This window comes from Podarcis vaucheri (genome assembly GCF_965113315.1).
Source record: "Podarcis vaucheri genome assembly, chromosome: 15".
NCBI classification, from domain to species: domain Eukaryota; kingdom Metazoa; phylum Chordata; class Lepidosauria; order Squamata; family Lacertidae; genus Podarcis; species Podarcis vaucheri.
This window is the reverse complement of record NC_138753.1, coordinates 46,341,725-46,845,060: the sequence shown is the minus strand read 5'-3', so window position 1 is coordinate 46,845,060 and position 503,336 is coordinate 46,341,725. Positions and strand designations below refer to the sequence as shown.

The 503,336-nt window shown below is 46.9% G+C and overlaps 6 protein-coding genes and 3 long non-coding RNA genes across 24 annotated transcripts; 3 read left to right on the top strand and 6 right to left on the bottom strand.

Annotated features, from left to right (window-relative positions):
• The first annotated feature begins 44,802 nt into the window (after positions 1-44,802).
• Positions 44,803-66,896, top strand: LOC309519606. The gene is made up of 3 exons (XR_014213867.1): positions 44,803-44,882; positions 63,821-63,896; positions 66,483-66,896. It is a non-coding gene; the product is annotated as an uncharacterized lncRNA (long non-coding RNA).
• An 11,435-nt stretch (positions 66,897-78,331) lies between these two features.
• On the bottom strand, positions 78,332-155,916 carry LOC309519513 (indoleamine 2,3-dioxygenase 2-like). Of its 6 annotated transcripts, none has more exons than XM_082200588.1 (10): positions 155,154-155,916; positions 147,083-147,178; positions 145,017-145,136; positions 143,931-144,049; positions 142,241-142,255; positions 140,282-140,381; positions 91,270-91,387; positions 90,295-90,346; positions 81,778-81,926; positions 78,332-80,643 (listed from the first exon to the last, which is right to left on the bottom strand). In XM_082200588.1, exons 2-10 carry the CDS (start codon positions 147,146-147,148, stop codon positions 80,291-80,293), a joined length of 1,092 nt encoding a protein of 363 aa, XP_082056714.1. In that variant the 5' UTR covers positions 147,149-147,178; positions 155,154-155,916; the 3' UTR covers positions 78,332-80,290. The 6 variants fall into 6 exon arrangements, with proteins under 6 accessions (XP_082056714.1, XP_082056709.1, XP_082056710.1 ...); XM_082200583.1 differs by lacking the exon at positions 155,154-155,916 and adding an exon at positions 152,993-154,925; XM_082200584.1 differs by lacking the exon at positions 155,154-155,916 and adding an exon at positions 152,993-154,925 and having other exon boundaries at positions 147,092-147,178.
• LOC309519628 lies at positions 81,851-90,270 on the top strand. Its single transcript, XR_014213905.1, has 3 exons — positions 81,851-81,916; positions 89,139-89,179; positions 90,133-90,270. It is a non-coding gene; the product is annotated as an uncharacterized lncRNA (long non-coding RNA).
• Positions 155,917-156,631: 715 nt separating the features above from the next.
• On the bottom strand, positions 156,632-218,571 carry LOC309519436 (disintegrin and metalloproteinase domain-containing protein 2-like). 3 transcript variants are annotated; one of them, XM_082200416.1, is made up of 21 exons: positions 218,338-218,571; positions 217,709-217,776; positions 216,715-216,776; positions 215,715-215,793; positions 214,183-214,259; positions 209,327-209,504; positions 208,024-208,080; positions 205,464-205,535; positions 204,397-204,563; positions 200,859-200,940; positions 199,483-199,616; positions 187,382-187,562; positions 185,574-185,669; positions 182,821-183,019; positions 181,931-182,036; positions 180,455-180,638; positions 177,884-177,964; positions 162,975-163,086; positions 159,947-160,154; positions 157,724-157,756; positions 156,632-156,803 (listed from the first exon to the last, which is right to left on the bottom strand). In XM_082200416.1, the coding sequence occupies exons 1-21, from the start codon at positions 218,393-218,395 to the stop codon at positions 156,797-156,799; spliced, it is 2,241 nt and encodes a 746-aa protein (XP_082056542.1). In that variant the 5' UTR covers positions 218,396-218,571; the 3' UTR covers positions 156,632-156,796. The 3 variants fall into 3 exon arrangements, with proteins under 3 accessions (XP_082056542.1, XP_082056540.1, XP_082056541.1); XM_082200414.1 differs by lacking the exon at positions 218,338-218,571 and adding an exon at positions 217,898-217,934; XM_082200415.1 differs by lacking the exons at positions 187,382-187,562; positions 199,483-199,616 and having other exon boundaries at positions 218,338-218,481.
• A 1,539-nt stretch (positions 218,572-220,110) lies between these two features.
• LOC309519430 (disintegrin and metalloproteinase domain-containing protein 2-like) lies at positions 220,111-308,837 on the bottom strand. 8 transcript variants are annotated; one of them, XM_082200391.1, is made up of 22 exons: positions 308,582-308,836; positions 300,405-300,484; positions 296,747-296,808; positions 293,349-293,427; positions 286,952-287,028; positions 283,388-283,577; positions 283,040-283,105; positions 272,438-272,509; positions 269,571-269,737; positions 266,969-267,050; positions 252,451-252,590; positions 251,042-251,240; positions 247,589-247,678; positions 243,114-243,312; positions 241,615-241,723; positions 237,445-237,628; positions 235,828-235,908; positions 234,536-234,653; positions 233,103-233,262; positions 228,232-228,276; positions 226,616-226,700; positions 220,111-220,213 (listed from the first exon to the last, which is right to left on the bottom strand). In XM_082200391.1, the coding sequence occupies exons 1-22, from the start codon at positions 308,628-308,630 to the stop codon at positions 220,145-220,147; spliced, it is 2,403 nt and encodes an 800-aa protein (XP_082056517.1). In that variant the 5' UTR covers positions 308,631-308,836; the 3' UTR covers positions 220,111-220,144. The 8 variants fall into 8 exon arrangements, with proteins under 8 accessions (XP_082056517.1, XP_082056520.1, XP_082056518.1 ...); XM_082200394.1 differs by lacking the exon at positions 226,616-226,700 and adding an exon at positions 227,278-227,558 and having other exon boundaries at positions 308,582-308,835; XM_082200392.1 differs by lacking the exon at positions 272,438-272,509 and having other exon boundaries at positions 308,582-308,837.
• Positions 308,838-309,968: 1,131 nt separating this feature from the next.
• On the bottom strand, positions 309,969-403,508 carry ADAM9 (ADAM metallopeptidase domain 9). Of its 2 annotated transcripts, XM_082200292.1 has the most exons (22): positions 403,347-403,508; positions 375,791-375,888; positions 374,772-374,836; positions 373,375-373,453; positions 369,615-369,691; positions 365,640-365,829; positions 364,821-364,886; positions 363,856-363,927; positions 361,891-362,060; positions 358,615-358,696; positions 357,845-357,978; positions 356,079-356,250; positions 354,353-354,445; positions 352,204-352,399; positions 351,516-351,621; positions 349,819-350,002; positions 335,544-335,624; positions 329,820-329,925; positions 325,109-325,247; positions 316,648-316,747; positions 314,545-314,684; positions 309,969-312,802 (listed from the first exon to the last, which is right to left on the bottom strand). In XM_082200292.1, exons 1-22 carry the CDS (start codon positions 403,438-403,440, stop codon positions 312,721-312,723), a joined length of 2,526 nt encoding a protein of 841 aa, XP_082056418.1. In that variant the 5' UTR covers positions 403,441-403,508; the 3' UTR covers positions 309,969-312,720. The 2 variants fall into 2 exon arrangements, with proteins under 2 accessions (XP_082056418.1, XP_082056419.1); XM_082200293.1 differs by lacking the exon at positions 335,544-335,624.
• LOC309519615 lies at positions 327,380-329,811 on the bottom strand. Its single transcript, XR_014213879.1, has 2 exons — positions 327,649-329,811; positions 327,380-327,609 (listed from the first exon to the last, which is right to left on the bottom strand). It is a non-coding gene; the product is annotated as an uncharacterized lncRNA (long non-coding RNA).
• A 30,334-nt stretch (positions 403,509-433,842) lies between the features above and the next one.
• TM2D2 (TM2 domain containing 2) lies at positions 433,843-437,867 on the top strand. The gene is made up of 4 exons (XM_082200688.1): positions 433,843-434,088; positions 436,133-436,220; positions 436,426-436,541; positions 437,369-437,867. The coding sequence occupies exons 1-4, from the start codon at positions 433,868-433,870 to the stop codon at positions 437,580-437,582; spliced, it is 639 nt and encodes a 212-aa protein (XP_082056814.1). The 5' UTR covers positions 433,843-433,867; the 3' UTR covers positions 437,583-437,867.
• Positions 437,868-439,608: 1,741 nt separating this feature from the next.
• HTRA4 (HtrA serine peptidase 4) lies at positions 439,609-452,175 on the bottom strand (the record flags this gene model as incomplete). Its single annotated transcript, XM_082200175.1, has 9 exons — positions 439,609-439,798; positions 444,243-444,338; positions 444,910-444,967; positions 445,377-445,491; positions 445,696-445,728; positions 446,788-446,982; positions 447,275-447,479; positions 450,309-450,408; positions 451,752-452,175. The coding sequence occupies 9 exons, from the start codon at positions 452,173-452,175 to the stop codon at positions 439,633-439,635; spliced, it is 1,392 nt and encodes a 463-aa protein (XP_082056301.1). The 3' UTR covers positions 439,609-439,632.
• Positions 452,176-503,336: the final 51,161 nt, after the last annotated feature.

Here is a 503,336-nt window from a genome sequence, read left to right as displayed (position 1 = left end):
CTGGCATGGGTTTGTGTGGGAAGAGGGCATGAAACTCGTCCTTGAGCAGGGGTTCCTCCAAAGCGTAGTCTGGTACCCAGCTATTGGCGCTGGCCCGGGTGCCCTCTCTGGCTAAGAGGTATTCGACTCCCTCTTCCCCCCATCTGGAGTCCAAAATCTCCGTGACCTCGTTGATGTGGTCCTGGTGCTTCACCCCCCGCGTCTCCGTCCGTTCCCGGAGCGGACTTGGCGCCGTCCCTGGCTCCTGGAACCTGTGAGGTGCCTTGTAGGGAGTGAGCACCGACCTGTGGAACACCGGATGCATTCTGGAACCCTCCGGCAGCGCCAGTCGGAAGGCTACCGGGTTGATCTGCGCTTCGACTTGGTACGGACCGATCTGCTTGTGCCCCAACTTCTTCTTGGCAAGTGACCTGGTCGGCACTGCGTGGGCTGCCAACCAGACCCAGTCTCCCACTTGGATCACTTCGCCAACCCGCCTGTGCTTGTCAGCTTGCACCTTGTAGGCGTGCTTAGCTAGCTCCAGCTGCCGTCTGAGTTGATCGTGGACCGCCTGCAGCTCTGACGCGAACGCGTCCGCCGTCTGTGGTTCTCCTTCCCCCACTCTCTCCAGTCCCGGGAAGGTTCTGGGATGCCTTCCATTGTTGGCAAAGAACGGCGTCACTCCTGTGGACACGTGCTTCGTGTTGTTGTAAGCGAACTCGGCTAGCGGCAGGTAATCCACCCACGTCGCAGGCTGTTGATTGGCATAGCATCTCAGGTACTGCTGCATGATGGCATTGACCCTCTCTGCTTGCCCGTTGGTCTGCGGGTGTCTTGCTGATGCCAGATTGACCTTGACATTTAGAAAACCCATCAGCTTCTGCCAGAAAGACGAGATGAACTGGCGTCCGCGGTCGGACAGGATAGACCGTGGCAGGCCATGCACTTTGAACACGTGATCTATGAACAGTTTGGCGGTTTGTTCCGCCGTGGCCACCTTCGCACACGGAATGAAATGTGCCATCTTGGTGAACAAGTCCACCACCACTAGCACAGCTGTCTTGCCTCTCGAGCTGGGTAAATCCGTCACAAAGTCCAGGGCCACCCTCTCCCACGGTTCAAACGGCGTTTGCAGCGGTTCTAACAGTCCCGCCGGTGGTCTGTGTACCGGCTTGGCCCTCTGGCAGGTGTCGCACCTCGCGACGTAGTCCGCGACCTCCCCTCTCAGCCTGGGCCACCAGAAGTCTCTCGCGACTAATTCCATCGTTTTCTCTGTGCCAAAGTGACCGGCCGTGGGTGCGTCGTGCAACTGTTGCAGTACCTTGGCGCGAAGGTCGTCTCCTGGTACATAGACAGCCCCTTTGCGTAGGAGCAAGCCGTCCCGCACCTGGAACTCGTCCGTGGTAGCCGTGCCTCTGAGCAGTTCCGCCATCTTGTCTTGCGCGAATGAGTCGTCCCGCAATGCACGTCGCACCGCATCCAGGTCTACTGTAGCTGAGGCACACGCCCACGCCGTCGGTGCGAAGATGTGCATGGCCGCCGCTGGCGTCACCTCTTCTAGGTATTGCGGTTTTCGGGACAGTGCATCCGCCATGATGTTGGTGTCGCCTGGGACGTACTCTATTCGGAAATTGAAGTCAGCAAAGAACTCCGCCCAACGTATCTGCCTCTGGTTCAGGAACTGAGCCGTGCGCCAGTGCTCCAGATTCTTGTGGTCCGTGCAGACCTGCACCGTGTGCTTGGCGCCGATTAGGAAGTGCCTCCACGCCTTGAAAGCTGCATGAATGGCCAGCAACTCCCTGTCCCAGATGGTGTAGTTCTGCTCCGACTTGCTGAGCTTTCTGGAGTAGAACGCTCCCGGCCGCCACACCCCCTGCGGGTCTCGCTGCAGCAGAACAGTTCCCACGGCTCTGTCTGACGCGTCTGTCTCTACCCTCAACGGTTTACTGGGGTCGATATGCAGCAGTTGCTTCTCCGATGCGAAGAGATGCTTGAGCGCTTGAAAGGACTGCTCCGCCTGCTCCGTCCAGATGAATTTCTTTTTTTTGGAGCTGAGCGTGTCCGTAATTGCTGCCGTCTGCATCGCGAACCCCTTGATAAACTTGCGATAGAAGTTGGCGAAGCCGACAAACCGCTGGACCTCCTTCCGGTTGCGCGGGCTCTTCCAATCCAATACCGCACGAACCTTGGTGCTGTCCATGGCTATCCCCTTGTCCGACAACTTGTATCCCAGGAAATCCACCTCCGTCGTGTCGAACTGGCACTTCTCCAGCTTGGCGTACAGTCTATGTTGTTGCAACCTGCTGAGCACCTCCCTCACGTCTCGGTTGTGAGCTTGCTGCGAGTCCGAGAAAATCAGGATGTCATCCAGGAAGCAGACGCATGTCTTGTAGAGGAGTCCCTCCAACACGTGATGCATAAAAGCTTGAAAACAGTGAGAGCCATTTTGTAATCCAAAGGGCATAACCCTGTACTCGTAGGTGCCCAGCGGTGTGAACATGGCCGTCTTCCACTCATCGCCCTCCCGCATGCGGATGAGATTGTACGCCCCTCGTAGGTCCAACTTGGTGAACACGCGTCCCTTGCGCACCGTCGCGAGGAGGTCGTCAATCCTGGGCATGGGGTAATCAGACGGTTTGGTCATCTGGTTCAAAAGGCGGTAGTCCACAACGAGTCTTTTTTGGGGCGCGTCTTTCTTTTTCACGAAGAAAACGGGACTGCCCCCCACTGCCTTGGACTCTCTGATGAAGCCACGCTCCAGATTATGCTCGATGAACTGTTTGAGTTCCTGCATTTCATCTTCAGACATGGAGTATAGCCGCCCCTTCGGCAGCGTCGCCCCCGGTAGGAGGTCAATCTTGCAGTCATATGGCCGGTGAGGGGGTAGCTTGTCCGCCTCCTTCTCGCAGAAGACCTCCAAAAAGTTCGCGTATTTGTGGGGGACCGCTTGCAACGTTCCCAACTGCAGTTGTGATTCCTCCTCCTCTCCCTCCCGTCGGGGCAGGATGCAGTGTTCTGCGCAATAAGAGGAGCCGAAGATCAGTTGTCTCTGGTACCAAGCCAGTGTCGGACTGTGCCTGTCCAGCCAACTCATGCCCAACACAATGGGCGTGTCCGACAGTTGGGTGACATTAAAACTGATGACTTCCCTGTGGTTGCCAAGGCGCATCACCATTGGTGGCGTCTGCTTCACCACCTGCCCCCCTAGCAACTCTCTGCCATCCACTGTGACGACTTGCAGGGGCAGAGTGGCAGGCAATAGCTGTATAGCGTGCTGCTCCACAAAGCTCTGCGCTATAAAGTCTGCGTTGCTTCCAGAATCCACAGAAAGCGGCACTTCGATAGTGACGCCGTTGGGTAGCTGGAGAGACGCTGTGAGCTGCACTACTGGTTTGGGTGGGAGGGGATCCGTGGGTTGCAATATCGCTGGGGACTGCTTCACAGATGCGTCTGGCTGGGCCCCAGTGCCTCCGTCTCCAGCCAGACATCGTCGTTTCCCTGCTGTGGTTCTCCTTGCTGCGTTGCTGCAGTCACCATTGCTGAGGCTGCAGTGTGCTTGTGGAGCCTCCGGGGACACTCCTTCGCCAAATGGCCTGGATCCTCGCAGATGTAACACTTCCTGTTCCCTCTAGGAGGCTTCGCTTTCACTGCTGCCGGTGCTAGGGCTCTGGCTGCTGACTGAGCCCTTGCACCTCCAACCTCCATCGGTTCCCCTCCCCCTCCTGGCGGAGGTGTGGATTGCGCACGCGCTGCTTCCCTCGGAACGAAAGAGAAACTTCTCGCTGCTTCGCGCCCTCCACGTCCTTCATCTCTGCACCATGGACGTTCTTCCAGCCTCACCCCCACAGTCAGCGCCCTTTGGACCACCTCCTGCGTGCTTCGGGGCCTCTCCCCCCTTGCAATTTCATCCTTAACCGCAGAACTTAGACCCTCCCAGAAGAGGTCTCTGACAGGGGGCGAATCCCGATCCCATTCTAAAGCACTGACCAGCGCAAAAAATCGGGCGTGATACTGCCGGACGCTCGCCCTCCCTTGTTTTAGTCCGTGAATCTCCCGTCTGGCAAGATCCACATCAATAGTAGACAAAAAACACGCATCCATCGCTTTGATAAAGGCATCTGCATTCTGAAGCGCCGGATCTTTATCCCTCCACAAATTGCGCAGCCAGGCTTTGGCATCCCCATGCAAATGGGACAATATGAACCCCACCTTCTCTTCCTCATCTCTAAAGTCTTTTGCCAGCAGTTGCAGTGCGCACATTACGTCTGCTCTAAAATTAGGGTACTGTTGCAAAGTCCCATCGAAGTGAGCCACAAGCCCTCCTGCTCTCCGTGCCAATCCCACGCCCTCCGGTCTGGGTCCCGGTTGCCCTTGCTTAACAAGCATTTCAAACCTGGCGTGTAGGTCTCTGTAGGCGGCTGTAGTCTCCTCCTCCCGTTTCTTGGAAGCCAATACCTCTGAGGACAACTGGGTCACTGCCTCTTGCAGCGCGGAGATCCTCTGTTCTTCCGTCATCTTGCTAACCTTTGTGAGCTTGCTTACAGACACCCCTCTTCCTCCCCTAGCGGCTTCTGCTCCCGCTGCGAGGTTTCAGGTTTCTGAAGCTTTGTAGAGATGGGTCTTACTGTCAGAGCTGCTACCAGGTCCCAGCTCACATAGGACCACGCCACACAGCGTCCACTTTAAAAGAGTCTTTATTGAGTTACAGGTTTCATTTCCGAACTGCAGCGTGCAGCTCTACACCTTCTGCCCTAGGTCGGCGAAGACCCATCTGAGTCCCCGCCTCTTGCACACCAGCTTAATACCCTAGCCTTGCTCCACCTCCTTCGCCTCTCCCTACGTCTCTGGGTCCTTCTGCCCCCCTGGGACTCCTCCCTTCTACTCTCCTCTGACGCTGACCCCCCTGATCCTTCCGCTTCCTTTCGGCGGGCTTTGGGACCTGGCTCACTCTCCGGGCTGCTTACTGCTCCAGCTTCCGCTGCATTTGAACTTGGCGCGCGCGCCCAACTCTCTACTTTCCTCTTGACCGTTGCCTCGCTCTCTGAGGAGGGCGTGACCACCCCTGACTCGTGCCCTCCCTCCTGCTGACGGCCTCCGGAACCCGATGCCTGGCTGCCTTCCTCCCTGCTGCTCTCAGTCTTGAGCGTGGGTCCCGACTTCCAGCTGCTGCTCTCTGAATCTCCTCTGTTCCCTTCCTCCTGGGGTGTCCCCCCGGATCCCCCCCTTGCTCTGCTCACTGGGGCTCCCTTTTGGGAGTCCTCTGACTCACTGCTTAGGCTTGGAGATCTCGGGTCGTCATCATCACTCATTCTCCCTTCGGTTTCCTCCCCCTCGCTCTCTGTTTCCACCCTTCTCTGCGTCTCTGCTTCTGAACCCCTGACAGTTAGTGTTAGGGTTAGGGTTAGGGTTAGGGTTAGGGTTAGGATTGGGGTTAGGGTTAGGGTTAGCATTAGCATTAGCGTTAGCGTTAGCGTTTGGGTTAGGGTTAGGGTTAGGGTTAAGTGTTAGGGTTGGGGTAAGGGTTAGGGTTAGTGTCAGAGCTGCTCCCAGATTCTAGCTCACAGAGGATCACGCTAGCCAGCGATCATTAAGTAAAAGTCTTTATTGAGTTACAGTGTCCAATCTCAAGCTGCTGCGTGCAACTCTACGTCTTATGCGTTAGATCGGCGAAGCTCCGTCTGAGTCTCCGCCCCTTGTACACCAACTTAATATCCTAGCCCTGCTCCACCTTTTCCGCCTGACTGTTCTCCTCTGGGTCCCTCTGCCCCCGGGGTCTCCTCCCTCCGGGATTCTTCTGACGCCGACCCCCCGGACCCTCCTGTCTCCTTGCGCCGGGCTTTAGGACCTGGCTCCCTTTCCGGGCTGCCTACTGCGTCTCTTTCCTGTGCATTTGAACTTGGCGCGCACGCCCAACCTTCCACTTTCCGTCTGACCGTTTCTTCACTCCCTGATGGAGGTGTGGCCACTCCTGACTCGTGCCCTCCCTCCTGTTGTGAGCCGCCAGCGCTTGATCCCTGGCGCCCTTCCTCTTCCCTGCTCTCTGGCGGTGACGCTGGTCCCGATTTCCAACTGCTCCCCTCTGAGTCCCCTCTGGCTCTATCTTCCTGGGGTGTCCCCCTAGGCTCCCCCCTTGCCCTGGCCACTGGTGCTCCTTTCTGTGAATCTTCTGATTCACTGGAAAGACTCGGAGATCTCGGGTCGTCGTCATCACTCATCTTTTCTTCTGCCTCCTCCCCCTCGCTCTCTGTTTCCTCCCTTGCCCTTGCCTCTGCTCCTGAACCCCTGACATCCATCCCCCCTCGAAGCCCCCTCTTCCCCCCTCCCCTCCTTCCGGTGCGGGAGCTGGGTGCTGCCGTGTCAGGGGGACGAATGTCGGATACAGTTCGCTTCCCGTGGCGGGCCTCCATCTGAAGTCTTCCGGTTCTTCCTCCCTGCTCTCGTCGACGACGGTCAGCTCCGCTTCCATCTCTGTGCCGCCGTGCTCGAAACCCGGGTCGTCCCCGAAAACGTCCATGTCCGTCTCTCACTCGCTTCCGTCTGGAGACGTTGCTCGTCCTGCACCCTCCAGCCACTTTCTGCGGAACTGCTCCTCTGGTCGATCATCCCACCAATACGAGGGTTCTGAAGCAGATCCCGAGGGTGACCCCTCCGGGGAACGGGCGTCTCGTGTCGGTTCCTCGTCCGAGTCGAACCCCCGGAACGTGCTGGCTGAAAGCGTGGGCGTGAAAAGCCAGTCATCGAAAAAGTCTGCTGGCATTGGCCTATGTGGGAAGAGGGCATGAAACTCTTCTTTGAGCAGAGGTTCGTCTAAAGCGTAGCCCGGCACCCAGCTGTTGGCACTGGCCGGGGTGCCCTCCTTGCCGAGAAGGTATTCTACCCCCTCTTCCCCCCATCTGGAGTCCAAAATCTCCGTGACTTCGTTGATGCGCTCCTCCTGTGCTACTCCCGCTTGCCCGGTTCGCTCTCGGAGCGGACTCGGTGCCGTTCCTGGTTCCTGAAACCTGTGAGGTGCCTTGTAGGGAGTGAGCACCGATCTGTGGAACACCGGATGCATCCTGGAACCCTCCGGAAGCGCCAGCCTGAAAGCCACCGGGTTGACCTGCTCTTCGACTTGGTAGGGCCCCAGTTGTTTATGCCCTAGTTTCTTCTTCGCCAACGACCTGGCCGGCACTGCGTGGGCTGCCAACCAGACCCAGTCTCCCACATGGATCTCTTCGCCAACCCTTCTGTGTTTGTCCACTTGTACCTTGTATGCGTGTTTAGCCAGCTCCAGGTGCCGCCGCAGCTGATCGTGGACCTCCTGCAACTCCGACGTGAACGCATCTGCTGTCTGCGGCTCCCCCTCCCCCATTCTTTCCAGTCCCGGGAAGGTTCTGGGGTGCCTCCCGTTGTTGGCGAAGAACGGCGTGACCCCCGTGGACACGTGCTTCGTGTTGTTGTAGGCGAACTCGGCGAGAGGCAGGTAATCCACCCACGTCGCAGGCTGTTCATTCGCATAACATCTCAGGTACTGCTGCATGATGGCATTGACCCGTTCCGCTTGCCCATTGGTCTGCGGGTGTCTAGCCGACGCCAGGTTGATCTTGACGTTCAGGAAGCCCATCCGCTTCTGCCAGAAGTTCGAGATGAACTGTCGCCCTCGGTCGGACAGAATAGACCGCGGCAGACCGTGAACCTTGAACACGTGGTCTATGAACAGTTTCGCGGTTTGTTCCGCCGTGGCCACCTTCGCACACGGAATGAAATGTGCCATCTTGGAGAACAAGTCCACCACCACCAGCACAGCCGTCTTGCCCCTCGAGCTGGGCAGATCCGTGACAAAGTCCAGGGCCACTCTCTCCCATGGTTCGAACGGAGTTTGCAGCGGTTCCAACAGTCCGGCCGGCGGTCTGTGCACTGGTTTGGCCCTCTGGCAGATGTCACACCTCGCCACGTAGTCCGCGACTTCCCCTCTCATTCCGGGCCACCAGAAGTCTCTGGCGACTAATTCCACCGTCTTCTCCTTGCCAAAGTGCCCGGCAGTGGGCGCGTCGTGCAGCTGCTGCAGTACCTTGGCGCGAAGTTCGTCTCCCGGCACGTAGATGGCCCCTTTACGGATGAGCAATCCATCTCGCAGCTGGAACTCGTCGGTCGCCACCGTGCCCCTGTGCACCTCTGCCATCTTTGCTTGCGCGAAGGAGTCATCCTGCAACGCTCGTCGCACTGCCTCCAGGTCAACTGTTGCCGCAGCGCACGCCCACACTGTCGGTGCGAAGATGTGCATGGCGGCCGCTGGCGTTGCTGTCAGGGGTTCAGGAGCAGAGGCGAGGGCAAGGGAGGAAACAGAGAGCGAGGGGGAGGAGGCAGAAGAAAAGATGAGTGATGACGACGACCCGAGATCTCCGAGTCTTTCCAGTGAATCAGAAGATTCACAAAAAGGAGCACCAGTGGCCAGGGCAAGGGGGGAGACTAGGGGGACACCCCAGGAAGATAGAGCCAGAGGGGACTCAGAGGGGAGCAGTTGGAAATCGGGACCAGCGTCACCGCCAGAGAGCAGGGAAGAGGAAGGGCGCCAGGGATCAAGCGCTGGCAGCTCACAACAGGAGGGAGGGCACGAGTCAGGAGTGGCCACACCTTCATCGGGGAGCGAAGAGACGGTTAGACGGAAGGTGGAAGGTTGGGCGCGCGCGCCAAGTTCAAACACACAGGAAAGTGGCGCAGTAGGCAGCCCGGAAAGGGAGCCAGGTCCTAAAGCAAGGAGACAGTAGGGTCCGGGGGGTCAGCGTCAGAAGAATCCCGGAAGGAAGAGACCCCGGGGGGCAGAGGGACCCAGAGGAGAACAGTCAGGCGGAAAAGTTGGAGCAGGGCTAGGGTATTAAGTTGGTGCACAAGGGGCGGAGACTCAGACGGAGCTTCGCCGATCTAAGCATAAGACGTAGAGTTGCACGCAGCAGCTTGAGAATGGAGACTGTAACTCAATAAAGACTTTTATTTAATGATCGCTGGCTGGCGTGATCCTCTGTGAGCTAGGATCTGGAAGCAACCCTGACAGTAAGCTCCGTCTCTTCAAATTGTGGGCATCCACGGCCTCGCGGAGAGGAGAGAAAGCGGGGGCCTACTAGCGAGCTCACGAACGGCAGACAATATGACGGCCGAACAGCAAATAGCGGAACTGAGAGAAGCAGTGTCACGACTGAATGCCAAGGCGCTGGCATCCAGGAAGAGAGAGGAGGACGCAGCTGCCGCCTACAGGGATCTCCAGGTCAGGTTGGATGTGCTTACGAAGCAAGGGCAACAGACACCCAAACCAGAGGGGATTGGGTTGGGGAGACGCACAGGCGGTCTGGTCTCTCAATTCGATGGGAATTTGCAACAGTACCCCAACTTTAGAGCAGACGTAATGTGTGCACTGCAACTGCTGCACAAGGACTTTAGAGATGAACAAGAGAAGGTGGGGTTCATTATGTCCCATTTGCATGGAGACGCTAAAGCATGGCTGCGCAATTTGTGGAGAGATAAGGATCCTGCGCTCCAAAATGCGGACGCCTTTATTAAAGCGATGGATGGGTGTTTTTTATCAAGCATTGACGTGGATCTTGCCCGGAAGGAGGTGCATGGACTAAGGCAAGGGAGGGCCAGCGTAAGGCAGTATCATGCCCGCTTTTTCGCTTTGGTCAGTGCCCTGGAATGGGACAGAGATTCGGCCCCTGTCAGAGACCTGTTTTGGGAGGGCTTGCACAGCTCGATTAAAGATGAGATTGCGAGGGGGGAGAGACCCCGGACCACGCAGGAGGTCGTTCAGAGGGCACTGGCGGTGGGGGTGCGGCTGGAAGAACGCCCATGGAGCAGGGACGAAGGGCGTGGAGGGCGCGAACCACCCAGGGGCTCCTCCTTCCTTCCCAGAGAAGCAGCGCGTGCGCAATCCACGCCTCCGCCCGGAGGAGGGGCAGAACCTATGGAGGTGGGAGGTGCAAGGGCTCAGTCAGCAACCAGAGCCCTAACACCGGCAACAGTGAAAGCGAAGCCTCCTAGAGGGAACAGGAAGTGTTACATCTGTGAGGAGCCAGGGCATATGGCGAAAGAGTGTCCCCGGAGGCTCCACAAGCACACTGCAGCCTCAGCAATGGTAACTGGAGCAACACAGCAAGGAGAACCACAGCAGGGAAACGACGCAGTCTGGCTGGAGGAAGAGGCACTGGGGCCCAGCCAGACGTCTCAGTGAAGCAGTCCCCAGAGATTTTACAGCCCATAGACCCCCTCCCGCCCAAGCCAGTGGTACGGCTCACCGCATCTCTCCAGCTGCCCAATGGAATCACCATGGACGTGCCAATAACCATCGACTCCGGAAGCAATGCGGACTTCATAGGGCAGGAATTTGTCGACCGGCACGCTATACAGTTGCTGCCGGCCACGCTGCCCCTGCAGGTTGTCACGGTGGATGGCAGAGAGCTGCTGGGGGGGCAAGTGGTGAAGCAGACGCCGCCAATGGTGATGCGACTTGGGAATCACAGGGAAGTCATCAGCTTCAACGTCACTCAACTATCGGACACGCCCATTGTATTGGGTATGAGTTGGCTGGACAAGCACAGCCCGACGCTGGCTTGGTACCAGAGGCAGCTGACCTTTGGCTCTTCCTTTTGCGCTGAACACTGCATCGTGCCCCGGCAGGAAGGAGAGCAAGAGGAGTCACAGCTGCAGCTCGGCACGCTGCAAGCGGTTCCCCACAAGTACGCAGAATTTTTGGAGGTTTTCTGCGAGAAGGAGGCAGACAGGCTACCCCCCCACAAACCATATGACTGCAAGATTGACCTGCTGCCGGGGTCGGCGCTGCCCAAAGGGAAGCTGTATTCCATGTCTGAGGACGAACTGCAGGAACTCAAAGAGTTCATAGATCATAATTTGAAGCGCGGTTTCATCCGAGAGTCCAAGGCAGCGGGGGGCTGCCTTCTTTGTTAAGAAGCGAGACACGCCCCAAAAAAGACTCGTAGTGGACTACCGCATTTTGAACAGTGTGACTAAGCCATCGGACTTCCCCATGCCCCGAATCGATGACCTCCTCGCAAAAGTACGCAAGGGCAGCGTGTTCACCAAGTTGGACCTGCGAGGGGCGTACAACCTCATTCGCATGCGGGAAGGAGATGAGTGGAAGACAGCCATGTTCACGCCCCTGGGCACCTACGAATATAAAGTTATGCCTTTTGGATTGCAAAATGGCTCCCACGTTTTTCAAGCTTTCATGCATCACGTGCTGGCGGGGCTCCTCTACAAGACGTGCGTCTGTTTCTTGGATGACATCCTGATCTTTTCCGAATCGCAGCAGGAGCATGACAGACACGTCAGGGAAGTGCTGAGCAGGCTGCAGCAACATAGGCTGTACGCCAAGCTGGAGAAGTGCCAATTCGACGTGACGGAGGTGGATTTCCTGGGCTACAAGTTGTCTGACAAGGGGCTCGCCATGGACAGCGCCAAGGTTCGAGCGGTGTTGGATTGGAAAAGCCCACGCAACCGGAAGGAGGTCCAACGGTTTGTCGGCTTCGCGAACTTCTATCGCAAGTTTATCAAAGGCTTTGCTATGCAGACAGTGGCCATCACGGACACGCTCAGCTCCAAGAAAAAGAAGTTCATCTGGACAGCGCAGGCGGAGCAGTCCTTTCAGGCACTCAAGCGTCTCTTCGCGTCGGAAGAACAGCTGCTTCATGTCAACCCCAGCAGGCCGATGAGAGTTGAAACAGACGCCTCAGACAGGGCCGTCGGAGCCGTCCTGCTGCAGAAGGACCCGCAGGGGGTTTGGAGGCCGGGAGCGTTTTACTCCAGGAAGCTCAGCAAGTCCGAACAGAACTACACCATCTGGGACAGGGAGTTGCTGGCTATTCATGCAGCATTCAAAGCATGGAGGCACTTCCTGATCGGAGCCAAGCACACGGTGCAGGTCTGCACAGACCACAAGAATCTGGAGCACTGGCGCACGGCACAGTTCCTGAACCAGAGGCAAATACGTTGGGCTGAGTTCTTTGCTAACTTCGACTTCCGAATAGAGTATGTCCCGGGGGACACCAACGTCATGGCGGATGCGCTCTCCCGGAAGCCACAGTATCTGGAGGAGGCAACGCCAGCGACCGCCATGCACATCTTCGCACCGACAGTGTGGGCGTGCGCTGCGGCGACAGTTGACCTGGAGGCGGTGCGACGAGCGTTGCAGGATGACTCTTTCGCGCAAGCTAAGATGGCAGACGTGCGCAGGGGCACGGCAGCGACCGACGAGTTCCAACTGCGAGATGGATTGCTCCTCCATAAAGGGGCCATCTACGTGCCGGGAGACGAACTTCGTGCCAAGGTACTGCAGCAGCTGCACGACGCGCCCACTGCCGGGCACTTTGGCAAGGAGAAGACAGTGGAATTAGTAGCCAGAGACTTCTGGTGGCCCGGACTGAGAGGGGAAGTCGCGGACTACGTGGCGAGGTGTGACACCTGCCAGAGGGCCAAACCAGTACACAAACCGCCGGCCGGACTGTTGGAACCGCTGCAAACTCCGTGCGAACCATGGGAGAGAGTGGCCCTAGACTTTGTCACGGATGCCAGTTCTAGGGGCAAGATGGCTGTGCTGGTGGTGGTGGACTTGTTCTCCAAGATGGCACATTTCATTCCGTGTGCCAAGGTGGCCACGGCGGAACAAACCGCCAAACTGTTCATAGATCACGTGTTCAAGGTTCACGGTCTGCCGCGGTCTATTCTGTCCGACCGAGGGCGGCAGTTCATCTCGAACTTCTGGCAGAAGCTGATGGGCTTCCTCAACGTCAAGATCAACCTGGCGTCGGCTAGACACCCGCAGACCAACGGGCAAGAGGAGCGGGTCAATGCCATCATGCAGCAGTACCTGAGATGCTATGCAAATCAACAGCCGGCGATGTGGGTGGATTACCTGCCGCTCGCCGAGTTCGCCTACAACAACACGAAGCACGTGTCCACCGGGGTCACGCCGTTCTTCGCCAACAACGGGAGGCACCCCAGAACCTTCCCGGGACTGGAAAGACGGGGGGAGGGGGAACCGCAGACAGCAGATGCGTTCGCGTCGGAGTTGCAGGAGATCCACGATCAGCTGCGGCGGCACCTGGAGCTGGCTAAACACGCATACAAGGTACAGGCGGACAAACACAGAAGGGTTGGCGAAGAGATCCGGGTGGGAGACTGGGTCTGGTTAGCAGCCCAAGCAGTACCGGCCAGGTCGTTGGCGAAGAAGAAACTAGGGCATAAACAACTGGGGCCCTACCAAGTCGACGAGCAGGTCAACCCGGTGGCTTTCAGGCTGGCGCTTCCGGAAGGTTCCAGGATGCATCCGGTGTTCCACAGATCGGTGCTCACTCCCTACAAGGCACCGCACAGGTTTCAAGAACCAGGAACGGCGCCGAGTCCGCTCCGAGAGGAAACCGGGCAAAAAGGAGTGGCACAGGAGATGCGCATCAACGAAGTCACGGAGATTTTGGACTCCAGATGGGGGGAAGAGGGGGTAGAATACCTTCTCGCTAAGGAGGGCACCCCGGCCAGTGCCAACAGCTGGGTGCCGGGCTACGCTTTAGACGAACCTCTGCTCAAGGAAGAGTTTCATGCCCTCTTCCCACATAGGCCAATGCCAGCGGACTTTTTCGACGACTGGCTTTTCACGCCCACGCTTTCAGCCAGCACGTTCCGGGGGTTCGACTCGGATGAGGAACCGACACGAGACGCCCGTTCCCCGGAGGGGTCACCCTCGGGATCTGCTTCAGAACCCTCGTATTGGTGGGATGATCGACCAGAGGAGCAGTGGCGCAGAAAGTGGCTGGAGGGTCCAGGACGAGCAACGTCTCCAGAAGGAAGCGAGGGAGAGACGGACATGGATGTTTTTGGGGACGACCCGGGTTTCGAGCACGGCGGCACAGACATGGAAGCAGAGGTGACCGTCGTCGACAAGAGCAGGGAGGAAGAACCGGAAGAATTCAGATGGCGGCCCGCCACGGGAAGCGAACTGTACCCGACATTCGTCCCCTTGACACGGCAGCACCCAGCTCCCGCACCGGAAGGAGGGGAGGGGGGAAGAGGGGGCTTCGAGGGGGGGATGGATGTCAGGGGTTCAGGAGCAGAGGCGAGGGCAAGGGAGGAAACAGAGAGCGAGGGGGAGGAGGCAGAAGAAAAGATGAGTGATGACGACGACCCGAGATCTCCGAGTCTTTCCAGTGAATCAGAAGATTCACAAAAAGGAGCACCAGTGGCCAGGGCAAGGGGGGAGACTAGGGGGACACCCCAGGAAGATAGAGCCAGAGGGGACTCAGAGGGGAGCAGTTGGAAATCGGGACCAGCGTCACCGCCAGAGAGCAGGGAAGAGGAAGGGCGCCAGGGATCAAGCGCTGGCAGCTCACAACAGGAGGGAGGGCACGAGTCAGGAGTGGCCACACCTTCATCGGGGAGCGAAGAGACGGTTAGACGGAAGGTGGAAGGTTGGGCGCGCGCGCCAAGTTCAAACACACAGGAAAGTGGCGCAGTAGGCAGCCCGGAAAGGGAGCCAGGTCCTAAAGCCTGGCGCAAGGAGACAGAAGGGTCCGGGGGGTCAGCAACAGAAGAATCCCGGAAGGAAGAGACCCCGGGAGGCAGAGGGACCCAGAGGAGAACAGTCAGGCGGAAAAGGTGGAGCAGGGCTAGGGTATTAAGTTGGTGCACAAGGGGCGGAGACTCAGACGGAGCTTCGCCGATCTAAGCATAAGACGTAGAGTTGCACGCAGCAGCTTGAGAATGGAGACTGTAACTCAATAAAGACTTTTATTTAATGATCGCTGGCTGGCGTGATCCTCTGTGAGCTAGGATCTGGAAGCAACCCTGACAGTTGCCTCCTCCAGATACTGTGGCTTACGGAAGAGAGCATCCGCCATGATGTTGGTGTCCCCCGGGACATACTCTATTCGGAAGTCGAAGTTCGCAAAGAACTCAGCCCAACGTATCTGCCTCTGGTTCAGGAACTGTGCCGTGCGCCAGTGCTCCAGATTCTTGTGGTCCGTGCAGACCTGCACCGTGTGCTTGGCGCCGATCAGGAAGTGCCTCCACGCTTTGAATGCTGCATGAATGGCCAGCAACTCCCTGTCCCAGATGGTGTAGTTCTGTTCGGACTTGCTGAGCTTCCTGGAGTAAAACGCTCCCGGCCTCCAAACCCCCTGCGGGTCTTTCTGCAGCAGGACTGCTCCCACGGCTCTGTCCGAAGCGTCTGTCTCCACCCTCATCGGCCTGCTGGGGTTGACATGCAGCAGCTGCTCTTCCAACGCGAAGAGACGCTTGAGTGCCTGAAAGGACTGCTCCGCCTGCTCTGTCCAGATGAACTTCTTTTTCTTGGAGCTGAGCGTGTCCGTGATGGCCGCTGTCTGCATAGCAAAGCCTTTGATAAACTTGCGATAGAAGTTCGCGAAGCCGACAAACCGTTGGACCTCCTTCCGGTTGCGTGGGCTTTCCCAATCCAACACTGCTCGAACCTTGGCGCTGTCCATGGCGAGCCCCTTGTCAGACAACTTGTAGCCCAGGAAATCCACCTCCGTCACGTCGAATTGGCACTTCTCCAGCTTGGCGTAAAGCCTATGCTGCTGTAGCCTGCTCAGCACTTCCTTGACGTGTCTGTCATGCTCCTGCTGCGATTCCGAAAAGATCAGGATGTCATCCAAGAAACAGACGCACGTCTTGTAGAGGAGCCCCGCCAGCACGTGATGCATAAAAGCTTGAAAAACGTGGGAGCCATTTTGCAATCCAAAAGGCATAACTCTATATTTGTAGGTGCCCAGTGGCGTGAACATGGCTGTCTTCCACTCATCTCCCTCCCGCATGCGAATGAGGTTGTACGCCCCTCGCAGGTCCAACTTGGTGAACACGCTGCCCTTCCGTACCTTTGCGAGGAGGTCGTCGATTCGGGGCATGGGGAAGTCCAATGGCTTGGTCACACTGTTCAAGGTGCGATAATCCACTACAAGTCTTTTTTGGGGCGTGTCCCGCTTCTTAACAAAGAATACAGGACTGCCCCCCGCTGCCTTGGACTCTCGTATGAAACCGCGCTCCAAATTATGATCTATGAACTCTTTGAGTTCCTGCAGTTCGTCCTCAGACATGGAATACAGCTTCCCTTTGGGCAGCGCTGCCCCCGGCAGCAGGTCAATTTTGCAGTCATATGGTCTGTGGGGGGGTAGCCTGTCTGCCTCCTTCTCGCAGAAAACCTCCAAAAATTCTGCGTACTTGTGGGGAACCGCTTGCAGCGTGCCTAGCTGCAGCTGTGACTCCTCTTCCTCTCCTTCCTGCCGGGGCACGATGCAGTGTTCAGCACAAAAGGAAGAGCCGAAGGTCAGCTGCCTCTGGTACCAAGCCAGCGTCGGGCTGTGCTTGTCCAGCCAACTCATGCCCAATACAATGGGCGTGTCCGATAGTTGAGTGACGTTGAAGCTGATGATTTCCCTGTGATTCCCAAGTTGCATCACCATCGGTGGCGTCTGCTTCACCACTTGCCCCCCTAGCAGCTCCCTGCCATCCACCGTGACAACCTGCAGGGGCAGCGTGGCCGGCAGCAACTGTATAGCGTGCCGGTCGACAAAGTCCTGCCCTATAAAGTCTGCATTGCTTCCTGAGTCAATGGTGATTGGCACGTCCATGGTGATTCCATAGGGCAGCTGGAGCGATGCGGTGAGCCTCACTACTGGTTTGGGCGGGAGGGGGTCCATGGGCTGTAAAATCTCTGGGGACTGCTTCACTGATACGTCTGGCTGGGCCCCAGTGCCTCTTCCTCCAGCCAGACTCCGTCGTTTCCCTGCTATGGTTCTCCTTGCTGCGTTGCTGCAGTTACCATTGCTGAGGCTGCAGTGTGCTTGTGGAGCCTCCGGGGACACTCTTTCGCCATATGCCCTGGATCCTCGCAGATGTAACACTTCCTGTTCCCGCTAGGAGGCTTCGCTTTCACTGTTGCCGGTGCTAGGGCTCTGGCTGCTGACTGAGCCCTTGCACTTCCAACCTCCATAGGTTCCGCCCCTCCTCCTGGCGGAGGCGTGGATTGCGCACGCGCTGCTTCTCTGGGAAGGAAGGAGGAGCCCCTGGCTGGTTCGTGCCCTCCACGCCCTTCGTCCCTGCTCCACGGACGTTCTTCCAGCCGCACCCCCACCGCCAGCGCTCTCTGAACGATCTCCTGCGTGGTCCGGGGTCTCTCCCCCCTCGCAATTTCATCTTTAACCGAGCCGTGCAATCCCTCCCAAAACAGGTCTCTTACAGGAGCCGGATCTCTGTCCCATTCCAGGGCACTGACCAAAGCGAAAAAGCGGGCATGGTACTGCCTTACTGTCAGGGTTGCTTCCAGATCCTAGCTCACAGAGGATCACGCCAGCCAGCGATCATTAAATAAAAGTCTTTATTGAGTTACAGTCTCCATTCTCAAGCTGCTGCGCGCAACTCTACGTCTTATGCTTAGATCGGCGAAGCTCCGTCTGAGTCTCCGCCCCTTGTGCACCAACTTAATATCCTAGCCCTGCTCCACCTTTTCCGCCTGGCAGTTCTCCTCTGGGTCCCTCTGCCCCCCGGGGTCTCTTCCTTCCGGGATTCTTCTGACGCCGACCCCCCGGACCCTTCTGTCTCCTTGCGCCGGGCTTTAGGACCTGGCTCCCTTTCCGGGCTGCCTACTGCGCCACCTTCCTGTGCATTTGAACTTGGCGCGCGCGCCCAACCTTCCACTTTCCGTCTAACCGTCTCTTCGCTCCCCGATGGAGGTGTGGCCACTCCTGACTCGTGCCCTCCCTCCTGTTGTGAGCTGCCAGCGCTTGATCCCTGGCGCCCTTCCTCATCCCTGCTCTCTGGCGGTGACGCCGGTCCCGATTTCCAACTGCTCCCCTCTGAGTCCCCTCTGGCTCTATCTTCCTGGGGTGTCCCCCTAGTCTCCCCCCTTGCCCTGGCCACTGGTGCTCCTTTTTGTGAATCTTCTGATTCACTGGAAAGACTCGGAGATCTCGGGTCGTCGTCATCACTCATCTTTTCTTCTGCCTCCTCCCCCTCGCTCTCTGTTTCCTCCCTTTCCCTCGCCTCTGCTCCTGAACCCCTGACACTTACGCTGGCCCTCCCTTGCTTCAGTCCATGTATCTGCTGCCGAGCAAGATCCACGTCAATGCTTGATAAAAAGCACCCATCCATCGCTTTAATAAAGGCATCCGCATTTTGGAGCGCCGGATCATTATCCCTCCACAAATTGCGCAGCCATGCTTTAGCATCCCCATGCAAATGGAACATGATGAATCCCACTTTCTCTTGCTCATCTCTAAAGTCTTTATTTAGCAGTTGCAGTGCACACATTACATCTGCTTTAAAGTTGGGGTACTGTTGCAGATTCCCATCGAAGTGAGAGACCAGACCGCCTGTTCGTCTCCCCAACCCAATCCCCTCCGGTTTGGGTGTCAGTTGCCCTTGCTTTGTAAGCACTTCCAACCTGACCTGGAGATCCCTGTAGGCGGCAGCTGCGTCCTCCTCTCTCTTTCTGGATGCAAGAGCCTCGGCATTCAGTCGTGACGCTGCTTCTCTGAGTTCCGCTATCTGCTGTTCAGCCGTCATGTTGTCTGCCGTTCGTAAGCTCGCTAGTAGGCACCCGCTTTCTCTCCTCTCCGTGAGGCCGTAGATGCCCACAACAGATGGGGACGGAGCTTACTGTCAGAGTTGCTCAAAAAACACCATGTAAATTCCAACTATGATTCTATGATTCTATGGATTGAAATACGCCCAATCGAAGCTTATTCGTCTTCTTTCTACGCATATGGACGCGGAAATATGGCGTTTTGATATTTTCGTCTCATTACATAAACTTTGCGATTTCTGGGTAAAAGTGATTAATACTGTCAGGGGTTCAGGAGCAGAGGCAAGGGCAAGGGAGGAAACAGAGAGCGAGGAGGAGGAGGCAGAAGAAAAGATGAGTGATGACGACGACCCGAGATCTCCGAGTCTTTCCAGTGAATCAGAAGATTCACAGAAAGGAGCACCAGTGGCCAGGGCAAGGGGGGAGCCTAGGGGGACACCCCAGGAAGATAGAGCCAGAGGGGACTCAGAGGGGAGCAGTTGGAGATCGGGACCAGCGTCACCGCCAGAGAGCAGGGAAGAGGAAGGGGGCCAGGGATCAAGCGCTGGCAGCTCACAACAGGAGGGAGGGCACGAGTCAGGAGTGGCCACACCTCCATCAGGGAGCGAAGAAACGGTCAGACGGAAAGTGGAAGGTTGGGCGCGCGCGCCAAGTTCAAATGCACAGGGAAGTGACGCAGTAGGCAGCCCGGAGAGGAGACAGAAGGGTCCGGGGGGTCGGCGTCGGAGGAGTCCCGGAGGGAGGAGACCCCGGGGGGCAGAGGGACCCAGAGGAAAACAGTCAGGCGGAAAAGGTGGAGCAGGGCTAGGATATTAAGTTGGTGTACAGGAGGCGGGGACCCAGACAGAGCTTCGCCGATCTAACCATAAGACGTAGAGTTGCACGCAGCAGCTTGAGAATGGGAACGGTAACTCAATAAAGACTTTTACTTAATGATCGCTAATGTGATCCTCTGTGAGCTAGGATCGGGGAGCAACTCTGACAAATACCAAAGAACACGACTTTGAAATAAGCGATATCCAAGATTCTTCTTTCTATGTAGATGGAAGCCAAAAGACCTTTCTGCTTTGGTTGTGTGATTCTGGTGCAAACCCAAAAAACACCACGCTAATTCCAACTATGATTCTATGATTCTATGAATTGAAATAAGCCCAATCGAAGCTTATTCGTCTTCTTTCTACTCATATGGAAGCGGAAATATGTCGTTTTGTTATTTTGGTCTCATTACATACACTGCGATTTCTGGGTAAATGAGCATTAACTCCAAAGAACATGATTTTGAAATAAGCGAAATCCAAGATTCTTCTTTCTATGTAGATGGAAACCAAAACAACCTGTTTTCCGTTGTTTATGCTTATGACACTTCGCTTTGCAGCTTGTGGGAGAATGAACACCGAAAGAGCAATCCAAGCTTATTTGTCCTCTTTCTATTAACTAAAACACCTATGCTTGATTTGGGCTGATAACAAACATTTCGCTCTGTGATTTTTGGTTGAATGTGCATTCTAACCCCAAAAACAGCTATTTGAAATAAGCCCAATCAGAGCGTTTTCATCTTCTTTCTACGTAGATGGAACGCAAAACACCTTTTTGCTTTGTTTGGGGGTGATTCTGGTGCTCACCCAAAAAACACCATGTAAATTCCAACTATGATTCTATGATTGTATGGATTGAAATAAGCCCCATCGAAGCTTATTCGTCTTCTTTCTACGCATATGGACACGGAAATATGGAGTTTTGATATTTTGGTCTCATTACATAACTTTGACATTTCTGGGTAAAAGTGCATTAATACCAAAGAACACGACTTTGAAATAAGCGAAATCCAAGATTCTTCTTTTATGCAGATGGAGGCCAAAAGACCTTTTTGCTTTGGTTGTGTGATTCTGGTGCAAACCCAAAAAACACCACGCTAATTTCAACTATATGATTCTATGATTTTATGAATTGAAATAATCCCAATCGAACCATTCGTCTTCTCTCTACGGATATGGAATCGGAAATATGGCGTTTTGTTATTTTGTTCTCATTACATTCTGCGATTTCTGGGTAAATGTGCATAAACTGCCTAGTTTCTGGGTTGGTCACATTACATTCACTTTGCGATTTTTGGGTAAATGTGCATTAACACCAAAGAACACGACTTTTTAATAAGCGAAACCCAAGATTCTTCTTTCTATGTAGACGGAACCCAAAACAACCTGTCTTGCGATTCTGCGATTTCTGGGTAAATGTGCATAAACTCCCTAGAACAGGACTTTGAAATAAGCGAAATCCAAGATTATTCTTTCTATGTAGATGGAACCCAAAACAACCTGTTTTGGTTTCTTTAGGCTTTGGAATTTGTGGGTGAATGAACACCCTAAAGAGCAATCCAAGCTTATTCGTCCTCTTTCTATTGAGATTAACTAAAACGTCTATGCTTGATTTGGGCTGATAACAAACATTTCGCTCTGCGATTTTTGGTTGAATGCGCATTCTAAACTAAAAAACACCTATTTGAAATAATCCCAATCAGAGCGTTTTTATCTTCTTCCTACGTAGATGGAACGCAAAATACCTTATTGCTTTGTTTGGGGGTGATTCTGGTATACACCCAAAAAACACCATGCAAATTCAAGTAAGCCCTCTCGAAGCTTATTCGTCTTCTTTCTACGCATGTGGAAGCGGAAATATAGTGTTTCTTTATTTTGGTCGCATTACATTCACTTTGTGATTTTTGGGTAAATGTGCATTAACACCAAAGAACACTACTTTTTAATAAGCGAAATCCAATATTATTCTTTTATGCAGATGGAGACCAAAAGACCTTTTTGCTTTGGTTGTGTGATTCTGGTGCACACCCAAAAATCACCATGCAAATTCCAACTTATGATTCTATGATTCTATGAATTGAAAAAAGCGCAATCGATGCTTATTCGTCTTCTTTCTACGCCTATGGAAGCGGAAATATGGCGTTTTGTTATTTTGGTCCCATTACATACACTTTGGATTTCAGGGTGAATGTGCATTAACACCAAAGAACACGATTTTGAAATAAGCGAAATCCAAGATTCTTCTTTCTATGTAGATGGAAACCAAAACAACCTGTTTTGCGTTGTTTATGCTTATGACACTTCGCTTTGCAGCTTGTGGGAGAATGAACACCGAAAGAGCAATCCAAGCTTATTTGTCCTCTTTCTATTGGATTAACTAAAACACCTATGCTTTTGGGCTGATAACAAACATTTCGCTCTGTGATTTTTGAATGTGCATTCTAACCCCAAAAACAGCTATTTGAAATAAGCCCAATCAGAGCTTATTCATCTTCTTTCTACGTGGATGGAACGCAAAATACCTTTTTGCTTTGTTTGGGGGTCATTCTGGTGCTCACCCAAAAAACACCATGTAAATTCCAACTATGATTCTATGACTATGGATTGAAATAAGCCCAATCGAAGCTTATTCGTCTTCTTTCTACGCATATGGAAGCGGAAATATGGCGTTTTGATATTTTCGTCTCATTACATAAACTTTGCGATTTCTGGGTAAAAGTGCATTAATACCAAAGAACACGACTTTGAAATAAGCGAAATCCAAGATTCTTCTTTCTGTGTAGATGGAAGCCAAAAGACATTCTGCTTTGGTTGTGTGATTCTGGTGCAAACCCAAAGCACAATTCTATGATTCTTTGATTCTATGAATTGAAATAAGCTCAATCGAAGCTTAATCGTCTTCTTTCTACTCATATGGAAGCGGAAATATGTCGTTTTGTTATTTTGGTCTTATTACATACACTGCGATTTCTGGGTAAATGTGCATTAACTCCAAAGAACATGATTTTGAAATAAGCGAAATCCAAGATTCTTCTTTCTATGTAGATGGAAACCAAAACAACCTGTTTTGCGTTGTTTATGCTTATGACACCCCTTTGCAGCTTGTGGGAGAATGAACACCGAAAAAGCAATCCAAGCTTATTCGCTCTCTTTCTATTGAGATTAACTAAAACACCTATGCTTGATTTGGGCTGATAACAAACATTTCGCTCTTTGATTTTTGAATGTGCATTCTAACCCCAAAAACAGCTATTTGAAATAAGCCCAATCAGAGCGTTTTCATCTTCTTTCTACGTGGATGGAACGCAAAAAAACCTTTTTGCTTTGTTTGGGGGTCATTCTGGTGCTCACCCAAAAAACACCATGTAAATTCCAACTATGATTCTATGATCCTATGGATTGAAATACGCCCAATCGAAACTTATTCCTCTTCTTTCTACGCATATGGACGCGGAAATATGGCGTTTTGATATTTTGGTCTCATTACATAAACTTTACGATTTCTGGGTAAAAGTGCATTAATACCAAAGAACACGACTTTGAAATAAGCGAAATCCAAGATTCTTCTATGCAGATGGAACCCAAAACAACCTGTTTTGCTTTCTTTAGGCTTTGGAATTTGTGGGTGAATGAACACCTAAAGAGCAATCCAAGCTTATTTGTCCTCTTTCTATTGAGATTAACTAAAACGTCTATGTTTGATTTGGGCTGATGACACACATTTCGCTTTGTGATTTTTGGTTGAATGTGCATCTAACCCAAAAAACACCAATTTGAAATAAGCCCAATGAGAGCGTTATCATCTTCGTATTATGTAGATGGAACCCAAAACACCTTTTTGCTTTGGTCGTGTGATTCTGGTGCACACCCAAAAAACACCACGCTAATTCCACCTATGATTCTATGATTCTATGAATTGAAATAAGCTCAATCGAAGCTTATTCGTCTTCTTTCTACTCATATGGAAGCCGAAATATGTCGTTTTGTTATTTTGGTCTCATTACATACACTGCGATTTCTCGGTAAATGTGCATTAATACCAAAGAACACGACTTTGAAATAAGCGAAATCCAAGATTCTTCTTTCTATGTAGATGGTAGCCAAAAGACCTTTCTGCTTTGGTTGTGTGATTCTGGTGCAAACCGAAAAAACACCACGCTAATTCCAACTATATGATTCTATGATTTTATGAATTGAAATAATCCCAATCGAACCATTCGTCTTCTCTCTACGGATATGGAATCGGAAATATGGCGTTTTGTTATTTTGTTCTCATTACATTCTGCGATTTCTGGGTAAATGTGCATAAACTGCCTAGTTTCTGGGTTGGTCACATTACATTCACTTTGCGATTTTTGGGTGAATGTGCATTAACACCAAAGAACACGACTTTTTAATAAGCGAAACCCAAGATTCTTCTTTCTATGTAGACGGAACCCAAAACAACCTGTCTTGCGATTCTGCGATTTCTGGGTAAATGTGCATAAACTCCCTAGAACAGGACTTTGAAATAAGCGAAATCCAAGATTATTCTTTCTATGTAGATGGAACCCAAAACAACCTGTTTTGCTTTCTTTAGGCTTTGGAATTTGTGGGTGAATTAACACCCTAAAGAGCAATCCAAGCTTATTCGTCCTCTTTCTATTGAGATTAACTAAAACGTCTATGCTTGATTTGGGCTGATAACAAACATTTCGCTCTGCGATTTTTGGTTGAATGCGCATTTTAAACTAAAAAACACCTATTTGAAATAATCCCAATCAGAGCGTTTTTATCTTCTTCCTACGTAGAAGGAACGCAAAATACCTTATTGCTTTGTTTGGGGGTGATTCTGGTATACACCCAAAAAACACCATGCAAATTCAAGTAAGCCCTCTCGAAGCTTATTCGTCTTTCTACGCATGTGGAATCGGAAATATAGTGTTTCTTTATTTTGGTCGCATTACATTCACTTTGTGATTTTTGGGTAAATGTGCATTAACACCAAAGAGCACTACTTTTTAATAAGCGAAATCCAATATTATTCTTTTATGCAGATGGAGGCCAAAAGACCTTTTTGCTTTGGTTGTGTGATTCTGGTGCACACCCAAAAATCACCATGCAAATTCCAACTTATGATTCTATGATTCTATGAATTGAAATAAGCGCAATCGATGCTTATTCGTCTTCTTTCTACGCCTATGGAAGCGGAAATATGGCGTTTTGTTATTTTGGTCCCATTACATACACTTTGGATTTCAGGGTAAATGTGCATTAACACCAAAGAACACGATTTTGAAATAAGCGAAATCCAAGATTCTTCTTTCTATGTAGATGGAAACCAAAACAACCTGTTTTGCGTTGTTTATGCTTATGACACTTCGCTTTGCAGCTTGTGGGAGAATGAACACCGAAAGAGCAATCCAAGCTTATTTGTCCTCTTTCTATTGGATTAACTAAAACACCTATGCTTGATTTGGGCTGATAACAAACATTTCGCTCTGTGATTTTTGAATGTGCATTCTAACCCCAAAAACAGCTATATGAAATAAGCCCAATCAGAGCGTTTTCATCTTCTTTCTACGTGGATGGAACGCAAAAAAACCTTTTTGGTTTGTTTGGGGGTCATTCTGGTGCTCACCCAAAAAACACCATGTAAATTCCAACTATGATTCTATGATCCTATGGATTGAAATACGCCCAATCGAAACTTATTCCTCTTCTTTCTACGCATATGGACGCGGAAATATGGCGTTTTGATATTTTGGTCTCATTACATAAACTTTACGATTTCTGGGTAAAAGTGCATTAATACCAAAGAACACGACTTTGAAATAAGCGAAATCCAAGATTCTTCTATGCAGATGGAACCCAAAACAACCTGTTTTGCTTTCTTTAGGCTTTGGAATTTGTGGGTGAATGAACACCTAAAGAGCAATCCAAGCTTATTCGTCCTCTTTCTATTGAGATTAACTAAAACGTCTATGTTTGATTTGGGCTGATAACACACATTTCGCTTTGTGATTTTTGGTTGAATGTGCATCTAACCCAAAAAACACCAATTTGAAATAAGCCCAATGAGAGCGTTATCATCTTCGTATTATGTAGATGGAACCCAAAACACCTTTTTGCTTTGGTCGTGTGATTCTGGTGCACACCCAAAAACCACCACGCTAATTCCACCTATGATTCTATGATTCTATGAATTGAAATAAGCTCAATCGAAGCTTATTCGTCTTCTTTCTACTCATATGGAAGCCGAAATATGTCGTTTTGTTATTTTGGTCTCATTACATACACTGCGATTTCTCGGTAAATGTGCATTAACTCCAAAGAACATGATTTTGAAATAAGCGAAATCCAAGATTCTTCTTTCTATGTAGATGGAAACCAAAACAACCTGTTTTGCTTTCTTTAGGCTTTGGAATTTGTGGGTGAATGAACACAGAAAGAGCAATCCAAGCTTATTCGTCCTCTTTCGATTGAGATTAATTTAAACAACCTACGTTTGATTTTGGCTGATAATAAACATTTCACTGCTTTTTTTTTTGTTGAATGCATTCTTTTTCCTTTGGTTGTGTGATTCTAATGCAAACCCAAAAAACACCATGCAAATTCAAATAAGCACTTTGGAAGCTTATACGTCTTCTGGAAGAAGCATATGGAAGAGGAAATATGGTGTTTCTTTATTTTGGTCACATTACATTCACTTTGCGATTTTTGGGTAAATGTGAATTAACACCAAAGAACACGACTTTTTAATAAGCGAAATCCAAGATTCTTCTTTCTATGTAGACGGAACCCAAAACAACCTGTCTTGCGTTGATTATGCTTATGATACCTCGATTTTCTATTTGTGGGTGAATGAAAACCGAGTGCAATCCAAGCTTATTCTCCCTCTTTCAATTGAGATGAACCCAAACACCCATGCTTGATTTGGGCTGATAACATACATTTCGCTCTGCGATTTTTGGTTGAATGTGCATTTTCTCCCCAAAAACACTTATTTGAAATAAGCCCAATCAGAGCGTTTTCATCTTCTTCCTATGTAAAGGGAAGCCAAAAGACCGTATTCTTTCTACGGATATGGAATCGGAAATATGCAGTTTTGTTATTTTGTTCTCATTACATACACTTTGCGATTTCTGGGTAAATGTGCATAAACTCCTGTCAGGGGTTCAGGAGCAGAGGCAAGGGCAAGGGAGGAAACAGAGAGCGAGGGGGAGGAGGCAGAAGAGAAGATGAGTGATGACGACGACCCGAGATCTCCGAGTCTTTCCAGTGAATCAGAAGATTCACAGAAAGGAGCACCAGTGGCCAGGGCAAGGGGGGAGCCTAGGGGGACACCCCAGGAAGATAGAGCCAGAGGGGACTCAGAGGGGAGCAGTTGGAAATCGGGACCAGCGTCACCGCCAGAGAGCAGGGAAGAGGAAGAGAGCCAGGGATCAAGCGCTGGCAGCTCACAACAGGGCACGAGTCAGGAGTGGCCACACCTCCATCGGGGAGCGAAGAAACGGTCAGACGGAAAGTGGAAGGTTGGGCGCGCGCGCCAAGTTCAAATGCACAGGAAAGTGACGCAGTAGGCAGCCCGGAGAGGGAGCCAGGTCCTAAAGCCCGGCGCAAGGAGACAGAAGGGTCCGGGGGGTCGGCGTCAGAGGAGTCCCGGAGGGAGGAGACCCCGGGGGGCAGAGGGACCCAGAGGAGAACTGTCAGGCGGAAAAGGTGGAGCAGGGCTAGGATATTAAGTTGGTGCACAAGGGGCGGAGACTCAGACGGAGCTTCGCCGATCTAACCATTAGACGTAAAGTTGCACGCAGCAGCTTGAGAATGGAAACTGTAACTCAATAAAGACTTTTACTTAATGATCGCTGGCTAGCGTGATCCTCTGTGAGCTAGGATCGGGGAGCAACTCTGACAACTCCCTAGAACAGGACTTTGAAATAAGCGAAATCCAAGATTCTTCTTTCTATGTAGATGGTACCCAAAACAACCTGTTTTGCTTTCTTTAGGCTTTGGAATTTGTGGGTGAATGAACACCTAAAGAGCAACCCAAGCTTATTCGTCCTCTTTCTATTGAGATGAACTTAAACACCTATGCCTGACTTGTGCTGATAAAAAAACATTTCGCTCTGTGAAACCAATTTGAAATAAGCCCAATGAGAGCGTTATCATCTTCGTTTTATGTAGATGGAACCCAAAACACCTTTTTGCTTTGGTCGTGTGATTCTGGTGCACACCCAAAAAACACCACGCTAATTCCACCTATGATTCTATGATTCTATGAATTGAAATAAGCTCAATCGAAGCTTATTCGTCTTCTTTCTACTCATATGGAAGCCGAAATATGTCGTTTTTCTTATTTTGGTCTCATTACATACACTGCGATTTCTGGGTAAATGTGCATTAACTCCAAAGAACATGATTTTGAAATAAGTGAAATCCAAGATTCTTCTTTCTATGTAGATGGAAACCAAAACAACCTGTTTTGCGTTGTTTATGCTTATGACACTTCGCTTTGCAGCTTGTGGGAGAATGAACACCGAAAGAGCAATCCAAGCTTATTAGTCCTCTTTCTATTGAGATTAACTAAAACACCTATGCTTAATTTGGGCTGATAACAAACATTTCGCTCTGTTATTTTTGGTTGAATGTGCATTCTAACCCCAAAAACAGCTATTTGAAATAAGCCCAATCAGAGCGTTTTCATCTTCTTTCTACGTAGATGGAACGCAAAACACCTTATTGCTTTGTTTGGGGGTGATTCTGGTGCTCACCCAAAAAACACCATGTAAATTCCAACTATGATTCTATGATTCTATGAATTGAAATAAGCCCAATCGCAGCTTATTCCTCTTCTTTCTACGCATATGGATGCGGAAATAATGGCGTTTTGTTATTTTGGTCTCATTACATACACACTGCGATTTCTGGATTTCTGCGATTTCTGCATTAATACCAAGGAACACGACTTTGAAATAAGCGAAATCCAAGATTCTTCTTTCTATGCAGATGGAACCGAATACAAGCTGTTTTGCTTTCTTTAGGCTTATTACACTTTGCTTTGTTATTTGTGGGTGAATGAACACTGAAAGAGCAATCCAAGCTTATTCGTTCTCTTTCTATTGAGATGAACTTAAACACCTATGGTTGATTTTGGCTGATAAAAAACATTTCACTCTGCGATTTTTGGTTGAATGTGTATTCTTTTTGCTTTGGTTGTGTGATTCTACTGCAAACCCAAAAAACACCCTGTGAATTGAAATAAGCCTCGAAGCTTATGCGTCTTCCATATGCGGAGAAAGAAGCGGAAATATGGTTGTCAGGGGTTCAGGAGCAGAGGCGAGGGCAAGGGAGGAAACAGAGAGTGAAGGGGAGGAGTCCGAAGGAAAGATGAGCGATGACGACGACCCGAGATCTCCGAGTCTTTCCAGTGAATCGGAAGATTCACAGAAAGGAGCGCCAATGACCAGAGCAAGGGGGGAGCTTAGGCGGACACCCCAGGAAGAAGGGACAAAAGGGGGTTCAGAGAGCAGCAGTTGGAAATCGGGGCCAACATCCCCAACAGAGCGCAGTGGGGGAGAAGGGCGCCAGGCATCGGGATCAGGCGGCTCGCCGCAGGGGGGAGGACATGAGTCAGGAGTGGCCACACCTCCATCGGAGAGAGAAGAAACGGTCAAACGGAAAGTGGGAGGTTGGGCGCGCGCGCCAAATTCAAATGCACAGGAAGGCGGCACAGTAAGCAGCCCGGAAAGGGAGCCAGGTCTTAAAGCCCGCCGCAAGGAGACAGAAGGGTCCGGGGGGGGGTCAGCGTCAGAAGAGTCCCGGAAGGAAGAGACCACGGGGGGCAGAGGGACCCAGAGAAGAACGGTCAGGAGGAAAAGGTGGAGTAAGGCTAGGGTATTAAGTTGGTGTACAGGAGGCGGAGACTCAGACGGAGCTTCGCCGGTCTAGCTTATAAGACGTAGATTTGCGCGCTACAGCTTAAAAATGGAAACTGTAAATCAATAAAGACTTTATTACAGTGAATGCTGGCTAGCGTGATCCTCTGTGAGCTCGGATCTGGAAGCAGCTCTGACACTGTGATATTAAAAGGTCTGCCTTGGATTCGAATCGAGATCATTCTATCATTTTTGAGATTGCATCCCAGTAAATTAACCTACCTATTCCAAATCCTCCCAATCAGGATTCCCCCAGCCCAAATGGCAGAAAAAATTATAGTCATTTATCTTCTCACACAAAAAATCAAGAATAAGCCCCAAATACTTGCACCTCCCTTTCTCAGAAGGAGGATGGGGAATCCCCAACATAGAAGCATATAACATCGCCAGCTAAGTACGCCACATAATCCCGTATACTAGAAGATGAGGGGAAAAGGGGAAAAGCATTACATTCACTTTGTGATTTTTGGGTAAATGTGCATTAACACCAAAGAACACGACTTTTTAATAAGCAAAATCCAAGATTCTTCTTTCTATGTAGACGGAACCCAAAACAACCTGTTTTGCTTTCTTTAGGCTTATTATACTTTATCTTACACCTACTGTTAACCAACTAACACGCTGTCTCTGGGCAGACTACTATCTCTGAGGCAGACTTCTCTTTTCTGGGCAGGCTTATTGGGAGAAGGGGGCGAGCCTGTTAGTCCACCAACGGACAGCTCCGCAATCCAGACCCGGTCCTACAAATGCAAAGTGACGGCACCCCCCAAGGCAGGGTGGGGGCTCTGCTCCGTGGGGGCAGAAAGAATCCATTAGTATGTGCCTGTGTGTGCATTGCAGGGGATTGGACTGGATGACCACCAGGGTCCCTTCTAGCTCTACCATTCTGGGCTTCTACCTGTGTCTGTGTGTTTAGAAAGAAAAATTGCTGTCAGGGTTGCTTCCAGATCCTAGCTCACAGAGGATCACGCCAGCCAGCGATCATTAAATAAAAGTCTTTATTGAGTTACAGTCTCCATTCTCAAGCTGCTGCGCGCAACTCTACGTCTTATGCTTAGATCGGCGAAGCTCCGTCTGAGTCTCCGCCCCTTGTGCACCAACTTAATATCCTAGCCCTGCTCCACCTTTTCCGCCTGACAGTTCTCCTCTGGGTCCCTCTGCCCCCCGGGGTCTCTTCCTTCCGGGATTCTTCTGACGCTGACCCCCGGACCCTTCTGTCTCCTTGCGCCGGGCTTTAGGACCTGGCTCCCTTTCCGGGCTGCCTACTGCGCCACCTTCCTGTGCATTTGAACTTGGCGCGCGCGCCCAACCTTCCACTTTCCGTCTAACCGTCTCTTCGCTCCCCGATGGAGGTGTGGCCACCCCTGACTCGTGCCCTCCCTCCTGTTGTGAGCTGCCAGCGCTTGATCCCTGGCGCCCTTCCTCATCCCTGCTCTCTGGCGGTGACGCTGGTCCCGATTTCCAACTGCTCCCCTCTGAGTCCCCTCTGGCTCTATCTTCCTGGGGTGTCCCCCTAGTCTCCCCCCTTGCCCTGGCCACTGGTGCTCCTTTTTGTGAATCTTCTGATTCACTGGAAAGACTCGGAGATCTCGGGTCGTCGTCATCACTCATCTTTTCTTCTGCCTCCTCCCCTTCGCTCTCTGTTTCCTCCCTTTCCCTCGCCTCTGCTCCTGAACCCCTGACATCCATCCCCCCCTCAAAGCCCCCTCTTCCCCCCTCCCCGCCTTCCGGTGCTGGAGGTGGGTGCTGCCGTGTCGAGGGAACGAATGTCGGGTACAGTTCGCTTCCCGTGGCGGGCCTCCATCTGAAGTCTTCCGGTTCTTCCTCCCTGCTCTCATCGACGACGGTCACCTCTGCTTCCATCTCTGTGCCGCCGTGCTCGAAACCCTGGTCGTCCCCGAAAACGTCCATGTCCGTCTCTCCCTCGCTTCCTTCTGGAGGCGTTGCTCGTCCTGGACCCTCCAGCCACTTCCTGCGCCACTGCTCCTCTGGTCGATCATCCCACCAATACGAGGGTTCTGAAGCAGATCCCGAGGGCGACCCCTCCGGGGAACTGGCGTCTCGTGTCGGTTCCTCATCCGAGTCGAACCCCCGGAACGTGCTGGCTGAAAGCGTGGGCGTGAAAAGCCAGTCGTCGAAAAAGTCCGCTGGCATTGGCCTATGCGGGAAGAGGGCATGAAACTCTTCCTTGAGCAGAGGTTCGTCTAAAGCGTAGCCCGGCACCCAGCTGTTGGCACTGGCCGGGGTGCCCTCCTTAGCGAGAAGGTATTCTACCCCCTCTTCCCCCCATCTGGAGTCCAAAATCTCTGTGACTTCATTGATGCGCACCTCCTGTGCCACTCCCCGTTGCCCGGTTCCCTCGCGGAGCGGACTCGGTGCCGTTCCTGGTTCCTGAAATCTGTGAGGTGCCTTGTAGGGAGTGAGCACCAATCTGTGGAACACCGGATGCATCCTGGAACCCTCCGGAAGCGCCAGCCTGAAAGCCACTGGGTTGACCTGCTCTTCAACTTGGTAGGGCCCCAGTTGCTTATGCCCTAGTTTCTTCTTGGCCAACGACCTGGCCGGCACTGCGTGGGCTGCTAACCAGACCCAGTCTCCCACATGGATCTCTTCGCCAACCCTTCTGTGTTTGTCTGCCTGCACCTTGTATGCGTGTTTGGCCAGCTCCAGGTGCTGCCGCAGCTGATCGTGGACCTCCTGCAACTCCGACGCGAACGCATCTGCTGTCTGCGGCTCCCCCTCCCCCATTCTTTCCAGTCCCGGGAAGGTTCTGGGGTGCCTCCCGTTGTTGGCGAAGAACGGCGTGACCTCCGTGGACACGTGCTTCGTGTTGTTGTAGGCGAACTCGGCGAGCGGCAGGTAATCCACCCACGTCGCAGGCTGTTGATTCGCATAGCATCTCAGGTACTGCTGCATGATGGCATTGACCCGCTCCGCCTGCCCGTTGGTCTGCGGGTGTCTCGCCGACGCCAGGTTGATCTTGACGTTTAGGAAGCCCATCAGCTTCTGCCAGAAATTCGAGATGAACTGCCGTCCGCGGTCGGACAGAATAGACCGTGGCAGACCGTGAACCTTGAACACGTGGTCTATGAACAGTTTGGCGGTTTGTTCCGCCGTGGCCACCTTCGCACACGGGATGAAATGTGCCATCTTGGAGAACAAGTCCACCACCACCAGCACGGCCGTCTTGCCCCTCGAGCTGGGCGGATCCGTGACGAAGTCCAGGGCGACTCTCTCCCATGGTTCGACCGGAGTTTGCAGCGGTTCCAACAGTCCGGCCGGCGGTCTGTGCACTGGTTTGGCCCTCTGGCAGGTGTCGCACCTCGCCACGTAGTCCGCGACCTCCCCTCTCATTCCGGGCCACCAGAAATCCCTGGCGACTAATTCCACAGTCTTCTCCTTGCCAAAGTGCCCGGCAGTGGGCGCGTCGTGCAGCTGATGCAGTACCTTGGCGCGAAGTTCGTCTCCCGGCACGTAGATGGCCCCTTTACGGATGAGCAATCCATCTCTCAGCTGGAACCCATCGGTCGCCGCCTTGCCCCTTTGCATCTCTGCCATCTTGGCTTGCGCGAAGGAGTCATTCTGCAACGCTCGTCGCACCGCCTCCAGGTCCACTGTCGCTGCAGCGCACGCCCACACTGTTGGTGCGAAGATGTGCATGGCGGCCGCTGGCGTGGCGTCCTCCAGATACTGTGGCTTACGGGAGAGCGCGTCCGCCATGATGTTGTTGTCCCCAGGGACATACTCTATTCGGAAGTCGAAGTTCGCAAAGAACTCAGCCCAACGTATCTGCCTCTGGTTCAGGAACTGTGCCGTGCGCCAGTGCTCCAGATTCTTGTGGTCCGTGCATACTTGCACCGTGTGCTTGGCGCCGATCAGGAAGTGCCTCCACGCTTTGAATGCTGCATGAATGGCCAGCAACTCCCTGTCCCAGATGGTGTAGTTCTGTTCGGACTTGCTGAGCTTCCTGGAGTAAAACGCTCCCGGCCTCCAAACCCCCTGCGGGTCCTTCTGCAGCAGGACGGCTCCGACGGCCCTGTCTGAGGCGTCTGTTTCCACCCTCATCGGCCTGCTGGGGTTGACATGAAGCAGCTGTTCTTCCGACGCGAAGAGACGCTTGAGTGCCTGAAAGGACTGCTCCGCCTGCGCTGTCCAGATGAACTTCTTTTTCTTGGAGCTGAGCGTGTCCGTGATGGCCGCTGTCTGCATAGCAAAGCCTTTGATAAACTTGCGATAGAAGTTCGCGAAGCCGACAAACCGTTGGACCTCCTTCCGGTTGTGTGGGCTCTTCCAATCCAACACCGCTCGAACCTTGGCGCTGTCCATGGCGAGCCCCTTGTCAGACAACTTGTATCCCAGGAAATCCACCTCCGTTACGTCGAATTGGCACTTCTCCAGCTTGGCGTACAGCCTATGTTGCTGCAGCCTGCTCAGCACTTCCCTGACGTGTCTGTCATGCTCCTGCTGCGATTCCGAAAATATCAGGATGTCATCCAAGAAACAGACGCACGTCTTGTAGAGGAGCCCCTCCAACACGTGATGCATGAAAGCTTGAAAAACGTGGGAGCCATTTTGCAATCCAAAAGGCATAACTCTATATTCGTAGGTGCCCAGGGGCGTGATCATGGCTGTCTTCCACTCATCTCCTTCCCGCATGCGAATGAGGTTGTACGCCCCTCGCAGGTCCAACTTGGTGAACACGCTGCCCTTGCGTACTTTCGCGAGGAGGTCGTCGATTCAGGGCATGGGGAAGTCCGATGGCTTGGTCACACTGTTCAAAATGCGGTAGTCCACTACGAGTCTTTTTTGGGGCGTGTCTCGCTTCTTAACAAAGAATACCGGACTGCCCCCCGCCGCCCTGGACTCTCGGATGAAACCGCGCTCCAAATTATGATCTATGAACTCTTTGAGTTCCTGCAGTTCGTCCTCAGACATGGAATACAGCTTCCCTTTGGGCAGCGTCGCCCCCGGCAGCAGGTCAATTTTGCAGTCATATGGTCTGTGGGGGGGTAGCCTGTCCGCCTCCTTCTCGCAGAAAACCTCCAAAAATCCTGCGTACTTGTGGGGAACCGCTTGCAGCGTGCCGAGCTGCAGCTGTGACTCCTCTTCCTCCCCTTCCTGCTGGGGCACGATGCAGTGTTCAGCGCAAAAGGAAGAGCCGAAGGTCAGCTGCCTCTGGTACCAAGCCAGCGTCGGGCTGTGCTTGTCCAGCCAACTCATACCCAATACAATGGGCGTGTCCGATAGTTGAGTGACGTTGAAGCTGATGACTTCCCTGTGATTCCCAAGTCGCATCACCATAGGTGGCGTCTGCTTCACCACTTGCCCCCCCAGCAGCTCCCTGCCATCCACCGTGACAACCTGCAGGGGCAGCGTGGCAGGCAACAACTGTATAGCGTGCCGGTCGACAAATTCCTGCCCTATAAAGTCCGCATTGCTTCCGGAATCGATGGTGATTGGCACGTCCATGGTGATTCCATGGGCAGCTGGAGAGATGCGGTGAGCCTTACCACTGGTTTGGGCGGGAGGGGGTCCATGGGCTGTAAAATCTCTGGGGACTGCTTCACTGAGACGTCTGGCTGGGCCCCAGTGCCTCTTCCTCCAGCCAGACTGCGTCGTTTCCCTGCTGTGGTTCTCCTTGCTGCGTTGCTGCAGTCACCATTGCTGAGGCTGCAGTGTGCTTGTGGAGCCTCCGGGGACACTCTTTCACCATATGCCCTGGCTCCTCACAGATGTAGCACTTCCTGTTCCCTCTAGGAGGCTTCGCTTTCACTGTTGCCGGTGTTAGGGCTCTGGTTGCTGACTGAGTCCTTGCACCTCCCACCTCCATCGGTTCTGCCCCTCCTCCAGGCGGAGGCGTGGATTGCGCACGCACTGCTTCTCTGGGAAGGAAGGAGGAGCCCCTGGCTGGTTCGCGCCCGCTGCGCCCTTCGTCCCTGCTCCACGGACGTTCTTCCAGCCGCACCCCCACCGCCAGCGCCCTCTGAACGATCTCCTGCGTGGTCCGGGGTCTCTCTCCCCTCGCAATTTCATCTTTAATCGAGCTGTGCAAGCCCTCCCAGAACAAGTCTCTGACAGGGGCCGAATCTCTGTCCCATTCCAGGGCACTGACCAAAGCGAAAAAGCGGGCATGATACTGTCTTACGCTGGCCCTCCCTTGCCTTAGTCCATGCACCTCCTTCCGGGCAAGATCCACGTCAATGCTTGATAAAAAACACCCATCCATCGCTTTAATAAAGGCGTCCGCATTTTGGAGCGCAGGATCCTTATCTCTCCACAAATTGCGCAGCCATGCTTTAGCGTCTCCATGCAAATGGGACATAATGAACCCCACCTTCTCTTGTTCATCTCTAAAGTCTTTGTGCAGTAGTTGCAGTGCACACATTACGTCTGCTCTAAAGTTGGGGTACTGTTGCAAATTCCCATCGAAGTGAGAGACCAGACCGCCTGTGCGTCTCCCCAACCCAATCCCCTCTGATTTGGGTGTCTGTTGCCCTTGCTTCGTAAGCACGTCCAACCTGACCTGGAGATCCCTGTAGGCGGCAGCTGCGTCCTCCTCATCTTCCTGGATGCCAGCGCCTCGGCATTCAGTCGTGACACTGCTTCTCTCAGTTCCGCTATTTGCTGTTCGGCCGTCATAGCGTCTGCCGTTCGTGAGCTCTCTAGTAGGCACCCGCTTTCTCTCCTCTCCGCGAGGCCGTGGATGCCCACAATTTGATGAGACGGAGCTTACTGTCAGGGTTGCTTCCAGATCCTAGCTCACAGAGGATCACGCCAGCCAGCGATCATTAAATAAAAGTCTTTATTGAGTTACAGTCTCCATTCTCAAGCTGCTGCGCGCAACTCTACGTCTTATGCTTAGATCGGCGAAGCTCCGTCTGAGTCTCCGCCCCTTGTGCACCAACTTAATATCCTAGCCCTGCTCCACCTTTTCCGCCTGACAGTTCTCCTCTGGGTCCCTCTGCCCCCCGGGGTCTCTTCCTTCTGGGATTCTTCTGACGCTGACCCCCCGGACCCTTCTGTCTCCTTGCGCCGGGCTTTAGGACCTGGCTCCCTTTCCGGGCTGCCTACTGCGCCACCTTCCTGTGCATTTGAACTTGGCGCGCGCGCCCAACCTTCCACTTTCCGTCTAACCGTCTCTTCGCTCCCCGATGGAGGTGTGGCCACCCCTGACTCGTGCCCTCCCTCCTGTTGTGAGCTGCCAGCGCTTGATCCCTGGCGCCCTTCCTCATCCCTGCTCTCTGGCGGTGACGCTGGTCCCGATTTCCAACTGCTCCCCTCTGAGTCCCCTCTGGCTCTATCTTCCTGGGGTGTCCCCCTAGTCTCCCCCCTTGCCCTGGCCACTGGTGCTCCTTTTTGTGAATCTTCTGATTCACTGGAAAGACTCGGAGATCTCGGGTCGTCGTCATCACTCATCTTTTCTTCTGCCTCCTCCCCTTCGCTCTCTGTTTCCTCCCTTTCCCTCGCCTCTGCTCCTGAACCCCTGACAATTGCTATCGTGATTATAATTATAATAATGATTGCAATTTTTCTTATTGTAATTTTGATTACTTTTCTTATTGTAATTGTGATTATTAAAATTAGAATATATAATTAAATAATAATTACAATTATTATAATTATTGAACCAGATAAAGCAGATAAATTAAATAAATTATCTCTACTCTCATGGTCACTTTTCTTTGCTCTGGCCGGAAAGAAGCCGTGCAAAAATACTGTCTCTCAAACCCTGGATCCACAAATTGCTGGGCTTCTTCACCTTCCTTGCTGCTCCCCTGGCACTGCTCCTCGCACCCAGCTCCAGCTGCGTACGCTATGTTGTCCACCGCAAGACACGGGTTCAGACTAGCAGCTTTAAGTCTGCATTCCTGCCAGGGAGGAATTCGAACCCACCACCTGCTGAATGCCTCGCCCAGAGAGGCATTTCAAAGTGGCAGGGAGTTCCAAAGCCCCCCCCCGGCACTGTAGCAGTGAGTCCCAAAGGGGTCATTGGGATTTCTTTTTCATGCTGAAAAGCCCCATATCTTTATAGGGCATCCAGTGGCAGGCAGTCCCAAAAGTGGACAAACATTGTCACCTTTAAAAGGAGTTTAACAGGAATAACATAAGGAAAATTCATTATTATCACAACTCCAGTGGCAGGCAGTCCCACAGCCCCCAAACTTTCTGAGAAGGCTTGCCTGAAACTTGCCACCGCTGTCGACCAGAAGCTTCTCCTCTTGCCAGGCCCAACCAGAATTCAGTGCCAGCTGAGAGATGAAAAGAAGAGTCAGGTGGGCAGTGGATTCAAGTGCCGGAGGCTCTTCCTTTGGCAGGGAATTCCATTGGCCCAAGCAAACCCTGACTTGCCACTTTCTCCCTGGAAAGCTGGTAGTGGTAGCGGAAGAGTCTCGCTTGCGAGGCGGGTGGCACGGCGGCCACCTGGACGGAGACTAGCACCCTAGAAAATAGAAAATACTTATCGGGAGAGAAAGAGAGGGCTGAATCAGCTCCGTTCACACCCAGCTGGGTGTAAATTGTTATTGGGATGATTCATTCCCATCCCCTCAGTCCAGCACACAGGGTTGTGAGCTGGAGGCACTCAATGGTCATCCCTCCTGACCCGGACACTTAGGGGTTCCTTGTGTGAGCCCCACCTTCATCACCCACCTCAGCCCAATCCCGGCTCCACCAATCGCCATGGGGCATCCTCCAGCTTCAGGTGCCATATTCAAAATCGCACAAGCCTGAGCGGGAAACCACATTTTCAGGAGTTCTTTAATAGAAGTATGGGATAGATACAAAAATATATTGGAGCCAAAAGTCCCTTATTGGCTATCTCCGCTGGAGGTAATGAGTGTTAAGAAAATTAATATGAGAGGTAATTGGAGTACATATGGTGAATTGGTAATTAAAGAAGGAGGAAAATGGAAATTGAAACCATTTGAACAAGTTAAGGATTATGTATATGATTGGTTGCATTACTTTCAAGTAAATGAAATGTTTAAAAAAGACTTAAAAGAAAGGGGTTATGTAGAAAAAGAATCTAAATTTCAAATAGACATAATAAACAATTAATATAAAACTCGGTCAAAAATGTATAAGATATTGTTGGAATGGCATACGAAAGATGAAGAGGTTAAATCGGTAATGACACAGTGGGCCAAAGATTTTGGGTATAATATTCAATTTGATGAATGGGAAAAAATGTGGAAAGAGAATATAAAATTTACTGCATGCACGGCACTGAAAGAAAATGTTATGAAAATGTTTTACAGATGGTACATCACACCTGCAAAGATGTATAAGACGTGTAACAAATGTTGGAAATGTAAAGAAAAAGAAGGGACGTTCTTTCATGTGTGGTGGGAATAAGAAAGTGAAAAGCTTTTGGGAAATGATATACAATAAAATGAAAAAACTGTTAAGATATACTTTTGCCAGTGGCGTAGCGTGGGGGGTGCAGGGGGGGCCGGCCGCACCGGGTACAACATCTGGGGGTTAGGGTTAGGGGGCGCAAATCCACGGGTTAGGGGGCGCAAATCCACGGGTTAGGGGGCGCAAATCCACGGGTTAGGGGGCGCAAATCCACGGGTTAGGGGGCGCAAATTACTTGCCTTGCCCCGGGTGCTGACAACCCACGCTACGCCACTGACTTTTGCAAAAAAACCGGAGGCTTTTCTTTTAGAGATCTTAGGAAAGGACATAAGAAGAAAAGACTGTAAACTCTTTCAATATGCAGCAACGGCAGCCAGAATCTTGTTGGCCCAGAAATGGAAGCAAGAGGAAATACCGACGATAAAAGAATGGAGACTGAAATTGACAGATTATGCGGAATTGGACAAATTAACTGGGAAAATCAGTACACCAAAGACCAAAAGTTCATTGAAGACTGGGGAAAGTTCGTAGATTATCTGAAAAACGTATGCGGCGTGAACACAACTCTAGTGGGATTTCAAGAGGCACTGTAAAAATAGAGAAATATTGTTAATATGAAATAGTGGGGGAAGGGAGGTATAATGGCAATACGAAAGAAGGGAATGTGTAATTAAAGTTATAAATATGGATGATTATCAGAGACGCTGAAGGAAGTTCAAAAAAGGAGATAATTTGTTGTATTTTGGATAAAAATGTATAATTGCATGGAAAATCAATAAAATTTATTATTTTAAAAAAAAACAAAAAAAACCTTATGCAAATAAAGCATTGCTTATTCTTCATCCACTGGTGTGCTTATTGGCTCCAGATCCAGAAATAACCCTCCCCTTGGCAGAACATATACAGTGCTTTTTTCTGGGGAATGCATAAAACATTTTGTGAATGTACTTTTGTCCATTTACTGTTGTCAGGGGTTCAGGAGCAGAGACGCAGAGAAGGGAAGAAGCAGAGAGCGAGGGGGAGGAATCCGAAGGGAAAATGAGTGATGATGACGACCCGAGATCTCCAAGCCTAAGCAGTGAGTCAGAGGACTCCCAAAAGGGAGCCCCAGTGAGCAGAGCAAGGGGGGGATCCGGGGGGACACCCCAGGAGGAAGGGAACAGAGGAGATTCAGAGAGTAGCAGCTGGAAGTCGGGACCCACGCTCATAACTGAGAGCGGCAGCAGCTGGAAGTCGGGACCCACGCTCAAGACTGAGAGCAGCAGGGAGGAAGGTAGCCAGGCATCGGGTTCCGGAGGCTGTCAGCAGGAGGGAGGGCACGAGTCAGGGGTGGTCACGCCCTCCTCAGAGAGCGAGGCAACGGTTAAGAGGAAAGTAGAGAGTTGGGCGCGCGCGCCAAGTTCAAATGCAGCGGAAGCTGGAGCAGTAAGCAGCCCGGAGAGTGAGCCAGGTCCCAAAGCCCGCCGCAAGGAGGCAGAAGGATCAGGGGGGTCAGCGTCAGAGGAGAGTAGGAGGGAGGAGGCCCAGGGGGGCAGAAGGACCCAGAGACGTAGGGAGAGGCGAAGGAGGTGGAGCAAGGCTAGGGTATTAAGCTGGTGTGCAAGAGGCGGGGACTCAGACGGGTCTTCGCCGACCTAGGGCAGAAGGTGTAGAGCTGCACGCTGCAGTTCGGAAATGAAACCTGTAACTTAATAAAGACTCTTATAAAGTGAACGCTGGCGGACTTGGTCCTATGTGAGCTGGGACTGGGTGGCAGCTCTGACAACTGTATTTATTTTTCCCGGTTTGAACTAAAAAATGGCGATTTTCTTGAGTCAAAATGAGAGTACCCCCAATCATTTTTTTTAGAAAAGAAGCACTGCATATATATACACACACATATACAGATATCCGTTTTATTTTTATATATTTACAAACGGACACCTATATCTAGGTACGTATATTCTTGTATATAAACTTCCGCGGGCCCCCCCGCCCCATCCCTCCGCCAAGGGGCACGAGAGGAAGGCCACGGGGGGAGAAAGGCAGGTGAGGGCGGGGCAGGGGGCGGGGCTGCCCCCTGGGGAGAGCGGGGTCGAGAGAGAGTGGGCGGGAGAAAGAGAGAGGGCCAGCCTGGCTCGGCACGTCTCAGCTGGCCCAACGTCGCAGCGCCTCTTCCGCCCGTTTCCCTCCCCTTCCTGTCCTCTTGCCTCTCCTCCGGTGGCACCTCCTTCCGGATACCCCTGCCCTCGCCCAAGATGGCGGCAGCACAGGCTCTTCCGCCCGTTTCCCTCCCCTTCCTGTCCTCTTGCCTCTCCTCCGGTGGCACCTCCTTCCGGTACCCCTGCCCTCGCCCAAGATGGCGGCAGCACAGGCTCTTCCGCCCGTTTCCCTCCCCTTCCTGTCCTCTTGCCTCTCCTCCGGTGGCACCTCCTTCCGGTACACCTGCCCTCGCCCAAGATGGCGGCAGCACAGGCTCTTCCGCCCGTTTCCCTCCCCTTCCTGTCCTCTTGCCTCTCCTCCGGTGGCACCTCCTTCCGGTACCCCTGCCTTCGCCCAAGATGGCGGCAGCACAGGCTCTTCCGCCCGTTTCCCTCCCCTTCCTGTCCTCTTGCCTCTCCTCCGGTGGCACCTCCTTCCGGTACCCCTGCCTTCGCCCAAGATGGCGGCAGCACAGGCTCTTCCGCCCGTTTCCCTCCCCTTCCTGTCCTCTTGCCTCTCCTCCGGTGGCACCTCCTTCCGGATACCCCTGCCCTCGCCCAAGATGGCGGCAGCACAGGCTCTTCCGCCCGTTTCCCTCCCCTTCCTGTCCTCTTGCCTCTCCTCCGGTGGCACCTCCTTCCGGATACCCCTGCCCTCGCCCAAGATGGCGGCAGCACAGGCTCTTCCGCCCGTTTCCCTCCCCTTCCTGTCCTCTTGCCTCTCCTCCGGTGGCACCTCCTTCCGGATACCCCTGCCCTCGCCCAAGATGGCGGCAGCACAGGCTCTTCCGCCCGTTTCCCTCCCCTTCCTGTCCTCTTGCCTCTCCTCCGGTGGCACCTCCTTCCGGATACCCCTGCCCTCGCCCAAGATGGCGGCAGCACAGGCTCTTCCGCCCGTTTCCCTCCCCTTCCTGTCCTCTTGCCTCTCCTCCGGTGGCACCTCCTTCCGGATACCCCTGCCCTCGCCCAAGATGGCGGCAGCACAGGCTCTTCCGCCCGTTTCCCTCCCCTTCCTGTCCTTTTGCCTCTCCTCCGGTGGCACCTCCTTCCGGTACCCCTGCCCTCGCCCAAGATGGCGGCAGCACAGGCTCTTCCGCCCGTTTCCCTCCCCTTCCTGTCCTCTTGCCTCTCCTCCGGTGGCACCTCCTTCCGGTACACCTGCCCTCGCCCAAGATGGCGGCAGCACAGGCTCTTCCGCCCGTTTCCCTCCCCTTCCTGTCCTCTTGCCTCTCCTCCGGTGGCACCTCCTTCCGGTACCCCTGCCTTCGCCCAAGATGGCGGCAGCACAGGCTCTTCCGCCCGTTTCCCTCCCCTTCCTGTCCTCTTGCCTCTCCTCCGGTGGCACCTCCTTCCGGTACCCCTGCCTTCGCCCAAGATGGCGGCAGCACAGGCTCTTCCGCCCGTTTCCCTCCCCTTCCTGTCCTCTTGCCTCTCCTCCGGTGGCACCTCCTTCCGGTACCCCTGCCTTCGCCCAAGATGGCGGCAGCACAGGCTCTTCCGCCCGTTTCCCTCCCCTTCCTGTCCTCTTGCCTCTCCTCCGGTGGCACCTCCTTCCGGGTACCCCTGCCCTCGCCCAAGATGGCGGCAGGACAGGCTCTTCCGCCCGTTTCCTTCCCCTTCCTGTCCTCTTGCCTCTCCTCCGGTGGCACCTCCTTCCGGTACCCCTGCCTTCGCCCAAGATGGCGGCAGCACAGGCTCTTCCGCCCGTTTCCCTCCCCTTCCTGTCCTCTTGCCTCTCCTCCGGTGGCACCTCCTTCCGGTACACCTGCCCTCGCCCAAGATGGCGGCAGCACAGGCTCTTCCGCCCGTTTCCCTCCCCTTCCTGTCCTCTTGCCTCTCCTCCGGTGGCACCTCCTTCCGGTACACCTGCCCTCGCCCAAGATGGCGGCAGCACAGGCTCTTCCGCCCGTTTCCCTCCCCTTCCTGTCCTCTTGCCTCTCCTCCGGTGGCACCTCCTTCCGGTACCCCTGCCTTCGCCCAAGATGGCGGCAGCACAGGCTCTTCCGCCCGTTTCCCTCCCCTTCCTGTCCTCTTGCCTCTCCTCCGGTGGCACCTCCTTCCGGTACCCCTGCCTTCGCCCAAGATGGCGGCAGCACAGGCTCTTCCGCCCGTTTCCCTCCCCTTCCTGTCCTCTTGCCTCTCCTCCGGTGGCACCTCCTTCCGGGTACCCCTGCCCTCGCCCAAGATGGCGGCAGGACAGGCTCTTCCGCCCGTTTCCCTCCCCTTCCTGTCCTCTTGCCTCTCCTCCGGTGGCACCTCCTTCCGGTACCCCTGCCTTCGCCCAAGATGGCGGCAGCACAGGCTCTTCCGCCCGTTTCCCTCCCCTTCCTGTCCTCTTGCCTCTCCTCCGGTGGCACCTCCTTCCGGTACACCTGCCCTCGCCCAAGATGGCGGCAGCACAGGCTCTTCCGCCCGTTTCCCTCCCCTTCCTGTCCTCTTGCCTCTCCTCCGGTGGCACCTCCTTCCGGTACCCCTGCCTTCGCCCAAGATGGCGGCAGCACAGGCTCTTCCGCCCGTTTCCCTCCCCTTCCTGTCCTCTTGCCTCTCCTCCGGTGGCACCTCCTTCCGGTACCCCTGCCTTCGCCCAAGATGGCGGCAGCACAGGCTCTTCCGCCCGTTTCCCTCCCCTTCCTGTCCTCTTGCCTCTCCTCCGGTGGCACCTCCTTCCGGGTACCCCTGCCCTCGCCCAAGATGGCGGCAGGACAGGCTCTTCCGCCCGTTTCCCTCCCCTTCCTGTCCTCTTGCCTCTCCTCCGGTGGCACCTCCTTCCGGTACCCCTGCCTTCGCCCAAGATGGCGGCAGCACAGGCTCTTCCGCCCGTTTCCCTCCCCTTCCTGTCCTCTTGCCTCTCCTCCGGTGGCACCTCCTTCCGGTACACCTGCCCTCGCCCAAGATGGCGGCAGCACAGGCTCTTCCGCCCGTTTCCCTCCCCTTCCTGTCCTCTTGCCTCTCCTCCGGTGGCACCTCCTTCCGGTACACCTGCCCTCGCCCAAGATGGCGGCAGCACAGGCTCTTCCGCCCGTTTCCCTCCCCTTCCTGTCCTCTTGCCTCTCCTCCGGTGGCACCTCCTTCCGGTACCCCTGCCTTCGCCCAAGATGGCGGCAGCACAGGCTCTTCCGCCCGTTTCCCTCCCCTTCCTGTCCTCTTGCCTCTCCTCCGGTGGCACCTCCTTCCGGTACCCCTGCCTTCGCCCAAGATGGCGGCAGCACAGGCTCTTCCGCCCGTTTCCCTCCCCTTCCTGTCCTCTTGCCTCTCCTCCGGTGGCACCTCCTTCCGGTACCCCTGCCTTCGCCCAAGATGGCGGCAGCACAGGCTCTTCCGCCCGTTTCCCTCCCCTTCCTGTCCTCTTGCCTCTCCTCCGGTGGCACCTCCTTCCGGGTACCCCTGCCCTCGCCCAAGATGGCGGCAGGACAGGCTCTTCCGCCCGTTTCCCTCCCCTTCCTGTCCTCTTGCCTCTCCTCCGGTGGCACCTCCTTCCGGTACCCCTGCCTTCGCCCAAGATGGCGGCAGCACAGGCTCTTCCGCCCGTTTCCCTCCCCTTCCTGTCCTCTTGCCTCTCCTCCGGTGGCACCTCCTTCCGGTACACCTGCCCTCGCCCAAGATGGCGGCAGCACAGGCTCTTCCGCCCGTTTCCCTCCCCTTCCTGTCCTCTTGCCTCTCCTCCGGTGGCACCTCCTTCCGGTACCCCTGCCCTCGCCCAAGATGGCGGCAGCACAGGCTCTTCCGCCCGTTTCCCTCCCCTTCCTGTCCTCTTGCCTCTCCTCCGGTGGCACCTCCTTCCAGTACCCCTGCCCTCGCCCAAGATGGCGGCAGCACAGGCTCTTCCGCCCGTTTCCCTCCCCTTCCTGTCCCTGCCTCTCCTCCGGTGGCACCTCCTTCCGGATACCCCTGCCCTCGCCCAAGATGGCGGCAGCACAGGCTCTTCCGCCCGTTTCCCTCCCCTTCCTGTCCTCTTGCCTCTCCTCCGGTGGCACCTCCTTCCGGGTACCCCTGCCCTCGCCCAACATGGCGGTAGCACAGCCTCTTCTGCCCTTCCGAGCTAGGAGTGCAGAAAAAGGTGAAACTGCCAGGAAAAGGAGAGGAGGAGTGTGTGTGTGTGTGAGTGAGTGAGAGTGAGACAGGGAGCATCCTAGTAGAGATGGAAGGGGAACCCAAGGGTCATCTAGTCCAACCCTCTGCAAAGAAGCTCAGAGCTACAATTCCCAGGTCTTCTTTGGGAATTCTATGTGAAGTAAGAGTTTCTACATTCATGAGCATTCACTTGGAGTGTGCTCATGTTTTTACCTTTTATTGAAAGCGGCCACAAGTGACTTGGGTGGAGTATAAATAATAAAATTATATTGCTCCTGCTGCTGTTCTTCTCTTACCCTAACTCACATCCAACTCAATACCAAACCTTAACCCGAATGCTCACCCTAACTCAAACCTAATCCTCACTCTAACCCTAAACTTAACCCAAACCTAAGCCTCAGTCTAAACCTAAGCCTAATTTAACCCTAACCCTAAGTAATAAAATTATATTTCTCCTTCTGCTGTTCTTCTCTTACCGTAACTCAACCCCAACTTTAACTCCTAATCCTAATCCAACTCAAACCCAACTCTCACTGTAACCCTAACCTTTACCCAAACCTAATCCTAAACGCTTTGCTCCTTTTTGTGGTGTTTTGTGTTATTGCTTCATTTCGTAGGTCATGAGGCTTTCTTTGTTTCTTGTGGTGTTGCTTCATTTAGCAGTTTTTTAATTGGCTTTTGTGTTTCTTTTGGTATTGCATCATCTTCATAGGTTGTTTGGATTTCTGATTAATTTGCTTTGGATTTCTGGTAGCTCTGCTTCTTTATGATTTGTTTCTGTGTTTCTGGTGTTTTGGCTTGGTTATGCCAAAAAATTGAAGACATACCACCAGAAGCACAAAAACCAAGAAATATTCCCAAAATGAGGCAAAACCAGGAGACATGAAAACCAAGCCAAATCAATGGAAAAGAAACAATCTCACCCAAAACCGCAGAACCATTCAAAGTAAAAGAAGCAAAACAATTAAATGCAATAAACAAGCAAAACCACCCCAAATTAAACAAATCAGCAGAAAACAAAAAAGCAGTAAAGCCACCAATTACAAAGCAATGCCACAAGAAACTGGAAACCAGTTTTTAAAAAGCAAAACCAGAAACTCAACAAGCATGCAATTTGTGAGAGTCCAAAAGCACTTCAAGCAACAGAAATTAACCAACACAGCATACTAGTTTTCACTTAGTCTTGGGTTTCTGGTGAATGTGCTTCGTTTGCAGCTGGCTTCATTTCTTTTCCATTGGTTTAGCTTATTTTTTGGACTTTTGCTTTATTGCTTCTTTTGAGAAGTTTTCTTGTTTTTGCATTCTGGTGGTAATACTTTTGAATGCTTTGGGGGTTTCTGGTGAATCTGCTTTGTTTGGGGTTGGTTGGCTTCTTTGTCAGTTTCCATTGATGTTGCTTTTACATGGTTCTTCTGCTTCTTTTCAGTAGGTTTTTGTGTTTTTAGTGGTTGACTTCATTGTTGGAATGGTCATTAGACATTTCTGGTGGTTTTGCTTCATTTCTGGTGGTTTTCCTTTTATTCTTGGGATTATCAGATCTCATACAAATTAATATTCTCAAAGGTGCAAAACCCAAAAAACCTAGAAATGAAGCAAACTCACCATAAATCCAGCACCCAATCTGTTATGTACTAACCTTGGATCCTAGAATGCAACAACTGATTGGTCTTTTCCTGCAGGCCAATCAGGCTCCAAGAGGGAAGCAGAGTTAGCCAGTCAGACGGGACTCATTGTGTAAATAATGTATATAAAAGCCTGAGGTTGGGGGGGGGGCAATAAAGAGCATGAAATACATACAAGACTCTGAGTATATTTCACAATTGTAATTTATATAAAAGAATCTATGAAACGAAAACCACAGAAAAAATTCAACATAATCCCAAAAACAAACCAGAAACAACAGAAACAAACCACATCCACCAAAGATGAGAAAACCAATTGAATAGAAATTCAAGAAACTCACGCAGTAAACATCTCAGGGAAAAGCAAAATCACCCCCACACCATGCAAAACTAAGGTTTAACTGGCTTTGGGGTTTCTGCGCAATTTACTTTTCCCCTCTTTTGGGGGGTTTCTGGTGGTATTTCTTCTGCTTCTCACATTTCTGCTTCTTTTCAATTGGTTTTGGGATTCTGGTGAATTTGGTAATGATTTGATTAAAGTCTCTGTCTGGCAATTTTCCTTTTTCATGAATTCCTTCCTTGTTGGGTTTCTGGTATCTCATTTTTGGTTTTCACATTTCTCTTAGTTTTGCTACGTTTCAGGTAGTTTGCCTACTTTTTGGAATTATCCAGTCTCATAAAAATGAAGCAATATCATTAGAAGCTTAAAAAGCATGGGGGGAAAAAAACCCCAGGCACTAACCCTAACCCTGAACGTCCACCTATCCCCTGCCCTAGCCCTAACCCTAACCCTGATATTCTGGTCATCCATCTTGGGGATAACAATCTGGTGAGGTAAATTCAGTTGAGATCACTAAATATCAGCTGTGCTTCCTCATCCCTGAGTTTATCATAGTTTGGTTTGGAATGTTGTAGAGGTGCTTATGGAGTGGGGGCAGCCTTCCTAAGAAGGTGGATGGGCAAGTGTCAGAGTTGCTCCCCGATCCTAGCTCACAGAGGATCACGCTAGCCAGCGATCATTTAGTAAAAGTCTTTATTGAGTTACAGTTCCCATTCTCAAGCTGCTGCGTGCAACTCTACTTCTTATGGTTAGATCGGCGAAGCTCTGTCTGGGTCCCCGCCTCCTGTACACCAACTTAATATCCTAGCCTTACTCCACCTTTTCCGCCTGACTGTTCTTCTCTGGGTCCCTCTGCCCCCCGGGGTCTCTTCCTTCCGGGACTCTTCTGACGCTGACCCCCCGGACCCTTCTGTCTCCTTGCGCCGGGCTTTAGGACCTGGCTCCCTTTCCGGGCTGCTTACTGCGCCACCTTCCTGTGCATTTGAACTTGGTGCGCGCGCCCAACCTTCCACTTTCCGTCTGACCGTTTCTTCGCTCCCTGATGGAGGTGTGGCCACTCCTGACTCGTGCCCTCCCTCCTGTTGTGAGCTGCCAGCGCTTGATACCTGACTCCCTTCCTGTCCCCTGCTCTCTGTTGGTGACGCTGGTCCCGATTTCCAACTGCTCCCCTCTGAGCTCCCTCTGGCCCTTTCCTCCTGGGGTGTCCCCCTAGGCTCCCCCCTTGCCCTGGCCACTGGTGCTCCTTTCTGTGAATCTTCCGATTCACTGGAAAGACTCGGAGATCTCGGGTCGTCGTCATCACTCATCCTTTCTTCTGCCTCCTCCCCCTCGCTCTCTGTTTCCTCCCTTGCCCTTGCCTCTGCTCCTGAACCCCTGACATCCATCCCCCCCTCGAAGCCCCCTCTTCCCCCCTCCCCTCCTTCCGGTGCGGGAGCTGGGTGCTGCCGTGTCATGGGGACGAATGTCGGATACAGTTCGCTTCCCGTGGCGGGCCTGCATCTGAAGTCTTCCGGTTCTTCCTCCCTGCTCTCGTCGACGACGGTCACTTCCGCTTCCATCTCTGTGCCGCCGTGCTCGAAACCCGGGTCGTCCCCGAATACGTCCATGTCCGTCTCTCCCTCGCTTCCTCCTGGGGGCGTTGCTCGGCCTGGACCCTCCAGCCACTTCCTGCGCCACTGCTCCTCTGGTCTATCGTCCCACCAATACGAAGGTTCTGAGGCAGATCCCGAGGGTGACCCCTCCGGGGAACGTGCGTCGCGTGTCGGTTCCTCGTCCGAGTCGAACCCCCGGAACGTGCTGGCTGAAAGCGTGGGCGTGAAAAGCCAGTCGTCGAAAAAGTCTGCTGGCATGGGCCTGTGTGGGAAGAGGGCATGAAACTCTTCTTTGAGCAGAGGTTCGTCTAGAGCGTAGCCTGGCACCCAGCTGTTGGCACTGGCCGGGGTGCCCTCCTTGGCGAGAAAGTATTCTACCCCCTCTTCCCCCCATCTAGAGTCCAAAATCTCTGTGACTTCGTTGATGCGCTCCTCCTGTGCCACTCCCCCTTGCTCGGTTCTTTCTCGGAGTGGACTTGGTGCCGTGCCTGGTTCCTGAAATCTGTGAGGTGCCTTGTAGGGAGTGAGCACCGATCTGTGGAACACCGGATGCATCCTGGAACCCTCCGGAAGCGCCAGCCTGAAAGCCACCGGGTTGACCTGCTCTTCGACTTGGTAGGGCCCCAGTTGCTTATGCCCTAGTTTCTTCTTCGCCAACGACCTGGCCGGCACTGCGTGGGCTGCTAACCAGACCCAGTCTCCCACATGGATATCTTCGCCAACCCTTCTGTGTTTGTCCGCTTGTACCTTGTATGCGTGTTTGGCCAGCTCCAGGTGCCGCCGCAGCTGATCGTGGACCTCCTGCAACTCTGACGCGAACGCTTCTGCTGTCTGCGGCTCCCCCTCCCCCATTCTTTCCAGTCCCGGGAAGGTTCTGGGGTGCCTCCCGTTGTTGGCGAAGAACGGCGTGACCCCCGTGGACACGTGCTTCGTGTTGTTGTAGGCGAACTCGGCGAGAGGCAGGTAATCCACCCATGTCGCAGGCTGTTGATTCGCATAACATCTCAGGTACTGCTGCATGATGGCATTGACCCGCTCCGCTTGCCCGTTGGTCTGCGGGTGTCTAGCCGACGCCAGGTTGATCTTGACGTTCAGGAAGCCCATCAGCTTCTGCCAGAAATTCGAGATGAACTGTCGCCCTCGGTCGGACAGAATAGACCGCGGCAGACCGTGAACCTTGAACACGTGGTCTATGAACAGTTTGGCGGTTTGTTCTGCCGTGGCCACCTTAGCACACGGAATGAAATGTGCCATCTTGGAGAACAAGTCCACCACCACCAGCACGGCCGTCTTGCCCCTCGAGCTGGGCAGATCCGTGACAAAGTCCAGGGCCACTCTCTCCCATGGTTTGAACGGAGTTTGCAGCGGTTCCAACAGTCTGGCCGGCGGTCTGTACACTGGTTTGGCCCTCTGGCAGGTGTCACACCTCGCCACATAGTCCGCGACTTCCCCTCTCATTCCGGGCCACCAGAAGTCTCTGGCGACTAATTCCATCGTCTTCTCCTTGCCAAAGTGCCCGGCAGTGGGCGCGTCGTGCAGCTGCTGCAGTACCTTGGCGCGAAGTTCGTCTCCCGGCACGTAGATGGCCCCTTTACGGATGAGCAATCCATCTCGCAGCTGGAACTCGTCGGTCGCTGCCGTGCCCCTGTGCACCTCTGCCATCTTTGCTTGCGCGAAGGAGTCATCCTGCAACGCTCGTCGCACCGCCTCCAGGTCAACTGTTGCCGCAGCGCACGCCCACACTGTAGGTGCGAAGATGTGCATGGCGGCCGCTGGCGTCGCCTCCTCCAGGTACTGCGGCTTACGGGAGAGAGCATCCGCCATGATGTTGGTGTCCCCTGGGACATACTCTATTCGGAAGTCGAAGTTCGCAAAGAACTCAGCCCAACGTATCTGCCTTTGGTTCAGGAACTGTGCCGTGCGCCAGTGCTCCAGATTCTTGTGGTCCGTGCAGACCTGCACCGTGTGCTTGGCGCCGATCAGGAAGTGCCTCCACGCTTTGAACGCTGCATGAATGGCCAGCAACTCCCTGTCCCAGATGGTGTAGTTCTGTTCGGACTTGCTGAGCTTCCTGGAGTAAAACGCTCCCGGCCTCCAAGCCCCCTGCGGGTCTTTCTGCAGCAGGACTGCTCCCACGGCTCTGTCCGAGGCGTCTGTCTCCACCCTCATCGGCCTGCTGGGGTTGACATGAAGCAGCTGCTCTTCCGACGCGAAGAGCCGCTTGAGTGCCTGAAAGGACTGCTCCGCCTGCTCTGTCCAGATGAACTTCTTTTTCTTGGAGCTGAGCGTGTCCGTGATGGCCGCCGCCTGCATAGCAAAGCCTTTGATAAACTTGCGATAGAAGTTCGCGAAGCCGACAAACCGTTGGACCTCCTTCCGGTTGCGTGGGCTTTTCCAATCCAACACTGCTCTAACCTTGGCGCTGTCCATGGCGAGCCCCTTGTCAGACAACTTGTAGCCCAGGAAATCCACCTCCGTCACGTCGAACTGGCACTTCTCCAGCTTGGCGTAAAGCCTATGCTGCTGTAGCCTGCTCAGCACTTCCTTGACGTGTCTGTCATGCTCCTGCTGCGATTCCGAAAAGATCAGGATGTCATCCAAGAAACAGACGCACGTCTTGTAGAGGAGCCCCGCCAACACGTGATGCATGAATGCTTGAAACACGTGGGAGCCATTTTGCAATCCAAAAGGCATAACTCTATATTCGTAGGTACCCAGGGGCGTGAACATGGCTGTCTTCCACTCATCTCCTTCCCGCATGCGAATGAGGTTGTACGCCCCTCGCAGGTCCAACTTGGTGAACACGCTGCCCTTCCGTACCTTTGTGAGGAGGTCGTCGATTCGGGGCATGGGGAAGTCCGATGGCTTGGTCACACTGTTTAAGATGCGATAGTCCACGACCAGCCTTTTTTTGGGCGTGTCCCGCTTCTTAACAAAGAATACAGGACTGCCCCCCGCTGCCTTGGACTCTCGGATGAAACCGCGCTCCAAATTATGATCCATGAACTCTTTGAGTTCCTGCAGTTCGTCCTCAGACATGGAATACAGCTTCCCTTTGGGCAGCGCCGCCCCCGGCAGCAGGTCAATTGTGCAGTCATATGGTCTGTGGGGGGGTAGCCTGTCTGCCTCCTTCTCGCAGAAAACCTCCAAAAATTCTGCGTACTTGTGGGGAACCGCTTGCAGCGTGCCTAGCTGCAGCTGTGACTCCTCTTCCTCTCCTTCCTGCCGGGGCACGATGCAGTGTTCAGCACAAAAAGAAGAGCCGAAGGTCAGCTGCCTCTGGTACCAAGCCAGCGTCGGGCTGTGCTTGTCCAGCCAACTCATGCCCAATACAATGGGCGTGTCCGATAGTTGAGTGACGTTGAAGCTGATGATTTCCCTGTGATTCCCAAGTCGCATCACCATTGGTGGCGTCTGCTTCACCACTTGCCCCCCTAGCAGCTCCCTGCCATCCACCGTGACAACCTGCAGGGGCAGCGTGGCAGGCAGCAACTGTATGGCGTGCCGGTCGACAAATTCCTGCCCTATAAAGTCTGCATTGCTGCCTGAGTCGATGGTAATTGGCACGTCCATGGTGATTCCATTGGGCAGCTGGAGCGATGCGGTGAGCCTCACTACTGGCTTGGGCGGGAGGGGGTCCATGGGCTGTAAAATCTCTGGGGACTGCTTCACTGACACGTCTGGCTGGGCCCCAGTGCCTCTTCCTCCAGCCAGACTCCGTCGTTTCCCTGCTGTGGTTCTCCTTGCTGCGTTGCTGCAGTTACCATTGCTGAGGCTGCAGTGTGCTTGTGGAGCCTCCGGGGACACTCTTTCGCCATATGCTGTGGATCATCGCAGATATAACACTTCCTGTTCCCTCTAGGAGGCTTCGCTTTCACTGCTCCCGGTGCTAGGGCTCTGGCTGCTGACTGAGCCCTTGCACCTCCAACCTCCATAGGTTCCGCTCCTCCTCCTGGCGGAGGCGTGGATTGCGCACGCGCTGCTTCTCTGGGAAGGAAGGAGGAGCCCCTGGCTGGTTCGCGCCCTCCACGCCCTTCGTCCCTGCTCCACGGACGTTCTTCCAGCCGCACCCCCACCGCCAGCGCCCTCTGAACGATCTCCTGCGTGGTCCGGGGTCTCTCCCCCCCTCGCAATTTCATCTTTAACCGAGCCGTGCAATCCCTCCCAAAACAGGTCTCTTACAGGAGCCGAATCTCTGTCCCATTCCAGGGCACTGACCAAAGCGAAAAAGCGGGCATGGTACTGCCTTACGCTGGCCCTCCCTTGCTTCAGTCCATGTATCTGCTGCCGAGCAAGATCCACGTCAATGCTTGATAAAAAGCACCCATCCATCGCTTTAATAAAGGCATCCGCATTTTGGAGCGCCGGATCCTTATCCCTCCACAAATTGCGCAGCCATGCTTTAGCATCTCCATGCAAATGGGACATGATGAACCCCACTTTCTCTTGCTCATCTCTAAAGTCTTTGTTCAGCAGTTGCAGTGCACACATTACATCTGCTCTAAAGTTGGGGTACTGTTGCAGATTCCCATCGAAGTGAGAGACTAGACCGCCTGTTCTTCTTCCCAATCCAATCCCCTCCCGTCTGGCTGTCAGTTCCCCTTGCTTCGTAAGCACTTCCAACCTGACCTGGAGATCCCTGTAGGCGGCAGCTGCATCCTCCTCTCTCTTCCTGGATGCAAGTGCCTCGGCATTCAGTCGTGTCACTGCTTCTCTGAGTTCCGCTATCTGCTGTTCAGCCGTCATGTTGTCTGCCGTTCGTGAGCTCGCTAGTAGGCACCCGCTTTCTCTCCTCTCCGTGAGGCCGTAGATGCCCACAATTTAGGAGACAGAGCTTACTGTCAGAGTTGCTCCCCGATCCTAGCTCACAGAGGATCACGCTAGCCAGCGATCATTTAGTAAAAGTCTTTATTGAGTTACAGTTCCCATTCTCAAGCTGCTGCGTGCAACTCTACTTCTTATGGGTAGATCGGCGAAGCTCTGTCTGGGTCCCCGCCTCCTGTACACCAACTTAATATCCTAGCCTTACTCCACCTTTTCCGCCTGACTGTTCTTCTCTGGGTCCCTCTGCCCCCCGGGGTCTCTTCCTTCCGGGACTCTTCTGACGCTGACCCCCTGGACCCTTCTGTCTCCTTGCGTCGGGCTTTAGGACCTGGCTCCCTTTCCGGGCTGCTTACTGCCCCACCTTCCTGTGCATTTGAACTTGGCGCGCGCGCCCAACCTTCCACTTTCCGTCTGACCGTTTCTTCGCTCCCTGATGGAGGTGTGGCCACTCCTGACTCGTGCCCTCCCTCCTGTTGTGAGCTGCCAGCGCTTGATACCTGACTCCCTTCCTGTCCCCTGCTCTCTGTTGGTGACGCTGGTCCCGATTTCCAACTGCTCCCCTCTGAGCTCCCTCTGGCCCTTTCCTCCTGGGGTGTCCCCCTAGGCTCCCCCCTTGCCCTGGCCACTGGTGCTCCTTTCTGTGAATCTTCCGATTCACTGGAAAGACTCGGAGATCTCGGGTCGTCGTCATCACTCATCCTTTCTTCTGCCTCCTCCCCCTCGCTCTCTGTTTCCTCCCTTGCCCTTGCCTCTGCTCCTGAACCCCTGACAGCAAGACATAAAGCTAATCATTCTACAACGATGTTTGTGTTTGAAAATGTGGGTGTTTATATCCCTCATTATGGTGTTATTATGGAATTATGGTGCTGGAGGAGACTCTTGAGAGTCCCATGGACTGCAAGAAGATCAAACCTCTCCATTCTGAAGGAAATCAGCCCTGAGTGCTCACTGGAAGGACAGATCGTGAAGCTGAGGCTCCAATACTTTGGCCACCTCATGAGAAGAGAGGACTCCCTGGAAAAGACCCTGATGTTGGGAAAGATGGAGGGCACAAGGAGAAGGGGACGACAGAGAATGAGATGGTTGGATGGTGTTCTTGAAGCTACTAGCATGAGTTTGATCAAACTGCGGGAGGCAGTGGAGGACAGAAGTGCCTGGCGTGCTCTGGTCCATGGGGTCACGAAGAGTCGGACACGACTAAACGACTAAACAACAACAAATATCCCTCATGGCAGAATTATGTTCTGTGCCCCACAGTTGTATAGACCTGGTGGTATGCATCTTTCTGATTTGGGTTGTGACATGATTCTTAAGGATCTGCAAAGAGCTCTGTTTGAGCACTGGCGTGTTTGTGGGTGGAGGTGAACAAGCACACCTGCCCAGACTTACCAGTAATTTGATTTGGTTACATTGGTCGAATCTGACTAGTTTTGCCGATCCTCAAGTTGTTATATTTAATAAATACAACCACTTTTGGTTGTCTTTTTTTTTAATAATAATTTTTATTACATTTTTTCCAATTACAGATAAAGCAAAAAAGAATTAAAGAAAAGATAAGAAAAGAAAAAGAAAAAACCAAACCATTTCAACAACTTATTTCAATTTTCTATCGAACTTCCCCACACCTCCCACACAGTGCATTCTTAACAATAAATTTATCAACAAATTATAACCTTGTTTCGTGTGTTTCTTTTGTTCTTTCAATTGCGATTTAAGTTTAAATCCCTTATTTTCCATTTACTCTAAGAACCAAACGTATTGTCATTTTTAACCGTTTAAACTTTGATTCTTTCAATAATGTTATCCAATTTCATATATAATCCATTCACGTTGCTGGGGCTAACCTTCCAAGTCATGCGACATCTTAAAGTTCATATAATTTATAAAACTTTTGCAAATAGTCCTTAATTTTTTTCCAATCCTCCTCCATTGCTTCTTCTCCCAAGTCTCGGATCCTGGCAGTCATCTCAGCCAACTCCATGTAGTTCATCAATTGCGTGTGCCAGTCTTCCAGTGTGGGTAAATCTTGAGTCTTCCAATACTTAGCGATAAGGATTCTTGCTGCTGTGGTAGCATACATAAAAAACGTTCTATCCTTCTTTAACACCTTTTGGCCGACAATGCCCAAAAGGAAGGCCTCCGGTTTCTTAGGGAAGGTGTACTTAAACACCTTTTTTAACTCATTATAAATCATTTCCCAGAAGGCCTTCACTCTTGGACAAGTCCACCAAAGATGAAAGAATGTCCCCTCAGCTTCTTTGCATTTCCAACATTTATTATCAGACAAATGGTAAATCTTAGCAAGCTTGACTGGGGTCATGTACCACCTGTATACCATTTTCATAATGTTTTCTTTCAAGGCATTACATGCCGTAAACTTCATACCGGTGGTCCATAACCTTTCCCAGTCCTCAGACATGATGTTATGACCAATGTCTTGAGCCCACTTTATCATAGCTGATTTAACTGTCTCATCCTGAGTGTTCCATTTAAGCAGCAAGTTATACATTCTCGATAATACCTTGGTCTTTGGTTCTAACAGCTCTGTCTCAAGTTTCGATTTTTCCACCTGGAATCCTGTTTTTTTGTCCAATTTAAAAACCTCATTAATTTGGGCATAATGAAACCAATCTTGCACCTTACCCTTTAGTTTTTCAAAACTCTGCAATCTCCAATTATCTCCAATATTTTCTATTATTTCCCAATATTTCGGCCAGCCGGCCTCCATATTAGGTTTTTTCCGAGCCTTGGCCTCTATTGGTGATAGCCATCTCGGAGTCTTACTTTCCAGCAAGTCTTTGTATTTTTTCCAGACTAAAAATATTGCTTTTCTGACAATATGGTTTTTGAACATTCCAAATGTTTTTACCTTGTCATACCACAAATACGCATGCCAACCTAGCGAATTGTTAAAGCCCTCCAGATCTAGGACATCAGTGTTTTCTAACAAGATCCAATCTTTCATCCAGCAGAAGGCAGCAGCTTCATAATATAACCTTAAGTCCGGCAGGGCAAACCCCCCTCTTTCTTTTGCATCAGTTAGTATTTTAAATTTTATTCGGGGCTTTTTGCCCTGCCAAACAAATTTCGAGATATCATTCTGCCACTTTCCAAAACATTCCACTCTGTCCACGATCTGCAAGGCTTGAAACAGGAACAACATTTTTGGCAAGACGTTCATTTTTATAGCTGCAATTCGGCCTAACAAGGATAATTTCAATCTTGACCAGATTTCTAGGTCTTTTTTAACTTCTGACCAACATTTCTCATAATTGTCTTTAAATAAGTTCAAGTTTTTAGAGGACAGATTAACCCCCAGGTATTTCACTTTTTTAACAATGTTTAGGTCTGTTTCCTTCTGAAACCCATCTGTTTCAGAAGATGTCAGATTTTTTCCTAATACCTTAGTTTTTTGTTTATTCAACTTAAATCCCGCCACCCGACCAAATTCTTGAATCAATTCTAAGACTCTTTTTGTACTAGATTCTGGCTCCTGTAGTGTTAAAACCAAGTCATCTGCAAATGCTTTCAGTTTATATTGTTTCGTTCTGACCCGTATCCCCTGTACCTGCCGATCCTTCCTGATCATGTTCAGCAACACCTCCAGGACCGAGATAAATAATAGAGGGGATAGGGGGCACCCCTGTCGTGTTCCTTTTTCAATATAAAGCTCTTCTGTCACCACATTGTTCACTATCAATTTAGCCTTTTGTTCTGAATAAATTGCTTCTATTCCATTCTCAAACCCCCGTCCCACTCCCATCCCTTCCAAGTTTTTCTTCATAAACTTCCAAGAAATATTATCAAAGGCCTTCTCTGCGTCAATAAATATCAGCACTGCTTTGGTGTTAATATTTGTTTGCAACAGTTCCAGAATGTCAATAATGTTCCTGGTATTGTCAAACAAATGCCTGCCTGGAAGAAAGCCTGCTTGGTCCTTATGAATTACTTCATTTAGTACTTTTTTAAATCTATTTGCCAAAATGTCTGCAAATATTTTGTAATCCACATTTAGGAGTGAGATGGGACGGTAGTTCTTAAGTTGAGTCTTTTCAGTTTCCACTTTAGGTATCAATGTGATGAATGCTTCTTTCCACGTTTCTGGTGCCCTCCCTCCCCCCATAATCTGGTTACAAACCTCCATTAGTGGTTGTATCAAGTAGTCTTTTAATGTCCTATAATACTTGGAGGTAAGTCCATCAGGGCCTGGAGATTTGCCTAGCTGCATAGTCTGAATGGCATCCTCAATTTCCTGCTGTGTTATTTTACAGTTCAAGATTGATCTCTTTTCTTGAGATAGTTCTGGTAGGCCGCCACTTTTGGTTGTCTTGACTCTTCCTCCTGACGTGCTAGGAACCACTCCGTTTGGGGGGCACTGCAAAACATTCGGTTTTTACTGCAAACATTTTGCCAGACTTTGGCCTTGATTTGGAGTGAATCAGGCAATGTTGGGTCTTGGGGTGACCTTATGACCCCTGTCACTTACTTGGTTTGTCGGGCAAAATGCTAAAAAAAATTCTACAATGTCTGGCAAAATGCTACAAAACTTTTGCCAGACTTTGGCACCAGTTTGGAGTGAACCGGACAATGTTGGGTTTTGGATATTAATTATGAACCCCGGTTTGATGTATCAATTACTCTGTTTATGGGGTGTTACAAAATGTGGGGGTTTTGCTGCAAAACTTTTACCAAACATCAGTTTTGATGGGATCCCAGATTTGGGGGTTTGTAGTTAAATGAAGCATTCTTTCAGTGCTTCTCGGGAAATGTGCAGTTTCCGTCAGATCAGACTAATACTACTGGATAAAATGATATGGTTGTTGATTATCAGACAGTTCTCCCATTTATCAAGGAAAACGTCTGTTATGGGTGGTGTCAGGGAACTGACATCGGAGGAAAGGGAAGTGGTAGGGCTCCCAGAGACTGGGAGAGAGTCAACAGCTAAAGCAGGGACCAGTAGGGGGAGCGCGGGGTCTCTGGAGGAGGATCTCAGTAATGCTGAGAGAGACGCAGCAGCCCAGGCAGGAAGCAGAAGGGGAGAGAAAGGGGTGAGAGACACTTCGAGCGAAAATAGCGGGGAGGTGTCAGAAGCAACTGCAGGGAGACCTATGCTTCGCCGGAAGCTGTCACGTCGTGAGTCCAGGAGACGCGTTTCCGTTAAGGAACTTCTTTGCTGGAAGCGCTTCCGCAGACAGCCACTGTCGGACACTACAAGTGACTAGAGCAGACATGTCTGAGGAGCTCTGTCACACACAGAGGTTTGTGGGGTCGCACAAACTCTGAAGGGGCACTATTTTAAGCACAAGCAGCTAATCATCCCCTGACAGCAGTCCGACAGTCTCTGTACGCTGCCTGTGCAGGAGAAGGCATCATGAGCGACCCAGCAGGAGCCGGAGCCGCAGGGGGTGGAGCTGGTCCAAGCTTGGAAGACAGATACCGAGCATTGGAGGTCCAACTTGCGCTGCAGACGGCGAGGCTCGAGGAGAGGAGGGCTCAAGATGCAGACAAGAAGGGGAGAACCACTCAGTTCCCCAGAAAGGTACCAGGATTAGTGCAGAAGTTTGGGGGGGACCCCAAGGATTACCATGCCTTTAGGACTGAAATGCAATATGCCCTGAATGTGCAGTTTGATGAGTTCCCTGATGAGGAATCCCGAGTTGCTTTCGTAATTGGGCATCTTGAGAAGGGGGCGCGGGACTGGGTTCGACCCCTGATGGCAACGCACAACGATATCCTGAAGGACGCTATGAAATTCTTTCGTGCAATGGATATCATGTTCTCCAGCGATATTGAGGAGGGGGGAGTGCGCAGACAGCTAATGGCTTGCAAGCAGGGAAGCAGATCTGTCCGTGAGTACTGGACTGAATTTACCATGCTAATTCACAGATTGGGGTGGGATTTATCGGCAGCACCCATTCAGATGCTATTTGAAGAAGGTCTTTCTTCAGCTGTGAAAGACGAGCTGGCCAGGAGCCCCAGGGCGGTGTCTATGGATCAGCTGACCAAATCTGCGCTGACCATTGGAGCGCGCCAGGAGGCAAGAGCCTTGGAGAGGCGGGAAGGGAGAGGGGAACGTTGGAAGGAGTTACGCATTCCAGACATTCCTGAGCCAGCTTTCCCGCCGGCAGAGCCGATGGAAATCGGAACAGCCCGCGCGCGCGCAGTTTCAAAGCCCAGTGAGGGGGCGAAGAAGGAGGGAAAGGGATCCCGGAAATGCTATCTCTGCCAACAGCCAGGCCACTTTGCCAGAGTCTGCCCCCAGAGGAAGGAATGGCAAGGGATGGTGGGAACTGTTGAGGGGGAAGAGCAGGGAGAAACGGAGCAGGTAAAAGCCAACGCCTGGTTGCCAGCAGGGCACTGCAGCCAGGCCAAAGAGCAGTGAAAGTGCCCCTTTCCCAAGTGCCAGTGCCAGAAGCTCCTCGACCTGCTCTAGTGATTGAAGTGTCGCTAGAGTTGCAAAATGGACACCCCCTAAAAATAAAGGCGCTGTTAGACTCAGGCAGCTCCTGCAATTTCATGAGCAAGGAGTTTGCGGCTGAACACCAGATACAGACTATCCCCTTAAGCAACCCCCTGCAGGTGACCACGATCGATGGCAGAGAACTGTTGGGAGGAGGCGTCAGCTTGCAGACCATCCCAATGATAATGAGGGTGGCAAGGCACACAGAACTGATAGCGTTTAATGTGGCCACCTTGGGAGGCGCTCCCATTATTTTGGGAATGAGCTGGCTAGCCCTACATGATCCGCTGGTGGGCTGGCATCAAAGAGTGGTTTCCTTCGGTTCCGCACATTGCTTAGAACACTGCAGGGGGGAAAAGGGGTCAGCAGGGGCCCAAGCCACCCTAGCAGGGACGGAAGTGATGGAGAAGGGGAAGGTGCCATCACAGTATGCTGATCTCAGCGACGTGTTCAGCGAGAAGGAAGCTGACCAACTACCCCCGCATAGGCCCTTTGATTGCCAGATCAATTTACTCCCTGGAGCACAGCTTCCTGTAGGCAGGTTGTATGCCATGTCAGACAGGGAGATGCAGGAGTTGCGAGCGTTCATTGACAAGAACCTGAAGAGAGGCTTCATCAGAGAGTCCAAGGCAGCGGGGGGTAGCCCAGTGTTTTTTGTGGATAAAAAGAACACGGACAAGCCGAGACTGGTATGTGACTTTCGGGCCCTAAATGCAGTGACAGAGCCGGTGGCTTTTCCTATGCCCAGGATTGATGATATTTTGACCAGGGTGCGAAAAGGAAAGATTTTTACAAAGCTGGACCTAAGGGGGGCGTACAACCTGATACGTATAAGGAAAGGGGATGAATGGAAGACCACCATGTTCACCCCTTTGGGGGCATTTGAATATCTCGTTATGCCTTTTGGATTACAAGCAGGCTCCGCGTGTTTTCAAGCCTTTATGAACCATGTACTGGGGCCTTTGCTCTACAAGAATTGCGTGGCCTTCTTAGATGACGTGTTGGTGTATTCGGAGAATGAGGAGCAACATGTGAGAGACGTCAGAGAAGTGTTGAGCAGGCTGCATGCCAACAGACTGTGGGTGAAACTGGAGAAGTGTCAGTTTCATACCAAGGAGGTGGAGTTCCTGGGGTACCGCTTGTCAGACAAGGGGTTGGCCATGGACCCCGGCAAGGTTCAAGCGGTGTTGGAATGGAAAACCCCCAAGACTAAGAAGGATGTGCAGAGGTTCCTAGGGTTTGGAAACTTTTATCGTAAGTTCATCCGAAACTTCGCTCACCTGACGGCGCCCATCACGGACTGTCTCAGCAGCAAAAAGAAGTTTGTTTGGACGGGGGAGGCGGAGCGAGCGTTTGAGGAACTGAAAAAGGCCTTCGCCTCTGACGAACAACTTCTACATGTGGATTTACAAAAAAAGCTGAGGGTCGAAACAGACGCTTCTGACAGAGCCATAGGGGCGGTGCTTCTTCTGCAGCCAGGGAAGGAGGGGTCCGAGTGGCGACCGTGTGCCTTCTTTTCGCGAAAGCTGAACAAATCGGAGAGAAACTACACGGTGTATGACCGGGAACTTCTTGCGATTTATGAGGCCTTCCGGAGATGGAGGCACCTACTAATTGGTGCACAACAGAAGGTGCAAGTACGCACGGACCATAAGAATCTAGAGTATTGGAGAACTGCGCGAGTGCTCAACCAACGGCAGTTGAGATGGGCCCAGGAGTTCTCCAAATTTAACTTTGAGATTTGTTACGTACCAGGCCAGGAGAACGTTAGGGCGGACGCTCTATCACGCAAACCTGAATATTTGGAGGGAGAGGGTGCACCCGAAGAGACCCATGTCATTCCCGAGGATCGCTGGGTGTGTGGGGCGGCACTGGTGGGGCTAAGGGAACTGATAGAGGGAACGGTGCAGGATGAATATGCCCAGGACAAACTCAGGGGTCTCAGGAGGGAGGGAGACAAACCCGGGGGTTTTGAGGAGAGAAACGGGGCGTTGTACTACAAGGGAGCGTTATACGTACCTGAAGGAGAATTGAGGGAAAAGGTACTCAAGCAACTGCACGATAGCCCCACAGCAGGGCATTTTGGGCAACACAAAACCATGTGGCTGGTTACCAGGGAATTCTGGTGGCCCAAGGTCAGGGAAGATGTGCGGGAGTATGTGAGAGGGTGTGACCGATGTCAACGAGCCAAGGGGGAGAGGCGGGCACCGGCAGGTTTATTAGAACCACTACCCACGCCGGAAAGACCATGGGAGGCAGTGGCAATAGATTTTATGACTGATCTGCCCAGGTCCAAAGGGAAGACAGCCATTATGGTTGTGGTAGACCTGTTAACCAAGATGGCCCACTTTATAGCCTGCTCACATGCGGTCACAGCAGAAGAAACCGCTAAATTGTTTGTGGAAAATGTGTTTAGATTGCATGGTGCCCCCTTGAGGGTGGTTTCGGACCGAGGGAAACAATTTACTTCCAGGTTCTGGAGGAAGCTCATGAGCTTATTGCATGTAGAGGTGAATTTCTCAACTGCCCGTCATCCAGAAACCAACGGGCAGGCGGAAAGAGCTAATGGTGTCCTCCAGCAATATTTGAGGTGTTATGTGAATGACAGAGAGAATGATTGGGTGGAGAAGCTGGCGTTGGCAGAATTTGCCTATAACAATGCGGAGAACGTGTCCACGGGAATGAGCCCTTTTTTGGCCAATCACGGGTGTCATCCCCGAGCCTTCCCAGGGGGGGAGGGGGAGAACTGGAGCGTTCCAGCCGCAGAACAGTTCGTTGAAGAAATGGAAGCGATCCATCGCCAGCTCCAACTTAATTTAAACAGGGCGAAGGAGGAATATAAGAGGCAGGCAGACAAAACCAGAAGGGAAGGAGAAAGCATTAGGGTGGGGGATCAGGTGTGGTTGTCCACCCAAGGGTTACCATTTAAAGGAGGTTGTAAGAAGTTAAGACCCAAAAGACTGGGCCCATTTGAAGTCACGCAACAGGTCAACCCAGTGGCTTTCAGACTCCGGTTACCTAACCACATGAAGTTGCACCCAGTGTTCCACAGATCATTGCTGTCACCGTATATAGGGGACAGAGAGGGGAGGGTCAATAGGGGACCAGCTATGGAGGAAAAAGAACACAGCTACCATGTAGCGGAGATTCTCGATTCCAGGTGGAGGGGAGAGCAAGTAGAGTATTTGGTAATGTGGGAAGGGGAGCCGGAGTCGGAAAACACCTGGGTCAGGGCAGAGGATGTAGATGACGAGGTTTTGATTGAAACTTTTCATCAGAGATTCCCTCGGAAACCCCAGCCAGTGGCGAGGTTCCGGAGGGAATACTTCGCCACCACCGACGAAGAAGAAGAGTTGGAGGGGTTCGCTGATTCCGAGGTGGAGGAGGATTCAGCGAGTCGGAACGAAGACCGATGGAGGGAAATGTTCGAGACGTCGGAAGATGAGGAGGATTCTTTTAGGGGTTTCAGCTCCTCACCGCCCAGAGGAGAGAGAAGGGGCGGGGGAGAGGGGGGCCCTGGAGGGGAGGTGGATGTCAGGGAACTGACATCGGAGGAAAGGGAAGTGGTAGGGCTCCCAGAGACTGGGAGAGAGTCAACAGCTAAAGCAGGGACCAGTAGAGGGAGCGCGGGGTCTCTGGAGGAGGATCTCAGTAATGCTGAGAGAGACGCAGCAGCCCAGGCAGGAAGCAGAAGGGGAGAGAAAGGGGTGAGAGACACTTCGAGCGAAAATAGCGGGGAGGTGTCAGAAGCAACTGCAGGGAGACCTATGCTTCGCCGGAAGCTGTCACGTCGTGAGTCCAGGAGACGCGTTTCCGTTAAGGAACTTCTTTGCTGGAAGCGCTTCCGCAGACAGCCACTGTCGGACACTACAAGTGACTAGAGCAGACATGTCTGAGGAGCTCTGTCACACACAGAGGTTTGTGGGGTCGCACAAACTCTGAAGGGGCACTATTTTAAGCACAAGCAGCTAATCATCCCCTGACAGGTGGCTTTTGCTTGGTGTGTGTGACTGTTGACAGACAGATTTGAAAAGGAACACAGCTTCCTCTGTTTGTCTCACAGTAACTGACTGCTTGATTATGCAGTCGGCTCGCCCAAAACTTCCAGCTGGATTCCGAGGACAGGAAATGATTCTGCTAAAGGCTTTCTGTGAATATACCGGTAATTCCAGTTGATTTGTTTTAATGGTCACATAAAGGCACTTTCTTTGGTTATAAAATGATGTTGTGAGTCTTATATCTGAGCAGTCAATAAACTCCCTCCCCCACAGAAACGCTTGTCTTACTTCTTCTTCTGCTTGGCATCCATACTTACATGTTTGTTTAAAGAAAGACTAACCCCACCCCGAACCCCACCTCCAGCTTTCATTTTATTATTCTAGTGACTAGTCAGTGTTCATAGCAACACTTGCTTTTGTTCCTAGACAAACTGCCCTGAAAGACAGTTACTGTACTATGAACTACATGTGTCTTCTTGATATATAAGGTTGTTGCTAGTTTCTGCAAAACACTTCTTTATCTTTCAACAAGAAATAAATGAATAGGAGGCTGCCCTAAGGAAGAAGTGTGATTGCATCTGGAATATCAGACTCTCTGTATTTTTATGTATTTACTTGATTTGGGGGTGGCCGCTTCACCCCCTGGCTATGCCCATGTCCCCAACTAACTGAGCTTCTTGGGATCATCCTGCCATGCTGTGAGCTACTACATTATCCTGCACTTTACAGAACCTTCCTTAGAGAATAAAAAACTGAGGCAAATTTCCAGTCTAAACAGGCTACACAAAAAGAAACAGCAGCGATTCTTTATGTTTGACTTGTGCTTGAGCGCCTGATATCTCAGAAAATCAACATCAGTGTTGGGGTGGGTGGGTCAGGGCATTTCCAAAATGTTATGATATATGGAGCCATGGATGTGGCCAAGGGGGGCCAACTAAATAAAAATAAATAAAAATACATAGCTAACTGAGGTTCTGACCTCCTAACAAAAGGCCTGCCCCCACTAACAAAAATCCTGGCTACGCCCATGGATGAAGCCAACTACAGTAACTCTGGTTTTGTCCCCACCCGGAAGTGTAGCATGTGTGGGCCGCGGGGGCACAAATTTGTGTCAGGGGGCACAAACAGGTGCCCCCAAAGCAGGCTCCCTCATTGGTGCCTGGCTCCATGTGAGAAGGAGCTGACCTAAGCTGCTTTGCTTCTGCTGGCCACAGCTCTGTCCTTAGGTCAGGCCTGACCCGGGGAAGAGAGCAGGAGGGTGGGTGGCTGCAGTGCACCTCGCTCCCAGTCACAGCAGCAGCTCCGCCTCCGGGTCACGTCTGACCTGGCGCACTCAAGGAGCCTGAGCAGCAGCTTCCCTGCCCCTCTCCTCCCCTGGACATATGGGGCATGCTCCTCTCCCCTCGTTGAGTTCTGCAAAGGCAGCCCTGAGACTGAGGAGGAAAGAGCTCACTGCTCATGCCAACCCTAGAGAGGATGTAAGAAAAAAGCAGCCTGTTGGAGGACAGCCGAGAAGCAATTGAGCTTGGTGGAGCAGTGCCCCAGTCCCCCTTAAGGACAAGCCTCCACTGACAGGGAGCAAGAAGGAATTTTAAATGGGGAACTACAATATTGGCATGGGAACTACAATAGCTCAGTGTTGTAATTTGTCTACCCTACTTAATATTTACCATTAAGGAAAGTATAAAGTCATGGAGTAAATCCATTCAGCTTGTTGATGTGAAGCAGCAGACCTCAATCTGATACTGCAAATGTTATGGAATTATTGAATATTCAGAAGTATACCTCTCCACCACTCCTTAGTCAGGCTAGTTTTGGGCATTTATGGCAAGATTATCCCAAGTGGAAAGGAATAATGTATTTTCACTGTTATGTATTCAGTGGTCTGTCTTTGCTTCCCATTGTCTCAGGAATTAGGTAATTACCATCTCAAAGGAATGACCAGACTACCAGGAAAGGCAATCAGATAAGGCATTATCAGATAACTTGGCAGACAGGAAAAACAACATTCAAATTTCTATTGTAGAAATTTCCCTTTTCTGTGATGTAGGTATGATGTTTGTGGGGGTGGTCTTGAGCTCCAGGGCAGGGAATTTCAAAATGGCAAGCACACATTGTTCGCGGTCCTCCTCCCCTCTCCTGCGTGTGAGAGGAGCACCCTGTTGCAACAGTTTAATAAAGTTCAGGCTTACTAGCTGCTTTGCTTCTCAATATTCTCTGGTTGGCCTCTGTTATTTTCTCCAACCGATGGAGAACCTACAAGGTTCTCCAATAAAGGAATAAGGGCAGATTTTGTTTACAACAACACAAAGCCATCTGAAACTGTCGAATAAACTGCAAGAGCAGCAATGGAAAATTGCTTTCACACACTAAAAGTTCCCTGCAACTAGAAAGCCAGCAAAGCAGGGGAAAGGCTAGCTTTTTTAATTGACAAGTACCTTCTCTATGATGTGCTAGGCTTTGGTTTTTACGCATAGAAGTGTTATTCCCCACCTGTATCTTGAAGTAGTATGGTCCATTTGGCCACCTCATTCTGCTGCATATGGAGAGTGCTGGAATTTTTAATTCTTAAGGAAACATTGTGTCTATTTTTCCCACATGAGACGTTTCTTTACTTATATCAATAATGTTATGAAAGACTTGTAGCATGCTTCAAGCTGATTAGCACTTGGTGGCTGTGAAGCTTTAAATACAAAACAGACACATAGTGAAAGGATTTCTACACACTGAATTTTTTATTTATTTCACAGAGCAATTGCTTTCAGCTTTGCAGAGGAGCCCGTAGTATCCAAACTACAGTACTTCCGTGAGAGCTGTGAAGCAGAGCTCCCTCCACTGGCTCTGCTGTGACAGGACAGCTCCCTCAGGCCTCCTCTCCCCACAACTGTTATCTGGGGCAGCCATCAGTGGGAGAGCTATGCTGGAGGCCCAGCTCCTTCAGGCACCTCCAGCCCCTGAACTGTGCCAGCTGGTCAACAGAGGAACAACTGTTTAGTGATTTGTGACTGAGATTTGATATTCCTCTTCCCTCCCTGCCCCCTTTGCCTGTGGGTGGGGACCATCTTGCTTTGATTGCGTTTAAGTTGTCTGGTGGCCTTGTTGGCTGAACAGCGAGGCACAAATGTTCCAAATAAATAAATCTCTATACACAGTATAGAAAATTAGTGATCTTTGTAATGTGTGATTTTGTAGTACTACTTTGTAGTAGGGTGGCCAGATACCACATAGTATTTGAGCAAGAACAGAAGACCAAATAAGTGAATAAGGCTAAAACCGGGGTGGGGGGTTGGGGGTGCAAATGTGATTTACAAATTATGTGCTATAAGAAGCCAAGAAACCTCCTGCTGGGTCAGACCAAAAGCCAAGAGCCTTTCTTCCTCCAGTAGCCAATCAGATGCCTCCAGGAAACCCAGCAACAGCCCTCCCCAATTGTTGCTCCCCAGCAACTAGAATTCAGAGACATACTGCCTTTGTACAAGGATCTATCACTTCTCCTTTGGGCAGACCACTCCTCCATGATTTTGTCTGATTCCCTTATAAGCCAGTGACCATGAGCACATCCTGTGGCTTTTTAGTACCATGCATTCATTATGCACAGCATGAATAAATACTTTGTCCTATTCTGCTGCCCACTTATTCCAATCCAAATTGTACATTTTAAAAACTTCTCTATAAGTTAAGAATGCACATGATTTGCAGTGCATGTTTACTCAGGAGTAAAACTTAAGTTTAGTAGGACTTGCCTAGGAGTGTATATAAGACGACAGCCATATTCTGCTTTTGTTGGTCATGGGGAAATGCACTGAACTATTGATTCTATATGGATGCTTCAGTTGCGAATCCTGCACTGCACTACATGACCCTTGGGGTGCCTTCCAACTCTACAATTCTATGAGTCCCTCCCCATGGTTGCTGACCCACTTTCTGGTGCCTGAGATTTCATCAGCTATTTTGCACACACTTTGAAGGCTCTTCTTTTGCTAGAATCCTTTTGTTGAAATGAAACCTAAGGTTACCCAGTTGCTGAATTCCACATCCACCCTCTAAATTTTGATGGCTTTTCCTTCACTTGCCCCACCTAAGTCACGCTTGGTCCCAGACAAAAACAAAACTTTATGGTCCAATACTGTGGTGAAATTTATCAGTGTGAATTGTTTTCTTCATTTTTGGGGGAACAGATGTGGTGAAGCAGTGGGGAAAAATAAGTGCCTGCTTACTGCTGACCAAAGGGAATATCAACAAGAATTGAAAAAGGAACTACAAGAAGTTGAAAGAGAACCTCAGACCAATGATCAAGAGGAAGATCCCAGAGCTGTATAAACCTATTGTGAAAGTTAACAGTATTTCAAGGTATAAGAATAGCCCTTTCCCCCACACGCCCAATAACCATAGCAAAATACAACATAGGACGGGGGTAAGCAATATGGTTCACTCCAGATGATCAGCCTCAGTTATCATGGCCAATGGTCATTTTCTTCTTATTTATTTTAGGGGCTTATTCTAGTTTTAGGAAATAGGAAAATATGCCTCCACAGAACAGTTAAGAGCAGTTTCATGAAAAGGAGCTATCTACTTGCAGTGGATCAAATACTAGAGGATAAGCAAATGTTGTTTGAAGTTGAAAGATTTCCCTTCTTTCTGTACTCAACAATCACATCTTCTAAGGGAGGGGATATTGAAACTACTTGCAGAAAAACAGATATTTTATTATAAATTGACATTGATATTTGCACGCACAGAGAAAACAGCTTTGTGTTTTCTCTAAATTCTAAAGGCCAGTTCACAATATTGCATTGTCAACACAATGTTCCCTGTATGTATGTATGGGTATCTATGAAACTTCATCTAGAATCATAGAATCATAGAGTTGGAAGAGACCACAAGGGCCATCGAGTCCAACCCCCTGCCAAGCAGGAAACACCATCAGAGCACTCCTGACATATGGTTGTCAAGCCTCTGCTTAAAGACCTCCAAAGTAGGAGACTCCACCACACTCCTGGGCAGCAAATTCCACTGTCAAACAGCTCTTACTGTCAGGAAGTTCTTCCTAATGTTTAGGTGGAATCTTCTTTCTTGTAGTTTGGATCCATTGCTCCGTATCCGCTTCTCTGGAGCAGCAGAAAACAACCTTTCTCCCTCCTCTATGTGACATCCTTTTATATATTTGAACATGGCTATCATATCACCCCTTAACCTCCTCTTCTCCAGGCTAAACATGCCCAGCTCCCTTAGCCGTTCCTCATAAGGCATCGTTTCCAGGCCTTTGACCATTTTGGTTGCCCTCCTCTGGACACGTTCCAGTTTGTCAGTGTCCTTCTTGAATTGTGGTGCCCAGAACTGGACACAGTACTCCAGGTGAGGTCTGACCAGAGCAGAATACAGTGGCACTATTACTTCCCTTGATCTAGATGCTATACTCCTATTGATGCAGCCCAGAATTGCATTGGCTTTTTTAGCTGCCGCGTCACACTGTTGGCTCATGTCAAGTTTGTGGTCAACCAAGACTCCTAGATCCTTTTCACATGTACTGCTCTCAAGCCAGGTGTCACCCATCTTGTATTTGTGCCTCTCATTTTTTTTGCCCAAGTGCAATACTTTACATTTCTCCCTGTTAAAATTCATCTGTGGATGTTTGACCATACCAAGCTCAAGGAAATGTTCCTGAATGCAACCCAAAGCCCCTTCTGCGCAATCATGAATTTGCATCAATGTTACATATAAGCACATTCACCAAGCAGCAGATACGAACAGTTAACCAAAACAAATCAACCCATTTTTTAAGCACATTCTATTGCATTTATTGTGATAAGAAACTTACAGACATTTGTATCTACATTCCAACTTATATAAAATTATTGTTGTTTGAATGGGAATAATCTCATTGCTTGATGGAAAGTACTGCAATGGATCTGGTAATAACTTTTCTCATGGAAGTGGATGCCATTATGCTTTTTAACAAGTATTATAAATTTGCATGAGGATAAAGCAATGCTCTGTAATATTTAAATCTCATTGGATGGAGGCCACACAAATGCAAAATGGAGACCACTCAAGTGAGAACAATAAAACTCCATTTACTGCAGAAGTTATGTTTCTTCCTATGGGCTACAGGGATTCATTCTAGTTAGAATATTTTATTATTGTAATTATAATTGTTATTTAAAAGTAGCACTATATTTCTTCTCATACTTGAAATACAGTGTTGGTTCCTGACTTTTATTTTTGCTTCATGTTGGGTGGGTCTCATTTCCCTTCAGTTCAGTGTTCACGAGAGGCAAGGTAAAAACTTTGCAAATTTGTATACATATATATATATATATGGTAGGGACGTGGGTGGCACTGTGGTCTAAGCCACGGAGCCTCTTGGGCTTGCTGATCAGAAGGTCGGTAATTCAAATCCCTGTGACAGGGTGAGCTCCCATTGCTCGGTCCTAGCTCCTGCCAACCGAGCAGTTCGAAAGCATGCCAAAAAGTGCAAGTAGATAAATAGCATGCCAAAAAGTGCAAGTAGATACCTTCCGGCAGGAAGGTAAACGGCGTTTCCGTGAGTTGCTCTGGTTTCGCCAGAAGTGACTTAGTCATGCTGGCCACATGACCTGTAAAAACTGTCTGCAGACAAACACCGGCTCCCTCGGCCTATAAAGCGAGATGAGTTCCACAACCCGAGAGTCGTCTGCGACTGGACATAACGGTCAGGGGTCCTTTACCATTTTTATCTATATGATACTGTGAAATGGTACTGTTTGGAGAGTATTGTGGGAACTTTTAGCAGTTAGCAGTTCTTTTGTTCTTAAATGGCCTAAAATTAATCTATGAAATAAAAAAAATCTAAATAAAATACTGTATTAACAGGGGAAAGAACATTTTATTTAGAGTTCAAACATCGCTGCTAGAAAAAGTTAGAATTAAAAATTAATCTGCAAAGCATTGTTTAAGTGATCCTGATTGTACATTATGGAGATTAAAGGTAAAGGTAAAGGTACCCCTGCCCGAACGGGCCAGTCTTGACAGACTCTGGGGTTTGTGCGCCCATCTCACATCTATAGGCCGGGGGCCAGCGCTGTCCGGAGACACTTCCGGGTCACGTGGCCAGCGTGACAACGCTGCTCTGGCGAGCCAGAGCCGCACACGGAACGCCGTTTACCTTCCCGCTGGTAAGCGGTACCTATTTATCTACTTGCACCCGGGGGTGCTTTCGAACTGCTAGGTTGGCAGGCGCTGGGACCGAGCAGCGGGAGCGCACCCCGCCGCGGGGATTCGAACCACCGACCTTTTGATCGGCAAGCCCTAGGCGCTGAGGCTTTTACCCACAGCGCCACCCGCGTCCCATTATGGAGATTACCCAGTGTTAAATAGATTTATAATTGTTAGGAAGCTGATATTCCTATTGTCAGGGTTACTTCCAGATCCTAGCTCACAGAGGATCACGCTAGCCAGCGGTTGTTGATTAAAAGTCTTTATTGAGTTACAGTCTCCATTCTTGAGCTGCTGCGTGCAACCCTACGCCTTATGCTTAGGTCGGCGAAGCTCCTTCTGAGTCTCCACCCCTTGCGCACCAACTTAATATCCTAGCCCTGCTCCACCTTTTCCGCCTGACAGTTCTCCTCTGGGTCCCTCTGCCCCCCTGGGTCTCTCCCTTCCGGGATTCTTCTGACGCTGACCCCCCTGACTCCCCTGTCTCCTTGCGCCGGGCTTTAGGACCTGGCTCTCTTTCCGGGCTGCCTACTGCGCCACCTTCCTGTGCATTTGAACTTGGCGCGCGCGCCCAACCTTCCACTTTCCGTCTAACCGTCACTTCGCTCCCCGATGAAGGTGTGGCCACTCCTGACTCGTGCCCTCCCTCCTGTTGTGAGCTGCCAGCGCTAGTTCCCAGGCGCTCTTCCTCTTCCCTACTCTCTGGCGGTGACGTAGGTCCCGATCTCCAACTGCTCCCCTCTGAGTCCCCTCTGGCTCTTTCTTCCTGGGGTGTTCCCCTAGTCTCCCCCCTTGCCCTTGCCACTGGTGCTCCTCTTTGTGAATCTTCTGATTCACTGGACAGACTCGGAGATCTCGGGTCGTCGTCGTCACTCATCCTTTCTTCTGCCTCCTCCCCCTCGCTCTCTGTTTCCTCCCTTGCCCTCGCCTCTGCTCCTGAACCCCTGACATCCATCCCCCCCTCAAAGCCCCCCCTTCCCCCCTCCCCTCCCTCCGGTGCGGGAACTGGGTGCTGCAGTGTCAAAGGGACGAATGTCGGGTACAGTTCGCTTCCCGTGGCCGGCCTCCATCCGCAGACTCCCGGTTCTTCCTCCCTGCTCTCGTCAACGACGGTCACCTCTGCTTCCATCTCCGTGCCGCCGTGCTCGAGACCCTGGTTGTCCCCGAAAAAGTCCATGTCGGTCTCTCCCTCGCTTCCTTCTGTAGGCGTAGCTCGTCCTGGACCCTCCAGCCACTTCCTGCGCCACTGCTCCTCTGGTCGATCATCCCACCAATACGAGGGTTCTGAGGCAGATCCCGAGGGTGACCCCTCCGGGGAACGGGCGTCTCGTGTCGGTTCCTCATCCGAGTCGAACCCCCGGAACGTGCTGGCTGAAAGCGTGGGCGTGAAAAGCCAGTCGTCGAAAAAGTCCGCCGGCATTGGCCTATGGGGAAAGAGGGCATGAAACTCTTCCTTGAGCAGAGGTTCATCTAGAGCGTAGCCCGGCACCCAGCTGTTGGCATTGGCCGGGGTGCCCTCCTTAGCGAGAAGGTATTCTACCCCCTCTTCCCCCCATCTGGAGTCCAAAATCTCCGTGACTTGGTTGAGGCGCACCTCCTGTGCCACTCCCCGTTGCCTGGTTCCCTCTCGGAGCGGACTCGGCGCCGTGCCGGGTTCCTGAAACCTGTGCGGTGCCTTGTAGGGAGTGAGCACCGATCTGTGGAACACCGGATGCATTCTGGAACCCTCCGGAAGCGCCAGCCTGAAAGCCACCGGGTTGACCTGCTCTTCGACTTGGTAGGGCCCCAGTTGCTTATGCCCTAGTTTCTTCTTGGCCAACGACCTGGCCGGCACTGCGTGGGCTGCTAACCAGACCCAGTCTCCCACCTGGATCTCTTCGCCAACCCTTCTGTGTTTGTCTGCCTGCACCTTGTATGCGTGTTTGGCCAGCTCCAGGTGCCGCCGCAGCTGATCGTGAACCTCTTGCAACTCCGACGCGAACGCATCTGCTGTCTGCGGCTCCCCCTCCACCAGTCTTTCCAGTCCCGGGAAGGTTCTGGGGTGCCTCCCGTTGTTGGCGAAGAACGGCGTGACCCCCGTGGACACGTGCTTCGTGTTGTTGTAGGCGAACTCGGCGAGCGGCAGGTAATCCACCCACGTCGCAGGCTGTTGATTCGCATAGCATCTCAGGTACTGCTGCATGATGGCATTGACCCGCTCCGCTTGCCCGTTGGTCTGCGGGTGTCTCGCCGACGCCAGGTTGATCTTGACGTTTAGGAAGCCCATCAGCTTCTGCCAGAAGTTCGAGATGAACTGCCGCCCGCGGTCGGACAGAATAGACCGTGGCAGACCGTGAACCTTGAACACGTGGTCTATGAACAGTTTGGCGGTTTGTTCCGCCGTGGCCACCTTCGCACACGGGATGAAATGCGCCATCTTGGAGAACAAGTCCACCACCACCAGCACGGCCGTCTTGCCCCTCGAGCTGGGCAGATCCGTGACGAAGTCCAGGGCGACTCTCTCCCATGGCTCGACCGGAGTTTGCAGCGGTTCCAACAGTCCGGCCGGCGGTCTGTGCACTGGTTTGGCCCTCTGGCAGGTGTCGCACCTCGCCACGTAGTCCGCGACCTCCCCTCTCATTCCGGGCCACCAGAAATCCCTGGCGACTAATTCCACCGTCTTCTCCTTGCCAAAGTGCCCGGCAGTGGGCGCGTCGTGCAGCTGATGGCGCGAAGTTCGTCTCCCGGCACGTAGATGGCCCCTTTGCGGATGAGCAATCCATCTCTCAGCTGGAACCCGTTGGTCGCTGCCGTGCCCCTTCGCATCTCAGCCATCTTTGCTTGCGCGAAAGAGTCATTCTGCAACGCTTGTCGCACCGCCTCCAGGTCCACTGTCGCCGCAGCGCACGCCCACACTGTTGGCGCGAAGATGTGCATGGCGGCCGCTGGCGTGGCGTCCTCCAGATACTGTGGCTTACGGGATAGCGCGTCCGCCATGATGTTGGTGTCCCCCGGGACATACTCTATTCGGAAGTCGAAATTCGCAAAGAACTCAGCCCAACGTATCTGCCTCTGGTTCAGGAACTGTGCTCCAGATTCTTGTGGTCCGTGCAGACCTGCACCGTGTGCTTGGCTCCAATCAGGAAGTGCCTCCATGCTTTGAACGCTGCTTGAATAGCCAGCAACTCCCTGTCCCAGATGGTGTAATTCTGTTCGGACTTGCTGAGCTTCCTGGAGTAAAACGCTCCGGGCCTCCAAACCCCCTGCGGGTCCTTCTGCAGCAGGACTGCTCCGACGGCCCTGTCCGAGGCGTCTGTTTCAACTCTCATCGGCCTGCTAGGATCGACATGAAGCAGCTGTTCCTCCGAGGCGAAAAGACGCTTGAGTGCCTGAAAGGACTGCTCCGCCTGCGCTGTCCAGATGAACTTCTTTTTCTTGGAACTGAGCGTGTCTGTAATGGCTGCAGTCTGCATAGCGAAGCCTTTGATGAACTTGCGATAGAAGTTCGCGAAGCCGACAAATCGTTGGACCTCCTTCCGGTTGCGTGGGCTTTTCCAATCCAACACCGCTCGAACCTTGGCGCTGTCCATGGCGAGCCCCTTGTCAGACAACCTGTATCCCAGGAAATCCACCTCCGTCACGTCGAATTGGCACTTCTCCAGCTTGGCGTAAAGCCTATGTTGCTGGAGCCTGCTCAGCACTTCCCTGACGTGTCTGTCATGCTCCTGCTGCGATTCCGAAAAGATCAGGATGTCATCCAAGAAACAGACGCACGTCTTGTAGAGGAGCCCCGCCAACACGTGATGCATGAAAGCTTGAAAAACGTGGGAGCCATTTTGCAATCCAAAAGGCATAACTCTATATTCGTAGGTGCCCAGGGGTGTGAACATGGCTGTCTTCCACTCATCTCCTTCCCGCATGCGAATCAGGTTGTACGCCCCTCGCAGGTCCAACTTGGTGAACACGCTGCCCTTGCATACTTTCGCGAGGAGGTCGTCGATTCGGGGCATGGGGAAGTCCGACGGCTTGGTGACACTGTTCAAAATGCGGTAGTCCACCACGAGCCTTTTCTGGGGCGTGTCTCGCTTCTTCACAAAGAATACAGGACTGCCCCCCGCTGCCTGGGACTCTCGGATGAAACCGCGCTCCAAATTATGATCAATGAACTCCTTGAGTTCCTGCAGTTCGTCTTCAGACATGGAATACAGCTTCCCTTTGGGCAGCGCCGCCCCCGGCAGCAGGTCAATCTTGCAGTCATATGGTCTGTGGGGGGGTAGCTTGTCTGCCTCCTTCTCGCAGAAAACCTCCAAAAATTCTGCGTACTTGTGGGGAATCGCTTGCAGCGTGCCTAGCAGCAGCTGTGACTCCTCTTGCTCCCCTTCTTGCTGGGGCATGATGCAGTGTTCAGCACAAAAGGAAGAACCGAAGGTCAGCTGCCTCTGGTACCAAGCCAGCGTCGGGCTGTGCCTGTCCAGCCAACTCATGCCCAATACGATAGGCGTGTCTGAGAGTTGAGTGACGTTGAAGCTGATAATCTCCTTGTGATTTCCAAGCCGCAGCACCATAGGTGGCGTCTGCTTCACCACTTGCCCCCCTAACAGCTCCCTGCCATCCACCGTGACAACCTGCAGTGGCAGCGCGGCAGGCAGCAACTGTATAGCGTGCCGGTCGACAAAGTCCTGCCCTATGAAGTCTGCATTGCTTCCCGAGTCGACGGTGATTGGCACGTCCATGGTGATTCCATTGGGTAGCTGGAGCGATGCGGTGAGCCTCACTACTGGCTTGGGCGGGAGGGGGTCCATGGGCGGTAAAATCTCTGGGGACTGCTTCACTGACACGTCTGGCTGGGCCCCAGTGCCTCCTCTTCCAGCCAGACATCGTCGTTTCCCTGCTGTGGTTCTCCTTGCTGCGTTGCTGCAGTCACCATTGCTGAGGCTGCAGTGTGCTTGTGGAGCCTCCGGGGACACTCTTTCGCCATATGCCCTGGATCCTCGCAGATATAACACTTCCTGTTCCCTCTAGGAGGCTTCGCTTTCACTGCTGCCGGTGCTAGGGCTCTGGCTGCTGACTGAGCCCTTGCACTCCCAACCTCCATCGGTTCCACCCCTCCCCCTGTTGGGGGCGTGGATTGCGCACGCGCTGCTTCTCTGGGAAGGAAGGAGGAGCCCCTGGCTGGTTCGCGCCCGCTGCGCCCTTCGTCCCTGCTCCACGGACGTTCTTCCAGCCGCACTCCCACCGCCAGCGCCCTCTGAACGATCTCCTGCGTGGTCCGGGGTCTCTCCCCCCTCGCAATCTCATCTTTCACCGAGCTGTTCAAGCCCTCCCAAAAAGGTCTCTGACGGGAGCCGAATCTCTGTCCCATTCCAGGGCACTGACCAAAGCGAAAAAGCGGGCATGATATTGCCGTACGCTGGCCCTCCCTTGTCTTAGTCCATGCACCTCCCTTCGGGCAAGATCCACGTCAATGCTTGATAAAAAACAGCCATCCATCGCTTTAATAAAGGCGTCCGCATTTTGGAGCGCAGGATCCTTATCCCTCCACAAATTGCGCAGCCATGCTTTAGCGTCTCCATGCAAATGGGACATGATGAACCCCACTTTCTCTTGTTCATCTCTAAAGTCTTTGTGCAGTAGTTGTAGTGCACACATTACGTCTGCTCTAAAATTGGGGTACTGTTGCAAATTCCCATCGAAGTGCGAGACCAGACTGCCTGTGCGTCTCCCCAACCCAATCCCCTCTGATTTGGGTGTCTGTTGCCCCTGCTTCGTAAGCACGTCCAACCTGACCTGGAGATCCCTGTAGGCGGCCGCTGCGTCCTCCTCTCTCTTCCTGGACGCCACCACCTCGGCAGTCAGTCGTGAAACCGCGTCTCTGAGTTCCGTTATTTGCTGTTCGGCCGTCATATTGTCTACCGTTCGTGAGCTTTCTTGTAGGCACCCGCTTTCCCTCCTCTCCGCGAGGTCGTGGATGTCCACAATTTGAAGAGAAGGAGCTTACTGTCAGGGTTACTTCCAGATCCTAGCTCACAGAGGATCACGCTAGCCAGCGGTTGTTGATTAAAAGTCTTTATTGAGTTACAGTCTCCATTCTTGAGCTGCTGCGTGCAACCCTACGCCTTATGCTTAGGTCGGCGAAGCTCCTTCTGAGTCTCCGCCCCTTGCGCACCAACTTAATATCCTAGCCCTGCTCCACCTTTTCCGCCTGACAGTTCTCCTCTGGGTCCCTCTGCCCCCCTGGGTCTCTCCCTTCCGGGATTCTTCTGACGCTGACCCCCCTGACTCCCCTGTCTCCTTGCGCCGGGCTTTAGGACCTGGCTCTCTTTCCGGGCTGCCTACTGCGCCACCTTCCTGTGCATTTGAACTTGGCGCGCGCGCCCAACCTTCCACTTTCCGTCTAACCGTCACTTCGCTCCCCGATGAAGGTGTGGCCACTCCTGACTCGTGCCCTCCCTCCTGTTGTGAGCTGCCAGCGCTAGTTCCCAGGCGCTCTTCCTCTTCCCTACTCTCTGGCGGTGACGTAGGTCCCGATCTCCAACTGCTCCCCTCTGAGTCCCCTCTGGCTCTTTCTTCCTGGGGTGTCCCCCTAGTCTCCCCCCTTGCCCTTGCCACTGGTGCTCCTCTTTGTGAATCTTCTGATTCACTGGACAGACTCGGAGATCTCGGGTCGTCGTCGTCACTCATCCTTTCTTCTGCCTCCTCCCCCTCGCTCTCTGTTTCCTCCCTTGCCCTCGCCTCTGCTCCTGAACCCCTGACACCTATTAACATCACGTATATTTAATTGCTTCTTTGGAGTTAGTTGTAAAAATTGATTCTTTATTTTTGTGGTGTGTGCACAGGAAGTTTTAAGAAAAGGCAAGGCTTGGAGGGAGGGCATTGAGGGTTCCAGTTCAATTCTAACCCGGGGAACTGAGACTGAATTATCACCATTTGCTTTAATTGCCTAAGACCTGGGGCCCCGAGACCTCCATTGGTCTTGGGACAATATAAAGTCTGACATGTCACTCTGCTTCTCCTTCCAAAAATAGAATTGTTAAGTAAGTGATGCCAGTGAGACAGTTGGGAAAGGGGGATAAGTACAGGTAAGGTCTGAAACAAGAACAGGAATTGGGGGAGTATGGACATCTTTATGGCTGCTATATAACCTAGCCAGCTTAAGTTTAGGTTAGGGTTGCCATATTTAGAACAGCAAATAAAGGACAATTTGCTAGTGGGGTGGGTGGGTGGAAAAGTGCATGTGCTGGGTTCACCAGGCGCTGGAGTGACATCGGAGGGAAGAACGCAGCAAAATTTGCATGCAAAAGGGGGGGTATATAGAAAGAAAGAAAGCTGCCAGTTTAATAGAATATTTTCTATTCAGTATTAATAAGTTGTTTATTTTAAAAGTGGGGGAAGGATTCAGATACCTACCATAGTGAGGATCTGAAGGCACATGTAAAAGAGGGGGAAGTGTTGCAGCTCACTACTTCTGCAAGCAAAAGATCCCAGACTCAATCCCCAGCATCTCTTGGTAGGACTGGTAATGATTTTTGCCTGGAAAGCTTCTGCCAGTAAGTGTTCGTAATTTTGATCTAGATGGACTAATGGTTCTGATATGCTTCCTATATTCTAAGAACCGATAATGGATTCCAAAGCTGTGGCATGTGCTGTTGTTGCAGAATCCTAGTTTTGTAATTTCAATGACTGCTAAAAATACCAGAAAATTAAAGTTTGGTTCAATTGCTGGCCTTCCCCTTTCCCCTTACTTAAGATGGGCTGTTCACTTTTTTAAAAAATAATGCTTTTAAAGCTCTGTATGTTTATCTTTTAAACCATTAATTCATCAAATACCTTTCTTAAATGTCTGGAAAAGAATAGCTTTCCATTTGCAAAAGAGCTTTCAGATTAGCCCCACTATAAGATTATGCTTTGCCAAAACTGGGTGTGCCTACTTGGGACACCTTCTTGCTGCTTCATCAATTTTGTTCAGATTTTATTTTTAGGGTCTCAGACCCACCTCTAACGGGGGGAACAAGTGTATTGGAGGAAAGGCTGTAGCCAGGGTTGCCAACTTGAATAAAATTTGAGGGGCAGGTCAGCCCCCCCCCTACTTTATCATTGATGACATGACATGGTGCATGCACATACTAGCTGTGGAATCTAGACTGTAATGTTTTAATTCATCTCGCCTCTTGTTCAGATCAGATATGAAACAAAAAGCCCTCTCCATGAGAAGACTTGATTAGTCAAACGAAGCAGGGAGAAATCCTTTATTGGGCAATTAAATTCACTTAAAACCAAGAATTGAGAAGAATGGCCTCTGGTTTCATCTATCAATCTTTCAGGATGATGGAGTTATCATGCAAGGAATGTGCAGTTTTCGTTTCATTTGTTGACTTTAAAATAGTCAGCATTTAAATGAGCATTTCCCCTAATATAGGTAATTTCTGCAAGCAATTTCCCCTAATATAATGCATTTCTGTAAGTTATTTTCACAAACACCTTTGTTTTCACAACTTTGTGAAACACATTTTTGTTTGGAGAGTTGCATCTCAAAATTTTGCATCTCAAAATTTAGAGGTGTGAATTTTGAAGGATAGTGACATCTCAGTTCACTTTTTGCTGGCACTTATGGGCTCCCTAGCACCACATGGAGCTTGTTCAGAGCCCTGAAAAATAAAGCAAGGGCTTCTTCTGGTTGCTTGGGAGGCATCTATTTTGGAGGGGGAGGGCAGACACTGCTTTGTGGTGGGGGGCATAGGAATTTTGCTAGCTTTTTTTGTGGGGTGGGTGAGAAAGTGGTAAACTGTGGCACCCATAATAGTTTCTTAGTTTTCCTGATGTGCTTCCAGGGCCAAAAAAGTTGTGCTTTATTTTAAGTAGGTAAAGTTAAGCCTATGTCTGGTTTAAAAAGAAACAGTTGCATCCAGTGTAGAGCTAAGTAACTCATGCTATCAGTGCAAGGACTTTCGCTTGCACAATGGAAACTCCCCCCTCTTCTCACTTCCCCTTGAATTTATTCTAGAGCACACACACACACACCCCGAGCAGATTTGGAGAGGGCAGGGGTGCACATGGGAGCTGGGAATGGGGGGAAGTGCTGTTGCACAAGCGGAAATCCTTGCACTGCCACCTAAACGTGGGAGCAGGAGAGAGTTTATATTTGTTCAACTGACAGCAGCCAGGGAGCAGATTGAGCAAGCTCCTAGGTCAATCTGGTGCTGCTGTGATGAGATGTATCCAGTTTCCATTTATATTATAGTAATTATTTCTACCTTTCCACCGATACATATAAATAAGCACAGAAACATTTTGTGCCAATTTGGTTTTTTTGTTGTTGTTTTTTTTGGGTAGTGCTACGTCATTGGCCATCCTAGCTTAACCCCCAACGCAGAAAAAGTGCAAGCTTTTAAAAAGTTATAATTGCTTCTTTTGTCGTGTTCCGGACACTCTTGAGAAAGCTCAGAACCCCGGAGCCACCTGTCCCTCTCTCTTCCAGGAAAGATGGCGGGTTTGGAGAAGTGGATTCACTTGGCTTCGCTTTGGCGTTGTGAGCTGCTGAAATGATGTACTTGGTGACCATGGCAATGTGGTAGGTCCTCAAGTCAGAAAGGGCTGCCACACACATGTTATATGCAGAACAGAGCTTCTCCTTGCCAGAGGATAGCACATGACTCCTCAGTGGGGGAAGGGACTGGATTTCCTCAATGAAGGCCTGATGGTGAGGGGGCATGTACTCCCTCATTCCATGCAAAAATGTGGCTAGCAAAAGGACACAGAGAAGATGAGTGAGTAGGATTAATAGTTCAACAGTGTGTGTGTTAATAAATAAATATTGTACTGTTATGCAGCAGGAATGGGGGTGTTGCTGGACTCCAGCTCCCATCATCTCTGCCCATTGGCCATGCTGCTTAGGCTCATGGGAGTTGGGAGTCCAACAATGTCTGCAGGCTCAACATTTCCCCCATCCCAGTAATAAATAAAGGTCAGGATGATAAAACCATACCTGGTGAACTATACCATTTCAGACCACAGGTGGATAAACTGTGTGTGTTTGTCTCCTCTCTTTTCTGTGATCCTTTCCTACATTGGTAGCCAAAGTTGGAGCTTCAACTCCCCTAAGCATTGGGCTATGTGAGCTAGAGATGATGGGAGTTGTCTACAGCATCTGAAGGGTGCTTATAAGGTGCATATTGACTGTGCATATTGAAAAGGGAAGTCTGGTCACCTATACGCGTAGGGTTTCCATGCAACCAGGGTCCCCGATCATGAATGCATTGCCTGCTGCCATGTGTTGGAGGCTGGAGCCATTGCTTCCTTGGCAGCCCTTCATCCAGCAGTACCGGCTTGCCCCCACAACTGCAGGTGCCTGGGGCCTCACGCAATCACCAGGTTCCGCACAAATGCTGTGGGGCAAACACTCTACATCTCCATGAACCCTGGCATTTGCTTGCTATGTTATCAAGTGTGAGCGTGCACATGGTGGGGTGGTGTAGCACGTGCACACCAGGGCACCCACGGCTCCTCTACTGTGTCGCCTCTACAGTGGCCTCTCAGTGAATAGGGTTAGGGTTAGAGTTAGGAAGGAACTGGCAGCGGCTGTCCTCTGGGGTCTTCTGGGTTCTGCACCTGCTAGGCATGATTCAGAGTGGGCCCCTTCCCACCCCATGATGGAGTTTGAGTCCCATTTCAACTGTCAGGTAAGGCTGATTTGATCCCCCTCCTCTTGTTCTCAATCTAGATATTCACTCATTCCTTCTTCCCTGGGGCAGGGGTGCACCATTTTGTGGTTCACTTCAGCTGCCAAAATGTCTTGGGACAGCCCTGCCACAGACCATCTACACAAACCACATGCAGTGCATGTATGTCTCCAGTTCATCAAAGCAACAGACTTACTGCTTTCCCTACAATGCTGGATTCCAAGAAGTTCGTCAAAGGTGTGCAGTGTGGTGCTTTGTGCTGCACTCGCCCCAGAGTACACCAGAGGCTTGTCCGAGATACCCTCATAGATCAGCCCTTCTGGCAGGGCAGGATTGTCCTTCCATCTAAAAGGAAGTAAAGGCAGTGAGAGATTGCGTCTCAAGGAGCTGCATGGTAGATCCAATAAGCAGTAGTAATAATACTAGATTGTAATTATAGTAGTAATAATAATAATAATAATAAAATTTATTTGTATCCCTTCCTCCCCAGCCGAGGCCGGGCTCAGAGCGGCTAACATCATAAAAACATCACAATATGCATAAAAATAGACATCAATTAATTAAAATACACCTTAAAATTAATTCAGACAAGTTAAAATCTGAGCAGGTGGAATCAGGTTGGAATTGAGAGTGGTTAATACTTGCCAGGACCAACTGTTTCCACTGATCATACCTGTGAGCGGGTTGGGGGCCTCTTTCAGGCTTGTTTTATACAAAGGAAAGTACCTAAGTTAAACTGCATCCTGCCCAAAGGCCTGGCGGAACAGCTCCATCTTGCAGGCCCTGTGGAAAGATGTCAAATCCCACAGGGCCCTAGTCTCTTGTGGGAGAGCGTTCCACCAGGCCAGGGCCATGGCTGAAAAGGCCCTGGCTCTAGTCAAGGCCAGTGTAATTTCCCTGGGGCCCGGGATTTTCAAAGTGTTGTTGTTAACAGACCGTTAGCAGAAGAGGCGGCCGCATAGGTACAATTGTCCTACGCCATATAGGGCTTTAAAGATTTAAACCTGATCCTGTACTCCACTGGGAGCCAGTGCAGCTGGTATGGCACCAGATGAATGTGCTCCCGCGGCAAGAAGGAGTCTCACTGTGGCATTCTGCACACACTGGAGTTTCAAGGGCAGCCCCATGTAGAGTGAGTTACAATAATCAAGCCTGGAGATGACAGTCACATGGATCACAGTGGTAAGGTCAGGAAGAGAGAGACTTAGCTTGACGGAGATGGAAAAATGCTGCCTTTTTTATAGCTGCAACCTGCGCCTCTATATAAAGGGAGGCATTGAAGATTACACCCAAACTCTTGATGGAAGGCGCAGGCACTAATTGCACCCCCACAAGGGATGGGAGTTGTCCCCCCAATCCCATATTGTCCCGACCGAGCCAAAGGACTTCTGTCTTCAAAGGATTTAACTTCAACCAGCTCCCATGTAGCCACAACTTCCAAACATCTGATCAGTGTGTCTGGGGCCGAGCCAGGATAGCAGTCCATCAACAGGTAGAGTTGGCTGTCATCAGCATACTGATGGCAACCCAAACCAAAATTCCAGACAAGCTGGGCGAGGGGGCACATAAAGAAAAGCATTGGGGGGGGGGAGCCCGTGTTTGTCCATAGACAGCAGCTTTCCGGGTCATGTGCCAGCATGGCTAAACTGCTTCTGGTGCAACAGGACACCATGATGGGTGCCAGAGTGCACAGAAATGTCATTTACCTTCCCACCACCTATTTATCTACTTGTGCTGGTGTGCTTTTGAACTGCTAGATTGGCAGAAACTGGGAGCCTTCTGATCGGCAAGCCCAAGAGGCTCAGTAGTTTAGACCACAGCGCCGCCTGCTTCCCTTTAACAATAGTAGTAATAGTACTGTTAGTAAAATAGTATTCTTTTATCAAAAGTATTTTTTATTAAACTCCACTCTCGACTCTGAGTATATTTCACTTTGTTTATATAACCCATATCACAATAGAGACCATGAGACCAACACATAAAAACTAAACTAAACCAAACAAAACCAAGAGTGGCATGGAATGTTACATTTACAATTGGTACAAGTGGAGAGTACCATCATAAGAAATGAGAGACCCAGAGGTGTGGCACACATGGCTTACAAGATTTACAGAAATATAAATCTGTAGCTGAAACCATCAGAGGCACAAGGAGTACCAAGAATACAAGGTTCTTTCTTACATCAAGAAATTTTTCCAACCAATCAGATGTTGCTTTCCCCAAATTTATTGGGAGACTTGTGGAAGAGACAAATGTAGAATCATAGAATCATAGAATCATAGAGTTGGAAGAGACCACAAGGGCCTTCGAGTCCAACCCCCTGCCAAGCAGGAAACACCATCAGAGCACTCCTGACATATGGTTGTCAAGCCTCTGCTTAAAGACCTCCAAAGTAGGAGACTCCACCACACTCCTGGGCAGCAAATTCCACTGTCAAACAGCTCTTACTGTCAGGAAGTTCTTCCTAATGTTTAGGTGGAATCTTCTTTCTTGTAGTTAGGATCCATTGCTCCGTGTCCGCTTCTCTGGAGCAGCAGAAAACAACCTTTCTCCCTCCTCTATGTGACATCCTTTTATATATTTGAACATGGCTATCATATCACCCCTTAACCTCCTCTTCTCCAGGCTAAACATGCCCAGCTCCCTTAGCCGTTCCTCATAAGGCATCGTTTCCAGGCCTTTGACCATTTTGGTTGCCCTCTTCTGGACACGTTCCAGTTTGTCAGTGTCCTTCTTGAATTGTGGTGCCCAGAACTGGACACAGTACTCCAGGTGAGGTCTGACCAGAGCAGAATACAGTGGCACTATTACTTCCCTTGATCTAGATGCTATACTCCTATTGATGCAGCCCAGAATTGCATTGGCTTTTTTAGCTGCCGCGTCACACTGTTGGCTCATGTCAAGTTTGTGGTCAACCAAGACTCCTAGATCCTTTTCACATGTACTGCTCTCAAGCCAGGTGTCCCCCATCTTGTATTTGTGCCTCTCATTTTTTTTGCCCAAGTGCAATACTTTACATTTCTCCCTGTTAAAGTTCATCTTGTTTGTTTTGGCCCAGTTCTCTAATCTGTCAAGGTCGTTTTGAAGTGTGATCCTGTCCTCTGGGGTGTTAGCCACCCCTCCCAGTTTGGTGTCATCTGCAAATTTGATCAGGATGCCCTTGAGTCCATCATCCAAGTCGTTGATAAAGATGTTGAATAAGACCGGGCCCAAGACAGAACCCTGTGGCACCCCACTAGTCACTCTTCTCCAGGATGAAGAGGAACCATTGATGAGCACCCTTTGGGTTTGGTCAGTCAGCCAGTTACAAATCCACTGAGTGGTAGCATAGTCAAGACTGCATTTTACCAGCTTCTTTACAAGAATATCATGGGGCACCTTGTCAAATGCCTTGCTGAAATCAAGGTAGGCTACATCCACTGCGTTCCCTTCATCTACCAGGCTTGTAATTCTGTCAAAAAATGAGATCAGGTTAGTCTGACATGACTTATTTTTCAGAAATCCATGCTGACTATTGGTGATCACAGCATTCCTTTCTAGGTGCTCACAGACTGTTTGCTTAATGATCTGTTCCAGAATCTTCCCTGGTATTGATGTCAGACTGACTGGGCGGTAATTATTTGGGTCCTCTCTTTTCCCCCTTTTGAAAATAGGGGCAACATTTGCCCTCCTCCAGTCTGCCGGGACTTCGCCTGTTCTCCAGGAATTCTCAAGGATGACTGCCAGTGGTTCTGAGATCACATCTGCCAGTTCTTTTAATACTCTTGGATGCAGTTCATCTGGCCCTGGAGACTTGAACACATCTAAACTAGCCAAGTATTCTTGTACTATTTCCTTTGTTATTCTGGGCTGTGTTTCCTTTGCTGAATCATTTGCTCCAAATTCTTCAGGTTGGGCATTGTTTTCTTTATCAGAGAAGACTGAGGCAAAGAAGGCATTGAGGAGTTCAGCCCTTTCTGTGTCCCCTGTTTGCATTTCACCATCTTCTCCTCTGAGTGACCCCATTGTTTCTTTGTTCTTCCTTTTGCTACGAACATACCCATAAAAGCCTTTTTTGTTGCTTTTAACCTCTCTAGCAAGCCTGAGTTCATTCTGTGCTTTAGCTTTTCTGACTTTGTGTCTACACGTGCTGGCTATTTGTTTGAATTCCTCTTTGGTGGTTTCCCCCCTTTTCCATTTTTTGTACACATCCTTTTTTAATCTTAACTCAGTTAAAAGTTCTTTAGATAGCCACCCTGGCTTCTTTAGGCACCTTCCATGTTTCCGTCTCATTGGTATTGCCTGACGTTGTGCTTTTACTATCTCCCTCTTAACAAACTCCCAGCCATCATGAACTCCCTTTCCTTTTAGTATTACTGTCCATGGGTGTAATACCCAGCACTTCCCTAAGTTTTATGAAGTCGGCTTTCTTAAAGTCAAGAAATTGAGTCCTAGTATGCTTGGCTGCTCCTTTCCGCTATATAGCGGAAGAGCATGATCATTCACGCCTAATGATCCTTCCACTTCTACCCCACTAACCAGGTCATCAACATTGGTTAGGACCAGATCTAAAATGGCTGTTCCTCTTGTTGCTTCTCCCACTTTCTGGACAATGAAGTTGTCTGCAAGGCTAGTGAGGAATCTGTTTGACCTTATGCTCTTGGCTGAGTTTGACATCCAACAAATATCCGGGTAATTGAAGTCCCCCATTACTACTATCTCCTTTCCTTTTGCATGCTTGGCCATCTGTTCCAGGAAGGCATCATCTATGTCCTCCGTTTGGCTTGGGGATCTATAGTAAACTCCCACAATGAGGTCTCTGTTATTCTTCTCTCCCTTAATTTTGACCCAAATGCTCTCACTTTGGCTTTGAGGTTCTAAATCTTGGATCTCTTCACAGGTATACACATCCCTGACATATAACACCACTCCTCCTCCTTTCTTGTCTGGTCTGTTTCTCTGAAATAGATTGTATCCCCCCATTATTACATTCCAATCGTGGGACTTATCCCACCAGGTTTCAGTGATGCCTATTATGTCATATTTAGTTTGCTGTACCAAGAGCTCAAGCTCATCTTGTTTATTTCCCATGCTTTGCACATTAGTGTACAGACATTGAAGTCCATTAATCATTCCCCCGTGTCTCTTATTTAAGGATTTTTTCCTCCCACCACTAGGTCTGCGTGCTGTTTGCTCCATTTGGTCTATGACATTTGGATGATCATCTTCATCAATTGATAGACTCCTACCTTCAGGAGCACTGTCTCCCTCCCCCACATTAGTCAGTTTAAAGCCCTCCTGATGAGGTTTCTGAGATTTTTGGCAAAAACATTCCTCCCAACCGTTGTGAGGTGCAGCCCATCACTTGCCAGAAGTCCATCTTCAAGAAACTGCAGTCCGTGTTCTAAGAATCCAAACCGTTCCTGTTTACACCATTTGCGAAGCCAGCTGTTCACTTCCACTATTTTTCCCTCTCTCTCTGGGCCACGTCGTTCAACTGGGAGGACAGATGAGATGACAGTTTGTGCATTTAGTTGCTTCAATTTCCTGCCGAGAGCCTCGTAGTCTCTTTTGATCTTCTGGAGGCTATTGCTTGCAGTGCCATTGGTTCCCACATGAACCAAGAGGAAGGGGTATTTGTCAGTGGGTTTTATGATTCCTTGCAGTCGTTCAGTTACATCTTGGATCTTAGCCCCGGGGAGACAGCACACTTCCCGAGACATCTTGTCAGGCCCACAGATCACTGCTTCTGTTCCCCTCAGTAGGGAATCCCCTATCACCACTACACGCCTCCTCTTAGGTTTGGTTGGGGTTCTTCGGTGAGCTGTCCGTTCCAAGGTCGCCTGCACATTCCCTGAGGACTGACTTTGCTGCTCGTCTTTTTTATGTAAAATTTTCTTTTTTATGTAAAAATAGTATAGTAGTAATTAGTAGTATAGTAGATTTGTTTATATGTATCTAGTCACCAGACCATTACAAAACAAAAGTTTGCCGCTATGAAAGTATAACATGAAGTTACCCGAGATCCAAACAAACCTTTGCCCCTCCAAATGTTGCTGAACTACGACTCCCATCATCCTATTGGCCATGCTTCCTAGGGCTCACAAGAGTTGTAGTTCAGAGACATCCAGAGGGCCAAGGTTTCCCCAACTACAACCTAAACTAAGTTAAATTTCCAGTTTTCACTGGCAGATCGCGACATGCCCCTTTAAAAGGAGGGGGCATGTTCCTCTTTTAACAAAGTTATGTAATGTTAAAATAAAATAGAACGGAAAAAATGAATGCACAAAACCCAGAATAAAACCTCAATGAGTAAAAGCATAAAATAAACTTCGCGTTCTGGATCTCCCTGACAAGGCACAGCATTCTGTCTCAATGCAAATAGAAAATGTGCAATCTTCTTCAGAGTTGCATCTTCTCCCATAAATGAAATAACAACAGCAATATTAATAATAACATCCACTATATCTGCAAAGGAGCCAGCCTCTAGTTGCAACCCTGATTAGCAGAGTTTCAGAGCATTCTCTGGCTGCAACAGATGTGAATTGCAAAGCTTTCATACCTCTCTGCTTGGTGACACATTGCAGGAAATGTGCTTTAGATAGAAATGAGGATTGGGCTCACTTAGGACTCAAGCTGTATGCAGGCTCATTAGCCATCCTTTGCCACCTGCCCCTACCAGATGTTAGGTGCGACTCTGGAGATCAGCAAGGCTCAATTTTTAGGCAGTTGTTTTATTAAAATGATCACACACATACACAAGAAAGAAAAATGCAAGCTGGAAAACCCGCTCCTTTTCAACAGCTTGGAAGACCTTGCAGCATTCTGAGAATTTTTGCCAAGCAATGTGGAACTGTTGCTGGGAGACAGTTCTGTTCCTCTTAAAGGCAGAGGGCTGAGTGTGCAAAAGGTCATGGGCTCCATTTCCAGCAAGAATTGGGAATGTCTCCTTTCTGGAACCCTAGAGAGATGCTGCTAGTTAATGTAGATGATACTGAGCACTTCTGGGGAAGAGTAAGAATAAAAGAGCATAGGATCCTTACACAAAGTCAGACCATTGGCACACATTGACCATTATCTACACTGACTGACAGTGGCTCTCTAAGGTTTCGGACAGAAGTCTTTCTTAGCCCTACCTGGGATTGAACCTGGGACCATCTGCAGGCAAAGTAGAAGCTCTATCACTGAGAAACAGTTCTTCCTCAACAGCTTCCTCTGCTTCTCCACCCTTAGCCAACCCCCTTCTTGGCAGCTGCAGCTATCATTGGATGTGTCATTTTCTCCAGCAGAGAAAACTACATAATCCCATAGGCTAATGGGGCACTGTCCCAATAATTTCTGTCAGCCCCCACCTGCCTGCTTTCTGAGTTAGTCCAGAGTAGGGGTTGGCAAACTAAGGCCTGGGGGCTGGATGTGGCCCCCCCAGGTTTGTAAATCTGGCCTGCGGACTCTGCCACATGCTCGGTCAGTCCCTGCGTGCTGCAGATGCCTCGCCACACAGGGACTGACTTCTGTGACGCTGGGACGGCTTCTGGGTGGGCGGCGACACTGGCGTGGCTTCGGATTGGCTGCGGGAAGTTCCTGCAGCCAATCCAGAGCCTCGCTGTCTGCACGCTGAGGTAAACCCAGTGCGGCCATGGACGGAGAGGGCGAGCGGCAGGACATACACATACATAAATTAAACTGGATATATGATTCCTTCCAGTAGCACCTTAAAGACCAACTAAGTTAGTTCGTGCTATGAGCTTTCGTGTGCATGCACACTTCTTCAGATACCGAAAGCTCATACCAAGAACTAACTTAGTTGGTCTTTAAGGTGCTACTGGAAGGAATTTTTTTATTTTGACTATGGCAGACCAACACGGCTACCTATCTGTAACTGGATATATGATTGTTTAACATGATTGAGAATCGATCAGCCAGGGACTGAGGACTTTGAGAGTTTAAGATCGGAATGTGGAAAATATGAAAACAACAAGAGGGCAGAAATATAACTATCTGAGATGAGTTCTTCAGAGGTCCAGAATATGGGAAGTCCGTGTGAAATTTAATAATTAACAATTTGGATTGTAATTTGGTTGTTTTTTAATTTAATTTTAATTTTTGAATTGGATTATGATTTGATTTGTTATAAATTGGAGGTTCTTAATGGAAAATTAATAAAAATAAATTAAAAAATAAATAAATTCAGTGATTTGGATGTTTGGAGTCACTAAGGCCACTGGTATGTAATTTTCCACTCCCCTTTCTAGCAGCGAAGAGGAAGAATCCAGTGGCATTCACCAGTCTTTTGGGGTCTGTTAAAGACATTCCTCTTTCAACAAGCCTTTTAGGTTGAGATTTTTTATCCCAGTTAGTATCTGTAATGGATTAGAATTGATTTTATGTATGTGTTGTTGTTTTAATGTTTTTAATGTTTTAGCCGCTTTTATACAATGCATACAATTGTTTTGCATCTGCTTTTATTGCATTTTAAATAATTTCAAGATGCCTTGTGGGAAGCAATTCATAAATGAAATAAAAAGTTATCCTTGATGTTTTCACTGTGGACTCACCTCAACTTATTTTACAGGAAATGATGCATAAATGGAATCAAATGCATAAAGAAATAAGAGCAGCATGTGTGGCTGTTTCTAGAGTGCGGATTTTCTCAAGAGTGTACCCCTGCTTGTCCTCTACTCCTACTTGGAAAACGTTTGGAGAGTAAAAAGTATACCGTACATGCTGTACTTACCCAGAAAAGAAGATCCGTATCACACCGTAGAATATTGCAGGATCCACGTAATCTAGGAAGTGAAGCATAAAAACAAAAACAAAACTGGATCAAAAATAAATTTCACATTTCCAAAACTGGTAAAGTCAGTTTATTTATTAATTTTATTAAATTTATATGACACCCTTTCTCCAAAGGAGCCCATGCAGAAAACACATCAATACAAAACAAGACTAGTGAGATTTCTTGAAACAGTTGAAAACAATATTCTAAAAACGCCAAAAAACTCTTCCTATTCTCAAATTATTCTCAGATTATTATTTCAGGGGTGCCAGGGGCAGGACTTTCAGCTCTCAAATGCTTGGGTAAACAGGAGTGTTTTAAAATTTCTCCTGAAAGCTAATAATGAGGGAGACTGACACACCTCACTATGGAGTGCATTCCACAAATGAACGTTTCACCAAGGAAGTCATGTGGACAGGTCACTGCCAAGCAGGCAACCCTCAGTGGCTGCATTGGGTTTCCCTTGCTGATCCTATCCAGTGCTAGTTCTACTCAGAGCAAACTCATTACTAACTTAGGTTCATTCATTTCAATGGAACTACTGGTACTTTGAGTAGCTGAATCTGCACTTTCTTTTTCACAGGGCAGTAATATTCTCAGGAAGTTGAATTCTGTTGTCAGGATCACATCATGAGACTTTTCCATATTTCTGCACAATCTTAGTCTACACACACAACTGTTGTCTTTTAGATAGCTAGCCTGTGGTTCTTCAGGGGTCTTTGGACTCCGATTCCCATCAACCCCACCCAACATGAGCAATAATCAGGGATGATGAGAGTTGTATCCAACAACATCTGGAGGGCATTTGCTACTCCCATTTTAGAGTGCATATCACTTTTATGCTATTTTCTCCAGCTTTCTACCTTTTCTGTCCTTGTCCTATGAATGGCTGAGCAATAGTTTGTGAATGAAAATGGGAAATATCAAGCTTACCATGCATTTTCTTCAACACCCTGGCCATGTCTCTGAGACTGCTTGCCACATCCTGCAGTGCTTCTTCCAGGATTCTATTGTCAGGCTGAAGCATGCCATTAACCACCTGTGGCACTGCCTGTAGTAATAATAATAATAATAATAATAATAACAACAACAATAAATAAACAAACCTTTATTGTCACTACACCACCTGTGTGCAGTGAAATTAAATGAGCCCCTCCCCCCACACAATGTAGGAGGCAGAGAGGGGTTGGATACAGACTTTTCATTCTAGAATCAAAGTGAACTGAGCACTTGTGCTTTCTATGCAATCCACACACAACTGAGATCCATTGCACATTGTTTTGCCCCTGAAAAGCGTTTCTTGAGAAACTAGATTCATTCCAAAAACAAAAGCTTATTTGCAGTTTGATTCTGCACTGCCCTGCAGTAAGACCACATTCACACTCATATATTTAAAGCTCTATGACGCCAAAAGTCATGACTTCTCCCAAAGATTTCTGAGAGCTCTGACCTCTTAAGAGTGCTGAGAGTCATTAGACAACCCAAGCTCAGTACATAACAGTGTAAAACCATTCTGGGAATTCTAATTCTGAAAGGGGTCTCTCCCAGCAGTCTTAACAAACTAAAGATTGCATAATTCTTCGGGGGAAGCCATGACTGTTTAAAATTGTATAGTGTATGGTGTGAATGCGGCCTGTGTCCATTTGAAAACAGATCAAAATAGACGGGGCATTTCTGGCAATGGAGTGTGTGTATCCACAATGATGTTGTGATTGCAATAATAGCTCCCTTATTCACCTAGGACATGTGCAGGCAAAAAAGGCTTGGGTAATCTAATCAGGGGGAGGGTAAACACACCCACCCACGTCAATCACAAAGATACAGTTCATAAGCTAGAACATAAGTTGATACATGGTGCAAATGGCTTCCCAACATGCATACTAACACAATCACGGTGAGAATCAAAGTTTAGTTGTTGTTGTTGTTGTTTAGTCGTGTCCGACTCTTCGTGACCCCATGGACCAGAGCACGCCAGGCACTTCTGTCCTCCACTGCCTCCCGCAGTTTGATCAAACTCATGCTGGTAGCTTCAAGAACACCATCCAACCATCTCATTCTCTGTCGTCCCCTTCTCCTTGTGCCCTCCATCTTTCCCAACATCAGGGTCTTTTCCAGGGAGTCTTCTCTTCTCATGAGGTGGCCAAAGTATTGGAGCCTCAGCTTCACGATCTGTCCTTCCAGTGAGCGCTCAGGGCTGATTTCCTTCAGAATGGAGAGGTTTGATCTTCTTGCAGTCCATGGGACTCTCAAGAGTCTCCTCCAGCACCATAATTCAAAAGCATCAATTCTTCGGCGATCAGCCTTCTTTATGGTCCAGCTCTCACTTCCGTACATCACTACTGGGAAAACCATGGCTTTTACTACACGGACCTTTGTTGGCAAGGTGATGTCTCTGCTTTTTAAGATGTTGTCTAGGTTTGCCATCGCCTTTCTCCCAAGGAGCAGGCGTCTTTTAATTTCGTGACTGCTATCACCATCTGCACTGATCATGGAGCCCAAGAAAGTAAAATCTCTCACTGCCTCCATTTCTTCCCCTTCTATTTGCCAGGAGGTGATGGGCCCAGTGGCCATGATCTTCGTTTTTTTGATGTTGAGCTTCAGACCATATTTTGCGCTCTCCTCTTTCACCCTCAATAAAAGGTTCTTTAATCCCTCCTCACTTTCTGCCATCAAGGTTGTGTCATCTGCATATCTGAGGTTGTTGATATTTCTTCCGGCAATCTTAATTCCGGCTTGGGATTCATCCAGCCCAGCCTTTCGCATGATGAATTCTGCATATAAGTTAAATAAGCAGGGAGACAATATACAGCCTTGCCGTACTCCTTTCCCAATTTGGAACCAATCAGTTGTTCCATATCCAGTTCTAACTGTAGCTTCTTGTCCCACATAGAGATTCAAAGTTTAGTTAGCAATGCTTATTGCACATGTGTATTAAAGATGAAATGAGGTAATGATGTACATGATTGGTGAAAACTGAAATCCTTTGTTTGAAATGTTATAAATGCCCCTGCCCAGACCCTTGGGCGGGGTTGCAGTTTTGCAAAAAGATTTGACTGTAACCTATTGCTTTGCAATAAACAACAATGGACTCCTAACTCCCCTTGTCTCTGAGTTTTATTGGCTTAACTCAGAAGATAAGCCATTTTTGGCTTACAACACCGGCACCAAGAGCACCCAGCCAATGCCCCAGCACAGCTCCAGGGCCTGAAGGCCTCTGAAGCCAAAGGGAAAACAAAGAAAAAAGTGGCTGCCACCGACACCAAAGAAAGAGGAGAGGTAGGTGAGAACCAGGAGGGCCAGGGAGGATTTTTTACCTCTATATTTTCTAACTCCTAAGAATTAAAATGGAGGTGCCCAGAAGGGAGACCTGAACAGGCCACTTCCTGGGATCGCCACTTCAGCCCTGATTTTCTGTCCTTCTAATTTTTATTCTATTATTATTATTATTATTATTATTATTATTATTATTATTATTATTACTACTGTATTTCTCATTTTTTGTATTAAATAGAAAAAAGAGAATAAAATAAAAATCTGAGTCCCTGTGTGTTTGTCTCTGGGGGGGAATCCTCCCTCCCCCCACCTTCCCATTACTACCATCAGCCTCTTTTAAAACAAAACTTTTCCATCCCCCCCTCCTTTCCCCCCTATTTTATTTTTCCTCTCTCAAAGCGAGTTTCTACATATATAGATATATTTTACTTTTATCATTTGATAGTATATATACTACTTCCAGGCACCACCACCTCAACAGTTTCAGTTTCTTTTTTTCTCTTTCTTTTCTTTTTTTCGGTTTTGTTGTTTTTTGCTTTCTCTTTCCTTCTTTCTTAACTCTTAAATTTCCTACTGCCTCCTTCTCCTTTCTTTTATCTCCTCCCCCTCCAACAAATAATAATAATTAAAATAATTAAAATTACAGACCTATAGCTCCACACCCACTTTCAATAGTAACCCCCCCCCCCTTTGTGGTCACCTACCTCATACATTCATAACTTGGACTTGCAATTTTTTAATCATTACTGTTATTATTTCCACCCTCCTCTCTCTCTCTCTCTCTCTCTCTCTCTCTCTCTCTCATTTTTTGGTCTTTATATTTTACTCTAACTTCCCTCCTTTTTTATCCCTTCTTTCCTCTTCCTCTTCCTCTCTCCCTTTTGTCTTTGTTTGGTTTGGTTTGGTTCCTGAACACAACCCTGCCTGTCTTAAATTTTTAACTCTCTAATCTCATTTCCCACCCTTAATTGGACCCACTCCTCCCCATTGTACGCACGGGGGTATCCAAAATTAACCCCCCCATCCTCCCTCTGGCCCCACCCCATCGGTCTCTTGCATCTCTGCCTTTTATGTCCCTCTTTTATGTCAACTGTTTGTCTGTTGGTTTACTTGTCTGTCTGCTTGTCTGTTGTGCTCTCAGTGCTGTTCACCAACACCACTGGGACAACTATGGAAACCCCAGAGAAGCCCTTAAAACACATCCCAGACATGACAAAAATGGCCATCTAATCCAGATGCTCTGTAAAAAGCCACCAATCAATAATGTTCAGCAACCCAACAACACCCAGGAACCACCACTACCACAACTCCTAACCGTAACACGCTCTACACCAAAAGGACACCAAACCATCAAACCAAACTGATGCTCATCAAACCAAGAGCATCAGGCACCAACCAGGGAGATGGTGAACAGCACTGAGAGCACAACACACACACCCAAATGACAACAACCCAACAACAGATCGAGACCTGAGGGAAATGGAACTGAGATTAGCAGAAGTACTGAAGATCACAGTGTCTCCCCTGCAGATAATAATCAGTGACCTGACCTCCAAAGTGGGAACTCTAGAGAACAAGAAGCAAATGCAAGAAAGAATAGTAGAGCAGTACCGAGAGGAAAACACATGTGTGAATAATAAATTGGCTGAACTGGTAAGCTCCCTGGAAACAGAAAGCACAGAAATGAGAATCAAACAAGTGGACATTGAAGATTGCTGTGGACATCTGCAACTTTCCCAAAAAAGTGGAGGAGAAAAGCCTAGCAGACCTCATAGTACACTCGCTAAAAACCACAATTCCAAACCCGACACTCCCAGAGCTCTAAAACCCATTGTCAGAGCTGCTTCCAGATCCTAGCTCACAGAGGATCACGCTAGCCAGCGATCATTAAGTAAAAGTCTTTATTGAGTTACAGTTTCCATTCTCAAGCTGCTGCGTGCAACTCTACGTCTAATGGCTAGATCGGCGAAGTCCCGTCTGAGTCTCCGCCCCTTGCGCACCAACTTAATATCCTAGCCCTGCTCCACCTTTTCCGCCTGACTGTTCTCCTCTGGGTCCCTCTGCCCCCCGGGGTCTCTTCCTTCCTGGATTCTTCTGACGCCGACCCCCCGGACTCTCCTGTCTCCTTGCGCCGGGCTTTAGGACCTGGCTCTCTTTCAGGGCTGCCTACTGCGTCACTTCCCTGTGCATTTGAACTTGGCGCGCGTGCCCAACCTTCCACTTTCCGTCTGACCGTTTCTTCGCTCCCCGATGGAGGTGTGGCCACTCCTGACTCATGCCCTCCCCCCTGTTGTGAGCTGCCAGCGCTTGATCCCTGGCTCTCTTCCTCTTCCCTGCTCTCTGGCGGTGACGCTGGTCCCGATTTCCAACTGCTCTCCTCTGAGTCCCCTCTGGCTCTATCTCCCTGGGGTGTCCCCCTAGGCTCCCCCCTTGCCCTGGCCACTGGTGCTCCTTTCTGTGAATCTTCTGATTCACTGGAAAGACTCGGAGATCTCGGGTCGTCGTCATCACTCATCTTTTCCTCTGCCTCCTCACCCTCGCTCTCTGTTTCCTCCCTTGCCCTTGCCTCTGCTCCTGAACCCCTGACATCCATCCCCCCCTCGAAGCCCCCCGTTCCCCCCTCCCCTCCTTCCGGTGCGGGAGCTGGGTGCTGCTGCGGCAGAGGGATGAACGTCGGATACCGTTCGCTTCCCGTGATGGGCCTCCATTTGAAGTCTCCCGGTTCTTCCTCCCTGCTCTCGTCGACGACGGTCACCTCCGCGTCCATCTCTGTGCCGCCGTGCTCGAAACCAAGGTCGTCCCCGAAAACGTCCATGTCCGTCTCTCCCTCACTGCCTCCTGGCGGCGTTGCTCGTCCGGGACCTTCCAGCCACCTCTTGCGCCACTGCTCCTCTGGTCTATCATCCCACCAATACGAGGGTTCTGAGGCAGATCCCGAGGGTGACCCCTCCGGGGAACGGGCATCTCGTATCGGGTCCTCGTCCGAGTCGAACCCCCGGAACGTGCTTGCAGAAAGTGTGGGAGTGAAAAGCCAGTCGTCGAAAAGGTCTGCTGGCATTGGTCTATGTGGGAAGAGGGCATGAAACTCGTCCTTGAGCAGAGGTTCGTCCAAGGCGTAGCCCGGCACCCAGCTGTTCGCACTGGCCGGGGTGCCCTCCTTGGCGAGAAGGTATTCTACTCCCTCTTCCCCCCACCTGGAGTCCAAAATTTCCGTGACTTTGTTGATGCGCTCCTCCTGTGCCACTCCCGCGTGCCCGGTTCTTTCCCTGAGCGGACTCGGCGCCGTTCCGGTTTCCTGAAACCTGTGCGGTGCCTTGTAGGGAGTGAGCACCGATCTGTGGAACACCGGATGCATTCTGGAACCCTCCGGAAGCGCCAGCCTGAAAGCCACCGGGTTGACCTGCTCTTCGACTTGGTAGGGCCCCAGTTGCTTATGCCCTAGTTTCTTCTTGGCCAACGACCTGGCCGGCACTGCGTGGGCTGCTAACCAGACCCAGTCTCCCACATGGATCTCTTCGCCAACCCTTCTGTGTTTGTCCGCCTGCACCTTGTATGCGTGTTTGGCCAGCTCCAGGTGCCGCCGCAGCTGATCGTGGACCTCCTGCAACTCTGACGCGAACGCTTCTGCTGTCTGCGGCTCCCCCTCCACCATTCTTTCCAGTACCGGGAAGGTTCTGGGGTGCCTCCCGTTGTTGGCGAAGAACGGCGTGACCCCCGTGGACACGTGCTTCGTGTTGTTGTAGGCGAACTCGGCGAGCGGCAGGTAATCCACCCACGTCGCAGGCTGTTGATTCGCATAGCATCTCAGGTACTGCTGCATGATGGCATTGACCCGCTCCGCTTGCCCGTTGGTCTGCGGGTGTCTCGCCGACGCCAGGTTGATCTTGACGTTTAGGAAGCCCATCAGCTTCTGCCAGAAATTCGAGATGAACTGCCGCCCGCGGTCGGACAGAATAGACCGTGGCAGACCGTGAACCTTGAACACGTGGTCTATGAACAGTTTGGCGGTTTGTTCCGCCGTGGCCACCTTTGCACACGGGACGAAATGTGCCATCTTGGAGAACAAGTCCACCACCACCAGCACAGCCGTCTTGCCCCTCGAGCTGGGCAGATCCGTGACGAAATCCAGGGCGACTCTCTCCCATGGTTCGACCGGAGTTTGCAGCGGTTCCAACAGTCCGGCCGGCGGTCTGTGCACTGGTTTGGCCCTCTGGCAGGTGTCGCACCTCGCCACGTAGTCCGCGACCTCCCCTCTCATTCCGGGCCACCAGAAATCCCTGGCGACTAATTCCACCGTCTTCTCCTTGCCAAAGTGCCCGGCAGTGGGCGCGTCGTGCAGCTGATGCAGTACCTTGGCGCGAAGTTCGTCTCCCGGCACGTAGATGGCCCCTTTACGGATGAGCAATCCATCTCTCAGCTGGAACACGTCGGTCGCTGCCGTGCCCCTTTGCACCTCTGCCATCTTTGCTTGCGCGAAGGAGTCATTCTGCAACGCTCGTCGCACCGCCTCCAGGTCCACTGTCGCCGCAGCGCACGCCCACACTGTTGGTGCGAAGATGTGCATGGCGGCCGCTGGCGTGGCGTCCTCCAGATACTGTGGCTTACGGGAGAGCGCGTCCACCATGATGTTGGTGTCCCCCGGGACATACTCTATTCGGAAGTCGAAGTTCGCAAAGAACTCAGCCCAACGTATCTGCCTCTGATTCAGGAACTGTGCCGTGCGCCAGTGCTCCAGATTCTTGTGGTCCATGCAGACCTGCACCGTGTGCTTGGCGCCGATCAGGAAGTGCCTCCACGCTTTGAATGCTGCATGAATGGCCAGCAACTCCCTGTCCCAGATGGTGTAGTTCTGTTCGGACTTGCTGAGCTTCCTGGAGTAAAACGCCCCCGGCCGCCAAACCCCCTGCGGGTCTCTCTGCAGCAGGACTGCTCCCACGGCTCTGTCCGAGGCGTCTGTCTCGACCCTCATCGGCCTGCTGGGGTCGACATGCAGCAGCTGCTCTTCCGACGCGAAGAGACGTTTGAGTGCCTGAAAGGACCGCTCCGCCTGCTCCGTCCAGATGAACTTCTTCTTCTTGGAGCTAAGCGTGTCCGTGATGGCCGCTGTCTGCATAGCGAAGCCTTTGATGAACTTGCGATAGAAATTCGCGAAGCCGACAAATCGTTGGACCTCCTTCCGGTTGCGCAGGCTTTTCCAATCCAACACCACTCGAACCTTGGCGCTGTCCATGGCAAGCCCCTTGTCAGACAACTTGTAGCCCAGAAAATCCACCTCCGTCACGTCGAATTGGCACTTCTCCAGCTTGGCGTAGAGCCTATGCTGCTGCAGCCTGCTCAGCACTTCCTTGACGTGTCTGTCATGCTCCTGCTGCGATTCCGAAAAGATCAGGATGTCATCTAAGAAACAGACGCACGTCTTGTAGAGGAGCCCCGCCAACACGTGATGCATGAAAGCTTGAAAAACGTGGGAGCCATTTTGCAATCCAAAAGGCATAACTCTATACTCGTAGGTGCCCAGTGGCGTGAACATGGCTGTCTTCCACTCATCTCCCTCCCGCATGCGAATGAGGTTGTACGCCCCCCGCAGGTCTAACTTGGTGAACACGCTGCCCTTCCGTACCTTTGCGAGGAGGTCGTCGATTCGGGGCATGGGGAAGTCCGATGGCTTGGTCACACTGTTTAAGATGCGATAGTCCACAACCAGCCTTTTTTGGGGCGTGTCCTGTTTCTTAACAAAGAATACAGGACTGCCCCCCGCTGCCTTGGACTCCCGGATGAAACCGCGCTCCAAATTATGATCTATGAACTCTTTGAGTTCCTGCAGTTCGTCCTCAGACATGGAATACAGCTTCCCTTTAGGCAGCGCTGCCCCCGGCAGCAGGTCAATTTTGCAGTCATATGGTCTGTGGGGGGGTAGCCTGTCTGCCTCCTTCTCGCAGAAAACCTCCAAAAATTCTGCGTACTTGTGGGGAATCGCTTGCAGCGTGCCTAGCAGCAGCTGTGACTCCTCTTGCTCTCCTTCCTGCCGGGGCATGATGCAGTGTTCAGCACAAAAGGAAGAGCCGAAGGTCAGCTGCCTCTGGTACCAAGCCAGCGTCGGGCTGTGCTTGTCCAGCCAACTCATGCCCAATACAATAGGCGTGTCCGACAGTTGAGTGACGTTGAAGCTGATGATTTCCCTGTGATTTCCAAGCCGCAGCACCATAGGTGGCGTCTGCTTCACCACTTGCCCCCCTAGCAGCTCCCTGCCATCCACCGTGACAACCTGCAGGGGCAGCGTGGCAGGCAGCAACTGTATGGCGTGCCGGTCGACAAAGTCCTGCCCTATGAAGTCTGCATTGCTTCCCGAGTCGACGGTGATTGGCACATCCATGGTGATTCCATTGGGTAGCTGGAGCGATGCGGTGAGCCTCACTACTGGCTTGGGCGGGAGGGGGTCCATGGGCGCTAAATTCCCTGGGGACTGCTTCACTGATACGTCTGGCTGGGCCCCAGTGCCTCTTCCTCCAGCCAGACATCGTCGTTTCCCTGCTGTGGTTCTCCTTGCTGCGTTGCTGCAGTCACCATTGCTGAGGCTGCAGTGTGCTTGTGGAGCCTCCGGGGACACTCTTTCGCCATATGCCCTGGATCCTCGCAGATATAACACTTCCTGTTCCCTCTAGGAGGCTTCGCTTTCACTGCTGCCGGTGCTAGGGCTCTGGCTGCTGACTGAGCCCTTGCACTTCCAACCTCCATCGGTTCCACCCCTCCCCCTGTTGGAGGCGTGGATTGCGCACGCGCTGCTTCTCTGGGAAGGAAGGAGGAGCCCCTGGCTGGTTCGCGCCCGCTACGCCCTTCGTCCCTGCTCCACGGACGTTCTTCCAGCCGCACCCCCATCGCCAGCGCCCTCTGAACGATCTCCTGCGTGGTCCGGGGTCTCTCCCCCCTCGCAATTTCATCTTTAACCGAGCTGTGCAATCCCTCCCAAAACAGGTCTCTTACAGGAGCCGAATCTCTGTCCCATTCCAGGGCACTGACCAAGGCGAAAAAGCGTGCATGATACTGCCTTACGCTGGCCCTCCCTTGTTTCAATCCATGTATCTGTTGCCGAGCAAGATCCACGTCAATACTTGATAAGAAACATCCATCCATCGCTTTAATAAAGGCATCCGCATTTTGGAGCGCCGGATCCCCATCCCTCCACAAATTGCGCAGCCATGCTTTAGCATCTCCATGCAAATGAGACATGATGAATCCCACTTTCTCTTGCTCATCTCTAAAGTCTCTTTTCAGCAGTTGCAGTGCACACATTACATCTGCTCTAAAGTTGGGGTACTGTTGCAGAATCCCATCGAAGTGAGAGACCAGACCGCCTGTTCGTCTCGCCAACCCAATTCCCTCCTGTTTGGGTGTCAGTTGCCCTTGCTTAGTAAGCATGTCCAACCTGATCTGGAGATCCCTGCAGGCGGCAGCTGCCTCCTCCTCTCTCTTTCTGGATGCGAGAGCCTCGGCATTCAGTTGTGACACTGCTTCTCTGAGTTCCGCTATCTGCTGCTCAGCCGTCATGTCGTCTGCCGTTCGTGAACTCGCTAGTAGGCACCTGCTTCTCTCCTCTCCTCGAGGCCGTAGATGCCCACAATTAAAGAGACGGGACTTACTGTCAGAGCTGCTTCCAGATCCTAGCTCACAGAGGATCACGCTAGCCAGCGATCATTAAGTAAAAGTCTTTATTGAGTTACAGTTTCCATTCTCAAGCTGCTGCGTGCAACTCTACGTCTAATGGCTAGATCGGCGAAGTCTCCGCCCCTTGCGCACCAACTTAATATCCTAGCCCTGCTCCACCTTTTCCGCCTGACTGTTCTCCTCTGGGTCCCTCTACCCCCCGGGGTCTCTTCCTTCCTGGATTCTTCTGACGCCGACCCCCCGGACTCTCCTGTCTCCTTGCGCCGGGCTTTAGGACCTGGCTCTCTTTCAGGGCTGCCTACTGCGTCACTTCCCTGTGCATTTGAACTTGGTGCGCACGCCCAACCTTCCACTTTCCGTCTGACCATTTCTTCGCTCCCCGATGGAGGTGTGGCCACTCCTGACTCATGCCCTCCCCCCTGTTGTGAGCTGCCAGCGCTTGATCCCTGGCTCTCTTCCTCTTCCCTGCTCTCTGGCGGTGACGCTGGTCCCAATTTCCAACTGCTCTCCTCTGAGTCCCCTCTGGCTCTATCTCCCTGGGGTGTCCCCCTAGGCTCCCCCCTTGCCCTGGCCACTGGTGCTCCTTTCTGTGAATCTTCTGATTCACTGGAAAGACTCGGAGATCTCGGGTCGTCGTCATCACTCATCTTTTCCTCTGCCTCCTCCCCCTCGCTCTCTGTTTCCTCCCTTGCCCTTGCCTCTGCTCCTGAACCCCTGACACCCATGCTGAAAACCAACGCCCCCCAAAAAACATCATCATGTGCTTCGCCTGCTACAAATATAAAGAAGTATGGAACAACCTCAGAAACTCAACCAATCTCTGAAAACCCCATCATGGCCTTACAGGATCTATCTCAGGAGACCCTAAACTGGAGAAAAAGCCTACCCAACATCTCCAACAAGCAGGGATCAAGTACTGATGGGGCTTCCCCTTCCATCTCATTGTAACAACCAACACAGCACAGCACACGGCTACCAACATACCTAAAGCCCTGCAATTACTGAAGAACCTCGGACTCGACCCTCCGCCAGAATGGCAATCGACAGACTCACAAAGCGACAGCCATGACGAAACAACAACAAGTAATTGGATGACAGTAAAGAGGAAGAAGAAACCACAGACACGACACGACAATGCAGACCGGTACAGTCAAGCACTGCTCATAGAATCGTCCCACTGAATATACACACAAGACAACAAACCAACATCAACCAAATAAATCAAACCATAGTTTGACAACCCTGCAGCAACACAGCTGACAGACTAGTGACCCCCCTCCCCCTTTTCCTCTACCCCATGCCAGTAATATTGGCAACACAACCAATACCTCCCCTGCCCCACACCTTCATAGAGATCCCCATTCCCACCCCCACCCCAACACCAACCCAGACAACATCAAATCACATTCCCCAACTACCACTGAAAGACAACCTCAAAGTAGAATCATACTGCCCAATCTCATTAATAAACCAAGACTAAAAGATATTCACATCAATTTGGGCCAACCGCCAAAAAAATTTCTTACACAAGTTAATAGCCCCAGACCAGACTGGCTTCATCCCTGGTTGCAATATAGCAGACCCCATCAAGAAACTACTGAATCTGATTGAACACAGCTTCCACTGACAATTATGTCCCTAGACATCCTCAAAGCTTTTGATTGCTTAGAGTGGAAGAACCTATTAGGAGTACTAACTAACATGAAATTTGGTTCAAACTTCTTAGAAACCCTCAAACAAATATACTCCCGAGCCTCAGCAAAATGCAGGACTATCAGAATGGACTCTAATACCATAGCTATCCATAGAGGCACAGAACAAGGATGCTGTCAGGCTTTGGGGCTCAGCTTCAGGTATACTGGGCCGAGGCCATTTTGGGCTTTAAAGGTCAACACCAACACTTTGAATTGTTTTCGGAAACATACTGGGAGCCAAGGTAGGTCTTTCAAGACTGGTATTATGTGATCTTGGCGGCCGCCCCCAGTCACCAGTCTCGTTGCCGCATTCTGGATTAGTTGTAGTTTCCGGGTCACCTTCAAAGGTAGCCCCAGATAGAGTGCATTGCAGTAGTTCAAGCGGGAGATAACTAGAGCATGCACCACTCTGGTGAGACAGTGTGCGGGCAGGTAGGGTCTCAGCCTGTGTAGCAGGTGGAGCTGATAGACAGCTGACCTGCGCCTCCATGGACAGCTGTGAGTCCAAAATGACTCCCAGACTGCACACCTGGTCCTTCAGGGGCACAGTTACCCCATTCAAGACCAGGCCCATGCTCTGTCCCCCAAGAACAGTACTTCTGTCTTGTCAGGAATCAAGAATCCATTAGCCGCCATCCATCGTCCAACCGCCTCCAGGCAGTCGCACAAGACCTTCACCGCCTTCACTGGTTCTGATTTGAAAGAGAGGTAGAGCTGGGTATCATCTGCATATTGAGGGACACCCAGTCCAAACCTCCCAGCGGCTTCATGCAGATGTTAAAAACCATGGGGGAGAAGACGGAACCCTGAGGGCCAAGGGGTCTGAACACTCATTCCCCACCACCACTTTCTGGACACAGCCCAGGAGGAAGGAGCGGAACCACAGTATAACAGTGCCCCCAGCTCCCAGCCGCTCTAGACGGTCCAGAAGGATGTTATGGTCAACCCCACACTTCCCCAGGAGTTTGTTCCAAATGAGTCCAGCCCCACACTCTAAGCATTGCAACAGGAGTCCTTTTGTAGCTGGGAGTGTGAGGGCCTGGGCCCCGCCCCCTGGGTCAGCTGGAAAAGGCCTTGGAAGGGAGCAGTCCCTGCAGTCCTCACCACAGCCGATGGTTTAATGTTTAATGAATGCAACAAAAGAACAAGCGACCATTCTCAGAGTGCAGGTGCTCCCAATTAATGTTCCTCCCACTTCGCTCCAGTCACTTCTGTCCTCTCATCTCCTAGCCACCTGATCTCTCAACCACTGAGCACAGCCACCTTATCCTAGCCTTGGAACTGAGAGGCTGCACATCTTCTGGTGAGAGAGAGTTGGCTAGATCACTCTCTTCCCATTCTTCTTGCTGTTCACCTCCCAGTTCTGCCCAACTATTGTCTTCCAAACTGTGCCACTCAGCAAACCATTGTTCCAAATCAACACTACTCCACTGCTCTGTGGAATTTTAGGATCCTGGTCGTGAGCAGGGGTAGGGGTAGACTCCCACCATTGCCACTGTCTCCCTTCCTATTCATCCTGGCTCTGGAACCCTTAGCAATCCGAATCCGAGCAGCCACACACAGGGAGTGGAAATAAAAGGCAGAACCTATAAATCAGGGCTCTTTGCAGGCGACCTAATGGTTACAACCCCAGACCCCATAAACCCAGACCTCCCTAATCAGAGAACTCAACACATTTGCAATGGTGCCAGGCCTACAGGTAAATTTTGCAAAGTCTGAGGCTATGTGCTTCAACACACCCTCTCATACCCAAAAAGAATTTACTAACATCACCAAGATAAAACTTTGCCGTACCAAGTTCAGATACCTAGGGGTACAAATAACCAGAAACCTCCACTCCCTTGTGGTGACAAATCAACAAAGACCTAAAGAGATGGAACAATACCAACTTCACTCTCTCCGACAAAATAGCCATGATCAAAATGTTCACCCTTCTTAAATTAACCTACCTATTCCAAATCCTCCCAATCAGGATTCCCCCAGCCCAAATGGCAGAAAAAATTATAGTCATTTATCTTCTCACACAAAAAACCAAGAATAAGCCCCAAATACTTGCACCTCCCTTCCTCAGAAGGAGGATGGGGAATCCCCAACATAGAAGCATATAACATCGCCAACTAAGTACACCACATAATCCCGTATACTGGAAGATGAGGGGAAAAGGTGGATCCAGATGGATCCTTTTTCATTCAAATTAAAGAAAACCACCATGATACTGTAGACCATGTCTTACTCTGTAGGCAGCATCAAAAAAATCATGCATCCACTGTTTCGTGGGGCCGCAGGGGCACAAAAACATGGTTAAAAAACATGGATCCTTATGGATCCTCATAATTTCTGCACTAGATCAGCCCAAAGTCACCATCAGATCAAACATCATGGCCATGGGCACAGCATGCACCACAAAAATCACGGATCCATGGCTTCTGTCAGGGGTTCAGGAGCAGAGGCAAGGGCAAGGGAGGAAACAGAGAGCAAGGGGGAGGAGGCAGAAGAAAAGATGAGTGATGACGACGACCCGAGATCTCCGAGTCTTTCCAGTGAATCAGAAGATTCACAGAAAGGAGCACCAGTGGCCAGGGCAAGGGGGGAGCCTAGGGGGACACCCCAGGAAGATAGAGCCAGAGGGGACTCAGAGGGGAGCAGTTGGAGATCGGGACCAGCGTCACCGCCAGAGAGCAGGGAAGAGGAAGGGCGCCAGGGATCAAGCGCTGGCAGCTCACAACAGGAGGGAGGGCACGAGTCAGGAGTGGCCACACCTCCATCGGGGAGCGAAGAGACGGTCAGACAGAAAGTGGAAGGTTGGGCGCGCGGGCCAACTTCAAATGCACAGGAAAGTGACGCAGTAGGCAGCCCGGAGAGGGAGCCAGGTCCTAAAGCCCGGCGCAAGGAGACAGAAGGGTCCGGGGGGTCGGTGTCGGAGGAGTCCCGGAGGGAGGAGATCCTGGGGGCAGAGGGACCCAGAGGAGAACAGTCAGGCGGAAAAGGTGGAGCAGGGCTAGGATATTAAGTACAAGGGGCGGAGACTCAGACGGAGCTTCGCCGATCTAACCATAAGACGTAGAGTTGCACGCAGCAGCTTGAGAATGGAAACTGTAACTCAATAAAGACTTTTACTTAATGATCGCTGGCTAGCGTGATCCTCTGTGAGCTAGGATCGGGGAGCAACTCTGACAGTAAGCTCCGTCCCTTAAATTGTGGGCATCTACGGCCTCACGGAGAGGAGAGAAAGCGGGTGCCTACTAGCGAGCTCACGAACGGCAGACAACATGACGGCCGAACAGCAGATAGCGGAACTCAGAGAAGCAGTTTCACGACTGAATGCCGAGGCACTTGCATCCAGGAAGAGAGAGGAGGATGCAGCTGCCGCCTACAGGGATCTCCAGGTCAGGTTGGAAGTGCTTACGAAGCAAGGGCAACAGACACCCAAACCGGAGGGGATTGGGTTGGGGAGACGAACAGGCGGTCTGGTCTCTCACTTCGATGGGAATCTGCAACAGTACCCCAACTTTAGAGCAGATGTAATGTGTGCACTGCAACTGCTGAACAAAGACTTTAGAGATGAGCAAGAGAAAGTGGGATTCATCATGTCCCATTTGCATGGAGATGCTAAAGCATGGCTGCGCAATTTGTGGAGGGATAAGGATCCGGCGCTCCAAAATGCGGATGCCTTTATTAAAGCGATGGATGGGTGCTTTTTATCAAGCATTGACGTGGATGTTGCTCGGCAGCAGATACATGGACTGAAGCAAGGGAGGGCCAGCGTAAGGCAGTACCATGCCCGCTTTTTCGCTTTGGTCAGTGCCCTGGAATGGGACAGAGATTCGGCTCCTGTAAGAGACCTGTTTTGGGAGGGATTGCACGGCTCGGTTAAAGATGAGATTGCGAGGGGGGAGAGACCCCGGACCACGCAGGAGATCGTTCAGAGGGCGCTGGCGGTGGGGGTGCGGCTGGAAGAACGTCCGTGGAGCAGGGACGAAGGGCGCAGTGGGCGCGAACCAGCCAGGGGCTCCTCCTTCCTTCCCAGAGAAGCAGCGCGTGCGCAATCCACGCCTCCGCCAGGAGGAGGAGCGGAACCTATGGAGGTTGGAGGTGCAAGGGCTCAGTCAGCAGCCAGAGCCCTAGCACCGGCAGCAGTGAAAGCGAAGCCTCCTAGAGGGAACAGGAAGTGTTATATCTGCTATGATCCACAGCATATGGTGAAAGAGTGTCCCCGGAGGCTCCACAAGCACACTGCAGCCTCAGCAATGGTAACTGCAGCAACGCAGCAAGGAGAACCACAGCAGGGAAACGACAGAGTCTGGCTGGAGGAAGAGGCACTGGGGCCCAGCCAGACGTGTCAGTGAAGCAGTCCCCAGAGGTTTTACAGCCCATGGACCCCCTCCCGCCCAAGCCAGTAGTGAGGCTCACCGCATCGCTCCAGCTGCCCAATGGAATCACCATGGATGTGCCAATCACCATTGACTCAGGAAGCAATGCGGACTTTATAGGGCAGGACTTTGTCGACCGGCACGCCATACAGTTGCTGCCTGCCACGCTGCCCCTGCAGGTTGTCACGGTGGATGGCAGGGAGCTGCTAGGGGGGCAAGTGGTGAAGCAGACGCCACCAATGGTGATGCGACTTGGGAATCACAGGGAAATCATCAGCTTCAACGTCACTCAACTCTCAGACACGCCCATTGTACTGGGCATGAGTTGGCTGGACAAGCACAGCCCGACGCTGGCTTGGTACCAGAGGCAGCTGACCTTCGGCTCTTCCTTTTGTGCTGAACACTGCATCGTGCCCCGGCAGGAAGGAGAGGAAGAGGAGTCACAGCTGCAGCTAGGCACGCTGCAAGCGGTTCCCCACAAGTACGCAGAATTTTTGGAGGTTTTCTGCGAGAAGGAGGCAGACAGGCTACCCCCCCCCCCACAGACCATATGACTGCAAAATTGACCTGCTGCCGGGGGCGGCGCTGCCCAAAGGGAAGCTGTATTCCATGTCTGAGGACGAACTGCAGGAACTCAAAGATACGACGGTCATGTTGCCTCTCAGGGAGCTGCTGAAAAGGCGGATGAAGCAGCAGACCATGGACAGGTTCCTCAGCAAGAAGCAAAGAGTGGAAGAGGAACCTTCTTCGAGTGGTCCCCCAGAGTCTTAGAAAATGTAATGTATCCTTTTTTGATTTTTAAATGTTTTTCCTGTCATGTTTAGAAACTTAATTTATTGTTCCTTCAGTTTTTGAAATGCTCTTTAAAGTATGTGTGACTTTAAAGAGCAGTTAATTAACTATTGTTGTACCAAATTTGGCTTTGATTTGACTTTTTTTGACCATAGGAACGCATTAATTGAATTTCAATGCATTCCTATGGGAAACCGTGCTTCGCAAGACGAAAAATTCGCAAGACGAAAAAACTCGCGGAACGAATTAATTTCGTCTTGCAAGGCACATACTATACATACTGTCAACTAATATCCAGATTCAAGAAAGACTGTATGGCAAACATTTAAATCAGTGAAAAGACGGAATTTGAGTCCATCATAACAGAGTTCTACCTTTTGGGTAAAATTGATAAACTATTACTCAAATATGACACTGAGCCCGAACAAGCAAAACCTTATATGACAAAATGGATGCAAAAAGTTTGAGCACTTTACAGTGGAACAATGGGAACAATTACGAATAAAGGAATAAAATTTACTGCAAGTTAAGCCCTAAAACAAAATTGGTACAGTGGAAGCTCCTTCTTTGGAGGTCTTTAAGCAGAGGCTTGACAACCATATGTCAGGAGTGCTCTGATGGTGTTTCCTGCTTGGCAGGGGGTTGGACTCGATGGCCCTTGTGGTCTCTTCCAACTCTATGATTCTATGATTCTAAGCTCGGGTTGCAGACATAACCCATGACGGAGGCACGTCCGCAACCCACAGTGCTCGCATCCTGAAGGGCCGCATCTGCACAGGCGCCAGCACAATTTGGCCCTTCTGCGCATGCGCAAGCAGCAAAACCCGGAAGTAACCCGTTCCGGTACTTCCAGGTTTCCCGTGGTCCGCAACCCAAAAACACGTAACCTGAAGCGGCTGTAACATGAGGTATGACTGTACAAAAATGTTCTTTCAATGGTATTGTCAGAGCTGCCACCCAGTCCCAGCTCACATAGGACCAAGTCCGCCAGCGTTCACTTTATAAGAGTCTTTATTAAGTTACAGGTTTCATTTCCGAACTGCAGCGTGCAGCTCTACACCTTCTGCCCTAGGTCGGCGAAGACCCGTCTGAGTCCCCGCCTCTTGCACACCAGCTTAATACCCTAGCCTTGCTCCACCTCCTTCGCCTCTCCCTACGTCTCTGGGTCCTTCTGCCCCCCTGGGCCTCCTCCCTTCTACTCTCCTCTGACGCTGACCCCCCTGATCCTTCTGCCTCCTTGCGGCGGGCTTTAGGACCTGGCTCACTCTCCGGGCTGCTTACTGCTCCAGCTTCCGCTGCATTTGAACTTGGCGCGCGCGCCCAACTCTCTACTTTCCTCTTAACCGTTGCCTCGCTCTCTGAGGAGGGCGTGACCACCCCTGACTCGTGCCCTCCCTCCTGCTGACAGCCTCCGGAACCCGATGCCTGGCTACCTTCCTCCCTGCTGCTCTCAGTCTTGAGCGTGGGTCCCGACTTCCAGCTGCTGCCGCCCTCAGTTATGAGCGTGGGTCCCGACTTCCAGCTGCTGCTCTCTGAATCTCCTCTGTTCCCTTCCTCCTGGGGTGTCCCCCCGGATCCCCCCCTTGCTCTGCTCACTGGGGCTCCCTTTTGGGAGTCCTCTGACTCACTGCTTAGGCTTGGAGATCTCGGGTCGTCATCATCACTCATTTTCCCTTCGGATTCCTCCCCCTCGCTCTCTGCTTCCTCCCTTCTCTGCGTCTCTGCTCCTGAACCCCTGACATCCATCCCCCCCTCGAAGCCCCCCCTTCCCCCCTCCCCGCTTTCAGGTGTGGGTGCTGGGTGCTCCATCATCACGGGAGGGAATGCCGGATACAGTTCGCTCCCCGTGGTTGGCCGCCAACTGAAGACCTCCGAGTCTTCCTCCTCTCGGTCGCCGACGTTGACCTGTTCCGCTTCCATCTCTGTACCGCCGTGCTCGAACCCAAGGTCCTCCCCGAACACGTCCATGTCAGCCTCTGCGTCGGTCGCTCGACCTGGCATCTCCAGCCACTTCCGGCGCCATTGCTCCTCCGGTCGATCGTCCCACCAATACGAGGTGTCTGACACCGAACCCGCCGGCGATCCTTCTGGGGAACGGGTGCTCAGTGCGGGTTCCCCGTCCGAGTCGAATCCATGGAACGTGCTGGAAGAAAGTGTGGGCGTGAACAGCCAGTCGTCGAAGAAGCTCGCTGGCATGGGTCTGTGTGGGAAAAGGGCATGAAACTCGTCCTTGAGCAGGGGTTCCTCCAAAGCGTAGTCTGGCACCCAGCTATTGGCGCTGGCCCGGGTGCCCTCTCTGGCTAGGAGGTATTCGACTCCCTCTTCTCCCCATCTGGAGTCCAAAATCTCCGTGACCTCGTTGATGGGGTCTTGCTGCGTCACCCCTCGCGTCTCCGTCCGCTCCCGGAACGGACTCGGTGCCGTCCCTGGCTCCTGGAATCTGTGAGGTGCCTTGTAGGGAGTGAGCACCGACCTGTGGAACACCGGATGCATTCTGGAACCCTCCGGCAGCGCCAGTCGGAAGGCTACCGGGTTGATCTGTGCTTCGACTTGGTACGGACCAATTTGCTTGTGCCCCAACTTCTTCTTGGCTAGTGACCTGGTCGGCACTGCGTGGGCTGCCAACCAGACCCAGTCTCCCACTTGGATCTCTTCGCCAACCCGCCTGTGCTTGTCAGCTTGCACCTTGTAGGCGTGCTTAGCTAGCTCCAGCTGCCGTCTGAGTTGATCGTGTACCGCCTGCAACTCTGACGCGAACGCGTCCGCCGTCTGTGGTTCTCCGTCCCCCACTCTCTCCCGTCCCGGGAAGGTTCTGGGATTCCTCCCATTGTTGGCGAAGAACGGCGTCACCCCTGTGGACACGTGCTTCGTGTTGTTGTAAGCGAACTCGGCGAGCGGCAGGTAATCCACCCAGGTCGCAGGTTGTTGATTGGCATAGCATCTCAGGTACTGCTGCATGATGGCATTGACCCTCTCTGCTTGCCCGTTGGTCTGCGGGTGTCTTGCTGATGCCAGATCGACCTTGACATTTAGAAAACTCATCAGCTTCTGCCAGAAATTCGAGACGAACTGGCGCCCGCGGTCGGACAGGATAGACCGCGGCAGACCATGCACTTTGAACACGTGATCTATGAACAGTTTGGCGGTTTGTTCCGCCGTGGCCACCTTCGCACACGGAATGAAATGTGCCATCTTGGTGAACAAGTCCACCACCACTAGTACAGCTGTCTTGCCTCTCGAGCTGGGTAGATCCGTAACAAAGTCCAGGGCCACTCTCTCCCACGGTTCAAACGGCGTTTGCAGCGGTTCCAGCAGTCCCGCCGGTGGTTTGTGCACCGGTTTGGCCCTCTGGCAGGTGTCGCACCTCGCAACGTAGTCCGCGACTTCCCCTCTCAGTCTGGGCCACCAAAAGTCCCTTGCGACTAATTCCACCGTTTTTTCCGTGCCAAAGTGCCCGGCCGTGGGTGCGTCGTGCAGCTGCTGCAGTACCCTGGCGCGAAGTTCGTCTCCCGGCACGTAGATGGCCCCTTTACGTAAGAGCAAGCCGTCTCGTATCTGGAACTCGTCGCCCTTCGCCGTGCCCTTGTGCACCTCTGCCATCTTCGCCCGCGCGAAGGAGTCGTCCTGCAACGCCCGCCGCACCGCATCCAGGTCTACTGTGGCTGAAGCGCACGCCCACGCTGTTGGCGCGAAGATGTGCATGGCTGCCGCTGGCGTCGCCTCTTCGAGGTATTGCGGTTTGCGGGACAGTGCATCCGCCATGACGTTGGTGTCGCCTGGGACGTACTCTATTCGGAAATTGAAGTCAGCAAAGAACTCCGCCCAACGTATCTGCCTCTGGTTCAGGAACTGAGCCGTGCGCCAGTGCTCCAGATTCTTGTGATCCGTGCAGACCTGCACCGTGTGCTTGGCGCCGATCAGGAAGTGCCTCCACGCCTTGAAAGCTGCATGAATGGCCAGCAACTCCCTGTCCCAGATGGTGTAGTTCTGCTCCGACTTGCTGAGCTTTCTGGAGTAGAACGCTCCCGGCCTCCAGACCCCCTGTGGGTCCCTTTGCAGCAGGACAGCTCCCACTGCTCTATCGGACGCGTCTGTCTCTACCCGCATCGGTTTGCTGGGGTCGATATGCAGCAGTTGCTCTTCCGACGCGAAGAGACGCTTGAGTGCCTGAAAGGACTGCTCCGCCTGCTCCGTCCAGATGAATTTCTTTTTCTTGGAGCTTAGCGTGTCCGTAATGGCCGCCGTCTGCATCGCGAACCCCTTGATAAACTTGCGATAGAAGTTGGCGAAGCCGACAAACCGCTGGACCTCCTTCCGATTGCGCGGGCTCTTCCAATCCAACACCGCACGAACCTTGGCGCTGTCCATGGCTAGCCCCTTGTCCGACAACTTGTAACCCAAGAAATCCACCTCCGTCGTGTCGAACTGGCACTTCTCCAGTTTGGCGTACAGTCTATGCTGCTGCAGCCTCTTCAGCACCTCCCGAACATCTTGGTCATGGGCTTGCTGCGAGTCGGAGAATATCAGGATGTCATCCAGAAAGCAGACGCACTTCTTGTAAAGGAGTCCCGCCAACACATGATGCATGAAAGCTTGGAAACAGTGAGAACCGTTTTGCAATCCAAACGGCATCACTCTGTATTCGTAGGTGCCCAGAGGCGTGAACATGGCTGTCTTCCACTCATCGCCCTCCCTCATGCGGATGAGATTGTACGCACCTCGCAGGTCCAACTTGGTGAACACGCGTCCCTTGCGCACCGTCGCTAGCAGGTCGTCAATCCTGGGCATGGGGAAATCAGAAGGCTTGGTCATCTTGTTTAAGAGGCGAAAATCCACCACCAGTCTTTTCTGGGGCGTGTCCTTCTTCTTCACGAAGAAAACAGGACTGCCCCCTACTGCCCTGGACTCCCGGATGAAACCGCGCTGCAAATTGTGATCTATGAACTGTTTGAGTTCCTGTAATTCGTCCTCAGACATGGAATACAGCTTCCCTTTCGGCAGCGTCGCCCCTGGTAGGAGGTCAATCTTGCAGTCATATTGCCTGTGCGGTGGTAGCTTGTCAGCCTCTTTCTCGCAGAAGACCTCCAGAAAGTCCGCGTATTTGTGGGGGACTGCTTGCAACGTTCCCAACTGCAGTTGTGATTCCTCCTCCTCTCCCTCCTGTCTGGGCAGGATGCAGTGTTCTGCGCAATAAGAGGAGCCGAAGATCAGCTGTCTCTGGTACCAAGCCAGTGTCGGACTGTGCCTGTCCAGCCAACTCATGCCCAACACAATGGGCGTGTCCGACAGTTGGGTGACATTAAAACTGATGACTTCCCTGTGGTTGCCAAGGCGCATCACCATCGGTGGCGTTTGCTTCACCACCTGCCCCCCTAGCAACTCTCTGCCATCCACTGTGACGACTTGCAGGGGCAGAGTGGCAGGCAGTAGCTGTATAGCGTGCTGCTCCACAAAATCCTGCGCTATAAAGTCTGCGTTGCTTCCAGAATCCACAGAAAGCGGCACTTCGATAGTGACGCCATCGGGTAGCTGGAGAGATGCTGTGAGCTGCACTACTGGTTTGGGTGGGAGGGGGTCTGTGGGTTGCAAGATCGCTGGGGACTGCTTCACTGATGCGTCTGGCTGGGCCCCAGTGCCTCTGTCTCCAGCCAGACATCGTCGTTTCCCTGCTGTGGTTCTCCTTGCTGCGTTGCTGCAGTCACCATTGCTGAGGCTGCAGTGTGCTTGTGGAGCCTCCGGGGACACTCTTTCGCCAAATGGCCTGGATCCTCGCAGATGTAACACTTCCTGTTCCCTCTAGGAGGCTTCGCTTTCACTGCTGTCGGTGCTTGGGCTCTGGCTGCTGACTGAGCCCTTGCACCTCCAACCTCCATCGGTTCCCCTCCCCCTCCTGGCGGAGGTGTGGATTGCGCACGCGCTGCTTCTCTTGGAACGAAAGAGAAACTTCTCGCTGCTTCGCGCCCTCCACGTCCTTCATCTCTGCACCAGGGACGTTCTTCCAGCCTCACCCCCACAGTCAGCGCTCTTTGGACCACCTCCTGCGTGCTTCGGGGCCTCTCCCCCCTTGCAATTTCATCCTTGACCGCTGAGCTTAGACCCTCCCAGAACAGGTCTCTGACAGGGGGCGAATCCCGGTCCCACTCTAAGGCACTGACCAGCGCAAAAAAGCGGGCGTGGTACTGCCGGACGCTTGCCCTCCCTTGTTTCAGTCCATGAATCTCCCGTCGGGCAAGATCCACATCAATAGTAGACAAAAAACACGCATCCATCGCTTTGATAAAGGCATCTGCATTCTGAAGCGCCGGATCTTTATCCCTCCACAAATTGCGTAGCCACGCTTTAGCATCCCCATGCAAATGGGATAGTATGAACCCCACTTTCTCTTCCTCATCTCTAAAGTCTTTTGCCAGCAGTTGCAGTGCGCACATTACGTCTGCTCGAAAATTGGGGTACTGTTGTAAATTCCCATCGAAGTGAGCCACAAGCCCTCCTGCTCTCCGTGCCAACCCCACCCCCTCCGGTCTGGGTCCTGGCTGCCCGTGTTTAACCCATGCTTCAAACCTGGCGTGGAGATCTCTGTAGGCGGCTGCCGCATCCTCCTCCCTCTTCTTGGATGCCAGTACCTCCGCGTTCAATTGGGTAACTGCCTGTTGCAGCGCTGCAACTTTCTCTGCTTCCGTCATCTCTGCTAACCGTCGTGAGCTTGCTCCCAAACACCGATCCCCTCCTCCAGCTGCCTCTCTCTCCGCTGCGAGATATCAGGTGTCCGAAGCTTTTTAAGAGACGGGTCTTACTGTCAGAGCTGCCACCCAGTCCCAGCTCACATAGGACCAAGTCCGCCAGCGTTCACTTTATAAGAGTCTTTATTAAGTTACAGGTTTCATTTCCGAACTGCAGCGTGCAGCTCTACACCTTCTGCCCTAGGTCGGCGAAGACCCGTCTGAGTCCCCGCCTCTTGCACACCAGCTTAATACCCTAGCCTTGCTCCACCTCCTTCGCCTCTCCCTACGTCTCTGGGTCCTTCTGCCCCCCTGGGCCTCCTCCCTTCTACTCTCCTCTGACGCTGACCCCCCTGATCCTTCTGCCTCCTTGCGGCGGGCTTTAGGACCTGGCTCACTCTCCGGGCTGCTTACTGCTCCAGCTTCCGCTGCATTTGAACTTGGCGCGCGCGCCCAACTCTCTACTTTCCTCTTAACCGTTGCCTCGCTCTCTGAGGAGGGCGTGACCACCCCTGACTCGTGCCCTCCCTCCTGCTGACAGCCTCCGGAACCCGATGCCTGGCTACCTTCCTCCCTGCTGCTCTCAGTCTTGAGCGTGGGTCCCGACTTCCAGCTGCTGCCGCCCTCAGTTATGAGCGTGGGTCCCGACTTCCAGCTGCTGCTCTCTGAATCTCCTCTGTTCCCTTCCTCCTGGGGTGTCCCCCCGGATCCCCCCCTTGCTCTGCTCACTGGGGCTCCCTTTTGGGAGTCCTCTGACTCACTGCTTAGGCTTGGAGATCTCGGGTCGTCATCATCACTCATTTTCCCTTCGGATTCCTCCCCCTCGCTCTCTGCTTCCTCCCTTCTCTGCGTCTCTGCTCCTGAACCCCTGACAGGTATATAACTGAAAAATATACAGAAGATGAATAATGAAATGAATGGACATTGCTGGAAATGTCATAGATCTTAAGGAATCTTCTTCCATTTATGGTGTACCTGTGAAAAGACCAAAAGGTTTTGGAGGAAAGTTCATTTCGAAATGAACAAATGTAAAAAAACCCTAAATTTTCATTGGACCCCAAAACTATGCCGTTGGGAATAAAATCGCCAGTGGAACTATTTAGTTATATGACCACAGCAGTCAGAGTGGTGTTGGCTAACCTATGGAAATCTGACGTATGTCCTGAAATAGTTGCATGGAAAGAGAAACTATCAGAATATGCAGTAATGGCAAAACTCGCCAATTTAGTAAATAATTGACTCATCTTTATAATTTGTATACAACTTAACAGAACTGTAACAAAATGAACATCTGTATGGATTTGTATAATAGACCTTAGTTACAAAAATATTTCCTGTTTAAAAATAGAAGCTTTGTGTGTGTGTGGTAAAGAAGGAAATATATAGTAGAATAAATCTTGTCTGTCTGATCTAGAAATGAAATCATATTTTAAAATAATTCTTGCTTTAGATTTTTATAATCATATATGGTATTTCTCCAATAGCAAACAACCTAGAATTGGAAATAATATTTAGTACACTAACCTTTGTTTAACTCTTGATAAATGTCAGCTTGCTGAGTTATTTTCTACCATTGTGATTCAATGTTATATTTGCGCTCAACAAGGGAAACCCACATGACCTGAAGGTGTTGCTGTGCAATGCTAGGTCAATGATTCATAAGACCACTGCCATCCATGACTTGATCGTGGATGGAGGACTTGACCTGGCATGTGTAACAGAGACTTGGTTGGATGAAGCAGATGGTCCTGTCCTAGCTGCTGCTTGCCCACCAGGTTTCTCTTACACACAGCAACCCAGGTCATATGGGCAGGGGGGTTGCAGTGATTTTTAGGAAGTCATTAGTCTGCACCAGGCGTTCTATTGGGAAGACCCAGTTTTCTGAGTGCATGTTCTGGAAGTTGGGCAATAGGGGCAGTACAGGATTCCTACTGGTGTACCGACCTCTCCGCTGCACCAAGGATTCCCTGCCCGAGCTGCTTCAGGTCGTGGCGGATATGCTCCTGGAGACACCTAGCTTGGTTGTCCTGGGGGATTTTAACATCCATGCCGACACGACCTTACAAGGGGCTGCTCAGGACTTCGTGGAAAGCATGGCCTCCATGGGGCTGTCCCTGAATAAGTTTGGCCCAACTCATAGCCGTGGACATGCCTTAGACTTGGTGTTCACCTTATGGATTCACCTCTATGGATGTTGGTGATCTGACACTAACTAAAAGCGAAACAAAAGAAGTGCCATGGTCAGATCACTTCCTGGTGCAACTGGACTTCTCCGCAACCCTGCCCCTCTGCAGGGAGGTGGGACTGATTCGGATGGTCCGCCCCCGCGACTTAATGGATCCAATTGGCTATCAGAGAGTGGTAGGGGATGCTTTATCCCAAGTTGATGGCCTTTCAGCTGATTCCCTGGTGGCACGCTGGGGCCCCAGTGGTAAAGACCCCAAGATCTCCTGCAACGATTTTGCAAAGTTTTTTGCAGATAAAGTCGCTCATATTTGGAAGAAGGTAGACACCACCGTGGGAGCAGGCCAGGGCGGGAGAGTGCTAGCATTTTGTCTGGTCAAGTTGCATGGAATCAATTTCAATCCATTACCCCCGAGAATGTGGACAGGCTGCTTGGATGCGTGAAACCAACCACCTGTCTCCTTGATCCTTGCCCATCCTGGCTAATAAAAGCAAGCTGGGAAGGACTGGGCGATGGGCTCTGCGGGGTGGTGAATGCTTCCCTCTGTGAGGGAGCATTCCCAGACCTGCTGAAAGAGGCGGTCTTTAAACTGCTTCTTAAAAAAAACATCTTTAGACCTGGCCAGTATGGCCAACTATCGCCCAGTCTCAAATCTTCCATTCTTGGGCAAGGTGATGGAGCGCGTGGTTGCTGAACAACTCCAAGCACGCCTGGAGGATGCGGACCATTTGGATCCCTTCCAATCGGGATTCAGGCCTCACCATGGGACTCAAACTGCCTTGGTCGCGCTGGTTGATGATCTCCGGCGGGCTACGGACAAAGGTGAGAGCTGTTTCCTAGTTCTGCTGGATCTCTCAGCCGCTTTTGATACAATCGATCATAACATCCTTCTGGACCATCTAGAGGAGCTAGGAGCTGAGGGCACTGTTATACAGTGGTTCCGCTCCTTCCTCCTGGGCTGTGTCCAGAAAGTGGGGGGGGTGAGTGTTCAGACCCCTGGGCCCTTACTTGTGGGGTGCCTTGGGGTTCCATCCTCCCCTCCATGCTTTTTAACATCTACATGAAGCTGCTGAGAGAGATCATCAGGGGGTTTGGGCTCGGTGTCCATCAATATGCGGATGATACCCAGCTCTACCTCTCTTTCAACTCAGAACCAGTGAAGGCGGTGAAAGTCCTGTGTGAGTGCGGTTGGAGGATGGATGGCAGCTAATGGATTGAGGTTGAATACTGACAATACGGAAGTACTGTTCTTGGGGGACAGGGGGTGGGCTGGTGTGAAGGACTCCCTGGTCCTGCATGGGGTAACTGTGCCCCTGAAGGACCAGGTGCACTGCCTGGGAGTCATTTTGGACTGACAGCTGTCCATGGAGGCAGCTGTCTACCAGCTCCATCTGGTACGCAGGAGACTGTCTCACCAGAGTGGTGCATGCTCTATTTATCTCCCGCTTGGACTACTACAATGTGCTCTACGTGGGGCTACCTTTGAAGGTCACCCAGAAACTACAACTAATCCAGAATGCAGCAGCTAGTCTGGTGACTGGGAGGGGCCACCGAGACCATATAACACATGTCCTGAAAGACTTACATTGGCTCCAAGTACATTTCCGAACACAATTCAAAGTGTTGGTGCTGACCTTTAAAGCCCTAAACGGCCTTGACCCAGTAGACCTGAAGAAGCGTCTCCACCCCCATTGTTCTGCCCGGCCACTGAGGTCCAGCACCAAGGGCCTTCTGGTGGTTCCCTCACTGCGAGAAGCAAAGCGACACCCTGTGGAATGTCCTCCCATTAGATGTCAAAGAGATAAACAACTACCAGACATTTATAAGACATCTGAAGGCAGCCCTGTTTAGGGACGTTTTTAATGTGTGACTTTTTAATGTATTTGTATTTCATTTTTTTGGAAGCCGCCCAGATAGGCAGGGTACTATTATTATTATTATTATTATTATTATTATTATTATTATTATTATGTAGGATTTGATAATCTTTATAGGTCTTTTAAATTTCTAATCTATATCTATCATCTATCTATCTATATATCCCCACCCCCTTTTCCCTTTCTGTACTTTCCTATCCTTATAAAATTGAATATATATATATTTTTAAAATTCATGGCTCCACAGTTTTCTTGGTCGCCCCATATTCATTACCCTACCACCTATGCTGCTCATGGCCAGATCACTTTGGGGCACTGCCATGCTGTAAAAACATTCTCATGAAGCACAGATTCCCATGGATCCTTAGGTTTTTTATGTTTGGTCATCCTGAAATCACTATCAAATCACACATGATGTATATGACCACAGAATGAATCACAAAAACCACAGAGCACAGCCAAGGAACAAACACTATATTAAATACTTTAATTAAATACTTTAATCCTCATGGATCGTCATGATTGTTAAATGGACTCCACCAAATTACATTGTAAGATCACACCAATGTCCATGGAATGACCAAAATAAAAACTCTATCTGAATGGTTCTGCATTAGCAAGAACATTGTATTAAAATGACATTCATATCCATAGCTTCCACTGTGAATAACTGGACCTGGAAATTTCTGATGCTACTAAACTTCAAGAATATCCAAGGCAGAGATTGTGATGATCTTACCTGTGAATGTAAATTATAAAACCAATTCAGCTACAAATGGTTTTGGGACAAAAGTTGGTTGCTTTGGGGAGGGGGTAATTATAAATGGAGGTTTAACTGCAAGTTTTCTTGCCAACAGATTTTGTCAGTGCAAACTTTGAAATAGGGTGTCTCCAACGTGGTGCCCATGGGCACTGTGGTGCCTGCTGACAGCTTTCCTGGAGTCCACCACGTGTTTTTAGAAAATGAACAGGATTAGTGGTGAATTGTGTCCAGCATGGCTTCAGATTGTTCATAGTACATTTGGTTGGCTGCAGGGGCATACGAAGGGGCAGCAGGGGGTGGTACCCTGAGGTGCCACGCTGGGGGGAGGGTGACAGTACGGTCGCTGTACTGGCTGCTGCTTGTGCGGCATCTGTGTGGGATGCCGCTCTTGCGGCAACTGTACAGGCAACCCCTCTCGCAGCAACCATATGGGCCGTACGGGCAGCTGCTCTCGTGGTGACTGTACAGGCTGCTGCTCACGTAGCATCCGTACAGGCAGCCCCTCTCACGGCAGCCATTCAGGCTGTACGGGCAGCCGCTCTCCTGGCAACCATACAGGCTGCTGCACATGTGGCGTCCGTACGGTCTGCCATGCATGCGCAGTCTGTACAGGACATTGTGTGTGCGCCCATCATCCAGGATTTGTTACCATATTATAGCTGCCACAAAATCTATCAGCATGCCACCAGAACCAGGGAAGCCTTGCCAGTTGCAGCTCACACAGTTGAAGCGAAATAAAAGAAGAGTAGATCAGGAAGAAAGTTCCCCAGACTGCAGGAAAAGATGACAATAGCTCCAGCATCTGATTCAGTGCAGGCTGCTGAGGGGTTGGATTCCTTAAGATCACCAACTGACTATGAGACACCTGGAAAGCACTCACCCTCAGATGACCTCCACTCCAAAAAGTGGGAAAGAGGATTTGACTGTGACCAATATTGATTCTTTTGATAGCAGCCCCATATTCTCAACACAAAGTGAGAAGTGTTTGGACAAATCACTGATTTGTACATCAGTTCCCCTATGGCACAACTGTACCCCACACTCAGTCTACAAACCATGGGACTTGTGGGTTCAGTTGCCAACATCTGTGTGTATGAATATGACATTAACACACTGAAAGGATCAAACTGGATAAATGACCACCTAATAGATGCCTTTCTTGCCTCCAGGGTGATCATGGCCAAAGAGCTAGGTCACGATGGAACAATTTTCCCACTTACTTGCCAATTCATGCAGATATGTCAAAGATTGCCAGTGCAAGCCCTGAAGAACTGTTTGAGATTTGGAGTGCTAAAGAAAGGTGTTTTGATTATTCCAGTAAATGACAGAGAAGTCCACTGGATACTGATAGTAATCATTTTTAAAAGGAAGACCATGCTCTACCTAGATTCCAAACATGGATTGAACCACTCTGTGATTGATGCAATAACATCCTTCTTAGCATGTCTGTATGAGATGGATTCAAAATATCCCTATAGTTTTGCGGACTGGTCATTTTTTGCACCAACTGATGTACCCAGGCAAGGTAATTCCAGTGACTACGGTCCTTTCACATTTACCATTGCCCATCTGATTGCTTCTGCTGCCCTATTACAGTTCATACAAATGGATAAGGCTGCCATTAGATTGCAAAAGATTGCAAAAGAAATAATACAGTACAGTGGGAAAACCTATTTTGAAGGACAAGACAAATATTTTCAAGTGGAAATTGATGCTGTTCCTCCCAAGAAGAGACAAATCTTGAAAGAGAGTCACATTACTGTGTCTCGATGGAAGGATGGGGGATGGAAGGATACACTAACCTATTGCTCAGATATTTTACCTTCCTTGTTTGAAGGCTGCTGGTCACTATGTTTCTTGAAGAAAGGGTCAGGAGGCCCAGTGGTGACCTAACCATGGTTTACTGTGAAGGAAACTGCAAGGACTGGTACTGTCATATTCCACAGTTTGCTATAATACAGCAACATCCAAACATATAGTTTTCATCATCATGGCAGGGGTGGTCCTTTTCCATAAAATTCTTATTCATTGTGTTGGTTTTTATATCCTGCTTTTCTCTACTTTAAGGAGTCTCAAAGTGGCTAAAAATCTCCTTTCCCTTCCACCCCTACAACAGACACCTTGTGAGGTAGGTGGGGCTGAGAGAGTTCAGAGAGAAGTGTGACTGGCCCAAGGTCACCCAGCAGCCTGCATGTGGAGGAGCGAGGAAGCGAACCCGGCTTGTTAAGTAGTGGGTGAACATATCAGACGACACAGCAATTCTTCAAACAGCTCTTGTTTATTCACAGGGCAGAACAGAACTGAAGGGTTCAGCCAGCCTGCTTATATAGAGCTCCACTAGAACACAGCAGTAACCATTTTCTGTAACTATCCAATCACTGAACGTCACTTTCGATCCCTTATTTGCATATGTGGACCTGAGTGAAAACTATCTACAGTATCCCCCTGCTGGCCCAGGGTGAGAACTTCAGTACATAACACGGCTCACCATAGAGTCCACCGCTCTTAACCACTACACCACAGAAACGTATCTCTTAAAACTCTGGAGGAAGCTGTTCAGTTCAGCCTCATAGTGATACTGATTTGCGGAGGGAAGGTTGGTGATGAGCAAGATCTGTTCCCATTTCGCAACACAGAGACCATAGAGCAGTTTCTTTTGGGGGCTGAACCTGCAGAGTGTTTCTGTTCAGAGTTTCCGTGGCAGAAATTGGCTAAGTGCCTTTATAAACATTCAACTTCTCAAATTGAACCCCATCATGAAACTTTCAGGTGTAGCTGTTGGAGGTGGAGGGCAGAGAAGGTGCTAGTCCTTACCTCCCTCCTCCCAGCCCCATGATCAGTTGCCCAATGGGCTGAATTTCAGGGCTTTTGCATGTAAAGGGCAAGCTTGTTCTTTACTTGTTTAGACTCTTTAAACTTGGGAACAGATATTTGGCTCCATGACCAAAATGACCAAAAGGGTCAGCTTCTAGAGGACTGGAAAGATGATGATTGTACTTCCCCTACCCTCAGCCCTAACTCCGATGAGTATTTTTTGTTATGAGACTGAGCGTTTGGGGCTGATGCTGTAGCATTTTTATCTGGGGGCTTGGTGGAAAAACAGAAAAGTGACCCTCACCTAACTCTCCAATGCCCTTCAACAAGAATGCTGTAGGAAATATTGCTAAGCCCAAAGGGAGGTAAGAATTTGCTTCAGCTCACCTTGTTAATGGAAGAGCAAAAGCTATGCATGTGTCATTCTCCATCAGTCTGCTTTCAGGACTGATTTTAGAGCCCTCTTATATCAGGCCGCATGGTCACTGGAGGTGCCCCATCATGCAGACTTGACTATCAACACAGGGATCATCTTTTTTTATTTTTTTCTGATACTGGATTTTAAGTTACAGTTACATTTTTTTAAAACAGCTGTCAGTATATCACACTGTATTCCACCTGCCTTCCAAAGGAACACGTGGCTCTCCCCACATAGCGGGTTAGGTTGAGACTGCTGATCCAAAGTGATCAGTAATTTTTACAGTAGTTACGGTACAATCCTGCTTTCCCTTGTACCAGCTTACCTTGACTTCAATAAGGCTCTTGAACAGGTCCCCCATGATATTATTGGAAAAAAGCTAGTAAAATGTGAGCTAGACAAAGCTACTGTTAGGTGGATTTGTAATTGGTTGACGGGCCAAACCCAAAGAGTGCTCATCAGTGGCACTTCATCCTGGAAAAAAATGACTATTGGGGTTCCACAAGGTTCTGTCCTGGGCCTGGTGCTATTCAATATTTTTATAAATGATTTGGATGATGGAATAGAGGGCATGCTAATCAAATTTGCAAATGACACCAAACTGGGAGGGGTTGCTAATACCCAAGAGGAAAGGGTCAGAATTCAAAATGACCTGAATAGCCTAGAGAGCTGGGCCAAAACCAACAATATGGAGTTCAATAGGGAGAAATGTAAGGTACTACACCTGGGTAGAAAAAATGAAATGCACAGGTGGGGAACACTTGGCTTGACAACAGTACCTGTGAAAGGGATCTGGGAGTCTTAGTCGACCACAAGCTGAACATGAGTCAACAGTGTGATGTGGCAGCTAAGAACGCCAATGCAATTCTGGGCTGCATCAATAGGAGTAGAGTGTCTAGATCAAGCGAAGGAATGCTAACACACTATTCTGGTTGGACAGACCACACCTGAAATACTGTGTCCAGTTCTGGGCACCACAGTTGAAGAAGGATATTTTCAAGCTGGAGCATGTCCAGAGGAGGGTGACCAAAATGTAAAAGGTCCAAGCCCTATGAGGAGAGACTTAGGGAGCTGGATTTGTTTAATCTAGAGACGAGAAGATTAAGGAGTGACATGATAGCCATGTTTAAATATTTGAAGGGATGTCATGTTGAAGAGGGAGCAAGCTTGTTTTCTGCTGTTCCAGAGACTAGGATGCAGAATAATGGATTCAAACTATGGGAAAAGAGATTCCATCTAAACATTAAGAAGAACTTTCTGACAGTAAGAGCTGTTGGACAGTGGAATATGCCACCTCGGAGTGGAGTGGAGTCTCCTTCTTTGGAGGTTTTTAAGTGGAGGCTGGCTGGCCATCTGTCAGGAGTGCTTTGCTTGTGTGTTCCAGCATGGCAGGGGATTGGACTAGATGGCCCTTGCGGTCTCTTCCACCTCTATGATTTTATGATTCTATGAAACTAGCTAGTACACTGCGCTGTTCCATTAGATAGATATTGTTGCTATTTTTTAAGCTAAAGGTTGTGTACAGCTGCCATCTATTAGTCTTTGAGCCAGTGTGGTGTAGTGGTTAAGAGCAGTGGACTTGTAATCTGGTGAGCTGGGTTCGCTTCCCCGCTCCTCCACATGCAGCTCCTCACAGGGTGTCTGTTGTGGGGAAGGAAGGGAAAGGAGATTGTTAGCTGCTTTGAGACTCCTTAAGGGGAGTGAAAAGCCAAACTCCTCTTCCAAACTCTTTATAATAGTGACATTTCCCATTTCTCAGCATATTCCCATAAATATGCTGAGACACAACCGAATAATGTTATAGATTTCAATGGGATTCATTCCAAGTTTATTCAGCATGGGGCACGGAAGTGCTTAACTGGTTCTTGAGCAGGGCCAAAACCTGGGGGAAGGAATCTTCAGTCTCTGCTGCAAACAGCAGGCAAACAGCAGGCACAACAACATTTTGTATGGAATGCAGAGCGAGCCAGTTCTTCTCATAAGCAAGCAAGGGGAGCCCCTGAGGTGCTGGATGCACCACTAGAACTGGCAGCATGGTGTGAGTACCAAGGTTGGTTTTGCTCTCTGCATTTTTCCTGAAGTTGTTGAGCTGTGAAAATCATGTCCACTGTCCCCCTAGAACACGGGTGTCAAACACAAGGCCCGCGGGCCGAATCCGGCCCGCCAGACCTCGTCATGTGGCCCGTGTAGCCGCCGCCGGCCGCCAGCCTTCACCTTTTATTCTCGCTTTTTTTTTTGACACAAGAAAGCCGCCTCTTCAGCGCATGCGCGGCAGCCTACAAGCCAGAGAACGTCTGCCCTCTAGCGGCGCCGGCCGTTCTACACAGGAAACCTCCACTTTACATGCATTCAGGAAACCTCCACTTGTTTTTATATTGAGCGCATGCCATCCTGTGATGTGACAGATCCAACGGCTGACTGAACCCTTCTCTCCTGTAGTATAAGTCCTACAGATACAACCGGCCCTTTGAGGGTGACCAAACTGCTGATGTGGCCCCCGATGAATTTGAGTTAGACACCCCTGCCCTAGAAGGCTGAAAACCATTTTGGGATTCAGGAAGGGTCACCTCGGATAATGTTAAGAGACGGTTTGCAAGAATTTTGCCGGCCACAGCTAATAGAGAGATGCCTTGATAGTTTCCGCAATCAGTTCTGTCACCTTTTTTTAAAAGAGATTGATAATTTTGGCATCCCTGAGGTCTGCTGGGATTGCTTCTCTCTCCCAGATTTTTTTTGATGAGCTTGTGAAGTTGTTGTGTAAATTCAATTCCACCCACTTTGAAGATTTCAGCAGGTATCTCATCAGGTCCACTGGCTTTGTTGTTTTTCACTTGGTTAATAGCTGTACACAACTCTCCCAGATTTGGAGATACAGCAAGCTCATCTCTAATTTGTTTTTGAGGGATTTGTGAGAGGACCTCAGCAGCTATGGAGGAGTTGTGATTAAGGAGATGTTGGTAGTGTCCTTTCCAGCACAGTGCAATAGCTTCTTTATCTTTATCTTTATCTTTATCTTTTACAACTGTGGTACCATCTGCTGAGCATAGGGGGCATATGCCATGATTTGTGGCTTTAAAGAAACTCTGTGCATCATGAGTGTCGGCTAAGTGCTGGATCTCTTGAGCTTTTTTTTTATCCACCAGGTGTTTTTTAGTTCTCTGGTTCTTAGCATTGGCATAGGTTTTTTTTTCTTAGTGGCACAGTTTCTTTCTCTTTGCCAGATCTGAAATGCCTTCCTTTTCTTGTCAATCATGCATTTAATCTCACTGTCATTCTCATCAAACCAGTCGTGGTGTTTCTTGGTTTGGTATCCAATAGTTTGTTCACAGACTGCAATAATGGATGTTTTTAGCTTGGTCCAGTGTTCCTTGATGTTATCAGGGAATTCTGAAAGCAGATGGTCCTTAAGAGTCGTTTGGAAGCAATCTCGCTTAATGGGAACATGAAGGGCTTGAGTGTTCATTTTGCGCCTTGGTTTTCTTCCCTGAAGCCTGCGTTGAGGTATGATCTTGATAGCCATCGTCGGCGCTCGTCATAGCTCTGGTAAGGAGCACATCACGTTGATCTTTAGCATGGACAATAACATAGTCTAAGAGGTGCCGGTGGTTTGACCGAGGATGCCTCCATGAAGTTTTAAATTTATTTTTCTGTCAAAAGAGTGTTTTGGTAATAACAAGGCTGTGCGTTGCACATATCGACAAAAGTAAGATTCCATTCTGGTTGCTGTTGCCAACTCCTTCTTTCCCAATAGAATCATAGAATCATAGAATCATAGAATCATAGAGTTGGAAGAGACCACAAGGGCCATCGAGTCCAACCCCCTGCCAAGCAGGAAACACCATCAGAGCACTCCTGACATATGGTTGTCAAGCCTCTGCTTAAAGACCTCCAAAGTAGGAGACTCCACCACACTCCTTGGCAGCAAATTCCACTGTCGAACAGCTCTTACTGTCAGGAAGTTCTTCCTAATGTTTAGGTGGAATCTTCTTTCTTGTAGTTTGGATCCATTGCTCCGTGTCCGCTTCTCCGGAGCAGCAGAAAACAACCTTTCTCCCTCCTCTATGTGACATCCTTTTATATATTTGAACATGGCTATCATATCACCCCTTAACCTCCTCTTCTCCAGGCTAAACATGCCCAGCTCCCTTAGCCGTTCCTCATAAGGCATCGTTTCCAGGCCTTTGACCATTTTGGTTGCCCTCCTCTGGACACGTTCCAGTTTGTCAGTGTCCTTCTTGAATTGTGGTGCCCAGAACTGGACACAGTACTCCAGGTGTGGTCTGACCAGAGCAGAATACAGTGGCACTATTACTTCCCTTGATCTAGATGCTATACTCCTATTGATGCAGCCCAGAATTGCATTGGCTTTTTTAGCTGCCGCGTCACACTGTTGTCTCATGTCAAGTTTGTGGTCAACCAAGACTCCTAGATCCTTTTCACATGTACTGCTCTCAAGCCAGGTGTCACCCATCTTGTATTTGTGCCTCTCATTTTTTTTGCCCAAGTGCAATACTTTACATTTCTCCCTGTTAAAATTCATCTTGTTTATTTTTGCCCAGTTCTCTAATCTGTCAAGGTCGTTTTGAAGTGTGATCCTGTCCTCTGGGGTGTTAGCCACCCCTCCCAGTTTGGTGTCATCTGCAAATTTGATCAGGATGCCCTTGAGTCCATCATCCAAGTCGTTGATAAAGATGTTGAATAAGACCGGGCCCAAGACAGAACCCTGTGGCACCCCACTAGTCACTCTTCTCCAGGATGAAGAGGAACCATTGATGAGCACCCTTTGGGTTCGGTCAGTCAGCCAGTTACAAATCCACTGAGTGGTAGCATAGTCAAGACCGCATTTTACCAGCTTCTTTACAAGAATATCATGGGGCACCTTGTCAAATGCCTTGCTGAAATCAAGGTAGGCTACATCCACTGCGTTCCCTTCATCTACCAGGCTTGTAATTCTGTCAAAAAACGAGATCAGGTTAGTCTGACATGACTTATTTTTCAGAAATCCATGCTGACTATTGGTGATCACAGCATTCCTTTCTAGGTGCTCACAGACTGTTTGCTTAATGATCTGCTCCAGAATCTTCCCTGCTATTGATGTCAGACTGACTGGGCGGTAATTATTTGGGTCCTCTCTTTTCCCCTTTTTGAAAATAGGGACAACATTTGCCCTCCTCCAGTCTGCCGGGACTTCGCCTGTTCTCCAGGAATTCTCAAAGATGACTGCCAGTGGTTCTGAGATCACATCTGCCAGTTCTTTTAATACTCTTGGATGCAGTTCATCTGGCCCTGGAGACTTGAATACATCTAAACTAGCCAAATATTCTTGTACTATCTCCTTAGTTATTCTGGGCTGTGTTTCCTTTGCTGAATCATTTGCTCCAAATTCTTCAGGTCGGGCATTGTTTTCTTTATCGGAGAAGACTGAGGCAAAGAAGGCATTGAGGAGTTCAGCCCTTTCTGTGTCCCCTGTTTGCATTTCACCATCTTCTCCTCTGAGTGACCCCACAGTTTCTTTGTTCTTCCTTTTGCTACGAACATACCCATAAAAGCCTTTATTGTTGCTTTTAACCTCTCTAGCAAGCCTGAGTTCATTCTGTGCTTTAGCTTTTCTGACTTTGTGTCTACATGTGCTGGCTATTTGTTTGAATTCCTCTTTGGTGGTTTCCCCCCTTTTCCATTTTTTGTACACATCCTTTTTTAATCTTAATTCAGTTAAAAGTTCTTTAGATAGCCACCCTGGCTTCTTTGGGCACCTTCCATGTTTCCGTCTCATTGGTATTGCCTGACGTTGTGCTTTTAGTATCTCCCTCTTAACAAACTCCCAGCCATCATGAACTCCCTTTCCTTTTAGTATTGTTGTCCATGGGATCTCACCCAGCACTTCCCTAAGTTTTATGAAGTCGGCTTTCTTAAAGTCAAGAAATTGAGTCCTAGTATGCTTGGCTGCTCCTTTCCGCTGTATAGTAAACTTCAGAAGAGCATGATCACTCGCGCCTAATGATCCTTCCACTTCTACCCCACTAACCAGGTCATCAACATTGGTTAGGACCAGATCTAAAATGGCTGTTCCTCTTGTTGCTTCTCCCACTTTCTGGACAATGAAGTTGTCTGCAAGGCCAGTGAGGAATCTGTTTGACCTTATGCTCTTGGCTGAGTTTGACGTCCAACAAATATCCGGGTAATTGAAGTCCCCCATTACTACTATCTCCCTTCCTTTTGCATGCTTGGCCATCTGTTCCAGGAAGGCATCATCTATGTCCTCCGTTTGGCTTGGGGATCTATAGTAAACTCCCACAATGAGGTCTCTGTTATTCTTCTCTCCCTTAATTTTGACCCAAATGCTCTCACTTTGGCTTTGAGGATCTAAATCTTGGATCTCTTCACAGGTATACACATCCCTGACATATAACGCCACTCCTCCTCCTTTCTTGTCTGGTCTGTTTCTCTGAAATAGATTGTATCCCCCCATTATTACATTCCAATCGTGGGACTTATCCCACCAGGTTTCAGTGATGCCTATTATGTCATATTTAGTTTGCTGTACCAAGAGCTCAAGCTCATCTTGTTTATTTCCCATGCTTTGCGCATTAGTGTACAGACATTGAAGTCCATTAATCATTCCCCCGTGTCTCTTATTTAAGGATTTTTTCCTCCCACCACTAGGTCCGTGTGCTGTTTTCTCCATTTGGTCTATGACATTTGGATGATCATCTTCATTAATTGATAGGCTCCTACCTTCAGGAGCACTGTCTCCCTCCCCCACATTAGTCAGTTTAAAGCCCTCCTGATGAGGTTTCTGAGATTTTTGGCAAAAACATTTCTCCCAACCGTTGTGAGGTGCAGCCCATCACTTGCCAGAAGTCCATCTTCAAGAAACTGCAGTCCGTGTTCTAAGAATCCAAACCGTTCCTGTTTACACCATTTGCGAAGCCAGCTGTTCACTTCCACTATTTTCCCCTCTCTCCCTGGGCCACGTCGTTCAACTGGGAGGACAGATGAGATGACAATTTGTGCATTTAGTTGCTTCAATTTCCTGCCGAGAGCCTCGTAGTCTCTTTTGATCTTCTGGAGGCTATTGCTTGCAGTGTCATTGGTTCCCACATGAACCAAGAGGAAGGGGTATTTGTCAGTGGGTTTTATGATTCCTTGCAGTCGTTCAGTTACATCTTGGATCTTAGCCCCGGGGAGACAGCACACTTCCCGAGACATCTTGTCAGGCCCACAGATCACTGCTTCTGTTCCCCTCAGTAGGGAATCCCCTATCACCACTACACGCCTCCTCTTGGGTTTGGTCGGGGTTCTTCCGTGAGCTGTCCGTTCCAAGGTCGCCTGCACATTCCCTGAGGACTGACTTTGCTGCTCGTCTTCATATACCTGATCGACTGTAATGAGGGAGAGATCCTCAAATGGAGTCTGCTCTTCGTCTTCCATGCTAGGGGAGAGGACCTCAAAGCGATTGTGTATTTCTAAGCAATCAGAGTGAACCCTGGGCCTCCTACTTCTTTGAGTCACGTTTCTTCATATATCTGGCTCCTTTGTTGGTGAACTAGACTCCTTCTCAGGTGAGTCCCCTGTCTCCTCCTTGGTGGAGACGGTGTGCTCTGTTGCTTCCAAGAAGAGCTCCAGCTCTCTAATTCTTTGGAGCGTAGCTACACGTTCCTCCAGTTGCTGGACTTTGTCTTTTAAGAGAGCAATCAACATGCAATTGCTGCAGGTAAAGCTGCCTGCAACCTTTGGCAAGATGGCAAACATTGCGCAGGAATCGCAGGCGACTGCAGCTGTTCCCTCCCCTTCCATCTTGAGATCGTGTCGTTGGGGTTGGCTACAGAGGTCCTCCATCATAAAAAGCTTGAAGACAGGACAAATAACTTCCCCCACACAAAAAAACACCTAGATCTCCCACCACAAACGTTTGAGACTAGCTCCCCTAAATCTAAAAGATGGATCTAACTGCGCGCGCCGCTGCCCTGCAAACTCCCAGGCCACAGATCGAAATCTCACCCAACTCTTGCATTAAAATCACCCAGGAGGATAATTTTATCTTCCTTAGGTGTCTCTGATAGGATTGTATCCAGCTGAGAGTAAACGTTTTCTTTAATGTCTTCACTGGCATCCAGTGTTGGTGCATAAGTGCTTATAATAGTAGTTTATTGGTTTTTTGTGAACTTTATTCGAAGGGTTGAGAGTCGCTCATTAATGCCAGTAGGGACTTCTGACAGGAGCTTCACAAGGTTGTTTTTCATAGCGAAGCCTACCCATGTATTCAATGTTCTTGTTCAGATAGACCTTTCCAGAAGAATGTGTAGCCTCCTTTTTCTTCCTTCAGTTGTCCCTCGCCTGCTCTTTGAGAGTCTTGAAGCGCTGCAATATCGATGTTAAAACGTTGCAGCTCTCTTGCAATGATGGCAGTTCTGCGTTTAGGACGTTCGCTGTCTGTGTTATCTGACAAAGTCCATATATTCCATGTTCCAAAGTTCAATTGTCTTTTACGACCCCTGGGTGGTGACCCCACTGGGCACGGTAATCCAGTCAGGGAAAAAGGGAGGCAGACTATGTTTAGGGCACCGTTTCCAGCCCCTTCCCCTTTTCGGGGTGAGCAGAGTGGATCCTAAAAAGGGCTGCTCAGTCATGGATACAGCTGTTGAGCTGCTCAACTGCCTCGTTCCATGAGTCAGAACAACTGAATCTGTATCCACTGCCCATGTGTCGGTTCATGACTAGGGGCTTCCAGATTTCACATCCCTGCCCCCCGTAGACATTTGCTGATCGCCATGGGGGGTTGGGTTTGGGGGGGGGTTGGGTTAGGTTTTTGGAAGAGTCCTGTGCGTGAATTTGTTTTATGTGTGTAGATCAGTGCACGCTGACCAACGCACAGTCTTCGCGGTAGGGCTCTGTTCTGATGGCATGAGTAGTCACGACGAACTGGTGGATCCTATCTGCTGCAGCCTTCATCCACCGTCACAGCCGTTTTAACACACTGCTTGTTATCATGTGGAATGATATTTTTCAAACCAGCAACTGGAGAAATATTTTTTTTATTTGACTATATTACTAATGTAATTATCTGGAAGTAATTGGTGCTGTTTTGGGGGGAGGTTGGGGGAAAACTGTATTTGATTGCTTGTATTTGATTGCTTGTATGTTGTTCTTATATTCAACTAATAATATATATTGTCAGGGGTTCAGGAGCAGAGGCGAGGGAAAGGGAGGAAACAGAGAGCGAGGGGGAGGAGGCAGAAGAAAAGATGAGTGATGACGACGACCCGAGATCTCCGAGTCTTTCCAGTGAATCAGAAGATTCACAAAAAGGAGCACCAGTGGCCAGGGCAAGGGGGGAGACTAGGGGGACACCCCAGGAAGATAGAGCCAGAGGGGACTCAGAGGGGAGCAGTTGGAAATCGGGACCAGCGTCACCGCCAGAGAGCAGGGATGAGGAAGGGCGCCAGGGATCAAGCGCTGGCAGCTCACAACAGGAGGGAGGGCACGAGTCAGGAGTGGCCACACCTCCATCGGGGAGCGAAGAGACGGTTAGACGGAAAGTGGAAGGTTGGGCGCGCGCGCCAAGTTCAAATGCACAGGAAGGTGGCGCAGTAGGCAGCCCGGAAAGGGAGCCGGGTCCTAAAGCCCGGCGCAAGGAGACAGAAGGGTCCAGGGGGTCAGCGTCAGAAGAATCCCGGAAGGAAGAGACCCCGGGGGGCAGAGGGACCCAGAGGAGAACTGTCAGGCGGAAAAGGTGGAGCAGGGCTAGGATATTAAGTTGGTGCACAAGGGGCGGAGACTCAGACGGAGCTTCGCCGATCTAAGCATAAGACGTAGAGTTGCGCGCAGCAGCTTGAGAATGGAGACTGTAACTCAATAAAGACTTTTATTTAATGATCGCTGGCTGGCGTGATCCTCTGTGAGCTAGGATCTGGAAGCAACCCTGACAGTAAGCTCCGTCTCATCAAATTGTGGGCATCCACGGCCTCGCGGAGAGGAGAGAAAGCGGGTGCCTACTAGAGAGCTCACGAACGGCAGACGCTATGACGGCCGAACAGCAAATAGCGGAACTGAGAGAAGCAGTGTCACGACTGAATGCCGAGGCGCTGGCATCCAGGAAGAGAGAGGAGGACGCAGCTGCCGCCTACAGGGATCTCCAGGTCAGGTTGGACGTGCTTACGAAGCAAGGGCAACAGACACCCAAATCAGAGGGGATTGGGTTGGGGAGACGCACAGGCGGTCTGGTCTCTCACTTCGATGGGAATTTGCAACAGTACCCCAACTTTAGAGCAGACGTAATGTGTGCACTGCAACTACTGCACAAAGACTTTAGAGATGAACAAGAGAAAGTGGGGTTCATCATGTCCCATTTGCATGGAGACGCAAAAGCATGGCTGCGCAATTTGTGGAGAGATAAGGATCCTGCGCTCCAAAATGCGGACGCCTTTATTAAAGCGATGGATGGGTGTTTTTTATCAAGCATTGACGTGGATCTTGCCCGGAAGGAGGTGCATGGACTAAGGCAAGGGAGAGCCAGCGTAAGGCAGTACCATGCCCGCTTTTTCGCTTTGGTCAGTGCCCTGGAATGGGACAGAGATTCGGCTCCTGTCAGAGACCTTTTTTGGGAGGGCTTGCACAGCTCGGTTAAAGATGAGATTGCGAGGGGGGAGAGACCCCGGACCACGCAGGAGATCGTTCAGAGGGCGCTGGCGGTGGGGGTGCGGCTGGAAGAACGTCCGTGGAGCAGGGAAGAAGGGCGCAGCGGGCGCGAACCAGCCAGGGGCTCCTCCTTCCTTCCCAGAGAAGCAGCGCGTGCGCAATCCACGCCTCCAACAGGGGAAGGGGTGGAACCGATGGAGGTTGGGAGTGCAAGGGCTCAGTCAGCAGCCAGAGCCCTAGCACCGGCAGCAGTGAAAGCGAAGCCTCCTAGAGGGAACAGGAAGTGTTATATCTGCGAGGAACCAGGGCATATGGCGAAAGAGTGTCCCCGGAGGCTCCACAAGCACACTGCAGCTTCGGCGATGGTGACTGCAGCAACGCAGCAAGGAGAACCGCAGCAGGGAAACGACGATGTCTGGCTGGAGGAAGAGGCACTGGGGCCCAGCCAGACGTGTCAGTGAAGCAGTCCCCAGGGAATTTACCGCCCATGGACCCCCTCCCGCCCAAGCCAGTAGTGAGGCTCACCGCATCGCTCCAGCTACCCAATGGAATCACCATGGACGTGCCAATCACCGTCGACTCGGGAAGCAATGCAGACTTCATAGGGCAGGACTTTGTCGACCGGCACGCTATACAGTTGCTGCCTGCCACGCTGCCCCTGCAGGTTGTCACGGTGGATGGCAGGGAGCTGCTAGGGGGGGCAAGTGGTGAAGCAGACGCCACCTATGGTGCTGCGGCTTGGAAATCACAAGGAAATCATCAGCTTCAACGTCACTCAACTGTCGGACACGCCTATTGTATTGGGCATGAGTTGGCTGGACAAGCACAGCCCGACGCTGGCTTGGTACCAGAGGCAGCTGACCTTCGGCTCTTCCTTTTGTGCTGAACACTGCATCATGCCCCGGCAGGAAGGGGAGCAAGAGGAGTCACAGCTGCTGCTAGGCACGCTGCAAGCGATTCCCCACAAGTACGCAGAATTTTTGGAGGTTTTCTGCGAGAAGGAGGCAGACAGGCTACCCCCCCCACAGACCATATGACTGCAAAATTGACCTGCTGCCGGGGGCGGCGCTGCCCAAAGGGAAGCTGTATTCCATGTCTGAGGACGAACTGCAGGAACTCAAAGAGTTCATAGATCATAATTTGGAGCGCGGTTTCATCCGAGAGTCCAGGGCAGCGGGGGGCAGTCCGGTATTCTTTGTTAAGAAGCGAGACACGCCCCAAAAAAGACTCGTGGTGGACTACCGCATTTTGAACAGTGTGACCAAGCCATCGGACTTCCCCATGCCCCGAATCGACGACCTCCTCGCAAAAGTACGCAAGGGCAGCGTGTTCACCAAGTTGGACCTGCGAGGGGCGTACAACCTCATTCGCATGCGGGAAGGATTTGAGTGGAAGACAGCCATGTTCACGCCCCTGGGCACCTACGAATATAGAGTTATGCCTTTTGGATTACAAAATGGCTCCCACGTTTTTCAAGCTTTCATGCATCACGTGTTGGCGGGGCTCCTCTACAAGACGTGCGTCTGTTTCTTGGATGACATCCTGATCTTTTCGGAATCGCATCAGGAGCATGACAGACACGTCAGGGAAGTGCTGAGCAGGCTGCAGCAACATAGGCTGTACGCCAAGCTTGAGAAGTGCCAATTCGATGTAACGGAGGTGGATTTCCTGGGCTACAAGCTGTCTGACAAGGGGCTCGCCATGGACAGCACCAAGGTTCGAGCGGTGTTGAATTGGAAAAGCCCACGCAACCGGAAGGAGGTCCAACGGTTTGTCGGCTTCGCGAACTTCTATCGCAAGTTTATCAAAGGCTTTGCTATGCAGACAGCGGCCATCACGGACACGCTCAGCTCCAAGAAAAAGAAGTTCATCTGGACAGCGCAGGCGGAGCAGTCTTTTCAGGCACTCAAGCGTCTCTTCGCGTCGGAAGAACAGCTGCTTCATGTCAACCCCAGCAGGCCGATGAGGGTTGAAACAGACGCCTCAGACAGGGCCGTCGGAGCCGTCCTGCTGCAGAAGGACCCGCAGGGGGTTTGGAGGCCGGGAGCGTTTTACTCCAGGAAGCTCAGTAAGTCCGAACAGAACTACACCATCTGGGACAGGGAGTTGCTGGCCATTCATGCAGCGTTCAAAGCGTGGAGGCACTTCCTGATCGGCGCCAAGCACACGGTGCAGGTCTGCACGGACCACAAGAATCTGAAGCACTGGCGCACGGCACAGTTCCTGAACCAGAGGCAGATACGTTGGGCTGAGTTCTTTGCAAACTTCGACTTCCGAATAGAGTATGTCCCGGGGGACACCAACATCATGGCGGATGCTCTCTCCCGTAAGCCGCAGTATCTGGAGGAGGCAACGCCAGCGGCCGCCATGCACATCTTCGCACCAACAGTGTGGGCGTGCGCTGCGGCAACAGTTGACCTGGAGGCGGTGCGACGAGCGTTGCAGGATGACTCCTTCGCGCAAGCTAAGATGGCAGAGATGCAAAGGGGCACGGCGGCGACCGATGGGTTCCAGCTGAGAGATGGATTGCTCATCCGTAAAGGGGCCATCTACGTGCTGGGAGACGAACTTCGCGCCAAGGTACTGCATCAGCTGCACGACGCGCCCACTGCCGGGCACTTTGGCAAGGAGAAGACGGTGGAATTAGTCGCCAGGGATTTCTGGTGGCCCGGAATGAGAGGGGAGGTCGCGGACTACGTGGCGAGGTGCGACACCTGCCAGAGGGCCAAACCAGTGCACAGACCGCCGGCCGGACTGTTGGAACCGCTGCAAACTCCGGTCGAACCATGGGAGAGAGTCGCCCTGGATTTCGTCACGGATCTGCCCAGCTCGAGGGGCAAGACGGCTGTGCTGGTGGTGGTGGACTTGTTCTCCAAGATGGCACATTTCGTCCCGTGTGCAAAGGTGGCCACGGCGGAACAAACCGCCAAACTGTTCATAGACCACGTGTTCAAGGTTCACGGTCTGCCACGGTCTATTCTGTCCGACCGCGGGCGGCAGTTCATCTCGAATTTCTGGCAGAAGCTGATGGGCTTCCTAAACGTCAAGATCAACCTGGCGTCGGCGAGACACCCGCAGACCAACGGGCAAGCGGAGCGGGTCAATGCCATCATGCAGCAGTACCTGAGATGCTATGCGAATCAACAGCCTGCGACGTGGGTGGATTACCTGCCGCTCGCCGAGTTCGCCTACAACAACACGAAGCACGTGTCCACGGGGGTCACGCCGTTCTTCGCCAACAATGGGAGGCACCCCAGAACCTTCCCGGGACTGGAAAGAATGGTGGAGGGGGAGCCGCAGACAGCAGATGCGTTCGCGTCGGAGTTGCAGGAGGTCCACGATCAGCTGCGGCGGCACCTGGAGCTGGCCAAACACGCATACAAGGTGCAGGCGGACAAACACAGAAGGGTTGGCGAAGAGATCCATGTGGGAGACTGGGTCTGGTTAGCAGCCCACGCAGTGCCGGCCAGGTCGTTGGCCAAGAAGAAACTAGGGCATAAGCAACTGGGGCCCTACCAAGTCGAAGAGCAGGTCAACCCGGTGGCTTTCAGGCTGGCGCTTCCGGAGGGTTCCAGGATGCATCCGGTGTTCCACAGATCGGTGCTCACTCCCTACAAGGCACCTCACAGATTTCAGGAACCAGGAACGGCGCCGAGTCCGCTCCGAGAGGGAACCGGGCAACGGGGAGTGGCACAGGAGGTGCGCATCAACGAAGTCATGGAGATTTTGGACTCCAGATGGGGGGAAGAGGGGGTAGAATACCTTCTCGCTAAGGAGGGCACCCCGGCCAGTGCCAACAGCTGGGTGCCGGGCTACGCTTTAGACGAACCTCTGCTCAAGGAAGAGTTTCATGCCCTCTTCCCGCATAGGCCAATGCCAGCGGACTTTTTCGACGACTGGCTTTTCACGCCCACGCTTTCAGCCAGCACGTTCCGGGGGTTCGACTCGGATGAGGAACCGACACGAGACGCCAGTTCCCCGGAGGGGTCGCCCTCGGGATCTGCTTCAGAACCCTCGTATTGGTGGGATGATCGACCAGAGGAGCAGTGGCGCAGGAAGTGGCTGGAGGGTCCAGGACGAGCAACGCCTCCAGAAGGAAGCGAGGGAGAGACGGACATGGACGTTTTCGGGGACGACCAGGGTTTCGAGCACGGCGGCACAGAGATGGAAGCAAAGGTGACCGTCGTCGACGAGAGCAGGGAGGAAGAACCGGAAGACTTCAGATGGAGACCCGCCACGGGAAGCGAACTGTACCCGACATTCGTTCCCTTGACACGGCAGCACCCAGCTCCAGCACCGGAAGGCGGGGAGGGGGGAAGAGGGGGCTTCGAGGGGGGGATGGATGTCAGGGGTTCAGGAGCAGAGGCGAGGGAAAGGGAGGAAACAGAGAGCGAGGGGGAGGAGGCAGAAGAAAAGATGAGTGATGACGATGACCCGAGATCTCCGAGTCTTTCCAGTGAATCAGAAGATTCACAAAAAGGAGCACCAGTGGCCAGGGCAAGGGGGGAGACTAGGGGGACACCCCAGGAAGATAGAGCCAGAGGGGACTCAGAGGGGAGCAGTTGGAAATCGGGACCAGCGTCACCGCCAGAGAGCAGGGATGAGGAAGGGCGCCAGGGATCAAGCGCTGGCAGCTCACAACAGGAGGGAGGGCACGAGTCAGGAGTGGCCACACCTCCATCGGGGAGCGAAGAGACGGTTAGACGGAAAGTGGAAGGTTGGGCGCGCGCGCCAAGTTCAAATGCACAGGAAGGTGGCGCAGTAGGCAGCCCGGAAAGGGAGCCGGGTCCTAAAGCCCGGCGCAAGGAGACAGAAGGGTCCGGGGGGTCAGCGTCAGAAGAATCCCAGAAGGAAGAGACCCCGGGGGGCAGAGGGACCCAGAGGAGAACTGTCAGGCGGAAAAGGTGGAACAGGGCTAGGATATTAAGTTGGTGCACAAGGGGCGGAGACTCAGACGGAGCTTCGCCGATCTAAGCATAAGACGTAGAGTTGCGCGCAGCAGCTTGAGAATGGAGACTGTAACTCAATAAAGACTTTTATTTAATGATCGCTGGCTGGCGTGATCCTCTGTGAGCTAGGATCTGGAAGCAACCCTGACATATATATATATTTTAAAAAGTAATCAAAAAACAATGGGAGGACTCTGGCTTCTGGCGATGTACCTAACACCATGTAAAGTAACGCTAATAAGCCCGGGAACCTCACCAAAATGCTGGAGAGGATGCACCTCCACAGGCACATACCTCCACATGTGGTGGGAATGCCCTAAAATCCAACCTTTCTGGAGATCAGTCCTGCAAGAGATATGCAAAATAGCTAAACAGGTATTAGAACTCATCCCTGAACTGGCCCTACAAGATCATAATGACCACTCGCATTATATAGAGCTTATAACACACCTACTCTCAGCAGCCAGAAGTATCATAGCCAGACACTGCATAGACCAATGTTATCAAATAGTATGGGAAACAGCCTTACTAGAAAAACTAACCAACAAACTGAAACTGACATGCGGACAAATAGAAGAAGACACCTTCACCCTAGTTTGGTTCCCCTTTATCACATACACAGCCCAACAAGAGAAGAACAAGAATCCACCAACAGCATTCAAATCAATCTGGCTAACCTGATCCAAAAACACACACACACCTCACACACAAAAACAAATTCCACTACAACCAACCACACTGTAGGCCAACTCTCTCACCACCAAAGGAATACAAGCAAATAGTAAAGAGAACCCACACAAGTGACGCTGACACAAACCCCCACACATACACTAAGTAGAACAGAAGCATTGCCAGCCCACCCCACCCCACCCCACCCCACTCACCATTCCCCCTCCCCCTTTTCTTCCTAACACTAATGTTTCAACAAATGAAACTGATCTGTAGAAAACGTAACTTGAAAAAAACCAGACGTTGCACATGTGTAAACCAAGAAATTTTTAATAAAAATATACAGTGGTACCTCAGGTTACAGATGCTTCAGATTACATACGCCTCAGGTTACAGCCTCCACTAACGCAGAAATAGTACCTCGGGTTAAGAATATTGCTTCAGGATGAGAACAGAAATCACGCGGCGGTGCAGTGGCAGCGGGAGGCCCCATTAGCTTAAGTGGTACCTCGGGTTAAGAACATTTTCAGGTTAAGAACGGATCTCTGGAATGAATTAAGTTCTTAACCTGAGGTACCACTGTATTTTTTAAAAAGAGGCAAGTTTGAGGACAGGCAGGTGACTGACACTCCCAAGACTTTTGCAATTAAGAAGGAATATTAGAATCATAGAATCATAGAATCATATTGCTGCATGGGATACATAGAATATTGCTGCATGGGATACCATAAAAGCCCCAGGAAAGATTTTGCAACAGTTTTGTCTTTGTATCGCAATGAAGATTTCTTGGTTTTTTTAAAAAAAGCTCATGAGAATTCTTCAGCATTCTGGTGCTAATATCTCCTAAGAAACATACGTTGGCTTGTAATTTTTACTAATGTACACTTTTTTGCAAGCAATAATATAATGCATTTTTATAAACATTGTTTGACTGGAGAAGTGCATTACAAAATTCGAAGAAGTGTGCACAAAGAACACCTATGTTTTGGTTTGCATATTATTTCAAAAAGCGTGTATTTGGTAGATTTGTCTTCAAATGCTAACTTAATCAGATTTCTTTTTCATCTCTGCTCATAAGGCACCCCAAGAAAAAGATGCCAAATAATTTGGGACAGACATTACCTTGATCCCAGGTGCGGCAGCTTTCTCAACTAGAAAAGTGACGAGAATGAAGCCCCTGAGGCTTGCTCCACCAGGCAAGCAAATGATGGGTTCCAGATTCCTGTGGGGAAGGCAGAATTGAAAGCCTAGAAAATACAGTACAATTTAAGATATTAAGTGCTAGGGCATGGGAGACTCTTATGAAAGTCAAAGGTAGAGAGAAATGTCTGTCCAAGACACCCCACCTCACATCAGTTGATTGACTGGTGGGTCATCCCTCGGAGCAAGACTGAACTATATTTTGAAAAAAAGAAAGAAAAAAGAACAAATTCCCACAAATAACCCAGAGATGAATTTTAAATAAAAAGACACAGCATTCTATGCAAGAGCTAAAGGACACGTTCTACTGAGGTAAGCAACCCCCTCCCCACTGACTCTCCCCTCCCTTCTCCACAGCACCAGATGAGCCCTCGTGGCTGCTTACCTGTGCTTTGCGAGTGGCAGGGGCTGGCAGTGGTAGAACGATGAGTGGCGTGCGAAAGGGCTCCGGAGAGGAGCCGGCAGCAACAAAGCCCGAATTGAGCCTGCTTACAATGGCGGCCGCTCAAGCGCTAACACTGCTGCTGCTGGCACCAACAAAGCCCAGCCCCCTTCCTCTCAGCTCTAGGCAGGGCAGGGAGAAGCCAGGAGGAGGGTGGGAGGAGCCGCCACTGAATGCATGCGCTGGGGCAGCCTGAATGATCAGATCCATGCCGATCCACACGGTGAGCATCCACGGGCCAGATCCAGAAGGCAACTGGACCAGATCCAGCCCCCGGGCCTTAGTTTGCCTATCCATGATATATGATGTCAGCTGAGGGGCAGGGGGCACGGTTTTGGGGGAACAGCCCCATGGGCCAAAAAGGGGGCCTGTTGGACCAAGTTTGGCCTGTGGGTTGTGAGTTCCCCACCCTGGGACTAGATATTTTTTACTGCAGAGGTCAGTGTAAGCAATGAGAGGATGAGGTGGCAAAAGGGAACATTGCAGCTACGTAATGTTGTAGATTTCTATAAACCCTCCACCCAAGGCTAACACCAGAATGCTGGTGGAGAAACAATACTGCACCACAAAATTATATCTGAGCTGTAGTCTGGTGACAGGTTTTACTTACCGTATTTTTCACCCTATAGGACGCACTTTTCCCCCTCTAAAAATGAAGGGGAAATGTGTGTGCGTCCTATGGGGCGAATACAGGCTTTCGCTGAAAGCTGGAGAGCGAGAGGGGTTGGTGCGCACCGACCCCTCTCGCTCTCCAGGCTTCAGGAAGCTATCCGCAAGCCTAGACAGCCTGTGGGAGTTCCCGCAGGGCTCCCTAGGCTTGCGGATAGCAGCCTGCATCCTGAAGCCCGAGGCACGCTGAAGCAGCACGCCCCGGGCTTCGGGCAGATATCCACAAGCCTGGGGAGACTGGCATGACTTCCCGCCGGGCTCCCTAGGCTTGCAGATAGCAGCCTGTTCTGGGGGCTGGGGTCAGGGGAAGCTCGGGCTGGGAGGGGGGGAATAATTCCCCCCCTTTATCCCCCCCCCAAAACTAGGTGTGCCCTATGGGCCGGTGCGCCCTATGGGGCGAAAAATACCTAGAAAATTAAATTTGGCTTACTAAATTAAGCAGAGCATAGTGCCCATAAAACAGCCAAACACAAACTGTTTTCTACCAGTGTACTGTAATGTTAAAAAACATTGGGTTGGAACCAAAGAGAACTGGATTCAGATCACAAAACTCACAAGGTTGTTTTAGGGATATGAATGGAAAAGAACTCAGCCTGAGCACCTTGGGATCAAAATGTAATAAATCTATACAGACACAAATGCAGAAAGAATATTTCTCAGAAGCATTCAGATATAAACTACTGTTGCAGCTGTTTAACTTCAAGCAGTCTGAAGAGTGACCTCAGCAGACTTTGAACGAGAAAGGCAAACATCATTTCCCGAATACTTACTCAATTTCTAGAGGCCTTTTGACAGATTGGGTTATCAACAGCAAACACACATGGAAAGGAAATAGAAAGATCCAAGTCAGTTGCTGAGCAAAGTCCAGTCCAAATAATAGCACTGGTTTTTTTCCTGAAAACCAAAATCTCCCCAAATGCCCTGTCTTGCTTGCAGCAGTGGCACAAAAACAAAGCAGAGACTTCCTCTTTTATTACAGACTTCCCAAGATGTATTCAATGCTAGCCCTACTCAGAGTAGACCCACTGAAGTTACCATAGTGCCGATCTTATACAGGTCTACTAAAAAATAAGGCCTATTGAGTTGAATGGGCTAACTCTCAGTTAACTAGCAATAGGATTGCAGATCCAAATGGTTATTTATTATTTGTTATTAAAAACACCTTTCTGAATTTGAACTCTCTTTGGTGGCTTAGGTAAAGGTAAAGAGACCCCTGACTGTTAGGTCCAGTCGCAGACAACTCTGGGATTGTGGAGCTCATCTTGCTTTAGTGGCCGAGGGAGCCGGCGTTTGTCCGCACACAGCTTCCGGGTCTTGTGGCCAGCATGACTACGCCACGTCTGGTGAAACCAGAGCAGCGCACGGAAACGCCGTTTACCTTCCCGCCGGAGGGGTACCTATTTATCTGCTTGCACTTTGATGTGCTTTCAAACATGATAACAATTCAAACATCTGAACATCTAAAACCAACAGTTTAAAAATGTAAAATAGAAGAAAAATGTCTACCAAAAACACCCCTGTAAATACGCCTGAAAAAAAATATTTTTTACACAACCCTACCCAACCCAAAATATAAAAGCACAATTCATCAAAATTGAAAGTACCTTTCTCAACATAGGAGTTGAAAATTTTAAAACTGCCATCCCTCCCAAGGTACTGATCAAAGCTTTGCCATCTCAAAATTTGAATCATTATTGGCTGCACATGGTTAGGGTGATCAGCGGGAGAGAGAGAACCCTCCCACTATTCCCCTGCTCCTTGGATAGGCCCTGGTCTGCTCTGGAAAGTATTGCCCATATTAAAAAAAAAAAATGGGGACAATCACTCACACTACGAATACAAAAAACACGACCAATTTCTTGTTTCTCTATCATCATCAAACAAGTGTTTGAAGCTAAATTTTGAAGCTAAATTTTTGAAACTTAAGCAATTAGAAGTGTAGTGATGTGACTGCTAATGTGATGATATTTGTTACAGGCTATTTTTATTTGATTAACAAATGCTATCAAACAGATGTCTCAGATTCATGTTTTAAATGGTACAATGGTACAAATACAATAACTTAATAACATAATATATTGTTCTGTACTCTGTGTCCCATTTTGGACACTTTTCAAGCTTGAAGACAAAAACAATATAGTCGTCTAGGAATCTGTGATGTTGTAATGTGTACTTGACAATGTGAAAAAAAATTAAAATCATACTATTTTTCTGTTTTTTAAAAAAGTTGTGCAGTAGATGGAACAGCCAACAGTGTATTTATGCTAAACCTGCACAAATTCCTTCAATGCATCTATCAAAGGTGCAGGAGCCAGCCTGCGTCCTCTGTCCATCTGGTCACCCTTCATCTGATGAAGCCATATTAGTTGTGTGTGTCAGTTGACCTAAGGAGTGTAGCTCAGGCTGATGGCACCAACTTTATATCCATTAAGGCCCAGGTGTCCTCCTTCTTATACTTACCCACAAGGATTCCTTTTCTTCCAGTTTACTAAAACAAAATCTGCATGAACCAGGATTGGAGGTAATCCTAACACCCGAGAAATCTCCACGAAGGGGATGGCAAGGTTTTGTGGCAAGACCTGGAAATCAAAATGGCAGCAAGCCAATTCATGCTCTCCCAAAGATGTAGCTGTTTAGTTAAACCTGTTATCATGAGAATGCTGCACTGTTGTGCTGCCCCTCAAGGCTTTTGCACAGTGTTTCTGGCTAAATGTTCCCTTTGCAATGTTATTGGCGCAATCCTGCAACATGCAGCCAGACATACCTGCTCCAAGTGTTGCACCCTCATCACAGTATGATGTGGCAACAGACTCTGGGGCACAGCCGTTGAATTATTCATTATTACTACTGCCTCCAAGTGACTAGGCTGCTTGTGCAGCTTAGGCTCACCCATGCAGTACTGTAGCATCTTTCGGACTCTATAAACTGAGCTACACAGTTGCTCCCCATCAAGGCTTGTTGGAAGAAGTGGGAGAATAAAAGCTCTTCGCAAATCCACTCTAATATATGAATGATGTCATATTTCAGGGCAGCTAAAACCTTGAACCCAGGAACAGCTGGGAAAAGGACAGTGCCAGCTCCTTGTGGAGACAAACCTGGGCATTTGCCTCCAAGACCCAACTCTCTAACATCAACCCTATCTTTCACTTTGTACAAAATATCAGAGAAGATCAGGTGGAGCCTCAAATTTTCCCAGTTTGCATGTCCCATCTGACCACTTCCAGGTAAAAGAGAGTGCTGGTGAGGACACCATGCTCCTTTGAGCTCTTCCCCAGGTCCTGGAGTCACAGAGTTCACTATGAAGAGGGATTCATTGTTAAACCACCTTGGGAACTGGAAAGGGAACAGGGGTCTCTGAACAGTTTTCTCCACCCTTAACAAACTACAGCTCCCATAATTCTTTGGCGAAAACCATAACTGTTTAAAGTGACATAATAGCCTTTTAAATGCATGATGTGAATTAGTCCTAACTTCCAATCCACAGATGAGTTTGGGATGTATAGAAGATCAAATTCTTCAACATCCCTAAATGGGTATGGACAGTACCTTTGCAGTCCCTTTTTCACCATCCTGCCAAACGTAGCCCATTGTGATGTAGCTAAGGACCAAGTGGGCTAGATACAGTTCTCTGTGTCCTTTGAGATACTGGCTGCTTAGCAGAGGCATCTGTTAAGACAGTTACAGGTTACATACAGCTTTTTTTTTTTTAACATATTGTTATGTATTTGGTGAAACTGCTGCTTCTTTCCATCATAAGTGCCATCAGCCACTAGCTCGGAATTCATGTACACACATTCATCACTTGATGTCTGCAACACTGAGTGGTGTTTTGCATGTGTAAATTACTGTAGTCCTAACTTAGTCCCCAACTACTGACAGAACCTGCTCATCACTCCTCTTGCACAATTTTTAATAGAGTAAAACCACACATTCATCTAAGAATGAATAACAAAGTTGAAAGAGATGAAGCAATACAGTGGTACCTCGCAAGACGAATGCCTCGCAAGACGGAAAACTCGCAAGACGAAAGGGTTTTTGTTTTTTGAGTTGCTTCGCAAGACGATTTCCCCTATGGGCTTGCTTCGCAAGACGGAAACGTCTTGCAAGTTTGTTTCCTTTTTCTTAACACCGTTAATACAGTTGCGACTTGACTTTGAGGAGCAACTCATAGCACGCGGTGTGGTAGCCTTTTTTGAGGTTTTTGAAGACTTTGGTGATTTTTGAAGCTTTTCCAAAACTTTTCCGACACCATGCTTCGCAAGATGAAAAAAATTGCAAGACGACAAAACTCGCGGAACGAATTAATTTCGTCTTGTGAGGCACCACTGTATTAGAACCAGACATTAAATTCTATCAACCATGTAGAAGGTTGCTTGAAAGTAGATTGACTTGGTGGGGGAAAGAGGACTAGATTCCTGCACCTTTAATAATTGTGTAAAAAGGGTTGCGGCACTCATCTTGCTTTATTGGCTGAGGGAGCTGGCATACAGGGAGCTGGGTCATGTGGCCAGCATGACTAAGCCGCTTCTGGCGAACCAGAGCAGTGCACGGAAACGCTGATTACCTTCCCGCCGGAGCAGTACCTATTTATCTACTTTCACTTTGACATGCTTTTCAACTGCTAGGTTGGCAGGAGCAGGGACCGAGCAACGGGAGCTCACCCCGTCACAGGGATTCGAACTGCTGACCTTCTGATCAGCAAGTCCTAGGCAAGTCCTGCATCCCTAATAATTGTGTAGAAAAGGTCATTTCAGCAGGTGCAGCTTGTGCAAGAGCAGCTAGACCTGCTGAAATCAGGGGTGTTCTGGCGGGGGGGCAGGCTGCCCTGGGTACCATTCCAAAATGCCCACCCCCGATCGGTGGCACCCCATGGGGTGCACGCCATACCCCTGGGATGCACACCATGCCCACTGGGACACATGTCGCTCCGGGTACCGGTGCAGGTAGCTTTGCCTCTGGCTGAAATGTCCCCTTCTATACCACTATGAAGAATGCAGGAGATCTGTTCTCATTTTCAGCTGACCACCTGATGCAGCAGCCTTAAATACCTGTATCATGATATTTTAACACCCCATTCGTAAGAGCAGGCTTCCTCAAACTCAGCCCTCCAGATGTTTTTGGCATACAACTCCCATGATCCCTAGCTAGCAGGACCAGTGGTCAGGGATGATGGGAGTTGTAGTCTCAAAACATCTGGAGGGCTGAGTTTGAGGAAGCCTGCCTAAGAGCATGGTCTGCAGGTTGTTTCTCTGCTAATGCACTAGTGACCTCTAGAGGAATTCACTCTGCATTGCAGATATGGAAGCAATTGGTTCTTCTAATTTGCATCAGACTAAGAAGCACACCTGCATCTATACTTCTTTTTTAAAAAACAACAAGAAGAATTAGCACACAAATGTCTATGCATTGCTTTGAGGCTAATAATGAAAAGTGACACTTTGACCTAAAATGTAGAAGGAAGAGTGAAGCTAACCAGAGTTTGATTAGCTGGCATGTTTCTCTTGCATTTCATTCATATCCCTACTACTTCCACCAAGGAACTCAAGGTGGCATGTGGTTCCCCTCCTCACTATTTTATCCTCACACCCTCTATGGGATGGGGAATGCAATACCTTGTTCACCTGTGAGCGAAGTTGATGGTTCTCAATAAGGTGAGGCAGGCTGTGAGCGATCTCCATCCAAGTGCTATAGAAAGGAGGAAGATCTTTCTGATAAAAAGAAGAAGCAATTATCATTAATCAGGAATACTAGTTCATTGTGGGTTTTGATATAGGCCAGAAAGATGAAAACAGAGCTGTGTATAGGCCAAGAACTTATGCATTGCTAAAAAAACAGGAGGTAGACTCACACAAAATTTGCATATGCTAAATTATGTATGTAGATGCACATTTAGAAATAACTGCTAAAATAGAAATAGAAATACAGTTCATCTCCCCCTAGTGACCAGGTCACTTGTGTACCTGCTCAGTCTGCTGTCCAGGTACTCACTCTTGATGGGCAACTTCAAGGCCCTTTGACTCCCTTCTTATGGCTTTTCAATCTTTAAACCAGACTGGGACCAGGCAACAGAGGACCATTCACTGTGAAGTAAAATACATACCTATCCTACCTGCATACTTTGTGACGGGATGCCGACTTCCCCCCACATTGGGGCGGGGTGTGCATCCCGTGATGCGTCCTGCCCCCTGCCTAGCATGTGAACACTGGCACGCTGAGCTGGGCTGGCGTCCCACTCCTGCTGCCACAATGCCAGCACTTGTAGGGAAGGGGGAGAGCAGAGTTGGGCTCCTTCTCCCTGAGCAGCAAGGAGTTGTGCTCTGCACTCAGCCTCCTTCAGCCTGTGCAACATCAGGTGGAGAGGAGGAGGAGCCGGGCCACAGGATTTGGGCTTCCTTGAATTTTTGGGGGGAGCTGAAGACCCCTCAGCCCACACTACTCAGCACACCTGCTTTTTAACCCTCTAAGGCAAAGACCACCAGCCACCAGACATATGCAAGCACTCCATTGAGGACTCTGGGCACATTCACACCATACATTTAAATCATTCTAACACCACTTTAAACAGGTGTGGGCCCCCCAAAGAATTCTGAGAGTTGTAGTTTGTTAAGGGTGCTGAGAATAGTTTGGAGCCCCTTTTCCCTTACCAAAGCTACAATTCTCCACGAAGAATTGATTGTTAAACAAATGTGGAAAGAATACAACAAACATCTCCTTCTAGCTCTTTCAAGGTTTCATTAAGTTTGATGGATTGTAGTGTGTGTGTGTGTGTGTGTGTGTGTGTGTGTTGGGACTATTGGTCTGAGACAACAGATTCTCTTATGTAAAGTTTCACTTTCTTTCCTTTCATTTTTATGTGTCTGAGGAGTCTTTTTGTTTGTTTTTAAATCCCCTAACACTGAGCTTTCCTCCCCTCTTTTCAGGCACAGTCCACACTCCAAGCATCCTCCTTTTTTGCTCCAGAGCTTTTCCCACAAAAACTCACTCTTTAAAGCTCAATCAGAGCAAATGGCACACTTTAATTTATGTTTGCTCCAACTGAACACTATAGATGCGGAAAGCTTCAGGGAGGAAAAAACAAACCCATGCTCACAAACAGAGCTTTTAAGTACTGTATGGACAAGTGCCTGAAAGGAGGGGAGGAAAGGTAAGTGTGATAAGCCCTATGTTACGTATTTCTATGTTTTATACTGTAAACAGTCCTGTGATATAAATAAATAAAATAATAATAATGCCTGCTGAAAAATTTTCTATTCCACCTCACTTGTGAAGAATATATATTTCAGCAATAGTACTTTGGTTTCTGCTCTTAACTTTTTATATGGTTTTTATTGTATTGGTTTTATGTATAATTGAGTTAGCCAAACCCTGGCAGTGCTGGAATCATTTGCCTAATGTGGGTCTTGAACCCACGACCCTGAGATTAAGAGTTTCATTACCAACTATATAAAATCCATATAACTATATAAATAGTTAGTAATAAAGTAATATAAATAGTAATATAGTCTACCAACTATATAAATGGTTTTAAATGTTTTAATTGCTTTTAATTTGCAGCACCTTAAATGGTGGTTGTTGTTTTTTATAATATTATATTATTTCATTATTTTATTTTTGCTTGGGGTGGGATAAGCATTTAGTCAGCACTATTGTTTCTTGGTTTGCTTTGTTTTGTTTTGTTCTGTTCTGTTTTATTATTATTATTCTGTTAAATTATTATATAGTTTGTATTTTGCTTTTTAAGGGGAAGGGTCATGGCTGCCTGGGAGTGGGCCTCAGCCAATAGATTGGGTGGGGCAGGTTCCACAGGGGGGGGGTGTATTGGGACACCCGATCTCAGTGATCATGGGCAGGAGGAGGAGTTATGCTAAGACCAGACCATGTCATTACCGAGGGAGGCAGGCAGGGACGCGGACTTATAAAAAATATTGGGGGGGCCCGGGAAAGCTCATGAATAATAAATAAGCTCATGAATATGCAAATAAAGTGGCGCCACCTCCTCGTGAGCGAATAGGGGAGAGCGTGCTGCGCCTATTAATCAGCTCCGGAACAGCTGATATGCAGGAAACGTGGGGCTAGCCGGAGAAGAGAGGGCGAGCCCCCTCCGCTCCGGCCCTAAACCGCTGAAACCGCCAGGAGGAAGGAAATTCCCCCCGGCAGTGCCTTGGCAGTGGCGGTGGTGCTGCAAAGCAGCGAGGCAGGAGCCCCCGCCCCCGGGGATTCCCTAATCTCGCGGGGGACGGCCGGGGCTCTCCGACTAGGGCGCGCGGCTGGCTGGCTGGCTGGCGAGGGAGCAGGTGGGGAGGAGGCGGGGGACGGCGGCGGCGCTCTGCTGGAAGGGCGTCCGAGATTATTGGGGGGCTGAGCCCCCCCCCAAATTTTTTTGTGGGGGCTCGAGCCCCCTCAGGCCCCATGGAGTCGGCGCCTATGGAGGCAGGTTTAGTCGTTGTTTGAGGACTATCCCTGCCTCTAGGTCTGGTCCTGACCAGAAGGATACAGTAATCAGCAAGGGAAACCCACATGACCTGAAAGTGTTGCTGTGCAATGCCAGGTCAATGATGAATAAAACCACTGCCATCCACGACCTGATTGTGGATGGAGGATTTGACCGGGCATGTGTAACAGAGACATGGTTGGATGAAGCAGATGGGCCTGTCCTTGCCGCTGCTTGCCCACCAGGTTTCTCTTACACACAGCAACCCAGGTCATGTGGGCGGGGGGGGGGGGGTTGCAGTGATTTTTAGGAAGTCATTAGTCTGCACCAGGCGTTCTATTGGGAAGACCCAGTTTTCTGAGTGCATGTTCTGGAAGTTGGGCAATAGGGGCAGTACAGGATTCCTACTGGTGTACCGACCTCTGCACCAAGGATTCCCTGCCCGAGCTGCTTCAGGTAGTGGCGGATATTCTCCTGGAGACACCTAGCTTGGTTGTCCTGGGGGATTTTAACATCCATGCCGACACGACCTTACAAGGGGCCGCTCGGGACTTCGTGGAAAGCATGGCCTCCATGGGGCTGTCCCTGAATAAGTTTGGCCCAACTCATAGCCGTGGACATGCCTTAGACTTGGTGTTCACCTCTATGGATTCACCTCTATGGATGTTGGTGATCTGACACTAACTAAAAGCGAAACAAAAGAAGTGCCATGGTCAGATCACTTCCTGGTGCAACTGGACTTCTCCGCAACCCTGCCCCTCTGCAGGGAGGTGGGACCGATTCGGATGGTCCGCCCCCGCCACTTAATGGATCCAATTGGCTTCCAGAGAGTGGTAGGGGATGCTTTATCCCAAGTTGATGGCCTTTCAGCTGATTCCCTGGTGGCACGCTGGAATGCGGAGTTAAGCAGGGCTATTGACTGTCTGGCTCCAAAGCACCCTCTCCGATTGCATGGAGCCTGGAGCCAGCCCCGTGGTTTCCCCCGGAGCTGAGGGTGATGAAACAATCGTTGAGACGGCTAGAGCGCCGGTGGCGGAAAACTCATTCTGAATCAGACCGGACACGGGCTAGAGCTCAACGTCGAGCCTACCAAGTGGCAATGGCGACGGCGAAGAGGGCCTTCTTCGCCGCCTCCATTGCATCTGCAGAAAACAGCAGCAGGAGACTTTTTCAGGTGGTTCGCAATCTATCGGAACCACCTGTACCACTGGGGCCTGGTAGGGACCCCAAGATCTCCTGCAATGCTTTTGCAAAGTTTTTTGCAGATAAAATCGCTCAGATTCAGATTTAGGCCCGGCCAATTTGGCCAACTATCGCCCAGTCTCAAATCTGCCATTCTTGGGCAAGGTGATTGAGCGGGTGGTTGCTGAACAACTCCAAGCATGCCTGGAGGAAACGGACCATTTCGATCCCTTCCAATCGGGATTCAGGCCTCACCATGGGACTGAAACTGCCTTGGTCGCGCTGGTTGATGATCTCTGGCGGGCTAGGGACAAAGGTGAGAGCTGTTTCCTAGTTCTGCTGGATCTCTCAGCGGCCTTTGACACCATCGACCATAACATCCTTCTGGACCGTCTAGAGGGGCTGGGAGCTGGGAGCACTGTCATACAGTGGTTCCGCTCCTTCCTCCTGGGCCGTGTCCAGAAAGTGGTGGTGGTGGGGGATGAGTGTTCAGACCCATGGGGTGCCTCAGGGTTCTGTCCTCTCCCCCATGCTTTTTAATGAAGCTGCTGGGAGAGATCATCAGGGGGTTTGGACTGGGTGTTCATCAGTATGCAGATGACACCCAGCTCTACCTCTCCTTTAAATCAGAACCAGTGAAGGGGGTGAAGGTCCTGTGTGAGTGCCTGGAGGCGGCTGGAGGATGGATGGCAGCTAACAGATTGAGGTTGAATCCTGACAAGACAGAAGTACTGTTTTTGGGGGACAGGGAGCGGGTTGGTGTGGGGGATTCCCTGGTCTTGAATGGGGTAACTGTGCCCCTGAAGGACCAGGTGCGCAGCCTGGGAGTCATTCTGGACTCACAGCTGTCCATGGAGGCGCAGGTTAACTCTGTGTCCAGGGCAGCTGTCTACCAGCTCCACCTGGTACGCAGGCTAAGACCCTACCTGCCCGCGAACTGTGTCGCCAGAGTGGTGCATGCTCTGGTTATCTCACGCTTGGACTACTGCAACGCGCTCTACGTGGGGCTACCTTTGAAGGTGACCCGGAAATTGCAATTAATCCAGAATGCGGCAGCTAGACTGGTGACTGGGAGTGGCCGCCGGGACCACATAACACCGGTTCTGAGAGATCTGCATTGGCTCCCAGTATGTTTCCGAGCATGATTCAAAGTGTTGGTGCTGACCTTTAAAGCCCTAAACGGCCTCGGTCCTGTATACCTGAAGGAGCATCTCCACCCCCATCGTTCAGCCCGGACATTGAGATCCAGCGCCGAGGGCCTTCTGGCAGTTCCCTCATTGCAAGAAGTGAGGCTACAGGGAACCAGACAGAGGGCCTTCTCGGTAGTGGCGCCCACCCTGTGGAATGCCCTCCCATCAGATGTCAAAAAGATAAATAATTACCTGACATTCAGAAGGCATCTTAAGATCAGGGATGTTTTTAATATGTAATGCTGTACTGTTTTTAACACTGATTGGGAGCCGCCCAGAGTGGCTGGGGAAACTCAGCCAGATGGGCGGGGTATAAATAATAAATTATTATTATTATTATTATTATTATTATTATTATTATTATTATTAATCCATACTTTTTATAAATAAATGAAAAATAAAATCTGGGGTTAGGGGAACAGGGTAACCACACATTTGCATTCTCTGCTGCATTTTGTTTCCACTGTTAACCCAACTGAGAATGTCAGCATGCTTAGGCTCCTCCTGAAGTATTGCTTTCTCCCTTAAAAGCCTTGGTCATTTACTCCAGCCAACCTCCCAGCCTGCCTTTTCTCACAATCCTGTGATGAAACATTAGTGATTGAATTTGGTAAAATGCATGTCAATCCCCTGTAGGTCTCTGATCTCTCCCTACCTGCTACACACACACCGCAACCCCCTCCTGCTCCAAGCATCTCATGCAGCCACCATGTTCCTACCAGTGGATTTGGAAGGAGGAAGCCATAATCTTCAGAAATATGGAATCTCCTCAAAATGAATGGCAGCTGCTCTTTCGTGCACTCAGTGTTCACCTCCATCATTAACAGTGTTCAGCCAGAGTCAGGAGCTTGATCTGGAAATGAAGGGCCTTTGCCGCACTGGGTGCTAGATTCAAATCGGCTACGGATTCAAATCGGTATGTGCTGTGCAGGCAAAACCTTTCCTTTGTGACTCTAGGTATCAAACCTTTGGACTGGGTGGAGCATCCTCAGTGACCAATGGTCAGTAAAGCTTAGTAAACAACATTGAAGGTTGCTGATAAGTAGATCTAGATACGGGGGGGGGGGGGGGGCTGGCCACCAGTGGCCTGTTATAGGATCACCATACAGGGAAGTTAGTTTGGTTGGTAAGGAAAATGGCACGGAGTAATGCAGCTTCTTAGCATCTACTGTATGGACTGGTATCCAGTTCAAAACTTAGAATACCAACAATTAGCTTAGGCACCCACTGTAATAAGATGGGATGTAGCTTACTGGCTAGGGTGGTTTTTTAAAAAATAGATAAATTGCATGAAGATCTTTCAATTGATACTAGCCTCAGTTGCTGGTGCTTGTATCACCAGAGGCAACTTCATGTTTAGACTACTGCAATGTGCTCTATGCTCTCCCTTGCAGCTGATCCAAAAGCCTGCTGATGGTGCAGAATGCTGTGGGCCAGCTGGTTAGTGGTGCTGCTTACGGGGCACTTTTCACACCCATGCTAATGGATCTGCACTGACTGCCTCTTAGCCATTGAGCAATTTTTGATGTCTTGTTACTTACATACAAAGCTTTCAAGAATTCTAGAACAGATCACCTGAAAGACTGGCCTGGCTAAGGGTAGTAAGATCAACAAGTAGAAGTGGGTTGGTCTTGCCATGGCCTAATGATTATTGGCTTCTGGTTATATGGAAGTGTCCCCCCCCCCCCTGGCACCAGTATTCCAGAAGGCTGTAATGTGAGAAGCCCCCTCTGTATGGGCATTTCACTGTCTTTTGTAGATGCATCTGCATATTCCCTTGAACTCTTGGCCAGAGCCTCCTGCTTTAATTACTGTGTTGTTCAACGGGTTTGTTTTTATTGTACAATTCAATTATGGATGCTTGTACTTAATTTTTTTTAAGAGCCCAGGGCAGCAAACAAGTGATAAAGCAATAAAACATTCAAAAATAGTACTTAAAACTATTCCAGTATAGATGCAAACTGGGAAAAATATTGCAGTAAAAAGACTTGTTGGAAGAGATGGCACCTAATATTCCGTGAGAGGGTATTCCAAAAAGTAGGTGTGTCAACATTAAAGGTGCAATTGCTACACCATGTAGAATGAACCTCTTGATAAGATGGAATCTGCAGGGCATCATCTGTCGAGCACAGCAAGTGGTTGCGAATATAAGGGGTCAGACAAGTTATATAGGGCTTTATACACCAAAACCATCATCTTGAACTTAGCCCTGCAGCTACTTGTCAGCCAGTGTAATTTTTTCAACAGCAGAGTAATGTGTTGGTGAAATCCTGCCCCAGTGAGTGAAAATTTGCGCCACCTGCAACTTCTAGGGCAGGCTATCTCAGTCCAGAAACAGCTGTAGCTACTTCACCAGCTAAAGCTGGTAAAAGGCACTCTTGGGCACTGAGGTCATCTGTAACGAAGTAACGAAGATGGAGCCAGGAGCAGCCCCAGACTACGAACCTGCACTTTCAGGGAGTGTGTAACCCCATCCAAAGCAAAAAAATCGCCCATTATCCAGAGTTTGTGACTCAGTCACAGCACCTCAATCTTGCTAGGATTCAAAGTCAATTTACTGGCACCTCATTCAGTGCACCACTGAGTCCATGCACTGCTCCCATCTCACTCTGCCCATGCATGGCCTTGGAAAGAAGGTGCTGCTGCAGAGACCAGCAGTCCTCCTAGTAATAACCACCACTCCCCTGGTCTTATAAAACTTTCTGGCCCATCTCTACCATCTACCAGAAGAAGCACCGTTCTCAGGCTGATCAAAGACCAGGACCAGTCGCTCCCAGAAAATGTATCCTTTCCCCCCTAAGCTGAGCCCAACCACCCTCACTCCAGGCAACCAGAGTGGAGGCTGGTCTGTAAGGGTGAATAGGGAACTGCCCCACCAACCTCGGCCTGGCTTCGTCCAGTAGTTGCCTGCCTTTTCACTTGTAGCTAGTCAGAGGATGGTTCTGCTTGCCATTGCCTCTGGCTCCGCCCAGTGGCATAGCATGCATTGCCAGTGCCCAAGGGTGGTGCAGGTGTTCCGCCCATCTGGTGGACTGAGGAGCTGGGCTGAGGGTGCGTGAGGAGCCCGTGTGGAAGGTGGAGGGAGCCCAGGAAGCACATGGCTGTCAGCACTGCTGGTGGCGGTGGCGGTGCCTGCACTTCTTCTCAGTCTGGTGCTGCCTCCTGTCCTCTCACTGCCTCGGTTGGACAGCTTTGGCCACTGTGGAGGCTGGAGAGGACTATTGGCGTCACCACATGTGGCAGCGGCAGCGGAGAGCGTGGGGCCTGGAGAGCGGTGGCTCCTTCGTCTTCATCTGTCAGGGAATGGTCTGAAGCAGAGGATTGGAAAATGCATTCTGAGGCAGAGCAGCTTCTCTCAGAAAAGGAGCTGGAGGGGGAAGATCCCCCCCCCCATTTCTAGTGGCTCAGAAGCAGAAAGAGACACATACACAAAGCAGATTAGGCAGGATATTAGACAAGAGAAACAGAAGGGGGGGGATTGATAGGAGAGACGTCATTAGGGAGTGTGGGGGACCCTCCCTCCCCACAAACTAGGAGATCCGATGTATTAGAGCACAAAGGATGCAGAGAGGAGGAGGGACTTCCTGTTGGAACCTAGGATGTTGCGGAAGATGGAAAGGGGAAGAATTAGAGTAGACAACTCTACAATCCCTCCTGGTGGAGGGAGGTGGCTTTTTGCTTGCAACCTGATGCCTGAATAAAAAGGACTGTAAAATATAAATTGCTCGTTAATTCTTATCTGTGAAGTACTGAAGGGGGAGGTGGACTCTCCACACATGACACACCCCCTCCTCAGTGGGCAGCAGCAGCAGCACTGCCCCAACTCCCTCTATCTCGGCCGGGACAGGCAGAGTGTAGGTGGAGGTAGAAAAACATGGGATGGGGGGGGTAAGCTGGCAGGTACCTGCGCTGGGAGAGCTCAGGGCTGCTCCTGCACACCCTGACATTGCTCACTAGCCATGGCCCACCCCCACTGTTGCTGCGGAGCATGGAGCACGGCCATCGCATGGCAGCAGGGGGAAGAGAGGAGAGCATCTGGCTTGGAACGTGGGCAGCTGGGTGCTGAGTCAGCGACCGGGCGAGCTGGCAGTGGCTTCTGGCACCCTCCCTCCCTTCTTCCCTCCCACGCATGGGCTGCCCCAGCCCCGAAGCCCCGGCGGGAGGGGGTTGCCTCCCTGCAGCTCTGGAAGGCAGCAGGAGCTCAGCCACATGGCCTGTCATGGGGGCACCTGGTTGCACCCCCTCAGAATTTTGCACCTGGGCCCCCGCCCTTCTGCCTCCCATGCTACGCCAGTGACTCCCCCAGTTGTTGATCTCCCTGCCTCCCACCCAAACACATACTTCAAACTAATGTTAAGAGAACAAATACACTTTATCGTAGAAACAAACAGAAGCAAGCAGCAGTCACATTCACAGCAGAAAGAACGATTCTAATTAAAATATTTTCATGCATTGTACTTCATGGAGAGAAGAACAGGAACTTCTGTAACCTTTTGGCAAGCCAGGGCTTCTGCTGTCCTTACCTATACGCTGTGGTGCAGAGCATAAAAAACAGAGCAGAGAATTACCAGGAATATACATCAAATATACTGCTTCAGTTGCTGTACCTGCTTCTTGTTACTACTGCTGGTAATTACTATGTTATAGATTTTTGTGGGGAAGGGCCTAAACCTTAGAAATTAATGAATGGTAGGATTTTGATTATTTGGTATGTTGAGAAATACAAGATGCAGAGGAATTCCTGAGCTAGCCTATGCCAAGCTAGGTCCATTAAGAAACAATTCAGGGTCATTGAGAGCCATTGACAAGACAAGAAACCTTCCCACCAGAGAAAAGGATTTGGAAGATTGCCAGGGTAACAGGTGTGAGGAGACAGGAAAAGAGAGTTTTTAGCAGGGTGTTCTGGGAAGAAGGAAGACTGGAATCCATCTTGGGCAGGATGGCAAGAGGTGCAATAGGTTCAAGTTACAAGAAAGGAGATTACTACTGAACATCAGGAAGAACTTTCTGATAGCAACAGCTGTTCGACTGTAGAACGGTCTCCCTCAGGAGGTGGTGGGCTCTCCTTCCTTGGAGGTTTTTAAGCAGAGGTTGAATGGCCATCTGTCATGGATGCTTTAGATGAGATTCCTGCCTTGCAGGGGGGAGGGTCCCTTCTAACTCTACAATTCTAGAGACCCTCCTAAGACCCTCTTGGGGTGTTAATGCTGGGATCTCCTCCATGGTTTTATATAAAGCATATATCATAGAGAACACCACAGTCTGTGCTGTCCCTCATTCTGAGGAAGCTGAACCCTGGATAAAGGCCTGGAATCCCTGGAATCTTGCACCACTCAGAGATTGGGGTGGTGTTCAATGCTATCAAGTACAAGCTCCACCCTAGAACCCCTTTAAAACAGAGACAACAAGAAATTAGAATACACATATAGGGTTATGTATAAGAAATCTACCTTGCAGTCTGTGGCTGATGAACTTGTTGAGATCTAAATTGAAAAGGGGAGGAAAACACACTGTTCAAAAATAATATTTTAGGGTACATGAAGACATCTCCCAAAGCTTTACTGCCCAGTTCTGCAGCCAGGTCACTGTGGGTTGTCATCAGGAAGCCAAGTGTATGCATTTGGCTATACCACTTCAGAATAAAAAAAATCCTTCCAGTAGCACCTTAGAGACCAACTAAGTTTGTTATTGGTATCTGAAGAAGTATGCATGCACATGAAAGCTCATACCAATAACATAGTTGGTCTCTAAGGTGCTACTAGAAGGAATTTTTTTATTTTGTTTTGACTACAGCAGACCAACATGGCTACCTACCTGTAACTTGTACCACTTCAGGTTTTACATCAGGGGTGGAAAACCTCAGGCCCAGGGGCTGGATGTGGCCCTGTGGATCACTCCATCTGGCCCTCAGGACTCTCCTTAGGCCACACTCCTCATTGGTTCTGCTTGAGTGCTTTTGTCTGGCTTGATCATCCCCCTTCCCCTCCCCCCATTGAACAGTGAAAATACATCTTGCTTCCCTGGATGGAAAGAATGCATGTGATGGTGCTTGCCTTTAAACCTCTGATTTTGTGTGTGTCAGGAATGTGTGACCTGATGTACAAAGATAAGAGTCACAGCTGTTGTTCCACCTACTTTCTGCCTGTGGCTATGCCCTCCACTAGCATTAGACCCCTGGAAACTGGCCCTTGGCTTCAAAATGGCCCCTCACCCCTGCTTTAGGTAATGGTGGGACTGCATGTTTGCTCCCCCATGTGTGTGTGTGGGAGGGGGAGTTTGAACTTTAGGAAAATTGCTTGTTAGGGAAGGCTTGTCTTCTTCCCCTAATCATAGACTAAAGCGCGAGTTCTCTCCCTGTGAGTCTTGAGATAAACTAAAGCACGCACCAGACTGGATGCATTCACCTCACCACACTGTATCTGTCAGGGTGGGGAGTGTCATGTCTAAAGTACTGGTCCCCTCCTGCCAATAGGTGGGCAGAAGAGTAAGGAAGGATGTAAGAAACCAGGGTTCAATGGTGTAAAATGTGCTCCTAGGGAATCTCAGAAGCATCACTCAGCCCAGTCTGATACCTGAATCACAACTGGTTTATTTTATTTATTCCTTCCCCTCTTCCCAAGAGTCCAGGGTGGCTCCAGGGGTAGCAGCATCAGGGAGGTACCATGCAAGCTATCCCTGGAGGAGGGATCAGTTGCATAGTGTGGGGGGAGGGGTGGGAGGACATTGCCCAGGGAGCATTTGTCTGAGACGGCGTGACTAGGCGCCCCCACAACAGGCTCCCTCATCAGAGTCTGGCTCCAGCGCATGGGCGTAGCCAAGATTTTTGTTGGGAGGGCAGATCTTTTGTTACAGGGCATAGAACCTCAGTTTGCTATGTCTTTTTTTGTATGTCTTCTTATTGATCTTTTTTTTATTTGGAGGGGCCACTGCCCCCCGTCTACACCCATGCAACAGCGAATGGAGGAGTCGCAGCTTCCTCACACAATGGCCCAACAAGTCAAGGGGTCAAGCCAGACCTAGGGGCAGAGAGAGGCTGAGGCATGTGAGGCACCTGGCGGCTCGGAAGCTCCAGCAGAGAGAGGAGAGTGGGCGGCAACACTGCTGCTCATGCTCCTGGACTGTGGTGTGCAAGTGCACCCCCTGCACTGCATTGTGAGCCAAGCCACAGGGCTCTCCCTCGTTCTGCCCCCACCCCCCTCAGGGCTGCCCATCCACTTGTCCCACAAAGCATTTGCATTCACTCCACCACTGGTTGGGATGGTGAGAGGCAACATGCTGTGAGCTGGTCTACTGTGCAGTTGCAAGGAGGACAGCTGTTTATTGCCCTGGCAGCAGACTGAGAAACTGTATTTAGAGGAGAAAATACAATAATATGTAGTGATAATATGCAGGGAAAATGATTATTAGTGGACCCCACAAAAGGGAGGATAGAAGACAGAGAATTTGGAGAAGCCTATGTTTTTGGATTGTATTTTTCTTTTGTGTGAATGAAAAACTAAATTGTAAAACCAATAAAAATTATTATATATATAAAAAAGAGAAACTGCATTTACAGGTTACAAAAGTGGCATACACCTCTGGGAATAGGAACAACTGTGTGGGGTCGGGAAAAGTTGGGAAGCACATTTGCACCAAATGCACCAATTTGATCATTAGGCAAACAAAGCCATTACCTTTTCGTATCATAACCTTTTCCTTCCTCTTCTTCCTCTTCTGCATCTTCCTCCTCTTCCTCCTCCCCTTTCACATTTGAGAAAAAGTCCCTCAATTTTATGATCAAGATGACCGAGCCAATCAGGACAGGCAGGAAAAGGAAAAAGCTAATCAGGAGCCAGTTTCTTGTAGCTGTACCAACGTTGAGAGTTTCGTCTACAGTTGTAGCTAGCAAGGAAAATAAAAAATAAAATAAGAATGTTATACACTCCCCATTTCTCTGAGCAGTGTGCCAGAGCAGGAGTCAGAGACTTGGATCTGTCTTTCCTGCAAAAGTTGCAGGGGCAGGGGCCAAAGAACTGCGTTCAACTGATGTTAAGTTTTGGACAGACCAACAAACTTAAAATTAAGAACTCACCAGGCCTAGACAGCATCCATCTTAAGAAAGAAAAATGTGAAGCCCTGACAATCAGCTGGGATTGGTTGCACTAAAGCAGCCAGAAGCACTTTTTCTGCAGAAGATGGTTGTTGATGGCCCCTTTCCTGTCTCTCTCCACCTGGCCCAGGGCGGGGCCTGACTGGCCTCATAAGGACTGCTGCTGCGGCTGCTGCTCAGCAAGGACTGGGGTATTTTGGGGAAAGTTTTGCTGTTGTTACTGATATTAACTGATATTAACTTTTTGTATCTTTATTTTTATGTGGAAATTTTGTTTTTTTTTTGCATTTTTAAAAGATTTTATTAGTCTTTCCATATATATACATTAAATCCGTGTTCCATACATCTCATACTTTTGGACTTCCTTCAACGTCCTTGACATTCATTCGTATTTATCTCTTTATAGCGCATTCCAGTCTTTCGTACTGCCATTAATACCATCTTTCAAACATTGTTTTCCATAAGCAATACTTCTTGGTGTTTTACAGTGCCTCTTTAAATCCTACTAGCGTTGTATTTACTAAACATTTGTTCTCCAGATAGTCCGCAAATTTTCCCCAGTCATCTATAAATTTTTGATCCTTCCTATATCTAATTTTCCCTGTTAATTTATCTAACTCCGCATATTCCGTCAATTTTAATCTCCACTCTGTTATCGTTGGGCCTTCTTCCTGCTTCCACTTCTGCGCCACCACGATTCTAGCTGCTGTTACCGCATACTGGAAGATTTTACAATCCTTTCTTTTGATGTCTTTTCCCACCATACCTAATAGAAAAGCTTCGGGTTTCTTTACAAATGTGTAGCTTAATATCTTTTTGATTTCATTGTAGACTTCGTCCCAGAAGCTTTTAACCTTCCCACATTCCCACCATTGGTGATAGAACGTCCCTTCTTTTTGTCTACATTTCCAACATTTGTTATCTGTTTTATACATCTTGGCTAGTTTAACGGGTGTTATATACCACCTATATAACATTTTTAACATATTCTCCCTTAGCAGTACACATGCTGTAAATTTTATATTCACTCTCCACAATTTTTCCCAATTCTCCGATTGAATATCATATCCAAAGTCCTTTGCCCATTGAGTCATCACTTTTTTAACTTTCTCATCTTTCATGTTCCATTCTAACAGTATTTTATACATACTTGACAGATTTTTCCGATCACAGTTTATTATCTCTCTCTGAAATTTCGACGTCTTTTCATCGTATCCCCTCTCTTTCACTTCTTTTTTAAATATTTCATTTATCTGATAGTAACTCAGCCAATCGTATGTATATCTTTTTACCTGGTCATATGGTTTAATTTTCCACTTCCCGCCTTCCTTCAATACCATTTCTTCATACCTACCCCATTTTTTCCCCATATTGACTTTCTTTACACTTATCAACTCCACTGGTGATAACCAGTGTGGGGTTTTTGGTTCTAGTATGTTCTTATATCTATTCCAAACTTCTATCAACGATCCCTTAAAGATATGGCTGCAAAATCCCTTATGTACTTTTACCTTATCTCTCCACAAATAGGCATGCCATCCAAATTTGTTCTTATAGCCTTCTAAATCCAATAACTCTGTATCCTCCAACTTTATCCACTCTTTAATCCAACACAGGCATGCCGCCTCGTAGTACAGTCTCATGTCTGGTAGGGCGAAGCCCTATTTTTATGTGGAAATTGTTCAGTTTGATTATGAAGCTTTTAATGTGCTTTTTTTTTTTACTACTTTGCTATATTTGTAACTATGTAAATCTTTCATCTGGTAAGCCATCTTGAGCATTGTTTTAACTGTGGAAATGCAGCATACAAATAAAATGATAATGATGATGATGATGATGATAATGATGAAAAGGAGCCTCTTTGATGGTATGGTACTGAAATCATGTCTTCCAAAGAGGATGCTGAAACCACTGATCAGCTGATCACCAGATTCATCAACCTCCTTTGCACTTGGACTGATGTTAACTGATACCATTATCATCAGGTGAATGACTGGTGGGTGATTAAGCCCACCCGTCAGAGTTGGCCCAGGAGGTGGAGAAGATGAAGATCTGGCCAGATCCAGTTTTCCACTCCTGCAACAGACAGGGAAAATCATTTAATGGTCAGCCAAGACAATCAGCAGTTGGGTGTTGGAGAGCTTGGGATGGCCTTACTGAGTCATCAACAGACACTCCTCATGATTGTTGTGGGTTAAACCACAGAGCCTAGGACTTGCCGATCAGAAGGTTGGTGGTTTGAATCCTCGCGATGGGGTGAGCTCCCGTTGTTCGGTCCCTGCTCCTGCCAACCTAGCAGGTTGAAAGCACGTCAAATAGGTACCGCTCCGGCGGGAAGGTAAACGGCGTTTCTGTGTGCTGCTCTGGTTCACCAGAAGTGGCTTAGTCCAGCTGGCCACATGACCTGGAAGCTGTACGCCAGCTCCCTCGGCCAAGAAAGCGAGATGAGCCCCGCAACCCCAGAGTCGGTCACGACTGGACCTTTACCTTTACTGTTATCTGCCAAACAATCCTCAACGTGATATATTGTTTAAAACTCATTCTGCTTATGGACAAATATGAACTAAAATTAATAAAGTTATTTTTAAAAACAAACCAAGAAACCAACTCACCACTTCGAAATGTGCTGTCAATGCTTCCACCCAAGCCTCCTCTATCTTCCATCGTGCAGTCAGGGGGGGCCCACCCCATATTGCAGTGGCAATTTCCTTTATTGTTGCATACCTGGATTGCATGGGAAGGGGAGGAAGGAAGCCACAATAATTTATTTACCAGAGTCCAGACTTCCCAAGATAGCCCTTTCAATGTTTTGGATTACTGCTTCCAACAGCTGCAGTCAACATGGCCATGCAGAATGGAGCTCAATGGAGTTGGAATAAAAACAAAACAAAACAAAACAAAACAAAACAAAACAAAACAAAACAAAACAAAACAAAGCTACTTATTCCAGAGCCATAGCCGGGGGGGGGGGTAGCCAAGGTTTTTTTTTTGCTTTGTGTGAAGCCTCCAGTGGGGGCACTATTGAGACTGTGTGTGTACACAAATGTGTGTGGGTGATTTGTGCCAAACTGGGTCTTTGACCCAGGTGAAATAAAGCCTAGCTTTGCCCCTGCTTATTCAAAGATATAGAAAAATACAAACCCATTACAAAGTATCTTTTTATAATATGCTAAAATAAACAGCTACTTAATCTAAAAAAGAACAAAGGAGAAAACAAAAAGAAAAGTAAAACCTAAAGAAAGAGAAAGAGAAATAAAAGGTTAAGGAAATATTTAAAAAGATAAAAGGCTCTCTGTTCTGCTGCTATATATAGTATTTACTCATTAAGATCAAACTATTCTATTTTCTGTCTTCTGTAAACTAGTATTTACATAAGAAATTTCCAATGTTTTCGCTAATTAAACATGTTAACCCATCTGAACCAAGTCATTCTGCATCTTTCCATCTTTGTGCATATAGCAATCTCCAATAATCCCATTGGAGTAATCTTCCATAATCCTTTTCCAGTTGTGTAACTATTTAGCCTTAAAAAAAGAATTCTGACCAGAGCACGCCAGGCACTCCTATTTTCCACTACCTCCCGCAGTTTGGTCAGACTCATGTTTGTAGCTTCGAGAACACTGTCCAACCATCTCATCCTCTGTCGTCCCCTTCTCCTTGTGCCCTCCATCTTTCCCAACATCAGGGTCTTTTCCAGCGAGTCTTCTCTTCTCATGAGGTGGCCAAGGTATTGGAGCCTCAGCTTCAGGATCTGTCCTTCCAGTGAGCACTCAGGGCTGATTTCCTTAAGAATGGATACGTTTGATCTTCTTGCAGTCCATGAAGCACCATAATTCAAAAGCATCAATTCTTCGGCGATCAGCCTTCTTTATGGTCCAGCTCTCACTTCCATACATCACTACTGGGAAAACCATAGCTCTGACTACACGGACCTTTGTTGGTAGGGTGATGTCTATGCTTTTAATGATCCTGTCTAGGTTTGCCATCGCCTTTCTCCCAAGGAGCAGGTGTCTTTTAATTTCGTGACTGCTGTCACCACCTGCAGTGATCATGGAGCCCAAGAAAGTAAAACCTCTCACTGCCTCCATTTCTTCCCCTTCTATTTGCCAGGAGGTGATGGGACCAGTGGCCATGATCTTCGTTTTTTTGATGTTGAGCTTCAGACCATATTTTGCGCTCTCCTCTTTCATGCTCATTAAAAGGTTCTTTAATTCCTCCTCATTTTCTGCCATCAAGGTTGTGTCATCTGCATATCTGAGGTTGTTGATATTTCTTCCAGCGATCTTAATTCCAGCTTGGGATTCATCCAGCCCAGCCTTTCACATGACGAATTCTGCATATAAGTTAAATAAGCAGGGGGACAATATACAGCCTTGCTGTACTCCTTTCCCAATTTTGAACCAATCAGTTGTTCCATATCCAGTTCTAACTGTAGCTTCTTGTCCCACATAGAGATTTCTCAGGAGACAGATGAGGTCATCAGGCACTCCCATTTCTTTAAGAACTTGCCATAGTTTGCTGTGGTCGACACAGTCAAAGGCTTTTGCATAGTCAATGAAGCAGAAGTAGATGTCTTTCTGGAACTCTCTAGCTTTCTTCATAATCCAGCGCATGTTTGTAATTTGGTCTCTGGTTCCTCTGCCTCTTCTAAATCCAGCTTGCACTTCTGGGAGTTCTCGGTCCACATACTGCTTAAGCCTTCCTTGTAGAATTTTAAGCATAACCTTGCTAGCGTGTGAAATGAGTGCCATTGTGCGGTAGTTGGAGCATTCTTTGGCACTTCCCTTCTTTGGGATTGGGATGTAGACTGATCTTCTCCAATCCTCTGGCCACTGCTGAGTTTTCCAAATTTGCTGGCATATTGAGTGTAGCACCTTAACAGCACCATCTTTTAAAATTTTAAATATTCCAGCTGGAATATTATCACTTCCACTGGCCTTGTTATTAGCAATCTTTCTAAGGCCCATTTGACTTCACTCTCCAGGATGTCTGGCTCAAGGTCAGCAACCACACTACCTGGGGTATACGAGACATCCATTTCTTTCTGGTATAGTTCCTCTTTGTATTCTTGCCACCTCTTCTTGATGTCTTCTGCTTCTGTTAGGTCCTTTCCACTTTTGTCTTTTATTATGGTAATCTTTGTACGAAATGTTCCTTTCATATCTCCAGTTTTCTTGAACAGATCTCTGGTTCTTCCCATTCTGTTGTTTTCCTCTATTTCTTTGCATTGCTCGTTTAAGAAGGCCTTCTTGCCTCTCCTTGCTATTTTTTGGAATTCTGCATTCAATTTCCTGTATCTTTCACTATCTCCCTCGCATTTTGCTTGCCTTCTCTCTCCCGCTATTTGTAAGGCCTCGTTGGACAGCCACTTTACTTTCTTGCATTTCCTTTTCATTGGGATGGTTTTCGTTGCTGCCTCTTGTATAATGTTACGAGCCTCCATCCATAGTTCTTCAGGCACTCTGTCCACCAAATCTAAATCCTTAAACCTGTTCCTCACTTCCACTGTGTATTCATAAGGGATTTGACTTAGATTGTGTCTTACCGGCCCAGTGGTTTTTCCTACTTTCTTCAGTTTAAGCTTGAATTTTGCTATAAGAAGCTGATGATCCGAGCCACAGTCAGCTCCAGGTCTTGTTTTTGCTGACTGTATAGAGCTTCTCCATCTTTGGCTGCAGAGAATATAATCAATCTGATTTCGATGCTGCCCATCTGGTGATGCCCATCTGGTGATGTCCATGTGTAGAGTCGTCTTTTGTATTGTTGGAAAAAGTGTTTGTGATGACCAGCTTGTTCTCTTGGCAGAACTCTATTAGCCTTTGCCCTGCTTCGTTTTGAACTCCAAGGCCAAACTTGCCAGTTGTTCCTTTTATCTCTTGACTCCCTACTTTAGCATTCCAATCCCCTATAATGAGAAGAATATCCTTCTTTGGTATCATTTCTATAAGGTCTTGTAAGTCTTCATAGAACTGGTCAATTTCAGTTTCTTCAGCACCAGTAGTTGGTGCATAAACTTGGATTAGAGTAACAGGCTGTAAAATTCCAGTTTGTTTTCCACAGGTTTTCCCACTTCTTCATTGTTATTGAGTACCCAAAACCCTGTGTCCACTTAATCATAGCCGCTGTAACCTCCTCCTCCTTGACTTCCCAGTCAAGGAGGAGTCAGTATACTTTAGAAAGTGTTTTAATTCTGGAGTTCACCAAATCCGATTCAAATCTAGAGGTCTCAGTGGGAAAACCCTTTTGTTTGTCAATTTTGAATGTCTCAAATAATTGGTGATATTGAAACCAATCAAAAAGGTACTCTCTTATTTCCCCAAAGCTTTTTAATTTCAGTTGGTTATTAACCTCCTTTAGCTGTACTTTATATGTTGGCCAGGGTCCCTGGGTATTTTTTCTCTTGACCGCCTTCGCCTCTATTGGCGAGATTCACCAGGGAACCTTGGGTTCGAACAGGTTTTTATACTTCTCCCAAACCGTCATTAAGGATTTCCTAATAATATGGTTTGAAAAATTCCTATGAACTTTTGCTTTCCCATCCGCTAAGTATGTGTGCCATCCCCATCGGTTATCATAACCCTCCAAATCTAAGAGGTCTGGGTACTGCAGCGAACACCACTCCTTTAACCAGATGAAGCAGGCCGCTTCATAGTACAATTTGAGGTCAGGTAGGGAGAAGCCTCCTCTGTCTTTTATGTCAATTAAAAATAAATGTTTAATTCTAGGTCTTTTCCCTAACCATAAAAATTTGGAAATTTTTGGAATTTGGAAATCTCCTTTAACCAGATGAAGCAGGCCGCTTCATAGTACAATTTGAGGTCAGGTAGGGAGAAGCCTCCTCTGTCTTTTATGTCAATTAAAAATAAATGTTTAATTCTAGGTCTTTTCCCTAACCATAAAAATTTGGAAATTTCTTTTTGCCAATTTTTGAGGCAGCCCGGCTCCACCCAGTATAGGGATCATTTGAAATAGAAATGTTAATTTTGGGAACACATTCATCTTTATAATGGAGATCCTGCCCAGAAATGACAATTTCAACCTGCTCCAAATCTCAAGATTTCTTTTAATCTCGAGCCAAATTTTCATATAGTTATCCTGAAACAAATTTATATTTTTAGGGGTAATCCAAATACCTAAATATTTTACCTTATTGCATATCTTTAGGCCCAATGTTTTTTCTAACTCCTCATTTTCCAAATTTGATACATTTTTCATCAGGATTTTTAATGGTATTCACTTTGAAGCCTGCCACTTCTCCAAAGTCTCTAATCAGTTCCAGCACTCTTGATAGGATTTTCTGTCATAATGAGTAGGTCATTGGCAAAGGCCTTGAGTTTATATGCCTTATTCCTCAAGGTGATTCCTTTAACAAGCTGGTCTTTCCATATCTAGATATTCAGAACCTCCATCACCAGGATGAATATCAGGGGTGACAATGGATACCCTTGCCGAGTTCCTTTGTTTATCTTACTTTCATCCGTGATTTTGCCGTTGATGATTAATTTAGCCGATTGTTCCAATTAGATGGCATTTATTCCTTTACAGAGATTTTCACCAAGTCCAATTTCTTGTATTTTTTTCATAAACTTCCAGGAAATGTGGTCAAAAGCCTTTTCGGCATCAACCAACATTAAAGCTGCAGTTTATCAATTTTACAATCTAGGTATTCTAAAACATTAATTACATAATCTAAGGTTGGATTGCATATGACGTCCTAGAAGAAATCCAGTTTAATCTTTATGAATTAAGTCATTTAGGACTGCTTTTAGTCTGTTTGCTATGATGTCAGTAAAGATTTTATACTCATTATTTAACAAGGCAATGGGTCTATAGTTTGCAATAATTGAGGGATCTGTTCATTGTTTATGAATGAGGGTGATGAAACTTTTATTCCATGAATTTGGTAACTTTCAGTTTTGTAAAATCATTCATTGTATCTTTCAGAGGTAAGAATAATGATTCCTCTAATTTTTTTATAATAAGTTGCCATAAGCCCATCAGGGCCTGGTGTCTTCCCTATTTTGGATCTTTGGATTGCTTGCTGCACCCCTAGAACGGTTATTGTCGAGTTCAGCGAAGCAATTTTCTCCTTGTATCAGATTATTCACCTGGGTTGTACCTAGGGGTAAATATGACAGCCAAAAATTTGAATCTATTTAAGGATAACTATGAAAAGTGTTGGTCAGAAATTAAAAAGGACCTAGAAAGTTGGTCAAGATTGAAGCTTTCCTTGTTGGGTCGAATTGCTGCTATAAAGATGAATGTATTGCCAAAAATGCTGTTTTTGTTTCAGACCTTACAGATTGTGGATAAGGTGGAGTGTTTCAAGAGGTGGCAGAGAGATATTTCCAGATTTGTCTGGCAGGGCAAAAAGCCCAGAATAAAATTTAAAATATTAACTGATGCGAAGGAAAGAGGGGGGTTTGCCCTGCCGGACTTAAAGTTGCATTATGAATCAGCAGCTTTCTGCTGGTTGGAAGACTGGCTACTTCTTGAGAACACTGACATTTTGGATTTGGAAGGGTTCAACAATGTATTTGGGTGGCATGCATATTTGTGGTACGACAAGGTTAAAGCTCATAAAGCTTTCAAGAACCATATTGTCAGGAAGGCAGTGTTTAATGTCTGGACAAAATACAAAGATTTACTAGAAAGTAAGACCCCAAGGTGGTTGTCACCAATGGAAGCTAAGGCTCAGAAAAGACTCAATATGGAGGCCAATTGGCCGAAATATTGGGAAATAATAGAAAAAGATGGAGACACTTGGAGATTGCAGAGTTTTGAGAAATTAAAGGATAAAGTGCGAGATTGGTTACATTATGCTCAGATCAGGGAGGCCTTTAATTTGGACAAAAAAACAGGCTTCCAGGTGGAAAAATTGAAACTAGAAACAGAACTGTTAGAACCAAAAACTAAGGTACTTTCAAAAATGTATAACTTGCTGTTAAAATGGAACACACAGGATGAAACGGTTAAATCAGCTATGATAAAATGGGCGCAAGACATTGGCTATAACATTATTGTCAGAGCTGCTTCCAGATCCTAGCTCACAGAGGATCATGCTAGCCAGCAATCACTTTGTAAAAGTCTTTATTGAGTTACAGTTTCCATTCTCCAGCTGCTGCGTGCAACTCTACGTCTTATGGGTTAGACCGGCGAAGCTCCGTCTGAGTCTCCGCCCCTTGTACACCAACTTAATATCCTAGCCTTACTCCACCTTTTCCGCCTGACTGTTCTTCTCTGGGTCCCTCTGCCCCCCTGGGTCTCTTCCTTCCTGGATTCTTCTGACGCCGACCCCCCGGACCCTCCTGCCTCCTTGCGCCGTGCTTTAGGACCTGGCTCCCTTTCCAGGCTGCTTACTGCGCCACCTTCCTGTGCATTTGAACCTGGCGCGCGCGCCCAACCTTCCACTTTCCGTCTGACCGTTTCTTCGCTCCCCGATGGAGGTGTGGCCACTCCTGACTTGTGCCCTCCCTCCTGTTGTGAGCTGCCAGCGCTTGATACCTGACGCCCTTCCTCTCCCCTGCTCTCTGTTGGTGACGCTGGTCCCGATTTCCAACTGCTCCCCTCTGAGCCCCCTCTGGCCCTTTCCTCCTGGGGTGTCCCCCTAGGTTCACCCCTTGCCCTGGCCACTGGTGCTCCTTTCTGTGAATCTTCTGATTCACTGGAAAGACTCGGAGATCTCGGGTCGTCGTCATCACTCATCCTTTCTTCTGCCTCCTCCCCCTCGCTCTCTGTTTCCTCCCTTGCCCTTGCCTCTGCTCCTGAACCCCTGACAATTATGTTTGCTGACTGGGAACGATTGTGGACCACCGGTGTGAAATTTACGGCATGTAATGCCTTGAAAGAAAATATTATGAAAATGATATATAGGTGGTACATGACCCCAGTCAAGCTTGCAAAAATATACCACTTGCCAGACAATAAGTGTTGGAAATGTAAAGAAACTGAAGGAACATTCTTTCACCTTTGGTGGACGTGTCCAAAGGTCAAGGCCTTCTGGGAAATGATCTATAATGAACTAAAAAAGGTATTTAAATATACCTTCCTTAAGAAACCAGAGGCTTTCCTTTTGGGCATTGTCGGCCAGAGAGTGCCAAAGAAGGATAGAGCTTTCTTTATGTATGCGACAACTGCAGCAAGAATACTTATCGCAAAGTACTGGAAGACACAAGATTTGCCCACACTGGCAAAGAATGGCAGACGCAACTGATAGACTATATGGAATTGGCAGAAATGACTGGCAGAATCCGAGACCTGGGAGAAGAGACAGTGGAAGAGGACTGGAAAAAATTTAAGGACTATTTGCAAAAGTATTGTAAACTGTATGAATGTTAAGATGATAGAAAATAATTTGGCATTAGTAACTTAGTGGAACTCTCTAGCTTTCTCCATAATCCAGCGTATGTTTGCAATTTGGTCTCTGGTTCCTCTGCCTCTTCTAAATCCAGCTTGCACTTCTGGGAGTTCTCGGTCCACATACTGCTTGAGCCTTCCTTGTAGAATTTTAAGCATAACCTTGCTAGCATGTGAAATGAGTGAAATTGTGCGGTAGTTGGAGCATTCTTTGGCACTGCCTTTCTTTGGGATTGGGATGTAGACTGATCTTCTCCAATCTTCTGGCCACTGCTGAGTTTTCCAAACTTGCTGGCATATTGAGTGTAGCACCTTAACAGCATCATCTTTTAAAATTTTAAACAGTTCAGCTGGAATACCATCACTTCCACTGGCCTTGTTATTTGCAGTGCTTTCTAAGGCCCACTTGACTTCACTCTCCAGGATGTCTGGCTCAAGGTCAGCAACCACACTATCTGGGGTGTACGAGACATCCATATCTTTCTGGTATAATTCCTCTGTGTATTCTTGCCACCTCTTCTTGATGTCTTCTGCTTCAGTTAGATCTTTACCACTTTTGTCCTTTATTATGGTAATCTTTGTACGAAATGTTTCTTTCATATTTCCGATTTTCCTTTCGCTTCCATGCATATCCACAACTGAGCGTCCTTTCGGCTTTGGCCCAGCCGCTTCATCAGCTCTGGATCTACTTGTACTTGTCCTCTGCTCTTCCCCAGTAGCATGTTGGACGCCTTCCGACCTGAGGGGCTCATCTTCCAGCGTCATAACTTTTATATGCCTGTTGTCTTTGTCCATGGAGTTTTCTTGGCAGGGATACTGGAGTGGCTTGCCGGTTCCTACTCCAGGTGGATCACGTTTGGTCAAAACTCTCCACTATGACCTGTTCATCTTGGGTGCCCTGATCGGCGTAGTTCATAGCTTCTCTGAGTTCTTCAAGCCCCTTCGCCACGGCAAGGCAGTGATCTATGTGGGACAAGAAGCTACAGTTAGAACTGGATATGGAACAACTGATTGGTTCCAAATTGGGAAAGGAGTACGGCAAGGCTGTATATTGTCTCCCTGCTTATTTAACTTATATGCAGAATTAATCATGCGAAAGGCTGGGCTGGATGAATCCCAAGCCGGAATTAAGATTGCCGGAAGAAATATCAACAACCTCAGATATGCAGATGACACAACCTTGATGGCAGAAAGTGAAGAGGAATGAAAGAACCTTTTAATGAGGGTGAAAGAGGAGAGCGCAAAATATGGTCTGAAGCTCAACATCAAAAAAACGAAGATCATGGCCACTGGGCCCATCACCTCCTGGCAAATAGATGGGGAAGAAATGGAGGCAGTGAGAGATTTTACTTTCTTGGGCTCCATGATCAGTGCAGATGGTGACAGCAGTCACAAAATTAAAAGACGCCTGCTCCTTGGGAGAAAGGCGATGGCAAACCTAGACAACATCTTAAAAAGCAGAGACATCACCTTGCCAACAAAGGCCCGTATAGTAAAAGCCATGGTTTTCCCAGTAGTGATGTATGGAAGTGAGAGCTGGACCATAAAGAAGGCTGATCGCCGAAGAATTGATGATTTTGAATTATGGTGCTGGAGGAGACTCTTGAGAGTCCCATGGACTGCAAGAAGATCAAACCTCTCCATTCTGAAGGAAATCAGCCCTGAGCGCTCACTGGAAGGACAGATCGTGAAGCTGAGGCTCCAATACCTTGGCCACCTCATGAGAAGAGAAGACTCCCTGGAAAAGACCCTGATGTTGGGAAAGATGGAGGGCACAAGGAGAAGGGGACGACAGAGAATGAGATGGTTGGATGGTGTCCTTGAAGCTACTAGCATGAGTTTGATCAAACTGCGGGAGGCAGTGGAGGACAGAAGTGCCTGGCGTGCTCTGGTCCATGGGGTCACGAAGAGTCGGACACGACTAAACAACTAAACAACAACAACAACAACAACAACTTAGTGGAAAGAAGTATGAAAATAATTGAACCATAAGAACAAGGATGAAATTTGATCAATATTATGTCAAACTTAAATATCTAAATATTTGATAACAAAGTTTAAAACTGGAGACATAATATTTGAAAGGTACAAAAATAAGATTTGAGAGAAGGTGAAGCACTGCTGAACATAACTCTATAAATGGGAACGCAGGAAAGGGGGATGTGAGGAAGTCTGAAAGGAAGGTTATGGAAATTTGGTTTTTGAAACTTAATTATGCTGTATTTCTTTTGTTTTGTGTTTATTTTTCTTTTTATTTCGGTGATGGTGTTTTATGTGTTTGGTGATCTATTGTTTAAAACCTTTAATAATTTTTTTTTTAAAAAAAGATTATTCGCCTGGGTTGATAGCTCTGCTATGATTTTAAAATTTTCATCAATTTTAACCCCCATTGAAACTAGTTTCTCTTCTGTCATGCATTTTTTAAACCTATTCCTCTTCAGTTTCAAATTTCAACAATAGTTTATACATTTTTGCAATAACATGTTCATCATCAGCACACAGGTCAGTTTCAAAGTCTGTCTTTTCTTTCTCTATACCATTTTTAAAAATCCATCTTAAACCTCTCTACTAATGGCATATAAGGGAACCAATGAAGATTGTAAAAAAGGTAAAGGTACCCCTGCCCGTATGGGCCAGTCGTGTCCGACTCTAGGGTTGCGTGCTCATCTCGCTCTAGAGGCTGTGAGCCGGCGCCGTCCGAAGACACTTCCGGGTCACGTGGCCAGTGTGACGAAGCTGCAGCTGGCGAGCCAGCACCAGCGCAGCACACGGAAACACCGTTTACCTTCCCGCTATAAAGTGGTACCTATTTATCTACTTGCACTTAAGAGTGCTTTCGAACTGCTAGGTGGGCAGGAGCTGGGACCGAACGACAGGAGCTCACCCCGCCACGGGGATTCGAACCGCCGACCATACGATCGGCAAGTCCTAGGCACTGAGGTTTTACTCAAAGCGCCACCCGCGACCCCATACAATGAAGACAGTTCATATTGCTGGGAGATGAATAGGGAGAACTCTGCATCAAGGTGACCCGCTGGCCACCCCCTACACACCCAGTTGAGGATTGCTAAGTGTGTGGCAACATCTGTGGCATGGAGCGGTGGCTGAGGCAGAGTCTCCAGCAGCATCACACCATGGGCTGGAGATGAGTCAGTGTCAATGTCTGGCAATGGCAGGCAGATTAGGGAATCTGCATGGTCCAGTTTCTTACCAGGACGGTGGTGCAGCACGTAGTCATATGCGCTGAGAAAGAAGGACCACCTTACCATCCTCGGAGACAGGATTGGGGGAGTCTGCCGATCAGGAACAAAAAGGCCCAGCAGAGCTTTGTGGTCAGTCATGATCGTGAAGTGGCGGCCATAGATGTAGTCATGGAACTTCTTCACTCCTGCCATGATGGCCAGGGCCTCCTTGTTGATCTGGGTGTAATTGTGTTCTGTAGATGACAAGGTCCTGGAGCAGAATGCTATGCGGGCCTCTTGCCCATCCGGCAACTGACGGCTGCAGACCACACCAATTCCATATGGGGGAAGTATCACAGGCAAGCACAGCGGGCTTGGTCTCATCAAAATGGGTAAGGACACTGTCAGAGGAGAGCAGGTGTTTGAAAGCTGTGTCCTGAGCATGGTCTCATTTCCAAGGGTATTTCTTGTTCAATAGCTGGTGCAGGGGCTCCGCAATTGCTGCTTTGTGTGAAAGAAAGGAGTGGTAGAAGTTCAACAGGCCCAGGAAGGACCGCAGCTCTTATTTTTAGCGTAGCATTAGCATTGGATGGCCTTGACCTTTGCCAGTGTGGGATGGATGCCGTGAGCACCAATCAGGAACCTGGGCTCCCCCAGCTGGCATTTTTCTTTCTTCACTTTAAGACCAGCATCTTGGAAACGTTGCAGGACCTCTCACAGATGGGCCGCAAGCTCTGCCTCGGACTCTCCTGCAATGAGGAAGTCATCGAAATAAGGAATGATGCCCGGGAGGTCCTTCAGGACATCTTCCATGAAGTTTTGAAAGAGGCCTGGGGGCACACTGACACCAAACTGTAGTCTCTTGACAAGGGTCACGATTGTTTATGCCTCATTGACTGGGAGTTGTTGGTATACCTGGGCCGAGTTGAGCTTTGCAAAGACTTTTCCACCAGCAAGTGATGCAAGGCAGTGACTCACAACTGGAACAGCAGTGCCTTGTTGAGGGTGAATTTGTAGTCAGCACAGATCCTCACATCCCCATTTGCCTTAAGGGGAGTGACAATTGGGGTCTCCCATCGAGCATGCAGGACTGGCTCAAGGATCCCTTGTTCAATGAAATGATCCAGCTCTGCATCAATCTTGGGTTCCAGGGCAAATGGCACCCACCGAGCCTTCATGTGAATCGGTACAACAGCCAGGTTGAGACTCAGTGCAACTGGTGGGCCCTTGTTGCACCCAACACCCCATGAAACACAGCTGCAAACTCATCACAGATGGCCTCGTAGCTGAACTGGCTGATGTGCTGCACCCTGGTGACATGGATGCCCAGTGCATCGAACCAGTTGAGGCCAAGGAGGCTGGTGAGGTGGCCATCAACAACCACCAGCTGCAGGGGTCTGTTAAAATGCTTGAACTTGACAGTGAATGTGCTGATGCCCCAAACAGGCACATACCTCAAACGGTTGCAGTTTTTTCCCCTTCTGGCAGATGCGATGGTATGTCTCCGCAGAAATAATTGAGAGCACTGACCCAAAGTCAACCTCCATTTTGAATGGGACCCCCTGGAGACTTGAGAAGTCACAGGTTGGTTGCTGCACACTCTGAATAGACATGGCTGCTGGCCTCATTGTGCAGGCACAGTTTGTGATGGTGTAGCATTCTTCCACACGTGAAATCCGACGACAACCCTCCCCAGTCCCTAACATTGGTTGCTGGTGTGTGTGCTGGAGGTATGTGCTGCTCCTTCATTTGGCAGGTGTGTGCAATATGGCCGACACTGGGCGTCGTGGAAACAGCATGATCGGCGTTCATGCAGGCCCCCACAACTGGTGCAAGGCACCCCTGCTGGTCAAAACGCTTGGACAAGTCAAGGAGCAGTATCAAGACCTCCTTGTCTTCCTCACTGTCCACATTCTCCTCAGAATGCACAGCCTCAGCCTTCCGTGCCATGGGTGGGCTGTGCGCTTGGTGAGTCTCTCTCACTGTTTTGTCAGCTGTCTCTGCTGTCAGGGCCTTATCTAAGGCAACCTGGAAGGTGCCGCTGTAGCTTCAGACACAATATGGTCACAGAACATTGTCTCCAGGTCACTGAAGTTGCAGTGGCAGGCGGCCTGCTGCAAAGCTGCAACAAAGGCCACAATGGATTCACCTGAGACCTGGTCTCATTTGTAGAAGGCATACCGGCAGGCAATCTTCAGCCTCAGCATTATTGCATCAAACATATTGTTTAGCTTGGCTGGGGCCACCAGAGCCTGGGCAATCTCAAATGTAGCAGGCCCACACACTGAACAGCATAGCCCACTTCAGTTCGGGGACAGTCACCTTATTGGCTATGAGAAAGAACTCAAGCTGGGTGGCATAGGAGCCCCATTTCCCTGTAACCGTGGTGTCAAATTCCTCAATGTGACCATGGGTGGCAATGATATTCGCTCTGTGTGATCTGCCTTGTGGCTGCAGTCAGTGATTTCAGCTCAGCTGAGGCGAAAGTTCCCCAGCAGTGATTTCAGCTTGTGGAAGCTAGCCAGGACTGTATACCTAGCCTAGCATCCCACCTCCGTCGCCAGTGAAGTGTAGGTGGGTTGCCACGAGGCAAGACACAGTGATAACAGCAAGAACCTTTATTGAACTACATAACTGGGAAACAGAAGCAAAGCAATTTCTGGAAACCTGGGCCACTCCCACTCCCAACATGATTGGCTGTCTAAACTTCCAAGCTGCGAATCACGACTCAGAATTCAAGGGGCAATGGCAGCGGCCCAAATCCTGAAATGTCCTGTGATTGGACATCATGTATCGAATCAGAACACAGGAGCTCAGACTCAAGCTAAGGCAAACACAGACCACTGAATACGTAACAACTCAAGGTTCAAGAATACCGTACTAGAGGTCATTAGACTCCCGGCTCCACCCCTTGACCTGTCCTAGGTTACACCACTGATTCTACCCAGATGTCAGAATTTTGAAAGCCAAAGGTTAGCAGGTGTGATGGGAAAACACTAGATCAATCTCTTTTTAAAAAATGTTATAGGTATCTGCCCACCAGCATTGATAACAGGATTCTTATTCTATCTTTATATTATTTTATATGTTGCTATCCCTGTAACTTGTCTCATTCTGGCTGAGTAAAGAGATGGGTGACACCTGGCTTGAGAGCAGTACATGTGTAAAGGATCTAGGAGTCTTGGTTGACCACAAACTTGACATGAGCCAACAGTGTGACGCGGCAGCTAAAAAAGCCAATGCAATTCTGGGCTGCATCAATAGGAGTATAGCATCTAGATCAAGGGAAGTAATAGTGCCACTGTATTCTGCTCTGGTCAGACCTCACCTGGAGTACTGTGTCCAGTTCTGGGCACCACAGTTCAAGAAGGACACTGACAAACTGGAACGTGTCCAGAGGAGGGCAACCAAAATGGTCAAAGGCCTGGAAACGATGCCTTATGAGGAACGGCTAAGGGAGCTGGGCATGTTTAGCCTGGAGAAGAGGAGGTTAAGGGGTGATAGCCATGTTCAAATATATAAATGGATGTCATATAGAGGAGGGAGAAAGGTTGTTTTCTGCTGCTCCAGAGAAGCGGACACTGAGCAATGGATCCAAACTACAAGAAAGAAGATTCCACCTAAACATTAGGAAGAACTTCCTGACAGTAAGAGCGGTTCGACAGTGGAATTTGCTGCCAAGGAGTGTGGTGGAGTCTCCTTCTTTGGAGGTCTTTAAGCAGAGGCTTGACAACCATATGTCAGGAGTGCTCTGATGGTGTTTCCTGCTTGGCAGGGGGTTGGACTCGATGGCCCTTGTGGTCTCTTCCAACTCTATGATTCTATGATTCTATTAATTGAATAAAAGGAGCTCCTCCCAAGCTGTTCCTTGAAAAACTGCCTTTCCCACATATCCCTGGAGAGGGGATGACTGTTAAACATATTTGCAAAGCAATATGCCACATATCTGATACTATTAGAAAAATAATGTTGCTTTTACTCACTCCTTTCCTGTTGCACTTTTTCACTGGATCACAAGTTGTTTTTAATACAGACCTATCCACACACTTCTGGGTCATGCAAACCTAAAAAATAAAATTGGGACCACTTCAGGCAAAGACGCAGCCAGATGGAGTAATAGCCATGAGAGACCTTTGCCCTTTGAGGCTGGACACACATACATACCTAAGTAACTGAGAGAGGAGACTGGAGGGGAGGCAGATTGCATGCAGAGGGAAAGAGGGGGATTGTACACCTTTTCCATATACCCCTATCATCTCAATTTTAACAGGTAATATGCATTTATTATTTCTATTTGTATGCTGCTTTCCTACATAAATGTGCCCAAAGTGGCTCATAACAGAACAGCATAAATGCATATCAATACAGTGGTATCTCGGTTTACAAACTTAATCTGTTCTGGAAGTCCGTTCTTAAACCAAAGCGTGCTTTCCCATAGAAAGTAATGGAAAATGGATTAATCCGTTCCAGACTATGAAAAGCAACCTCTAAAACAGCAATTTAACATGAATTTTACTATCTAAGAAGACCACTGATCCATAAAATGAAAGCAGTAATCAATGTTCTGTACTATAAATAAGACAGCATTGTAGATGATAAAAATTAAAATAATTATTTTTTCCTTACCTGCACTGATGGTATCCATAAAACGAAAAACAAGCCACAGTCACTAAAATGAAAAAGTCAGGCAAACACAAACGCAAAAAATAGCAAAAACAAAAGCACCAAGTATCACCTCAGAACACTGCAATCAGAAACAGAAGGCTTTAATTACGACGAGGGGGGGACTCAGATGAGCAGCGCAAGGGCAGAAGTGGGAGGGGAAAGGCTTAAATTAAAATGGGGGGATGCAAACGAGCCGTGCAAGGGCAGAAGCGGGAGGGAAAAGGCTTAATTACTATGCAGGGGACTCAGATTTGCTGCGCAACAGGAAAAACGGAAGCTCGGGAGCACGTTCGGCTTCCGGGGCAAAGTTTACAAACCGGAACATCTACTTCCGGGTTTGCAGCATTCGGGTTCTGAGTTGTTCATGAACCGGGCAGTTCATAAATGGAGGTATATCATTACAATAACAGGTCATATCTGCAGTATGCTACCACTTTAAACAATTATGGCTTCCCCCAAAGAATTCTGGGAGCTGTAGTTTTGTTTTTGTTTTTTATAATAATTTTTATTGCATTTTTTTTCCAAATTGCAGATAAAACAGAAAAGAGAAAGAACATAGAAAATAAAAAGAAAGAAAAGACAAAAAATCACAACCATTTCAACAACTTATTTCGAATTTCTATCGGACTTCCCCACGTCTCCCACATAATGCATTCTTGACAATAAAATTATCAGCAAGTTATAACCTTGTTTCATGTGTTTCTTTGTACTTTCAATTGCAGTTTAAGTTTAAATCTCTTATTTTCCACTTATTCTAAAAATATAACACATTATCATTTTTACCCATTTAAACTTTGATTTTTTCATAAATATTATCCAAATTCATATATACTCCACTTTCATTGCTGGGGCTAACATTCCAAGTCACGCAGCATCTTAAGATTCATATAACTTATAATACTTTTGCAGATAGTCCTTAAATTTTTTCCAATCCTCCTCCATTACTTCTTCTCCCAAATCTCGGATCCTTGCAGTCATCTCGGCTAGTTCCATGTAGTTCATCAGTTGCGTCTGCCAGTCCTCCAGTGTGGGCAAATCTTGAGTCTTCCAGTGCTTAGCAATAAGGATTCTTGCTGCTGTAGTAGCATACATAAAAAAAGTTCTATCCTTCTTTAACACCTTCTGGCCGACAATGTCCAGAAGGAAGGCCTCCGGTTTCTTGGGGAAGGTGTACTTAAACACCTTTTTTAACTCGTTATAGATCATTTCCCAGAAGGCCTTCAATCTTGGACAAGTCCACCAAAGGTGAAAGAATGTCCCCTCAGCTTCCTTACATTTCCAACATTTGTTATCGGCCAAATGGTATATCTTAGCCAGCTTGACCGGGGTCATGTACCACCTGTATACCATTTTCATAATATTTTCGGGAGCTGTAGTTTTGTTGAGGGTGCTGAGAGTTGTTAAGAGATCTCTACGCCTCCCACTCCAGAGCTATAATTCCCAGAACAATGTAACAGTCAATCCCTCTTTCCAGAAAACTCTCGGAATTGTAACCCCATGAGGGGTACAGGGGTATATCATATAGTGATAGGTTAGGAAGTCTGTACAATGCATGATAAAAAAGTATGTTGTGTAAATAGAAAACTTGAAAATGTGTGTGTGTGTGTGTAGCTTTGATGACTTTAAAAGGAATTGAACAAATTCATGGACAGATCTAGCCAGTGGCAACATGGAGAGACAGCACGCACTGAATAGACCAGACCCTTGCTAATGCACATCCTACTGCCTTGCTGTACCACATCCCAGAGCAGTTGTTTGCTCCAGTTCACTTTTGCAGGATAGAGACCCCAACATTCCTGGCAATTTGTCCACACCAACAGAACTGCACTATCCAGACCAGAAATCAAACCTGTTGGGACTGCTTCAGAATCCATGCTTCAGATCCTTACCTTATTATCCCCACATATGGAGCCATCACGAACCAAGAATGGGTCCTTCACTCCCGGCCCTTTCATGTAGTCCAAAGTGACACACAAGCGATTCTGCACCTTTGCATAAATTATCGCTGCATTTTCGATAGCATAAGGCTTTTTACCTGGATATTCACACACCAGCTTGCCACACTTGAGGTCCCTGCAAAAGAAGCATGGGTGTGTGGGAGGACTCACAGGTGATATTAGATGCCTAGAAGAATGAATCTCCCATAACACAGCTATTGGAGCACCTACAGGTAAAGTGTTGGTTCATTGCCAGAATTCCTGAAAAAGGGAATTGCATGAGCATAGCTCAAACCAAGCCTTATTAGGAATGGTTGAAGGAGCTGTGTATGTTTAGCCTGGAACAGAGGAGACTGAGAGGAGATATAGCCATCTTCAAACATCTCAAGGCTGTCACATGGAAGAGGGAACAAGCTTGTTTTCTCCTGCTCTGGAGGATAAGATTCAAGTTACAAGAGATTCCAACGAAACACCAGGGAAAACCTTCTTACAGTGAGAACTGATAAGACAGTGGAACTTTGGGAGTTCCTTTGGGAGGTTGTGAACTTGGAGGTTTTTAAGCAGAGGTTGGATGGCCATCTGTACAGATGCTTTAGCTGAGATTCTTGCATTGCAGGGGGCTAGATTAACCTTGGGACCCTTCCAAATCCACAATTCCATGACCCTACAATTCTATTAGAATTGACCTGGAAATATGCTGCCAATAAGCAGCACACAGGCCAGCAAAGCCATATGGTGATGCTTTGGACTACAATTCCCATCAGCCCAAGCATCACAAGATTGGCTGGAAATGATAGGAGGTGCAATCCAAAACACATGGAGGACACCAGATTCGGAAAGGTGGTGTAACCATTTGGTATGCTGGTTGTTCTAGTCTAGGTGTGGGGTACATTTGGCTCTCCAGATGTTGCTGAACTACAGCACCAATCAGCTCCAGCCTACGTGGTTAATGGCCATTGCTGCTGCATTGTACTGCAGCAGCAACTGGAAGGCCAAAGTTTTTTCACACCTGTTCTAATCTGCTCCTCATAAAACTGCTGAGAAGGCTATTTTGGTACTGGACTGGAACACACCAGATTGCCAGTTATGTCGAACAGAACTCAGGCACTATAACAGTTATAACTGTAGTTTAACCAAATTTGTGGCTTTTGCATGAAAGAGGGAGCCATATTTCTAGTAGTTTTACCACATCTCTTGTTTGCCTGGACTATGGCCTCTGTATCATGCTGTTAAGTGATGCTGATTCAAATGAGTTTTAGCACACATCAGGTGCAGGTGTGTGACAGAATAAATTGTACCCTGTATATCCACCCTGTAAAACTTCCTGCTGCACAAACACCGCTGCTTTGGGCTGTATTCCATAAATGCTCTTAGTGGTAGGAATGTGACCTTCTCATCACACAATTTCCATTTTTGTTCAAAACGTACTGCCACTGACAGTTCTCATATCCTTTGGCAGAGGAACCACAATGTCCCATCCTGTCCTTTTGACTGTTGATTTCCTCATAACACTGAGATGATCCACTTTTTGAATCTGCAATATAGATCAGAATTATTATTTATTGATATGAAGCATTTTCATCCTATTCTTTAGCAGAAGTGGCAGCAGCAACAACAAACGGTTTCCAAAATGGCACAGAAATATCATTGATAAGATGGTTCCTGCTCTCAGGCTTACAATCTAAAAGACAAAAGGAAAAAGGGATTGAGAGGGAAGTGGAGGGGAAGAAAGCTCAGGTACTAGTTCTTAGAACTTACAACATTCTTCTAAGGATTACCGTATTTTTCCGTGTATAAGACTAGGTTTTTCCCCTTTAAAAAATGTCAAAAATTACGGGGCGTCTTATACTCTGGGCCATCTCCCCCCATTTTTCTTAAATCTGAGTCCCCAAAAATATACATGGGTGTGTCTTATACATGGGGCCGTCTTATAGATGGAAAAATACGGTAGCTAGAATGGAATGATTCAGTGGGGAGGAACCAAACCTGTTGGGTCTTTCAGATAAGCAGACAGAGAGGCCCCACAATCCCATTGCTCTCTTTCCTGAGGCTACAGATTAGGACATAATGCTCTGTAATGGCCTGTCAGACACCTCAGAACACTCTTTGCTACCCCTGCCAGTCACTGAAAAGGGATGCATGAGTAATGTACACAGCAGCTTCAAGGAGACTACTGCATCTCTTGAAATCTGCCGGATTAAAAATCAAAATCTACTAGTCTGAATACTGGGTGAGGTGTGGGGGATGAAGGACAGAGAAGGAAAGAGAGAAGGGCTGTTCAGAAGGGAGAGATGAGAGAAAGAGCTGCTTTCAGTTACCTTTTCCAAATACTTTGCGGCACCACAAATCTGCACTTTGGCATGTTCCTTCCATGCAAATCCCTGTCTCCCCCTCACAATTCTGTCCATCCTGGACATAAAAATTCTCTGTGCACTCAGCAGAGGTACCATTGCAGTATTCCTTCAGATCACAGTATTCATCTTTAGTGCCTCTGCATAATGTGCCTTTTGCTTTCAACTGGCAGGAAGAAAAGAGAAAGGAAAGCTCTGAGTTGCATTTCAGGCCTCTGAGACATTGATCTCTGCAGGCATTTTGGCACATACTTAGACCTCAAACTCTGCTTTGTGTGGATGCTACCTTCTCCTTGATAATGTGTGGTCAAGACTGGGGGGAGGGTCCTGCCATCACATCAGCATTGTTTCCAGCACTCTATGAAGTGGTGCAGGGCTGGGGAAACAGGGTTGTTTTTGTTGTTTCTGCTAGTAATTGTAATAGTAATAGAACTTGTCAGCTGCTTAGTGAAAGCACACAAAACGTTTCCTTGCAACTTAGAACAGTTCTCAAGAGCATAAGCACAGGTAAAGGAACACATTAAAACAAAAGCATGCAATTTTGTAAAATCCACAAAACAATCCCTAGAAATAGCAGCGAGCAGTTCGAAAGCATGCAGTGCAAGTAGATAAATAGATACCGCTCCAGCGGGAAAGTACCGTAAATTTCGCTCCAAAACACGCACTTTTTTGCTCCGAGAAAGTAAGGGAAAATGCCTGTGCGTGTTAAGGAGTGAATGCACGGATCAGAGCCATGGCTGCCGTCAGTCAGGCAAAGCGGGAGCCACTTACACGCTCTACGAGGCTCTCACTTTGCTTTCTTTAAAGCGACCTGGAGCCAGGAAGGAGGGAGGGAAGGAGAGCCATAGCAGCAAAGCCGGCAGCAGCCGCTTACACGGGAGGGAGAGACGCTGGCAAAGGTCTGCGCGCTCTCTAAACAGAGCAATGAGGCTGCAGAGAGACGGCAGGAAAGATAAAATTTAAGCAACCAGCAGCAAAATAAAACCAACCTCGAGCTCTGAGCCACGCAGTGAAAACCAGGAAGTAAAAAAAAAGGCTGGGGAGGGAATGAGGGAGAGGGGGAAACTTATCCCCGCGTCTCAGCTGATCGGCTGGGATGGAGCAGCTTGTTTTCAGGCAGGATAGATTTGAGCATTGTCTGGGTCCTAGTGCCCCTACCGCTTTTTTGTGCTCCATTCTATTGCTGCTAGTGGCTGCTTATCATTCAGGCTGCAAGGAGGAGCACTTTTACACAGCTAATGGCGAATCCCCTGCAATCAAAGTCCTCCTCACTTGCTCAAATCTATTCCGCCTCAAAACAAGGAGCGGAAGGAAAAGGCTGCAAACTGTTAAATGGAAAAAAACCCAGGCACAGGGCAAATACCTTAAGTATACCTTTAAAGCAACAGTGCTCTTTCCCTCCCTCCTCCCCGCTGAAAAGCTCCTTGTCCCTTGAGTTCTTTTCCTTCCCTCCCCACTTAAAACGTTGTTACAAAGCACGGATCCACATGGATCCTCAGGATTTTTGCATTGGGCTACCCCAAACTCACTGTCAGATCACATGTCTGTGGCCACAGCATGAACCATAAAAATCATACATCCACTGTTTCATTTAGAATATTTTTTCCTCGTTTTCCTCCTCTAAAAACTACATGCGTGTTATGGTCAGATGCGTGTTATAGAGCGAAAAATACGGTAAATGACGTTTCCGTGTGCTGCTCTGGTTTTGGTGTTCCATTGCACCAGAAGCAGCTTAGTCATGCTGGCCACATGACCCAGAAAAACTGTCTGTGGACAAACACCGGCTCCCTCAGCCAGTAAAGCGAGATGAGCGCCACAACCCCAAAGTCGTTCGTGACTGGACTTAATTGTCAGGGGTCCTTTACCTTTACCTTTATATTTGGCTAATGAAATAGTGTCACACCCCAGCTTCACATTCATGTGACCAAGGAGAAGGGAGTCCAGCCTGCTCCCTAATGATGGACTGTTTAAGCCTACTTTTCTTTCAAACATGTTTTGTTCACACCCTTAAAATACATAACACAGATTTGTATGAATAACAATACCCACTGAATAGACTGAAACAAGAAATCTGATCCCTTCCATACATCAGTAGTATGACCATCTCGCTGTATTACAACTCCATCAAAGAAACAATCCACCTGGGTGATTCCACGTTCTAGCATTATGAAAGAGAAACTCTCTATCCACTGTCTCCATATATTCTGCTTCTTAATCATGGATCCTATTCCTCAGCAAAGGCCCTTTGGAGGCTGCTTGTGGCTTTATATATCTCATTGGTTTCCTTCAGATTTGTTGAGCTTGCCTCCATATTCAAAATTTGCTCTGCATCCCTCACCATCCTACAACCCTGCTTTGGGGAATAGCTTGAACACAAAAGGTCTCTGGTTCAATCCTCAGTATCTCCAGGTAGGGCTGAGACTGTCCCCTGTCTGAAACCCTGGAGAGTGCCTGCCGGTCACTGAAGACAAGATTGAGCTAAATGGGCCAATAATTACACAAACTTTGCTGTCTTTACAACCCCATTCATTCCAATGAAAAATAAACAAAACACAAACAGTGGGGAGGAGGTGTAAACAGTTTTGTGAATCGAAAGCAACAGTAACAGTGAACATTGGACTGATTTCCATTCTGGACACGGGACAAACAAGTGAACATGGATGATTCTGTCAGAACTCTCTGGCATCTCTAAGAGGGCATGGGGCTTGAGGCTAGCTTACCCTGCAATACCTCGACCAGCAACAATCACCATGGGCACAGGCTTTCCCTCTTCTCAACAGACAATTTGGCTCACAGCATGGATTGCTTTCACATTCCTGGAAGGGGGCAAATGGGATAGCAGGAGTCAGGAACCTATAGACACATTGCAGTCCACTTTGGGAGAAATGTTGGAAGGGCCAGGTGATCAACTTCATTACTCCACCTCACCCCACTATGCAAACTCAACTCACACAAAGGAAGCATCCCAGCTGGTGGTGACCTGTGACAGGGCCTTATTGGTGGTGGCTCCCCATTTGTGTAACGGCCTCCCTAATGGGGTGTCAATCTCCTTCATCATCAGCTTTTAGGAAAATTTTTAAAATACTCCTGTTTCAATTTGGGTATTTGATGGCTGAAAGACCTGTCCCTGGCAACCCCAAAATTATCGGCAATTATCAGCAGGCATTTTAAGTAAGCTTTCTGTTTTATCCACTGTATGATTTCTAGCAATCTGATTAAGTGGTACAAAAACCGCCGAAATAAATATAAATAACACTGACAGTCCCCAGGCCTTCCTTCTGGCTTGCATAACATCTGAAAAGGGAGGAAGAAGAGAAAGACACACAGCACACAATACTTCCTGGACACGGGGGACTGTGCAAACCACACACACAGCCTTCCCTGGGGTGCGATTTCAAGATCCATCCAGGAAGGGAACATTCCTTTTGCCAATGGGTTCCACAAACACTAGTAGGCAGCAGCAGCTTTCCAGAGGCTTCCAATCCCAGGAAAGGGACAGAGGAGGTAGCTTGAGCCCCACCGGAGTGTTTGGAGTTCCAAGGCAAAGTTCAGATAGACATTATTATTATTATTCAGAAATCACCTTTTACATACATGTCTTGAGGTGGTAACAGACATATAAAAACAGCTAAAATAGTTTTTTGAACAGTACAAAAAACAGTCATACATAGGTTTTAAAGTAATACAAACTGAACACCTAAGGCAGAGACCTTTTCAGGCAGCTGGAAAAGTGTGGAAGTTAGGAAGGCCAAGTTGTTTTGTGCAAACTGCCTATCTCACCAGCATTCCCCTTGTGACCTAAAAGTGTACATGGTATTTTGCTGCCCTTTCTTAGCATCTGAGCTATGTTCTCCCTGGGTTTGGTTTATCTATCGACTGTGTTGCATTGCAACTGGGTGCTGAACTGCACAGCATTCTATGTCGTGGCTGCCAATGTGTCAGTGTGGGATCAGTTATTTTTTTTCCTTCTCCCACTGAAGGGGAACTGTGTCTGCATGGGCGTATTCGGGGGGGGGGGCTATGCTCATGTGGGTCTAGTCAGTGTCTGGATGGGAAACAGCCTAGGAACTGTCTTGGTTTTCATGATGAAAGAAAGGCACTGAGTGACAAGTTAACTGTATATAAAAACATTTATTTTTCATGTTTCATTTATTTATTACATTTGTTTTCTCAATCTTCCACCAAAGGATCCCAGCATGGCAAACATGTCAATGCTAAAACAATACTATTAGAACTTTTTAAAAAATTAATCCTTTAAAACTCTTAAAAGCAATAAGCAATTCTCAAAACTAATCACTTCTAGACTGCTAGGGACAGATATTTCAGCGATCAAATGTCTGGGTGAACAGGAGGAATGTTTTAAATTTTTTCCTAAAATTTAATAACAAGGGAGATTGAGGCCCTCACTAAGAGTGCATTCTGCAAACAGGGGAACACCACTGAGAAGGCACAGATGTGGCTTATTTAAGTCACCATTAGCTCTCTCTCCTTTATTTGCTCTTCTTTCTGGCTTCTCTTTCTAACAAACCTTTGCTGTGCCACAGTCACACTGCTCCCCGTCTTCCACCACTTTGTTTCCGCAGTAGGGGGCTCTGTACATGAGATCCATGCGTGGCTTGTTCAAGAGGCACTGCGATGCTCCGGACTCCAGAAAATTCCGGAAATCTTTTATACTGCAGCTGCTGAAGGACTTGATGCCGCTGGCCTGCCTGTGGGCAATAGGCAGTAGAGAAAAGCTTCCATAGCACAGAAAACCATGCCAAAGGTGGTATGATGTTGTGGGGAAGACAGACTAAAGACACCCAGATTTATGCGTTTTCTACCTCCAAGCTGATTTGCCCAGTGAAGAACCCCTTGAGCTGGTCCAATACATTTTGGCACCTGAGGTGAACCACAAACTGGTGCTCCGCTCCCCGCCAGGGAAGAAAGTGAGAGTGAAGATTTGCATCAGGAATAAGTGTGAATAAATATCTACATCACAGCCAGTTGCTCCTGGGGATCCTGCCACCTGAGGCAGTTGCCTCACCTTGCCTCAAGGGTGCCTTATCTATTAAAAAGTTTGTGGAGCGAAATGAACAGTGTCTTTTATTAGAATACCCAGCAGAAAGTGACTTTTAAAACAATGGATATAAGGTTGAAACCATGGGCGAAGCTATAGTCTCTATGTGTCAGTGTAAAACAGTTTCCTTTTTCCTGTGGAACCGTGTGTAAGGAGAATCAGCAAAAAGTGGATTAGACTCAACTGGGAGTTGAAATACTATTTTTCTTTTTGCTTTGTTTCTGGTAATACGTTGCCCTGTTTGGTGGAGGTAACTCCACTTCCCCCATTTCCCAGCGATTGGGGTGAAAATTGGATTAGGCGTAGAAGAACTGAAAATAATATTTTGTATATTTCCTGTTTGATAGATTGGATTACTTTTACCGTTTTTACATTTTCCTTATATTTACCAGTATTGTTCAACTGAATCTACCCCCCTTGTGGATTACAATTAACATCCAGGACTTTGGTCAGGAAAACAAAATTGTTTTGAGAACAGGCTTCCTTATCTACTGCAGGCAGACTGAGAAGTTAAAAAGAGCAGTCTGAGACAAAGGCTGACAGAGATGAGGGGGAAGGGGAAGGAGAGAAAGAATAGGGAAGCCACCTAGTAGTTAGAAGGAGCTATTACACAGACCTGACTATATTTTTGGAATACCTCCTCTAGCTATCTCATCCATTAGATATAGGGAGGGGAGATAGGAGGTGAAGTATTGAGGTTGGAAGAAACGACACAGGACAATAATAATAAAGGATATAAGAATAAAAAAATAAACATGGCAGCAAATAAACCACCGTCTGGAGCAGGAAGCTCAACAACAACAATCTGGATCCATTTCAGTCCAGCTTTTGCCCTGGTTATGGGACCAAAACGGCTTGGGTCGCCCTAACAGATGATCTCCACAGGCAGCTGGATTGAGGTGGGTCAGAACTGCTGATTCTTTTAGACCTGTCAGCAGCCTTCAACATTGTCGATCATGAACTTTTGGACCACCACCTTGCCGACATGGGAATTCAGGGCACAGTCCGACAATGACTGTGCTCCTTTATCTCAGGTCGGGGACAGAGGGTGGCTCTAGGGAGGGAGTTGTTGCCGTGGCACACTTTGGTGTGTGGAGTCCCGCAGGGCGCAATCCTTTCACTGATGCTTTTCAAAATCTTTATGCGCCCCCTTGTTGAGATTGTCCAGAGCTTTGGGCTGGGTTGTCATCAATATGCTGATGACACCCAGCTTTATCAGTTGATGGACGGCCGCCCTGACTCGGCCCCGGACACACTGACCAGATGCTTGGAAGCTGTGGCTGGATGGCTGCGTGGGAACCGGTTGAAATTAAATCCTTCAAAGACAGAGGTCCGCTGGCTGGGTCGGGACGACTTGGGGTTGGGGGGCCAACTCCCATCTCTTGCAGGGGCTCAATCAGTGCCAGTGCCTTCTGTCAAGAGCTTGGGTGTAACCTTCAACACCACTCTTTCCGTGGAGGCGCAGGTTGCAGCCACAGCAAAGGTGGCATTTTTCCATCTCCGCCGTATTACGCAGTTGGTCCTTTACCTTTCTCGCCCTGATCTGGCCACAGTGATCCATGCGACGGTCACCTCCAGGCTTGATTATTGTAACTTGCTCTATGCAGGGCTGCCCTTGAAGCTGACCCAGAAACTCCAGCGGGTGCAGAATGCCGCGGCGAGGCTCCTTACGGGGTCCTTGCCACAGGATCACATTCATCCAGTGCTTTACCAACTGCACTGGCTCCTGGTGGAGTACAGGGTCAGGTTTAAGGTGCTGGTTTTGACCTTTAAAGGCCTATGTGGCCTAGGACCTACGTACCTACGGGACCGCCTCTCCTGGTATGCCCTGCAGAGGACCTTAAGACCACAAATGACAACATTTTGGAGGTCCCAAGTCGCAAGGTGGTTAGATTGGTCTCAACTAGGGCCAGGGCCTTTTCAGTACTGGCCCCGACTCGGTGGAATGCTGTCACAAAAGACTAGGGCCTTGCGGGAATTGACATCTTTCTGCAGGGCCTGCAAGACAGAGCTGTTCCGCCTGGCCTTTGGTTTGGACTCAGTCTGACACTTATGTTTCCCTCCCCTTTTGGTTTTGATCTATGGGTTATTATTAAAATGAGGCTGCATTTTAAATTGTATTTTTAACCTGTATTTTAAATTGTATTTTCACTATTATGTTTTTATTGTAATTTTACTGGTGTTAGCTGCCCTGAGCCCGGCTCTGGCCGGAGAGAGCAGGGTATAAATAAATTATTATTATTATTAATATTATTATTATTATTAACTCAAGGAAGAAGAGGATCTGCTCAGGATACAGATCTGAGACTGAAATTGCAGATTTAATTTTAGATCTGAAGAAGGACATTAGGGAACAAACTAAGGCTCTTGAGACGAAAATGGATGGAAAGATGGAGGACATACCTGTACAGATAAAAGAAATGTCAACAAAAACAACAGTTTTGGAAAAATCAGTACAGGACTTAAAGAAAAAAACACAAGAGTCTTGAGGATACGTCTTAAAATATAAAGGTAAAAAGTACAGATGCAGAGACCCGGCAGAAGCAGATAAGTTTTGGAGAAGATATCAAAAAGAATGAGGAGGGAAGAGACCTGAAGAAGAATTGAAGGAGTGGTTGGAGGCTGTAGTGGAGGAAATAAAGGTGAAAATAATGTACAAGAAGATTTAATTTGTATTTAATTTTTTGATAAATTAAAAAATTAAAGGAAGATGGAGCTGAAAATTTTAATGTGAAATGTAAATGGACTAAATGATAAAAAGAAAAAAAACAGAATATATGTTAAAGAAAAAAATTTGGATATGTTTGCAAGAGATGTGGCGAGGAAGAGTGATAGTTGTTCAGGGAAGAGTGATAGTTGTTCAGGTGATATCCCAAGGAGAAAAAATGGTGATTGTGGGAATCTATGCACCAAATGAGAGAAAATTGGAATTTTATAGAAGAGAAAATGAGTTTATGGACCAAAAAATGATTTTGCTGGGAAATTTGAATAGGGTGGTCTCACCGGATATGGACAGAATAAAAAAGAAAATTAATTCTAAGGAAGGGAGACTACCTGTTACTTTCTTCAAACCAATCAAGGTTGAGAATTTTAATTGACAGATGTTTGGAGATTCAAACATCCATTAGGGAGAGAGTATACACATTTCTTAAAACCCAATTAATCTGCAGGCCATATTGACTCGATTTAGACAGTAAATGACCTCTGTTAAGAACAAATAAATAATAATAATAATAAATTTTATTTATATCCCGCCCTCCCCAGCCGAAGCCGGGCTCGGGGCGGCTAACAACAATAAAATAGTAAAGGTAAAGGTACCCCTGCCCATTCGGGCCAGTCTTGCCAGACTCTAGGGTTGTGTGCTCATCTCACTCTATAGGCCGGGAGCCAGCGCTGTCTGCAGACACTTCCGGGTCACGTGGCCAGCGTGACAAGCTGCATCTGGCGAGTCAGCACAGCACACGGAACGCCGTTTACCTTCCCACTGGTAAGCGGTCCCTATTTATCTACTTGCACCCAGAGGTGCTTTCCAACTGCTAGGTTGGCAGGCGCTGGGACCGAACGACGGAAGCGCACCCCGCCGCGGGGATTCGAACCGCCGACCTTGCGATCGGCAAGTCCTAGGCGCTGAGGTTTTACCCACAGCGCCACCCACATCCCTACAATAAAATAGTACAACATTCTAAAATCATTTCATTATAAAATTAATTCAAATCAAATTGATGGCAACCATTGGGCTAGAGTTCTGTGAAGATTGCCAAAGGAGGGAGTCAGGCTGTGCCCTGACCAAAGGCCTGGTGGAACAGCTCTGTCTTGCAGGCCCTGCAGAAAGATGTCAAGTCCCGCAGGGCCCTAGTCTCTTGTGACAGAGCATTTCACCAGATTGGAGCCACAGCTGAAAAAGCCCTGGCTCTAGTTGAGGCCAGCCTAACCTCTCTGTGGCCTGGGACCTTCAAGATGTTTTTGTTTGAAGACCGTAAGTTCCTCTGTGGGACATACCAGGAGAGGCGGTCCCGTAGGTACAAGGGTCCTAGGCCGTATAGGCCTTTAAAGGTTAAAACCAGCACCTTAAACCTGATTCTGTACTCCACCAGGAGCCAGTGCAGCTGGTATAGCACCAGGTGAATGTGATCTCGCAGCGAGGACCCCGTAAGGAGTCTTGCCACGGCATTCTGCACCCGCTGGAGTTTCTGGGTCAGTCTCAAGGGCAGCCCCACGTAGAGCGAGTTACAAGAATCCAGTCTGGAGGTGACGGTTGCGTGGATCACAGTGGCTAGGTCAGGGAAAGAGAGGTAAGGAGCCAACTGCTTAGCTTGGCAGAGATGAAAAAATGCCGCCTTTGTCAGCAGCCTTCGACATGCAATCTGCGCCTCCATGGAAAGGGAGGTGTCGAAGATTACACCCAAACTCTTAACGGACGGTGCTGGCACTAATTGCACCCCCGCAAGAGATGGGAGTTGCCCCCCCCCGTCCCATATCGCCCCGTCCCAGCCACAGGACCTCTGTCTTCGAAGGATTTAACTTCAACCGGCTCCCACGTGACCATCCAGTCACAGCTTCCAAACATGTGATCAGTGTGTCTGGGGCCAAGTCAGGATGGCCATCCATCAACAGATAGAGTTGGGTGTCATCAGCATACTGATGACAACCCAGCCCAAAACTCCGGACAAGCTGGGCGAGGAGGAGCATAAAGTTGTTGAAAAGCATTGGGGAGAGTATCGCACCCTGAGGCACTCCACACACCAAGGAGTAGCGTGATGACAATTACCCCCCAAGCCCCACCCTCTGTCCCCGACCAGAGAGAAACGAGCGCAGCCATTGAAGGACTGTGCCCTGGATCCCCACGTCAGCAAGGCGGTGGTCCAGGAGTTTGTGATTGACCATGTCAAAGGCTGCTGACAGGTCTAGAAGAATCAGCAGCCCCGACCCGCCTCGATCCAGCTGCCTGCAGAGATCATCTGTTAGGGCGACCAGAGCCGTCTCAGTCCCATGACCAGCGCGGAAGCTGGACTGGAATGGATCCAGAGCCAATGTTTCATCCAGAAACCCACCAAGCTGTTCAGCAACCGCTCTCTCAATCACCTTACCCAGGAATGGAAGATTTGAAACCGGGTGGTAATTTCATAGATCTAAGGGATCTAATGATGTTTTCTTTAAGAGCGGGTGCACCACTGCCTCCTTCAGTTCCCCTCGGAATGTCCCGGTGCCAAGGGACAAATTGATGATATCCCCTAGGGGGGCCCGCACCTCGTCTGGGCATGCTCTAATCAGCCAAGACGGGCACGGGTCAAGAGGACAGGTGGTGGGCTTTCTAGCTCGGAGGAGTCTGTCCACATCAGCTGGGAATATCTGGACCCGAGGACAGTCGAGGGGCTTCCAGTTCTAGGCTGTTATCTCTGCTAGTACCCACCAATCACCCTGACAGATAAGGTTTTGTGGATGTTTATAAATTTTTTTTTGAAATGATGAACTTCGGGTAATCCTTTCTTAGAGGTATAGAAGCTATTTATTCAGACCAACAGGCAAAGTTAATAGTAAATAATGTAGTAACAGAAAAATGTAATATAATGAAAGGAACAAGGCAGAGTTGTTCCCTGTCCCCATTATTGTTTATTCTGGTACTGGAGACATTGGTGAGGAACATAAAAGCAGACAAAAATATTAAAGGTATTACAGTGAGGCGCAGATCATACAAACTTAAGGCATTTGCAGATGACCTGGTAATAATGGTAGAAAACCCCTTGGGAAGTATACCAAGGGTATTGGATAAGATTAACCAATTTGGCCAAGTCACATGTTTCAAATTGAATAAAAATAAAACTAAATTGCTGGTAAAAAAATATGACAGAACAGAAGAAAACGAATTGAGAAAGCTAACAGAGTTGGGGATGGAAATTAAGGTGAAATATTTAGGGGTGCGGTTGACAACAAAGAATATAAACATTTTTAAAGATAACTATATAAAAGTTTGGAATGACATCAAAATAAATATGGAAATATGGGGAAGAATGAAATTATCATCATGGGGAAGAATCTCAGTAATAAAAATGAATGTATTGCCAAGAATGTTATTTCTATTTCAATCTATACCGAAAGTCAATGGAACAGGACTCTTCAAACAATGGCAATATATCCAAATTTATTTAGCAGGGGAAGAAATTTAGGATTAAGTATAAATTATAAATTATTAACAGATGCCAAAGTTAGAGGTGGATTCGCCCTACTGGATTTAAAATTATATTGTGAGGTGTCTTGTTTTTGTTGGCTATGAGAATGGATGACATTGAGGAATCCAGATATCTTAGATCTGAAAGGTCATGATAATAGATTTGGGTGGCATGCATATCTTTGGTAGGGAAAAGCTAAAGTTCATAGGAGATTTCTAAACCATATTATTAGAAAATCAATTTATGTTGTTTGGGAAAAATATAATAATTTATTAGAGAACAAAACCCCATGGTGGCATTCACCATTAGAAGTGTTGTCAGATTAAAAAAAATATGGAAAAAGAATAGGCAACATTTAGAGAGTTGTTAACTGAGGAGGAAAATCAATTGAAAGTAAAAAAAAAGTTTGAAGACATAAGACATCTGTTAACTGATTGGCTCCAATACCATCAATTAAATGAGATTTTTAGGTTGAATAAAGGAGTTGATTTTGTTAAAGAATTTTTGAGTTTGCAGAAAGAATTGTTGGAAAATAATGAAAAAGTTCTGTCAAAAATGTATAACTTGTTGCTGGAATGGGAAACAAAAGATGAGGAAGTAAAATCTGTAATGGTATACTGGGCAAAAACAGCTTCTGGTCTGTTTTCTGCTCAGAATGGCAGCGCCATCTGAGTTGTCCTCATAAAGGCAACCGGTTCGGGGCTGCTCTGGGCTGTGGGGGAGAGTGTTTTGGGCTCAACACCACCCCCCCAAAAAAAAATCCCACAGAAGAGTGGGACTTTGAGGGGATCCAGCGGAGTTAGATAACAACCTCCCTACAACCTGTAGCTGTCTCCAGCAGCGAGCGGGTTCCCACAGCTTGAGTCCGCTCAAGGAAACATCGTGCTCAGCAGCGAAAGTCTCAAGCCACCCCGAAGATAAACAGATCTTCCAAACAAGGTAACATTACAACAAGAAATTATAAAAGAAGATCTGGGATGCAATTAACAATTTGGATGAAAACAGAAACTAAAAAGGAAGTCAGCTTCTGTTCTCTGAAGGTCAGGCTCAGCACCAGAGATTTGTGAATGAGAACAGCCTCCGGGACAGTGGCGTAGCGTGGGTTGTCAGCACCCGGGGCAAGGCAAGTGATTGGCGCCCCCTAACCCGTGGATTTGCGCCCCCTAGCCCTAACCCCCAGATGTTGCGCCCGGTGCGGCTGGCCCCCCCTGCACCCCCCACGCTACGCCACTGCTCCGGGAGGAATTTTAACCCTTTCAAACTGCAACTTAGAAATACTTTAAAGATCTCCCTTCTGCTGGAATGTGATTAATTTAACTGAACTTGAATTATTGAACTTTTGAGAAGGGGAAGTGCACAGCTATATTAATGATAGTTTGAATGTTTGAAAATAAAAAAATCACCTTGGAATTCCACAATTGGAGCCGAAGCCAAGCAGGAGAACACTCAGCCAAACTTGGGGGTACCCCAAGGGGGGCAGAGTGACTGGAATAGCTGGAGTTTTAAAAGTGGAACTTTAATCAATTGGTGGAGACCAGGGTGCAGCATTTCTCTTTGATTATCTTTGTTGCTCATTTGGATTATAATGATATTTGGACTATAATGATATTTGGATTATTCTTGCTATTATTCTTTTTTGCTTCTAGTCAGCAAACACCAAATTGGGATTACAATAAGCACCAAGCTTGGCTGGATTACAAGTTTACAATTTTACAAGTTGAGAATAACTTTTCAATACCAGAACTTAAAGATTGACCTGTTGGACATCCCTGTAATAAACAATTTGCTTCATGGGAGAAGTTATGGAATGAGGATTTAAAATTTACAGCCTGCTGTACGTTAAAAGAAAATTATATGAAAATGATGTATTTGACTCCTACAAAACTAGCAAAAATGTATAGGAACATAGGTTGGAAGCGTAAAGTTAAAGAGGGTACATTTCATCATATGTAATGGACCTGTAAAATAGCTAAAGCCTTCTGGGAAATGATTTATAATGAACTGAAAAAAATGTTTAAAATAACTTTTGTTAAAAAACCGGAGGCCTTTTTACTAGGTATAATAGGAGAAGAATTACCGAAGGATAAGAAAGTACTGTTTATGGTGAATTGGGGGCTTATAAAGACTATTTTCTTTTCTTAAAGTTGCAAGCTTTGGCTGCTACTGTGTCCCCCTAGAGGAGGTTTGACATTGCTACAATAACAACTGGGCTAGGGGAATTTTCCATTCCAAAACAAATTCTAGCCGTGGGATCGACCTTGGACTCCCATGAGAGTGTTATGGCAGATGGAAGAGGAAAGTTAGAATTGACTCAGGAAAAAACTACTAGGTCTGGCAGACCCTATCGGACAGAGCTTCAACATCTGGCCCTTCTGGACCATCTGGATTACCAGGGGTTGCACCTCCACAAGTTAAATTAAAAGTAATGTCGTCCGAAGACGTTTTGGCTCAGGCACTAGGGAAAATTAATGAATCTTTGGAAAATTTAACTAAACAAGTAGCTGAAACAAATAAACAAGTAGCTGAAGCATCAGTTAAAATTGACCAAAACACTGCAAGCATTAATAATTTGGGACAGAAGGTGAATACCAACACAGAGTCTATTGAATGGAAGCGAAAGCTCAGAAAAAGCTCAATATGGAGGTCAAATGGCCGAAATATTGGGAAATTCTGGAACAAGTTGGAGATAGACTGAAATTGCAGAGTTTTGAGAAACTAAAAAACAAAGTGCGAGACTGGCTTCATTATTATCAGATAATGGAGGCATACAATTTGGACAAGAAAACTGGCTTTCAGGTGGAAAAATCAAAATTGGAAATAGAACTGTTAGAACCCAAAACTAAGAATTTGTCAAGAATGTATAACTTGCTGTTGAAATGGAATACTCAGGATGAAATGGTGAAATCTGCTATGATTAAATGGGCACAGGATGTTGGACATAACATAATGATGGCTGACTGGGAACAGTTATGGACCACAGGTATGAAATTTACGGCATGTAATGCCTTAAGAGAGAATATTATGAAAATGATATACAGGTGGTACATGACACCAGGCAAGCTTGCAAAGATCTATCATTTGCCCGATAATAAATGTTGGAAATGTAAAGAAACTGAAGGTACATTCTTTCACCTTTGGTGGACGTGCCCAAGGATTAAGGCTTTCTGGGAGATGATATATAATGAAATGAAAAAGGTATTTAAATATACCTTCCTGAAGAAACCAGAGCCCTTTCTCCTGGGCATAGTTGGCCAATTGGTGCCAAAGAAGGACAGAACTTTTTTTATGTATGCCACAACAGCAGCAAGAATACTTATTGCAAAGTACTGGAAGACACAAGAGCTACCCACTCTGGAAGAATGGCAGATGAAGGTGATGGACTATATGGAACTGGCGGAAATGACTGGCAGAATCCGAGACCAGGGAGAAGAGTCAGTGGAAGAAGACTGGAAGAAATTCAAAGACTATCTACAGAAATATTGTAAAATTGATGAATGTTAGAATGATGTTGGATAGAAATTAAGCGGTTTTCAGCTGTAATATTATAAGGGAATATGAAAAATGGATTATTTAGGTAAAAATTTAATGTCATAATATTTTAAAATTAAAGACTAGGATAAACAAAGAGGGTAGGGATTTGCTGAACCAAAAAACCGAATTGGAATACAAAAAAGGGAGGCGTGAGGAGGTCCGGGAAATAAGCTAATGAAAAATAAGTAATGGAAAGATGGAGTTGATTTTAACTATTTTTTATTTTGTACTTTTTTCTTTTTTTCATTTTTATTTTGTAATACTTTGAAAATCTTAATAAATATATTATAAAAAAGAAAGAAAGTACTGTTTATGTATGCGACAACAGCGGCAATAATACTATTTGCCCAAAGACGGAAAGAAGAAAGAGCCCCATCGAAAGAAGAATGGATAATGAAGATGATGGACTATGCAGAGATGGCAAGGCTGACCAGGAAGCTCAGGTACCAAGAAGATAACAAATTTAATAGAGAATGGCATTACTTTATATTAAAGAACACTGTAAAAATCTAAAAACGTTAGCAGGATTGACATAGCACTTGTAATTTAAAATAAAGTACAATAATTTGGATAAATGGAATTAGATGCAGTTAAAAAAGGAAGCTACATTTTGGAAGCCAAGGGAGGGGTGGAGGGAAGTTCAGGGAACCCCATAAAGGTTCTGATATGGACTATGGTTTAATGTAAACGTGTGTGTGTGTGTGTGTGTGTGTGTGTGTAAAAAATTTGTTTTTTTTTCCCTTTTTGAAACTTTGAAAAGAAGAAGGAGGGAGGAGGAGAAGGAGAAATACCCCCCTCCCCCACATCCTTATGTGTGGGAAACCAGCGGGACAGGGAGAAAGTTTGGCTAAGGCCCTTCACCCTGAAACACTGCTTTAAGTTTATTTGTCTCAGTTAACCTGAGGTAGGGAATATTTTTCAGCCCAAGGACCACATACCCTTCTGGACAACCTTCCCAGGGGCTATAGGCCAGTGGAGGCCAAGACTCGGTGGAGCAACAAATGTGAACTATGCCTTGGTAAGGCAGGGCAAGTTTCTATGCCTATGCCTCTTTTTCCTCTCTCTGGGCAAACAAGAGGCACCTCAGAAATCAAGGGCACATTCCAGACCTGTAAAAACACATAAGGTACAGAACAAGGCCACTGAGGGGTGTCACTTGGGGGAAAGGGTGTGTGGTTGCACCATGATGACCACCTCACCCCACTCTGACCAGTAAGCAGCAGCAACCCACCAGTCAGGAAACTAGTGGGCACTCCTGATGAGCTGCTCCCAATTGCTTGGCACATTTTGGGGGGGAGAGGGGGATTGGCAAGACCCGGGGCTCTCTAGCAGAATGCCTGCCATTAAAACAGGTGGCGGAAGTGTGGGGAGAGCTTGCCTGCTTCAGGACCCTTCTATGGTGCTGCCCTTCGCCCTCTCAACCTTTCCACCCCACCCTAGGGGAGAATGGCAGCTGTTCACTTCTGAAGGCAGTAATGGTGTACCATCAGGGGACGGTTTCAGTCTCTATTGCCTCTTAAAAGGCTGGGAAGTGGCTAGGATAGATCATAGAATCATAGAGTTGGAAGAGACCACAAGGGCCATCGAGTCCAACCCCCTGCCAAGCAGGCAACACCAAGCAGGCAAAGATTAGATAGATAGTTTATCTAACAGACAGCTAGACGGACCTTCCCCAATCTTGACCCCTCCAGAGGTTTTGGACCACAACTCCCACCAGCCAAGACCAGCATGGCTGTCCTATCCTGGGACTAGTGGGAGCTGTAGTCCAAAACACTGGGAGGGCACCAGGTTGGGGAAGGCTGACACTGATAAAATAACCAGGTTTCGGCTTAGCACCATGCTAATGATGAACGAAGCAACAAAGGCTCTTACACAGCATCGGTACTCATTAAGCAAGTGCCTGGGCAGTGGCATTGTCTTGAGTTGTCGAAGAACAGTCCTAGGCTGAATCCCAGCAGCTGTGCCACAATCACAGAGAAGGTCTCCAGCGTGATCCCATTTTCATACTAAGTAAGAGCACATGAACATTAATGGCTGATAGCTATGAATTACTACCATTACTACTACTACTACTACTACTACTACTACTACTACTACATCTTTATTGTGCATGGGGGCTTTAAAGGGAACAAGAGTACAGGCCTTTGCCCCGAGGAGCCTGGGTTTAGAACTCTGCTTGGTGCTTTGGGCAAAATCGCTACTCAAAACCTTCTTGTCAACCTCTCCCAGGAGCCTTCAGTTTGCTTGCAAGCTGAGACGTCAGGGACAGGAAGAACACAAAAAATGGCAAAAGCAAGAAGAAAAAACTCTGAGGACCAGAACTGTGTGTGGCCTAACAATTGACCTTGTAGGAAGATGGGGGTGGGACCTAGGGAGAGGCGTGATAGCAGTCACATGCACAAAGATATCCCCTTCACAGGTAAAACCCATGGACCTCTCTCAGGCGTATTATTAAGTATTTGGCCTGAGCTTTGGTGAGGTGTTAATAATTTGTTCTTCCCATGCTATTCAAAGTAATTGACCCTCACTTTCCTAACTGCTGGTCTGCTTCTTTTATAAACTGGATTTGCTGCACTAAAGCAACACTTCTAGGAGTAATAGACAAATAAAAACCAACAAATCACCAGTTCTGGAAGGTGCTCTCAAAGAACTCAAAAGTGAAATTGCCGCTCTTCTAAAAAAACAACCACACCCATAACTTATCCCTCAGATCAGTCTGTGTACCTGAGGACTGGAAAGTATCCAATGTAACACCCATTTTTAAAAGGGATCCAGGGGGGATCCTAGAAATTACAGGCCAGTTATCTTAATGGGAAAACTGGTGAAAAGTTTTGTTAGAGATTAAAAAACCAACAAACTTTACTGAAGCACAGCAGCATGGCTTAAGCAAGTCCTTTCTTACAGACCTATTGTGAGTTCTTTGAGAGCGTTAACAAACATACAGATAAAAGTGATCCAGTTGATGCAGTGTACTTGGACTTTCAAAAAGCTTTCAAAAAGCTTTCAAGTCCCGGCACTTCACGGAAGACTTCTGAGTAAGCTTAACAGTCAAGGAATGAGAGGACATTTCTACTCCCCACCCCCACCCCATGGTCTCAAGGGTGCTCAGAGTACCCAGCAATTATTTACAGAGCAGAAACATCCACTTCAGCTGTAGTCATGTTTGGCCCAAAGTTTTCAGACATCACAACTTTTAAGAAACCAAGAACAGTTCAGCAAGTGAATGAGCACAGTACATGCAGTCTTACCATGGCAACTGCTGCAGAAGAAGGTCTGTGGCACATCTTTCTTGCAAATGTTGACCCCACAGAATCACCCCTGTTCCTGTAGCTGGGGTGAGGAAGAAAGGAATTATGCTTTTGTTGCAATTAGCACCTTAGCAAAAAGCATAAAAGGAACACTTCCTTACATAACAGCTCTTTTGGGGGGAGCAGGGGCAGGCATCTGTGTGCTTTCCTGGGATGCCTCTTCCAACACCACCCAAAAACCCACATGGGACAGCTGTGCATTCCTGCATTGCAGGAGGTTGAACTAGATGATCTTCAGGGATCCTTTCAGCGCTACAATTCTGATTCTATATAGCAGAGGAGGGAAGGAGTGACCTGTCTCTTCTCTGCCAGCCTGCTCACTGTGTGGACCTCATTATCAGAGGGATTAACAAAAGATAGAACAGGATTTCCTGACAGATCTGTAAGCATCGGGCTCTAGAGTAGATCAGCAAGGATTCTGCCTCCCAAATGTTTAGCAACAATGGGGGGTTTGCCACCTTCTAACAGGCCACTTTCACATCATGCATTTAAAGATACCACTTTAAACAGTCAGTGCTTCCACCAAATAATCGTGGGAGTTGTAGTTTGTTAAGGGTGCTGAGAGTTATTAGGAGATGCCTAATCCCCTCACAGAGCTACATATCCTAGGGTTCCCTGTGACATGAGATTGTTCTGCAGATGGTTCTCCAAATAACTCTCAGCACCCTTAACCAACTACAGTTCCCAGAATTCTTTGGTGGAAGCCATGACTGTTTAAAGTGATGCTTTAATTGTGTGAATATAGCCTGAGATTGCTGAGAAGAAGAAAGCTTGGGTGGCTTATACATTTAAAACTGCTATGTGCTTTGCACACAGAAGGTCCCAGGTTCAGCCCTTAACATCTCCATTTACATGTACCACTCAGGATCCTTCTTCGGAGATTCCCAGAGAGGCACTGGCAACCAGGGGTGTACAATACTGGGCTCAGTGGACTTAGCTTCTTTTACCTGCATCCAGAGCTCAAGGACCACAGCTCAGTGGCAGAGCACCAAAGTTCAATCACTGGAAGCTTCTCCAGGTAGCAAGCAGGTGATGGGAAAGAAACCCCTTCTTTGCCTCATGTCCTGGAGAGATGCTGCCCATCAATATAGACAACACTGATCTACATGGACCAGTGCAAGTCCATATAAGACTGCTTCCCAGAAGTCCTTGGATACTTGCTTCCCTCACATGCCTCTTTGCTACCAACCATGTCCCTCCCTCCCCCTTCATGGATCACTGCCTTGCCGTGGCGAAGGGGCTTGAATAACTCAGAGAAGCTATGAAGAATGGGAAGAACCAGAGATCTGTTCAAGAAAATCGGAAATATGGAGTGCTAAAATGTCGAGGTTATAGAAAACAGGGGATTACAGCTGTGAAAGATTAAGTAAAAGAAAAGAACAAGGGAAAATTAGATAAAATTAAGGTGGAAGATTTGCTGAAATGAATTTTAGAATTGGGATGCAGAAAGGGGAGGTATGGGGAAGTCGGCGAAGTAAGGTTTAAGAAAAAAGGATTTGAAATTATACATGTTTGTTTATGTGTTTGTATGTTTGTATTGTGTATTGTCTGTGTTTATATAAATTGTGAAAAACCAATAAAATTTTTTATAAAAAACCAAGAAAATCGGAAATATGAAAGGAACATTTCGTACAAAGATTACCATAATAAAGGACAAAAGTGGTAAGGACCTAACAGAAGCAGAAGACATAAAGAAGAGGTGGCAAGAATACACAGAGGAATTATACCAGAAAGATATGGATGTCTCGTACACCCCAGGTAGTGTGATTGCTGACCTTGAGCCAGACATCCTGGAGAGTGAAGTCAAATGGGCCTTAGAAAGCACTGCTAATAACAAGGCCAGTGGAAGTGATGGTATTCCAGCTGAACTATTTAAAAATTTAAAAGATGATGCTGTTAAGGTGCTACACTCAATATGCCAGCAAGTTTGGAAAACTCAACAGTGGCCAGAGGATTGGAGAAGATCAGTCTACATCCCAATCCCAAAGAAGGACAGTGCCAAAGAATGCTCCAACTACTGCACAATTTCACTCATTTCACACGCTAGCAAGGTTATGCTTAAAATTCTACAAGGAAGGCTCAAGCAGTATGTGGACCGAGAACTCCCAGAAGTGCAAGCTGGATTTAGAAGAGGCAGAGGAACCAGAGACCAAATTGCAAACATGCGCTGGATTATGGAGAAAGCTAGAGAGTTCCAGAAAGACATCTACTTCTGCTTCATTGACTATGCAAAAGCCTTTGACTGTGTTGACCACAGCAAACTATGGCAAGTTCTTAAAGAAATGGGAGTGCCTGATCACCTCATCTGTCTCCTGAGAAATCTCTATGTGGGACAAGAAGCTACAGTTAGAACTGGATATGGAACAACTGATTGGTTCCAAATTGGGAAAGGAGTACGGCAAGGCTGTATATTGTCTCCCTGCTTATTTAACTTATATGCAGAATTCATCATGCGAAAGGCTGGGCTGGATGAATCCCAAGCCGGAATTAAGATTGCCGGAAGAAATATCAACAACCTCAGATATGCAGATGACACAACCTTGATGGCAGAAAGCGAGGAGGAATTAAAGAACCTTTTATTGAGGGTGAAAGAGGAGAGCGCAAAATATGGTCTGAAGCTCAATATCAAAAAAACGAAGATCATGGCAACTGGTCCCATCACCTCCTGGCAAACAGAAGGGGAAGAAATGGAGGCAGTAAGAGATTTTACTTTCTTGGGCTCCATGATCACTGCAGATGGTGACAGCAGTCACAAAATTAAAAGACGCCTGCTTCTTGGGAGAAAAGCAATGACAAACCTAGACAGCATCTTAAAAAGTAGAGACATCACCTTGCCAACAAAGGTCCGTATAGTAAAAGCTACGGTTTTCCCAGTAGTGATGTATGAAAGTGAGAGCTGGACCATAAAGAAGGCTGATCGCCGAAGAATTGATGCTTTTGAATTATGGTGCTGGAGGAGACTCTTGAGAGTCCCATGGACTGCAAGAAGATCAAACCTCTCCATTCTGAAGGAAATCAGCCCTGAGTGCTCACTGGAAGGACAGATCCTGAAACTGAGGCTCCAATACTTTGGCCACCTCATGAGAAGAGAAGACTCCCTGGAAAAGACCCTGATGCTGGGAAAGATGGAGGGCACAAGGAGAAGGGGACGACAGAGGACGAGATGGTGGGACAGTGTTCTCGAAGCTACTAGCATGAGTTTGACCAAACTGCAGGAAGCAGTGGAAGACAGGAGTGCCTGGCGTGCTCTGTTCCATGGGGTCACAAAGAGTCGGACACGACTAAACGACTAAACAACAACAACACAATGTCCCTCCCTCACATGCATGGAGCCCCCAACTGTTTGGACTGCTCTTCACAGCCCTCTCCCTCTCTCCTGCCTGCCCAGCACTTTGGCCATGTTGCCCACTCAGGCAACACCAAAGGCTTTAATACAGGCATTCTTTAATAACGGGGGGGGGGGGGACACACTCCTTACACAAACAAGAATGCCACATCGTGGGGTCGTAGAGCAAGGTGGACCAGTTTCCAGTCCACAAACTTTTCCAGTAACTCATTGGCTGTCCCTGTGGTGGAGATTTTATCCCTGTCTTTCCAAAACTCCATAGAGGACAGTATAATCTTCATGTTGAGTTTGTAAAACATCTGAAAATAGGAGCCATATGGTTAAGTTCAATAGAGGCCACAGGCTTTACATGTTCAGACTTCAGTTCCCAGCTGGAGGAATTATTCATCATAATAATAATAATAATAATAATTTATTATTTATACCCCGCCCATCTGGCTGGGTTTCCCCAGCCACTCTAGGCGGCTTCCAACAAAATATTAAAATACAATAGTCTGTTAAACATTAAAAGCTTCCCTAAACTTCCCTAAACCCTAATTTCGTATGGAATTATTTACCGTATATGCTGCTTTTTTGAGTAACATCCGCACAATGTTATACAGAACATAGTGGTTTTTTGTTGAGGGGGCTGTGGGGATTGGACAAGCTTTTGGGGGCAAAGCCAGGAGACATCATGAATCTGGGATGGGTTCATTCATTCATTCATATGATGGGTGACATTTTTTAAAACTGACTTTTCTCAGTTTTATTTTATTTTGTAATAATTTTTTAAAATATCCATACCAAACAATATTACAAAAATAAGATTGATTAAAGTATAAATATATACTAGCACACACCCCTCTACCTTTGAACAGTATTTCAGGATTTGCATGACATTTCTTTAAAGCAAAAGATAGTAAACAAATAGAATAATCTTCTGCTTAACATTAATATTCAATCTGCCATGTTAGATAATACTATTTTTCCTTTACAGCATTCATTGTTTTTAGACCTACAAAACCAAGGCTCCACATTTCATCATCTTAATTTTGAGTAACCTTCTTCCCTTCTTATTTTCCCTTAAAAGACCAAACCATTCTAGATGTAGCAGCAACTGTTCTACCAGATCCTGGACTATTTATAAATATATTTAAATAGATCTGGGCTGTTGTGCCCAGCACAACTTTGACTCAGGCTGTTTGTTGCCATTGACTTACCGTGTTGATAAAGCTGATGAGCTGAGTGATTTTCTTCATCACAACATCTTCATCTGAACCCATATAGTCATACTGGGAAAGAATAAGATTCTCTCATTAGCCATTGCATCAGGCTCACTGAAGATGCTCTAAGCCAGAAGCCACATTTTCTGGACCAGGATACACATTTCAATGTGCTGTGGCTGTCAGGCTCAGGATGGCTGCTGGTGCCACATCTAAAACAGAGCAAGCAAGAGCTGTTTGACAGTGGGACAGACTAGCTGGGGAGGTGGAAGAATCTCCTTTTCTGGGAGGTTTTTAAACAGAGGTTGGATTCTTTAGCTGTGGTTCCTGCATTACAGTTGGTTGGATTACATGACCTTTGAGGCCCTTTCTATGACGACAAAGGTGAGTAAGATTATGGACTTCACGACCCTTCCCCTCTGCAGGGAGGTGGGATCCAAATGGTTTCCAGAGAGTGGTAGGGGATGTTTTATCCCATGTTGATGGTCTCTCAGCTGATTCCCTGGTGGCCCACTGGAATGCGGAGTTAACCAGGGCTATTGATTGTCTGGCTTCGAAGTGCCCTCTCTGATTACACAGAACCCGGATAGCCCCCTGGTTTTCCCCGGAGCTGAGGGGGATGAAACAATCGCTGAGATGGCTAGAGCGCTGGTGGCAGAAAAGTCATTCTGAATCTGACCAGAAACAGGTTAGAGCTCAATGTCGAGCCTACCAAGTGGTGATAGTGACGGCGAAAAGGACCTTCTTCACCGCCTCTATTTCATCTGCAGAAAACAGCAGGAGGAGACTCCTTCAGGTGGTTCATAATCTAATGGAACCACTTTCACCATTGAGGCCCGAGAAGGGCCCCAAGATCTCCTACAATGATTTTGCAAAGTTTTTTGCAGATAATGTCACTCAGAAAGAGGTAGACTCCACCTTGGGAGCAGGGCCAGGGTGGGAGAGTGTTAGAGTCCTGTCTAGTCAAATTGCATATCAATTCCAATCCGTTACCCCCGAGGATGTGGACAGGCTGCTTGGACGCGTGAAACCAACCACCTGTCTCCTTGATCCTTGCCCATCCTGGCTAATAAAAGCAAGCCGGGAAGGGCTGGGCGATGGTCTCCGCGGGGTGGTGAATGCTTTTCTGTAAGAGAGCCTTCCCAGATCCGCTGAAAGAGGTGGTTATTAAACCGCTTCTTAAAAAACCATCTTTAGACCTGGCCAATATGGCCAACTATCGCCCAGTCTCAAATCTTCCATTCTTGGGCAAGGTGATTGAGCAGGTGGTTGCTCAATAACTCCAGGCATAGTTGGGGTGTGTGGACCATTTGGATCCCTTCCAGTCGAGATTCAGGCCTCATCATGGGACTGAAACTGCCTTGGTCACGCTGGTTGATGATCTCCGGCAGGCTAGGGACAAAGGTGAAAGCTGTTTCCTAGTTCTGCTGGATCTCTCAGCAGCCTTTGAAACTATCAACCCTAACATCTTTCTGGACCGCCTAGAGGGGCTGGGAGCTGGGGGCACTGTTATACAGTGGTTCTGCTCCTTCCTCCTGGGCTGTGTTCAAAAAGTGGTATTGGGGGATGAGTGTTCAGACCCCTAGGCTCTCAGTTGTAGGGTGCCTCAGGGTTCTCCCCCATGCTTTTTAATATCTATATGAAACTGCTGCGAGAGATCATCAGGGGGTTTGGGCTGGGTGTTCATCAGTATGCGGATGATACCCAGCTCTACCTCTCCTTTAAATCAGAACCAGTGAAGGTGGTTAAGGTTCTGTGTGTGTGCCTGGAGGCGGTTGGAGGATGGATGGCGGCTAACAGATGGAGGTTGAATCCTGACAAGACAGAAGTACAGTGGTACCTCGGGTTAAGTACTTAATTCGTTCCGGAGGTCCGTTCTTAACCTGAAACTGTTCTTAACCTGAAGCACCACTTTAGCTAATGGGGCCTCCTGCTGCTGCCAAACTGCCAGAGCACAATTTCTGTTCTCATCGTGAAGCAAAGTTCTTAACCTGAAGCACTATTTCTGGGTTAGCAGAGTCTGTAACCTGAAGCGTATGTAACCCGAGGTACCACTGTACTGCTCTTGGGGGACAGGGGGCAGGCGGGTGTGGAGGACTCCCTGGTCCTGAATGGGGTGACTGTGCTTCTGAAGGACCAGGTGAGTCCTGGGAGGCCTGGGAGTCATTCTGGAAATCCAGCCGGATGGGCGGGGTATAAATAGTAGTAATTTATTATTATTATTATTATTATTATTATTATTATTATTAGTGGAGAAAGTGGGCAGAGAGCTTTTCCTCCTGCTCTCATTATCCTAGAACTCAAGATGTTTCCCCTCCACTGCCAGACATAGGAGACTGGGAATTGCCCATGTTTTGTCACACTAAAATCCTGCTTTAAAGCTTCCCATGGGCATCTTGTTGGCCACCATGGGAACGGGATGCTGGACCCAATGAGTCTTCTCTTCTTATGTTTGTATATGAAGAAAGAACATACTTCTGAAAACCTTGTAATGAAAGCTTGAAGTGATGTACGTGGTGGGGGGGGGGGCAACAGGGAGTCCTTCAAATAAACCTACCAATCCCTTGGCCACAACTATGTGCATTTCCACATATCTCGTGGTGCTGAAGTTAACCTATTGTAATTCAAGAAAGAACATACCATTACTGCACTCATACTAACATCATGAAAAATTCACAGGTAGAACTCTAAATGCTGCTGAATCAGAATTCAAAATGTAGGTGAAGTATCTGGCAGATTGGGGTTGCATCAAGGCCTGGAGAAATGTGGGGTGGGTTCCCAGGCATTGGTCATACTGGCTAGGGCCAGTAGGAACTGTAGTCCAACATTTGGTGGGGGAGCACAGCTTTCTCATGGCTTAGCTAGGAAGACCAATAGCCTGATTCTCTATTCTCAACATGTTCATTCAAAAGAATTATTTGAGAGAAGGCATTACTGTTTAAACTGGCATCATAGTGTTTAAAATATATGGTGTGAATGTGGCCTAAGACAAGGATGGGGAATGTTTTTCAAACCGAGGCCACATTCCTTTCTATGCAACCTGCCAGAGCCGGACACATAATTAAACCAAGGGCCCATTAAGCAGCCAGGCAACCAGAGCCAACCACACTTGGCCAGCTTTCATAAGGTTTTAGTTGGCTCCACCTCTCTGGAGAGACAACATCTGTTGCTTCAGCAAGGCCCTTTGGAACTGTTTTTCACTGGACTCTGCTGGCTTCCTTAGATGTGGACAGCATTTTCACCTTTTTATTTCTTGATTTTGGAGTCTCCCTTTAAGGTTGCAATCCTGTGCACACTAATCTCAGTCAAAACAGAGGTACCTACTTCTGATGAAACATGCACAGAATTAGGCTGCAGAGGTGAGCATCACACACAGCTTGCTGGAGACGCTAAGCTATGAAGCTGCTCAGAGAGCCAGCAGGGCATCATAACTGTCAGTGTGAAAGCTGAGAAGAAGAAAAGCAGTGTTCTGCCAGAGTATATGCTTTCTAGGAGGTCAGAAAAGGAACAGCTCTATTGACGGGGGCGGCGGCAAGGTTTTGCTCCTGAAAGTCAAGCAACAGGCTTGTGGGACCTGCAGTTGCTTTTAGGGTGCTACTTAAGGCCCATATTGCTTTCTCTGTTGACTGTGGGCTCACCTCTGTTCTGCATCCACATGTATATGGACAAACATTTACAAGCACTGAAGTCTTGGGGCGGGCGCAGTTCTCATTGAAAGAAAGCTGGCCTTGAAAAGGCTTCTCCCAGGAACTCCTACTGCTTGGGGGGGGCAAGGAGCATGTACATGCATGGATGCACATATTACTATTTTGTTTTGGATCTATAAACACAATTTTATTTAAAGAAAAAAAAGCACTCACTGGTATTCCTGATTCTACCCTTGGCGTTATTCCTGAACTCCATCTAATGGAATAATTCTGTTCAGAAAGTGGACGCTCTGCATCTTCATATTCAATCTGATAAACAAGATGCTGAAATCCAGAAGCAGATTCAACTGGCTCAATTCCGTAGCTGCTGTTCTCAAACTGCAACAGCCCACTGGTAGGAGGAAATAAAGTGGAAAAGAAGCCCCCCACCCCAAAAAAATGTTGATGGTGCAAACTGTGACTTGGTAGCCCAAAGCTAAATTCCCGTTTCAGTCCAATGCAATGCTCCAGCTGGTGGGCAGGGAGTTCAATCTTACTTTCTGCAGAGACTGGCTGTGGGAGCAGCCAATCCACCTGTGTTTCTACATATGACCTGCCACGTGTGGCATCAGCGTGGAGCACATGGGCATGGTTCATGGGGAAAGGTGTTTAGGCCAAACAGAAAGACCTAGTGGGCCAAATCTGGCCCACAGTCTGGAATTTGCCCATCCCTAATATAGGAGAAGATGACATGGGATGGAAATAATCCCATTTGAAAGAAAACTGAAAAAGACAGCCTTTTCCCTGAGTACTAAACAAAAACCATAGAGCCCAGGGCTTGCCAATCAGAAGGTTGGCAGTTCGAAACCCTGCGACAGGGTGAGCTCCCGTTGTTCAGTCCTAGCTCCTGCCCACCTAGCAGTTCGAAAGCATGTAAAAGTGCAAGTAGATAAATAGGTACCGCTCCGGCAGGAAGGTAAAAGGCGTTTCCGTGCGCTGCTCTGGTTTCACCAGAAGCAGCTTAGTCATGCTGGCCACATGACCCGGAAGCTGTCCACGGACAAAATGCCAGCTCCCTCGGCCAGTAAAGTGAGATGAGCACCGCAACCCCAGTCGTTTGCAACTGGACTTAACAGTCAGGGGTCCCTTTACCTTTACTGACTAGAACACCCGACTATTCTGTTGTATCAGGTGTGCATGTTATGGCAATCCATATAAAATGAACAGATCCTCAGTGTGTGTTCAGAGGAACTATTTGGGAAATGTATACTTGAGACTGCATGTACCGTATTTTTCGCTCTATAACACGCACCTGACCATAACACGCACATCGTTTTTAGAGGAGGAAAACAAGGGAAAAAATATTCTGAATGAAACAGTGGACGTATCCTTTTTGTGCTTCATGCTGTGGCCACAGACATGTGATCTGATGGTGAATTTGGGGTGACCCAATGCAAAAATCCTGAGAATCCCTGTGGATCCATGCTTTGTAACCACGTTTTTGCACCATTGCAGCCCCAGGCAACAGTGGGTGCGTGATTTTTTGGGGGGGGGGCAGGCTGTAGCCATGGACATGCTATGTGCTCTGATGGTGAATTTTGGCTGACCCAATGCAAAGATCCTGAGGATCCATGTGGACCCATACTTTTTAACCACGTTTTTGCACCATTGCAGCCCCAGGCAACAGTGGGTGCGTGATTTTTTTTTGGGGGGGACAGGCTGTAGTCATGGACATGCTATGTGCTCTGATGGGGAATTTTGGCTGACCCAATGCAAAGATCCTGAGGATCCATGTGGATCCATGCTTTGTAACCATGTTTTTGCACCATTGCAGCCCCAGGCAACAGTGGGTGCGTGATTTTTGTTTTTTTTGGGGGGGGGACAGGCTGTAGCCATGGACATGCTATGTGCTCTGATGGTGAATTTTGGCTGACCCAATGCAAAGATCCTGAGGATCCATGTGGATCCATGCTTTGTAACCACGTTTTTGCACCATTGCAGCCCCAGGCAACAGTGGGTGCGTGATTTTTTTGGGGGGGGGCAGGCTGTAGCCATGGACATGCTGTGTGCTCTGATGGTGAATTTGGGGTGACCCAATGCAAAGATCCTGAGGATCCATGTGGATCCATGCTTTGTAACCACATTTTAAGTGGGGAGGGAAGGAAAAACACAGAAGGCTAAGAATGCAGGAGAGGGCTATAACGTGAGGAAAGGAAGGCAAAAGTTTCCCCCCACCCACCCACACAAGCCAGCCAGCGTGTGCTCTCTCTCTCTCTCTCTCCCTCTTTAAATGGAAGAAAGCATATTTGAATGCTGTGTGTCTCCAAAAACAAAAAGCAGGAAGTCACATCAGAATTTTAAGCCGAACCTGTAATCTCTCTTCCCTTCACAAACATTGTTCCTCCGGAGCAGGGAGAGGATAGAAGGACGGACGCTCTGCTTTCCTCTCTTCTTGCCTGGAGGGGAGGGGCTTCCCCTGCTCTTTGTTCCGTTTGAGCAAACACAGTAACGAAACAGAGAGGGCGGGCAGTAAGACCCTGAGGCAGAATGCAGGAAAGCTGCCACTTCCTCTCTTCAGGCTTCCCTTCTCCCTGAAGCGCGGTTTGATTTTTGCCTCATTTTTCGGCTCCAGGGACCACACATTCGCTGCATAACACGCACAGACATTTCCCCTTCCTTTTTAGGAGAAAAAATCTGCGTGTTATAGAGCGAAAAATACGGTAACTGGTGAGTAGAAAATGTTGCTATATGTTGTATGTCAGTTATAAAAGGCAGTTCAATTTATACCTTGACTTTTACCATGTGTGTGTTTGTGAAGAGGCTGATTCATCCATGCTTAGTTATACTTTGCCACTCTGGCTTATTAAGCAGGATGTCCAATTTCAGTGCGGTTATCCTTTCTCAAAGCCCTGGAGTGCTCTGCAGGCAGCTGAACTTGGGACTGAGGAACAAAGGGTTCTGTTCAAGAATAACACATAGGGGACTTCCGGGTTAGCGCCATCAGCTAATGGCAGATTCCCTCCGAGCTCCAGAGGGAATTGGCTCCGCAGGATTAGGGTCTAGCCGCTGCGGCGACGCGGGGACCCTTAAAAATCACAGGCGGTGCAGCCTGTGAACCTGGTGACTCGGCGGGCACCATTTGCACCCCCCGACCTGCGAAGGAGCCTTTTTAAAGGCTTCGGAATGGGGGACGGGGTGAGTGGCACGGTGCTGAGAGTCGACTGCTTCTCCTGCAGAGTGAAGCCGCATGCCATGGTCTGAGAGCGCTGACTTCTTCTTGTGAACAATTGGATTTTAAAGCAGCAACCCGTGAGTAGTACGGAAATTGGATTTGTAAAGAATTTTTTTTTTTTTTAATTAGGCACGATCGGGGAAGGTGCAAACAGGAAGTCCGTCTCCCCGTCTTGTATATAATCTAAAGCAAGGACCAGCTAACTAAGGTCGAGAGGATTTTTTCTTTTTATTGGGTAAAGACATTAATTTCACGATTTGGCAGTTTAAGTAATCTTACTGGAGGATAAGAGCTAATTTTGGGAGTTGAAGTGCCACCCCCCCGGACCCGGGAGTGATCCGCGAGAGAGCCTGTTGAAGAGATATTGAAGAGCTTGACAGCTGTCAAATTAGCTGTCAAGACGGGAAAAGAGAACTTTGTTTTCTATTGTCTCTGCTGGTTATATTCGTTATAATTTGGCTATATTTTGTTTAAAACAAGGAAAAATTGATACAAACTAACTTGATTTTTGGATTTGAACTGGAAGGAATAATAAGTAACCAAAATCCCTCTAGAGGGGGTTTTGGGACATTACAAGAATGGCTGAAGGAGGGAAAATTCAAGCTAAATTGGACAGAGTTTTTTTCCTCTTGGGAAAGTTACAAGGCCAAATTGATGTTTTGGCTACCAACGTTGCAACTCTGGACTTAACAGTAAACAAATTCATTGAATTTGATAAGGACTTGATCCAGGAAGTTCATGCAGCTGGACAAGAGGAGAAATTTGAGAACTTTGAGAGTGTGGAGAAAGAGATACCGTATTTTTCGCTCTATAACACGCACCCGACCATAACACGCACGTAGTTTTTAGAGGGGAAAATCCGTAGGCATGCCACCCGTAGGCATTCCCTCCATAACACGCACAGACATTTCCCCTTACTTTCTAGGAGGAAAAAAGTGAGTGTTATGGTGCAAAAAATACGGGACATGTTGTTTCTGAGGAAAAGGAAGGAGGAGATGTAATGTTGCAGATGACAAAGGAGAGCCAGAGGCCTGACATGATGGTTATAAAGGAAAATAAGAACTTGATGATGAAAATCTGGTCCGAGCTGGAGATTGAAGAATGGAGAGATCTCATTATGTGGAGATCTGAAGACCCAAGGATTACAAATTTGATCAAGGTGAAAGTTGGAGCTTTGGGGACATTTGGACTTGAAAGGAGTAAGAAACGAGATTTGGGCTCCACTTTTAAGTATGGAGGTCTGGCTGGAAGAAACATTGTCCCTATCGGGCCAGAGCGTCTCCGAGATCTGGTGTTTAATACTAAGGACTATCAAAAAAACCAGAGAGGAACTGAGAGAGAATTAAGAGCCTCAGACGTGAGATCTCCAGGCTGATAGCAGATTAAGACTGATGGACATTTGTTGGGGATTGAAACCGGGAAAGGGGATGGGGTGGGGTTTGGGGATCCAAAGGGTGCATAATAATAATCTGTCTTTTTTCTTTTTATTCTGTTTTGTTATTAGTATGAAAAGTGGGGAATTCGTGGAAGGGAATTTGGGTCGACTTTAGAAAAAGGATTTAAGATTTAAGAATGAGCACTGATGTATAAATTTTGATGTTGTAAAACTGGTTTTTTAAATTGAACTAAATATAAAAAGGTTAAAAATTGGGGATAAGAACTTGTTGAATTAACAATTTGAATTGGAATATAAGAAGGGGAGGTGTGGCGAAGTCAGGGAAATATGTTATAGAAAAATAAGGATTGTAAACTGTATATGTTTTTTTTTCTTTTTCTTTTTGGTTTTTTTAATGTATTAAAATGGAAAATTCTTAATAAATATCTATTTTTTAAAAAAAGAATAACACATAGGTCTCACCTAAGCCCAAGGCAGGTGCTGAGCATCACAATGGAATCAGTATAGCCTTCAATGTAGCCTTGATAGTAGCAATTGCGCTAGAAAGAGTAATCAGAACAATTTACCTACAACCAGGGGGCAACTCAAAAGTGAAATACATACACTGCTATATGAAATCCAATCCTAGAGCACACAATTCAAATGAGAGGTTAACAGGCTAAATTTGGGGTTGTTACCTAAAACCAAACTATGCAGTTACTCACCTTTCCTCTTGGGCTGACCAACTGCAGTTTCCCTTCTGGTCACAGTCAGGGTTGATGCTCACGTGGACAGTCCATTGAAAGCTGCTCCAGCAGCACAGAGAGTGGGGTATCTAGGCTTGTTTACAAAAACCCTCAGGTTGAGTTTCCTGGTGACATGTACCCACAAAGCACTGATTCCCCACTAGCTAAGGTTTCTGGATATGTGCCTACTCCATCAAGTGGGAAAAGTGTGTGGGGAAAGTGGAATGCAAAAGCAGTGGGTGAGAAAGGGTGAAGTGTCAGAAATATAAAATTTCCAGAAATGTGTATGTGGAAGGGGGTATTTCTAGAGGAAGGGGTAAATTATGAACTATGAAGAACGACTGAAATAGGGGCAATGTTTATTATTTTTTTATCACACCTAAATTTATTTTTACTGCTTCAACATTTGGTATATTTGTGGAATTTAAGCACCTCAGTTTTCTACAAGCAAAATTGTGACTAGAACCATTTGTAGTTCACTCCCTTCTGTGGGTCTTGGCTAGAGCTCAGTTTTTACTTGAACTTGCAGATTTTTCCTCGAGTCTTTGGTATAACAAGGCTATTCTAGTATCCCATCTCCTTCAGACCTTTTTATAACACAGCAAAGTAATGCAATAAGCTGCAAGTTTCCCTGTCTGCAGCAGGGGCCCAATGCCATAGTCATGTTGAGGATAGAAGACAAAACCTCAGAAAGGAAGGGGTCATGTCAAAAGGAGAGTTGAAACAGGGCATTTGCGGCTAGTACCCCCAAACTAGACACAGATGCAGCTATCCATTGCTTCTCCGCTGAATATTGCCTAACCATGGGTGCACTGGAACCCGCATATGAATTTGTGCGATGGGCCAATCCTCTGCTGCTGCTGCTGCTGCTGCTGGTGAAACAAGATGCACACGTGGCACCAGCGGCCTAACACCCCCCCCCACCAGTGCAGGAGCAGGCCAAAGGTGTTGAGCTTTGTTTAGGGCAACCAGCCGCCAATTTCAGGTCCCACCCTGCAGCACCTGAAATGACCAACAACTGCCTTGATCCTCCCCACCCCCGGCTACGCTAATGTGTGGCACACTCGGTGTAAGGATGTCTGTTTTTATTTGAAAGGATGCGTGCTTTGAATATTCCCTGCCTTCTTAATTATTATCAACATATATATTTTAACTAATCAGTTAAAACTACTATAATCTATTTTTTAAAAATTGGTTGGCAGGTCTAATGTAGCTCAAACGATAGCCACTCAAAGAAAAACCTGTTTCCTACACCTGAGAGAATCTTACCTGAATGGGAGGAACAAAAGACACTGCTGACCCTCCATGGCTATACGTATAAACTCTGAAATCATTGGTTAAAAAGGATCTAAAAACAAAGCATAAAAAATACATAAAGGTAGCACGGAAAAAAGGGAAGGAGGGACAAATGGTCCAGAAAGTTACAACAGTGCCTGCTGTCATGTCCTGACATGTGACAGTGACTCAGAGCAGTGTCCAACTAATGCGTACCATCAGCACAAGGAGTTCCATGATGTGCACATGGAGCCCGCAAGGCCTTTTTGGGTGTCTCTTGGCAACATTTAAGAAAAAGCATCTTAGCCTCCCAAAGTGCTTCTGCATGGCTGGAATGTGTTATTGAACTGTTATCACAACCTCTTGCTTGCCTGGATGAAGGTGGGGGGGCGGAGCAGGTGTATGAACCTTTGAATTTTGCATGGCTGGCACGTCTGCCACACAAGGGTGCACCCATTATTTGTTGCTGGACCCGCCACCCCCCCCCCCTGGCATGCAGCTCCAGAAAAGCTGCCCTCTAGGGAATGAGGTCCTTGGGCCTTTATAAGGGGAGCCTCTCCCCTTCTGTTACAACATTTTACCTTCTCAGCAATTCTGTGCACTGGCTGGCAGAGGTACCTTTGTGGGCACATTTTAAATGCAAGAAGGTTTTCCCAGAGGCTACATAGGATCCAGCTCTTAGGGGCCAAGGTCCCACAAGTTGATAGGCATTGTCATTCAAATGGTCTGTGTGTGCTGCATCATGGGATCAATTATTCAGGGCGGGGCTTACCTGCACCCCATATTTTATTCAAATTGGCAGCCTAGGAGGCTATTAAGATTTGCTTTTGAAAGTAAGCTTGTTTTCTTTACAGAGGAGAGCTGAGTGCTTTGTCCCCTCTCTTCCTCAGAAAAGCTTTCCAGGAAATCTTTCTAGACACTACCAGGATTTATTAAAAAAGATTGCAATGTCTTATAGAATGGGCGGCAAATCCCAGTTATTTATTCTACTCACTGTTGCTTCAGATGAATGATATATGGCTTTCCATTTATATCAATATCAAAGGTCATCCTTTCCTGCAATAGCCAAAGGGTTAATCATGCTATAGTTTTTATTTTGTTTACACATTAAACTCCAGCCTACGCAAAGAATTTGTGCACACTCCCCATGGTACAGATGGTAAAAAGTGGTACAGATGAAGAACAGATTTTAACAAATGGCTTGCTGCCACTGCAAGCCAGAGTCATTTCAATCATGAAGCTCAGTACAGAAATTTAAATTAATAATAGTAATAATGGCTTTAGCTGGAAGTGGGATTAGAACAGTGGTTCCCATGCAGCGCTTTACAATGCTACAAATGGGATCCACAGCAAAATGTTGCAGCATATGTCCGCCCCTAAGAGGAGTGCTCCTGTTCCTGTCTCTAGGCTACCTGCAAGAGGAAGCTTGTTCACATTAGTGGGGGAACTTTTTTCTTGCCCTCCCCCGCTTCCCCAAACATAAGCATTTATCTTTATGGGATGATGTGGGAGTTGGCTTATTTCTGCACAATGTGGCAGCAAAAAGGACAAGGATGGGGCAAAGTTCTCCAGGAACTCTACACGTTTGCGCAGTCTCAGTAAGCCATAGCTTCACTAACTGCCTCATACAAGCCAACTTGTCTGCTGCTGCTCAAATTAACATTGTTGGTTTTAAAAGTTAGCATTTTTTTTTTTTAAAAAAAAAAACTTTTAATTTAGGGCTGCCATACAGCCAGATTTTCCCAGATATTAACAAGATTTCAAAGGCGAAATTGTCATCTAGGGGGAATTTCCGAAAGGTGGTGCTTTGTCCTGGATCTTACGCAGGTCAAATGAAAAATCGAGGTCAACAATTTTGGGGTCAACAACTTTCGGGATGTCCTGGTTTTTACTTTTTGAAATATGGCAACCCTAAAAGTAAACAGCCTTGACAGGGCAGTCTGGAATGAAAGGTCAGGTAGAACACTTTTCATAATCAAACACAATACCGTATTTCCAGTGACGTAAGATGGGATCCTCTGAGGAACAGTCACTTGGAGGAATGTTCGCTGAGACCCTAGACAGAAGAGACCCTTCTATAGCCATTTATCCGTGAATACACTGCACTTAGATAAGCTCTGGGTGGGCACTACAGGGAAATCGTTTTGCAAGAATTTTCAGCCCCCTCAACCAATTACCGTTTTTCAGCATATATGGCATGGAGCCATGACAGCTAAGGTGGCAGATTTGAATGTCCGTCCGTCCGTATGTATGTAACTACACATTTGCAGTGTAGCTGTGACTTTTTCAAGGGCAGGAGTTTAGGGGCCAAGGAAGGCGGCCTTCGTGCCCCTCAGCCGCCCCCGGAGCAGCTTCTTCCTCGGCTGCTGCGCTCGTGCGGGGCCGCAGCTCCCCCGCGCCGGGTCAGGCAGGCTGGCCCGGGGAGCAGAGCAGCAGAGGGGGCAGCAGCGCGGCCGCCCCCCCCCCGCGCGCGCTCGGCCCCCGCAGCGCTTCCCGGCCCTCTCGCCCCCCGCGGGACGGGCAATGCGCACGGATGGCGCCGGGATACGGAGAGAAGCGGCGGCGGCCCCTCCGAGGAGCCAGGAAGAAAGGCGGGGCCCCGGGGCAGCAGGCTCACCCAGCGCAGAAGCCAGGCACACGCTCCGCAGCGCCAGCAACAGGCCAAGCAGCGCCATGGCGCCCCTCGCTCGACCCGCAGCCGCCGGCGACCAGTAACGGGCGCCGAGGAACTCGAAGGCGGGGCCCGGGAGAAGGGCGCGCTGGCGCCGCCGCGGGCCAACGGCTGCCGGGCGGGGCGGCGACGCGCGAGGGGCCACGTTGCGGGCTGCCTTGGCCGGGGCGCCGGGGCTGGGAGGGGGTGGGGCGCGCGCAAAAGGGGCTCGGTTCTCGCCAACGTGCCCCCTTCCTGCTGCTTTTGCGGATTGGGCAAGAACCGCTCATCCTGAGCCGGCGTTTGGATTCATCAAAATGTCTATAAACAAGTTTGAAAAAGCCATGATTTCTAACATATGAGCGTGGTGCAGTCGAGCATGAGGCTCTTAATCCCAGGGTCGTGGGCTCAAGCCCCACATTGGGCAAGATTCCTGTGTTGCAGGGGATGGACTGGAAGAGCCTTGCGGTCCCTTCCAACTCTGAGCATGGGAAATGAGGGGCAGATGGAGCTCAACAACCTGGGAGGGTATGTAGGAGAAGGAAAACTGATCTGAAATCTCTGCTGCCTTGCAAGTCATCATGGGGAAGAGAATGCTCAGGAGAAACCCCACACAAATCTCTGAAACAGATGGCACCTTGTACACCTCCGTCCGGCAACTCCTGCAGCCAAGCTGGTGCTTTCCTTTGGACCCCATCAGCGAGGCCAAGAGGGGGACCCTGCCATCTGGGCAGCCCAGGCTTGTGCCTTGGCGTGGTCACTTTGGTGCTTGCCAGCGCAGCTGTTTGACTTGTCGTTTCCACAGACATCAGGCTGGTGGATGTGGGTAACGGGAGGCCTGACTAGAGGGAACCCAGAATGGGGAACCTCAGGCTCCATGTCACATGCGGCCTTCTAGAGCTGAGCGTCTTCCCAGGCCGCACCCCTCACCAGCCCTGCTTTGCCACCCTTTGTGTGTGTTTGCGCCAGGCTTCAATGTGTCCTCGAACCCAAATTACCAGGACAGGTACCAGAAAAGAGGAGCTGCCCTCAGTAAATTAGGTTGGATGGGTCGTAAGATTTGCAGTGCCATCCTGCTCCTCCCCCAGAATCACCTAGTTTAGCAGTAGTGTGTAAGGCAACAAAATTTCATTCACAAACAAAAATTCATGTAAAGCTGGAAGAAGGGGATAAAGTAATTGTTTCATTTCTACTTCCCACACAGCTGGTAAGCCTAAGAGCTGGCGGGCGGGCGGGGGGGGGGCAACTTTAGCTGTGAAGAATGCTTGGATGTGTGCCTAAGAATACAAGCTTTGCTTTTAGGTAGAGCTTTGATGGGTAATTGACAGTACTTGCAGCAAAGCAAACCTTTCCCTTGTCACTGTAATCTGCATGATTAGGGGTAGCTTCATTTCTTAATATGTGCCATGAAAGAAAGCTGAGGGAGCAAATAGGATAGTAGGAAATAGCAGCCAGGGAGCAGGAGGCAAAAGTGCCTGTTACCCCCTTGCTCCCTCTGGCAGAAATCCCTGGCAGAATTGGCATCTATTCCCTCGAAGAGAGATTAGCTCACTGCTGGTTTTCGTTGCTTGGAGTTGGCAGATGAAGAGGCAGTAAAAGCAAGGAGGAAGGCAAAGAGGCTCTTGGAACAAGCAGCAAGCCCCTATTGGGGTGTAGGCCACAGCATGTGCCTGCTGATGCCGAGCCATAATGAAGCCCCTGCATGCTGTATACAAATGCAAAGAAGGACCTGGAGAACCATTCACAGAATAATTTTCACCTGTTTATTAAACAGCTACAAGTCATATAAACAGCAGGAGCCTGACCCAGGTCTGGTCACATCGTGTCTTCTTGGTTGCTGAAGCTACTCACATGCCAGGGGCAGCAGGAGGGAGAGAGGAGAGAGGAGAGAAGACATGATGGAGCAATACAATAAGGAGAATCAGCAAAATTTAGCGTCACCCAGAAAGATGGAGAAGAGATTGGAAAAACATCCTTCTCCCACAGAAGCCTCTCCACTCCCTGCACAATCTTTGAAATTTCTGTACCATGGCTGGCCCAAGACACTCGGGCTCCTAAGGCAAACCACAAACTGGCATCTCCTGCCTGTCAGGGAGGAAGGTCTGAGTTCACCTCATCTACATCATAACTGGGGGAATAAAGCTGTGCATTGGGAAAAAGAGTTGGAGGAAACCTGTTTGCCAAGAGGCCGCTGGGAAACAGAGATCTGGCCTCCAAGGAGTGGTGTCACTGCCCCCACAGCAGCAGCAGCAGCAGCAGGGGGGGATGTGTACCTTGGAGGCCAGATCTGCTGCCCCCATGAATCCTACTTTGTACCTTACCTATGAGAGGCAAGATCTAGTTTTGTGGGGCTTTGCCTGGAAGTGCTGCTGCTGTTATGAAACAGTTCCCCAAGCAATGTCTGTCACTGCTTTGTTCAGCCTTCACCAAGGTGGTGCCCACCAGATGTTTCAGACCACAACTCCCTTTAGCCTGGCATCAAACAGCCATGCTCACTAAGGCCAACAGGAGCTGCACATCTGGAGGGCACCACCCTGGTGAAGTCTGGCAGAGTTTTAGGTGTGCCATTTAACCTTGTTGAATTGATGAAACCACGTGAATTGAGAAAACAGTATCTAAACAATTAGAATGAATATTATCATATATATGCAGTTAAAATTGAGTAATGACGATTAATAATATACAGTGGTACCTTGGTTCTCAAACTTAATCTGTTCTGGAAGTCTGTTCCAAAACCAAAGCATTCCAAAACCAGGGCACACTTTCCCATAGAAAGTAATGCAAAGAGGATTAATCTGTTCCATACTTCTAAAAACAACCCCTAAAACAGCAGGTTAACATGAATTTTACTATCTAACAAGACCATTGATTCATAAAATGAAAGCAATAATCATTTGATTTAATCATTATGAAGTGTGTTGATTAAGGAATTTATAATAAGTATATTGACAAATCGTATTAACTAAGTTCTAGGACATAAAGGGTAACAAATCTCGATTCAGGATCTGAGATAGTAGGGAGGACAAGGAAAAATATTGATTGACAAATATTTTAAGAAGTTGGTAATCCAACTTAGATTAGAGTATTTAATAATACATAAATGCCAAATGCGGGAGGAATAATTGAACAAATACTTCCCAGAGCTCTCTGAATAGAAACAATACAGACCTGAGGGTATTTAAAGTACAAAAATATCAAAGGAACTTATTAAGACTGGGACAAAGCTTATATTCATGTGTATATAGAGAAGCAACTAAAATGACTTCCAAGAAATTACAGTGGCCTCTTCAGGAGCTCCAAGACGCCAAACAGTGGTGGACTTAGATGCGAATGCTGATATAAGAGAGTTGGTTATTGGAATGAATAAATCTGTTGATGATAAACTTGATTCCATGGGCAACAAGATTGAGCAAAATTCAAAATTAATAATGGACCTATCTGCACAGCTAAAAGATCTGAATATTAAAATTAGGGAGATAGAGAAAAGGGTCCAAGATTTGAAATCTAGAACTAATAAACAAGAGCAACTCTCGAAGGAAAAAACCAATAAAATTAAAAATGAGAGTAAAGGGCTGAAAAAAGGCCAAGACGTTATAAATGATGAGGTAATAGAATTAAAGAGAATATAGGAGAAAATGTTAGATCAAATCGCAATTCTCGAGATGCACTAAAGGGAGCTTATTCTATGCTTTCAGGGGATCCCAGAGATGCAGAATGAAGACATTGAAACCAAACTGACAAAAGAATTAGCTAGATGGCTCGGAGTCCAAGAAGAAGAATTAATAGTGGACATAGATAAGATCTTCAGAATAAAATCTGAAAGAACAAAGACGAATAAAGGATCAGGAACTGTATGGTCTTTTTTAATTCAAGACTACTGAAGGATAAAGTACTCCAGAAAAGGAAGTTGACAATAGATGAAAGGAATATAATAATTCATAAAGAGATATCAAGAAGACTCCTTTAAAAAGAGAAAATTACAAGACATTAACAGATGCTTTAAAAACCAACACAATAAGATACAAATGGGAATTCCTGGAGGGGATATTTAGGGAAGTTCTGGAGAAAATACAAGAGAGAACTGGGAGGAGAATTCATGCAGGAAAGAGAAGCGTTAGAAGCTACAGGAGAGGAGTAAAAGCAATTCTTATCAAGAGATACAATAAGATGTAACCCACTAGATTAAATCTATATTTATTCTATATATTTTTCTGAATCCAATTTGTAATTGTTATTTGATGAATATGAACATTATCTCGTAGAATATCAATGGTTTAAATAATAAAAAGAAAAGGAATAAAACCCAACATATCCTAAAAAAGAACTGGGACATTATCTGTCTTCAGGAAACACATATAGCTAAGAAGCACAAGAGAGTTTTGGTAAATAAGAAACTAGGGGTAGAATTTATAGCTTCAGATTTACATAAAAGAGAGGAATCGTTATATACATAAACCCAAAATTAGAATCCAAATTAATATTTAAAGACAATGAAGGACGATTGCTGGGTGTGCAGTTAACAAGAGGCAAAGAAAAATTAATACTGGTGGGTGTGTACTTTCCAAATGGAAACAAATCAAAATACGTTAAAAAACTAGAGGAAAGATTATTGGAACATAACAATGAGGACATGATTCTTATGGGAGATTTCAATGGGGTCACTTTGTTGAACCTTGATAGAACACAAAGAGAGAAAACATCTAAGGAAGGAAAATTCCCAATTTTCCCCCCAAATGGTTGAAGATCTGAACTTAGTAGATGCTTGAAGAAATAAACATACAAATGAAAGACAGTATACATTCTATTCCGAAGCTAAAAAATCTGCAGGTCGAATAGATGGAATATGGATATTGAATAGTTTAATGACACTTGTCAGAGCTGCTTCCAGATCCGAGCTCACAGAGGATCACGCTAGCCAGCATTCACTGTATAAAAGTCTTTATTGATTTACAGTTTCCATTTTCAAGCTGTAGCGCGCAACTCTACGTCTTATAAGCTAGACCGGCGAAGCTCCGTCTGAGTCTCCGCCTCCTGTACACCAACTTAATACCCTAGCCTTACTCCACCTTTTCCTCCTGATCGTTCTTCTCTGGGTCCCTCTGCCCCCCGTGGTCTCTTCCTTCCGGGACTCTTCTGACGCTGACCCCCCGGACCCTTCTGTCTCCTTGCGGCGGGCTTTAGGACCTGGCTCCCTTTCCGGGCTGCTTACTGTGCCGCCTTCCTGTGCATTTGAACTTGGCGCGCGTGCCCAACCTCCCACTTTCCGTTTGACCGTTTCTTCTCTCTCCGATGGAGGTGTGGCCACTCCTGACTCATGTCCTCCCCCCTGCGGCGAGCCGCCTGATCCCGATGCCTGGCGCCCTTCCTCCCCACTGCGCTCTGTTGGGGATGTTGGCCCCAATCTCCAACTGCTGCTCTCTGAACCCCCTTTTGTCCCTTCTTCCTGGGGTGTCCCCCTAAGCTCCCCCCTTGCTCTGGTCACTGACGCTCCTTTCTGTGAATCTTCCGATTCACTGGAAAGACTCGGAGATCTCGGGTCGTCGTCATCGCTCATCTTTCCTTCGGACTCCTCCCCTTCATGCTCTGTTTCCTCCCTTGCCCTTGCCTCTGCTCCTGAACCCCTGACAACACTAATTAAAAAAACAGAGATTCAACCCAAATCCATTTCAGACCATAGAAATGAGAATCTATTGGTGAACAATCCAAAAAACAAAACCGCAAACCAAAATATTAAAATATTGCAATCCCAACTATCAATATTCTTAAATGATGAAATAGAGAATAACATCAAATGGATGAAACAAAAGAATTTTGAATTTGCTAACAGACGAGGCAAACTGTTTGCGTGGTAATTAAAAAAGAAACAAAGAGAAAAACAAATTGATAAGATAGTAGAAGATGGTAGCGTAATCGACAAACAGGAAGAAATAAATAATTGCTTTAAAAGATATTTCAGGAAGTTATATAAGATAGGAACGGAAGGAGAACATGACATAGTGAAATACAAGGGAAAGAAATTCCCAAAATAGCACAAGAGAAACTTGAACAATTAAACTCGCCAATTACCAGGAAGGAGATACACCAGGCAATCTCGAGTTCTAAGCTGGGCAAATCCCCAGGCCCAGATGGACTTCCTGTAATCCATTATAAAAAAAAATTGGAAGAGATTATAACCCCTCCCCCCCACTCATGAATAAAATAATACAAGATGGGAAATGCTAGTCAACACCTAGAAGGCTTTCAATAACCTTTCTTGGAAATTTCTAAGGAAAGTGATTGACCTATTCACAACGGGAGAGTGATTTACCTCGGCTATAAAGGCCATATATGAGAAACAGAAAGCAAATCTAATGATCAATGATGGGGAAACAGAATACATCCCAACAGAAAAAGGCACAAGGCAAAGCTGCCCACCCACTCTCTCCTCTACTTTTTGTATTAACCCTAGAAATATTAAATTTGGAACTGAGGAAAGAAGAAGAAATTAAAGGGATATCTTTAGGTCAAAAGACTATCAAATTGAAAGCTTTTGCAGATGATTTAATTTTAACAGTAGAAAACCCGGAAACGAGTATTCCCAAAGCGTTGGAAAAGATAACAGAATTCGGAGAGGTCTCTAGCTTCAAACTTAACAGATCAAAAACAAAGCTTATGGTTAAAAATATACAGGAGCAAGAGAAAAAGGAATTGCAGGAAAAAAACAGGGTTGTCGATAGTGAGGAAAAACAAAATATTTGGGAATTGACATTTTTGATGACAATTATAAAAAAACCTGGAATGAATTATTATTTTTTTGGTAGAAATTTGGGCTAGACTGAAATTATCATTTTGGGGAAGAATCTCAGTAATAAAAATGAATATACTCCCCAAAATGCTCTTTCTTTTTCAAATGATGTCGATTATAGCGAAAACAGAATGCATTGAAGAATGGAGGTAAGATCTGACAAGATTCATTTGGCAGGGTAAGAAACCTCGTATTAAATACAAATTACTGACAGACAGGAAAGAAAGAAAGAAAGAAAGAAAGAAAGAAAGAAAGAAAGAGGGGGGTTTGCACTACCAAAATTAAAAATCTTTTATCAGGCAATGTTTAATTTGGATGAGGGATTGGATTCTACTAGAGAAAACAGATATTTAGGATTTGCAGAGTGTCAACAACAGATTTGGGTTGCATGGCTACCTTGGTTATAAGAAGGTAAAAGCTCACAAGAGTGTTCACCAACCATATTGTAAGGAATGCATTATATAAGGTGTGGACGAGATATCAACCACTAATAGAACCAAAAACACCATGTTGGTTGTCCCCATTAGAGGCATTCACAGTTAAAAAATTAAACATGCAAAGCAATTGGGCAACATATAGCCAATTATTAAAAGAAGACCAAGGACACCTGAAGTTAAAATCATTTGAGGAGATAAGACACTATCTTACTGACTGGCTCCAGTTCCATCAGTTAAATAATGTATTTAATGTGGATAAAAAACAGGATTTGAGAAAGAAGAATCTAAATTACAAAAATACTATCAAAAAGCAATAAGAAATTATTATCTAAAACCTATGATTTGCTGTTTCTTTTCTTATTTTATTTTGAATTTTTTGTTTATAGCAGCCAGACTAGTACTGGCAAAAAATTGGAAAGGAGATACTATCCCCACAAAAGAAGATTGGTTAAATAAACTATGTGATTCTGTAGAACTGGCAAAGTTAGCAGCTGCCATAACACACCAGACAAATCAGAAACAAAGGAGTGAATGGTAAATGTTTTGAAGACTATAAGAAAAAACACTGGTCTAAGGATAACATGTTAATATGCATAGATTAAGTATGTAAAAGCTGAAATAGATAGAATAGATATACTAGGAATATCAGGGACGAGATATAAAAGATGCAATGGTAAAAAGACTGAAAAAATAAAGAATGTTGAGGTTTTTTTGGGGGGGAAGCCACAGGGGGGGGATTTGTATATATGTTTTTGTGTTTTTTTGTTTTTTTTTGTTTTTTTTGTTAATTTTTATTTTTTGTGTTTTTTAAGCAAGAAAACAAAAAGAAAAGAAAGCAATAATCAATGTACTGCAGTCACACAATCAATCAGTAGCTGAACTGGGTTCCACATAGTCACAAAAACAAAAACAAAAAGATCCGCAAAAACACAAAATAAATAGCAGAAACAGACAGACCTCAGCGTAACACTCAAAACGGAGCATCTTTGGTTTCCGAAAAATGTTTGCAATCCGGAACACTTACTTCCGGGTTTGCAGTGTTTGGGTTCCAAGTTGTTTGAGTACCAAGGCGTCTGAGAACCAAGGTACCACTGTAAGAATGTATAATGCTGTAAACAAAAAATTCAAAAGAAAATAAGAAAAGAAACAGCAAACATCACTGCAATTAATAGGACAGTATTTAATGAGTTTTTTGTTTGTATTTGTAGTATTTATATATTTATGATCTATAATTTAAGGAGACTCATAGTCATATACAGTGGTACCTTGGGTTAAGTACTTAATTCGTTCCGGAGGTCTGTTCTTAACCTGAAACTGTTCTTAACCTGAAGCACCACTTTAGCTAATGGGGCCTCCTGCTGCCACTGCGCCGCCAGAACACAATTTCTGTTCTCATCCTGAAGCAAAGTTCTTAACCTGAAGCACTATTTCTGGGTTAGCGGAGTCTGTAACCTGAAGCGTAGGTAACCTGAAGCGTATGTAACCTGAGGTACCACTGTATTCCCACAGAATAGCAAAAGTCATGAACATTTTTAAAAAATTCTTTGGAATCCTGCCTGACAGTCCCCTCCAGGAGACAAACAAAATTCCTCCTTGTTTAGAAAGACTTTGGGTTGTGCGACTGATTCCTACATGCGGTATGATCCATCCCAACTCATGTTCCATGTCAACCACAAGTGAACCCACCTCTTTGGGTTGCTTTGGCTGACTGGCTCAACCTTGGTGTGGCACAAACTCTCATCTTCTGCATCACAATCCTTCACTCAGTGCAGTGATCAACTGGAGGCTGATGGCTGTTCTGGGGTGTCTGTGACTCTGCCTGTTGCATCTTCCACTCTTGGCCTTGCAGAACCTTGGGTGTGCCCTGAACCTTTGTCTCAGCTTAGGACGAATGTGAGTGCTCTTTGAGGGCCCCCTAAGCCCAGAGCTATATGGGTGCTGTGTTGTGGGGGTTCTCCTGTGTTGTGCTAAAAGAACAACAGCTGTGAGTTCAAGCAGTCTGGCTTCTAGGGGTGCCTGGAGACTAGCAGTAGAGGGCTGACTGCTGGCTGTGCCACTGAATCTGCCATTGGGGACAATGATGCACATTGTGTGTCTGATGATGCAGTGGGTGTGCTAGGAGCAGGACTTCTTCATTATGAGTCCATTGGCTGCATGTGGGGGCAGCCTGTGGGTATCCTTGCTGGTGGAATCTAGGAATAGTAGGCTTTGATGGTTTTCCAGGAATGCTGTGTCTGTGACTATTAAGCTGACTTCTAATTTTTGGACTGGTGTGTTTTCCCCTCCCAGGTAGAGTGAGACTGAATAGGAGATATGACAGTTATTTCGCTGGCAGAGCAGCAGAATCACTCTCCGGTCACCCCCATGCACACCCCCTGAGTAAAAGACTGCTCTGCCCATGTTTGTTTTCATGGTCTTATTTTACTGTGTGTTCCCTTGAGGCTCCTTGGAAGGAAAGGTAATAAGCAGATTTTGCAGATAAACCCAGTCCATCCTTAAATGGTGGGAAAAACTAGACAATTTAATCCATGTTTCACTATCACAAAGGGAGAAAATAAATTAGGGAGTGATCCTTTTCTAGACTGCAGCCAGCTCTGGAAGGAAAATTAATCAATATACTTTAAGTTAGTTGAAGCTTACCTTGTTTTGTCTGACATGCTATATTCATCGGATCTAGTATAAGATCTAAAATGTAATGAGAATTAAGATTACTTAACCTTAATTACATACAGATAAACATACCTCAGTTTTGTCATGGAGTTAGCTTTACTATAATGTCTGAAAGTTAATTATTATTATATATACTAGGGTGGGCAACCTATGACCCTTCAGAGGTTGCTGGACTACACCTCCCATCTTTCCTGACCACTAGCCACCATGGGTTGTTGCAGTAGAACAGCACCTGGAGGGTCACAGGTTTCCTATCCTGGCTTTTCTTTCTTTTGTTGTTGGACATCATCTCCCTCCAGTATGGCCAACCACACCTGGAGGGATACAGCCCCCCTTCCCTGATATATACTAACAGCAAACTCCTATCTTGCAGGGCAGCAGTTGAAGAAGGAGCAAAAGGGGTTTTTCTTGTGTGTGTGTGTGTGTGTGTGTTTCTTTGTGGCTGATTAGCTGCTCTCCCTGTGCAAAGGTCAGAGGGGGCAGGGTTTCTGTTGAGGCAGGTGATTAGCTGTGGGAGGAGCTTATCAGAGCTTGCAGGGCAGCAGCGCGCGCAGTTTGATCCATCTTTTAGATTTAGGGGAGCTAGTCTCAAACGTTTGTTGGGGGAGACCTAGGTTTTTTTGTGTGGGGAGTTATTTGTCCTGTCTTCACACTTTTTATGATGGAGGACCGCTGTAGCCACCCCCAACGACACATTCTCAAGATGGAGGGGGATGGAACAGCTGCAGTCGCCTGTGGTTCCTGCCCAATGTTTGCCATCTTGCCAAAGGTTGCAGGCAGCTTTACCTGCAGCAATTGCATGTTGATTGCCCTCTTAAAAGACAAAGTCCAGCAACTGGAGGAACGTGTAGCTACGCTCCAAAGAATTAGAGAGCTGGAGCTCTTATTGGAAGCAACACAGCACACCGTCTCCACCAAGGAGGAGACAGGGGACTCCCCTGAGAAGGAGGCTAGTTCACCAACACAGGAGCCAGATATATGGAGAAACGTGACTCAAAGAAGTAGGAGGCCCAGGATTCGCTCTGATTGTTTAGAAATACACAATCGCTTTGAGGTCCTCTCCCCTAGCATGGAAGACGAAGAGCAGACTCCATTTGAGGATCTCTCCCTCATTACAGTCGATCAGGTATATGAAGACGAGCAGCAAAGTCAGTCCTCAGGGAATGTGCAGGCGACCTTGGAACGGACAGCTGATGGAAGAACCCTGACCAAACCTAAGATGAGGCGTGTAGTGGTGATAGGGGATTCTTACTGAGGGGAACAGAGGCAGTGATCTGTGGGCCTGACAAGATGTCTCGGGAAGTGTGCTGTCTCCCCGGGGCTAAGATCCAAGATGTAACTGAGCAAGGAATCATAAAACCCACTGACAAATACCCCTTCCTCTTGGTTCATGTGGGAACCAATGACACTGCAAGCAATAGCCTCCAGAAGATCAAAAGAGACTACGAGGCTCTGGGCAGGAAATTGAAGCAATTAAATGCACAAATTGTCATCTCATCTGTCCTCCCAGTTGAACGACGTGGCCCAGGGAGAGAGGGAAAAATAGTGGAAGTGAACAGCTGGCTTCGCAAATGGTGTAAACAGGAACGGTTTGGATTCTTAGATCACGGACTGCAGTTTCTTGAAGATGGACTTCTGGCAAGCGATGGGCTGCACCTCACAACGGTTGGGAGAAATGTTTTTGCCAAAAATCTCAGAAACCTCATCAGGAGGGCTTTAAACTGACTAATGTGGGGGAGGGAGACAGAGCTCCTGAAGGTAGGAGTCTATCAATTGATGAAGATGATCATCCAAATGTCATAGACCAAATGGAGCAAACAGCACGCAGACCTAGTGGTGGGAGGAAAAAATCCTTAAATAAGAGACACGGGGGAATGATTAATGGACTTCAATGTCTGTACACTAATGCACAAAGCATGGGAAATAAACAAGATGAGCTTGAGCTCTTGGTACAGCAAACTAAATATGACATAATAGGCATCACTGAAACCTGGTGGGATAAGTCCCACGTTTGGAATGTAATAATGGGGGGATACAATCTATTTCAGAGAAACAGACCAGACAAGAAAGGAGGAGGACTGGCATTATATGTCAGGGATGTGTATACCTGTGAAGAGATCCAAGATTTAGAACCTCAAAGCCAAAGTGAGAGCATTTGGGTCAAAATTAAGGGAGAGAAGAATAACAGAGACCTCATTGTGGGAGTTTACTATAGATCCCCAAGCCAAACGGAGGACATAGATGATGCCTTCCTGGAACAGATGGCCAAGCATGCAAAAGGAAAGGAGATAGTAGTAATGGGGGACTTCAATTACCCGGATATTTGTTGGATGTCAAACTCAGCCAAGAGCATAAGGTCAAACAGATTCCTCACTGGCCTTGCAGACAACTTCATTGTCCAGAAAGTGGGAGAAGCAACAAGAGGAACAGCCATTTTAGATCTGGTCCTAACCAATGTTGATGACCTGGTTAGTGGGGTAGAAGGGGAAGGATCTGAAGTTTACTATACAGCGGAAAGGAGCAGCCAAGTATACTAGGACTCAATTTCTTGACTTTAAGACAGTAATACTAAAAGGAAAGGGAGTTCATGATGGCTGGGAGTTTGTTAAGAGGGAGATAGTAAAAGCACAACATCAGGCAATACCAATGAGACGGAAACATGGAAGGTGCCTAAAGAAGCCAGGGTGGCTATCTAAAGAACTTTTAACTGAGTTAAGATTTAAAAAGGATGTGTACAAAAAATGGAAAAGGGGGGAAACCACCAAAGAGGAATTCAAACAAATAGCCAGCACGTGTAGACACAAAGTCAGAAAAGCTAAAGCACAGAATGAACTCAGGCTTGCTAGAGAGGTTAAAAGCAACAAAAAAGGCTTTTATGGGTATGTTCGTAGCAAATGGAAGAACAAAGAAACAGTGGGGTCACTCAGAGGAGAAGATGGTGAAATGCAAACAGGGGACACAGAAAGGGCTGAATTCCTCAATGCCTTCTTTGCCTCAGTCTTCTCCGATAAAGAAAACAATGCCCAACCTGAAGAATTTGGAGCAAATGATTCAGCAAAGGAAACAGCCCAGAATAACTAAGGAGCTAGTTTAGATGTATTCAAGTCTCCAGGGCCAGATGAACTGCATCCAAGAGTATTAAAAGAACTGGCAGATGTGATCTCAGAACCACTGGCAGTCATCTTTGAGAATTCCTGAAGAACAGGCAAAGACCCGGCAGACTGGAGGAGGGCAAATGTTGTCCCTATTTTCAAAAAGGGGAAAAAAGAGGACCCAAATAATTACCGCCCAGTCAGTCTGACATCAATACCAGGGAAGATTCTGGAGCAGATCATTAAGCAAACAGTCTGTGAGCACCTAGAAAGGAATGCTGTGATCACCAATAGTCAGCATGGATTTCTGAAAAATAAGTCATGTCAGACTAACCTGATCTCGTTTTTGACAGAATTACAAGCCTGGTAGATGAAGGGAACGCAGTGGATGTAGCCTACCTTGATTTCAGCAAGGCATTTGACAAGGTGCCCCATGATATTCTTGTAAAGAAGCTGGTAAAATGCAGTCTTGACTATGCTACCACTCAGTGGATTTGTAACTGGCTGACTGACCGAACCCAAAGGGTGCTCATCAATGGTTCCTCTTCATCCTGGAGAAGAGTGACTAGTGGGGTGCCACAGGGTTCTGTCTTACGCCCGGTCTTATTCAACATCTTTATCAACGACTTGGATGATGGACTCAAGGGCATCCTGATCAAATTTGCAGATGACACCAAACTGGGAGGGGTGGCTCACACCCCAGAGGACAGGATCACACTTCAAAACAACCTTGACAGATTAGAGAACTGGGCAAAAACAAACAAGATGAATTTTAACAGGGAGAAATGTAAAGTATTGCACTTGGGCAAAAAAAATGAGAGGCACAAATACAAGATGGGGGACACCTGGCTTGAGAGCAGTACATGTGAAAAGGATCTAGGAGTCTTGGTTGACCACAAACTTGACATGAGCCAACAGTGTGACGCGGCAGCTAAAAAAGCCAATGCAATTCTGGGCTGCATCTATAGGAGTATAGTATCTAGATCAAGGGTAGTAATAGTGCCACTGTATTCTGCTCTGGTCAGACCTCACCTGGAGTACTGTGTCCAGTTCTGGGCACCACAATTCAAGAAGGACACTGACAAACTGGAATGTGTCCAGAGGAGGGCAACCAAAATGGTCAAAGGCCTGGAAACGATGCCTTATGAGGAACGGCTAAGGGAGCTGGGCATGTTTAGCCTGGAGAAGAGGAGGTTAAGGGGTGATATGATAGCCATGTTCAAATATATAAAAGGATGTCACATAGAGGAGGGAGAAAGGTTGTTTTCTGCTGCTCCAGAGAAGCGGACACGGAGCAATGGATCCAAACTACAAGAAAGAAGATTCCACCTAAACATTAGGAAGAACTTCCTGACAGTAAGAGCTGTTTGACAGTGGAATTTGCTGCCTTCAAGGAGTGTGGTGGAGTCTCCTGCTTTGGAGGTCTTTAAGCAGAGGCTTGACAATCATATGTCAGGAGTGCTCTGATGGTGTTTCCTGCTTGGCAGGGGGTTGGACTCGATGGTCCTTGTGGTCTCTTCCAACTCTATGATTCTATGATTCTATGATCTGTGTTATTATGCAGCTGAAATGGCACCTCTGACGCATCAGCAGACTCAGATGAACCCCAAGGGGAAAGGGAATGTGGAGGCGGCCATGTCTGAAGACTGCATTCTGTTGCAGGTCCTACTTGTCCAAATTGTTGATGGACCAGAAGATTTCAGGTATGTACAGGGCAGGCCCTGATAAACTGCGGCCAAAGTGACTTACTCAGAATCGCCTAGAGACTCGCTGTCATCTGTGCAGTACTTGCTGATTCGTGCCCATTTGACAATCAGGATGGCTGACCCAACCACAATGGGCAGAAAGAGAAATATGCTCAGGAGCACCCACGTCCGCATGTTGTCTTCTATGACTCTTTCTGTAATATCTAGATGGAAACAAATTTCACAGCAAAGACTGAACCAGGAGAGCTGTCGCATTAGACATTTTTAGCGTGGCATTGCCCAATGCTCCAATTTTATAGAATTTTTTTAAGATTAGAAAGCAAACTCTTTCCACATTGCTAAAACAGCAACCAGAAAGGTTTTTTATTTTTAAATTAGCATTATTGTGGTATAAAAATGTAATATTGTAGTAACACAGTTTTATAGCACCATTCCTCTCTTTCATTTAAAAAAATAGAGAGCTGGAAAAGTGTTAAATTAAAAGACCATTTAAAAATATATAAATTGGGGTTATAAAATGGCATCCTTCACAAAGGTCATAGTGAATGTGTACTGAGCTGCAGACAGAAGTTATGTCAAATCCACAGGTGTCTGAGGAACATAGCAGGTTATACACATAGAAAAATGCCCTACTACTAATGATGTAGGAAATCAGTTGCAGTTCTGCTTGCAACTTACAGCAGAAAAGCAGTAACTGGGTAGCACTAGGAATGTGTTAGCTTCTTTCTCTGCAGTGCTCTCTCTCTCTCTTCTGTGTCTAAGTGCTATCCTCATGTGCAGCTCCTGTTCCTTTCACTGGAGTTTGGGCAAGAGTGTCTCCTGGAAGAGTGTCTCCTGTGCTTCAGGGTTATTACAAGCAGAAGAAGGTATTGTTTGGATTTTTCATTCTGGCACCAATAAGTATTGTTCTGACCCAATTAATTGTAAACCCACACTGACTTTGTACTAGTCCACTGGGATTCAGCTGGCGCATCAGAATGCACAAGTCCATCACAGCCTGGTTTAGGGAGGGGCAGTAGTACTAAAACATTTGCTTTTCACTTTTGCTCTTTGAAAGAGAACTAGAAAACAGGGATGGAGAGAGGGGTTAAATCTATACTGAAAATTTTATACTAGCTTCACTGCCACCCTTCCCCCATTTCCTGGGAATTGCAGTTTAGTTTAGGTACTAAGAATTCTGAAACATTTCACTCACACTCACTCTCATAAACACACAGCCTACAATCTTAAAGTTCCTTTGGAAGAAGGAATGATTATTAAGCTAATGTGCTGTCACTTCTTAACTTGTTCTTTCTGTGTTGAGAAAGACAGAAAATTCAAGGGAAGAATAAAGAGGGGAATGAATGGGTTAAAACATAAATCAAACCCAGTCCCATGGTTTCAGGTTGAGGTGAAAGGTGGGTCCTAATTCTAAACAGTTTGGAAACTACTGCAGCAGAGCTATTTGTCAGGATGGAAGGTCCTGCTTTTACTGACCAGAAGCCAACATGCGAAGCCCACTGTCAATGCTTCCTCCTAGGGGGCCTCCTTTTTCCTTGCAATTTGGAGGTGCCCATCCTGGATCACAGTGGCAGTTTCTTTTGTTGTTGCAAATCTGAAGGTGGGGGAGGAATAGCAAACATTTACTCCTTGCTTACGTGCTTTATCTTAAAAAGAAAAATATGCTTTAAGAAAACATTATTATTCTTATTACTTCCTGAGTAGGGCCTCAGTTCTAGTCTAAAATAAAATTAAGGATAAAGTAGTAGTAGTAGTAATAATAATAATAATAATTATTATTATTATTATTATTACTACTATTATTTCATTATTTGTACCCCACCCATCTGACTAGTTTGCCCCAGCCACTCTGTGTTGCTTCCAGCATATATAAAAACATAATAAAACATTAAACATTTAAAAATTTCCTATACAGGGTTGCCTTCAGATGTCTTCTAAAGGTTGAATAGAATATCTCCTTGACATCTGATGGGAGGGTGTTCACAGAGAGGGCACCACTACTGAGAAGGCCCTCTGCTTAGTTCCCTGTAACCTCACTTCTCGCTGGGAGGGAACTGCCAGAAGGCCCTTGGAGCTGGACCTTCAAAGGTAGCCCCACGTAGAGTATGCTGCAGTAGTCCAAGCAAGAGATAACCATGGTATGTACCGCTGTAGTGAGACAGTCCGCAGGCAGGTACGGTCTCAGCCAGCGTACCAGATGGAGCAGGTAGACATCTGCCCTGAAAATAGAATTAACCTGTGCCTCCATGGACAGCTGTGAGTCCAAAATGACTCCCAGGCTGCGTGCCTTGTCCTTCAAGGGCACAATTACCCCATTCAGGACTAGGAAGTCCTGCCCACTGTCCCCCAGAAACAGTACTTCTGTTTTGTTGAGGTTCAACCTCAACCTGTTAGCTGCCATCCATCCTCCAACCGCTTCCAGACACTCACACCAGACATTCACTAGTTCCAATTTAAATGGAAGGGATCCAAATTTTCCGCATCCTCTAGACATGCCTGGAGCTGTTGAGCAACCACCTGCTCAATTACTTTGCCTAAGAATTGAAGATTTGATGATAATTGCCCATAATGGCTGGGTCCAAAGGGAATCAGCTGAGAGGCCATCAACAGGGGAACGCTTCAGGCACTCAAGAAAATCAACAGGCCATCAACAGGGGAACGCTTCAGGCACTCAAGAAAATACCAAATAGTTTCTGAGGGAAAACACCACTGTCTCCTTTTTATAGCTGACACACTAACACGGAAAATATAACATTCATTTTACTTACTCCATGCCCAAAGCACTTTTTTGTAGGATCACAATCATATTTCAGGACGCCATACTTTTCACATACTTGTTTGATACAAACCTTTTAAAAAAGCAATAGCATTTTTCAGTTTTCAGAAGAGTTGCTGCCCTGCAACAGACCTTTTGCGTCCACCAGACCCCATCTATGAGTGCTTCCAGACAGGTGTTTATTGTGAGATCTGAATGCAAGATTTTTCCAGTGTATGTACATCATCTGCATCCAAGTGCTAGTCTGTATTTTCCCCTCCTCCATTAATCCAGATCTACCCTTTTTACAGGAAAACCGCATTATAATGGGAGGTTGTGGGGTGGGAAACAAGATGAAGCATAATGCCCAGCTTTCATCCCATCCTCTTGTCAAGCACCAATGTCTTAAAAACCTTTTCCTCTTCCTGTCTCCTCCACCTCCTATGAAAGTCAGAGGGCAGCTAATGAAGCCAGCAGGCCGATTCAGGAGTGAGTGGCAAGTGGCTCCTAGGGGCAGTACAAGCTTGGGGGGGATAGTGATCACATCTCTGGCCGCTGCTACAAGCAGCTATTTTCTCACTTGCTTCCCCTTTTTCAATCAGCAGTAGTAGCAACTCTTGCTTGGCCTCAGCCTGGTGCAAGAGGAAAAGGAAGAGGAAGAACTGGAGGAAGAACACTATGGCAGTAGGGGTACTCCAAATGGGCATATGGAGAGCCACCAGAAACCTGCAGCTAGCCCTGCATCATCCCCAACTGAAAGGAAGCCTAAACATGTAAATACCAGAAGGGAACTTTAGGCCAGGGACAAAGAACCCTTTTCAGGTCAAAGACCATGTTCCCCCCTGGCCAGTCTTCCAAGGGCCATATGCTAAAGTGGATGGAGCAAGAGAGATGACAGAAGCCGGCCATGCAAGTCTGTGGCCATGCTGTGTGGGTTGACATGCGCACCCCTCTTTCCCTCTTCCACTCAGGCAAGCAAGAGGTGTCAGCACTGCTCAGGGACATGTTGCAGCCAAGCAAGAGCAGTCCAGGAGGGCACAGGGCAAGGCCAGCGAGAGGTTAGATCTGTGGAGGGGGCATAGCCTGAGGAGCCCTGAGCCCCCCCCCCCCCCGCTTTCGGCACTTATGAACAAACAACATCTAACTGCATTTGCTGATTTCCATCTCTGCTTCTCCCATCGCTCCTAGCCCATCATACCTGTCTCCTCATAGCTGAAATTTAGATTTTAAGTTCTTCAAGCATGAGACCAGTGGTTTCCTTTTGCTTATAGAATCATAGAATCATAGAGTTGGAAGAGACCACAAGGGCCATCGAGTCCAACCCCCTGCCAAGCAGGAAACACCATCAGAGCACTCCTGACATATGGTTGTCAAGCCTCTGCTTAAAGACCTCCAAAGCAGGAGACTCCACCACACTCCTTGGCAGCAAATTCCACTGTCAAACAGCTCTTACTGTCAGGAAGTTCTTCCTAATGTTTAGGTGGAATCTTCTTTCTTTCTTTCTTTCTTTCTTTCTTTCTTTCTTTCTTTCTTTCTTTCTTCTTTATGCTGCTCTCTAGGACACCATACGCACTGGTGACAACATTTAAGTAACAGTAATAGTCATGCTGTGTCAGATTGTATCACTTACCTTTTTAGTTCCACATTTTGTACCATCTTTCACCAGCATTGGGTCCGGAAAGCCCTCTGGTTGTTGAAGGTCCAGAGATATACAAAGGGTATCTTGAAAAGGAGTGTACAGAATTGGAATGTTCATGTCAACATAAGGCTTTCTGGTTGGATAGACGCAAATTAACTTTCCACATTTGATATCCCTATCAAAGGCATTTGGAAAAAAGAACAGGATCACACATTTGCAAAGAGTTGGGGATTATGTATTGGAAATGTTTTTTTTTACCTCCAAAATATCAGATTTAACAACTGAAGTATATTTTTGAACATGTTACCTAAAAATGCATGCTTTTCATTACACAGATGACATGTGGGAGGGGCTGTCATTCCTCAACCTTTGAAACATCTGGCATCAAAGATTACTGCCCAACAGTTTGTGCCCAACGGATTTATTTTGGTATATGTTAATTTGTTGTTGTAGTATGGTTTTTCTCTATTGATTTTCTTATGTGAACTACCTTATAATCATTTTGGTGAAAGGCAAGCTACAATTAATTAATTAATTAATCCTTCCTCTCAATCCATTTTTCTTTTGTGTTGTGTCCTTTATTTTTTCAAATTAGTTTTTATTAAAGATTTTATTGTGTAGCAAACAAATAGACAAAAAAGTACATATAGTGTCTCTACTTTCAATTCATAGTTTTTTTCACAGTTCATTAACATTTAGTACTAGACCCATATGCGATTGGGGGACAGGAGAGAGGGAAGGGGAGAGAGAGGAGGGGATATTGATATTTTGTTCTGTTGTGTAGTTTGTGCAGGGTTTTTATGTCAGCATCATGTGGGTAGGTCCTCTATATATTTATTCATTTATGATGGCATTGCGAGAGATTTGAGTGTCCAACGCTCGGTTGATTGTGTTCAGTTAGTTGCAGTGTGGTTTGTTTGTTTGTTTGTTTGTATGAGGGTATGGGGTTGTTGGGTCAGATTACCCATATTGATTCTTATGCTGTTGGGGTGGGGGAGAGAATAGATCATTGTCTTGTTGTGCTGTATATATGATAAAGGGGAGCCACACCCGTGCTACTTTAAGTTTGTTGGTTAACTTTTCTAATAGGGCAGTTTTCTATACCTTTTGGTACTAGTGGTCTATATTCACTCCTGATAGGTCATTTCAGTGTCTAGTCATGGTGTTTTTAGTTGCTGAGAGTGTGACTTGTCATGTGAGTTGTTCCTTGGAAGATATTTAATAGGACTAATTCTGGAGTTGCTTCTATTACTTGTTTTGTTATTATGCAGATTTCCTGCAGCACTGATATACAAAAGGATTAAATTTGGGGGCATTCCCACCACATGTGGAGGTACGTGGCCATGGAAGTGCAGCTTCTCCAGCATTTAGATGAGGAAGTGCCAGCTTCCATCTATAGATAAGTTTCAGAATGAGTTCTCTTCTTTTGGCTGAGATGGATTTAAATGATGGATTTCACCACATTTTTGACCATTGGATGAAGTTTATTTCATATTCTATGTCATGCTCCTATTAGTCTTTAATTGTGGTGAGGGGTTTGTACTGTTTGTAGTGTAGAGTTTTATATAAAGACCTACATTGGCTCCCAGTACATTTCCAAGCACAATTCAAAGTGCTGGTGTTGACCTTTAAAGCCCTAAATGGCCTCGGCCCAGTATACCTGAAGGAGCGTCTCCACCCCCATCGTTCTGCCTGGACGCTGAGGTCCAGCACCGAGGGCCTTCTGGCAGTTCCCTCATTGCGAGAAGCAAAGCTACAGGGAACCAGGCAGAGGGCCTTCTCGGTGGTGGCGCCCGCCCTGTCGAACGCCCTCCCATCAGATGTCAAAGCGATAAACAACTACCTGACATTCAGAAGACATCTTAAGGCAGCCCTGTTCAGGGAAGTTTTTAATGTGTGATATTTTAGTGTATTTTTGGTTTCTATGGAAGCCGCCCAGAGTGACTGGGGAAACCCAGCCAGATGGGCGGGGTACAAATAATAAATTATTATTATTATTATTATTATTATTATTATTAAAATATTTGTAGATACCACTCCTTTGCTGTGTCTCTCTGTTGTTAGGAGGAGTTTTTCAATGTTAGTCAGTGCCCTGATGGCTGCTGCTTTTGGTGCTGTGTTGTTTAAGAAGGGGTGTAGTTGGTGGTAGGTCAGTGTCCCTTAGTTTGTCTTGTATTTTTTGTGCTGATATGGGGTTGTCATTTTTGTGAAACTGGGTTAGGTGATGTAGGCCTTTAGCTAGCCAGGTCTGGCAAATGAGCGGTGGGTGGGGTTTATTCCAGTGTATTGACATTTCCATGTTCCAAGGCAGAAAAGCCCTCAGTACCATGTGCAGGAGACAAACCACAGGCTTGGGGGGCTATTCCCTTGGTGCTCTGCTTGTGGGCTCTGCATCTGGCTCTCGGTATGAAACAGAATGCTGGACTAGATGGACCTCCTGTCTGACACAGCAGGCATAAGAGAGTCTTGTGTTCTTATTTATTATGGGCAGTATTCAACTTGCACATCCAAATATCACAAGGGTTTAAGCTTGCACAGTAGAACTTCCCCCACCCACACACCCCAAAAATCTTCAGAGGGCTGGGGAAGAACACAGAGCAGATTACTAGGTGCTTGGTGGGAGGAGTAAGTGGTGAGTTCTGTTGGGTGACTGCTGTTGGGAGGCTGAGAGGAGACAGGCCCGGCAGGCAACATGACAAAACGGACTGTAATTGTAAGGGCACCTGATTTAGCATCAACTTATCTTTTTCATCTTTTTTGGTAGTTCCCTTTCCACCCTTGCAAATCTAGAGATGCAAGGATAATGTTTTGTTCCTCAATGTCCTGTTCTCCTCCTACAGGCTGGTTGTTACAGCAGGTAGAGGTAAAATGTTACGGACCCCTGGATGGTTAAGTCCATCCAAAGGCGGAGCTCATCTTGCTTCAGGCAGAGAAAGTTGGCGTTTGTCCACAGACAGCTTTCTGGGTCATGTGGTCAGCATGACTAAACAGCTTCTTGCACAATGGGACACCGTGACAGGTGCCAGAGTGCACAGAAACACCATTTACCTTCCCGCCACAGCTGTACATATTTATCTACTCGCACTGGTATGCTTTTGAACTGCTATGTTGGCAGGAGCTAGGACAGAGCAACAGGAGCTCACCCCATCACGTGGATTCAAATCGCCAACCTTCTGATCGGCAGACCCAAGAGGCTCAGTGGTTTAGACCACAGCGCCACCCACGTCCCTTGTTACAGCACCAGAGACAGAGCCTGGTGTGCAACTTGCTCCAAGAAGACTTTGAAAAGTGGTAGATTTAGGGCAGCGTGATTGGTTCCCCTGCCCAGGGCACAGGAGTCAAGGGTGCACCTTCTCACCTCCTTCCCAAAGCTTTGTAAGCACTGGGCTTTGGGAAGGAGGCGTGAGGGCTCTGATAGGACCATAGAGTCCTCCTGCTTTCTTCCCAAAGCCTAGTTAGCACTTGTCCAGCTTTAGGAAGGAGGTGGGAGGGAGACTTGTGCTTCCTTCCCAAAGTTTGGTGCCTCCCTTCCCCGGCTTTTGGAGGGCAGCTTTGGCTGGAGTGGGGAACACATCAAATGTGGGCCTCACACAGGGCACCATATTACCAAGATCCGCCCCTGCTTGGAAGTGAACTGAGGGCTTGTAAACCTCTGTCTCGAGGCTCTGCTCCCTTTGGGGAACTAGAATCTCCTAAAGGGCCTGAAAATAGGCACTTCTTCAGTGCTCCATGACCTCCCATTTGGTGTGCTTCTTGCACCGTTGGACTGACAGTGTGGGAGACACTGTGTTCCTTGGTCTTGGGGGAAGAGATGCCCATGACAATCCTGGCTCCAGCACCATGGGCCTTGATGCTGTGGGATGTGGTTCAGCAGACACCTGACTGTCAACCACAGTTTAGTGGGACTGACCACCAGCATCAAGGGTCAGTGTCAGAAACCCAGTGCCGTCCCTCAGCTAGTGACACAGGAGCCTCCAACTGGGTGTCCTAGTCCCTGTGGATCATGACAGCCCACTCCACCTGGCTAACTTGATACTATAACAACAGTAAAAACATGCACCATACAATAGAAGATGCCCAAGCCGCAAACCCACAAACATCCTGCCACACTTCTCCCCCTGAAAAAATTATTTCAGTTTCTTCCGTTTCCTAATCACATACCGAAAAGAACAAGTCTTAAATCCCTTTCGTATGTCAATCCCACAGTGTCCAAATCTATCTGTCTGACCATTAATTTCTTCATAACATGCTTGAGGAGCACTTTTTGACTCTATAAATATTAAAAGGATTTTGATTAGAATAACTAAAATGAAACATTTAATAGTTTTCTTTTAGCAATGCTCTTAACAGATACTTTCATATGTGTACAAACAAATCAGTCTGATGCATAAATTGGATTTGCCTCTGCAAATAATGAATGTTAGCCCTGAAGGTGCTGCAAGACTGTTGTTTTCACTGAAGCAGAATTATTTAGTTATTTAAGATCTCTTCTTCATGCAGCATATAGTTAAACAATGGAGATCGCTGCAAGATGTAGTGAAGGCCACCAATTGAGATGGATTTAAAAGGGGATTTGCAAAATTATGAATGGTAAGTCTATAGATAGCTACTAGCTATGATGGCTCTATATACAGTATAACTTCCTGTAGAAAGAGGCAGAAGGAGCAGCAGAGCTACTTGTAGGCTTCCTATAGGCATCTTGTTGGCTACGGTGAGAACAGAATCCTGACTAGATGGGCCTTCGGTCTGATTCAGCAGGATCCCCCATAAAGGCATTTGATGAAGGGCTTCACCAAAACAACATAACTGAACAGGTTGGCATGGTAACTAACAGCAGTTTGGCTTGTGCCTAAGTGCAGTTAGGTAGCTAGTAGAGTGATTTTAAAGTTGGCATAAAATGCATAAACCTGGTCATACCAGTCAGAATTCTGGTAGCCATTTTCTGCACTAAGGAAGAAGAAGCATGCCTTGGAAACCAGCCACATTGGGACTAGGTGCAAATGTGGAAGGCAGCACAACTGACACTATGGGCTTCCCCCTCCAGCCAGCTCAGGCGAAAGGGCATATGTGTCAGGAGAGCCCCCCAAACAGGGTGTGGGGGGAGGAGGGGGGAGAAGGTTTCATCTGCCAAGCAGAAATGCTTGCATTGTTATGGAACAATCTAAATACAGTGGTACCTCGGGATGCGAACGGGATCTGTTCCAGAGCCCCGTTCGCATCCTGAATAGAACGTAAGATGCGACTGCGCGTCTCTTGTGTGCACGGGTCGCGTTTCGCTGCTTCCGTGCATGCGCGTGATGTCATTTTGACCATCTCCGCATGCGTGAGCGGCGAAACCAGGAAGTAACGCACTCTGTTACTTCCGGGTCACCGTGGAGCACAACCCAAAAATACTTTTCCTGAAGCATATTTATCCCGAAGTATGACTGTACAGTAGTGTGACGCTGAATTCTGCTCAAAGAGTTCAAGAGAAACCCAGGACTCATTCAACGGGCAAACTGGTATAAAAGCTGAGGAAAGCTCATGGTATAGGTATGAGTGGGCATGCACACACAATTTGGTTACAGAAGGAAGCTGCTTGCTTCCTTGGTTGTTCTTTTTAAGAGTAAATATTTCATTTTGTTTTTAAAAGAAGCCAAAAAGCAAATTGTCTCACTTACTTTCACCAAAAAGATCCTGACACTGTAGATCAGCTGCCTGACAGGAGCCACCATAACAGTAGCCAGCATTTGAAGCACAGCTATAGCCATTCTGGGCATAAACATTGCTTGGGCAGGAGGCCGAACTGCCATTGCAGTACTCAGGGAAATCGCAGACACTATCTACAGCTGCTCTACAGATGGTGTTTCTTGGCTTAAACTAGGTGAAAAGGAAAAGGAAGAAGGAAAGTATCAATAGCATTTTTCACGGAGGACTACAGCTAGGGTTGAGGATTCCTGTTGACTCCACAATTTGCAGTTAACCTTCCCATTTCATTATCCTCAGATTTATGCACAGGTCCTAAAGTTGTTTAAGCCACATAAACACTGGACTGAACAGGGCACATGCCCACACAGTCCTTACAAGATGGTCTAAGGCCTGTCTCTTTCTTTAACTCTTAAGAGGTTGTAGGCTGCTTAGAGCAGCTCCGTAGCCAAACACAACATGTGGGAACCATATGGGAAAAAGTGGCTGCCTACCTATGGTGTCTGACGTCTTTTTTCCACTCATTGTACAGAAAAATGTGCAGATGGCATGCTAGCATGGTCTTCCTGGAGGCTGTTTATTGCCTCAATATGAGTATTTATGTGCATGTTTTACATATTTAGTTCCTCATATTCCACCCTTACTTTAAACACAAGCACAGAGTGGTTGACAATGCTGTTGGGGATTGCTGTAAAAACTAGGTCATTTGTTCTCAGAAAATTGATATCTATGTTAATTATTGACATGAGTTGGGGGAGTTGCCCACTACCTGCAAGGTCAAAGAAATGAAGTGACAAGTGCCAGAGTGCACAGAAAAGTCGTTTACCTTCCCGCTGCAACACCTATTTATCTACTTGCACTGGTGTGCTTTCAAACTGTGAGGTTGGCAGGAGCTGGGACAGAGCAATGGGAGAAACAAGGCTTTGATGAAGAATCCCCTGGGAAACACACTGTGGGGCTAGCTTCCTGAACCATTAGTAGTAGTAATAGTATCATTTTATTATATATATATATATATATATATATATATATATATATATATATATGCAGGTTTTGGTGTCTTCGGGTGTCTTCCCGTGTAAGAGTCGGGGTGTCTGTGCGACGTTTCGACGAGGTCTCACTCGTCATCTTCAGGCTGGTGCTTTCGGCTTCTTGTTACTGGAACAGAGCAGAATCTGGTGTTTGAGTTCCTATAAATACTGTTGAGGGGTGTGGTGTATAGCCTCCAACGTTCTAGGCAGAGAGGAAGTTCCTAGATTAGTGTGCCTTTTCTTCTTTTGTTCCTTAATTACTTGAGGGATATCTTGAGTGATTTCATGAGTGATATTCTGAATACCACTGGGTGGGTCATTAAGTGTAGATTAGTTGCTAAAGCTTTCGTGTCTTGACCTCTTGAGCTTGTGAAGAGTTTTTCTGAGAAGATGGCTGTGCTGCATTTAGTTGTGCTCTGGCTTGGCTTCGTGTATAGGGGCGAGCTGTGATTTTGTGCCTTGTGCCAGCCAGATCTGTGTAGGGATTGCAGGGGGGTGCAGCATCCGGAGGTGCCACTATAGTTTGGCTACTGGATGGAGTCTGTAATATGTCTGTGGAGAGGGTCTGGGTTTGGGTCTGGTGTGGTTGATTGGTGACGGCGTTCTGTGTGCCTCTGGTTCTGGTGTCGGTTTTTGTGGGGAGGGCTAATTTCCAGATGTCTGGCAGGCGGGACGTGTCGTCACGTTTGTTCATGTTGTGAGGGTGTTTCTCTATCTCGATGGCTTCCATGATTATTCTCTTGTGGTGATGTTCCATGTTAAAGAGCAATTTGGAATCTGCAAAATTAATTTCGTGTCCTGTTTCTTTCATGTGTTGGAAAAGAGAGGAAGTTTTTTCTTCTTTTTTGACGGCATTCTTGTGTTCTGCGATACGTGCATTTATTCGTCTGTTTGTTTGTCCAATGTACGTGGCTGGGCAGACTTTGCAGGGTATTTCATAGACCCCTTGGTTTTCCAGCTGGATTTTGTCTTTTGGGTTTCTGAGGATATTGGCTATTTTTTGGTTGGTGCAGAAGGCTGTTTTGATATTGTGTTTATGGAGGATTTTGCTAATTTTGTCTGTAGTGCCCTTGATATAAGGAAGGAGGGCCATGCCATTGTTTTCTTCTGTGTCTTGGTTTTTGGGGGGTGTTTCTTTTTGGATTAGCTTCGTAACCTTGTTTTTCTGGTATCCATTGGCGATTAACACATTTGAGAGATTCTGTAACTCAGTTGTCAAGTGGTCTTTGTCAGCCAGGCGTTTGGTTCTGGAGATGAGAGTCTTGGCTACGGAGTTTATTTGTTAAGACAACAACCAACTCCCCTTTCTTGACGTCCTAATCTACAAAAAACCTGATGGCTCCCTAGGACACACTATCTACCGGAAAAAAACACACACCAACCGCTACTTACATGCACAATCACACCACCACCCTGCACAAATAAACTCCGTAGCCAAGACTCTCATCTCCAGAACCAAACGCCTGGCTGACAAAGACCACTTGACAACTGAGTTACAGAATCTCTCAAATGTGTTAATCGCCAATGGATACCAGAAAAACAAGGTTACGAAGCTAATCCAAAAAGAAACACCCCCCAAAAACCAAGACACAGAAGAAAACAATGGCATGGCCCTCCTTCCTTATATCAAGGGCACTACAGACAAAATTAGCAAAATCCTCCATAAACACAATATCAAAACAGCCTTCTGCACCAACCAAAAAATAGCCAATATCCTCAGAAACCCAAAAGACAAAATCCAGCTGGAAAACCAAGGGGTCTATGAAATACCCTGCAAAGTCTGCCCAGCCACGTACATTGGACAAACAAACAGACGAATAAATGCACGTATCGCAGAACACAAGAATGCCGTCAAAAAAGAAGAAAAAACTTCCTCTCTTTTCCAACACATGAAAGAAACAGGACACGAAATTAATTTTGCAGATTCCAAATTGCTCTTTAACATGGAACATCACCACAAGAGAATAATCATGGAAGCCATCGAGATAGAGAAACACCCTCACAACATGAACAAACGTGACGACACGTCCCGCCTGCCAGACATCTGGAAATTAGCCCTCCCCACAAAAACCGACACCAGAACCAGAGGCACACAGAACGCCGTCACCAATCAACCACACCAGACCCAAACCCAGACCCTCTCCACAGACATATTACAGACTCCATCCAGTAGCCAAACTATAGTGGCACCTCCGGATGCTGCACCCCCCTGCAATCCCTACACAGATCTGGCTGGCACAAGGCACAAAATCACAGCTCGCCCCTATACACGAAGCCAAGCCAGAGCACAACTAAATGCAGCACAGCCATCTTCTCAGAAAAACTCTTCACAAGCTCAAGAGGTCAAGACACGAAAGCTTTAGCAACTAATCTACACTTAATGACCCACCCAGTGGTATTCAGAATATCACTCATGAAATCACTCAAGATATCCCTCAAGTAATTAAGGAACAAAAGAAGAAAAGGCACACTAATCTAGGAACTTCCTCTCTGCCTAGAACGTTGGAGGCTATACACCACACCCCTCAACAGTATTTATAGGAACTCAAACACCAGATTCTGCTCTGTTCCAGTAACAAGAAGCCGAAAGCACCAGCCTGAAGATGACGAGTGAGACCTCGTCGAAACGTCGCCCAGACACCCCGACTCTTACACGGGAAGACACCCGAAGACACCAAAACCTGCATATATATATATATATATATATATATATATATATATATATATCTCTTCCCTAGAGATTAGTGAAGCCCTGCCTTGGGCTGAGCAGAGAGTCTCTTCTGCCTGAAGGCTAGATGAGTTGCCGCTGAAGGTATAATTTGAGTGCAGTGAGCCATCTTTGATCAGTAACTGCATTCCCTGTTGTGGCTGCAGCCTTTGGGGCATTTGTTATGAATTGCTATATAGTAGCCTGGTGGCCATGTGCATTGCTTTGCAATCAATAAAACCGTCTCCTTTTTGTGATTTGGATTTCTCCTACATGGTCTGCAGAACTCTGGTAAACCTTCACACTCACCTGTGTCAGTGCTTACATTGCTGCTGAGATCCCGAGATTCTTTCCCTACCCTTGAACAACGTCAGCATTTAATGCTGATATGGAAATCCTCAAAAGTGGCATTCCATCTTTAAAGGAAATTCTTCCTTGATCTAATTGCAGTTCAAAGTTAATTAGCATCTTACATCAGGCTGCAAATGGTTGTAACTAACTAAGTTCTACTCACAGTAGACACATTGAAATTAATGAAACTAAGCTAGCCATGTCCATTAACTTTGATGATGGGTCAGCTTTGTGTAGGATGAGCATTGGCAGCAACACAGAGGTTACGGAGATAAAATTCAGAGGAAGTGGTAGTGTCAATTCAAACAAACTGAGGTGAATGTGTGGCCAAGGCAGTGAAGAGAGTACTTTAGCATCTTACCTGACAGTTTTCACAGCACAATTCGTTGCTGCACACTGCTCCACGGAGAAACGTACATGAACTAGTACAACATTTACTGTACTTACATTCCTGAAAACAAAAATCATACAGCTTTTTGTTTGGGGTCAGTAAAGAGTTTAGACAATGAAAAAAATGAAAGTGAAAGCTGAAACTCCAAAGCTTAAGGCCAACAGGGCACTCTATTGTTTTATCTTTTTTTGTAAGCTTTGAGGTTTGTTTTACAATCAAGCAGTGTATGAATTTTATTAAATAAATAAATGTAAAGGTTTATACATGGAATCTTCTCAAATCTTTTCTGCTACATCATGCTTTTTTACACAGAGGAATTTCAAAATACAGGAAAGGACAAGAAGGAAAGGTTGACTTCAAATTTTACTCAAATAAACCTGATTATAATACTATTTTTAATATATGAACCACTTCCCAGAGGTATTTACAAATATATATCAGTTACAACTATAATATATAACAAAAATCTTAGTATATACAGGTATTTAAATAAAAATATCAGTCTAAAACAACACCAGCACATAACATTAAATCAGTTCAGATTCAATATAGACATCAGCTGGGATAAAGATATCCATTTAGAAGGCTTGTTGAGATATCAGTTATGAGATTCTGTCACCCCCACCCCACCCCACCAGCAACCAAGCTGCCACTATCAAGAGTATTATGAGCAGCCTGGGGGAGGAGGGGTGCTGTTTAATCATTCCCTTCCTGTAGTTTGTATGTACATCATCACCCCCTTATTTGCTTTTATACTCAACAGAGGGGGGGGGATAAAGGTTCAATGTATCTTTCTTCCTATAGGGAGATAGAATGCTTCGGGAGGGCATTTTTTTGCCCACTTTTCAGTCATTGTGGGAAAATGGGGCACATGGTAATGTTTAGCTCCCTCTTCTGGGGGTCCTTTGGAGCGTCTTTAGCATGGGGTCTTTCCGGCCCTGCTGCCTGGAATTCTATAGATGGGAATATTCAGAATCAATTCCAAGTTCTTCTGCATATGGGGCATGTGATCTGTCACTGACTACCCCTTGATGCAGAAGAGAGAAACCGCTCACCTGGGGCTCTGGATGGGCAAAGTCTGCTGGATGGTGTGGCCGTGGTGGGTCCAGGGATGCCACCATTTTCTGCTGCAGCTGGGGGAAGGAGTGGTTACCTGGCATCACCCCACCTCCATCTGCAACAGCCTTGCAGGTATGGGCAGGCAGTGCCTGCAGGTAGGGCCAAATCAATGGCAGGGTTTGGAAGGCTGCATCCAGCCCATCCCTGGCCTATTTAAGAGAGCAGCCAGGTGCAGGTCACCCTCTTGCCTTGTTGTCACTGGATTTTCCACCCACCCAGTTGGGGACTGCTCAATGGGAGAGTGGGCAAGTGGCATATGAACCTTGCTGTGATTTACTCGGCTGTCGTATTTGTGGCCAGAGAGGAATTTTCTCCTGCAAGCAAACTGGCCGCTTTGCAGGTTTTCATCTACCTCATAGCAACCGTCGCAACTTGGGTAGATGAGGCATTGGACTGGATCCTTAGTCACAGGGGTACACCATTAGAGGTGTCCAGGAAAGGTAACTCTGTCTGGGAGCCCACAGGGGGAACGATGGGCCAATACACCTCTACAAATGGTGGCCTGTGTGGAGTCAAGACACCCAATCTACATTGGGGGCAACTCCCCAGCACAGAATGGAACCCACTGGGCCCATATCAGGTAGCAGACAGGCTGCCTGATCAGGATACATGCCCAGTGCCTTAGCCAAACCTACTCTTTCCTGTGATCAGTGAAGTTGTGACCTTATTCAACCCAATCCCAGTCTGCTGTGTCCATTCCTGTGGACCCCCCTGCACCTGCAGCAGACATTATGTGCCTCTGCCAGCAATGTGTACAGGCTCTAAGGAGGAGTAAGGACCACCCTCTAGTCTGGTGATGAAAACAAAGGAGACGGTTCTGTGGTTGGTGGAGAGCACCTTCTCAATTTCACACTGAAGCAGTTGGAAACCCGAAGGCAGGCTGGAGCCCTCACAAGTTCCCATCCCCTTGCTCTTCCCTCCACTGAAAGAATATTTGTTGAGCCAGTGGAAGGGTTTTTCTCAAGTCTGTCTTCAGGGAGAATGGGGCACCTGCCATAACAGCTGTAATACAGCTAAAAGGTGAGGTGCTTTTCACCTTGCCAGCTCTCACATCACCCTGCTGCCCTCCAGGTGCTTTGGACCACAGCTTCCACCATGCCCAGCAGTCAGGGAAGACAGGCGTGGTATTCCAACAACACCAGGAGGGCCATTGTCCCCCTGCTACTGTATTATAACTTGTATCCATAACCCTGGGTGTTGCACGTCAAAAGCCTATTGAAATAAAAAGCATCTTCAATTTCTGGCAAAAGAGACTGGTGCCCATTGGGACAGGCAGGGCGGAAGGCAGGGAGACTAACAGTAACAAGGGTCAGAGCCAACAACAGACAGAACCAACTCATTCTGGTTTTGTCCCCATCCCCATCCTTGCTGATTTATCCAAGGGACAACATTGAGAGTGAGAGGAAGCCGACTGTCATCCCATGGACTAGTTAAAAGGTGGGCAGGTGAGGGGGCACTGAGGTTGGTAGGGCAAAGCCTCATTTGCCCTTTGAACCAGCCACTGCTGCCTGTTTCTTGTGCTTGCTCAAGAAATATACTGTATTGAGATGGCACCAAGAACAAGGAATCTGACAGCTCGTTCGGTAGAGCATGAGACTCTTAATCTCAGGGTCATGGTTTCAAGCCCTATGTTGGGCAAAAATATCCCTGCATTGCTGGGGGTTGGACTAGATGACCCTCATGGTCCCTTCCAACCCTACAATTCTGTGATTCTCTGACTTTCATCTTAATTCCCAGTCAGATATATATTGGTCCCAAAGCTAACCTGGTTCTAAGCCGATGAGCTTTTTGTACTGTTATTTGGATATAGGGTTAGTTTTAAATTTCTGACAGTAAACTGGTCTTCACACACATATATGGTCTCCTGTTGGCTTTGGTTGGCTTTTCAAATAACTGCTACATAGTTTCTCATTTGATAACCATGTTGTTTTTAAATTTCCAAAGCTGTGCTAGAAGAGAATGCAACAAGTATTTTTCCAATTTAAACACATCAGGAGCAGGCAAAAACAACCAGAAGGGCCATAGCTTAGTGCTAGAGCATTGGTTTTGAATGCAGAAGGTCCCAGGTTCAATCCCCATCATCTCCAGGTAAGCTCGGTTTAAGGCAGCTGCCAGTTTTCCAAAAGGGGTGTTTGCAGCAGCCCTGGAGGCTTCCCAGAGCAAAAGTGGAAAGCAGGCACAGGTAGGTGGGAGTTATTCTAAATGCCTGCTTCTCTGTTTAATTTAAATAATCAACCCAAAACCCCTGGAATAGGGCAGAATACACATTCAAATGAACAAACTTGGAAAACAGGAGGTACTGACCTCTTCAGAGCCACAGTCACACTTCTCTCCAGCTTCCAGAACACCATTCCCACAAAGCGCTTTGCTTCTGGCACTTCGCTTCTTATAAAACAATTTTAAATTAGGTCGATTAGAGAGGCAGTGGGCTCCCTTGAATTTAATGAAATTTTGGAAGTCCTTAATGCTGCAGCTGCTAAAAGCTTTAATTCCATTTGAAAGTCTAAAACATAGTAAGATGAATCTGCTATTATTATATGGCAAGCACAAATACACACACAACATATTTTGTTATAAAAAATAAAAAGAAGAGCTCCTTTGTTCTTATGCATGCTGAATGGAGGGCTGCCGAGTGCCGCAGGAGACCAGGCCAGTCTCTGAAACCTGGAAGGTGACTTGAGCAAACTTTAAAAAAAATAATAATTATGGAGTTTTCAAGAAGTTTTGTTACAGTCTGCACAGTTGCAGACACGGTTCCAAGGCATCATATTGAAGCACTATAAGGAAGGAGCCAATTATTAAAAATGAGTATTTATTTTGTCCTACTTTCAGCTGGTAAACATCCACACCATAGATTTAAAGCACATGACTTCCCCCAATTATCTGGGAACTGTAGTATACCCCTCACAGAGCTACACTTCACAACCACAAAGTATAGTTTCCAGGATTCTTGGAAGGAAGCCATGTGTTTTAAATGTAAGTTGTAGGTGTTTTGCAATTATTGAAAGAATGCAAAAGACCTGAAAGAACTTGCTGTCAAGAGGCAAAAGGAGAAATGAGTGCACACAGCATGATCCCTCTTTAAAACCACCTCCAATTATCTTGAGGGGGGGGGAATAGCAAAAGTCTCCAGTATTAAACAAGGTTTACCCTTTCTACTTACTGGATTTTTTCCAGTTACATTTGGTACAAAATGATAACAGCAGATACCAAATCTATCAATAGCAGTGGAAGATTTTTGGCTCTTCAAAGTTTGCTAGTGCACAAGCCCTATTTATACACAGGTATAGCAGAACTTCACCCCTTATGGCAGGAGTGGGGAACATCAGACCCACGGGCATAAATTAGGCTTTCCTGGCCTCTGAATTTGTCCCAGAAGTTGAGGAGAAGTTTTTAATGTGTGGTGTTGAATTGTGCTTTTACTATTTTTTGTTGGGAGCCACCCAGAGTGACTGGGGCAACCCTGTCAAATGGGCAGCAAATGAATGTTGTTGTTGTTGACGACAAACCACAGGAGATAAGCCTGTGCCTGTTCTTTGATGGTAAACTGCAGAAGAGTAGCCACCATTTCTGTTATCTCCAATCTCTGTACAGTGCTGAGATAGGAGATGAGCTCTGCTGCTGCCTTCCACTATCAAAAGTACAAGCAAAGGCTTATGTATGTCCAGTCCTAATATCTATGAGCTGCTTAGTGCAATAGTCATAGTACTTACACTGCTTCCGTGTTCATTATGCAGACAAAGCCTCCTGGGCACTTGCACTCTTTGCCATTGTCATATTCCATCCCCAGGTTAAGGCCCAGCAATTGGGCCAGAATGACGGAGAATGGCTCTTTGGTCATGGACTTCTGATACTAGAAGGAAGAGGGAAAACTTGAATCAGGAACCAGATTTTTCCACCCCATTATGGGAGACTAAATGCAAACAAGTCTCTTTGGTCCGTATTTTAGGAGTGTAGTGAAGTTGGGAAATCTTGGTATGTCAAACGCTGGTTCACAGCGCAGTGAGGCATTGTGGGAGAGATAAAACTGTTGCTTTCTGGGGAATGGGTGTCTGGTCTCTTTAAACGTAAAAACTCTCTGCCGCTAGAAGTGTGAGTCAATTACTTCTTGACTCTAGGCAGGATGAGATATTATCTGATTTGAAGACCCTGGCACAGCTGGGGGGTTGAGTATGGATTGGGTTGTAAAAAGGTGCAGGAGGCTATCAAGTAATTTACAGCTTGGAAGCCTGGTAGTGTAAGAAAGGCCTGGGAATGAAGGGAGAGCCTTTTTGATCTCAAGGTCTCTGAACCTAATCAGAGTTCAGCTGTGCCATCTCCTGACAACGAGGAGATATAGTGTCATCATACAACCATTGGTAAATTGGTAATTAACCTAAAGAAATGATTGGTCCCTAACCTGCCCTCCACCTGGGTTTTCAAGGATAAAGGATTTGAAGAAGAAGAGTTTGGATTTGATATCCTGCTTTATCACTACCTGAAGGAGTCTCAAAGCGGCTCACAATCTCCTTTCCCTTCCTCCCCCACAACAAACACTCTGTGAGGGGACTTCCTGTCGAGCGCAAACCTGCTGCAAGTGGGAATTTTCCCAGCTGGGAAATTCCATGCTTTTGGAGGAAAAAGGGGGTGTTACAGGGCGCAGTAACCCCCCAAAATACCCTCTGTAGAGAATATAGAGGGTCTGCCTGATGGACTATCTGGATTATAATGTGATTTTGATGGGAGACATGAATGGAGTGGTATCTACAAATATGGACAAGGCACAAAGACAGGTAGTCACTAAGGATGGTAGACTCCCGAAAACTTTCTTTGAGATGACAGACAACTTTGACTTAGTTGATATTTGGAGAACAAAGAACCCCATGGATAAAGAAGGAACCTTCTTTTCTGAAGCCAATATGACATGGACAAGAATTGACCAAATATGGGTAACTAGAGGAATGGCACCAAAGACAAGAAAAGTGGAAATCTGCCCAAAAACCTATTCCGACCATAATGCTGTTTAGATGGAAATGAAATTAACACCAACTGGCTCCTTTAGATGGAGGATGAATGACACCTTATTCAGAGATGAAGAAGTGCTTAAGAAGGCCCAAAAAACCTTGAGAGATTATTTTGAGATAAATATGAACACCAATGTGAAAAAAAGAGGAAGGAAGTTAAGATAGAAAAAGGGACACGACAAGGTTGCCCAATCTCCCCATTGCTTTTTATATCAGTCCTGGAGGTTTTGCTGAATATGATAAGAAGGGACCAGTTGGTTAAAGGTATACAGGTCGGAGCCAAACAGTACAAATTGAGAGCATTTGCAGATGACTTAGTATTGACGTTACAGGAGCCAGAATCTAGTACTAAAAGAGTTTTAGAACTGATTCAAGAATTTGGTCAGGTTGCAGGGTTTAAGCTGAATAAGTCAAAAACCAAGGTTTTAGAGAAAAATTTAACACCAATTGAGAGAGAGAGGTTTCAGAATGAGACAGGTTTAACAGTGGTTAAGAAAGTCAAATACCTGGGGATTAACATGACAGCAAAAAATGGGAATTTATTTAAAGACAACTATGAAAAATGCTGGGTTGAAGTGAAAAAAGATTTAGAAATCTGGTCAAATTTGAAGCTTTCACTGCTAGGCCGTATTGCTGCGATAAAAATGAATGTATTGCCTAGAATGTTGTTTTCGTTTCAAACATTGCAAATTGTGGACAAAATGGACTGTTTCAAAAAGTGGCAGAGAGATATTTCTAGATTTGTCTGGCCGGGCAAGAAGCCTAGAATAAAATTTAAAATACTAACAGATGCAAAGGAAAGAGGTGGATTTGCCCTGCCAGACTTGAAACTTTACTATGAATCAGCAGCTTTTTGCTGGTTGAAAGAATGGCTGCTTCTTGAAAACGCAGACATTTTGGATTTAGAAGGTTTTAACAACGTATTTGGATGGCATGCATATTTGTGGTATGATAAGGTCAAAGCGCATAAAGCATTTAAAAACCATATTGTCAGGAAAGCATTGTTTAATGTTTGGATAAGATACAATGACTTATTGGAAAATAAAACCCCAAGGCGGCTGTCACCGATTGAAGCGAAAGCTCTGAAAAAGCTCAATATGGAGGTCAAATGGCCAAAATATTGGGAAATTTTGGAACAAGATGGAGATAGATTGAAATTGCAGAGTTTTGAAAAACTAAAAAACAAAGTGTGTGATTGGCTTCATTATTATCAGATAATGGAGACATACAATTTGGACAAGAAAATCGGCTTCCAGGTGGAAAAATCAAAATTGGAAACAGAATTGTTAGAACCCAAAACGAAGATGCTGTCAAAGATGTATAACTTGCTATTGAAATAGAATACTCAGGATGAAACGGTGAAATCTGCGATGATTAAATGGGCACAAGACGTTGGACATAATATAATGATGGCTGACTGGGAACAGTTATGGACCACAGGTATGAAGTTTACGGCATGAAATGCCTTAAGAGAGAATATTATGAAAATGATATACAGGTGGTAGGTACATAACCCCAGTCAAGCTTGCAAAAATCTACCATTTGCCCGATAACAAATGTTGGAAATGTAAAGAAACTGAAGGTACATTCTTTCACCTTTGGTGGACGTGCCCAAGGATTAAGGCTTTCTGGGAGATGATATATAATGAACTGAAAAAGGTATTTAAATATACCTTCTTGAAGAAACCAGAGGCCTTTCTCCTGGGCATAGTCGGCCAATCGGTGTTAAAGAAGGACAGAACTTTCTTTATGTATGCTACAACAGCAGCAAGAATACTTATTGCAAAGTATTGGAAGACACAAGATTTACCCACTCTGGAAGAATGGCAGATGAAAATGATGGACTACATGGAATTGGCGGAAATGACTGGCAGAATCCAAGACCAGGGAGAAGAGTCGGTGGAAGAAGATTGGAAGAAATTTAAAGACTATTTACAGAAATATTGCAAAATTAATGAATGTTAGAATGATGTTTGATTGAAGTTAAGTGGTTTCTAGCTGTAATGATATAAAAGAATATGGAAAAATTGGATTTTTAATAGGTAAAAATTTAATGCTATAATAAGATTAAAGATCAGAATAATGAGGGAAAGAAATTGCTGAATTAACTAACTGAACTGGAACAGAAAAAAGGGAGGTATGAGGAGGTCAGGAAAATAAGGATATGAATGTAAGGTATGGAAAGATTGATTCATTGTTTTTCTTTTTTTTCCTTTTCCTTTGTGTTTTTACTTTTTTATTCTGTATTTTGTATTTTACATTTTTCTTGTATTTTTATTTTTGTTTTTTATTCTTGTATTTCTTGATTTTATGTAATTCTTTTATCTGAAATTTTAATAAATATCATTTTTTTAAAAAGAGAGAATATAGAGGGTCTGGTTCCCGGCAAGCCAAATCGCAAATCATCTGGCCATCAAGTAGCTTCTGTAGGAGTGAAGAGAACGGCAGAGAGATAAGCGGGCAAAGGGGAAGCCATAAACTATCCTTCAAAGGCGCAGCTCCGAACTTGCAAGGGAAGCGGCCAATTCTCAAACCTAAAAATTCGGACCTAATTGGAAAGGAATTTGAAGCCTAAAGGTTAAAGAAAGGTTTCGGAGCAAAAGAGAAACAACAAAGGAGGTCAGCTGTATCTGCAATCAGAACGGAAGCAGTAATGTCGGCAGATCGGGAGAGCAGTGTGTGAGTAATTGCTAGCGGCTACAGTCGCTTTTTCTTCTAAAACCTTTAAGAAGTTACAGAGTAACTGAGAAATTAGTGAAAAGAGTAAAAACAGAAGAGGAAGTAGAAAGTTATTTTATTGCAAAGTTTGATAAATCTTTGATGAAACGGAGGGGAAGGAAGGAAAGGAAGTTCAGAAGAACTTTTAGTTTCACTTTTAATAAAGAGCTGCGCAATTGAAAAGAAGGACTTCCATCGCCATTGTTATATTGTAAAAAACACGTATGGTTACAAGAGGATAAAATAAAAGCTTCAAGGGATATAACGGACTTTAAAATTTAATTTTTGACAATAAACAATGCCACTTCATGTACTGGTTAGGTTGTGAGCCTCAAAACAAAACTTTTAAATTGCTAAAGAACTGCCCCCCCACTCCTCCCTTCCCCTGAGGTTTCCAGCATTTAACATCTTTGTGGAAGCTTTTTGCAGTGTTTTTGACACATGGATAAGGCTTGTTTTTTGGACTGAGATCTTCCCCCTGGAGAATCCTGCTTTGGATGTAATTTTAGTGATTTTTCAACAACTGTTCCATTATTCAAGTTTTTCCTTGTTGGAATAATTTTGGATTAGAGATCCTGAAGATCACATTTGGATTATAATTGGAGTATAATAAAAACAACTGTCGTAGAAAATAACAAATTGGATACATTTTTTTTAATGGTATTATCTTCTCTCTTTGACTTTATCTTCTCCCCTATACGTCTGATTGGAATAGCCTAAGTGGTGGCACAAAGAGTTTCCTCTCTTTATTGTCTATTTATCAGAGAAAAGATTCAAACACTGGTTAATATCTGGATTAAATGTGAAGGCTGTGTGGAACATTCTAAATTTTTTAACAAAAGACTAAAAGTGCAAATATGCTTTTACTTTCTTGGACACTTTGAGAAAATAAGAATATTTTTATTGGGATATTCTGCTATTTAGACCTCTTACGTATTGGTGTGGGAACTGTTTGGGTGCATATATTGACCTGTGGTGTACTGGTGTGAAATTTTGTGAATTCTAGCATAGTTGTGTTATATTCAGTATATCAGTATATCATTTAGGTTTGGTTGGAGTAAAAGAAATTAAAAGATATGATGCACCAACAAAAGAAAACAGGTGAAGGGGTAACACCAGCAGATAGGAGAGGTTCAAAACAAGAGTCGGACTTTAATGGAGAAATATTAAAAATGTTTGCAGAAATTAAAAATGACATAAAGCGGAGTGAAAAAAATATAGAAGCCAAATTAGAACAAATGGATACAAAGATTATAGAATCATAGAATCATAGAGTTGGAAGAGACCACAAGGGCCATCGAGTCCAACCCCCTGCCAAGCAGGAAACACCATCAGAGCACGCCTGACATATGGTTGTCAAGCCTCTGCTTAAAGACCTCCAAAGTAGGAGACTCCACCACACTCCTTGGCAGCAAATTCCACTGTCGAACAGCTCTTACTGTCAGGAAGTTCTTCCTAATGTTTAGGTGGAATCTTCTTTCTTGTAGTTTGGATCCATTGCTCCGTGTCCGCTTCTCTGGAGCAGCAGAAAACAACCTTTCTCCCTCCTCTATATGACATCCTTTTATATATTGGAACATGGCTATCATATCACCCCTTAACCTCCTCTTCTCCAGGCTAAACATGCCCAGCTCCCTTAGCCGTTCCTCATAAGGCATCGTTTCCAGGCCTTTGACCATTTTGGTTGCCCTCCTCTGGACATGTTCCAGTTTGTCAGTGTCCTTCTTGAATTGTGGTGCCCAGAACTGGACACAGTACTCCAGGTGAGGTCTGACCAGAGCAGAATACAGTGGCACTATTACTTCCCTTGATCTAGATGCTATACTCCTATTGATGCAGCCCAGAATTGCATTGGCTTTTTTAGCTGCCGCGTCACACTGTTGGCTCATGTCAAGTTTGTGGTCAACCAAGACTCCTAGATCCTTTTCACATGTACTGCTCTCAAGCCAGGTGTCCCCCATCTTGTATTTGTGCCTCTCATTTTTTTTGCCCAAGTGCAATACTTTACATTTCTCCCTGTTAAAATTCATCTTGTTTGTTTTTGCCCAGTTCTCTAATCTGTCAAGGTCGTTTTGAAGTGTGATCCTGTCCTCTGGGGTGTTAGCCACCCCTCCCAGTTTGGTGTCATCTGCAAATTTGATCAGGATGCCCTTGAGTCCATCATCTAAGTCGTTGATAAAGATGTTGAATAAGACCGGGCCCAAGACAGAACTCTGTGGCACCCCACTAGTCACTCTTCTCCAGGATGAAGAGGAACCATTGATGAGCACCCTTTGGGTTCGGTCAGTCAGCCAGTTACAAATCCACTGAGTGGTAGCATAGTCAAGACCGCATTTTACCAGCTTCTTTACAAGAATATCATGGGGCACCTTGTCAAATGCCTTGCTGAAATCAAGGTAGGCTACATCCACTGCGTTCCCTTCATCTACCAGGCTTGTAATTCTGTCAAAAAACGAGATCAGGTTAGTCTGACATGACTTATTTTTCAGAAATCCATGCTGACTATTGGTGATCACAGCATTCCTTTCTAGGTGCTCACAGACTGTTTGCTTAATGATTTGCTCCAGAATCTTCCCTGCTATTGATGTCAGACTGTCTGGGCGGTAATTATTTGGGTCCTCTCTTTTCCCCTTTTTGAAAATAGGGACAACATTTGCCCTCCTCCAGTCTGCCGGGACTTCGCCTGTTCTCCAGGAATTCTCAAAGATGACTGCCAGTGGTTCTGAGATCGCATCTGCCAGTTCTTTTAATACTCTTGGATGCAGTTCATCTGGCCCTGGAGACTTGAATACATCTAAACTAGCCAAATATTCTTGTACTATCTCCTTAGTTATTCTGGGTTGTGTTTCCTTTGCTGAATCATTTGCTCCAAATTCTTCAGGTCAGGCATTGTTTTCTTTATCGGAGAAGACTGAGGCAAAGAAGGCATTGAGGAGTTCAGCCCTTTCTGTGTCCCCTGTTTGCATTTCACCATCTTCTCCTCTGAGTGACCCCACTGTTTCTTTGTTCTTCCTTTTGCTACGAACATACTCATAAAAGCCTTTTTTGTTGCTTTTAACCTCTCTAGCAAGCCTGAGTTCATTCTGTGCTTTAGCTTTTCTGACTTTGTGTCTACACATGCTGGCTATTTGTTTGAATTCCTCTTTGGTGGTTTCCCCCCTTATCCATTTTTTGTACACATCCTTTTTTAATCTTAACTCAGTTAAAAGTTCTTTAGATAGCCACCCTGGCTTCTTTAGGCACCTTCCATGTTTCCGTCTCATTGGTATTGCCTGACGTTGTGCTTTTACTATCTCCCTCTTAACAAACTCCCAGCCATCATGAACTCCCTTTCCTTTTAGTATTGCTGTCCATGGGATCTCACCCAGCACTTCCCTAAGTTTTATGAAGTCGGCTTTCTTAAAGTCAAGAAATTGAGTCCTAGTATGCTTGGCTGCTCCTTTCCGCTGTATAGTAAACTTCAGAAGAGCATGATCACTCACGCCTAATGATCCATCCACATCTACCCCACTAACCAGGTCATCAACATTGGTTAGGACCAGATCTAAAATGGCTGTTCCTCTTGTTGCTTCTCCCACTTTCTGGACAATGAAGTTGTCTGCAAGGCCAGTGAGGAATCTGTTTGACCTTATGCTCTTGGCTGAGTTTGACGTCCAACAAATATCCGGGTAATTGAAGTCCCCCATTACTACTATCTCCCTTCCTTTTGCATGCTTGGCCATCTGTTCCAGGAAGGCATCATCTATGTCCTCCGTTTGGCTTGGGGATCTATAGTAAACTCCCACAATGAGGTCTCTGTTATTCTTCTCTCCCTTAATTTTGACCCAAATGCTCTCACTTTGGCTTTGAGGTTCTAAATCTTGGATCTCTTCACATCTCAGGTATACACATCCCTGACATATAACGCCACTCCTCCTCCTTTCTTGTCTGGTCTGTTTCTCTGAAATAGATTGTATCCCCCCATTATTACATTCCAATCGTGGAGTATGCTGAACTGGACAAACTAACAGGAAAGATCAGATATATACGAGATCAAAAATTCATTAAATAGAATCATAGAAGACTGGGGAAAATTTTCAGACTATCTGAAACGTGTATGTGATGAGCAAATAACGCTAGTGGGATTTCAAGAAGTTCTGTAAATGATAGAGGACTATTGTATTGATGAAAACTAAGTGTGTGAAGGTTTATAAAATGCAATATAAAATTAGGAAATGCGTATTTAAAAATTTGAATAATGGATGATTGTCAGAGAGGTTGAAGGAAGTCTAAAAGAGAAAATATGTGATAAATTTACATTGGACACTATAAATGTATATTGGAAAACTTAATAAAAAAATTAATTTTTTTTAAAAAAAACACTCTGTGAGGTGAGTGGGGCTGAGAGACTTCAGAGAAGTGTGACTGGCCCAAGGTCACCCAGCAGCTGCATGTGGAGGAGCGGAGACACGAACCGGTTCCTCAGATTACGAGACTACTGCTCTTAACCACTACATTCAGAAGCAAATTGCAAAACATCTTGCCCTGGTACTTTGCCTGAGGGCGTTTAACCAGTGAAAGGACTCCTGACTACTCGCTGTGCTTTGAACTATTGTTGATGTGTGAGTATGGTTTTTAGTTAGCTATATTTTACCATGTTTTTATTTTCTGTTTGTAACTTCTAAGAACCGTGCAAAACTTTTAAGTAGCTTTTTCAATAAATTTGGAAAAGGACTTTTTGCCTTTTGTATTCTGTGCCTTTGCTCAGAGAAGCTGAACTGGTGCCTGACCGTTTGGACACCTACCAGTTGAATTAATGTCTGTGTCATGGTAAAGTGACTCAGGGCTGGGTAACCTGGTAAATATCGAAGGGAGGTTCTCCTCCTAGAACACCATTTGAGGGTGGCGCAGGAAAGGAGGTGATGGCAGTTTTACCGTTTGACTTGTGATTTGCACCAACTAGTGAACTCTCCCAAATCCCTGCCAAGTTCTGCCAGTGTCTAGGAGGAATGGTCGGGGTGGGTGGGTTAGAGCTTCTCAGTATTTAAGCTCATTTTGTATAACCTAAGATCATATTAAAAGGGACGCAGGTGGCGCTGTGGGTTAAACCACAGTGCAATAAATGTTATGTAATATGCAATGCCAAAAATCTCAGAAACCTCATCAGGAGGGCTTTAAACTGACTAATGTGGGGGAGGGAGACAGTGCTCCTGAAGGAAGGAGTCTATCAATTGATGAAGATGATCATCCAAATGTCATAGACCAAATGGAGCAAACAGCACGCAGACCTAGTGGTGGGAGGAAAAAATCCTTAAATAAGAGACACGGGGAATGATTAATGGATTTCAATGTCTGTACACTAATGCGCAAAGCATGGGAAATAAACAAGATGAGCTTGAGCTCTTGGTACAGCAAACTAAATATGACATAATAGGCATCACTGAAACCTGGTGGGATAAGTCCCACGATTGGAATGTAATAATGGAGGAATACAATCTATTTCAGAGAAACAGACCAGACAAGAAAGGAGGAGGAGTGGTGTTATATGTCAGGGATGTGTATACCTGTGAAGAGATCCAAGATTTAGAACCTCAAAGCCAAAGTGAGAGCATTTGGGTCAAAATTAAGGGAGAGAAGAATAACAGTGACCTCATTGTGGGAGTTTACTATAGATCCCCAAGCCAAACGGAGGACATAGATGATGCCTTCCTGGAACAGATGGCCAAGCATGCAAAAGGAAGGGAGATAGTAGTAATGGGGGACTTCAATTACCCGGATATTTGTTGGATATCAAACTCAGCCAAGAGCATAAGGTCAAACAGATTCCTCATTGGACTTGCAGACAACTTCATTGTCCAGAAAGTGGGAGAAGCAACAAGAGGAACAGCCATTTTAGATCTGGTCCTAACCAATGTTGATGACCTGGTTAGTGGGGTAGAAGTGGAAGGATCATTAGGCGCGAGTAATCATGCTCTTCTGAAGTTTACTATACAGCGGAAAGGAGCAGCCAAGCATACTAGGACTCAATTTCTTGACTTTAAGAAAGCCGACTTCATAAAACTTAGGGAAGTGCTGGGTGAGATCCCATGGACAGTAATACTAAAAGGAAAGGGAGTTCATGATGGCTGGGAGTTTGTTAAGAGGGAGATAGTAAAAGCACAACGTCAGGCAATACCAATGAGACGGAAACATGGAAGGTGCCTAAAGAAGCCAGGGTGGCTATCTAAAGAACTTTTAACTGAGTTAAGATTTAAAAAGGATGTGTACAAAAAATGGAAAAGGGGGGAAACCACCAAAGAGGAATTCAAACAAATAGCCAGCACGTGTAGACACAAAGTCAGAAAAGCTAAAGCACAGAATGAACTCAGGCTTGCTAAAGAGGTTAAAAGCAACAAAAAAGGCTTTTATGGGTATGTTCGTAGCAAAAGGAAGAACAAAGAAACAGTGGGGTCACTCAGAGGAGAAGATGGTGAAATGCAAACAGGGGACACAGAAAGAGCTGAACTCCTCAATGCCTTCTTTGTCTTCTCCGATAAAGAAAACAATGCCCGACCTGAAGAATTTGGAGCAAATGGTTCAGCAAAGGAAACACAGCCCAGAATAACTAAGGAGATAGTACAAGAATACTTGGCTAATTTAGATGTATTCAAGTCTCCAGAGCCAGATGAACTGCATCCAAGAGTATTAAAAGAACTGGCAGATGTGATCACAGAACCACTGGCAGTCATCTTTGAGAATTCCTGGAGAACAGGCAAAGTCCCAGCAGACTGGAGGAGGGCAAATGTTGCCCCTATTTTCAAAAAGGGGGGAAAAGAGGACCCAAATAATTACCGCCCAGTCAGTCTGACATCAATAGCAGGGAAGATTCTGGAGCAGATCATTAAGCAAACAGTCTGTGAGCACCTAGAAAGGAATGCTGTGATCACCAATAGTCAGCATGGATTTCTGAAAAATAAGTCATGTCAGACTAACCTGATCTCATTTTTTGACAGAATTACAAGCCTGGTAGATGAAGGGAACGCAGTGGATGTAGCCTACCTTGATTTCAGCAAGGCATTTGACAAGGTGCCCCATGATATTCTTGTAAAGAAGCTGGTAAAATGCGGTCTTGACTATGCTACCACTCAGTGGATTTGTAACTGGCTGACTGACCGAACCCAAAGGGTGCTCATCAATGGTTCCTCTTCATCCTGGAGAAGAGTGACTAGTGGGGTGCCACGGGGTTCTGTCTTGGGCCCGGTCTTATCCAACATCTTTATCAACGACTTGGATGATGGACTCAAGGGCATCCTGATCAAATTTGCAGATGACACCAAACTGGGAGGGGTGGCCAACACCCCAGAGGACAGGATCACACTTCAAAACGACCTTGACAGATTAGAGAACTGGGCAAAAACAAACAAGATGAATTTTAACAGGGAGAAATGTAAAGTATTGCACTTGGGCAAAAAAAATGAGAGGCACAAATACAAGATGGGGGACACCTGGCTTGAGAGCAGTACATGTGAAAAGGATCTAGGAGTCTTGGTTGACCACAAACTTGACATGAGCCAACAGTGTTTCCTGCTTGGCAGGGGGTTGGACTCGATGGCCCTTGTGGTCTCTTCCAACTCTATGATTCTATAAGTGTGACGCGGCAGCTAAAAAAGCCAATGCAATTCTGGGCTGCATCAATAGGACTATAGCATCTAGATCAAGGGTAGTAATAGTGCCACTGTATTCTGCTCTGGTCAGACCTCACCTGGAGTACTGTGTCCAGTTCTGGGCACCGCAGTTCAAGAAGGACACTGACAAACTGGAACATGTCCAGAGGAGGGCAACCAAAATGGTCAAAGGCCTGGAAACGATGCCTTATGAGGAACGGCTAAGGGAGCTGGGCATGTTTAGCCTGGAGAAGAGGAGGTTAAGGGGTGATATGATAGCCATGTTCCAATATATAAAAGGATGTCACATAGAGGAGGGAGAAAGGTTATTTTCTGCTGCTCCAGAGAAGCGGACACGGAGCAATGGATCCAAACTACAAGAAATAAGATTCCACCTAAACATTAGGAAGAACCTCCTGACAGTAAGAGCTGTTTGACAGTGGAATTTGCTGCCAAGGAGTGTGGTGGAGTCTCCTTTTTTGGAGGTCTTTAAGCAGAGGCTTGACAACCATATGTCAGGAGTGCTCTGATGGTGTTTCCTGCTTGGCAGGGGGTTGGACTCGATGGCCCTTGTGGTCTCTTCCAACTCTATGATTCTATGAAATTGTACAACGGGTTTTAGAATAATTGGCATTACTTTTCAAGGTAGTAGATGACCACCAGAGGCTTAAAAGGAGCAGCAGATCAGGAAGAGTGTTTATTTTACAGCCATTCTGCAGCCTCCCCAGATTCCCACACATAGAATCATAGAATCACTTGAAGGAGGCTTTTTCAGATCAGGGAGTGTTGGAAGGCTGAGAGGATGGAGGGGCACTGGATAAATGCTTAATGGAAAGAAAAACACACCTTGCAATGTTAAGATAAACTCAACAGACACCCACTGAAACAGTAACAAAATTCTAAAGTAGCCTGAGAATGAGGCAAAGAAATAATAATGGAAGGCTCTTTCAAAGGAGAATAAAATTTTCCAGAAACTGGAGGACAGGCTTCAGCACAGCACTCACAAGAAGGAGGAGAGGAGAATGAATGAATGAATTTATTTCCTGCCCATCTGACTGGGTTTCCCCAGCCACTCTGGTTGGTTCCCAACAGAATTAAAAGCACAATAAAACATCAGACATTAAAAACTTCCCTAAACAGGGCTGCCTTCAGATGTCTTCCAAAAGTCAGATAGTTGTTTATTTCCTTGACATCTGATGGGAGGGCATTCAATAGGGCAGGCGCCACTACCGAGAAGGCCCTCTGCCTGGTTCCCTGTAACCTCACTTCTTGCATGGAGGGAACCGCCAGAAGGCCCTCGAAGCTGGACCTCAGTGTATATACAGAAGGTAGTGGTGTGTTTGGGTGCTGAGCTACATCACATCCTATGCTTTGCTGTGGCGACATAGGCAAGGTGTTCACTGATGCAGGCATGGCTTGCAGAATAGCAAGTTTGGCTGTCAACAGGAGTGTGGTCAGGGATTGCAGGGGCACAGAATGAAGTGTGCCCCTCCCCATCCTGTCCAGTCTGCCAGCATATGGTTCTGCTGGTGTACTAGGAGAGCTTTTGTTATACGATATCTTTATTGTCATTGTCCCATGCAGAACAATGAAATTGAAAAAACAATGAAATTGAAAAAAATTTCGTAGCATTTCTGAAATGCGAGGAGCTTGTTTATGTTAAAGTTTGTGGGTCGTATATGTTTTGACCCACTGAGTCTGCTGCAACGGCACTGCAATAAATTTGATTTATTGCCACTCCGACAAACTTTTAATGGCACCCACATGCTTCCACTCCGCATGTTGCCACTCTCCTCAGTTGCCGGATAATAGCAGAGTTCACACGCAGCAGAAAATGGCTTGTCTGTGTCGACGTGGTGTCTTGAATAACACAGCTCCGACACCAGTGCTTCTAATCCAAAACTCTTTATTTAGTAGCACTCAAAACAGAATAGAAAACCTGCAGAATCCAGTTGCATGTTCGCAGCTTTCTGCCTCTTAACAAAAAACGAAACGACCTTGCTAAAGTTCCCAGGCAGAGTGCTCTCCAGAGAGAGCTCAGCCCCCAGAGCACAGATCAAAGGAACAAGCATGGATCATGTGGGCAGTGCACCCAGTTGATAAGAATGCTCCTGGAGTGTTAACCCCTGACAGTCCAGAACCATAACAGTTTAGTGTGCAGTTGGACACAGTATTAGGCAGCTGGAAAGCTGACAACGTACAGTCCTAAAAAATGGTGTGGGGGTAGACATGTTAAGCATATGCACTTATTACACACTTAAATGACCGGCAATGTCAGGGACAACGTGTACAAAAATTATATAAGGGAGGAATGGACTCTGTTTCTGTCAAATCCTAAAGCCCTCTGCCAGCATGACTCCAGTACAGGATTATATCCTAAGCTACTGAATGCAGCTCCTCCAAGAATTGCACTGGAAAACGAATACCCAGAGGCATGTGACTTATACTTACAGCAGGAACAGGGAACCTGTAGCCCTCCAGATGTTGCTATTACTAATCTAATCTTATCTATCCATCCTTTTATGGCAAAATAGGCTTTGCAGTGGTTTACGATGTATAAAAAGCAGTTACAGAAATATAAAAGTATAAACATCCATAATTAAGATATGCAATAAAACAATCCAAACAGCAATTAAAAGAGGCTTAAGTTGAGAAGTGCCTCTTCAAAAGTTGGCAGAATGCCAATACCGATTGGGTCTCTAAGGTTTCAGTAGGGCATTCTTGGATACCAGCTTCTACAATCCCCAACCAGCAAGGACAATGGTCAAGGAACATGGGGGCTGTAGTCTCACAACATCTGAAGGGTCACAGGTTACCCAACCCTGCAATACCTAAATCCAAGACAGGCAACAAGACACTTCAGCTAAGAAAGTTCAGCGATACTGTACCAGAGCAACTCCTGCATCAAAATTCCGGAGGCACAGCTTCCCCATAAATCCTGCTCCTACATAATTAGGTTTCTCCCTGTAACTAAAACACAAAAGTAGATGGTGGGCCATACACTTTGGAGTAGCCAAAGGGATTGTGTCTTCAAAACAAATGGCAAAATCTTCACATAATCAAGAAGCTGTGGAGAACATTACATACACAGTGGCCTTCTCAGATCTTGTTACCAAGCTGGTCCCTTCCACCATCATTTGCCCACAATCCCAGGTGAGCAATCTGCTATTTAGCTCTAACATCTGCTGGAATCTTTCAGCAGAAGGGAAACATGTTCCTGGCAGGGGCCTCTGAGCTGTGCTTCTATGCTTTCAATTATCTCTGCTTGCTGTCCACTGGTTGTGGCTTTCTGTACCTACCACTCAATCAGTGTGAGTTTTTAAGAGGAGGGATGACAACATTTCCTTGTGCAGTTTCTGTATTGCATCTATGACAGGTGCTTTGCCAACTTGCTGCCATCTAGTTGTTTGGGATTACAACTCTCATCATAGAAGCTGCAATCCAAAACATCTGGAGGGCACCAGGTTGGCAAAACCTCTGTCTCTCTCATACCCTTCTGCTGGAGTTTTCTCTTATGTCTTAAATGGGCTTTTCCTACAGTTGTCCAAAGATGCATTTGATTTCTCTTCCATATGCTGCCCCACATCAAGAGCATTTAACGTGGCACAGCTATTATTTGATATGAGGACATTTTTCATCACATCTTCATCCAAGGAACTCGGGCAACTCTGTGACAAAATGCTTCGTGAGGAAGGGGCATGATATAAATATTGCACTGGATTCAACTAACTGGTCCAAACTTGTGCAAAGACTTAAACCAGCACAATGGGGCTTTCTCCCCTCTGCCCCCATGCCCTCTGATTTGGCTGGAGGCAGGGTCCAGAGTGCTCCAAGAACAGCATAGAGGGGAGGGGGGAGATGGTTCCATGGGGCAAGCAAAAATGCTTGCACTGACATAACATTTGTAACAGCGCAATGCTGGATTTATTCCTTGATAAACAAATACAGAATGCTGGCCCAAGATACTTCAAGGCTGAAGTATCAAGGCTGAAGAGGAATCTGGAAATGGATCTCTCTGGTTTAACTCTGGTATGCTATCTACAACACAGTGACTGATCATAGGCACTTTTTATTTTAGCTTTACCTATGGAAAGGTTGGTTCACTGCCTTTGGCCAGCTGCTGGTGCTCTTGCAATGCTATATTTTTTAGTTAACTGCACAAAAAGGCTGAAAATCCTTTGATCCTAATAGCATAATTCCAAACCTAGAAGTAGGTCCCATTAAGCTCAACAGGGCATGCTCCTAGGAAAGTAGGCAGGATTTCCACTAACTGGTCTTAGGGCTGACATTAATACATAGTTTCCTTCGTAAAACAGGAGTCAGCCACATGAAGCAGGGAATGGGGCAGCGACAAGGCATGGTGACATAACAGCCCTTGCAGGGAATTAGTACAGGAAAAAGGTTCCCCCCCCCCATCAGCCATCAGGGCTGTCACCTGCTTTTCCCATATGAAGCCCATTAGAGAGACAATACACCATAACACTCCCAGATGCTTTTGCAGCCCCTTTTCAACATGCAGCCTGGCTGCTGGATCAGGCCAAAGGCCCATCTAGTGGAACATCCTGTTCTCATAGTGGCCAAGCAGGATCTCAATGCAAGAGCACTTGTGAGTCCCACCAAGTGTATTCAGAGGCGTTCTACGACTGACAGTGGAGGGAGAACATAGTTATCATTTTCTAGCTGCTTGAGTTATTAAACAAAAGAAAACATGTAGTTTCATCGCTCATACCACCATGAAAGTGTTTTTTTTTTAAACTACTACATTTGGGATGATTTTTCAGTGGGAGGGGGGAATTCTGCACATGGAATGTGCAAACAACAAGTGTAAAATGTGAGCACAGGCACAACGGCTATATGAAGTGGACTAAAACTGATCTGTCTATCCCTAGTTTTAACAGCACTGCATTTTGAGGGAAGGCTACGTTATTTATATCTGCTACCTACTCTAAGGAAGAAATATTGTTAAAGGGCACAATGTTCTATAATAAATATTTCAGTAAAGGGTAAAAACTATGGCTCAGGGTGGAACACCTGCTTTCCACACAAAAGGTCCCAGGCTCAATCCCCGCCAGCTCCAGCTAAGTCTGAGAAAGACGCCTCTCTGAAATCTTAGAGAGCAGCGACACTGACTCGGGCCCCACACTGTGGGTGCCCAGCATGCCCCACCCAAACTGTGATGTCATGACGTCGTAGTGCAGGGCATGAGCTTCAGCAGTGAGGTGACTGGACCTCTCCCACCCGAACACCACACTCTCTTCCACCCTCCGCCCAAACTCCACATTCTCTCTTCGACTGGGCGTGGTGTCCACGCGCCTGCCCCTGCATTTTGTGGCTGCCCAGCCCCTACATGTGAACTCTTGTGGGTGCTTGGGCACCCAGAGCCCCAGGGAGATAGCGCCTATGTTAGTGAGTCACTATCTCTCAGTGTATATGAGTATGCATGCTATAGCAATATTAGAGTGCTTTATATGAGAAAATATACCTCCTTACACTAACAAAAGTGCCAGATCATGAGGCCGTAGAACAAGATATGAATTTTTCCAACGTAAAAATTTTCGTAGTAACACATCGGGCTCTCCTGATGTTGAGATTTTATTATGGTCCGTCCAGAATTCCAAAGAAGATAGAACAACTGTAATGTTAAGGCTAGAAAATATCTGAAAAGATGGAAGGAATGCAAACTCAAATAAAGGCAGGGAAAAATACATGTTCAGTGGTTCCATCTTAATTTTCGACGAATTCATCATAAAGATTTGGGTGATTGTAAGTAAGAGGCTGGTCCTAATTTGTGCCAGAGCTCACCAGTCTGCCATTACACGTGCAAGAAGCCAGGGGCTCAGGGCTGGTGTGCCCATGAGGCAAATGTGGGAGTGGCCGCAGGGAGGCAGCCTCCGGACAGCTGGAAGGGGCACCACAGTACACACATTGCGACACACACACTGTCTGGGTGCATGCCGATAGTGGGCAGTGAGTGGTGAGTGCTGTGACAAATAGAATCAGTCACCCATGTCCTGGTATCAGATAATTCAATCTAAGCTTATTAATCTGTAAGTTTGTTAGTAAGGAGTGGCCATTCAGACAAATGTAGGTATAAGATGGCGATAGTAATCAGGTTTCAGCAACATGTTATATTACATGTAACTTAAGTGTTAGATGCAGGTTTCTGATGAGTAATTTTTTTGTATTGAACCTGCTGGAATCTTGTACATATGCCAATAATAATACTAATAACAATCATCATAATAATAAATTTATTATTTCTACCCCAGCCACTCTGGACAGCTTTCAACAGAACATTAAAAACAGAATAAAACTTCAGATGCCTTCTAAAAAGTCAGATAGTTGTTTATTTCCTTGACATCTGGTGGGAGGGTGCTCCACAGGGCAGGCACCAGCACCGAGAAGGCCCTCTGCCTGGTTCCCTGTAACCTCACTTCTTACAGTGAGGGAACCGCCAGAAGGCCCCCAGTGCTGAATGATGGAGGTGGAGGCGCTCCTTCAGGTATACTGGGCTGAAGCAATTTAGGGCTTTAAATGCCAGCACCAACACTTCGAATTGTGCTCGGAAACATACTGGGAGCCAATGTAGGTCTTTCAGGACCAGCCACTCAATAAAGGTTTGAGAATGAGAATGAAACTTCCAGACTGCATGCACATATAGATCCTTGCGCTCAAATGCTGCCCCCTCCCCATTCCTCTTTTAGCGTGTCCACTTGTGGTTTTAAACTAAACAGAGACTTCTCAACTGGGGAGGTTGGTTAGTTTGAACTATGGTTTGTTAACAAGTCAAGATCCCACACCAAGGTTTGATCCTGGTTTGTTTCAACAAACAGTACTTTTAACTAAACAGAGTTCCTCCACCCCACCTCACCCTGGTCCCAGTTCAGACATAAAAGAAACTCTAATTAGTTTGAAATAGGAAGCAAGTAGTTTCTGATCTCCTTCTCATGGCTGTGCCAGAAGAGGGGAGAGAAATAAAGAGTGTGTGAACCCAAGGTTCACTGCTACTAGTGTGAAGTGTTAGGGGTAGCCAGTGTGGTGCCCTCCAGACATTGTTGAACTCCCATTCTCTTAAACCATTGGCCATGCTGGCTGGGACAGATGTGAGCTGTGATCTAACAACTGCTGGAGGACATCCTTTTGAGCACCTCTGTGCTAAACTGTGTGTTGGCATCATCTGTCTCGAGAGACAATGGAGTGTGCCTCCAGATGTGATGTCAAACCGCTGTGTTAGCAGCACTGAACTGACCTCCCTGGGACACAAGCTTGGGCAGTGCGTCTGGAGGTCCTGGGCTGCCCAGATGAGAAGATCCTCCTCTCAGCCTCACTGATGTGCTCCAAAGGAAAGCGGAGCAAGGCGTTTGGCACCAGCTTGGCTGCAGCAGCTGCTGAAAGAAGGTGTACAAGGTGCCATCCAACTGTCTTAGGGATTCCACTCTGGATTTGTGTAGGGTTTATTCCTTAGCCTTTTCTTCTCTCAAAGATATCCCACAAGGCAGCAGAGGTTTAGGATCAGAGTTTTCCTTCTTCACAGGTTGATGAGCCCTATCTGCCCCTCACTTCCCTCTACAACACATGCAGAAACCGCCTTCTTGACTGCTGGACCCCCTCTTGGTCTCATCTGCTCAGTCTGCTGGAGCCTGCTTTGCATGCAGGGGAAGTCCCTAACTCACCAAGGGGTTGAGACCCATTAGCTACCCTCACCTGGTTTAGCCAGCCAGCCAAAGCTGTTCCTGGGGTGTGGCCACTGTTGTATGTTGACAGCTTCTAGGAACCACGGGTGAGAGCTGAGTGCAGGGTGGCAACCAAAGTGGACAAACTACCCCAGAAAGAGCAGGATGTGTCCCCTACCAGAGGTACTACCCCTCCCCTAACATTCCATACACCCCTGTGTTAAACCATGGTTTAACATTATGTCCTAAAAGCGTCAGACATGCCAATCTTGTCTTCTATTGTAGGGAAAGTACTACTGAAACCATGCATGCTGTTTAAGTTAGTCAAAACTAAGTGGTGTCTCGATTTAAATGGAATGTAATCTATACTAATCTAACTGGATCAAGACCTAATTATCTGATATAACAGAACATAATGATCAGTGTTGGCCATTTAATTATTTGCGTACATTATTTATATGCTCCCTTTCCAAGAGGAACACTTTATGTAACATTGTAATGTTTAAATAAGATCACAAGCCATGACCTCATGAGTGTGCATGTATTCCTATCATCCAATACTATGCAATTACTTTGCCAGAACATATGCTTGCAAGACAAGGCTGTTAAGAGTGAGAGCCAAGTGAAAACATCCAAGTGGCTCTTGTTAGTACAAAAGAAAAACAAAACATGGCAGTCACTTACACTGTTGACAAAACCAATAAGCTGTGCTATGCTGTCGGTTACAATTTCTCTGCTTCCACCCAAAAAGTTGTACTGGAGAGAAAAACAGTTGTGTGCATCATAGCAAAAGTAAACAATAAAACAGACAATAGTTATGGTAGACTGCCAGTGTTGGCAACAGAACACTGGGCCACATGCAACTTGATATGACAGCTGAACCAGACGTTGGGCCAGGCATATATGGAAAAGAGATGTGAAGTGATTTGAATGCACTTAGAGCTCGCCTTTCTGTGCATGTGCGTCTGTAGGATAGCAGTGAATTGAACAACCTTAGCAGGGTGAGATGGTCTTCAGGGTCCTCAACAACCTCCTGTCATGCTTCAATTGCAGTCTACTGCTAATAAGCTAAGTGAGTATATGGTGTTATCTCATTTTATACTCAGGAGTGGCCCTGCAAACCAGATTAGATTGAGATAAAAGGGCTAGGCCACGTTGACCCTATATGCCAAATCTCACCATCTAAGGCTAACACTCTATCTACTACACCAGTTTCCAACCCATGTGCCATGGCACCCTGGGGTGCCTTGAATGATGGTCAGGGGTGCTGTAGGCACCTTCCCTCCCTCCTCTGATGCCCTCTTGCATCTCTGCCTCCCAAAGGCTTGCACAGCTGTTTGTTGCAGCAGCCTGGCTACAAGCTCCGCAAGCAAATGGTGCCTCTGAGGCTGGCCAGGGGATGCTGGTTGCCAGGAGCTGAGGCGGCCTCAGAGTAAGCAAGCAAGTGGGTGAGGGAGCCCAGCCAGCCAGTCCACCAGCCCTTATTGTTGAGAATGGCTGAACAAGTAGGAAGCCAGGCAGGCAGGTGCCACGCTGGCCTTTCTTGTGCTTGCTGTGTGCAATGCCTTTCTGGGAGCTGAATGCCCAGCGTCAAAGGGAGCCTTTCCACCCTGCAGGCCTGGCGCCACCCACGGCTGACTCCCAAGGTGAGTAAGGTGCTGGCCTCACGCACACTGGGCTGCTAAGGCTGGGGGCATCCTCTTCCCAGGGCCTCTTTGGGGTAGTTCAGAGACCAGGGGCAGTCGCGGCAGCTGCCTAGAGGACTCCCAAGGAGAGGTGGCTGAGGAAATACTCCACAAGGGAGGGTGTTTGAAAAGGGGTGAGAGGCTGCTGACTCTGCAGGCAAGGGGTGACATAACTGGGCTTCTGAGGCTTGGAGTGTGTTTCCCCACAGTGCAGCTGCAGAAAGAATGTAGTTGGTCAAGGGAACATGGACTCAAAAAGGTTGAAAACCTCTGCAATGTGGGATGTGAAACACATAGCAGTCAAGTACAACATTCCTAGAGTGAACATGATAGAGGATGCTTTGTACCAGCCAGAAGAAAACTTCCTGTTTCCTCCTGAGCTGGGACAAACTTCCTCTGCATGTGACTAGAGGAGGGCATGGTCTAATCCGGCCCCATCTCTGCCTGGGAACAAAAGCAAGGCAGGGAGCACATCTCTCTCTCTCTCTCTCTTTCGGCTCTTCTCCATTTTGTTTTTCTATGTGTGAGGAGAAGTGACTGCTTGTTTGCAGTCACTTAGGAACTAACTAACTCCTTTATGGGATATTTCCACATATGCAATATACTTTTGTAACATAAGTCTGCTTTCAGGGATCCAACTGTGAACTGAATGAATGTGAGTAAACTACATTTATATCGACTTTAATAAAATTGTTGTATTTATTTTTTTTAAGAGGGACAAGAAGGGATCCTACCAGAAGAGCTTCCAGTTGATCACGCACCATCACAGTTGAAGGTCTCTTCGTCGGAGAACACCTCGGTACATCAAAGGCAGGGAAAACTGCTCCAGTGTAGCGTACCCCCAGGAAAAACCTCAAATCGAGCATGAGGTCGAGCATGAGAATGTGGGATCAGGTGGGCGTCAAAAGCGGGATCCCCCCTCCCCGGTAAGCTCTGTTTTGAGCTCTGAGATCGAGGGGGTTGGAGCTGCAACGCAACGGATAGAACGCTTCCTTTGATGGTACGAAGCTGCGAGACTGTGAGGCATTAGTGGTCAATTCTTCCAATGCTAAAATCATTTAAGGACTGCACTATGAGTACCCTTTATATTTGGATTAAAATTTGGAACAATCTGGGCATGGGTAAGGGAATTTAAAAACGGAAGTCAGTCCCTACCCGCTGATAGAATGGGAAAGCAGAGACATTTCTGAAGCAAAGAGAAAAGATCTAGAGACTTTTAAACTTCCAAAGACTGGATCTATTAACCCCCCAAAAGCAGGTGAAGGGGGGAGAGGATTTAACATTACTGAAATACCTGCAAAAGCTCTTAAAAATGTGTTTTAAAAGCCGCTTGACTCTCTGGAAGCGGTGACCCGGTCAGAGTGGCAAACAGCCATTGTGATGTAACAATAGAAGGAATGCTTGTTACTTTTGTTTCCTACTTGGATATTTTGAAGTTGCTGCAGCAGTCAAACTGAAACATTTTAACCCTTAAAGTGAAAACTGGTAACATACCTCTATCTGAATTGCTTGAGGAGTGAAAAAGGAAAATAAATAAGAACGGCAGGTTGGAAAAATTGGGACTGTATTTTAACTGCTTTGTCCTGCAAACTGGAGCTGTTGTCTGACTTCCATCTCATTACTCCTGACTGTTTTGAAATAAAAGTATCTTTGACCTTGGAAATCTGAGTTACTAGCGGTGCTATGGCGGGTGAGCCTGGGAAAAAGCCACAAACAAGAAGAGACTCTAAAGACCAGGCTTTCCAAGAGCAAATATTGGAGTTTATGAAAGATAATAAGCAGGGTCTGCAGAGTCTTGCAACAGAGGTCTGAGCTAATACGCTCTGTCTCCAGGAATTTAAAAAAGACTTTGGAATTCTGTGCAAAGACCTCCAAGAGGTTAAATAAGAAGCTGCAGGTTTACAGAAAAGACTATCAGAGATTGAAGCTGTTAAACTTTCAGACTTAAAAAAATTACAGGAAGAGGCCCAAACAGCAATAGCTTTTTTACAACTTAAGGAAAGAGAGACATATCTTCGTTTGAGAGGCCTACCAGACATTGAACAAGGAAATTTGAAAGAGTGCTTGGTCCAGGAATTTGTGTCCTTTTGGGACCTAACAAAGGAAGAGGTGGAACCCACAATTATAAAGGCCTATAGATTTGGACCCAGAGGAAAAAAGGACTCAAAATTTTATATGATTGCCTGGTAGTCTTTCAAACAAAGGATCAAAGTGATAAAATTTTGGGATTGCATTACAAGAAGAATTTTGAAGTACAACAACATTCAATTGTTTTATTTAAAGAAATCCCAAAATTTTTATTGGCAAAAAGAAATAACTATTTGGATCTTACAAGTGCATTGAGAAGAAACAATATCTTCTTTCGATGGGAATTTCCACAAGGCCTTTCATTTAAATACCAGCAAAGGAAACTTCGAATCAGGTCAATTGAAGAAAAGAGAAAAGAATGCTAGTGATTTTGGATTTGACACAGGAGCAGGAGTTGGATCAGCTACAGGTGCAGGTCTGGGATCAGGATCACGACTTGGGGCGGGAGTCGGACCTCCAGATTTGGACTGAGATAATATGGCATTAAGAATTTTATCTTGGAATGTGAACAGACTTAATTCACGGCCTAAAAGAAATAAAATTCAACATGTGCTGATAAAACAGAATTTAGATGTGATATGTTTAAAAGAAACTCATGTAATAAGAACCCACAGGAACGTTCTGCAAAATAAAAAATTAGGCCAGGAATTTATCTCTTCAGATAAGCTTAAAAAAAGAGGTGGTGTGATTTATGTTAAAGAGAAATTGAGTCCCAAAATGATCTTTAAGGATGAAGTTGGAAGATATGTTGCAGTGGAATTGACAGTACAAGGCCAAAAACTCTTGATGCTTGGAATCTATACACCAAATGAGGGCAAATCGGAATTCTTTAAAAATTTGTAGGCCACCCTTACGGATTACCTGGATTACAAAATTATCTTGATGGTGGATTTGAACAACAATGATGGCTAGAACCCAAAGGCAAAAACTTACTAATGATGGGAGGCTACCAAAGACATTTTTTGAGATGGTGGACAATTTTGACCTGATGGACATTTGGAGATTGAGGAATCCAAAAATGGAGAAAGATTTTTTCAGATGCAAATCTATCATGTAGCCGCCTGGATTATATATGGCTAACTAAAGACTTGACCCCAAGAGTGACTAAATCTGAGATTTGTCCAATCATTTGTCATATCATAATGCTGTGCTGACAAAGTTAAAATTGTCTCTAGAGGGTTCTTTTAGATGGCGGATGAATGAGAAATGATTTGATTGTAAATAAAGCTCAGAAGACCCTAAAGGACTATTTTGAGTTGAATTCTGGAATTGAAGCAAGGGTCGTATGGGATGCAAGTAAAGCAGTAATGCGAAGTTTCCTGATTCAGCAGAATTCTATCAGGAAGAAAGCACAGAATGAGCAAAAGGAAAAAATTCTGTCTCAATTAAAGGAGAAAGAGAAAAAACTGAGATGTAATCCAAAAAATCAACCAGATTCAAAAGGAGATTAAGGTGTTACAATCTCAGTATTCACAAATAGTAAATCAAGAAATTGGATGGAAAATTAAATTGATGAAACAAAAGACTTTTGAATCGGCAAATAAATGCGGAAAATTATTGGCTTGGCTATTGAAAAAGAGACTGAAGAAGAGTACAATAATTAATATTATGGAGGATGGAAAGAATATTGAGAACCCAGTAGAGATTCGAAAATGCTTTCAAAAGTACTATAAACAGCTTTACAAAAAAGAAAAAGAAGAAAAGGAAAAAATGAAACAGCTTCTGGACAAAAATAGATTTCAGAAAATTCCAGCGGATAAAAAGAACCTACTAAATGAACTGATTACAAGACAAGAAGTTGAAGGGGCAATTGCCCAAATGCAAATAGGCAAAGCACCGGGACCTGATGGCTTAACATCCAAATATTATAAAATATTTAAGGATTGGCTGATACAACCATTGATGGATGTTTGTAACAAGATATTACAGGGGGACAAAGCACCCGAGTCCTGGAAAGAGGCATTCATCACTCTGATACCCAAACCGGACACAAAAAAGCTCAAGTAAAGAACTACCAAACAATTTTTTTGTTGAATGTGGAGTATAAAATATTTGCATATATTTTGGCTACAAGATTGAAGAAGGTTTTGAATAAGCACATACATAAAGATCAATCAGGCTTCCTACCTGAGAGGCATATGAAAGATAATATTAGGAACATAGTGGATGTGTTGGAAAGATTAGAGGTAAAAATGAAAACTAAAGCAATGTTAATGTTTATTGATTCAGAGAAAGCCTTTGATAATGTTTCTTGGAGCTTTATGAAGCAGAACATATGTAATATGGGGGTTGGTCAAAACTTTTAAAATGGTATTAATGCAATTTACTTTGAGCAGAAAGCAAAAATTATAATTAACAATGTGGTCTCAGAAGAAATTAGGATTGAAAAGGGAACCAGGCAAGGGTGCCCACTTTCCCCCCTGCTTTTTATTTCTGTCCTAGAAGTGCTCTTGAACATGATAAGGAAGGATGAGGAAGTTAAAGGCATAGTAGTGGGAACTAAACAATATAAGTTAAAAGCCTTTAGTATTGACTTTACAGGACCTTGAAACCAGTGCAATCAAAGCACTGAAGATACCGTATTTTTTGCACCATAACACTCACTTTTTTCCTCCTAGAAAGTAAGAGGAAATGTCTGTGCGTGTTATGGAGGAAACGCCTACGAGTGGCATGCCTACGGATTTTCCTCCTCTAAAAACTACGTGCGTGTTATGGTCGGGTGCGTGTTATAGAGCGAAAAATACGGTAATTCAAGAGTTCAGACAAGTTGCAGGTTTCAAATTGAATAAGAATAAAACCAAAGTCTTGGGGGGGGGGGTTGGAAACGATACATGAAAAACTTAATTTAGAGGAAACCACAGGGCTGAAGTTTGCGAAAAAGGTGACGTATCTGGGTGTAAATATGATTGCAAAAATTTGAATTTGTATAAAGACAATTATGAAAAGTTATGGAAGGATATCGAAAGAGATTTGGATATCTGGACAAGGTTGAAATTATCTTTGTTGGGCCGAATTTCAGCGGTAAAGATGAATGTATTACCTAAGTTGTTATTTTTGTTTCAAGTTGACAACTTGAATTGTTTTAAGGAATGGCAAAAGGAATTATCTAAATTTATCTGGCAGGGGGGAAAACCCCAGAATTAAGTTTAAATTATTAACAGATGTGAAAGAGAGAGGGGGTTTATCCCTGCCAGATTTAAGTATTTACTTTGAAGCAGCATCCTTTTGCTGGTTGAAAGAATGGTTTTTGTTGGAAGATACAGATGTTCTAGATTTGGAAGGTTTTGATAATGTATTGGGTTGGCATGCGTATTTATGGTATGATAAGATAAAAGCTCACAAAGGATTTAAAAATCATATAATTAGAAAATCTTTGTACAATGTTTGGATAAGATATAAGGATTTGTTAGAAAGGAAAACACCAGATGGATATCACCATTGGAAGCTAAGACCCATAAAAGGCTGAATATGAAAGCCACATGGTTGAAGTATAATGATATTTTGATGGAAGTAGGGGACCAATTTACACTGAAATCTTATGATCAGTTGAAAGATAAATTAGATGATTAGTTCCAGTACATCCAGATAAATGAAGCATTTAAAGTGGATAAGAAAATTGGTTTTCAAACAGAGAAATCAAAACTGAAAATGGAATTATTAGATAACAAAAATGAAAAACTTATCCAAGATGTATAATTTATTGCTGGAATAGCATACGAAAGATGAACAAGTGAAATCTGTAATAATTGAATGGGCTAGGGATGTGGGGCACAATATTATGATGGTGAACTGGGAGAAATTGTGGAAAAAAGGAATCCAATTTACAGAATGTATTGTACTTAACACCAGTGAAGTTAGCAAAAATGTATCATACTCATGATAATAAATGCTGGAAATGCAAGGAAAAAGAAGGAACCTTTTACCACATGTGGTGGACGTGCCCCAAGGTAAAAAGACTTATGGGAAACGATTTATAATGAACTGAAAAAAGTGTTTAAAAACTTTTTAAGAAAGGAAACACGACAAGGTTGCCCTATTTCCCCTTTGTTATTTATTTCAGTCCTGGAGGTGCTCCTGAATATGATTAGAGGGGACCGGTTGGTGGAAGGAATTCAGGTCGGAGCCAAACAGTACAAACTTAAAGCTTTTGCAGATGACTTGGTTTTGACACTACAGGAGCCAGAATCTAGTACGAAAAGGGTTTTAGAACTGATTCATGAGTTTGGTCGGGTGGCGGGATTCAAACTAAACAAGCAAAAGACCAAGGTTTTGGGGGAAAAATTGACAACTGTGGAATCAGAAAGGTTTCAGAAAGAGACAGACTTAAATGTGGTGAAGAAGGTGAAATACCTAGGGGTCAACATGACTGCTAAAAATTTGAATCTATTTAAGGATAATTATGAAAAATGCTGGTCAGAAATCAAAAAGGATCTAGAAAGCTGGTCAAGATTGGTTTCTTCTTGAGAACACTGATGTCCTGGATCTGGAAGGGTTTAATAACGCTTTTGGATGGCATGCATATTTGTGGTATGACAAGGTAAAAATTCACAAGGCTTTCAAGAACCATATTGTCAGAAAGGCAGTGTTTAATGTCTGGATAAAATACAAAGACTTATTAGAGAACAGGACCCCAAGGTGGCTATCACCTATGGAAGCCAAGGCTCAGAAAAGACTCAATATGGAGGCCACATGGCCGAAATATTGGGAAATACTAGAAAAAGAAGGAGATACTTGGAGATTGCAGAGTTTTGAGAAATTAAAGGACAAAGTGCGAGATTGGCTACATTACGCTCAGATCAGGGAGGTTTTTAATTTGGATAAAAAAGTAGGTTTCCAGGTGGAAAAATCGAAATTAGAAACAGAACTGTTAGAACCCAAAACCAAGGTACTTTCAAAAATGTATAACTTGCTGTTGAAATGGAATACTCAAGATGAAACGGTTAAATCGGCTATGATAAAATGGGCACAGGACATTGGGTATAATATTATGTTTGCTGACTGGGAAAAGTTATGGACCACCGGAGTGAGGTTCACGGCATGTAATGCCTTGAAAGAAAATATTATGAAAATGATATACAGGTGGTACATGACCCCAGTCAAGCTTGCAAAAATATATCGTCTGCCCGATAACAAATGTTGGAAATGCAAAGGAACTGAAGGAACATTCTTTCATCTCTGGTGGACATGCCCAAAGGTTAAGGCTTTCTGGGAAATGATATATAATGAATTAAAAAAAGGTATATATATACCTTCCTTAAGAAACCAGAGGCCTTCCTTTTGGGCATTGTCGGCCAAGGGGTGTTAAAGAAGGATAGAACTTTCTTTATGTATGCAACAACAGCAGCAAGAATACTCATCGCAAAGCATTGGAAGACACAGGATTTGCCCACTCTGGAAGAATGGCAGACGCAACTGATAGACTACATGGAACTGGCTGAAATGACTGGCAGAATTCGAGACCTGGGAGAAGAGACGGTGGAAGAGGACTGGAAAAAAATTAAAGACTACCTACAAAAACATTATAAGTTGTATGAATGCTAAGAGAATGCATGATAGAAAACAACATGGCATCAGTAATTTAGCTATAAGATGTATGAGTAAGTGATGTTTAAGAAAATGATGAAATTTGAGGTGATATTATTCTTAAGCTAACCAGTTTAATATATGATAAAAATATTGAAAATTGGGGACATAATATTCGAGAACTATCAATAAGATTTGAAACAAGGTAATAAATTGCTGTTTATAACTATATGACTGAGAACGCAGGAAAGGGTGATGTGAGGAAGTCCAAAGATTATGGAAATATGATTTATGGATAAACTGATTTTTATGTACTTTTTTCTTTCCTTTCATTCTATGTTTACTTTCTAAAATTCTTCTGACTTTTTTTGTTTTGTTGTATGGTGATGGTATTGTATATGTTTGTTGGCTTCTCTTTTGTTTAAAATTTGCAATAAATATTTTTTTTAAAAAAATAAATAAAAACACATTTATTAAGAAACCAGAAGCCTTTTTACTTGGTATAGTGGGGGGGGGGTGAAATCCCCCAAAAGTATGCTCCTTTTTTTCTGTATGCCACAACAGCTGCGAGAATATTACTAGCGAAGAACTGGAAGAAAGAAGATTTACCAAATATTGAAGAATGGCAGATGAAGATGATGGACTATATGGAAATTTCTGAACTGACTGGGAGACTCCGAGAGATGGTGGAAGAAGATTGGAAGAAGTTTGAAGAATATTTGAAAAAAAAATTTAATACAGTGGTGCCTCGCAAGACGAATCATAGAATCATAGAGTTGGAAGAGGCCACAAGGGCCATCGAGTCCAACCCCCTGCCAAGCAGGAAACACCATCCGAGCACTCCTGACATATGGTTGTCAAGCCTCTGCTTAAAGACCTCCAAAGCAGGAGACTCCACCACACTCCTTGGCAGCAAATTCCACTGTCGAACAGCTCTTACTGTCAGGAAGTTCTTCCTAATGTTTAGGTGGAATCTTCTTTCTTGTAGTTTGGATCCATTGCTCCGTGTCCGCTTCTCTGGAGCAGCAGAAAACAACCTTTCTCCCTCCTCTACACCATTTGCGAAGCCAGCTGTTCACTTCCACTATTTTTCCCTCTCTCCCTGGGCCACGTCGTTCAACTGGGAGGATAGATGAGATGACAATTTGTGCATTTAATTGCTTCAATTTCCTGCCCAGAGCCTCGTAGTCTCTTTTGATCTTCTGGAGGCTATTGCTTGCAGTGTCATTGGTTCCCACATGAACCAAGAGAAATTAATTCATTCCGCGAGTCTTTTCGTCTTGCGATGTTTTTCGTCTTGCGAAGCACGGTCCGTCGCAACTGCACCTCTTCAAGCGGCTTTAAGAAAAAAGCGAACAAACTCGCAAGACATTTTCATCTTGCGAAGCAAGCCCATAGGGAAATTTGTCTAGTGAAGCAACGCAAAAACCGAAGAACCCTTTCGTCGTACAAGATAGTGTATTTTAAAACAGTATTATATGTAAGGGATAAAATGTGAAGATTTTTATGCTAAAAGTAAGTGTGATTTTTAAAAGTGGTTAAAAATTATGATATATATAAACTGCTAAAGATGAGGTAAAATGAAAATCAGATAGGAAGGACTTGGGGAAGCTCACCTAACAATGTTTAGAAAAATTAAGGATAAGACAAGAATTTGTTTGTATTGTTTGTTTGTTTTTTTCTGTTTGTGCTGTTTATTTGTGTTATAAAATGAATATTTTTTTTGGAAAAAAGAAAGAAAGAAGGGATCTTACCAGGAATCCTATATATTTAGAGGCTAAAACTAGCCTGCAACAAGTTGTGCGTTTGAAAAGGGAATGTTGAAACTCTGCTTAGATATAGAACTTGCTAACACAAGTTAGGAAGGATATCATTAAACAATATATCCTCTCTTGCCTCTCTGAACATTCCCACATGCACAACACTATGCTTGTTCAATGAATTGCCCTTGCAGTTTAAGAAGATGTGTTTCAGGTGGTCAGTAACTTACCAAATCCTTATCCAAAACGATATATATTTCTATGTATCTGTGTACTTTAGTGACATCTGACAGTGGCTGAGGAAAGACAAAATAAATCACATTTAGTAATCATTTTTGTATTTTGGTCCCGGAGCTTTTATGATGCAAAATGGCTTAACGTTAGCAGCAGATTACTAGGACCAAGCCTGCATCAAGCTGCCCCACTGGGGAAAAATCACTTCAAAAGCTGTGCATTGCATCTGTATTGTAAGCCTACTAATCTGAGTTCTCAGGGAGGACTCCAAATAAAAAATGTTTATTGATGGTAATTACTCCTAAAGGCCAGTTTAAGAATGAAAGAAACCTTTTAGCACTTACCACAGTATCTGAGAGCAGCTTATAAGGCATGCCCTCACTCCCCAGTTGCCTTTCTGTAGATGGCAAATCTTCTCTCCTAAGTGGACTCTGGAGGTTTTTGTTGTTTATCTGATAAATCAGGTGCTCAAAATTAGCTGAGGATTTCAAATGCTCAATTCCATAGCTGACATTCTCAAACTGCAACAGCCCTCTGGAAAAAATAGAAAGTACATAGCCTGAAGAACTATGGATGGAGGCTCGCAACATTATACAGGAGGCAGCAACTAAAACCATCCCAATGAAAAAGAAATGCAAGAAAGCAAAGTGGCTGTCCAACGAGGCCTTACAAATAGCGGAGGAGAGAAGGCAAGCAAAATGCGAGGGAGATAGTGAAAGATACAGGAAATTGAATGCAGATTTCCAAAGAACAGCAAGGAGAGACAAGAAGGCCTTCTTAAACGAGCAATGCAAAGAAATAGAGGAAAGCAACAGAATGGGAAGAACCAGAGATCTGTTCAAGAAAATCGGAAATATGAAAGGAACATTTCGTACAAAGATTACCATAATAAAGGACAAAAGTGGTAAAGATCTAACTGAAGCAGAAGACATCAAGAAGAGGTGGCAAGAATACACAGAGGAATTATACCAGAAAGATATGGATGTCTCGTACACCCCAGGTAGTGTGGTTGCTGACCTTGAGCCAGACATCCTGGAGAGTGAAGTCAAATGGGCCTTAGAAAGCACTGCAAATAACAAGGCCAGTGGAAGTGATGGTATTCCAGCTGAACTGTTTAAAATTTTAAAAGATGATGCTGTTAAGGTGCTACACTCAATATGCCAGCAAGTTTGGAAAACTCAGCAGTGGCCAGAGGATTGGAGAAGATCAGTCTACATCCCAATCCCAAAGAAAGGCAGTGCCAAAGAATGCTCCAACTACCGCACAATTTCACTCATTTCACATGCTAGCAAGGTTATGCTTAAAATTCTACAAGGAAGGCTCAAGCAGTATGCGGACCGAGAACTCCCAGAAGTGCAAGCTGGATTTAGAAGAGGCAGAGGAACCAGAGACCAAATTGCAAACATGCGCTGGATTATGGAGAAAGCCAGAGAGTTCCAGAAAGACATCTACTTCTGCTTCATTGACTATGCAAAAGCCTTTGACTGTGTTGACCACAGCAAACTATGGCAAGTTCTTAAAGAAATGGGAGTGCCTGATCACCTCATCTGTCTCCTGCGAAATCTCTATGTGGGACAAGAAGCTACAGTTAGAACTGGATATGGAACAACTGATTGGTTCCAAATTGGGAAAGGAGTACGGCAAGGCTGTATATTGTCTCCCTGCTTATTTAACTTATATGCAGAATTCATCATGCGAAAGGCTGGGCTGGATGAATCCCAAGCCGGAATTAAGATTGCCGGAAGAAATATCAACAACCTCAGATATGCAGATGACACAACCTTGATGGCAGAAAGTGAAGAGGAATTAAAGAACCTTTTAATGAGGGTGAAAGAGGAGAGCGCAAAATATGGTCTGAAGCTCAACATCAAAAAAACGAAGATCATGGCCACTGGGCCCATCACCTCCTGGCAAATAGATGGGGAAGAAATGGAGGCAGTGAGAGATTTTACTTTCTTGGGCTCCATGATCACTGCAGATGGTGACAGCAGTTACGAAATTAAAAGACGCCTGCTCCTTGGGAGAAAGGCGATGGCAAACCTAGACAACATCTTAAAAAGCAGAGACATCACCTTGCCAACAAAGGTCCGTATAGTAAAAGCCATGGTTTTCCCAGTAGTGATGTATGGAAGTGAGAGCTGGACCATAAAGAAGGCTGATCGCCGAAGAATTGATGCTTTTGAATTATGGTGCTGGAGGAGACTCTTGAGAGTCCCATGGACTGCAAGAAGATCAAACCTCTCCATTCTGAAGGAAATCAGCCCTGAGTGCTCACTGGAAGGACAGATCGTGAAGCTGAGGCTCCAATACTTTGGCCACCTCATGAGAAGAGAGGACTCCCTGGAAAAGACCCTGATGTTGGGAAAGATGGAGGGCACAAGGAGAAGGGGACGACAGAGAATGAGATGGTTGGATGGTGTTCTTGAAGCTACTAGCATGAGTTTGATCAAACTGCGGGAGGCAGTGGAGGACAGAAGTGCCTGGCGTGCTCTGGTCCATGGGGTCACGAAGAGTCGGACACGACTAAACGACTAAACAACAACAACTAGCCAAGGTTCAAGGAGACTACAGTGGTACTTTGGGTTACATATGCTTCAGGTTACATACGCTTCAGGTTACAGACTCCCTTAATCCAGAAATATTACCTCAGGTTAAGAACTTTGCTTTAGGATGAGAACAGAAATCATGCTCCGGAGGCAGAGGCAGCTGGAAGCCCCATTAGCTAAAGTGGTGCTTCAAGTTAAGAACAGTTTCAGGTTAAGAACGGACCTCTGGAACGAATTAAGTACTTAACCTGAGGTACCACTCACTGTACAGGAAAAGTGAGCTTAATTAACCTCAAACCCGCTGTGGGATGCTAAGAATGTTTTTCATTACTCCCTTTATGCTCTGAGCACATGATACCCCACCTCACACACAGTGGCTTTCTGATCGCTCCCAAACAAGCTCCCATCCCTTATCTTGCACCTCACCTCCACTTCTCGGTGCTCATGTCCCAGTAAATCCTGCCCATGACTTTTGTCTCACCTTGAACACTCTCAGTCCCTTGAACACATCCTGCTCCACCCTTTTCCCTTGGCTGCCCTTTGATGATGCTCTTCCTTTGAAAACTAAGGGCTTAGTCACACTTATCTTTGGTCCCACTCTTTCAGGCAGGGTCCACTGCTTTAACGCTCCATGTCAGAGCAGTTTCCCGTCCACCCCAAGCATTTGCCGGGGGGGGGGGACACTTGTTAAAGATGAATCAGTGCAAACATCCATTTGGGTTTTCCACTGACTGACATTTGCTCCAGTTGAGCTTTAAAGAGTGTGTTTTCACAGGGAATGCTCCAAAGCTAAAAACAGGTGCTCAGACACAGAGCTTTAAATTGTGAGCTGTGTCAGGAAAGAGCAGAGGAAAGATAAGTGTGGATAAGCCCTAAATCATTCCAAGAAGACATTATAGAGAAGCAAATGGCTGGCATAAGGACTGCCAATCGCTGGAGTTTGCTAGTCCTGTGTTTGGGCGCACAGTATCTTAGGGTGCTGGCCATCTCCTCTGGATACCTCATACAGGGACAGGGATATTTGGCTGTCTGCTGGAATGCTTAAGCAGGGCCTCCACTTATGCTTATGCTCAGCCTGCATGTTTGTAAATAAGCTCAAATATTACAAAACCAAGTAAGTCTACAGTGATTTCCTTCCAAAGGAGACCAAAACTGGGTAGGCCCCACACCTGGGAACTTTCCACTGCTCAGAGAAGAGTAAATATCTTGGGCTGCTGTGAACTTCCACTCAACAAAGTCAGGAATGTGAAGCACAATGATGGGGATGGGAGACAGGACATATACTGCATGTACTTTTGTGAAACATCTGGTGCCTGGATTATGCCAGAGACAGATAATTGATAGGCTGTTGAAATCTCTTACCTGAGCCCATAACAGGTGCTGAGTATTGCAACAGAGTTTGGGAACCCTTGTATATATCCTTGATAGAAGCATTCGCGCTAAAGTTATTTTTTAAAATTAGAAAAAAGCAATTGATACAGCATTTACACAATTGAAATTCTCTATTAACTAGCCTTACATGCAGTTTTTAACCCTCACCCTCCTGCCCCACAGTTTCAGTCCCCCCAGAATTGTGCTTCTAACCATCTTCTATCCGTTCATGTCAATGTGCCAGTGACAGCTTGTCTTAGAAAGAGAGAACTTTCTAAGTTATTTGTGCTGTTATTTGTGCTGTTCATGTGAATTATTATTATCTATAACATGTGTACACTCCCATTCATCTGAGGATCACAGGGCAGTTGTCAATGTAAAAACACAAAAATAGATAGTACAGTAACAATAGATAGTAACAAACAATAGATAGTAACATACAAAAACAATAACCACCACCCACCATTTAAAAGGCCATAGATTGTTTAATCAGCCAAAGGCCTGGGAGGAGAGGAATATGTTCTTGCCTGGCAGCTAAAGATATGTAACAAAGCTGCCAGGTGAGCCCCTTTGGGAGAGCATTCCATAAGCAGGGAGCTACCCCAGCCATTCTCATGTTGCTGCCCTCTAGGTAAAGGCAAAGGTCCTTGGATGGCGACTATGGGGTGTGCCACTCATCTTGTTTCAGGCTGAGGGAGCTGGCATTTGTCTGCAGACAGCAATCTCAAATTGAGCCAGTATGGTGTAGTGGTTAAGAGCGGTAGTCTCGTAATCTGGGTAACCGGGTTCGCGTCTCCGCTCCTCCACATGCAGCTGCTGGGTGACCTTGGGCCAGTCACACTTCTGTGAAGTCTCTCAGCCCCACTCACCTCACAGAGTGTTTGTTGTGGGGGAGGAAGGGAAAGGAGAATGTTAGCCGCTTTGAGACTCCTGAAGGGGAGTGAAAGGCGGGATATCAAATCCAAACTCTTCTCTTCTTCTTCTTTCCAGGTCACGTTGCCAGCATGACTAAACTGCTACTGGCACAATGGAAACACCGCGACAGAAGCCAGAGCGCACAGAAATGCCATTTATTGTCCTGCCGCAATGGTACCTACTGTATGTATCTACTTGCACTGGTGTGCTTTCGAACTGCTAGGTTGCCAGGAGCTGTGTCAGAGCAGTGGGAGTTCACCCTGTTGTGGGGATTTGAACTGCCAAACTTCCGATCAGCAAACCCAAGAGGCTCAGTGATTTAGACCACAGCACCACCTGTGTCCCTTTACTTTACCTTTACCTGCTGAATTCTGCACCAGGTGAAGATTCTGAATCGTCTTCAGAAGCAACCCCACATATAATGGGTTGCAATAATCTAAGCTAAAGGTTACCAGAGCATAGTTTGCAGAAGTTAGGCTATGCCTGTCCAGATAGGGGCGCAGCTGGGCACTCAATGCAACCGAGGCCACTTGAGCCTTAAGTGGCAGCAATGATCTAGAAGCACCCCCAAGCGTGTACCAACTCCTTCAGAGCAAGTGTAACCCTATCGAGAGCAGACAACCTCCCAGCCATCTGCTCTAGGGAACCACCCACTAAAGGTGCCTCCGTCCTATCTGGATTGAGCTTCGGTTTGTTGGCCCTCATCCAGTCCATTACACAGGCAAGACAACAGCCCAGCACTTCCACTGCCTCATCTGCAGATGTAAAGGAGAAGCAGAGCTGTGTGCCATCAGTATATTGCTGACAATGTACTCCAGAACTCTGGATGGCCCCCTTAGGACCTATTCCAGTGCATGATATGTGGGTCTGCTTTGAAAGATGGTCCAAAAAGTGAAGCAAATACATAACAGAGCAACTAGGTTACTAACTGGGCCTGGACATACAGAAGAACGCTTTTCACCAGCATAGCTTCCTAGCCCTCCATAAGTTTTCAGACCTAATTCAAGGTGCTTGTTTTGACACATAAAGCCTCAAGCCAAGTTACCTGATGGAGAACCTCTCCTTGTACCATCCCGCCCAGGATCTGAGATCTGCCTGGCAGGTCCTTTTGGTGGTACCATTGCCATATGCAGCTGAGCTACCAAAACTTTTAATGAGGCTTTCTCAACGGAAACCCCACCTCCCTGCCCCTGGTTGTGGAACACTTTTGCTCCTGAGCACCAACAATGGTTAGCTTTCAGGACCAGGGCAGACATCGTGATGTTATATACAAAACTGAATTATGAATTTTAGATGCTTTAATATTTCTATGACTATTTTGTGCTGCTTAACATGAGGCTCCTCATGAAGCTGGAGGAATATTGCCTGGCTGTGAGTGTGAAGGCCGCTCCCTACAAAGTAATACGAAAAGGAAAGGCAGTTCATGATGGCTAGGAGTTTGTTAAGAGGGAGATAGTAAAAGCACAACTTCAGGCAATACCAATGAGACGGAAACATGGAAGGTGCCTAAAGAAGCCAGGGTGGCTATCTAAAGAGCTTTTAACTGAGTTAAGATTAAAAAAGGATGTGTACAAAAAATGGAAAAGGGGGGAAACCACCAAAGAGGAATTCAAACAAACAGCCAGCACATGTAGACACAAAGTCAGAAAAGCTAAAGCACAGAATGAACTCAAGCTTGCTAGAGAGGTTAAAAGCAATAAAAAAGGCTTTTATGGGTATGTCCGTAGCAAAAGGAAGAACAAAGAAACAGTGGGGTCACTCAGAGAAGATGGTGAAATGCAAACAGGGGACACAGAAAGGGCTGAACTCCTCAATGCCTTCTTTGCCTCAGTCTTCTCCAATAAAGAAAACAATGCCCGACCTGAAGAATTTGCAGCAAATGATTCAGCAGAGGAAACACAGCCCAGAATAACTAAGGAGATAGTACAAGAATACTTGGCTAGTTTAGATGTATTCAAGTCTCCAGGGCCAGATGAACTGCATCCAAGAGTATTAAAAGAACTGGCAGATGTGATCTCAGAACCACTGGCAGTCATCTTTGAGAATTCCTGGAGAACAGGCGAAGTCCCGGCAGACTGGAGGAGGGCAAATGTTGTCCCTATTTTCAAAAAGGGGGAAAGAGAGGACCCAAATAATTATCGCCCAGTCAGTCTGACATCAATACCAGGGAAGATTCTGGAACAGATCATTAAGCAAACAGTCTGTGAGCACCTAGAAAGGAATGCTGTGATCACCAATAGTCAGCATGGATTTCTGAAAAATAAGTCATGTCAGACTAACCTGATCTCGTTTTTTGACAGAATTACAAGCCTGGTAGATGAAGGGAACGCAGTGGATGTAGCCTACCTTGATTTCAGCAAGGCATTTGACAAGGTGCCCCATGATATTCTTGTAAAGAAGCTGGTAAAATGCGGTCTTGACTATGCTACCACTCAGTGGATTTGTAACTGGCTGACTGACCGAACCCAAAGGGTGCTCATCAATGGTTCCTCTTCATCCTGGAGAAGAGTGACTAGTGGGGTGCCACAGGGTTCTGTCTTGGGCCCGGTCTTATTCAACATCTTTATCAACAACTTGGATGATGGACTCAAGGGCATCCTGCTCAAATTTGCAGATGACACCAAACTGGGAGGGGTGGCTAACACCCCAGAGGACAGGATCACACTTCAAAACGACCTTGACAGATTAGAGAACTGGGCAAAAATAAACAAGATGAATTTTAACAGGGAGAAATGTAAAGTATTGCACTTGGGCAAAAAAAATGAGAGGCACAAATACAAGATGGGTGACACCTGGCTTGAGAGCAGTACATGTGAAAAGGATCTAGGAGTCTTGGTTGACCACAAACTTGACATGAGCCAACAGTGTGATGCGGCAGCTAAAAAAGCCAATGCAATTCTGGGCTGCATCAATAGGAGTATAGCATCTAGATCAAGGGAAGTAATAGTGCCACTGTATTCTGCTCTGGTCAGACCTCACCTGGAGTACTGTGTCCAGTTCTGGGCACCACAATTCAAGAAGGACACTGACAAACTGGAACGTGTCCAGAGGAGGGCAACCAAAATGGTCAAAGGCCTGGAAACGATGCCTTATGAGGAACGGCTAAGGGAGCTGGGCATGTTTAGCCTGGAGAAGAGGAGGTTAAGGGGTGATATGATAGCCATGTTCCAATATATAAAAGGATGTCATATAGAGGAGGGAGAAAGGTTGTTTTCTGCTGCTCCAGAGAAGCGGACACGGAGCAATGGATCCAAACTACAAGAAAGAAGATTCCACCTAAACATTAGGAAGAACTTCCTGACAGTAAGAGCTGTTCGACAGTGGAATTTGCTGCCAAGGAGTGTGGTGGAGTCTCCTTTTTTGGAGGTCTTTAAGCAGAGGCTTGACAACCATATGTCAGGAGTGCTCTGATGGTGTTTCCTGCTTGGCAGGGGGTTGGACTCGATGGCCCCTGTGGTCTATTCCAACTCTATGATTCTATGAAAGCCCTTTCTACCTGGCCTAGGGGGCAGGGCCCACACTCACCTAGCCCTACTTTGTTAAATATGTATTCTGTAGTTGACCTCCTTTGTAATGTTTTATTTTGAAATCTTTAAGATAACATTTTAGCTTTCTGTTACGTTGCTTTGACTGTATTTATACTCTATATTTGACTTTCTTCAGATTGTTTTATTTATGTTTTATTGATTTAATATGTTGTAAACCACTTTGGGACGCGGGTGGCGCTGTGGGTAAAACCTCAGTGCCTAGGACTTGCTGATCGTATGGTCGGCGGTTCAAATCCCCGCGACGGGGTGAGTTCCCGTCGTTCGGTCCCAGCTCCTGCCCACCTAGCAGTTCAGAAGCACCCTTAAGTGCAAGTAGATAAATAGGGACCGCTTTATAGCGGGAAGGTAAACGGCGTTTCCGTGTGCTGCGCTGGTGCTGGCTTGCCAGATGCAACTTCGTCACGCTGGCCACGTGACCCGGAAGTGTCTTCGAACAGCACCGGCTCCTGGCCTCTTGAGCGAGATGAGCGCACAACCCTAGAGTTGGTCACGACTGGCCCGTACGGGCGGCGGGGGGGTACCTTTAAACCACTTTGAGATTTTTCTTAAAACTATAAAGTAGTATAGAAATTAATATAATATAATATAATATAATAATAAATAAAAATAAAATAAAATAAATAAAAATAAAATAAATAAAAATAAAATAAAATAAATAAAAATAAAATAAATAAAAATAAAAATAAAAATAAAAATAAAAATAAAAATAAAATAAAATAAATAAAGTAAAATAAAATAAAATAAAATAAATTTTGTTGCGACCCACCAGGCAATCATTTTGAGGAAGAACAAGATCTTATGCATGCCACTTAGGAGGGTTTGTTATGATTATTTGGTTCATACATTTATTTAAATAAATAATATTTTATTTTATTTTTACAAATAAGTAGCTTGGAACCAAGTTACTTCAAGGGCTGCCTCTTCCTGCATGAACATACCTGACTGTTGAGAACTTGAGGCAAGGTGCGGGAGGTAACTGGGGGGTGGGGGTGTTCTGCTGTGAAAGCCCTCCTTTGGAAATTGCTCACCAGAGAAGCTTCCCCATCACCTCTTACAAATGTCATATGCATTTTATTTTTTTACTTTCCCCCAGGCTTTTTGCAATGTTCAGACTGAAGGGTTTATCTGATCTCAAAATGCCCTTTCCCCACAATCTTCTTCTGTAGTGAAGTTAAATCTGTATTGTTACACCCCACCCCAATCTCCATGAGCAGTGTGATATTCCAGGGGTTGCAGGCACACTTTCCTTTTGGGAATGAGGCACAGTGGAGAATGGGGTGTCTTTATGATATATGGTTTATTTACACATACATACAATCTGATTCTAGATGGGTGGGAATCCCAGCATTACACCCCAAGAGGATCTCTTGTGTGTCAGATTTTAAAGAGACCTCAGCCATAACTCTGCATATCTGCCTTCTGCTTGCCGCTTCCAGACTGGAGAGGATTTTCCTCCACGCTCACTTCATGTTTTAGCATCTCCCACCCCCTGCCCCACTCCCCGCCACCTTCAAGTTTGCAAAACCAACACTTTCTTTCTGTTTGCTTACTTTAGGCCCAAGGAAATTCTGAAATTTCTTCTACCCAACTGTGGCATTGTTTTTGCTAACTACCCCCTCCCCCTGCAGCTGGCATAGCCTCTGCTTTGCTGCTTATCACTCTTTCTGACTTCTCTGCCAGGGAATTCTCCATCAGGAAAAATCAGGGTTAGCCTGTATTTTACACTGCTTTTTTGCGCGGGGGGGGGGCTGAATCTGGCATGCAGGAATTTAGGAGAGCCATGGTACCCCACACACCCATAACAAAATTGTATTGCCTCAAAATTTTGTACACTGCTTTTGTATATCTGACAAGTGGTGTACAAACACTTAAAATCAATCAAGCCATGTCTGAAATGACATCCAAACACAATTAAGAACCTTTACCTGAATATGTGGGGAATTGGGGTGGACAAAGCCTCCTTGGTTGTATGTATAAACCAAAAAGTCATTGGGCAAAAATGTTCTGTGAAGAAAACAACAAAGTGATATTTATGTTGGCATTGCAAAAAGAATCACTGACTGCCCTCTGGGGAAAGTCTCATAGGGTTGGGTTGAAGAGGTAACTAATGAAGATCCCCTAGGATGCTGTACTTTGTCTTTGTCAGCTAGCAAGCTAAGGAAAAGAAAGAGGGGATGCTTCTCAAATTTGCTGGCAGTGCTAAGTGAAGAGGTACAGCATTCATAAATACTAGTAGCAAACTGCCTATCACAATGATGGAGGCAGAGATCTTTACTGCAGTGCTTCCCATAAGTGAGGCCCAGATCCCCTTGAGAGGTTGTGGGCTCTCTCTCATTGGGGGTTTCTAAGCAGAGGGTGAATGGCCCTCTGTCATGGATGCTTTAGATGAGATCCCTGCATTGCAGGGGGTTGGACTAGATGACCCTTGGGGTCCCTTCCAACAATATGGTTCTATGATTCTATGATCACACAGTGTCAGGGAATGGAGGGAAGGTTGTTTTCACCACAATGTTGTCTCCCTTTGCAGTGGTTTGCTTTTCCTGTCTCCTTGATCCTTGCCCATCCTGGCTCATAAAAGCAAGTCTGGAAGAGCTGGGCAATGGGATCTGCGGGGTGGTGAATGCTTCCCTCTGCGAGGGAGCCTTCCCAGACCCGCTGAAAGAGGCGGTCATTAAACCGCTTCTTAAAAAAAACACTTTAGATCCAGCCAACATGGTCAACTATCGTCCAGTCTCAAATCTACCATTCTTGGGCAAGGTGATTGAGCAGGTGGTTGCTGAACAACTCCAAGCACGCCTGGAGGATGCGGACCATTTGGATCCCTTCCAATCGGGATTCAGGTCCCATCATGGTACTGAAACTGCGTTGGTCGTGCTGGTCAATGAACTTCAGCCGGCCAGGGACAGAAGTGAAATCTGTTTCCTGGTCCTGCTGGATCTCTCAGCGGCCTTTGATCCAATTGAATATGGTATCTTTCTGGACAGTCTTGAGGAGTTGGGAGCTAGGGGCACTGTTATACAGTGGTTCCGCTCCTTTCTCCTGGGCTGTGTTCAGAAAGTGGTGTTGGGGGATGAGTGTTCAGACCCCTTGGCTCTCAGTTGTGGGGTGCTTCAGGGTACTGTCCTCTCTCCCATGCTTTTTAACATCTACATGAATGTTGGGAGAGATCATCAGGGGGTTTGGGCTGGGTGTTCATCAATATGCGGATGATGCCCAGCTCTACCTCTTTCAAATTGGAACCAGTGAAGGCGGTGAAGGTCCTGTGTGAGTGGTTGGAGGTGGTTGGAGGATGGATGGCGGCTCACAAATTGAGGTTGAATCCTGACAAGACAGAAGTACTGTTCTTGGGGGACAGGAGGCGGGCGGGTGTGGGGGTCTCCCTGGTCCTGAATGTGGTAACTGTGTCCCTGAAGGACCAGGTGCGCAGCCTGGGAGTCATTTTGGACTCACAGCTGTCCATGGAGGCGCAGGTTTATTCTGTGTCCAGAGCAGCTGTCTATCAGCTCCATCTGGTACGCAGGCTGAGACCCTACCTGCCTGCGGACTGTCTCGCCACAGTGGTCCATGCTCTAGTTATCTCCCACTTGGACTACTGCAATGTGCTCTATGTGGGACTACCTTTGAAGGTGACAAAGAAACTGCAATTAATCCATAATGCAGCAGCTAGACTAGTGACTCGGAGTGGCCGCCGGGACCATATAACACCAATTCTGAGAGATCTGCATTGGCTCCCAGTACATTTCCGAGCACAATTCAAAGTGTTGGTGCTGACCTTTAAAGCCCTAAATGGCCTCGGTCCTGTATACCTGAAGGAGCATCTCCACTCCCATCGTTCAGCCCAGACAGAGATCCAGCACTAAGGGCCTTCTGGTGGTTCCCTCATTGCGAAAATTGAGGTTACGGGGAACCAGACAGAGGGCCTTCTCAGTAGTGGCGCTCGCCCTGTGGAACGCCCTCCCATCAGATGTCAAGGAAATAAGCAGCTATCCTATTTTTTAAAGACCTCTGAAGGCAGCCCTGTTTAGAGAAGTTTTAAATATTTAATGCTGTATTGTTTTTAAACACTTGATTGGGAGCTGCCCAGAGTGGCTGGGGGAAACGCAGCCAGATGGGCGGGGTATAAATAATAAATTATTATTATTATTATTATTATTATTATTATTATTATTATTATTATTATTCCTCCCACTGGATTGAATGGTAACCATTAATTTCCAAAGAAGAAAGCCAAGGAATGTTCTCAAGAGACAACATAGGGCAGTGATGGCCAAACCTGGCCCTCCAGCTATTTTTGGGACTACAACTCCCATCATCCCTAGCTAACAGGACCAGTGGTCAGGGATGATGGGAACTGTAGTCCCAAAACAGCTGGAGGGCTGAGTTTGGCCATCACTGCCACAGGGTGTCTGATGTACTTGGCAATTACCGTATTTTTCGCTCTATAACACGCAGATTTTTTCTCCTAAAAAGGAAGGGGAAATGTCTGTGCGTGTTATGCAGCGAATGTGTGGTCCCTGGAGCCGAAAAATAAGGCAAAAATCAAACCGCGCTTCAGGGAGAAGGGAGCTCCGTGAGACAGGAAGTTGCTGCTTTCCTGCATTCTGCCTCAGGGTCTTACTGCCCTCCCTGCTCTGTTTCGTTGCTGTGTTTGCTCAAACGGAACAAAGAGCAGGGAAAGCCCCTCCCCTCCAGGCAAGTAGAGAGGAAAGCAGAGCGTCGTTCTATCCTGTCCCTGCTCCGGAGGGAACAATGTTTGTGAAGGGAAGAGAGATTACAGGTTCGGCTTAAAATTCTGATTTGACTTCCTGCTTTTTGTTTTTGGAGACACACAGCATTCAAATATGCTTTCTTCCATTTAAAAGGATGAAATCCTTAAACAGTGGCTGGCTTGTGTGGGTGGGTGGGGGGAAACTTTTGCCTTCCTTTCCTCACGTTATAGCCCTCTCCTGCATTCTTAGCCTTCTGTGTTTTTCCTTCCCTCCCCACTTAAAATGTGGTTACAAAGCATGGATCCACATGGATCCTCAGGATCTTTGCATTGGGTCACCCCAAATTCACCATCAGAGCACACAGCATGTCCATGGCTACAGCCTGCCCCCCCAAAATCACACACCCATTGTTGCCTGGGGCTGCAATGGTGCAAAAACGTGGTTACAAAGCATGGATCCACATGGATCCTCAGGATCTTTGCATTGGGTCAGCCAAAATTCACCATCAGAGCACATAGCATGTCCATGGCTACAGCCTGCCCCCCCCAAAAAAAATCACGCACATGCTACAGCCTTTCCATAAGCCAAAGGGTTAAGAATAGGGAGTCACTTACTGTTGCTGCAGGTGAATTGTGTACGTCTTCTTTTTTATTGTAATCATGTAAGTCTGTGTGCTCTGGACAATTCAAAACAAAACAAAACAATCAGTCAGAAGGGTATGTAGAAACAGTATTTTTACAAATGAAATGAACAGTCTCTATTGAAATGTATTTGATGATGGCAGAAAAGCTATGGCAGTGATTCGCTGAGCCTCTTATCTGTCAGAGAGGCAGTTCAGGACCCGGGGAAAGAAAAGAAGTTTCACTGACGAAAGAAGGAGGCAGGGGCCTGAGAAGGCATTTGCGGGAGTGGGGGCAGGGGGCTAAACCCTAGAAATAAATGGTAGGGTTTTGATTAGCTGGAGCATTGAAGGGAAGATTGCAGGCCGGTGGAAAAATACAAGCTAAACTTCCTTTCCCAGCCAAAGCATCACCTGGGATAGCAAAAGGTGTTGATGGCCCACCTGAGAGGAATCTTTGGCCTGGGCAGATGGAAGGTTGCCAGAGTAACTGGCTGTAAAGTGTCAGGAAAAGAGAGTCTTGAAAGCAAGGAGTGCTGGGAAGAAGAAGGTGGGGAGAATGAAAAGAGAGATCCATCCTGGGCAGGCTGGCTGGGAGAGGTGCATTGGAGTCTAGTGCTGCACTGCTGTAGAGGACAAGCTCCTCTTAAAATGACCAAGCTGTAAGGTCTGGACTCTCTCCATGCAGACAGAAGGTGTAAATAGGTGAATAAACCATAGCTTTTATAGTTACAACTCCACAGCCTCTTCAATCCTCCAAAGGACCATAGACCCTGGGTGAACCCCTGGAATCTTCCTACCGCTTGGCAGAGAGTGGGGCTGGTGCCCAACTTCTGAAACAGAAATCAAGGCAGCTCAGGCTTAAATGGGGATCTCCTGAGGAATAAGGAAGCCAGGTTGAAAAGCCTGCTAAAAAACTAGGAGAGAAAACAGGCAGAAAGGAGAAGTAATAGTACATTGATTTGAAATAGCCAGTCAGATCTCTGGTTCCAGGTCTAATTAATACTTTGATTAAAAAAAGGATCCCTGCAAAGAGTACATGGACATGTGGGGCTCCTGCAACAGGTGAGGGAGTGAAAATGATGCTAAACAAAACAGCAGCAATGATTATGATGGGGGAAAGGGGAAACTATCATTCTAAAATGATATTTAATAATGTTTGCTTTGACCCAAAGATTCTTATGCACAACTGTAGAGTGCACACATAGCTGTACCTGAGGATCTCTGCTCATTCACTCACCTGGAGGACCTCAGGTGTGGAACATGCACCCTGTTTGTGGGTTTCCCAGAGGTATCTAGTTGACCCCTGTGGGAAACTTAGCAAGACTCTGTTTAACTTCTTAATGTAAAACAACTTACAACACAACCCTCACTATATCTACTCAAAAGTAAATCCAATTAATTCAATGGCACTTACTCCAAGGTAAGTGGGGTTAGGATTTCAGCCTTGCTCAACCAAATGATGTTTCTTGCCTGTGTCTGGGGCCCAGAGAAGCCAATGGGGGGGGGGGAGATTTGACTGGAAGGAAATGAAACTCCCCATTTTCTGGTGCTTCAACTCAGTTGCTCACGGGTATCATTGTCACAAGTACAAGGGTAACCGTTTTCTAAATCCACTCACAATGAGTCAGGAACAGCAAAGTGGAAAAAGAATCCCACAGTGCAATCTCCTGAAGTCTACCATACCCAACAAAAAAATTTGAAAAGGAAAAGTTGCATTCAAAGCACAACAGCCTCCTGCCGCTCAGAATGAAAATGTGTGGTCACATTAATTTCCTAAATAAATACAGTGGTACCTTGGTTTACGAACTTAATCCATTCCGGACGTCCGGAAGTCTTAAGAACGCTGCAAACCCGGAAATAGGTGTTTTGGTTTGTGAACTTTGCCTTGGAAGCAGAAAGCATGCTTTGGTTTAAGAATGCTTTGGTTTCAGCATGCTTTCCCATAGCAGCGGGGGACTCAATTTACAAATGGAACACACTCAACAGGAAGTAAAACATGTTCTGCTTCCAAGGCAAAGTTCACAAACCAAAACACCTACTTCTGGGTTTGCAGCGTTCTTAATCCAAGTTGTTCATAAACTAAGCTGTTCTTAAACCAAGGTACCACTGTACAATGGCCCTGACTACAGCTTTTCAAAGACCGTAACATTACAGATTGTTCCAGTTATATAAGGGTTTTGGACTTGTACTCCTTTCACTTCTGTATGCTGTTAATCAGTTGGGTGGAGAACATGTTGATGTCATGTAACAAACAGTGGGGGGGCTTCATGCTCTGGCACCAGGGGCGGAGAGCAGGCGGGGCGCTCAGCACGGGCAGCCACTATGGCACCCTGGGGATTGCGCTGCCAGGGGCGGGGCGCTTCCCCCGCACTCCTCTTCCTCTGCCAGTGGTGACAAAGGTATTTGAGAGCAGAAATAGTAAAGGAGTCTAGAAATGTTGTGATATGCTGAAAAGCTGCAGAATCATTTAGCATGCTGAATCACTGTGACTCATCTTGAGGATGACACATTCTCTGTACAGTGGTGCCCCGCAAGACGAATGCCTCGCAAGACGGAAAACTCGCTAGACGAAAGAGTTTTCCGTTTTGGAGGTGCTTCGCAAAACGAATTTCCTATGGGCTTGCTTCGCGAGACGACAATGTCTTGCGAGTTACTGCTGGTTTTTTTCCCTTCCCCCCCTTTTCTAAGCCGCTAAGCCGCTTATCAGCTGATCTGATCAGCAGATAAGCTGCTAATAGCGCTAATCCGTCAATGGGCTTGCTTCGCAAGACGAAAAAACCGCTAGACGAAGAGAATCACAGAACGGATTCTTTTCGTCTTGAGGCACCACTGTACATATAAGTATTGTATCTGCTTGCAGGCAGACTCAGTCAGTGTGTGTGTCTCTGTGTGTGAAGGTGGAGCCTGTGCTCTGTGAAGCCTGTGCTCAATGGAGACTCTGTGTGACTCAGTAACTCTGTGTATGCTCTGAAGCTAGTTTAATCTTCTGTTCACTATGCTGTTGTTTACAAACAAATTTATTTTATCTCAGTAATGCTTTTATTCTTTTACTGAAGAAGACTCTGCATTATTAATTTACACTGTGCGTCAGCTGATGTTGGATGAATTAAGAACCCCTCCCTTTGACTTTGGGCATATGGGGATAGATTGCTCTAACTTGCCAGAAACATTTGGAAGAGACCAACAAGTGTTATGCTTCCTCTAAACCACATACAGCATCGTGAATACAATGAAAATGGTCCTGTTGATAACACTCTTCATCTCAGGGGTTTGTATGATGATGGAACAGGTGGATGGCAATCCCTCTATGGCTGCTTGAAATTCTCTGGGTGGGTGGGAAGAGTTCCCTTACACAAGGCCACAGGTGCCAACTTGAATAAAATATGATGGCGGGGGCAGATAAGCCCTGCTTGTCAGGAGACAAACTCACAAAAGTGACTCACACAAAAGCAGTGGAGGTGGAGCCCTCCGCCTCAAACTTTTAAAGGAACCTTTTCAAATGCTAGAGTCAAGTATGCCTCCAGTTTTAACTTGGAGAAAAGCATGCGTCAGCAAGCTTGGGAAATCACTGTGCAAAATATAATCCACTGAGTAGGCGTTTACTCCATAGCACAAACTTTTGAATAAGTATGTTTCTTAATTCCAAATACCTCATCTGGACCTAGACCATCTTCAGTCATGTTGGATGGAATTTTCTTTGGATAAGTGATATGCAAAAAGGTTTGACAATCTGGAGAGAAAGAAAAATGCTAAGAAGTTAATCACCATTTAATTTCTACAAGGCACAAATGTCACAGCACCTTAAGACACCTAAGAATTGCATCCAATCACATTCAGTTGTACATTCTGAATTTGCTGGGAAGTGGCTGAATCCCACCTGAAAACAGTGAGTCTGGAAACACCCTTAATGAAGGGCAGCAGTTGAAGAAGGAGCAAAAAGGGTTTTCTTGTGTCTGTGTGTTTCTTTGAGGCTGATTAGCTGTTTTCCCTGTGTAAAGGTCAGAGGGGGCAGGGTTTCTGTTGAGGCAGGGGATTAGCTGTGGGAGGAGCTTATCAGAGTCTGAAGGGCAGCAGTTGAAGAAGGAGCAAAAAGGGTTTTCTTGTGTGTGTGTTTCTTTGTGGCTGGTTAGCTGTTTTCCCTGTGTAAAGGTCAGAGGGGGCAGGGTTTCTGTTGAGGCAGGGGATTAGCTGTGGGAGGAGCTTATCAGAGTCTGAAGGGCAGCGGCGCGCGCCTAGCGGCGCGCGCAGTTATACCCATCTTTTAGATTTAGGGGAGCTAGTCTCAAACGTTTGTTGGGGGAGACCTAGGCTTTTTTTGTGTGTGGGGGGGGGGGGAAAGTTATTTGTCCTGTCCTCAAGCTTTTTATGATGGAGGACCTCTGTAGCCAACCCCAACGACACGATCTCAAGATGGAAGGGGAGGGAACAGCTGCAGTCGCCTGCGATTCCTGCGCAATGTTTGCCATCTTGCCAAAGGTTGCAGGCAGCTTTACCTGCAGCAATTGCATGTTGATTGCCCTTTTAAAAGACAAAGTCCAGCAACTGGAGGAACGTGTAGCTACGCTCCAAAGAATTAGAGAGCTGGAGCTCTTCTTGGAAGCAACAGAGCACACCGTCTCCACCAGGGAGGAGACAGGGGACTCCCCTGAGAAGGAGGCTAGTTCACCAACACAGGAGCCAGATATATGGAGAAACGTGACTCAAAGAAGTAGGAGGCCCAGGGTTCACTCTGATTGTTTAGAAATACACAATCGCTTTGAGGTCCTCTCCCCTAGCATGGAAGACGAAGAGCAGACTCCATTTGAGGATCTCTCCCTCATTACAGTCGATCAGGTATATGAAGACGAGCAGCAAAGTCAGTCCTCAGGGAATGTGCAGGCGACCTTGGAACGGACAGCTCACGGAAGAACCCCGACCAAACCCAAGAGGAGGCGTGTAGTGGTGATAGGGGATTCCCTACTGAGGGGAACAGAAGCAGTGATCTGTGGGCCTGACAAGATGTCTCGGGAAGTGTGCTGTCTCCCCGGGGCTAAGATCCAAGATGTAACTGAACGACTGCAAGGAATCATAAAACCCACTGACAAATACCCCTTCCTCTTGGTTCATGTGGGAACCAATGACACTGCAAGCAATAGCCTCCAGAAGATCAAAAGAGACTACGAGGCTCTCGGCAGGAAATTGAAGCAACTAAATGCACAAATTGTCATCTCGTCTGTCCTCCCAGTTGAACGACGTGGCCCAGGGAGAGAGGGGAAAATAGTGGAAGTGAACAGCTGGCTTCGCAAATGGTGTAAACAGGAACGGTTTGGATTCTTAGATCACGGACTGCAGTTTCTTGAAGATGGACTTCTGGCAAGCAATGGGCTGCACCTCACAACGGTTGGGAGAAATGTTTTTGCCAAAAATCTCAGAAACCTCATCAGGAGGGCTTTAAACTGACTAATGTGGGGGAGGGAGACAGTGCTCCTGAAGGTAGGAGTCTATCAATTAATGAAGATGATCATCCAAATGTCATAGACCAAATGGAGCAAACAGCACGAGGACCTAGTGGAGGGAGGAAAAAATCCTTAAATAAGAGACACGGGGGAATGATTAATGGACTTCAATGTCTGTACACTAATGCGCAAAGCATGGGAAATAAACAAGATGAGCTTGAGCTCTTGGTACAGCAAACTAAATATGACATAATAGGCATCACTGAAACCTGGTGGGATAAGTCCCACGATTGGAATGTAATAATGGAGGAATACAATCTATTTCAGAGAAACAGACCAGACAAGAAAGGAGGAGGAGTGGCGTTATATGTCAGGGGTGTGTATACCTGTGAAGAGATCCAAGATTTAGAACCTCAAAGCCAAAGTGAGAGCATTTGGGTCAAAATTAAGGGAGAGAAGAATAACAGAGACCTCATTGTGGGAGTTTACTATAGATCCCCAAGCCAAACGGAGGACATAGATGATGCCTTCCTGGAACAGATGGCCAAGCATGCAAAAGGAAGGGAGATAGTAGTAATGGGGGACTTCAATTACCCGGATATTTGTTGGACGTCAAACTCAGCCAAGAGTATAAGGTCAAACAGATTCCTCACTGGCCTTGCAGACAACTTCATTGTCCAGAAAGTGGGAGAAGCAACAAGAGGAACAGCCATTTTAGACCTGGTCCTAACCAATGCTGATGACCTGGTTAGTGGGGTAGATGTGGAAGGATCATTAGGCGCGAGTGATCATGCTCTTCTGAAGTTTACTATACAGCGGAAAGGAGCAGCCAAGCATACTAGGACTCAATTTCTTGACTTTAAGAAAGCCGACTTCATAAAACTTAGGGAAGTGCTGGGTGAGATCCCATGGACAACAATACTAAAAGGAAAGGGAGTTCATGATGGCTGGGAGTTTGTTAAGAGGGAGATAGTAAAAGCACAACGTCAGGCAATACCAATGAGACGGAAACATGGAAGGTGCCTAAAGAAGCCAGGGTGGCTATCTAAAGAACTTTTAACTGAATTAAGATTAAAAAAGGATGTGTACAAAAAATGGAAAAGGGGGGAAACCACCAAAGAGGAATTCAAACAAATAGCCAGCACGTGTAGACACAAAGTCAGAAAAGCTAAAGCACAGAATGAACTCAGGCTTGCTAGAGAGGTTAAAAGCAACAAAAAAGGCTTTTATGGGTATGTTCGTAGCAAAAGGAAGAACAAAGAAACAGTGGGGTCACTCAGAGGAGAAGATGGTGAAATGCAAACAGGGGACACAGAAAGGGCTGAACTCCTCAATGCCTTCTTTGCCTCAGTCTTCTCCGATAAAGAAGACAATGCCCGACCTGAAGAATTTGAAGCAAATGATTCAGCAAAGGAAACACAGCCCAGAATAACTAAGGAGATAGTACAAGAATATTTGGCTAGATTAGATGTATTCAAGTCTCCAGGGCCAGATGAACTGCATCCAAGAGTATTAAAAGAACTGGCAGATGTGATCTCAGAACCAATGGCAGTCATCTTTGAGAATTCCTGGAGAACAGGCGAAGTCCCGGCAGACTGGAGGAGGGCAAATGTTGTCCCTATTTTCAAAAAGGGGAAAAGAGAGGACCCAAATAATTACCGCCCAGTCAGTCTGACATCAATAGCAGGGAAGATTCTGGAGCAGATCATTAAGCAAACAGTCTGTGAGCACCTAGAAAGGAATGCTGTGATCACCAATAGTCAGCATGGATTTCTGAAAAATAAGTCATGTCAGACTAACCTGATCTCGTTTTTTGACAGAATTACAAGCCTGGTAGATGAAGGGAACGCAGTGGATGTAGCCTACCTTGATTTCAGCAAAGCATTTGACAAGGTGCCCCATGATATTCTTGTAAAGAAGCTGGTAAAATGCAGTCTTGACTATGCTACCACTCAGTGGATTTGTAACTGGCTGACTGACCGAACCCAAAGGGTGCTCATCAATGGTTCCTCTTCATCCTGGAGAAGAGTGACTAGTGGGGTGCCACAGGGTTCTGTCTTGGGCCCGGTCTTATTCAACATCTTTATCAACGACTTGGATGATGGACTCAAGGGCATCCTGATCAAATTTGCAGATGACACCAAACTGGCAGGGGTGGCTAACACCCCAGAGGACAGGATCACACTTCAAAACGACCTTGACAGATTAGAGAACTGGGCAAAAACAAACAAGATGAATTTTAACAGGGAGAAATGTAAAGTATTGCACTTGGGCAAAAAAAATGAGAGGCACAAATACAAGATGGGTGACACCTGGCTTGAGAGCAGTACATGTGAAAAGGATCTAGGAGTCTTGGTTGACCACAAACTTGACATGAGCCAACAGTGTGACGCGGCAGCTAAAAAAGCCAATGCAATTCTGGGCTGCATCAATAGGAGTATAGCATCTAGATCAAGGGAAGTAATAGTGCCACTGTATTCTGCTCTGGTCAGACCACACCTGGAGTACTCTGTCCAGTTCTGGGCACCACAATTCAAGAAGGACACTGACAAACTGGAACGTGTCCAGAAGAGGGCAACCAAAATGGTCAAAGGCCTGGAAACGATGCCTTATGAGGAACGGCTAAGGGAGCTGGGCATGTTTAGCCTGGAGAAGAGGAGGTTAAGGGGTGATATGATAGCCATGTTCAAATATATAAAAGGATGTCACATAGAGGAGGGAGAAAGGTTGTTTTCTACTGCTCCAGAGAAGCGGACACGGAGCAATGGATCCAAACTACAAGAAAGAAGATTCCACCTAAACATTAGGAAGAACTTCCTGACAGTAAGAGCTGTTCGACAGTGGAATTTGCTGCCAAGGAGTGTGGTGGAGTCTCCTACTTTGGAGGTCTTTAAGCAGAGGCTTGACAACCATATGTCAGGAGTGCTCTGATGGTGTTTCCTGCTTGGCAGGGGGTTGGACTCGATGGCCCTTGTGGTCTCTTCCAACTCTATGATTCTATGATTCTATGATTCTATATGTGGCAGGTTACACTCAAAACAAACCAGTCTGGAGATTAGATTGCAGCCTGCTTGTGTTGCAAAAATCAATGTTTGGGGCTGAAAGAAAAACTCAAGCAGCAAAAGACGAAAACAAAGGGTTTCATTTTGCAAGCCAGCAAAATAGGCAGCAGAGGAATACAGTGGTACCTCGCAAGATGAATGCCTCGCAAGACGGAAAACTCACAAAACGAAAGGGTTTTTGGTTTTTTGAGTTGCTTCGCAAGACGATTTTCCCTATGGGCTTGCTTTGCAAGACGGAAACGTCTTGCAAGTTTATTTCCTTTTTCTTAAAACCGTTAATACAGTTGCGACTTGACTTCGAGGAGCAACTCATAGCATGTGGTGTGGTAGCCTTTTTTGAGGTTTTTGAAGACTTTGGTGATTTTTGAAGTTTTTCCAAAACTTTTCTGACACCGTGCTTCGCAAGACGAAAAAATCGCAAGACGAAAAAACTTGCGGAACAAATTAATGTTGTCTTGCGAGGCACCACTGTAAACTCCAAAGTCTGCGCCCAACCGCTAAAAGGGGGGGGGCTTAATATACATTTCTGTTATCTCCTAAGGCAATGCATATGCATAAACTGAGGCAACTTCTCCTATCCTAGGCTACATCGCCCTATTAGCATACGATTATGGTTTTTCCTTAATGAATATACATTGAGCAAGCGAACAAAGAACTCTCTCTAAGCAGCACCTTGCTGCACGTGATCTCTTTGCATTCCATTCTATATGCCTGAGAGAACAGGGCCTCTAAGAATGTGTATCCAGGAGATACACGGATGCAAGGCTGTCCATGGTACAATAAGAACAAAGACAGCTCCTGTCCCTGTGGAGACAGAAAATCATCCCTTTCTTATGTAGACACCTTTGGAATGTAGACACTTTATCACAAGATAAAGCACTTTTATAGAAACAATAGGAACAAGGCCGCTCCTTAAACGCAATTAGAGAGGCCTAGCCTGGTTAGTTAGCTGAGCTTATAGGTCTCTATGTGCCTCTCTAAGAAATTCTATATACATTGACGTCATATAAATTAGGATTGCTAACCAAATAGAGATGTAGGAAAGACAAACTCTTGTGCCTTTATCTGTACCTTTCTTCTTTCTTCCACCCCCCCCCCATTTATTAAATTCTTACAACATATAATGACATTGTACACGAGTAATAAAATATCCCACCCTAAGCCAGAAGGTAAAACATCCAACATAACATCCAAATAATACAATAAGTTCTTATCCCAGACTACCATTTGTATAGAAAGCAATAAACAGTCCATTAACCAAAAAGTTTTAGACTGTTTTCATTTCTAGTCATATGCATAAAAAAGCTGTACTGTACCAATCTGTTACAAGAGTATTTATGTTTCAAACCTTATGCCAATTTTATTCATTAGTCAATTTCCCCACAATGCTATTTGCCATATTTTATTGTACTAATTTGTCAGAGATGCAGCCTACAACTTCTTCTATGATCTCATTATGAGCGACTATTAAAAGAGAACTTAGAGGTTTGAGCAGTACATTAATATAATCGCCCATGAGAAGACTGAGCAGCATCACCTCTGGACATTTTGAAGAAGAAGAAGAAGAGTTTGGATTTGATATCCCGCCTTTCACTCCCCTTCAGGAGTCTCAAAGCGGCTAACATTCTCCTTTCCCTTCCTCCCCCACAACAAACACTCTGTGAGGTGAGTGGGGCTGAGAGACTTCAGAGAAGTGTGACTGGCCCAAGGTCACCCAGCAGCTGCATATGGAGGAGCGGAGACGCAAACCCGGTTCTCCAGATTACGTGACTACCGCTCTTAACCACTACACCATACTGGCTCAATTTGAGATTGCTTTTTTGAGACAATTTGAGATTGCTTTTATTTTAACAAATACTTTCCTCCCAGAACTTTCCCACCTCAAATATATGTTGATATGAGCTTAACTTCCTGCAACAGCTTGGTGAGCAGGAAGAACAAAAATGGGCTGATTGTATTGGTGTGAGATACCATTTTTGCACTATTTTAAGTACTACTTCTATGGGTCGTGGGTGGCGCTGTGGGTTAAACCACAGAGCCTAGGACTTGCCGATCAAAAGGTTGGAGGTTCGAATCCCCGCGACGGGGTGAGCTCCCGTTGCTTGGTCCCTGCTCCTGCCAACCTAGCAGTTTGAAAGCACGTCAAAGTACAAGTAGATAAATAGGTACCGCCCTGGCGGGAAGGTAAACGGCGTTTCCGTGCGCTGCTCTGGTTCGCCAGAAGCGGCTTAGTCCTGCTGGCCACATGACCCGGAAACTGTACGCCGGCTCCCTCGGCCAATAAAGCGAGATGAGCGCCACAACCCCAGAGTCGTCCGCGACTGGACCTAATGGTCAGGGGTCCCTTTACTTTTACTAAGTGCTACTTCTAAGTGCTTAAGGGAGAAGGGCCCTGGGCCAGGGGTAGTTTTAATCTCTGACATATCCAGGTAGGATTGGGAGAGATTCTTCCCTGAAATCCTGAAGAGCTGCTGCCAGTCAGTGTGGACAATACTGAACTAGATGGACCAATGATTTGACTCTGTTAAGGCAGCTTCCTAGGTTCCTATGTTTCAAGGCAGAGCCAGATTTTAAAGGACATTTCCTCCACACTGAGGTCGACACCTCTTCCTAGATAGTAATCTGACAACTGGATACCCACATCTGCCTTAAACCCATCTCTATTAGGACGTGTGTTCCGTGTTGTGTGTGGGGCTTCCCTCGGGACTGAGCTGGAGGCTGCAGCGCGAGTGCCGACAGGAGGGAGGCCTGCGCTCAGAGATCGGCACTGGCTGCCGATCTGCTCCCAGGCCAGGACCAAGGCCTTGCCCCACTTGTGCCCAGGGGGCCGCCTTGACGGGTGGACTTGGGCTCCTGATCCTTCCCTCTCGAGATCAAGCAGGCGCCTGCACAAAGCCTTCCTGCTCAGAGACGCTTGGAAAGCTGAGGCAATCCGTTTCAGTATTTTAACTTTTGTATGTTTTAAAGCAGGGTTGTGACATCTTCTCAGGGTTACCTTTTTGTAAACCACGTTGAGGGTTTCTAAACAATCAGGCAGCGTATTCATTTTATGATGGACAGCTCACAGGCGCTCGGGCCTTTCTCAACCTGGGGTCCCCAGGTGTTTCTGGACTACAACTCCCACCATTCCCTAGCTAGCAGCCTAGAGGACAGGGATGGTGGAAGTTGTAGTCCAGCGACGCCTGGAGGCCCCTAACTTGATAAAGGCTGCCTGCTTCGGACGCTACTTGGGCTTGTCCCACAAATAAAGATCGTGGGAGAACCGCTGCCCGCCCGGGTAGGGGGACGGGGCGCGCGTGTGAGGGAGCCCGGGTCGGGCCTTTCGCTCACCGAGGCCCGCGGCGAAGAGGAGGAGCAGCGCCGCCGCCAACAGCTTCATGGCGACGCGGCTGTCCGTCGGCCTCTCCGCTTCGCTCTAACGGTCTCGCCTGGAACGAGAGCCGCGCGGGGAGGAGGGCTGGGACTCCTCCGGCCCAGAGGGCGAAGCGCCGGGGCCCCGCTGGGCTTTGAGGTCCCTTCCCCTCGCTCGCTCGCGCACGCGCACACGGGTCTTTTCTGCCAACCCCGACCTGCAAGAATGCGGGCCGCCGCCGCCGCGGGGCCCCTGTCGAAAGAGACCGGGTGACCACCCGACACGCGTCTTCTTCCTTGACTCGAGTTCCGTGGGGTTGACTCCCGTGCCCATCAAGGGCGCCCGGATGCAAGAGGGAATAGCTAAACAGTAGTATTTCGGTATTTTATTATTGCAAGCCACCCCAAGAACTTTTGCATGGCGTATAAATGTCCACAATAAAACCAACTAGGAGTACCAGCCCAACTGAGGGAAGCATCACGCACGCAAAGCAGATAGATAGATATTCCCATTTAGACCGAATAGCTACATTCCTATTGGGGAAGATGGCGACTGGGTCCTCCTGGTGCCAAGTCCAGACCTTCTCTACTCGTCCTTCTTGCCATTGTCTTTAAACCAGGCAGGCACTGCAAAGCCTTTCACATACAGTGGTACTTTGGTTACAAACTTAATCCATTCCTGAAGTCAGTTCTTAAACCAAAGTGTTCTTAAACCAAGGCGTGTTTTCCCATAGCAGTGGGGGACTCAATTTAAAAATGGAACACACTCAATAGGAAGCGAAACATGTTCTGCTCCCAAGGCAAAGTTCACAAACCGAAACACCTACTTCTGGGTTTGCAGCGTTCTTAATCCAAGTTGTTCATAAACTAAGCTGTCCGTAAACCAAGGTACCACTGTACTCCATAATGAAGCACACTCCCACACCCCCAATTTAAAAGTTTACTCAAAAGTAAATCTGAGTTCAGCTCCCTGTTACAGTGGTACCTCAGGTTACAGATGCTTCAGGTTACAGATGCTTCAGGTTACAGACTCCTCTAACCTCGGGTTAAGAACTTTGCTTCAGGATGAGAACAGAAATCGTTTGGCGGCAGTGCAGCAGCGGGAGGCCCCATTAGCTAAAGTGGTACCTCAGGTTAAGAACAGTTTCAGGTTAAGAACGGACCTCCAGAACGAATTAAGTTCTTAACCTGAGGTACCACTAGATACGAATAAAGTGTTTTGAGCACACAAGAAATGTGTATATGTTATTGAGTAGGATTGTGTCAACCTTTCCCATCCACCAGCAAATTTGTAGCTGGTTTCCAGATCAGAACAGTAAAAACTTATTGGTAAGTATACAGTTTTGCAAATATCGGGGAGACCACAATAGTTCAAGTATTTTATTATTGCAACTGCAGACATATATTTATATAAGAATATATGCAAACACTGTTAAAGACTTCTTTTTTTGCGAGAATTATGAAGAAATTTACCAAACAAGCATATGCTGAATATTTGCCGCCATGTGGGAATAATTCTTAGCATAATTTAATACAAAGTGTTTCATTCTCTGAAGCTATTGTAGCAGACGTGTCTGTAATGGTCCTTGCACTTTATGAAATTCTATGATTCTATGAACAATATACTATCTAAGCATAGCACACAGAGAAATCCTGCCACCTCAGCTAATCTTAATCTACAGCTCCCAGTCTAAAATAATTTCTTTAGCAGGTACATCTTTAAAAAATCTGGCTTAATCAACGGTGCAAAGATTGATGCAATTCAATCCAACAAGATTTAGCCAATGTAAACATCCTGACTGACACGAAAAGCAACATAAAAAAGAAAAAGTGATGAAATATACGTACAGTATACTGAATTCTTCAGCAGGCTGCTAGGGTTAAAGTGCTCATAACAGTTTCAATGGGCTTAAATAAAAATGGATTTTGCACCAAGGCTGGTGCTCTCACACTAAAGATGTTGCAGCAAGTGTGCTGAGTTGAAGTGTGTGCAAAGTAGCTGGAAAGTGCATACTGACTTTGCAGGTTAATATGCACAGTCAGCAGTTATGATCACATTCCCAACAGCAAACACACACACACACACACACACACACACAAATGAGAAACATCAGCAGCTCTTAGTAGTAGCTTGCATGTGTGTCTGAAGGCCACATTGGAAATACATCACTAGAACTAGATGGAAGAGTTGCCACTAATTTGCATGTCATTAGCGGTATCTGCATAGCATCTTCCTGAGTCTGACAAATGCCAAACTGTAGAAGCAGCAGGATTGCTGGTAATGGTGGAAGAACCTGTGGCATCTCTGCACTAGCCCACAGAGATGTTTTGGTAGACAGATACCAAAGATGTATGAATCAACATACATTGAATCTGTGCTTTTGCCATCACATACTCAAGCACCTCTCTGCGTTTCAATTAATGTTTTGTTTTTAATTTAAAAGCTAGAATACTTGGACTCAAGAAAATTCATGAGAGCTAAATATAAGTGCTTTGTGAACTGTGAGCAGCCCACTCCCCAGCCTAGTCCCCAAAAAGTGACTTTCTCGTACCTTTGTTTTGAATAACCATTACTGGTAAATTAGAAAAATTTATTCCTTAACCTAAAATTGTTAAGTAAAACTTTACTAACATCATTTTTTTATTATTATCTACAGTTTAGTGTCAGCCAGCGCACAGTTCAAACTGTCTATGTTTTAAAATGCGTTAATAATAAACATCGAGACACACTATTAAAACATATAAACATGCAAACAATACATTTCATCTTCTCGCAATAAGTAGATTAAGGCTGAAATCCTACACTCACCTACCAGGGAGTAAATCCCAGTTGGCTTACTTCCAGATAACTGTGTCTAGGATGGTGCTGTGTGGCTGCCATCCTAGACACTTTTATCTGGAAGTATGTCTCACTGAACTCAATCGGGGGGGGGGGGTTCTCCACCAATTGGGATTTTTCTTGGTGTTTCCACCTTGTGCCTTTTAGTTACGTGCACACAAATAACGAACTTCAGTCCAACATGAGTTTTGACTTTTTGTGTACAGGTTCCCACACGTAACAACCTGAAGCTATTGATGTTCATAGAAATGTGCTGGTCTGATTTGAACTGCAATTCTTAACACCTGCCTCTACACAACTACAGGTCGGGATGGCCCACCCATGAGGCAAGGTGAAGCAGCCACCTCGGGCAGCAGGATCCACTGGGGGAGCAGATTCTGATGTGGATCTTTCCTCCCACCTTCCTTGTTCCTGATGTAGATCTTCCCTCAACCCTTCTTCCCTGGCGGGGAGGGGAGTGGTATTTTGGGGTCTGCCTCAGGTGCCAAAATGTCTTGGTATGGCCCTGACTATAGGTGAAGACAGATGTAACATTTAAAAAGAAAACTCAATCATAGTGTGAGCTTGGCATCTTCTCAGCTTTGCAGCTGAATGACTCATACACATGCCAGTTCAGCTGCCATGCTTCAGGCTGCCCTTTTCTGTTTTTAAAAGGGCAAGATACAAGCTTATATATGTCCTTTGCTAGTCTTAGTCATTTTTTTAAAGCAGAATTTTTTACAAGCGCAAAATTGCTCCAGATTTTGGAGGTGGGCTTTTGGGGGACATCATAAGTTCTGCCATTCAGTGCTGGTCTCTGTTGCAAATGCAGAACCGCCTTTCTTCAATATATGAGTCTTTTTGAAAAATATCGATTTAGATTAAAAACAGTAACATTTCCTAATTGATCCTAATTGATTTCCTACTATCTCTAATAATGTTATGTCTGTCTTCACTTAATGTTTTGTTCTCTATAAAAACAGCCTGGGAGGGGAACCCCACATACCATGTATGATTAAATATAACCCTAAAAAGGGGGAAAGTACAGTTAACACCCAGAAAGTGACCCACTTCTCCAGCAATGTCACCCAACCGCAGCACAGAGAGTTTTCACAGGCCCAGTGGTTTCAGTTCCCGGAGCTTTGGTAGAGGTATTTGCTTGTTAAGTTTACATTCCTTGGTATTGCATTTTGTTCCATTTCTTAGCCAGTGCTGGGGGGAATCAAAAGGTTTCAAGGGCCACTTTATGCGATTTATGGCTCTGCAATCAGGGTGGGTTGTGAAGGAAAAATCGGCAGTTTTATACAGGAGGCAGTGGTGCAGGTCGAGAAGGGTAAATTGGTTCCTGAGTTTTTGCAGTCTTCAGCACAGGGGGTGGAGGCCTGCAACAAAGGATGAAGGGTCAAATGTCAGCCTGTTTGTTGACTTATCTGCCTTTTCATCAATTCTGTTTGAATCGGCCTTCCCCAAATTGGTGCCCTCCAGACAGTGCTGGCTGGGGCTGATAGGAGTTGTAGTCCAAAGCATCCAAAGGACCCCAGGTTGTGGGAGGCTGGTTTAAATAAATATGCATGAAACATGTTCCCAGCATTCATTTTTCCCAAGTGCTGATTCAGGGATGGGAGAACTGTGTTTCTCCATAGGTTTGTGGACTACAGGAGTGTATGAGGTGTTAGGGGAGGTGTAGAACCTCTGGTCCCCTTCATGGATCACTGCCTTGTTGTGGCAAAGGGGCTTGAATAACTCCAAGAAGCTGTGAGCCATGCCGTGCAGGGCCACCCAAGACGGACAGATAATAGCCGAGAGTTTAGACTAAATGTGATCCACCTGGAGAAGGAACTGGCAATCCACTCCAGTATTTTGCCAAGAAAACTCCGTGGACATAAAAAAAGAGAAGCTTTGAGAAGAAAGTAAGAGTTTCCAAGGCATGCTCTGGTTCATGGGGTCATGGAGAGTCGAACACGACTAAGACGACTAAACAACAAAAGAACCTCTGGTGAGAGACACGTCATGCTCCTTCTAGGGTAGTTTGTCCACCTTTGACCCCACTCAGCTCTCACCTGTGGCTCCTAGAAACTGTCAGCATGTGACAGCAGCCACCCCCCTGGGAAACAGCTTCAATTCGCCAGCTAAACCAGGTGAGGGTAGCCAGTGCGTCTCAAACCTTTGGTGAGTTAGGGTCTTCTGCTGCCTGTGAAGACAGGCTCCAGCAGATTGAGTAGACAAGACCAATAGTGGGTTTAATCTTCAAGAGAGGATTTACACACATTGCTGTAGAGAGAAATGAGGGGCAGATGGGCCTCATCCACCTGTGAAAGAAGCCCATCTAGGAGAAGAACCACTTTGATCCCAAGCCTACGCTGCATTGTGGAACATCTTCAGAAGAACAAAAGGCTAAGGAGTAAACTACACAAATTCAGAGTGGAGTCCCTAAGGCAGTTGGATGGCATCTTATACGCCTCCTTTGGGCAACTCCTGCAGCCCAGCTGGGCTAAACGTCTTGCTCGGCTTTCCTTTGGTCCACATCAGAAAGGCCAAGAGAGGGGTCTTGTCATCTGGGCAGCCCAGGACTTCCATACACACTGCCCAAGCTTGCACCTCAGAGAGGTCTCTTTGGTGCTGCTAATGCAGCGAAAATAATGTGATTTGACCTAACCCTTGGAGGCGTACTCACTTATCTCCTGAGACAGACAGAAGACACATAGGTGGACTACAACTCTCATCAACCACAACCAGTGTGGGCAGCAATGGTGGGAGTTGGACCAGGGCAGGGGTGCGTGGACACAATACTGAACCTAATCATGCTTTATCAGACCTAATATCTGAACTAGCCAATGTGCAAACAAACTATATTTATTATTATTGATCACAATTGTATTGCTTCCTTCCTCCAAAGGAGCCCCGGGCAACTTATATGGAGTGATGCCTTTTGATCCTCATAACCTTGCAATATTATGCAAAGAGTTAATTGACTGGCCTAGAGTGGCACAGTGAGCTTTGAAGCTGAATCAGGATTGGAACTCTGCTCCAAGCCCAGCCCCTTGAGCTGCTTCTAGCTCTCACACAAGAAAAACTATAACCCAGAACCACAAGCTGTGACTTTCTCTGCATTGCCGCTACCAACCTCATTGGGATGCAGTGCTGCTCCATGGATGGCCCCATGGCTGTTGGAGAGGGAAGGGGAGAAGTGTAGTGATAAGTGTCACAATACGGTTGCAGATTAGCTGTGTACGCTGGCACAGGGTATCTATTTGCTTGTGTGCTCTGCAAGGAAACCAGTGTAAGCAAAGGTTATTTTTAAAATATAAAGTTCACTAGTGAGGATTCTGTTAAGTGGCATGAGTTGATGGTACCCAGAAATAGCCACACACTTCATTTTCAGAGTCCTTCAGTAAAACACAACAAGCGTTACAGCTGTGGCACTGGCGGAGGAAGGGGGTGCGGTGGGTGCAGCCCGCCCCGAGTGTCATCCCCGAGGGGGGTGACATTCCCATCCCACCCCCACCCCCAGGACACTTGCCACGGGCGGTGCCCCCCAGGACCTGGGTGCCAGAGCAGCTAGCTCCGCCTCTGCTTGGTGGCAAAACACATGTGCAAGGAAAGTAGGTTAATTCCTGCCCAGAACCCTGAAAAGCCACTGTCAGCCATTGCATATTTATTTTTATTTTAAAAAGTGTATACAGTGGTACCTCGGGTTAAGTACTTAATTCGTTCCGGAGGTCCGTACTTAACCTGAAACTGTTCTTAACCTGAAGCACCACTTTAGCTAATGGGGCCTCCTGCTGCTGCCAGGCTGCCGGAGCACGATTTCTGTTCTCATCCTGAAGCAAAGTTCTTAAGCTGAAGCACTATTTCTGGGTTAGCAGAGTATGTAACCTGAAGCGTATGTAACCTGAAGCGTATGTAACCCAAGGTACCACTGTATACCAAATGACTGTAGTAGGACCTCTAAGCAGTTCACAAATGATCAATAAAAAATGATCAATAAAAACAACTATGTGAATACAATTAAAATTAACAGTATTTTTTTAAAAATACAACAACAGGTCAATATCTTGCAATCTAGATAGGCTTGCCTAAACAAAAATGTTTTAAGTAGGTGCCAGAAAGAGTACAGCAAACATGCCTGCCTGGTGTCAGTGGTGCAGGTGCTGCCACACTAAAAGATTGATTCCTTACAACTGCAGAAGGAGTGTTATGTGGCACCTGAAACAGAGCCAGTTCCACAGACCAAAGCAGTAGAGCATAAGGTGATCCCACAAGTGAACTGGCCCCACGCCATTAAGGGATAAAACTTGGAATAGATGGACCAGCTTCCTATAGTCCCAAGTATTTTCTGTGTCATTTTCCTCCACCTTGTTCTGACCCACTTCCCCAAGGCTGTGTGTGGATCCTCTCCTGTGTTTTTCAAAAGCTCCCTTTCCTTCCGTAACAGGACCAGGCCCCGTCTTGAAGTAAAATTATATCCCAGCTCAAGATTATGATTTGTCCAAGCTGCTTCACATTATTCTGCCTGAAGGACAGCATTCTGCAATGTGACCCTCTCCAAATGTTTTCATCTGCAAGCCATGCTGACATCTCAAACACACCAGATGAGGAAGGGCCACTATCCGATGTCATCCTGCCCCCACACTCAGGTCATCAGGCTTTTCTCGTTAAAGCACTTGGCTTCCTTCTCCCAAAGAATCCTGGGGGCTGTAGTTTGTTAAGGAAGCTGGAATTCTTAGCTGGGAGCATGTAATTGCGGGGAGGGGCAGGCATGGATTCCCCAATGGAAAATTCTCCAGATTTTCACTGTGTAACAATTCCCAATATTGAGGGAGAGGTAGGGGTGGGAGGGGAGGGGAGAACCACACCAGCCACTATTTGGACCGGGGCAGAAAGCAGAGAGGCCAGAGCCAATGGCAGGCAGAGCCAACGAATTCCAGTGTTTCCCCCAACTTTCTCCTGCCTGCTGAGTTCTACAAGGGCGACACTGAGAAAGAGGAAGCTGTCAGCCAGGGCCTCTTCCCTCTGGACCAGATGCAAGGAAAAAAGCTGGCATGTGGGAGCTGGCTGAGGTTGGTGGGGCAGGGCCCATTTGCCCTCATAGCCCTGCCTCCCCTGAACCACATCAATTGCTGGTACGTATTTGTAGTGCAGCTATGGCTCCTGTCCATTCTAAGTGGCCTTCCACCACTTTATTATTCCAAGCCCCACTGCTAGTCAAGATCAGGAAAGCTCTTACCATAGGAGCCGACATGTCCCTTGTAGAATAGGGAATGTTTGGTGGGTAGGAAGCATGTACAGACTCCCGCGTCCTATTGTCTGACCTTCTTCTGAAACGCCTAAATAAAACAACACAGATTGATTGATGACCTCCTATGCAGGCCTGTAGACACCTTGCTATACTCATATAGAGCATTCTTTACATAGCCCAAGTTGTTCATTTGCAGTTCTGCTTGTGGCAAAATTTCCACACCAAATTTGGAACCCATAGCTTTCTTAAAATAATAATAATAAAAATAGTAATAATAATAATAATAGGGTTGACATAATTTTGAAGAGCAAAGAAGAGGACACATTTGCTGACTTCCCCTTTTATTATGGATCACTATGACGACTCTCATTTTACATACTCATGTAAAAGAGTATGTGTCCTGGAAAAGGAGGACATATGGCAATCCTAATTTATCAATTAGATTTATATACCACCATTCATCATAAGATCTCAGGGGGGTTCACAGAACGAAATGATTTGACCTGATCCGAGTAGATTCCCATGATTGGTAAGCTATGTCTGGAAATATTCAAGCAAGAACTTGGATATCGGCTTCAGCTTCAAACATGCAAACCAAACTGGTTTATACAAAACAAATGTATCTGCCAGGTAAAGATGCAGCTGAGCCAAAATGGGTTTGCAGCTGAATGCCCAGAGCCATGCAAGTCCCAACGACCAGCTGATTCCCAGCAGTGGAACCAGTCACCTGGTGTAATTGTGGCATTGGTGATTACCAGGTCAGTTGCCCCTCTTGCCTGGCAAACCTGGTCTGCCAGGAGTGGGGGAGAGAAGGGTCATGCACCCTATTCCTGTGATACAGAGAAGGCGTTTAAGCAAGAGATGCGTTCCTCAAAGATCCCCTTTCTAGATCATTCTCCAAGGGAAGGTGGGGAGGGAGAGAGAGCATAGTTGCTGAGGATGGTAACAAATCCTTAATTACAGAGGCATTTATTTAAACTGGCACAAACCTTACACAATTAGGAGAAAGAGGGGCACATTGATGCACCAACAATATTTCAATATCAAGAAATGTTATTCGTGTTGCCACATCGCTAAAACATGTCTATACATGTGTGAGTACAACAGTTACAACCGCACTGCCCGCCAATTAGCCGTTGGTGTTTGACAAGAGTAGGTGTGTTTTTAGCATGGCCAACTAAAAAATTACATGAAATGTAAAAGTGTTCCAACACTGTTTTACGTCGTTTAGTTAAGATTAAAAATTACCAAAGGTACTGTAAGTTATTCAACTCAGTAATCAGGATTACACGTGATTTTTAAATAAGTTCAGTGGTTTTATTAATAATTGTTAGTTTTTTTGAAAATGCCTGTTGGGGCACTTTGATACACTAAGACTGGAGTCCTGTCTAGCACATTGATACATATAAAAGTGCCCCGCTAGTGTACAATAGTGCCCCAATATACAAGTTTGCATGAAATCTCTAAAGTCAATAAATCTGAAAAGAAAAAACTTGTTTACTATGTAGCCAAAGTCATTTCTAAATATAATATGACCGATTATCAAGTGTCATATCTCAGGAAAAAAACAGGATCCTGTATGTTTGTCTTCCCCATTGTAGAAGATAAGGCAAGTGTTGATTCCAAGAATGTTGTTTTGCCGTTGCCAAAACCAAATTTCCCAAAGGGTAGACTCCACCGTGGGAGCAGGGCCAGGGCGGAAGAGTGCTGGAGTCCTGTCTAGTCATGTTATATGGGATCAATTCCAATCTGCTACCTCCGAGGATTGGATGAGTGAAACCGACCATCTGTCTCCTTGATTATTCTGGCTAATAATAGGGAGATTGAAAGGGCTGGGCAATGGGCTCTGCAGGGTGGTGTATACTTCCTTCTGCAATACAGCCTTCCCAGACCCGCTGAAAGAGGCAGTCATTAAACCACTTCTCAAAAAAACATCTTTAGACCTGGCCAATATTGTCCAGTGTCAAATCTTCCATTCTTGGGCAAGGTGATTGAGTGGGTGGTTGCTCAACAACTCCAGGCACACCTGGAAGATGCAGACCATTAGGATCCCTTCCAGTTGGGATTCAAGCCTCATCATGGGACTGAAACTGCCTTGGTCTTGCTGGTCGATGATCTCCGGCGGGCTAGGGACAAAGGTGAGAGCTGTTTCCTAGTTTCCTAGTTCTGCTGGATCTCTCAGTGACTTTTGACACCATCGACCATAACATCCTTCTGAACCGTCTAGAGGAGCTGGGAGCTGGGGGGCACTGTTATACAATGGTTCCGCTCCTTCCTCCTGGGCTATGTCCAGAAAGTGGTGTTGCGGGATGAGTGTTCAGACCCCTGGGCTCTCACTTGTGGGGTGCCTCACGGTTCCGTCCTCTTCCCCCATGCTTTTTAACATGAAGCCTCTGCAAGAGATCATCAGGGGGTTTGGGCTGGGTGTTCAGCAATACGTGGATGACACCCAGCTCTACCTCTCTTTTAAATCAGAACCAGTGAGGGCAGTGAAGGTCCTGTGTGAGTGCCTGGGGATGGTTGGAGGATGGAGGCTAACAGATTGAGGTTGAATCCTGACAAGACAGAAGTAGTGTTCTTGAGGGACGGGGTGGGTGGGTGTGGAGGACTCTCTGGTCAAAGGCCTGGAAACGATGCCTTATGAGGAACGGCTAAGGGAGCTGGGCATGTTTAGCCTGGAGAAGAGGAGGTTAAGGGGTGATATGATAGTCATGTTCAAATATATAAAAGGATGTCACATAGAGGAGGGAGAAAGGTTGTTTTCTGCTGCTCCGGAGAAGCGGACACGGAGCAATGGATCCAAACTACAAGAAAGAAGATTCCACCTAAACATTAGGAAGAACTTCCTGACAGTAAGAGCTGTTCGACAGTGGAATTTGCTGCCAAGGAGTGTGGTGGAGTCTCCTACTTTGGAGGTCTTTAAGCAGAGGCTTGACAACCATATGTCAGGAGTGCTCTGATGGAGTTTCCTGCTTGGCAGGGGGTTGGACTCGATGGCCCTTGTGGTCTCTTCCAACTCTATGATTCTATGATTCTATGGTCCTGAATGGGGCAACTGTGCCCCTGAAGGAGCAGGTGTGCTGCCTGGGAGTCGTTTTGGACTCACAGCTGTCCATGGAGGCGCAGGTCAATTCTGTGTCCAGGGCAGCTGTCTACCAGCTCCATCTGGTACACATGTTGAGACCCTACCTGCCCATGGACTGTGTCATCAGAGTGGTGCATGCTCTCGTTATCTCTCGCATGGACTACTGCAATGCGCTCTACGTGAGGCCACCTTTGAAGGTTACCCGGAAACGACAACTAATCCAGAATGCGGCAGCCAGACTGGTGACTGGGAGCGGTCACCGAGACCACATAACACCAGTCTTGAAAGATCTACATTTGCTCCCAGTATGTTTCCGAGCACAATTCAAAGTGTTGGTGTTGACCTTTAAGGCCCTAAATGGCCTCGGTCCTGTATACCTGAAGGAGCATCTCCACCCCCATTGTTCAGCCCAGATACTGAGGTCCAGCACCGAGGGCCTTCTGGTGGTTCCCTCACTGCGAGAAGCCAAGTTACAAGCAGCCAGCCAGAGGGCATTTTCAGTAGTGGTGCCCACCCTGTGGAACGCCCTCCCATCAGGTGTCAAAGAGATAAACAACTATCTGACATTTAGAAGACATCTGAAGGCAGCCCTGTTTAGGGAAGTTTTTAATGACTGATATTTTATTGTATTTTTAATCTTTTTTGGAAGCCGCCCAGAGTGGCTGGGGAAACCCAGCCAGATGGGTAGGGTATTAACAACAACAACAAAAACAACAATATTACTAATGTGAGTTCTTACACTTTTAAAGTTTTTCCAAAGTTTTCTTTTTAATGGATAGGTGTTTGAGGAAAGATTAATATAAATTTTGATGTTTTGTTAAGAAAACCTGCCATAAAGTCTATGATATGTGTGAAACACTGTACGTTTTGATATATAATTTAGATTTTAAGCAACAAATTGTAAGGCTGATTATGATCTCTCACAATAAAAATTATTTTTGCAAATAATTACCATTCTCATACAATTTACGCTTTGTATCGAAGTGCCCCATTGGTGGGGCAGAATGCTACAAAACCCATTTTTTACTCAAGTCATTATATTCTCATTATCTTCTAACTTTAATGGTTCTTATGATTGCTATTATAATATTGATTAGTTATGTCATGCATCAAGCCAAAAATTTTATTATTTTACTCATTAAAATATGAGATTGAATTTTTCTGTATCAATCTGCCCCACTTCCCCTAACTAACAAAGGTCCAAGTTCGCATAAGCTAAACAGAGTGAAGTTATTCTGCCCACACCAAACGGTACAGAATGCAAGAAACCACATTCCACACTCTATGCCCACAGTGAGGATGGTGTGATCATGGAAGTTGATTAATCCTTCACCTGCACTAACATTGACAGAGTAATTCTCTGGCCTGCAGGCACTAGCATCCCTTCCTGTGCCTCCTCTGCTACCTACGAAAGGTCTCAATAAATACCCCCTCAAAATTCCACAATGCACAAAATTCTTCCTTGCTAGTTCCTGTTGGCTCAGCTTGTTCTACACTGAACAGGCAACCTGTAACATACCCAATTTTCACTTAACCCCAGGATTAAGTGTGCGAGGGTGGGATGCCAGTACCATCTTGATCATAGAATCATAGAGTTGGAAGAGACCACAAGGGCCATCGAGTCCAACCCCCTGCCAAGCAGGAAACACCATCAGAGCACTCCTGACATATGGTTGTCAAGCCTCTGCTTAAAGACCTCCAAAGCAGGAGACTCCACCACACTCCTTGAAGGCAGCAAATTCCACTGTCAAACAGCTCTTACTGTCAGGAAGTTCTTCCTAATGTTTAGGTGGAATCTTCTTTCTTGTAGTTTGGATCCATTGCTCCGTGTCCGCTTCTCTGGAGCAGCAGAAAACAACCTTTCTCCCTCCTCTATGTGACATCCTTTTATATATTTGAACATGGCTATCATATCACCCCTTACCTCCTCTTCTCCAGGCTAAACATGCCCAGCTCCCTTAGCCGTTCCTCATAAGGCATCGTTTCCAGGCCTTTGACCATTTTGGTTGCCCTCCTCTGGACACGTTCCAGTTTGTCAGTGTCCTTCTTGAATTGTGGTGCCCAGAACTGGACATAGTACTCCAGGTGAGGTCTGACCAGAGCAGAATACAGTGGCACTATTACTTCCCTTGATCTAGATGCTATAGTCCTATTGATGCAGCCCAGAATTGCATTGGCTTTTTTAGCTGCCGCGTCACACTGTTGGCTCATGTCAAGTTTGTGGTCAACCAGGACTCCTAGATCCTTTTCACATGTACTGCTCTCAAGCCAGGTGTCCCCCATCTTGTATTTGTGCCTCTCATTTTTTTTGCCCAAGTGCAATACTTTACATTTCTCCCTGTTAAAGTTCATCTTGTTTGTTTTTGCCCAGTTCTCTAATCTGTCAAGGTCGTTTTGAAGTGTGATCCTGTCCTCTGGGGTGTTAGCCACCCCTCCCAGTTTGGTGTCATCTGCAAATTTGGTCAGGATGACCTTGAGTCCATCATCCAAGTCGTTGATAAAGGTGTTGAATAAGACAGAACCAATACAGAACCCTGTGGCACCCCACTAGTCACTCTTCTCCAGGATGAAGAGGAACCATTGATGAGCACCCTTTGGGTTCGGTCAGTCAGCCAGTTACAAATCCACTGAGTGGTAGCATAGTCAAGACTGCATTTTACCAGCTTCTTTACAAGAATGTCATGGGGCACCTTGTCAAATGCCTTGCTGAAATCAAGGTAGGCTACATCCACTGCGTTCCCTTCATCTACCAGGCTTGTAATTCTGTCAAAAAACGAGATCAGGTTAGTCTGACATGACTTATTTTTCAGAAATCCATGCTGACTATTGGTGATCACAGCATTCCTTTCTAGGTGCTCACAGACTGTTTGCTTAATGATCTGCTCCAGAATCTTCCCTGGTATTGATGTCAGACTGACTGGGCGGTAATTATTTGGGTCCTCTCTTTTCCCCTTTTTGAAAATAGGGACAACATTTGCCCTCCTCCAGTCTGCCGGGACTTCGCCTGTTCTCCAGGAATTCTCAAAGATGACTGCCAGTGGTTCTGAGATCACATCTGCCAGTTCTTTTAATACTCTTGGATGCAGTTCATCTGGCCCTGGAGACTTGAATATATCTAAACTAGCCAAGTATTCTTGTACTATCTCCTTAGTTATTCTGGGCTGTTTCCTTTGCTGAATCATTTGCTCCAAATTCTTCAGGTCGGGCATTGTTTTCTTTATCGGAGAAGACTGAGACAAAGAAGGCATTGAGGAGTTCAGCCTTCTGTGTCCCCTGTTTGCATTTCACCATCTTCTCCTCTGAGTGACCCCACTGTTTCTTTGTTCTTCCTTTTGCTACGAACATACCCATAAAAGCCTTTTTTGTTGCTTTTAACCTCTCTAGCAAGCCTGAGTTCATTCTGTGCTTTAGCTTTTCTGACTTTGTGTCTACACGTGCTGGCTATTTGTTTGAATTCCTCTTTGGTGGTTTCCCCCCTTTTCCATTTTTTGTACACATCCTTTTTTAATCTTAATTCAGTTAAAAGTTCTTTAGATAGCCACCCTGGCTTCTTTAGGCACCTTCCATGTTTCCGTCTCATTGGTATTGCCTGACGTTGTGCTTTTACTATCTCCCTCTTAACAAACTCCCAGCCATCATGAACTCCCTTTCCTTTTAGTATTGTTGTCCATGGGATCTCACCCAGCACTTCCCTAAGTTTTATGAAGTCGGCTTTCTTAAAGTCAAGAAATTGAGTCCTAGTATGCTTGGCTGCTCCTTTCCGCTGTATAGTAAACTTCAGAAGAGCATGATCACTCGCGCCTAATGATCCTTCCACATCTACCCCACTAACCAGGTCATCAGCATTGGTTAGGACCAGGTCTAAAATGGCTGTTCCTCTTGTTGCTTCTCCCACTTTCTGGACAATGAAGTTGTCTGCAAGGCCAGTGAGGAATCTGTTTGACCTTATACTCTTGGCTGAGTTTGACGTCCAACAAATATCCGGGTAATTGAAGTCCCCCATTACTACTATCTCCCTTCCTTTTGCATGCTTGGCCATCTGTTCCAGGAAGGCATCATCTATGTCCTCCGTTTGGCTTGGGGATCTATAGTAAACTCCCACAATGAGGTCTCTGTTATTCTTCTCTCCCTTAATTTTGACCCAAATGCTCTCACTTTGGCTTTGAGGTTCTAAATCTTGGATCTCTTCACAGGTATACACACCCCTGACATATAATGCCACTCCTCCTCCTTTCTTGTCTGGTCTGTTTCTCTGAAATAGATTGTATTCCTCCATTATTACATTCCAATCGTGGGACTTATCCCACCAGGTTTCAGTGATGCCTATTATGTCATATTTAGTTTGCTGTACCAAGAGCTCAAGCTCATCTTGTTTATTTCCCATGCTTTGCGCATTAGTGTACAGACATTGAAGTCCATTAATCATTCCCCCGTGTCTCTTATTTAAGGATTTTATCCTCCCTCCACTAGGTCCTCGTGCTGTTTGCTCCATTTGGTCTATGACATTTGGATGATCATCTTCATTAATTGATAGACTCCTACCTTCAGGAGCACTGTCTCCCTCCCCCACATTAGTCAGTTTAAAGCCCTCCTGATGAGGTTTCTGAGATTTTTGGCAAAAACATTTCTCCCAACCGTTGTGAGGTGCAGCCCATTGGTTGCCAGAAGTCCATCTTCAAGAAACTGCAGCCCGTGATCTAAGAATCCAAACCGTTCCTGTTTACACCATTTACGAAGCCAGCTGTTCACTTCCACTATTTTTCCCTCTCTCCCTGGGCCACGTTGTTCAACTGGGGAGTCACTGCCATTCAGAGTAAGCAACACTGAGATACTTGACCAAAGGTCTGACTTCTCCAATTGTTTTCTGACAGCGTGCAGAGAACAAAACAAGACTGGCAAACTGGGGGAAACTGGCTGGTGTTCAGTTGGTTCTAGAAAAACCAAATCTTCCCCATTTTGCAGAATACACAATGCAGAGGGACACATCCAATTTTGGGAATGTAACACACACACACACACACACTTGCTGCCAGTGCTCCTCTTTTACCTGTGTTGCGAAGCGGCATCCACAAAGAGCTGGCAGGGGCACTGACTTCCAGTGAGATATCACAGGATCTTGTGTGCTGTGCGAGATCTCGTGAAATTTCAGTGAGATCTCATGAGATCTTGCTGCAAACCAGCACTGTTGCAGGCAGCCACTGCCTCTTAGGCTTCTACCGCTCAAGGCAGGCGCCTCACCTTGCCTCACCAGTGGACCGGGCCTGGCACCAGTGCTGCACACAGAGCCTTTAAATGCTTTTGTTCTGCCAAATAATTCCTAGTCAGCTTTCCACACAGCAGGGGGGATGGACAGAAAATATTTACCCACAACAAGCCTCTATCAACGGCATTAGGGATGACACCAACTGATTCCTCGCAAGGTAAGCGAAGAGCAAAAGCAACAGGAGAGGGAGAATCAGGCAGAAGAATGCCAGCAGCCAATTTCTTGTGGTGTTATCCACATCTGAAAGAGAGAATAAACAAAGAAAATTAGTAACAACAGCAACAATGGTTACCTTTCTGCAGGGTGGGAATTACAAACTTCCTCAACCCCATTGAGGGAGAAAAGGAATGCTGTGAGCTTGTTAAATCAGTCAACAGTTTCAACCTCTGCTCTTTTCAAACCCAATGCAGTTTACAAATGCGTATAATGCACATAACAAGATTAGTATTGGTCATTTAAAGTAGCTGAGTCATTTAAAGTAGCTGGGTTCTTTATGGACATGTTGGTAATCTCAGTACCCTTTCTTCCCATTGGGCAGAACATGGAAAAGCAGGGCAAGCTTACTTTTTACTGAGCACAACTGACTCCAGGGATGGCCATAGTGGATAGATAAAATAAAAACACCTAAAAGCATAGGGGGAAAACAATGGAACAATAATAGAATTACTTTAATCTACATTATATTTACAACGGTATTTGTTGCCTCAAAGGATGCTGTGCCAGTCTTTACCTTGTGCATAATACCCACCACAAAAATCCACCACAAAAAGTCTAATAGCCCATCAATCTAATTGTCTTCTCCAAGAGAAACTTGGATTGCATAAAAAAATCAACACTAAAAATTGTTACCAACCTTTTTATGGAATTGGGTCTTTAGGAGCAAATGGATCTTTATAATGTATCTGGGACCTTCTTCTATACCTTTGGGGGAGGGGTTGCTTTTTTGTCTGAATTTAATACAACATGCAGTGCAGTGTCTGTGCTCAAACAATAAATGGTAAGTTAAGCGGCAATGTTGCAATATTATCCTAAGTCAAAGCAAAGACCCTAAAAGCACTCCTTCATCAGTCACACATCTGAAACACAGTGAGTGTGAACAATATGCAGGAAGTCCTTGTGTGTGCAATTCCTGGCTTGGGATTTTGCCTTGCTTTTTAAATAAACACGGTTGCCGTTACTTAACAGAACAGCAGTCAAAGAAGTAGCAGCCTATCAATGTCAAGTTACAGAAGAGCTATATAAAGAAATCCAGATAAATGTTGTGGAAATATGTGCCATATGAAAGGGCTTTAGTGATGATAATCTGGTGTTTTCCTTTCTTTCCCTTCTTCCCTTTCTCCATTTCCCCTTTCTTTTCTGTCTGGGCTTTGCTGCTTATATTTTACTGTCTCTATGTTATGTGCAAGAATAGTGTCTGTATGCTTAAAAGGCTCAGCTGGGTTGGAAGTCCACAACTTGCCTAAGAAAAACATGCCTAAGGAAGAGGACTAGTAAAAATGTTTAAAAAGATATTGTTGGAGAGTAATTTTGTGGGCTTGTTATTACGGCATTTCATATCCCAGCTTTTCTCCAAAGAGCTTGAGGTGTGTCCATACTTCTCAATGTTATCCTCACAACAACCCTGTGGGGTGGGATAAGTGACAGCAACTGGCCCAAAGTCACCCAACACGCTTCGTGGCTGAGTTGAGATCTGAATACTGGTCTCTTCCAGGTCCTTACTCTTAACTGCTTCAATTATTGTAGCTGTCTCTTCGTATTTTTCATGCTTCCTCATTTGTTTGTGGGGGTTTTGAAATGAGCACAAGAGAGTGAAAGCCTTCGAGACAGACTGTGGTGTACACATTTTTTTTTATCACTGACTTTAATTTTTGCTTCTTACTGCCATTCAGCTCCCACCTTACAATTTTCTCCTGCATATACCTGCCAACTGAGAATTCACTTCATGCACCTGACAAAGCAGACATGAGCTTAAGTCATAATCAATTTGTTGGACTCTTGAGGCACCAAAAAATTCATTGGTTATTTTTCCACATTTTTTCAAAATAACATGTGCATGAATTTGGGATGGTCATAGCTCAATTACAGAGCGCCTGCTTTGCCTGCAGAAGGTCTCAGGTTCAGTCCCTGGCCTCTCTAAGGATCCCTGGCTGAAATTCTGGTGAGCATCAAGCAATACTGATCTAGGTGGATAAAGCAGCTTCCTCTGTCCCCAATGACGTTTGCAGAAAGTTGGCCCAGGACAAACAAAAGCTCTGGAAGTTGTAAGATTCCCCCCACCAATCCAGAGGCCCCAAGTTTCCAACGGCTGGTTACCCAAAACCCAAGCTCATCTTCCCATGGAAAACAAAACCAGAGAGGCACAGTAAGCCACCACCATTTGAATGAACTTTATTACGGTCATAGATCAGGATTAAGAAAAGCATATAGATAAAATAGCAGTTGGGATTTTTGACCGATAATTGTTAGGGCAAATGAGGACAAGGAAACAGGCATAAAACATCCGAATAAAATGCAAGATTAAACACAGATAATGGGTGGATAAAAAACTAATAATTAAAACAGATAAGAGCTAAAAACCAACAAAGACACGCAGTTAAAACAACTGTAAGAGCATAAGAACTAAAAGACTCACAGATAAAACAACTAAGAGGCTGCAGAGTAGAAGCCTCTTAAATAGAGGACACTCACAACGTTAAAAACTACTGTGCAAATATGGTTAAAACGGACAATTAAAACAATATACAACACTAAATTTAGAAACAATGTACAGCAATAAACTATCCCAGGGAGCTGACTTAGAGTCACCCATGGAACCGTGTTTGGGGCTTTTCATGCCGGACTATTTTGAGTTGGGCGATGGTCTGCGCCTACAGATCTGTAGACAGAATCTGGCGACCATCTGGGTTATCTTCTGATCTTTGTCTAACAGCAAAAGGTCAAATTTTTGCTTTTGCGGGAGGTCGGCAAGCCTCACCAGTAGGGGATCCATGATCTTGCTAAGTGCTCTTTCTAAAAGGGACATCTAAAGAACAAGTGTTCTGGGCTTCCTATCTCTCCCAATGGACAGGTGCAAAGTCTCTGAGCGTAGGGGACTTTTCTAAAGGCTCCATCCAGGACCGGCGAGGGAAGAGCCACGCTTCTGGCAAGTGTAAAGGCCCTTCTTGCATTTCTAGATACAAGAAAGAAGAGATATGCTGCCGGTGAGGCTATGTATCTCTCGATTTCTCCAATTTTATAGTCGGCGCACCTTGCGCAGTCCTGTTGTCTCTCGGTATCTAATATTCTTTGCCTGACCGTGGCTTTTGCCTGGTCCAGACCCAGACTTAGAAGGGCTTGAGGGGCAAAACCCAATTTCCGGAGGGTGTTCAGAACTGCAGTCTGCCAGTCCGACTGTAATTGGTTGCAGAGGATCAGTGGGGCTATTCCTTGGGGGAGCAGATTCAATGTCAGCCATTTGTAAATTGATGTTAAGCAAATGCTAGCCTCCACTGTCATCATCCCCGTTTCCAATCTCACCCATGCGTTTGAGACACATCTGGGGACTTGGAGGAGAGCTCTAAGAAGTCTAGACTGAGCTCTCTCAAGTGGGGAGAAAGCAGAGGAAGGCGGGCCCCAAAAGGAACCATAGAGGAGTTGTGCCAAAGTTTTGGCCTTGTATAATTTTAGAGCTGCGGGGACAAAGAAACCTCTTTGTGCTCTGAAGAATTTAAGGATACAATTTGCGGTTTTTTCCGCTGAACTCCCGATGGAGTTTATGTGTAGTTTGTTGGTTCCTGAAGACTGTACCACCATTCCTAGATACTTGTAGTTTGTGACTTGTTCTAATTTATGGCCTTGGAGTTCCCAGCTTCTAAGCTTTGGCTTTTCCCCAAAAGCTAGTATCTTGATCTTTTGATAATTGATTTTGAGATGTTCAGATTCGCAGTATGCTGCAAGCTTTCTTAGTGCTCTTTTGAGTCCAATGGGGGTTCTGGATAGAATTACCGCATCATCGGCATATAGCAGGACCGAAATATGCCGATTTGCAAGGTTCAGCGGGTGGAGTTCTGAGTCATTGAGTGCAGATACTAAGTTATTTAGATAGAAATTAAATAGTAGAGAGCCAATAGGCACCCTTGCCTGACTCATTTGAATGTTTTAATAGGGTCCGTTAGGTGTCCTAGGCGGCTGCACCTGACTCTAAGAGCCGTGTTTGCGTGCAGTGCCTGAATTAGGAGCAGGAGCCTTCTATCTATATTGGTACCCTGTAGTCTGTCCCAGAGTCTGGTTCTGGAGACTGTATCAAATGCTGCTTTTAGGTCGACAAAGGCCGTGTATAGTGAGGCCTGCCCTCCTGATTTGTATTTGTCGATGAGATGTAGCGTAGGCAGTGATCGGTCGTGGACCTTCCGGGTCTGAAGCCTGCTTGTTCAATTGCCAGGATATCTTCATTCTCTAGCCATTCTGTAAACTTATTAAGGAGGTGCTTTGAGTAGAGTTTACTAAACACACTTAATAAGCTAATTGGCCTATAATTCGCTGGGTCCCCTCTGTTGCCCTTTTTATAGATTGGGACTATTATGGCTGTTCCCCATTCCCTTGGGATGCGGCCAGTGTCATCTATGTAAGTGAAGAGGTTGGCTAAGAAAGGTGCCCACCAATCCGCCTGTGCTTTTATCATTTCTGGTGTAATGCCGTCTGAGCCTGGGGCTTTGGCCGTTTGTAAGCCACCACCATACCAGCCAAGGAGGACTTAAGCTACTTGGAGCAGCTGTCATTTCCCAACCTCCAGGCGTCACCAAAGACAGGAAGGTGTGTGGTTCAGGTACTTGCCATTGTATGGAGGTCCACTGTCCAGACTGCCGCCATATCCTTTGGCATCACAGTAGGGAGGGGCCCACCCCGGGTGACAGTGGCAGTTCTTATTGCTATTGCACACCTGTTTGGATGAAAAGCAGCAAGCAAAGAGTGAAAAATAAATACAGTAAATGGACAAAAGTACAAAGAACATAAAGGTAAAGGTAAAGGGACTGACCATTAGGTCCAGTCGTGGCCAACTCTGGGGTTGCGGCGCTCATCTCGCTTTACTGGCCAAGGGAGCTGGGGTACAGCTTCCGGGTCACGTGGCCAGCATGACTAAGCCGCTTCTGGCAAACCAGAGCAGCACACGGAAACGCCATTTACCTTCCCACCAGAGCGATACCTATTTATCTACTTGCACTTTGACGTGCTTTCGAACTGCTAGGTTGGCAGGAGCAGGGACCAAGCAACGGGAGCTCACCCTGTCGTGGGGATTCGAAACACCAACCTTCTGATTGGCAAGTCCTAGGCTCTGTGGTTTAACCCACAGCATCACCCGCGTCCCACAAAGAACATACATTAATCATATTGAAATACTGCCCCTCAATGAGTACAAGCTTTCATCAGTAAAACACCACATATCCACATTCTACACTGCTTCACACATTAAACTATGGGTAGGCAAACTAAGGCTCGGGGGTGGATCCAGCCCACGGATGGTCCAGGAATCATGTTTTTACATGAGTAGAATATGTCCTTTTATTTAAAATGCATCTCTGGGTTATTTGTGGGGCATAGGAATTCATTCCTTTTTTTTTCCTTTTGAAAATATAGTCCAGCCCCCCCCCCACAAGGTTTGAGGGACGGTGGACCAGCTCCCTGCTGAAAAAGTTTGCTGACCGACCCCTGCATTAAACACTTGTTTCTGTCTGAGACTCGGGAAACATCATGACAGGAAATGAGGCTGCCATCGGGGGTAGCAGCGGAACTGACGATTCGCCGTGCTAGAGAAGAAACTATTTTTTTTAAAAAAGTTTAGTTTATTCTCCCATTAGATTCTCAATTTTTTTAGGGGTTTGAATACCCCTGCGTCTCCCCAGGAAAAAAGCACTGAGTAATACCATATTATTATATATCAATGGAAATATAATTTAATGAAGAATGTAATGCAATGACTTTTATGAATGATTATTAAAACAGCAGTCATAAAGAAGAAACCTGAAACACATAGAAAAAATGAGATATACAAATACCCTCACCATTTCAGTTAATACTTAGTTGAGTAACCTTTAGCTTTAATTACAGCCTTACAACGCCTTCCCATGGAGTGAACCAAGTTTTTTAGTCCTGCAGCTGTTATAATGTGAAACCAAGATGGAATTATTGCCTCTATTAATTGGGTTTTATTGCTGGGTTGCTTCTGACTAGCAAGTTTCTTTAGTCGGCTCCATAGATTTTCAATTGGGTTAAGGTCTGAGCTATGTATTTGGGGGCATTTACATTCCCATTAATGACGCAAATTCTGCCCACACCTTTTGCTGTCATACAACCCCAGATCATAACACTATCTGGGTGTTTCACAGTAGGATGTAAATCTTCTCCAATTCTTCACCTCACATATTTCATGCCATCACTACCAAGCAAGGAGATTTTGGTCTCATCACTCCAAATAACACTGTCCCATTCTTCTGCTGTCCAGTTAACAGGGGTTTTAGTCCAGTTTAACCTTTTCAACCTTTGTTTGAGAGATAACAATGGCTTTTTCCTTGGAATTCTAGCATTTAGACCATATTCCTGTAGTCTGCGCCAAATGGTCCTTGCACTCAACTTCACATTACATTGCCCCATGTCATCTTGTATAAACCCAGATGATTTTCTTCTGTCATGTAGCCAGTTTCTCAGTTCTTCTATCGTCACTTGCTGTTGTGAACCTTTTCCTACCTTTACCAGTCTGATTTTGTAATCTCCTTTTACCTCTTCAAAAATTTAGGAATACCACCTTTGGTTAAGTTTCCACCAATTTTTCTTCTAATTTCTTCATAACTGTAGCCTTGTTCACTTAATAGTACTATTTTACATTGCTTTCTAGGTGACCAGTCAACCCTTTGCACAATTTCTTTAATTATATTATGTTTTACAAGAACACAAAAACCCCAACCAACTTGATAGCAATCACACAACACACTGACAAATGTCCTCCTCTCAGCTCCAGTACATAACATCAGTAGCTGAATCCTATTGTGACCTGACTGAATCACTGCCAAAACAAAAGGGGTTAAGGGAGACTTAGAAGTGTGGAGAAGGATGAAATTAATTCTTTGGGGAAGAATATCTGCTGTAAAGATGAATGTGCAACCTAAAATGTTGTTTTTATTTCAAACAATCCCGGTGATCAGAGGAGTGGGTCACTTCAAAGAATGGCAATAAAGGTAAAGGTACCCCTGCCCATACGGGCCAGTCGTGTCCGACTCTAGGGTTGTGCGCCCATCTCACTTAAGAGGCCAGGGGCCAGCGCTGTCTGGAGACACTTCCGGGTCACGTGGCCAGTGTGACGAAGCTGCTCTGGCGAGCAGGCACCAGCGCAGCACACGGAAACGCCGTTTACCTTCCCGCTAGAAAGCGGTACCTATTTATCTACTTGCACTTAGGGGTGCTTTCGAACTGCTAGGTGGGCAGGAGCTGGGACTGAGCAACGGGAGCTCACCCCGCCGCGGGGATTCGAACCGCCGACCATGCGATCGGCAAGCCCTAGGCGCTGAGGTTTTACCCACAGCGCCACCCACGTCCCCAACCTAAAATGTTGTTTTTACTTCAAACAATCCCGGTGATCAGAGGAGTGGGTCACTTCAAAGAATGGCAACAAGTATTATCAAAATTTATCTGGTGGGGGGGTGGAATCAAGAATCAAATACAAGCTTCTAAAAGATACAAAAGAAAGAGGTGGTTTCTCTCTGCCAGATTTGAGATTATATTATGAAGTGTCCTGTCTATGTTGATTAAGGGATTGGAATCTGTTGGATTGGAATCTGTTGGAGAACACAGATTTATTAGACTTGGAAGGTTACGATAATCAATATGGATGGCACACATATTTTATGGTAAGTAAAAGTGCATAAAGGATTCCTGAATCACACAATAAGAAAATAAATTTATGAGTTTTGGAACAGATATAAAACATTGGAACGTAAAACCCCTTGGTGGCTCTCCCCAATAGAAATAATAGTGGTAAAGAAGTTAAATATGAAAGGAAAGTGGGCCACGTATAGAGATTTACTAATAGTAAGTCAGTTAAGATTAAAAACATTTGAAGAAGTAAAAGAGTTATTGATGGATTGGTTGCAATATCACCAGGTAAATAATGTGCTTAAGGAGGATAAAAATGGTTTTGACACAGTAAGATCTAGGTTTGAGATAGATTTACTGGATGACAAGCGGAAAATACTTTAGAAAATGTATATATTACTGGAATGGCATACCAAAGATGAAGAGGTTAAATCTGTGATGATACATTGGCCTAAAGATTTTGGATATAATATTCAATTAGAATCATGGGAAAGGTTATGGTAGGAAGGTATTAATTTTATTGCATGTAGTGCACTTAAAGAAAATGTTATGAAAATGATGTATAGATGGTATTTAACACCAGCTAAACTTACCAAAATGTATAAGACGATAACTAATGAGTGCTGGAAATGCAAATAAAAGGAAGGTATCTTTTACCGCATGTGGTGGACTTGCAAAGAGGTAAAGGCTTTCTGGGAAATGCTATATAATGAGTTAAAGAAAATGTTTTAAAATGCTTTTGTTAAAAAAACAGAAGCCTTTTTATTTGGTATAGTGGGTGAAGAAATCCCAAGGGAAGATAAAAGACTGTTTGTGTATGCAACAACTGCGGCAAGAATTCTTTTAGCCCAAAAATGGAAACAACAAGAAGAACCAACGAAAGAAGAGTGGCAGATGAAGATGATGGACTTTGCAGAACTGGTCGAAGCTGCCAGGAAAAATCTGAAACCAGCAAGATCAAGCATTCCAAAAGGATTGGAGCAAATTTATACGGTATATTGTAAGCAATTGACATCACTAGCAGGGTTGTTTGAAGACTTGTAATGAGAAATTCTCTACCTTTCTGTTTTGTTTAGTCGTTTAGTTGTGTCCGACTCTTCGTGACCCATGGACCAGAGCACGCCAGGCACTCCTGTCTTCCACTGCCTCCCGCAGTTTGGTCAGACTCATGCTAGTAGCTTTGAGATGGTGTCCCACCATCTCGTCCTCTGTCGTCCCCTTCTCCTTGCCCAGCATCAGGGTCTTTTCCAGGGAGTCTTCTCTTCTCATGAGGTGGCCAAAGTATTGGAGCCTCAGCTTCACGATCTGTCCTTCCAGTGGGCACTCAGGTCTGATTTCCTTAAGAATGGATATGTTTGATCTTCTTGCAGTGCATGGGACTCTCAAGAGTCTCCTCCAGCACCATAATTCAAAAGCATCAATTATTCGGCGATCAGCCTTCTTTATGGTCCAGGTCTCACTTCCATTCTACCTTTCTATATTTATTTAAATTTTGAGTTATTTTGTAATGCAGGGGTCAGCAAACTTTTTCAGCAGGGGGCCGTTCCACTGTCCCTCAGACCTTGTGGGAGGCCAGACTATATTTTGAAAAAAAAAATATGAACGAATTCCTGTGCCCCACAAATAACCCAGAGATGCATTTTAAATAAAAGGACACATTCTACTCACGTAAAAACATGCTGATTCCCAGACCATCTGTGGGCCGGATTGAGAAGGCGATTGAGCCGGATCCGGCTCCCGGGCCTTAGTTTGCCTACCCATGTTGTAATGTGTGTAATTAGAATTGGAAAACGTACAAAATGCAGTGATATAAAGTTTAATGTTGAAAGCCATGAGGTGGGGGGGGGGCGAGTTAATAGGCTCTAAAGAGCCAGGGATGTAAAGTGGAGTGCTTTAAAAAATGGAAAATAAATAAAAATTATATATTGTGGAAACCGAAGCAAGTTGTGCTTCCTTTTTCTGGTTATTTGGCTGTAACTTTTGATAGAATACAGATAACTGAACAAACATTGTTGCATTACATTCTTCATTAAATTATCTTTCCATTGATATATAATTTTATGGTATTACTCAAAAAGAAAGTGGTGTTATGAGCCATCAAATCTCGGAAATTCACTTTTTCCAAAAGGTTTCCACAATTTTGGCCATTAGTGTAGTATGTTTAGTGTTAGGGTTTTAGTCTTATTGTAAGTTATTGTAAGTTTAATTAAGTCTGCTGCAACTGGATTTCTTATGGACTGTGCCAGTTCTGAAGATATATGGATTTGTGATTATTATGCTCATTTAGTAGTAGTAGTAGTAAAGCTCTGCTGGATGAGGTACCGCCCGTCTATTTTGGGGGAATCCTGCAACATGTTTCAGTTTTTGCGAACTATATGCTGCAGTCTGCTCTGGATCAATATGAGCAGCATCAAATAACAAGCCAAGTCCACCCATCCAACCCCTGACATAATGCAGGTAGATAAGGGCAGAGCATCAAAGGAACAACCAGAAGCTTGAAGGGAGCTCTCAACTGTTCCTTTGCTGGAGCTCCTACCTGTCCGTCATTCAATGGAACCATGTCTCCCTCCAGCACCTTCTGAAAAAAGGGGAAAGGAAGGCCCAAGAAAGGAGGTCAGAACAAAACAAAGCATCAAGTCAGTAACCCCTGGAGAAAGCATGGTCTAGAAATCCGGCGTGGTTTTGTCAGCTTACCCCTCGTCCATTGCACTGATGCTCTGCATTGCAGCTGTAACCCAAAACAGAGACATCAACACATTGGTAGTGCTTACATATCTGAAAGAAAGGACACACAAATCCATTATGATTGGGACTGCAAACCTTAAATTCAAGTAAGTGATGTGTCTGCCCAATCTAAAGTTTCATTTCTAAAGCTTTCCTCACAGATCAAAATCCCCTCTCTTGCAAATGATCTGTTAGGATTAACAAGGAAAACTCACACAATGGTCCACCTGAGACATCTACTGCACATTTGGTGGGCCGCTCTTAACAATCCGTAGCTCCATTAAGCAATCTACCGACAGAACTGAGAGCAAAGTTATACCCTTCCATTTGACCGATGAGAAAGCAAAAAGCAGTTCTCGCATTTGATCCAGGATCCTTCAAAATGAGAAGAAGCTGTAGCAGGTACCTCTGCCTTGGAGCGTGAACAGTGGCGTAGCGTGGGTTCTCAGCACCCGGGGCAAGGCAAGTAATTTGCGCCCCCTAACCCGGGGCAAGGCAAGTAATTTGCGCCCCCTAACCCGTGGATTTTAGCACTCGAGTCTCTTCCGCGCCCCCCCCAGATGTTGCGCCAGGTGCAGCAGGCCCCCCTGCACCCCCCACGCTACGCCACTGCTCCCACCACGTCTTCAGGACAGCCATCCGAAGGCTGGCGCGGGGAGAAGGTCTCTCCGCCCCACCGCCAGCCTTCGGAGGAGGTCCGAGGACAGTGGGGTTCCTGCTTCCTCGAGGAGGGCTGGCCAAACGCGCCCCCCCAAATGTTGCGCCCGGTGCGACTGGCACCCCTGGCACCCCCCACGCTACGCCACTGAGCGTGAAAGGATTTCTGCCCCCTCAAGAAGGGTACACTCGGGACTTCCAGTTAAGGCAGCACGGCAACGAGCAGCTCCTGAAGCCAGCCAGAACTTACAAAGCTACCTGGCTGGATCCTGGGCTGCTGGAACTGCCGCTGCCAGTGCCGCCAGCACCGATACTGGAGAGGAACTGGGGGTGCCTGGAACAACCGCAGCCCCCCCCCCGTGACCTTGATTGAGGTCAGCCAGCCGAGGTCAGGAGGATCTCGGAGCCAGCACAGAAGCAGGAAGCAGGAGGGGAAGGAGAGAAAGGAGCCCAGACCCCACCGCTTCTGCCTCCACCACCGCCGGAGGGAAACCGGGGCATCTGGTGCGCCTACCGAGAGAGCCACAGCCTCCATCCCCCCCAACAACCCAGCGGAGCTCCGAGGCTGGAGGGACCTCGGAGCCAAAGCAACAAAGGGAAAAGGGGGGGGGGAGAAAAGAGGAGGAAGGGAGAGAGGAGCCCCGACCTTGCCGTCACCGTTGAAGAAAGAAGAGGAGAGCCTGTTTGTCGGTCTGTTTTTGAAGGGGGAGCCCTTTCTCCCCCCCCACCCCTCCTTTAAAACAAAACTTTTCCACACACCACTGCCACTGCTAGTTACCTCTCCCTCCCCCACCCCTCCTCCTCCTCCTCCTTCTCCTCCTCCTCATTTCTCCTCTTCCTTCTCTCTTTTTCTCCCCCTCCCTCTCTCCATCCCCCCTTTCCCCCTCTCTCTCTTTAAAGAAAACACATACATACACACATACCACTGTATACTTTTCCCTCTCATACTATAGCTAAAACTACCACTGCAATCTATTACCACTGTTATTACTCTACTTTCTCTCCTTCTCTCTCTTTCTTTCCCCCTTCTGTCTTCCCCTCCCTTTTATTTTACTCTAATTTCCCCTTTCCCCTCCCCCTCCCCCTTTTCTTTTTCTTTGTTTCTTTTCTCTTTTCTCTTCTTCTTCCTCGTTTCCCTCCACCTTTTGCCTATATTCTGTTTTGTCTGGTCCTGTTCCTGAACACATTCCTAACCCCACCTTCCACCTTAATTGGACCCTAGTACCCCTTTTGTGTATATGAGTGTGCAGGCGTGTACACACAGGTGCAGCCACAAATAACCCCCCCTAAAACACACATTTCCCCTGGCCCCACCTCTCTGGTCTCTTGCATCTCTGCTTGCTAACCCCCCACCCTTTTATGTGAACTGTCTACCCCCCCCCCCCGCTCTGGCAGCACTGCTGAGGCGACCACAGCCTAGACTCAACACAAATGGCCACCTAATCCGAACGCTCTGTAAAACACCAGTCAACGATGCCTGTTCAGCTCAGCAACCCAACAACATCCAGGAACCATCACCACCACAACGCCTAACCGCAACACGCCCTACTCCAAGAGGATGCCAAGCAGACCTCAAACCAAAACCATTAGGGAGATTGAGATGACACCAACCAGGGACATGGCAAATAGCGCTGAAACCACAACACCCCTTCAAGATGACGACCACCCAACAACTAAACGAGATCTGATGGAAATGGAAGCGAGATTAGCAGAAACACTGAAGGCCACGGTGGCTCCCCTGCAGATATTAATCAACGATCTAACCTCCAAAATGAAAGCTCTAGAGAACAAGAACCAAATGCAAGAAAGAATAATAGAGCAATACCGGGAGGAGAACGCACGCATCAATAAGAAATTGGATGAGCTGGTAAATCACCTGGAAATAGAAAACACAGAAATGAGAATCAAACAAACGGACATCGAAGATCGCAATAGATGTTGCAACATCCACTTCCACAACTTTCCTGAAAAAGCAGAGGAGAAAAGCCGAGCAGACCTAATTGTACGCTGGCTGAAAGATACAGTCCCAAACCTGACACCTGAGGTAGACGACCTGGAGAGGACTCACAGAGCCCTAAAACCTATGCCAGTGCCCCCCCTCCCAAGAAACATCATCGTGTGCTTCACACAGTACAAAAAGAAGGAAGAGGTATGGAACAACCTCAGAAACTCAACCAACCTTCGATATGGAGACGCCCCCATATTGGACTTACAGGATTTATCTCAGGACACCCTAAATCAGAGAAAAAGCCTATGCCTGTGCACCCAGTGTCTCCAACAAGCAGGGATCAAGTACCGATGGGGCTTCGCATTTCGACTCATCGTAACAACCAACACAACACAACAAACAGCTACCAACATACCTGAACCCTTGCAACTACTGAAGAACCTCAAACTCAACCTTCCACCGGAATGGCAACCGACAAACCCACTAAGTGACAGCCACAACCATGACGAAACAACAGCAAACAACTGGATGACAGTAAAGAAGAAAAAGAAACAACAGACAATGCAAACCAATACAGTCAAGCACCACGCACAGAATCATCCCGCCGGCCATATGACACAAGAAACCAGACCAAGATTAACCAAATCAACTCATCGCAGATGGACAACCCTACAACAACAACAACCTCAGCTGAATGAAGCAACCGGAAAAAAACACAAACGAATGAGTGGTGATTCTCCCCCCCTTCCCCCCTCCTCTCCCCACCGAACATAGATATAGTTAACACCATCAACATCCGCCCCCAGCCCTGCACCTGCACAGAAATCCCCACCCCAACACCAGTCCAGACCTCAAAACACATTCCCCATCACCTAACAACCTATAACCCACACCTTCAGCATCCCCCTACTCCATACTAAGGAAAAACAACTCCTCCAACCTTAATAACACAACCCACAAACAGGCTAAAATATGGTGCCCAATCAGCACAATGGTGGCGCCAGAGCATACCAACACCCACATCCTCACCCCAACACACCAATGATGTTGCTAATAACATTGGCAACATTGCTTATGAACCTTATACCCGACACTGGTGTCACAAAGATGCTTCACCCCATCTCACTGATCATCCCCTATCGCAAACAACAGGAGGGATGGCCTGTCCCTGTACATGGCCCTCCACACCAGCTGAGACCTAGGACCAACCGGCTAAATGCCAAATGGCCCAAAATACCCCAAACAAACACATATATGACTACATATAGGAAACTCTCTACAACCTACCCCCTACTCTTTACCCCAAATCTAACTCTAACCCCACTAGTCCCCCAATCACCACACTCTAGGTCAGCGCAATCCCATTGGTTCATTAAACAATACAGGGGTTGGGAAACCCCATCAAAAGAAAATGTATCACCTCATACATAAACACCATGAAACTGCACATCACCTTCCTACAAGAAATACACAACCCACCCAAAGGGATCAAACTCCTGAGTGACCCCCACTTCAGTCAACAGTGGGTCGCACGGGGCTCAGGGAAAGCCCATGGCGCAGCTATAATACTTAGTGGAGACCTGAACTTCACTGCCACAACAGTCCTAAAAGACAAAAAAGGCATTCATTTTCACTAAAGGGACACTAGATGGCAAAATTAAACTGACAATCGGCTCCATATATGCCCCAAACTCAAAACAACTAGAATTCTTTCAGAAGACACTAAACAAGTTCCTCTCCTTCTCTGAAAGGGAAGCAATCCTAGGATGTGACCTCAACCTAAATATGAAAGGCATATGCCTGAAAAACATTCACCCTACAACCCCATGGGCAACCTTCCTTTGAAAGAAACCCCCAACAACTAGGGACTCTTACAAGTTACTAAGAAAGTTAAAAAACAGGTGTCTCTACGACATTTGGGGTGAGCAAAACCTGGGAGACACCAGCCATACATTCCAATCCGGATGCCATGGTACAACGTCCAGACTGGACAGCATTCTGCTCAAACAGGGTCTAATCTCCTTAGCGAAATCAAAAAACATAGGTAACATTAAAATCACAGATCACGCTCCAGTTGAAGTCACCATTAAAATAGGAGAGGGAACACAAACCACCCCATCATGGCCCTTCAGCCCCATCCTAACTACAAACAAACAAATTAGAGAGAGTCTCACAAAAACTCTACAAAACTACTTCAAGGAAAATGATGTAGACAATATAACAAACCCCCTCAAAAATTAACAAAAATAGAACAAGACATCACGGCCCTCTCACCATGCTACAAACAAACAGGATCTAAAAAACTTCTTCAACTTATAGAACAAAAAAGGAGAGAACTAGACTCCCTAGAAATCAACAAAACAATGATCAGCATTCTATACTCTAAACAATGTGTCTATAAATATGGAGGGGAAACTCCAGACTATTAGCAAATAGATGTAGGAAAATAGAACTCAAAACAAGAATACACTGCATCACCAAAAAAGATGACAACATAACATTCTCCCCCAAAGAAATAACCTCAGAATTTGCAGAATTATACTCCAACCTATACACTTCCCATAGCCCACCTGAGAAGGAAATCAGAAAATTCCTAGCAGAACTGACCATGCCCACCTTAATTGATGAGAAGCAGGAATTCATGGACAGCCCTATCACCCCAGAGGAAATAGATATGGTCCTCAAAAACCTGAAACCACACAAAGCCCCAAGCCCAGACTGCTTCACAGCAGAAGTCTATAGGAAATTCAAAGAACCCTTGATGCCCTACATGACCCACCTGTTCAATGACATCATGAAAGGGGGGCCCATCCCCAAAACCTGGACCCACTCCAAAATAGTCTCCATCCCAAAACCACTGAAAGACATCCTCAAAGTAGAATCATACTGCCCAATCTCATTAATAAACCAAGACTACAAGATATTCACATCAATCTTGGCCAACCGCCTAAAAATCTTCTTATGCAAGTTAATAGCCCCAGATCAGACCGGCTTTGTCCCTGATCGCAAGTACTGAACCTAATCAAACACAGCAAGGCACTGTCAATTATGTCCCTAGACATCCTCAAAGCCTTTGATTGCTTAGAATGGAAATACCTATTAGCAGTACTAACTAGCATGAAATTTGGCCCCAACTTCCTATAAATCCTCAAACAAATATACTCCCAAGCCTCAGCAAAATGCAGAACTAACAATATGGGCTCTAACCCTATAGCAATCCAAAGAGGCACAAAACAAGGATGCCCATTGTCTCCCTTCTTATTTATCCTGGCTCTGGAACCTTTAGCAATCCGAATCCGAGCAGCCACAGACACCAAGGGAGTGGAAATAAAAGGCAGAACCTATAAATTAGGGCTCTTTGCAGATGACCTAATGGTCACAACACCAGACCCCATAAGCACAGCAACCTCCCTAACCAGAGAACTCAACACATTTGCAATGGTGTCGGGCCTACAGGTAAATTTTGCAAAGTCAGAAGCTATGTGCTTCAACACCTCTCTTCACACCCAAAAAGAATTCACTAATGTCACCAAGATAAAACTTTGCCACACCAAGTTCAGATATCAAGTTCAGATGATGCCTTCCTGGAACAGATGGCCAAGCATGCAAAAGGAAGGGAGATAGTAGTAATGGGGGACTTCAATTACCCGGATATTTGTTGGACGTCAAACTCAGCCAAGAGCATAAGGTCAAACAGATTCCTCACTGGCCTTGCAGACAACTTCATTGTCCAGAAAGTGGGAGAAGCAACAAGAGGAACAGCCATTTTAGACCTGGTCCTAACCAATGTTGATGACCTGGTTAGTGGGGTAGATGTGGAAGGATCATTAGGCGCGAGTGATCATGCTCTTCTGAAGTTTACTATACAGCGGAAAGTAGCAGCCAAGCATACTAGGACTCAATTTCTTGACTTTAAGAAAGCCGACTTCATAAAACTTAGGGAAGTGCTGGGTGAGATCCCATGGACAGCAATACTAAAAGGAAAGGGAGTTCATGATGGCTGGGAGTTTGTTAAGACGGAGATAGTAAAAGCACAACGTCAGGCAATACCAATGAGACGAAAACATGGAAGGTGCCTAAAGAAACCAGGGTGGCTATCTAAAGAACTTTTAACTGAATTAAGATTAAAAAAGGATGTGTACAAAAAATGGAAAAGGGGGGAAACCACCAAAGAGGAATTCAAACAAATAGCCAGCACGTGTAGACACAAAGTCAGAAAAGCTAAAGCACAGAATGAACTCAGGCTTGCTAGAGAGGTTAAAAGCAACAAAAAAGGCTTTTATGGGTATGTTCGTAGCAAAAGGAAGAACAAAGAAACAGTGGGGTCACTCAGAGGAGAAGATGGTGAAATGCAAACAGGGGACACAGAAAGGGCTGAACTCCTCAATGCCTTCTTTGCCTCAGTCTTCTCCGATAAAGAAGACAATGCCCGACCTGAAGAATTTGAAGCAAATGATTCAGCAAAGGAAACACAGCCCAGAATAACTAAGGAGATAGTACAAGAATATTTGGCTAGATTAGATGTATTCAAGTCTCCAGGGCCAGATGAACTGCATCCAAGAGTATTAAAAGAACTGGCAGATGTGATCTCAGAACCAATGGCAGTCATCTTTGAGAATTCCTGGAGAACAGGCGAAGTCCCGGCAGACTGGAGGAGGGCAAATGTTGTCCCTATTTTCAAAAAGGGGAAAAGAGAGGACCCAAATAATTACCGCCCAGTCAGTCTGACATCAATAGCAGGGAAGATTCTGGAGCAGATCATTAAGCAAACAGTCTGTGAGCACCTAGAAAGGAATGCTGTGATCACCAATAGTCAGCATGGATTTCTGAAAAATAAGTCATGTCAGACTAACCTGATCTCGTTTTTTGACAGAATTACAAGCCTGGTAGATGAAGGGAACGCAGTGGATGTAGCCTACCTTGATTTCAGCAAAGCATTTGACAAGGTGCCCCATGATATTCTTGTAAAGAAGCTGGTAAAATGCAGTCTTGACTATGCTACCACTCAGTGGATTTGTAACTGGCTGACTGACCGAACCCAAAGGGTGCTCATCAATGGTTCCTCTTCATCCTGGAGAAGAGTGACTAGTGGGGTGCCACAGGGTTCTGTCTTGGGCCCGGTCTTATTCAACATCTTTATCAACGACTTGGATGATGGACTCAAGGGCATCCTGATCAAATTTGCAGATGACACCAAACTGGGAGGGGTGGCTAACACCCCAGAGGACAGGATCACACTTCAAAACGACCTTGACAGATTAGAGAACTGGGCAAAAACAAACAAGATGAATTTTAACAGGGAGAAATGTAAAGTATTGCACTTGGGCAAAAAAAATGAGAGGCACAAATACAAGATGGGTGACACCTGGCTTGAGAGCAGTACATGTGAAAAGGATCTAGGAGTCTTGGTTGACCACAAACTTGACATGAGCCAACAGTGTGACGCGGCAGCTAAAAAAGCCAATGCAATTCTGGGCTGCATCAATAGGAGTATAGCATCTAGATCAAGGGAAGTAATAGTGCCACTGTATTCTGCTCTGGTCAGACCACACCTGGAGTACTGTGTCCAGTTCTGGGCACCACAATTCAAGAAGGACACTGACAAACTGGAACGTGTCCAGAAGAGGGCAACCAAAATGGTCAAAGGCCTGGAAACGATGCCTTATGAGGAACGGCTAAGGGAGCTGGGCATGTTTAGCCTGGAGAAGAGGAGGTTAAGGGGTGATATGATAGCCATGTTCAAATATATAAAAGGATGTCACATAGAGGAGGGAGAAAGGTTGTTTTCTACTGCTCCAGAGAAGCGGACACGGAGCAATGGATCCAAACTACAAGAAAGAAGATTCCACCTAAACATTAGGAAGAACTTCCTGACAGTAAGAGCTGTTCGACAGTGGAATTTGCTGCCAAGGAGTGTGGTGGAGTCTCCTACTTTGGAGGTCTTTAAGCAGAGGCTTGACAACCATATGTCAGGAGTGCTCTGATGGTGTTTCCTGCTTGGCAGGGGGTTGGACTCGATGGCCCTTGTGGTCTCTTCCAACTCTATGATTCTATGATTCTATTCTATTCTATGATCTAGGAGTACAAATAACCAGAAACCTCAATAAGTTATTACCACCACAACTACAAGCCCCTGTGGCGACAAATAAACAAAGACCTAAAAAGATGGAACAACATGCATTCCACCCTCTCAGACAAAATAATCATGATCAAAATGATCACCCTCCCAAAACCAACCTACCTATTCCAAACCCTCCCAATCTGGATTCCCCAAACCCAACTCTGCAGATAGCAGAGAAAACTACACTCCTTTATCTTCTCACACAAATACCAAGAATAAGCCCCAAATACCTGCACCTCGCCACCTCAGGAGGAATAGAATCATAGAATCATAGAGTTGGAATAGACCACAAGGGCCATCGAGTCCAACCCCCTGCCAAGCAGGAAACACCATCAGAGCAACATATGGTTGTCAAGCCTCTGCTTAAAGACCTCCAAAGAAGGAGACTCCACCACACTCCTTGGCAGCAAATTCCACTGTTTGGCAGCAAATTCCACATGGGGAATCCCCAACATAGAAGCATAGAAACATTGCCAACCAAATACGCCATATAATCCCATATATACTAAAAAATGAGACAAAACAATGAAGAGGGAAACAATTGAAAATACCTGCACCACAGCATACCCACTCCTCCCAAACAAACTAAGGAAAATTCCCACAACACTTAACAGGTACACACAGACCATGCTCAAAGCATGGAAAACAGAAATAGGCAAACTATCTCCAACTCCATCCCCACTAATTCCCCTGGCATACCACTCATTATTCCATCACGCAGCACAAAACCTCCAGATAAAAACCTGGCTTATATTGTCTAATAGACTTCTACAAAAATAACAAACATTTGTCAACACAAGAAATTCGAGACAAACAAGAAGACACCCAAATGTCCTGGCTAGTAGTAGTAGTAAAATCAGCAGCAACTAGGTAGTAAAATCAGCAGCAACCAGGCCCCTGACAACCTTCGAAAACCTCCTAACAACAAAGGGACATGGTAAAGGGATGGTATCTGCAATATACAAAATACTATTCCAAAATCCCACAAACTCCCTAGACACAATCAAAAAACAATGGATGACATAGGCTACAAGATTAACCCCACTCAATGGACCAAAATGTGGTCTAAACCCCCCTTTAAATCCATATCAACAAAAAGAAAAGAACTCACTCTAAAAATCACCTACAGGTGGTACCTAAAACCAAGAAAACTAGTGCTAATACGCCCAGGAACCTCACCAAAATGCTGGAGAGGGTGCACCTCCACAGGCACATACCTCCACATGTGGCAGGAGGGCCTCAAAATCCAACTATTCTGGACAACAGCTATACAGTGGTACCCCGCAAGACGAACGCCTCGCAAGACGGAAAACCCGCTAGACGAAAGGGTTTTCCGTTTCGGAGGCGCTTCGCAAAACGAATTTCCCTATGGGCTTGCTTCGCAAGACGACAGCCCATAGGGAAATCTCAGGGACGGCGGGGAAGCGCAGCGCGTCTTCCCCACTGTCCTCGGACCTCCTCCCGCTGCCGGCTTCGGAACGAAGCTCTGATGCCAGGCGGCAGGGGGGGAACGCCTCCTCCCGCCGCGCGGCACCGGAACGAAGCACCGATGCCGGGCGGGGGAGGGGGAACGCCTCCTCCCGCCGCGCGGCATCGGAACGAAGCTCCGATGCCGGGCGGCGGGGGGGGAACGCCTCCTCCCGCCGCGCGGCACCGGAACGAAGCTCCGATGCCGGGCGGCAGGGGGGGAACGCCTCCTCCCGCCGCGCGGCACCGGAACGAAGCTCCGATGCCGGGCGGCGGGGGGGGGAACGCCTCCTCCCGCCGCGCGGCACCGGAACGAAGCTCCGATGCCGGGCGGCGGGGGGGAACGCCTCCTCCCGCCGCGCGGCACCGGAACGAAGCTCCGATGCCGGGCGGCGGGGGGGAACGCCTCCTCCCGCCGCGCGGCACCGGAACGAAGCTCCGATGCCGGGCGGCGGCGGGGGGGAACGCCTCCTCCCGCCGCGCGGCACCGGAACGAAGCTCCGATGCCGGGCGGCGGGGGGGGAACGCCTCCTCCCGCCGCGCGGCACCGGAACGAAGCTCCGATGCCCGGCGGCGGGGGGGAACGCCTCCTCCCGCCGCGCGGCACCGGAACGAAGCTCCGATGCCCGGCGGCGGGGGGGAACGCCTCCTCCCGCCACGCGGCATCAGAACGAAGCTCTGATGCCGGGCGGCGGGGGGGGGAACGCCTCCTCCCGCCGTGCGGCACCGGAACGAAGCTCCGATGCCGGGCGGCGGGGGGGGGAACGCCTCCTCCCGCCACCCGGCATCGGAACGAAGCTCCGATGCCGGGGGGGGACACCTTCTCCCGCCACCCGGCATCGGATGGCTTTCCTGAACACTTGGGGTGGGAGGAGGGTTTTCCTTCCCACCGCCAACATTCAGAATGCTGTTCTGAATGTTGGCGGTGGGGAGGAAAAACCCTCCTCCCACGCAAGCCCCGGGAACAGAGGGAAAGCGCTGCGCGCCTTCCCCTCTGTTCCCGTACCTGTCCTGAAGGCTTGCGGTGCGGAGAAAAGCCCTTCTCCGCACCGCCAGCCTGGCAAGCGGTTTCCCTAGGAACGCATTAATTGATTTTTAATGCATTACTATGGGAAACCGTGCTTCGCAAGACGAAAAACTCGCAAGAAGAAAAAACTTGCGGAACCAATTAATTTCGTCTTGCGAGGCACCACTGTATGAGAAATATGTAAAATAACTAAGCAAGTATTAGAAATCACCCCAGAATTGGCTCTACTAAACATCTTCCTTGGGACGCGGGTGGCGCTGTGGGTAAAACCTCAGCGCCTAGGACTTGCCGATCGCATGGTCGGCGGTTCGAATCCCCACGGCGGGGTGAGCTCCCATTGCTCGGTCCCAGCGCCTGCCCACCTAGCAGTTTGAAAGCACCATTAAGTGCAAGTAGATAAATAGGTACCGCTGTATAGCGGGAAGGTAAACGGCCAGGAACCTCACCAAAATGCTGGAGAGGGTGCACCTCCACAGGCACATACCTCCACATGTGGCAGGAGGGCCTCAAAATCCAACTATTCTGGACAACAGCTATACAGTGGTACCCCGCAAGACGAACGCCTCGCAAGACGGAAAACCCGCTAGACGAAAGGGTTTTCCGTTTCGGAGGCGCTTCGCAAAACGAATTTCCCTATGGGCTTGCTTCGCAAGACGACAGCCCATAGGGAAATCTCAGGGACGGCGGGGAAGCGCAGCGCGTCTTCCCCACTGTCCTCGGACCTCCTCCCGCTGCCGGCTTCGGAACGAAGCTCTGATGCCAGGCGGCAGGGGGGGAACGCCTCCTCCCGCCGCGCGGCACCGGAACGAAGCACCGATGCCGGGCGGGGGAGGGGGAACGCCTCCTCCCGCCGCGCGGCATCGGAACGAAGCTCCGATGCCGGGCGGCGGGGGGGGGAACGCCTCCTCCCGCCGCGCGGCACCGGAACGAAGCTCCGATGCCGGGCGGCAGGGGGGGAACGCCTCCTCCCGCCGCGCGGCACCGGAACGAAGCTCCGATGCCGGGCGGCGGGGGGGAACGCCTCCTCCCGCCGCGCGGCACCGGAACGAAGCTCCGATGCCGGGCGGCGGGGGGGAACGCCTCCTCCCGCCGCGCGGCACCGGAACGAAGCTCCGATGCCGGGCGGCGGCGGGGGGGAACGCCTCCTCCCGCCGCGCGGCACCGGAACGAAGCTCCGATGCCGGGCGGCGGGGGGGGAACGCCTCCTCCCGCCGCGCGGCACCGGAACGAAGCTCCGATGCCCGGCGGCGGGGGGGAACGCCTCCTCCCGCCGCGCGGCACCGGAACGAAGCTCCGATGCCCGGCGGCGGGGGGGAACGCCTCCTCCCGCCACGCGGCATCAGAACGAAGCTCTGATGCCGGGCGGCGGGGGGGGAACGCCTCCTCCCGCCGTGCGGCACCGGAACGAAGCTCCGATGCCGGGCGGCGGGGGGGGAACGCCTCCTCCCGCCACCCGGCATCGGAACGAAGCTCCGATGCCGGGGGGGGACACCTTCTCCCGCCACCCGGCATCGGATGGCTTTCCTGAAGACTTGGGGTGGGAGGAGGGTTTTCCTTCCCACCGCCAACATTCAGAATGCTGTTCTGAATGTTGGCGGTGGGGAGGAAAAACCCTCCTCCCACGCAAGCCCCGGGAACAGAGGGAAAGCGCTGCGCGCCTTCCCCTCTGTTCCCGTACCTGTCCTGAAGGCTTGCGGTGCGGAGAAAAGCCCTTCTCCGCACCGCCAGCCTGGCAAGCGGTTTCCCTAGGAACGCATTAATTGATTTTTAATGCATTACTATGGGAAACCGTGCTTCGCAAGACGAAAAACTCGCAAGAAGAAAAAACTTGCGGAACCAATTAATTTCGTCTTGCGAGGCACCACTGTATGAGAAATATGTAAAATAACTAAGCAAGTATTAGAAATCACCCCAGAATTGGCTCTACTAAACATCTTCCTTGGGACGCGGGTGGCGCTGTGGGTAAAACCTCAGCGCCTAGGACTTGCCGATCGCATGGTCGGCGGTTCGAATCCCCACGGCGGGGTGAGCTCCCATTGCTCGGTCCCAGCGCCTGCCCACCTAGCAGTTTGAAAGCACCATTAAGTGCAAGTAGATAAATAGGTACCGCTGTATAGCGGGAAGGTAAACGGCGTTTCCATGTGCTGCTCTGGTGCCAGTTCGCCGGAGCAGCTTCGTCACGCTGGCCACGTGACCTGGAAGTGTCTGTGGACAGCGCTGGCTCCCGGCCTCTAGAGTGAGATGAGCGCACAACCCTAGAGTCTGTCAAGACTGGCCCGTACGGGCAGGGGTACCTTTACCTTTACCTTAAACATCTTCCAAGACAATAATACATATCTACACCACAAAGAATTCATAACCCACCTACTTTCAGCAGCCAGAAACATCATAACTAGACACTGGAGAGACCTGTCAGGAGTAAGCATGGACCAATGCTACCAAATAGTATGGGAAACAGACCTACTAGAAAAAGTAACCAATAAACTGAAACTGACACGGGGACAAATAGAAGAAGACGCCTTCATCCCGGTATGGCTCCCCTTTATCACATACACAGCCCAGCAAGACAACGATAAAAATCCACCAACAGCATACAAATCAATATGGCTAACCTGATCCAAAACACCCACCCACCCCACTCATACATGAAAACAAAGACCACCACAGCCAACCACAAATGAACAGCCACACCCTAGGCCAACCCCAACCTCTCTCACCACCAAAGGAACACAAGTGAACAGCAGAGAACCCACACTAGCAATGCTGACACAAAACCCCACATAGAAACAAGTAAAATAGAAACATAACCACCCGACCCCACCCATCGTTCCCCCCTCCACCTCTTTCCCCCTATTCTTCCTAATGTCTCAACAAATGAAACCAATTTGTAAAAAAAAGAAGGAAAGTGTTATGTGGGAAAAAATATGAGAGAGACATTGCACATACCTTTGTAAATCAAGAAAATCTTTAATAAAAATACATTAAACAAAAAACAATGGTCCACCTGAGAACTTTCCTGCTTTACCTTTCCAGGGGCACATTTGGTGCCTTCGTTCACCATCCCTGGATCTGGTACGTCTGATCCCAGCTGGAAGTCCACACCCCAACAGGTGTTACCTTGGATGGGAGACTTGATAATGGCAGGTTCAATTCCAAAGACAGGAAGGGTTTGCACATTCTCACATTGTAGTTTCCCACACATGGCGTTCCTGTGGCAATATGGCACGGCAACTTAAATCACTGACAGTTAATTTCTGAAAGTATGCACAGATCATTATTGACTTAGGTTTTTTGAGGCTTAGTAGGATTAAAGGAAATATACACTCCTGGATGCTAATTGTGGGCTAATCATAAGGAAAACATCTGTTTGTACAAAACGTATTAATGACATAGTGGGTTTGGCAAAACATCACGCTCCTCCAATGAAAGGACGGGGGAGAAATGCATGGCCCTAATCCAGGAGAAGCCAACATGGTGCCCTGCAGACATTTGCACTACAGTTCCCATCGGTCCCATTCAACATGGCCAATGGTCAGCAGTGCTGGGAGTTGTCGTCCAAAACATCTGAGGGCACCATCATAGTGATTCCTGCCCTTATCTGTCAAATGCAATATGAATGAATAGGGCAGGGGCAGTTGGGGCCCGTCCACCTGGGACAGTGAGCTCATCTAGGAGAAGAAACACTCTGATCCTAAGTCTCTGCCTCTGCTTAGAATCATAGAATCATAGAATCATAGAGTTGGAAGAGACCACAAGGGCCATCGAGTCCAACCCCCTGCCAAGCAGGAAACACGATCAGAGCACTCCTGACATATGGTTGTCAAGCCTCTGCTTAAAGACCTCCAAAGAAGGAGACTCCACCACACTCCTTGGCAGCAAATTCCACTGTCGAACAGCTCTTACTGTCAGGGACTTGTGGGACAGGCTCAGGAGTAAACCTTGGATGGCGCCTTGTACGCCTCCTTCAGGCAACTGCTGCAGCCCAGTTGGTGCCAAATACCTTGATCTGCTTTCCTTTGGACCACATTAGCAAGCTCTAGAAAGGGGGTCTTGTCATCTGGGCACGTACCAGCTATTAGGCAGGCAGGCTGAGCAGCCGGGGAAAAAGGCCCACTGCACCTCTTTGGGGCTTCCCGTGCCCTCACTGAAGTCCTCTTCAGGCTTCAGGGAGGGTTTCCTCGTGAGCCACAAGGACTCTCCAGCCCTCTCCTGCCATTTCCAGGTTTCATTCAAGCTATTTATTTATTTTCTGGTACAACACGTAGACATGATCATGTGTGAATTGATTGTGCATGGGGGGGGGGGCAGCTGTGCAGAGCAGGCTTCTTTTGACAAGCTGCTTATTGAGCAATCTTTTTGATTTGCTTGCATAAAAGAACCTTTTGTGGAAGTCAGATTATGTCCAGGCTTTGTTGAGCATTTGTTCTTATTTTGTTTGTGGGCAGTTACAGGAAAATGAACATTCATCATGATTTCATCCTGATTTGTTTGCGCAGTTGTTATATGTTAATCATTCATTTGTTTCACTTTTCATGCTTTCCCTGTCACTTTCCTAAACACAAAAAAGTCTGTGTTGTTGCTTTCTAAAGTAGATTCGTAACAACAGAGCACTTTAAGCTATTTTAATTGTGCAAACCTACATTTTCAGCATGTGACTTAATCCACCCCCTAAGGCACCATCAGTCTGGAGGTGACCAGGTTTTCCTTGCCGCAACCACTTACCAGCTGGAGCACTTCTTATAGTCATGCCCATGGTAACCGCAATTTCCAAACCTGTCACCTTTGGAATTCACTTCAGAAAAGCAGATTTGGGGAGCAGCCTTTGCTTCTGCAAAACACAGATTTGGGAAATCAGGCTTGCCCAGCTCCTTTAGCCTTCTGGCAGGACCAGCAGCATAAAGTAACAGAAGACCCATTTTCTGCATCAAGAAGAAATAATAATAATAATAATAATAATAATAATAATAATAATAATACAACTAATGTGTGCTCCAGGTTGCGGTGGGGAGGGCAAGATAGCCTCCAATGGCCCCCTCCCTCACTGCGTCTGCCACCTCATTGCCCTTATCACCTCCAGTTGTTCTTCCTCCTCCTGCTTGCTTACTGCAGAGAGCCAGTGAGCAAGCCGGCAGCAACTGCCTCTCGCTGCTGTTGCTCCTCCTCCTCCTCCTTCCCACCACCGTCTGAGCAAGAAGATGAACAAGCAAGCAGGTGAAAAGAAGCAGCAGGCCCAGGGGGCTCTTGGGGGAGGGGGCTCAGCAGATGCCCAACTTCGCTGTCCCTTGATCCCAGCCTTGCAGAAAAGCAACAGAAATTGTCATGCAGAGGCAGTTCCTAATCCCTTAGGATAATGTCTGCTAGCTGTTCCTTGTGGAGAAGCAAACATAACGCCGATCCTCATGCTCCTTACTTGGCCCAAAGATGCCCTGGCACTGGGCATTGTAATACTGGCAGAGACCGTTGTAGCAGTAAGCCTCGTCTTTGTGGCAAGGGTGCCCGTTCTCAATGGTGACGTCTGGAGGGCAAAACTGTGAAGTCCCATTGCAGAACTCAGGGAGGTCGCACTCACTGGCCCGCTCACGACACTCTGTGCCTTTGGACAGGAACTACGAAAGGGAGGCAGGAAATGTACCAGCGTCAACCTGCTAATACCCACTGTGGGCAATATACCAAAACTATCAACAAAGTAGATTAAACCTCCCACTGACTTCACCCCATAATAGTCTAGCATTTATGCAGCACAGGTCACCTGTCCAAAATATTGTGTTCCTCCTCTGTAATCTTTACATCATCCTCTATGGTAGGCTGGCATTATTATTCCCATATGGCAGGTGGAAGCTACCTAAATGCTCTCCTCCTCCTAATTTGTTTAAAGAGCTTCTTCTTGTTCTTGGTCTTAATGTTTTTAGCAACGTGCTCCTGAAATTCTTTTTAAGCATTTATGAGACCCTCCTTCCCCCACAATCACTTTAGAAGCTATCCTACCACCTTTAGGGATCTAAGCAGCAATAGTCCCAGTTCAAGTGCAGCCTGTCCCTTTTGTACAGGCCTGGATTGACCAGAATGTTCCTCAGTGTCTAACAAATCCAATGCTATCCTCCCAACCCCATTGCCTCATCCACATGCCTCTCCAGCTGACCCTGCAAGGGGAACTGGTAGCATTTCAGAGAAAGCTACCTTGGAGGTCCTGGCTTTCAGCACCGTACCTATCAAACTACATTTGGCTTCCAGGAGCTCACCTCTACATTCCCCCATGTCATTGGTGTTAACATGCATCACAACCACTGACTCCTCCCCAGGACTATCTTCCAGGCTCCTTAGGCCATGTGCCATATGTGCAGCCTTCATGCCAGCCAGGCAGTTCGCCCTGGGGTATCTTTGCGCACCACACACCCAAATATCTAGGTTCCTGATGACTGATTCCCCACTATCACGATCCCTGCACTCCTTGCAGATGTATTCTCTGTGAGAGAGGATAACAGTTTGTCCCATCTCAAAGAATGTTTACCTGTTCCTCAGAGAAGGACTCTCCTTCCCCAGCACCCTTCTTCTTCCTGACAGGAGGGGAGCTATAATCGCAGGAGTGCGACTCTGCTGTAACGCTCATGAAGGTGTGGTGTCAGCCACCAGCCACTTTGCCTCTCTGAGCTTCTCCAGACCTGCCAGCCTGGCCTCAAGGGATCAAATGTGCTGCTGGAGACCCAGGAGCTCCTTGCACCCTGACACAGCCATGACCTTTGTCTCACAGGGAGACAGTCGTACATGGAACAGACAAACCCCCCACATACAAGCACCAAAGCATTAGAACCAAAGCATTAGATCTGCTCCAAAATGTTCTCAATAGGCTTGCAATATGTCTGGAAAATCCCTGACATGTCCTGGTTTTCAGGTGTAAAAATGGCATTGGGGGGAATTTTGCTGAATTGGCAAAATGTCAGGAAAAACCCATGTGTATGGTGGTTTCCAAAAAAAGCCAACCAATTTCAGTGGTGTCAGGAATTTTACTTTTTTAAATATGGCAACCCTAGTTTTCAGAGGCAAATAGTAATGAACTTGGGATCGCACACAACTGCCCTGATATTGGCAAGAGCACAGATAAATCATGAATGCCCAATGAAATGGACGCCTGGGGGGCCTTAAGTCTAAACATGGCATCAAAGCAGCCAGACTTTTAACGATGAGTACCTGCAAACTGACACATTTGCACTTGGCCATGGTTCGTCATAGTGTTATGTACAACCTGGCCATGTAGTGAGATGTTTAAGATTCAAATACTCTAGGAAAGAATCTTCTCTAGCATAATATTTAATTACCATATCCCATTTATTTCAACTCAACTTGTTCTAAGAGAAGCACATTTAGAGTTGCGGACTATTTCTTTATCACATGTCAAGGCTGCAATCCTCCACACACTTACTCGAGAGCAAGCTCCACTGAACTCAGCAGGACTTTCTTCTGAGTAAGCACGTGTAGAATCATGCTGTTAGAGACCCAAGTCCCTGTAGAATTTCCTCCTGCCCTGCAGTTTCTGGCAATAACTTGGGATCAGTGAGTCTTACATGACAGTTGTGACAGCAGTCTCCATAACCACAATCAGCCCCAGGGTGGAGTCTACAAGTTCCTGCCTCACAGCAAGGATCAAACTGGCATTCCTGAAAAGTTAGGAGAGGAAGGGGAAAAACAGATGAGAAAGGAGGCTACTCTCAGGCATTTCCAACTGGTGCTTTTTTTCTAGAAAACTAGGTGCAGGTCCTCACCATGAAGTTGTTACAGTAAGTGCCACACTTTTTAACAAAAAAAGAGAGGTCCCAGTACCGTCTGAAAAAAAGCACTAATGCCATTTTAATCTTAAAACTCGAATGTTGGCCTTATACAGGCGTGATTAACCTTGGACCTGAAACAATTCCTAAACCAGGGATGAGGAACCTGGCTGTGGCTGATGGGAGTAGGAAGTCCTACACCACATCCATTAAACCATGGGCAGGGCTGACAGGAGCTGCAGCTACATCAAATCCAGTTCAAACCATGGTTAAAGACTGGCCCCAAAACAGGACATAAAACTATGGTTTGAAATGGATTTGCCACCAAATTATGGTTAAGTGTTGCTTCTGTACTGTGCAAACCACAGTTAAAGGAGGTGACCTTCCAGCACTTCTTCATTTAAAAACTTCTTCCATTAGCTTCTATTGACTACACCAGCTCCAGGCTGAAATTTTGAGGGGCCTGATCCAAGTTCGGATGTCATGGCAAGCCAGAGTCATTTCCTCCTTAGCCCAGCAAAGGGCAGAGCAGAGGGGAAGTGAAAGAGGTGCTTTTGAGCTGTGTCCTGATGGGCACAAAAGCACCTCTTTCACTTCCCCTCTGCTTCTTTGTGTTAAGCCACAGCTAAAACTAACTGTGGTTTAACACAGGTGAGGCTGAACTCCAGCCTATGGGCTGAATTAGATCCACCTGTCCTCTCCAGTTGGCCTGTGAGGCTGTTATGACCAAACCATGCCCACCTGCCAGGTATGGGGCAGGAAAGGAGAGGGTGGGCCACAGTGGAAATACATATTTTAAGAAAGTTAGGCCAACAATCAATAAATCTAAAGGACTTGCACCTCTCCTTGTGGTATAAAAGCATGTGGACTTTGGTAGCAGCAGAGAAGATAACACAACTAAGAGGTCTCCAACGGGTGTGAAAAATCCAGAGCACTTCTACAGAGTCTGGCGGAACTTTAGTTTGCATGTTTCTGATTCTGATGTGCTGAACAATATAAGTACATCATAAACAGATGAAGGGTTTGTGTGGAAAGGCGAGCAGATTCCCTCCTATACGTCTAATATGCACCAAGACAAAGCCCCCGCCCCCACTCCACTGACAGGTGGGTGGCTGGAGGGCAGGGAACTCCCTCCATTTTGTTTGCATGCATGCTGAATGGATATCACACCCACTCAAAGGATCTTTTTGGCCGCCCCCTGAAGCACTCTGCGATGGTGGGTGAGTTGCTCTGAGAGAGAGTGCCATATCCCACACCACTTGAAGCCAGGTTGCTTGCAGTGGGGGAGCAGAAGACTTCCCATGCCATGCCACTGTCATTCTGGCAGCCAACAGGAGCAAAGATAAGAATGTTCCATGTTTGATCTTGGGATTCAAGTGGCTTCTCAGAGAAGACAGTGCTAAAGAGGGATCTAAGACAAGAGCATGGCCTGTGGTAGCAGACGCAAGACCAGAAATCCTGAATAGCCCAAACTTCAAACCTGCCAAAAGAATTCTGTGTTGGTGACATCACACCCGTTACTAACCTCTGATGTTCCACAATCACATTCCTCTCCAGCATCTACTAGCTTGTTGCCACAGTACGGGATGCTATAGGTTTCCTCAGGCCTGGGGATATTGAGGAGGCAGCTCCCACCCTTGCTCAGAGTTAGCTTTTCAAAGTCTTCCTCGCTACAGCTGCTGAAGTTCCTGGCCCCTCTGCAAGCATGGAATATTAAAAAATAGCCCTTACATTGGGCCATGCAAACTCTAGGGCAGTCTTTGCCAACCGGGTGCCCTCGAGAGGTTTCGCCCTAAAGCCGTATTCACACACAATATATGTAAAGCACTGTGATATCATCACTTTAAACAATCATGACTTCCCTCAAAGAATTATGGGAGCTGTAGTTTACGGGTGCTGAGAGTTGTTCAGAGGCCCCCAAAACACCTCCCCAGAGCTACAATTCCAAAAGTCGTTTAGCAATCAATCCCTCTTCACAAGGAATCAAAATAAAATCACAAGACTAGGGCAGGTCCTAAAAATATAGCTCTCAAGTGTCAAAGGGCATGTATACAAAGCAAAGCAAAATCCAGTTTATACCAGTTTCACCAACATGGCTCCTGCCTTGGCTCAAGGAATCCTGGGAACTGTAATCCAATAAGGGTGCCAAGAATTCCAAAAGAGGTGCTTGGACTCCTATCATTTGACTGCAGTTCCCAGAGTTCCTAAGGAGAAGGGATGGGTATTAAGTCACTTGAAAGCCACAATGGAATGACATTCTAGGGGGATTGTGCAGAAGAGACACCACAGAAAAAGAATCACAGAGAAGGAAGTTTGCACAGCTGCACAGACTCTCTCATTTGACACCTGGCAGCAGTTGTTCCATCAGGCTTTCTTTGAACTGTTTCTATCCCAGCTGGTTGTTTGAAGGACTGTAACTTTAAAACCTGGTGCCTAAACTTGCTTTTCTTCTCTCTCCCCCCCCCCCGCCCCCAATCCCTGAGGACTGAGCTTTGTAAGCCACTTTGAGAGCTTTTTTAGTTAAAAGAGAGGTAAAAAATGTTTTGGGCATTATGAAGACACTTAATTTATGTATAAGATCTGGCATTGCTTGTTGGGGGGGGGGTCCCCACTCTCATGTGCTATGGAAGGAAGGATTCTTGGCTTTACAGTAGTTCTTATTTTTATTTTGTTCTGTATTTTGTTTCTTTTGTATTGTATTTTTATGGTGTGAACTGCCCTGAGATCTACAGATGAAGAGCAGTATGTAAATTTAACAAATAATACCAATCTGTTTAAAAAGAGAAGATTCTCACTCACGTGGCTATGTTTTTGAAAGGCTGAAAGCAGCATGGAAATGTTCCCATGGCTGAAATTCAGGGGTCCCCATGTTCAGAGGTTGCTCCCCCTTTGTCTCCTGCAGCCTGTGATTACATCCCTCTACTCCAGGGATGGAGAACCTCAGGCCTCAGGGCCAAAGGCAGCCTTCTGGGCCTCTCTGTGGGGCTCCCAGGACTCTTCCGGCCACAGGCCCTTCCTAGCCACATCCCCTACTGACTCTGTCTGACTGGACCACGCCCTTGCACCCTGATCATGCCTCTCACTTGCCTGGTTGGAGGCAACGTGCGTGTGGAGACCAGGTGAAATTTGCACCCATTGCTCTGTTGACTTTTGCTTCTGGCCCCTCATGCCCCTGGCATGTTTCCCCCCAAAAGGTTGCCTGTAAGGGAATGCAGCTGTCCAGTTGGAAAAGGTTTCCCAGAGTTGCTCTGCCCAAAGGCCTTCTGCAATAGGTCCAAAAAAGTTACGTACGATGCTCCAGAGTTCATGATACAGTTTTCTGAACCACAGTCACACTTCCTTTCATCGTCATGGTTCATTCCTAGGTTGTGGCCAAGTTCATGAGCAACGATCGATGAAAACATCTGCACACTGATGGGCCCAAACTAGAAAACAACACAAAAATAACAAGCACACACAAGTATGTAATAAAAAGGGGTCCAAAAGTTCTGGCTTGGTTAGAGAAACTATTGTGTAATCACTTAGGGGGAAAGTATCACAAGCCTTTGCTCTCTTCTTTCAGCCTTGGGTGATTGAAGTACCAGCACACAAGAAACCAGGCAGAGCAACCCAACTCCCCCCCCCCCCCCACGCAAGGCTGGGCAAGGAGTGTCTGGATTAGGCATAAGCAGAGGTGTTCCCCTGCTCTGCTCTCCCAACTGAGCTGGCCTTCCAGCTGCCCCCCAGATGTGTGGCCTTGGAACAGAACATTCTGAGGGAGGGGGGTGAGCCAGCTTGGGATCCACAATGGCACTGGGCCCAATTCTCATCCCCGCCCCTTTCACCACAGTTGCCATGAGCAGCTGAGTTGTGAATGCAGCAGTGGTCCTGCCACTCTGCCAAGTCCTTGCAGTGGGAGGGGGGACTTTGGAATACACCCAAACCAAATGCCCCAAAATAAAAAGAATAAACCCAATGAAAACGGAGCACCTGGATCTCAGCCAGACCCACCGCAAACCCCTTTTGCCACAAAGCTAAGTTTCCACCTTTGTTCATTGGAGAAGCAATGGATGTTGAGTTACCACATTAATGCCTCCGGCGTGGCTCTTGGAGCAGACGGTACCCACGTAAGCCATCCCTGCTGTGCCACCAAATGCTTTCTTCCTGAAATTTACACACAGGAAAGAGTGCCATTAGTTTCTGCTGCAAGCAGAATTGTCATCTCCCATTTAAATCCCAAACAGTAATGCCAGCAAAGAGCGGGGGGTAAGGTCACTTTCAGTGTCTGGGCACTAGCTAAAAGGAGAATCACATTCTTAATAAAAGCCTTTAAAACTATGGGGAAATGGGGGGGGCGGGGGGAGTCAGGATAAGCAAATAAGCTTAAAATATTCAAGACTAAGAATAGTAAACAAACCAACAAAGTATATATACATACATGTGCGTGCGTGCATCTATTAGCACCCCCTAACAACAACAACAACAACAACAATTTTATTATTTACACCCCACCCATCTGGCTGGGTTTCCTCAGCCACTCTGGGCGGCTTCCAGCGGTCTGGATTAGTTGTAGTTTCCAGGTAACCTTCAAAGGTAGCCCCACATAGAGCGCGTTGCAGTAGTCCAAGCAGGAGATAATTAGAGCATGCATCACTCTGGCAAGACAGTTTGCAGGCAGGTAGGGTCTCAGCCTGCATGCCAGATGGAGCTGGTAGACAGCCGCCCTGGACACAGAATTGACCTGTGCCTCCATGGACAGCTGTGAGTCCAGAATGACTCCCAGGCTGCGTACCAGGGGCACAGTTACCCCATTCAGGACCAGGGAGTAACCCACACCAGCCCGCCCCGTCCCCCAAGAACAGTACTTCTGTCTTGTGAGGATTCAACATCAATCTGTTAGCTGCCATTCATCCTTCAACCGCTTCCAGATACTCACACAGGACTTTTACCACTGTCAGTGTTTCTGATTTGAAGGCGAGGTAACCCCCCCTTGATCTCTCGCAGCGGCCTCATGTAGATGTTAAAAAGCATGGGAGAGAGGACAGTACCCTGAAGCACCCCACAACTGAGAGCCAAGGGGTCTGAACACTCATCCCCCAACACCACTTTCTGAACACGGCCCAGGAGAAAGGAGCGGAACCACTGTATTACAGTGCCCCTAGCTCCCAACTCAAGACTATCCAAAAGGATACCATGTTCAATTGGATCAAAGGCGGCTGAGAGATCCAGCAGGACCAGGAAACAGATTTCACCTCTGTCCCTGGCTGGCTGAAGTACATTGACCAGCACGACCAAGGCAGTTTCAGTCCAATGGTGGGGACTGAATCCCAACTGGAAGGGATCCAAATGGTCCGAATCCTCCAGGCGTGCTTGTTCAGGAACCACCCGCTCAATCACCTTGCCCAAGAATGGTAGATTTGAGACTGGGCAATAGTTGGCCATATTGGCTGGGTCTAAAGATGTTTTTTTAAGAAGCGGTTTAATGACCACCTCTTTCAGTGGGTCTGGAAAGGCTGCCTCGCAGAGGGAAACATTCACCACCCTGCAAAGCCCATTGCCCAGCCCTTCCCGGCTCACTTTTATGAGCCAGGATGGGCAAGGATCAAGGAGACAGGTGGTCGGTTTCACTCTTCCAAGCAGCCTGTCCACATCCTCAGAGGTAACAGATTGGAATTGATCCCATACAACGTGACCAGACAGAACTCTAGCACTCTCCCACCCTAGCCCTGCTTCTGAAGGAATGGGTCTCCCAAACCCAAAACTGACTGTGCAGGCAGTTTGAAACTGCACCAAAATCCCTATTTTTCCTTAGCTAAAATGCTTTAACTTGAGCTCTTGAGCCAAAACCCAGCTGTATAAACAAGTGCTCAAAGCTCTCTCCCTTATCAGTCCATGAAGGCCGGTAATGACGGATGGCTTTGTCCATTCCAAAGTGGAACAAGGATGACACTCTGGGCTTTATCTTACATCCTGACCACAAAGACGCACAGACCTAGTCTGGGAACAGCCAGAATGTGTTCTTAGAGTTGGTGAACTCTTGCTCCAAGATAAGAGTATAAGAACAGGAATACCCTTTTATGGTCAGAAGTACAGGAAAGAATACCCTTTTATGGTCAGAAATACAGGAAGGAATACCCTTTTATGGTTAAGAATACTGGAGCAGGAACATATGTGATGTCAACCTGTGTGTATAGGCTGACGTGGTTAGATTCCTGGGGAAGGAGGGAGAGGGTGCCTGGAGGATATATATAGTGCATGAAATTTCTCATTTCTTTGGACTTGCTGTGGACTGACCCCACAAGTGCCTTTCTGCTGTTCCGGAGGGCAGAAATAAAGAACTCTTTCTCTGAACCAACCCTCAGTGTCATTTGACTTCCTTCCTCCTGTCCGGGAGCAACGCAGACCCAATCGGTGAACTCCAATAAGGCTACACTTCCACAGTGGAGTCTATCTCTTTCCAAATCTGAGCAACCTTATTTGCAGAAACCTTTGCAAAATCATTGCAGGAGATCTTGGGGTCCTTACAGGGCCTCAATGGTGAAAGTGGTTCCATTAGATTGTGAACCACCTGAGTCTCCTGCTGCTTTTTTCTGCAGAGGCAATAGAGATGGTGAAGAAGGTCCTATTTGCCATCGCTATCTCCACTTAGTAGGCTCAACATTGAGCTTTGACCTGTGTCCAGTCCAATTCAGAATGAGTTTTCCACCACTGGTGCTCTAGCTGTCAGCTCTGGGGGAAACCAGGGGGCCGTCTGAGCTCCATGCAATCAGAGAGGGAGCTTCAGAGCCAGTCAGTCAATAGCCCTTGTTATCTCTGCATTCCAGCTGGCCACCAGTGAATCAGATGAATGGCCATCAACATGGGATAAGGCATCCCCTATCACTCTTCGGAAACCATTTGGTTCCATTAACTGGGGGAAGTGGTGGACCATCCGAATTGGTCCCACTTTCCTGAGTGGGGGGTGGGGGGAAGGGTCGTGGAGAAGTCTGGTTGCATCAGAAAGTGACCCAACCATGGCATTTCTTTTGTTTCACCAAAAACTTGCAGGAGTGCAATGAATTATATTCAAGGGAAGCACTAACTCATTCTGTTAGTGCAAGGGGTAATATGTGCAAAGCTGGGTGCCCCACTGGCGGCTTCATTTTGCACTATTTGCAGCTCCCAAATCAGGTGGTATCGTCACGTACAGCTGATCTATAGCACTGCAGCATTTTATAGTTGACTATAATTGTTGTTAGCGACTCTGGTTTGTGCACAAGCATAAGAAGGGGTGGGATAAATATTTGCACAACTTCCATCATCCACCTCTTTTTGAAGTTCAGGGAAAAGAGTAGGAGGAAAACCCCCACAGATCTTACAGAACAAACTGTGCACTGTCATGTCTTTGGCGCGGGACAAGCTCCTGCTCTCGCCACTGCACAAAGTTGGCAAGAACGTCTCCTGCACCTCCTTCCAGGCGGATCTTGTTTTCCTGAGTCCAGATCTCCAAGCCAACCAACACGATGCGGATGTTCAGTGCTATGTACATCTGGAAAGCAGAGAGAAGAAAGGAACAAGTAAGAGAGGGCTGGGGAATGTTTTCTATCGCAAGGGCCCCATTCCCTCAGAGGTAACCTTCCAAGGGCCACACGGCAGACAGGATCCTAGCCAAAAGTGGGTGAGGCAGAGGCAAAAGGGCAGAGAGTAACAGGGGTGACTCACTGTTGTGCAGTGTTAGGCTCTGTTCCAGTGATAGAAGCGTCAGAGGTTTCAGCACTCACCCTGCAACCACGGCTCTCCGTCCTGCACCCAGACAAGCAGGAGGCATTACTTAGGACAAGGACACCGTACAGAGCCTGTCAGGGCAGCCACCTTTGGACACATGAAATTCTCCAGGAACAGAATGCATGCAAGCATGTAGAGTCTCTTCCTAGGAGCATTTTAAAAGCTTTTTTTTTTTTTTTTACCATGCAGACACAGTAAACTAACTAGCAGCTCCAAGCAGCTGTGAAATGTTTAAAGAGAATCACGTGTCCCCATGCCCCATTGCCATCCCCTCCCTGTGCACACTGAATAGAGAATGGAAGCTCATCAGAAAGCACACATAGAGCCATTCCACATTGAAAGGCCTGGACAAAGGGAGGGATCCCAAAAAGGAAAACCAAAAAGATAATGCAGCTGGATGCCAAGCAAGTCTTCCTTGGCAAGGCATTCTAGAAACCTCAAAATAACATATTTCAGTTGTCATCCTAATTATTATGTTTCAAATACATGGCACACACAACCAAACTGCTGCATCTTGAACTGGGTGTGGAGAGGGCAGCTGAATTAGACACAGCCGTGGGCAGCCTGAGGCAGGAGCAGCCATCTTGAGCTGCCCGTAAAAGCAAGTCTAGAGTGAGAGACTAGGACAAAGTCTGCTGCTGCCAGGAGCTCTTCTCATTCTGAGACTTCTGTGGGTGAGCTGAGAGTTGGTTTGGACCCTAGGTGAGAACAGGGTTACAATGTTACATCGTTATTGGCATCTGTCTGTCTCAAGAGAAAATGGAGTGCATCTCCAGGGGTGATGTCAAACCGCTGTGTTAGTAGCACTAAAGTGACCTCCGCAAGACACAACCCTGAGCAGTGTGCCTGGAAGTCCTGGGCTGCCCAGACGTCAAGATCCCCCTCTCAGCCTCACTGATGGGGTCCAAAGGAAGGCAGAGCAAGACGTTTGGCCCAGCTGGGCTGCAGTAGTAGCTGGAAGGAGGTGTACAAGGTGCCATCCAACCGTCTTAGGGACTCCGCTCCGGATTTCTGTAGGGTTTCCTCCTGAGCCTTTCCTTCTCCCAAAGATATCCCGCAAGACAGCAGAGGTTTAGGATCAGAGTTTTCCTTTCCCTGGATGGGCTCCCTTCCCAGGTGGACAAGCCCCATGTGCCCCTCACTTCCCTCTCCAGCACATGCACAAACCGCCTTCTTGACCGTTGGACCCACTCTTGACCTCCTTTGCTCCATCCGCCAGAGCCTTTGCACGCAGGGAAGACTTTAGCTCACCAAGGGTGATCAGAAGGAAGATGTTGAATATATATATATATATATATATATATATATATATATATATATATATATATATATTAGTAACTTTGTATTGATATAACATTTTGAACTGTGTATTTTTGAAATATTTTGTTTAAGTTGTCTGTTGTTGCTTCAGTTTTTTGCACAGTTTTTTGGTATAGAAATGAAATAATAAATAATCACACCACTTTGAAGAAAGGGGCAGGTAAAAGTAAAAGGAATAAAAATACATGCATATTTTGGCACAATTCATCAACTCTGAGTATCATAAAGCTTTCACTTACACTATCAAGGTAGTTGACCAAATGCACCATCTCTTCTGTAACAGCAGTTTTATTCTGGCCCATCAGCTGATACTGAAAGAAAAGCAAACATTTATGCACGGATGGAAAATGGGACAATGAAGAAAACAAACAACAGAACAGTGCTAGCAATTTCAGAGCCTGGTGCTTTAAAAAGGTGGCTAAGGCCAAAAGTGTGCTTAACAGATTTTGAATGTTGCCAGTCTCCAGAATGGAATCATGGAGTTGGTGCAGGTTTAGAAGTAAAGATAGAAAATTTTGAATGGTCTCCATTTTCTTCTCTGCTGTCTCCCATCCATGCAAGGACCCCTAACAGTTAAGTCCAGTTGTGAACGACTCTGGGTTTGCGGCACTCATCTCGCTTTACTGGCCGAGGGAGCCAATGTTTGCCTGCAGACAGTTTTTCCGGGTCATGTGGCCAACATAACTAAGCTGCTTCTGGCGAAACCAGAGCAGCACACGGAAACACTGTTTGCCTTCCTGCTGGAGTAGTACCTATTTATCTATTTGCACTTTGACGTGCTTTCGAACTGCTAGGTTGGCAGGAGCCAGGACAGAGCAATGGGAGCTCACCCCATCACAGGGATTCAAACTGCCAACCTTCCGATCGGCAAGCCCTAGGCTCAGTGGTTTAGACCACAGCGCCACCCGCATCCCTCATCCATGCAAGACTTCATAGCAAAACCCAAGAATTTTAGGGCTTTGGGAAAAGGAGTCTCAGCTGATAATTTGGAAACACAGTGACTTAAAGGAAAACAATGTTTATGTAGGGATGGGAATGGGAAGTGACCAGTCATAGTGGGAAGGGGTGGAACAAAGTGAAGAACCACAGAAGCTAACTGGACCCAGTGTTCTCCAGTGGTTCAGGGATGGGGTGAGGGTGGCTCATCCCCCAAAATCTGCAGTTCAGCTGCACACATTCTGTTAGCACAAGTGCAAGTCCATACCCTTTCTTTGTCCACGACTATAAAGAGCTCCACATATCTTGTCTGTAGGAGGATGCCTCTTTTTCTCTGCAAGGAAAGGGAGGGAAAGGGTGTAAGAAACAAAATCTTATCCCCTGACTCATAAGTTAAAAATGGGGTGATGTCACTCTGATCCATATTCCGCTTTTCTGCTCACACCACAACCGCACTACTGGGGAAACATACCCAAGACACAGAGTGCCAAGGCATTCCAAAGAAAAGGCAACAATTCTCTTTTGTATCAGAATCTGGCCAGGATACACTCAGTCTGACCAAACAAAACAAGAACATGAGAAATACTTAAAGCTCATTTGTTTATTTTTATGACTTAAAATATTTATATTCCACTTTTCGATTCACAAACAAAAAATTGAAGGCGGAATTAAGCATGCATTATTCACATCCAGGTAATTTTAGGATTTCATCTCAAACTGGGGGGAGGGGAGAAGAGTGATGGCAGCTGAAATCTAACAACATCTGGAGGGCCACAGGTTCCCCATTCTGTTTTTAGCTCTCATGGGCAGTGACCAGAACAAGATGAACAGAATATTGAGCACTCCAGAGCGGAGATTTATTGCCCCTACAAACATCTGTCTCATGGCTCTGTCTCTATGGCTCTTTGCACTCCTTTCCCTCAGTGCTACCCAAGCCACCCAATTAAGTTCTACTTAAAGTAGACCCATTGAAAGGAGTGTAACTAAGTTAGGCATAAACCTCAGTGGGTCTACTCTGAGTAGGGCACGAATTGGCTACAACCCTTGGAATCTGCTCAGACCTTCAAGGTCATCACAGGACACTCACTCTCAGCCGCTGAGGCTCGCTGGCGGGGTGCTGAGGATCTCTTCCTCCCCACTTTTCTTCAGGAAGCTGGCACCGCATGTGATCCTCATCTACCTTCACGTTCTTCAACCGGTAGATCACGTGTTTGGTGCCTGAGGGCGGATCTAGAGGCTCAATTCCATAGCTGATGCTCTCAATTTGCAATAATCCCCTAGCAATGACATTAATTCATGTGTCAGAATCCCTGGGATGCATTCAGCATAGTGCTAAGGAGATCGTTCTGCCCGCAGAAGCATTCCGCTTGCCTGACAGAACCATCTCCCCTCTTCACCTCCCCATCTCTGCCTGTGCTGTTCTGGGGGTTCTCCTGACCCCCCAGAGCGGATTTGATTTCGGGGAAGTTCCATTATACCATAGGCCTCATTGCTTGAATACAGCCCATTGCTCCCAAAGTATGTGCTGGGATGGGTGAGGATCCTAAACGAAAGCACTCACCTCTGTGGAAAGGAAACCAGGCTTCTGATTCAAATGTGCAAAAACATCATGAAACACTGTATAGTCCTTCCTGGACAGTATTACAGTACTTCAAACTGCAGGTTCAGAAAAGGACAACCAACAGGACTTTTATATGCGCAAAGGTGGAAGGACTCATTATTATCAACAATGAAAGAATGGCTGTTAAAACTAACAGACTTAGCTGAGATGGAGAAACTGACATGTTTAATCAGAGAAAAGTCATTGTTAATATTTGTTAAAGATTGGAACCCTCTCATGAACTTTTTGCATGAAAAAGAAAAAGAAGTAATGGTATTTGGATTTGAGGATTGAAGATGATGTTTGTTTTAAAAAGTGGCTTTGTGAGGTGTTATGCTAGATTGGACAAAGTGAATGATGTTTTTACATAGCGGAAATGAGGAAGAATAAGAAGTTCTTTTCATTCTGAATCTTATTTCTCTCTCTTCCTCTTTTAACCTCTTTTCTATTCCTTTTTTAAAATTTCTTTTTCTTTCACCCCTCCCCCTTTTGCGTTTCTATTGTATCTAGATAAAAATCCTGGTTTGGTGTGTGTGTGTTTTTTTAAAAAAGGAGAAGATCTTAAGCTGCATATTTCTCTCCATAAACCTTAATAAAATTTATTATAAAAATAAAAGGGTAACCAAAATAATCAATGGGATGGAGGCTTCCTGTTTCCGGTGGTGAGAAATGGCTGACTCCGATATGATTGGATCCCAGCCGTGCCGGTAATTCAGGGCTGATATGGGGGTAATTAGCCCTGGCAGACTCCCCAGGGTGGGGGAAGACTGTCTCGTAGACCCACAGACTGTCCGAGATTGTCAGCTTGCATCAAGGTGCAAGCGGCATGAAATTGGGTCCCAGAGCACGACACGGCTGGCACTCTCTGAAGTCCCTCTCATAGCCGGAAATATCTGTTTGATAAAATAATTGGATTTGGACAACAAACAGACATAGTCTGGACCGAAGAAGACTAAGAAAAAACCTGCAGAACTGTACAGCCCCTGGTGTTTAAGCTCGGACTTCAAAGAGATTCTCTTCATGGTGCTTGGATTACGGAGGTGTTTGGTACGTCCTTTTTCTCTTCTTAATATCTACAGTTGGTTTTCTATGTCAAGCCTCATCAAGAAACTTATTTTTTTAAAAAAAGAAAAAAGAGTACAGATGGACTTCTATTAATAATTAAGTATTCAACTGTTGCAGCTCTACTCGGACTTGAAAGACTTGATAAAGATGAAAGAAGAAACAAGATGGCGCTTGTTAATATGATGCAGCACGGAAAAATGGGAATTCCTCTCATTTTCAAGGGAAGCAGGAAATATTTGCTGACTGATTTTGTAATGACTTGAGATAACAATTTGGGACAACATATAGTGCAGCTGTTTGCAGAAGTTTATCATTATGGGTGAGAGAGAAGGCTGAATGGATGTCTAGCAGCCCCCCGTCTAGGGCCCGGAGGGGGGGGGTTGTGTGGTCTCTGAGAGGCTGATCAATCGCCAAATGACATATATATGTGGACTACAGTTCATTTACATTGCAATATTGCAAACAGTCTGCCCAATAATCTATAGTAACAACTCAACAACGTGGAAGGTACTGTGTCATACCAAAAGAAAGGTTTGGACAACAGCCCGGATTGGAGTGATTTAACAAATTGGGGGCTGCTGCGTCGTTAAACTTCAAAGGATAAACATGGGCAACAGCCTGGATTGGAAGATTGGAATGAAGTCAGGAAAAGCTGAGCTGCTAAATAGACAGTTGAAAAAATATATATTTACAAATAAAGCTGTATTCAATGGATGAAAGGATATATGATTTTTGACATGACTGAGAATCGCATAGCCAGGGATGGAGAACTTTAAAGTGTTAAGATCAGAAGGCGGAAAATATGAAAGCAAAGAGAAGAGGCAGGAATGAAGATTTGGAGAAATGCTTCAGAGGTCCAGACTATGGGGAGCCCGGAAAAATTAATAATTACAATTTGGTTTATTTTATTTTATTTTATTATTTTAATTGGCTTATGATTCAGATATCTTGATTGGCTGTTTTTATTGGAAAACCAATAAAAATTGTTTTTTTTTAAAATCGATGGGATGGAGTGAGTGTCCCAAGAAGAAAGTCTGCAGCCTCTGGGACCTTTTCATTTAGAGAAAAGGCAAGCAACTGGTGACATAACAGAAGTTTATAAAAATTATGTGTGATATGGAAAAAGTGGACAGAGAATGTTTTTCTCCCTCTCTCATAACATTACAGATCAGTGAAGCTGAATGTTGGAAGATTCAGGACAGATAAAAGAAAGGACTTCTTCCTGCAGCCAGAGTTCTACTATGGAATCCACGCCCACAAGAGGCAGGGGTGGCCACCAACTGGGATGGTTTTAAAAGAGGATGGGATAAATTCATGGCCTGATCCTGCCATCTTCGTTTCTTAAGGAGTGTGCCTGTTGAATGCTGGGTCACACACATGCACCAACCAAGCCTACCCACATATGAAAATCTAGCATGCCAGGGAGAATTCCCTCTCACTGAGCAGCTAGCTGTTCTATATGCTCTTCAGCTATTGGGTATGTATTCTATTTTATTTTATTTATCCCCAAGTGATGTACATAATGAAATTATCAATAAAACACTGTACTGTCAGGCTGGATAACGGGAGGCCAGGGTCCAAATGACCACTTAGCCACAAAACTCTCCAACTGATTCTAAACCAATTGCCATTTCTAAGCCTAACCAACTTAACAGCGCTGGCGTGAGGATCAGATGGGAGGGGAGGCAGGGAGAACCACTTCCGCCTCCTCAAGAGCCTCAGTAGAAAGGCCAGCTGCTCGCCTGCTCTGGAGGATTCAAGTTACAAAAAACGAGATTCCATGTAAACACCAGGAAGAACTTTCTGTTTCACTCTCTTGGGAAGTTGTGGGCTCTCCTTCTTTGGAGTTTTTCAAGGAGAGGCTGGATAGCCACCTACCATGGATGCTTTAGTTGAGACTCCTACACTGCAGGGGGTTGGACTAGATGTCCCATGAGATCCCTTTCAACTCTACAATCGATCGTTTTATGAAATACAATTAATTAATCAATTAAGGCAGCCTGACCTTGGCTAAGAAGGACAAGACACAGTGCTGCAGGGTTGATGGAGAAAATGTCTATGGAGCCAGAATGTCTAGAAGCCCCAGGAGCAAAGGGCAAAAAGGAGAAGTTGCTGTGGCTCACATTGGGAGCGGGGGAGCGTTTCCCAGCCCAGGGGCTGCATTCCCTCACAGGCCACTCTCTGGGTATTGCGTACCAGTGGTGGTGGTGAGGAGTGTCCAGAGACAAAAAGAGGAAGGAGTCATGAAAATGACTGTATTTGACTCCCAGGCCTGAGGATTTGTACCCCTGGTTTCAGAGGCCACCATCAGTACACAGAAAGGCAGGTTACTTTGAGGGAGGGGCAGCCACTATTCTGCCCCCTCCCCCCAAAAAAGCACAAGAACGTATCACTTACCTGAGTCCAGAGCAAGTGCTGACAGCGACCAAGGAATCCGCTACTCCTTTTACATATCCCTGATAGTGGCAGTGATCCTGAATGGGTAGAAAACAAGGGGTGGAATTAAGGAATGATTGCATGCAGCGTTCCTTGTTGCTCAGAGTGTTGATACCACAACGCTCTCATGAATCAAGAAAATGAGGTGTTGCTATTTTGTGGGTTGGACTCTTTTGCATAACTGTTGATTCAGGTCACCCTTTTAAAATGGATTTGGTCTCTTGAGCAACAAGCCTGCTTCTACACACACACACACACACGCACGCATGCACGCACACCTTTTTAAGTTAAGGAAAGCACCAGGGAAATTCCCTAGAAAATGTAATATAATAATGGCTCATATAACTTGTCCACAAACAACTCAGAATGGCATTGTAGAACTTCTCTGCAAACGCTGTGCAGACACATTGAGAAGAATGCTCAGCAAACATGCCCTCTGGAAGCAATGTAAGGGTACAGCTAAGTGTGAAGACATGTGATAGCAGATTCTCTGTAGTGACACCCCAACTATGAAATTATCTCCAGGCTCAGGTACACACAGATGTCAGCTACATTTCTGAGTTTCCAGAACCAAGTTAAGACACATCTATTTACTAAGACACATCTATTTGCTTGGCAGGGGGTTGGACTCGATGGCCCTTGTGGTCTCTTCCAACTCTATGATTCTATGATTCTATGATTCTATGATTCTAAGACATTTGGTGAATTTAGTGGAACTGTCCAAGGTCCTACGATTATTATGAAATGCTACTGTTTCATTGTTGATAATGGCTTGTTTGATGTGTGGAAGCAACCTTGGGATCTACTCCGAAGGAAGGCAGCTTAGGAGTTCTACAAATTGAGACTCTGCACAGACACCTACTCCCTCGACCTGCCACCTGGATCAGGGCAATTTACCCTGTGTTGTCCCAGGGACCAGACACCCACACCAGAACCACCTCCAAAATAATTCACGGATGGGGCTATCTTTTTTTAAAGGGATTCAAATCCTATTTTGTTATACAGCTAGGAAAGCTAGGACTCTCCCACTTAACACATCAGGTAGGATCCGATCCTCCTGCTTAACAGCTGTTAATCAGGAGGGCCCATTCCTGGGGGTGGGGGCTGCTGCTGCTTCATATTCAAGGCAAATGTCCTCTCCTCCACTGCCCCCCAGGACCAGGAGGGGCTTGAAGAGACAGGAATGGCAGCAACTTCCTTGCAGGAGAATGTCATGGCTGAAGTTTTTTGAAGGGAGAAACTGTTCAGAACTGGAAAGTACTGGTCTATTCCAGTGTGTCTGTAACTGTTCATTTCTGATGAAACAGTAGGACATGTTATGAGTTACCCTGTATTTTCTTGATAAGTTATCTCAAGGACACTGAGCCAGAAGATATATAGCAGTAGTTCAGGGAACTGCCTGGTTATTCCTACTTTTGTTTTCTTCTCTTCGCATCTTCTGAGTTTCTATACATTTATTCTTGAGGGGTTTTTTTTGCAGTAACTAAGCCTAATCCTTAATAAAAAATTCCCTTTGCTAATGTGTTTTGACTCTGCGTGATTTATTGAAAACCAACACATCCGTTCCACCAAGCTTCTGCTACTCTGCTCTTCCACAAGAGAAGGAGCGCCTTGGGACTTAAGGCCAAATCTCGCAGATTGCTTGCGCATGCATGCGCACCATCCAGTGAGGGTACATAAGTTTGGGTGGAGGCATGGTCACCCTGCTGCTTCAGCAGTCCAGTTGGGAGCAGAAGCCAGTGGAGGGGATGCCAACTGCTTAGCTGCCGGAAGCACTGTGCACCTTTGTAAGAAAAACACTGGGGCCCAACTGGATTAGTAGAATGTCTGTCATCTGGTGCGTGGGGCTTCTGTGTTGTGCTCCAGAACTGGCCCCTCCCTTTGGGTGTCCAGTTCAATTCAGTCCAAGAGACCAAGTGTTCTTCTGGCCCCAGGATGTGCTTTTAGTCTCTCTCAGACAGGATGTCATTGTGTTACAGTTTTCTTTATTATTAAAGCTTTGTTTGAGCCTTTACTTTGCTGAAAGAAAAGCAACTCTGCTGAAGAATGGTGGAATATCCTAAACTGGGAGAGTGAGGGGATATTCCCAGTCTCACAGGAGGATTAGTTTTCTTTTTCACCCCCACCCTCCACAACATTCCTTAGGAGCTACCCTAAGGGTGCACTTTGCCAATAAAGAATTAGACTGCAAGCTGTCTGTCCTTCTTGGGCTGCGTGTGCTTGGAACACCAAGGGGAGCCCCAAAACATCTGGAGGGTCACAGTTCCCCCCTCCCTGATGCAGAAAGAGAAAACTATCAGTGTCTGTTCGACAATTGTAGCTAAATAGAACCTCCAAGTTCAGCAGCAGTATATCACTGAACACCAGGTTGTGTGATGGGTCTGGAAGCCTTTTGCAAGAAATACCTCTGTTCACTCATAGATATATTTACAGTCTTTATTTACAGGTACAGGACATAGCTTCATGCATCCGAATCCTCGGTAGCAGATCCAGGAAGTGGGAGCTTTCGGCTCCTCCTCCAGCAGAGGAGCTTGGGAAGCCCCAGGCGCCTTATTTGTTCCCTACGTTTTAACCCCCTTCTGTCCTGTGCTGAAGGAATGGGCATTGACTCTCCCTCTGTCTCTGAACTGGTCGAGTGGTGTTGATGGTCTCCTCGCCGCTTGAGTTCCTTCTGCTTGCTTGTCCTCCTCTCCCTCTCCTGTCTTTTCTAACGGCTCCCGTTCTTCCCCCTCCCTCAGCTCCGGGGACAGGTTGCTAGTCAGCAACCATGTGACAGGTGATGACCTTTCCTCCCCATTTGTGGGCTTCCTGGAGGCCTCTGAGTAGCCACTGTGGAAAGCAGTGAGCTGGGCTGGAGGGACTCATGGTCTGAACCAGCAAGGCTCTTCTTCTGTGCTATGCAAACATCAAAACAAAGAAAGGAAGGGGGGAACTCCCACAAAGGGACTATTTGCTTACAACAACTAATTAGCCAGCAAAGCCAACATGGTAGAGACATAGGAAGCCCCCAGTCATTTTACCTCAGTAGTGTCCACACTGACTGGCAGAGGTTCTCCAGGATTTGGGGCAGGAACCTTTCCCAGTCCTACTGGAGATGCTGGGATAGATGCTCTACCATCCAATTACATAACAGAAACTGACTTCCATCTCAATAACCACAACATCACCAGGCAGCCAGAGTTTAGAGACACACATCTGGAAGGAACTCGCTTGGCGGGGGAGGGGAGAATGCCACACAACACCTGGAAGCTGACAGAGTTTTGGAGCTGTTAGGAAGTAAGCATGATCTCCAAGACCTTTGGAAATACAAGCAGGGTGCTAGGAAATGTCTCACAAGTAGCACTGGGGCCTATGAGCATGTGAATGATGCCATCCACATTCAAGCCAGGGCTTTTAAAAAATTAAATGCCAGGTTAAGGACAGGGAGCAGCCAGTCCTCAGGAACACAGCAGGTAGTGAGCAGGCCAAGGAGAAGACTTGCCTTTACCTTGCAGTGGTATTTTTCTATATTCAGGGAGGGTGTTCAAACATCCAACCCCCAATACCACTCTTGCAGACACAGCAGCCCTCAGCTCTATTCCTACATCTCAGGCAATTGAACTCATTTGCCCTTGGCTCCCACTTGTGCCTTGAAAATCTTTGCCACTTTACTCCTCCAGATGCCAGCCCAGCAGGAGGGAGAGGCAGGCTCCCAAGAAATGTATTTGAAAGGAAAACATACCTTGAGATCCAGAACCTCAGAACGCAGCGAGCCGTCAGCATTGTAAGTATAAACTGTGAAGTCTTTGGGCACAAGGACTCTGGAGGAATTGGAGAGGGAATTATGGGAAGAAATGCATTAGGCAACAATTGTTTTAAAGATTAAGGAAAAAATGCGGAACCAGCAATGTTGAGTTGCAAAGTTGGAAGGGAGCGAAGAAAGGCAGGTTCAAAAGCCAGTCTGCTAAACCACCTGAACCCCCTCCCTGCCTTCAGAGTCTTGTTTTTCAAACCCTCCCAAGACAGTTTTGAAAAATAAGCAAAAAAGTACAGCATTTAACTTAAGCAAAATTAAAAACGTGAAAATTAAGAATGTTCTTAGACCTCATGCTTAATCAAGAACGAACAGTAATGATACCTCATTAAAACCAGGATTAGTTATAAACTCCCCTCTTTTCTTTTTATCACTACCAAACAACCCTCTTTCAGAAAATAAACAAAATATTATAAAAATAATAAATGAGGCTTTTTAAAACTTTTGAAAAAGAAGTGCTTACACAGAACTGGACCTGGAAGAAGAATGAGGAAAAAGTAAAGATTTGCAAACAGAAGGCTGTGAGAGCATGGAATCAAAAGGGGGGGGGGAGAACTGTTGCTTTTATAATTCTATCCTTGCATTTATGGTATATTCTAAATGAAATCATAAAGATTTTTTTTAAACAAAAAGCAGCAGCTGGAGAAATATCAGTGCATTTCACTATGAATGGAGAGTGATCACACACATTTGATGTAGCTGTGTCCCCCCCCCCTTTTATAATATACATTACAACAAATGGCCTATTGCAAACCACATGTACAGATTAATAACCTTTAAGGAAAGTTGCTTTCTTTACCAGAAATAAGCCAGCATGTCACCATGATGGCCAAGCCAAAAGTGCTTTGCTGGTGTTTAGTATGGAAGCCGAGGGGGCGGGCAGAGAAATCAAATCAACCAGTTGTTTCCTTTGGAGGGCTCTCAAGTGACCTGTAGACCAGGGGTCAGCAACCTTTTTCAACAGGGGGTCGAAACCTCAACAGGGGGTTGAAATCTCAGACCTTGTGGGGGGCCGGACTATATTTATTTTTTTTGGGGGGGGAATGAACGAATTCCTATGCCCCACAAATAACCCAGAGATGCATTTTAAATAAAATGACACATTCTACTCATGTAAAAACACGCTGATTCCCGGACCACCCAGATTGAGAAGGCGATTGGGCCACATCCGGCCCCTGGGCCTTAGTTTGCCTACCCATGCTGTAGACTAAGCCCTGTACAGGTCACTTTCAGAACCAGGGAAAAGAGCCAAACAGACCAATTTAAACTCAGAATAACCAGGAGGAAGGAAAACAGCCCAGTGCAGCTGGAAAGGAGTCACTTACTTGTTTTTTTCTAGTTCAAGTGTATACTTTGTTCCTTCAACATCAACTTCAAAAGATAGTTCATCCTCAAAAGAAGAAGGGATAATCAAGCAACCTCTCTGGGAATCCTCAATTAATTATCAACATGTTCCGAACAATCCAGAGATTCCCAGTCCTGTCCGCCCCCCCCCCCGCCTAGCAAATACACCCTTGTGTGTATAGTGGAGGTGCATCACCCACCCTTTCCATACATACACATTACACAAAGCAGTTTACATCCATGAAAATCATAACATGAAAAATAACAACACTGTCAGCAATATAAAAATCATAGTGTAACAACCACAAATTAAAAGGATAATAATATCAGCAGAGAAAATGCACTTTCCCACTAAAACCCACTAAGCTGGACCAACAAAAGCCTGATTGAAATTGCTCTGCAAGACATAGTAGCACCCTGTTTATGTTTTTCTCTCTGAATGCTCAGCTTTGGGTGCATATTCTCTTTATTTAATGAAATAGTTGCAAAACCATCAACTGGCTTTGTATGTCAGGTATGGGGAACCACATTTTTAGGTTATTTTTTCAAAGGTTGTTGCATTTTTACAGTGGCGGGTGAGGAGGCCCTTGTAAGTTTTTCTGCCTCAGTTGCCAAAATAACTTGATCAGTTATGCACCATGATGTAGGGAGAGGGAGCACCATGTGCTCTTCACCTCATTCAGCCAAATGTCTCAGCCCTGTGTACTGTTGACTCCATAAACATTAGACAATAGGTGCTGCTCACAACAAGCTTCTGTAACAAATATGCAGCTCTCTCTCTCTCTCTCTCTCTCTCACACACACACACACACACAGAGAGAGAGAGAGAGAGAGAGAGAGAGAGAGAGAGAGAGAGTTTAGTCCTAGGCTGCCCTGAACCCTAGGCAGCTGTACCATTCAGGAAGCACATCCATGCTTAATTATTTCACAGCTGCTTCCGGATGATGTGTACAAAAAGCAGAAAGCAACATGCTGATGATGAAATCCTGCTCTGAAATACCTCTGCTAGCCTGGATGTCAGCACATCACGGTGTTTTCTTGTTATCCTCTTGGGGACAATAATTTCGTAAGCAGACAGCTGAGATAATGGCTGAAAACCTAGAAAGATACAGGGAAATGTTAATGGATTAAAACACTGCCAAATTGATAAAGTCAATGAAACCAGATAGCTTTTCCACAGGTCCCTGAGTAACAGCAGCAAAAGGACTAAATGAACCTTAAGACAGCTGTTGGGCACAAATTTGATAGCTTTAAGATCAGCACATGGATGTCACAGGCTGAAACAGGTTTAACAGTCATTCGTTCTCCACAGGAAACCATCAGAAATGACTCCAAGGGCACTTACTCAGATACGTTATGGGGGTAATTTTGTTTCTGTTTTCTGGGATCAAGTGCCGGGGTTCTTTTCCTTGGAGAAGCTAACACATGAAATTAAGGTCACCCAGGGATCTGCTGCACCACAAGATTTTGCAGCCGCCTCATTACACCTAAGTACGATTTCATTTGGAAGAATTACAGAACTTATTTGGCTCTTTGCCTCCTCCTCACACCTTTCAAGCTTCTTCTTTTCTTTTTCTGCTATTCCACTAATATTGGGTTTTGGTCCCCTCAGGGGGACCAAACCCCTTAAGTTTTCATATGGGTTTTCTTCAAGTGTGTTTTTTGTCCTGATGGTTCATGTTATACGAGGAGCCAGTGTGGGGCCATGGCTAGACTTTGATCTAGAAGAAGCCCACTGGGTGACTTTGGGCCTGTCACTGTCTCTCAGCCTAAGCTGCCTCACAGGGTGGTTGTGAGGATGAAATGGAGAGGGGAGAAGCATGCGCACCACCTTGAGCTCCTTGGGGAAAAATTGGGATATAAATGTAATCATAAATAAATAAAATTTATTTTAAAAAGAAAAGACTAAAGAAATGGTTCTGCAAGGCAGAAAGGGATCTCTTGAGAGGTAATTTTCAGCATCCACACCAAACTACAATTCCCAGGATGCTTTGAGGGTAGCCATGCCATTATTGGTTGTCAAGGGCTTTCTTCCATGCTTTGCAGGCCTGGTGGAAGTGCTCTCTCTCTCTCTCTCCCCCTCTGCTTCCCCCATGAAACCCTGGTCTTTATAGCGGAGCCAGAGCAAAGAGCAATCCATGAAAAACCCAGTTGTGCTTCAGCTGTTGCAAGGAAAGCTCCAGGGCAACAAAGACGAGTACTCAGATATGGAGCTTTACAGCATGGACTTGTACTTGAAGAGTGGGGCAAAGGAAAGTGGGGATGAGCCCCATGTCTGTTTGGTAAGATACAGTCAAACAAAAAGAACAAGGCTGGACTTGATAAATATGCGAATAAAAAACCAGAGGCAATCAGTTAAAGATTTCAGCTTCTACCTTCCTCGGTAACTTAGCTGGGATTTCAGATGAATCCTGTCAGCCAAAGTGCTTCTGGAATGACCTCCCCATCTGAGGCGGTCCATGCTCCCCACTTTATTGCTCTTTGACAGGTGAAGACACACCTCTTTGCCCAGGCCTTTGGGGAGGGCTAAGTGGCACCATATTTGATTATGCTCTTTGTCTGTTGATGTCATCTGATTTTACTGGTGCTGATTTAGAATAGAATCATAGAATCATAGAGTTGGAAGAGACCACAGGGGCCATCGAGTCCAACCCACTGCCAAGCAGGAAACACCATCAGAGCACTCCTGACATATGGTTGTCAAGCCTCTGCTTAAAGACCTCCAAACAAGGAGACTCCACCACACTCCTTGGCAGCAAATTCCACTGTCGAACAGCTCTTACTGTCAGGAAGTTCTTCCTAATGTTTAGGTGGAATCTTCTTTCTTGTAGTTTGGATCCATTGCTCCGTGTCCGCTTCTCTGGAGCAGCAGAAAATAACTTTTCTACCTCCTCTATGTGACATCCTTTTATATATTTGAACATGGCTATCATATCACCCCTTAACCTCCTCTTCTCCAGGCTAAACATGCCCAGCTCCCTTAGCCGTTCCTCATAAGGCATCGTTTCCAGGCCTTTGACCGTTTTGGTTGCCCTCCTCTGGACACGTTCCAGTTTGTCAGTGTCCTTCTTGAACTGTGGTGCCCAGAACTGGACACAGTACTCCAGGTGAGGTCTGACCAGAGCAGAATACAGTGGCACTATTACTTCCCTTGATCTAAATGCTATACTCCTATTGATGCAGCCCAGAATTGCATTGGCTTTTTTAGCTGCCGCGTCACACTGTTGGCTCATGTCAAGTTTGTGGTCAACCAAGACTCCTAGATCCTTTTCACATGTACTGCTCTCAAGCCAGGTGTCACCCATCTTGTATTTGTGCCTCTCATTTTTTTGCCCAAGTGCAATACTTTACATTTCTCCCTGTTAAAATTCATCTTGTTTATTTTTGCCCAGTTCTCTAATCTGTCAAGGTCGTTTTGAAGTGTGATCCTGTCCTCTGGGGTGTTAGCCACCCCTCCCAGTTTAGTGTCATCTGCAAATTTGGTCAGGATGACCTTGAGTCCATCATCCAAGTCGTTGATAAAGGTGTTGAATAAGACCGGGCCCAAGACAGAACTCTGTGGCACCCCACTAGTCACTCTTCTCCAGGATGAAGAGGAACCATTGATGAGCACCCTTTGGGTTCGGTCAGTCAGCCAGTTACAAATCCACTGAGTGGTAGCATAGTCAAGACTGCATTTTACCAGCTTCTTTACAAGAATATCATGGGGCACCTTGTCAAATGCCTTGCTGAAATCAAGGTAGGCTACGTCCACTGTGTTCCCTTCATCTACCAGGCTTGTAATTCTGTCAAAAAACGAGATCAGGTTAGTCTGACATGACTTATTTTTCAGAAATCCATGCTGACTATTGGTGATCACAGCATTCCTTTCTAGGTGCTCACAGACCGTTTGCTTAATGATCTGCTCCAGAATCTTCCCTGGTATTGATGTCAGACTGACTGGGCGGTAATTATTTGGGTCCTCTATTTTCCCCTTTTTGAAAATAGGGACAACATTTGCCCTCCTCCAGTCTGCCGGGACTTCGCCTGTTCTCCAGGAATTCTCAAAGATGACTGCCAGTGGTTCTGAGATCACATCTGCCAGTTCTTTTAATACTCTTGGATGCAGTTCATCTGGCCCTGGAGACTTGAATACATCTAAACTAGCCAAGTATTCTTGTACTATCTCCTTAGTTATTCTGGGCTGTGTTTCCTTTGCTGAATCATTTGCTCCAAATTCTTCAGGTCGGGCATTGTTTTCTTTATCGGAGAATACTGAGGCAAAGAAGGCATTGAAGAATTCAGCCCTTTCTGTGTCCCCTGTTTGCATTTCACCATCTTCTCCTCTGAGTGACCCCACTGTTTCTTTGTTCTTCCTTTTGCTACGAACATACCCATAAAAACCTTTTTTGTTGCTTTTAACCTCTCTAGCAAGCCTGAGTTCATTCTGTGCTTTAGCTTTTCTGACTTTGTGCCTACACGTGCTGGTTATTTGTTTGAATTCCTCTTTGGTGGTTTCCCCCCTTTTCTATTTTTTGTACATATCCTTTTTTAATCTTAACTCAGTTAAAAGTTCTTTAGATAGCCACCCTGGCTTCTTTAGGCACCTTCCATGTTTCCGTCTCATTGGTATTGCCTGACGTTGTGCTTTTGCTATCTCCCTCTTAACAAACTCCCAGCCATCATGAACTCCCTTTCCTTTTAGTATTACTGTCCATGGGATCTCACCCAGCACTTCCCTAAGTTTTATGAAGTCGGCTTTCTTAAAGTCAAGAAATTGAGTCCTAGTATGCTTGGCTCCTCCTTTCCGCTGTATAGTAAACTTCAGAAGAGCATGATCACTCGCGCCTAATGATCCTTCCACTTCTACCCCACTAACCAGGTCATCAACATTGGTTAGGACCAGATCTAAAATGGCTGTTCCTCTTGTTGCTTCTCCCACTTTCTGGACAATGAAGTTGTCTGCAAGGCCAGTGAGGAATCTGTTTGACCTTATGCTCTTGGCTGAGTTTGACATCCAACAAATATCCAGGTAATTGAAGTCCCCCATTACTACTATCTCCTTTCCTTTTGCATGCTTGGCCATCTGTTCCAGGAAGGCATCATCCATGTCCTCCGTTTGGCTTGGGGATCTATAGTAAACTCCCACAATGAGGTCACTGTTATTCTTCTCTCCCTTAATTTTGACCCAAATGCTCTCACTTTGGCTTTGAGGTTCTAAATCTTGGATCTCTTCACAGGTATACACATCCCTGACATATAACGCCACTCCTCCTCCTTTCTTGTCTGGTCTGTTTCTCTGAAATAGATTGTATCCCTCCATTATTACATTCCAATCGTGGGACTTAACCCACCAGGTTTCAGTGATGCCTATTATGTCATATTTAGTTTGCTGTACCAAGAGCTCAAGCTCATCTTGTTTATTTCCCATGCTTTGCGCATTAGTGTACAGACATTGAAGTCCATTTGGTCTATGACATTTGGATGATCATCTTCATCAATTGATAGACTCCTACCTTCAGCAGCACTGTCTCCCTCCCCCACATTAGTCAGTTTAAAGCCCTCCTGATGAGGTTTCTGAGATTTTTGGCAAAAACATTTCTCCCAACCGTTGTGAGGTGCAGCCCATCACTTGCCAGAAGTCCATCTTCAAGAAACTGCAGTCCGTGATCTAAGAATCCAAACAGTTCCTGTTTACACCATTTGCGAAGCCAGCTGTTAACTTCCACTATTTTTCCCTCTCTCCCTGGGCCACGTCGTTCAACTGGGAGGACAGATGAGATGACAATTTGTGCATTTAATTGCTTCAATTTCCTGCCCAGAGCCTCGTAGTCTCTTTTGATCTTCTGGAGCCTATTGCTTGCAGTGTCATTGGTTCCCACATAAACCAAGAGGAAGGGGTATTTGTCAGTGGGTTTTACGATTCCTTGCAGTCGTTCAGTTACATCTTGGATCTTAGCCCCGGGGAGACAGCACACTTCCCGAGACATCTTGTCAGGCCCACAAATCACTGCTTCTGTTCCCCTCAGTAGGGAATCCCCTATCACCACTACACGCCTCCTCTTAATATAGGTCTTGCTTTACTCTGGTGCTGTTGCTTTTTAAATTGCATTCATTGTGGTTTTAATATACTTCTTTGCCCCACCCTGGGGTCTGGAGGTGAAGAGAGGGCTATAAATACTTGAAATAACAAAGCAAGCAATCTAAAGCCAAAAGAGCCACAGCTAAAAACACTGAAACAGGGAGCGGTCAGGCTGGCTCATCCCATGGAAATTGCTGAAAGGGGTATGTGGACATTTTGCTTCATAACTTTTATTTTAGGAAGACCAGAGACCTACTTTGTTTTTGATTTTTAATGAAAGCTTAGAGTCTGGAGCGCATGCTGTTTATGTGTGCTCTATATTGATACCACAGGTACCTGCCTCTCTGTTCAGTATATCCAGCATCTTTGCTAGTGAACAGCAACTAGCCACATATAACACTTCCTCCACTCAAGGTTGCAGCCTAGAGAATCTGCTTTTCATTCAAAAAAGAAAAGAAAAGGAGATCTTCAAGGAAAAATTACAAGGAATTATACGTAACCTGCAAACAGCACGCGGACCTAGTGGTGGGAGGAAAAAATCCTTAAATAAGAGACACGGGGGAATGATTAATGGACTTCAATGTCTGTACACTAATGCGCAAAGCATGGGAAATAAACAAGATGAGCTTGAGCTCTTGGTACAGCAAACTAAATATGACATAATAGGCATCACTGAAACCTGGTGGGATAAGTCCCTTGATTGGAATGTAATAATGGGGGGATACAATCTATTTCAGAGAAACAGACCAGACAAGAAAGGAGGAGGAGTGGCGTTATATGTCAGGGATGTGTATACCTGTGAAGAGATCCAAGATTTAGATCCTCAAAGCCAAAGTGAGAGCATTTGGGTCAAAATTAAGGGAGAGAAGAATAACAGAGACCTCATTGTGGGAGTTTACTATAGATCCCCAAGCCAAATGGAGGACATAGATGATGCCTTCCTGGAACAGATGGCCAAGCATGCAAAAGGAAGGGAGATAGTAGTAATGGGGGACTTCAATTACCCGGATTTTTGTTGGACGTCACTCAGCCAAGAGCATAAGGTCAAACAGATTCCTCACTGGCCTTGCAGACAACTTCATTGTCCAGAAAGTGGGAGAAGCAACAAGAGGAACAGCCATTTTAGATCTGGTCCTAACCAATGTTGATGACCTGGTTAGTGGGGTAGAAGTGGAAGGATCATTAGGCGCGAGTGATCATGCTCTTCTGAAGTTTACTATACAGCGGAAAGGAGCAGCCAAGCATACTAGGACTCAATTTCTTGACTTTAAGAAAGCCGACTTCATAAAACTTAGGGAAGTGCTGGGTGAGATCCCATGGACAACAATACTAAAAGGAAAGGGAGTTCATGATGGCTGGGAGTTTGTTAAGAGGGAGATAGTAAAAGCACAACGTCAGGCAATACCAATGAGACGGAAACATGGAAGGTGCCTAAAGAAGCCAGGGTGGCTATCTAAAGAACTTTTAACTGAATTAAGATTAAAAAAGGATGTGTACAAAAAATGGAAAAGGGGGGAAACCACCAAAGAGGAATTCAAACAAATAGCCAGCACGTGTAGACACAAAGTCAGAAAAGCTAAAGCACAGAATGAACTCAGGCTTGCTAGAGAGGTTAAAAGCAACAAAAAAGGCTTTTATGGGTATGTTCGTAGCAAAAGGAAGAACAAAGAAACAATGGGGTCACTCAGAGGAGAAGATGGTGAAATGCAAACAGGGGACACAGAAAGGGCTGAACTACTCAATGCCTTCTTTGCCTCAGTCTTCTCCGATAAAGAAAACAATGCCCGACCTGAAGAATTTGGAGCAAATGATTCAGCAAAGGGAACACAGCCCAGAATAACTAAGGAGATAGTACAAGAATATTTGGCTAGTTTAGATGTATTCAAGTCTCCAGGGCCAGATGAACTGCATCCAAGAGTATTAAAAGAACTGGCAGATTTGATCTCAGAACCACTGGCAGTCATCTTTGAGAATTCCTGGAGAACAGGCGAAGTCCCGGCAGACTGGAGGAGGGCAAATGTTGTCCCTATTTTCAAAAAGGGGAAAAGAGAGGACCCAAATAATTACCGCCCAGTCAGTCTGACATCAGGGACGCGGGTGGCGCTGTGGGCTAAAGCCTCAGCGCCTAGGGCTTGCCGATCGAAAGGTCGGCGGTTCGAATCCCCGCGGCGGGGTGCGCTCCCGCTGCTCGGTCCCAGCGCCTGCCCACCTAGCAGTTCGAAAGCACCCCCGGGGGCAAGTAGATAAATAGGTACCGCTTACCAGCGGGAAGGTAAACGGCGTTCCGTGTGCGGCTCTGGCTCGCCAGAGCAGCGTTGTCACGCTGGCCACGTGACCCGGAAGTGTCTTCGGACAGCGCTGGCCCCCGGCCAATAGATGTGAGATGGGCGCACAAACCCCAGAGTCTGTCAAGACTGGCCCGTTCGGGCAGGGGTACCTTTACCTTTACCTTTACCAGTCTGACATCAATAGCAGGGAAGATTCTGGAGCAGATCATTAAGCAAACAGTCTGTGAGCACCTAGAAAGGAATGCTGTGATCACCAATAGTCAGCATGGATTTCTGAAAAATAAGTCATGTCAGACTAACCTGATCTCGTTTTTTGACAGAATTACAAGCCTGGTAGATGAAGGGAACGCAGTGGATGTAGCCTACCTTGATTTCAGCAAGGCATTTGACAAGGTGCCCCATGATATTCTTGTAAAGAAGCTGGTAAAATGCGGTCTTGACTATGCTACCACTCAGTGGATTTGTAACTGGCTGACTGACCGAACCCAAAGGGTGCTCATCAATGGTTCCTCTTCATCCTGGAGAAGAGTGACTAGTGGGGTGCCACAGGGTTCTGTCTTGGGCCCGGTCTTATTCAACATCTTTATCAACGACTTGGATGATGGACTCAAGGGCATCCTGATCAAATTTGCAGATGACACCAAACTGGGAGGGGTGGCTAACACCCCAAAGGACAGGATCACACTTCAAAACGACCTTGACAGATTAGAGAACTGGGCAAAAATAAACAAGATGAATTTTAACAGGGAGAAATGTAAAGTATTGCACTTGGGCAAAAAAAATGAGAGGCACAAATACAAGATGGGTGACACCTGGCTTGAGAGCAGTACATGTGAAAAGGATCTAGGAGTCTTGGTTGACCACAAACTTGACATGAGCCAACAGTGTGACGCGGCAGCTAAAAAAGCCAATGCAATTCTGGGCTGCATCAATAGGAGTATAGCATCTAGATCAAGGGAAGTAATAGTGCCACTGTATTCTGCTCTGGTCAGACCACACCTGGAGTACTGTGTCCAGTTCTGGGCACCACAATTCAAGAAGGACACTGACAAACTGGAACGTGTCCAGAGGAGGGCAACCAAAATGGTCAAAGGCCTGGAAACGATGCCTTATGAGGAACGGCTAAGGGAGCTGGGCATGTTTAGCCTGCAGAAGAGGAGGTTAAGGGGTGATATGATAGCCATGTTCAAATATATAAAAGGATGTCACATAGAGGAGGGAGAAAGGTTGTTTTCTGCTGCTCCGGAGAAGCGGACACGGAGCAATGGATCCAAACTACAAGAAAGAAGATTCCACCTAAACATTAGGAAGAACTTCCTGACAGTAAGAGCTGTTTGACAGTGGAATTTGCTGCCAAGGAGTGTGGTGGAGTCTCCTTGTTTGGAGGTCTTTAAGCAGAGGCTTGACAACCATATGTCAGGAGTGCTCTGATGGAGTTTCCTGCTTGGCAGGGGGTTGGACTCGATGGCCCTTGTGGTCTCTTCCAACTCTATGATTCTATGATTCTAGGATTCTATGCAGTTTGGACCTCAGAGTGCAAAGAACTACAGTGAACTTGAAGCCCACATTTCCACTTTGTTACGTTCAGATGAAATTTTGTCCTTCACTCCTTAAAGCATGTCACATCCAAGTCTCACGTTAATCCAAGTCTCAAAAACATACCAGGATTTCAGCACTCAGCATTTTCACCAGCAAAGCTGAGGAAAACTGCTACTGAACAGTAACATTTGCAGGTACTAAGGAGGTGTATTGCAGATTACTTTTCCTTATTAAGTACAATTTAACTACATGCATGAGAAAAATAATGCTGTAGCTATTATAATAAAAATATATGGTTCAAGTTGGAAGGTTGGTGAGTCCACAACACTGTCATGATTAACTTCCCTAAGGACCAGTTCTCACTGCACTTGTGCGGCTTCCTCTTTCCCCCCACAAGCACTGTCTTCAACATCCCGACCCTATTTTTGAAACTACTTCTCTCTGCCACTCAGCTGCTCCACATTGCACCTGTTTTGACTTCTCCCCCTGCTTCTGCAATCCTGCTTACACACAGAGAACTGTCCATCTGGAACATGGCAGCAATAGACACCAGCCCACCTTGCAGAAGTGGCGCTTCTGCAATTACAACATACAGTATTCAAAGCATTTGCAATGTGGAGGTTGGTGCTAAGCGGCTCCGGCTAATGGAGATTTGGTGAGAATCTATAGATATTCACAGCAAATTGCTCCAAGCAAAGCAGTATGTCTGCCAAGTGTAGATGAAGTGATTCATCTCTCATTTGCACACTTTAATTACAGTCACCTGGGGCACATAATAAATTAATCTTACTTAGCAGGTTTGCCTTGGCTTAAACAGCCCTATTCATTTTATTTATTTCAGAAACTGTTTCATTAACTGCTTTATTCATTAACTATTTATTTCAGAAACTGTTTCATATACTGCTTGATTGAAGTATATACATAAGTATATACTGAAGTATACAAAAAGTTTTTTAAAGCAGTTTACTATGTTTCAACATAAATCTGGAGGTCCATTCCTACCCCCATGGTTAATGTGGAAGCAATGTCATGCAGTTCTGTGAAAGATGTAGTCAAAACCTGTCCCTCAGCCCTGGGATTCGTATGTTATACCTACAATGCCAGTCCCTTATTCTTACCTTTAATGTCCTGCAGGACGGACAGGGAACCTGTGGCTCACCAGCTATGGCGAGGGGAGCATGAGTGGGGTGGCATCGCTCACTGCTGTCCCACTCAGCACCATGAGGCTATAGAGCAACATGGCCCTACCTACACTGCCGCAGTCAAAGAGAATAAAAAAATTGTACAGTAGCACCTTAGAGGCCAACAAAGTTTGTTCTGGGTATAAGCTTCTTCAGATATTTAATTTTAATATTTGGTAAGAGTAAGAACCTTTTCCCCTTTTAAGGAGTGTGATTTGCCAAGGAAATTCAGCATTCCAAGTTCATTCATGCTGTAGTTTATTTGTGTCAAAGCTAATTTCTATTTCAACCCAGCGGGCACAAGGGACATTGCTACGTCTGTGCTCGGCACTTTGGGAGGCACCAATCAGAAGACTGCCAAAGCACCATTCCTTCTCCTGCTCCCCCCCCCCCCAAGCTTTGGGAAGTGTGTTTTACAGGCTTTCCTTGGCTGTGCACACCAATTGCCTGCAGGAAACAGGTCACACAGCCAAACGGAGTTTAACTGCCACCCATCAGCTGAAGTGCAAGGGTTAAAGCTTGTGTTTGCCACAGGTAACTGTTCTCTGGGAACAGACACCCAAAGCCAATGCAGAATTGTTGGCAGAGAGAAGCAAAGGGAATGATGATGATTTTGCACCCATTGCCCCGGGCACTCATGGCTCTGCAATCAGTACAGGTCCCACTTGTGCCCAGTAGGAGTGGAATCATTTTAATCACAAGTCAACAACACATGGACAATTTATACAGACAGACTGCTAACTGAGACTCCCTTTAAATCTAGTTCCTGGTGAAGATTTTGTTGGAACATGCCACATACCTGGCGGTTTGTCAGCTGTTATTTAAAAAAATTCTGGACTTCCAGCTCTGTTATTTAACAGTGTATCAAATTAAGCAGGATCAAATTAAGAGATTTCCACGGCCTTTCATTTTATTTTTCAAAAACAATCCTGTGCCTCAGGTGTTTATATATGATTAGGCCTGGAAACGATGCCTTATGAGGAACGGCTAAGGGAGCTGGGCATGTTTAGCCTGCAGAAGAGGAGGTTAAGGGGTGATATGATAGCCATGTTCAAATATATAAAAGGATGTCACATAGAGGAGGGAGAAAGGTTGTTTTCTGCTGCTCCAGAGAAGCGGACACGGAGCAATGGAGCCAAACTACAGGAAAGAAGATTCCACCTAAACATTAGGAAGAACTTCCTGACAGTAAGAGCTGTTTGACAGTGGAATTTGCTGCCCAGGAGTGTGGTGGAGTCTCCTACTTTGGAGGTCTTTAAGCAGAGGCTTGACAACCATATGTCAGGAGTGCTCTGATGGTGTTTCCTGCTTGGCAGGGGGTTGGACTCGATGGCCCTTGTGGTCTCTTCCAACTCTATGATTCTATGATTCTATGATTATGCATTATTCCAAACTTATACTGAACTTAAATAATTATTTCCAACTAGACACTGTTTTTTGTTTTTGTTTTACCTTCTGTGTCAGCACATATAAATTAGTCTTGCGTGATCCCACACAATTATCTCCCATCCGTCCCAGCCAGCATGGTCAACAGTCAAGGAGGAAGGCAGATGTAGTCCAAAACATCTGGAGACCCCCTTGATGAAGACTGCCTTCGGGTGTGGATGGCCAAACTGTGGCTCGGCAAACACAGGTAGCAGACAAATATTTCTAGCATGGCTCTCAGGCAGTTGAAAGGATAAGTCCAGGTTACAAAAACCAGCACTGACATTTGGCCTTCAACCAAGACTGTAAGACTCTGGTCAAAGACTGTCAGGCTTCCCACCTTTGGCCTTTAATGATCACAGCAAAAGAACAAAGCAACCATTTTCGGAATGGTGGTGTTCCCAATTAAGGATTCCACCCACTTCCCCCCTAGTCACTTCTGCGCCTTGCAACCCGATCTTGCAACCACTTTGCTTTCTGGGCTGCCGAGTCGGTTGACTCCCTGTCTCCCAGTTCTTCTTCTCCTAGCTGTTCACCCCCCAGTTCGTCCCAACTTTTGTCTTCAGAACTATGTGCCTCTGCAAACCAATGTTCTAAATCTATACTGTTCCACTGCTCCTGGGCAGCTTCAGGATCCTGGTCAGGAGCAGGGGGAGGCTCCCACCATTCCTCATCAGAGCAGTACTTCTCAGCCTGGTCTCTCACAAAAACTAGCTTTCCTGGATGGATATTGCAAAAGGATGAGGGGGCTGGCGGCTGAAGGACCAAATTCCTGTTCCTAAAATAAGCCCTAGTGCCAGAACATGCTGCTACAAATACCAACCCTCCAGACCTTTTTAGCTTTTTGGTTAGCAAAAATGCACTCATGTGGCCCAGGAGTCTCCACTTTCTGACCTCTCCAGGAAGACATGTCCCAGGATCACAGGGTGGCCATGTGTTCTGCTTTACAAAGGTCTGCTTTCCATTTGAAGGCATCCTATATTAGATGGGCTGTTCAGTCCATGTTCGCTTAAAGAACCCAGGGAGATGGGGGCTGGTTTGAAGTTGCCCAATGCCATGCGCATGTCCTAGTTTGCCTTCGTTTCTGGCCATGTGCAAATGGCAGGAGCACACACAGGAGGCCATTGTGCTACCATTGAGAAGCAGATAGCACAGGCTGCATAGGCAGTATGGGACATTGGCATTAGTGCACCAGCTATGCTGCCCAATGATGAACCGGAAAGAGCTAAGGCACTCTGGGTGTCTGGGAGGGATCACAGTTCCCCAAACACTCAGTCGCCCCCCCCCCAACTCAGAACTCTCTGGACACCCCCTGAGGTAAAGAGATGTTATCGAAGAGGGAAGCAGGGCCTGGGAAGGCTTATGCCAAAGTGCAGGATTGATACCGGCCTACCGGGTAGTGGGGACAGAAAAGGTGCTGCTCTTAACAAAAACAGTTCCTGCCTTGACTTTAATAACTTTGGCCTTTGTTCCGTCTCGAGATGGAGACAGGGTTCTAGGATTGAGGCTCTGTCAATGAGAAGGTCACCCAGGATGGACAGGCTTATCCTCCCAGCCAATGATGACTAGAGAAGGCCCAACGACTGCCACACGTGAACAGAGTTTGTACCCTACAACACCTTACAAAACCTTCTGCAGTTTCCAGGGGTTCCCTGGCAAAAATGCCAGGCTTCCTCAGCAACTGAATCAGAGAAGAAAGGCAGAGGTTTAAAAGGCAGAGAGATTCAAAAAGAGAGTCAAAAAGCAACAGCAAAATTCAATTGCCTCTGTAGGGGGAAGCGGGGGACTCTGTCCTTCCCTTGGGTAGTGAAATATGTTGTGCAGGTCAAGCTGCTCTTTGGATAATTGTAAATTACATTCTCTTATTATTCCTCCATAAATATATCATAGACGCCCCCCCCCCGTCCTTATAGACCAGGGGTCCCCAAACTTTTTAAACAGGGGGCCAGTTCACTGTCCCTCAGACACTGTTGGGGGCCGGACTATAGTTTGAACTTTTTAAAAACAAATTCCTATGCACACTGCACATATTTTATTTGCAGTGCACAAAAAGATCTTCATCTGAAACTGCTGCCAATCAGTGTAGGCGATACTGAGCTAGGTGGAACAATGTTTGGAAACTTGCTTAGGGCAAAAGGGTAGGAGGCTGAGGACATCTGGAGAGTGCGGCAGCTGGATCCAGCCAAAGCTCACTTCGCCTGGAGCACTCAAAGTGCGGACATGCACGATCTGTTCTCTCCTCCTATTTCCCAATTCCCAAAGAAAGGGAAGCGAGAAGGAGGGCGGGCCGGGGCTCACCTTTTTCTCCTTCCTTCCCACGGAACAAACCAGCGGAGGGAGGAAGGCTGGAGGGCTGCTGCTGCTACTGTTGCCACCTCAGGAAGAAAAGGCACGGGAAAAGGGGGTGGGGAAACGGCAGCCTTGCCCTGACTGGCTCCAAGGGGAGAGAGATCCAGCCAGGGAGACATAAGTACAGGAAAAGGAGCCGAGTTTCCCCCAGAGGAAGTGTGGGAGGGGGCTTGGAAGCATCGCTGAGAGCGAGCGGGACCACATTCTGAAGGGGAGAGGGGGAGAGAGTTAAAGCTTGAGGGGGGGGGAGAAGAAAGCTGACCCCCCCCCGGTCACCTGGGATCCCCTGCTCTCTTTCCCCAAACACTCCCAACCTGGAAAAACGAAAGCAGCCGAAGGGGAGGTGGCGCAAAAGAACTCGACTCAACAGAGCTGGGGGAGAAAATGTTTTGGAAAATAATAATAAAATATGTAGCTGCTGCCGCCAGATTGAACCCCTGGGAGGATTGGGGCCCGGAACAGAAGGAAGAGAAGCAGCACCCACCCCACTCCACAAAACCAGGCAGGCTGGCGAGGAAAGGGGGCCAGCGCCAGACCCTGCTCCGTGGGGCTTTCGGCATGGCGCCTCCTCCTCCGAGGAGACCCGCAAGTGGCAGAGGCGGCTGCCAAGGTAGGGGCGCTGCGACACAGCCAAATCAGATCAACGCCCGCCTTGTTTGTTCATGAGCAAGGCCCTGAGAGGTTACCCTGGTTTCAAGCGCGTTTCAGAGCTTGTAATGGAGAAATGGGGCAACGGTGATCCTGCGCCTCCTTCCATGGGGAGGGAATAAGGCGGCGGCGATGGCTCTGCCTGGGCGGGCCGGGTTCAGGACCCTGGTGGGCCAGATGTGGTCTGCGGACTGTAGTTTGAGGACCCCTGTTATAGACTGATCATCTCAAAAGGGCTCTTACTGCACATTCTATGATCAGGAAACCCATCTAAGAAGTCTGAACTCACTAAACAGATTAATTGAATCTGTTTGTGTTTTGGTTTTAGGCATCCTCTTTGTTTTTGATGTGTACTTCCTCTGTCCTTAATTTGTCCAAACATCTAAGCAATTACAAGTCCATTTAGGAGATGCTGGCATGAGAGCTTTTCCTACTTCCTGTTCTATACTATGAATAGGAATGGGGGCAATCAATTTAGTTTACATTTAAAGGCAAACCTACCTAACTTGGACTTCCCAGAATAATGCACAAACTGAAACACAGCTATCCTCTAAAAGCTGCACTTCTCCAAATTTTGGAACCAAAAGAATACATACAAAAATACATATTTTAGGGTAGGTGTGCATAAAAGTGCATATATTCATTAAAATAACATGAAAAATACATTATATTAGAAAAAACTGCTTTTCAAAAAAGTGTGTGTTAAGAAGAATTGCATATAAAAAGGTCTCTATTAAGAGAAATTCAGAGTAAAATGTTGGTGAATTTTTATGAGTTTTAAAAAATAAACAAATCACAAAATGGTGTTGAAATATGGAGAACTGAACTTTCAGGACAGACAAAAGGCAGCCCTTCTTCACACAGCTCATGGTTATGAAGGAATGGGTTTCCCAAACCCAAAACTGACTGTGCAGGCATTTTTAAACTGCACCAAAATCCCCATTTCTCCTTAGCTAAAATGCATAAACTTTAGCTGTTGAGCAAATGCAAAACAAGAACACAGCTCTCTCCCTTATCAGTTTGACGGCAAGACTGGCCTTGACTTTACCAGTAGAACAGATACAGACATATCTTATGTTCTGACCACAAATGACGGGGAGACCCAAGTCTGGGACTAACGCCAGAGCATGTTCTCGGAAGTAGTGACCTTTTGCTCCAAGATAGGAGTAGGAACAGGAATATCCTTTTATGGTCAGGAGTGCAGGAAGGAAATCCCTTTTATGGTTGAGAGTACCAGAGCAGGAACATATGTGATGTCAACCTGCATACATGGGCTGACGTGGTTGGAAGGAGGGAGAGGGTGCCTGGAGGATATAAATACTGCATGAAACTTGTCATTTCTTTGGACTTGCTGTGGACTAATCACGCAAGTGTCTTCTGCTATCCGGAGAGCAGAATAAACTCTTTCTTTGAACCAACTCGGTGTCATTTTGACTTCCTTCCTCCTGTCCCGGAGCAACGCAGACTCAATCAGTGAACAGTGAACTCCAATAAGGCTACATTTCTTGGTACGCACCAAGAAATGGCCGGGAATCCGTGTTCTCCGAGGACAGGACGAAGGACTGAGACGTCACTGCTAAGCGAACAGCTGGGTCGGCGTTGGTGGCTCCAAGCGCGCACCCTGCCATTTCTAGGGGGAGCCCCCACGCCGTATCTGAGTGGAGATGCAGCAGAGATGGAAGAAAGACAGACAGCAGCTGCACGGGAGAAGGGTACCCAGGGGAAAGGTAGGCTCCACAGCTTGTTTTGTGGGAGTCAGGGGTTTGATCAGCCCCGCCCAGTAGGAGCAGTAGGGTGCCGCTGGGTTCAACCAGTAGAGAGCAGTAGTGTGCCACTGGTTTGCCGGTATAAGAGCAGTAAAAAGTGCCACCGGCTTTGGGAAGTTTATGGGTAAAGGGGATTGGGGAGGTGCAGGAGGTTTGTATGTGTATGGGGTTTTGTATGTATGTGTATTTATTTGTGTATGGGGACACTCCAGTGAATGTTTTGAGTGGATGAGACGTTGGGGCTCAGAGCCACTGACGAAGCGAAGTGTGGTCCTTGTAAGCTGCGGTTCCTAGCGACGCGAGTCCGTCTAGGCCACTGACAGGACGCGGAGAAAGGTGACTGAGTGGGAAACAACGTTAGGTGGACGGCGTGTCCCAGAGGTTAAGGGAAAGAAAAGAAAAAAAGAAAAAGTAAACCAACCCCCTTGCAGTGCTTGTTCTTTTTAGACAATTGGAAATGTCAAGCTACAGTTGAAAAAAACCCCTTTAAGCTCCTTTCTGTATTCTGGCAGTGACCAGCATAGGTGCGTCCAGTTGGCTTGTATTATATTGGCAACACGTGGGGTCCGGGGGAAAAAAATATATGTGCTCTGCAGAGGCGCCAGGAATAGAACCCTGCATGAAGGGGTTCTCAATTCTGCCACATCTACTGTGCTGCATCTTAGGGGGTTGGGAAACAGACCTTAAAACACGTAGAATCTTGCAGAGTACAAGTATATATATATATAAAAGGATTATTTGGTGTTTAACATTAAAAGTGACATGAGTTGCTAATGAGGTCAAATTTTATATTTTCATGATAAAGGTGGGAAGGTTTCAATTACTAATAAAATCATGTACTGGTTTCAGAATTTGAATGTCATCAATTCACTGTGCTTTGAGCTACCGTATTTTTCGCCCTATAAGACGCACTTTTCCCCCTCCAAAAATGAACAGGGAAATGTGGGTGCGTCTTATGGGGCGAATGCAGGCTTTCGCTGAAGCCTGGAGAGCGAGGGGGGTCGGTACGCACCGACCCCTCTCGCTCTCCAGGCTTCAGGAAGCTATCCGCTAGCTGTGGGAGACCCAGCTCTCCCAGGGCTAGCGGAGAGCTTGCCTGCACCCAGAAGCTTGGGGCGCGCTGAGCTCAGCACACCCCAAGCTTCGGGATTAGCGCAGGGGTCCGCTAGCCCTGGGAGAGCCACGCGGCTCTCCCAGGGCTAGCGGACTGCTTGCGCGCACCCAGAAGCTTGGGGCGCGCTGAGCTCAGCACGCCCCAAGCTTCGGGATTAGCGCAGCGGTCCGCTAGCCCTGGGAGAGGCGCCCGGCTCTCCCAGGGCTAGCGGAGACCTTGCCGGCACCCAGAAGCTTGGGGCGCGCTGAGCTCAGCACGCCCCAAGCTTCGGGATTAGCGTAGCGCACCTGGGGGGAAAATAAATTTTTTCCCCTTTATTTCCCCCCCAAAAAACTAGGTGCGTCTTATGGGCCGGTGCGTCTTATGGGGCGAAAAATATGGTACTTGGTATGTTAAGATGTTTTTGTTAATAAGATTGTTTCTTATTGACTCTGTTGCATAAGGTACCCTGGTGGATTTAGAAACCGCTTGTTAAAAGTTGATCAAAAGTAAAAATGTACAAATGTATGGGAAAAGGTAGTGCTGTCAAAAGGGATGGGGTTTTAACCCCCCCCCCATCCCATGTTCAGACAGATGAGAAGTGAGAGGGTTACGGGGACAAAGCAGTAAATTATCCCCCTTGCAGTGTCTGTGTTTAACACAGAAACAAAGAGGCTATGCAGCCCTTGGTGGAGTCTGGAAACCAGGTTAAAATGGGGCCAGAGAACAGTCAGGAAAATTACAAATTACCAAATATTGCATAGCAGGCCAACCCCCCAGAGCAAGAGTACCTGTGTCATTTAAACATATGGCCTCTTTTGTTATCATAGAGGTGGTTCTGTAAATTTGACACACCTTTACATCTTGCAGGTAGCAGCAAAAGGGAATTTGCAATACTTGCAGACCTGTGTTTTAAAACTTAAAGGGGCGTGCAAGTTAGATTTTATTATAAATCTCAGCTCAGTTTAAAATAAGGAATAGCACACTATTTGATACCAAAATTGATTTTTGCACTACCTTTCTTCTGATATATTTTTGAAATGTGTATAATTTTTATTTGTAAAAGGGATGAACAATTGTATGCAGAAGGTGAAGTAGTGGTCTGGGCTGGAGAAGGTAGAGGGAAGTAGAAAAGAAGGTGAGAGTGTTTTTGCTGATTAGTATTAATGAAATTAATATATTAAAATGCTATTATTGAGAGAGAGTTTACTAAATATAGTAAAAGCTGAATTGCATAAAGGCTGTGTGTGACCAGCGACACACTTAGTCAAAGTCTTGCATGTGCTGTTAAAATGCACTCAGATTATTCGTTGAGGTTTTCATGAGTAAAAACCAGCTTTTAATGAATTCTGAATTAAGAATTAAGAATATAATATATTATGGAGCAGCCCTCTTTTTGGCTGGCTGGACAGCTAACCATCCATAAATTAACAGCAAGATTAGGGACCTGGAATATTGTTTGTGCTCTTTTTAGTATGTCCCTCCCATGAAAGATACTCCTTGGATATCTATTAATTGAAAATTGAGATGGGCCTTTTTGATTTCTAAGTGTACATGCCAGGAGAGGTCTTAGGCAAAATAACTTTTATTTCCCTGTTCACATTAGGCTGTGAAAAGTGTCCAATGCTTTGAAATTTTCCTTCTCTGAAACACACATATACTCAGGGTAGTTGCCAGAATCAAAAGGTGTCAAATGCATTAGTAACAGCAGAATCAAGATGTTGATAGACAAAATACCCCAATGCTTATTGATAAGGTGATTCCTCCTAGGTTTCTCTTGGGTGAAAGGCAATATTGAACAAAGTTACCTTATGTTCGGTTCCTTTGAAGGAAAAGAAATGCTGCTTTGAATAGCAAATGTGTGTATTGGGAAACTGGGACCTTAATTCATAACGCAAATAACACACACCAAGCAAGAGGCCCCACTGTCTGTGTTCATTCGTTAGTGGTTTGTGCCCTTCTTTGTGGTTTCAAATATGGAAGTTATCAGGCACTTCTTCTTATCAGGGCTGCTGATGTCATATGCTTTCGTAGCCTTCTCCGACATGGTGGTGTTCCCTAAAATGTTCCTAGTTCTCTAGGTCAGATATATAGTTTCACATTATGAAAAGGAACAAGCAGGAACCTTTCCCCTAAACGGTGTCTTGGTACCTGCTCTCTCAACCCCCCCCCCCAATCTGCTCTACATAGGATTGAATTAAATATATATGAAAAAAAGAAAGAAAAAAGTTGGTGTTAAAGAGTTCAGTTGCACTCTGTCTCCTTCTGTGTGTAATATACAGATGCAGAAATGAGTTTATATTTAGTCAGCATGAGTTGCTTATTCCTCCTGTTTAATAGGAATACCCTTTCTGACTGTCATCATATGTTTTCGTATAAGAAAATTCAGCCATACAGCAGGTAGCACTTAACTTATTGTTGTACCATAATTCTAACTGAACCACTGTCCCAAGTCAATTAAGTACGTGAATATGTATATCAAGATTAAATCATTTGCAGATAAATAATAGATAATAATAGGGAAAACTGGGAAGGACTGTCCTACAGTTTATTCAAAAGGTCAATCAACTTTCAAATGCAGCCCAACAGAACACCCTTTCGCAGTAAATATTCTGCAGAAAGAATTTAAAACAGAAGCATATCTTAAAAGGCAAAGGTAGGATAATCACGGTAATATGCTACCTTCCAAGAGGATCTCATTCTTTTGTGATTTAATCTCTGCTTGCAATTTGTGTGTGTGTATTCTACAATCACATTTATCCCTGCAGAAGAGCCACATGTTTTGTATGTGCTTTTAAGCTTTCTGTTTGTGTGAATGATTTCAGATGCCAGATCATCACCTGTGTTACCTTGTTAACGTACTTCCTCTTTGTGTCAGTGTCACACACACACACACACACACACACACCAAAAGGGAGAGAGAGGGAGGATGAGAGGGGGGAATGATGTTGGGATTGAATAATTTAGAATGGACTTAAGAAAAGGAGGTGAAGTAGACAAAAGGACAGTAAAAAAGACATCTGAAGGCAACCCTGTTTAGGGAAGCTTTTAATGTTTGATGTATCATAGTATTTTAATATTCTTTTGGAAGCCGCCCAGAGTGGCTGGGGAAACCCAGCCAGATGGGAGGGGTATAAATAATAAATTATTATTATTATTATTATTATTATTATTATTATTATTATTATTAAAAGGGGTGTTTCAGTATATAAGATCATATAGTGATAAAGTGGGCCTTTGGTCCTGAGGGCAGCTGAGTACAGGGATGGGAATTGGCTGAAGAAACAGAAGGCATTAAAGGGGTAATGGGGCCCTTTGGATGTCCAGCAGTCCTTTGTTGGGCTCAAATTGTCATTTTGTGTGTGTGTGTTGAATATATGCTATATGGTGATTTGTGGACCTAGTAGGTGTCTAAAGCCATTTGCACATGGTGAAATATGTTTTTATCAAGGTAATTTTATCAAGGTAATTGTTAGACCCTGTTGATGACCAACCCATAGCCTATTTGTCTGGAAAATTAACCACTACGGAACAAGGTTTGCCTCCCTGCATGTGAGCAGTAGTGGCGGCTGCCACTGACTAAAAGAGAACTGACAGGTTCACCTTTGGACAAGAAACTATGTGCATCACTCCTCATGCTGTGCCAGCATTGGTGGACACGAAAGGAACTTATTTTTCTATCCCAAGCAGAGATGATGAAGCGCCTAGCAGCTGACTTATACTGCCCATGCACCCGCGGTTGCAGCTGCGAATTACTGAGACTCTTAACCTGGTTACCTATGGGAGAGAATGGGCCTCCAACACCTGACTGCATATATTCCAGCAGGCCTGATTTGAAGGATGAAGCAAGCCCCAGGCAGTATGAGATTGGACTGCTATGATTGACCTACACCAACCCCTTCAACTCACCATCTCTCGGTGCCCTACAGACACCGCCTCACGCTTCTCCTCACCGCATCGGCTCGGCGTCCACCAGACGACCGCCCTGCTGGTGCCACCCCTGGAAACTGGCATCTCTACGCACGGCAAGAGAAAATTCCAGTGTGGACTAAAAGAGGAAGGTATTAGGAAATAGATATATATCCCTGTGCCCAAATGATGCAGGTAGGGCTGAGGGGGAACATGGTTTTGGCCGGGATAGTGATCTTCTTATTTCTGGTCATCACTGCGCCCACACCACTTAAGGTAACCCAGCGGCTAATGAGAGAATGGGGTGCCCGCAACACGCAGAAATGGAAGCCTATTCTGCAAAACCGAACCAATTGCACGGTCTGCACCCGGGACCTCTCGCACTCTGTGACCTACAGATGCTTTGGGAGGAGTACCCCTCCTCCCTGTGCCTTGGAATGAGTCCTCAGTTACGGCCCCAATTTTGGGTTCCGCCGGATTTTGGGCTGCATTAAATTTGACAGAAGGAGCCTGTGGCTTTAACATTTCTGACCATGGTGTAGCTATTCGACACCTGGCAACAGAAAGAGAGAAAGTAGCCCATGCTCCTGTCCCAACCAGGAAGGGATGGGACATGTCTTGGTTGACTGAGTGGCTTCCAAACCTTGGGTGGCTTAGAGGACTTGTAATGATGTTAATGGACTAATCTTGCTTCTTTTCTGCTCCTGTATACACTGCTTAATGCAATGCTTGCAAAATATGATGTGTAAAATGATGTCACGAATGATTCGGCCCCAGATTATAGCAGTGACACGAGAATACCAGCCAGTACCTTGGGACGAGCCGAAAGGCTGTCCAAAAGAAGAGGAGGAAATGAAGGAATGGGTTTCCCAAACCCAAAACTGACTGTGCAGGCATTTTTAAACTGCACCAAAATCCCCATTTCTCCTTAGCTAAAATGCATAAACTTTAGCCGTTGAGCAAATGCAAAACAAGAACACAGCTCTCTCCCTTATCAGTTTGACGGCAAGACTGGCCTTGACTTTACCAGTAGAACAGATACAGACATATCTTATGTTCTGACCACAAATGACGGGGAGACCCAAGTCTGGGACTAACGCCAGAGCATGTTCTCGGAAGTAGTGACCTTTTGCTCCAAGATAGGAGTAGGAACAGGAATATCCTTTTATGGTCAGGAGTGCAGGAAGGAAATCCCTTTTATGGTTGAGAGTACCAGAGCAGGAACATATGTGATGTCAACCTGCATACATAGGCTGACGTGGTTGGAAGGAGGGAGAGGGTGCCTGGAGGATATAAATACTGCATGAAACTTGTCATTTCTTTGGACTTGCTGTGGACTAATCACGCAAGTGCCTTCTGCTATCCGGAGAGCAGAATAAACTCTTTCTTTGAACCAACTCGGTGTCATTTTGACTTCCTTCCTCCTGTCCCGGAGCAACGCAGACCCAATCAGTGAACTCCAATAAGGCTACAGTTAAACTATGGGACTTGCTCTCACAAGAGGCAATGATGGCCACCAATTTTGATGGCTTTAAAAGAGGATTAGACGAGTTTATGGATCCGTGGTTCCTTCTCCACAGTCGCAGGCAGCATCCTTCTCAATGCCAGTTCCTGGGAGCCGCAGGTGGGCAGAGGGTGGCACTTGCTCGGGGGTTTCCCATCAGAGACATCTGGTTGGCCACTGTGGGAACAGGAAGCTGGACTAGATAACCCATGGGTCTGATCCAGAAGGAGCTTCAAATTCCAAAATGCACCCTGCCTATACAAATAGGGTGGGCCTCCCTCCAATATTATAATCATGAAAACAGCACCTCAAACAAGGGCGAGGAACCTCAGTTAGACCCAGCAGGGATCCGAATGTGGACCACAAGATGGTTCTTCCCCAGCCCTGCCCACCTGCTTCGTATCTGACATCATCTGACATTAACGTTTTTTCCTCTGGGAGCAGAGCCTGCATTTGGCACCTTAAAAATTTGCTACCATATGTCAGCCGATCCTTGTCTATCCCTGCCAAAATGGGGAGGGGGCTACATTCAGCACTGAATTTAAAGATTTGTTATTTTATGTAAATTGCTTTGGAAATTCTTGCTAGGCCAGCAAAGTAGCATAAAAATGTATTTATAAATAAAATAGATAAAGAGGTTCCAGGTTAAAGGGCCTGGATGGGATAGCCCCTGGGAACCACATGAAGAACCTGGTGTTTCATGGTGGAAGAAATGTGGGATATGAAAGAAGGAGGGAAGGACGGAAACCTTTAAAGTGTTGTTAAAGTCACTGAACTTAACTGTAATATATGCCATTTTAAAGCCTGTAGTTGTGGGGTGGGGGGGGGGGGAGAAGGTGGTGGAAGAATCAAACTGCCATTATCCCATCACAGGAACACAGGAAGCTGCCTTATACCAAGTAAGACTGTTGGTCCACACTGACCAGGATTCCAGGCATCCCCACCAGGAGATGCCATTGGAGACGGAACCTTCTGCATGCAGAGCAGATGCTCTGTCCCTGAGCTATGGCCCTGGCATGTCAAATGACCAGCAAATAATTAAAAAATGGTGACCATGGTGACCAAGAAAATGAGCTGTAAACTAGAAGTCCCCAGATCAAAACTCACTTCTGCCATGAACAACTATATAGGCAGGTCTCTCTCTCAATCCCCTCCCTCTCACAAACTATGTAGCATTTCACAGGTTGTTATCATGTGTATTTTATTGATTGATAGAAAAAAATAGTTATATACTGCTGTATCATAAAGATATATCATAGCAGGTTACAACAATATAAAAACATAAAACCAAATAATAATATCATAAAGAGTTAAAAGCAAGTTAAGGGCAAAAATACAATAAAAACAAGTACTGAGTTCTCATATGCCCTAACACTCTATTGAATAAATGCTATACAGGGGGGACACTCTACCCTGCACTAGCGTGCCTTCCATACATTTCAAAGTGATCTGAACAGCAGAGCTTCCAAGCAGCTTGAGCCCCCCAGGAAGCAGCCCCAGGCAACTGCACAGAAGGACAAAGGGCGCTGTCAAGAGGATAAGCCCCAGTCGGAAACAGCAGCTTCCCTATGGGAACCAATTGCTGCGGAATAACAGCAAAGAGGAAGGCTGCATTCAAGCTGAGCTCCTGGACTTCTCGAATCATCTGACAGGCCACTCTGGAAAATAGGGTGCTGAACTTGGTCTGATCCACCAGGGCTCAGGAATACCTTTTTTGGTATATCACTGTGGGTTAAACCACAGAGCCTAGGACTTGCCAATCAGAAGGTCAGCGGTTCGAATCCCCACGATGGAGTGAGCGCCCGTTGCTCGGTCCCAGCTCCTGCCAACCTAGCAGTTCGAAAGCACGTCAAAGTGCAAGTAGATAAATAGGTACCGCTCCGGCGGGAAGGTAAACAGCGATTCCGCATGCTGCTCTGGTTCACCAGAAGCGGCTTAGTCATGCTGGCCACATGACCCGGAAGCTGTACGCCGGCTCCCTTGGCCAATAAAGCAAGATGAGCGCCGCAACCCCAGAGTCGGTCACGACTGGACCTAATGGTTAGGGGTCCCGATACAACTTTGAACCAAGATACGGGGGGAAATACGTCCAACCCCAACCTCCCCAACCAGCCACTGCAAGAGCATCCTGTGGAGCCCATCCAAAGATTCCTTCTAGAACTGGTCCACTTCCTTGGAACTCCCTTGCACTGCACATCAGAGAAACACCTCCTCTAAGGTGTTCCTGATTTTTAATACTATAGAATCATAGAAATGTAGAGTTGGAAGAAATCTCGGGGTCATCCAGTACAACCTCCTGCAATGCAGGAATCTCAGCTAGATTTTATAACCAACCTCTGCTTAAAAGCCTCCAGTGAAGGAGAGTCCACAACCTACCAAGCAGTGACTAGGGGGACTACATTGGTCCCCAACATGTTTCCAGTAAATTAGAGTATTAAAGTATTAATCTCTGGTGCCTCCTTCCCAAAGCCTGGGAAGCTTTTGCTCAGCTTAAGGAAGGAGGCACAATGCTCACATGAGACATCACAATGTCACGACGGCACCCCAACCCCATTGCCCTCACAAGCTGGCATCTCTGACACTGTCCCCCTACAAAAAAATTCACTGTACGCCCCGAGGGAGAATGTCCCACTGGCAAACAGCTCTAATGGTCAGAAAGATTTTTTTCAAATGCTTAGTTGGAATCTCCTTTCTTGTACAGTGGTGCCTCGCAAGACGAAATTAATTCGTTCCGCAAGTCTCTTCGTCTTGCGGGTTTTTCGTCTTGCGATGCACGGTTTCCCATAGGAATGCATTGAAAATCAATTAATGCGTTCCTAGGGAAACCGTCTTCAGACCTCTTCTGAAGGCTGGGGGGGGGGGGATAAAGGCTTTTCTTCCCACCCCCAGCATTTTAAAAAACCCCGGGACAGCGGAGGACTTCTCCGCTGTCCGGGCAATCTTAAAATGCTGGCGGGCGGCATTTTAAAATCGCCCCGGGACAGCGGAGGACTTCTCCGCTGTCCGGGGCGATTTAAAAGCCCCTGGGAAGGCAGGCAGGGGGGACAAAGACTTTTGCCCCCCGCCAGCCTTCAGAAGGTGTTCCCGCCCCCCTGCCCCGCTTCGGAGCACCGTTCCGAAGCGGGGCGGTGGGGGAAGGTGTTCCCACCCCCCCGCCCCGCTTCGGAGCACCGTTCCGAAGTCGGGCGGTGGGGGAAGGTGTTCCCACCCCCCGCCCCGCTTCGGAGCACCGGGAGAAGCGATCTCCCCGCAGCCCCTTGCTTCAAAAGAGGTCCGGGGGCAGCGGGGAAGAAGCACTGCGCTTCGCGCTGCCCCCGGACCTCTTTTGAAGCAAGGGGCTGCAGGGAGAAGCGATCTCCCCGCAAACCCTTGCTTCAAAAGAGGTCCGGGGGCAGCGGGAAGCGCTTCGCGCTGTCCCCGGACCTGGGGCTGCGGGGAGAAGATCGCTTCTCCCCGCCGCCCCTTGCTTCAAAAGAGAAGACCCGCTGTCCCCGGGGCAAGCTTCGTTTTGCGAAGCAAGCCCATAGGGAAATTCGTCTTGCGAGGCAACTCGAAAACGAAAAAACCTTTCGTTTTGCGAGTTTTTCGTCTCGCGAGGCGTTCGTCTTGCGGGGTACCACTGTAACTTGAAGCCATTGGTTCAGGTCTTAGCTCTTGAACAGGAGAAAACAAGCTTATTCAATCCTCCATGTGACAGCCCTTAAGATATTTGAAGATGGCTATCCTATCTCCTCTCAATCTCTTTTCCAGACTAAACATTTCCAGCTCCTTCAACTGTTCCTCACAAGGCTTGGTTTCCAAACCCTGGATCATATTGTTCGTCCTGCTCTGCACACCTTCCAGCTTGTCAACATCCTTCTTAAACTGTGGTGCCCAGAACTGGACACAGTATTCCATGTGTGTTTTGACCAAGTGGTAATACGACTTCCCTTGATCTGGATACTAGACTTCTGTTGATGCAGCCTAGAATAGCATTAGCTTTTTTTGCTGCTGCATCTGTGGACTCATGTTCAGCTTGTGGTCCACCAAGACCCCTAGATCCTTTTCACATGTACTGTTAGTAAGCCAGGTGTCCCCCATCTTATATTTGTGTATTTGGTTCTTCCCATCTAAGTGCAGAACCTGACATTTGTCCCTATTGAAATTATTTTTATTAGCTTGGGTCCAGTTCTCCAATCTGTTAAGGTCATTTTGAATTCTGATTCTGTCTTTTGCAGCATTAGCTACCCCTCCCAGTTTGGTGTCATCTGCAAATTTGATGCGCATGCTCCCAATATTATTTTAAACTTTGTATATTTATATTGTTTTTATATATTGAATTGTTTTAACTGTTTTCAATTGTGCAACGGTTTCATATATGACTTACTAGATTGTAAATGGCTTCCGAATGCCTTCTTGGAAGGGATTCTTAAAAGAAAGAAAGAGCTTTTGCCTGCCCGCAATAATTGACCAAACATTTCCCTGCTTCCCCAGGCGCTGCTCCGACCAAGGCTTGCTTAGAGTGCCAAGCGCCCGCGCGCGCCCGCCCGCAGGATCTCCGGGATGGCGAGTCCCCTCCACAGGCGGGCGCGGGTGAGGCATCCCGGCTTCCTTGCCAAGGTTCCCGAGCGGAAGAGGGAGAAGAGGGTGGCGCTTCTGCCCAGGGGATCCGCGGGGCAGGATCGGGGAGGGGGAGGCTTGGCTCTCGCTCCTCGGAGATCCCCGGCTGGCGCGCGCCGAGGGGCGGGGAGGTCGCCGGCCAAAGAGAGCTCCGACGCTCGGAAGGAGGGGAAGGGAAGGGGGTCCGGACTCACCTGGCCGGTCGGCCTGCGCAGGCAGCGCCCCGAAGAGCAGCAGCAGCAGCAGCAGCAGCAGCCAGCAGCTCCGCGCGGCCCGCACCATCCCCATCCCCGCGCCCGGATCGGGGCTCCGAGCAGCGGCCCCTCCGCTTCTGGAGCGTGCGCGGCGCGGCCTCCCAGTCCCGGGACCACCCCCGGGGAGGAGCCGGCTCCGCCCCGCCCGCCCGAGGGCGCCGGAGGGCAGGACGACGAAGCGGGGAAGAGCGGGAGGGCCAGCGGCCCAAGAGGTCCGGCCGGCGGCCCGGCGGAGCAGCGCAGCCGCCGACGAGAGGACTCTCCCGACATGGACAAGCGGAGCCCCGCCAGACGCGCGTCCCCTTGGAATGCGCCCTCGAGCCGCCGCCTCCGTTCGCTTGGCTGTTCTGTTCTGCTTGGGGGGTTGGAATATTCCTGGAGCCCCAGATGAAAAAAATGTCTGTTTAAAAAAGGAAATGCATATATAACTGAAGGCAAATTAGCCAAGGCTTGGTAGGCATTTACTAATCTGAAATATTAACGATTGAAAGACCATAGTACAGTGGTACCTCGGGTTAGAGACTCCGCTAACCCAGAAATAGTACCTCGGGTTAAGAACTTTGCTTCAGGATGAGAACAGAAATTGCACGGCGGTGGCACAGCAGCAGGAGGAGGCCCCATTAGCTAAAGTGGTGCTTCAGGTTAAGAACAGTTTCAGGTTAAGAGCGGACCTTCGGAACGAATAAAGTACTTAACCCGAGGCACCACAGTACCGTGTTTCTACTCAGCTCTTTTAAGAACACAAAAAGCCTTGGGTTAGATCAGGGATTGAAAACCTGAAGCAAAAATGCATTTATAAGAGGGGGAACTGTTTGCAAAAATGTGTTTTATTAGATGAAATGCTTACAAAAATGCTGTTGAATTTTATGGCGAACAATGCAAAAATATGGTGATCTAAACTGGAAAGAACTGAAGGAAACTAAACTTGAGAGATCCAGCCATCCCTAGTATGAAAGAGGGAGAATTTTGGTTCCAGTGTGGGCATTAAGGTGTTGGGGTAAAAGCAGCCTTTCATTCAGTACTTCTCAAACTGGTGGCCCACAAAGAGAGGAACAAGGAGTTCACTGACCTAATACTGTCAGTTGACTACTTATTGTGGGACATTAGGCATTTGGCAAGTTAGCTATGAAGCTAAGAATGCCCTTGAGGAGGTACCCTTTTTAATCGCATTTTCTGTCTGATAGCAAAGATGACAATGAAATGCCTCTTGGTTCCCTATGGTGTGGCTATCTGGAGACACACAACAACAAACAAACAAACAGCTTATTTAAGAACAGGCATCTTCTGCCCAGCCTTGCACTTCCTGCCACCAGCTAAAAACTGGATCTTGCTTTGTGTACAGACATTTTCTGTGTTTGTCTTATTTGTCTAAGTGGCATCTGGTTGGGTGCTGCTGAGACAGGATGCTGGTCCTTTGGTGGTCCTTTGGTCTGATGCAACAGCAGCACACTTCTGAAGTTCTAAATTTAACTTTAAAGAAACAACATCTGGAGCTGTTTGGACTTTCATCATTCAAATGTACAGAACCACCCCTCCCTCAAGTCAAAACAAGGGCCTCATTCCCTTCCAGATAGCATTCTGGGGTGCTTATTCCAGTGGTGGGCAACCAGAGTGAAAAAAGTAAGCAGAGCAAAGAATGTGACCATTCTACAGCGAGTTGCAGTCGCACAAAAGCAAGATGGTTCAATGCACACACCTCTGCTTATCCTCTGTCCAGGCAAGCAAGAGGCAGCATCACAATATAATATGCACTGTGCAGAGAATAGAGCAGGAAGATTACTTCTATAGATCTGGACACTATACTTTTGTTCATGCCGCAGCCTAGAATAGCATTTGCTGCTGCATCACACTGTTGATTCATGTTAAGCTTGTCTACTAAGACCCCTAGATCCTTTTCATGGATCTGGCAAGCCAGATGTCACCCACTTATATTTGTAAGTGTAGAACCTGTTGAATTTCATTTTGTTACATTGGGGCTAGGTCTCCAATCTGTTAAGAGCATTTTGAATCCTGATTCTTTATTCTGCATTAGCTACCCTTCCTAATTTGGGGTCATCTGCAAATTTGATGAGTATTCCCTCAATTCCTTCATCCAAATCATTTATAAAGATGTTGAACAACAATGGGAATATGCAGAACCCTGCAGCACCCAACTTGTCATTTCCACCCCCAAGATGACGAGGAACCATTAAGGAGAATTCTTTGGATTTGGTCAGTCAACCAGATACAAATCCACCTAATAGTTACATTATCCAGCCCACATTCTACCAGCTTCTCTGCAATAATATAATGGACTTTGTCAAAAGCCTTGGTGAAATCACGATATACTACATCCACAGCTTTCCCCTGATCCACTAAACTTGTAACTCTTATAAAAAAATAATGAGATTCATCTGGCATGATTTGTTTTTGAGAAACCCTTGTTGGGTTTTTCTAATCACAGCATCCTTTTCCAGTGCTTGCTGTGGGAAAATGATTGCTTGTACATGAGAGCATGAGCAAAGTTCTTATTGTTGCAGGGTGATTTCATAGCTAGAAGCATCCTTGGAGCATGAACAGCGCGTGAACAGCTCGTGCTGTCCTATATGATTGGCTAACGTAGCATGGCCTGATGCTCGCATGAAGGTCCTTATCTGCTGGCTGAGAATAAATTGCTTCGCTTGTATTTTGTATCTTTCTGATTTCACACAATAAAAGCTGTGCTGCATTAGCCCTAGGAGCAGCCATATTTCGGAACCTATCATGGTGTGAGACTGATTTTTCTTTGGATGCCGAGCTGCAACTCGACAATTGGTGCCCCGTGTGACTGCCTTCGGACTTCACGTTGTTTTTCATTATTCAGCACTCACCAACACGTCGTTCATCCACGTAGTGGATCCCTGGTGAGTGCTCCCGTGTGATTTCTTTTGGATTTCATGCTGTTAAACAACGTTCAGCCTCACCTCGCCTGGCAAGGGCTGCAGACGCGTCGTTCATCCACGTAGTGGATCCCTGGTGAGAGCTCCCGTGTGAATGTGATTCTGGACTACGTTACGGACTTATCAGCACTTATCTCCGCCCGGACAGGGCAAAAGGCGCCTCCCTCATCCTCCTAAGGATCCCTCCGGTAAGTGCTCCCTGCTCTTTTTGCAACTCTTGCAATCATGGGAAAGTCTCTCTCTGCACCACAGAAAAAATTTTTTAAAGACCTTAAATTCCTTTTGGCCAGTAACAACCTTGCTGTTCGGAAAGCTGACCTTAAGTCCCTTATAAAAGCCCTGGACACTCACTGCCCCTGGTTCCCCCAGGACGGAAATTGGGAGTTAGACGATTGGAAAAAAATTGGACACTTCTTTCAAAATCATCCTCAGATTGATGTCAAGGTTTTGCATGCCTGGCGTAACGTCTACAAAGCTATGTCGTGCTTAACTCCTTCAAACATTCTTCTGGCTGCTGCAACAGCTTCTTCGCCCGCCCTCCCGGCTCCCGCTTTGCCTGCCTCAGACCTACCTCCTAAACCGCCGGACATTTTCCCTTCGGCTCCTCCTGTCACTCCCCTGCATTCTTCAAATTCTGCAGCACCCCCCGCTCTCCCACCTCCTCCGCCCAAGGCATCTGGCACCGCTTCTACTACTCCTCTCCAAGAATCTCTCCACGCCGCTGCCCCATTGTTGGGTTTCGATTGTACAACTCCTAATCTCTTCCCTGTGATTGCTCCTGCACCCTCAGCCCCCGTCATGCTGAGCCAAACCGATGTTCTCGATGGGCTGACGGGAGGAGGAAATTTTCTTCCTATTGCCCAACAGTTGGTCCTTGATCCTATGTATTGGGCAGCCACCACAGCCTCAGCTCAGGAGGCTCTGGCCTCTGTCCCTGATGACAAGAATGAGAGCAATGGCCGGTGGGACAGCGTCAGACAGGGCCCTACAAAGCCCTATGGACAATTTGTTGATCGCTTGTATAATACCTTCAAGCGGCAAGTTCAGGACCTGGCAGCACAAGAACCGATTGTACGCCAGCTTGTGTTTGATAATGCAAATGAGCACTGTACGCAAGAGCTGCGCCTTCTAATGGCAACATCAAATATAGCCGTTGCTGATATGCTTAAAGCCTGCCAGTCAGTGGGCACTGCTAGCCACAGCCTGCTAGCCACGGCCTTGTCCTCCGCCGTGTCCCAAAATCCTGCTAAGGATAAAACCTGTTGGATTGACAATGGCTAAGGAAAAAATCCAGCGGACTTTACCCATTACGTACCTGGGACACAAGCTGACAGCATCTGCAGCCATTCCAGTTACGCCTCAACTACAGTTTCCTGATCATCTTAAACTGGTGGATTTACAACAAATTCTTGGACAGCTGAATTGGATAAAGAGTTATTTGGACCTGCCCACCTCTACTTTGTCTCCACTATTTTCTGCCCTTAAAGGACATAAGGATCCAGCGGACAAGATCACAATCACCTCTGCAATGGAAGAGGCTCTTCCACAGCTGTTCCAGTGTTTCCTGGCACGCTGAAAGGCCATCTTCACCCCTACTGCATTGGCCCCCCTTTTTCTTGGGAAGCCACTTCAACCACCAAACATCATTACAGTTTTGCTGCCTCCTAATAGCAACCATCCCATCTGTGTCATCACGTTTCGTTGGGCTTGGACTTTTGACTCAGCAGTACAAGGAGCAATACATCAGACCTATTTACAGCAAATGGGCTCCTGTATCTGCAGAAATGGTTGTGTGACTTCTTCTGGATTGTGGTTTTTACATGCCAATAATCGAGCCACGATATATCACACAGGTTGCTCGGAAGTGGCCATTGGACTAATTTACCATTCTCATCCTTATTGACATCACTTGGATTTTACCCCCCAGATATTTTTTTTTCTCCTCCCTCAGGAGTCCTGCCCTATGATGTGTTCCCCTGAGCATGTACAGAGGGCTGTCTTGGAACTATTGCGGACTCTTGGCAAGGGAGGGGGTGAGGGGTTTTTAGTGTGTTCCGGTTGTTTCATTCTTGTGCTTTGGCATGGTTCCCGGACAGAAAGTTGCAATATGGTTCTTTAGCAAGGCCTGCGACAATGGGCTCTGTTCTCAACCTTGTTGCAATCTTTTTGGCTACAGCAAGCGGAATATGCTTGGCTAGTGCCTTTTAGCTGCTGAGAAAAATGATTTTAAAAAGCTTCTCAAAGCTTTGAACCTTTTTTTTGGTGGTGGTATTCTAGCATTCCTATAAATGCTTCATATAAGATTAGCAATAATATGAAGGACAATCGCATAAGTTTACCTCCTGTATTTCTATTGCTTGTAGAATTAGCGCCTTATTGTTTTCGTTTTAATCATAATAGCAAAAAAAAATTAGGTCATTATCCATATTGTAATTGGACATATGAATACATTAATGGATCTTCTTGTTTTCTTAATGTTACAACCATGAGTGGCAGACCAAAGGTTTTAATTAATAATGTCACAACTTACATGACCTATGAACAACAAGCTGCGTGTAGAGACTTTTATGTTTGGTTCGACTGGATGAGAAAGAGCAGCAGAACTACATGTTTGCTTCAATCTGATTTATGGTTACTTTGTGGCACACGTGCCTACAAAGAAATCCCCTCTGCCTTTTCTGGTACCTGCACGTTAGGTATAGTAGTACCCTTGGTGTATAAAATAGATAAGCTCCCAGCGGTCCGTTTGCGTAACAGAAGGGAAGTACAATCACCTATTTCTCAATATACAGGAACAGCCATCTCTAGGTCCCTTCTGCCTTCTTTAGGTGCAGCCATGAATTACCGTGATCTGCATAAATTGGCAAACTGGACAGAAAATTTGTTCAATTCCACCATCTTGGCTTTAAAAATGATTAACAAAGAAATATCAGAAATAAGAAATGTAGTTCTTCAACATCATTATGCTTTAGATGTGATCCTTGCTTCAAAAGGTGGAATTTGTGCCTTAATTCATTCTCATTGCTGCATGTATATAACTGATCAATCGACCAATATCTCTGCTACTATTGATCATATGGAACAAATGATAGCCCATAATCCTTTGAATCCACCTGAAGGTTTTGATCCATGGGATTGCTTATTTTCTTGGTTGCTGTCAGGGGTTCAGGAGCAGAGACGCAGAGAAGGGAGGAAACAGAGAGCGAGGGGGAGGAATACGAAGGAGGGATGAGTGGGGATGACGACCCGAGATCCTCGAGCCTGTCCAGTGAGTCCAGGGATTCCCAGAAGGGAGCGCCAGCGGTCAGAGCAAGGGGGGAGAGCAGGGGGAAACCCCAGGCAGAAGGACCCAGAGACGTTAAGGAGAGGCGCAGGAGGTGGAGCAAGGCTAGGGTATTAAGCTGGTGTGCTAGAGGCGGAAACTCAGACGGATCTTCGCCGGCCTGACATAGAAGACGTAGGGCTGCACATTGCAGTTTGAAAATGGAACCTGTATAACGTGAACGCTGGTAGCGTGGTCCTATGTGAGCTGGGACTGGGTAGCAGCCCTGACAGTTGCCTAATGGATTATGGTTAAGAAATATATTATTGATTGTAATTGCATGTATTGCTGGCTTCATTATGGTGTGTTGTTGCATTCAATGCATACCCTCTTTGATTTCCCAATGCACTGCATGGTGGTACCGACCACGGCCCACCACAGGGGTTACAAGAGGAATTTATGTTGCAAAGTGTAGACGCTTAGGCAATGAAGTGTACGATTTGGAATGATGGTCCCTCTTTTCCTCTAATAATATAAACAAGTAAAGGGGACATGTGGGAAAATGATTGCTTGTACATGAGAGCATGAGCAAAGTTCTTATTGTTGCAGGGTGATTTCATAGCTAGAAGCATCCTTGGAGCATGAACAGCGCGTGAACAGCTCGTGCTGTCCTATATGATTGGCTAACGTAGCATGGCCTGATGCTCGCATGAAGGTCCTTATCTGCTGGCTGAGAACAAATTGCTTCGCTTGTATTTTGTATCTTTCTGATTTCACACAATAAAAGCTGTGCTGCATTAGCCCTAGGAGCAGCCATATTTCGGAACCTATCATGGTGTGAGACTGATTTTTCTTTGGATGCCGAGCTGCAACTCGACAGCTTGCAGGCTGAGTGTTTAAGTATCTTAACAGGAAGCCATTAAAAGCAAAACAAGTAAACTAATAAGAAATATTTGTTGTTTATTCGTTTAGTCGTGTCTGACTCCTTGTAACCCCATGGACCAGTGCATGCCAGTCACTTCTAACTTCCACTGCCTCCCGCAGCTTGGTCAAACAGATTAGAGAACTGGGCAAAAACAAACAAGATGAATTTTAACAGGGAGAAATGTAAAGTATTGCACTTGGGCAAAAAAATGAGAGGCACAAATACAAGATGAGTGACACCTGGCTTGAGAGCAGTACATGTGAAAAGGACCTAGGAGTCTTGGTTGACCACAAACTTGACATGAGCCAACAGTGTGACGCAGCAGCTAAAAAAGCCAATGCAATTCTGGGCTGCATCAATAGGAGTATAGCATCCAGATCAAGGGAAGTAATAGTGCCACTGTATTCTGCTCTGGTCAGACCACACCTAGAATCATAGAATCATAGAATCATAGAATCATAGAGTTGGAAGAGACCACAAGGGCCATCGAGTCCAACCCCCTGCCAAGCAGGAAACACCTGGAGTACTGTGTCCAGTTCTGGGCACCACAGTTCAAGAAGGACACTGACAAACTGGAACGTGTCCAGAGGAGGGCAACCAAAATGGTCAAAGGCCTGGAAACGATGCCTTATGAGGAACGGCTAAGGGAGCTGGGCATGTTTAGCCTGGAGAAGAGGAGGTTAAGGGGTGATATGATAGCCATGTTCAAATATATAAAAGGATGTCACATAGAGGAGGGAGAAAGGTTGTTTTCTGCTGCTCCAGAGAAGCGAACACGGAGCAATGGATCCAAACTACAAGAAAGAAGATTCCACCTAAACATTAGGAAGAACTTCCTGACAGTAAGAGCTGTTCGGCAGTGGAATTTGCTGCCAAGGAGTGTGGTGGAGTCTCCTACTTTGGAGGTCTTTAAGCAGAGGCTTGACAACCATATGTCAGGAGTGCTCTGATGGTGTTTCCTGCTTCGCAGGGGGTTGGACTCGATGGCCCTTGTGGTCTCTTCCAACTCTATGATTCTATGATTCTATGCTGGTAGCTTTGAGAACACTGTCCAACCATCTCGTCCTCTGTCGTCCCCTTCTCCTTGTGCCTTCCATCTTTCCCAACATCAGGGTCTTTTCCAGGGAGTCTTCTCTTCTCATGAGGTGGCCAAAGTATTGGAGCCTCAGCTGTGTGTTTCTTTGTGGCTCATTAGCTGTTTTCCCTGTGTAAAGGTCAGAGGGGGCAGGGTTTCTGTTGAGGCAGGGGATTAGCTGTGGGAGGAGCTTATCAGAGTTGGGGGAGATCTAGGTGTTTTTTTGTGTGTGGGAAGTTATTTGTCCTGTCTTCAAGCTTTTTATGATGGAGGACCTCTGTAGCCAACCCCAACGACACGATCTCAAGATGGAAGGGGAGGGAACAGCTGCAGTCGCCTGCGATTCCTGCGCAATGTTTGCCATCTTGCCAAAGGTTGCAGGCAGCTTTACCTGCAGCAATTGCATGTTGATTGCCCTCTTAAAAGACAAAGTCCAGCAACTGGAGGAACGTGTAGCTACGCTCCAAAGAATTAGAGAGCTGGAGCTCTTCTTGGAAGCAACAGAGCACACCGTCTCCACCAAGGAGGAGACAGGGGACTCCCCTGAGAAGGAGTCTAGTTCACCAACACAGGAGCCAGATATATGGAGAAACGTGACTCAAAGAAGTAGGAGGCCCAGGGTTCACTCTGATTGCTTAGAAATACACAATCGCTTTGAGGTCCTCTCCCCTAGCATAGAAGACGAAGAGCAGACTCCATTTGAGGATCTCTCCCTCATTACAGTCGATCAGGTATATGAAGACGAGCAGCAAAGTCAGTCCTCAGGGAATGTGCAGGCGACCTTGGAACAGACAGCTCACGGAAGAACCCCGACCAAACCCAAGAGGAGGCGTGTAGTGGTGATAGGGGATTCCCTACTGAGGGGAACAGAAGCAGTGATCTGTGGGCCTGACAAGATGTCTCGGGAAGTGTGCTGTCTCCCCGGGGCTAAGATCCAAGATGTAACTGAACGACTGCAAGGAATCATAAAACCCACTGACAAATACCCCTTCCTTTTGGTTCATGTGGGAAACAATGACACTGCAAGCAATAGCCTCCAGAAGATCAAAAGAGACTACGAGGCTCTCGGCAGGAAATTGAAGCAACTAAATGCACAAATTGTCATCTCATCTGTCCTCCCAGTTGAACGACGTGGCCCAGGGAGAGAGGGGAAAATAGTGGAACTGAACAGCTGGCTTCGCAAATGGTGTAAACAGGAACGGTTTGGATTCTTAGATCACGGACTGCAGTTTCTTGAAGATGGACTTCTGGCAAGTGATGGGCTGCACCTCACAACGGTTGGGAGAAATGTTTTTGCCAAAAATCTCAGAAACCTCATCAAGAGGGCTTTAAACTGACTAATGTGGGGGAGGGAGACAGTGCTCCTGAAGGTAGGAGTCTATCAATTAATGAAGATGATCATCCAAATGTCATAGACCAAATGGAGCAAACAGCACGCGGACCTAGTGGTGGGAGGAAAAAATCCTTAAATAAGAGACACGGGGGAATGATTAATGGACTTCAATGTCTGTACACTAATGCGCAAAGCATGGGAAATAAACAAGATGAGCTTGAGCTCTTGGTACAGCAAACTAAATATGACATAATAGGCATCACTGAAACCTGGTGGGATAAGTCCCACGATTGGAATGTAATAATGGGGGGATACAATCTATTTCAGAGAAACAGACCAGACAAGAAAGGAGGAGGAGTGGCGTTATATGTCAGGGATGTGTATACCTGTGAAGAGATCCAAGATTTAGATCCTCAAAGCCAAAGTGAGAGCATTTGGGTCAAAATTAAGGGAGAGAAGAATAACAGAGACCTCATTGTGGGAGTTTACTATAGATCCCCAAGCCAAACGGAGGACATAGATGATGCCTTCCTGGAACAGATGGCCAAGCATGCAAAAGGAAGGGAGATAGTAGTAATGGGGGACTTCAATTACCCGGATATTTGTTGGACGTCAAACTCAGCCAAGAGCATAAGGTCAAACAGATTCCTCACTGGCCTTGCAGACAACTTCATTGTCCAGAAAGTGGGAGAAGCAACAAGAGGAACAGCCATTTTAGATCTGGTCCTAACCAATGTTGATGACCTGGTTAGTGGGATAGAAGTGGAAGGATCATTAGGCGCGAGTGATCATGCTCTTCTGAAGTTTACTATACAGCGGAAAGGAGCAGCCAAGCATACTAGGACTCAATTTCTTGACTTTAAGAAAGCCGACTTCATAAAACTTAGGGAAGTGCTGGGTGAGATCCCATGGACAACAATACTAAAAGGAAAGGGAGTTCATGATGGCTGGGAGTTTGTTAAGAGGGAGATACTAAAAGCACAACGTCAGGCAATACCAATGAGACGGAAACATGGAAGGTGCCTAAAGAAGCCAGGGTGGCTATCTAAAGAACTTTTAACTGAGTTAAGATTAAAAAAGGATGTGTACAAAAAATGGAAAAGGGGGGAAACCACCAAAGAGGAATTCAAACAAATAGCCAGCACGTGTAGACACAAAGTCAGAAAAGCTAAAGCACAGAATGAACTCAGGCTTGCTAGAGAGGTTAAAAGCAACAAAAAAGGCTTTTATGGGTATGTTCGTAGCAAAAGGAAGAACAAAGAAACAATGGGGTCACTCAGAGGAGAAGATGGTGAAATGCAAACAGGGGACACAGAAAGGGCTGAACTCCTCAATGCCTTCTTTGCCTCAGTCTTCTCCGATAAAGAAAACAATGCCCGACCTGAAGAATTTGGAGCAAATGATTCAGCAAAGGAAACACAGCCCAGAATAACTAAGGAGATAGTACAAGAATATTTGGCTAGTTTAGATGTATTCAAGTCTCCAGGGCCAGATGAACTGCATCCAAGAGTATTAAAAGAACTGGCAGATGTGATCTCAGAACCACTGGCAGTCATCTTTGAGAATTCCTGGAGAACAGGCGAAGTCCCGGCAGACTGGAGGAGGGCAAATGTTGTCCCTATTTTCAAAAAGGGGAAAAGAGAGGACCCAAATAATTACCGCCCAGTCAGTCTGACATCAATAGCAGGGAAGATTCTGGAGCAGATCATTAAGCAAACAGTCTGTGAGCACCTAGAAAGGAATGCTGTGATCACCAATAGTCAGCATGGATTTCTGAAAAATAAGTCATGTCAGACTAACCTGATCTCGTTTTTTGACAGAATTACAAGCCTGGTAGATGAAGGGAACGCAGTGGATGTAGCCTACCTTGATTTCAGCAAGGCATTTGACAAGGTGCCCCATGATATTCTTGTAAAGAAGCTGGTAAAATGCGGTCTTGACTATGCTACCACTCAGTGGATTTGTAACTGGCTGACTGACCGAACCCAAAGGGTGCTCATCAATGGTTTCTCTTCATCCTGGAGAAGAGTGACTAGTGGGGTGCCACAGGGTTCTGTCTTGGGCCCGGTCTTATTCAACATCTTTATCAACGACTTGGATGATGGACTCAAGGGCATCCTGATCAAATTTGCAGATGACACCAAACTGGGAGGGGTGGCTAACACCCTAGAGGACAGGATCACACTTCAAAACGACCTTGACAGATTAGAGAACTGGGCAAAAATAAACAAGATGAATTTTAACAGGGAGAAATGTAAAGTATTGCACTTGGGCAAAAAAAATGAGAGGCACAAATACAAGATGGGTGACACCTGGCTTGAGAGCAGTACATGTGAAAAGGATCTAGGAGTCTTGGTTGACCACAAACTCGACATGAGCCAACAGTGTGACGCGGCAGCTAAAAAAGCCAATGCAATTCTGGGCTGCATCAATAGGAGTATAGCATCTAGATCAAGGGAAGTAATAGTGCCACTGTATTCTGCTCTGGTCAGACCACACCTGGAGTACTGTGTCCAGTTCTGGGCACCACAATTCAAGAAGGACACTGACAAACTGGAACGTGTCCAGAGGAGGGCAACCAAAATGGTCAAAGGCCTGGAAACGATGCCTTATGAGGAACGGCTAAGGGAGCTGGGCATGTTTAGCCTGGAGAAGAGGAGGTTAAGGGGTGATATGATAGCCATGTTCAAATATATAAAAGGATGTCACATAGAGGAGGGAGAAAGGTTGTTTTCTGCTGCTCCGGAGAAGCGGACACGGAGTAATGGATCCAAACTACAAGAAAGAAGATTCCACCTAAACATTAGGAAGAACTTCCTGACAGTAAGAGCTGTTCGACAGTGGAATTTGCTGCCAAGGAGTGTGGTGGAGTCTCCTACTTTGGAGGTCTTTAAGCAGAGGCTTGACAACCATATGTCAGGAGTGCTCTGATGGTGTTTCCTGCTTGGCAGGGGGTTGGACTCGATGGCCCTTGTGGTCTCTTCCAACTCTATGATTCTATGATTCTATGATTCTATGATTCATGATCTGTCCTTTCAGTGAGCACTCAGAGCTGATCTTAAGAATGGATAGATTTGATCTTCTTGCAGTCCATAATTCTTGCAGCACCATAATTCAAAAGCATAAATTCTTCAGTGATCAGCCTTCTTTGTGGTTCAGCTCTCACTTCCATACATCACTACTGGGAAAACCATAGCTTTAACTATACGGACCTTTGTCGGCAAGGTGATGTCTCTGCTTTTTAAGATGCTGTCTAGGTTTGCCATCGCCTTTCTCCCAAGGAGCAGGCGTATTTTAATTTCGTGACTGCTGTCACCATCTGCAGTGATCATGGAGCCCAAGAAAGTAAAATCTCTCACTGCCTCCATTTCTTGCCCTTCTATTTGCCAGGAGGTGATGGGACCAGTTGCCATGATCTTCGTTTTTTTTTGATGTTGAGCTTCAGACCATATTTTGCGCTCTCCTCTTTCATCCTCATTAAAAGGTTCTTTAATTCCTCCTCACTTTCTGCCATCAAGGTTGTGTCATCTGCATATCTGAGGTTGTTGATATTTCTTCCGGCAATCTTAATTCCAGCTAGGGATTCATCCAGCCCAGCCTTTCGCATGATGAATTCTGCATATAAGTTAAATAAGCAGGGAGACAATATACAGCCTTGTCGTACTCCTTTCCCAATTTTGAACCAATCAGTTGTTCCATATCCAGTTCTAACTGTAGCTTCTTGTCCCACATAGAGATTTCTCAGCAGACAGATGAGGTGATCAGGCACTCCCATTTCTTTAAGAACTTGCCATAGTTTGCTGTGGTCAACACAGTCAAAGGCTTTTGCATAGTCAATGAAGCAGAAGTAGATGTCTTTCTGGAACTCTCTAGCTTTCTCCATAATCCAGCGCATGTTTGCAATTTGGTCTCTGGTTCCTCTGCCCCTTCGAAATCCAGCTTGCACTTCTGGGAGTTCTCGGTCCACATACTGCTTGAGCCTTCCTTGTAGAATTTTAAGCATAACCTTGCTAGCGTGTGAAATGAGTGCAATTGTGCGGTAGTTGGAGCATTCTTTGGCACTGCCCTTCTTTGGGATTGGGATGTAGACTGATGTTCTCCAATCCTCTGGCCACTGCTAAGTTTTCCAAACTTGCTGGCATATTGAGTGTAGCACCTTAACAGCATCATCTTTTAAAATTTTTAATAGTTCAGCTGGAATACCATCACTTCCACAATATAGCTGCAATTAAAAGATTACTGCCAGCATAAAACTATGGGCTCACATGGGAGCAGGCAGTCCTTCTTATAATCTGCTCCCAAACTGCTTGTGGCTTTAAAGGTCAAAAACACCACTTTAAGTTGAGTGCAGAAAGAAATTGGCAACCAATACAAGTGGCACAGAATTAAACTTCAGAACATACACAATCTGAACTTCAAAGTCCCTGCTCCTCTTTCTCAGTCTTTAATCCTTAAACCAGACTTGGGGTGCATACACACTAATCCATCTGTAGCACCCAAATGTAATTTCTCTCTCCAGAATTATTCATGCTCCTTCTCAATAAGTTTTATTCAGTCTAGGTTGATTCTGCATCCTGCCATCCACAAGGGTGGGTGTGGCTACTCAATGTGCATTTGGAAAATCCTCCCCTTGATTAGGTGAACCACATCTTTTCCTCCTTGCAAATGTCCCAGGTGAAGGAAGAAGGAAGTAGTGATTAGGATCTTGGTATATGCTCACCACCCGCAACTTCTTTTGGCAGGCATGGATACACCCACCTCATTTCTGTACTGCTAGCAGTGGCGTAGCGTGGGGGGTGCAAGAGGGGCCAACCGCACCGGGCGCAACATCTGAGGGGGCGCGCTCGCCGCCTCCGGAGTCTCCGAAGAGCCTCGGGCGCAGGCTGTAGCGCCAGGGCCGCGGCCAAGAAGCCGAAGCTGAAGAGCCCGCTGAGCGCCGCGCCCAGGCAGAGCGCGCCGGGAGGCAGCACCGCCAGGGCCCGGCGGCAGCCGCAGCACCTCGCCACCATTCCGCCGCCAGACTTGCTCACACAGGCACGGCCGCCCGCCGCCGACGCTGCTGCCTCTGGCGGCGGACACGTGGAGAGAAACAGCGGCAGCCGAGCGGGAGACTCTCCCTTTCTCACTGCAACGCTCCGGGGAGGGGGCGAGGGAGAGAGTCAGGCGGAAACGCACGCGCGCCCCCCAAGCCGCATCTTCGCGGGGGTTGGGGGCGAAGCCGCTGGGTATTTGCGCCCCAAATTGGGGCGACCGCAAAAAGCCACCCTGCCGGCAGCAAGCTTCAAGGTCAAAGGCTCCCTTCGAGGAAGCTGCGATCCTCTTTCCAATTAAGTCCCCCCCCACCCCAGCTCAGTTCAGTGGGAGGTGGATTTCCCGGGTCTCTTGTCTCTTAGAGGGCGCCTCTCATCATCCCGCCATTCTGAGAGCAGGGAGGGCGCCTCTCAGGAGACTTTCCCCCGCATTTGCTTTCCCGCTCAGGAAAGCGTGTGCGGCCCCGGCTGGATCTGCAACTCTTCTGGTGAGCGAGGTTTAAACCACAGGCAGACGCTCCTTCTTGGACGGATGCCTGGAAGAAAAAGACCCCACGGTCTCTTCCTTTCCTTCCCCTGCAGAGACCAGCCACGTCCCTCAGCCGAGGCCGCCTTGCTTCTCAAAAGAGCCGGTCTACTACAGTTCGTGGCTGCATGGGAGAGCGCTGTTTTCCTTGCAAAAGGCCCCCAGGTTGAGTCGCAGGCACCTCCAGCTATGAGAGGATGGGAGCAGTGGCGTAGCATGGGGGGTGCAGGGGGGGTCGGCCCGCAACATCTGGGGGTTAGGGGGCGCAAATCCATGGGTTAGGGGGCGCAAATTATTTGCCTTGCCCCGGGTGCTGACAACCCACGCTACGCCACTGACTGCTAGCCTCTGTTTTCAAATGGACACCCTGCAGGATAATTCAGGACCAACCTGGTATGATCTTGTATTTTCAGAATGTGTGTGGACTATGAAGAAAAGAACAAGTACCCAGTCTACATTGATTCTAGAATAAAATGTCATGTGTAAGCAGACATCCCTTCAAATCATAGGCACCAACTCCTAGAGGTTGAGGTCCCTTCACCGCCCCCCATTTACCATTCAAATGAGGCATGTGCTGCGTCTTGTGATCAATCATGCAAAGAGGGGCATACCCGCCCCCCATATATTTTATTCAAGATGCCCCCCTGCTTCAAATAGAGAATTCTCCTCTGCAAAGTAGGACACTTACACCCTACACACGTGTGGAAGGCAGCAGACCAGGCAGCAGGGATACAGCAGAGGTGTTGCGCACTGCACATGCCTCGCTGTTCCTGTCACCCAATTGTGTGAGGGTGAATACCTGAACAGGGTTTCCATCTCTGCAGCCACAACTTCATCATGAATGCCTCTAAAACCACGTGCTACTCACCCTGGGGCCTTATCTGGTAGGGAAAGTAGATGGTTCTGCTTTGAGCTCTAAAGCAAGTTTTAGAAAGCTAGTTATTAGAACTGGTGATCCAAGGATTAGTTGGCCACCAATGCATTACTACCGAAGTCCCTGACCTTTTTGCTTCCATGGACATGTTTAGATAGCTAAGAAACTGTCATGGGCACCACAAAATACCAATTTCAGCAGAAGAAAAACTGGCAGTCTAAACACCTACACATGCCATAAAATAAATATAACATGGACAAATAGCCCCCCAAACAACAACAACAACCCCACAGGCAGCCCGACCCTCCACCCTCAGGAGTGGATCTAGTATGAAACTAGCTTCACTAGTTTCATAGTAGACCCCTTCAGAGCCCTTAATCCTGGAGGGGCCCAAAAAGCACCATGGTTGGGGGCTCCAGTGTTTCCAGGTGAGTGGCATCAATAAAGTGTATGCTTTGGATGCACAATGGTTCATTCTCTGGCATCTCTGATTAAAATATAGCTGGACTGGGAAAGACCTGAGTTCAAATGGACTTGTACTTAGCCATTATTGTTTCTCTGTATGTATGACAATATTAACATGCAGACCTGTGCAACTTTATCTAGGATAAAAACCCAATAATAGAAGTGTGGGCAAACCCTCGGAGTAAACAAGAGTAATTCATGCTTACTTGCCATTCAGCCCAAAAGATAATGCAGAATGGTGTGATCTTATCATAGCCAGGACCTCTTGATGGGTATTGAGAAACACATCAAGGGAGATGACATCATGTGTACATGGAGCATTTCAAATTCTGGAAGCCTTCAAGGGAAAAGAGTAGTTCCAAAACTGGGTGATTTAATTTCCCTCTGAATGTTAATTTAGGTGATCGTCACAATTCTCTCCTAAATAAACTGTATCAAACTGACAACTTTTCTAAATGACAATAATATAATATCAGAAGCTCAGGCTGCTTTTCGTGACAATCACTCAACATCAGATCACTGCCTATTGATGTCCCTCCTAGCTGAGAAGTACACCAGACCTCTACAGGGAAAACTATTTGTGGCTTTTATGGATCTGAAATCTGCTTTTGACTATCCCCAGATCCCGTTTATGGACCAAATTACATCTGGTATTGCAGGATAAACGTCTTTTCTACCTTATAAAAGCTCTGTACAGTGGAAGTAAATTGCAGGTTAGATGTGGGCTGCAGGGTCAGCTATTGGACTGTATCGAGATGACCAGGGGTGTGAGACAGGGTTGCATTTTTGCCCCCACTTTGTTTAGTTTGTTTTTGAATGATTTAGAGCTAAGCTTAATGGACCCTGATGGCCATCTCCCAAAAATAGGAACCAGAAAGACCCCTCTTTTGTTGTATGCAGATGACGCAGCCATCCTCTCCCGCTCTAGACCTGGCTTGAAATACCAAATGAGGAAGTTCTTGGATTATTGAGCTGTCTGCCGAACAAACGCCGGCTCCCTCGGCCTATAAAGCAAGATGAGCGCGCAACCCCCGAGTCATCCACGACTGGACCTAACGGTCAGGGGTACCTTTACCTTTTTAATGGGTTATCCATCAATTATGAAAAATCAAAAATTCTGGTTTTTGAGAAAAGATTCTCCCCGTGTAAATGGGAACCAGATGGCCATAATCTAGAGCAGACTAAATATTTCCACCCCTTCATGGATCACTGCCTTGCCGTGCTGAAGGGGCTTGAATAACTCAGAGAAGCTATGAGCTATGCCAAGCAGGGCACCCAAGTTAGACAGGTCATAGTGGAGAGTTTTGACCAAACGTGATCCACCTGGAGCAGGAACCGGCAAGCCACTCCAGTATCCCTGCCAAGAAAACTCCACGGACAAAGACAACAGGCATATAAAAGTTATGACGCTGAAAGATGAGCCCCTCAGGTCGGAAGGCATCCAACATGCTACTGAGGAAGAGCGGAGGACAAGTACAAGTAGATTCAGAGCTGATGAAGCGGCTGGGACAAAGCCGAAAGGACGCTCAGTTGCGGATATGCCTGGAAGCAAAAGGAAAGTCCAATGCTGTAAAGAAAAATATTGCATAGGAATCTGGAATGTCAGAACCATGAACCTGGGTAAGTTGGATGTGGTCAAAAATGAGATGGCAAGAATAAATATTGACATCCTGGGCATCAGTGAACTAAAATGGACGGGAATGGGCGAATTCAGTTCGGATGACCATCATATCTACTACTGTGGGCAAGAATCCCGTAAAAGAAATGGAGTGGCCCTCATAGTCAGCAAAGAGTGGCAAAAGCTGTACTGGGATGCAATCTCAAAAATGATAGAATGATCTCGATACGAATCCAAGGCAGATCTTTTAACATCACAGTAATCCAAGTTTATGCACCAACTACTGGTGCTGAAGAAACTGAAATTGACCAATTCTATGAAGACTTACAAGACCTTATAGTAATGACACCAAAGAAGGATGTTCTTCTCATTATAGGGGATTGGAATGCTAAAGTAGGGAATCAAGAGATAAAAGGAACAACTGGCAAGTTTGGCCTTGGAGTTCAAAACGAAGCAGGGCAAAGGCTAATAGAATTCTGTCAAGAGAACAAGCTGGTCATCACAAACACTTTTTCCAACAATACAAAAGACGACTCTACACATGGGGTTCCTGATACAACAAAATGCCATAAAGAAGAGAAGGCAAAATGAAAAGAAAGATAAAATTTTGGAGAAAATAAAAGAAATTGAGAAGAAATTGAGAGTAAATCCAAAGTCCCAGGAGATTTTGAGAGAAATAAAATTATACCAAGTACAGTATATGGAAATAAAGAATCAGGAAATAGAATGGAAAATTAAACAAATGAGACAAAAAACCTTTTAATCAGCTAACAAATGTGGGAAACTGTTGGCTTGGCAACTGAAGAAGAGACAAAAATTAAACGCTATTACAAACCTAGAAGTGGAAGGAAAGAGTATACATAACCCAACTGAGATTAAGGACTGTTTCCAGAGGTATTTTAAAAAAATTATATACACAAGAACCACAGAAAGAGATGGACATAGATCAATTTTTGAAAATAAATGGATTACAAAAAATCTCTCAAGAAAGTAAGTTAATGTTGAACCAAAAAATATCTGATCAGGAGGTAGAAGGTGCCATTCAAAATATGCAATTGGGCAAATCTCCAGGACCGGATGGGCTGACTTGTAGATATTATAGAACTCTGAAAGAGTGGTTATTGCAACCTTTGAAAGAAGTCTGCAATGAAATACTGGAAGGGAAAAGGGCACCAGAATCGTGGAAAGATGCGTACATTACACTTATACCGAAAACAGAGACTGAAAAGACTCAGCTTAAGAACTACCGCCCTATATCGTTACTTAATGTGGATTACAAAATTTTTGCTGACATTTTGGCCAAGAGATTGAAAAAAGTATTGGTGGAAGAGATCCATAAAGACCAAGCGGGCTTTCTCCCAGGAAGACACTTGTCTGATAATGTGAGGAACATAATAGATATCTTGGAAAAACTAGAAGTTAATATAAACACCAAAGCAGCTTTGATATTTGTGGATGCGGAGAAAACTTTTGATAATATCTCTTGGAGTTTTATGAAGAAGAATCTGCACGGGATGGGGGTAGGCCAAGGTTTTGAAAATGGTATAGGTGCAATATATTCTGAACAAAAGGCTAAACTAATTGTAAACAATGTGGTTACGGAAGAATTCAGAATAGAAAAAGGGACACGACAGGGGTGCCCAATCTCCCCACTGCTTTTTATATCGGTCCTGGAGGTTTTGCTAAACATGATTAGAAGGGACCGGTCAGTTAAAGGTATACAGGTCGGAGCCAAACAATATAAATTGAGAGCATTTGCAGATGACTTAGTACTGATGTTACAGGAGCCAGAATCTAGTATGAAGAGGGTTTTAGAATTAATTCAGGAATTTGGTCAAGTGGCAGGCTTTAAACTAAACAAGTCAAAAACCAAGGTTTTAGAGAAAAACTTAACACCGATTGAAAGAGATAGGTTTCAGAATGAGACAGGATTAACTGTGGTAAAGAAAGTGAAATATCTGGGAATTAATATGACAGCCAAAAATGGCAATCCGTTTAAAGATAACTATGAAAAATGTTGGACGGAAGTGAAAAAAGATTTAGAAATTTGGTCAAATTTGAAGCTTTCACTGTTGGGTCGAATTGCTGTGATAAAAAGAATGTATTGCCGACAATGTTGTTTCTATTTCAGACATTACAAATTGTGGACAAGATGGACTGTTTCAAGAAGTGGCAGAGAGATATTTCTAAATTTGTCTGGCAGGGCAAGAAGCCCAGAATAAAATTTAAGATACTGACAGATGTAAAGGAAAGGGGTGGATTTGCCCTGCCAGACTTCAAACTTTATTATGAATCAGCAGCTTTTTGCTGGCTGAAGGAATGGCTACTTCTTGAAAACAGAGATCATCAAGCTCAAGACAAAACAAAATGACCGCCTCGGTTTCTCTCTCTTTTGTGGTTGGCTGTCTTAACTGTATTTTGTTCTGAAATTGTTCTATGGGTCTTTGGACTGCAATAAAGATTTATTATACAGTCATACCTCATGCTACGTTGTCAGGTTGCGTCCCACGGCGACCTGGAAGTACCAGAAAGGGTTACTTCCAGGTTTCGCCACTTGCGCATATGCAGTAGCGCTAAACCACACTTCGCGCATGCGCACAAGCACCAAATTGCGCCATGCACCTTTGCAGATATGGTGCTTCGAGTTGCAGGCTTTTCACGTTGTGAACGGGCCTCTGGGACGGATTCCATTCACAACCAGAGATACCACTGTAAATATTGTAAGATGGAAAATGATGAGATGTAAAATGAAAAACTGCAAAATGCATAAATAAAATAAATATAAACTTTTCCTACTCACCTTTTCTCAAAACTAAAAAGTCCTAAATGCTGCAACTTTTCCACATACGGGAGTCACTCCAACCCCTTCAATTGCCCTTTCAGAACCCTTTCCAACTCTCTAATATTGTTACAGATTTGGAGTAACAGAGTATGGGGTTACAAGGGCACCTATAACTGCTTGAGTTAGTGAATGTTGGAAATTAATAAAATTATTTATATAAATTTATATAAAATTTATATTATTATTGTCAGGGGTTCAGGAGCAGAGACGCAGAGAAGGGAGGAAGCAGAGAGCGAGGGGGAGGAATCCGAAGGGAAAATGAGTGATGATGACGACCCGAGATCTCCAAGCCTAAGCAGTGAGTCAGAGGACTCCCAAAAGGGAGCCCCAGTGAGCAGAGCAAGGGGGGGATCCGGGGGGACACCCCAGGAGGAAGGGAACAGAGAAGATTCAGAGAGTAGCAGCTGGAAGTCGGGACCCACGCTCATAACTGAGGGCGGCAGCAGCTGGAAGTCGGGACCCACGCTCAAGACTGAGAGCAGCAGGGAGGAAGGTAGCCAGGCATCGGGTTCCGGAGGCTGTCAGCAGGAGGGAGGGCACGAGTCAGGGGTGGTCACGCCCTCCTCAGAGAGCGAGGCAACGGTTAAGAGGAAAGTAGAGAGTTGGGCGCGCGCGCCAAGTTCAAATGCAGCGGAAGCTGGAGCAGTAAGCAGCCCGGAGAGTGAGCCAGGTCCCAAAGCCCGCCGCAAGGAGGCAGAAGGATCAGGGGGGTCAGCGTCAGAGGAGAGTAGAAGGGAGGAGGCCCAGGGGGGCAGAAGGACCCAGAGACGTAGGGAGAGGCGAAGGAGGTGGAGCAAGGCTAGGGTATTAAGCTGGTGTGCAAGAGGCGGGGACTCAGACGGGTCTTCGCCGACCTAGGGCAGAAGGTGTAGAGCTGCACGCTGCAGTTCGGAAATGAAACCTGTAACTTAATAAAGACTCTTATAAAGTGAACGCTGGCGGACTTGGTCCTATGTGAGCTGGGACTGGGTGGCAGCTCTGACAGTAAGACCCGTCTCACCAAAAGCTTCGGACACCTGATATCTCGCAGCGGAGAGAGAGGCAGCTGGAGGAGGGGATCGGTGTTTGGGAGCAAGCTCACGACGGTTAGCAGAGATGACGGAAGCAGAGACAGTTGCAGCGCTGCAACAGGCAGTTACCCAATTGAACGCGGAGGTACTGGCATCCAAGAAGAGGGAGGAGGATGCGGCAGCCGCCTACAGAGATCTCCACGCCAGGTTTGAAGCATGGGTTAAACACGGGCAGCCAGGACCCAGACCGGAGGGGGTTGGGTTGGCACGGAGAGCAGGAGGGCTTGTGGCTCACTTCGATGGGAATTTACAACAGTACCCCAATTTTCGAGCAGACGTAATGTGCGCACTGCAACTGCTGGCAAAAGACTTTAGAGATGAGGAAGAGAAAGTGGGGTTCATACTATCCCATTTGCATGGGGATGCTAAAGCGTGGCTACGCAATTTGTGGAGGGATAAAGATCCGGCGCTTCAGAATGCAGATGCCTTTATCAAAGCGATGGATGCGTGTTTTTTGTCTACTATTGATGTGGATCTTGCCCGACGGGAGATTCATGGACTAAAACAAGGGAGGGCAAGCGTCCGGCAGTACCACGCCCGCTTTTTTGCGCTGGTCAGTGCCTTAGAGTGGGACCGGGATTCGCCCCCTGTCAGAGACCTGTTCTGGGAGGGTCTAAGCTCTGCGGTCAAGGATGAGATTGCAAGGGGGGAGAGGCCCCGAAGCACGCAGGAGGTGGTCCAAAGGGCGCTGACTGTGGGGGTGAGGCTGGAAGAACGTCCATGGTGCAGAGATGAAGGACGTGGAGGGCGCGAAGCAGCGAGAAGTTTCTCTTTCATTCCAAGAGAAGCAGCGCGTGCGCAATCCACACCTCCGCCTGGAGGGGGAGGGGAACCGATGGAGGTTGGAGGTGCAAGGGCTCAGTCAGCAGCCAGAGCCCAAGCACCGACAGCAGTGAAAGCGAAGCCTCCTAGAGGGAACAGGAAGTGTTACATCTGCGAGGATCCAGGCCATTTGGCGAAAGAGTGTCCCCGGAGGCTCCACAAGCACACTGCAGCCTCAGCAATGGTGACTGCAGCAACGCAGCAAGGAGAACCACAGCAGGGAAACGACGATGTCTGGCTGGAGACAGAGGCACTGGGGCCCAGCCAGACGCATCAGTGAAGCAGTCCCCAGCGATCTTGCAACCCACGGACCCCCTCCCACCCAAACCAGTAGTGCAGCTCACAGCATCTCTCCAGCTACCCGATGGCGTCACTATCGAAGTGCCGCTTTCTGTGGATTCTGGAAGCAACGCAGACTTTATAGCGCAGGATTTTGTGGAGCAGCACGCTATACAGCTACTGCCTGCCACTCTGCCCCTGCAAGTCGTCACAGTGGATGGCAGAGAGTTGCTAGGGGGGCAGGTGGTGAAGCAAACGCCACCGATGGTGATGCGCCTTGGCAACCACAGGGAAGTCATCAGTTTTAATGTCACCCAACTGTCGGACACGCCCATTGTGTTGGGCATGAGTTGGCTGGACAGGCACAGTCCGACACTGGCTTGGTACCAGAGACAGCTGATCTTCGGCTCCTCTTATTGCGCAGAACACTGCATCCTGCCCAGACAGGAGGGAGAGGAGGAGGAATCACAACTGCAGTTGGGAACGTTGCAAGCAGACCCCCACAAATACGCAGACTTTCTGGAGGTCTTCTGCGAGAAAGAGGCTGACAAGCTACCACCGCACAGGCAATATGACTGCAAGATTGACCTCCTACCAGGGGCGACGCTGCCGAAAGGGAAGCTGTATTCCATGTCTGAGGACGAATTACAGGAACTCAAACAGTTCATAGATCACAATTTGCAGCGCGGTTTCATCCGGGAGTCCAGGGCAGTAGGGGGCAGTCCTGTTTTCTTCGTGAAGAAGAAAGACACGCCCCAAAAAAGACTGGTGGTGGATTTTCGCCTCTTAAACAAGATGACCAAGCCTTCTGATTTCCCCATGCCCAGGATTGACGACCTACTAGCGACGGTGCGCAAGGGACGCGTGTTCACCAAGTTGGACCTGCGAGGTGCGTACAATCTCATCCGCATGAGGGAGGGCGATGAGTGGAAGACAGCCATGTTCACGCCTCTGGGCACCTACGAATACAGAGTGATGCCGTTTGGATTGCAAAACGGTTCTCACTGTTTCCAAGCTTTCATGCATCATGTGTTGGCGGGACTCCTTTACAAGAAGTGCGTCTGCTTTCTGGATGACATCCTGATATTCTCCGAATCGCAGCAAGCCCATGACCAAGATGTTCGGGAGGTGCTGAAGAGGCTGCAGCAGCATAGACTGTACGCCAAACTGGAGAAGTGCCAGTTCGACACGACGGAGGTGGATTTCTTGGGTTACAAGTTGTCGGACAAGGGGCTAGCCATGGACAGCGCCAAGGTTCGTGCGGTGTTGGATTGGAAGAGCCCGCGCAACCGGAAGGAGGTCCAGCGGTTTGTCGGCTTCGCCAACTTCTATCGCAAGTTTATCAAGGGGTTCGCGATGCAGACGGCGGCCATTACGGACACGCTAAGCTCCAAGAAAAAGAAATTCATCTGGACGGAGCAGGCGGAGCAGTCCTTTCAAGCACTCAAGCGTCTCTTCGCGTCGGAAGAGCAACTGCTGCATATCGACCCCAGCAGACCGATGCGGGTAGAGACAGACGCGTCCGATAGAGCAGTGGGAGCTGTCCTGCTGCAAAGGGACCCACAGGGGGTCTGGAGGCCGGGAGCGTTTTACTCCAGGAAGCTCAGCAAGTCGGAGCAGAACTACACCATCTGGGACAGGGAGTTGCTGGCCATTCATGCAGCTTTCAAGGCGTGGAGGCACTTCCTGATCGGCGCCAAGCACACGGTGCAGGTCTGCACGGATCACAAGAATCTGGAGCACTGGCGCACGGCTCAGTTCCTGAACCAGAGGCAGATACGTTGGGCGGAGTTCTTTGCTGACTTCAATTTCCGAATAGAGTACGTCCCAGGCGACACCAACGTCATGGCGGATGCACTGTCCCGCAAACCGCAATACCTCGAAGAGGCGACGCCAGCGGCAGCCATGCACATCTTCGCGCCAACAGCGTGGGCGTGCGCTTCAGCCACAGTAGACCTGGATGCGGTGCGGCGGGCGTTGCAGGACGACTCCTTCGCGCAGGCGAAGATGGCAGAGGTGCACAAGGGCACGGCGAAGGGCGACGAGTTCCAGATACGAGACGGCTTGCTCTTACGTAAAGGGGCCATCTACGTGCCGGGAGACGAACTTCGCGCCAGGGTACTGCAGCAGCTGCACGACGCACCCACGGCCGGGCACTTTGGCACGGAAAAAACGGTGGAATTAGTCGCAAGGGACTTTTGGTGGCCCAGACTGAGAGGGGAAGTCGCGGACTACGTTGCGAGGTGCGACACCTGCCAGAGGGCCAAACCGGTGCACAAACCACCGGCGGGACTGCTGGAACCGCTGCAAACGCCGTTTGAACCGTGGGAGAGGGTGGCCCTGGACTTTGTTACGGATCTACCCAGCTCGAGAGGCAAGACAGCTGTACTAGTGGTGGTGGACTTGTTCACCAAGATGGCACATTTCATTCCGTGTGCGAAGGTGGCCACGGCGGAACAAACCGCCAAACTGTTCATAGATCACGTGTTCAAAGTGCATGGTCTGCCGCGGTCTATCCTGTCCGACCGCGGGCGCCAGTTCGTCTCGAATTTCTGGCAGAAGCTGATGAGTTTTCTAAATGTCAAGGTCGATCTGGCATCAGCAAGACACCCGCAGACCAACGGGCAAGCAGAGAGGGTCAATGCCATCATGCAGCAGTACCTGAGATGCTATGCCAATCAACAACCTGCGACCTGGGTGGATTACCTGCCGCTCGCCGAGTTCGCTTACAACAACACGAAGCACGTGTCCACAGGGGTGACGCCGTTCTTCGCCAACAATGGGAGGAATCCCAGAACCTTCCCGGGACGGGAGAGAGTGGGGGACGGAGAACCACAGACGGCGGACGCGTTCGCGTCAGAGTTGCAGGCGGTACACGATCAACTCAGACGGCAGCTGGAGCTAGCTAAGCACGCCTACAAGGTGCAAGCTGACAAGCACAGGCGGGTTGGCGAAGAGATCCAAGTGGGAGACTGGGTCTGGTTGGCAGCCCACGCAGTGCCGACCAGGTCACTAGCCAAGAAGAAGTTGGGGCACAAGCAAATTGGTCCGTACCAAGTCGAAGCACAGATCAACCCGGTAGCCTTCCGACTGGTGCTGCCGGAGGGTTCCAGAATGCATCCGGTGTTCCACAGGTCGGTGCTCACTCCCTACAAGGCACCTCACAGATTCCAGGAGCCAGGGACGGCACCGAGTCCGTTCCGGGAGCGGACGGAGACGCGAGGGGTGACGCAGCAAGACCCCATCAACGAGGTCACGGAGATTTTGGACTCCAGATGGGGGGAAGAGGGAGTCGAATACCTCCTAGCCAGAGAGGGCACCCGGGCCAGCGCCAATAGCTGGGTGCCAGACTACGCTTTGGAGGAACCCCTGCTCAAGGACGAGTTTCATGCCCTTTTCCCACACAGACCCATGCCAGCGAGCTTCTTCGACGACTGGCTGTTCACGCCCACACTTTCTTCCAGCACGTTCCATGGATTCGACTTGGACGGGGAACCCGCACTGAGCACCCGTTCCCCAGAAGGATCGCCGGCGGGTTCGGCGTCAGACACCTCATATTGGTGGGACGATCGACCGGAGGAGCAATGGCGCCGGAAGTGGCTGGAGATGCCAGGTCGAGCGACCGACGCAGAGACTGACATGGACGTGTTCGGGGAGGACCTTGGGTTCGAGCACGGCGGTACAGAAATGGAAGCGGAACAGGTCAACGTCGGCGACCGCGAGGAGGAAGACTCGGAGGTCTTCAGTTGGCGGCCAACCACGGGGAGCGAACTGTATCCGGCATTCCCTCCCGTGATGATGGAGCACCCAGCACCCACACCTGAAAGCGGGGAGGGGGGAAGGGGGGGCTTCGAGGGGGGGATGGATGTCAGGGGTTCAGGAGCAGAGACGCAGAGAAGGGAGGAAGCAGAGAGCGAGGGGGAGGAATCCGAAGGGAAAATGAGTGATGATGACGACCCGAGATCTCCAAGCCTAAGCAGTGAGTCAGAGGACTCCCAAAAGGGAGCCCCAGTGAGCAGAGCAAGGGGGGGATCCGGGGGGACACCCCAGGAGGAAGGGAACAGAGGAGATTCAGAGAGTAGCAGCTGGAAGTCGGGACCCACGCTCATAACTGAGGGCGGCAGCAGCTGGAAGTCGGGACCCACGCTCAAGACTGAGAGCAGCAGGGAGGAAGGTAGCCAGGCATCGGGTTCCGGAGGCTGTCAGCAGGAGGGAGGGCACGAGTCAGGGGTGGTCACGCCCTCCTCAGAGAGCGAGGCAACGGTTAAGAGGAAAGTAGAGAGTTGGGCGCGCGCGCCAAGTTCAAATGCAGCGGAAGCTGGAGCAGTAAGCAGCCCGGAGAGTGAGCCAGGTCCCAAAGCCCGCCGCAAGGAGGCAGAAGGATCAGGGGGGTCAGCGTCAGAGGAGAGTAGAAGGGAGGAGGCCCAGGGGGGCAGAAGGACCCAGAGACGTAGGGAGAGGCGAAGGAGGTGGAGCAAGGCTAGGGTATTAAGCTGGTGTGCAAGAGGCGGGGACTCAGACGGGTCTTCGCCGACCTAGGGCAGAAGGTGTAGAGCTGCACGCTGCAGTTCGGAAATGAAACCTGTAACTTAATAAAGACTCTTATAAAGTGAACGCTGGCGGACTTGGTCCTATGTGAGCTGGGACTGGGTGGCAGCTCTGACAATTATTATTATTATAAATTATTATTAATATTTGGAGAAATGAAGGGAAAATGCCAAGCCATTGAAAAACACAGCAGGCTAAAGCTTTTTCAGGCCAGGGCCTCACTTGGCATTGAAGTCATTAAGAATGACAAAAACGTGCTGGAAACAAGTCATTGATTAAACTGTCAATGGAAACCACCAACAAGGCAGAAGGCTCTGCCAGTGAGTGGGGGAGATTGCCACTGTGACGGTGTGTGTGATGTCACACAAGAAAAATGTGTGCATTCGAAATTTTGTGGTTAGGGAAGTAGTAGGGAGAACTGCATGAGTTGCTTTGAAGGCCGGAGCCATCTTGGCGTGGTGGTTGATGGCAGGCTGAGAGAGAGGCACACACACACACAGATGTCTGGGAAACCAATGCTGGTTTGCTGTGAAGGACTGGCTCCTCCTAAGATATGAATCCTGTGGAATCTCTCTCCATTGAAAACTTCCGGTGTAAATAAATCATATTTCAAAGAAACTGCATTCTCTGCCACGCTTCATTTTCCCCAAAGGCACCTGGTTGAGTGCCAAGACCCTTTGGAGTCTGGGGCACTGCTTGGCAGATTGGGGTGGCCAGTAACATTATCCTTTTTGGGTGAGGTGACCAGAACGGTACACAAAATTCGTAATGCAGTCACACCATAGTTTTGCATAACAGCATTATGAAGTCAGAGGTTTTACTTGTTGGAGAGAGAGGTTTGGAAGAGAGATCCTTATTCTCCAGTATAAGGGTTAAGCAGAATGGTGATTGCTCCAAGCACATCTAAACTGGTTACATTTACATCTGCCCTCATCCACTTTTAAACAACATTTCCCATGAAAATACTTGGCCAGAATAAATCACGGACACCTAGCTTTGCAAATAAGTGAATGTTTTATTCACAGTTTTTAGAAGTGGCACCAAACAAGTCTCTGTCCTTTTGGCAATAAAACAAAGATAAAAAAAGGTTCCAAATGACTTTAAAACAGATATTGCAGTCTTTGGGTTAGCAAAGATGCAGGTTTTTAAATCTCCCCTTTGGAGATATTCAGTTCATTTGGTTTTTCTTTCAACTGGGAGCAATTGTCTGCATGACTCCTTGTTTGCTTGTTCCAGGAAGCACAACGAGAAAAGACTGAGAACCAGGATGGTGGGGAGCAGAGGCTGCTGCAAGCCTGCTAAGGCACACTCACTCTGGTAAAGAGCTTACAGCTCAGGTTAACCCTTTCATGTTTGCAAGTGTGAGTCACTACAGTAATTGTATATTACATTATTTTCAATTCTTTTCCTAATGACCCCCAGCATGGAATTTGCTTTTTTCACAGCTAACACACACTGGGTCAGCACTGGCTTGGGCACTGTTTCAGTGGACAGTGCAGACCTTTGGTTGGACCAAGCTGCACTTTACTTTTGTTCTGGTCTGAACTCACATTTTGTAGCAGACAAGCTTTCTGCCAGTGTGCAGCCATCAAATAAGCAGCTTGCTCCCACATCAGGTAGCCCTGGTTTATTATATGGTTTGCAGCAGCACAGTATCTTAAACAGCTTGTCACCAGCAAGTGCCTTCCCAAACACTGGTGGCCTTTCCAGGCTGCTGCTACAGTGGTACCTCGGGTTAAGTACTTAATTTGTTCCAGAGGTCCGTACTTAACCTGAAACTGTTCTTAACCTGAAGCACCACTTTAGCGCCACTGGAGCACAATTTCTGTTCTCATCCTGAAGCAATATTTATGGGTTAACGGAGTCTGTAACCTGAAGCGTATGTAACCTGAAGCGTATGTAACCCGAGGTACCACTGTACTTTGCAGTTTGGATTTAACATATCAGCAAATTCAGGTTTCTGCAGTATAATCAGAACTTTTGTGGTAAGGAAAGTGATGGGAAAATGCAGCCGAAAGTGTGGGATGACCCACAACATATAATAGTCCTGCAAGTAAATCGGAACAAATGTTCAGTGTGCAGTTGACATCCTATAACCTCTCCACAAACTATAGACCCTCCAATGCAAAAACCTGGACTATTTGTCTCTTCAACCAAGGTACAGCAATACTGAAGAAAATTACCCATAATGTACACTTATTACAAGGGAATACTGTTTCATGGTATTTCATAGGCCAATACATCAGATGTGAAAAATACATGTCACCTACCAAAAACAGGTTTGGCCTCTTTTGTGCCACAAAGGACTTTGTCCTTTTTACTTTTTGTTACTTCTTTTTAATGAAATGTCTGTATATTCATGACCTTATTACATCTGTCCTATGTCGGAAAGAACGGTGGGTTGTTGGTTTTTGTATATGCTGTTATCTCTTTTTTGATGTTCCTATATATTTGAAAACGCAATAAAAATAATTTAAATTTAAATATTTACTTATATACAAACTTTCTGCAAACGTAGCCGGACGGATGCTTTAGCAGCAGCTCCTCGGTAATGACTCGAGACCATTTGAAATTCAGACACCGGGGAGTGAAAAGCCGGCAAGGTTGCGCTAGAGGCGCAGCTGGACTACAATTCCCAGCTTCCCTGAGCGCGGCTGGCTGTACTCCTAGAGCGCCCTTCCGGCCCTATGACGCCTTTCCCCTCCGCCGGAAATGCGCGCGGCGCGGCCCCCTACCCGTTTCCCTCGCCTCCGACTGGCTAGCCGAGAATCCCCTTTCCTGATTGGCGGAGAGGGCGGAGGCGAGGCCGGGGCGGAGCGCGGCTTTTCTGGGGAACCGGCGAAGGAGGTTCTGGGCGCGGCGGCGGCGGCCGCCATGGCGGGCCGAGGGCCACCGCTTTGCTACGCGCTGCTGTGCGGGCAGGCGGCGCTGCTGCTGGGCAACCTGCTGCTCCTGCAGGGCGTGCCGCGCAGCCTCCAGCACAACGCCACCCTCGGCCCCGAGCAGCGTGGCCCGGAGCCCCCCGCCAGCGCCGGAGGCGCCTTCTCCTGCCAAGGCCACGGCCCCCACGGCCCGCTCGTGCGCTGCGACCACCTGTAAGGTCCCGCGAGACTTCCTGGAGGGGGGCGGGGAGGCGGCCATCTTCTCCCCCCTCGCCGGAGCCTGAGAGGCGGCTTCTTCCTGGCGCAGCTCGGATTGGCACCCTGGCCTCTCCCCGGCCCAGTCAGGCAGAGGAATATGGGAAGGGAGTTAAAAGGATATGGGGCCCAGGAGGCGGGTGAGGTCCGGCTGGGATCTGTGACTGGGCTCGCCGAGGCCAGGGTTCAGATCCTACCACAGCCATGAAACTCGCTGGGTATCCTTGGGTGGTAGAATCGCAGAACTGTAGAGTTGGAAGGGACAGTGAGGGTCATCTGGTCCAACCCCCTGCAGCAGGGCAGGAATTTTTGCCCAACCTGGGGCTCGAACCCACAACCCAAGAGGCCTCACAACTTCTCAGTGTTGCTGGGAGGATAAACGAGGAGAGGAAGAACAGTGTTTGCCACCTGGAACTCCTTGGAGAAAAAGGGGGGGTCTAAATGTAGTAAAAAAATTAAAAAAATACCTTGGCATACTGTCTTGGCAGGTCTGCTTGGCAGAGGTATGTGTCTGGCTGGCACTGGCCAGCTGTCACATTAAGCAGCCTGGAGGAATGCAGGGGCAAAACTAGGCTCAATTTCACCCGGGTGGGAGACTCAGTATGGTACCCCCTCCCCCATGCATTTGTGTACTTACACACAGGCTGTGAGCCTCAATGGTGCCCCTCTGGAGGCTTCACCGTCCTAGGGTAAAAAACCCCAGGTAGCCCCCACCCCCTGGTAGCTACAGCCCTACCCTAGGGCACTGTTGGAAATTTTAAATTGTGTCCTGTAGTTTCTTGCTGTCAGGTGTGGTGAGGGCCAGAGGAAGCATCAAAATTGGTGGGCCCTGGTGGGTATTCAGAGGTGCTGAGGAGTGCAGTGAGGACTGCAAGGTTAGGCCACAACCTCTGGGGGCAGGAGTCAGGATCCACAGGGGCAGTAGATCTGGCCTCCCAGGAATGTATAACCAGTGCTACAGTAGCAACTGCTGTGGTGTGTTTCTTGGAGGCCAGATCTGCCACTTCCCCTGCCCCATGCTGCCTCCTACAGTGGCATCTTGGTGAATAGGAGTTGTTGCTGGTTTCCTCCCATCCCAGGGAGGAAATGGCAGGGGCTGCTCCTGGGGTCATAATTTGAGGCCGGTGGAGGGTGGCACAGTGTTTTGCTGCTTCTCTGTTGCCAAAATGTCTTGGAATGGTCCTGGGTACAGTGATAGACATTGTGACTTAAGGCGCATTCACTCCTACACTCTAAGGTCAACTTTTTTAAAAAATACTTCTGTACCGATTGCATTGCTTTAAAAAATCCAGACAGAAACTTCAGCAATAAAGGACTACCGGTATACTGCCAGCTCAGAGTAGGAGTCAGCTGAGATGGTGGTTTAAACACAGATGCAAATCCAGTTGCTACTGGCGTAAACTGCTGCTTTCTGGGCACACAGGTGTGAAAGCTCCTTAGTTTAGTTCAGTTTTTGTGTGAAGAACTAAAGGGGTAAGGATGGAACACAAAGGGTTTTTTAACAGTGGAAGGCTGTGGCTTGTGCATGGAAGGATGAGTGGTGCTGGGGTGGAAGACAAAGGCGTTGCCAAAGTCTAGGGCTGGGATATGAATCGGAGCAAACTGGAGGCAAGACAAAGGCCTGGAGGGGAGTGGCAGAAGTTGATTTTGGGCAAGAGAGGGGATGGTTGATGGGGAAGGGAGAAGGGAGTGTGTTGGAAATGGAGTATTAAACTTGATAGCAGGTGTCTGGGGTCAAGGAATAAAGGTTAGGTGCAAGCAGTAAACTGCCCCAGTTAGGAAGGCACAGTATGCTGGAGAGGCTGCTATGGAAGCAGACTGGAGAAGGGATGGGGTTAAATTGATGCTAGCCAGATCAATCTAAGGAAACTGGGGAACATTCATGAATTACTGCTGTGCTCTGACTTCAGCCTTTGTTCCAGCTCTTGTTCCTTGGTGCTTCTGTACTTAACTCTGGAGCACTTCTTCTCAAAATCAAACTCACCTTGTGGTTTATTTGCAGACCTGAGGAGTTTGTAGAGTGTGAGGCTCCCATGGATCATGGTGGAAATGCAAGTGCACGAGAGGAACTGGGCTACGGATGTCTCAAGGTGGGCTCAAAAGGGGTTATTTTGCTACTCTAACATTAGATAAATGTCTGGCAAATTTGGGGTAGGGATAAAGAGAGGCTTGATTTCCTGCTCCCTATGTTCCAAGATAAATTTATTCATTATGGAAAATGTATACTTAAAACAAGGAATCTAGCCCAATAAATTCTCAATTCTGTCCGCTGTTGTTGTTTTGTCCCTGTAATAGTTTGGTGGTCAGGCATATAGTGATGTGAGCCACACTCAGGTCCAATGCAAGGCACTGGATGGTATCGAATGTGCAGGCCAGCGGACCTTTCGGCGGGGGAATAAGCCATGCATAAAGTGAGTTTCCTTTTTGCTTTGTTTCTTGAGATTATTGAACCCAGAATTCCTTTGCAACATTCATTGTGTGACAGGCAGTGCACAGGCTCACCCCCACTTCGGTTTGTGCCATACTTTCTAGCCACAGCTCTATGTCCAAGCTGCCTTTTTTTGGTCCAGCTATGACACGGACGTTGTTTGCCACTGAATCGTAACAAACATCAGTTTTCCGCGAATTGCAGTTTGTTCCAATTCAGAGGTAAACAGCAGGTTTTCCTGGGGAAAACGGCAGGACAACAACAAACTTCTTGAAAATGGACCTAGAGATCATGGGCCTGTGCCTAGAAAGCGCAGCACAAATGGAAGTGTGGATGAGTCCTATGCAAGACAGATCTGACTCTCCTCTCCCATATTGTGTCTTACTGACTTCAAGTGTAAGGAACTATTCTTGCTCACAAACTAAGAGTAAATGCAGGTCTCTTCAGTGCTCCAGCCAAGGCCTATGTAGGCACAGTCTAGTACAGGGGTAGTCAACCTTTTTATACTTACTGCCCACTAATTCATCTTTCCTGATGGTAAAATTTCCTTACTGCCCACCAGAGCTCGATGGAAGGAGGATCCAGCTTGTGCCATAGAACCCCCTCCCACCCACCTAGAATCCTGAAATGCCCACTAGTGGGCGGTAGGGACCAGGTTGACAACCCCTGGGCTAGTACATTTTAAGTACAGTACATAGAGATTCTGTGCATGCTCCTTTATGCCCATTAGAGGGAACTGTTGTACAGTGAAGGCAAGGGTAGATACCAGCTCACTATGTGAAAGTTTTATTCAATTTTGTTCTCTCTCAGATACACGGGGCACTACTTCATAACTACTCTCCTCTACTCCTTTTTCTTGGGCTGCTTTGGAGTGGATCGCTTCTGCCTGGGGCACACAGGCACAGCTGTAGGGAAATTGCTCACTCTTGGAGGACTTGGGATCTGGTGGTTTGTGGACTTGATTCTTCTTATCACTGGGGGACTGATGCCCAGTGATGGAAGCAACTGGTGTACCATTTACTGAAAGTCTACAACTCTGACTGGACCTAAACCAAAGAAGAAATGGGAGGAGATTCTTTGTTCAGCTGGAGGTCTAATGTTTGGATCGTGTCTTGTAGCAGGTATAGAGGTGTACTCATTTTGCTGTGGAATGACATCCTTCTAAAATGGAAATACCAGAAAAATGCAAACCATAATTCTGCTATACATACCTCATTGTCTTGTTTAAATGGAAGCTATGCTTTCCCCATCCACAAGGACCTGAGAAGACTTCTGCCCTGTAGAATAAACCTCAAAAATGGATTTACAACTGTCATGAAGGTATTGAAGTTCTTTATATCCTTACACACTTGTATACGCTCTAGGAGGTGCTTACCCTACTGTGCTTAATCCTAGTTCTCATTGCTATACACTTTAGAAGAGATTTTCCAAATAAGTTTATGCCGCCTATATTAGCTGAAAATACCTAGTGAAGTTGATGTAACTGCAAAAGTTACTTTCTTGTTTGATTTTAGCTCACGCTGGCAGGACTGTTTTCCCATAAGAATGTTGGCCCACAGGTCCACATGAGACAGGATGCTCCCTTAAGTTTCCCTTTCTTGTAAAAGGACGTGAAGTCTTCGGGATTGCTTCCTCATTCTCTGTTAATCTTATATTGTGATGGGATGTGGGTGAAGTAGTTATCCTGACATTTAGCAATGCCAAGCCCAATTTATTGCAGAACTTCAGAATGTTTTTGCAAAGCCAGAGAAACCCAAGTGTAGTAAACCGCCCCTGCCCTCCCCAAATGGCCATTTGCTGGCTCATTTTAATAAAGTAGGGGAATTGGACTATTTTCAGTATCAGCCACAATTTAAATTGCAATTAATGAGGAAGAATGCCTCTTCTCAGTGTGTTAGACTCACAGCAGCACCTGATTAGTCTTTCCTAACCTCTATTTAAGTATGTTCTAGTGACTAATGATCAGTCCATGCTGTAGGTCAGGCCTGTGGCTCTGTGTGTGTGTGTGTGTGTGTGTGTGTGTGTGTGAATGCAACTACCAGCATGTGTACTTTTCAGTAACAGCATGTAAAATGTATTTCCATGTTGTGCAGATGCAGGGTTTTTTTTAAAACTGATGGGTAAGAATAAAGTTTGGAGATTTTAAACTTAAATGTGTAACTATTTTAATCTTGTTTTGAATTTGTTATAAAAATTATGTTCTAGAGTAATAACTGGAAGTGGTATGGGGATGGGTATTCTGAAAAGCTTGATTGTTCCCATCAAGAGATTGGCAAGTACTACCACTTGGAGCAAGGGTCAGGTCCAATGTCCCTCAGACCTTGTGAGGCTGGACTATTTTTTTGGGGGGGGGGGAGAACGAATTCCTATGCCCCACAAATAACCCAGAGATGCATTTTAAATAAAAGGACACATTCTACTCATGTAAAAACATGCTGATTCCCGGACCGTCTATGGGCTGGATTGAGAAGGCGTTTGGGCCGGATCCAGCCCCTGGGCCTTAGTTTGCCTACCCATGACTTGGAGAGTAGGTGCTTAAATAGTCACAAACACCTTGGAGGAGATACTTACCTATCATATTTTGCCTTTGCTTCATGGTGTTGGGAAGGAATATCCACCAGATATTCTCAAGACTAAAGTGGCCTTAATGGCACCTGCCAGCCCTGCACCTGGATAGGTCTGTATTAAATTTAATTCTTGTATTGCAGGCAACCTCCAACATTTGGCACACCTTCAGCTCTTCAGTTGGCACACTAGAAAACGGGATGAGTCAAGTTAAATCTCTGTGTGTAGTAGGGGCATTGCACAAGGTGACCTTCAACCTACAGAGATCTGTGATTGAAAGGAACCCCCTGCTTAACTGTTTTGTCTCACTTAAATGAGTATTTTTTTAAAAAAACAAAGAAAATGGCTTGTCCATTTTCTATTTGAAATATTTGATTTGTTCATACTGGAAAACTAAGAGTTACAAGTATGCTTCCACTTTGTACAGTTCTTTCCTAAACTGTTTCTGATAAGAGTATACAGCAATTTAGGACTTCAACACAAACTTTTTCTGCAGAGGGCACCTTTTTTTAATCAATTTCATCAGGTGTAACTGTCACAATGAGATCTTCGTTTCCTCGCCGCACAACAATGGAGAGGGTGTCACTGTTTTGAACAGTGTCTGTTACATCTCGGGTTGAAGTGACTGTTTTCCCATTAATTGCTGTAATGACATCACCATCTTGCAAGCCAGCACTGCAACCAAAGACAGAAATGTTAAAATATAGGAAGCATTTGATTATGGCACACTTACTTTTTATTGTGGCCAAACTGTTAGATAGCCTTAGTTTCCCCTTATCAAGTACTCTTTCAGGTTGGCCCCTTCCTCCTACTGCACACATAACTTCTAAAAGAAGCACAGGTTGCTTTGGAAGAAGCACTGCAGGGACTCTTGTCTTAGGAGAGACCTTACCACCTTCAGTGGCCATGTGTCAACATGGGAAGCTTTCAGAGTACTGGATGTCAGTACAAAACTTCTTTGGGCTAAAGGGAATTGTATGAACATCTGCCCTCAGGGCTGCATCACAGCTGTCCCTATAATTCAGCATAGAAAGTGTATGAGATGCATTCACATTTTGACAGACAAGCACCTGGGGTGGAAGCAGCTGCCCATCATCTGTCCCCAGGAGAGTGCACTAGGGCTGGGCGATAACTGGTTTTCAATATTGCGATATATCACCAGCTAAATATTGCGATATATCGTATCAAAAAGGAAGGAACTACGGAGAGGCAAACAGGACAATGTCCTGGCAACTGCTACTACTTAAGGGTCTAAAACTGATAAATTATTATACAGTGGTACCTTGGGTTAAGTGCTTAATTTGTTCCGGAGGTCCGTTCTTAACCTGAAACTGTTCTTAACCTGAAGCACCACTTTAGCTAATGGGGCCTCCTGCTGCCACTGCGCCGCTGGAGCACGATTCCTGTTCTTATCCTGAAGCAAAGTTCTTAATCTGAAGCACTATTTCTGGGTTAGTGGAGTCTGTAACCTGAAGCGTATGTAACCCGAAGCGTATGTAACCCGAGGTACCACTGTATTCACCTCATGGTACTTTCAGCAGCAGGCAAGCCAGAATGCATCCAAATGAGACTTTTGGTTTTGGGCTTGGCTACCAAATGGTGGTAATCAGAACAATCCAAAGTTTGGTGATGTGTCTTTGCCTCAGTCTTCTCCGATAAAGAAAACAATGCCCGACCTGAAGAATTTGGAGCAAATGATTCAGCAAAGGAAACACAGCCCAGAATAACTAAGGAGATAGTACAAGAATACTTGGCTAGTTTAGATGTATTCAAGTCTCCAGGGCCAGATGAACTGCATCCAAGAGTATTAAAAAAACTGGCAGATGTGATCTCAGAACCACTGGCAGTCATCTTTGAGAATTCCTGGAGAACAGGCGAAGTCCTGGCAGACTGGAGGAGGGCAAATGTCCCTATTTTCAAAAAGGGGAAAAGAGAGGACCCAAATAATTATCGCCCAGTCAGTCTGACATCAATACCAGGGAAGATTCTGGAGCAGATCATTAAGCAAACAGTCTGTGAGCACCTAGAAAGGAATGCTGTGATCACCAATAGTCAGCATGGATTTCTGAAAAATAAGTCATGTCAGACTAACCTGATCTCGTTTTTTGACAGAATTACAAGCCTGGTAGATGAAGGGAACGCAGTGGATGTAGCCTACCTTGATTTCAGCAAGGCATTCGACAAGGTGCCCCATGATATTCTTGTAAAGAAGCTGGTAAAATGCGGTCTTGACTATGCTACCACTCAGTGGATTTGTAACTGGCTGACTGACCGAACCCACAGGGTGCTCATCAATGGTTCCTCTTCATCCTGGAGAAGAGTGACTAGTGGGGTGCCACAGAGTTCTGTCTTGGGCCCGGTCTTATTCAACATCTTTATCAACGACTTGGATGATGGACTCAAGGGCATCCTGATCAAATTTGCAGATGACACCAAACTGGGAGGGGTGGCTAACACCCCAGAGGACAGGATCACACTTCAAAACGACCTTGACAGATTAGAGAACTGGGCCAAAACAAACAAGATGAATTTTAACAGGGAGAAATGTAAAGTATTGCACTTGGGCAAAAAAAATGAGAGGCACAAATACAAGATGGGGGACACCTGGCTTGAGAGCAGTACATGTGAAAAGGATCTAGGAGTCTTGGTTGACCACAAACTTGACATGAGCCAACAGTGTGACGCGGCAGCTAAAAAAGCCAATGCAATTCTGGGCTGCATCAATAGGAGTATAGCATCTAGATCAAGGGAAGTAATAGTGCCACTGTATTCTGCTCTGGTCAGACCTCACCTAGAGTACTGTGTCCAGTTCTGGGCACCACAATTCAAGAAGGACACTGACAAACTGGAACGTGTCCAGAGGAGGGCAACCAAAATGGTCAAAGGCCTGGAAACGATGCCTTATGAGGAACGGCTAAGGGAGCTGGGCATGTTTAGCCTGGAGAAGAGGAGGTTAAGGGGTGATATGATAGCCATGTTTAAATATATAAAAGGATGTCACATAGAGGAGGGAGAAAGGTTGTTTTCTGCTGCTCCAGAGAAGCGGACACGGAGCAATGGATCCAAACTACAAGAAAGAAGATTCCACCTAAACATTAGGAAGAACTTCCTGACAGTAAGAGCTGTTGGACAGTGGAATTTGCTGCCAAGGAGTGTGGTGGAGTCTCCTACTTTGGAGGTCTTTAAGCAGAGGCTTGACAACCATATGTCAGGAGTGCTCTGATGGTGTTTCTTGCTTGGCAGGGGGTTGGACTCGATGGCCCTTGTGGTCTCTTCCAACTCTATGATTCTATGAAATACCAATACTCTGGGACTTCCAGCAGGCCTGCTAGGAGGCAGCAGCGGCGGCAGCCTGGCAATGGCAGAATCAACGATCGGGGGGGGGGGGCAGTGGCAGCCTGGCAGTGGCACAATAATCAGCAGCCTGTGAAGCCTCACCGTGGTAGTGGACAGAGGCGGCAGAAGCGGTGGCAGCCTGTGAGGACTTGTTGCGGTGGCTTCAGTAGTGGTGACCTGCAAGACCTTGTGGCAGAGGCAAAATCGACAATGGCCTGCAGGGCCTTGTCATGTCGGTGGCAGTAGTGGTGTACTTGTGAGGCCTTGTAGTTGTGGCAGAAGATGGCAGAAGCAGAGGTGGCCTGCAAGACCTCATTAAGGCAGGCTGCCACAGCTTCTGCCATCGCCTACCACTACTGCCAGGAGAGCTTGCAGGCCACCGCCACTTCTTGCCACCATGGCGAGGCCTTGCAAGCCCCACAGCTGGTGTTGCCCTAAGGCCTCGCAGGCTGCCACTACTATTGGTGCCATGCATTGCCGCTGCAAGGCCTTGCAAGATGCCGCTGCTACTTCTGCCCCCTCCCGTTATCGCCATGAGGGCTTGCAGACTACCACTGATTGTGCCGCCACTGCGAGGCCTTGCAGGTTGTCACCGCTATTGCTGACATGTACTGCGGTCATGGCAAGCTGTTTCTGTCTCCTAGCAGGCCTGCTGGCAGTCCCAGATTTTTTGTATTCACTATGACTCATCACTGTACTTTGGAGTGTCCTGAGTGCCATCATTTGGTAGCCAAGCCCAAAACCAAAAGTCTCATTTGGATGTATTCTGGCTTGCCTGCTGCTGAAACTGTGTGTGTGATGATCGAAAATATTGCCATTTATGTTTTAGTCCCCTAAGTAGTAGCAGTTGCCAGGACATTGATAACACTGCAGTGTTTAGCTGGTGAGTTAGCGTGATGTTTAGTTGGTGAGATATTGCCTAGCCCTTACACACATTGTGATTCGCAATCTGTTGCCAGCTCAAATATGGAACAAGACAATGAACTTCAAACTGGTTTTGGCTGATACATCAACATATTGCCCAGCCTAGTGTACACCCAGAATATTAGGTTTTGTTTTAATTTTGCTTTAAAAGTGTTACTGTAAAACCACCTTAAGTTTGTTCTAAAGTTGGAAACATAGTTTGCACACTTTGTGATCTTCACTCAGGCCTTTCTCTGTACAGCAGCCTTCCCCAGCCCAGTGTCTTCCAGATGTTTTGGACTACATCTCCTCCAGCAGCTGGTACTGATGGGAAGCTGTTGTCCAAAACACCTGCAGGCTGTTAAGACATCCTTTCTACAGGGAACTCTTCTACAGCTGCCTCAGTCTGCCCTAGTTTCCTGCCAGCCTTGGGGATTAACATTCACAGAGGGGTCTAAGTGGGTAGGCTGTCCCTGGGCTATTTCCTATCTAATTATTCCTGCTCCTAGAAGACTCGTGTGAGCCATGGTTATGCAAACAGTTTAGTAAATGCACCTCTGTACAAATCTTCATAAAGAATATAGTGTTTCTTTCTTAAGGGACTTAAATCGTCGCATGAAATATGGGGGGGGGGGGGGCTGAACAAAGCTGACTTATAGCACAGGTGTGTCCCTGTGGCCAAGATCCAGTTCTGTGCTGCAGTTTTGTTTTTAAACATTTTCTGCAAGAACTTGGGTAGCACCATACTATCATTGCAGAGAGAGTGTGTGTGAGAGAGCAGCACTTCTAAATCAGAAACATTCCCAGAGAAGCAAGGCAAGCACTCTTACTTTCTATCCAATCCCAATAGCATATGGGTGGGTAGAAATGAATATTTTACCTTGCAGCTGCTGTTCCTTGAATCACTTCGTAGACATAGACACCCGAGCTCAGGTCTGGGAAATCCCTGTCCCGTCGTCTCAGTTCACGGATGAGACTAAGGGAAGATCAGGACAGTATAGTCAATCAGGTGGTCTACCCACTAAATGCAGAAATCCCAAATCTAATCAAAACACCGTAGGTGTTTAGCAGCACAACTGAGGTGAGTATAACAAGCCACGGCCTCCCCCAACCCCTCTCCCCACAACTGGTGATAGTGCTGCCAGGAAACATCCCTGCCAGCAGGGGACACTACATGGGCACTGGTGGTGGGTGTGAGGAGACTGCACACCCTTCACTAGTTTGAATTTGTCTGGGGAGATAGGGTGCCCTACTGCAGCTTGAAAGAGGAACTCTGAGGACATCACCACCATCAACATTTCCCCAAGTTTTACCTATTGAGCAAATATAAAGTTTCCCACTTAAGCTGACTAGGTGGGAAATAATGGTTTAAGGGGCAGGTTACAGAACAAGGATCCTGAGTGACCACTGGCAAATGAGTACTCAAATAACTTTATTTGGGGGGGGGGGGCTTCAATCATGCAATACTAACATGAACTTGGCCTAACACTGAGAGGCCAGGAGGGAGAGGCCAGGTGAAAGACAGGGGTGTGGGACTGAGGACTTACTTGAAACTGAGAGGGAGCATTCGGAGTCCCAGGTATTTTTTCTTGGGTCTGATCTTCCCTAGAGAGACATGAGAGTTAGAAGCATTCTCAACAAAGTCATGAAAAGAAAGGACAGGTTGGGTCTGGCCCCCTCTCTTTCTCTGTTTACACAAAGGCCTAAACAAGCTGGTGTTCCCCTGCTCTGCACTCAAAAAAAAAAAAAAAAAAGGACAGAGGGATTGTGTGAACTAGACAGAAGGTTCTCTGATAGCCTTAAAAACACGTCTATTATATATTCATAAGAAAGTGGGAATCTCCTTTCCGGGGATTCAGAGAAGAGTCTTTACCTGCTCTGCCTGGAGATGTTAGCAATTGATCCTGGGGTGCAAAGCAGTTGCTCCCGCTGAGTTACAGCCGTTTCTACTGCCTACAGGGAGTGTCTGTGTGGGAGCCCTACCTCACAAAACAAGAAACGGGCTTCCTATTACCTTTCATGTAGCGATTGTGATAATCTTCCAGGAACTGGCGGATTCGATCAGAGGGGATGGCAAAGGAGATGCCGGCTGTGACCTTCAGGGTGTTCATTCCAATGACTTCACCATCCTAATGGAAAGAGAGCAGCTGTTGTGGCCAAACGGAAGGATTTCCATCCCCTTTCACACCTTTTTTCTCTTATCACATTATTTCCTCTATAAATGTATTTTTTTTTAAATACACACAAAAAAATACAGATAGTGGCTAGTGGAAGAAAAACACTTTAAGTTTAGACAAAAATGAGGGGTGAGAAAGAATAAAATAATAGCTTACCAAGTTTACCAATGGCCCTCCAGAATTCCCATACTGCAAAAGAGAACAGAATTGAAGGGGGGGGGTAATCAATGCATTCCAAATCCACTTCTTACAGAATTCCCAGGTGATGGAACATTTGCCAGTGCGCTTCCAAAGAGTTTACAGCCCATTTTGCTTACAATCATCAGAATTGTCTTAGGTTTGTAGTGTGTTAAGTCACTCCCTAAAAAAGCCCCAGCCTCTGACTGACTTGGCTTCAGCTTCTCAACCATCTGCTCCCACCCCAGGCCCCACCTGTGCTTCTGTGCACTCATGGAAACAGTTTCTCCTATAGAACTTAAGGTCCCTGACAAACACATTTCAAAGAAACAAAAATGTATATGTAAAATATGTGTCTGCTTGAATATCCAAGTGGGTCAGGACAGATCCACCATCCCTGTACAACCTTGTACAACCTGCTTGTAACACGACACAATGTCAGAGGACCCATTTTTCTCTTGCAGCACGGCAAATTGTACAACCATGGAAACTCAAAGGCCAAGCAAGCATTGCTTGAAGTTACTGCTGATTGGTGCCTGACTTGAATCCCCCCTTGGGCAGGGTCCCCACTGGTCTCAGCAGGCTTGAAGTAGCTGCCAATCCAGTGATTTGTGCTGCTTCAAGCTCCATTTCCTGGCAGGGCTTGGCTATGCTATGGAGTTCCCTGTGGATATCTCATTGGGCAGGCTGTCACTGGCAACCGACTGACTGGTGCAAACGACAAGCCTCTTTACCAAGGAACTATCAGAAGCACCCTTTAAGGCTCCCAATGGCATGTTGGCAGTCCTACAGGTATTATGACGTTCAGGTGGGGCAGGTGAGTGTGGTTTTGAGGGAAACTCAGGGGCCAACTTTGGCTTGGAGGCTAGAGGTTCCCCAAGCCTCAAAGAATCCCTCCTCATTCATTTCTACCCACTGCAAGATCAAAGAGAAGGCGGGCAAGCATGCAAGACAGAAGGAGAAACCCAAGAAGAATGGCAAACCAAAACTTCACCAAACTTTCTGGCAGCAATGCTACTGACTGCCCCATTTGAGCTGGAGGAGCGCCCCCCCCCCCCGCGACTCTCTTACATTTATAATGGCGTCAGTCTGGATGTATTCCATGTCAGAGTCCTTAAGGCCAAGCTCCTTCCCATCTCTCTGCGTGCTGCTCACAATTCCCGTTGTCACAGTGTTTTGAAGGGAGAAAGGGCTGCCCAGAGCCACCACAAACTCCCCAGGACGCAGCTCAGAGGACTTGCCCAGCAGGAGGATTGGGAGGGCCATCTGCACAGGGTTTAAAATATGGTTTTTATTTTTTAAAGGGGTCACTCACCTGGTCCCCTGTGGCAATTCAGATTAGTTTGTAGGCAGAGAAGCTACCATTGTTTCTTCCTGGCCATAAGTAGCTAGGCTTGAGAGGCAGCAGTTGTAGTGGTCTTCTTCGATTCTGCTCTCTCAAATACAGCCCAGTTTATGGAATGAATTCTGCCACCCTCTTTACACCACTGTAATATGATAAGATAGAGTCTGAGCCTTGGGGGTTTCTTGCCCTGCTGAGAAACAAAGCCGTTCTCACCTGGGGGTCTATTTTGATCAGGGCGATGTCCAGTTTGTGGTCAACATCTTTCACCTTGGCATCAAACTGGTGGCCATTCTGGAGCTCCACTTTGATCCTATGCTTGTTGGTGAGAACATGGGCGTTGGTGAGGATCAGGCCATCCTCGGACACAATGAAACCCGAACCGCTGGAGACCAGGACTTCTTGGTTTGTGTAAGGTGACCTGCCACAGGGTCACACAGAGACAAATTCACTACTGCTAGCCACAAAATCTGCATCCATTCATTTACCATTTCAATTTGTATCCCACCCTTCCTCTCAAAGCCCAGGTTGCCGAACACATCAGCAACAGACTAGTACAAGGAAAAATAAAATTAACGCATGTTTAAAACAGGTAAAAACAAAGGTCTGAGCAATGAGGCTGGAGATATAGCATGTTTAGAGCAGTGAGACTCTTTACCCTGCCTACAAATCAGCCCAAATGTAACCTTTCCTTCCTTGTGACAAGCTTGGGGCAAGTACAGTATGAGGGAGAAACATATCCACTTCAATGGGGAAAAGCGAGCAATGCAGGAGCATCTGTCATGCCACCAACATACTTATGTTACATAACAATTTTGCAACATCAGTGGCGTAGCGTGGGGGGTGCAGGGGGGGCCGGCTGCACCGGGCGCAACATCTGGGGGTTAGGGTTAGGGGGCGCAAATTACTTGCCTTGCCCCGGGTGCTGACAACCCACGCTACGCCACTGTGCAACATCCATAAAAATGTTTGCTTTTTTTTTAAAAAAAGTAAGAAAATAGCATGAGGTGAAAGCTGAATGCATGAAAAAAAACACACAACCAAACATACCATGTGTTTTAAAAACTGTTTGGCCTGTCCAGGAGGAAAAGCAAGACTCACACATTTCACCCAGCATCTCTCATCTTGCTGGAAGGTCTGCACGTTGCAGAAACTTGCAAAATCAGGACAAATCTAGGCTTATGCTGGAAGTGAAGAGCCTGCTCTGCAAATACTGTATCTGTCCTACTCTTTAGCTTTTGATTAACAAAATACAAATAGGTACCAAAAACATTTGAAGTCAGCCCTGTTTAGGGAAGTTTTTAATGTTTGATATTTTATCGCTTTTGAAATATTCTGTTGGGAGCCGCCCAGAGTTTGCTGGGGCAATCCAGCCAGATGTGCGGCGTATGTGTGCAACGTATGTAATGTATGTAAGTATGTATGTATGTATAAATAAATAAATAAATAAATATTAACAACAACAAGCTTTCCATACAAGACAGCAGAGGAGAGGAGAGGAGGATGACCTTCACATTGCAAATCATATTTAAGAGGAAAGCTCTTTAGGCATATGAGCTTCTGCAAATCTAACTAATTCCCAGATAACATCCATGTTTGTACCACCCAATAGTTCAAAGTTTGATATAAAAACAAGAAAATAAAGGGAAATGATGCAGCTCAGTGACCAGGTACATGTTTTGCTTGCAGAAGCTCCCAAGTTGAGTCTCCAGGTGGCTGATGGGGTCTTCTGGAGCTAAACAAGGCTTTGGTCATAATCCAATACAGTGGTACCTCGGGTTACATACGCTTCAGGTTACAGACTCCTCTAACCCAGAAACAGTACCTCGGGTTAAGAACTTTGCTTCAGGATGAGAACAGAAATTGTGCTCCGGCAGCGCGGCAGCAGTGGGAGGCCCCATTAGCTAAAGTGGTGCTTCAGGTTAAGAACAGTTTGAGGTTAAGAATGGACCTCCGGAATGAATTAAGTACTTAACCCGAGGTACCACTGTACTAAACTATATGCTTAAGCCTATTGATTATGACATTACGCCCATTGAAAGCTGTTTCAGATCTGTTCCTAAGTTATCCATGCATAGTACTTCTGACTATACTATATCCTATCAGACAATAACTCAAATAAAAATTAAGCCAAGCTTTAATCAGGGCAGTCAGCTATTGGAAATATTTGCCTTCAAATTGCTTAGTAATCCTATAATCAAGCAGTGGATCTATTTCCATGTCAAAAGCTCTTCTAGGTGGAAGATAACGTATCAGTAAATTTTAAGTAATTCCCATCCATCCTCATTTGAGGGCAATGGAGAGAAATTAATTACACCAGCTCCATGCTGGTGCGGCCTGAGAGGAATGGATTTACTTTGGATTACGGAGATCCACCATCAGCTCTGCCTTGCCCTTCAAATGCCCAGTTTGAAGCTCTCGAGCTCTTCCTCAGGGGCCACACCAAGGCAGTGCTTTTCTGCTGGCAGAGGGCACACATCCACCATCTCCTAAAACCATCCAGCAGGAATCACTAGGGAGATAGCGTTGCAGCCTCAATCAAGTGCCTTCATATTACATAGCTTAGTTGCACTTTGCAGGCTTTGTTGAGCAATCAGATGGATTAATTGATTAAAAATAATATTTGTACTGACTGGAAAGGTGCCTCTGAACTGGAAAACTTTTTTTAAAAAAATTGATGGTTTCTGACTTCTAAAAACTGCAATGGCCATATTAGAAAAGGCATTCTCTCTCACATTGCATGGTGCCCTGCTGCCGCACAACCATGCATTGTTTAAAATATGGTTACATTATTCAAAAACTGATTTTATTTACAAACAAATGTATGCATATTCAATTGATTCATTAATCATTTAAAACTCATATGATGAACTGACCAAGATTTCTTAAACCAAGTGACCAAGGTTCAATATGCAGCTGTAATAAAATAAAACAAAAGTGTGCAAGCCGTGGTGACTATGTCTTAAGCATCTCCACACAAGACCACCCTTCCCCCAGGCTGAAAATGGCCTCATTCACTGCTTTGGCTGAAGCTCCTGGCTTTAAAGCAGGCATAGGCAAACTCGGCCCTCCAGATGTTTTGGGACTACAACGATGATGGGAGTTGTAGTCCCAAAACATCTGGAGGGCCAAGTTTGCCTATACCTGCTTTAAAGAGCTGGGAAAGGCAGCTCCTATAGCGCCACAGTTGACCAAGGAATAACCTCTGCAAAAAAAGTTAATGGGCAGACAAGTGGCTAATGGAGCTTACCTGCGGAAGAGTTCCAAGTGCACGACGGCAGGAGCAATCTTCTCCACCACGTCAGCAATAAAGTTGAACTTGTACCGCAGACTGTTGGGATCCACAAGACCTGTGAAGCAAGGGATGTGTCTGGCACTTGTCCAATACAAAGTTGGATCTCAACATGCTCTGCAAGCAGGGACAGGCAAACTTCAGACTGGCAGGCTATATTTTGTTTTTATACTGGATCCCAGAGAGCCTCTAGCTGGAGCAGGATGCAAGAGAGCAGTGGAATGGCAACATATTCTTAGAAATATGGAGCAAGGGGCCTCTGGGCATATGCTTAGCCCAGGCATTTGTTTTCAGTCCTGTCACATGAAAAGCCACTCCTGGTTTTCCCCTACAGCTGCTTTCTTTCAAAATTAGGGAGCTGAGAGGAGTCTTGCTTACCTACTGTAAATCACCACATGGCTATCGATAGATCCACTCTCCCCTGCTCTACAGCAGAGGTTCCCAAACTCCACCCCAGCCCCACCTCATGGACCACTTAAAAATCATTTAATGATTTTTCTGTCTGTTGCAGCAACTGTAATGTACATTGTATTTAACTGTATTACAATTAATAATATGAAGATTAAAGATTAATATGCACTACAATAAATGTGCCATCTCCCATGTTCAGCCACAAAGCCAGACATGTCACAGAACACCTGGAAGAAGTTTGCAGACCAAGTGCGGTCCATAGACCATGGATTGAGATTGCCTGCTCTGCAGTCTAGAGTTTGCACTTGACACAAAAGAAATACGCAAAGGACACATAAAGTGTATGCAGAAAGGATCAAAGTGGACCAGATTTTATTGGATTGCAACTCCCCTCATCCCTAGCCATGAACTATCCTAGCTGATGGGAATTGTAATACCTGTGCCAAACTCTGAAGAGTACCTGGGTAGAAAAGGCTGCTGCAGGCAACCTTGGGTTAACTAGAGGAAAAGTGCAAACTTCTAGAACAGCTTCCTAAGGGAGTCAGTTCATAGGGGACAGATTCCTTCCTTTTTGCAACATTTGAATAAGCTAAGAATTCACTTCTAGCATTTGCAGGAAAAGAGGAGCCCAAAATTCTAACTTGGGGCTCAGCAGTTGAGACGAAGTCACCTCGAGCAATCCATCCATAAACTCAGGCGCCAGTCCCCCAAATGGCTTCACAGACGTTCCTCTTCTGAGGACTCTGCCCTTGTTCCCGAGTGGCTGAAGCCGGGAGCGGACTCCGCTGAAGAAGCGCAAGGCTCGAGTCGGGAGATGATCTGCCGACAGTCCAGCCCCGCGTTGCCCCCGAGAACAACCCGCCGCCGGGCAGCAGCTCCCCGCCCTGCTGTCTCCCCGGCAGCTGGCCTTCCCAGGTCGACTGCCGGCTCTCCCTCCTCGGCCAACCCGACGGCTGCTTTGAAAGCTCCCCCAGCCCGGGCATCTCGCACCTTTTTCTCTGCAGCCGCCCTTCTGGACGGCGATGACAGGCAGCTCCCTCCGACGGCCGGCCTGCTGGTTCTCGGCGCGCAGGTGGCACAGGCTCCGGTAGGTGCGCCCGTCGCTGCCGCACACGGCCAGCGGGGACTCGGCGCACGAGCAGGTGCCGCGCGCGCCGCCTCCGCCCGGCGGCCTCCGGCAGGCGAGTCCGCGGGCGCAGCGCCCGCCCGGGGCGCACGGCTGCCCTTCCCCGCCCGCGCACTCCCAGCAGCAGCCGCAGCGGTCGGGCCGCAGCTCCCCGCCGGCCGCCGAGCACGCCAGCGCCGAGCGCCCGGGGCAGCGCTCCGGCTCGCACGTCGGCGGGCAGGGCGGCGACGGGGCGGCCGCCACGGCCAGCAGCGCCCCCAGCAGCCAGCGGAGCCGCGGAGCCGCCATGGCCAAGAAGGGGCCCACCTCTGCTCGACGGCCGCGCCGACGGCGCCTTATAGCCCGGGAGGAGGCCGGGCGCGCGGGCGGGCGCGCGGGCGGGGAAATGGAGGCCCTCGGGGCGCAATCGCAGGGGGCGCCGGCGAAAGGCTGCGCGCACTGTCCAAAACAGAAAGCGAAATGTTGAATATATTCATTCATTCCAGGGTCAAGCACATCGTTTTAGAAATTTCTTAAATATAGAATCATAGAATCATAGAGTTGGAAGAGACCACAAGGGCCATCGAGTCCAACCCCCTGCCAAGCAGGAAACACCATCAGAGCACTCCTGACATATGGTTGTCAAGCCTCTACTTAAAGACCTCCAAAGGAGGAGACTCCACCACACTCCTTGGCAGCAAATTCCACTGTCAAACAGCTCTTACTGTCAGGAAGTTCTTCCTAATGTTTAGGTGGAATCTTCTTTCTTGTAGTTTGGATCCATTGCTCCTTGTCCGCTTCTCCGGAGCAGCAGAAAACAACCTTTCTCCCTCCTCTATGTGACATCCTTTTATATATTTGAACATGGCTATCATATCACCCCTTAACCTCCTCTTCTCCAGGCTAAACATGCCCAGCTCCCTTAGCCGTTCCTCATAAGGAACGGGCCCAAGACAGAACCCTGTGGCACCCCACTAGTCACTCTTCTCCAGGATGAAGAGGAACCATTGATGAGCACCCTTTGGGTTCGGTCAGTCAGCCAGTTACAAATCCACTGAGTGGTAGCATAGTCAAGACCGCATTTTACCAGCTTCTTTACAAGAATATCATGGGGCACCTTGTCGAATGCCTTGCTGAAATCAAGGTAGGCTACATCCACTGCATTCCCTTCATCTACCAGGCTTGTAATTCTGTCAAAAAACGAGATCAGGTTAGTCTGACATGACTTATTTTTCAGAAATCCATGCTGACTATTGGTGATCACAGCATTCCTTTCTAGGTGCTCACAGACTGTTTGTTCAATGATCTGCTCCAGAATCTTCCCTGGTATTGATGCCAGACTGACTGGGCGGTCATTATTTGGGTCCTCTCTTTTCCCCTTTTTGAAAATAGGGACAACATTTGCCCTCCTCCAGTCTGCCGGGACTTCGCCTGTTCTCCAGGAATTCTCAAAGATGACTGCCAGTGGCAAATATGAGTGTAGGTTGTTTTGCACAGGAGGAAAAAATAAGCCTTAGTGTTGATTTTCCGGTCAACTCCACTCCTGATCACTTTCTCAAGGATTGAAACTGCAGGGCAAGAAAATAAGGCGCTATAGTGATGATTAGCAGAGTTTGTAGTCAAACTAGTGGCAGTTAGGCATCTGGCACGGCAAAGGGCTTGGGCAAGACTGTGTAGATCAGACCTTCTTAAATTCTAGTCCACAGATGTTGTGTGGTCTGGAACCCTTTTTGAGGTGGCCCATGGAAAGGCCCTGATGCCTGGCCCTGCATTGGTAAGCCAGTGGAGGTCAAAGTGGCCTCAGGCAGCCGACTCTCTGGGCCAAGAATAAGTAGACTCTTCCCACCCCCCTAACATTTTACCAGTTAAAACAGTGGTTCTCAAGAGTGTGGAGAGGATGGCAAGTTGGGCGGAAGATTCAAGGGCAATCAAATCCTTGAACATTTCAGTGTGGTATGATAGGGGGGGGGTATATCCCCCATTATCATATTATAAAGTATTCGTGTACTGTGTTATAAATCAAGCACTGCTGGTTGTTGTTTCTTTTTGTTTCCCAATGTCTTATCAGTAAAAAGTTGAGTGTGGCGTGAGCAATTTTTTTTCTGAAAGTGTGGACCAGAGAAAAAAGTTTGAGAACCAACAAATTAAGAGTCCTTTTTCAGTGGCTTGGCTTGGGCCCTCCCTTTCCACAAGACAGCACACCTTTTTTCATGTTGCCAGTGCTGAAGAAAATAAATATGCTTTTAACTTTCTCAATATAAAGGCAAGATTTTGGTTTTTAAAATACAATTAATGTATGTTTTTTATGGGGGGGGGGAGTTTATTAAAGGGCCTGCCATGATGAAGACCACCAGCAATTTTCAAGGATTCGGTGAAGGAGATACCCTTGAGATCATTTTACCTTAGGAGTGGGGAACCTCAGGCGTTGGGGCCAAATGTGGCCCTCCGGACTCTCCGTCCCAGGCCGGCCCCGTCTCCAGCCCTGGGAGTTCTTCTGGGCAGCTGGAAGGTGTCCTTGAACTGTGATGATCCCTCTTGCTTGCCTGGAGGACGGAGAGGTGACCTTTGTGTTCACTAAATGTGGCCTACTTTGCAGAGATGAAAGTCCCATCCTTTGTTCTACCTCCAAAGGTGGGATATTGATGTAGAACAAGTAAGAGAACAGGAGGCATTCCATTGTTTTAAAACTGGATAGGCCACCCCCACCCCCCAATAGTGAATAGGGGAGGCACAAAGCATTGCTTTTCTGAACTGGTATTCTGCAAGTTGCATCAGACAGCCTCTGAAGCACTTCGGACTGAATTGTGCCCTTTTCTGAAATGTTGAATCAGGGTCTGAACCAAATACTGTGCTTGGTAAATAGCCCTCATTTAAACTACATACCCTGAACCCTCTTGGGGTGGTTACATAACCAGTTTTTGTCGCTGCTAAGCAGGAAAATACTAATTTATAATTTGCATGATTTAAAAAGTAATGACATCTTAAATTACTCCATACAGCCAGGGCAGGAAGAAAAACACATTAAAATGTTCGTTCTGTTTTATTAAAACAGTTATCCCCAATTCCTTGTTTGGATCAAGCAATTGTACCACATAAATTTTGCTCAGAGAAAAAAAGTACTCTTTCTACAGGAGCGCAATTCACACCTGAGAGTTATTAGTAGGAGTCCCATAGCTAAACGTACAAACAGTTCCAAAACCTTTTTCTTAATAAAACAAGAAAACACAGTTTTGATGATGAATCGGTTTGTTTTTTCCTTGAACCCACTGGGTGGATGCTTGGCAAGGAGAGAAAAATTATTACAACTTCATCCATCTGTAAGCTAAATTAAGACACATAACTTGGATTTGCTTCAACAGGATCACATCCAAGCATTTTGGTTTAGGCAGATTCTGGACCAAGTGACAGTTCCACAGATGCAAAGCAAGCAGCATCATGTGATTTTAAACAGGTTTACTGGGCAGTCCTGTTGAATTCAATGGGCTTGCTCTCTCGTAAAAGTGGGGCCTAGGCCTGCGACCTTATAGACAAGGGAAATTTCTCTCCTCTGGCTCAGCCAGACACAAGAAATGACTTTTCCACACAGTACGAAAAATAATAGATGAGGCCCACTGCCATAAGACTGGCTTAGGGGTTTTCAAAAGGAAACTGGGTAATCATGGTCTTGAGAGCTAAATGAAGTCTTCAAATACAGCAGCAGTTGGAGTTATCCATCACCTTTGTGAATCCTTCCTGGTAAGATTCCCAGAAGGATCTATCTGGCTGACCCTTTTAAGCTATAGGTGAGGCAGTTGAAAGTCAAGGGATCCTGACTTCCGGGTTGGCGCCATCGATAATGGCGGATTCCCTCTGAGTCTCTGAGGGACCAGCTCCGCGGGATCGGGTCTGACCGCTGCGGTGAAGCGGGGACCCTTTAAAAATCACAGGCGGGTGAAGCCTGTGAACGTGGGGACTCGGTGGGCACCTTTTGCGCCCCCCCAAGTTGCGAAGGGACCCTTTTAAGGGCTCCGGAGCAAGACGGGGTGAGCGGCGCGGTGCTGAGAGAGTCGACTGCTTCTTCTGTGGAGTGAAGCCGCATAGCCGGTATTGGAGAGCGCTGACTTCTTCCTGGGACAATTTGACTTTGAAAGCAACTACCCGTGGGTAGGATTAAATTGGACTAAAAGAAAAAAATAAGCTAATTCGGCACCAAAGCGGGAAGGTATAAACAGGAAGTCTGCCTTCCTTTCTTGTAAATAGATCAAAGCAAAGAGACTGTAAGCGGAAACTTGGAAAGACGTTTGAAAAAAAAGACTTAAATCTTAACATCTGGAAAGCGATCTCCCCTCCGGATTGCAGGAGAGGAGGGGGGGAAGGTTTGAACTGTATTTATCTGCAAAAAAGGGGGAAAAGGAAGTTAAAATCCACCGCCTAAAACCTGGGAACGGACTGCCCTGCTCTGTGGAAAGCCTATCGGTAAGCAGAGGACTTTTGACATCTAACTCTGCAAAAGAGATACAGTGTTTCTGAACTTCTCCTGGTTTTAAAGTAACTGATTAAGTGCAACTGAAACTTGTTTTTTTGTGAATTGGGGGACTTATAAGGACCATTTTCTTTTCTAAAAGTTGCAAGCTTTGGCTGTTACTGTGTCCCCCTAGAGGAGGTTTGACATTGCTACAATAACAACTGGGCTAGAGGAACTTTCCATTCCAAAACAAATTCCAGACGTGGGAACGACCTTGGATTCTCATGAGAGTGTTATGGCAGATGGAAGAGGAAAGCTAGAGTTGGCGCAGGAAAAAATTACTAGGTCTGGCAGACCCTATCGGACAGTGTTGCAGCAAAGGGCTTCAACATCTGGACCATCTGGAATACCAGGGGCTGCACCTCCACAGGTTAAACCAAAAGTTATGTCGTCCGAAGACGTTCTGGCACAGGCACCTGGAAAAATTAATGAATTTTTGGAAAATTTAGCTAAACAAGTAGCTGAAACAAATAAACAAGTAGCTGAAGCATCAGTTAAAATTGACCAGAATACTACAAGCATCAATAATTTGGGACAGAAGGTGAATACTAACACAGAGTCTATTGAAAAATTATTACAGGAATCTGCTTCGACCCGAAAGATAGCTGAATAAGCAAAAGATATAGCAACTGCTACTCAAGAGAAGATACCGCCGGTATATAAGCAACTTGAGGAACACGGTTTGACATTGTCTGTGATTGAATTGAAAGAGAAACAAAGATATTTAAGAATCAGGGCTGTACCAGAACGCGAGAAAGACAAATTTGGCTGATTTTCTTATGCAGGAATTTACAGATTTCTGGCAACAGGATTTGGGGAAGGAAGAATTTAAGATAGTGAGTGCATTTAGACTTGGAAGAGGAGGAAGGAGGAACAAGGTGAGAGACTGCTTGATTACCCTTCGAACAAAAGAGGAAAGAGACAAAATCTTGAATCTGCATTACCAAAAGACTTTGGAAATTTACGACTCAAGTGTGGAGATATTCAAGGACATTCCAAAACATCTTTTGGACTTAAGGCTCAATTACGGAGATCTGGTTGCCCCGCTGAGAAGAAATAGAATCATCTTTAGGTGGGAATTCCCTCAAGGCCTGTCCTTTACATATAAAGGAAGAAAGATAAAAATAAGATCAGTCAATGACAAAGATAGGTTTCTGAAGGATCACGGAGAAGATCTACAGAAAGAAGTGGAATCCGGAGAAGAGCCAAAAGCACTGGAAAAAGGAATACTAGATATAGCAAACTTATCTTTTGGATTGCATGGCCCAGAGTAAGAGACACCACTGACAGAACAAGAACAGACACTTGGCGCAGTTGGAGGTAAAGCGAAGTAACCCCATCATGGCTCTGCAACTGTTAAGTTGGAATTGTAATGGTTTGAATTCTCCTCGGAAGAGAAAAAGTGTTTTTCATTTATTAAAAAAGGAACAATTGGACTTGATTTGTTTACAAGAAACACATGTAACAAGGTTGCACAGGAAACTACTGATTAATAAGAGATTGGGACAGGAGTTTATCTCATCTGACAAAGTTAAAAAAGAGGAGTTGTGATATATGCAAAGGAGAGACTATCACCAAAATTAATTTTTAAAGATGATCAAGGAAGATTTTTGGCAATTGAAATTCAAGTTCAAGGAGAGAAATTTTTGATAGTAGGAATTTATGCACCGAATGAGGGGAAATCTGAATTCTTTAAAAAGTTGCATGAGACCTTATTGGATGATTTGGATTACAATCTGATTTTGATGGGGGATATGAATGGAGTAGTATCTACTGTCAGGGGTTCAGGAGCAGAGGCAAGGGCAAGGAAGGAAACAGAGAGCGAGGGGGAGGAGGCAGAAGAAAGGATGAGTGATGACGACGACCCAAGATCTCTGAGTCTTTCCAGTGAATCAGAAGATTCACAGAAAGGAGCACCAGTGGCCAGGGCAAGGGGGGAGCCTAGGGGGACACCCCAGGAGGAAAGGGCCAGAGGGGGCTCAGAGGGGAGCAGTTGGAAATCGGGACCAGCGTCACCAACAGAGAGCAGGGGAGAGGAAGGGAGTCAGGTATCAAGCGCTGGCAGCTCACAACAGGAGGGAGGGCACGAGTCAGGAGTGGCCACACCTCCATCAGGGAGCGAAGAAACGGTCAGACGGAAAGTGGAAGGTTGGGCGCGCGCGCCAAGTTCAAATGCACAGGAAGGTGGCACAGTAAGCAGCCCGGAAAGGGAGCCAGGTCCTAAAGCCCGGCGCAAGGAGACAGAAGGGTCCGGGGGGTCAGCGTCAGAAGAGTCCCGGAAGGAAGAGACCCCGGGGGGCAGAGGGACCCAGAGAAGAACAGTCAGGCGGAAAAGGTGGAGTAAGGCTAGGATATTAAGTTGGTGTACAGGAGGCGGGGACCCAGACAGAGCTTCGCCGATCTAACCATAAGACGTAGAGTTGCACGCAGCAGCTTGAGAATGGGAACTGTAACTCAATAAAGACTTTTACTAAATGATCGCTGGCCAGCGTGATCCTCTGTGAGCTAGGATCGGGGAGCAACTCTGACAGTAAGCTCTGTCCCCTAAATTGTGGGCATCTACGGCCTCACGGAGAGGAGAGAAAGTGGGTGCCTACTAGCGAGCTCACGAACGGCAGACAACATGACGGCTGAACAGCAGATGGCGGAACTCAGAGAAGCAGTGACACGACTGAACGCCAAGGCACTTGCATCCAGGAAGAGAGAGGAGGACGCAGCTGCCGCCTACAGGGATCTCCAGGTCAGGTTGGAAGTGCTTACTAAGCAAGGGCAACTGACACCCAAACCGGAGGGGATTGGGTTGGGGAGACGAACAGGCGGTCTGGTCTCTCACTTCGATGGGAATCTGCAACAGTACCCCAACTTTAGAGCAGATGTAATGTGTGCACTGCAACTGCTGAACAAAGACTTTAGAGATGAGCAAGAGAAAGTGGGGTTCATCATGTCCCATTTGCATGGAGATGCTAAAGCATGGCTGCGCAATTTGTGGAGGGATAAGGATCCGGCGCTCCAAAATGCGGATGCCTTTATTAAAGCTGTCAGGGGTTCAGGAGCAGAGGCGAGGGCAAGGGAGGAAACAGAGAGCGAGGGGGAGGAGGCAGAAGAAAGGATGAGTGATGACGACGACCCGAGATCTCCGAGCCTTTCCAGTGAATCAGAAGATTCACAAAAAGGAGCACCAGTGCCCAGGGCAAGGGGGGAGACTAGGGGGACACCCCAGGAAGAAAGAGCCAGAGGGGACTCAGAGGGGAGCAGTTGGAGATCGGGACCAACGTCACCGCCAGAGAGTAGGAAAGAGGAAGAGCGCCAGGGAGCAAGCGCTGGCAGCTCACAACAGGAGGGAGGGCACGAGTCAGGAGTGGCCACACCTTCATCGGGGAGCGAAGTGACGGTTAGACGGAAAGTGGAAGGTTGGGCGCGCGCGCCAAGTTCAAATGCACAGGAAGGTGGCGCAGTAGGCAGCCCGGAAAGGGAGCCAGGTCCTAAAGCCCGGCGCAAGGAGACAGGAGAGTCAGGTGGGTCAGCGTCAGAAGAATCCCGGAAGGAAGAGACCCAGGGGGGCAGAGGGACCCAGAGGAGAACTGTCAGGCGGAAAAGGTGGAGCAGGGCTAGGATATTAAGTTGGTGCGCAAGGGGCGGAGACTCAGACGGAGCTTCGCCGATCTAAGCATAAGACGTAGGGTTGCACGCAGCAGCTCGAGAATGGAGACTGTAACTCAATAAAGACTTTTATTTAACGATCGCTGGCTAGCGTGATCCTCTGTGAGCTAGGATCTGGAAGTAACCCTGACAGTAAGCTCCGTCTCATCAAATTGTGGGCATCCACGGCCTCGCAGAGAGGAGGGAAAGCGGGTGCCTACAAGAGAGCTCACGAACGGCAGACAATATGACGGCCGAACAGCAAATAACGGAATTCAGAGAAGCAGTTTCACGACTGAATGCCGAGGCGCTGGCGTCCAGGAAGAGAGAGGAGGAAGCAGCTGCTGCCTACAGGGATCTCCAGGTCAGGTTGGACGTGCTTACGAAGCAAGGGCAACAGACACCCAAATCAGAGGGGATTGGGTTGGGGAGACGCACAGGCGGTCTAGTCTCGCACTTCGATGGGAATTTGCAACAGTACCCCAACTTTAGAGCAGACGTAATGTGTGCACTGCAACTACTGCACAAAGACTTTAGAGATGAACAAGAGAAAGTGGGGTTCATCATGTCCCATTTGCATGGAGACGCAAAAGCATGGCTGCGCAATTTGTGGAGAGATAAGGATCCTGCGCTCCAAAATGCGGACGCCTTTATTAAAGCGATGGATGGCTGTTTTTTATCAAGCATTGACGTGGATCTTGCCCGAAAGGAGGTGCATGGACTAAGGCAAGGGAGGGCCAGCGTAAGGCAGTATCATGCCCGCTTTTTCGCTTTGGTCAGTGCCCTGGAATGGGACAGAGATTCGGCTCCTGTCAGAGACCTTTTTTGGGAGGGCTTGCACAACTCGGTTAAAGATGAGATTGCGAGGGGGGAGAGACCCCGGACCACGCAGGAGATCGTTCAGAGGGCGCTGGCGGTGGGGGTGCGGCTGGAAGAACGTCCGTGGAGCAGGGACGAAGGGCGCAGCGGGCGCGAACCAGCCAGGGGCTCCTCCTTCCTTCCCAGAGAAGCAGCGCGTGCGCAATCCACGCCTCCAACAGGGGGAGGGGTGGAACCGATGGAGGTTGGGAGTGCAAGGGCTCAGTCAGCAGCCAGAGCCCTAGCACCGGCAGCAGTGAAAGCGAAGCCTCCTAGAGGTAACAGGAAGTGTTATATCTGCGAGGATCCAGGGCATATGGCGAAAGAGTGTCCCCGGAGGCTCCACAAGCACACTGCAGCCTCAGCAATGGTGACTGCAGCAACGCAGCACGGAGAACCACAGCAGGGAAACGACAATGTCTGGCTGGAGGAAGAGGCACTGGGGCCCAGCCAGACGTGTCAGTGAAGCAGTCCCCAGAGAGTTTACCGCCCATGGACCCCCTCCCGCCCAAGCCAGTAGTGAGGCTCACCGCATCGCTCCAGCTACCCAATGGAATCACCATGGACGTGCCAATCACCGTCGACTCGGGAAGCAATGCAGACTTCATAGGGCAGGACTTTGTCGACCGGCATGCTATACAGTTGCTGCCTGCCACGCTGCCCCTGCAGGTTGTCACGGTGGATGGCAGGGAGCTGTTAGGGGGGCAAGTGGTGAAGCAGACGCCACCTATGGTGCTGCGGCTTGGAAATCACAGGGAAATCATCAGCTTCAACGTCACTCAACTCTCAGACACGCCTATTGTATTGGGCATGAGTTGGCTGGACAAGCACAGCCCGACGCTGGCTTGGTACCAGAGGCAGCTGACCTTTGGCTCTTCCTTTTGTGCTGAACACTGCATCATGCCCCAGCAGGAAGGGGAGCAAGAGGAGTCACAGATGTTGCTAGGCACGCTGCAAGCGATTCCCCACAAGTACGCAGAATTTTTGGAGGTTTTCTGCGAGAAGGAGGCAGACAAGCTACCCCCCCACAGACCATATGACTGCAAAATTGACCTGCTGCCGGGGGCGGCGCTGCCCAAAGGGAAGCTGTATTCCATGTCTGAAGACGAACTGCAGGAACTCAAAGAGTTCATAGATCATAATTTGAAGCGCGGTTTCATCCGAGAGTCCCAGGCAGCGGGGGGCAGTCCTGTATTCTTTGTGAAGAAGCGAGACACGCCCCCAAAAAGACTCGTAGTGGACTACCGCATTTTGAACAGTGTCACCAAGCCATCGGACTTCCCCATGCCCCGAATCGACGACCTCCTCGCAAAAGTACGCAAGGGCAGCGTGTTCACCAAGTTGGACCTGCGAGGGGCGTACAACCTCATTCGCATGCGGGAAGGAGATGAGTGGAAGACAGCCATGTTCACGCCCCTGGGCACCTACGAATATAGAGTTATGCCTTTTGGATTGCAAAATGGCTCCCACGTTTTTCAAGCTTTCATGCATCACGTGTTGGCGGGGCTCCTCTACAAGACGTGCGTCTGTTTCTTGGATGACATCCTGATCTTTTCGGAATCGCAGCAGGAGCATGACAGACACGTCAGGGAAGTGCTGAGCAGGCTCCAGCAACATAGGCTTTACGCCAAGCTGGAGAAGTGCCAATTCGACGTGACGGAGGTGGATTTCCTGGGCTACAAGTTGTCTGACAAGGGGCTCGCCATGGACAGCGCCAAGGTTCGAGCGGTGTTGGATTGGAAAAGCCCACGCAACCGGAAGGAGGTCCAACGGTTTGTCGGCTTCGCGAACTTCTATCGCAAGTTCATCAAAGGCTTCGCTATGCAGACAGCGGCCATCACGGACACGCTCAGTTCCAAGAAAAAGAAGTTCATCTGGACAGCGCAGGTGGAGCAGTCTTTTCAGGCACTCAAGCGTCTTTTCGCGTCGGAGGAACAGCTGCTTCATGTCGACCCCAGCAGGCCGATGAGAGTTGAAACAGACGCCTCGGACAGGGCCGTCAGAGCAGTCCTGCTGCAGAAGGACCCGCAGGGGGTTTGGAGGCCCGGAGCGTTTTACTCCAGGAAGCTCAGCAAGTCCGAACAGAACTGCACCATCTGGGACAGGGAGTTGCTGGCTATTCATGCAGCGTTCAAAGCATGGAGGCACTTCCTGATTGGAGCCAAGCACACGGTGCAGGTCTGCACGGACCACAAGAATCTGGAGCACTGGCGCACGGCACAGTTCCTGAACCAGAGGCAGATACGTTGGGCTGAGTTCTTTGCGAACTTCGACTTCCGGATAGAGTATGTCCCGGGGGACACCAACATCATGGCGGACGCGCTCTCCCGTAAGCCACAGTATCTGGAGGACGCCACGCCAGCGGCCGCCATGCACATCTTCGCACCAACAGTGTGGGCGTGCGCTGCGGCGACAGTGGACCTGGAGGCGGTGCGACGAGTGTTGCAGAATGACTCCTTCGCGCAAGCAAAGATGGCAGAGATGCAAAGGGGCACGGCAGCGACCGACGGGTTCCAGCTGAGAGATGGATTGCTCATCCGCAAAGGGGCCATCTACGTGCCGGGAGACGAACTTCGCGCCAAGGTACTGCATCAGCTGCACGACGCGCCCACTGCCGGGCACTTTGGCAAGGAGAAGACGGTGGAATTAGTCGCCAGGGATTTCTGGTGGCCCGGAATGAGAGGGGAGGTCGCGGACTATGTGGCGAGGTGCGACACCTGCCAGAGGGCCAAACCAGTGCACAGACCGCCGGCCGGACTGTTGGAACCGCTGCAAACTCCGGTCGAGCCATGGGAGAGAGTCGCCCTGGACTTCGTCACGGATCTGCCCAGCTCGAGGGGCAAGACGGCCGTGCTGGTGGTGGTGGACTTGTTCTCCAAGATGGCACATTTCATTCCGTGTGCGAAGGTGGCCACGGCGGAACAAACCGCCAAACTGTTCATAGACCACGTGTTCAAGGTTCACGGTCTGCCACGGTCTATTCTGTCCGACCGCGGGCGGCAGTTCATCTCGAATTTCTGGCAGAAGCTGATGGGCTTCCTAAACGTCAAGATCAACCTGGCGTCGGCGAGACACCCGCAGACCAACGGGCAAGCGGAGCGGGTCAATGCCATCATGCAGCAGTACCTGAGATGCTATGCGAATCAACAGCCTGCGACGTGGGTGGATTACCTGCCGCTCGCCGAGTTCGCCTACAACAACACGAAGCACGTGTCCACGGGGGTCACGCCGTTCTCAGCCAACAACGGGAGGCACCCCAGAACCTTCCCGGGACTGGAAAGACTGGTGGAGGGGGAGCCGCAGACAGCAGATGCGTTCGCGTCGGAGTTGCAGGAGGTCCACGATCAGCTGCGGCGGCACCTGGAGCTGGCCAAACACGCATACAAGGTGCAGGCAGACAAACACAGAAGGGTTGGCGAAGAGATCCATGTGGGAGACTGGGTCTGGTTAGCAGCCCACGCAGTGCCGGCCAGGTCGTTGGCCAAGAAGAAACTAGGGCATAAGCAACTGGGGCCCTACCAAGTCGAAGAGCAGGTCAACCCGGTGGCCTTCAGGCTGGCGCTTCCGGAGGGTTCCAGAATGCATCCGGTGTTCCACAGATCGGTGCTCACTCCCTACAAGGCACCGCACAGGTTTCAGGAACCTGGAACGGCGCCGAGTCCGCTCCGAGAGGGAACCAGGCAACGGGGAGTGGCACAGGAGGTGCGCCTCAACGAAGTCACGAAGATTTTGGACTCCAAATGGGGGGAAGAGGGGGTAGAATACCTTCTCGCTAAGGAGGGCACCCCGGCCAGTGCCAACAGCTGGGTGCCGGGCTACGCTTTAGATGAACCTCTGCTCAAGGAAGAGTTTCATGCCCTCTTCCCCCATAGGCCAATGCCAGCGGACTTTTTCGACGACTGGCTTTTCACGCCCACGCTTTCAGCCAGCACGTTCCGGGGGTTCGACTCGGATGAGGAACCGACACGAGACGCCCGTTCCCCGGAGGGGTCGCCCTCGGGATCTGCTTCAGAACCCTCGTATTGGTGGGATGATCGACCAGAGGAGCAGTGGCGCAGGAAGTGGCTGGAGGGTCCAGGACGAGCAACGCCTCCAGAAGGAAGCGAGGGAGAGACGGACATGGACGTTTTCGGGGACGACCAGGGTCTCGAGCACGGCGGCACAGAGATGGAAGCAGAGGTGACCGTCGTCAACGAGAGCAGGGAGGAAGAACCGGAAGACTTCGGATGGAGGCCCGCCACGGGAAGCGAACTATACCCGACATTCGTCCCTTTGACACTGCAGCACCCAGTTCCCGCACCGGAAGGAGGGGAGGGGGGAAGAGGGGGCTTCGAGGGGGGGATGGATGTCAGGGGTTCAGGAGCAGAGGCGAGGGCAAGGGAGGAAACAGAGAGCGAGGGGGAGGAGGCAGAAGAAAGGATGAGTGATGACGACGACCCGAGATCTCCGAGCCTTTCCAGTGAATCAGAAGATTCACAAAAAGGAGCACCAGTGGCCAGGGCAAGGGGGGAGACTAGGGGGACACCCCAGGAAGAAAGAGCCAGAGGGGACTCAGAGGGGAGCAGTTGGAGATCGGGACCAACGTCACCGCCAGAGAGTAGGAAAGAGGAAGAGCGCCAGGGAGCAAGCGCTGGCAGCTCGCAACAGGAGGGAGGGCACGAGTCAGGAGTGGCCACACCTTCATCGGGGAGCGAAGTGACGGTTAGACGCAAAGTGGAAGGTTGGGCGCGCGCGCCAAGTTCAAATGCACAGGAAGGTGGCGCAGTAGGCAGCCCGGAAATGGAGCCAGGTCCTAAAGCCCGGCGCAAGGAGACAGGAGAGTCAGGGGGGTCAGCGTCAGAAGAATCCCGGAAGGAAGAGACCCAGGGGGGCAGAGGGACCCAGAGGAGAACTGTCAGGCGGAAAAGGTGGAGCAGGGCTAGGATATTAAGTTGGTGCGCAAGGGGCGGAGACTCAGACGGAGCTTCGCCGATCTAAGCATAAGACGTAGGGTTGCACGCAGCAGCTCGAGAATGGAGACTGTAACTCAATAAAGACTTTTATTTAACGATCGCTGGCTAGCGTGATCCTCTGTGAGCTAGGATCTGGAAGTAACCCTGACAAAAGCGATGGATGGGTGCTTTTTATCAAGCATTGACGTGGATCTTGCTCGGCAGCAGATACATGGACTGAAGCAAGGGAGGGCCAGCGTAAGGCAGTACCATGCCCGCTTTTTCGCTTTGGTCAGTGCCCTGGAATGGGACAGAGATTCGGCTCCTGTAAGAGACCTGTTTTGGGAGGGCTTGCACAACTCGGTTAAAGATGAGATTGCGAGGGGGGAGAGGCCGCGGACCACGCAGGAGATCGTTCAGAGGGCGCTGGCGGTGGGGGTGCGGCTGGAAGAACGTCCGTGGAGCAGGGACGAAGGGCGCAGCGGGCGCGAACCAGCCAGGGGCTCCTCCTTCCTTCCCAGAGAAGCAGCGCGTGCGCAATCCACGCCTCCGCCAGGAGAAGAGGAGGTTAAGGGGTGATATGATAGCCATGTTCAAATATATAAAAGGATGTCACATAGAGGAGGGAGAAAGGTTGTTTTCTGCTGCTCCAGAGAAGCGGACACGGAGCAATGGATCCAAACTACAAGAAAGAAGATTCCACCTAAACATTTGGAAGAACTTCCTGACAGTAAGAGCTGTTCGACAGTGGAATTTGCTGCCAAGGAGTGTGGTGGAGTCTCCTACTTTGGAGGTCTTTAAGCAGAGGCTTGACAACCATATGTCAGGAGTGCTCTGATGGTGTTTCCTGCTTGGCAGGGGGTTGGACTCGATGGCCCTTGTGGTCTCTTCCAACTCTAGGATTCTATGATTCTATGATTCTATGAGGAGGGGCGGAACCTATGGAGGTTGGAAGTGCAAGGGCTCAGTCAGCAGCCAGAGCCCTAGCACCGGCAACAGTGAAAGCGAAGCCTCCTAGAGGGAACAGGAAGTGTTATATCTGCGATGATCCACAGCATATGGCGAAAGAGTGTCCCCAGAGGCTCCACAAGCACACTGCAGCCTCAGCAATGGTAACTGCAGCAACACAGCAAGGAGAACCACAGCAGGGAAACGACGCAGTCTGGCTGGAGGAAGAGGCACTGGGGCCCAGCCAGACGTGTCAGTGAAGCAGTCCCCAGAGATTTTACAGCCCATGGACCCCCTCCCGCCCAAGCCAGTAGTGAGGCTCACCGCATCGCTCCAGCTGCCCAATGGAATCACCATGGACGTGCCAATTACCATCGACTCAGGCAGCAATGCGGACTTTATAGGGCAGGACTTTGTCGACCGGCACGCCATACAGTTGCTGCCTGCCACGCTGCCCCTGCAGGTTGTCACGGTGGATGGCAGGGAGCTGTTAGGGGGGCAAGTGGTGAAGCAGACGCCACCAATGGTGATGCGACTTGGGAATCACAGGGAAATCATCAGCTTCAACGTCACTCAACTATCGGACACGCCCATTGTATTGGGCATGAGCTGGCTGGACAAGCACAGCCCGACGCTGGCTTGGTACCAGAGGCAGCTGACCTTCGGCTCTTCCTTTTGTGCTGAACACTGCATCCTGCCCCGGCAGGAAGGAGAGGAAGAGGAGTCACAGCTGCAGCTAGGCACGCTGCAAGCGGTTCCCCACAAGTACGCAGAATTTTTGGAGGTTTTCTGCGAGAAGGAGGCAGACAGGCTACCCCCCCACAGACCATATGACTGCACAATTGACCTGCTGCCGGGGGCGGCGCTGCCCAAAGGGTTTGCAGGGCATCAGTTGAAGAAGGAGCAAAAAGGGTTTTCTTGTGTGTGTATGTTTCTTTGTGGCTCATTAGTTAGATCCATCTTTCTTTGTGGCTCATCAGTTAGATCCATCTTTTAGATTTAGGGGAGCTAGTCTCAAACGTTTGTGGGGGGAGATCTAGGTGTTTTTTTTGTGTGGGGGAAGTTATTTGTCCTGTCTTCAAGCTTTTTATGATGGAGGACCTCTGTAGCCACCCCCAACGACACGATCTCAAGATGGAAGGGGAGGGAACAGCTGCAGTCGCCTGCGATTCCTGCGCAATGTTTGCCATCTTGCCAAAGGTTGCAGGCAGCTTTACCTGCAGCAATTGCATGTTGATTGCTCTCTTAAAAGACAAAGTCCAGCAACTGGAGGAACGTGTAGCTACGCTCCAAAGAATTAGAGAGCTGGAGCTCTTCTTGGAAGCAACAGAGCACACCGTCTCCACCAAGGAGGAGACAGGGGACTCCCCTGAGAAGGAGTCTAGTTCACCAACACAGGAGCCAGATATATGGAGAAACGTGACTCAAAGAAGTAGGAGGCCCAGGGTTCACTCTGATTGCTTAGAAATACACAATCGCTTTGAGGTCCTCTCCCCTAGCATGGAAGACGAAGAGCAGACTCCATTTGAGGATCTCTCCCTCATTACAGTCGATCAGGTATATGAAGACGAGCAGCAAAGTCAGTCCTCAGGGAATGTGCAGGCGACCTTGGAACGGACAGCTCACGGAAGAACCCCGACCAAACCCAAGAGGAGGCGTGTAGTGGTGATAGGGGATTCCCTACTGAGGGGAACAGAAGCAGTGATCTGTGGGCCTGACAAGATGTCTCGGGAAGTGTGCTGTCTCCCCGGGGCTAAGATCCAAGATGTAACTGAACGACTGCAAGGAATCATAAAGCCCACTGACAAATACCCCTTCCTCTTGGTTCATGTGGGAACCAATGACACTGCAAGCAATAGCCTCCAGAAGATCAAAAGAGACTACGAGGCTCTCGGCAGGAAATTGAAGCAACTAAATGCACAAATTGTCATCTCGTCTGTCCTCCCAGTTGAACGACGTGGCCCAGGGAGAGAGGGGAAAATAGTGGAAGTGAACAGCTGGCTTCGCAAATGGTGTAAACAGGAACGGTTTGGATTCTTAGATCACGGACTGCAGTTTCTTGAAGATGGACTTCTGGCAAGTGATGGGCTGCACCTCACAACGGTTGGGAGAAATGTTTTTGCCAAAAATCTCAGAAACCTCATCAGGAGGGCTTTAAACTGACTAATGTGGGGGAGGGAGACAGTGCTCCTGAAGGTAGGAGCCTATCAATTAATGAAGATGATCATCCAAATGTCATAGACCAAATGGAGAAAACAGCACACGGACCTAGTGGTGGGAGGAAAAAATCCTTAAATAAGAGACACGGGGGAATGATTAATGGACTTCAATGTCTGTACACTAATGCGCAAAGCATGGGAAATAAACAATATGAGCTTGAGCTCTTGGTACAGCAAACTAAATATGACATAATAGGCATCACTGAAACCTGGTGGGATAAGTCCCACGATTGGAATGTAATAATGGGGGGATACAATCTATTTCAGAGAAACAGACCAGACAAGAAAGGAGGAGGAGTGGCGTTATATGTCAGGGATGTGTATACCTGTGAAGAGATCCAAGATTTAGATCCTCAAAGCCAAAGTGAGAGCATTTGGGTCAAAATTAAGGGAGAGAAGAATAACAGAGACCTCATTGTGGGAGTTTACTATAGATCCCCAAGCCAAACGGAGGACATAGATGATGCCTTCCTGGAACAGATGGCCAAGCATGCAAAAGGAAGGGAGATAGTAGTAATGGGGGACTTCAATTACCCGGATATTTGTTGGACGTCAAACTCAGCCAAGAGCATAAGGTCAAACAGATTCCTCACTGGCCTTGCAGACAACTTCATTGTCCAGAAAGTGGGAGAAGCAACAAGAGGAACAGCCATTTTAGATCTGGTCCTAACCAATGTCGATGACCTGGTTAGTGGGGTAGAAGTGGAAGGATCATTAGGCGCGAGTGATCATGCTCTTCTGAAGTTTACTATACAGCGGAAAGGAGCAGCCAAGCATACTAGGACTCAATTTCTTGACTTTAAGAAAGCCGACTTCATAAAACTTAGGGAAGTGCTGGGTGAGATCCCATGGACAACAATACTAAAAGGAAAGGGAGTTCATGATGGCTGGGAGTTTGTTAAGAGGGAGATACTAAAAGCACAACGTCAGGCAATACCAATGAGACGGAAACATGGAAGGTGCCTAAAGAAGCCAGGGTGGCTATCTAAAGAACTTTTAACTGAATTAAGATTAAAAAAGGATGTGTACAAAAAATGGAAAAGGGGGGAAACCACCAAAGAGGAATTCAAACAAATAGCCAGCACATGTAGACACAAAGTCAGAAAAGCTAAAGCACAGAATGAACTCAGGCTTGCTAGAGAGGTTAAAAGCAACAAAAAAGGCTTTTATGGGTATGTTCGTAGCAAAAGGAAGAACAAAGAAACTGTGGGGTCACTCAGAGGAGAAGATGGTGAAATGCAAACAGGGGACACAGAAAGGGCTGAACTCCTCAATGCCTTCTTTGCCTCAGTCTTCTCCGATAAAGAAAACAATGCCCGACCTGAAGAATTTGGAGCAAATGATTCAGCAAAGGAATCACAGCCCAGAATAACTAAGGAGATAGTACAAGAATATTTGGCTAGTTTAGATGTATTCAAGTCTCCAGGGCCAGATGAACTGCATCCAAGAGTATTAAAAGAACTGGCAGATGTGATCTCAGAACCACTGGCAGTCATCTTTGAGAATTCCTGGAGAACAGGCGAAGTCCCGGCAGACTGGAGGAGGGCAAATGTTGTCCCTATTTTCAAAAAGGGGAAAAGAGAGGACCCAAATAATTACCGCCCAGTCAGTCTGACATCAATAGCAGGGAAGATTCTGGTGCAGATCATTAAGCAAACAGTCTGTGAGCACCTAGAAAGGAATGCTGTGATCACCAATAGTTAGCATGGATTTCTGAAAAATAAGTCATGTCAGACTAACCTGATCTTGTTTTTTGACAGAATTACAAGCCTGGTAGATGAAGGGAACGCAGTGGATGTAGCCTACCTTGATTTCAGTAAGGCATTTGACAAGGTGCCCCATGATATTCTTGTAAAGAAGCTGGTAAAATGCGGTCTTGACTATGCTACCACTCAGTGGATTTGTAACTGGCTGACTGACCGAACCCAAAGGGTGCTCATCAATGGTTCCTCTTCATCCTGGAGAAGAGTGACTAGTGGGGTGCCACAGGGTTCTGTCTTGGGCCCGGTCTTATTCAACATCTTTATCAACGACTTGGATGATGGACTCAAGGGCATCCTGATCAAATTTGCAGATGACACCAAACTGGGAGGGGTGGCTAACACCCCAGAGGACAGGATCACACTTCAAAACGACCTTGACAGATTAGAGAACTGGGCAAAAATAAACAAGATGAGTTTTAACAGGGAGAAATGTAAAGTATTGCACTTGGGCAAAAAAATTGAGAGGCATAAATACAAGATGGGTGACACCTGGCTTGAGAGCAGTACATGTGAAAAGGATCTAGGAGTCTTGGTTGACCACAAACTCGACATGAGCCAACAGTGTGACGCGGCAGCTAAAAAAGCCAATGCAATTCTGGGCTGCATCAATAGGAGTATAGCATCTAGATCAAGGGAAGTAATAGTGCCACTGTATTCTGCTCTGGTCAGACCACACCTGGAGTACTGTGTCCAGTTCTGGGCACCACAATTCAAGAAGGACACTGACAAACTGGAACGTGTCCAGAGGAGGGCAACCAAAATGGTCAAAGGCCTGGAAACGATGCCTTATGAGGAACGGCTAAGGGAGCTGGGCATGTTTAGCCTGGAGAAGAGGAGGTTAAGGGGTGATATGATAGCCATGTTCAAATATATAAAAGGATGTCACATAGAGGAGGGAGAAAGGTTGTTTTCTGCTGCTCCGGAGAAGCGGACACGGAGCAATGGATCCAAGCTACAAGAAAGAAGATTCCACCTAAACATTAGGAAGAACTTCCTGACAGTAAGAGCTGTTCGACAGTGGAATTTGCTGCCAAGGAGTGTGGTGGAGTCTCCTACTTTGGAGGTCTTTAAGCAGAGGCTTGACAACCATATGTCAGGAGTGCTCTGATGGTGTTTCCTGCTTGGCAGGGGGTTGGACTCGATGGCCCTTGTGGTCTCTTCCAACTCTATGATTCTATGATTCTATGATTCTATGAAGCTGTATTCCATGTCTGAGGACGAACTGCAGGAACTCAAAGAGTTCATAGATCATAATTTGGAGCGCGGTTTCATCCGAGAGTCCAAGGCAGCGGGGGGCAGTCCTGTATTCTTTGTTAAGAAGCGGGACACGCCCCAAAAAAGGCTGGTCGTGGACTATCGCATCTTAAACAGGGTGACCAAGCCATCGGACTTCCCCATGCCCCGAATCGACGACCTCCTCGCAAAGGTACGGAAGGGCAGCGTGTTCACCAAGTTGGACCTGTGAGGGGCGTACAACCTCATTCGCATGCGGGAAGGAGATGAGTTGAAGACAGCCATGTTCACGCCCCTGGGTACCTACGAATATAGAGTTATGCCTTTTGGATTGCAAAATGGCTCCCACGTGTTTCAAGCGTTCCTGCATCACGTGTTGGTGGGGCTCCTCTACAAGACGTGCGTCTGTTTCTTGGATGACATCCTGATCTTTTTGGAATCGCAGCAGGAGCATGACAGACACGTCAAGGAAGTGCTGAGCAGGCTACAGCAGCATAGGCTTTACGCCAAGCTGGAGAAGTGCCAGTTTGACGTGACGGAGGTGGATTTCCTGGGCTACAAGTTGTCTGACAAGGGGCTCGCCATGGATAGCGCCAAGGTTCGAGCAGTGTTGGATTGGAAAAGCCCACGCAACCGGAAGGAGGTCCAACGGTTTGTCGGCTTCGCGAACTTCTATCGCAAGTTTATCAAAGGCTTTGCTATGCAGACGGCGGCCATCACGGAAACGCTCAGCTCCAAGAAAAAGAAGTTCATCTGGACAGAGCAAGCGGAGCGGGTCAATGCCATCATGCAGCAGTACCTGAGATGTTATGCGAATCAACAGCCTGCGACGTGGGTGGATTACCTGCCTCTCGCCGAGTTCGCCTACAACAACACGAAGCACGTGTCCACGGGGGTCACGCCGTTCTTCGCCAACAACGGGAGGCACCCCAGAACCTTCCCGGGACTGGAAAGAATGGGGGAGGGGGAGCCGCAGACAGCAGATGCGTTCGCCTCAGAGTTGCAGGAGGTCCACGATCAGCTGCGGCGGCACCTGGAGCTGGCCAAACACGCATACAAGGTACAAGCGGACAAACACAGAAGGGTTGGCGAAGAGATCCATGTGGGAGACTGGGTCTGGTTAGCAGCCCACGCAGTGCCGGCCAGGTCGTTGGCGAAGAAGAAACTAGGGCATAAGCAACTGGGGCCCTACCAAGTCGAAGAGCAGGTCAACCCGGTGGCTTTCAGGCTGGCGCTTCCGGAGGGTTCCAGGATGCATCCGGTGTTCCACAGATCGGTGCTCACTCCCTACAAGGCACCTCACAGATTTCAGTAACCAGGCACAGCACCAAGTCCACTCCGAGAGAGAACCGAGCAAGGGGGAGTGGCACAGGAGGAGCGCATCAACGAAGTCACAGAGATTTTGGACTCTAGATGGGGGGAAGAGGGGGTAGAATACTTTCTCGCCAAGGAGGGCACCCCGGCCAGTGCCAACAGCTGGGTGCCAGGCTACGCTCTAGACGAACCTCTGCTCAAAGAAGAGTTTCATGCCCTCTTCCCACACAGGCCCATGCCAGCAGACTTTTTCGACGACTGGCTTTTCACGCTCACGCTTTCAGCCAGCACGTTCCGGGGGTTCGACTCGGACGAGGAACCGACACGCGACGCACGTTCCCCGGAGGGGTCACCCTCGGGATCTGCCTCAGAACCTTCGTATTGGTGGGACGATAGACCAGAGGAGCAGTGGCGCAGGAAGTGGCTGGAGGGTCCAGGCCGAGCAACGCCCCCAGGAGGAAGCGAGGGAGAGACGGACATGGACGTATTCGGGGACGACCCGGGTTTCGAGCACGGCGGCACAGAGATGGAAGCGGAAGTGACCGTCGTCGACGAGAGCAGGGAGGAAGAACCGGAAGACTTCAGATGGAGGCCCGCCACGGGAAGCGAACTGTATCCGACATTTGTCCCCATGACACGGCAGCACCCAGCTCCCGCACCGGAAGGAGGGGAGGGGGGAAGAGGGGGCTTTGAGGGGGGATGGATGTCAGGGGTTCAGGAGCAGAGGCAAGGGCAAGGGAGGAAACAGAGAGCGAGGGGGAGGAGGCAGAAGAAAGGATGAGTGATGACGACGACCCGAGATCTCCGAGTCTTTCCAGTGAATCAGAAGATTCACAGAAAGGAGCACCAGTGGCCAGGGCAAGGGGGGAGCCTAGGGGGACACCCCAGGAGGAAAGGGCCAGAGGGGGCTCAGAGGGGAGCAGTTGGAAATCGGGACCAGCGTCACCAACAGAGAGCAGGGGAGAGGAAGGGAGTCAGGTATCAAGCGCTGGCAGCTCACAACAGGAGGGAGGGCACGAGTCAGGAGTGGCCACACCTCCATCAGGGAGCGAAGAAACGGTCAGACGGAAAGTGGAAGGTTGGGCGCGCGCGCCAAGTTCAAATGCACAGGAAGGTGGCGCAGTAAGCAGCCCGGAAAGGGAGCCAGGTCCTAAAGCCCAGCGCAAGGAGACAGAAGGGTCCGGGGGGTCAGTGTCAGAAGAGTCCCGGAACGAAGAGACCCCGGGGGGCAGAGGGACCCAGAGAAGAACAGTCAGGCGGAAAAGGTGGAGTAAGGCTAGGATATTAAGTTGGTGTACAGGAGGCGGGGACCCAGACAGAGCTTCGCCGATCTAACCATAAGACGTAGAGTTGCACGCAGCAGCTTGAGAATGGGAACTGTAACTCAATAAAGACTTTTACTAAATGATCGCTGGCTAGCGTGATCCTCTGTGAGCTAGGATCGGGGAGCAACTCTGACATCTACAAACATGGATAAGGCACAAAGAGAGGTAGTTACCAAGGATGGTAGACTACCAAAAACATTTTTTGAGATGACAGACAATTTTGATTTAGTGGACACTTGGAGAACAAAGAACCCCTTGGGAAGAGAGGAAACCTTCTTTTCTGAAGCTAAGATGACATGGACTAGAATTGACCAAATATGGGTAACTAGAGGAATGGCACCAAAGATAAAGAAAGTGGAAATCTGCCCAAAAACCTGCTCCAACCATAATGCGGTAAGGATGGAGTTGAAACTAACATTAACTGGCTCCTTTAGATGGAGGATGAATGACACCTTATTTAGAGATGAAGAAGTGCTTAAGAAGGCCCAAAAAACCTTGAGAGATTATTTTGAGATAAATATGAGAACCAATGTGGAAAAAAGAGTAATCTGGGACGGAAGCAAAGCTGTCATGAGAGGGTTCCTGATACAACAGAACGCAATAAAGAAGAGAAGCCAAAATGAGAAGAAATCAAAATTTTGGGGAAAATAAAAGAAAGTGAGAAGAAATTGAGAGCAAAACCAAAGTCGCAGGAGATTTTGAGAGAAATAAAGTTATATCAAGTACAATATATGGAAATGATGAATCAGGAAATAGAATGGAAAATTAAACAGACTTCCAGAGGCGGCGCGAACGGCAATGGCGGTCCTCTTCGCTCTGTGAAGGGGAAGCTCCGCGGAAATGGGTCGTCCGCTACGGTGAAGCAGAGACCCACATCGGAAAACCACAGGCAGAGTGAGCCTGTGGCCGTGGGACTCGGCGGGCACCAGAAGCGCCCCCCGAAATGAAGAAGGAACCCCGTAAGGGGCTCCGGAACGTGGAAGGGCTGGCGCGGTGCTGTGAGTCGATCGCTCTTTCCGTGGAAGTGAAGCCGCATACCTGCTGTCGGTGAGCGCTGACCTTTTTTCCTGGGATATCCGATCCGAAAGTTTCAACCCGTGAGTAAGAGGGACCGAAAAAATTAGAGACTAAATTAACTTAAAATTCGGCTAAAGCGGGAGACGCAACCAGGAAGTCCGTCTCCTGGTTCTGCTTAAAGTTTCAAAGCAAAAGACTTTGATCTACCTGAAGCCTTTGAAGTGGTGTTAAAAGTTTCTAACTCATGCATTACTACAGCTGTCGTTATAGAGACTAAGGGATTTAACTTTTGGGGCTTTGGACTTGACTTTACCTCTCCCTCTGGATTTACAAAATCTTTAAAGAAACCCAAGTACTTGGGCTGCCATAGTAATAGAGCTGTCACATTGCGGACATTGCCTTTTGTTACATTGAACTGCTACATTTGAGCGCTATTGGATTAGCTACATTGAAATACTGTTTCTTGGCACTTTTTAGAGACATTGTTTCATCCTAAGGATTAACTTTGCTGACTACAAGAGAGCTGAAGGTCTTTTGGAATTTTATGGCTGTTTGGATATTGTTAAATTTTTGAAACTTTAAAATAACTTTTGATAAACTTTTTGTTTCCCTCAAGACAAGTTTGAACTCCCCCTAGTGGACTTTGGATTTATAACTGTCTGGGACCTGTCCCCCCCCCCCACTTTCTTCTATCTTGTGGATTACTCTCTGGACTTGTGGATTCCCATGGGAACTTACATAGTCTGACCTTGACGCGTAGACAGGAGTGGAATGAGTGGCACTGGGAAAACAAGATCAGCTAAAGCTAAAGCTAAAAAATCAACCCAAACAACTTTAACTTCACAGCTGCGCAGATCATCTGTCCCTACTATTTTGGTGACACAAGGAGAAGAAACTGAGCCGTCTTTATTATAAGGTATGGCTGCAGGAGAAACTGTTTTAGTACTAGATAAGATTTTTGCAAAATTGGAAAGTTTGGACAAAAAGGCTGATGTGCAATCGGCCAAGATTGACCAAAATACAGCCAGTGTTAATAAGTTAACTGAACAAGTTACTTTACATGCACAATCGATCGGGAAACTCTTTGAAGCCACCACAGAAAATCGTAAACTGGCTGTGGAAGCTAATCAAAAAGCTGAAGCATTAAAAGAGGAGGTAAAACCATTGCATAGGCAGATTGGTGAACACCAGGCCTACCTGTCTATGATAGAATTACGTAGCAGGGAAAACAACTTGAGACTGAGGTCAATTCCAGAACTTGAACAAGGGGACTTAATTAACTATTTGACAAAAGAATTTGCTAAATTCTGGCCCTTGGAAGAAGATAAGGATTTTAAAATTGTGAGTGCCTTCAGACTTGGAAGAGTAGTAAGGAAAGACAGACCCAGAGACTGTTTGATCACTTTGAGATCCAAGGAAGAAAGAGATAAAATATTAAGTTCACACTACGAAAAATCAATTGAAATTCAAGGGAGGAGAGCAGAAATTTACAAAGACATCCCAAAACAACTTTTGGACCTCAGAGCCACCTATACAGAGCTAGCAAAACTGCTGAGGAGTAATTCAATTCCTTTTAGGTGGGAATTCCCTCAAGGACTATCTTTTACATTCAGAGGGAAGAAGGTGAAAATCAAAACAGCTGAAGACAAAGATAAGTTTTTGAGTGACTACGGAGAAGACCTTCAGAAAGGGATCGAAGGATTTCCAGGACCCGGGCCATTACCTGTACCTACACCTTTGGGACCTGAAGACCAGAAGAAAGAGACGCCACCTCCAAAGGAATAACAGATTGGTCCAGGATGTCTCTGCAACTCCTTAGTTGGAATATTAATGGCTGTAACTCCCCGGAAAAAAGGAAGAGAATATTTCATCTATTGAAAAAATAACAATTGAACATTATTTGCTTGGAGGAAACACATGTGACTAGGCTCCACAGAAAAGTGTTAATAAACAAGAGATTAGGCCAAGAATTTATTTCATTGGACCGAGTTAGGAAAAGAGGAGTGGTGATATATGCAAAGGAGAGCCTATCACCAAAATTTCTATTCAAAGATGAGCAAGGAAGAATTTTGGCGATCGAAATACAAACTCAAGGAGAAAAGTTTTTGATATTAGGAATCTATGCACCGAATGAGGGGAAATCGGAATTTTATAAGAAGCTGCATGAGACAATGCTGGACTATCTGGACTATAGCAGCATCATTATGATGGGGGACATGAATGGAGTGGTATCTACAAACATGGATAAGTCACAAAGCCAAAATGTCTCAAAAGATGGCAGACTACTTAAAACTTTTTTTGAACTGACTGACAATATGGACTTGATTGATATCTGGAGGACAAAGAACCCCCTAGGAAGAGAAGGAACATTCTTTTCTGAAGCCCAACTGACATGGACAAGAATCGACCAAATATGGATAACTAGAGGCCTGGCACCTAAGACTAGAAAAGTGGAAATCTGCCCAAAGACCTGCTCCGACCATAACGCAGTAAAGATGGACATGAAACTAACTACAACCAGCTCCTTTAGATGGAAGATGAATGACAACCTGCTTAGAGATCAGGAGATTATTAAAAAGGCCCAAAAAACTTTGAAGGACTATTTTGAAATAAATTTGAACACTACAGTGGAAAAAAGAGTAATCTGGGACGCAAGCAAAGCTGTTATGAGGGGGTTTCTGATACAACAGAACACCATAAAGAAAAGAGCACAGAATGAGAAAAAGGACAAGATCTTGGAGAAAATTAAGGAATGTGAGAAAAAGCTAAGATCGAAACCGAAGTCACAGGAGATTCTGAGAGAAATTAAACTTTATCAAGCACAATACTCCAAATTGATAAATCAGGAAGTGGAGTGGAAAATCAAGTTAATGAAACAAAGATCATTTGAATCGGCAAATAAATGTGGAAAACTGCTAGCATGGCAGTTGAAAAAGAGACAAAAACTGAACACGGTTACCAACCTAGAGATTGAAGGAAAAAACATCCAGAATCCTGTGGAGATTAGAAAGTGCTTCCAGAGATACTTTAAACAACTTTATACTCAAGGGCCGCAAGATGAGATTGAGATAGACCAATTTTTGAGAAGGAATGGACTACCAAAATTGTCTCAAGAAAATAGGACAATCCTGAATTATAAAATAACACAACAAGAGATTGAAGGTGCCATTCAGAATATGCAATTGGGCAAGTCTCCAGGGCCAGACGGGCTTACCTCCAAGTATTATAAGATATTGAAAGACTATTTGACACATCCATTAATGGAGGTTTGTAATGAGATTATGGAGGGGGATTATGTGTGTGTTTCTTTGTGGCTGGTTAGCTGTTTTCCCTGTGTAAAGGTCAGAGGGGGCAGGGTTTCTGTTGAGGCAGGGGATTAGCTGTGGGAGGAGCTTATCAGAGTCTGAAGGGCAGCAGTTGAAGAAGGAGCAAAAAGGGTTTTCTTGTGTGTGTGTGTTTCTTTGTGGCTGGTTAGCTGTTTTCCCTGTGTAAAGGTCAGAGGGGGCAGGGTTTCTGTTGAGGCAGGGGATTAGCTGTGGGAGGAGCTTATCAGAGTCTGAAGGGCAGCAGTTGAAGAAGGAGCAAAAAGGGTTTTCTTGTGTGTGTTTCTTTGTGGCTGGTTAGCTGTTTTCCCTGTGTAAAGGTCAGAGGGGGCAGGGTTTCTGTTGAGGCAGGGGATTAGCTGTGGGAGGAGCTTATCAGAGTCTGAAGGGCAGCAGTTGAAGAAGGAGCAAAAAGGGTTTTCTTGTGTGTGTGTGTGTGTTTCTTTGTGGCTGGTTAGCTGTTTTCCCTGTGTAAAGGTCAGAGGGGGCAGGGTTTCTGTTGAGGCAGGGGATTAGCTGTGGGAGGAGCTTATCAGAGTCTGAAGGGCAGCAGTTGAAGAAGGAGCAAAAAGGGTTTTCTTGTGTGTGTGTGTGTTTCTTTGTGGCTGGTTAGCTGTTTTCCCTGTGTAAAGGTCAGAGGGGGCAGGGTTTCTGTTGAGGCAGGGGATTAGCTGTGGGAGGAGCTTATCAGAGTCTGAAGGGCAGCAGTTGAAGAAGGAGCAAAAAGGGTTTTCTTGTGTGTGTGTGTGTTTCTTTGTGGCTGGTTAGCTGTTTTCCCTGTGTAAAGGTCAGAGGGGGCAGGGTTTCTGTTGAGGCAGGGGATTAGCTGTGGGAGGAGCTTATCAGAGTCTGAAGGGCAGCAGTTGAAGAAGGAGCAAAAAGGGTTTTCTTGTGTGTGTGTGTTTCTTTGTGGCTGGTTAGCTGTTTTCCCTGTGTAAAGGTCAGAGGGGGCAGGGTTTCTGTTGAGGCAGGGGATTAGCTGTGGGAGGAGCTTATCAGAGTCTGAAGGGCAGCAGTTGAAGAAGGAGCAAAAAGGGTTTTCTTGTGTGTGTGTGTGTTTCTTTGTGGCTGGTTAGCTGTTTTCCCTGTGTAAAGGTCAGAGGGGGCAGGGTTTCTGTTGAGGCAGGGGATTAGCTGTGGGAGGAGCTTATCAGAGTCTGAAGGGAAGCAGTTGAAGAAGGAGCAAAAAGGGTTTTCTTGTGTGTGTGTGTTTCTTTGTGGCTGGTTAGCTGTTTTCCCTGTGTAAAGGTCAGAGGGGGCAGGGTTTCTGTTGAGGCAGGGGATTAGCTGTGGGAGGAGCTTATCAGAGTCTGAAGGGCAGCAGTTGAAGAAGGAGCAAAAAGGGTTTTCTTGTGTGTGTGTGTGTTTCTTTGTGGCTGGTTAGCTGTTTTCCCTGTGTAAAGGTCAGAGGGGGCAGGGTTTCTGTTGAGGCAGGGGATTAGCTGTGGGAGGAGCTTATCAGAGTCTGAAGGGCAGCAGTTGAAGAAGGAGCAAAAAGGGTTTTCTTGTGTGTGTGTGTTTCTTTGTGGCTGGTTAGCTGTTTTCCCTGTGTAAAGGTCAGAGGGGGCAGGGTTTCTGTTGAGGCAGGGGATTAGCTGTGGGAGGAGCTTATCAGAGTCTGAAGGGCAGCAGTTGAAGAAGGAGCAAAAAGGGTTTTCTTGTGTGTGTGTGTGTTTCTTTGTGGCTGGTTAGCTGTTTTCCCTGTGTAAAGGTCAGAGGGGGCAGGGTTTCTGTTGAGGCAGGGGATTAGCTGTGGGAGGAGCTTATCAGAGTCTGAAGGGCAGCAGTTGAAGAAGGAGCAAAAAGGGTTTTCTTGTGTGTGTGTGTTTCTTTGTGGCTGGTTAGCTGTTTTCCCTGTGTAAAGGTCAGAGGGGGCAGGGTTTCTGTTGAGGCAGGGGATTAGCTGTGGGAGGAGCTTATCAGAGTCTGAAGGGCAGCAGTTGAAGAAGGAGCAAAAAGGGTTTTCTTGTGTGTGTGTGTGTTTCTTTGTGGCTGGTTAGCTGTTTTCCCTGTGTAAAGGTCAGAGGGGGCAGGGTTTCTGTTGAGGCAGGGGATTAGCTGTGGGAGGAGCTTATCAGAGTCTGAAGGGCAGCAGTTGAAGAAGGAGCAAAAAGGGTTTTCTTGTGTGTGTGTGTGTGTTTCTTTGTGGCTGGTTAGCTGTTTTCCCTGTGTAAAGGTCAGAGGGGGCAGGGTTTCTGTTGAGGCAGGGGATTAGCTGTGGGAGGAGCTTATCAGAGTCTGAAGGGCAGCAGTTGAAGAAGGAGCAAAAAGGGTTTTCTTGTGTGTGTGTGTGTTTCTTTGTGGCTGGTTAGCTGTTTTCCCTGTGTAAAGGTCAGAGGGGGCAGGGTTTCTGTTGAGGCAGGGGATTAGCTGTGGGAGGAGCTTATCAGAGTCTGAAGGGCAGCAGTTGAAGAAGGAGCAAAAAGGGTTTTCTTGTGTGTGTGTGTTTCTTTGTGGCTGGTTAGCTGTTTTCCCTGTGTAAAGGTCAGAGGGGGCAGGGTTTCTGTTGAGGCAGGGGATTAGCTGTGGGAGGAGCTTATCAGAGTCTGAAGGGCAGCAGTTGAAGAAGGAGCAAAAAGGGTTTTCTTGTGTGTGTGTGTTTCTTTGTGGCTGGTTAGCTGTTTTCCCTGTGTAAAGGTCAGAGGGGGCAGGGTTTCTGTTGAGGCAGGGGATTAGCTGTGGGAGGAGCTTATCAGAGTTTGTAGGGCAGCGGCGCGCGCCTAGCGGCGCGCGCAGTTATACCCATCTTTTAGATTTAGGGGAGCTAGTCTCAAACGTTTGTTGGGGGAGACCTAGGTTTTTTTTGTGTGGGGGGGAAGTTATTTGTCCTGTCCTCAAGCTTTTTATGATGGAGGACCTCTGTAGCCACCCGCAACGACACAATCTCAAGATGGAAGGGGAGGGAACAGCTGCAGTCGCCTGTGATTCCTGCGCAATGTTTGCCATCTTGCCAAAGGTTGCAGGCAGCTTTACCTGCAGCAATTGCATGTTGATTGCCCTTTTAAAAGACAAAGTCCAGCAACTGGAGGAACGTGTAGCTACGCTCCAAAGAATTAGAGAGCTGGAGCTCTTCTTGGAAGCAACAGAGCAGACCGTCTCCACCAGGGAGGAGACAGGGGACTCCCCTGAGAAGGAGGCTAGTTCACCAACACAGGAGCCAGATATATGGAGAAACGTGACTCAAAGAAGTAGGAGGCCCAGGGTTCACTCTGATTGTTTAGAAATACACAATCGCTTTGAGGTCCTCTCCCCTAGCATGGAAGACGAAGAGCAGACTCCATTTGAGGATCTCTCCCTCATTACAGTCGATCAGGTATATGAAGACGAGCAGCAAAGTCAGTCCTCAGGGAATGTGCAGGCGACCTTGGAACGGACAGCTCACGGAAGAACCCCGACCAAACCCAAGAGGAGGCGTGTAGTGGTGATAGGGGATTCCCTACTGAGGGGAACAGAAGCAGTGATCTGTGGGCCTGACAAGATGTCTCGGGAAGTGTGCTGTCTCCCCGGGGCTAAGATCCAAGATGTAACTGAACGACTGCAAGGAATCATAAAACCCACTGACGAATACCCCTTCCTCTTGGTTCATGTGGGAACCAATGACACTGCAAGCAATAGCCTCCAGAAGATCAAAAGAGACTACGAGGCTCTCGGCAGGAAATTGAAGCAACTAAATGCGCAAATTGTCATCTCGTCTGTCCTCCCAGTTGAACGACGTGGCCCAGGGAGAGAGGGGAAAATAGTGGAAGTGAACAGCTGGCTTCGCAAATGGTGTAAACAGGAACGGTTTGGATTCTTAGATCACGGACTGCAGTTTCTTGAAGATGGACTTCTGGCAAGCGATGGGCTGCACCTCACAACGGTTGGGAGAAATGTTTTTGCCAAAAATCTCAGAAACCTCATCAGGAGGGCTTTAAACTGACTAATGTGGGGGAGGGAGACAGTGCTCCTGAAGGTAGGAGTCTATCAATTAATGAAGATGATCATCCAAATGTCATAGACCAAATGGAGCAAACAGCACGCGGACCTAGTGGAGGGAGGAAAAAATCCTTAAATAAGAGACACGGGGGAATGATTAATGGACTTCAATGTCTGTACACTAATGCGCAAAGCATGGGAAATAAACAAGGTGAGCTTGAGCTCTTGGTACAGCAAACTAAATATGACATAATAGGCATCACTGAAACCTGGTGGGATAAGTCCCACGATTGGAATGTAATAATGGAGGGATACAATCTATTTCAGAGAAACAGACCAGACAAGAAAGGAGGAGGAGCGGCGTTATATGTCAGGGGTGTGTATACCTGTGAAGAGATCCAAGATTTAGAACCTCAAAGCCAAAGTGAGAGCATTTGGGTCAAAATTAAGGGAGAGAAGAATAACAGAGACCTCATTGTGGGAGTTTACTATAGATCCCCAAGCCAAACGGAGGACATAGATGATGCCTTCCTGGAACAGATGGCCAAGCATGCAAAGGAAGGGAGATAGTAGTAATGGGGGACTTCAATTACCCGGATATTTGTTGGACGTCAAACTCAGCCAAGAGCATAAGGTCAAACAGATTCCTCACTGGCCTTGCAGACAACTTCATTGTCCAGAAAGTGGGAGAAGCAACAAGAGGAACAGCCATTTTAGACCTGGTCCTAACCAATGTTGATGACCTGGTTAGTGGGGTAGATGTGGAAGGATCATTAGGCGCGAGTGATCATGCTCTTCTGAAGTTTACTATACAGCGGACAGTAGCAGCCAAGCATACTAGGACTCAATTTCTTGACTTTAAGAAAGCCGACTTCATAAAACTTAGGGAAGTGCTGGGTGAGATCCCATGGACAGCAATACTAAAAGGAAAGGGAGTTCATGATGGCTGGGAGTTTGTTAAGACGGAGATAGTAAAAGCACAACGTCAGGCAATACCAATGAGACGAAAACATGGAAGGTGCCTAAAGAAACCAGGGTGGCTATCTAAAGAACTTTTAACTGAATTAAGATTAAAAAAGGATGTGTACAAAAAATGGAAAAGGGGGGAAACCACCAAAGAGGAATTCAAACAAATAGCCAGCACGTGTAGACACAAAGTCAGAAAAGCTAAAGCACAGAATGAACTCAGGCTTGCTAGAGAGGTTAAAAGCAACAAAAAAGGCTTTTATGGGTATGTTCGTAGCAAAAGGAAGAACAAAGAAACAGTGGGGTCACTCAGAGGAGAAGATGGTGAAATGCAAACAGGGGACACAGAAAGGGCTGAACTCCTCAATGCCTTCTTTGCCTGTCTTCTCCGATAAAGAAGACAATGCCCGACCTGAAGAATTTGAAGCAAATGATTCAGCAAAGGAAACACAGCCCAGAATAACTAAGGAGATAGTACAAGATAATTTGGCTAGATTAGATGTATTCAAGTCTCCAGGGCCAGATGAACTGCATCCAAGAGTATTAAAAGAACTGGCAGATGTGATCTCAGAACCACTGGCAGTCATCTTTGAGAATTCCTGGAGAACAGGCGAAGTCCCGGCAGACTGGAGGAGGGCAAATGTTGTTCCTATTTTCAAAAAGGGGAAAAGAGAGGACCCAAATAATTACCGCCCAGTCAGTCTGACATCAATAGCAGGGAAGATTCTGGAGCAGATCATTAAGCAAACAGTCTGTGAGCACCTAGAAAGGAATGCTGTGATCACCAATAGTCAGCATGGATTTCTGAAAAATAAGTCATGTCAGACTAACCTGATCTCGTTTTTTGACAGAATTACAAGCCTGGTAGATGAAGGGAACGCAGTGGATGTAGCCTACCTTGATTTCAGCAAAGCATTTGACAAGGTGCCCCATGATATTCTTGTAAAGAAGCTGGTAAAATGCGGTCTTGACTATGCTACCACTCAGTGGATTTGTAACTGGCTGACTGACCGAACCCAAAGGGTGCTCATCAATGGTTCCTCTTCATCCTGGAGAAGAGTGACTAGTGGGGTGCCACAGGGTTCTGTCTTGGGCCCGGTCTTATTCAACATCTTTATCAACGACTTGGATGATGGACTCAAGGGCATCCTGATCAAATTTGCAGATGACACCAAACTGGGAGGTGTGGCTAACACCCCAGAGGACAGGATCACACTTCAAAACGACCTTGACAGATTAGAGAACTGGGCAAAAACAAACAAGATGAATTTTAACAGGGAGAAATGTAAAGTATTGCACTTGGGCAAAAAAAATGAGAGGCACAAATACAAGATGGGTGACACCTGGCTTGAGAGCAGTACATGTGAAAAGGATCTAGGAGTCTTGGTTGACCACAAACTTGACATGAGCCAACAGTGTGACGCGGCAGCTAAAAAAGCCAATGCAATTCTGGGCTGCATCAATAGGAGTATAGCATCTAGATCAAGGGAAGTAATAGTGCCACTGTATTCTGCTCTGGTCAGACCACACCTGGAGTACTGTGTCCAGTTCTGGGCACCACAATTCAAGAAGGACACTGACAAACTGGAACGTGTCCAGAAGAGGGCAACCAAAATGGTCAAAGGCCTGGAAACGATGCCTTATGAGGACCGGCTAAGGGAGCTGGGCATGTTTAGCCTGGAGAAGAGGAGGTTAGGGGGTGATATGATAGCCATGTTCAAATATATAAAAGGATGTCACATAGAGGAGGGAGAAAGGTTGTTTTCTACTGCTCCAGAGAAGCGGACACGGAGCAATGGATCCAAACTACAAGAAAGAAGATTCCACCTAAACATTAGGAAGAACTTCCTGACAGTAAGAGCTGTTCGACAGTGGAATTTGCTGCCAAGGAGTGTGGTGGAGTCTCCTACTTTGGAGGTCTTTAAGCAGAGGCTTGACAACCATATGTCAGGAGTGCTCTGATGGTGTTTCCTGCTTGGCAGGGGGTTGGACTCGATGGCCCTTGTGGTCTCTTCCAATTCTATGATTCTATGATTCTATGAAAAGGCACCGGAATCGTGGAAAGAAGCTTTCATCACATTGATACCCAAATCGGAATCTGAAAAGACACAACTTAAGAACTTCCGTCCCATCTCTCTCCTGAATGTGGATTACAAAATCTTTGCTGACATTTTGGCAAACAGACTCAAAAAAGTGTTAAATGAAGTAATTCATAAAGACCAGGCAGGTTTTCTCCCAGGTAGACATTTGTTTGACAACACTAGGAACATTATTGACATTTTGGAACTTTTGCAAATGAATATTAATACAAAAGCAGTGTTGATTTTTATAGATGCGGAGAAGGCCTTTGATAACATTTCTTGGAAGTTTATGAAGAAAAATTTTGAAGGGATGGGAGTGGGAAGGGGGTTTGAAAATGGCATAGATGCAATTTATTCAGAACAAAAAGCTAAACTGATAGTTAACAATGTGGTGACAGAAGAGTTTAAGATTGAGAAAGGAACACGACAAGGTTGTCCTATTTCCCCCTTGTTATTTATTTCGGTCCTGGAGGTGCTCCTGAATATGATTAGAGGGGACCGGTTGGTGGAAGGAATTCAGGTCGGAGCCAAACAGTACAAACATAAAGCTTTTGCAGATGACTTAGTTTTGACATTACAGGAGCCAGAATCTAGTACGAAAAGGGTTTTAGAACTGATTCATCAGTTTGGTCGGGTGGCGGGATTTAAATTAAACAAGCAAAAAACCAAGGTTTTGGAAAAAAAATTTGACATCTTTGGAATCAGAAAGGTTTCAGAAAGAGACAGACTTAAATGTGGTTAAAAAGGTGAAATACCTAGGGGTGAACATGACTGCCAAAAATTTGAATTTATTTAAGGACAACTATGAAAAGTGTTGGTCAGAAATCAAAAAGGATTTAGAAAGTTGGTCAAGACTGAAACTTTCCTTGTTGGGCCGAATTGCTGCTATAAAGATGAATGTATTGCCAAAAATGCTGTTTTTGTTTCATTTTTTTTAAAAATATATTTATTAAGGTTTTTCAATACAAAAGGCATATTTAGTAAAACAACGTTGGTTATTTAGCATCTTTTCATCATAACTTTAGACTCCCTCACTCTTCCCCCACACACTTGCATCGTTATAGAATTATTTCCAAGCAAATTATCATTTTGTTCATAGTCTTTAGATTCAGTCATTAAAATATAGTTAAACTTAAATCTAGTTTAGTGATAGACAATTATTTCTGTTCTGGCATCCCTGTCAACATTCAGCCAAATTACAATATTTTTGTAAATAAATCTTAAATTTCTTCCAGTCTTCTTCAACTCTCTCTTCTCCCAGATCTCGGATTCTGCCGGTCATCTCAGCTAGTTGCATATAGTCCATCAGCTGCGTCTGCCATTCTTCCAGAGTGGGTAGATCTTGAGTCTTCCAATTCTTAGCGATCAATATCCTTGCTGCCGTTGTTGCATACATAAAAAATGTTCTATCCTTCTTTAACACATTCTGGCCAACAATGCCCAAGAGGAAGGCCTCTGGTTTTTTGGTAAAGGTATACTTAAACACCTTTTTTAACTCGTTATATATCATCTCCCAGAAGGCCTTCACTCTAGGGCAAGTCCATCAGAGGTGAAAGAATGTTCCTTCATTTTCCTTACATTTCCAACATTTATTATCAGACGAATGGTATATCTTAGCCAATTTAACTGGGGTCATGTACCATCTGTATATCATTTTCATTACATTTTCCTTCAGAGCATTACATGCAGTGAAGTTCAGCCCAGTGGTCCACAACCTTTCCCAATCTTCAAACATAATATTATGCCCAATATCCTGTGCCCACTTTATCGTTGCCGATTTAACCATTTCGTCTTGTGTGTTCCATTTCAGCAGCAAATTATACATTTTTGAAAGTACTTTAGTCTTAGGTTCTAACAGTTCTGTTTCCAACTTCGATTTCTCCACCTGGAATCCTAACTTTTTATCATTCTTGAATACTTCTTTAATCTGAGCATAGTGTAGCCAGTCTCGCACTTTATCCTTCATTTTCTCTAAACTCTGCAATTTCCAATTGTCTCCATCTCTTTCTAATATCTCCCAATACTTTGGCCAGTTGGCCTCCATATTGACTCTTTTTCGGGCCTTAGCCTCCAGGGGTGACAGCCACCTCGGAGTTTTATTCTCCGGTAAGTCTTTGTATCTTGTCCAGACATTAAATACTGCTTTCCTGACAATATGGTTCTTAAAGGCCTTATTAATCTTAACCTTATCATACCATAAATATGCATGCCATCCAAATGCATTGTTAAAACCTTCCAGATCCAGTACATCCGTGTCCTCAGGAAGTAGCCAGTCTTTTAGCCAGCAGAAAGCTGCGGCTTCATAGTACAACTTTAAGTCTGGCAGGGCAAAGCCCCCTCTTTCTTTCGCATCCGTTAGTATCTTAAACTTAATTCTGGGCTTTTTGCCCTGCCAGACAAATTTAGAAATGTCTCTCTGCCACTTCCGGAAGCACTCCGTTTTGTCTACAATCTGCAATGTCTGAAACAAAAATAACATTTTTGGCAATACATTCATCTTAATGGCAGCTATTCGGCCTAACAATGAAAGTTTTAATCTTGACCAACTGTCCAGGTCTCTCTTAATTTCCAACCAACATTTTTCATAATTATCTTTGAATAAACTCAAATTTTTTGCTGTTATGTTTACCCCTAGGTATTTCACCTTCTTAACCACAGTTAATTCTGTCTCTCTCTGAAACCGTCCCGACTCAGTATCTGTCAGGTTTTTTCCCAAGACCTTAGTTTTTTGTTTATTTAGTTTAAATCCCGCCACTCGACCAAAATCCTGGATCAGTTGTAATACTCTTTTCGTGCTAGATTCTGGCTCCTGTAGTGTCAAAACTAGGTCATCTGCAAACGCTTTAAGTTTATATTGTTTCGCTCCGACCTGGATCCCTTCCACCAGCCCATCCCCTCTAATCATATTCAGGAGCACTTCCAGAACCGAAATAAATAGTAGCGGGGAAATCAGGCAGCCTTGTCGTGTACCTTTTTCAATTTTAAACTCTTCTGTAACCACATTGTTAACTATCAATTTGGCCTTTTGTTCTGAATATATAGCATCAATCCCATTCTCGAACCCCAAGCCCACTCCCATTTCCTTTAAATTCCCCTTCATAAACTTCCAGGATATGTTGTCAAAGGCCTTCTCCGCATCTATAAAAATTAAAACTGCTTTAGTATTTATATCTGTTTGCAAAAGTTCCAATATGTCTATAATGTTCCTTATATTAGCAGACATATGTCTGCCTGGGAGAAAGCCTGCCTGGTCTTTGTGAATTACTTCACTTAAAACTTTCTTAAATCTACTTGCCAAAACATCTGCAAATATTTTGTAATCCACGTTTAGAAGGGAGATGGGACGGTAGTTCTTAAGTTGTGTCTTTTCAGTTTCCGACTTTGGTATCAGTGTGATGAAAGCTTCCTTCTATGATTCCGGCGCCTTCTTCCCCTCCATGATTTCATTGCTGACCTCCATCAGTGGTTGTATCAGGTAGTCTTTCAGTATCTTATAGTACTTGGAGGTCAACCCATCTGGCCCTGGCGATTTGCCCTGTTTCATGTTCTGGATGGCCTGCTCAATCTCTTGTCGTGTTATTTTGCCATTCAGGATTGTTCTGTTTTCTTCTGACAGCTTTGTTAGTCCATTTTTTCTCCAAGAATCGTTTCATCTCAGTTTCGTCTTGTGGCCCTTGAGTATATAATTTTTTGAAATATCTCTGGAAACACTTTCTAATCTCTCCGGGGTTCTGAATACTTCTTCCTTCAATCTCTAAATTTGTTATTGTATTTAATTTTTGTCTCCTCTTCAACTGCCAAGCTAGCAGTTTTCCACATTTGTTAGCCGATTCAAAAGTTTTTTGTTTCATTATTTTAATCTTCCATTCTATTTCCTGGTTTATCAATTTGGAATATTGCACTTGATAAAGTTTAATTTCTCGCAGAATCGGCTGAGACTTCGGATTAGATCTTAGCTTCTTCTCTAACTCTTTAATTCTTTCCAAGATTTTGTCCTTCCTTTCATTTTGTTTCCTTTTCTTTATGGTATTCTGTTGTATCAAAAACCCCCTCATCACGGCCTTACTTGCGTCCCAGATAGTTCTTTTTTCCACCGTAGTGTTCATGTTAATCTCAAAATAGTCCTTTAAAGTTTTTTGGGCCTTCTTGGCAATCTCTTGATCTCTAAACAGGCCATCATTCATCTTCCATCTGAAGGAACCGGTTGGGATCAATGTCATGTCCATTTTCAGTGCGTTATGGTCGGAGCATGTCTTTGGGCAGATTTCCACCTTTCTAATCTTGGGTGCCAGACCTCTAGTTATCCATATTTGGTCGATTCTTGTCCAGGTCAGTTGGGCTTCAGAGAAGAATGTTCCTTCCCTTCCCAAGGGGTTTCTCACTCTCCAAATATCAATCCAATCCATATTGTCTGTCATTTCAAAGAAGGTCTTTGGTAGTCTTCCGTCTTTAGTAACATTTTGATTCTGTGACTTATCCATGTTGGTTGATACGACCCCGTTCATATCTCCCATCATGATGATGTTGTTATAGTCCAGATAATCCAGCATAGTCTCATGCAACTTCTTATAAAATTCCGATTTCCCTTCATTTGGAGCATAAATTCCTAATATCAAAATTTTTTCTCCTTGATGTTGTATTTCTATTGCCAAGATTCTTCCATGTTCGTCTTTAAACAGAAATTTAGGTGAAAGGCTCTCTTTTGCATAAATCACCACACCTCTCTTTTTAACTGTGTCCGAAGATATAAATTCCTGACCGAGTCTTTTATTTATTAACACTTTTCTGTGGAGCCTAATCACATGTGTTTCTTGTAGACAGATAATGTCCAATTGTTCCTTTTTTAATATATGAAAGATTTTTCTCTTTTTTTCTGGACTGTTACAGCCATTTATGTTCCAACTCAAAAGTTGCAGAGACATCCTGAATAGGTCTGGTTATTCTTGCTGGGGTGGTACCTTGTTCTCCGGTTCTTGAGGGTCCGAGGGTGCCGGCTCCCCCGGAGGTTCGGGCCCTGGGAGTGCTCCAAGTCCTTTGTGGAGATCTTCTCCGTGTGCCGCCAAGAACTTGTCTCTGTCCTCCAGTGTTCTAATTTTGGTCTTTCTCCCTCTAAAAGTAAAAGATAATCCTTGAGGAAACTCCCACCTGAAGATAATTGAGTTGCTCCTCAGCAGTCTTGCTAGTTCCGAATAGTCAGATCTAAGGTCCAACAATTGTTTAGGGATGTCCTTGTAAATTTCGATTCTTTTATCCAAAATGTCCAGTGATTTTCCGTAGTGTAGGCCCAAAATCTTATCCCTTTCCTCCTTAGATCTCAGTATTATCAAACAGTCTCTGGGCTTCTCTTTCCTTCTAAGCCTTCCAAGCCTGAAAGCAGATACTATTTTAAAGTCTTTTTCCTCTAAATTCCAGAACTTGGAAAATTCTTTAGTCAAAAACTCAGTTAAGTTGTCTTCTTCCACTTCTGGTATTGACCGTATCCTCAAGTTGGCCTCCCTGCTCCGCAGTTCTGTCATAGAAAAGTGGATCTGATGTTCTCCAACTTGTTTACTGAGTGGTCTTACTTCTTTTTCAAGCTCTCCCAGTCTTTGGCTAGTATCCTCAACCAATTTCCGATTTTCACCTACAGCCTCCTTCAATTCTCCAATAGATTGAACATTCTGTGCAACTTGTCCAGTTAATCTATTCAAACTTTCTGTGTTTTGGTCAATTTTAGCTGTTTGCAAATCAACCTTTCTATCCAAAGCCTCCAATTTTTCAAAAATTTTCTCTAAAACAGAACCACTTGCTCCTGAGGCCATATCTTCCAGTTGTAATTCCTCCGTTTCTCCCTCCCCTGCCTGTGACAGGGAAGCCGTCTCTACCTCAGGAGGCAAAGTGGAAGGCAACGCAGGCACAGATGATCTACGCTGTGAGGCTGCAGATAAAGTTAAAGTTGTTTGTCTGGTTCTTCCCCTTTTTCTTGTTCCACTCATTCCAAAGTTATCTAAAAGCCAAGGTCAACTGAGTTGTTCCCATGAGAAAACAACAGCCCAGATGCAACAGTCAGGCAGGAGGCCGGGAAAAGGAAAATAAAACAAAGTCACTGCTGTAGGTCCAAAGTCCTCTAGGGGGAGCTTGAAATGTCTTTAGGGAGAAAGTCCAATCCAATTCAAATTTATAAATCTAGTTCAGCGTCCAAGGACCTCCACAAAGATAAGTTTTAGCAGAGTTAATACTTAGAGCAAGACAATGTTTCTAACAGTGCTTAAACAGCAGTTGTTTCAAAGTAGCAAGTTCAAGCTCAGAATATCGCAAAGTCTAGATTCAAAGTATCCAGGTTTGCAGACTGGAGCTCAGTTACTCAGGCAGCTCCAGCACCTGGGGTTCTTATTTAATTTGTAATCCACTGGTTCAGCAGAAGAAGGATATCCTTGTCTCCATATAAGTCCAAAAAACAACAACCCAGCAACTTAAAGTCTTTTATCCACACAGAAAAATAATTTAAATAGGTGCCAGATCAGTTGGTTGAAGCATCACTCTTAATCTCCACTCCTCCTGCTCTTTGCTTTCAAGTTCAGTGTTAGCGGAAGACGGACTTCCTGTTTATCGTCACTCCGCTTTCAGCCAAATTCCAAGTCTTAAAAGTCTTAAAAGTCTTAAAATTGTAAAGTCCAAATTACTCACGGGTTGTAACTTTCCAAGTTTGAAGGTTTCAGGAAGAAAGGTCAGCGCTGACCGGGAACAGCAACGCGGCTTCGCTCCGTTGACTGCGAAACGACCCACAGCGCCGCTACCCCCTCCGCGATCCGGAGCCCCTTATGGGGTCCCTTCAACGTTTTGGGGGCTGCTTCTGGTGCCCGCCAGGTCCCAAGACCACAGGCTTCTGCCACCTGTGGTTTTCCTAAGTGGGTCTCCGCTTCGCCGTAGCGGACGACCCGTTTTCAGCGGAGCTTCCCTCTCCTTACAAGGAGCAGGCAGCCATTGCCGATCGCACCGCCTCCGGAAGTCCAAAAATGTTGTTTTTGTTTCAGACCCTACAGATTGTGGACAAGGTGGAATGTTTTAGAAAGTGGCAGAGAGACATCTCTAAATTTGTCTGGCAGGGCAAAAAGCCCAGAATAAAGTTTAAAATATTAACCGATGCTAAGGAAAGAGGGGGGGTTGCCCTGCCAGACTTAAGGCTGTACTATGAATCTGCAGCTTTCTGCTGGCTGAAATATTGGTTTCTTCTTGAGAACACTGATGTCCTGGATCTGGAAGGGTTTAACAATGCTTTTGGATGGCATGCTTATTTGTGGTACGACAAGGTAAAAATTCATAAGACTTTCAAGAACCATATTGTCAGGAAAGCAATATTTAATGTCTGGATAAAATATAAAGACTTACTAGAAAACAAGACCCCAAGGTGGCTGTCACCAATGGAGGCTAAGGCTCGGAAAAGACTCAATATGGAGGCCAAATGGCCGAAATATTGGGAAATACTAGAAAAAGATGGAGATACTTGGAGGTTGCAGAGTTTTGAAAAATTAAAGGATAAAGTTTGCAGGGCAGCAGTTGAAGGAGGAGCAAAAAGGGTTTTCTTGTGTGTGTGTTTCTTTGTGGCTGATTAGCTGTTTTCCCTGTGTAAAGGTCAGAGGGGGCAGGGTTTCTGTTGAGGCAGGGGATTAGCTGTGGGAGGAGCTTATCAGAGTTTGCAGGGCAGCAGTTGAAGAAGGAGCAAAAAGAAGGAGCAAAAAGCGGCGCGCGCAGTTATACCCAGCTTTTAGATTTAGGGGAGCTAGTCTCAAACGTTTGTTGGGGGAGACCTAGGTGTGTTTTTTTGTGGGGGGAGTTATTTGTCCTGTCTTCAAGCTTTTTATGATGGAGGACCTCTGTAGCCACCCCCAACGACACGATCTCAAGATGGAAGGGGAGGGAACAGCTGCAGTCGCCTGCGATTCCTGCGCAATGTTTGCCATCTTGCCAAAGGTTGCAGGCAGCTTTACCTGCAGCAATTGCATGTTGATTGCCCTTTTAAAAGACAAAGTCCAGCAACTGGAGGAACGTGTAGCTACGCTCCAAAGAATTAGAGAGCTGGAGCTCTTCTTGGAAGCAACAGAGCACACCGTCCCCACCAAGGAGGAGACAGGGGACTCCCCTGAGAAGGAGTCTAGTTCACCAACAAAGGAGCCAGATATATGGAGAAACGTGACTCAAAGAAGTAGGAGGCCCAGGGTTCACTCTGATTGTTTAGAAATACACAATCGCTTTGAGGTCCTCTCCCCTAGCATGGAAGACGAAGAGCAGACTCCATTTGAGGATCTCTCCCTCATTACAGTCAGTCAGGTATATGAAGACGAGCAGCAAAGTCAGTCCTCAGGGAATGTGCAGGCGACCTTGGAACGGACAGCTCACGGAACAACCCCGACCAAACCCAAGAGGAGGCGTGTAGTGGTGACAGGGGATTCCCTACTGAGGGGAACAGAAGCAGTGATCTGTGGGCCTGACAAGATGTCTCGGGAAGTGTGCTGTCTCCCCGGGGCTAAGATCCAAGATGTAACTGAACGACTGCAAGGAATCATAAAACCCACTGACAAATACCCCTTCCTTTTGGTTCATGTGGGAAACAATGACACTGCAAGCAATAGCCTCCAGAAGATCAAAAGAGACTACGAGGCTCTCGGCAGGAAATTGAAGCAACTAAATGCACAAATTGTCATCTCGTCTGTCCTCCCGGTTGAACGACGTGGCCCAGGGAGAGAGGGGAAAATAGTGGAAGTGAACAGCTGGCTTCGCAAATGGTGTAAACAGGAACGGTTTGGATTCTTAGATCACGGACTGCAGTTTCTTGAAGATAGACTTCTGGCAAGTGATGGGCTGCACCTCACAACGGTTGGGAGAAATGTTTTTGCCAAAAATCTCAGAAACCTCATCAGGAGGGCTTTAAACTGACTAATGTGGGGGAGGGAGACAGTGCTCCTGAAGGTAGGAGTCTATCAATTAATGAAGATGATCATCCAAATGTCATAGACCAAATGGAGAAAACAGCACGCGGACCTAGTGGTGGGAGGAAAAAATCCTTAAATAAGAGACACGGGGGAATGATTAATGGACTTCAATGTCTGTACACTAATGCGCAAAGCATGGGAAATAAACAAGATGAGCTTGAGCTCTTAGTACAGCAAACTAAATATGACATAATAGGCATCACTGAAACCTGGTGGGATAAGTCCCACGATTGGAATGTAATAATGGGGGGATACAATCTATTTCAGAGAAACAGACCAGACAAGAAAGGAGGAGGAGTGGCGTTATATGTCAGGGATGTGTATACCTGTGAAGAGATCCAAGATTTAGAACCTCAAAGCCAAAGTGAGAGCATTTGGGTCAAAATTAAGGGAGAGAAGAATAACAGAGACCTCATTGTGGGAGTTTACTATAGATCCCCAAGCCAAACGGAGGACATAGATGATGCCTTCCTGGAACAGATGGCCAAGCATGCAAAAGGAAGGGAGATAGTAGTAATGGGGGACTTCAATTACCCGGATATTTGTTGGACGTCAAACTCAGCCAAGAGTATAAGGTCAAACAGATTCCTCACTGGCCTTGCAGACAACTTCATTGTCCAGAAAGTGGGAGAAGCAACAAGAGGAACAGCCATTTTAGATCTGGTCCTAACCAATGTTGATGACCTGGTTAGTGGGGTAGATGTGGATGGATCATTAGGCACGAGTGATCATGCTCTTCTGAAGTTTACTATACAGCGGAAAGGAGCAGCCAAGCATACTAGGACTCAATTTCTTGACTTTAAGAAAGCCGACTTCATAAAACTTAGGGAAGTGCTGGGTGAGATCCCATGGACAGCAATACTAAAAGGAAAGGGAGTTCATGATGGCTGGGAGTTTGTTAAGAGGGAGATAGTAAAAGCACAACGTCAGGCAATACCAATGAGACGGAAACATGGAAGGTGCCTAAAGAAGCCAGGGTGGCTATCTAAAGAACTTTTAACTGAATTAAGATTAAAAAAGGATGTGTACAAAAAATGGAAAAGGGGGGAAACCACCAAAGAGGAATTCAAACAAATAGCCAGCACGTGTAGACACAAAGTCAGAAAAGCTAAAGCACAGAATGAACTCAGGCTTGCTAGAGAGGTTAAAAGCAACAAAAAAGGCTTTTATGGGTATGTTCGTAGCAAAAGGAAGAACAAAGAAACAGTGGGGTCACTCAGAGGAGAAGATGGTGAAATGCAAACAGGGGACACAGAAAGGGCTGAACTCCTCAATGCCTTCCTTGCCTCAGTCTTCTCCGATAAAGAAAACAATGCCCGACCTGAAGAATTTGGAGCAAATGATTCAGCAAAGGAAACACAGCCCAGAATAACTAAGGAGATAGTACAAGAATACTTGGCTAGTTTAGATGTATTCAAGTCTCCAGGGCCTGATGAACTGCATCCAAGAATATTAAAAGAACTGGCAGATGTGATCTCAGAACCACTGGCAGTCATCTTTGAGAATTCCTGGAGAACAGGCGAAGTCCCGGCAGACTGGAGGAGGGCAACTGTTGTCCCTATTTTCAAAAAGGGGAAAAGAGAGGACCCAAATAATTACCGCCCAGTCAGTCTGACATCAATACCAGGGAAGATTCTGGAGCAGATCATTAAGCAAACAGTCTGTGAGCACCTAGAAAGGAATACTGTGATCACCAATAGTCAGCATGGATTTCTGAAAAATAAGTCATGTCAGACTAACCTGATCTCGTTTTTTGACAGAATTACAAGCCTGGTAGATGAAGGGAATGCAGTGGATGTAGCCTACCTTGATTTCAGCAAGGCATTTGACAAGGTGCCCCATGATATTCTTGTAAAGAAGCTGGTAAAATGCGGTCTTGACTATGCTACCACTCAGTGGATTTGTAACTGGCTGACTGACCGAACCCAAAGGGTGCTCATCAAAGGTTCCTCTTCATCCTGGAGAAGAGTGACTAGTGGGGTGCCACAGGGTTCTGTCTTGGGCCCGGTCTTATTCAACATCTTTATCAATGACTTGGATGATGGACTCAAGAGCATCCTGATCAAATTTGCAGATGACACCAAACTGGGAGGTGTGGCTAACACCCCAGAGGACAGGATCACACTTCAAAACGACCTTGACAGATTAGAGAACTGGGCCAAAACAAACAAGATGAATTTTAACAGGGAGAAATGTAAAGTATTGCACTTGGGCAAAAAAAATGAGAGGCACAAATACAAGATGGGTGACACCTGGCTTGAGAGCAGTACATGTGAAAAGGATCTAGGAGTCTTGGTTGACCACAAACTTGACATGAGCCAACAGTGTGACGCAGCAGCTAAAAAAGCCAATGCAATTCTGGGCTGCATCAATAGGAGTATAGCATCTAGATCAAGGGAAGTAATAGTGCCACTGTATTCTGCTCTGGTCAGACCTCACCTGGAGTACTGTGTCCAGTTCTGGGCACCACAATTCAAGAAGGACACTGACAAACTGGAACGTGTCCAGAGGAGGGCAACCAAAATGGTCAAAGGCCTGGAAACGATGCCTTATGAGGACCGGCTAAGGGAGCTGGGCATGTTTAGCCTGGAGAAGAGGAGGTTAAGGGGTGATATGATAGCCATGTTCAAATATATAAAAGGATGCCACATAGAGGAGGGAGAAAGGTTGTTTTCTGCTGCTCCAGAGAAGCGGACACGGAGCAATGGAGCCAAACTACAAGAAAGAAGATTCCACCTAAACATTAGGAAGAACTTCCTGACAGTGAGAGCTGTTCGACAATGGAATTTGCTGCCAAGGAGTGTGGTGGAGTCTCCTACTTTGGAGGTGTTTAAGCAGAGGCTTGACAACCATATGTCAGGAGTGCTCTGATGGTGTTTCCTGCTTGGCAGGGGGTTGGACTCGATGGGCCTTGTGGTCTCTTCCAACTCTATGATTCTATGAAAGTGCAAGATTGGCTACACTATGCTCAGATTAGGGAGATCTTTAAGTTGGATAAAAAAATAGGTTTCCAAGTGGAAAAATCGAAACTGGAAACAGAATTGTTGGAACTCAAGTCAAAGGTACTTTCAAAAATGTACAACTTGCTGTTAAAATGGAATACTCAGGATGAAACAGTTACATCAGCCATGATAAAATGGGCACAGGACATTGGGTACAACATCATGTTTGCTGACTGGGAAAGGTTATGGACCACCGGTGTGAGGTTCACGGCATGTAATGCCTTGAAAGAAAATATTATGAAAATGATATACAGGTGGTACATGACCCCAGTCAAGCTTGCAAAAATATATCATTTGCATGATAACAAATGTTGGAAATGTAAGGAGACTGAAGGAACATTCTTTCATCTTTGGTGGACTTGCCCGAGAGTTAAGGCCTTCTGGGAAATGATCTATAATGAGTTGAAAAAGGTATTTAAGTATACCTTCCCTAAGAAACCAGAGGCCTTCCTTTTGGGCATTGTCGGCCAGAAGGTGTTAAAGAAGGATCAAACTTTTTTTATGTATGCAACAACAGCAGCAAGAATACTCATCGCAAAACATTGGAAGACCCAAGATTTGCCCACGCTGGAAGAATGGCAGACGCAACTGATAGACTACATGGAGCTGGCTGAAATGACTGGCAGAATTCGAGACCTGGGAGAAGACACGGTGGAAGAGGACTGGAAAAGGTATAAAGACTATTTACAAAAACATTGTAAGTTGTATGAATGTTAAGGAAATGCACGATAGAAAACAACATGGAATCAGTAAATTCAGTTGAAAGATATATGAGAATAAGTGGTGGTTAAGAAATTGATGAAATTTGAAGTACTATTATGTCTAAAAGTTTGGGACATAATATTTAAGAACTACAAAATAAGAATTGAAATAAGGTAATAAATTGCTGCTTATAACTTTATCATTAAGAACGCAGGAAAGAGAGATGTGAGGAAGTCCAAAAGTTATGAAAACCTGATATATGAGCAGTTGTTTTTGATGTATTTTTTCTATTTTATGCTTAATCTTTCGTTGCCTTTTGTCTTTCTTTGCTTGTTATACTGTGGTGATGGTATTATACATGTTTGGTGTTTTTTCTTTTTTCTGTTTAAAAACTTGCAATAAATATCTTTTTAAAAAAAGAATGGAAAATTAAACAAATGAGACAAAAACATTTGAATCAGCTAATAAATGTGGGAAATTGCTGGCCTGGCAAATGAAAAAAAGACAAAAACTAAATACTATCACAAATTTAGAAGTGGAAGGAAAGAACATACATAATCCAACTGAGATTAGAAACTGTTTCCAGAGGTATTTTAAACAACTATACACACAAGGGCCACAGAAAGAAATGGACATAGACCGATTTCTGAAGACAAATGGATTACAAAAAATCTCTCAAGAAAGTAAATTAATGTTGAATTAAAAAATAACTGAACAGGAAGTAGAAGGTGCCATCCAAAACATGCAATTGGGCAAATCTCCAGGACCGGATGGGCTGACTTCTAGATATTATAGATCCCTGAAAGAGTGGTTAATACAGCCTTTAAAGGAAGTCTGCAATGAAATACTGGAAGGAAAAAGGGCACCAGAGTTGTGGAAAGAGGCGTACATTACACTTATACCGAAAACAGAGACTGAAGAAACTCAGCTTAAGAACTACCGCCCCATATCACTACTTAATGTGGATTACAAAATCTTTGCAGACATTTTGGCCAAGAGATTGAAAAAAGTGTTGAGGGAAGAGATTCATAAAGACCAAGCGGGCTTTCTCCCGGGAAGACATTTGTCTGACAATCTGAGGAATATAATTGATATTTTGGAAAAACTAGAAGTGAACATAAATACTAAAGCAGTTTTGATATTTGTGGATGCGGAGAAAGCCTTTGATAATATTTCTTGGAGTTTTATGAAGAAGAACCTACAGGGGATGGGGGTAGGCCAAGGCTTTGAAAACGGTATAAGTGCAATTTATTCAGAACAAAAGGCTAAACTAATTGTAAATAATGTAGTGACGGAAGAATTTAAGATAGAAAAAGGGACACGACAAGGTTGCCCAATTTCCCCATTGCTTTTTATATCGGTCCTGGAGGTTTTGCTGAATATGATTAGAAGGGACCGGTTGGTTAAAGGTATACAGGTCAGAGCCAAACAGTACAAACTGAGAGCGTTTGCAAATGACTTAGTACTGACGTTACAGGAGCCAGAATCTAGTACCAAAAGAGTTTTAGAACTGATTCAAGAATTTGGTCAAGTTGCAGGATTTAAGTTGAATAAGTCAAAGACCAAGGTTTTAGAGAAAAATTTAACACCAATGGAGAGAGAGGTTTCAGAACGAGACAGGTTTAACAGTGGTTAAGAAAGTTAAATATTTGGGGATCAACATGACAGCAAAAAATGGGAATTTATTCAAAGACAACTATGAAAAATGCTGGGTTGAAGTGAAAAAAGATTTAGAAATTTGGTCAAATTTGAAGCTTTCACTGCTGGGCCGTATTGCTGCGGTAAAAATGAATGTATTGCCTAGAATGTTGTTTTTGTTTCAAACATTGCAAATTGTGGGGAAAAATTGACTGTTTCAAGAGGTGGCAGAGAGATATTTCTAAATTTGTCTGGCAGGGCAAGAAGCCTAGAATAAAATTTAAAATACTAACAGATGCAAAGGAAAGAGGTGGATTTGCCCTGCCAGACTTTAAACTTTACTATGAATCAGCAGCTTTTTGCTGGTTGAAAGAATGGTTGCTTCTTGAAAACAATGACATTTTGGATTTAGAAGGTTTTAACAATGTATTTGGATGGCATGCATATCTGTGGTATGATAAGGTCAAAGCACATAAAGCATTTAAAAATCACATTGTCAGGAAAGCATTGTTTAATGTCTGGATAAGATACAAGGACTTATTGGAAAATAAAACCCCAAGGTGGTTGTCACCGATGGAAGCAAAAGCTCTGAAAAAGCTCAATATCGAGGCCAAATGGCCGAAATATTGGGAAATTTTGGAACAAGACGGAGATAGATTGAAATTGCAGAGTTTTGAGAAATTAAAAAATAAAGTGCGAGACTGGCTTCATTATTATCAGATAATGGAGACATATAATTTGGACAAGAAAATTGGTTTCCAGGTGGAAAAATCAAAATTAGAAACAGAACTGTTAGAACCTAAAACTAAGATTTTATCAAAAATGTATAACTTGCTGTTGAAATGGAATACTCAGGATGAAACGGTGAAATCTGCTATGATTAAATAGGCACAAGATGTTGGACATAACATTATGTTTGCTGACTGGGAACAATTGTGGACCACAGGTATGAAGTTTACGGCATTTAATGCCTTGAGAGAGAATATTATGAAAATGGTATACAGGTGGTACATGACCCCAGTCAAGCTTGCAAAAATCTATCATTTGCCCGATAATAAATGTTGGAAATGTAAAGAAACTGAAGGTACATTCTTTCACCTTTGGTGGACGTTCCCAAGGATTAAGGCTTTCTGGGAAATAATATATAATGAACTGAAAAAGGTATTTAAATATACCTTCTTGAAGAAACCAGAGGCCTTTCTCCTGGGCATAGTCGGCCAATCGGTGTTAAAGAAGGACAGAACTTTTTTTATGTACGCTACAACAGCAGCAAGAATACTCATTGCAAAGTATTGGAAGACACAAGATTTACCCACTCTGGAAGAATGGCAGATGAAGCTGATGGACTATATGGAACTGGCAGAAATGACTGGCAGAATCCGAGACCAGGGAGAAAAGTCGGTGGAAGAAGATGGGAAGAAATTTAAAGACTATCTACAGAAATACTGTAAAATTAATGAAAGTTAGAATGATGTTGGATAGAAATTAAGTGGTTTCCAGCTGTAATGCTTTAAGGGAATATGAAAAATGGGTTGTTAATAGGGAAAAATCTAATGTTACTATTTTAAGACCAAAGATTAGGATAAACAAAGAGGGTAAGGATTTGCTGAGCCAACAAATTGAACTGGAATACAAAAAAGGGAGGTATGAGGAGGTCCGGGAAACAAGCTAAGGAAAATAAGTAATAGAAAAATGGAGTGGTTTTTAATCATTTTTATTTTGTATTTTTTTTCTTTTTCATTTTGTATTGTAATATCTTAAAAAAATCTTAATAAATATCTTATATATATAAAAAAGAAAGTCAAGGGATCCTTTGTGAAAAGGTCCCTCCAAAACAAGCTGCCCCTAGTGAAAGGAGATGTTGAAGTCTTTGCGGATTCGAGCATTTCAGCAAGGCTTTCAAAGGAGAATGTTAGGGTGTGGATTGTCCTCATCATGGGTGTAGAGACGCCATCTCCTATTAAGCACCTCTGCTCTGAGTCACATGCAGTAGAGCTTGCACAATAGATTCAAAACACTGAGGGGTTCAGAAACTTATTCAGGGACAGCCCCATGGAGGCCATGCTTTCCACAAAGTCGCAAGCAGCCCTTTGTAAGGTTGTGTCAGAATGGATGAACCTAGCTGCCTCCTCCACAAGAGGTCCAGAGGGTGGCAATATGAGAACAGGCTTTTTCTGCAGTGGCTCCCCATTTGTGTGATGCTCTCCCCAGGGAGGTCTGCCTGGCACCTTCATTCTACACTTTCAGGCACCAGGCAAAAACATTCCTCTCTAATCAGGCCTTTGGCTGACTGACATCTGATGCCCTTTTAAAATGTGTTGTGGAAGTGGGTGATTATTGGATTGTTTTTTGTTTTTATTCAGTATTTTGTGTTTTTATATTGTGATTTTATGTTGTGAACCGCTCTGAGACCTGCAGGTATAGGGTGGTATACAAATTGAATAAATAATAATATTAGAAAGTGTGGCTTAAGTGGAAAACTGCTCAGAACTGTGCTATCTAGGCATGGGAGAAGCAGGCTGTTGGAGGAGCCCCAGAAGCTGTTGCCAACTCTTACTAATACAGAGCAATGCATTTCCAAGTTCCCTGCACAGCCAGTGAAGTGCATGGCATGTTAGAGCTCAACTGCCTAAGATTAATGGCTGCCATTTCAAGTTATTAACAGCAACATAGCTGGAATTTCTAGCCCCAATGTTTTTGCTTCACATTAAATCTATAGATTCAAGAAAAGGCAAGGGCAAGCTGTAACACGCTAATCCTGTCCTGACCTGGTTTACTCAGGAGGTTGCATTGACTTCAATGAGGCTTCCCTGAAGGTTGTGTGCTTAGGAGTGAGGGGGAGGGCCACCAATCCTATGCAAACTTAAGTGGGGAGTGAGCCCTATTGAAGTTGTATTTCAAAGTAAACACACAGAGGATTGAGTGTCCTGTGCTCAAGGCAGCCTTCCTCAACCTGGCACCCTCAAGGTGTTTTTGACCAAATCTCCCACCACCCCGACCATTGGCCATGCTGGTTGGGACTGGTGGGAGCCAGAGTCCAACAACACCTGGAGGGGGATTCTGGCTTCAGGGCTCTTCTCCCTGATGTTCCTGTCTAAGCATACTTACATGATAAGTTAAGTC

Coding starts and splice junctions, on each gene's coding strand:
- ADAM9 (XM_082200292.1), bottom strand. CDS start 403,440: ATGGGGATGGTGCGGGCCGCGCGGAGCTGCTGGCTGCTGCTGCTGCTG. Junction 314,685..316,647: donor GGGACATGTCGGCTCCTATG/GTAAGAGCTTTC, acceptor GTTTCCTTGCAG/AGCACACAAGCAAATAGATA. Junction 312,803..314,544: donor CAGCACTGCATCCCAATGAG/GTTGGTAGCGGC, acceptor CCTTTGTTGCAG/GCCTCCACCCCCTGTGCTGA.
- LOC309519513 (XM_082200583.1), bottom strand. CDS start 153,094: ATGATGGAGGTGAACACTGAGTGCACGAAAGAGCAGCTGCCATTCATT. Junction 145,137..147,082: donor TTCGCTCACAGGTGAACAAG/GTATTGCATTCC, acceptor CTGTCTTAACAG/ATGCCTCTGCTAAGCAGCCA. Junction 144,050..145,016: donor GTGAAAAAGGGACTGCAAAG/GTACTGTCCATA, acceptor TTTGATTTCCAG/GTCTTGCCACAAAACCTTGC.
- LOC309519436 (XM_082200416.1), bottom strand. CDS start 218,395: ATGGCGCTGCTTGGCCTGTTGCTGGCGCTGCGGAGCGTGTGCCTGGCT. Junction 199,617..200,858: donor CTTCTGCAGCAGTTGCCATG/GTAAGACTGCAT, acceptor GCTCTTACTTAG/TATGAAAATGGGATCACGCT. Junction 177,965..180,454: donor CCATATGTGGGGATAATAAG/GTAAGGATCTGA, acceptor TTTATTTTTTAG/GTTTGCATGACCCAGAAGTG.
- LOC309519430 (XM_082200391.1), bottom strand. CDS start 308,630: ATGAAGCTGTTGGCGGCGGCGCTGCTCCTCCTCTTCGCCGCGGGCCTC. Junction 267,051..269,570: donor GATCTGGCACTTTTGTTAGT/GTAAGGAGGTAT, acceptor TTTGTGTTTTAG/TTACAGGGAGAAACCTAATT. Junction 235,909..237,444: donor CAAAATGTGGAACTAAAAAG/GTAAGTGATACA, acceptor CTTTTTTAAAAG/GTTTGTATCAAACAAGTATG.
- TM2D2 (XM_082200688.1), top strand. CDS start 433,868: ATGGCGGGCCGAGGGCCACCGCTTTGCTACGCGCTGCTGTGCGGGCAG. Junction 434,089..436,132: donor CTCGTGCGCTGCGACCACCT/GTAAGGTCCCGC, acceptor GTTTATTTGCAG/ACCTGAGGAGTTTGTAGAGT. Junction 436,542..437,368: donor GGGAATAAGCCATGCATAAA/GTGAGTTTCCTT, acceptor GTTCTCTCTCAG/ATACACGGGGCACTACTTCA.